This window comes from Aotus nancymaae, unplaced genomic scaffold (assembly GCF_030222135.1).
Source record: "Aotus nancymaae isolate 86718 unplaced genomic scaffold, 86718_ANA_hifiasm-v0.15.2.pri h1tg000038l, whole genome shotgun sequence".
NCBI lineage: Eukaryota > Metazoa > Chordata > Mammalia > Primates > Aotidae > Aotus > Aotus nancymaae.
Genome location: NW_026988452.1, coordinates 5522339 through 5989351, shown reverse-complemented (window position 1 = coordinate 5989351; position 467013 = coordinate 5522339). Strand labels below are relative to the sequence as shown.

Sequence of the window (467013 nt, the reverse complement as noted above, 5' to 3'; positions counted from 1 at the left end):
CATGTGTTCAAGGTTCTTAGATAAACAATAAGCACAGGCTTCAACAGTGGTTAGCAGGGAAATAACTTTAAATTGTGTAATACCTCAGTTTTCAGGGGAAATAACTTTAAATTGTGTAATACCTCAGTTTTCAGAAGTAATCTAAATAAACTGCTGAAAATGGGAAAATTGGGTACATATAAATGAGATAAATGCTTGTAAGTAAACTTTTTGTATAATTTAAAATCTTAAAATGATTTTGGTTCTTATTTGACGTGTGGGTCATTTTCATGAAGAGAAAGGGTTATTATCTGGGAAACATGTTCCAGAAATTCTAGAATGGTTCTTATCTGTAAAATGCTAATATCTGATAGGCAGTTCAGAATTTTTTGCTTCCTAGGTTTATATAAAATGTGCCAAAGAAGATGTGTTCTTGAGAAAAAGAATAATTCTAAAGTTATCTAAAAGTTAATTCCAATTATGGACTTGAAAAGGCTATTTCATCCATGTAACTTTCTATATTGCTTTTAAAGTCTTTGTGCTGTTAAGTTACATGGCTCTGGGCCGGGTACAATGGCTCACGCCTGTAATCCCAGCACTTTGGGAGGCCAAGGCAGGCAGATCACCTGAGGTCAGGCATTTGAGACCAGCCTGGTGAAACCCTGTCTCTACTAAAAATACAAAAATTAGCTGGGCTTAGTGGCACACACTTGTAACCCCAACAACTTGGGAGGCTGAGACAGGAGGATCGCTTGAACCTGGGAGGTGGAGGTTACAGTGAGCTGAGATGGTGCTACTGCATTCCAGCCTAGGCGACAGAGCGAGATTCCATCTCAAAAAAAAAAACCATTATGTGGCTTTGACTCTTGGTTCTAAAAAGGGCACATGATAATGTTGTGTCTAGCCTTAATTCTTGTGAGCAGTTAAAATTATTTGTAAGTTCAGCAATGACTGCTTTAGGACCTTCTGGGAAGAGCAGTGTCACCTGCCCCATGCTGTAGCTCAGTAGCTGTGGCTTTGCTTTTTTTTTTTTTTTTTTGAGACGGAGTCTCACTCTGTCACCCAGGCTGGAGTGCAGTGGCGTGATCTCAGCTCACTGCAACCTCTGCCTCCCAGATTCAAGTGCTTCTTCTGCTTCAGCCTCCCGAGTAGCTGGGATTACGGGTGCATGCCACCACGCCAGCTAATTTTTTTTTTTTTTTTTTTTTTTAGTAGAGACAGGATTTCACCATGTTAGCCAGGCTAGTCTCGAACTCCTGACCTCAGGTGATCTGCCCTCCTTGGCCTCCCGAAATGCTGAGATTACAAGTGTGAGCCACTGCACCCGGCCGGCTTTGCTTTTTTACAGTGGAGTCTTGGTTCAGTTAGGGAATGAGTCCTTTCTGCTTTGTTATTTGTGTGACCAGTTGCCATTAATTAATACTTCTTCCCTCCGTGGACAGCTTCTGATTTCCTGTCTTAAAATGTTTCTTTCTCTGAGCTATCTTTTGGGGCAGCTCTAGGTAGAAACCGTTTGCCATCCCTTTGAAAATACCTTGTGACCGACCTGTGGTTGTCATATCCTCATTTAAGGCTTGTTGATTTCACATAGGAGGTTCCCTTAAGTTAAAAAAACAAAAAAGGCAAGTACATATATTTTTCAAAAGCCATAAATATCAGCTGTTTGTCCTGGCTAAAATCTGGTAATAATAGATTTTTTTTTTTTTTGAGACAGGGTCTCACTCTGTCAACCAGACTGGAGTGCAGTGGCACAATCGTGGCCCACCACAGCCTCAACCTCCTGGGCTCACATGATCCTCCAACCTCAGCCTCCTGAGGAGCTGGGACTACAGATGCCCGCCACCACACCTGGCTAATTTTTGTATTTTTTGTAGAGACGAAGTTTTGCCATGTTGGCCGGGCTGGTCTCGAACTCCTGACCTCAGGTGATCTGCCCACCTCGGCCTCCCAAAGTGGGATTACAGGCCTGAGCCAACATACCCTGCCGAGGTTTTAAAAATATTTTTCTTTTGAGAGTTTCGTAGTTAGATATCAACTTAATTTAGACTGGTGTTTGGATTATATGCGTACGGATAGTATCTTAAGGCCCCTGCTTTCCCTCTAAAAACTTCTTATTCAACAGAATTCTGTCTGATTCTTCATTTACTCCTGTCTGGTCCTCCTTCCACTTGTATGTAACCTGTTACCACCCTACCAGATCTGCTTCTGTATGTTGTGTATGTCTGTTCATTATGTGTCATGTGTGATGTTTCACTACCGAAACTTACAAAAATGTTTTAATTAATGGGCTTAAAAATAAGTGTGTAACTCAAATATATATATATGTGTGTGTGTCAGAAAATATATATTTGACATATATTTTTGTCAGAAAAATAGCAACTTTAATGCCTTTAGTTCACGTGACTTTAATAATTTTTGGTAAATACAGTTTAAAGATGATCAACAAAGTGAAAAAGTCTTCAAAATTTAGACATTTGATCTAAAGTAGGCAGGTCAGATACTGTTTGCTAGATGCTTTAGGGTCATAAATTGCTTACATGACTGAATTATTTGACTTGTCTCTTTTATGGCCATTAGATTCTAAATAAAGCCTAGGGACATAAGGCGTTTGCCAGGCCCCCAGCCTAGGCTGGGAAGAATCAGACGTTGCCTTCAGCTCTGCCTGCTTAAATTTGCTTCCTTCCAGGTTTTTCACCAGAAATAAAAGTTGCTGAGAGTTGACATTGTAATATGTAATTGAGACTACTGGAGACACAGTTTTACATGCAAGGTATACAAGGAAAGTCACATGTATTTTTTGATAAAATGTAGTAAGAAGGCATGGAAATATGTTTTTTGTTAAAAGAATGTAATTTTGTTTAGTTCAGCAGTTTTTAAGGATTGTTCTAACCTAGAAGAGTAATAGGACAAAACTGAAGGTTTAAACAAGTTGTAAAATATTTGTGAAAGATGGATTTTGTAATAGAAGTTCTGCGAGTATGAGCCAGTTGGCTAAACTTGGAAGGGGATTATTTAGTTTTTCTGTAAATTAAACATCAAAAGCATGGTGATGCAGTGCCAGAATCTTGGCCCATCTATTTGGATAACAGGGTTTTCTGAGAGCATTGATCTGTTCTTTAACAGAAAATTGCAAAAGGGTTATACAAGGTTTATGGAAATTTTACCGTATAGTCAAAAATTAAGTAAGATTGGATAGATTTGTTTATAGGTTTTATCAAGAATTGGGTTTAACATCAATTGACCACTAATGCAAAGGTGAAATTTTGCTTTCTCTTTTGAGCAAGATTTCTGTGTAATATTGAAAGGTAATGAAAGATTTTTGTTTGCTTTTTAAGTGACAGGGAAAAGAAAAGAGGATCAGTTGGTCTCATGCTATCTTTATCGGGCCTTGTTTAGAAGGCTGAATCTCTCCTCTATCAACAAGTAAGATTTTTGCCTTTAAAATTTTTTCAAGTTATCATTTGGCTAAATAAATGACTTACAGTGGACGTGGGATTCTATTTTATAACATTAAATGTTTAAACCTCTGATATTTGACAAGCATCTTAAAAGTCAAATTCTAAATTAAGCCTTTTAAAAAATCTGGTTAACTCTTTTAGATATGGTACCCTATAGTCCAAAAGAGACATATTTGTCTTACTTGGTTTGTTAAAACAATACAGGAAAAATTGTCAAATGTAAAATGGTGTTTGACTTTCTTTGTGTTATATTCATATAAATATGTTATCAGCATATGTTCCAAAATTGTGTAAGATTCCTGTAATTCTGATATGTCTCAGTATATGTTATCAGTAATAATTATGATTAATATGTTAAATTATTTTTTAACATAGAAAAGAGATTTAATTGGCTGATGGTTCTGCAGGCTGTACAGGAAGCAGAGCTCCGGCATCAGCTTCTGGAGAGGCCTCAAGAAGCTTACAATCATGAAAGAAAGCGAAGTGGGAGCAGGCACTTCACATGGCAAAAGCAAAAGGAAGTGAGAGAGAATGGAGGGGCAGGTGTCACACTTTTAGTTGACCAGATCTCATGAGAACTCATTATCATGACAACTGCACCAAGGGGTTGGTGTTAAAGCATTCATGAGAAATCTGCCCCCATGACCCTACCACCTCCCACCATGCCCCACCTCCAACGCTGGAGATTACAGTTCAACATGGGATTTGGGTGGGGACAAATATGCAAACTATATCATTCCACCCCAAATCTCATGTCCTTTTCACATTTCAAAATACAATCATTCCTTCTCAATAGTTCCCCACTCCCCTAAGTCTTAAATCATCTAGCAGTAACTCAAAAGTCCCAAGTCCAATCCAGAGTCTCATCTGAAACTCAACTCCTTTCCACTACAAGCCTGTAAAATCAAAACTATTTATTTACTTTCAAGGTACAAGGTGGGGTAGAGGCTTTGAGTAAACATTCCTATTCCCAAAGGGAGAAGTCAGCCAACAGAAAGGGGCTCCAGGCCACATGTGGGTTAAAAACCCAGCAGAAAAGTCCTTGACTCTTAAGCTGTCAAAATAATCTCTTTTGACTCCATGTCCCACATCCAGGGCACACTGGTGCAAGGGGTGGGCTCCTCAGGCCTCGAGCAGCTCCACACTTGTGGCTTTGCGGGGTTCAGCCCTGTTGCTGCTCCCACAGGTTGTTGAGTGCTTGCAGCTTTTCCAGGTGCAGAGTGCAAGCTACCAGTGGATCTACTATTTTGGGACCTGGAGGATGGTGGTCCCCTTCCCATAGATCCACTAGGCAGTGAAGGCTCTGTGGAGCCTCCAGCCCCACGTTTGCCCTCTGTACTGTGCTAGTAGAGGTTCTCTGTGGGGGCCATCTGCAGCAGACTTCTGCCTGGGCACCCAAGCTTTCTCTTGCATTCTCTGAAATCTAGGTGGAGGGTGCCAAGCCTCATTCACTCTTGCATTGTGCACCTGCAGGCTTAATACCACATAGAAGCCACCAAGGCTTACAGTGGCTTGTGCTCTCTGAAGCAGTGTCATGAGCAGTATCTGAAGCCCTTTAAGCTAAGGGTGGAGCTGAAGCATCCAGGATGCAAGGAGCAGTGTCCCAAGGCTGCACAGGGTAGTGGGGCTCTGGGCCTGACCCATAAGAAGCCATTCTTTCCTCCTAGGCCTCCAAGCCTGTGAAGGGAGGGGCTGCCACAAAGGTTTCTGACATGCCTTCAAGGCCTTTACCCTTTGTCTTGGCTAGCAGCACCTGGCTCCCTTTTAGTTATGCAGATTTCTCTAGCAAGTGGACTGCTTGAATTATTCTCCCCCCAAAAGCTTTTTCTTTCTCTGCCACATGGCCAGGCTACAAATTTTTCTAATTTTTAAACTGTTTCCCTTTTAAATATAAATTCCAACTTTAAGTCATTCCTTTGCTCCCATATCTGAGCATAGGCTATTTGAAGTAGCCAGACCACATCTTAAAGGCTTTGCTGCTTAGAAATTTCTTCTGCCAGACACCCTAGGTCTTCACTCTTTAGTTTAAACTTCCACAGATCCCCAGGCCATGAACTGAAGGCAGCTAAGCTCTTTGCTAAGGCTACAACATGTATGTCCTTTGCTCCAGTTCCCAAAAAGTTCCTTATTTCCATCTGAGACCTCAGCAGCCTGGATTTTACTGTCCATAACACTATCAGCATTTTGGTCACAGCTCTTTGACCAATCTCTAAGAAAGTTCCAGACTTTCCCTCATCTTTCTGTCTTCTGAGCCCTCCAAATTCTTCCAACCTTTGCCCATTACCCAGTTCCAAAGCTGCTTCCCCATTCTTGGTATCTTTATAGCAATGCCCCCTCCTCAGTACCAATTTTCTGTATTAGGCCACTTTTGTGCTGCTGTAAAGAAATACAAGAAGCTGGGTAATTTATATAGAAAAAAGGTTTAATTGGCTCATGATTCTGTAGGCTTTACAGGAAGCATAGCTCCAGCATCAGCGTCTGAGGAGGAAGCTTACAATCATGGCAAAAGGTGAAGTGGGAGAAAGCACTTCATATAGCAAAAGCAGGAGTGAGCAAAAGAGAGCTATTCTGTTAAATTATTGTGTCCCATAGAGATGACCAGACTTCCACTGTTACTGTTTTGAGACGTGTCTTCCATGATTGTTATTTTACTTTAATGTTTTTCAAAGGCAGTTTTTTCTTTCTTTTTTTTTTTTTTGAGACCGATTATAAAACTGCCTTTGCTTTGTCGCCAGGCGCCAGGCTAGAGTGCAGTGGCGTGATCTCAGCTCGCTGCAACCTCCGCCTACCAGATTCAAGCAATTCTCTCAAAGGCAGTTTTATAATCAGCTGTAGGACTCTGACAGATCCTCTTGAATGCAGGTTTCTGATAACTTTGGAGAATGTGGCATTAGAATAGAGGGGAAAACTTTCAAGATTCCCATAGAGAGCTAATGTGTTCATGAATATTGAGCAGAACATAAGTTAATTACATCGACTGAACTGATGGAAGACTGAGATAATCTTTTTATGACTTGTTTAAAACATTGCTAATTCGTTTGTGTTTCAGAGTCTGAGACTCTTTTCCTTCTGCAGTTTGGACTAGATCCTGAATTTTTTCCAGGCTACAGATCCCAAAGCTAATGCTTTCAAATTTTCTTCCATTTTTAAAATTTGAGCTCAGTGAAATTACGGCTACATTGTTCCTAGTTATATAGGCAAAAAAAAAACATGTCAGACTGCTACCACCTTCCTCCTCTGTAACTAAAGATGCTTTGAGTCCAACATCTGGATAAATTGTGCCCAACATTAACGTTTGTTTTTCTTCTGTTTTCATAGAAATGGCTCTTATTGAAAATCTGCCTTCATCACATTCAGAGGCCTAGCCCATCTGCAATGCCACCTCCTGGATGGAACACAACTAATTAAACTGATCTATTCTCAAGAACTAGACAGGGCTTACGACCACTATCATGAATATTCATAGCTGTTCCTGTAACCGGTTAAATACATATTTAGCCAACCTGCCATCATATCCATTAAAATTGGCTTAATTATTAAGACTAAATGCTGCATATACACCTCAGATAATTCAGGAGATGGCTTGATAACCCTGTGTATTAGTCAGTTCTCATACTGCTATAAAGACATACCTGAGGTGGGATAATTTATTTAAAAAAGAGGTTTAATCAGCTCACCGTTCTGTGGGCTGTACAGGCTTCTGCTTTTGGGGAAGCCTCAGGAAACTTACAGTCATGGTAGCAGGCGAAGGGGAAGCAGGCACATCTTCACATGGCTAGCAGGAGAGAGAGCGAGATGGAGGAGAAGTTCTACACGTTTTCAAAGAACCAGATCTCATGAAAATTCACTGTCATGAGAACAGCAAGAGATATTCTAAGCGATAACATGAATAATTAATTGCATGAAATTTCACTGCCATGAGAACAGCAAGGGGGAAGCCTACCCTCATGATCCAGTCACCTTCCACAAGGCCCTTCCTCCAACACTGGGGATTATAATTCAACATGAGATTTGGGTTGGGACACAGCCAAACCGTATCATCCTGCAAGACATGAACCAACAGACCAGAGCTCTGTCTGACCCTACACTGTTGCCAGATCATCCTAATTCAGTCAGGACTGTTTTGGTGGCAGAAGCTACTTACGACTTTGGCCCTTGTGCGAGAACAGGCAGACCTCTGCATTGTGGATTTTACTGTCATTGACCCTCTGCAGAGGAATGCAAGGCAGGCTTTCCCAGAGACTTTCTAGACCTTGCACCATAATGCTCCAACAAATATTATCTGTAAGTCCAGGTACTCAGGAATATTTCCAACCCCAAGTAGATTGGTTCTATTGTGATGCCCAGTGACTATGTCTCCATTAGCAGTAAGTACTTAGCTAGAATGAATACAGAGCCCAAATCCCATAGAAATGGAGTGGAACTTGGCAGTGAGGAATTGAAACGGAGGACACCCATTTTTCTAAGAGATAAATGAATAATTAAAAGTTGCTTTCTCTTCTCTTTTCTCAACTTCCCACTTACCTCTTTGGAAATGCAGTTGTAACCTTTTTACGTCCCCTGACCAGACATTCCCTACAGGGCAAGCTCATCTAACTGTGCTAAAAAGCTCTGCTGTGAAGCTCTCTTCAACCAGGAGGTTGTCTAAGAGACAACAGTTCATTTATATCCCAAAGTATGCCCACTACAAAACTCTGTCCCACCTGGAGAGTTTTGGCCACCTTTATGATCTAGTTCTGCCCACAAAGGCACCAGTGATCACCAGCTTGGCTACCCATTAAATAAGGCAGTGAAGCAAGCTATGTGGACCCCCAGCTGCTCACTTCCTCCCCTGTGTGCCATTCATGCGAAGCCCCCTTTTAAAAGCACCCACCGTCTGCCCCAAAAGTGAAGTGGTGCCCTTAAGGCAGGAAGTCTGCATATGTTCCCCTAAGTTAACTTTGGAATAAAAAGTCACTTTCTTTATTCCAGACCTCACTCTTGTTAATTGGACTCTGCAAGCAGCGAGCAACTGAACCTGCATTTTGGTTACACTTTGGTACATTCAGTAACAGAGTATTTATCTTTCTTTCTTTTTGAGACAGGGTCTCACTGTCATCCAGGCTAGAGTGCAATGGTGCAATCATGGCCCAGTGTAGCCTCAATCTCCTGGATTCAAGTGATCCTCCCACCTCAGCCTCCTGAGTAGCTGGAACTACAGGTATGCGCCACTGCACCTGGCTTATTTTTAAAATGTTTTTGAAGACACAGGATCTGTATTGCCCAGGCTGGTCTTGAACTCCTGAGCTCAAGCAATCCTCCTACCTCAGCCTCCCAAACTATTGGGATTGCAGGAATGAGCCACTGCACCTGGCCCATAGAGTATTTTTCTAATATGTGAGTGGATGGATGGAACAACAGGCTGTGTGTATGTATATACATTTATGTCTATTTGTACTGAGCCATTGAAATTTCTTTGAAATTGTCTTTAATTGCATAATATTTTATCCTATGAATAAACCATAACTCACGTCTACTGTTGAACATTTTGGTTATGTGCAGTCACTTTCATTCAGTATTCCCTGATGTCCCAACCTTTCTATAGTGTAGAAGCACTTGAAGAAACAATCAGGATCAATCTCTCTTTCCATCAGTAGCCTTTGTGCCAGACAAGTGGACACATTTCAGATGATCACAGCCAGGCTTGTCTGGTGCCATATCCCCTGACACTCTGAACCGCAGTGCACAGGTCAACATTCCGAGTTGGTGTGTTCTTAGAGCATCACGTTTCAAAACCGGGCTCTGCTCAGTTTGACGTGTCAAAGCTGGAAACAGCAATGACTAAAGCATACTTTCTGTGGCCGGAGTAGGTGGGTGGGAGTGAAAATGCAGGAAAGGTGGTGGCAGCATGCCTTCCATCCTCGAGCCACTTGTTTCTATATAACAATCCATTTTCTCTCTCCTTAATTTGGGATCCTTTTTCAGTTGGGTGGTGGTTGTTATGTTCTTTAGATATGGTCAAACTCCAAGCATGTGAACACTGCCTTAATTACACTTTGTAAATAATACTTCCATTTAAAAATTTAAAGATTTTCCTCTGAATCTGCCTAAAATGCAGATACGGTTTTATTGATTATAATTTTACAGTGGCTTACTCCCCTGCTTCTGGAAGACTTCTTGGTCGCCCCACACGCAGATTAGGCAGCCTTTTGCTTTTAAACAGGAGTATTCAATATGTTGCTCTATCTCTGTTCCTGTTTCCCTTCCACTACTGTATGTAGGGAGTGGGTGGGACAAATAATTTGTCTTTAAAATTCACAGGTCTCCAAGAGAAGCTGAATCAAGGTCTGGTGTTGATCATGAGATCCTGGACGTGATGTCGATGCAATCATTGGACGAGCCTTTGGGATGTCTTGGGGAAGAGGATGAGTATATTTTCCCCAGCATCCAGGAAGGAAATGAGTATTTATGATCCAGCCCGCAGATCGTGGTAGACTGGATTATTATTTTCAGTTCTTCACTCTCTCCCGGTGTTTGGAGTTTGCAGCCGCATACTTTGTTATATGACTTTACAGTACCTCCTGTTAGAATAGGTGGTATCCATTTCTCTCCTGGCACTGGGTTTGGCTGTGTGAGTTTTAGGTGGATAGAACATACGCCACATCTGAGCAGATGTTTTGAGAGCCCTTGCATAGTTCGGCCATTGCCCTTCAGCATAAGACTGAGGTATAGGCTACTCCTTCAGCCTGTGCCCTGGCAGAATGAAGACGGAACAGATGTGTAACATGAGTGAGAAATGAACACTCATTATTGTAAGCCACTGAGATCTGAGTATAATTTGTTACTGTAGAATAACCTTGTGAAAGATGACCAATATGTTGTATAAACAAACCAAAACAACAACAAAAACAGATTTCAGGATGATATCTTGAGTTTTTGTTTTTCGAGATGGAGTTTCGCTCTTGTTGCCCAGGCTGGAGTGCAGTGGTGCGATCTCGGCTCACTGCAGCCTCCGCCTCCTGGGTTCAAGCGATTCTCCTGCCTCAGCCTCCAGAGTAGCTGGGATGACAGGCGTGCGCCACCACGCCTGGCTAATTTTTGTATTTTTAGTAGAGATGAGGTTTCACTATGTTGGCCAGGCTGGTCTTGAACTCTTGACCTCAGGTGATCCGCCCACCTTGGCCTCCCAAAGTGCTGGAATTACAGGCGTGAGCCACCACACCTGGCCCAATATCTTGATTTTTTAAGTGTGACAATGATATATCTTGCTATGAATTTCTTTAGGTTTATCCTGTTAAGAGTTTGCTCAGCCTTTTGAGCCTGTAGGTTTTAATCTTTTGCCAGATCTGGGTTATCTTCAGCTGTTATTTCTTTAGGTGTTTTTTCGGCCCTACCTTCCTTCTCCTCTCCTTCTGAGATTCCAATGACACAATGTTAGATCTTTTCTCGTAGTCCCACAAGTCTCTGAGGCGCTGATCATTTATTTTTTCAGCCTGTTTTCTCTGCGTTGTTCAGGTTGTGTAATTTATATTGTTCTGTCTTCCAGTTCACCAATTCTTTCCTTTGTCCCCTCCATTCTGCTATTGAACCCTTTCGTTGAGTTTTTTTTTTCTGGAATTGTATATTTTAGTTCTGAAATTCCCACTTGGCTCTCTATGTCTTCCGTTTCTTTCATGAGAATTGTTTGTTTCAAGCATGTTTGTAACTGCTCACTGAAGTGTCGGTAGGATGGCTGCTTTTAGAATCTTTGCCAGATATTCTAACAACGCTGTCTTCTTGGTCTGGGCATCTACTGATTATCTTTCTTTGCTCAAATGGAGACTTTCCTAGTTCTTGGTATGTCCAGTGACTTTCAACTGAAACCTGCACCTTTTGGATAGTATGAGACTCTGGATCTTCTGTTTTAGCTGGCCGTTTTTGCCACCACTTTGGCAGGGGAAGGGCACCTAATTGGGGGCACATCATCACTGTCAGGTGAGCGCAGAAGTCTAGGTTCTCCACCTGGCCTTTGTTAACACCCAGAGTCGGGGAGAGTATCCTTATTACTGCTGGGTGGGAGTGCAGAGTTAGAGTTCCCCAGCAGGCCTCACTGATTACATACATGTATACACATACATACGCATACACACACACACACACATCTTTTCTTAATCCCAAATTTGATAGTACAGGATAACATTAAGGTTGTTTGACCTAAGGGCAGGATCTCAGATGCATTCCCACAACTGGGGTGGAAGTCCAGACTTCCCATATGCTCTCTGCTGACGTGGGGACACGATATGGTAGAAGGTCTCACTGCCACTCACTGGGGATGCTCCTTACTTGGCCTTCTCTGACATCGCCCTGGACAGAGTGTGCGTCCTTAAAGCTTGGCGGGTGTTAGCGGTCTCGGCGCCCCAGTCTGCATTTGCCGGCATGAGTGGGAGTGGGCCTGCAGCATTTTCTGTGGTGTTTGGCTGGAGGAGACAGTTGCCTAAAAGCTTTCTGTCTTACTAGGCTGCCTCTTTCTTGGTTCCTTGGCTAGAGGGAGGAGTCTTTTTTGGAGATAATTTTTGATCTGCATTCAGCATTTCCAGGTAGCTGTCTCCTTCAGCCCCAAGTCAGGGATCTCTGAAGCAAAGAAAAAACCCGGGGAACTCAGCACCATGGCATTCCTTAGGCCCCAAGGTCTCTAGCTGGGCTGCCTTTGCTTCTTCCTTTAGAGTGTTATGTCTGTTTTATATATAACGTCCAGTGTTTCTAGTTGCATTTTGTGGGAGGAATAGGGAGATGTCTGTCTTCCCAGAAGCAGAAGTCTCCAATACAATGTGATTTTATTTATGTAAATGTTTAAAGTTATACATACTGTCACAGGTATGCATGTTTTTAATAAATGGATGCATATGTAAGCTGGAGGGAAATCCAGCTAATCCACCCTAGTGTTGATGACTGATCTTCCCTGTTCACTGCCACCCAGTCTCTGGCTCCTCGCACTTCTTTAGTGTTTCTCATGGCATCTAGTATTACCTGCACTCATGCTGTGTGTTTGTTGATTGTCTTTTTCCTCATACTAGAATGAAACTCCAAGAGGTCAGAAACGTTCTGTCTTGCTCCCTATTGTATCCTTAACACCTAGACCATGCAGTAAGCACTCAATAAGCATTTATTGAGAGAATAAATTAATGAAAAAGTGGATAAGAAGGGGATAAGGCTGGTAGCTCATGCCCATAATCCCAGCACTTTGGGAGGCTGAGGTGGGTGAATCACGAGGTCAGGAGTTTGAGACCAGCCTGGCCAACGTGGTGAAACCCCAGCTCTACTAAAAATACAAAAAATTAGCTGGGCCTAGTGGTGAGTGCCTATAATTGCAGCTACTTGGGAGGCTGAGGCAGGAGAATTGCTTGAACCTGGGAGGCAGAGGTTGCAGAGGTTGCAGTGAGCCGAGATCATGCCGCACTGTACTCCAGTCCGAGTGACAGAATGGGACTCTGTCTCAAAAAAAAAAAAAAAAAAAGGAGATAAAACGTGTCAGTACTTTCTCTGTATTAAAAACAAAAACAAAACACTTTGAAAAGACTGAGAATATCACCCCTTTTCTCCAATGAGAGGCACATGGAAATGCAAGGGAGGAGGGGAACACGGTTACAGGTGGAACGCGGACTCTGATTTATAAGCCAATTAATGACAGATACCGCTGTTTTAAGGAACCAATTACTTGTAACACAATTCACAACTGATCAGAACACACAAGTGGGAACGAGTACAGCTGGAAAGAAGCTCTCTGCTGTTTTCATCCTACCTTATTATTATTACTTAAAAATTGTTTTGAACAACTTTTAGGTTCAGAGGTACACAAGCAGCTTTGTCGTGTAGGTAAACTCATGTCACAGGGGTTTGTTGTACAGGTGTTGTCACCCGGGTACTAAGCCTAGTACGCGATAGTTATTTTTTTCTGATCCTCTCCAGATGCTGGCGAGGTTGTGGAGCAAAGGGAACACTTATACACTGGTGGTGGGAGTGTAAATTAGTTCAACCATTGTGGAAAGCCATGTGGCGATTCCTCAAAGAGATAAAAACAGAATTCCTCTGTTTGACCAGCAATCCCATTACTGGGCATATACCCAAAGGAGTATACATCATTCTCCCGTAAAGAGATATGCACACGAATGTTTATCACAGCCCTGTTCACAATAGCAAAGGCATGGAATCAACCTAAATGCCCATCAGTGACAGACTGGATACAGGAAATGTGGTACACATACACCATGGAATACTCTGCAGCTGTAAAAAAGAACAAAATCATGTCTTTTGCAGGAAAATGGATGGAGCTAGAGGCCATTATCCTTAGCAAACTACTACAGGAACAGAAAACCAAAAATCACATGTTCTCACATACAAGCGGGAGCTAAATAATGAGAACTCATGGACACAAAAAGGGGAACAGCAGACCCTGGGGCATTCCTCCTTTTCTAGGTAAGTTTTTCTTTTGGGATTTGAGCCTCTTTGGATTTGAAATTTAGCACAGACCCAGAAGATGAATCTATCTTCTGAGTTTAATTTTTCCTAATCTCCTGGGGAGGCAGCATTGCCTATGAGCTAAGAGTACAGCCCCTGGGACAGTGCTATGGAGTGAATGTGTCTCCCAAAATTTATGTGTTGAAAACTTAATCCTTAATGCAACAGTGACAGGTACTGGGGCCTTTGGAGAGGTGTTTAGATCATAGGGGTTCCGCCCTTATAAATGCCACTATCAAAAGGGCTTGTGGGAGTCGGTTTGCTCTCTCTTCCCCTTCTGCCTTCCACCATGTGGGACACAATAAGAAGTTCCACAGCAGATGCTGTCACCTTGATCTTGGACTTCCCAGGCTTCAGAACAGTAAGAAATAAATTTCTGTTCTTTATAAATTACTCAATCTCTGATATTCTGCAATACTAGCACAAAACAGACTAAGAAAGCCAGCCTGCCAGTATTCAGGTTCTGGCTTGACCATTGACTCATTAGGCAAGGGACCTAATCTGTAAGCCTCAGTTTTCCCATCTATAAAATGGGAATAATAATAGCATCTACCTCTAAGGGTGGCTGTAGATTGAATTATTACTTACAAAATGCTTAGAATGGTGTCTGAAACATTGTAAGAGCTCAATTAAAATTGGCTATTGCCAGCCTCTTGTTCATAGCTTGTAAGATTGAAATGATTAACTATCCAGGTGAAATACAAGCTGAACGAAACTGAAGCCAGGCACTTTTGTGGTTGGCCACAGTAGGCAAGACGCTGATGACTGCGGTCACCGACTGCCCAGAACCCACCCCTGCCAACACAGGAAGACCTTACAGAGAAGAGCCTCAGCCGAAGGCGGTGCCCACGTTCTGCCTGGACGTTGGCAAAAGAATGACTCATTAAAAAAGATAAGCAAAGACCGTAGGGAGGGGCTTCACCAATCTGGCCATCCTTTCCAGCCCTCGTTCTCCTCTCACACGCTGTCCTGCCTTGAGAGCAAGATTTCCTCCCCTTCCCTCTCTGACCTCAGAGGCTCCCCACTCTGAGTGGGTCTGTTTCATCCCTCTGCGCTCTCATCCTGCAGGGATCCTTGAGGAACTGTGTCAGGCTGAACTCTGGCGTTTGCAAAGCTAATGGTCACTAGGAGCAGCCAGGGCTTCTCTGGGGAGGGCCAGGAGGGAAGCTCAGGAGGGGGCCCTGCTTTAACCTTGGCTCTGAGTCTGTTGGAGAAGACTCAGGATTTCCCGAGCCTGAAGTCAGAATTGCCATCAGGTGCTCTGTTCGGCCTGGGAGTGACGACCTTGCTGCAGCGAGGATTACCCTGGGACAACCCAGGCTTGTTCGGCTCTACCCTAGTTATGTGAGGTGAGCAGCTGCCCGGCAATCCTACTGCCAGTGTTCAGTGAGACGGCACATGCTCACTTTGTTCCTGCCTGTGTCAACCATACCCAGCTTTGCAGTCTCAACCACTGGGTCGAACCTGCTTGGCCTTTTCCTTTACTTCAGCTCTGCTCAGTCTCACACTTGCCCTTTAGTCCTGACCTTTGATTGTATTCTCCCAGAGTTAACCCTAATTCTGGCCTCCAGGTCTCCCTAACTATTATTCACAGCCACCCCTTGGACTAAGCCTGATCCCTGCTGCCATAAGGAATCATCTGTGTGGTCCGGATCTGACCCCTGGATCCTGCCCCATCGCAGGATCTTGAGGCTGGTTAGGGAGGTAATGGAACTGGTTCTGGGGACCTGGCTGTATGCTTGGGGCTGACACTGTCATATAAAATGAACCTAAGCCCACATGGCACTGTCCACCCCAACCATGGCGGAATCAGAGGTGAGGCCAAGAATTTGTGAGTGGAGCACCAGATGAGTCTGCTGCAAACTTTCAGACCCCTGTAGGTGGGCAGTTAGACTTCAGCTTGTTACATAAACCCAGGAGGCACGAAGACTGCCCATCCATTAAACCAGAAGTAAAAATTCCCCAAAACCAAAACCCTCTGTCATCCAGTCTGGGAAAGCAGAAGCTGCACGTTGCCCAGGTCAGTGGATAGAAGTGTTGCCATGAGCAATTCGAGGCTCAGCCTGTACTGTGTGAGTGTGTGAAGTTCAGATTCACACCACTTGAGTGATGCAGGAAATGAAGTCATGCAGGAACTCCAGGCAAGGAATGGAACGTAAACACTGCCCTGAAGCCCAGAGAACCCCAGCACAAGCAGGTAAGAAGCTAAAACATGCCTGCATATCCCAGGGTGCTGGAACTCCCATGGAGAATCACCCTGCGGAAGACGAGCTAGCGGCAAAGATTCCAAGCCATGAGAGGAAATGAATTCGTGAGACGGAGCAGCTACAGACACACAAGTAGGATCGCACCCCCGAGAAAGAGAGACGACAAACCAAGCTGGACGAAACCTTACACAGGTGCACGGAGTAAAGTGCAGGTGTTATGAGAGCCAAGAGGAGGAGCAGTTAACTGGTCGTTGAGAGGACGACCACCTGGTCTTAGGCTTAGATGAGGAGTAGGGGAGCGCCAGTGAAGTCAGGGACGGCTTCCAGGGCGAAAGGACCAGCGAAAGGTAAGAAACGGTCCAGGTTGTGTGAATGTGAGCACACAGCAAGTGACAGCTGCTGGCATAGGAAGTGTGAGGCAAGTGTGGGAGATACGGCTAGAGGCAGAGGCAGATGGGGGCCGGAAGACGAAGGCCATGTATATTTTGCTAATTTCTTTCTTTTTCTTTTTTTTTGGTAAGACATGGAGTCTTGCTATGTTGCCCAGACTGGCCTTGAACTCTTGAGCTAACTGATGCTCCTGCCTCAGCCTCGATCTTTCTGCCCCAGCCACCTGAGTAGCTGGGACCACAGGTGCACACCACCGTGCCTGGCTCAATTTCTTAGACATCATCCTAGACTGTAACAAGAAACAACCCCAGTCTCGGATGTTTTTCAGCTCAAAGCCATTTAGCTCCTTCCTTGAAAGCTGAGAGCCAGTTTTGCAGCCAGAATCTTGCAGCAGCTTTTGCCAGTGTGGACTCTGAGAAATGAAATGCATGTGGGGTGTTCCATTGCCCAAGCTGAATGCAACACACAAGGAATCTGGGCCTCCAGAGGAAGAGAGAAGGAGCTGTCGAAGTCAAGTTTGTTTATTAGAGCTGTGTGCACCCTGTTGCTCACTCTTAGGGCCCAGGAGAATGAGGTTACAGCCAGCTGGCCTTTGCCACCAAGCTCCACAGTCTAAACGGCTTCACAGGCAAGGCTTTGGACAGCCCCTAGGCCCCTTGGCCCACTGCTCAGTTCTTACTGAACAGATCCACACTTGGATCCCAGGCACGAGCTGGGGAGTCTGTTCCACGTCCAGCTGAAGGTGTGAATGACTGCAGTTAAGCCAACGAAATGATTGGAGACTGATCTAAGGGAGGGAGAGTATTATCTATGCCTTTCAAGAATGTATGGGCTCCCCCTTTCTCCCTCTGCCCAGTTTTGGATTGTGGAATGATGGCTGAGTAGCAGGTGCCAAACCCAGCCTCACCTCCCCCTGCTGACTTCCCAGGTGTCTCATAGGAGGTTCACCCCAGGGTCTACACAGAGAAGGTGATCTTGGGTGAATCCCTGAAACAGGGCTTTTGCCCACGGTGTGTAATGTGTGAAAAGCCAGGGATGGCGGCATATGGAGAATGCTTTGAAGCCCGGGGAGTACGTCGATTCTCCCAGAATGCCTGGCAGGGGTGCAGCTGGCTGCCTTCCTGTGCCCGTGGCAGACATAACTATCAACACATGTCTCAGTGATCTATTGCCACAATCAATGCAGCAGAACAAACCACCCAGAATTCAGTGGCTTGCAACAAGGGTCTGCCTAGCCCAAGAGAGTCGTCGGGTCAGTGATTCAGGCTGGATGACTGGTCTTGGCTAGGCTTCTTCACGTGACCTGCAGGGTGGCAGGCTGTCGGGAAGGGCTCACCTGTCTGGGGCTTGGCTGGGGAGCCTTAGCTGTGCAGAGAAAACTTTCTAGAAAACTCTGCTGTCCTTCCAGAGGCTGGCCGGGCATATTCTCATGGCAAAGGTGGAGGGGCAAGAGCAGAAGTGGCAACCTGCCGGCATTTTTGAAGCTTCTGTCGTGTCATAACCTTGGCCAAACTCAGAACGAAGGGAGAATTCACACCATCTCGCCATAGGAAGAGCCCAAAAGTCCATGGTAAGTGGGTGAATACGGTGAGGGGCGAAGATTTGAGGCACTTAAAGCAATCAGCTTCCCAAAACACGTTTCAACTCAGTCCTCCTCGCTGCTACCGATCGATTGAGTTCAGACACAACATGAAAGCTGTTTGCCATTACGACTCTAAATACACAATTTGCAGCCTAGGTTTTGTGCAGCCCTTCAGTTCCAAAGGAGTGCTTCAGGGAACTCTGCAGGGATGGGCGTGATGGAAGGAGGGGAGGATAAAAGGCAGGCTCCTGGGTTCTCCTGCTTCCTTAAAGCGAATCCACTCTTACTTGCGTTAGTCCTTTATAAATCTCAAGGTCTCAGTAGATCCTGGGACCAGAATCGGGCTCTCTGTCACTCTGCTACATTCTATTGGTCAAAGTAATACATTACCTAAATTCAATGAGGCCTGGGTAGTTTTTGTGTTTTCTTTCTTTTTTTTTTTGTAGAGGTAGGTTTTCACCGTGTTGGCCAGGCTGCTCTCAAACTCCACTTCCTTTTCCTCGAAGGTTCACTTTGAGAGGAGCTAGTCATGTAAGTGTCTGCCTACTCTCAGACTGCCATACCTGTAAGAAAACTCAAGCCAGCCCTGTGGAGAGAGATGCCAGGTCAGTCCCGAGAGGTTGTAGCTCTGTCAGCCTAGGAAGTATAAAATCTTGACAAGATCCAGCCCCAGCCACCATCTGACCAAACTATATGAGAAATCCCAAGTGACAATCACTCAGCTGAGCCCAGTCAATCCACAGGGGCATGAAAAATATTAATAAGGTATTTAAAAAATGTTTGATTGAGATGTAATTCACATACCATACAGTTTAGCAATTTAAAGTATACAATTCAATTGTTTTAAGTATAGTCATAGTTTTACAATCATCACTACAATCTAAATTGAGAACACTTTCATCACCCCCAAAAGAAATCCTGCAACCTCCAGCAGTCACTTCCCGTTTGTCCCTCCTCCCCAACCCCCCACCCTGAGCAACCAGTAATCCACTTTCTATGTATGTAGATTTGCCTGTTCTGGACAGTAGGGAGTCTTTTCCCTATTGCTTTCATAGAAATGGAATCAATCATATGTGGCCTTCTGGGACTGCCTTTTTAAACTAGCACCACGTTTTCAAGGGTCTTCCGTGTTGTGGCATGTATAAGAATGTCATTTCTTTTTACTGTCAGTAATATCTTTTTGGCTAGATAGATCATATTTTATTCATTCTTCTGTTGAGGGACATTCGGTTGCCTCCACTTTTTGGCTATTTGTCAGTAACGTTCCTATGAACATTGCTGTACAAGCTTTTGTGTGAACATATGTTTTCGGTTCTCTTGGGCATGTATCTAGGCTAGCAACTTCTTTTTTGAACTTTTAGGTTCAGGGTACACGTGCAGGTTTGTTACACAGGTGAACTTACGTCACAGCGTTTGTTGTACAGATTATTTCATCACCCAGGTATTAAGTCCAGTACCCAGTAGTCGTCCGTGTCTGTGCTGTTGTGAATAGTGTTACAATAAACATTTGCATGCCTGTGTTTTTACAGTAGAATGATTTCTATTCCTCTGGGGTATATACCTAGTAATGGGATTGTTGGGTTGAATGGTAGTTCTGCCTTTAGCTCTTTGAGGAATTGCCACACTGCTCTCCACAATGGTTGAGCTAATTTGCACTCCTACCAACAGTGTGTAAGTGTTCCCTCTTCTCTGCAAGCTCACCAGCATCTGTTGTTTTTTGACTTTTTATTAATAGCCGTTTTGGTTGGCATGAGATAGTACCTTATTGTGGTTTTGATTTGCATTTCTCTAATGATTGGTGATGTTGAGCTTTTTTTCATATGCTTGTTGGCCACATGTATGTCTTCTTTTGAAAAGTGTCTGTTTATGTCCTTTGCTCACTTTTGAATGGGGTTGTTTTTCTCTTGTAAATTTGTTTAAGTTTCCTTACAGAAGTTGGATATTAGACCTGTGTCAGATGCATAGCTTGCAAATATTTACTCCCATTCTGTAGGTTGCCTGTTTATTCTGTTACAGTTTCTTTTGCTGTGCAGAAGCTCTTTAGTTTTTTTTGAAACAGAGTCTTGCTCTGTTGCCCAGGCTGGCGTGCAATGGCACGATCTCGGCTCATTACAACCTCTGTCCCTGGGTTCAGGCAATTCTCCTGCCTCAGCCTCCTGAGTAGCTGGGACTACAGGCACGCGCCACCACGCCCAGCTAATTTTTTGTATTTTTAGTAGAGATAGGGTTTCACCATGTTAGCCAGGTTGGTCTCGATCTCCTGACCTTGTGATCCGCGTGCCTCGGCCTCCCAAAGTGCTGGGATTACAGGCTTGAGCCACTGCGCCCCGCCAGAAGCTCTTTAGTTTAATTAGATCCCATTTGTCAATTTTTGTTTTTGTCGAAATTGCTTTTTGGTGTCTTGTCATGAAATCTTTGCCTGTGCCTATGTCCAGGATGGTATTGGCAAGGTTGTCTTCTGGGTTTTTATAGTTTTGAGTTTTACATTTAAGTCTTTAATCCATCTTGAGTTGATTTTTGTATATGGTATAAGGAAGGGGTCCAGCTTCAGTCTTCTGCATATGGCTGCTACCCAGTTATCCCAGCACCAATTATTGAACACGGAGTCTTTTCCCCATTGCTTGTTTTCTGTCAGCTTTGTCAAAGATCAGATGGTCATAGGTGTGCAGCCTTATTTCTGGGCTCTCTATTCTGTTCCGTTGGTTTATGTGTCTGTTTTTGTAGGTTACTATAGCCCTGTAGTGTAGTTTGAAGTCGAGTAACATGATGCTTCCAGCTGTGTTCTTGTTTTTGTTTTGTTTTGTTTTTTTTGCTTAGAATTTCTTGGATATTTGGGCTTTTTTGGTTCCATTTGAATTTTGAAATAGTTTTTTATAGTTCTCTGAAGAATGTCATTGGTAGCTTGATAAGAATAGCATTCAGTCTGTAAATAAATTGCTCTGGGGAGAGTGGTCATTTTAATGATACTGAATCTTCCTATCTGTGAGCATGGGCTCTTTTTCCATTCGTGTCTTCTCTGATTTCTTTGAGCAGTGTTTTGGAGTTTTCACTGTGGAGATCTTTCGTCTCCCTGGTTAGCTGTATTCCCAGGTATTTTATTCTTTTTGTGGCAGTTGTGAATGCGATTGCCTTCTTGATTTGAGTCTTGGCTAGGCTGTTGTTGATGTCTAGGAAAGCTAGTGATTTTTGAACTTTGATTTTTGTGTCCTGAAACTTTGCTGAAGTTGTTTATCAGCTGAAGGAGCTTTGGGGCTAAGACTACAGGGTTTTCTAAATATAGAATCATGTCCTCTGCAAACATGTGGAAAGAAAGTTGCCCAGGTGCCAAGGCAAGAGACTGAAGGCACAGTCTGTCCCAGTAGAATAAATAACTGATTACTTAGTTTTAGCAGTGATACCAAACATATTTAGAAACAATCACATAATCAATTATATAATCAATCTTATTAAATCATGATTCTTTATTAATCTTTGCCTTAGTATTATAGTGTAGACATATTATAGTGTCTTATCGTATAGACATAATTGGGTGAAATACAGTTAGGAACTGAAGGGACATTGTGAGAAGTGATCAGGAGGCGAGCGTGAGAGCCTTGCGGTAGCACCAGCACCTGGGAAGGCGCCCGTTACTTAGCAGGCCGGGAAGGGGAGTTTCCCTCTCACTGGGGGAGTCCAGAGAACACTCTGCTCTGCCCAGCTTTTGAGGAAGGCCTGACATTAGCCAGGCCTGCCCGCAGACATCCAGGGCTTAAGTGCCTCTCTGTGGTGCTGTGCTCCGATGGTCACCATCCTTGTCCACTTTCACGTTCCGCCTTCTCACCCGGAGCTCTTTTTAAGTTCTTAAAAGTTGTGAGAATAGAGGAACCCCGAAAGCCATTAATCTTTCTGGTAAGTACATAGAAAGATGCTGACGTATGTGCCTCCCCTCCCCGCAGCGGCTACCTGAAAGGGAGGGGCCTCCTGTACTGTAAGCACGTGATTTGTTTGACCCTGTCAATCATGTCAGATGATTCACTCTCCTGACCCTGCCCCCTGCCTTGTATACAATAAATATCAGTGTGTCCAGGCACTCGGGCCACTACTGGACTCCGCGCTTTGGGTGGCAGTGGACCCCTGGGCCCAAACTCCGTTTTCTCTTTCTTGATGTCTTGTGTCTTTTTATTTCCACAGTTTCTCATCTGCACACCTGTAGAGAGGGGCTCACAGGAGCCTGCAGGGCTGGACCCTACACAAACAGGGAGGGTTTCACTTCCTCTCTTCCTTTTGGATGTCTTCTTTTTTTTTTTTTTCAGACGGAGTTTGACTCTTGTTGCCCAGGCTGGAGTGCAATGGCACGATCTTGGCTCACTGTAACCTCTGCCTCTCGGGTTCAAGTGATTCTTCCGCCTCAGCCTCCTGAGTAACTGGGATTACAGGCATGTGCCACCATGCCTGGCTAATTTTGTATTTTTAGTAGAGATGGGGTTTCTCTATGTTGGTCAGGATGGTCTTGAACTCCTGAGCTCAGGTGGTCTGCCCGCCTCGGCCTCACAAAGTACTGGGATGACAGGCGTGAGCGCCTGCGCCCGGCCTGCATGCTCTTTCTTTCTTTCTCTTGCCTGATTGCTCTGGCTGGGACTTCCAATACCACGTTGAATAGGAGTGGTGAGAGGGAAGATTTGCTCTACCAAATATCAGCTGGAAGTTAAACTCCTGAGGTGATGCCAAGGTCAAGGCATAGATGGTGAGGTTACGAACGAGGTTACGGCAGCCCCAGTCACTCCCTACAGAGCCAGTAATGGACAGAGAGCCAGGGAGCAGGGACACGGGGAGGAGACATCAGATGCACTTTGAGGATGAAATGGCAGTTGCCTTTTCCCAATTCATGTTACGGGGCAACCTGAAACACGTCAGAGATAGAGCCTCCTCATGCACCTTGGGCATCTCTTTTAAGAAGAAAGGAGAAGGAGGAGAAAAGGGCATTTATGGAGCATCTGCTCCATCTGGGCACAGCATAAAGGACTCTTCACTCACAGGCTAATTTAAGCCCTCCCAGGATGGAGGTATTGTCATCCTCATTTTACTAATTAGGATTCACCTTTAACCACATTCAATAGCTATTTTAAAAGTTGAGGCCGGTAGTGGTAGCCCAACCTGTAATGTCTACACTTTGGGAGGCCAAGGTAGAAGAATGGCATGAGTCCAGGAGTTCAAGACCAGCCTGGCCAACATGATGAGACCCCATCTCCACTACCAAAAAAAAAGAAAGAAAGAAAAAGAAATTAGCCAGGCATGGTGGCATGTGCCTATAGCTTCTGCTATTCTGGAGACTGAGATGGGAGGATCACTTGAGCCTGAGAAGTCAAGGTTGCAGTGAGCCATGATCCTGCCACTGCACTCCAGCCTGGGTGACAGATCAAGACCCTATCTCCAAAAAAAACCACAAAAAAGTCGGAACTGGGTTTTGTTGAGCCATATTAAGTCTAGATGTTTCAAGAAAATGCCTAAAGATCAGAAAGCATCAGATGCCTTGCGGTCTTGTGATAATACACTACTGGTGAGAGTAATGGGATATGTTAGAATTGCTTAACTATGGCTGGGATGTGGAGAGGAGGAGGAAGTAGTGGGAGAGAGGGCAGGAGAGTGCAAGCGTGCACAGCCAGGGGGCGGAAAGAGCTTCCGCTTTGAAGACAACTGATAAGATGGTCATCGAAACCTGTTTGAGCACCAGAAGTGTGGCACCGGCCGACTGCCCACTTGATACCGGGCGCTCTGCATGCCTCGTTTTCTTTAACTTTCGCAACAGCCGTCAGTCATCCCAGAGGTCAAGAAGTGTGCCAAAAGCTACACGGCCAGCAGCTGGAAAGGTAGGATTTGAATCCTAGACTTGGTGATTCCAAAAGTTTCCACGGGGCCCTCTCAGATTCATGCCAAATCACAAGCAAAATCTCTCCAGTCCTCCACCTCTGTTCTAAACTTTTTCTTTCTTGATTTAAGTGAAAATCTTACTTGCGTCTGAGACTATGACCCCCCTGCAGCTTTCTCCAGGTTGTATGTCAGGGACAGGGAAGGGGGTTGTGCTTTTATTCCCACGCCTCTTGGCTCAAAGCGACTGAGGATGGAGTCAATGTCCACCTTGCAGCTTCCAGGCTGCTGTCTCCTCCTTCCCTAAAAGCTGTGAGCTCTGCAACTGCTGGCGTCTGCAGCCCTCCACAGTGGACAGACACACCTTGGTTTATTGCATTTTGCAGATACTGTTTTTTTTTCCTCAAGTTTTAACAAAGCTTATTTATAAGATCACTTTATTCCTGCATCTTCTCAATTGCTTCCTCCTTGTATTTGCCCTTTTCCTTTCCTACTTGGCGAGATTTGGCTTTCCGTTCAAGGATCTTTTTGCAGTCTTTAGTGCTAACCACCTTGCTGGGTGAATGCCCGCGTGGACAGTTGTGCCATCAGCCGTTTCCCGCTGCACCCGTTCAGTGTAGATTACGTGTTTCTTCCTGTAAACCTGGACTACTTTGCCAGTCTGCTGACCGTTCTAGTGTCCTCGTGCAACCTGAACTTCATCCTCTCGGATGGGCATGGATCGCACGTTGTACTTCTGCCTCAGCTCTTTGGAAAGAGGGGAGGACATAGTCTTCCTGTGAATGTAGGAAGGTGCATTGAAATGCCTTTTGCCATTCTCGCTTCGGTCGGAAGTCACAAAGGGATTGAACTTCATTTTGGCCGCTCCGGCTTCGATGACGGCTGCAAAAGGGGGTATTGTGTTTTTTCCACATTGAAGGTTTGTGGCAGCCTCTCACTGAGCAAGTCTATTGGTGTCATATTTCCAATATCATGTGCTCAGCTGTGTTTCTGTCACATTTTGGTATTTCTCACAATATTTCAGACTTTTCATTATTATTACATCTGTTATCGTTATTTGCAATCAGTGATTTTTTATGTTACTACTGTAATTGTTTTATGCTGCCGCAAACTGCAGCCATGTAAGAAAGCAAACTGAATTGATAAACGTTGTGTGTTTGCTATCAACTCCGCCAACCTGTGGCTCTCCAGTCTCTCTCCCTCTCCTCAGGCCTCCCTATTCCTTGAGATGCAAGCAGTGTTGAAATTAGGCCAGTTAATAACCCCACAGTGGCCTGTAAGTGAAGGGAAGAGTTACATGACTCTCACTTTGAATCAAAAGCTAGAAATAATTAAGCTTAGTGCGGAGGGCATGTAAAAAAACTGAGATAGGCTGAAAGCTAGGCCTCTTGTGCCAAATAGTTAGCTAAGTTGCAAATGCAAAGGAAAAGTTCTTGAAGGACATTAAATGTGAGCACGTGAATGACAAGAGAGTGGAACAGCCTCATTGCCGAAAGGGAGAAAGTTTTAGTGGTCTGGAGAAAAGATCAAACCAGCCACAACATTCCTTTAAGCCAAAGCCTAATCCAGAGCAAGGCCCTACCTTGCTTCAGTTCTATGAAGGCTGACGGGGTGAGGAAGCTGCAGGGAAGAGTTGGAAGCTAGCACAGGTTGGTTCATGAGGTTTAAGGAAAGAAGCCATTTCCATAGCATAAAAGTGTGAGGTAAGGCGGTAAGTGCTGATGGAGAAACTGCAGCAAGTTATCCGGAAGATCTCGCTGAGATCACTGATGAAGGTGGCCGCACTACACGACAGATTTTCAGTGTAGATGAAACAGCTTTCTATTTGAAGAAGATGCCATCTAGGACTTTCATAGCTAGAGAGAAGTCAACGTAGGGCTTTAAAGCTTTAAAACATAGGCTGGCTCTCTCGTTAGGGGCTAGGCAGCCTGTGACTTTCAGATGAAGCCAATGCTCATTCACCATTCCCAAAATCCTAGGGCCCTTCGTGCTGTGATTGCTTCCACTCAAACATGAAACAAAATGAATGGTAACACGTTTCTGTGAGCACTGTTGAAGGAACAGTTTAGAATGTTACATAAACTTAGCTGGGAAAGCAGCAGCGGGGCTGGGGAAGTTGACTCCAGTTTTGAAAGAAGTTCTATGGTGGGCAAAATGCTGTCAAAGAGCATTACATGCTACAGAGAAATCTTTTGTGAAAAGAAGAGTCAATCGACGTGGCAAACTTCACTGGTGTCTTATTTTAGGACATTGCCACGGCCACTCCAGCCTTCACCACCACCACCATGATCGGTCAGCAGCCATCAACATCAAGGCAGAACCCTCCACCAGCAAAAACTCCATGACTAGCTGAAGGCGCAGATGATTGTTAGTGTTTCTTAGTAATAAAGTATTTTTTATGTTTTTTTAGAGACGGGGTCTTGCTATGTTGCCAGGCTGGAGTGCAGTCGCTATTCACAGGCGCGATCCCACTACTGATCAGCATGGGAGTTTTGACCTGCTCCATTTCTGACCTGGGCCAGTTCACCCCTCCTTAGGCAACCTGGTGGTCCCCTGCTCCCGGGAGGTCACCATATTGATGCCAAACTTAGTGCAGACACCTGATCGGCATAGCGCACTGCAGCCCAGAACTCCTGGGCTCAAGCAGTTCTCCCACCTCAGCCTCCCAAATAGCTGGGACTACAGGCACGCGCCACTGTGCCTGGCACAAGAAAGTATTTTTAAATTTATGTACATTGTTGTTTTTAAACATTGTGCTATTGCACACTTAGTCTATAGTAAAGTGTGAACACAACTTTTATATGCACTGGGAAATGAAAACATTTGTGTAGCTCACTTTGTTGTGATATTCACCTTATTGGAGTGTTCTAGAATGGAACCAGCGATGTCTCCGAGGTATGTCTGTAATTTTTGTGCCTCCTGTTCTCCAACCAACTACTTCTGTCTTTTGGCACGACTCAACATTTTTCAGCACTGAGGGACAAATTTAAGACATATTGTTGCTACTCCTGTCCTTTCGCCAGCCTCCTTCCTGTTTATTTCCTCACACTTCCCCTTGGCCTTCCTAGATTCCGTAGCCCAGCATCACTGCCACACATCTTCAGCTGCCACGCCTGTCTCCCTCCATCGAACTCGTCTGGCAAAGCCCTTACCTTGGTTCCATCCCACCTCCACTCGCTCCTTGCCTGGCAGCTGGAGGAGGCTGGAGAGTCTGCTGGATTGCGCTCACTTGCCCACTTGAGATTCACAACCACTAACTTCAAATGGGGCCCTTCATGTGGCCCCAAAAGGTCCCACGTTCCCTAGTCCCCGCACTCTCACAGCACATATGTGATGTGTCTCTTTCCTCACACCTCCAGCACCTCCTCCTCACTCCCCTGAAGTCCAGGCTTCCTACTGCACTGGGAAGATAGAGGCAATTGGAGAAGAGGTGGGCAATTTCCCCACCGTGTCTTCAAACTGATTTTCACCTGTCTCGTAAACTCTTCCATCCCTCCTGTTTCTGTAGCTGAGTCCAATGCTTTTATCCGAAGCCAGTGCCTCACTTCTCCATGGAGGCTGCATCCCCTCAGCTATAACATGCTGCAATTGCACCCACTCACACGTGAAACAAAATGCACAGTAACGCGTTTCTGCCTTGCCCCCACGTCCCTTTTCAACACCTGCTCCACTGATTACTCTTTATTAGACCTTTCTTGAAAGAGCTGCCGGCACTCTGTCTCCAGACTCTCTCTCGCCACCTTTCTTTCTGAACCACGTAAGTCGGGGATTTGCCCCACGATTACACTAACATGACTTTTCCAGGTCACCAGTGACGTCCATCTTGCCGCATCCAATGACTGGTTCTCAGTGCTCATCTTGCCCGAGCTCTCATCAGCGTGTGACAGTTTGCCACTCCCTCCTCTTGGCTTCTGGGGTGGTCCTTCTCACGTCTCCCCACTGGCCACTCCTTTCTCAGTCTCCTTTGCTGCCATCGCTCAGTCCCCAGCCTCTGTAAAGCGCCGAAGGACCACTGCTGAAGCCTCTCCCCATACTCACTCCCTAGATGAATTCATTCAGTCTCACGGCCTCAGAGACTACAGAAGGGTCCACAGCTCCCCACTGTACATCTCCAGCCCAGAGCTTGCAACCAAACTCCAGCCCTGTCTATGTAAACTGCTGACTTCACATCTCCACTTGAATGTTTTATTAGTCAGTTCAAGTTGCCATAACAAAAAGCCACAGACCTGATGAACAACAGAAACTTACTTTCTCACAGTTCCGGAGGCTGGAAGTCTGCGATCAGGTTTTAGGCAGTCTTGCTTTCTCCTGAGGCCTCTTTTCCTGACTCGCTCATGAGCCACTTCCATGTATCTGCATGGCCTTTTCTTTGTGTGTCCCTGGAACTCTCTTGCAGGACACTAGTCATATTGGATTAGGACCGACCCCCTGTGACTTAATTTTTTTTTTTTTTTTTTTTTGACAGGCTTTAGCTCTGTTGCCCTGGCTGGACTGCAGTGCCATGATATAGTCACAGATCACTGGAACCTTGAACTTCTGGGTTCAAGTGATCTTCCTGCCTTAGTCTCCTGAGTAGTGAAGACTGCAGGTGCATACCACCACACCCAGCTACATTTTAAATTTTTTGGGTAGAAATAGTCTCTTTATGTTGCCCAGGCTGGTCTTGAACTCCTGGCATCAAGCAATCCTCCTGCCTTGGTCTCCCAGATTGCTGGGATTATAGGCATGAGTCACTGTACTTGACCCGAATTCAATCCTAATTACCTTGATAAGGCACTATCTCCAAATACAGTCACATTGGGAGCTGGGGTCGCAACATAAAAACTTGGTGAGGGCACAGTTCAGTTTGTAACGGATGTCCAGTGGGCGCCTCAAGCTTACCATGTCTTCTAGGTGAACAGCAGTTCCATCCTTCCAGGGGCTCAGGCGGAAACCCCAGGCTGCCCTCTTCCTCGCTTGCTGCACATTTCAAGACACCAGCAAATCCTGTTGTCTCTGCTTTAAAAATGTGTGTGGGCTCTAACTGCTTTCTGCCTTCACTGCCATCACCCGGATCCAAACCATCATCATTTTAAAACTGTGTTAAGAAAATGGCCTCCTGCGCTGTCTCCTGTTTCTGCCTTTGGCCTTTAAAATCATTTATCAATGTGCCAGTAAGAGTAATCCTTCTAAAACAGAAGTCAGACCATGTCAGTTTCCTGCCACAGGAAGACCCCTTCTCATTCAGGGACCAGCAGAGCCCTGCGGGCCCCCTCTCTGATTGCCTGGTAGAGCCCTGCGGGCTGCCTCTCTGATTGCCTGGTATTCTCCCGCTTGCTGCCTCTGCTCAGCCGCGCCACTCTCCTTGCTGTTGGAGGCACGTTCTCACCTCACGGCCTTTGCCTTTGCTGTTCCCTCCGGCTGAAATGCTCTTGCACTGGATATTACGTGTTGTGTTTCCATCATCTTTGTCAGATATCTGCTCAAATATGACATTTTCAGCCAGACGTGGTGGCTCATGCCTGTAATCCCAGCATTTTAGGAGGCCAAGGCGGGTGGATCACCTGAGTTCAGGGGTTTGAGACCAGCCTGGCCAACATGGCGAAACCCTGTCTCTATTAAAAATATAAAAATTAGGTAGGCATGGTGGCGGGCGGCTGTGATTCCAGCTGCTCGGGAAGCTGAGGCAGGAGAATCTTTGAACCTGGGAGGCAGAGGTTGTAGTGAGCTGAGATCACGCCACTGTACTCCAACCTGGGAAACAGAGCAAGTCTCCATCTCCAAAAAAAAAAGATATTTTCAGAGAGGTCCTCTTTGACTATGTCACAAAAATAGTGCTCCCACTCTTGCTGTGCAAACTCGATTTCCCAAACCCTACTCTATGTATTTCTAAAGCAGTCATTGTCAAATGGTATACTCTCTCTAAATTATTTTTCTGGGCATTTGCCTATTGTCACCTTCTCTCTTCACTAGCATGTGGCTCCATGAGGGCAAACACTTAATCTGTCATGTTCACTGGGGCATTTCCGGAATCCAGAACTTGCCTGAAACCCAGCAGATGTCAATAAGTTCTGGAGGGATGAATGAATGACTCCTCTCACTGTAAGGGAGTTTGGGGTATGCAGTCTTTATCTGGGCACATTTCTCCTGTTCTCTTTGTAGGGGAGAAAGGGATGAGGATGCTGGATGAGCAGCTCAGCGTGTTCCCCATCGTGTAAGGGAGCCGTGCCAAGCTCCGCACTGTCCTCCTCGGTACGTATCCTTAGAATGCATCCTTTGCAGAAGCAGGAAGTGCCTGTGCTGGCTGTGAGTCTTTGTGGACAGAGGTAGGATCATGCTGGCTAGAAAAGTAAGCATCGAGGAGGGGTAAGCATTTGTTGTATGAGGTCCGGAGAGGTCCTGCCTCAAGGAAGAGGGTTGCACAGACCCCTGGGAAGCCTCCTCTGTGCACTGGAGCTGGTGGGTAGAGGTATGGGCTCTCAAATTGAGCCTGATTTCCGGACTGTGGCATGGAATGGTGCTGGGTGTGTATCTTAGTCTGTTTTGTGCTGCTATAACAGAATAGCTGAGATTAGGTAATTTATAATGAACAGAAATGTATTTTTTATGGTCCTGGAGTCTAAGTCCAGAATCAAGCGGTTGGCATCTTGGGAGGGCTTCTTGCTACATCATTATATGGCAGAAGGTGAGAGGGCAAGAGGTAAAGTGCACACAAGAGAGGGGAGAACAAATGTGTTCCTCTACAGTGAAGCCATTCCCAGGATAATTAACATACTCCCACAGTCATGGCATTCGTTCATTCATGAAATCAGAGCCATCCTGATCTACGTACCTCTCAACAGATGCATCTGTTAGTACTGTTACAACGGCAATTAAATTTCAACATGAGTTTTGGAGGGAACATTCAAACCGTAGCAGCGTGCCATTCTTCATGTTCACCTCTGAGCATACTCCCACCTTTGCTGTTTCCATCCTCAAGTCTTTGCCTTTCATCCCCAAGCCTGGCCTCAGCCCGTAATCTTTTGTGCCAATGCCAGAAATTGAGGTTTAAAGTCTCACTGAGTAATTCTTCACCAAAGATATCTTGTAAACCAATAGTCAGTGAATTCTACTTGGTCGCCTGTGGATACTAGTTGGGTATGTAAGTTAGTGTTTGCTGCTGAAAATAACAACTGTTTACTGAGCTCACAATTCAGTGGATTTGCAATTTAGACTGGGATCAGTGGGGTGGTTCTTCTGCTCTCAGCTGGGCTCACACGTTCAGTTGCAGCCAACTTCTGTGGCTGAGACTAGATGGTCTTGGGCTAGGATGGCTTATCTGTACTTTGTGTGGTCACTCATAGTTGGTCACTCACCCAGGCTGGCGCAGGCTTGCTGACATGGCAGGCCCACAGGGCTCTGAGGTAGCAAATAAGAGCATGCATGGCTTATTGAGGCCTAAGCTCAGATATCAAACTCCATCACATCTATTACATTCTGTTGGTCAAAGCAAGTCGTCACGAGGGCTAGTATATGGACCACACAACTGAGTGAGAAAGCGGGGAGATGTTTCTTCACCCAGGGGCCATCATATTTTCTGTTTTTTATAGGCCCTTGGGATGTTTCTTCACCCAGGGGCCATCACATTTTCTGTTTTTTATAGGCCCTCAGTCTGTTCCTCTCATTCCCAGCAGTAGTGGGTTCTGTGGAGTCCTCTGCCTTCTGCCCTTGGGCTAGACAGCTGTGTCTGTGAGCTCTGTGACCTTTTTTTTTTTTCCCCCATACAGGTTCACAGAAGCTCTCAGAGACATTTTTTGCTTAAGAGCCTCTTGATTTTCCTGGTCTGTTGTCATAACCAGAGCTTGTTGGCAAGGCTTCAGCCATTTGTATCTAATCCTGTGCACTGATTAATGGAGGTGGTTTCACTTTTATTTTCCCTTTGTGGCAGCCTGTCTCCCCAGTGGCTGGGGCAGAAGCTGCTCGCAAGTCTGTGGCTATTTATGGGCAGAGCCAGAGATGTGCTGTGCTCATTCCGAGACGTGGTGGGGATGGAGGTATGGGTCACATCCTGCTCTGTGACCTTGGCCAACAGTTTTAACTTTTCCTAACTGCCTCCCAAAGTGTCATTTCCCTCATATTTACAAATTATATGATAAAACTCCCTTTTGCCATCATCAGTTTGTCCTGCTACTGGACCATCAGCATACAAACATGCTATCATTGCTCCTATCTTTTTTTTTTTTTTTTTTTTTTTTGAGACAGAGTCTTGCTCTGTCACCAGGCTGGAGTGCAGTGGTGCAATCTTGGCTCACTGCAACCTCTGCCTCTAGGTTTCAAGTGATTCTCCTGCTTCAGCCTCCTGAATAGCTGGGAGTACAGGCGTGCGCCACCACACCCGGCTAATTTTTGTATTTTTAGTAGAGACGGGGTTTCATTATGTTGGCCTGGATGGTCTTTTTTTTTTTTATTGCATTTTAGGTTTTGGGGTACATGTGAAGAACATGCAAGATTGCTGCACAGGTACACACGTGGCAGTGTGATTTGCTGCCTTCCTCCCCTTCACCTATATGTGGCATTTCTCCCCATGCTATCTCTCCCCAACTCCCCACCACCCGCTGTCCCTCCCCTATTTCCCCCCAACAGACCCCAGTGTATAGTGCTCCCCTCCCTGTGTCCATGTGTTCTCATTGTTCAACACCCGTCTATGAGTGAGAACATGCGGTGTTTGATTTTGTGTTCTTGTGTCAGTTTGCTGAGAATGATGGTTTCCAGGTTCATCCATGTCCCTATAAAGGACGCAAACTCATCATTTTTGATGGCTGCATAATATTCCATGGTGTATATGTGCCACATTTTCCCTGTCCAGTCTATCATCGATGGGCATTTAGGTTGGTTCCAGGTCTTTGCTATTGTAAACTGTGCTGCAATGAACATTCGTGTGCATGTGTCCTTATAGTAGAACGATTTATAATCCTTTGGATATATACCCAGTAATGGGATTGCTGGGTCAAATGAAATTTCTATTTCTAGATCCTTGAGGAATCGCCACACTGTCTTCCACAATGGTTGAACTAATTTACACTCCCACCAACAGTGTAAAAGTGTTCCTATTTCTCCACATCCTCTCCAGCATCTGTTGTCTCCAGATTTTTTAATGATCGCCATTCTAACTGGAGTGAGATGGTATCTCAATGTAGTTTTGATTTGCATTTCTCTAATGACCAGTGATGATGAGCACTTTTTTTTTTTTTTTTTTTTTTTTTTGAGACAGAGTCTTGCTCTGTCACCAGGCTGGAGTGCAGTGGCACGATCTTGGCTTACTGCAACCTCTGCCTCTAGGGTTCAAGTGACTCTCCTGCTTCAGCCTCCTGAATAGCTGGGAATACAGGCGTGCGCCACCACACCCGGCTAATTTTTGTATTTTTAGTAGAGACGGGGTTTCATTATGTTGGCCTGGATGGTCTTGATCTCTTGACCTCGTGATCCACCCACCTTGGCCTCCCAAAGTGCTGCGATTATAGGCGTGAGCCTCTGCACTTGGCCCCATTGCTCCTATCTCAAAACATTGATCTTGTCTTAACTCCATGTCTCTTTTCCCACTACTCTTCAGAGATAAACTCTTTAGAAAATGTAACTGTACTCACTATCCTCAGTATGTCGGCTTCCATTTCCCCTTCAAGACTCTCTGGTCAGGACTCCTCCTCGCCTCCTCTGAAACTCCTCTTGGCAAGGTCAGTTGCTAAGGCCCATGGTCATTCTCTGTCCCCATCTGATTCTCCGCAGGTGGTCATTTTCTCCTTGAGAAACTCTCCACTCACTTGGCATTCTCCTCCCTTCTTGCTGGCTGGCTCATCCTCATTTCCCTGACCACTGAATATTGGAGGGCTCTAAGTTCAGGTTCTAGGCCTTTCCTCTTTCCTCTTTGATACACTGAGTTCCTTGTATTTTGGGTATATACCTAGCAGGGGGATTGTTGGATTATATGACAGTTCTATTTTTAATTTTTTTGGGACCCTCCAAACAGTTCTCCATAGTGGTTGTACTAATTTACATTCCCACCAATGGTGTGTGATGGTTCCCTTTTCTTCACATCCTCACGAGCATTCATGATTGCTATCTTTTGCATAAAAGCCATTTTAGCTGGGATGAGATGATATCTTGTTATAATAATAATTTTGATTTGCATTTCTCTGATGATCAGTTATACTGGGTACCTTTTCATATTCCTATTTGCCATTTGTATGTCTTCTTTTGAGAAATGTCTGTTCAGATCTTGTGCCCATTTTTAATTGGATTATTAGATTTTTTTCTATAGAGTTGTTTGAGCTCCTCATATATTCTGGTTATTAATCCCTTGTCAAATGGATAGTTTGTATATATTTTCTCCTGTTCTGTGGGTTGTCTCTTCACTTTGTTACCTGTTTGCTTTTTTAACTTGATATGATCCCATTTGTCCATTTTTTACTTTGCTTGCCAGTGCTTGTGGAGTATTACTCAAGAAATCTTTGTCCAGCCTAATGTCTTGGAGAGTTTCCCTAATATTTCCTGTCTGTACTTTCATACTTTGAGGTCTTACACACACACGCACACATGCACACGTGTGTGTATGTGTGTGTGTGTGTGTATGTGTGTGTGTGTGTGTATATATATATAATATTTTATGTTTTGGAGACGGACTCTCATTCTGTCACCCAGGCTGGAGTGCAGTGGCATGAGCTCAGCTCACTGCAACCTCTGCCTCCCAGGTTCAAGTGATTCTCCTGCCTCAGCTTTCCAAGTAGTTGGGGTTACAGATATGCCACCACCATGTCTAGCTAGTTTTTGTATTTTTAGTAGAGATAGAGTTTCACCCTGTTTCCCAGGCTGGTCTCAAACTCCTGGCCTCAAGTGATCTGCTTGCCTTGGCCTCCCGAAGTACTGGGATTACAGGCATGAGCCATCATACCTAGCCTGGGGTCTTAGATTTAAGTCTTCAATCTATTTTAATTTTATTTTTGTATAAGGTGAAAGATAGGGGTCTAATTTTATTCTTCTGCATATGAATATCCAGTTTTCCCAGCACAATTTATTGAAGACTGTTTTTTTCCCCAATGTATATTCTTGGCACTTTTGTAAAAAATGAGTTCACTGCAGATGTATGGATTTGTTTCCGGGTTCTCTATTGGTGCCCTCAGGCTACGTGTTTGTTTTTATGCCAGTACCATGCTGTACTGTATACTCTGTAGCATAATTTGAAGCCAGGTAATGTGAATCCTCTAGTTTTGTTCTTTTTGCTCAATATAACTTGGCTATTCTGGATCTTTTGTGGTTCCATATAATTTTAGCATTTAAACACATTTTTTCTAATTTTAATTAAAAAAAAAATTTTGTATAGTCTCACCATCTTGCCCAGGCTGGTCTCAAACTCCCAGGCTCAGGTGATCCACCCACCTTGGCTTCCCAAAGTATTGAGATTACAGGTATGAGCCACCATGCCCAGCCTGTTTTTTTCTATTTCTGTGTAGAAAGTCATTGGCATTTTGATAGGGATTACATTGAATCTACAGACTGCTTTGGGTAATATGACATTTTCACAATATTGATTCCTTTAGTTTATGAACATGGAATATCTTTCTATTTTTTGGTGTCCTCCTCAATTTCTTTCATCAGTGTTTTATAGTTTCATTGTAGAGGTCATTCACTTGTTTGGTTAATTCCTAGGTATTTAATTTTATTTGTATTTATTATAAGTGGGATTACTTTCTTGATTTCTTTTTCAGATAATCTGCTGTTGGCATATAGAAATGCTACTGATTTTTGTATGTTGATTTTGTATCTTGCAACTTTACTGATTTTTTTTTATCAGATCTAACAGTTTTTTGGTGGAATCTTTATGTTTTTCCAAATATAAGATCATATCATCTACGAACAATGATAATTTGACTTCTTCTGTTCTTTTTTTTTTTTTTTGAGACAGATTCTCACTCAGTCACCCAGACTGGCGTGCAGGGGCATGATCTTGGCTTACTGCAATCTCCGCCTCTCTGGTTCAAGTGATTCTCCTACCTTAGCCACCTGAGTAGCTGGTATTTCAAACTCCCACCACCACACGTGGCTAATTTTTGTATTTTTAGTAGAGATGGGATTCACCATGTTGGCCAGGCTGGTCTTAAACCCCTGACCTCAAGTGATCTGCCCTCCTCAGCCTCCCAAAGTGCTGGGATTACAGGCTGAGCCTTCCTTTCCAATTTGGATGCCCTTTCTTTCTCTTGTCTGATTGCTCTAGCGAGGATTTCCTGAGCTATGTTGACTAACAGTGGTGAAAGTGGGCGTTCTTATTGTGTTCTAGATTGTAGAGGAAAGGCTTTCCATTTTTCCCCGTTCAGTATGATACTAGCTGTGGATCTGTCACATGTAGCTTTTGTTGTGTTGAGGTATGTTCCTTCTATACTCAGTTTTTTGAGAGATTTTATCATGAAGGAATATTAAATTTTATAAAGTGCTTTTTCAGCATCAATTGAAACAGTCATATGGGTTTTGTCCTTCATTCTGTTGATATAATGTATTGCATTAATTGATTTTCATATCTGGTACCATCCTTGCCCATTTGGTCATGATGAATGATCAGTGATGAATTTAATGTGTTGTTGAATTCAGTTTGCTAGGATTTCGTTGAAGATTTTTGCATCAATGTTTATTGGTGATAATAGCTCATAGTTTTCTTTTTTTTGATGAGTCTTGGTCTGGTTTTGGCATAAGGGTAATACTGGCTTCATAGAATGAGTTTGTAAGTATTCCCTCCTTGTCTATTTTTCAGAATAGTTTGAGTAGAATTGGTATTAGTTTTCTTTAGATGTTCGATAAACTTCAGCAGGAAAGCCATTGGGTCCCTGGCTTTCCCTGGCAGACAGACTTGAAATTTTCTTCTTAATTTCTTCATTGATCCTCTGGTCATTTAGGAGCATATTGTCTAATTTTCATGTGTTTCTACAGTTTCCAAAATAATTCGTTATTGATTTCTAGCTTTATTCCATGTGGTCAGGGAAGATTCTTCTTTTTCTTTTTTTAATTTTAAAGACTTGTTTTGTGGTCTAGTAAATGGTCTATCCTTGGGAATAATTTATGTATTGAGAAGAATGAGGATTCTGCACCCATTGGAGGAAATGTTCTGTAAATATGCATTAGGTCCATTTGGTCTATGGTGCAGAAGTCCAATGTCTCTTTGGTGATTTTCTGTCTGATGATCTGTATATTGATAAAAGTGGGGTGTTGAAGTCTCCAGCTATTATTGTATTGAGTTATATCTTTCTCTTTAGCTTTAATAGTTGCTATATGTATCTGGGCTCCAGTGTTGGGTGCATATATGTTTACAATTGTTATATCCTCTTGCTGTTATATCCTCATTATTATATAATGACCTTCCTTGTCTTTTTCTTTATATTTTTGTCTTGAAGTCTTTGTTTTTTGAAATGGAGTCTCACTCTGTCACCCAGGCTGGAGTGCAGTGGTGCCATCTTGGTTCACTGCAACCTCTTCCTCCTGGGTTCAAGCAGTTCTCCTGTCTCAGCCGCACCAAGTAGCTGGGACTATAGGCACATGCCACCAAGTCTGGCTAATTTTTGTATTTTTGGTAGAGATGGGATTTCATCATGTTGGCCAGGCTGATCTCAAACTCCTGACCTCAGGTGATCCACCCACCTCAGCCACCCAATGTGCTTGGGATCACAGGTGTGATCAACTATGCCTGGTCAGTTTTTGTCTTGAAATCTATGTTGTCTGATGTAAGTATAGCTAGCTACTCCTGCTGTCATTTTGTATCCATTAGCATGGAATATCTTTTTCCATCCCTTTATTTTCAGTCTGTGTGAGTCTTTATAGGTGAAATGTGTTTCTTGTAAGCAACAAACCACTGGGTCTTTTAAAAAAAATTCATTCAGCCCCTCTCTCTTTTGATTGGAGAGTTTAGTCCATTACAGTCAATGGGATTATTGATAGGTAAGGACTTACTCCTGCCATTTTGTTGTTTGTTTTCTGGTTGCTCTGTGATCTTCTCCTCCTTCTTTCCTTGATTCTGTCTTCCTTTAAGTGAAGGCGATTTTCTCTGGTGATGTGTTTAATTTCTTGCTTTTGTATCTGTGGTATGTTTTTTGATTTGAGGTTACCATGAGGCTTGCAAATAATATCTTATAACCTATTATTTTAAACTGATGACAACACTGATTGTGTAAACAAAGAAACAAACAAACAAATAAGCAAAGAGAAAACTAATAAAAAATCAACACTTTATCTTTATCCCCCTACTTTTAAACTTTTTTGTTGTTTATATCTTATTGTGCTGTCTAGGTCTTGAAAAGTCATTGTAGTTGTTATTTTTGATTGACTCATGGTTTAGTCTTTCTACTCAAGATATAAGTAGTTTACCCATCACAATTACAGTATTGTAATATTGTTTTCTTTTCTTTTCTTTTTTTTTTTTTTGAGATGGAGTCTTTCTCTGTTGCCCAAGCTGGAGTGTAGTGGCATGATCTTGGCTTACTGCAACTTCCATCTCCCGGATTCAAGCAATTCTTCTGCCTTGGCCTCCCAAGCAGCTGGGACTACAGGCATGTGCCACCACACCTGGCTAATTTTTGTATTTTTAGTAGAGATGGGGGTTTACCATGTTGGCCAGGCTGGTCTTGAACTCCTGACTTCAAGTGATCCACCTGCCTCGGCCTTCCAAAGTGCTAGGATTATAGGTGTCAGCCACCACACCCAGCCTATTCTGTGCTTTTCTATGGAGTTACTATTCCCAGTGAGTTTTGTACCTTCAGATGATTTCGTATTGCTTATTAAATTCTTTTCTTTCAGGTTGAAGAACTTCATTGCTGAAATCCCTCAGTTTTTGTTTGGGAAATTATTTCTCTTTTATATTTAAAGGGTACTTTCACTGGATACACTATGTTGGGAGAAAAGTTTTTTCCATCAACGCTTTAAATATGTCACGTCACTCTCTTTAGGCCTGTAAGATTTCCACTGAGAAGTCTGCTGCCAGATATATTGGAGCTCCATTGGTATATATATATATATATATATTTTTCTTTTTGAGATGGAGTTTCACTCTGTCACCCACGCTGGAGTGCAGTGGTGTGATCTCAGCTCACAGCAATCTCCGCCCCCCTGGGCTCAAGCGATTCTCCTGCCTCAGTCTCGAGAGTAGCTGGGATTATAGGCACCCACCACCACTCCCAGTTAATTTTTGTGTTTTTAGTAGAGTGAGTTTCACCATATTGGCCAGGCTGGTCTGGAATTCCTGACCTCAAGTGATCCGCCTGCCTTGGCCTCCCAAAGTGCTGGGATTACAGGTGTGAACCACTGCACCTGGCCTGCACTGTATGGTATTTCTTTTTTATTGCTGCTTTTGGATCCTTTCTTCCCCTTGACCTTTTGAAGTTTGATTATTAAATGTCTTGAGGCAGTCTTATTTGGATTAAATCTGCTTGGTGTTCTATAATGTTCTTGTACTTGAATGTTGATATCTTTCTCTAGGGTTGGGGAGTTCTCTGTTATTATCCCTTTGAATAAAGTTTCTATCTCTATCTCTCCCTCTCTACCACCTCTTTATGGCCAATACATCTTAGATTTTCCCTTCGGAGGCTATTTTCTAAATCTTCAAAGCATACGTTATTCTTTTTTATGATTTTTACTTTGTCTCCTATGACTGTGTATTTTTAAATAGCCTGTCTTCAAGCTCGTTAATTCTTTATTCTGCTTGATCAATTCTGCTGTTAAGAGACTCTGATAGGCTGGGTACTGTGGCTCACATCTGTAATCCCAGCACTTTGGGAAGCCAAGGCACGTAGATCACTTGAGTTTATGAGTTCAAGACCAGCCTGGGCAACATGGTTAAGCCCTGTCTCTGCCAAAAATACAAAAAATTAACCAAGTGTAGTGGTGTGTGCCTGTGGTCCCAACTACTCAGGAGGCTGAAGTAGGAGGATTGCTTGAGCCAAAGAGGTAAATGTTGCAGTGGGCCAAGATTGCACCACTGCACTCTAGCCTGGGTGACAGAGTGAGACCCCATCTCAAAAAAAAAAGAAAAGACAGAGATAGATAGACTCTGACATATTATTCTTCAATATGTTCCTTACAGTTTTCAGCTCTAGAATTTCTGCTTGATTCTTTTTGTTTCAATTTCTTTGTTAAATTTATCTGATAGGATTTTGAATTCCTTTCCTGTGTTATCATGAATTTCATTGAGTTTACTAAAAACAGCAATTTTTTGTATTCTCTGTATGAAAGATCACCTATTTCCATCTCTTTGATTGGTCACTGGTGCCTTATTTAGCTCAAATGGTGGAGTAATGTTTTCCTGAATGGTCTTGATGCTTGTGGAGTTCGTTGGTGTCTGGGCATTGAAGAGTTGAGTGTTTATTGTAGTCTTTGACGTCTGGGCTTGTTTGTACTCATCCTTCTTCAGACAACTTCCAAGGTATTCAGAGGGACTTGGGTGTTGTGATCTAAGTTTTTGGTCACAACAACCATATCTGCATAAGGGGGCAGGGCACCCCAAGCCCAGTAATGCTGTGGCTCTCGCAGACTAGGAGAGGTACTGCCTTGGTGTTCTTAGATCAGATCTGGAAAAATTCACTGGATTACCAGGCAGAGACTCTTGTTCTCTTCCCTTACTTTCTCCCAAGCAAATGGAATCTCTCTCTGCTGAGCTGTCTGGAGCTGGGGGTGGGATGACATAAGCACCTCTGTGGTTACCACCACTGGGACTATGCTGGTCAGGCCTGAAGCCAGCACAGCACTGGGTCTCACCTAAGGCCCTCAGTAACCGCTGCCTGGCTACCACCTATGTCTGTACAAGTCCCAAGGGCTATACCATTAACAGGTGGCAAAGTCAGCCAGGCTTGTGTTCTTCTCTGCAGGGAAGCACATTCCCCCTGTTCCCAGGTGGGTCCAGAGATGTCGCCTGGGAGGTGGGGCCTGGCGTTGGAAACTTTAGGCATCTATCTGGTGCTCTGTTCTACTGTGGCTGAGCTTGCACCCAAGCTACAAGATGACATCCTTCCCACTCTTCCCTCCCCTTTCTACAGTGGAGGAGTCTCTTCTTAAGGCCGGTGTTGTCCCAGGTGAGTACTGCCTGGCTACTGTTGATGTTCACTCAAGACTCAAAGGCTCTTCACTCAGCTTGTAGTGAATTCTTCTAGACCCGGGACTCTCCCTTTAGGGCAGTGGGCTCCCCTCTGGCTCAGGGCAGGTCCAGGAATATCACCCAAGAGCCAAGGCCAGGAATCAGGAACCCTACCAGCCCACTTGGCGCTCTACCAAACTGTGGCCGAGCTGGTACCTAAGCCTCAAACAAAGTCCCTTTTACTCTTACCTCTCCTTTTCTCAAGCAGAAGGAATCTCTTCCCATAGCCGCTACAGTTTCAAATGTGCTGGGTCACACCCAAAGCCAGCACATCTCTGAGTCTCACCTAAGGCCCGTGGTGAGTACTGCCTGGCTACTACTGCTGCTTTTTCAGAGCCCAGGGGCTTTTTAGTCATCAGGTGATGGGCATTGCCAGGACTAGGTCCTTCCCTTCCAGGCAGTGGATTTCTTTCTGGGCCAGGGTGTATCTAGGAATATCATCCAGGAGCTAGGGCCTGAATAGGAGCCTCAGAACTCTGCCTGGTGCCCTATCCTGCTGTGGCTACGCTGGTATCCACATTGCAAGTCAAAGTCCTCTTTATTCTTCTCTCTCTGCTCCTAAAGCAGAAGGAAGGAGTCTTCCCCAGAGCTGCCGGCTCTGCTGCCTGCGGTTGGGGGAGGGTTGGCATAAGCACTGCCTTGGACACCATAGCTAGTGTTTCACTAGGTCGTGTGGCCCCCAAGTGCTCTGGCTCCAAGCCCATGACAGGACCAGGACTTGCCCAGGAATTGCGGTCCTTGTGGTGTAGACTGCCTCTCAAGTTTCTTTAGAACCCCAGAGCACTTTAGCCCATGGAGGCAAGACTTGCCAGAACCCAAGTTCTGACTGTTGGAATGAGTGATTCCCTCTGGCTGGCGACAGTCTCGCTCTGTCGCCAGGTGCCAGGCTGGAGTGCAGTGGCGCGATCTCGGCTCACTGCAACCTCCGCCTCCCGGGTTCAAGCAATTCTCCTGCCTCTGGCTGGGGCTTTTCTAAATGCTCCTTCCGTGGTTGTTGCCTGAGTTCTGCCTGGTGTTGTTTTCTGCTGTGAGGCAAGCACTGATTTCCAACGCAAAGTCCCACAGTCACTGTGCTGTCCCCCCTCAAGTGCACAGGTTATCTCTCCTTGCCTCATGGCTGCAGCTGGAGAATGGGGGATGAATGGCATAGGCATCTCAAGACTGTCTTTCCTGCCCTCTTGAATGTCTCTTTCAGTGATATGAAGTTAAAACCAGGTACTGTAATCACTCGCCTGATTTTAGGTTCTCGTCGAGGTGCATTTTTGTGTGTGTGGATAATTGTTCAATTTGATATTCTGTGTTGAGGACAATTGGTGGAGGCTTCTATTCGGCCATCTCGCTCCAACTCCTGGCTATTATTATTTTGAACAAACTTATCTATCAGATCAATTAAGAATAAGAAAGATAAAACTGTATTTTACCTTCACTTATTCCTTCTCTCATGCCCTTCCTTTCTTTAGTAGATCTGAATTTCTGACCTGTATAATTTTCTTCTGTCAGAAGAACTTCTTTTAAAAATTCTTGTAAGGTAGGTCTACTGGTAACAACTTCTCTCAGTTTTTGTTTGTCTGAGAAAGTCTTTGAGTCTTTGTCTTTCTTTCTTTTTTCTTTTTTTTTGGAATTAAAGTTTAAGTGTTCTTCAGTCATTTAGTAAATTTCAAAGCCAAGTCACTAAAGACAGAGGCTAGCAATTTCCTTCCATCAGTCACTAATAACAGACTATGACTGGGGTCAGTGGCCTTTATCAGCAGGTGCCCTCCTTGGTGAGTGAATCTGATCCTGTGAGAAGAGAATGAAGTGTCTTCTTCAGTTTCTTACCCTGGAGGCTCTTGATTTCCCTCTTGGGATTCTGTGTCTCCCATCAGTTCTTGCAGAAACTTGAATTTAGATCTTAAAAAGATGCTGTACAAAATATGATGCATACCCCACTCATCACATACCATCAGCAGCAGGACGGTCGACAGTGTGGCCTTGAACACAAGCCAGTTAGCCCAATATTGTGCCACATCTTGGGGGGAGAAGGGTGGTTGGCTCAGGGCACCTGGCATGTACTGTGGAGGGAATAGGTGAGTAGGCAGATGGTGTGTCCCAGGCTTCAGTGGAGGGTATCCAGCATGGCAGGGCACCCCTTGTCCTTCACTTCAAAAAAATGATTTAAAAAATATATACATAGATGTACTTATTTTGGGGATATAGGTGATAATTCAATAAATTCATTTAATCTGTAAGGATTAAATCAGTCTATGACATTTGTCATCTTAAATATTTGTATTTTCTTTATGCTAGAAACATTTATTCTCTTCTAGCAATTAAAAAAAAATTAAACTTTTTTTTACAGATGATGTCTCACTCTGTCACCCAGGTTAGACTGCAATGGTGTAACATATCTCACTGCAGCCTCAAACTCCCAGGCTCAAGTGATCCTCCCACCTCAGCCTCTTGAGTAGCTGAGATTGCAGGTGCATACCACCATGGCTGGCTACTTTTTACAAAATTTTTTGGTAGAGACAGAGTTTCACTATGTTGCTCAGGCTGGTTTCGAACTCCTAGGCTCAAGCAATCCTTCTGCCTTGGCCTCCCAAAATGTTGGGATTATAGGCATGAGCCACCACACCTGGCCTCTTCTAGCTATTTTGAAATATACAATAAGTTTATTGTAAACTATAGTCACTGTAATTATCTATTAAACATTAGGTCTTAGTTCTTCTGTCAAACTGTGTACTTGTACCTGTTAATCAACCTCTCTGTATGCCCCTCTCTCCTTCCCAGCCTCTGGTAACTACTGATCTACTCTATACTTCATATTGAAATATACTTTTTAAGCTCCCACATACGGGTGAGAACATGTGACATTTGTCTGGTTCTGAGCCTATTCTATTTCCTCAAACTGTTTTTGCCTTTTAGTCTGCCTTGGCATTTTCTTTTTTGAGACCCAGACCTGGTGTCTTGCATGTTGGGTTCAGATAACTTGTCTTTTTAGTTTATAGATCTCTGGATCAAGATAAATTATAATCAAACCTGATGTGGAGACAAATTATCCTTCATGGACTTTGAGTTTGATATGATTGTTTTTCCCCACTTAGGGGGACAGTGTGTATGTTTTGTCAGAATATTTGGTGAGCAGATGGGTGGATTATTTTCAGCTGAAAACAGATTATTTTCAGCTCTCTGCCAACCAGACACTTCGTAAGTTGTACCTCCTTCATCATTTGTGATTGGTGGGGTCATATGACCAGTTTTTATTTTGTTTTTTGCATTTTTTTTTTTTTTTTTTTTGAGACAGAGTCTCACTCTGTCTCCCAGGCTGGAGTGCAGTGGCACGATCTTAGCTCACTGCAGCCTCTCCCTCCTGGGTTCAAGCAGTTCTTGTGCCTCAGCCTCCTGAGTAGCTGGGATTACAGACCTGTGCCAGCACACCTGGCTAATTTTTGTATTTTTAGTACAGACAGGGTTTTTCCTTGTTGGCCAGGCTCATCTCGAACTCTTGACCTAAGGTGATCCACCCACATCAACCTCCCCAAGTACTGAGATTACAGGCGTGAGCCACTGCGCCTGGCCACATGACCAGTTTTAGACAATGAGTTTTGAGAACTTATAATACTTATAAGGGCTGAAGTTCTACTTGATGAAATGAGACTTTCTAGAATTCTTTTCTTCTGTCTCTCATGATAACCAGCTATGTTTCTTCAGCTGGTAACTAAATGAATGCATGTGGAGCAACATCCCAGCTGACATGTGGTCTCAGTGAGAAATAAGCCTCTGTTGTTTAAGCCATTATTGTCTGGGAGTTGCTTGTTATCTTAGCATAGTACAGCCTAGCCTGACTGTTAACACGGCGTAACCTTACATCTTCTTTAGGTCTTGACTTACACGTAATCTTTTCCTCAAGGCCTTAAGATTGCACACATACCCACCCCATCACTCTGTCCCCTCCTCTACTTTAGATTCCTGTACAACACCTGTCTTAATGTAACATCACATAGTTTGCTCATTTATTTTATTATTCATCTCCTCCTGCCACCAGAATGGAAGCCCCTAAAGCAGTGATGGTCTGAGTTTGAGTTCCGCTGAAAGCAGACCCTTGAGACGGGCGATTTGGTGTTGGTCGTTCATTTGGAAGATGATTCTGAAGGATACAAGAAAGGGAATTGGGGGGAAAACCAGAGAAGAAAGGAAAATCAATGAAGGAGGCATTAGTAAACTTATTACTGCTGCGAACAATTCTTTGGAGATCCTCTGAGAAGCCCCGTTGAACTGAAATTCTCATATGTTTCCTACCTAGAGATAGAAAAACTGGAGTATTGTCCCCAACTCCTGCCATTGTTGGATGTAGGGAGGCTTAAACGTCTGGCACCTCCAGACCGACTTGTGCATGGGCTGAGCAAGCTTGCCTAGTGCAGAGAAAACCTTCTGGCAGAGAAGCACAGAGGTAGACACGGTTCCTGTGCGTAGGAACTGTCCAACACAGTTGCAGCTGTGTCAAGGGGACATGCAGTGGGGGTACCAGCAGAATCTACTGTAGAGATTTTCACTTTTTTTTTTTTTTTTAAATGAGACGGAGTCTCACTCTGTTGCCCAGGCTGGAGTGCAGTGGCGTGATCTCTGCTCACTGTAACCTCTACTTCTTGGGTTCAAGCACTTCTCCTGCTTCAGCCTCCTAGCCTCCTGAGTAGCTGGCATTATAGGCACATGCCACCATGCGTGGCTAATTTTTGTATTTTTAGTAGAGATGGGGTTCACCATGTTGGTCAGGCTGATCTTGAACACTTAACCTTGTGATCCACCCACCTCGGCCTCCCAAAGTGCTGGGATTACAGGCATGAACCACCACACCTGGCCAAGATTTTTGCTTTTTATTCCCTGGTGTATCCCCAGCCCCTAAACAGTGTTTGACAAATTTTAAATAAAAATGAATGAGTACACTATAGTGGACATTCACTGGATGTGTCCCCACCATCCATTTGCCCATTTGTAATTAACCCTTTCCCTTTTTTCCCTTGGGATGCTACCTCTCCCCATTTCTCAGCCTGGGGCTTTGGTTTGGAATTGGACTGAGGTCTAGTCACTGGGTGTGGACTACCTCCTCAGCCCCCACTCTGAAGACTTAATATAATCAACCTTTCTTACTCACCTCCCCCTCCCCACCACAGTTATCTGTTTAAAAATGGACACATGACCCATTTGGGACCAATGAGAGTGATTTGGGGGTTTATTCTCTCTTTCTCTGCGAGGATGTGAGGTCTGGAACAGCTGCAGTCATTTCACCACCATGGGAAACCTGCATCGTCTGAACTGACTGCATGAAGCCCAAAGAGAAAGCTAATAAGAAGGCAGAGAGAGGAGGAAGAGAGTCTGGGTCTTTGAAATATCTTTTGGAGTTGCTGGATCAAGTCTCACTTGAAGCTAGAACTAAACCTGCACTTTAATTTACATATCCAGTAAAGAGTTCTTTATGTTGTAAGCCAGTTTGAGGGGGATTTTCGTCACTATGGCTAAAAGAACCCTTGCTTATTCTACACCTAACTCACAGGCTTGTTGTGAGGTTTAAATAAAATAGTACTTAGTGAAGTCTGGTACACAGATAACACTCAATGAATGGTAAGCAATGCTGTTACAATGTATTCACTTTTACAGAGTTATATGACCTTCTTATTCTCCAACGTTGGCATGTTTCTGTTATTTTTTTCAGTATTATTTAATTTCTTCCCCAAAGGAGAGAGGCTGAGTATTGCCCAGCCACAGGCTCTCAACCACAAGCCCGAGCCTCAGATTCTCCTCACACAGCCACAGCTGGAGAACGATACACGGCCCACGTGGTGTGGTTCTAATTCCTCTGACATCTCATTTTCACTGTTTGGCAATATTTGTCTCATCAAGCTTACACATAAATGTTTTCAGCAAAGTGCTCCAAATGCCTTTTTCAGGAATCCGAATCCACATGAAAACAATGGCAACAAGAGAAAGGTGTAAACTTTCCAGAACAGGCCCAGAATTTGGAAATGTGATAAAGAGGTTATTGTGCGCCCGAACTTTTCACACAAGAATTGGAGGAGATTTAACACATGGAATAATAAACAGAGGAAGGCTGGCTAATGCAGAGCAGATGGGCCTGCAGGGCAGTGCTCCACACTTCAACATGTTTCCCCTCGGACCTTTGGATTCAAGGTGCCTGCGTGCTGGTGTCTTTAGCTAAAAATAAAGCTACTGCCTTTGGGGCAATCATAAATATGGCTCATTTGATTTCTGGGGTGATTGGCGGACTAAAGTTTTCAAGAACCTACTATGTGAAAGGCATTTGACATTCACTGATGTAATCCTAACCACTACTCCATTTTGAAGGAAAAAAATGAAGGCTCTGAAAGTGTAAATCACTTACCAAAGGGTACACGGCCAGGATGAGCGTGGAGCCAGGATCACCCCAGGTCTGTCTCATTCTGTATGTCATGGCTCTGCAAACTGGGACAATAGGTGAGCAGGGAAAAGAGTCACAGCTACATAAAATTGAGGCGGACACTCTCTCTCTCTCTCTCTCTCTCTCTCACACACACACACACTCTCTCTCTCTCTCTCTCACTCACACACACACTCTCTCTCTCTCTCTTACATAGTAATAGCCTTATTAAGGTATAATTGATGTACAATAAGCTGTATATTTTTCTTTTTGAGATGGAGTCTCTGTCGCCCAGACTGGGGTGCAGTGGCGCAATCTTGGCTCACCGCAAACTCCGCCTCCTGGGCGCAAGTGATTCTCCTGCCTCAACCTCCTGAGTAGCTGGGATTACAGGTGCCCACCACGATGCCCAGCTACTTTTTGTATTTTTAGTAGAGATGGGGTTTCACCATGTTGGCCAGGCTGTTCTTGAACTCCTGACCTCAGGTGATCCTCCCACCTCTGCCTCCCAAAGTGCTGGGATTACAGGCATGAGCCACTGCGCCTGGCCAGCTGTATATATTTAAAGAATACTTTGTTTACAAAAATAAACTTATCAGTAGTTTTAGAGACTGCCATTTGAGCAACCATAGTCTACCTCCATAGAGGCTTGGTAGGCTTACCACAATTTAACCTCACTCTTCCATCATTCATTCTCTGCTCTGTGAAACAAGTACTGTACTCTTCTTCAAGCCCAGGTGAATAGGGCTTTTCTAGGAAATTCTTTGGAATTATAAGAAAATAATTCCTTCTACGAGAAAGGAAAAAGTGGTGGCTTTTGAAGTAGATTATTTACCATCTCTCTCAAGAGAGATAAACCATAATCCTTAACAAAATCATATTCTAATGACGTCATTGGCCACAGCATCTTCTATCCCAAGGGAGATGCAAATAACTAAATTCCTGTCCTGATGCAAATATAAGAAATGCAGTGATGACCTAACAAGTCTGGTTTCCTTCTTGTCCTTGCTATACTCTGTTTACCCCCATTTCAAATTATCTCTTCCTCATTTCTCCATATTATTTAATTTAGTAAGCAAATGTCCCCTGGCATAAGCTGTGTAAATATTATAACTGAATTACTGTCTGTTTACTTAACTCATTACAGAAAACTATGATAAGGTTTTTAATTACAAAATTAGCCTGGCAAATCAATTTCTTTCATTTAATGAACTTCAGAAGGTGGTACCAAGAGGATAAAAATCATGCCCTTTCCCATGTTATTTAGGGTACTTTTTTCTAAAAATAATTATTATATAAAAATTGCCAACAACAACAATAATATTTTCTTCCTTGTCTGTTTTTGTGTGATTCCTTTAAACTGTTAATTTATGCTAAACTTGTTCAGCTAAGATTTAATAAAATACTCCTCTTGAACCCATAAAAAAAAAAAATACTATTTGATAAGTTTTGACAGTATCTGTAGCTGGGAAACCATCACCACAATCGTGATGGTGAGCATATCTAATACACTGAAAAGTTGCCTCCTGCCTTTTGTAATTCCTCTTTGCCATCCCGCCTGTCCCTCCCACTCCTCATCCCAGACAACCACTGATCTGCTTTCTGTCACTATAGATTAGTTGCATTTTCTAGAATTTCATATAAATGAAATGATACAATATGTACTATTTTTTCTTTCAGCAAAATTATTTTGAGATTCATTAATGCTATTGCTTGTTTATTCCTTTATATTGCTGAGCAGTTATTCCACTGTATGAATATGCCACAATTTGTTTATCTATTCATATACATATGGACATCTATAGATGTTTGCACTTTTGGGCTATTAAAAATCAAGTTGCTGTGAATGTAGACAAGTCTCTGTATGAAATGTATTTTCTTTTGGATAAAAGCCTAAGAATGAAATGACTAAATTATATTGTAGGTACATGTTTAACTTTTAAAGAAACTGTTAAAACTGTTTTCCAAAGTAGTTGCACCATTTTACATTCCTACTAGTAGTGTGTGAGAGTTCCAGTTCCCCCACATCTTCACCAACACTTGGTATGGTCAGTCTTTCAAATTTTTGTCATACTAATAGGCATGCAGTAGTTTTAAGTCTCTTATGGTTTTAATTTGTATTTTCCTAATAACTAATAACATTGAGTATATTTTCATGTTTTTGTTTGCCATCTATATATCTTTATTAATTGTTCATATCTTTGGCATATTTTTATTGAGTTGTTTCTTATCATTGAGTGTTGAGAGTTCTTTACATATTCTGGATAGAAGTCTTTTAATAGATATATGTTTTGCAAACATTTTCTCTAAGTCTAGGTTTGTATTTTTATTCTTATAGCAGTGTCTTTTTGAAGAGCAAAAAATTTAAATTCTGGCTAAGTCCAATTTATATTATACATTACTTTGACTTCTGTTTTACATTTTAAAAATCTACCTGGGCACAGTGGGTCATTCCTGTAATCCCAGCACTTTGGGAGGCAGAGGCAAGCAGATGACTTGAGGTTAGGAGTTTGAGACTAGCCTGGCCAATGTGGTGAAACCCTGTCTCTACTAAAAAAACAAAAATTAGTTGGGCATGGTGGCAGACGCCTGTAATCCCAGTTACTCAGGAGACTGTGGCACAAGAATCGCTTGAACCCAGGAGGCAGACGTTGCAGTGAGCCAAGATCATGCCACTGCACTCCAGCCTGGGTGACAGAGTGAGACTTCATCTCTAAATAAATAAATAAATATCTAAAAACATAAAAATCTTAGTTACATTCTGGAAGTTTCCTTGGCTTGATTTTACAACTCATGCATTTTCTCTTTGGCAGTCCATTCTATGACTCCTCAGCCTATATGTTGAATGTTTTAAATTATCAAATTTTAAATTAACCTCCCAAATAGAAATCATTTATGACTGGCTGCAGCAGCGCACACCTGTAGTCCCAGAACTTTGAGAGGCTGAAGCAGGCATATAGCTTGAGTCCAGGAGTTCATGATCAGCCTAGGAAACATAGCAAAGCCCTGTCTCTGCAAAAAATACAAAAATCATCTGGGTGTGGTGGTGCATACCTGTAGTCCTGGCTACTTGAGAGGCTAAAGCAGGAGACTCGGTTGAGCCAGGGAGGTTGAGGCTGCAGTGAGCTCTGATCACGCCACTGCACAGTAGCCCAGGTGACAGAGTGAGACCCTGTTTTAAATAAATAATCATTCATAATGTTTGCATATGGTAATCTTACATCTCCCTGATAATTAATCAGCTCAGCTATCAGGTCTATTTCCTCAGGTGTGAGTTCTACATTTGGTAAGAGGATGATGTCTGTTGCACAGAGATAGATTTCCACAGTTGGTTAGTGATTCTCAACTGAAGAATCATCTTTGTTTTGGGGGATCCCTGTTAGCCTGTCTTTGATTGTTTATTGCAGTCTACCTCCAGGAGACAGGGTGAGAATCAGACATAGAGTGGCCGGGGGCATTTCATGGGGAGGGAACTCCTCCTTCCTTCCTGATGTCACCAGTCCCCTGGAACACTGTCATAGCTCTGGGTCCTAAAGGCTCACACTCCTGGCTCCTACACGGGGGCAGACCCTGCTATTGTTGCTGCTTAGTCCAAGGGGCAATGTTAACCTCACAGTGGCTTCTTTGGTGCCCCAGCTCCTTTCCCTTCAGTTGTGCAGAGCTACTACTGCTCCCAGGCTCTGCCACCTCAAGGCTTTTTGTTTTTTGGTTTTTTGGAGATGGAGTCTCACTCTGTTGCTGCTGGAGTGCAGTGGTGCAATTTTGGCTCACTGCATCCTCTGCCTCCCAGTTTCAAGTGATTCTTCTGCCTCAACCTCCTGAGTAGCTGGGATTACCATCACCATGGCCTCCATCACCATGCCTGGTCAATTTTTGTATTTTTAGTAGAGACTGGGTTTCACCATGTTGACCAGACTGGTCTCGAACTCCTGACCTCAGGTGATCTGCCCACCTTAGCCTTCCAAAATGCTGGAGTTACAGGCATGAGCTACTGTACCTGGTCATATGACAGGTTTTAGACAATGAGTTTTGAGGACTTATGATGTGTATAACTTTAGGGCTAAACTTTTACTTGATGATGTGAGACCTTCAATGTGAGACCGTCAATGGGTCAATGAAATAATTCAAAGGGAAATTTAAAAATTTCTTAAGGCAAATGAAAATGGAAACACAGCATACAAAAACTTAAAATGTGGTAGGATTTTGAGTAAGTAGAAGAGTGTAAAGAAGAAAAGAATGTTGATCCTAGAAATATTCTGTCTGAAGTAGAAGTTGAGTATTCCTGGACTTGAACTTTGCAACTGTAGAGGAGCATCAATAATCATGACAGTTGTTTTGGCTCAACTGTGAGCAGTGATCATGAAGCCATAATAAAATTAGCACTATTTATTGGTTTTCGGTATTTACAATCGAGCTAAAATAAGAACTATGGTGATAGCATAAAATGCAAATGTCATTGAATTTGATTATATAAAGGTAGAATAACAGAAGTTTTCTTAATATCCTAATCTTTTAAATTGGTGATTCAAGAGATTACAAAGCTAGATGAAACAAGAAATAGCTGTTTATTACTTAAAATTGCAGAGGTCATCAGTAGAGCAATGCTTCTTAAAGTGCGATTCCTGAGCCAGCAGCATCAACCTCTCTTGGGATTTTGTGAGAAATGAAAATTCTTGGACCCACCCCAGACCCACTGAATTAGAAGCTCATGGGGTGGGCCCCAGCAATCTGTTTTTTTTTTTTTTTTTTTTTTTTTTTTTTTTAGATGGAGTCTCACTCCGTTGCCCAGGCTGGAGTGTAGTGGTGTGGTCTCGGCTTACTACAGCCTCCACCCTGCTGGGTTCAAATGATTCTCCTGCCTCAGCCTCCCAAGTAGCTGGGATTACAGGCATGTCCTACCACACCCAGCTGATTTTTGAATTTTTAGTAGAGACAGAGTTTCACCACATTGGCCAGGCTAGACTTGAACTCCTGACCTCAAGTGATTCACCTGCCTGGGCCTCCCAAAGTGCTGGGATTATAGGTGTGAGCCACCATGCCTGGCCTACCTCAAGGTTTTGAGTATTCTTGGAGCTACCTCCCATATGCAAGAGTGTTTGCCCATGTGATCTTCAGTATAGGGATCCTTTTAGACTCTGATTTGACTGCCTTCCATATTTCACGGAATTTTCAAGATTTCTTATACATAAGGAAACCCCTTCCAGTTTTCTGACATCGTCATGGATCAAAACCACATTTGTCTCATTTATAGAGACCTATGTTGCGGGGGGCCTTGGGCTCAGATCTTCCAACCTGAACAGAATCTGTAGGCAATATTTGCATCAGTAGAAGAATCTCTTGGTATTTGAAGGCCCCACGTGTGCAGACCACATGTGCTATGTGTTACCATAAAAGTTTGGTTTGTGGCTGGGCGTGGTGGCTCATGCCTATAATTCCAGCACTACGGGAGGCTGAGGCAGATGGATCACGAGGTCAGGAGATCGAGAACATCCTGGCTAACATGGTGAAACCCTGTCTCTACTAAAAACACAAAAAATTAGCTGGGAGTGGTGGCACACACCTGTAATCCCAGCTACTCAGGAGGCTGAGGCAGGAGAATCGCTTGAACCTGGCAGGCGGAGGTGTAGTGAGCTGAGATTGCACCTCGGCTATAGAGCGAGATTCCATCTAAAAAAAATTTTGGTTTTGTCAAACTTTGATGCTTGTATTTTCTTTGGAAAAGCAGCAGGAGGTCCGGTCCACCTGCTGAAGGGACGTATAACCATTTTTAGAGATGAAAATCTGAACGTTCCTTCCCCTATTAAAAACCTTTTGGTGGCTCCTGTCGCCCTTCAGACGAAGCCTCAACTTGCTTTCCAGGCCCTCCAAGCTCCATTTCCCACCATTTCTTCACCTCCTCTCTTGCTGTCTCTCTATTCCAGCCCCAGGTAACTTTTCCCCCTAGTTCTACAAAAGGGCCCTGCTCTCCCGCCCTTAAATATCCTGCTTTTTCTGAATGGAACATTCACCTTTCTCTCCCTGCTTCCTTTCCTCTGATTCTGATTCATCCTCCTTTCTCAGTGGGCTCAGACACCTCTGGGGTCCTGACTCACATCCACAGAGCCTCTCCTCTGATTCAGTTGTGGCTGTGGCTGCAGCCCTGAGTGGACCACTCCGAGTCATGCTCTCCACTCTGCAGAAGGTTCTGATGGGATCTGGCCCCCACACCCACACTTGTGACCTTGACGATGGGTCCTTATTTGCCTGTTCCTCCTTCCTGAGTGTCTTGCTTCCTGGGATCAGATCCCAGATAAGCCATCCATACCTGATTCCTTGTCTTAGGCTCTATTTTCAGGGCATGGGAGGAACTCAAGCTAAGCCATTTATAGTCTGGATTAGAGCCCTGTGGTTTTCCACGGGGTAAAAATGCTAATTTTAGATCTGGAGAGATCTCAGTGAACCCTATACCAGGTAGCAACTGTCTGGTGGGAGGTGCACAATTTCATTTGGAACCTAGGAAAAATCCAAGCTTTCATTTTCATTTCTAGATACCCTAGGGCTTCTTCTAATCTCTGTTACGTTGAGACAGCCCAGAGTAGTGGGAAGAACAGAATTTGGAATGGGTCTTCAGATTCTGGCTCAGTCATACTCCTGCTGTGTAGTCTGGCAGAAATCATTTAAAATTTCAGAGGCCATTTCTTTGTTTGCTAAAAAGAAATGAACTAACAGATGCTCTTGTGACTCAAAGGATGTCCATCAGGACAGGATGCTGCATAGAAGCGTGTTACTTAGACAGCCTGGGCATTCATTTCCTCCTCATGTAAATGAAGGGCTTGCCTTAGAGACGGCTAAGGTACTTTCTGCTGTTATTCTAGAGACAGTTCTTCTTTTCAAACTTGATGGTGGGATGCAGGCAGCATCTGTCTTGCTTGACGTAGAACACTGGTACATAACACATCCAGGAGTCAGGCTGCGTGGGTTGAATCCAGTTCTCATAGCTGCGTGAGCTTGGCCAGGTTTCCTAGTCTCATTGCATCTTAATTCACTCATCTCTTAAATGGGGTGATAAGAGCACCTACCATAGGGCTGTTGAGAGGACTAAGCAAGGTCGCACATGCAAAGTGCCTGTTTGATGTGGTGGATTAAAGATGGTGCAAATTCTTTGCTACTCCTCCCCTTGAAAGGGGGAGTCTAGCTTCCCTCCCCTTGAGCCTGGGCCAGCCTGGGTGGCTTGACTGGCCAGTAGAGTAAAGCAGAAGTGATATTCTGGGACTTCTGAGGCTGGGTCATAAGAAACCTCACAGCTTTCCCCCCGGTGTCTTGGCACATGGCCTCTGGGAGCCTGACCCCATCACGTAAGAAGTCTGACTCCCTTGAGCACCATGTGGTAGAGACCCCATGTAGGTGCCACGATCAACAGTCCCAGTTGAGCTCAGCCATTCAGCCATTCCCTCCAAGGTACCAGGCATGTGAATGAGGCTGCGTTAGGTCCTCCAAAAAAAAAGCCCAGCCATCTGCTGGCTACCACTAAGTAACCTCAGCCAATGCCACATGAAACAGAACTGAATTGCCCAGCCAAGCCCTGCCCACATTACTGCCCACAGAAGTGTAGGATATAACAAAGTAGCACTGAGGTGGGAGGATTGCTTGAGCCCAGAAGTTCTAGTCCAGCCTGAGCAACGCAGCAAGAGTTTCTCTCTAAGAATGAATAAATGAATGAATAAAAATAATAAAGTAGTTATTTTAAGCCACTAAGTTCTGGGGCAGTTTGTTATGTGGCAATAGATAACTGAAACACTTGGCATATAATAAATGCTTAATAGATACAAGTCAGAGCATTTTGATGTCAGATTTCATTAGCCATGATCAATAGGTAAGAGTAGCCAAGTTTAGGGGAGATTACTGCCCTGGTCCCACCTTCCACGACCTCCTCTGTCTCTACCCCTGGCGTTTTCCAAGCAATGCTGGGACTTCTTTTTCCATCTGGTGCACAGTGTGCCTTCATCTTCTAAAAACCTCATAAGTCCTTGTTAACCATCTGCCTTCTACATAAAGGACACCCCACCAAACAGCCCCCGGACTACTTTTTATTGAGACAGGGTCTCGCTCTGTCACCCAGGCTGGAGTGCAGTGGTGTGATCACAGCTCACTGCAGCCTTGACCTCCCGGGCTCAAGTAATCCTCCCACCTCAGCCTCCTGTGTAGCTGGAACCATAGGCATGTGCCGCCATGTCTAGCTAATTGTTTAATTTTTTTGTAGAGGTGAGTCCTCACGGTGTTGCCCAAACTGATCTTGAATTCCTGGGCTTAAGTGATCCTCTTGCCTTGGCCTCCCAAAGTGATGGAATTACAGGTGTGAGCCACCGCACCTGGCCCAAACCATTTCTAATTCTACCTCTGCCATCATAATCTTCATGGATAACCTTGGACCTACTTTCTGGCCCCATTTCTCCATTTTAATTTTAATTTAATTTAATTTATTTAGTTTTTCGAGATGGGGTCTCACTCTGTCACTCAGGCTGGAGTGCAGTGGCACTATCTCAGCTCACTGCAATCTCCACCTCCCAGGTTCAAGCGATTCTTCTGCTTCAGCATCCTGAATGGCTGGGATTATGGCATGCACCACCACGCCTGGCTAATTTTTGTATTTTTGGTAGAGATGGGGCTTTACCATGTTGGCCAGGCTGGTCTCGAATGCCTGGCCTCAAGTTATCTGCCTGCCTTGGCCTCCCAAAGTGCTGGGATCACAGATGTGAGCCCCGTGCCTAGCCTCCATTTTAAAATGAAGGTAGAAGTGGAGACTTTCTGGGGCACATCCTGTTTCTGATGTAGGTGCATAGCACGTTTCCCCCACTGCACCTGCTCCTTTACAACCTTTAACTTTTTGGTACTTCTTTTCTTCCTTCATCCATTGTCTTTATCTCTTTTCCCCCATTGTTAAGCTTCCCCCCATTGGTAAGTCCAATCTCACTTTCATAAAGCAAAACCCTTCCCTGATCTCATATAATCCTCCAGTGACCATCTGATTTATCTTCATTTCTTACTTCCACCACGCTGCTCTTTAACTGGCAAACTCTCAACCCTTCAGGGCTCAGCTGAGATGTTGCCACTTCAAGGAAGTTTTTTTTTTTTTTTTTTTTTTTTTTTTTGAGATAAAATCTTACTCTCTCACCCAGACTGGAGCGCAGTGGCTCAATCTCAGCTCACCGCAACTTCTGCCTCCCAGGCTCAAGGGATTTTCCTGCCTCAGCATCCTGAATAGCTGGGATTACAGGTGCATGCCACCATGCCCTGCTAATTTTTGTATTTTTAGTAAAGACGGTGTTTCACCATGTTGGCCAGGCTGGTCTTGAACTCCTGACCTCAAATGATCCACCCGCCTTGGCCTCCCAAAGTGCTGGGATTACAGGCGTGAGCCATTGAGACCAGCCCAGGGGAGTCTTTAGAGACCTCCTCCCACCCTACACAGTTCTTTTCTTCCGTAGTCTTACAGCACTCTTACTGACCCTCTCCCCCATTTCAATGCCTTTCATACTGTGATAGACTGCTCTCTGCAATGGCATGCCATATTCATTACAATAGATCAAGCAGTTAGCCCTCTTGGGTACTGGCACATTGATCTCTGCAGCTCTCCTTTCTCATCGGCTGACACCGCCACCACCAGTATCTTCTGATACTAACACCACCACCATTGGTTAAAGCTTTCTATACGCCAGGAATTGTTCTAATCACATTACATGACTCTCGCCAATAACTCTGTGAGTAGGTATTCTTATCCGCATCCTACAGCTGAGGAAACAATCTTGGAGAGGTTAAGGAAGCTGTTTTGCTACTGGTCAATATTAGAGCTGAGGTTCAAACCCAGGAAGCTGACTCCTGAGTCAATGAAGCCTTTTTGGGAAAGATTTAATCTCTGGTATTGGCCTTGGGCTTTGATACGCTTTGTCCTTTATTGTTTTTTTCACAACGAATGAACCTCGTATGTGCAGTTTTCCCTGCTTCCCTGTGCCCTGTTTCCTAAATGTGACTGTTGGTGTCTTGGTGGCCTAGAAGCGCCTCCAGCTCCCCACATGGATACCCTGGGTTCAAAATGCATCTTCTTTCCTGTACCAAACACTCTCTCCTTATCACCTGCGTTCACTAAAGACCCCACAGCACCCTACAGTGAAAAATCAGCACTGGGAGGAGAGGTGCATTCTGAGCTGTCATTACAGTATCGTAGTAGATTATGCATTCTTGAAGTTTCAGCTCTCATGGCTTCATGGATGGAGATCTGAGGCTCCTGATGGGATTCACCCCCATCTGAATCAGAGGGCTGTAATGGAGTAGGGCAAACAGAGACATTCCATTACAGACAAAGTCAAACCACAATGAACAACCACAGCCAAAGGAAATAGAAGAAAGAAAAGACAAGACAAAAAACACTTATATACAGAATGGCGAGTTACTGAAAGACCAACAGTTTACCTACATCATAAAATTCTGGAACGAAGATATGGCCGAGTTTCTTGATTCTTTTATAAAAAAGCTTTAGACTAGTATTTCTTGAGTTCCTCATGTACAGGCAACTGAATGGACGTTGGGTGGCAAGCAGACCACCAATTTTAGGTACATGTTTCAAAAGACTCATCAAATTTTTAGAAATAATAATAAAGCATAATATTTTAAACTTGTTAGTCATTTTCATATCAGTAATGGGGAAATATTACTGGAATTTAATCATTTACAAGCTCTGTATCTGGGTCTATGGTATCTATCTGTTTCACAACAAGTCATTTTTAAATGGTTTTCATACTTTTTATTTGTATAGATCCTAATTCATAATTATAGGTGGTTGCAAATGACAGTAAGTTCTTGGTGGCTATCTAAAATTATTCTGAGTATTTAGATAGAAGAGGACCCAAAAATTATGTTGTGATTTCATGCAAAACACTAACTTAAGTGTTTGCCAGATGCTAAGTTGACAAACATACTTTATTCCGAGTATTGGATGGTTCAGCTCTGGAGATAGCAGCCAATGGATTCTGTCGTGGTTTGAACTACATCGACTTGCTTAGGCTCAGTTATGTTTCCCAGAATCCCCTTCTCTGAGTGGTCTCCAGTTAGAATTGGTCCAAAGAAGAATTTGTACAAGGTTTGGAAGGCAGAAGTGAAGCAGCAGCCATTAATCTCTGAAGATTGTCAGGGCTGGGTGTGACAGGCGGGTTCTATTCATCCTTCCTGTCCTCCACTCCATGACCTGGTATTCTTCCCTCCTGATGACCTTGTTGACCTGCAGGGGTCCTGGCCCATCACAAGATGCATGGGGAATGTAATTTGTTTGTCATTTCATCTCCAGTGCGTGGTGCAGATCCTGTCTTATCAGTATCGTAATGTGCATTGAATAAACACATGTGCATGTCTTGATGTGCATTGATTTTGGGCTACCCAGCACTGGGAAATAATAATACAGTTTTCTTCTGGAGAATCATCCCTGTCCCACATTTAGTCAGTGTATGTTGGGTAAAGTTTATGTCATCCCTAGCTTCACTGACCACATGAGTTCAGCCAGGCCCATCAAATTACTACATTCCCTTGGCTACAGTGATTGGTTTGGGATGGAACACAATTCAGCTTGAGCCAATAAGATGTGGTGAGTCTTTTGCTGTGACTGTCCCAACAGAGGCACGTGACCTCTTCTGCTGTACCTGAACCTGGAAGGATACAGGCCCGACTCTGTGGGCAGCCATTTTGGTGCCACACTGAGCCTGAGAATGAAGCCAACATGTGAATAACAAAGTAATGAGAAAAAGCAAGACTGGGTTCTGATAATATTTGAGTCCCTGGACTGAGCTGCGCCTGAAGTCAATGTCCCCTGGATTTCAATTATATGAAACAATAACCACCCTCTCCCCTAATTTTTCCCTCAAACCACTATGGAGTGGGATTTCTGTGATGTGGAGCATAAAATCTCCACTCATACCAAATAGTTTTCAATTTCCCTTTAGGAGCAAAACACCTTTTTCAAATGAATGTTTACATAGAACCCCATTTCACAGCAAGGTTAATAGCAGCGCTCATGAGGACCAGGCCCTGCTCTCCTGCTCTCCATCCCCCAAGTTCTGAAGCAGTTCCTGACACCTCTGTGGAAGGCTGGTCTTGGCAGAACACAGTTAAAAAACCATTAATTTAGCCCATGTCTCTTATTTTAAAGGTAAGAAAAGTGAAGTTCAGAAGAGGGAGGGGACTGACTGAATCCCAGCTGCTGGCAGACCTGGGACTGCAAACCAGCCTTCCATTGCTGCTCGCAGGTGTCTCTTCTCACGTGGGATCACAGCATCGGAGGGAATGAAAAGAGGAAGAGGCTGCGATGGAGCAGCACAGCAGGTGCGCGGGGATGCCTGGAAAACGGAATTAGGAGGGCCCTGGGTCAGCACTGCTCTGCACTGGCTGGGCTAGGGCTATCCTGATTCTAGAATTATCTTGGTTCCTGGGATAGAAATGTCCCCAGAGTAGAGAAGTTCAGTTCAATCCAACATCCCTATATTGCAATGAGGATAAAGACCATAGTCTCTATAGCCTGTGTGACCCAGCTGCCCATTTCTAGGAACCCATTCCTACAAAAATGACAACATGCGTGTGCAAATAGCGACAATGACACACACTGGGATGCCTTCCCAATGTGGCTTGTTACAGTAAGATAGCGGCTACATCTTGTATATCATCTTCAATATCGTGGCTAAACGATGGCACTTCATTCTGCAGAATCTTTTGCTGTAGTCAAAAAGAACAAGTCAGATCTGTATGTATGAACGTGGAAAGGTGTCCATGATTTATATTAAGTAGAAAAATTAAATTGCAGAATGATATAGTATGACTTCACTCTTACAAAAATCATTTTCCAAAACTGTGTGTAAAGGGCTAAGAATACATCCACAGTCTCAATAGTGGTTACATGTGGGGGAGGAGAGTTGGGGCTTGAGCTGGACTTTGGCCATTTAATCTGGGTGGGGGCCAGAGACTCGCTCTCACATCTGAGAATGCCGTGCTTGCTTTCCAGCCTCCTTTGCGGCACAGGCCCATGACAAAGACGCTGTTAAATCATCTTGGGTGGGAGGGGACAGGGCGTTTCCTCTATCTGGCAGAGGGGGCTGTGAGGTCAAATTCCTGATCACAGAAGTGGCGCTGTTTCCTACCGTAGCACGCAGTGGTTAGGTACTGTAGTGCTTAATGGTAGCAGAGGCAGCTTTGAACACACCAGCGCACTGGTCAGCTTTGGGGCCTTGCTCCTGGAAGCCTGGCCTGGAGCTCCCTTCCCACATTCCGTGAGCCACCCCATATCCTTCTAACAAATTCTTCTGCTTCATCGTCTAGAGTCAGCTGAGTTAGAGGGACTTCTGATTATTTTATACATGTCATCTGATACCTAAATATGTGTATACACTTTTTAACCAAACATATTTAAGAGAATACAGATGATCTCACCTAAACAAGCACACAGTGCGTAGAGGTATGTGCCTCTGCCTTGTTTTGTATTTTATTTTGTTTTTTGAGATGGAGTCTTGCTCTGTTGCCTATGCTCTCGGCTCACTGCAACCTCTGCCTCCTGGGTTCAAGCAATTCTCCTGTCTCAGCCTCCTGAGTAGCTGGGATTACAGGTGCATGCCACCACAAACTGGCTAATTTTTGTATTTTTGGTAGAGAAGAGGTTTCGGTATGTTGGCCAGGCTGGTCTCGAGCTCCTGACCTCGGGTGATCCACCCACCTCGGCCTCCCAAAGTGCTGGGATTACAGGCATGAGCCACTACATCCAGCCCCCTGCCCTATTTTGAACCAGGGTTTTCGTGAGAGAGGCGAAGGTGCTAATCATTATACAGCAACTATAGCAAATTAGGTTTGCAGTGAGATGTTTGCTCAGAAATGCTCTTTTCTTTTTAAATAAGCAACTTCCTGACCTGCAAGTTAGTCTTAGGCATGGCTCCCTCACTGGGAAAGTTGTGTCCAGTGCAGGCTGCACTTCCTACCGTCCCTGTGCATCTGCTTGTGCCTTCTTCCTCTTGGTTCTTGGGCAGATTGACCCTGTCCCCTGAAAGCTTGGTCTTCTGAGGAGACTGAAGTTTACATGTCACATAGAGCCGGGAGATCTGGCCCTGGATGAAACCAGGGGATAGCTCCCAATGGCTGCTCAATTAAGGAGTTTCCTTTGTACTTCAACTTGGGTAAGCTGGGCTGATTAATAAATGGACTTGAGAATGACAAGCCTTCATGGCCAACGTCCAAAATGTCATGTTGGTGGAAGATGGCAAAAGTCTGGTGAAAGGGATGTCGGAAGTAAAAGGAACAGGTACCGGAGAATGAGGAATCAGGATAGCATTGTCCACAACTACTGGAGGTCCTTGCTGATTTATTTCTTTGCTTTTTCAATGACCTTTTGATATTTGAATTTCACATATCCCTGTCTTAGTTTGCACCCTCCAGAAGCAGTACCTGAGACAAGGATTCAAGTGCAAGTGTCTTAATTGAGAAACAGTCATTCAGGGATCACCATTCGGGGACTGGAGAAGTAAGACGGGGAAGGAAGGGAGGAAGCCAATGGAGAGTGTTACTGAGCAGTTACCAGTGTGGGCAATTGGCGCTCAGTGCCTCTGGGGAGCTCTGGGAGACAGTGTAGAATATACAGCTCAGAGGTGTTTCACTGGAGCAAAGGGGGTCACTGGTTGGGGGTTGCTCGAGGGAGGTGTTCGTTCTCTGGCATTTCTGGCCTGCCATGTGTGTAGGCAGAGAGGGCTCCAGAGATCAGGAAGGCTTCAAAGAGTCATGGATGCTGGCTGTTGCAGGTCAGGCCACATGCACAGAAATATCGCATGCTGGTGGCGTCTGTGTGGGGCATCCACGGCATCTGCTGGAAGTTTTTTTCCTTCTTTGCACAGCTCATGAAATTTGCCTGCCTTCTAATCAGTGCGCAGAGACTGCTAGGTAAGCAAGGAGTTTCACTTGATCTTGGATGATCATAGAAGACTGATCTCATCTATATTCTTGTAAGTATCCATGTTTGTAGTCAAAATATATCAAATTGCTTAATATCCATATCACACACAGAATAAAATAACATACCTGGTTTTAAAAAAATAAGTTCAGTGGCAAAATACATACTATTTTAACAGCATTCAAATTTGAGAGAGAGGCAGAAATATATTTTCTCTTGTATAGTGAGATGGATGGAAACCAGAACAGAAAGCCCTGAAACCTTGGGGTTGCCAATGTAAACATATTGAGGGCCTACAAGTCAAATCTCTTCACACTTTCACCCCTTCTCCTGTCTTCCCCTTTCTGTGCCCTCTGCTTGTAACTCATTCCAAAAATAGTCACTGATCACCGACTCCATGTCGGAAGTAAAAGGGCCAGGTACAGGGGAATGAGGAATCAGGATAGCATTGTCCACAACTACTGGAGGTCCTTGTTGGTTTACTGTGGGAGTGGCTATTTACTTGTTACCCATGGTCATTTGCCACCTTTTGTGATGAGCCTCCAAGTGGGACACCTCCTAGTTACTCAGGAGGAGTAACTAGTAAGCTGTGAGTCACTAAATTCACTGTACGGTAGCTTTCCGAGGGAGAAATAAGTGCTGATGCATGATGGATTGCAGTTATTTGAAAATATGCCTCAAGTTTTACATCATCTGCACCTTAGTCCATTTGGGCTGCTACAACAAATTGCCACAGACTGGGTGGCATAGAAACAAATATAGAAATTTATATCTCACGGTTCTGGAGGCTGGGAAGTGCAAGACCAAGGTGCTGACAGATGCAGTGCCTGGCGAGGGCTCACTTTCTGGTTCGTAGATGCTGCCTTCTTGCTGTGTCTTCACATGGTGGAAGGAGCAAGCAAGCTCCCTTAGGCCTCTTTCAGAAGGACACTAACCCATTTACGAGTGGGTAGACTTAAGTGAGGGAGGGTTAGACAGCTAACAAGACTATCAAATATCCACCACAATAGGTTGTTCTAAAGATGAGAGAACAGAGCCTCAGGGAGGCAGAGAAATGCCCCATGTTCCATGACTGGTCAAGAGCAGCGCCAGGATTTGAACCCAAGTGGTCTGATGGCCCAGTTCCTGCTGTGTTCTCTCCTTCTGCTCCGTCACCTCTGGTATGGGTGATGCCTACGCTTGCTCACATACTTCGTAGAGGACAGAGCTTTTGGAGAATAGGAGGTTTGGGGGAAGAGGGGAAGGAATGGAGGGCAGGTGGGGGCTGTTGGAACAGGGACCCAGCCCAGGGAGCCAGACTTGGTGGATGCTGCCTCAGGACAGCCAAGGACACGGAATCCACTCACTCTCCACTCGCCCTCCCCTCTGTTAATTGGTTTGAGGAGAGGTCTATATTTAAAGATCTGGAGCCTGATGGATTGTCATGATTGTGGGAAGGAATGGATGTTCACAGGCATAGACAGAAGAGCAAAATAAATTGGGCTATCTAGGTGCTTCCCACAAAATGCTTTCAGTTCTACATTAATTCCAAGTTTATCTCTGAAGCATATTTGAAATATGGAAATAATCTTAGAATGTCACAATCCAGAATGCAATTTAGATAAGCTAAGAACCTAAAGAGAGGACCGCATTGCCTTGTCTCTCAGGCCCGTTTGGGTCCGATTTAATGACTCCTGATGACATGAGGTTGGATTGGGCAGCAGATTGGACACAGAGCTATAGCGTCAGCTATTCATGTTTAGAATGTCTTTTTAGACCGGGTGCGTGGCTCATGCCTGTAGTCCCAGCACTTTGGGATGATGAAGCAAGTGGATTGCTTGAGCCTAGGACTTCAAGACCAACCTGGGCAACATGGTGAAACCCTGTCTCTACAAAAAAATATTTAAAAAATGAGCTGGATGTGGTGGCATGCACCTGTAGTCCCAGTGACTCAGGAGGCTGAGGTGGGAGGTTCGCTTGAGCCCTGGAGATGGAGGTTGCAGTGAGCCCAGATCATGTCACTGCACTCCAGCCTGGGCAACAGAGTGATACTCTGTCTCAAAAAATAAAAGTAAAAATGAAATGTGTTTTTAAATACAGTCATGCACCACATAATAACATTTTAGTCAATGATGGATCATAGGACACTGGTCTCATAGATCATAATAGAGCTGAAAAATTCCTATTGCCTAGTCATGTAGCTGTCATAATGTTGTAGCATAACGTATTTCTTGTGTTTGTGGTGATGCTGGTGTATGAGGCTGGGCAAGGGGGATCTTGTCTGTAATCTCAGCACTTTGGGAGGCTGGGGTGGTAGGATTGCTTGAGGCCAGGAGCTGGAGACCAGCCTGGGCAACACAATGAGACCCCTTCTCTACAAAATAACAAAAAACCCCAGCGTACTATGCTGCCACATATAAAAGCATAGTACATACAATTATGTGCTGAGCATAATACTTGATAATTAGTGACTATGTTATTGGTTTATGTGTTTACTATACTATACTTTTTATTGATATTTAGAGTGTAATTCTTCTACTTATTAAAAAAAGTTCACTGTAGAACGGCCTTGGACAGGTCCTCCAGGAGGTGTTCCAGAAGCAGACATTGCTACCATCAGAGATGACAGCCCCATGTGTGTTGCTGCTCTGAAGACCGTCGGTGGTACGAGATGTACCCTGAGCCTGTGTCTGCCTAGGCTAATGTGTGTGTTTATGTCTTCATTTTTTAAAAAAAGTTTAAAAAGTAAAAAAAAATTTTTTTAATAGAAAAAACTTATAAGGATATAAAGCAAATATTTTTACAGCTATACAGCATGTTTGTGTTTTAAGTTGTTATTATGAAAGAGCCAAAAAGTTAGAAAAATTTAAACATTTGAAAAGTAAAAACGTTTTAGTAAGCTTAGTTTACTGCCGATGAAAGAAAATTAAAAAATAAATCTCGTGTAGACTGTTTGCAGTGTTTATCACATCTACGTTAGTGTACAATAATGTCCTAGGCCTTCACGTTCACTGACTCACTCACTGACTCACCCAGAGCAATCTTCCAGGCCGCAAGCTCCATTCGTGGTAAGCGCCCCACACTGGTGTACCATTTTTAATCTTTTGTACTATATTTTTACTGTACCTTTTCTATGTTTAGATAAACAAGAGCTTACCTTTGCGTTACGATTGCCTACAGTACTCAGTACAGTAACGTGCTGTGCAGGTTTGTAGCTTACGGTGCAAAGTGGTCTACACCATCTAGGTTTGTGTAAGTACGTTCCGTGATGTTTGCACAATATTGCCTAACAACACATTTCTTTTTTTTTCTTTTGAGACGAAGTTTCACTCTGTCACCCAGGCTGGAGTGCAGTGGTGCGATCTCAACTCATTACAACCTCCATCTCCCAGGTTCTGGTGATTCTCCTACCTCAGCCTCCTTAGCAGCCAGGATTACAGGTGCCTGCCACCACCACCACCACCACGCCCGGCAAATTTTTGTATTTTTAGTGGAGACGGGGTTTCCCCATGTTGGCCAGGCTGGTCTCGAACTTCTGACGTCTGGTGATCTGCCCGCCTTAGCCTCCCAAAGTGCTGAGATTACATGAGCCACTGCACCCGACCTAACGATATACATTTCAGAGTGTATTCCCATCACTACATGACATATGACTGTTTAACTTCCATTTGGGTTCAGCTGACCCTCCATCTGGCTGTTACTTTGGTGCATTTATTTCCATTTAATCTGTCCTCATGACTACGAGGTGGATACTATTATCAGGCGAGACATGGAGCCCCTATAAGGTGTGGTGACTAACCCTGTGTCTGGCAGCTGGGAAGTGGCAGATCAAGACTTGGGCTCGGGTCTTAAATCTCAGACCACAGCTAGGTCCATCGCTCCACCACAGAGCCATCCAACTGTAGGCCGGGTTTCCTGTGTCCTGACTCAGAAAGGCAGCTGTGGCCATGCGGAGCTGTCATGTGGCTCTAACTACCAGCCCCATCAGCTTGCCACCAAGGCGAAGAGGTATGTGTTTGTTATCCATGACTGGGTCATAAATCAGCCCCAAATTTGTACTAGTTTTCTATCGCTATGTAACAAATTACCTCAAAGCACAGTGGCTTAAATCAATATCAATTATACCACAGTTTTTGTTAGGAATCCAGAAGAGGCTCATCTGGGTGCTTCTGGCTCGGGGTCTCTCATCAATGGCAGTGAAGCTATTGGCTGAGGCTGAAGGTTTGCCTGGGCCTCTGAGGTGGCTCCTGACATTGCTGGCAAGTTGGTGCTTGCTGTTGGTAGGAGGCTCTACTTCCTCTCCACGTGGGCCTCTCCACAGGCTGCTTGACTGTCCTCATGACATGGTGGCTAGTGTGGCTTTCCCCGGACTGAGTGACCCAAGACAGTAAGGAGGAAGGGGCAGTGCCTTCCATGACCCATCACAGCAGTCCCACACGTTCTGGGCAGTGCCTTCCACGGCCCATCGCAGCAGTCCCACACGTTCTGGGCAGTGCCTTCCACGGCCCATCGCAGCAGTCCCACACGTTCTGGGCAGTGCCTTCCACGGCCCATCGCAGCAGTCCCACACGTTCTGGGCAGTGCCTTCCACGGCCCATCGCAGCAGTCCCACACGTTCTGGGCAGTGCCTTCCACGGCCCATCGCAGCAGTCCCACACGTTCTGGGCAGTGCCTTCCACGGCCCATCGCAGCAGTCCCACACATTCTGGGCACTGCCTTCCACGGCCCATCGCAGCAGTCCCACACGTTCTGGGCAGTGCCTTCTATGGCCCATCACAGCAGTCCCACACATTCTACTTGTTGGAAAGGAGGCACTAACATGAGCTCCTGTTCGAGGGAAGGGTAATTAGTTACCGCCTTTTAGAGGAAGGAGTGTCAAGACAGTGTGTGACGATATATATATATGGAGAGAGAGAGAGATGAGGGTGGTGGCGCCATCTCTGCTCACTGCAACCTCTACTTCCTGGGTTCAAGCGATTCTCCTGCCTCAGCCTCCTGAGTAGCTGGGACTACAGGTGTCCACCACCATGCCCAGCTAATTTTTGTATTTTTAGTAGAGACAGGGTTTCACCATATTGGCCAGGATGATGATCTCGATCTCCTGACCTTGTGATCCACCCTCCTTGGCCTCCGAAAGTGCTGGGATTACAGACATGAGCCACTGCTGCCGGCCGTGTGGATATATTTTAAGACCACCACAGGGTGACATCTCCTGCCACTTGCGTACACATCCCAGCCTGGTGTTGGGGCTCCCTTTGCCCCTTCCTGCCCAACCAGGGCTCTGAGTATTCTGTGTGGTTTCCTGTGTGTGAGACCTTATGTGTGGATTCCACAGGCAGATTAGGTCAGAAGAGGATTCTGGGTAAAGAAAAGTCAACCTGTAATTAGAGATCATGGACAGTGGGCTGAGTCTAGCATGCGACTCTGAGAGGGGGAGCGGAGCAGGAAGGCAGTACATTCTCAACATATGTCGCCACTTTGCTGTCTTGAGGCACAAAATAAAATAAGGTCACATCTTCTTTAAATGTCTCAGCAAAACAGCTCGAGTCCTCTTCTTATCACCTTGAGAAATGCCTCAGGTTTTCCTCCAGGGAAAGACCCCAAGCTGCTTAGTCGTGTCCAAAATGTCCTTTCCACTCTGCCGTTGCAGTCAGAACTCCCTTCGAGGCCAGAGGATGCGCCAGTGTCGTGTGCACTCTGTCTACCCCACTGGCAGCCCAGGCAGTGTGATCAGGGCTTAGTGTCCTGCTTCTGCCACCTCCACGACTGCTGGCACAGACCTTTTCGTCGTCACAGCAGACCCTGGGGCATGAGGAGGGAGGACCCGTCTTCAACTCCCCGTTGCACTCAGCCGATGTGGCCAGCTTCCGGTGTCACTGACTCAGACATGCACCTGCCCTTGCCCAGGGTGAAGGCCTGCCTTCAGGAAGGATGGCTGCGCCCGGGCTGGCTCTCTCAGCTCCCGGACTCAGAATCACCCTTACCTCCTCAGTCCCAACTTCCGCAGGAGCTAGTTCACCTGCTTTTTATGTCAGGAACCTTGGGGCATTCCCTGTCGCTGAATTGGGTCATCCCAGTCTCACTATATATTATTCATTTCCCCTGTCATGTCTTTGAATAAAATTGATGCACACAGAAAGTATAACGTGTCTCTTGCAGCTTCGAGCACAAGAGGTCCTAGGCTTCAACCTAAAGACTTAAAAGCTTTCTGGGGGAAGGCATGAGAAAGCTCTTCTTGTGTGAGTGTGTTAGGCAGCAGAAAGGGCCGCGGACTTGCACTCTGAAAACTTGTTTAGCATTTACCCTTCCCTAAAGACATTTGCTTAGGTTTGGGGTACACTGATGCTGCCTAAAAGAAGACATGGAAGAAGCCAGAACTGCCCTTCCATTTCCCACAAAGCTTCATCTCCTCCCCAACTCATAACTCTCTATTCATAGTTTTTAGACACACTCTACTGTGGCAGACACCTTCTGATACATTCAATTCCAGGTACTCATTTGTGTGTGTGTGTGTGAATGTTCCATTGCATCTGAATGATATTGAAGTGAACCTGTCTTACCTGCAAGTGAGTGTGTACACACACACACACACACACACACACAGGCAGACAAGGTCAACACCTTAAAATCCCACTGCATTGGCCAGGCGCAGTGGCTCACATCTGTAATCCCAGCACGTTGGGAGACCGAGGTGGGCAGATCAGGAGATTGAGACCAGCCTGGCCAATATGGTGAAACCCAGTCTCTACTACAAATACAAAAATTAGCCGGGTATGGTGGCGGGCACCTGTAGTCCCAACTATTCGGGAGGCTGAGGCAGGAGAATCACTTGAACCCGGGAGTTGGAGGTTGCAGTGAGCCGAGATCGTGCCACTGCACTCCAGCCTGGGTGACAGAGTGAAACTCCGTCTCAAAAAAAAATCCCACTGCATTTAAATCATGAGTGGGTTGGATCTTGAAGAAATCACGGAAGAAGATGTTTCAGGAATCTCCATCTAATGACTCACATCTGGGAAGCCCTGGAGAGACATGGATTTGACAATTTACGACAGCTGAGGTAGAGAGGGCCCTGAAAAGGAGCTGGCTGGCTGCTGATGTGAGAGTGAGGGCGTGGGGGCTTGGGTTGGGACTCAACTGGCCCTTCACAGGGCACCTGAAGCACCTGGGGGCTTGAGGCTTGAACTTTTAGACCACGGAGGGCTCTAAAATGGCCCACTGAAACATGCAGCCACCTGGAGAAAAGTGTTTTGAGTTTTTTCTTTTACTCTAAATAAAAATAGCTATTTAAAAAGAGTGGAATAAATGACAATAATAATGGCACCAAATTGCTGACATTTACCAGTTGCTTCCCTCATGCTGCGATGTGCAGAGTGGCTCATTACATTTAATCCTCACGACAAACCTTTGGGTATAATTCCCTGTAACAGATGGGGAAACAGAGGCTTAGGAGCTTACATAATTTCTCAGGCTTATATCTGATGCTGCGGACTGAATGCATGTTTCCGCCAAAACTCTTACGTTGAAGCCCTAACCCACAATTTGCCTGTATTTGGAATAAGAAAGTAATTGAGGTCATAAGGGTGGGCTCTGATCTGATAGAATTGTCCTCTCTCTTGCTGTCACTCTCTGCAAGCACAAAGAGGTCACGTGAGTCCACAGCTGAAGGTGGCCATCTGCAAGCCAAAGGGAGAGCCCGCACCAGACACCAACGCTGCTGCCCTTGATCTTGGACTTCCAGTCTCCAGAACTGTGAGAAAATAAATTCATGTCATTTAAGCCACCCAGTCCGTGGTATTTTTTTATGGCAGCCCTAGTAGACTAATATATCTGATAAGACACTACGTTGGAATTACGAGCACCGAGGACTCACTGTTACTCATCACCCTAAACTGCCTCCTACAAATATCATCCTTGTAATCTTTTTATGTTTTGATAAGCAGTAGGCTGGTTTTAATATTTCAGTTGAAGTGTGAAGTGTTTTTAAAGTTGACATTATGTTGTACAGCTCTATTCTAACACTGATGGTTGTCGCTTAAAGCAGTTGCACTAAATTTAGATCTCTGGAGAAAAATTTATTTGAGCATGGAAACAGGTTGGAAATGTTGCACCCAATAATAACAGTTTGACTTTTGGCTTATGAAATACTTCAGTGGGAAAGTATTTGCTCAAATCTCTGCCTGCTATTATAGTTAAAGGTTTGACGATAGTATTTGCCCTTCCTCTGAACTTTCTGGATTTCAAAACCATATGGAAGTATAGCTCGTCTTATGTATGAAAAACAGGGCCCGGCAACTTTTGAATTGCCATTAAGAGGTACATTTAACTGTGTCAATCATTTAGAGAATGATCATCTGGGATGTGAATGATCCAAAGTCTTTTTATTTTTTTCTCTCTCCTTTGAAAATACTGAGGAGCCATCCGGCTATTGACCACTTCTTCCTTCCACATGATGGCTGGTGTCCTTACCTCAGCTGGCGAAGTCCCTCCAACAGGCCAGGGCTTGTCAATAGAGAGGAATGTGGGCTGCCCGTGGCGCCTCTTTCTCTGTTGTGTGGAGGTCAGTTGCCCCTCATTAGGAGAGGAGATAGCTTTGCGTGCACAGCTCTTGATTCACTTCTCTGTTTCTAACTTTGCTCAGTGACTTCGGCTTTACAGAGGTAGTGTCTTTTGCATCCACGGCTGGATGCAGATGTCCACTGTCTCTCTGTAGACAGTTCAAGCAGTACTAAAGGACAGATAGATAGATAACAGGTAGATGGATAGGTGGAATAGCCCATAATCTCAACCATAATCGTTATTAACATTTAGGGTAAACTTCCAAATCCCTTTCTATGTGCATGTACACATACAGATGCATAGAAATTTACATATGCCAGATTATACTAGGCATGTCCTTAAGGCACCTGAGTCACCACCCTTCATATGCTGCAGGGATCTTTCCTTGTCAGCATGTAAAGTTGCATGCCAACCTTTTGTAATGGGCTGTGTAAGGTGCTGATTCAATCAAATAATGGCTAGTATAGCCTGGATTGTGCATTGTTAAGAACCAAGTGGTTAAGTTATTTAGGGCTAACTGCAAAGAAAACCTAACGGTTGGCATTAGATGCCATGTGCCCCAAGAGTGAGAGAGGACGAACTGACTTTATGGGCCTTGCTTTTTTGGAGGGATTAGAGTTACAGAGATCACTGTTGTGGGGAGTGCTGTGGTTATGTAATACATGGTGCATTATCTTGTAATATATAGTGTGTGATGCTGTCTTCTCTTCTAAACTGAAAAAACCTGCTTGCAGAAACACGTTTGGCTCTTAGAGTTTTGGACAAGGATTGTGAACCCATAACATGATCGGTCCTCATTTCACATAGTTCTATGGTAACTGAGATAAAATCTCAGCCTGCATCTTCCCACCTGGATCACCGTGAGGTTTACATAAGATAAAGTGATCTAGAACATGCCCAGTGCAGTATGAGATGCAGTGAATGAGCCTGCCTTGCTGCTAGCAGTCCTGTCTGCTCTGCTCAAGTGTCTGTACCCATCAGGTTTCTGCAAACCAGGCTCCCATCAAAACTGGGGAGTGTCTAAACCTCCACTTAGGGTTCTCCTGGGGTACACAGGCCCCAGAAATGCAAGCAGTCCCTTGGGGGAGACAAGGAAGATGTTAGAGTTCTGGTTGGCAAGCTTTGTCAAGGAGAAATTGGCATTTACTGTCAGAGGCCATGGCAAGGGCACTGAAGAAAAAAGAGCACAGGAAAAGGTTCAAGGCTCGAGGCAGGGACCAGAAATACTCATTGGAGGAACATGTATGTTTCCTGTTATAGTTTAAAGCATTTGTAATGAAAAATTGCAGTCTAAACCTAAAGATTACTAAGCCGATTAGCTGGTATTAAGAGCCTCAGAAATCTACCTAGCCTTTGACCTAGTAGTTAAGCATTTAGGAAATAATGAGAGGCAGACAAAAATCTACAGAGGTATCAGCAAAAAGAAAAACGGTATCAGAGGAAGGAGGGGTTAAAAAAGACCAATTAATCTTTAGAGTTTTTTCTTTTTCTTTTGTTTTTAGAGACAAGGTCTCACTCTGTCGCCCAGGCTGGAGCACAGTGGTGCAGTCATAGCTCACTGCAGCCTCCATCTCCTGGGTTCAAGTGATCCTCCCACCTCAGCCTCCTGAGAAGTTAAGACTACAGGTGCATACCACCACATCCAGTCATTTTTTCCCCCCTCTTATAGATGAGGTCTCACTATGTTAGCCAGGATGGTCTCAAACTCTGGCTTCAAGCAATCTTCCCATCTTGACTTCCTAAAGTTTGGGATTACAGGCATGAGCAACTGCATCCAGGCCCCAAGCCTTTTTTGAGGCTAAGGGGGTGAAAAAACAATGTTGTTTTCACCCCAACATCTAATCATTCCAATATTCCTCTCTGCAGTGGCCCGGGAGGGAGTATAGCAGTGTAACCATCACTTCTTTTGCATTGTTCCGGGGTAGCTGTAACAATGTAACTGTGTAATAAAGTGACTGTGGAGAGCAGTTTTGGAGCTCCATGGAGAGCCTTCATCACTATAGGAAGTCAAGTTTGCTTTAGGGAAACCGATGACAGATTCTAGAAAAGGCCAATGATAGGTGAGCCGATAGAGCATGCTATTCTGTCTGCAGACACTAAGGCTAATGGAAAACCTTCAGATTCCTTCCTGAAGTGAGAGCATAACGGAATGGAGGGCATTGGGTTGCCATTTCAGTTGGGAAATTGGACAAAAGGTCCAGTTTTTCAAAAGGCTCCAACCCACGAAGCAAATCTGCATTTCGCATGGCTGGGTTTGAAACAGCATGCCTCTCCTTTCCAGCTCGTGATCCTGGAGACATGCACTTCAGGTCAAGTCTCTGTAAAACAGCTTATTCTGGCAACTAGGAAACTGAGCTCATTCTTGATGTCAGATTATATGAATAACTAATACATGCTTAGAGTTTTATGGTTAGGAAGTGAGGTCCTGAGAAGCTTATCGATAGGTTTATTAGTTATTAATATCCTTGTTTTATTGATTTACTAAAATTACACAGCTGTTCAGACCTGGGAGTTAAATTCTCTTTACCAGATGCCAAAAACGTTTTTCTTACCACATCATGGCGCCACAGGTTAAGGAATATAGTGCAGGGTTCTGAATCTCTCTTGCAGGTCGCTGCTTCCCAAGCCTCCCAAAGAGGTGTCTGAAATGCAGATCCTTGGGCCTTGCCCCTAGGTTCTGACCCAGAGTGCTGTTGCTGAATCTGTATTTTTAAGTGGTTGCCTGGGGGTCTAATGTACAGTCAGGTTTGAGAGCTACTGTTTAGTTAAATCAAAGACCAATGCTATGATTTTTACTTGATATCACTTTTAGGGTTTGGTTTCTAAAGATGGAAATCCATGTGTTTCAGATCAGTGGTTTCCTACCTTCTAAAACCTACCTTACCTTTAATGAATCTGTTGAAATCTATGGATCTTTCACTAAGAAACACACAAACACACTTTTATGTACAATTCTAGAGGCCTCTATCAAATAGTGCTGCTATAACAAATAGTCACAAGTATGGTGGCTTAAAACAACATCGATTATCTTACAGTTATGGGTGTCAGAAGGTGGACAGGGTCTCACTGGACTAAACTCAAGGAGTTGCCTTTCTGGAGGCTCTAGAGATAATCCATTTCACTGTCCCTTCCATCTTCTAGAAGCTGACTGGATTACTTGGCTCATGGGTCCCTTCTTTTATCTCCAAAGCCAGCAATGTGGCATCTCTCTGACTCTACTTCCCCTTCACACATCTTTCTCTGGCTACAGCCAAGGAACGGTTCTCTGCTTTTAAGGGTTCACATAATTAGACAGGACGAAAGCCATAGGTCAGCTGAGTTGGCTCTCCTTTAAGAAACCTCCTGAGAAGCCTACCACCCAAATAACACATGCTCCTATTTCATTGGCCAGACACTGCACATGGCCACTCTATCTGCAAAAGAGCCTGGGAAACATAGTTTTATTTATTTTTAAATCTAGGCATATTAACACTCCACTAACTCTGGGTTTTGTTAGTAAGGAAAATGGGAAGTATAAATACCAGGGAGACACTAACGATCTCTACCACAGATGAAAACCTTGGCCAGGCGCAGTGGCTCATGCCTGTAATCCCAGCACTTTGGGGGACCGAGGCAGGTGGACTGCTTGAGCTCAGGAGTTCAAGACCAGCCTAGGCAACATGGCAAAACCTCATCTCTACCAAAACTACAAAATTAGCCGAGTATAGTGGTACATGCCAGTGGTCCCAGCTACGCGGCAGGCTGAGGTGGGAGAATTGCTGGAGCCTGGGAGGTCGAGGCTGCAGTGAGCTGTGATTACGCCACTGCACTCCAGCCTGAAGGATAGGATCGGAACACTGTCTCAAAAGCAACAACAAAACCAAAAAAAGAAAAACAAAAGAAAACCTTGTGTTTTGTGTTCTGCAATGAGAATTGATCATTTTTCACTGTCACCAAAACACAAAGAAAGTTAAAAGTCTCCTTCAAAATCTTCCCCCAAAGTGCTTTGTCCTCTTCCTAAGCTTGCTTTTCTTTAAGTAGTTCATTCTTAAAAAATTTTTTTTTTGAGATGGCATCTCACTCTGTCACTCAGGCTGGAGTGCAGTGGCACGATAACCTCCACCTCCCGGGTTCAAGCAATTCTCTTGCCTCAGCCTCCCGAGTAGCTGGGATTACAGGCGTGTGCCACCATGCCCAGCTAATTTTTGTATTTTCAGTAGAGATGGTGTTTCACCATGTTGGCCATGGTTGGCCAGGCTAGTCTCGAACTTCTGGACTCAAGTGATCTGCCTGCCTCGGCCTCCCAAAGTGCTGGGATCTCAGGCATGAGCCACAGTGCCTGGCCATTCTTTTTTTTAAATTATTTTAATTTTCGTTTTTCGGATGGAGTCTTGCTCAGTCACCCAGGTTGGAGTGCAGTGGCGGGATCTCGGGCTCACTGCAATCTCCGCCCCTCAGGTTCAACCGATTCTCCTGCCTCAGTCTCTCAAGTAGCTGGAATTACAGGTGTGCGCCACCATGCTTGGCTAATTTTTTGCATTTTTAGTAGAGACAGGGTTTCACTATGTTGGGCAGGCTGATCTTGAATTCCTGACCTCAAGTAATCCACTCGCCTTGGTCTCCCAAAGTGCTGGGATTACAGGCGTGAGCCCAGTTCATTCTTTCAACAGTGTGTAAGCATCTTCCTATGCCTGGCACTGAGCTGGGCCTTGGGGCTACCGAGATGTCTAAGACTTTTTTTTCTCTCTGGAGAGCCTTACCATCTCTGGAGAGGGACAGAGAGCCCCTGAAATGATTACCATGCTCTAAGTGTTGAGACAGAGGCACGTGAACACCCTTTGGCAGCCCAGAAGAGAAAAGGGCAGAGGAAATGGGACAGAAAGGGTGAGAGGAGAACTGACCTGGATGTCTAGAATGGATAGGATTTTTTTTCCAGTTGAAGAGGGGTAGGCAGATTTCAGGAAGAAAGACCGGTGTTGGAGAAGGAATAGATGTGTGTGAAAATCCCTGCTGGACAGGCTCAGAGGACAGCTAGAAGTTGTGTGTGGATACATTGCAGGGTTTGTGGGAAGTGGGGCGGGAAAGGGGCGTAAAATGGGGCTGGAAAAGGAGATGGAGCTTCCATGTGAAGGTATGCTGAGGAGGTCTGGCTCCATCTTGTAGGCAGGAGAAGAGGGTGCGGGCGGGGGGCAACAGGAAGCTTTTAAACATTACCCGAGCTCTGTTGTAGAAGTAAAAAGTGGAAAGAAGAGAACACAGGCAGGGAAACCACAATAGTGTGGTCAGACTTCGGAAGGATAGCAGTCAGTTCAGTGGGAATCCTGAGTTTGAGTAGTCAAGTTCACAGAGACGGCAGGTAGAAAGGTAGCTGCCAGAGGCTGTGGGTGGGGGTAGGGGTAAGGGAAAGAGGAGTTATTGTTTAGGGTGTAAAGTCTGTTTTCCAAGATGAAGAGTTCTGGAGATGGAGGGCGGTGATGGCTGCATAACATGCATATACTTAATACCCCAAACTGTACAGTGAAAAATGGTGAAGATGATAAACTCTCTATTACGCATGTTTACAGTGACACCGTTGAGTGCACGCAGACCCTGCTGGACTCCAGCCACAGAGCTCCTATTCAGCAGGGCTGAGTGGGACCTGAGCATCTGCATTCTGCCAAGTTCCCAGATGATGTTGCTGCTGCTGGTCCGGAGACCGCACTTCGGGAATCACTGGTGTAGGAGAGCAAGTGACTAGAATATGGAGGGGAGCTCTGCTCGCTTCCACGTGGCTGCTATTGTTATTAACAACAGCCGGCGTTCACTGAGCGCTGCTCCTGCAGCTGATCTCACAACTGGGTGAAGGAGCAGCGGGCGCGCAGGGCTAGACTCTGGAGTCTAAACTCGCTCTTCACTCAGGTTGCTTTGGACCTTGCTGGTTGTGAGACTGGGAGGGAAAGCGAGACCTAAGCAGCGAGACAGGCCCCCAGGGCCGGCCGAGCCTGTAGTGCCGGGGCGCAGGGGGGAGGCGGCAGCTCCGGGCGTCCCGCGGGTCGCGGGACCGACTCCCGCCCGGGAAGTGCGCGGGGCCCGCGGCCCGCAGGGGGCGCTGCCGCGCCGTCCGGCCTCCGCCGCCCGGGCCGCCCACCCCGCGGGCGCGCCCCTCCGCAGTCCAGCGCCGCCCGGCCCGGGACCCGCTTGCACAGACTTCTCGGGCCGACCGAGGACGCCGACCGCTCGGGGCCGCGCCTGTGCTCGCCTGCGCGCCCGCTCAGCCAGCCGTCCGCACCCCGGCGCCCGCATCCCGCCCGCCTCCGGGCGCAGAGCTCCCGCCCCGGGGGCGCTTCCCGGCCGTCGGTGGACCCCGCGGCCCGCGCGCTCTGCGCCCCGCTCGCCCGGCAGAGCGGAGGGCGGCAGCCGGCTGGGGATGGGCGGCCCGGCTGCGCCGAGGGACGCCGGGGGGCTCCGTGCGCTGCTGCTGGCGCTGGTGGTCGCGGGGGTCCCCGCGGGCGCCTACAACCTCGACCCACAGCGCCCCGTGCGCTTCCAGGGCCCCGCCGACTCGTTCTTCGGCTACGCGGTGCTGGAGCATTTCCACGACAACACGCGCTGGTGAGTGTCCGCCCGCTCCGCGACCCCGGCCCAGCGGCCACCGCCCCGGCCCCGGGCCCGCCGCCGCCGCCGCCTTTCCGGCCTCTTCCACGCCGCCGTCCCGAGGGGGCGATTTAAATGTCTCCGCTGCGCGCGGCTTGGCCGCCGGGGGAAGGCGGGAGAAGGGAGGACGCCGTCCGGGGCCCGCGAAGGTCGGGGTCGGCGCCTGGAGGCGGGCGGGGCTGTCGGGCGCCTCCCCCGGGTCCCAGCCCCGAGCGTGCGGGGAGCGCCGTTAGAGTTGCCTCCTGGGCCGCCCGGCTAGACTCGGCTTCGCTCTCCGGATCGCAGAGTAACTTGGCTCCTCTGCCCCTGAGCGGCCGCATGGGCCCGGCGAGCCTCCCGAACCTCGCCGGGCCTGGGTGAGTCCGGGCACTGGAGCTGCACCCCTCCCCGGTTTTGGGGAATCCCTGAGGAAGGAGTGTAGCGTCTCCAGCGCCGCTGCGCGGGGTGGTGCTCCCCAGGGGCAGGGCGTCTGGGATCCCTCGGGGCGCGCTGGAGCCCTGAGGCCCCCCCACCCGCCCCTACAAGACCCTTGATAGAAGTGGGGTGGAGAAGCTCCTGGATATAGGGAAGAGGAGGGTAAGGCAGCACCTCCGAGTGACAGAGGTGGGGCAGGTAGGTGTTTCTTGGGGCAGCCCGAGTCTCTTCTCATATGGACCAATTCCACCTGGAGACTTTCACCAGAAGCCTTAAGAGAGAGACGTGTTTCTGTAGAGGCCAAGGGGTCCAGTTGTCCTCTGAGTCCGGAGGGTTGGGCCTGAAGAAGGTGGCGGCTCTCCCCCATTAAGCATCATCAGCTGAGTGGTACAGAGCTTGTGACCAACTCCGGCGGAGAAGCACGAAGGGGAGGTTGGTGCCCTCCTTGGCCACTTCCCCTGGACCAGAGGGATTAAACAGCCACACAGTGGTCACTTCTCGATAGGAGAGAGAGGCTGCGAGAAGTTCTCCGTTCAAGGCCGTCCCTCAATGGGGACCCAGGTGACAGCCAGGCCGGGGTTGACTTTATTGTGTAATCAGCCTGAGCGTCCTTAGGGGTGGCAGGCAGGGAGGTCGAGGTCACTGATGCCGGTGCTCTCAGCATGAAGTTATGCAGGAGAGTCACTGCTCTGTATTGGACAGAGGCTGATGGAAAAGGGTGGTTTGTGGATGGCAGAACTCGAGCATTCCTGGAAAAGGGGACTCCGGGAGCAGCCCACTAAGAATCATGCTGTTTGGGAGATCAGCCTCCAAGAGAACCGTTTTCGAAGTCCTCCCATAGCTCTCGCCCACCTCCACATCCCCGCATCTCATTTACTCCAGTTGCTGGGTTTAAGACCCAGTGTCTGTTCTTACAGTTGTCAATTTCCCCTTTTAAAGCAGAGCGGGCTGAAGGCTTTTTCTATGTCCTGCAGACTCAGGGTCTGCGGCTGAAGAACACATCCCAGATCCCCACACTAGGCACCAAGCACACGGGAAGCTCTGTCACAAATGGGTGGGCGGCTGTGGACAGGGGACTGCTGAGAAAGGGCGGGCAGCGGAGCAGGCAGCCAAGCCAGCCGGAGCATTGTGTGTGATCTGCAGGCTGAGGCTGGCTCAAGTGCGTGGAGCTCTCTGACAGCTAGAGGGAGAGAGGCCAGGCTACTGTCACTGTGGATTTGCATGGGCCACAGGTCAAAGCCACCCGGGCTGGGAAAGGAATGAGGAGAGCAGATCTGACAGAAAAGGTGTTCAGCCTACTTTGTTTTAAAAAGGGGTTGAAGAAAAGCTGTGTGACATGAGCAGATTTGGCCAGAGTCAGAAAAGACAGTCTGGCCTTCAACTTGGTACCCAGGGTCAATGGTAGGGAGTCAATGGTGTGGAGCTGGGCAGTACCGCTGTGCGTTGCCTTGTTGCCAGCTGAGATGTGGGACTGGCATTTCAGGGGTCCATGGGAACCCAAGCAGCTGGGCTGCCGGGCTCCAAAGTGCCCCTTCTCGTTCTGATACAAGCTGGCTGCTCTTTGCACTGGAGTGCTTGTCCCTGTAGCTGCTCAGGCACCACCTAAACTCTACTGAAATCTTTTAAACATAACTGTTCTTTTTCCTCCCGCCCCCACCACCTTACCTTAACTTTTTCTTCTCCCCTTGATTTCTGTTCTCCTGATGTTGTTTTCGAGTATTTCCCTCCCCATCCTTTTTCTCGTTCCCCTTTCTCCCAATATTCTTTGTCCTAGACTTTGACTGTCTTGCTAAGCTGCGGCCTTTGAAACGAGCGACTTCCAGCATCTCCTTGTTTCTCCTTTGTCTTTCCTCTAGAGGCTAGACTCACTGTGAGAGGCTGCTGAAACTTAAGCCAAAGGCTTCTTGCTTATACAGGGTCCTATTAATGCCCTGTCCCCAATTTTATAATTGTATATTAATTTTCTTAAAGGTAGTCACCCTAAATTTATAAGATCAGGACCTGGGAATTCTGCATTTGCCCTAAGTCTGTACCTTAACATCAACTCTGGGGCTGGTTGCTTTTCCCGACTCTGGGATTGGTTGATTGACTTAGTGACCGATTGTTGGTCGCTTACTACTAAGCAGAACCTGAGCCCTGGATCTTCTAGCCATGCTTGAGGGACATGTTGGTCATTTTCAATTATTCGTGATTGTAAACAGCAGCAGGGGTAAATAACCTTTAACGAAACCCTTGAGGACAATCTTAATTATTTCCTTTGAATAAATTCCTAGGCTTAGAATTGCTAGGTCAGAGAGGATGGCAGCAGCTTCAAGGCATTCTCTATGTATTACCAAAGTGCCAGTGAAGCGTGTGTACTTTAGAAAAATGCATTGATTTATTCAGACGCTGGAGGCTTAGAGTAGTTTTGCAAAGGGCTGCTCTAGTGCAATGGAAGAGTAGAGAACCTACATGGGAGTGACTGAAAAGGATCAAATACTAGTCGGAATGAGTGGGGAAGGTAAAATACAGACATGCAAGGGAAAAGCAGTATAGCAAAACTGAAAGGAAAAGAAGACCCGTTCATTAAGCCTTGTGTCTGATGTCTCTCTTCTTGAAGAAATTTTTCTTGGTTACTTAATTCAGTATTTTGCAGTCTAAGATGCTTGTTTCATGCTAATCAACCACCTGTTTAACGGGTGAAAAAATGTGTTGTCTATAGGGAAAGGGAGAGAGAAGAATGTTCTGGAAGTGGCAGGAGGAGAGCCCAGACACCAGAGTCAGCATGGACTCTGCAGGCAGCAGAATGAGCGTTCCCGTGTTGAGGAACCTGTGGGTGTACATCTCAAAGCAGATGAACGAGCTCTGTTGGTGGAACTAGCACTTCTCTAATCCTATAACTAAGCATTTCTCTCGATTATTTTGTAGCTCAGAATTGTCTCTAATCGGAGGGTCCTAGATCCCTGTGTAAGGGTGGGGGCGATCTTGCTTTTCCCAGCCCTGGTGACTGAACCCAGCTCTGTAGCCATATCACACTGAACACAGAGCCCCAGACCCAGCTTCTCTGAGTACTTGCTTGAGTGGTCTCTCTGTCACTGTGCTCTGGGCAGTGAGGACTGTCCCATGGCTAGATGGACCAGCGTATCCTGGACAGTGTTCCAGATGATGTTTGTATCAGTTGGGATACAAACGTGCAAGTGACTCAGTTTTCTTTTTTTCTAGTAACACCCAGCGAGTGTCTGCCTGCCCAGAGCCAGTTCCTCTCCTATAGCCCCCATCCCCGAGTCGTCTGGCACCCTTTGAACAACGACAGTAGGTGCCAGGGAACATGGACAAAGCCGATTTCTGTCCCCTTCCTGTAGACATGGACCAGTTCCTCAGCTGCAGGGCTGGCAACTGTAACACCCCGTGATATAAATAAACACGGCCTGGCTGGCGTGCGGCCTCCAGAGCGGACGTCTTTCACATCCCTCCCCATCCCTCCTCCTCCTCCTCTGCCCCAGACGCCCTGGAGTCCAAAGTGGTTGGGTGCACTGGCTTCCTTTCTGGAGACGTGCTTCCTGCTCCCTCTCCTGGGACACATCAAGACGGCGGTGCTCAGGCACAGAGCGAGTGCTCGGAAATGGAAGATGCACCGGGCTTTTTGCTTCGTTAAGGTTGTCAGAGCATTGCTCAGTGAGGAATAGGAGGCAGTTCCAAGCCAAGGAGAACATAACATCCCGATTTGCATGAAGGTTGAGAATTAAAAGAACAAGTTCGACAGTTCTGGTGAGCTGTCTGATGTAGTCACCACTAGCCAGATGTATTGCTATTTAAATTAGCTAAAAATAAAATTTAAAATTCAGCTTCTCAGTTCCACTTGCCACATTTCAAGCACTCAGTAGCCACATGGGGCTAGTGGCTACTGTATTCAACACAACACAGAGAGAACATTTTCATCATCATGGGAGGTTCCACTTGGCAGTGTGGGTTGAGAGCAATGATGTCAGTCTTAGACAAGGATCAAAAGGAGAGGTAAGAAAAAGAAAAATGAAGCTGTAACATATTTGAGTACTAAAACTGAAATAGACATCTGAAATATTACAGTGCTTACCTCTAACTAAAAATTGTTGCCCACCAAAGAGGTTGAATTGTCTTTCCGCTCATAAAATACTGCAGGGCCTGGTCAGTGTTTAGAGCTTGGGGTTCAAGAATGAAGACTTTGCTCACAATCTGAAAGATGAGAAAATTGTGGGGTTCTAGTCATGTGTCTCAAGCGAAGTGTAAGCTATAGGCTCTGATGGGGAAGAGGCTTGTCCTCAGGCAGGCATGGGTTGTTCAGAGGGGCAGAAGAGAACCTCCTGTGAAAGGAAAACCTTTAGAAGGGGAGTCCTGGGATCACAGACCCTGCTGCCCCTGGCCACAGACCCAGCAGTGGTGGTGGGAGCCCTGCCTTCTCATAACCTCCGTGGCGGCATCTTTGCAGAGTTCCTCTGTCCTGTGCCAGGCTCTAGGGGAAGGTGTAGGTCCACTTCCTCGTTTGAATTTTCTGGAAATGGCTTTTTCAGACCTTGTTCCTGGCCCTTACTCACCCTACAGAGCCTGCTTTCTCAAGCTCTCAAGAAGGGACAACGCATATGTGAGGCCTGAGTTCTAAGGGGATCCAAAAAGCATGTTCTCGGGGTTTCTGGGATATTTCTCTGACGATCTGGAGAAGCTGGCAAGGGTGCTGTTTTCTGAGCTAGTGCTGAATGCTGGCTGGGGGCAGAGGCAGCTGTCTTGCCCAGTGGAGAACCTTCCAGGGCAAGAAGACCGTCTTGTCTCAACCAGTCATTGACAGCCCTGAGTGTGAGAGTGTGAAGGGCCGGGCCCTAGCCAGCTCTGATTCCCTGGTGACGTGCTGCTGTTAGGAAATGGTCTCCTGATAACTTCTATTGTGATTTGTCCAGGGAAAATGTTTTCACATCTGTTGAAAGAAGCCATGGTGTTCTCTGAAATTTCTTGCTTTCAAGGGGTTGCATGTAATTTTAACAACCAAAATGAATTTTATCAGATAGTATCTGTGTAATTTTAATAACCAAAATGAATTTTATCAGATAGTATCTTGTAGATGGTATCTACAAGAGGTCAGATGCTTTCACAGGCATGATATTCTTTAGTTGTTGAATCTTTGTGACATCCTGGTGAATGGTTTCCCGTTTGCTGACTGGGGAACTGAGGCTTACTGAGTTACGTGCGTTGTTCAAGGCCCACCCCAGCCTGAGAGATCAATGCACATTCTCTGGGGGGCCTGTGTCAGTTTGCATCCTCTAGGAAACAGATGTTAGGACAGAGATAGGAGTGTGAGAGGATTGTTGGGGGCGGGTATCGCCTGTGAAAGAGAAGTGGGGAAGAAGTCGGTTGGAGCAGAGAGGACTTCCGACTCTGCAGATCTGATTAAAGTCTCACGCAACTCAACAGGGACCACTGGGCAGAAATGGCTGTTCTCTGCCAGGGTCAGGCATTGGCTGGAGCTGTCTGGGAAGAGCACAGCCTCAGCTGGAATCCCGCATCAGATCCCAAGAAAGCTGCAGCTGGAGGCTGTCAGCTGACAGTCCTCCTTGCGGCTGGACAGCATGAGGTGACCCACACCTGTGTGGCTGCCTGGAGCCCGCCATGCGTGAGTCACTGTGTCGGGAGGGTGTGAGGTGTGCTCCTTGGCTTGCAGTTTAGCTAGGGGTCATCTGTGTTTGCTCATCCCACTGTAATCAGTGTGCAGAGTGTTAGGATTGACAGTAGGGCCATTGGAACTGACCCAGAAACAGAACCCTGAGCAATCATGCCACCAGCTGACTTGCAAGGTGCCTTTCTTTCTGATGTCAGTGAAGTCACAAGTGATGGACTTCAGAAGAAAGGAGCTCTGCCTTACACTGCGCCATAGAGGTCTCTGAACTGCAAATCGTTTTAGCCAGGTGGATTTGGTGACCAACCAAAGCAGTATAAAATGTTTTATCCCAACCTTCGTTTTTCCAGAGGGAGTCTGGGAAGCCAGTGTGGGTCCAAGATTGGGAAAAATCTAGAGTCTTTGAAACCACAGGTTCACTTGGCCACCGATGTCTTCTCTGAGCAAAAAGAACTTCTGTGTTGAGTTTAAATTAGCGACAGCAGCAACAATGTACCTCTTGATACTTAATAGATGTCAAGGCTACCTGCATGCTGTACTCATACCAGCTCACTTAATGTTCCCAGCAGTCATTTCAGCTGGTAGCCATTTGGGCTTCCGTAACAAACTGTCATATACTGGGCTGCTTATAAATGACAGAATTTATTTTTCACAGATCTAGAGCCTTGGAAGTCCAAGATCAAGGCCCCAGCAGATGTGCTGTCTGGTGAGCTCCCGTTTCTTGGTTCATAGTTAGTGGTATTCTCACTCTAAGCTCACACGGTGAAAGGAGTGAGGGAGCTCTCTGGGGCCTTACATTTGTAAGGGCACTAACTTACTCACAGGTTATAACCTCATGATCTAATCACCTCCCGAAGTCCCCACCTCCAAATAACATTACCTTGGGGTGAAGATCTCAACATATACATTTTGAAGTAACACAAGCATTCAGTCTGTAGCAGCTGGCTATCATTTTATCCTTATTCAAGGATGGGATGCTGAGGCACAGAGGCAGTATTGCCCAAGTCAAATGGCTAATGAGTCATCGAGCACAGGCCTGTGTGTGCCTTTGCCTGTCCAGGCTGACTGCCTCTCAGGAAGTCAAGAATCTGAGTTCGGGGGTGTCAGGGAACTCACACATCTGTCTTGTGAGGTTCTGTTCTGCATGCTTTCCTGGAAAAGTCACTGAATTGCAATAGCAGTAGCTTCTCTGCAGTTCCCTTTGGGGACGCTTATTCATGACCCACTGGCTACCCTTGAGGGGATGCTAGGGTTCTGTTTTCTGGAGATGTTTGGTCACCCAGTGATTCTGCCAGGGACATTTGAAGTGCCTCCTCTCACACCAAGTCTGTCTGGCATGAAGGCAGAAGTGTTCCAGGAAAGATGGAGTATTCTGCTGTATTCCCTGTATCCGCCTAACCCCCCCGGGCTGCTTTGTTACCATCCCTCCATTCACTCTGAGTTCTCCTGGCTCCCACCGCTTGTTTAGGAAGCTCTGAATTGGGGAAGGTAGCCAGCCACGGTGGCCAGTATTTCAGATTCACTCCTGGGTTTGTAACTTTATTCAGGAAACCCACGCAGAGTCAGACTTTCTGCACCAGTGGCCAACAATATGTGAGAGGATGATTTGTATCCCCAAATATTTGAACATTTAAAAAAAGGCATGAATGGGCACAAAAAGTTAGAATGAGTAAGAATTAGTATTTGATATACAACGAGATGACTATAGTCAACAATAGTTTGATTGTACATTTAAAAATAATGAAAAGAGAATCATTGGATCGCTTGTAACACAAAGGATAAATGCTTCAGGTGATAGATACCTCATTTACCCTGATGTGGTTATTACATATTACATGCCTGGAACAAAATAACTCATACACCTCATATATATGTACCTACTGTGTGCCCAGATCTTTTAAAAAAAATAAATTTAAAAAGCATGCAACAAATCTCCTCCATCCTAGCTGATCTCTTGGTGTGTTAAGGCCACCTGGGAGATGACCTTTCCTACCACTTCCTATCTAGTGTCTAAGTGCTGTGATGTATGCGGACCCCGGAGTAACCTGGTGTTGTGCAGGACACACCAGTAGGCAGCACTGCAGAGGGTCCTGGCACCTCTTTTGCACCAGGACAGGTCCCAGAAGGTGGATGTTCCAGATTCAGCTGAGTGGAGTTCTTCCTGTCTCTACCTTCACTGAGTCCCCTGGTTCCACAGCAGCAACCAGAACCATGATTTCTGGCATAAAAGGGGCCACTGCTGAGATGCACAAGTGTCTGGTGGCCAAGAGAGTTGGGCTTCAGCATTAGCCCTGCCCCCAGCCTGCCTTACTCAGCCCCCTATTTAGGAGCCCTGTGATCTTGGCCAATTACTTCAGTTGTTTGAACCTCAGTTTCCTTTTCTGTAAAGAGTAATAAGGGTATATTCCTCATCAGGTTGGTGGGGGCATTCAATGAGATGATGTCTGCAAAGCCCAGAGCACAGCACATGGCACACAGTAAGCCCTTGATAGATGCTTGTAGTTATTTCTCTTGTTATTTCATCTGATTTATGAAACTCATGCTCTTTTTCATCCTGACTTGAGATGCTGAGTTTTATTTCATTATTTTTGTTCATTCATTTATTTATTCATCAAACTTTGAGTGTTGACACCCAACACTGAAATGAATGAGATATACTTACATAGACACGCTCTTCGTTATGTGTGGCCTCTAACATTTTCATTATGCTCTACGTAAATCTGCATTTTTGTGCATTCATTTACACCCTGTCTGCTTCCAAAAAGGATCTGAGATGGCTACTTTTAATGGAGATCTTTGGGATTGTAAGTCCTGGAATTTTGCATGCCTCTTTCTTCTCTGTGCCTTTGGAGAGCCAGGCAGCAGATGGGAGGCCACCCTTGTTATGGGAGCTCCAGCTCCACCCCAGGCTCCAGGTAAGTCTGGGAGGGAGAGCTACACTTCCAAGGTGGGGCGCTTTTTAAAAAAGTAAATGTGAAAGTATTGGCACATTTCTCTAAAAAAAATTATCACAAGAAACCAACAAGACGATATCAAGGCTTTTTCTTAGGTCTGCCAGAAGTCTGCAGCTTGTTCCACCCCTTGGATTTTAGTGTTCACTTGATGCTTTCAGATGTGGAAGGAAAACCTCAGTCCTTTTGCCATGCCTCCTTCTCCAGCTGCCTCCCTCAGTGTGTCTGACCAAGCCCCAGGCCAGGTCAGCAGCCTCTGAGGACCCTTCACTCCCTGACACAGAAGCTGGGAGCCAATGTCACACCAAGGTGGGACCCTGCTCCCGTTCCTCTGCTTTTCCCAGTTGGGCAGGGACTCCACTGATTTCATTCTCTGACTTAGCACTATGTGGTATGGATTGTCCCCCTCTGCCTCCATCTATTTACTCTAACCTAGGCTCTCCAGGATAAAAATTATTATTGCCAGCCTTTTATGAATACTACCCATGTGCCAGAAGCAGTGTTCACAGTCCCCTCTATGCACAGGGGGCACAGGGGGCTACCACTGCTGAAGCACAGAGAAGCTAAGTCACTTGTCCAAGGTTACCCAGCAAGTAAGTAAATTACAGAGTTGTGCTTTGAATCAAGGTGGGCCTAATTTAATGCTAAACTGACCATCCTCAGGGTTAGCCATGCTGCCTCCCTACCTCCACCTCCATCAAGCCCCTGTCCAAGGTATCAGGTTCCTAAGAAAAAAGGAGAAGAGCCCTGAAAGGCCTTCTTTGGGGAGCATTTGTGTCTGCTCTTGGCCTTGCAGATAAAATACCCTAATCTGCTTTTGCAAGTCAGGCCATCCTGGGGTGCATGTCCCCCAAACACTTTCATCTGCCATTTCCTTTCATGCCTCATCACTGCCCTGGGAGGGGGATCATGCATTTGTTATTACCTTTGTTTTAGAGAAAAGGAAAGGAAGGGTCAGAGTGGCCAGGGGACTTGTCCAAGGTCACATAGCTGTAGCTGGCACACTCCTGGGTGTGACTTCAGGTGTACTCTTCAGGGCTTATTCTACCACTCCAGCCTGCCTGTCCCCTCTCAGGGCCCTCAGTAAGTCTGTGGTCCTGGTTGGGGATAAGATTCCTTTGAGGGAGGGAAAGGAGACCAGGTAGCTAGAGGAGCCATGGTGATAATTGTCAGCTGCAGAGTTGGATAATTGGTTTGAACTCAGTAGGAATTAGTGGGCAATGGAGTTACCATGGTCCAGTTTCCTTCAGAAGTGGCATGCCTTTGCTCGATGATGTATCTGTTTTCTATCACCACAATATTGCTGCATAACAAACCATCCCCAAACTTAGTGGCTTAAATCAACCATCACTTGTTAGCTCATTCTGTGGTTGGCAACTTAGGTTGGGTTCAGCTGAGTGGCTCTTCTGTTCTCTACAGAGCTCACTCATGCATCTGTGGTCAACTTCTGGGATGGCTGGTTGGCTGGCTGGCAAATGATGGCTTCAGCTGGGAGGGTTTATCTGTGCTCCACGTGGCTTCCATCCTCTAGCAGGCTAGCATGGGCACATACACATGGTGGTTGGGCAAGGTACCACAGAACATTCAGAAGCTTACATGATTTCTTGAAGCCTAAGCTCAGAAGTCAAACCATACCTATTGTGCCACATTCTGCTGGCCAATGTAAGTCACAGGGCCAGCCCACATCAAGAGGAGGTAGAAACACATTTAATTTCTTGACAAGAGAAGCTGCAAAGTCACATTGAAAAGAGCAGTGATACAGGAAGGATGGGGAATTGTGGCCACCTTTGTAATATATTACTGGTGGTGAAAGCATCCTGGCTATCCCTGAATTACTGTGACAGTCTGAGTAAGTTCCTGCCCAGCACACCAGAAAAGGGACCAAGGTTCTATTAACCTAACTAGCAAACACAGAGAGAGGATCTCTAAAAGAAAATGTTTACTCAGGAATAGGGCATTGCAGTGGGAATACGTGTATCACAGTAAACTGTGTGCATATTCAGGGAGGTAAAGGAAAACAAAGGCTTTTAAAGGAAAAAATGAGGATTACATAATTGTTTTGAGATAATTATCCTTGGATACAAGGATCAGTAACAAGGATGGCACCAGTTTGAGGCTGGACAGAGAGTTGCTAGGTAGATTTCCTCACAGAAAGGGTGTGTGTGTGTGTGTGTGTGTGTGTAAGGTTGTGCAAGATTGGGCTTTGTGCAAGATTGTGTTTTTGCAGAATTTTTTGTGATAGTTCTTGTTATCAGCTATTTATGCATGAAAAGCTTCCCTTCATGGCCTTCCACAGCTTTGTTTGTCAGGATTATTATTATTTTTGAATACAAGTGACTCTATTTTGATTCTGACAACCTTTGCAGTTCTAAGGACCTATGAGCTTGTGGGTGCTGCCAGGAGTTGGAGCTGGGACGAGTTGAGTGTCAAGGTGTTTGGCCTTCCACTTACTGCCCACCATCCTAACATTTCTTTGAGCACCTACTTTGTAGCAGGCACTATGCTGGGTGTTTTATAAACATGCTTTTGCTTAAACCTTACAAGAAACCTTCTTAGGTACATTTTTATTCCTGCTGTTTTACAGAAGAGGAAACTGAGGCTCAGAGTAGTTAAGACACTTGACTAAGGCACACAGCTTGTGAGCAGCAGAGGTGGTTAAACCCTGTGTTACTGCCTGTGCTTCTTACATTTTATCACCATGAATAACCTTCCCACAAAGCTTAGAAGTCAGGTAGAACTATTGGCTTAAAACCCCTAGAAAGCAGTCAGTATCCACTGCTTCAACACCAGGAGACTCAGTTTCCCCAATTATAAGAAGAGCTTCTGAGGCCTTTCAGGTTCTGTGGCTCCGCTGGGCAAGCATTGGTCCCTAGTGGGCCTCCTTCCTCTGGAAATGAAGGGTTTGGTGTGGTCAGAGCACCAGCTCTTCTGTTACTTCAGCCTGGCCTGCTTTCTGCCCAGTGAGGGATGTGGACAATTCCTGGGGTTTCCCCATGGTGGACACACAGCAAAGAATTCGACTCATGTAACCAAAACGTGGGTTCCTGGGGAAGCTTTGGCTTTGCGTTCAAATGCCTGAAAGCAAACCTAATGGGTTTAAAGTTTTTAATCCATGGTTACTATCCTTGATCTGGCTATAATGTTGCCTGTGGAATTGCTGCTGTGGCATTTGTGGGGAGGGAGAGACTCTTTGAGACACCGTCAGTTCTCGGTTCTGCCCAGGGAGGCAGCTGCGGCTCAGTCTTTCTCTGTCACTCACTCTCCAGGGAATTTACCTGCAGATTACCCTAAAAACGTGAGAGAGGTTTAGAGCGAGGTGGGCAGCTGGAATGGAGCCTTCACAGCCAGCTTGACCACACACAGGGAGCTCAGGAAGCAGCTCTCTTTGTTGGAAGAATGCAGTGCATTTAAACTGCCACACCAGGAGGGAGTTTGGAGAGGCTGAAAAGAGCACCCCATTGGACACAGACACTCTGGGTTCAAATCCCAGCTCTGCCACTCACTGGTAGTGTGACCTAACATCTCTGAGTGGAAAACACACAAGAGGCTGCCTGACAGGATGGCTGTGAGCAAGAAAGCACCCTTGTGAGCATAACCAGTGCTGGTGACTGAACCGACGCGCCCGCACTTCCAAAGCACTGCTTATTAAGAGAGGCAAACCTCTAGTTAACGCCATGACAGCAGCATCAGTGCTTTGGAAAAGCAAGGTGATTGAAATTCACCTGGAGTCACCTGAGCCTGATGGGGACGAGAAGGCCTTCTTTTCTAAGTCCCAGCATGTCCTTTGACATGACGGAGCTTTCCCATCAAAGTTCTCACTTCAGAGCTGCCCTCAAAGGCTCACTGGGGCTTTCCCAGGTGGGGGTGTCATATGTGAGCAGCTGGCACCAGAGGGGGCACTGGGTACCTGTTGGTTCCCCTTTCCTCCTTTCTGGCTGATGTGGGGTGGGTAGAATAGGGAATGGTGATGTATTTGACTACTGGGGTGCATGCTCCAGCTTGGCATCTTAACATGAACAACCATCATAACCTCCTCTGGCCACCTGCTTCCCTGTCTGTAAAATGGGGATGGTATTAGTATCTCCATAAGGTTGCTGTGAAGACTGAATTTGATCCTGCCCATAATGAGCCTCACCCAGCACCTGCACACTCTATGTGCCTGCTATATGCTGGTTGCCCTAATTAGAAATTTAGAGTCCTGCATTGATGAGAGGACTTTAAAAGGCCTTTGAGGCCAGGCGCAATGGTTCACACCTGTAATCTCAGCACTTTGGGAGGCTGAGGCAGGTGGATCACCTGAGGTCAGGAGTTCAAGACCAGCCTGACCAATATGGTGAAACCCCATCTCTACTAAAAATACAAAAATTAGCCAGGTGTGGTGGCGTGCATCTGTAGTACTCAGCTAGTAGGGAGGCTGAGACAGAAGAATCGCTTGAACCCGGGAGGTGGAGGTTGCAGTGAGATTGCGCCATTGCGCTCTAGCCTGGGCAACAGAGCGAGACACCATCTCAGAAAAAGCCTCTGAAGTTTGTGGCATCTTTAACTGGGGATGGGATAGGAGGAGGGCCTCGCTTCTCAAGGGCGTTCTCTTCTACTGGCTCCAAATGAACATAATTATTTGTAATCAGTTTAGGTGGTTACATCGTACTTCTTAGACTATGAATCACCTGGAGAGCTTGTTAAACTGCATTCTGATTTAATGGGCTGGGGCCTAAGATTCTGCATTGCCAACAAGCGCCAGGTGTTCCCCATGCTGCTGGTCCAAGGACCACACTTGAAGTAGCAGCAAAGCAGAGAAGCAGCTTGATTCTTTGTTGATGGGAGCCTGTTGGTGGGGACACTCAGGCCCTTTTATGTGGTAACCACAGAGGAAGGGAACATTGTCTTGTCGGGAGTACTGGGAGAGTTGGGGCGCTGTTTGAAGTGGCTAGGATGTCTTTTTATAACTCAGCAGGTGGCATCTTTTCAGTGGCTTGTTCTGAACTCTGGGCCACGGTAATCTCTCTATCCCTTGGGATCAGCCTGGTAAGCAGCCAGCTGAATTAACTTCAGAAAAGACTCACTCGTGGGCTGGGCTGTGGTGCAGTCTTGCTGGAAGTGGCCTAGGTACAGAGCAGTGCCGGGCTGTGGGGGAAGCCACGCTGTTGTGTAAACACCGAGATACAAGCACATTCCCGTGTGCCGCTCCGTGAGTGTCACGCACGTGTGTGTGTGCATGCCCCCTTATCTCTATCCTCATTTTCCATTGCACAGGATTTGGGAAAAACCTACCATCTGGCCAGCTGATCAGAAGTTTTTAACTGGGGGTTGTTATCAGGGTTGGAATCAGCCATTGTTGTTAGAACCGTTGAGTACTTGGGCTTGGAAGGAAATAATAATTCCGTAGGTTCCTTTCCACTTTAGATTTTGATGTAAACTTTGTCCCCCTCAGTCTTGGCTCTAGGCTGGAGGAAGCAGAGCCTGGGAATTAAGCTCTCCAGGGTCCCTTCCTCCTTAGACAACCTATGAATCTGTGTCTGCGAATTTGGAGCAACGGCGCTATCTGAAATTTCCAGGGTTCTCGTGCTGCTTTGGGGGACACAGTGGAGGAAGAACCTGTTGTTTCTTGCAGCATTTCCATTCCCTTGGACGCGATGAATTCTCCTGTTAATTTTTTTGTGATTTTTGTAAACTAAATTACAGGTGGCAAGTAGTCACTGTGCTGATGTAAATTTGGAGTTGGTGGGAATTTTGGGACGCAGCTCTGTGGCTCTGGGGTTTTTGAGCGGAGGAGGTATTTTATGCTCCCCAGGTCTTAGAACGTGACCTGTGGAAAGGCTGAGGATGTTAAGGCAGTTTAGACAGGGCAGACTGCTAATTCTTCTCACCTGTGAAAACAGCTGCTCTTACAGAGCGCAATCCTTGACTTGCCCCAGTGGCTCTAAAGCTCAGGCTCTGGAGCAAGGGGGGGAATTGATCCCTTAATGTGGCTTTCTTCTCACTGGAGTTTTGTTTTGTATGTCATCATGCATTTGAGTTAGAGCGGACAAGCGCCAGCCAGACTGCTCTTGTGTGGGTGAGGGAGGCGATGTGGTCTGTCTGGGAAAGCGCTGGCTTCAGTTTCCAAAGGGCTGTGGGTTCCAGCCCTGCTTCTGCGTGGGAATTCTGCAGTTGTGCCCAGCAAGCACCTGGGAAGGAGCATCCCAGGGCATCACTGAGGGGCCGCAGGGCAGCCTGGATGCCAGCATCACTGGGAGCCTCGCTTCTCTCACTCCCCAGCGGGGCATCTTCCTCGTGGAATCAGGTACAGACCCTCCAAGACTGACCTGGAAGGAGACACTTCAGTGAGGAGTGGGTCTCCCTGGCTCTTTGTACCCTCAGATTCTTCAGGTTCTAGATGTTGAGTTGAGCTCAGGGCAGTGAGAATTAAGATGGGACCCCCACACCTTCCCTTGAACCTTGACACCATGTCTCTGAGCCAGGTTAGTGATGACATCCCTTGTGATACCTGCCAGCCTTTGCCAGAGTCCCCTTGGAGGGCCTCAGACTTCAGTTGTGTGATGTGGAGGCCCTGTTTGTCTTCTCCTTTGCCCAGCCAGAGTGTTGCAGGAGGAGCAGCAGCATTCTGAGGCCCGGGTGCAATGAATGAGATCCCAAGATGAAGATGGTTTTCAGGACAGAGGGAGGGGAGCCTGGGTGAACTTCCTACATCCGCAGGGAAGCTGCCCAGGGTCATCCTCACCTCTGCTAAACGCCTTTTCTACAACTACATAATATAGAATGCACTTTATTCTGAGGCATGTGGGAGATGATCTATTTCATGATACAAAACCCTCACGAGGTGAATTCCCTCTCCTTTCTAGGCAGCTGGAGATAAGGAACAACGCATGTTCCCGCTGAGCAGCGGCTTGGCGTTTTCTACTCTTTGAACATGAGTGCAAAGCACAAACCATGCCTAATTAGTGTTGTTTGGTATTCTTTGCTATCGATCTTCTGTTGACTACTTTCCAGAAACGATGCATAAAACTGTAGGTCAAAATTGTTTTTGTGCCATCTGGAGGGGAGCTTACCGCTGTTTCCCCGTGTTCTGCACTCACACAGGCCCAAACTGCCTCTGCTGTCTTCTGGGTGTGTCTTTCCCCTTTTCTATAGCCAGGGGATGCTCCTGCTGGGGATGGCCCACACCTGGAAGCTTTTCAGATCACGATGGAGGATGCAGAGGCTCATTCTCGCTCCTGTTAGCATGCAAACAGTTCTATTTCTGTTTTGCAGTGGGAGAGAGGATGCAGTTTATAATTCCACACTGCTGCTATTTTTTTTTCCTGTTTGCCTCTAAACGTCCATGCTGTATGTGTGGTGGGGCATAGGAGGAGGAGGGGGAGGCAGAAGGGAAATAGCGTCTCTAAATTTTGTTATTGAAATAACACATGCAGGAAAGTGTCCATATCATATACAGTTATCACAAATTTGTATAACATCACTCAGGTTGAATGACAACATTTTCAACACCCCCAACAATCCCCCTCCCTAATTACAACCCCGCTTTCTCCTCTCCAGAGGTAACCATTACGCTGCCTTCTAACACTATAGTTAAATTTCAGATGCTTTTGAACTTTAGATAAATGGAATCAGACTGTGGGTATGCTGTTGTATCTGGCGTCTTTTGTTCGGTGTTGTATTTGTGAGATTCATCTCTGTGGTTGCAGTTGAATGCTGTTCATTTGTTTTCATTGCTGCATAGAATTCTTTTTTTTTTTTTTTGTCACCCAGGCTGAAGTGCAGTGCCGCTATCTCAGCTCACTGCAACCTCTGCCTCCTGGCTTCAAGCGATTCTCTTACCTTAGCTTCTCAAGTAGCTGGGATTACAGGCACCCACCATCATGGCCAGCTAATTTTTTGTATTTTTAGTAGAGACAGGGTTTTGCCATGTTGTCCAGGCTGGTCTTGAACTCCTGAGCTCAGGCGATCTGCCCACCTCGGCCTCCCAATGCTGCATAGGATTCTGCTGTATTGCTATACCGTGATTTACTTATCCACTCCAGCACTGATGGGCCTTTGGGTTTCTTCTTGTTTTTTTTCCCCAATATTATGTATGCAGCTTTGAATGTTTTGCACGTCTCCTGGTAGAAATGTATGCATTTCTATTAGGCATATTCCTAGAAATGGAATTGCTGGGTTAGGCATGTTCCTAGAAATGGAATTACTGTGTCAAAGGGTAGGTGCATGTTGAGCTTTATTAGAGCTGAATTGCTGAGGCCGGAATTGCTGAGGAATTGCTGAGGCCGGGCGCGGTGGCTCACGCCTGTAATCCTAACACTTTGGGAGGTTAAGGCGGGTAAATCACAAGGTCAGGAGATCGAGACCATCCTGGCCAACATGGTGAAACCCCGTCTCTACTAAAAATACAAAAAAATTAGCTGGGCATGGTGGCGGGCGCCTGTAGTCCCAGCTACTCGGGAGGCTGAGGCAGGAGATTTGCTTGAACCCGGGAGGTGGAGGTTGCAGTGAGCTGAGGTTGCGCCACTGCACTCCAGCCTGGAGCCTGGCGACAGAGTGAGACTGTCTCAAAAAAAAAAAAAAGGAATTGCTGAATAGTTTTCCCAGTGGTTTTAATGGTTTACACTCTCACCAGCAGTGTGTGAAGGTTCTAGTTACTCTGTATCCTTGTCAGCACGTGGCATTTCCAGTCTTTTTGGTTGGTATTTCCAGCCTTCTGGTTGGTATGAAGTTGAACTTCTCTGATAACTAACATAGTTGAGCACCTTTTCATGCATTTATTGGCCATCTGGCTATTTTCTTTCATGAAGTATCTATGCACATCTTTGGCCTATTACTCTATTGACTTGTCTGTATTTTTCTTGTTAATAAATGAGGAGTTTTAAAAAAGATTTTGGACAGGAACCCTCGGTTGGTCGTATGTGTTCCCACGCATCCATCTCAGTCTCCCGAGGAGCTGCGACTAACAGTGTGCACTGTCACACCTGCACAGTTTTTTGTATTTTTTTCTGAAGATGGGATTTTCCGTGTCATCCAGGCTGGTCTGGAGTTCCTGGGCTCAAGCAATCCACCCACCTCGGCCTCTCAAAATGCTGGGATTACAGGCATGAGCCACCACGCTCAGCCTCCTTAAGCTTTAACGGCCTGGGGAAGATCTCACAGGTTTCACTGTAGGGCCTCTCCCCCAAGCCCACACGGCAAAGCATAATAATATGATTTTCAAAGTGAGCGCGCACACAGCCCACCCGTGGCTAATACTTAGCCATCTGCCTCCTATTTTCTTATCCTAGGTTGTGACAGAATGCCTTTTTCTCTTGCTGCAGGGTCCTTGTGGGTGCACCAAAGGCAGATTCCAAATACAGCACCTCAGTGAAGTCCCCTGGGGCTGTGTTTAAGTGCCGTGTTCACACCAACCCCGACCGGAGATGCACCGAGCTGGACATGGCGAGAGGTGGGTGAACGTTAGTTACTGCTGCGGAGGAAATGCCTCTGTTCCATTACAGCTTACTCTTTTTCTTCCCAGGATGGCCTGATCATTCACCCGCTCATCCATCCTTCCCTCCTTCCCTCCCTCCCTCTCTCCTTCTCTCCGACAAACAAGTTTCGAGTACCTAATAGTTACTAAGCACTGGGATACACCAGTGAACAACCAGGATCCTGCCATCTCGAGCCCCATAAGTTAGTGGACAAAAGTGACATTAAGACAAGTAATTGAGTGAGAAAAGACCAGAGGGAAGGCAGGTACTTGATTCAGTCTAGATCGCAGGATCAGGAAAGGTCTGGGACCTTTCGACGTGATTAGAAGGTTGCGTAGTCGTCAGCTGGGCAGGAGCAGGAAGCACAGCCTCTAAGCAGAGGTGCCATTTGGAAGCACAGAGCGAGGTGGTGCAGCTGGAGAGGGAGCCGGGATGGTGGAGCACAGCAGGGCGGCAAGGCAGGCCGGGGCCAGGCTACGCGGGGCTTGGCAGGCCGGGGCCAGGCTACGCGGGGCTTGGCAGGCCGGGGCCAGGTACTGGAATTTTACTCTGTGTGTGAGTGGGGAGGCCATTGAAATCAATTTTAGGTGTTACATTTTAACTAGGAAAGATATGATAAGATGGATGTTTTTAAAAGCTCACTTTGGGCTGGGTGTAGCGGCTCATGCCTGTAGTCCCAGCACTTTGGGAGGCCGAGGTGGACAGATTGCTTGAGCCCAGAAATTCGAGACCAGCCTGGGCAACATGGCGAAAGCCCATCTCTACTAAAAATACAAATATTAGCTGAATGTGGTGTGTACTGTAGTCCCAGCTACTCAGGAGGCTGAAGCAGGAGGATCACTTGAGCCCAGGAGTCGAGGGTGCAGTGAGGTGAGATTGCGCCACTGTACTCCAGCCCGGGTGACAGAGCTGAGAATTCTGTCTCCAAAAAGATAATAAAATAAAATAAAAGCTCACTTTGATCTAGTGAGAAATAAAACATCTTTGGAGTCAGTTGGTTCTGACTGGGTTCAAAGCCCAGCTGGGACTGATTGGGAATGTCCTATAGCTTCTTGGGCCTCAGTTCCCTCACTTTCAGAATCAAGACTGAGATACCTACCTCATGAGGATGGTCTTGAGAAGATTAAGTGACATAATCCAGGTGAGTTCACAGAACTGTGCTGGGCACATCAGTACAAAGGAGCTATTTTGTTATAATCATCACTACAAGCATTGCTTTCTCCGAAGTCTTTTTGCATCAAGATTTTCTAATTTGTTTGTTAGTTTGTTTTTTGGAGACTGAGTCTCACTCTGTCACCCAGGCTAGAGTGCAATGGCGCAATCTCTGTTCACTACAACCTCTGCCTCCCAGGTTCAAGTGATTCTTCTGCCTCAGCCTCCTGAGTAGCTGGGATTACAGGTGGCATATGTCACCACCCTCGGCTAATTTTTGTGTTTTTAGTAGAGTCAGGGTTTCGCTGCATTGGCCAGGCTGGTCTCAAACTCCTGGCCTCCAGTGAACCACCCACCATGGTCTCCCAAAGGGCTGGGATTACAGGCGTGAGCCACCATGCCCGGCCAAGATCTTGCTTTGCCTCTTTCCTTGAGAAAACCTTGCCATGTGGTTGGGTGCAGTGGCTCATTCCTATAATCCCAGCACTTTGGGAGGTTGGGGTGGGTGGATCACTTGAGGTCAGGAGTTTGAGACCAGCCTAAGCAACATGGTGAAACCCCGTCTCTACTGAAAATACAAAAATTAGTGGGATGTGGTGGTGCACGCCTGCAGTCCCAACCACTTGGGAGGCTAAGGTAGGAAAATCATTTGAACCTGGGAGGCAGAGGTTGCAGTGAGCCAAGATTGTGCCACTGCACTCCAGCCTGGATGACAGAGAGAGACTCTGTCTCAAAAAAACAAAAAACGAAAAACAAAACAAAAAACCCAGTTATCTGAATTAAACTGTGCGGTACATTGTGATGGAGTTGACTTACATTTTGTGGAAAGTTCCTTATTTCCTCATGGGTAATAACATGGGAGCTGTGGACCACCCTTTGAAAAGCAGCCAGCAGAACATCACTGCTCACCCAAGCCTGGCTCTCCTCCTTTGCTTCCAGGGAAGACTCGGGGCACGTCCTGCGGAAAGACCTGCCGGGAAGACCGCGATGATGAGTGGATGGGGGTGAGCCTGGCCCGGCAGCCCAAGGCCGATGGCCGTGTGTTGGTGAGTCCTCCTGGGGCTACCATGGGAAGGGGGTGGCACTCTGAGAATGAATGGTCTGTTAGGAAGGCTGAATGGCGTGGTGACGAGTACATGGCTTTGAGTTTGCTTATTCTGGACTACTGCTTAGACAAATGGCTTATCTTCTTATTTTCTTTATCTGTCAAATGTGAATAATGTCTGTCTCAAAGTGCTGGGATGTGGCTATTGAAAAATCATGTGAAAAGTGCTTTGTATATCTCATTCATTACATAGGTGTGTGTGTGTGTGTGTGTGTGTGTGTGTGTGTGTCTTATAATTTACCTACAATACACAAATCTTAAGATTACAGTCTTGATTTTCACAATTGTACACACCTGTGTAACCATATGCCCACCAAGATATAGAATATTTCCATCATCCCAAGTCTCCTAAGTCCCTTTTCAGCTGACTCCTCCCACCCGAGAAAACCAGTACTGTGATTTGTATTACACATTACTTTTGCTTTTTCTAGAACTTTGCGTAAATGGAATCCTACAGTGTATGCATCTTTCACTCAAAATAATATTTTCTGGAATTAATCCATGTTATGTATCAGTAGTTCATTCCTATTTATCTCTACATAATACTACATTTTATGAAATAAATGTTATTTTTAACTATTCATTTATTGGACTTCCAAAGTGCCTATGATGTATTCTGATCCATAGGTGCTTTGAGGGAGATAAAAAGAAAAGCCTTTGCCTACTCCTGAGATCCTGGAGTTGTGCTGTGTAGTAAGGTAGCCACCAGCCCCGTGTAGTTATTTAAACTTAAATTTATCCAAATTAAACTAGAAATTGTTCTTTAGTCATATTAGCTGCATTTGAATTGCTCAATAATCACAAACGGCTACTGGCTACTCTATTGGAAAGCACAGAGAGAATATTTTCATCATCACAGAAACTTTTATTGGACTCAACACAAAAGGAACTTCTAACTGCTGCAGAGGTTTTTGTTTTTGTCAAATTTTCCATTTTTCCTTTAAAGTTTTCTATGAGGTATAACACTAAAGCCCTTAACACGCCCAGCTGTGAGTGGACAGGCTGGTGGGTTTCACACACCTACACTTAGACATCCCTGTTGCCAGCACCGCAGAAGGACCCCTGGACCCTTTCCCAGTCAGTTCCTCTGCGCCTGCTGAGAGAACCACTGTTTTGACTTCATAGGCTTTCTCTTGCCCTTGACTTTTATCAGAAGCTGTATGAAGGTTTTTATTATAAAAGTGTAAGATCAAGAAGGGAGAGTAATACCAGCTGCCGCTGACGGAGGGCTTCCTTTGGGTCACGTGCGACAGAGCTGAGGGTTCCTGTGTATTTTATCCCAGGGGAGACGGGTTTTCCTTAAGGATCTAGGCAAAGTGTTTTTGTCCCCTCTCTCAAGGAGCCCACTTTCGTTAAACTTCTTCATGGCAGAACCTGTTAATCCGAATTCTATCCTCAGCACAATTAAGCATCCCCCCTTTGTTGGGCCCCTAGGGAGAGGAGGAAGCAGCTGGATGCTGTCGCCAGGATCGCTGGGGCCTCCCTCCTGGAAGCCCTTGTAGGTCCTGAGAGGCTCCCTGAGCCCCTGTTTGCCTTGTTTCCAGTCCTTCCATCACTGTCGTGGCCTGGCCCTGGACCGTCTCCAAACTTCCACATTCCTCCAGGCGTGGTGGCCTGACCCTGACTGGACGAATGGGCCCCAGAAGGGCTGAACCCTTGTCTGCCATTCTAGGGAAAGAGAGGGAAGAAGCTGACTCATCTGTAAATCAAAGGGTAGCCCAAGGTCCTGGTTCAGAACAAAGAGGGGGTGGTGGCCTGGCGGCACAACACAAGATGCTCTTAAGGGTGCTGAGCCTAGGGTCAGAGTTTGCTCCTGTGAAAATATTTCCTCTCTGCAAGGAAGGGTAACCTTTCTGTGGCTGAGACCTTGTTTCTAGAGGGGCAAGACAGAATTCTGTATTACTGCAGATCAGTATCATGCAGGGGTCATCTCTGGGGACAGTGAACAGCAATGAGGACCACAGGGAAGATCTGGCAAAGGAAGCCAAGGATGCAGAGCTGGAGCATTTGTGGATAATGGCACCGTGGATGGTCCTGTCTAATTAATTGCATGCAGGGCTAGTTTTTAAATGTTTTATGAGATTACTGCATCATCCACTCAGTAAGCCACTATATATGGGTGCTGGGGAAAGAGGAGGATCTGACAGCATCTGGTTTCCTGGTGACTTTTGTTTTTCTAACTGTGGTCAAACACATAACATAAAACTTACCACCTTAACCATTCTGAGTGTACAGTACAGTAGTGGTAAATGTATGCACACTGTCGTACAACAAACCTCTAAACTTTATCTTGCAAAACTTACATCCGTTGCACACCAACTCCCCTTTTCTCCTTCCCCTGCTTCCTGGCAACATTATTGTATTGCTGTTAAGAGTCTGAGTACTTTAGATCTCACATACGTGGAGTCGTGCGGTGTTCATCCTCTGTGACTAGCTTATCACATTTAGCACAATGTCCTCAGGGTTCATCCATGTTGTAGCACGTACAGGATCCCTTTCCTTTTTAAAGGCAGAATATTATTTCATTGTATGAATATACCATATTTATTCAGCTATTAATGGACATTTAAGTTGGTTCTATCCTCTGGCTGTCGTGACATATGCTGCTATAAACGTGTACCAATATCTCTTTGAGATCTTGTTTTCAATTCTTTTGTGTATGCACCCAGAAGTGGGATCACTGGATCATACGGCACTTCTGCTTTTAATTTTTGAGAAACATCCATGCTGTTTTCCCAAGTGGGGGCACCGTTCTAAATTCTCACTAACAGTGCACAAGGGTTTCAGTTGCTCCACATCCTTGCCAACATTTATTGTTTTCTGTTTTTTTTTTTTTTAATAGTGGCCTTCCTAATGGGTGCGAGATAATGCTTGACTGTGATTTTGGTTTGCATTTCCCTGATGATTAGTAACGTCGAGCATTGTTTCATCTGTTGTTGGTCATTGTATATCTTCTTTGGAGAAATGTTTAGTCACTTTGCCCAATTTTAAATTGGATTGTTTGGTTTTTAGTGTTGTTGAGTTATCCTCATGGCTTTTTGCACATGGGCAGTCTTGCTAGGAAAGGCTTGTCCCAAGTTCCCTCTGCCCTGTCCCACTCTGTCCTCGTCACTCCTCTTTCTTCCCCTGTGTGGGCTCTGCCTCCTCCGTGAAGTCTGTTAAGGGTTTTCTGGGACGGGCTGAGCATCTTTTGTGTCATTAGGAGCTCAACATCACGTTGTTACTTATATTGTGTGTATAATTTATTTTGTGGCCATAGGTCCCCTTTTATGGAAGCCACTTGGGGATAGAGACCAAATCTTCTACCCACTTTTATTCTCAGCATCTGGAAGACATCTCTCTAAGGAATGGCGTCTGAAAGTGTGTTTGAATAATACAGGGACTGAGGGTCAATGTTAAAACAATTAGAAACCAAATTAGTTGCCATCTTTTCTTGGTGGCTGATTCTAAGTGGTTGATGGAAACACCAGGAAAAATTCTATAAAATGTCCCTTAGAGATGACAGGCAAAAACAAGACACAGTGAGTGGCTACCTAGTTCATATTTACATTTGGAGGCCTCATAGCCATTTGCTTTTTCTTTAATGTTTCAATCCTACCTGTCAGAGCTTTCTGGGAGGCAAGTATTTACCTTTAAATTAAAAATAGGAAGGATGTGTGTTGTTAAATCATTTTGAGAACTTGGGTGGTACCTGGGGTGTAGGCAAGAGACCAATATCCCCAAGGAGCACAATATTGGATTCCAGGGTTGGGTTTGAAGAGGGAGAGGTGGGCTGGCAATTTTGAAAGTGGTGTCTGGTGCTGATAGAAAGCTAAGAACAGATGGAGAATTTGAAGGCTGCAATGGGGAGTGAAATGTCTCAGTGACAAATGGCATTAGGTGGACCATGGACCCAGCAACCAGCTCTGGCAAGAACCGGGTTGTCAGACTGGCCTGGCAGGTTGACCTTGGCTTAGTGCCTGCCCATCTCAGCTCCAGGTACACTGTTGCACCTCCCAGGTTTTCCCCAGGAACAAATGATACTGATTGTAAAGACAATGTCAGGATTAGAGGTAAGCCCTTTCCCTTCTCACACCCCCACCCTGAGCTCCCTGTGTGCAGATGACATTTTAAGAAATGGCGGGAAGGGGAATCACGTCTTGAAAGGACCACGGAACAAACCCTGTGTAGGCATTGACCGCTGCTCTCAGAACGTGGAGGGCAACCCAGACGTCCAAGTCTAGTGTCTCCGCATCATCAGACTTGCCAAGGCTCGCACAACAAATAATTCTAGATTCTTTCTGTGCAGAAGCAGTATTCTCTGGTTCTCTTCGTCATTTCCTTTCTAAATATCAGGGCTGTCCTTATCTCTTCCACTGCTTCCCATCCATCCATTTTTTTTCAAAGCCACAGGGTACATTTTTGCATTTACTTCTGTTGCTCTGCTTCCTGATGGTTTTCAAAGGGAACTTTTTATTGAGCTGTAACACACACGCAGAAGAATGCACAAATCATCAGTGTACGCCTCAATAATTTTTCCTTAGGTGAACATCCTCAGAACAACATTTTCACACTCCAGAAGCCCCTTGCCAATGCCCCTCCTGGCCGCGCCCTCCTCCTCCTCAGCTAGAAGCCTCTTGGGGGAGTCTTGCGGCATCGCAGCCTTGCTGTGATTCTGCTCCCCAGCACACACCGTTCTCAGCTGCCCAGCCCAGTTGCAGCCATGCGCTGTGGACCTGGATGCGTGACAAAGGCTTTGGCCATCTCTATGGCAAGTACGCGAATAGGAGGGTTGGCGGGGGCTGATGTACCTTCATGGCCAAGGCACCCGGGAAGTGCCAGTACCCGCCCCAGGAGGGAGGTGGTGTTTCCATACCACAGAAAAGGCCTTTGAAATAAAGTGTTTATTTCTTTCTCTTTTTCCTTTTCTGGGAGGAAAAACAGTCCTTATAACTTGAAGTGTGTCAGATTCTAAGATCTGGAGTAGGACAAGGCCCTCCTCCCCCTTTCTTATGATTGATTGAAATCTGACTTTGAGCAAGTCTTGCTGTTTTCAGAGAATGCTCTTCTTCTCCTGTTCTTCTCTGCTTGGTCCCCATTCCTCCGTCGCAGCAGAACTCATTTGGAGAGATTGATGGAGTTACTAATGCTTTGGAGACGGTCCCTATGAATTTTTTTTTTAATGTAGGAGTCAGATTGACATGTGTGTATACATAATGATAATCAGGGCCAAACACAGTCTTCTCTTTCCATAATTTATATTCAGACACTTCGAATTGTTTTCCTACATGAATCCTTCCTTTGGCACTTTGAGCTCTGACCTCCCGGAATGCTTTTAATTTAGTATGAAATGGAATATTTGGATCTTCTAGGAAGTCTCCAAGATCACCCTTTAAATAGTTTATGGCACTTAAAAAATGATACAATACACCAGACATTAACTACAGCAAAGCCTTCCTATAAGTGCCAGTGTGCAGCTGGCTGTCAGACAGCGCCATGATAAACATCCGCCTCTTTTTACAGCCCCTCCAACTCAGAAATACAATAAAACATGGTCAGCCCTTGAAGCCAAGGGCTTTGCTAAGTCCAAAAACTAAAATATAACTTACTTACCCACCAGTTAGATAACAATAAATGATTCAAGTTTGTGAGCCATCAGAATTGAGTCAGAACTTTAAAATCCAATTATTTAGCAGTATGGAATGATTATTTACTTAGTGATATATTTTTATAGTTCTTTGCCTCATATCATTTATCTACTTAGAAATTTGCTATTTTAGCACAAAACAGTATCAAGTGGAGGAATGACCGTGATTTGCAGCAGAAAAAATAACAATAGATTGTTTTTTGTAGTTTAATGTCATACGACAAGAGGCAAAGTGTGGGCAAGCTCAGGTTGTGAGAGTCGTTCTGAGTGTGTCCTGTTTTGCCCTTGAGCAGAGAGTGGCCTTGTCAAGGGCCTTGGTGGCAGTGGCTTGAAGGATGAAGAGCAGAGAGCTTAGAAGGCAGTGAGCTTACCACGGCGTGACCTCAGGGCAAACCAGGCCCCGAGAGCCCCTCACTCACTCGATGACCTTGGGAATTCCATTCAACCTCAGAACGGAGATTTCAGGTGGCCTGGCCCTGTGGCAAGGGGGCTGTGAAGATGATAAAGTCACCAGGCCTGCCCCAGGGGTGAGTTTTGATGGCCTGTGAAGTAGGAATGAGAAGTTTTAAGATGGAAAATGCTTCATAGTGAAACAAGGAAGACTCAGAACTCCGGTCCTGTTTGCAGCACTTACTGGCTCTGCCACTGGGGCAAAGCACGCTCTGATCCACAGTGCTCTCGTGCAGCAAATGGGAACTCTGAAGACACCGCTGCCCACCTTCCAGGCTTGCACAAGAGGTCAGAGGTAGGCCGTAAGAACACTGAATGTTTTCCTTAAAAAACTGTGCGCTTGAAGGGGCACACCAAGATGTTAAAAACTGATTATTTTGAAGAGCAATATCTTAAGAAAATGCATTCACTGGCCAGGGTGAAGTGAACTGAGAGCAGAAGTGAGGGGTGAATGCCCGGGAGAAGTGGACTGGGCTGGGCAGCCAGCGTGTGCGCCTCTGAGTAAGCAGGTCGGCTCCTCATCAGCAAGACACGCATGGGGACTGGGGCTGTTGTCGTGTCCAAGCAGAAGGCAGGGGCGCGCTTGGTGTGGCAGGAGGATGAGCCAGGCCTGCGTCCCGGCTGCTGGCACTGCTCCCGTGTCTGTTGGCAGAGCTGCCCTTCCTCATGGCATCTTGCATAGCCATGTGCTGAGAGGCTTCTCTAGAAAGCTGGCTGACGCGTCTGTCCGTCCTCTTCCCCGACATGCGGAGCTCCCACCCACCCCAAGGCCCTTGGCACTCTGAACCTTTCTTCAGCTCTCCTCAGAGAGCCTTCCTTGACCTGCCTGGCAAAACCAGCCACTCCCTGGCATGAGGGAACTTTCTGGTGAGATGGAAGTGTGCTGTGTCTTGTTAGGGCCTTGTGACATGAGTGTGTACATTTGTCAAAGCTCATTACATGGTATGTTTGAGATTTGTGCATTTTGCTGTATTTAAGTTTACATCAAAAAAAGAACCCCCACACACATTTACTTCTAGTTAATGAGACGCATGCGGAAGTGTTTCTGTAGGTAGAAACACAGTTGAACATCAGCAGCTCCTCTCTTCCCTGCTCCCTCCATGCCAGCTGACTCCCTTGGGCCTGTCAGCCCTGAAGCCACCCCTCACCCATCTGCACTGCCCCTCTGGTCCAGACCTGCACCATCTCTCACCTGGTGTTCCTTTGCACCCTTCCCTCCTGTGGTCTCCACCGGGCAGCCAGATCTTCCCACACTGTCACTCAGATCACGCTTCTCACCTGTGTGAGACCCTCCCCTGCTTCCCATTGCAGATCTTCTGAAGTCACAGCCATTCGCATGTCCCCTGTGGTCTGACCTTGGCCCCCTCTTTGACCCTATCTCCCACCCCGCATGGTCAGTCCGGACCGGCCTTTCTTTCTCTTGAGCCTCTGAGCCTTTGTCACAGTGTGACCATTGCATCCTGCTGTCCTTTGAATCCTCCCGGAACTCTCTTCCTGTGTGCTCAGTGTGGTTAGCTCTTCCTCATGCCTCAGGCCTTCCCCACTGCCAGTGGAAACTATCCTTCCACTCCCAGCTTCTCTATTCCATAACCCTGTTTCTTTCGTTCCCGGTGCTCAGGACTAGCGACAGTCCTCATGTGTTGATCTATTTGTTTATTTCCTATCTCCTAGTTAGACTCCGGGGCTCGTTCCTGTTTGTGCCGTTTTCTGATGCCCAGAGCAGTGCCTGGTATGAAGGTGTGGCTTCCTGGCCCCTCTGCTCCTCTCTCCTCCCACAGAAAGAAACACCGGGCACTGCCAGGAGTCTGCTTTGTGACCTTTTGGGGACAACTTTCCTGCTCTCAGCTGCTCTCTATCCCTTTAGGCCTGTGCCCATCGCTGGAAGAACATCTACTATGAAACCGACCACATCCTGCCGCATGGCTTCTGCTACGTCATCCCCTCCAACCTCCAGGCCAAAGGCAGGACGCTGATCCCTTGCTATGAAGGTAAGCATGGATTGATTGTCCTCATCCCCTACATACCTCATGCCCTAGGCCCACCTCCCCACCTTTTTGCACCACCAGCTGAACATTTACCCAGCTTTCCACATGCTTGTGAGAGGGCAGCGCTGTTTGCCCCCAGACGGTCTCTTGATGCCCAAGGCCCTTCCCAGAGAAGAGGCAGGTGCGGAGGGGGTGGCAGTTCCAGGCCTTTCCAACCCTTGCCTGACTCGGACTCAGAGCCCACGGTGACTACCAAGCTTTATGAAGTCTCCGGGACCGAAATTTACCAAGCCTCAGCCAAGTGACATAACAGCTGCCTTGGTTTTTTGGTAATGTCAGGTGCTGTGTTGCCTTGTGAAACTTACCTTCTCTCTGGACCTCAGTTTCCTTGTCTGAAAATTCAGTGGTTGGTCCAGGTGATCTCTAGAGCCCCAGGCAGCTCCCATCAGTCATTAGGCTCTCACACAGCTCCTGGCTGCACTGTGGGCAGATGTCCTGAGGCGAGGGGAGAGGAGACTCAGGATTCATAAAGCAACAGCTGGACCGAAACTTAACACTCCAAACACTCAGCATTTCATGACATTCGAGGTCTGACTTTCCTTCCCACGTGGTCCTGCATCCTGAATGCGGTTTTAAGAGCTCCTTGCCAAGGGACACTAGGAAGGAAAATGTATCCTTTCAGACTTAGAAACTTCAAATGCCTGGGCATCGAGGACAATCGCTAATAGTGATTGAGTCGACCACTGTTGAGCACAGTCAAATCTGAGCTTTAAGCATCCAGAAGACATGGTTATTTTCTTCAGTTTTATAGCTTGTAGTCTCAGCTTTTCTCAGCCTAATTTCGGGTGAGCTGGAACCTGCTCCTTCTCTAAGGGCTGGACTCTTAATTCCCTTCCTGCTTTATTTGGACAGAAGTCTCACTGGCTTGTGTCCACATTGCCTTTGGGCCTCCGTGGGTTTTCCTAGGTTTCAAATTTTGTGGCCACTAAAGGGGACTCATGAGAAACACTATATGGACCCTGGGACCCTTCTGGGGACTCAGCTGACCCAGGAAGGGTGCTCTGGGAAATGTCTCCCCCAGAAGAGCAAGCAGCATCCCTGCGGGAGGCACAAACCCTCCTGTAGAGAGAGAGAGCCTTCTTTTGTTTTTTCTTTTTCCTCTGTATCAGCATTTGATCAGCTCTGGCTATGTGAGGGAATGAAACTCTGGCCCTGTTTATATCTGTATTGCCCCCGACAGAAGAAAAACAAACTTCTTCTAACAAATAGATGTTGATGTAATCAGTCACGAGTGGAGGGATTGTTGATGTCAGATGCACAAAGCTGAGTCAAGACTGGGTTTCCGCTGCCTAGTTTACACCTCCTTCCCAAGGAAGAAAAAGGAAAAGCCTCTGGAACAGCTGGTGGGGGAGCTCTTCAGGCTGGGAGGGAGCGAGGGACTCTGCAGGGTGATGGAGGCAGTGATTGCTGGATCACACTAGTTATGCACAGGACCGGTCCTTTGGTGTTCTCAGAAGATGACATGTCGTGACAGGAATGCATGGCTGTCCCCAGTGATTCTTCTGCATACACCACAAGTGCAAGGACGGCCTTCCGAAGAGGGAGTGGAGCCAATGACCACGTGTGCGCGGTGCGCCGTGGCTCACGCTTCTGCGTTACTTTCTGTTAAGCAGCTGTGGATCATCAGTGGGCCAGTGTTGATCTGAGGTCTTTGCACATTCTCTCATCTAATCTTCCCAGAAGCCATGAAAAATGTTTTTTCTTTTGTTCTTGGGTCTGATTACAGGTAGTTTATTTTGAAAATTGTTCTGGCAGACACCAGTGAGGCAGGGGGAAGTGAGAATGGGAAGGAGCACCCACTGAAGATGTGCTCCTCAGCACGTTACCTGGGTGAGCAGGGGCAGTCTCTGGGGTGGGTGCTGGGACCAGCGTGGAGCGCACACCTAGAGTCCTCCTGCCTGAGGCCTAGGGGAAGGGGCTTCTTCGATCTGGCATCCTGTCTTGCCATGTGTGTGGGCTGGGAAAGCCTCCAGGACAGAGGTGCGGGTGCTGGCGGGTGGCGGTCAGTTCACATCACGGGAACGGTGGTAGGAGCTGGGGGGACGCAGGGGGGATGCCCAGAGGCTAGCTTCTGGTGTGCCATTCTCCTGTGACAGAGGAGCCAGCGGAGACTCAGAGTGTACGTGAATTGCCCCAGGTTCGCTCAAATGGTAAATGGTGGAGCAGGGTTTTGAAGCTGGCATCCGTCTGACTCAACACACCATTTTGTGTCCTGGCAATTAATGGTAATTTCTGTTAGTTTGTGTTTCAGCATTTCTAATTTGAATGAGAAGTAAAAGCTAGTCAACAACTCTTACAAAACAAGAAAGGTGACTTAACTATCCCCAAAGTACAATTACGAGGCGAGGCAGTGCCGTCCAGTCAGGCCCTGCTTGCTTTCTCCTTCCTCTCTGCCGGCTGCTCTGATGCTTGGCAGGAGCGCACCAGCCCACTGAGCTGAGGCGGCGGTGGCCATGGCAGTGGGGGCAGCAGCAGCCAGGTGTCAGCCTCTGTGCAAGGACACTCCAGGCACCCCTCCTTCACAGAAGTGTGTGAGCTCCAGCCTAGGCCTCGCTGGGCTCCTGTGTTTCTGCCCACCCCCTGGGTGCTTCTGACCATGCAACATGTCTCGCATAGCTCATGAGTCCTAGAGAAGAGATATGCAGAACAGAGCTGAACTGAACCTGTAGCCAGAGCCCCACCAGATCAGTGAAACCCCAGCCGATCTGTGGTCGTATGAGTGAGAGATAAATGCTTGTTTTTGTTTGCCGTGGAGATTTTGTGATTGTTATGCAGTAATAGCTGGCTGATACAGGGCTCATCTCAGGAACCCAAACTCCTCATGCAACAGTGGCTATAGGGTGGGCTCAGGCCTCCAGGATCATTCTTTGCTTTAATCGTTCCTGGACTTAATGACGGCTAAATGATACCAGTGAAGAAGTTAGCAAAATGATTCTGCCCCTGCCCAATCTTCCTTCCCCATGGGCGCACACACACTTCCATGTGCTAACCCATTCACAGGCCCAGGGTAGGGAATAAGGGATGGATGGGTCTGGCATATTGGTTGTTGGGGTGTAAGAGCAGCCCCTTAGAAAGATGGGGGACTAACCTGAAAGTTTCTGTAGTTCTTGGCCCTGCAAGAGGAAAGGACTGGAAGACTGGAGTGGACGGGTGGGGGAGGGAGGATCCAGGCCATAGTAGCTAGAGGGCTCTTGTCTGTGTTCTGCTGGCTTTAGGAATCTCCACCTCCCTGTTTTGTGGTTTAAACTAGACCTACTTTGGCTTTTAAGGCAACCAGTATTTTCTCAATGTGGAAAAACTCAGTGATGCAAGTTCTCTGTTCCAGGCTGGGGGTCGCACTGTGGTTAGGGACAAGGGGAGGGTCTTAGAGTTTGACAGGAACTTTCAGACCACCTAGAGCAGCCTCCTGTCTTTCGTGAGGTCCAGAGAGGTGATGACCTGACTTTTTCTTTCTAATCTGTTATTCACATGCCACACCACGGAGAGGCCAGGTAGCTTGGTGGCCAGTGCACAGACTCTGGACCCAGACTGCCAAAGTTCAGGTCCCGGCTCTGCCACTTCCTCTATTAACAGTGTAATCTCAGATGGGTTATTTAACTTCTCTGTGCCTAACCTACCTCCAGGGTCTGTGAAGAGGACTGAATGAGTTAATGCTTCTAAGTCCTTAGAACAATGTCGGGTATATACTTGCTAATATACTATATGCTAAGCATACACACACACACACACACACACACACTAATATGCCATATACAACATACTGTATTCTGAGCAAGTGTTTGTTAATCATCATAGGGTGACTTGTGAACCGGGAATAGAATCCACTTAATCTTAAGTACTTGTTAGTCGCCAGATAGACAAAACCCAAGTGATACAGTTCCAGCTATCAAGAAGTTCCCAATCTACAGGGGAAAACAGAGAGGGGACATGGGGTTTTAAAAGTGGGGGGTCTGTGTGGCGAGAGAATTTCCCGCCAGTGTGTGTACTACTGGAGATTATCCCCAAGGGCTTGAGCTGCATCCAAGTGCGAGGTGGCATTATTTCATTTTACAATTGGAAAAACTGAAACCCACTTAAAGTCTGTAGGCTGTTGGGACTGTGGAAGGAGGGATGGTGGGAATTGGAGATTGGTCATGGTGGTGGCCACATGGCTGCTTCTAAACCCACTTCCTGTGGGATGGTGGAAAGACTGTGGGAGGGGCTGTGGGTTGAGGCCGGCTCTGCCACACTTCTGCCTCTGTGGCCTCAGGCCTGTCACTTGGCCTCTCAGTGAGAGTCGATGCTGTGATCGCTCCTTGCATTGATGCCTCCACTGCTGCGATGCCTCCACTGTAGAACTCTTTGGGTTACGCTGAGGAGCTCCTGAGAAAACTCGGGTGAAAGTGCTCAGCAAGGCCACCATTGTTCTGTGATTGAGGCCTCGTTGTAAGTCTCCATATGGGCCAGCTGTGCTCCCTTTAGAACATTGGACAGTTCGAATGTGAATCTTGATCTTTCTGTGGGATAGTTTTATCCTGGCCTTTTGGGAAGGGTGCGGAAGTGACCCCACCCACTTGGTGGTCTGCTTGAATTACATTCATTAATGTAGGCTCCGCGCATTCAGCGGATTGTGAACATTTGGAAACCAGTAAAGTCGGTTTGGTTGCAGAAACTCTAAATATGCGGGCATCATTTCAAAATGTCTCAAACTTTTGAATTCTAAAAGAATTGGTCTTGGTTTGGCACTAGGACATGGCTTCTCAGGTGCTTCCTGTTTCTGGTTGAATGGGAGGAGCTACCAGCGTGTCCTGTTGGAACCAAGAACTGTAGAGGAAATGGGAAATAGACATGAATTTGGGACATAAACTCATGGAGCACATCCTTCGGTCGGTTCAGTTTGTGTTGATTTCATGTGAGAGCATCGTTACTACCACATGGTGTTTGGTTTTATCCGAATGTGAGAAAACGAGAGCTTTGGTGGGACACCGTGTGGGGAAAACTACTTGTAAATTAAAGGGCAAGCACATAAAACATTAGTCATTATTCGCCAAGCTGTGGTATTTTAGGACTCCCAAATGTTAAGTCCATGCATGTGATAAAATCGAGTATAGAGATTTATTTTATCCTTTGCCCCTGAGACTACTGAGGCAAGAAGCCGGAACTTAGCAGGAGTGAGGCTGCAGACAAGTTGTCTTTTTATTGTGACAGAAAAACCTCATGACTGTGTAATAATTCGGGAGCAGCATGGCAAATTAGCAAACCTTGTTCAAGATAAAGCACAGATAAAGAAATGCAAGAGGTGATTATGATGCCATCGTGTATTAGACTTAAATTATGGAACCTGGCTTCACTATTCACTTACTGCTATGATTAAACCTGTGTGTTCCTGCTTTCTGGCCTGGTGACCTTAGGCAAGCTGGTGCCCTCATCTGTAAATCAGGGAGATTAGGATCCACCTAAGAGGCACGTGAAGTGTAAAGTGCCTAGCACAGTGCTCAGCTGAGACTGAGTGCTCATTGCCTTCAGTTAGAAAATGTGAATTTTCTATTTAATTTTCAAGCAACATAATAATGTTCTTAAATATTCTCAGACAGTGTCTAACAGAGCCTGCTTTAGTGACTAGATAATGAAGGGTAGAAAATTGGATATTCCTAAAATGATTTTAAGAGCCCTTGGGAAGATTAGAATTTCTCAAATACTGTTGAAGATCATGTTGGCACAATTTGGTTGGTAAGCTCTCCTTCCCTCTTTTTGTAGATGACCTAAAGTTTAACTCATGCCATGTTTAAATGTTCTTAAATTTGGAATTGTTGGAGGCTGAATTTGTCAGATTTTACTATGCTTTAAAATGGTGACGGAGAAACTTCCTGTTGATGCGGAGGGTTTGTGTACCCGTCTCTTCATTATCAGGGAATGACTGGCTTTCATTCCCAGTGTGTGTCTGCCTGTCTCAGGATGGTGCTCATTTCTATGGAAGGAAATAGATTTACCCATTCAAAGGTGAAGATTTTTTTTCCCCTTCTAATGTTAAAAGTGGTTTCCACAGGGGACAAAAATCAATCAGGAGCTATTTACAAAAGAAAAGGAATTGGGGTTTTGTTGTGTTGTGTTGTATTTTTGTTTTGTTTTTGTTTTAGAGAGAACTTTGAAAGGCTAAGTGGATCTATTTAAAAATTCAAGAACAAGCCTCATACATTTTTATTAAATAAAGACCTCTATATTTACATGGGATTTTATGGTTTCTAAAGAGCTTTAATAAAAATTATCTCATTTAAATAAAACCAGCAAATTAAGGAAAAGAGGAGGCAGTTCTACATTATGTCCAGTTAAATGGAGAGGGATTCTGAGGGGGAGAAAGGGAGGGTGGCCCTAGAGGACAGCCAGGGCTGAAAGGAGGCCCAAGGTCTCGGGCAGGGGCTCTCTGGGGCTTTCCAGCTTTCCCTTGGAGCCAAGAGTTTTAATCTTGGGCAAACCTATCTCCTGTATTTCCGACGTGTTTCCGCATATTACATGAAATTATCGACTATTAAACTGCTTCTTTTGTTCCTCTCAGAAAACTTAGTGGATTCAGGTTCACCTAATGTTTCTTGAGCACCTATCTGGTGCCAGGGGTTGTGCTAGGTACTTAACATTTATGATCTTACTGAATAATCACATCATTCTGGGATAAGTATTCTTCTTTTTAAAATTATTATTATTTTTGAGATGGAGTCTTGCTCTGTCACCCAGGCTGGAGTGCAGTGGTGCGATCTCGGCTCACTGCAACCTCTGCCTCTGGGGTTCAAGTGATTCTCCTGCTTCAGTCTCCCTAGTAGCTGGGACTACAGCTGTGTGCCACCACAGCAGGCTAATTTTTGTATTTTTAGTAGAGACGGGGTTTCGCCATGTTGGTCAGGTTGGTCTTGAACTCCTGACCTCAGATGATCCACCCACCTTGGCCTCCCAAAGTATGGGGATTACAGATGTGAGTCACGGTGCCCAGCCTGGGATAAGTATTCTTCCCCTTGTTATACAGATGAGAAAACTGAGGCCCAGGGAGCTTGATGAAGGTCACAGACGTATTAGCAGGAGACGGGTGGATGGCTTTTAAGTGTGTAGTAGGTTTCTTTGTAGCTACCTGCTCTGTTGGGGTGGTAGTTTTCTTGGTGATTACTGGGTGTTGTGGCCTATCACAGGGAAAAATAAATTCATCTATTTTTTTCATAGCCAAAAATTCATAAAATTAGACCCCTCCCCACTATACACTTGTTAAGCTGTGTTTCAGTTTTGCAATTACAGATACACTCTGTAAACAAGTCCTAGCAGATACAGAGGGAAGACGTGGGCCTTCAGCCTGATAAAATGTAGCCAGGAGACCAATCTGCTCTAGTCTGGAGTGGCTGCTTACTGGAAACATTTGGTTTTGGTATCTGCATAGCACTTTGGCCGTCGGTGCTTTAGAGCCAGTAATTTCATGAATCTTTGTTTTGTTTTGTTTTGGTTATATAGATGAGAAGTTTCTATGTTGCCCAGGCTGGCCTTGAACACCCGGCCTTGCCTCCTTATGCGCCAGGACAACAGGCCTGAGCCACCATGGCTCCCTATTTCGTGAGTCTTTTAGCTTATTTGGTCCTGAATTGAATTCTGCTCAGTTCTGAGCTGGGGTTCTCACTGAAATGTGACTGTCCCATATTCAGGGTCACTTTTTTCCCCCGAGAGCAGAGCACAACACAATGCATAGTAAGTTGGATGTGTGCACACACACACACTCTCTCACACACACACACACACACACACACACACACACACACTTATGTGCCTGTATTTTTGCTTACCGCTGAAGTAGGGAGTTGGCAAAATGGGTTGCTAAGTTTTGGGTAAAGGGGACGCTTTAAAGATTACAAAATTCCTTTTCTGGTAATATTAAAAAATTATTGGCTGGGTGTGGTGGCTCACGCCTATAACCCCAGCACTTTGGGAGGCTGAGGTGGGCAGATCACCTAAAGTCAGGAGTTTGAGACCAGCCTGGCCAACATGGTGAAATTCCGTCTCTACTAAATAATACAAAAATTAGCTGGACGTGGTGGTTGGCGCCTATAATCCCAGATAGTCAGGAGGCTGAGGCACAAGAATCACTTGAACCCGGGAGGCAGAGGTTGTGGTGAGCCAGAATCGCGCCGCTGTACTCCAGTCTGGGCAACAGAATAAGACTCTATCTAAAAAAAAAAATTATTGTAAAAAAAAAAAAATTCCATTTTAACCATTTTTAAGTGTAGAGTTCTGTAGCATTATGTACATTCACACTGCCAGGCCACCATCACCACCATCCAGCTCTGAACTAAAACTCTGTACCCATTAAACATGAACTCCCCATTCCCCACCTCTCCTAGTCCCTGGCAACTGCCATTCTACTGTTTGTCTCTATACATTTGGCTACTCTAGACACCTTATATAAGTCGGATTATACAGCATGTGTCCTTTTGTGACTGGCTTGTTTCACTTAGCATGGTGTCCTCAAGGTATATCCACATTGTAGCATCTGTCAGGATTTTCTTCCTTTTTAAAGGAAGGAATATTTACTGATATTCCATTGTGTGTTTGTACGCCACATTTATCTACTCATCTGTTTATAGAAAACATTTTGTTGGAATGGTAAGAATGCTTTCACTGGACGTGTACTTTGTGAAGCCAAGTATAAGGGTGTGCACATGCACACTGGAAGTCGGGAGCCCTGCTCTTGGGTCCTGGCACTGAGGCTCATCAGCGATGTGGCTTTAAACAAACCATTTGCTTTTTTCTGAGCAATAATATTCCATCTGTAAAAGATGGATACAGTTAGAGTTATTAGGCATTCACTAAAGATCTTTTCCCATTTTAAAACCTTTCTCTCATTTAATTCTAAGTTTCTGGCTTTATGCAATTTGTGTTGCAGGCACACCATAGCTTAGTCATCAATTATTTTGATAAAATGTTCTCCCTACCTCTTTAACCCAGCTGTTTAGTTTATTCACTTTTTCCCCCCATTTATGCGGTGGTCCCTTGTAAACTGAGGGTGGTTTTATTCTCTCTTCATTTTTCTGTGTTTAAATGCCCTTTTTATTACTAGGGCTCTGTCTGCTCAAATGCATTGTTTCCTGTGTTGTATAATTATCAGTCATTTAGGTTTGCCACTCCTTGGTGGAATTCAGAATAAAGACTGGCAAGCTATTTTTCCCCCGGTATTTTATTTCATAGCTAAGGAACTACAGAAAAATAATTTTAAAATTGATTTGTTAAAAAGCTTTGAAAGATGAAACTTTCTCAAATGTGTAATAAGAAGGGAGATTTTTAGGAAGAATATATGTTATGCTGAATGTGAATCTTGATCTTTCTGTGGGATAGTTTTATCCTGGCCTTTTGGGAAGGGTGCGGAAGTGACCCCACCCACTTGGTGGTCTGCTTGAATTACATTCATTAATGTAGGCTCCATGCATTCAGTTGCGGATTGTGGACATTTGGAAACCAGTATTTTTTTCCTCTCTGAATTGCCTTCTGTTTAGACAGGGTTCTTAATAAAACCAGCAGCTAAACCAAGGAAAATACTCCCATTTTTAGAATGGAGGAGCCATACGACTTAATGAATTAAAGTATGCAATGCAGGCCAAGTAATTCAAACCCCGCCGTGGTAGAAAGAGCTCTCCAACCTGGGCCAGCTCCCCTAAGTGATTGCTAGGTCCCCTTGTGCAGCCCTATCTTTTGGGTCTCAGAATTGGCTTCCCCCCACCTTTTTTTTTTTTTTTGAGACAGGATCTGACTCTGTCACCAAGGCTGGAGTGCAGTGGCGTGATCATAGCTCACTGCAACCTCTGCCTCCCAGGCTCAAGCCATCCTCCCACCTCAGCCTCCTGAGTAGCTGGGACTACAGGTGCGTGCCACTACATCAGCTAATTTTTGTATTTTTGTAGAAATGGGGTCTCACTTTGTTTCCCAGTTGATTTCCAACTCCTGGACTCAAGTGATCCGCCTGCCTCGGCCTCCCAAAGTGCTAAGTGCTGGGATTACAAGTGTGAGGCACCGTGCTGGCCGCTTCCCCAAATTCCAGAGCTAGGTTTGTTACAGCGCCTACGAGCTGCTGTCAGGCAAAGTCTGCTCTCCCCGCTTCTTTGAGATGGGTAACTGCTTCGTTCAGTATTTGGGGGGCACCGGCTGTTGTAGTTCTCTCTGCGGGGCCATGTCCCTGGGGGTGTTTGGAGACTGAGTGAATGTGCCCAGGAGCAGCCAACTGCTGGGTCCCACAGCCTTGGTGTTTGTGCAGGAGAAGTCCTTCCTGGGAACACAGGAGACTGGAGGTCACCCCCACCCCCTCCCAGGTCCCTCCGCCCTCTCCCAGGTCCCTCGCCCTGCACTTCCTGGACTTATCAGTGGAGGGAGGGCGTGTGCCCAGGCTTCTTGCGGGTATTTTGTGTGTGTGGGGAAGCCCCTTGCCTCTCTCTGCGCCTGCCTCCCTTCCCATAGCTTTGTGGTACAGGCTGTCCTGCCATCTCAGGTCTAGGCAAGCAAAATCAAGTTGAATTTTTAAGTTTTTTAGGTGTGAGTATGGTAGGATAACCCTACGTACGTAGTCTTTGGGGAAGAAAGGCCCATATGTGAACGTGTAGAAGATGGATTAGGAAGGAGCCTGACCCTGCCCTCTTGACACTTATCTGAAGGAGTCAGGTTAAAATCGTAGTGGTGCCCTTAACTCACAGGAAGAGCATTCACAGGAGTGAAAACAGTGGAAAGCATGCCTGTGGCCCAGCTGTGGAAGGTACAGAATGTGAAACTGTCTAGTCCAGTAACACCCGCTAGCCTTCCTAGACTAGAGTTGCCAGGCCTCGTAACTGCCCTCGAGGTGTGTGTGGCAGGGGTGGGTAGGTGGTGGAAGGATTAGAACTGGATCCTGCTCTATCTCAAAGGGATTAATGACAGAGTCACAGAAGTTTCTGGGAGGCTGGGCCATGGGCTGCTGTCTAATTTGGACTGGGTTATGGGAGCCAGTCAGGGGCCCCCATTGTTTGATTCCTTGCCCTAGAGCATCCTGAGAAGGCAGGTTAGACCTGGGGTTCCCAAAACATGAAAGTCAGCGATGGTACCCGCTCCCAGTGCGTCCCAGGCCCTGACTCTCATGGGGCAGTCCCAGCTTGGGGAGGTGGAGGCTGGCCTGAAAACAGTGCTTCATGCTGCCTGGAACAGGGGTGCCATTCAGGGCTTCCCCTTGTTGGCCTTTGGCCTGGGCCAGGAGTGGGGTACTCTTAGCTCCCAGTGAGGCTGTCGCCACCTCAGAAACCCCAGGTCCTGCTCCTGACATAGACCACGCCAAGCCCAGTTTGGGGAGGAGGTTGAGAAAGGCACTGAAGTTCTCAAATCTCCCATTTTTTTGAGGCCTCGTCATAAAGAGACCTTGAGACTGCTTTAAAAGATGAAAGATTCCCACTTAATTCCTATTCACGTCGGAAATGTATGAGGCTGAACTGGTATGTCTTGCACTATTGTTTCCTTCAGCTCATGGGGTCTGAATTTCCTTTGTATGTTTCATTTTTTCAAGAGTTACAATTGGGCCTTTAGTCTCCAGAGTCAGTGGATGGATCTGCTTTTTGCCAGACATTCACATTTAATATGTAACTGTTTCGGTTGAGACATTTTGATCCTTTTTGACATTGTGCTATTTGATGAAGAATTTATTGTTAATTCATATTATTTCTTGCTATTAGGCAATTTGATGCAGGATTTGTTTACTGCTTTGCACAAGTCTCACTCCCAGCCCTGCTGCAAGATTCTGCAGGGAACAAGCAAGTTCCTTTTGTCACTGGGCTGGTTTCTGGCAGGTCTAGCAGTTGTCCTTATAGTCACAAGATGAGACAGGAGAACTGATTTTGTCCTGGATGGAAGAGGAGTAACTCAGCTGACATTCTGTTGTCATTTAGCAGAGGTTAATGGCCACTTACTGGAAAATGTTACTAGGCTCTGCGGTGAGTGTTGTTAGAAACTGAATTACTATGTATATTTCCCCAGGGCCCTTTTTCCCCTTGCCTGGAGTAGACACTCAGAGCTGCAGGAAGTGGCACCGTGTTGCAATCATGGTTTCATTGTTCCTTTGTACTTTGCGTTTCAAAAATAATGAAATTGCTTTTAATGGTACCAGAGATTTGGCAGGAGCCCAGGGGGGTTGTACAGGGGTCTCTGGGTTATTTGTTGGGTAGCTCTGGCCTGAGGGTGCCCAGGGGTGGCCTGTGGAAGGTCTCTAGCAATGTCAGCCTCACATGTGATTAATTTGAGTCACTCTGAACTTGACTTTCCATGAAACGATTTCAAACATCCAGTCACTTTCCTGGGTTTTTTTAGTCACTCACTTTGCAGAACCTTTGGTGGGCCACAGAGGTGAAGGAATGTGTTTCTAAGTCCAAGCTGGGGTAGAATCCTGGCTTTGCCATTTACTAGCTATGTGACCTTACACAATTCACTTAACCTCTCTGAGCCTCAATATTCTTACCTGTTAACTAATGAGGATATGGGTTCCCAGTGGCGGACTAGTGAAATGACTTGCGTGGAGACAGCTGGCACCGTGCCTGGAGCATGCTACACACTTGCAAAAGCTTCCTCCCTCTCTTCCTTGCCAACCTAAAACTGCAGCAACGGAATGCCCCTATTTGTTGGGTAGCAGAGGTGTGAGCTGAGGGAAGAGAGGAGGAGAAGAGCTTGTCTATTCCACCTGGAGAGATCTTCCCCTTCTCCTTCCACACAGCACTAGGGTAACGGAATACCAGAGGAGTCCCTTCTTGCGGTCCTCTGCAGACAACTTGTTTCTTTTTGGGTGGTAGGAGGCATCCAAAGCCTTTTTTGGGGAGGTTTGGTCTTCTTCCAGGAGACTCCACACTGGGATGGCCACATCATTTAATTTCTGGGTCATGTTTTCAGCTCCTCGGGCCTGTTAGGGATCTCTGTCCCTTCTGAAGTAAATGAAATAATTGTCACCACCCTCCCACTTAATGACTGTGGCTACTGCTCCTCTTTCCCACACATGATGGGAGGAAGTCAGCTGGGGCACTGGGCAGCTTCCCTGCCCGATGGCACCAGAGCCTGGAGTTTTGAGGTCTGGTGGATTCCTGAGCGTTTCCTTCCTCACCCAGGTCTGGACAGTATCCCTGGACCCGGCCGGCTGTGAACTCGTGGGAAGTGGCCGGCTGGCTCTGCTGGCTCCATACACGGCTGGCACACACTGACATGGTTGTGCTTTGCTTCTCTCTCCTTCCTTCCCCCTAGAGTATAAGAAGAAGTACGGAGAGGAACACGGCTCCTGCCAGGCTGGGATAGCAGGCTTCTTCACCGAGGTGGGTGTCTGCTGTCTGGGCACTTCTGTTTTCTTGTGGGTGTTCATTTGCTTGCTTATGTAATTTTAACAATCCTTAGAGGTGGGACTTCTGGAGTCCCGGATACTTGAGCCTCGAGGGAGCAGATTCTGGACCTCACACCAGAGGAGGCTATTTCAACCTGCCAGGAGGGCACCAGCTGGCCAGAGACCCCTGGGTAGAGGAAGTGGGCTGGCTCATCTGGAGGCTCTCCCCATTTGTTGATTTCGATAGGAGTCCACTTGACTCTGAGACCTGGGGAAGGAGTCGATTTGGGGATGTGTGAGGGAGGTGACATTCAGTCAGGTTGTGTTCCATTGTTGGTGGCTGTGCAGAGATACATGAAGCCGTGAGCATCTCCTCCTAGCGGCCCTCTCTCCTTTCCTTAGTGGAGCGACTTGGTGTTTTTTCTTTTCTGTTTTTTTTTGAGATGGAGTGTTGCTCTGTCACCCAGACTGGAGTGCAGTGGTGTGATCTCGGCTCACTGCGACCTCTGCCTCCTGGGTTCAAGTGATTCTCCTGCCTCAGCCTCCTGATAACAGGTGCCCACCATTGTGCCTGGATAATTTTTGTATTTTTAGTAGAGATGGGGTTTTGCCATGTTGGCCTGGCTGATCTCAAATTCCTGACCTCATGTGATCCGCCCGCCTCAGCCTCCCAAAGTGCTGGGATTACAGGTGTGAGCCACTGCCCCTGGCCTGAGAGACTTGGTTTTACACACAACTCTAACCATTTCCTTTCCCAGATTCTGAAGGACAGGACACTTGCATGATGGTTATAAGCCCGTGCAGTAGTAGCATGACTTTTGGCTGGTAGTACATGTTTTTATTATACTTTCAGTTCTGGGGTACATGTGCAGAACGTGAAGGTGTGTTACATAGGTATACACGTGCCATGGTGGTTTGCTGCATCCATCCCCCTGTCATCTACGTTAGGTATTTCTCCTAATGTTATCCCTTCCCTATCCCCCATCCCCTGCTATTCCTCCCCTAGTCCCCCACCCCTGAACAGGCCCCGGTGTGTAGTGTTACCCCTCCCTGTGTCCATGTGTTCTCATTGTTCAACACCCACTTATGAGTGAGAACATGCGGTGTTTGGTTTTCTGTTCTTGTGTCAGTTTGCTGAGAATGATGGTTTCTAGCTTCATCCATGTCCCTACAAAGGTCACGAACTCATCCTTTTTTATGGCTGCATGGTATTCCATGGTGTATATGTGCTTTTTAGGGGCTGTTTTCTTGTGTCATTTTTACTTACTGTAAGTTTGCCATTCATGTCAATTCCTCATCTCTCAAACACTTTCATGACTACCTGCTGGCACTGTCATCCACGTGGTTGTTCGGGCCAAAAACAGTATTTTAGTTTACTCCTAATTCATCTGCAGTCCTGTTGTAGCCTCCAAAACACATCCCAAACATGACAGCTTTTATTACCATTACAGTCACCTCCGTTATCACCGTCATGCTTCTAGAAAGGCCACCACCATGACCTGGAGGTACACCGACCCTGAATTGGTCTTCTTACATCTATCATGCTTTCTAAAAAATTGTGGTAAAATCCACATCACAGAAAAGTCGCCACTTTAAAGTGTAGTTTGGTGGCATCTGTGCGTTCATGGTGGTGTGCACCTCACCACAAGCTAGGTGAGAACACTTTATCAGCCAGCCTGCATCCGTTCTGACCTCTGGGGTGTGCTTTCTGCGTACCAGCCTGAGGGACCTTCAGATGAAACTTGTCCTTCTGACTCTGAGGCTTCCCTGTCCATGGAGGACTAGAATCTGAAGCTTCTCATCCTGGCCCATGGGCTTGGCTCCCTGAGGCCGCGTCTCTCCTTCCCTCACTCCAGGACAGCAGAGAGCCGGGGGAGGGTGTGGGACATGGCAGGTGGAAGGCAGACGAAGGGCGCTCTCTGGCTTCCAAAGTGAGGGCCCCTCCTGAGTCAGGAGCAAGACTGCCCGCCCGAATTTCGGAAACTGCTGTTTAAATCCAGAGAGAAGATAGACTGTTGGCAACATAGTGTCTGATCCAGAAAGCAACAAGGAAAAGGCAGAAAGTCAGAAGTTTTATTATTTTCACTCTCAAACCAATAAATAGGAGATGCTACCCTCCGACCCCCATTCCGCACCCTCAGTGATTCTTACTTAGCTGGAGAATCACTTTACGACAGAGTTCTGTGCCCTGGGGATGGCACCACCAATCATCGTAGCCGTTGAGGCCAAATTTAAAGATTCTTTTCGTGCCTCACTCTCCTACTTCTAAGCCACCTTGCAAGTCCCACCTCCTGTACCCTCCAACCTCTAACAATGACATCCATTGCTCTCCACAACCTCCGCCAGCCTCCGAATCTGAGCCACAGTTTTCTTGCCCCCAGCCCACTGTGGAACCCTTCTGCCGTCCTGCTTCCACCCCTGCTTCTGGACAGTCTGGTCCCCACACGGCAGCCAGAACCACCTTTTACAAACTAGAAAAACGTCACGGTGCTCCCTTGCTCAGCACTTTCTGGTGTCTTCACATCCCACTTAGAATGAAATCCACATGCCTTTCCAGTCCCGTCTCATACCTTGCCCACTGCATGCTACTTCCATCTGCTGCTAGGACATGCTGGACTCCCACTGAAGGCTTTGCACTGGGGATCCATGCATGTGGCTCCTTGTACACAAGTGTTTCTTCAGAAGAGACACTACTGGAGGAACTGCTGGGTCAAAAGGCGCTCAGGCTTGAATTTCGATACACGCAGGCCAGTTGCACTTTGGGTGTGTTTACCAGTTGGCGCTCCCCTGCATCGCGTCTGTCTCTATCTTCTCACTCAGACTTCACATTTTTCTCATGAGAAAACATCTCGTTTTACTGTCACTTTCCCTGATTATTAATGTCATTCAGTATCCTTTAAAAATACTGACCATTTGTATTTGTTTCCCGGAAATTGCTTGTTTATGTTCTCAGTACCTTGTTCTGTTTTGTTGTTTTCCTGGTTTTTAGGAACTTGTTTCGTGTTTTCAACGCTAATCTCTTACCTGATACACGTGTTGCAAATGTTTTCATCAGCCTTTTTCTTTTAAGTTTGCCTCTGGTGTCTTTATCATCCTGGCAGTAGACATGCACATTTGTCCAAATCTGTCAGTCTTTGTGTGTGTGTTTTTTTCCCTAGATTCTAAACGTCTCTCTTAGGAAGGTTATTCCTTATACATATTTTCAATATATTTATATTTCTAATAGAACTTTGGTAGGTTGTTTTTTTTTTTTTTGAGACGGAGTTTCGCTCTTGTTACCCAGGCTGGAGTGCAATGGCGCGATCTCGGCTCACCGCAACCTCCGCCTCCTGGGTTCAGGCAATTCTTCTGCCTCAGCCTCTTGAGTAGCTGGGGTTACAGGCATGCGCCACCATGCCCAGCTAATTTTTTGTATTTTTAGTAGAGATGGTGTTTCACCATGTTGACCAGGATGGTCTCGATCTCTTGACCTCGTGATCCACCCGCCTCGGCCTCCCAAAGTGCTGGGATTACAGGCATGAGCCACCGCGCCCGGCCCGGTAGGTTGTTTTTAAAAAAGATTTCTATCTTTAATCTTTCCGGAATTTGTGTTGTATACATTGTATGGTAGAAACTAACTACATTATTTTTCCAAATATATCGTTGGTTCTTCTGATACTGGTTTGTAAAACAGATTTTCCTCTCCCCATTGAGATGCCATCCGGCCACGTGCCGACTTCACTCTCTTCTTCCATCTCTGTAAACATCTAGACTGTGTAACAGCTATGACTGTCGTTCCTCCTGCGGGCCTGTCTAGTAACGTAGGACTTGAGCCAACAGGCAGTAGGGAACCACTGCAAGTTCACGGGCAGGTGACACATGGGCAGATGGCAGTGTTGAAAGAAAGGCTATTGGAGTGTGTTTGCCTAGATCTTTGGGAGTGGAAGGGCCTGGGGGGAGGCCAGGTAGGAGGCCGTGATGTGGTCCATCCGTGAAGCAACAGGACAGACTAGGGGATGCTTAAGGAATAAAAATGATTGGGGGAGGCAGAGAATATGAAGGAGGTGTCGAGGGGCTGGGCGGCCAGGGCACTGTGGGGTAGAGGAAGGAGGGTTTGAGCCAGGCTTCTGGAGAATGGTGGTGCCCCAGGTGAAAAGGAGTTGCCTGAGAAAGAACCCACTGGGAGATGTAAACTGCTGGATCTGCTTTCAGACACATGGAGTGTGTGATGTTTTTAGAGGACGTTTGGACTTAGGGACTGGAATCCTGCCTGGGGAAGAAACTTAGATTTGGCCCTTGCTCGTGACTCTCTTAGGGGATGAGTGTACTTAGTGTGGGGCCTGGGGGAAATGCCTCTCTTTAGATGGGAGGAGAAGCCAGATTGATGGGAGACATCAGAACTCAACAGTGATGTTGACAGAGAGCCAAGAGAGAAAGTATTCCCAGGAGGGAAGTGTCATGTTCGCTGCAGCAGCTGGCAAGTCAGGCTGTGGGCTGGGTGGCGGCAGGCAGTGGTGGGAGGAGCTGGCGGGGCAGGGGTGTGGGGGGAAGTCCAGGTGGCTGTGCAAGCTCAGGGTGACCAGAAGAACAGAAGACCTGGTGAAATCCAGGCTATGGGATTGAGAGCCTGAGGGAACCATGGGGTGTCAGCATGTGCTGGCTGTGCTCACCGTGCAGCAAAGTGGGGACACGGTGGGTGTACAGAGTGGCTGGGGAGGGCGGGTGGCAGCGAGTGGGAAGGCAGACCTTCCGGGCGCCACTCTGTCCTCTGACCCCGGCCTGCTGTCTTCTGGCCACTTTAGACTTTGGCCTCCGCTTCGGTTCCCAGGCTTTTGGCCTCCTCAAACAGGAGGTCTTTGAACTCCCTGCCTGCCTTGTTTCTGGAACTTCAGCTGTTTGTGGCTGAGCAGGAAGCGTGGTTGAAGGGGCCAAGCCAGTGCGGCTCCCCTCCTCTGCCCTCCTGCTGACCTCGTCACTTGGGCTTGCCTTCTATGAGCTGATGTCCCCTCACAGGGCAGAAAGCACTTCCCACGCTGGACATGCATCTGTGACCTTCTGGACATAGCTACGTGGCCCCAAAATACTTTGGCCTAAGTACCTGCTTGATCTACAGGTCGGTGACCCTGAGCTCATCAGAGCCCTCCGAGCTGTGGACACCACCTCAGTTTTAGCCTGTCATTCAGGATTAGAGAGAATTTCCTGGGAACTTTATTTATTTTTGTAGATGAGGCTAACAGGTGGTAGATACTGCTTAGCAGCAAGAGAGGATTTGGACCAACTGGTCTGGCGTTTGCGTCTGCTGTGGAAGCCTGGAGACACCTGAGTGGGAGTTTCTTCAGCGCAGACTTCTGTTGTAGATGCGGGCACTCTCCTGCCCAGCTGCTCATGCCAGCTTGCAGTACACAGAGGAAGTGTTCGGCTTCTCCCCGGCACTGCCAGACGCCCCAGTCCCTCTAGGGATTCTGCTAATAAATGCATCTTGGGAAAAATCTGCATTGCTTATTGATGGGATTCCACCAGTGTGATTAGGTAGTGGTGGCCTTTGCTTGTAGGGAAGCTTTCATCTGTGTGTGTGGCATTGACATTGGCTGTTCCTGGGTGGTAGGGAGCTCAGTATTGGTCACTTTCTCCTAGCACGTGTGAACAGCACCAGAAAGATCACAAGCATCATCCATGGTGAACAGCACAAACCAACTCTGGGATTTCCAGGAAGGCACTGTTCCCTCCCTTCAGCCTCAGCCCTGAGGGTTGCAGGCTTGGCCCTGTTCTATTTAGTTTGGACTGAAGGGAGAGGGACGTGAGTGCTGTGGGGGTGGGGGAGTGGCAAAAACAAGTTGTTGGTTTTAAAGGTTTTTGAAGAGAGGAATGACTGCATCCCCTCTCAGACATTGCCCTGCTTGTCACGTCTGAGACGGGCTGCAGTGGTATGGTAGCCATACATTGCTCAACTTTTATCCTGGTTAGTCTAAATCATCAGAAAGCAACACATCCCATCTGCAGCCCCAGTGTCCCAAGGAGCCGTTCAGGCCTGTGCCGATGCTCAAAGCTTTGGCTTGTGCAAAGCTGCAGGTGGAGAAATCTCTGCACTGCGGACACATCTGGGCTGAGGAGGTTGCTCATTAGGTTCTTCAGTGCCCTGTGTATGATATTTGGACACTGATTACAAAGTCCTTTCCAAGCTCAAGACTGGGAAAAGTCCCTCTCCTCCGATGGACTGATCATTTGTGTTTCTCATACCCTTTCTAGAACTAGGCCAGTCTCTTATGCAGGACAATGAGTGTAAAGAGAATGAACGGTGGGTGTTCTGCTGTGTTTCCCAGCGGAGAGGCCTGACTGCAGAAAGCCGTCTATTTCTATAAAGCAGCGAGATACGCCGGGAGCATCTGGCTTACCATCAACAGCTTCCTTTGATGGGGGTTAGGATCTCAAAACCCTAAAATGAAGTGCTCATCAACAGTCATTTCTTGTCTATACCATCCTGAATTACGACAAAGCAAACCACTCTGGCCGGAATCTGGTAGCTTTTCTTCCATCTGTGTCCCTGTTCTACCCTTTGTTGAGGCTCTTCCCCAAATTAACCATAAAACATATTGTTTAAAGCATTGCTCTCTTGCCTGCAGGCTCTGTCCTCCTCTCTCTAATTTTTTCTTTAGCTACTTCTGGCTTTTGCAGACACTTGCTCCCTGAGAATTCAGTGGTGACTTTATGAATTGTCGTCAGAAATTCTAAATCTCTGTGGCAGGATGTAGCCTCCAAGGACTTGTTAGAAGCCGGCAGCTTCTGCCAGTGCATGGGGTTGTCTCTGCAGAGGGAGATTAACCTGGAAAGATCTGTTTCTGAAATATATGTGGGTGGCCGAGGGGTGGGAGGGCAGGGGGACTCTGAAGGCCCAGGGGAGGGTCAGGTTGGTTTCAGCAGCAAGACGCTTGCCCTGCTGAGCATCTGCTGTCTCCATGAGCCTTCACGACTGGCGTCTTGGGAGTTTTGTCTATAGCTGAAGGATTTCCTCTAGAAATTACGCTTATTTGAACCCTTTTGTATAGATTTTTTTCCTGAAATACCTTGTACATTACCATGCTGTCTTACCCCGAGAATGATCTACAAAGGGACTTATTCATACTTGTATCTAGTGTGAACTCTGAGATATAATAGTAGGTGCTCAGTAAATATTGTTGAGTGAAAAATTGATGATTTCATTAGAAAAATAATTCTGATTATTTCTTATTGCAGTGTCGATACTTTAGAAAATATAGGTAATCAAACAGTAGGGATTTCCTGTTGGGGAAAGGAAGGACTGAACGGCAGGGACCTCTGATGGATACGAGCAGAGCCTGCCTTCTAGCTCTATCACAGCCTCTGCACAATGGGAGCTTCATTTTAATGCTTGTAAAATGTCATCTCACGAGCAGGTTTTGTGTTTTTATGAGATGACTTCTTGTTAGTGTTTAATCATTGTTCTGGAATTTTAAAAAATCAAGCTTATTAATTTTAAAAATTCAATATATACAATAAAATACCCTATTTTAAATGCAGAGTTAGATGAGTTTTGACAAATGCGTATGCCATGTCGTGTCTGCCTGAATGAAGATGAGAACATTTCCATCACTCTGGAAAGTTCCTCGTGCCCCTTTGTACATAGTGCTCCTCTACTTTTTTTTTTTTTTGAGACGGAGTCTCACACTGTCACCCAGGCTGTAGTGCAGTGGCGCGATCTCGGCTCACTGCGATCTCCACCTCCTGGGTTCAAGCAATTCTCCCCGCTCAGCCTCCTGAGTAGCTGGGACTATAGGCATGCGCCGCCACACCCAGCTAATTTTTTTGTATTTTTAGTAGAGACGGGGTTTCACCATGTTCACCTGGATGGTCTCAATCTTCTGACCTTGTGATCTGCCCACCTCGGCCTCCCAAAGTGCTGGGATTACAGGCGTGAGCCACTGCGCCCGGCCGCGCTCCTCCTCTTTACTCCAGGTACCCACCGATCTGACTTCATCACTGTGGATTTGTTTTGCTGATTCAAGAACTTCCTATGAATGGAGTCATGATATGCACTTTTTATCCCCATCAACATTTGATCTAGGATTCACCCACATTTCAACTGAGTTTTGAATACTGCAAAAGGGTTACATTAGCAGAGGAAGTGTGAGGGCATTGCACAGATGAAGATAAAAAGAGCAGAGGGAGCTTCAGAGACCAGAACAAGTTTGGAGTATCCCAGGCCTGCACTCTGAGGGGGCAGTGGCAGGAGCCTACCGTGGTTGAAAGAGTGGACAGTGTTGAATTTTGCCTGAGCCCTGCAGTCTAGGAAAACAGTCTGCTCTAGAATTTTGAAAGATACAAAGAAAATAAACTTGGGGAATGAGAGAGAACAGGGGATGTTGATTGATTCCCATTATCTTATCACCCAGGGGAAAACCCCAGCAGATATCTGTGCTGACTTCCTTGGGTAACCAAATCATTTCTGGGAACTTAGGGTTATTGTCAGCATTGGTGATGTTCTGGGGCACGAACATGCTCTCAGGCCTGTTGACTATTTCCCCCGATCTAAATGCTGAGGACAGCTGTGCCTCTTGTGTTCTTGAGTCTGTTTGTCTGTTGTTGTTTTATTTTTTTGAGACAGAATCTTGCTCTGTCACCAGACTGGAGTGTAGTGGCGTGGTCTCGGCTCACTGCAACCTCCGCTTCCTGGGTTCAAGTGATTTTCCTGCCTCAGCCTCCCAAGTAGCTGGGATTACAAGCATGAGCCACTATGCCCAGCTGAGTTTTGTATTTTTAGTAGAGACAGGGTTTCACCACATTGACCGGGCTGGTTTTGAACTCCTGACCTCAAATGATCCCCTCCTCCTCGGCCTCCCAAAGTGCTGGGATTACAGGTGTGAGCCACCGTGCCCGGCCTTGAGTCTGCTTTGAACAGTGATCCTGTCTCTTGCTGCCCAAGGTCTCCACTTCCAGTTTGTGTCCTTCCTTAGTTGACCTCTCTGGTTTCTCAGTTTTGTTCTTCCAGGTTTGCAGTGGGCCATAATGATCAGAAAAGTCTGTTCTAGAATGTCCCTGAGAAGGTCTTGAGTGTGGTCTGGAGGGGATTCCCCGGAGTGCTAGTGCCCAGTTCCCTCTTGCTGGTGTCAGGCTGGGGGAGTTGTTGGTGGGCCTGAGTCCAGGCAGGTGTGGTATTGCTTGCTGCTTTTCATGGGTGGTGTTTCCCAGGATCTGTGGTTGAGGTCATTGTCAGCTGTTTGTCATTTCCTTGTTAGATCGTGATATAAAGTTGAGGAACTGTGTGTGATCTCGTCGTGGCTGGAATAGGGGCCTGGCCTGTGGTGAATTCTGTCACTTTGCTCAGTCATCTTCACATCTTTAGTCCCGATAATCCCATCTGTATAATAGATTCCATAATGCTGGTGAATCTGGTGAAATGTGTTTTTGTTGCTTACCTGGGAAAAAAAGTCCTCGATGTGAGGAATTTCTCCTTTATTGTGACTGTGGTTCTTTTCGGTAGGATCTGGTGGTGATGGGTGCCCCAGGGTCATTTTATTGGGCTGGAACCATCAAAGTGCTGAACCTTACGGACAACACCTATTTAAAACTGAACGACGAAGTGATCATGAGCAGGCGGTACACCTATCTGGGTGAGTACTCAGAGAGAGCGCAGGTAAGAAGGGAGAAATGGGAGTGATTCCCAGCAGCTTCACAAATCATTGCTTTATTGTTGGAAAGAGGAGTGAGTTGGCTTTGACACCTGTCGTTCTCATGACTTACCTCTTTAGCCCGGGCACCTTCACATCTAGCTCCACACACGAAGGCAGAGAGGAAAACAAAGGAGGGAACCGAATTAAAACTGTGCATTTTCATTAAAAAGCTGACAGTTGAACCTCCAGGGAAATAAACACTTGATTTTATCATTTTCTCAGTTGCTGAGGTTCAGATGGTCAGGTGCAAATGAGCGCGACAGAGTCTTGATTTTCTGTGGTGTCCCTTTGAATGGAGTCACTGCTTTCTGCTCACAAAACTGGCTGCAAATAGAAAAGAGCCAGAAATTATCATGACAGATGGCAACCTAATGCTGAAGGTTAATTAAAGGCTCAGAAAATTTTCTCTTATTTTCTCAACTCTTTTCATCTTCTGGGAAGAAGATAGACGCAATTTAATTTAGCCATCAGGCAGAATGACACTGGGGCAAGGTCCATGACCATTTAAGAACAGACATAGGCTGTCTTTGCTTGTGTGGATGACAATTACACAACTGTTTTCTTTAATTCATGCCCTAAATGCTATAATTCTGGGTTGGAAATGCAGCTAAATTTAGGAAGGCCTAATGATGACACACAGTGCTCTTTCACACTCGTGACACGTCACTTGCAGGGGAAGGCCCCGACTCCGTGTTTGCATAGAGTCGCTGGGAACTTCTTGTTAAACGGGGGTAGGGAGTTGTTGACTTGCCTTTTCCTTTCTAACTACAAGTTTTTTGCCTGGTAGCAGAGACCCAACAATCCTTCTACTCTGGGGTGTTTGCTCCGAGAGGCACCCAGCTGCCTGGTGCTGTTTATTAAGCATTTCGCCTATGCCTATAGCGTTTGCCCTCTTCCAGGCTCTGTGTATTATTTCTTTTAATTTCTGAAACAACCTTATGAAGTAGCTATTATTATCTACATTTTATAGATAAACTGAGGAGTAAAGAAGTTATATATCTTGTCAAGGTCACATGGCTTCTAAGTAGCAAAATTGGGGTATGAGCCTGTGGTTTGTGAGTACAGAGTCTAAATGCTGGGCTGCCTTCCCTGTGGGTGCGGCTGTCACTGTGAGAGGGCGGCTGTCACTGGTGCTGTACCTCTCACTGGGCTGGGAGCACCTTGAAGGCAAAATGTGGGATTGTGTCTCACATTTCCCAGACTTGGAGTAGTGCTTGGTGTGTAGTGGAAACTCGACACATATTCACTGAATCAGGGAATGAAGAGAGGACAGAAGAAAGCCCAGTTTGGTTGATGGCTTTGGGGTCTAGGACAGCTCCTTTGAAGCTCAGGGCCTGTGGTTTTTCCCTGTATACACAACAGAGGCCCTTATCTGCTGAGGATTATCAAGCACGAGTCCAGGCTTTGATCTCTCTCGGAATACTCTCAAGTACTGTCTCCAGTCTGAGAGAAATCAGCCACATGGTGAGGAACAATTGATCATGAGATGATGTCATCGCAAAACTCAAACAACTTATAATGACGTTAGCGTTAGAGGGCGATGACAAGTTTGGGGACTGTATGGCAGCCTGTACAGGATTTATGCTGGCCAGAGGAGAGCTTTCAGCCTGCTAGCAAGGCTCTCAGAAAGCAGGAGGCATTGAGGCTGAGCTTAGGCAACCTTTTCCTTTCTTTCTAGATTCCTTTTGCATCCATATTTTTTCACTGACCACCTACCCACCCATCCACCCATCCATCTACTCAGCCACGCATCTACCCACCGACCCACTGACAGCTTCTTTTGCCTTCTTGTAGGAGGGAGTGTGGTTAACAGCAGGGGCTTTACAGACCAATTGGATTGGAGTCTTGCCATGTGATCTTAGGCATGTTGTGCGACAGGTTTTTCTATTTCCATATCTGTAAAAATGGAGGAAACTGTCGTGCCGTCTTCATAACACTGTTAGACTGAAAGAGGTATCTAAAGACATACACAAACATGTTGGTAGCAACTTTGTTTATAATAACCCCAACCTGAAAACAACCTGAATGCCCAGCAACAGAATAAACTTGTGACATATTTATATAAAGGTACATTGCTACTTAACGATGTGGATGAATGTCACAGGTGTTATGTTGAATGAAGTTCTAGAAAAGGCAAACATAATATCCGGTGATAGAAATCAGAATAGTGGGGCCAGGCACGGTGGCTCACGCCTGTAATCCCGCCACTTTGGGAGGCCGAGGCAGGTGGATCACGAGGTCAAGAGATCAAGACCATCCTGGCCAACATGGTGAAACCCTGTCTCTACTAAAACTACAAAAATTAGTTAGTTGTGGTGGCGCATGCCTGTAGTCTCAGCTACTCAGGAGGCTGAGGCAGGAGATTAGCTTGAACCCTGGAAGGGGAGGTTGCGGTGAGCTGAGATTGCACCACCACACTCCAGCCTGGGCGACAGAGTGAGACTCCATCTCAAAAAAAAAAAAAAAGGAATCATGTCTACCTGTGTGGGGTGTGAGGGAACCCTCTGGGGCTATGGTTCTGAGGCTATAGCCACTTTCTGGCTCTGGGTGGTGGCTGCATGGCTACGCACACGTGTACACATTCATTGAGTTCTATACATCAGATATGTGTACCTTACTGCATGAAAACTACACCTTGAAAAGAAGAAAACAGATATGTAGTATTTGTACTGTACTTGTCCCAAAGAGGACACCCAGAAAGCCCTCTTTCCTGCCCTAATGTCCTTGCGAACGTGACTTTTTGTGGGATGAGAGCCATTTCAGCATGAGAAGGCCGACGGCTGCCATTTTTTTCCTGGTTGTTTATGTTCCAAGATTAGGGGGCATGCTTGAGAAACATTTTCCTCTGATGGATTTTTTCCCCTTCCCTTCTTTCTCAACCCTGTGCTTGGTTTCTGCCCATCCTGTTCAGGCTATGCAGTGACCGCTGGACACTTCTCTCAGCCGTCCACCACCGACGTGGTAGGAGGTGCCCCACAGGACAGAGGCATCGGCAAGGTGAGGAGAAGCGTCTGTGGAATAGCTGGGGTCAGACAGAAGAGGGGAGCATGCTGTCCCTTGTACAGAGGTTTGCCAGCTGGCATTGGCCTGAACGTCCTACTGGGTGGCTGCTGGGCACGTGATGAGGGACCCCTGACTGCTCTACTCTGTTTGAAAGTTTCCCTTGAAAGCTCAGTTAGAGTGTGAGTAGTTCTCTCATTTCCTGCACACTCTCATTTAAGGTTTTTCACAGCTGCCTCTGTGTGTGTGTGTGTCTGTGTGTGTGTGGTATGTGTGTGTGTGTGTGGGGTGTGTGTGTGTGTGGTATGTGTGTGGTGTGGGTGTGGGTGTGGTGTGTGTTGTGTGTATGTGTGTGTGGTATGTGTGTGGTGTGGGTGTGGTGTGTGTTGTGTGTATGTGTGTGTGGGGTGTGTGTGTATGTGTGGTGTGTGTTTTATGTGTTGTGTGTGTGTGTGTTGTGTGTGTGGCATGTGTTTGTGTGTGTTGTGTGTTGCGTGTATGGCGTGTGTTTGTGTGTGTGTGTGTGTGTTGTGTGTGTGTGGTATGTGTGTGTGTGTGGGGTGTGTGTGTGTGTGGTATGTGTGTGGTGTGGGTGTGGGTGTGGTGTGTGTTGTGTGTATGTGTGTGTGGGGTGTGTGTGGTGTGTGTGTATGTGTGGTGTGTGTTTTATGTGTTGTGTGTGTGTGTTGTGTGTGTGGCATGTGTTTGTGTGTGTTGTGTGTTGTGTGTGTGGCGTGTGTTTGTGTGTGTGTGTGTGTTGTGTGTGTGGTATGTGGTGTGTGTGTGTGTAATTTATAAGACTGAGCCCTGGCCTCATGGTGTCCTTCAAAACAGAGGCATTTAGTGCTGTGCAACTTCAAATCCCAAACCCTTCCCAAGTTCGGCTTTGACTTAATGGAGCTAGATCTAGTCCCAGATATCTCTGTGGCTTTATTTATGCCCCAGATTATTCTCATATTTATTTCCCCAGTGTTTTAGAAGGAACATTGAATTCCCAAGACTGGTTCAGCCCAAAGGCTGGACTGGAAGTATGTGGATCTGGCTTTCCCTAAACTACAGTATCTGCCCAAAGACCCACCCCTGGATCTAGGGCTGTCTGAATTCCTTTGGGAAACATGATCTCTGAGGTGAATCATGAATTCTGCTCTTTGGTTCTTGAGCATGAAGGTACAGGAAATGCAGACTGAGGAGGTCCAGATGGATCAGGAACCCACATTTTTAAGAAGCTCCAAGGGTTATGTGATAGGAAAGACTGAGTGAACAGAGGAGTGAACTTTGGATCTGAGCCCCTAGGGGTAGACCTGTGATAGAGTCTGGTCCTATCTCCCAAGGCTTGGAGAAGTGGAATCTGGATTCTGGATTGGCCCAGATGAGCTGAGACCACTGGTAATTGGAGCCTTTAGCCAGGAGGTCAGGGTGATCAGGGAGCTGACGAACTTTCCAGCTGACTAGGCCTGACTAAGGGTAATTTCCGTGGATCCCCCCTGGGCAGAGGTTAAGAGCTGCTGCTCATGTTTCTGGAGCATGCGCCTCCCTCCTCCCTAACACTGATGCTGTGGAGAGAGGTTCTTCGAAACTGAAACCAGATCAACCGGGATCCTGAGCCGGCAGGGAGGAGGGATCATGCAGGCGACCTTCCATCACTTCAACAAAGAGGTGGTTCTTTCCGAGTTGCGTGAATTTCTCTAAATAGTACAGAAAAACGCACTAAGGGCCTTTGCATTGATTGTCTTCTTCAGGAGGGGCTGCAGGCTCCCGGGCATCTCTGTAGAAATGGTAAAAATGCCTACCTCTAGTTCACAATCATGCGGGTGCCTCTATGCTAATGATAGCAGCTTTCTTTTCTCCCTAGTTGGAGAAAACATGACCCAGTTTTGTAGTTTTCCCTTCAGATGACTGTGATGAACTTCGTAGTCCCTGTCAAGTCTTGATGGGAAACCCTCTGCAAACCCCTCTCACTGGCTGTCTGGGGGATGCAGGGTATAAAGTAAAAAAAAAAAAAAAAAAAAAAAAGAGGGAAAATGGTACTTATAACTGATAGAGCCAGACAGCAGGAATCCTGGATCTGGTTAACAAAGAAAGTGCAAAAAATGCTTCTTTCAGTTAGAGCACCTGAGAAGCACAGGGGAAACTGGTCATAGTGGCAAAGCTGTGACAATTCCACATTCCCAGGGACTGGGGCTAGTACAGACTTGATTCCCAGGGACCCCAGGGTGGACCTCTGGCCTTGAGGATTTCTGTGGTTATTCCAGTGCCAGGGCGCAAAAGCACTCACACTAGGATGGCAGTTCCTTATCTCATGGGAAGGTTACTTACGCTGGTTCTCATGAGACACTCTTCCCACAAGATGTCATCTGAACAAAGAACTTTCATAGTCAAGTACATTTAGGAAGTTAAATGTCAGTCATCATCTTTTGCAGTGGAGATGCATAGTTCACATGAACATGCTAAAGGCTCTAAAAAGTTCCACAGTCAAGGAATTTACTTGATGTTTAACTCTGCATTTCCCAAATGAAACTCCTGTTTACCCAGGCAGATCACGTGACTCTAATACTACGTGAAATCACTCTGGGACACGGCTTTGTCTACAGTACTCCCTCTGTCCATCCCTTTGTCTTCTGTTGAAATGCCTGTTAAAACCCCACTAGGAATAAAGGCCAATCCATACCACAAACTAATTTTAAAAAAAGGAATAAAGGAAATATTTCAAGAAACAAAATCCTAGCTTTTTCTCAAAGGTGAATTGTTTACTTGTAATTTCAAAGCTCCTTGGGTCTTACTGTGTGTGGCTTTCATGAGCAGTGTGGTTCAGGAGCAGTGGAGGTGATTTCTGCCTCCAGATTGCAGGATTGGTAAAATGACAGCTGACTTCTTCATGATCATAGCGAGCGGAGGCACAACTGCTGTGCACCTGGCCCTCAAGCTTTTAAACGGGATTCCCAGGAGGGTGCTGATAAATATCTTTATCATTGATTTCATCCTAATTAGATTTTGTTTTCATTCCATAGGTTTATATTTTCAGAGCTGACCGAAGATCAGGCACCTTAATTAAGATCTTTGAAGCATCAGGTAAAAAGGTGAGGTTCTTGGTATAAGTGACTGTTTTTTAATTTGAGAGGTGTGATCACGTGGGAGTCTGTTCTTTTTAGAAAATTGTGCCCTATGTTTATATGGCAGTGCTATCTGCTTGTTGGTATCTTTACCTTCTCAGTGGTGCATAAAACCTGTAGATTCGTGGGACTCATGCTCGCTTTAGGAGACGTTCTGTAGCAAGATGAGTCATATGTGGCCAAGTTACAGCAGAGTTTTAACAGATTGTCCATAGTTCAGACTGTCATCAAGGGGACTCATGCTCTGTCTGCCTGCCTCCATTCCCTTCCCAATGCATCTCCACCTCCAGAATCAGGTACAGTTGAGTACAGGTGGCAAGAAATGTGTCTCACTGAACCTGTATCACCAGCCCGATGTTACCCCCTTCCGGAATCCTCAGCCTTCAACTGTCATTGCCAAGGTGATTCTTGCCACACAAAGAAAATCCAAGCACAGGTTGCCCAATTCCTCTTAGAACCTTGAAGCAGAAGTAGCTCAGGGTACTGCCCTAAAGCTAGTTCTGGGTGAGGCTACTCTGCCTGGATTCTCCCCATCTTGTCCCAAATCCTCTCTCTACTTTCTGAAAGTTTCCATTATACTGCCCTGTCATGTAAAATTAAGCCAGGTAGAGAGTCCCGCTATTGATAAGCAGCAGTTTTCATGGGCTTCCCAGTCATGCACTCCTTGTGTGGCTTAGGTCAGCAGGACTGTTGGGCTGAGCTTGGCTATTCTAAGGGACACAAGTAGGGTTGGGAGCTGTGGGGGGTAATTTGGAGGCTGGTCTCGGTGGAGGCCTTCGTGGGATCTGGGAAGCAGCATAGGATGTCTGGGACATGGGAGGAAGATCCCAGAAGCTAGGAGAATGCCAGAAGGCAATTTTATCTACCACCATCCTGCAAAAGGGGAAAAAAATGTTTCCTTCTTTGGCCACATGCCTCCTTAATTCTGTTCCTGCTGAGTTAGAACTGCTGTACGCCAGCCTGGGATCCTTCCATGTTGTTCTGATGGTGAATCATATTCTGAGTTCCAGAAATCCCATTCAAGTAGACCCTTTTTGCAATTTTAATAATGCAATAGGTATACTCAGTATATCATTGTCATTATCTTTTGAATAAAAAAGTGCATCACCAAGCTTGGTTTTGCATTCTTCCTCGGAATGGCTCTGCCTTCCCCTGAGAACTCTACTGGCTTGTGTTATTTTAACATTTCCAAAACCCCAAAGCAGCAACACTGGAAAATGACCGTGAGCCATTCTGCAAAAAGGTTTTCCAAGCACCCCTAAAGTTAGAAAAGAAATAACTTCGTGTTGTTTGTGATTTACAAAAGAGAGTCCCAAAGATCAAGTAGGACGTGAGTGGAACTAAGGCTGGCATTTTAGATCTTCTCCAGAAGATAGCAAATGGGTGACGGTATCTACCCTAGAAACAAACTCCCTCTTCCCTCCAAATGCACCTGGGTTTGAAAGCCTAAAGGTAAAGGATTTCCACACCTCCCCCCACCCCCGCTTTTTTTTTTTTTTTTTTTAGACAGAGTCTCATTTTGGCATGATCTTAGCTCACTGTAACCTCTGCCTCCTGGACTCAAGCCATCCTCCCACCTCAGCCTCCCAAGTAACTTGGACCACAGACATGCTCACCATACCCAGCAGAGTTTTGCATTTTTTTTTTTTTTTTGTAGAGATGGGGTTTCACCATGTTGCCCAGGCTGGTCTCAGACTCCTGGGCTCAAGGGATCCATCCACCTTGGCCTCCCAGAGTGCTGGGATTACAGGCATGAGCCACTGCACCCAGCCAAGGCTTATTTCAAGTGAATTGTGGAGCTTAAACGTGCCCATCACGCTGTTTTCTGAGCATCACTATGTTCATCTGTAGCTGTGCCTCCCAAATGGCTCTTTCTTCCCTGCCCTACTCCTTGCTGCCTGTGCCCTGGGCAGGCCCAGTTAATGCCTGTCGCCCTCAAGTAATTAACAGTCTGTAGTTGTTCCCTTGTTCCTTCTTGAAAACCTCTTGGTTTGGATGATAACCTGTGCTCAAGTTGGTCAGGTTTTTGGGAGTAGATCTGAGAGTTGGCAGTGCAAGCAGGATGAGGTTAACCTCTGGGAGCCCACTTGTCCGAACTTCCTAAAGACTTTTGCCATTGAGTCCCAGGACAGGTTCAAGCCTGAATGTCTGCTTGGATGTCCTTGTCATACCAAGATCCATCAGGTTCCCTGAGAAGGGACAGAAGGGCCCAGGTCTTCAACCTCCTGGCTTTGTAGGTGTTCGACCTTTTCTTTTCGTCAGGGCTCCTCCAGCCCTGACCTTTGCACCGTTCCATAGGCACCCCTTCTTTCTGCCACTCACTCTCAGCCCTCTTACCTTCACTTCCTCCTAGTGTCTCCAACTCGCTTTACCCTGTCATCATCACCCTGCCTTTGAAATAGACCACGACCTTTCTTTATATAGCGTATTCTGCTTCTTGCCGGAAGAAATGAGACATTCATGTCTTTCTGACTTCTCCATTACCCGCTACAAAAGGACATGACCCCAGGCTTTCAAATGATGCCTTTAGCTTTATCCCTATGTCCAGAGCCACGTAGACAGGAGGGTTCTAACTCAGCAAACCACCGGTTTACTTCTGCTTCCGCTTGGCTAGAATTTGGCCAGATAGTTCTGTATCCTGGCTTCCCATAAGAAACAAGAAAACAAAAAAAACCCCCGGTTCTTGTCTTTATTGGTTGACTTTCTCCAAATAGTGCATATAAGAAATCACCAACATGTGTGCAGTTCACATGTTAATACAGACACACATCTCCGCATTTCCAGGCTAACGGGGAGCTCTGATCATTGGATGCTCACCCCAACGCATGTCATTGCCATACTGAAGTTTTATTGAATTAATGGAGTATGTGAAACATTTGTATTTGAAAACTTAGATAGGAAACTTCACATACAGAGATTTCTGATTTAACATTGATGAAGAAGCCATGTTAAATAGCCCTCTGGAATGAAACAAATAGTTGCCCTGGGGCTCAGCCAGTGAGCGCAGTCGGCAGCTTGGCTCTCCGGGACTTGGTCTGCGTCTCACTGATTTCTTTTACCAAAGCTCAGATGGGGAGATTGGCAAGGCCACCGAATCAGTGACTTGCAGCTCAGTTTCTTTCCTCCCCACCCTCTGTGACTGTAACCTTTTCCTGCTCCCTTCTGCCTTGAGAATGGGTAGCCAGAGGGGAGGGAGGTGGCCTTGGCATATCGCTGGGGAAGGATTTCTGAGCGGCCACTACAAAGCCCTCCTGTGACCCTGTTAGCTACAGGAAATAGATAGTCCTCCACCTCGCTCTCAAACTCCCTGGGTCAGCTGCCAACAAACTCCAACAGTAAAAGAAAAGGCTTGTTCATGTCTATAAAGCTGGAGCCTTTTATTAGAAAACATTTATTTTAAAAGAATAATGCTTTTTCTTTTTTTATTTCTCTCTTTTTTTTGAGATGAGTCTTGCTGTGTTGCTCAGGCTGGAGTGCAGTGGTGCGATCTCGGCTCACTGCAACCTCTGCCTCCCGTGTTTAAATGATTCTCCTGCCTCAGCCTCCCAGGTAGCTGGGACTACAGGTGCCTGCCACCACACCCACTAATTTTTGTATTTTTAATAGAGATGGGGTTTCACCATGGCCAGGCTGGTCTTGAAATCCTGACCTTGTGATCTACCCACCGCGGCCTCCCAAAGTGCTGGGATTATAGGTGTGAGCCACTGCGCCTGGCCCCCGCTTTTTTTAAGTACAGGTTGCATACTGACCGACTTTGGAAAGAATATAGTCTGCAGATACTCTTGTTTGGCCTGCACAGTATTTGTTTATTGTTTTTACACATGAAGAAGTTGCGAGCATTTAAAACAATGGCGCTTTAAATAAAGTTTTAAATGTTTGGCTTCTTTTGGAAAAATGGAAAGGTTGGTCCTCTCTGGGTCAGCCTTCCTCTTGGTGGCGGTTAGCTGCAGCAGGGTAGAAGCTGCTCCTTTAGCCAGGCTGTGGGCTCCAGGTTGCCACGGTCTCCGCCACTCCCTGCTGTTATGTAGACGTGGAAGACGAGTGTCACTTGCCACATTAATTTGTTTTCTTATGGCTGTTACATCACCTGCCTGGATCTGGTTGGAGACCCCTAATTAAGCCCTAATTAAAAGTCGATAATGCCTTGCTCTGTCCCCTCATCAGTCAAACAGTCTTAAAAGTTGTACCTGTTTTTGTCACGTCAGCTCGTGCCTTCCTAACCAACCTTTAGCTCTGCGTGGGACTGGGCGAGGATAACTTATTTCCCCATGTAACATTTATTTTCGTGCCTTTCTTGTGTTGTGAGATTTCATATTCCTACTTGCTTGGCCTTGTCAAATGTCTGATATAAGGGGCGTTTTTATTATGGTTGTAACATATCTTTGTAACCTTAGCTTGCATTTTTAAAAACAGTACCTTATTCTCTGGGCATCAATCTATGTATCTTCCCTTTGCCAGGACTCCAGGAATGGGGGACTCCAGGCCAGTTAGCTTTGTCTCACATTGACTGGGGCCCTGCCTTGCTGCTGGAAGCTGGGTATTTCACTCTTTGCTAGGCATTCTGGTTTATGGGGCAGCACAGCCATCCAGCCTCTAAAGGGTCAGGGAGCAAATGTTTCTAAAGCCAAAGGGCTGGAGGAAAGAGGGCCCCCTTGTGTGAGAGCAGACACTGAATGCTTTGTTGCAACTCAACTTGGTTGCAGATGGGCTCTTACTTCGGCTCCTCCTTGTGCGCAGTTGACCTGAACGGGGACGGCCTCTCTGACCTGCTGGTGGGGGCCCCCATGTTTTCTGAGATCAGGGATGAGGGACAGGTCACCGTCTACATCAACAGAGGAAATGTGAGTACAGTGCTGGGCAACGTGGGGATGGGTGTTGGGGAGGGACATTTGTCCAGCAAGTAGTGGCCGAGCACCCTCTGGGTGTGCCCTGGGCCACGTTACCCAGAGGAAATGAAAATATGTGGTTTCTGTCTTGAATAAGCTCAATGGTCCATTAATGGAAAGTTCTATACAATGTTAAAACTGCAGACACAGGGGCCAAGGAGCAATCTTAGTAATTGTCTTTTGAGTGCTTTACATGCACCAGGGACTCTTCTTCCTGATTTCTGTGAGAGATTTCGATGCAGTGTCCACATGGTATCAAGGGTGCCTATTTTTCAGGTGAAAAAACTGAGGCCCAGAGTGGTTAGGTAATGTGGCCCAAATCACACAGCTAAGAAGTGGGGCTGGGATTTGAACCTGGGCAAGCTGGCTCAGAGCTGGCATGCTTTGTCTCAAGGTTATGCCGCCTCTCTAGGAGCATATGCACATCTTTCCAGGGAAGCAGAGGAGGACGCAATGGCTGGGGAATCTTGAAGAAGGGGTAGGCGTTAGCAGATGGGCAGGGTGGGCTAGGGCGGAGCTCCCAGCGGGGGGCTGGGCAAATGGGTTGCGGTGTGAGGCAGCAGCACCACTCACTTCATCATGGAGGGGCAGGGGACTGCATGGGAGCCGTAGTCTCTTTTTTCTTTTCTTTTCTTTTTTTTTTTTTTTTGAGACAGAATTTCACTCCATCACCCAGGCTGGAGTGCAGTGGTGCAATCTTGGCTCACTGCAACCTCTGCTTCCCAGGTTCAAGCGATTCTCCTGCCTCAGCCTCCCAAGTAGCTGGGACTACAGGCACGTGTCACCACACTTGGCTAATTTTTGATGTGTTTTTAGTAGAGATGGGGTTTCACCATGTCACCCAGGCTGGTCTCAAATTCCTGACCTCAAGTGATCTGTCCTTCTTGGCCTCCCTAGGATTACAGATGTGAGCCACCATGCCCGGCCAATAATCTTGATGTTCCATTTTCTGCAGAACCATGAAAGGGATGTGACATGGGCAGAAAGATGCCTCTGGCCCTCTGCAGCCAATGTGGGGGAGTGGGTGGGGGCTGGGTTGGGGGACAGCAGTGCATCGTGGAGGCAGGAGACCAGTGAGAAAGCAGTCTTTTCAGGATCTGGAAGTACAAGTATTCAGTAAGAGGGAGATGCTTCGTTGAAAACATTCTGGTGCCGCCCACCTTTTATCCAACATCGGAAAATGCTTATGAGATAATCAGTTGAAAAACAGTATAAAAACTGCATGTACAACCAGTCCTTAAAAATATGCCAAATACGTAGGGAATGTGAATAACGGCTCTCTGTTTAGTTTTCTCTAAACATCTACCAAATAGTGAAAATGTAATACTTCCATAATAAAAAAAAAAGTCAGTCAAAGTGTACTGTTAAGAGTGTCTGAGATGCTAGGTATCTCAGTTGGGCGAGGGCAGCGGTTTCGCTGTAACTAAGTGGCAGGTGCCAGAAAGGAAGGAAGCAGTGAAAGGAGATCCAGGGACTGTCAGAGGCTTATGTTGCCTCTGAGGTTTTCAGGCTCTTTGGGAAGGCAGATCTAAAACTGGGAGGCTTTGAGAGGCCAAGGCAGGAGGCTCACTTGAGGACAGGAGTTCAAAACCAACCTAGACAACATGGTGAAACCTCATCTCTACTAAAAACACACGAAACAGGATCTAGAACCAGAAATACCATTTGACCCAGCAATCCCATTACTGGGTAAATACCCAAAGGATCATAAATCATTCTACTGTAAAGACACATGCACACGTATGTTTATAGCAGCACTGTTCACAATAGCAAAGACTTGGAACCAACTCAAATGCCCATCAATGATAGACTGGATAAAGAAAATGTGACATATATACACTGTGGAATACTATACAGCCATCAAAAAAGGATGAGCTCATGTCCTTTGCAGGGACATGGATGAAGCTGGAAACCATCATTCTTGGCAAACTAACACAAGAACAGAAAACCGAACACTGCATGTTCTCATAAGTAGGAGTTGAACAGTGAGAACACATGGACACAAAGAGGGGAACATCACACACTGGGGCCTGTCGGGAGTTGGGGGGCTAGGGAAGGGAGAGCATTAGGAGAAATACCTAATGTAGATGACGGGTTGATGGGTGTGGCAAACCACCATGGCATGTGTATACCTGTGTAACAAACCTGCACGTTCTGCACATGTACGCCAGAACTTAAAGTGTAAAAAAACCAAAAACAAAAAAATATCAGCCAGGTGTGGTGGTGCTTGCCTGTGGTCCCAGTTGAGGCTGAGGTGGGAGGATTGCTTGAGCCCAGACAGTGGAGGCTGCCGTGAGTCGTGATCATGCCATTGTACTCCAGCCTGGGTGACAGACTGAGAGCTTGTCAATCAGTTAATCAATTAGTCAACAAGCCAACAAGCAAGGTGCAGTGGTGGTTGCCTGTAGTCCTAGCTATGCAGGAGGCTGAGGTAAGAGGATCCCTTGAGCACAGGAGTTTGAGGTGGTAGTGAGCTATGATTGCACCACTGCACTCCAGCCTGGGTGAGAAAGTGACTCTGATTTAAAAAAAAAAAAATACCTGGGAGGGAAGGTGCTTATTGGCACCCGTTGCAGGAACCCTTGTCACCTGCATCCCCACTGACATTCCAGGAGGTCAGGGCAGGGTGCAGGGAGAAATGAGGGATATTACATAGATGCGTGCTATGGGCATTCAATGTGCCTGCTGTTATGTTTGCAGGAGACTGAGACATTTATGTGGGAGTCAGGTCCAACAGCCAGACTGGGTCTAAATCAGGAGGTGGATTCTTTAACTCTTTTTTTCTTTTTTTTTGAGACGGAGTTTTGCTCTTGTTGCCCAGGCCGGAGTGCAATGGTGCAATCTCAGCTCACCGCAACCTCTGCCTCCCAAGTTCAAGTGATCTGCCTCAGCCTCCCAAGTAGCTGGGATTACAGGCATGCACTGTCTCGCCCGGCTAATTTTGTGTTTTTAGTAGAGATGGGGTTTCCCCATGTTGGTCAGGCTGGTCTTGAACTCCCAACCTCAGGTGATCTGCCCGCCTTGGCCTCCCTAAGTGATGGGATTACAGGTGTGAGCCATCACGCCCTGCCAGGTGGTGGACTCTTGAAGCACAAGAATTTCCCCCAGACCTCCATGGGCACAGTGTACCCACACCCTCCCTGCCAACCAGCATTTCTTGATGTTGTGTGGTTATTCTGAGTACCAGGGTATTCTCATTTCTGTTGAATTTTAGCCATTTGAATAAAGATCGGAAGGCAGTGTGGAGGAGGGGAAAAGTGCTGACTTTGGAGCCAGGTGGACCTGAGTTTGAATCTTGCTTTTGCCACATCCTAGCCTGTGTGATGTGGATGAAATTGGCGGCCCAGTTTCCTTATCTGTAAACTGAGAGGCATCGTAAGATTTTCCTTATAGAGTCGTTGTGTGATTTAAATGAGGAGCTGGCCCTGCGGTGCCTGGTGCATAGCAGGAGTCAGTTGCTGGTGTCCCTCTCCTCTTCCCCACACACTGAGAGAAAGAAATTAATGCATATTTGTGTTTTGGGGTGGAGGTTTCATTGACCCAAGAAATCATCATACCTTTATTGTTTTCAAGTTGTAAATTGTGTTTATAGTGAAAAAGAAGACTTGGTCATAATAAAAGCCAGACACTCACGGAATGGCCTGTGGGACATAGTGGGTCTAGAGTGCCTCTGTGCTGGGGAAGGTGTAAATCTTCTCATCCCTCAAGACATCAGATTGCATCATATCACTCTGGTATTCACGTGCCAGTGATCTGGGGTGAGACTGGGTATGACTTTTTCCCCCAAAGTCAGATGACTTTTCTTGCCTTTGTGAACCATCGACCCCCTCCCTCTGATGATTAGTATTTTCTCTGGAAATTCGTACCTGAGCCATGCATGAGTAATAGGCACAGTGATGTCTGCACCACAGCCACGCCCTGGCCAAGAGCGACTGAGTGCTTGGGTTTTCTGAACCATGACTCCCTGTATCAGTATAATTTATACATGCACCTTGTAAAACATCTTTGTAAACTTGTACCAAAAGGCACAGGAAAGAAAAACAATAGAAACATGGATACTCTTTTAGAATAACATTGGGGAAAATGCTATCCCCGAAGGAAAGCTGAGAGCACACTGGGGACAGGTGGATAGGGAGGTTTGCTTTTATATAGAGCATTAGGACAGGGGGGTGTAGTCATTGGCTGCCATGACATTCTCCTTCCCTGAAAATGCGTCCCAGGCTATGGGAGACCATCCTGTTGAGCAGGTAAATGGGACTCACTTTGCCAGCAGGAGGGAGAAGCTCGGGTTCCTGCGATTCTGCCCAGGTGTTTCCTGTCGATGAGTGTGCTCTAGCAGGCAGTGTTCAAGCTCTGGTTCTTTAATTGTTTTTACGGTTTGTTCTGTTTGTTTTCCATTTTCTCCTCCATCCTGTTTCCCAGGGAGCCCTCGAGGAGCAGCTGACTCTGACCGGGGATGGTGCCTACAATGCGCACTTTGGAGAGAGCATCGCCAGTCTGGGTGATCTGGACGACGATGGCTTCTCAGGTGAGCGAGAGCTCCTGGTGCGTGGGGCCCTCCAGCTGCAGCACGTGGCTCGGCTTCGGCGGGGCAGCCTGCCCTCCGACTGTCCGTCTCCAGTGGCATGCTCCTGGTCTCCGGGCCCACTCCAAAGGCCCATCAGTGTGCTGTGGGGAGAGAGGACACGTTTGGAGATGCTGTCTGTGTGGACACTCAGGGTCGAGCTTCCAGCCCACTGGAGTTTTGCCTCTGTGTAATCCCTTCTCACCAGCTCAGTGTTCTTTGTTGTTTGCGTGGAAGCAAACCTTGGGACTGGTCCGTCTGGGGCTTCTTATGGCGGAGCAGCTTGGACAGCTTCCTCCTGCCATCAGCTCTCCTTGTTTCTGAGGCTTCGATGCTCCATGATGCTCTACCGTGTTGATGGGGAAATGCGTGAGGAGAGAATTAGAGACCTAGACATATTCTCCCTGATTACAGCAGCAGCTGCATTGCCTTTCCAGAGTGTGTGTGTGTGTGTGTGTGTCTTGGGAGGCATGGAGGCATGTGCACCTAGGTCTGTTTGGGCAGCAGTGCTCCTCACAGCCTCTTGGCCTCTCTCTCTCTGTCTCGTTTGAGCCTCTTCTCCTCGCTGCATACACAGCATACAGACGTCGGGAGGTGGAGCAGCCGTGTCACCGGGGAATGTGGTGGTGGAGGTGGGGCATCACTTGCCCAGGCCAGCCATCCAGACGTCTCAGTGCCTCCTACCACTGCCACCGAGGGCTTCATTTTCCTCCCCTTTGGCCTCGCTTCTGCAGACACATGGCTTTGTTAGAAGCAAGGGAAAAAGTTAGGAAGCTCTAGGCTTTGTTCTAGGAGTTGCCAGGTTGTCAGAGGAATGTTTCTTGTGTGTGAAGTGAATGCCCTTCTCTACGTTTCCTTTATCCAGGAATAGAGTTGATTTTCTCAGTTATGCAATCACCATTGTCTATGGAATTCTCCCTTATGGAAATTAGGGCAGGTAGATTATATTTGCATTTATTTTATTGGATGAGTCAGTGACTTTTTTTTTCTTATGAGCAGAAGGTAGAAACTTTTTTGGAACTAAACTCTTAGCTTCTATAGTCTTCGCTGTACTTTTTTTTTTTTTTTTGAGGTGGAGTCTCTCGCTCTGTTGCCCAGGCTGGAGTGCAGTGGCACAATCTTGGCTCACTGCAACCTCTGCCTCCTGGGCTCAAGCGATTCTCTTGACTCAGTCTCCAGAGTAGCTGAGACTATAAGTGTGCGCCACCATGCCCAGCCAATTTTTGTATTTTTAGTAGAGATGGGGTTTTGTGATGTCAGCCAGGCTGGTCTTGAACTCTTGACCTCAGACAATCTGCCCACCTTGGCCTCCCAAAGTGCTGGAATTACAGGCATGAACCACCACACCAGGCCTACATTTTTTTTCTGCTAAGGGATCATGTGTCTAAGTTAATGCTTGAACAATCAACAACCAAGAATTTCTGGTGTCCAGGGGCTCCGACATGATAACCAGAATTCAGGAAGCTGTGCTTATATTATTTGTGTGGCTTTTTAACCCATAGCTGTTTTTCTACCCGCAGATGTGGCCATTGGCGCACCCAAGGAGGACGACTTCGCAGGGGCGGTCTATATCTATCATGGTGATGCTGGTGGGATAGTCCCTCAGTATTCAATGGTAATTGGCATGGACGTGATATGGCAACTGTTCATACATTCATTCAACAAACATGTATGGAACCCTCATTATGTACCATGCCCTGGAGTACAAAGAAAAACAACATCTTTCTGACCTTGAACTTCCCACCTTTTAGTGAAAGACACAATTAATATTGCTTATTAAATACTAAGAAAAGCATTCTTAGAATTCCAAGTTTGCTCACACTCAGGGATGCATTTTGCCTAAAGAAGATAATTTTCAACTCTTACTCAGAGTTAGAGCCATTTATTTAAGAAAGGAAAGGAAGCTTTTTCTTTTTGGTGCCTCCTTTGTCAACCATCTATGCTAAGCCAAGGCAATATGTTTTAAAATGTTATCTAGAAGGACAGTGGTCCATGGCGGAGAGGCCTGAAACTGATCACAGGCTGCTGTCCCAACTGGCCTTAAAACCAGGAGCCGGTTAGGACTCTGCCCTTGCACCCCAGGCTTGGGAACATGGAAGTGGTGAGTTCTGTTTTTTGCTGTATCAGCTTGGTGTTCAATCTTGCTGATGGTGTCAAGCCCAGCCCATGGGAAAAAAGGAAGTCATGCTCTCAGCAGAAGCATTGTCAGGATATTTGAGGATGTCTGCGTGTGGAGTGGCACTGGCTCAGGTCTTGCTCCCAGTGGGTCAGAGACAGAAGGGGACACACCCTGAGAAATTTCCAGCAACAAATATTTATTTATTGAACACTTATTACATCCTAACTACTTCCTACTCGTATGTATGTATTTACATTTTAATTTTAAGAGGCAGCATGTGAATAACTCTTCTACATGAATAATTGTCCTTGTGGCAGATAGAGATAAGCTAATTAAGGGTGGCAGGTTGGTTGGTTCTCATTCCTGCTTCAGATCCCCTCTCTGCTGGCCTCCTGCTGAGCTCAGTGCTTCACCTGCAGGAGACAGGGCTTTGGGCGGCACCGGGAAGAGGAGGGACTGTTTTGTGGGTGTGCTCTGCCCTTTCTTTATCTTTAATCCTCACAGCAGCCGTGAGATGGGTCCATTTATTATCCACCATTTACCTATGAGGTGACTATGGCCCAAGGAGGTTGTTTAACTTGCCCAGGGTCACAAGTGACAGTATGTCCACAGCATCTTTGCCAGTCCGATGCCTGTAACTTTGTAACCACCATCCTCAACTCCACATTGCAAAAAGGAGCACTCAGAAGCTCAGGAGGAAAGGTTACAAATATGGAAACTATTTTGCCATGAGGCATACATAGTCTGAGGGGTATTTACCTATCCAGACCATCCTCTTTTCATTAGGAATACATAACGGTGGGATTAATACACTGTTTGGCGATTCAGCCCACAAGGCAGGAGGAAGGGGTTTGGGTAAAGTTTGGGGGCCACATCTGAGTCACAAGAGCTGCCCTAGGCTGAGTCAGGGATGCTCTTCCCAGTGTGACAAGCTGAAAGTCATCCAAGGAGCCCCGTGCTCGGGTGATGGTCAAGGTCATTCTCCATGCATCCTCCAGGAAGCTTGTTTTCCTGGACCTCGGAAGCTAACCACACAGAGGGGCAGCCCGTGGGAGACCCTGGCTTCCCCTCCTCCAGGGCCCTTGGTGTTTTGTTTGGTTGCTGGGTGGAATCCCTGCAGAGAACCACAGTATAACTCTTGTGGTCAGCATGGAGCGTCTTTAGTAGGAAGCAGGGATAGCAGCTGGACCAGCCTGCCTTTGTCAGCATGCAGGCGGGCTCCTTCGCTTTGACAAAGAGAAGTGCTTTTGGGCCCTTAAGGAAAAAAAGAAAGAAGCAACCGTGATTATACTTCTCCAAGCTGCTGATATGTACATGATAAGGGCAGTGATTTAAATGGAAAAACAATCCTTTAATGGCAGATTCTTGCAGGCCCAGGTCCTGGCTAGAGCAGGCATCATGTGAGGGAGCTAGAGGAAGGGATCAGAAGCAACTCTGGGCGGGGGAATCGCTTTGCTTTGGCCCAGATTGGTATGATTTCTGCTGGGTAAATTGTGAGATTGGGGCCTACTCTTCTTCCACATTGCTCTTTAACTCTCTCTTGAGTTTACCAAGGAGTGTGTTGATTTTTAGATCCTTGTGCGCCTTTCCCAATTTGAGAGCCCTCTGGGCATGTGGTAGCCCCTGTGATCCTTCTCTTGCTGTAAGGGACACGGCATAGAAACCTGGTCAAGTGGAGGTTTCCAGGGCTCCTGGTTTTCATTTAGGGTTATTAGCACTGGGCAGACTTATCTTCTTGGCTTTATAGCATAATGGCCTGCAGATGTCTGTGGACTAACTTAAGCCTGCATCACCACCCCCAGATGGACCACCCCTTCACTCTCCCCCTCATCCCAGCCACAGCATACACCTTAGAAGTGTAGACCCAGGGCAGGCTGCTGCGAGAGTTCTTGAACTTCAGAGCCGAGAGGGTCTGCTTCAAAATATGGCTTTTAAGAAATGTGCAGACACACATACATGTTTGTTTAGACAGAGCCTGGTGGGATGCGGGGCTCTGCGTGTTAGTGTGAAACATTTCTTTAGTGTTTCCTGCAGTGTTCTTATTTGTACTTTGATGCCTGCACATTTCCTGTTGGATGGCTTAACTGAGGATGGCAGGCAGCCCTCTCTGATCACTTCTAGGAGGGTTATTTGCAGTTATCAGCAGCTGGGGTCAGGGGGCATCCCTGGTGCCTCCATCTGTAGATCCTGTGGAAACTCCCCACTCCCTGCCTTCCTGACTTCTCTGCAGAATGACTCAGTAAAGAGAAGCGTAAGGAAAGAAAGTCGAAGCGAGCCCCTAGATATCTGGGAACCTGGTTCTGTTGTGCTTTGAAAACTAAGCATTTCTCTTATCCTTCACAGTGAGGGCATCAGGAGGTAAGCCTCCCCGAGGGGATTGTGCAGATAAAGGCAGAAGGAATAGGTCAGACCCCAGAAGATGGGACTTTTCTGATTCAGGAAGTTCAGTATCTTTGTGAGGAACTGTGCCACACGAATGTTGATGCACAGCTTCAGTGTGCAACAAAGGCTGTTTGTACAACAAATATTGTTGAATCAGTGCTGCCTGTGTGGACGTGTGATGAACTCAGTGATGAACAGAAAGTTGCTATCCCTGCTTCCTACTAAAGACGCTCCATGCTGACCACAAGAGCACAGCCAGGAGTGGTGGCTGAAATCCCAGTTCCCTGGGAGGCTGAGGCAGGAACATTGTTTGAGGCTTGGAGTTTGAGACCAGCTTTGGCAACGTGGCGAGATCCCGTCTGACAAAATATGAAAGAGCCGGGTATATTGGAGCATGCCTGTAGTCCCAGCTACGCATTCTAGCCTGGGCAGCAGAGCAAGACTCCATCTCTTAAAAAAAAAAAAAAAAAAAAAAAGACAGTTTCATTTTTAAAAAACATATAAGGCCGGGTGCGGTGGCTCAAGCCTGTAATCCCAGCACTTTGGGAGGCCGAGGCAAGTGGATCACGAGGTCAAGAGATCAAGACCATCCTGGTCAATATGGTGAAACCCTGTCTCTACTAATACAAAAAATTAGCTGGGCATGGTGGCACGTGCCTATAATCCCAGCTACTCAGGAGGCTGAGGCAGGAGAATTGCCTGAACCCAGGAGGCGGAGGTTGCGGTGAGCCGAGATCACGCCATTGCACTCCAGCCTGGGTAACAAGAGCGAAACTCCGTCTCAAAACAACAACAACAACAACAACAACAAAAAACATAAAGTAAGCATAGATGTGAGTGTGTCTCATGGTAAAGTTGTAAACTCTGGTTAGTTGAGGGAGCTGTGTTTTAGAGGGGAGGGCATCTTCTTCAGCTGAGTTTTTTAGATTTCCTACAGTTTAAGAAGGTTCAGGACCATGGAGTTCTAGATTTACTAGGTAAAACTGTTTACTTCTGTTTGTAAAGCTCCAGAGTCTATAGATCTGGTTGGCTGGATGGAAAGGAAGTTTCCGCATGGCCATCTTTTCCAGTTAGACATGTTAATTACCTGTCTGTCTAGGGAAAGACTCTGTAACGTGTGCCTCTTAGGAGCGGGGTGTTAAATATTTAGTACATATATGGGAAGAAAGATAGAAGGTAAATATGTTCTTAGAATTTCAGCCAGCGACACCTGTGTAAAAATAAACAGAACCTCCATTAGGAATGGAAGTTAAACTTTATCCATTTTGAACTTCAACATGTCAAAACATTATCATGGTAGTCTAGGCAGATTTTTTCATTAGCACAGAACTTAGACAAATTTTTAAATGATGACATTTGGCCAAGGCAAGTCGTAATAAAGGAGTATGTGGTCTTCAACGGCCTGCTAAAGACTTGCTGATCACATTAGGATTCGACAACTTTAGGACCAAGTGTCCTAGGGAAGCTGGAATAAAGAGTCACAGTTCTTATTCGTGACCGTGGACCTTTCCTGTGACTCCATTTCCCTATTATCTGTTTCAGAAACTGTCTGGGCGGAAGATAAATCCAGTGCTCCGGATGTTTGGCCAGTCCATATCGGGAGGGATTGATATGGATGGAAACGGCTATCCTGGTAAGCTGTTTTTCTTTAAGGGCACGTGAGATAAATGAAGAGAAATGCATGAAGTAGAATAATTTTCAGTCTGGTTAGCAATCATCACATCCATTTAGGATTAGAACAGTTCACACGATAGAACAGGGTGTTTTGCCTGGTGTTCAATTTTAAGGTGAAAATAATGTTGACATTTATTTTGGGGTTTTAAAATGATCTACTCTGAAGGGCTTAGCACCGGGAGGGTGGATTTTTATAGTGGTTTCTGTGGCAGTAATTCTGTTGAAGAAAAAAAACACCGGCCACATCTAAAATTGTGAATAGTGAAACCTCCTGTTTTCCTTTGCACTTAACCATATGCAAAGGCTTCTTACTCTTGGAGGGAAAAGGAGCAGCATCCCCCCAACCACATCTCTCACCCCTACTCTTGAAAGAAAATTATTGAGGAAGATTCGGAGTAAAAAGGAAACCATGTCCTCTTGTGTGTGGACACAGCAGAACTTCACCATCCGAAGCTGGCTGGCTTGGCTTTAGGGTGAATTAATACCTGTGGTGGTTGTGGCTAACTGGATAAAAAGACATGATTTCAAACCCAACCCCAAGTGATACCTGGCTTAGGTCGAATTGCCTGGGTGGTGGAGTAGTGGTTCTTCAGCTGTTTCAAGATGGACTGGGGTAAGGTGAGGAAGCAACAGTAAGAATTTGGAAAAATCCAGAATGGTCATGGAATTCAGGAAACGTTTCTCTGAATTTTGTACACATCCTTCTTTTGAGAAACAGTTCTTTCCACTAAAATTTAAGAAAACGAATGCAGTCTTATGTGAGGACACCACATTTGTGTATTTTTGAATAGATAGAAGTTTTGACATTCCTCAAGTCTATAGAGCCAGGAGGAAGAGTGGGAATAGAAAGAAGTCAGTGCTGAAGCTTTTGTCCCAAGATAGATCCTCGTGGGTCTTTTTAACTTTGAGAAAGCAGTTCTTGTTCTGGGCAATTTGTAGCCACCCCCAAATAGTATCTTATATGGGTTTAGCATTTAATATGTACAAAATGCTTCCATATGCAATGTACATCTCACAGTGACCCCAGCAGGTAGGTAGGATAGGGTGTTTTCCCCACGTTACAGACAAGGATGCTGAGACTGGATGTGAGGGACTGCCCAGAGCCTGCAGGGCACGGGGACCCAGGCTTCCCAGTGGTTCCGCTGCTTTTCTGTAAACGTGAGGTGAGCAAGGTGTTCACTGTTGACAACAGATCTGAATTTCTCATCTTGTGTTTTTCATAAGGAAATTGACAAATTTATCGGGTTCTTTTATTTTCAAACATACGGCTAATTTAAAAAGACTACTGAAAACCAAAATTAATAAATAGACCCAAGTGGAGACGTTGTAGGAACCCTGTAATTCGTGGATTTGCCTTTGGTTTTTCCTTAATGGGGGCATCATATAGACGCTCAGTGCATTTAGCGATGTTCAGATTGAGACCCTCTTGGACGCAGATGCTTGGTTCTGTGGAGCAGTAGTGGGAACCCAGGGCCAGGGATTTATATCACGGGGTTGGGGTGGTGGGGAGAAAGGCATAGAACCACTGGAAGTGTAAGTGCTTCCTGAATTAGAGTTATTTAGGAATAAACATTACCAGTTAAACCAGGGTCTTGGTTTATAGCTTATCAAGTATTTTCATGAATTTTCTGACTTAAGTATCTAATTTCATATATTTTAAAAATATTTACTATAAATCTAGTGAGTACTTAATGAATATTACATAATCACTGATAAATATTTTCTGATTTAAGTGTAATGAAATATTGTCAGCTTTTGAAGAGGGTCCTGGGGATAATTATCTTCATTTTACAGACATGCCGTGAGATACTCAGGTCATGTAGAGTCAGGGGTGGAGGGTGATGATTCCATGTACTTCAGAACCTAGAGCATTTTCCAAGGGTCACTGAATTCTGGGTATGTCTTTCTCTAATTCACTGATGTCGACAGAAGTATAAACCATACGTGTAATCTAAAATATTCCAGTAATTACATAAAAAGATAAAAAAAGAATTTTAATAATGTTTTTAGCCCAATATAGCCAACATATCATTTCAACATAAAATCAATATGAAAGTTATTAGTGAGGGAGCTAATGGTTCTCTGTACTAGGTCTTTGAAATGCGGTGTGTATGTTACACTTACAGCACCTCTCAACTGAGACCAGCCACATTTCAAGGCCTCAGTAGCCTGTGTAGGGATTGGCTGCCACGTTGGAGAGTGTGGCTTCCATTCTTACAAGATCATTGTGTAGCCCAGACAGTGGCCGTCAGAGGGCTCTCTGGCCTCAAGGCTGGGCCTCCATCCTTGTAGAGTGCCTGTCCAGGGGGCGGCTGGGTAGGGGCTTCAGCAAGTTTCTGAACGCTGTAAACTTCTCATTTTCAGATGTCACTGTTGGAGCCTTCATGTCCGACAGCGTGGTTCTTCTCAGGTGAGAGGCGTCACTCTGGCTCCTTGGATTGTGCTGTTCGGGGGGAGGGATGGAGCCATTCACCGTTCATGGGCTCTTCCCTCTGTCCTGTTCCTTGTCGGCTGGAGGTGCTTACTAAGTGGAAATGCTACTTTATTTTCTCGTTCTAATTATTCTCTCTCCCAGAGATTCTAGCTGTGGCCTTGAATGGCTTATAGGTATGAGATGATAGCATCCTGGGAGCTTCTAGGTAGGGATTGGGGTAGCCTAACTCTTAAGCCCTAAAGCTATTTGCCTTTGGCCAAGAACCTCCCATAATGTGCCATACAAGTGTTTTATTATTTCCTGCGGGTGCTGGGAAGCACTGTTCATTCTGTCTCTTCATCTGTACACCTGCTTTCTCACCTGTGGTCGGTCCTCAGCACCCCAGGGACCGGAAGCCTCCTGCCCATTAGACAGCGTGTCATTCCCTGTTGGCAGCAGAGGTGAGAGACGTGAGCTGAGGCCCAGAGCTTGCTGAGGCCCGTGCAGTCTGGATCTCTCCTGCAAAGGCCAGTGGGCCTCCGCCACCATCTGTGAACCCTCTCCAAGTATTTCGAGCTGTATGAGTCAGAGGAGGCAGAGTTACACTTTGGAGTGGGAGCCAATTCTTAGGTTTTGTTAATAACCCGATGGCAGAACTTTCTAAAATAGACTAGTAGAATCTCAGAGCTGGAAGGGATCCCAGAGGCCATGTAGTTCCACACCCCAGATCCTTATTCAGCAGTACCTTCTGCGGGTCTCCACTGCAGGGCCACACAGCCTCCTATTGGAGTGAGATACTCATCAGTGGGAGCGCAGTTACTTCTAAGGGAACCAGCTTGCCCGGGGAAATGTCAAATCTTGAATTATTGAAGAGACAGAAGAGCCTTGAGGCTGAGTGTGAACTCAGGGGCCAGGTGGCTGACTTCAAACCCTGACTCTGCCCTAAGTAGGTGACTTTCCTGGGCAAGTCCCCTGACCTTTCTGTTTCAGGATTCTCCTCTGTTGGCCAGGACAGCAATACAGATGCTCCTCGACTTAGGATGGGGTTATTTCCAGATAAACCCATCCTAAGTCAAAACATGGTATTTTCAACTGAGGATGTAAGTTTTATCCAGATGTAGCTTCATTGTAAGTCAAGGAGTGTGTTGCATTCCTATGGCTTTCCTACAGTTGTTAAGTTGAAAAATCTAAGTTGAACCATCATAAGTCAGGGACCATCTGCAGTACATGTAAAATGTTCAGGCTGGACACAGTGGCTCATGCCTGTAATCCCAGCACTTTGGGAGGCCGAGGCGGGAGGATCACGAGGTCAAGGGATTGAGACCATCCTGGCCAACGTGGTGAAAACCCATCTCTACTAAAAATACAAATACTAGCAGGGTGTGGTGGCGCACACCTGTAGTCCCAGCTATTCAGGAGGCTGAGGCAGGATAATCGCTTGAACCCAGGAGGCAGAGGCTGCAGTGAGCCGAGATCACACCAGTACACTCCATCCTGGTGACAGAGCAAGACTCCGTCTCAAAAAAAAAATGTTCAGAACAGTGCCTGGTTTAACTGCTTAATAAAGCAAGTTTTATGTAAATTGGGTTAAATTTGTCTCCCCAAAATTCTGCTTCTCGGGCTTGTGTCTTTTACATAGCAGCCCTTCAGTATCTGAAGGTGGCAATTGAGTCCCCTAAGTGGTGACTTCCCTAGGATAAGGCGTCCCTGGTTCCTGTAATTACTTCCCATGTGACTGGATTTTCACTTTCGTTATCAGCCCTTCCTCTGGGTAACAGAGCTTCTGTGCTCCGGATGACTGAGGTTAGATTGTGGAGCTGGTTGCTCTGCTTGGTACTCTCACGATGTCTTCTTTGGTCTCTTCATTATCCTGAGCACCTTACTTTGGTTTGTCAGGATTCTTCTCAAACAAAACACGCTCAACTTCTCAGAGTTGAAAACAGGCCCTCTTGAAACTGGGGCCATCTGGCTGGAGGCCCATCATATAGACTCCGCTCTCACCATTCTGGTATTTTTCAGTCATTCTGCCGTGAGCTTCAATCCAAAGGGGCTTTTCTTTTTCTCTCCATGATGAGGGACAGCCTTCTCCAGGGGTTTGCTCACATACGGATGTGAAGTAAAGCAAGGCAGTTACACAGCGGGTGGGAGACCCCAGCCTCCAGCCTGGGATGAAGGGTTGAATCCGGTGAGTTGGAGCTCAACAGGGACAAACGTAAAGTTCTTCAAGGAGAACTCCAGGGAGAGCACATACCAAGAGAAGAGGCCCAGGAGAGAGCCCGGGGAGCCTGCCCTGATCAAGAGACCCAGGAGAGAGCCCGGGGAGCCTGCCCTGATCAAGAGACCCAGGAGAGAGCCCGGGGAGCCTGCCCTGATCAAGAGACCCAGGAGAGAGCCCGGGGAGCCCTGCCCTAAGCAGGAGGCCCAGGAGAGAGCCCGGGGAGCCCTGCCCCGAGCAAGAGGCCCAGGAGAGAGCCTGGGGAGCCTGCCCTGATCAAGAGACCCAGGAGAGAGCCTGGGGAGCCTGCCCCGAGCAAGAGGCCCAGGAGAGAGCTCGGGGAGCCTGCCCTGAACAAGAGACCCAGGAGAGAGCCTGGGGAGCCCTGCCCCGAGCAGGAGGCCCAGGAGAGAGCCTGGGGAGCCTGCCCTGATCAAGAGACCCAGGAGAGAGCCTGGGGAGCCTGCCCCGAGCAAGAGGCCCAGGAGAGAGCCTGGGGAGCCTGCCCTGAACAAGAGACCCAGGGGAGAGCCCGGGGAGCCCTGCCCCGAGCAGGAGGCCCAGGAGAGAGCCCGGGGAGCCCTGCCCCGAGCAGGAGGCCCAGGAGAGAGCCCGGGGAGCCCTGCCCCGAGCAGGAGATGCAGCCACACATCAGATCCAGGGAATTTGATGGGGAACCTGACCTAGCCCCTGACCTTAGATTATAGCCGGCAAGCCATTTGCAAGTGAATAATAATGCAACCCATGTGGTAAGCTGCTGTAGCATGCCTGGCACGGTGTGAGCTCTTCATGTGTGTTCATTCTTTGTTGTTTTCTTTTTATATTAAGGTAGAATTTGCATACAATAAAATGCACCAATTTGAGTGTATGGCTCCGTGAGTTTTGACCACTGCATGTACTGTGTGACTACCACCCCACCACGATAAAGAATACTTCTGTCACCCCGGAGAGTTTCCTCGTGCCTCCGTCTAGTCATACCCCCTCCTGATAGACAACTGCTGTCTGACTTGTGTCACCATAGATCCATCTTGCCCATTCTAGAATTTCACATCGATGGGAATGTGCAGTATGGACTCTCGTTTCTGGCCTCTTTCAATCCGTGTGATGCCTTTGAGATTCATTCATGTTGGCGTGTTGCTTGTTTTGCCCTTACTGGGTAGCATTCCTCTGACTGAATATCAATGAGTTTGTTCATCCAGCCTCTTGTTGACAAAACACGTGATAACTCTTAGTCTTCTTAACAATCCATGACGTAATTGGGGGCGTTATCCCCATTTTATGGGTGAGGAGACCAGGGACATGCAGGTCTTACTAATATGAAAGGGAAGGTGATTCTCGATGGTGGTAGGTGCTGTGAGGATTATGAGGCAGGGTTACTTGGTTGGGCAGCGGTGTCAAGGTCAGCAGGAAGGGCCAAGCAGAGTGAGGCCTGAGACTTGTTGGAGGGGGAGGGGGAGGCCAGGGGTGCCCTTGGCTGTGGCGGCTCTAGAGAAGTGATGGGGCAAAAGCCAGATGACCGTGGGTGGGTGAGGGAAGAAGCAAGAAGGGACAGTGACTCTTGACTGCCTCTCCAGAGAAGCTTGGCTGCAAGGAGCACATGGGACCAGCAGGTAGTTCAGGGAGGCGTTTGAAGGATGGGAGGCTCTGGATCAGTGATTAGGCCACGAACGTCTTTGAGCCATTTTCTGGTCTCCCAAGTCCCTCACTCTCTTGGAAGAGATCAGAGGTGGTCACCGTCAGCTTCACCCTCATCTGTGTGAACCCTGATGCTGTGACCCTATGCCTACCCACAAGGGGCCTGGAGATGTCGAAGAGACAAGAGGAGGATGGGAGGCTGGTCCAGAGATCAGGGATGAGGTTGGTGAGAGTGATGGAATCCGGTTCACGGGCTGGGGGCGAGGGGCCCTCATCTTCTGAGCCAGGCCCCAAGATAGGAATAAGGTCAGGGCGAGGTTCAGTTTGGTATGTGGATGAGGATGAAACAGAGGGTGCCCACCCTGGTCTATTCCAGGAGGACAAGGGAATCAGGGAGAGCAGGGAAGCCTTCAAAGACAAGCTGGAGTCCCTCAGAGACGGAGCAAGGTGGGGCGGGCAAAGGAGTTGCCGAACAGGTCTGAGGGGCCAGCAGACTGGGTGTCTGCAGGGGCAGCAGTTGATAAAGTCCCGGGATTCAGCTGAGCAGCAGTGAACTAGGAGGCCTGGAGGCATCCGCTGACTGTGCTAAGTAGGGCCTCCGCTTGGCTTGGCCTGGCCTAACTGACAATTAGATTTTGAGTTGCTTTAGGTTTTGGGTGGGACTAGAAAAGCAGGGAGAGCTCGGAGACCACGCATGTGCACGCACACGTAGATACGCACTGCCCATCAGTCATAACTGTCCTAAGGGCAGGAGGCCAGAGGTGTGCGGGTTAGGAACGCTGTGGGCAAACCTGGCTGAGGCTTTCAAGTATATGACCCCGAATTAGCTCCCTGGAGGTAGGTGGCCCCAGGGCTGGCTCAGAAGCCTAACAGTGTCACCAGGGGTGCAGGCTCTTTATCTGTCCTTGCCCTGCAGAAGGCCAGGGCACCTTGAACAGCACGTCAAAGGGCATCCTGACCGGTTGTATTATTTACCTGGAAGTGAAGTGTCGGGATTTGAACTGCCGGCCATCAGGGAGAAGTGTTCCAGCCAGCTACCTGTTTTAAAAAAGCACTGAAAGTGCTTGCAGTGCCGTCCTTGGGTGCCCCTTTGCTCTTATCTCAGAGGCTGGCACATTTGTAGGCAGGACTGTGAGACACAGTCTGTCCTGCCCCCAGGAGTGTGGCTGGCCCTCTCTGCCCTCAGGAAGTTTGCTTCCCTTGGATTAGCTCGGGGGGCAGGTCCTGTGTCAGGGTGATAGGCACCTGGTGCTCCGACATGGGAGGTCACAGGAAGTGATCAGAGAGGCCTCTGAAAGATTTCTGGGCTTATCTTTGTCCAAAAACAATACTTGGACTTGAAACAAAAAGGTTTAAGGGAACTGATCTGGCAGCTGTGGGAAGGCGATGTACCTGTGAGGGTCCCTGTGGTCCATTTCAAAGGATACTGTTTTTCCCACTTCCACTGAGGTCACTGTGTCTGCGCTGCCCACGTCTGTTTCCTGTTCGCCGCGTTGTCTTCTGCAGAGCTCTTCTGTGAGAAGAGGACCCGGCCTCCTCCCTGACGAGGTGGCCCCTGGGGATGATGGGGCGGACTAGGCTTTTCTTCTGTACCATGAGCAGGCACATCAGTCACTGGGCAGGGCGGAGACCGGCTCTCCCTGGTACCTCGGTCCATCTGTGAGACTTTGTACCCTCATGGTTTTCAGTCCCCCGGGCTGGACTAAAATTTGTACTTATTTAACAAGGGTTTTTGCACGTTTATTATGGGAACGGGAGGATGAATTTACCAGATCCCAGCCCTTGGGGGGTGCTGCAGGCTGGTGGGGCAGGTTTGGAAATAGACAATGACTGTTCACCTTGGTAAGTGGGGGCCAGAGGCGTGTGTACAGAGCCGGAAGCACAGAGCGGGAGTGTGCCCAACTGTCAGGAGTACTAGCGAAGGCTTCCTGGGGGTGGGAACACTTGAGCTGGCTGTTGAAAGGTGGACGGCGTTGCCTTTTTTTTTTTTGATACGGAGTCTTGCTCTGTCGCCCAGGCTGTAGTGCAGTGGCATGATCTCAGCTCATGGCATCCTCTGCTGCCCGGGTTCAAGCAATTCCCCTGCCTCAGTCTCCTGAGTAGCTGGGACTACAGGTGCGCACCACTGTGCCCGGCTAATGTTTTTGTATTTTTAGTAGAGATGGGGTTTCACTTTGTTGGCCAGGATGGTCTTGATCTCCTGACCTGGTGATCCACCCACCTTGGCCTCCCAAAGTGCTGGGATTACAGGTGTGAGCCACTGCGCCCGGCCAGGTTGATAGGGTTTTATAGGGTGTCCATTGGCATCTGCATAATCACACTGGCCAGGGGTAAGCTACCCACTTTATGATGTATTTCCAGTGTCCTCTAAGGATGAACCCAGAAGAAAATGGAAAGCCTGAGGTGTTGGCCTTCTTTCAGGCAGTGCTTTTGTCTGGCTTCCATTTGTCCTGCAGCCAGGTTTGCTCTGGGAGTCCCACAGTTCCACTGCATCTGTCACCACTGCTCTCTGTTGACCCGATCTCCTGGCATGGTGGCAGCGGTGGCATCCCCTCACCCCATCTGTGCCTCGTGTCTCTTCACTTCCTTGTTCACCCAGATTTTCCTAAGGCTGTGTTCCCTTGGAGTTGGTGTGGGTCATCATTCCCATCCGCCCTATCACCCTGGCTCTGAGGGATCATTGTGCATAAGGGTCATTGTTCTCCAGCCGCTAAGGCCCATGATAATCTTATTATGTCAACCCAGTGGTGTGAAGGCTGGGGCTCCTTAGAGGTAAAAAGGTCTCTTTGTGAGGCCTGGAGGGGAGAAGCTTGAGCGGTGGCTTAGGTAAAGGCTCCCTGAGCAGATGTCTGCAGCGGGAGCTAATTTACTCTTAGTTTTTGCGGAACGGCCTGGGGAACCCAGGGATGCTGTCCGTTCTTCAAGCACTGGGATGGTGCATGGCAGGGAGGAGTGTGTGGATGTTTATTGAGTTTCATTTGGTCGTGAGACCAGGCAGATTAATTTCTTCTGCTCTGAAGTACTTTGCTGTTACCAGCTGGGACTCCACTAATCAAGTTCTTTTAGAAAAATAGCCAATGAATTGGTGGAGGTAAATGAAGGGAAAGGTTTGACCAACTGGATGGGACTAGCACATTGCAGTTCATGCTTATGGTGGCAGCAAATGCTTGAGCGAGTCCCCGAGTGTGCATCTATTCTCAAATCATGGCATTCGCTGTAGCAAATCCTCTTAAAGGTATTCTTATCTCCCTAATAAAATGGAAATCGGTACTTAATTGGTAAAATTTTAAATAATTACCCAACATCTGGTGGTTCATTTATGGCTTCAACCAGATGTGTTTTATTAACAACAAACTTGCTTTTATTATTGGGAAGCTAACTATTAATTTACTAGGCAATATGCCACTTCTAAAGCCAGAAAAACATGCTCACAGAACATACTAGCCCTTCTCTCTTGGGATGTTTCATGCTTTAATTAAATGCTGGGTTGAAGGCCTAGGATTCATCCTGTTGGTATAGTTCTTGTTTATTTCTGAGAGCTGCTCCTTACCATGACTAAGTCACCTTCCTCTCTTGCCTTGCAGAGCGAGGCCTGTCATTACGGTGGATGTCTCCATCTTCCTCCCGGGCTCCATCAACATCACGGCGCCTCAGTGTCACGACGGACAGCAGCCTGTGAACTGCCTGAACATCACCACCTGCTTCAGCTTCCATGGCAAGCACATTCCAGGAGAGATCGGTAATGAGCCACCAAGTGAGGGCTCAGGATACCCATTTAGCTGGAGTGGGCTCGTGAGATATTTCGGATGTTCCCTGTCGCTGTTCCTCCCAGCTGGTTTTGCAGGCAGAAGGCACACAGGCTGGACATCCTTTCCCTCTGAGGTTCCTCCCCTTCTCTTTCCTGCTTATCAACACGTTTCTAATTTTTCACAACGTCTAGCTCTAGGACAAATAATGTTGGACCCCACGCATTCTTTCTTCAAATATATGAGGGCCAGACTGAAGCCTCATTGGACCACAGGTCCCGTGGGACTGGTGGAGTTCTCCTGCAGCCTGGCCCTTATGGAACATTAGAGCATTTGGAAAGCAGAAGTGATGGGACTTTGGAGGCTCCTCATTGAGCTTGTAGCATCAGCCAGATATTGGGGGCTTATACCATTTACTATGGAATTGGAGGCCAAAGACGGATGGTGGGATTGGGATGCTGGTGTTAACAGAGGCTTAGGTTTCTAAAAGAGGGGTGCTGCTTTGGCAGCTCAGAACTGAAAAGAGGCAGGCATTGTCCTGGCAGCTGGTAACTGTCCCTGCCATTTGTCTGATTGGGGGAGAATCGACTTGCTAGCCCAGCTCTAAAGACTGGATTAAGCCCCAGAACAAGATAGGGCCAGTGTTGATTAGAATTCAGAGCATGTAGTCACCTGAAGGAAATGAATCTAGAGCTTTATGAAGATTACTAGGTGCTTCATTTTTATTTAAAAGGCTGATTTAATAATAGAAAGAAAAACTCTAGGCAAACAAAAACACCAGCAGGGACCTGGACCTACTGACGTTCTCAGATGTTCGTAATGTCATGGGTGACTCCTCTGCCTCCTCACAGTGTAGCCCTGGCCTAGCAGTGCCAGCGTCACTGGGAGCTTGTCAGGGATGCAGGACTTTGGGCCCTGCTTTGAACTTCTGAATCAGAACCTGCATTTTCACAAGCGCCCCACAAGACTTCTGTGCACATTTAAGTTTGAGAAGCACTGCTCTGGAGCACACATGTGTGCACACATGCCACTCATGCCAAAACATTTACATGAGCTAATTCATTCCTCAGCCGCACCTCAAATGTTCTAATTTATTTAATATGTTCATCCTTCTCGGCTAACCGTCTCATTGGCAGTTTCTCTTAATCTTCAGGTATATTGAACAAACTCAGCAATTAAACATATTTATATTGTTTTTAAAAAAGAGCTTAAAAATTTCAATATTGAATCAAATGTACGATAAAACGTGGGCATTGATTAGTGAGGGAGGATTAAATTTTCTTGTGTAGTTCAGTGAGAAAGAGCAGTTTCCTCAAGATCACACAGCTGTTGTTGAAGCCACGAGTTGAATTTGGATCTTGTGATATTTCTCACCACCTCCCTAATTGTTCAAGATACTTTAGTCTTAGGGAAAAATGCTTTCTGCTGGTTCTGGGACTCATGTGCCCTCCACATAATTAGGCGATCTGCCTTCTATCCATTGCCAGCTCATAATGTAGTTGGACTTGGTTAAAAAACATTTTAAAAGAATGAAGATTCAGTTTGATACACATAAGAATGAGAACTATTCTAGAACTCTCAAAAAGGGCAAACACAGAAACTTAAAAGGAGATGACACTGGAGGTGACAGCCCTGCCCTCACGGAGCTTCTAAAGGGAGTTAAAAAGAGTTTCTACTATTTTGGCCCTGAAGCAATGTTACACAACTTTCACTTAGCGCTGTTGTGAAAGTGAAGGTAAATTGGTTTTGCTGGAGCAGAGGAGAAGCCGAGATGCAAGTTAGGGCAAAAGTGATTCAGAGCCTGAGACAAGTGGTGGAACATACTGATTTGAAGGTTCATGAGCTGAGCGCGGAGGAGATGTGGGTGCCTCCTCGTGCTGTTTCCGACCGGTGGCCCTTTCACAGACTGCTAAGCACAATTAGAATGAAGGTCTAGGCTTAGCCGTAGCCCTAGACGTGTTGGGGTAAAGTGGAAGAGGCAGGCGGCTGGATGGGATCTCGTACGGCACCTCATGGGCAATGTGCAGCAACGTGGCTGATCTCTGACATTAGGTGGGGTGGGGCCCATTCAGCACCAGTGCACCCTCCCATTCACTTCCCTTTTCTGTCTTCCATCTGCCGCATGGACTCATAGATAAAGTCAAACATCCCTTTACACTCTGGGGGTGTGCTTCCCCTGCAATCAGGCTTAAAGGGGATGGTAACTGGAGAATTTTGATATCTCGATATAACAAGGCAATGCAGAAAATCATTCATCCCCAACATTTTTCTGTCACTTTCTCTGGCATTCATATCTCAATGTTTGCAGTGGAGAGAAATGCAGAGATCTGCCAAGAACTATGCTGGCAGTGAAATAGAGCATTTGGGGAGGAAAATGGGCAGGCCTTAGAAAATGTGACGGGAAATGAGGTGGGGGTGAACGTTTGGGCAGCAGTGAGGGTCCAGCTCTGGGTGGGGTGTCCTAGAGTTCAGCAAGGAAGGCAGCCTCTTGGCTCTGCACAGTTGGGAGGGTCAGGTCTCCAGTCTTCAGATGGAGGAAGGATGGGCACTTCCAGGACACAGATGCCCTCCACCCACCTCCAGGCTCAGCAGAGCGTGCTGGCCAACTCTGTCATCTCCCAGGCCTTCGCATCAGGAACCCACGGCTGGGACTCTGGGTTACCAGCCTTCCTACTCTCTGTGCTGGCAGCTGCAGAGGAACCATGTGGATGATGACTTTGTCCATGGAATGCCTGGTGAATGAGTGCCAGCCCTGGGCAGGCCTTCCAGGCACCTCTCAATTGGCCTCAGTTTGTTAACAGGGTGACTGCATTTGGGCAAAGCAGTACACAGATACCCGTGGAGGGCTAGGCACCGCTGTTCAGAGGTGGTATCTTCTGTGGCATCTGTCTGCCGGCATCTTCAGTCACGTGACCTGCTCTCTGAGGACGGTTTCGAGAGCCATAAGCAGTTGACGTCAGTCTTGTGCCTTTGGTGTCTTCTCTACCTGGCAGGGCTCAAGCCTGTGTACAGAGAAGGGACAGCAACTGCCTCTTCATTTCCTGCTTTAGAAATGCGAGACCACAGTGCCTGCTAGATCACGGGGGTACTCAGGACCAGCTCGTTCGCAGGACACAGTTGCTGTGGCCTCTGGAAGTACTGCAGGAATACAGACTTTCTCTGTAGGTGGTGAATCTGCCTTGGCCTCTGAAATAGTCTCGTCAGGAAAACAGACACTGGACCATTTAACAGAGGAAATTTAGCACTGGGAATGGGTTAACCAGGTCATAGGGGACTGGGTAGTCACTGCAGGAAGCAGCTGCCGCCTCCAGGTCTGCCCCCGTGGCCTCCAGGCCTGCACACGTGGCCTCTAGGTCTGCCCCCGTGGCCTCCAGGTCTGCACCTGTGGATCTCAAAGTGTGGTCCCAGTCCAGCTGCATCAGCATCACCTGGGATCTCGTTAGAAATGCAGATTCTGACCAGGTGGGACCCAGCATCTGGGTTTTTACAAGCCTCCAGGTGGGTTTGATTTGAGAACCACTGGACAAGGTTATAGGTGGGGTTAATCACTTCCTTGGAGTTATCAGAACCTGTGAGCTTGGAGAAGGGGCCCTGTGGAGCTGGGACCTGAAGCTCTGAGGATGGGGCTGGTGCTGCTGAGCTCTCTGCGGGGGTGCAATGAGGCTGGTTCTGGGAGAATGGGGGGGAAACCAGAATTAATCGCTGTTGGGACCAGCTGCCATGAGAAATAGTCGCTGGGATAAGCTGCTAGGGACAGGAAGCAGGGAGGAAGGAGCGAGTCCCTTCACCCTCCTCCAGCCTTGCAGGCTCCCTCTGATGCTCCATATTGGCAGAGCCTCACAGGGAGCCTCTGGCAAAACAGAAATGAGGTTTGCAGGGTCCCAGCTCCAGTGTCACAGTGCAGAATACAGAAGGTTGGGTTGGAGCAGAAGACAACAGCTTCATAAACCAGCACAGCAAGCATCCAGTTACATTGAGTTGCTGAAGCCCCTCTTGGGTCATTCCATCAAATAAATAATTAAGGTCCTACAGGGTGCCAGATATCCTGCTTAGCCTGGGGCACAGAGCAGTGAGCAGACAGGCAAAGTCCTTGCGCTCCCTCATGGAGCTTACATTCTAGTGGGAGGGGGGCAGGCAGGCAGGGCAAAAACAACCAGCTGCTCTCTTGCTCGTTCCTGTGGATGAGCTCTGGGTGCTTTGTGTGGCAGGCACTGTGCTTAGCATTGGGACGCAGACACAGACTTCTCACCCTGACTGTGGGCTCCTCCAGGAGCAGGTTTACGACATATTCCATAGAGCACTTTAAGACAGGAGACCTGCCTGTCCCTAACAGTGTTATGAATCACTTCATTCTTGGCCTGGGAAACAGCCTGTGGCTCCCTGAAGCCTCCTGGCTAGCATAGGTGAAGGTGGTGAATGCTTTGCCCAAGGGGACCCTGCCCCTCACCCATGGGCGATGCTTGTACCTGCTCACTGGCCAGGCTGAAGCCTGCACTTGCTTGTCAATCTCAGGAGGCTGGGAATCAAGCTGGCGGTTCTGGGCTCTCACCAGAGTGCGATATGAAAACCCGGAAGGGCGCTTTCTGAGTGATTGCATTTTGCACTTTGACCCAGTGCTCCTGTGTTTCCATGGTTCTCAGTCTGAAAAAGCTGTGAGCAAGTGGAATACCTACCCTGCCTCCAGACACGCAACTGAGCCCAGGTCCTGAGAGATGGCACTAAGGTCATCCACACTAACAGCAGAAATAGGGTTGAAACCAGGTGACTTGTTCCCAGAGCCTTTCTCTGTCTTCAGGGGTGCATTTTTGCTTGAGAGAGTGTTTGCACACACAGCGTTCTCTGAGCTCCTTCTGGTCTCCTGAGTAGCATGGAAATGGGATAATGAGGCAAATCCGTGTGAGGTGAGGAATGGGTAGCTTAGTCTAATAATTACTACCTCATTCCTTTGCGGGACAGAATTGAGGAAAGCTAGTAAAGTTTCCCCATCCCCTGAGAAACTCTAAGGGAAGCTCAGAGTAACTCTGGAAGGAGAATTTGTTAGAATTTCACAGCTGAAATCTTGTTCTGATGGAGAGCGGGAATTAATCAAAACTTGCTGGGAGACACCGGAGCCAGAGTTGATGAGAGACAGCTGGCTCCTCCCGGCCCAGGCCCGTGCAGGGGGGCCCTCGGGAAGCAGCTGGGGGCAGGGCAGGGAGGCGGCTGAAAGTATTACTCGGGCTGATCAGCTTTTCCATCACCATGACATCATTCGACATGGCAAGGACACAAGCTGCCAGAAGGAAAAACCTAAAGACGTGAAATGTGCTGTTGGAGCAGGTCCTAATCAGAACCAGCACCTCCCAGGGACAGAGTGGGGCTGGCCAGGCCGGCTTGCATCAGGGCTGGCTGCGGGCAGCTCAGACAGCCTGATGCACCCACCTTCCCAGGGCCCTGACTGAGGAACCCCGCCAGCTGATCGGCTGCTTCCCAACACGTCCTCTGCTTCTTAGAGGCTTCCTTTCCACCACACTTGGGGTGTGTGCTGGTAAAACTACCAGTTATGCTCACGGTTTTGGAATGAGTGGTCTGCGTTTCTTCTTGCCTCCTCACTCAGGCAGGGTTTCTCATCGTGACTCTTGCTTTTTTCTAGACAAGAGAGTCTGATATAGAGCTAACTTCCTTTGGAGTAATTCAAAATGTCAACATTTAAATCAAGGAAAAGGACTAAGTAGGCAGTTCTAGAGACGAAGTGCTTCCAGAGTGATTGCACTTGGTGAGCTGGATAATTCGGTGTGTCTGTGATTATGTGTTTTAACATTTTAGAGACATCTGAAAGGTTAACGTGCTGGCATGCACACACCCCACTGGAGCGGGGCAGCAGTTGCCTTCTCCTCAGCTCGGTTTCTGTGAACTGTGGGGGTTTTTTCCCTCCCTTGAGTTGCAGGAGGGCTGCATACCAGACCAGTACTTCTGCCGTGAGATGAAACTTTGGAGGACTAAAGTTGGTGTTTGTAAATTACCGAGCACAGTGCTTGGCACGCGTTGCACGTTGAATTTGTTCACTTTTCCTGACTTACCCTGTGTTAATATGGGTTCTCCCCAAAACAGCATCTGGGTCAAGGATCCAAGTGCACGTGGTTGATAGACAAATGATCCCGAGAAGTACCAGTAAGGAAATGGGACAGTGAGACAGGAGAGGAAGGCAGCTACCATCCTCAGGGTTCTCCAGAGAAACAGAATGGAGAGAGAAAGAAGTGGGTTAGTTGCTTGATTTTTAGGAATTGGCTTAAGAGATCGTGGGGTCTGGGAAGTCTGAATTCTTCAGGGCAAGCCATAGGTTGGAAACCCAGGAAAGAGTTGCTATTACAGCTCAAGCCTGGAGGCAGTCTAAAAGCAGAGTTTCTTCTTTTGGAGACCTTAGTCTGTTTCTCTTAAAGCCTTCAACTGATTTGATGAGGCTCGCCCACATTTTGGAGGGTAATTTGCTTTATTCATAGTCTACTGATTTAAATGTTAATCTTATCTAAAAAAAATACCTTCTCAGTGACATCTAGATTGGTGCTTGACCACATTCTGGGTACTGTGGCTCAGCCAAGTTGACATAACATTAACCATCAGAGCAGCCAAATAGAAGGTGTATTACTGAGCAGGTTGCCACTGTGGGCAGCTGGGACTCAGTCCTGCTGGGGAATCCTGGGAGTCAGTGTAGACCATGCCCCAGAGTTACCCATCCCCAAGGGGCAAGGGAGCTGAGGCCCTGCTTCTGGAGAGCTGCTCTGGGGGCTTGGACAGAGCCACTAGAGAAAGCCCTCGGGAGAAGAGGTGCAGGTGCTGGCAGTTGCAGCTTAGGCTGGACAGCAGAGAAACGGTAAAAGCCAAGCGGATATGGGTGGGGGAGCAATACCATCCGTTCTGTCTTCCTATGTTCATTTCTACCCAGGTTTTCTCTGAGCTCAGCTAGTTCATCTCTGGCAAAATAGCCCAATCTCGCTGTTTTCTCCATTGTCCCCTTTCCTGAGGGAAGGCAGCCCTGGTTCTTTCGCCTGGGAAGGAGGCTGGTCAGGGGACACGGAGGAGAGTCTGCTCAGCAGCTGCCCCCAGCACATGGGTTCACCCAGCTGTGGCCTCTGCCTTGTCTTCCAGCAATGTGCATCTCTAGCCATGACCTTGCTTAAGCAAACTTGGAAATGCACTTCATTTAAATTTCACCTTTCTTACTGCTGGGCAGTTGTTCAGGGAAGTTGTGATCGTAGGAAGTAGATTGGCCAGAGTTCAGTTCGAGATCTCTGCACTTGTTTGGACCTGCTATCTGTGCATTCAAAACAATGGGGAGGTTTTGGTCAAGTCATGTAAAACATGCAGCAAGAACAAGCGTGGCGGGAATAGCCTGGCACGAGAGGAAGGGGGTCGTAGGTTCAGCTCTTCGGTGGGTGGCTCTCTGGCCTGGAGCAAGTCTTGTTCCCTTGTGGGGCCTTAGTTCTCTCATCTTAAAACATGAGGTTTTTGAGCTAAGTGGTCTCTAGGATTGCCTCAAAGCTTTGCCAGTCTGAGTCTGTCTCTTTTCTTGCTGTTGTTCCCCAGGGAGCTGATGTGTGACACTTGGACAGGCGCCAGTGTTTTCTGTGTGGGAACACTTTCCTATATGCATTATTTTCTTCTTAATAATGGCACCTCCTGAGAGTATCCAGGTCTTAGGTCCCTTCTGGTGACACAGCCTTGCCTTGTAAGTCAGTTGTTTGCTGGCATTAAACAAGTTGGGGCAGACGGCTCTGCTGACTAGGAATTTGCCAACTCGGCATGGCGAGATCCCTGAGATGGCAGAGGCCCAGGGAGGCCATTAGAAGCATCAAAAATATGCCTTGTGGCAGGTGCAGAATGCCCATTCAGGCCACCTTCCCTGGGTCCTCCCCTGGTGGCTGATCCCTTTGATGTCATTAAAAGCCAGAGCCTTCCCTAATGCCTGACTCCACTTATTTAAATGCCAGTGGGCACAGGACTGCTTGTCACTGATTCTAAGAGACAGGTGTGTGGAGATGGGCTGGGATGGGGTCATCTGCTTTCTGCTGCTCAGCATCTCGCCTGGTCATTCCAGGGTCAGAGATTCTGTTCTCTCACTTTAAAAATGGTGTATTTCCCTGGATCCCCAAAACAGTTAAAAAATGAAAGGTGTTATGCAAGGGATGAACTCTGACACAGAAAAGCAGTGAATAGGTGTATTGACACTGAAGTCGTATTTTCCTAATGAAATGTATAGCTATCTATTTACTTATTGACTCTGAAATGGCAGAGGTGGACCCTTCCAGGTTTATCCAACATGCATTTGATACTGAGTTTATCTTTTTTCTTTGTTTCTTTTTTTTCTTTTTAAAATTCAAGGCTGTGTTACAGAAGTTCTGCCATCGGCATTACACATTCAGGTATGGGGGGGTGCGTTATTCTTTGCAGGAGAGGACCTCAGTACAGGCCCTACTGTGGTCACAGTTTTGTTGAAAGGATAGGCACCACAAAGTGTTTGATTACCGCACTCCGCTACCTGGGAATAAAGGCAACTCCAGCCTTCGTCTGGGTTCCTGTGCATGTGAATTCCATGAAGGCAGGAGTTGATGCCTGCGTTGTTCATCGATACATTCCCTGTACCTTCGGCAGTGCCTGGATTATAGTCAGTGCTCAGTCAGCCACGGAGAGCACATGGTCCAATCCATGTAGTGGTTATAGAGCACGACTCAACTTTGCTGAGATGAGTTGAATTATCAGGTGAGATGGTTCCCTTGTGTTGGACATAAACCACGTGCTTTATAGAAATCAGTATTACACAAAGCCTTGATAATTTCAGCAGCTTCTGGTAACATTCTGTAGGTTTGTCATGATGTTTGCTTGTCAGGACACTGACCTGTGTGGGGTACAACTCATTGTTGATGCGCATGTTGCTGGCTCAGTTGATACCTCATGATGGCATGAGGTTTGAATTAGGGCGAGCCATGAAGCATGACACACAGAGAGTTATTAGAAAGGCCGAGGACATCCTGGTTCGCTCTCAATTCTTTGAGCACCCTGGCTGTGCGCTGCTCTCTGAGCAAGTCCTAGCTTGGGGCTGCAGTCTCCTGCCACCGAAGGGTAGGTATCGTATGAAATGTGCATGTGATTCCATGACAAGGAAAGGAGGTGGCCTCGTCACAGCATGTCTGTCCTTGCTGATATTTTGACCTCTCATTTATTGGCAGGCCTGAATTATGTTCTGACAGCTGATGTGGCCACAAAGGAGAAGGGCCAGGTGCCCCGGGTCTACTTTGTGCTGCTGGGAGAGACTGTGGGTCAGGTCACAGAGAAGCTGCAGCTGGCTTACATGGAGGAGACGTGTCGTCACTACGTGGCCCATGTGAAGGTCAGTCCTCTCCTTTTTATCCACAGACTTTGATCTCTGCAGATGTTCGTTTGGAGCTGGTGGAACTTTTATTGCACATCATGTGTGCTTTCCCAAAATTTTATTTCACAGGGAGGAGCGTATTCATTTCTGTTTTTCTTTTAAAGTTGGTCTCTGACGGCCCTTTTATGTATCTTACTGTGTTGATTTCAGCCTCTAAGGGGGTTGTGGTGGTCTAGGAGACCAACGATGATCCCTGATTTTGACTTTTTCTTCTGAGAGGTTTCTCATCCTCTCCTCTCTATGAGCCTCAGTAGTCTTTTCAGAGGAGAGCCTTGGAAGCACGTGTCTCTGGGTCTGCAGTGATGCTGGATCACACTGCACCTGATGTCTTTCTCAGTGGTCTATTACAGATTACCTCATGGTCACAGCTAAGGCATTTTAAAACTGGTTGGACTAGATTTTTCTCCCTTGACTACTTTCTATTTATTTTAGGAATGCATTTTTTGGCAACCTTTCCCCTCGCACTCTAAATAAACTTGCAAATGTTTTTCTCCTCTTGAAATTGTTTGTTAAATACACTTTGCTGCTAATTCAGGAGGCCAGGCTTTGATTAGCTACAGAGTGGCCCCTGCAGGCAGGCGGTGGCAGGGTGGAAGTCCTGGCAGTGCCTGATGCTGCAGGAATGGCCAGACACTGACCCATGGGCAGGGTCAGAGAGCGGAGGAGGTGGAAGAATGCACTTAATCCAGGCCACATGGTGGGTGGAATGAGCGTGGGTTTTGGAGACACAGATCCAGTGTGTATTCCAGCTGGACGAGTATTGTGACCTCTCTCGGTCTCAGTCTCTGCATCTCTAAAATGGACACAGTAATCCTTACCTTGAAAGGTGGTCATCAGGATTAAATATTATACGATGAATTTACTTAAAAGACCTTGAATGATGTCTGATAAATAGAAAGCAACCAACTTATTATTATTTGGTTGGGCTGTGTATAACTGCCAATGTTCTTTTTGACTTACAAAAAAGGAAATTTCATATAGCTCAAGCTAATATTATTTATTAGCCACTGGATTTCTGACTGATAGTTTAAAAAGTCTGCAGATTGGAGATGAAGTGTCCTGTTAGTGCCAGAGCAGAAGAATAACAGCTGCTTCTAGATGCTTCAGGGTTGTATATAGAGAAGTGTCCCACACACCCATGGCACTTGGCCTGGCCCAGAGCCCATGAGTCCATGCCCCTCAGATGCTTTTCAGTGGGGCTGGGCTGTGTCTTCTACCAGGACTCCTGCAGGGGCCTGCCCAGACCAGCTGCCCAAGGGCTTGGGGTGCTGGCCATTTATAAAGCTGCTCCTGAGCCTGTTAAGCCCTATACCCCTGCCCCTCAGTCTTAGATTACACTGGTTTGTTGGTGCCTTTGGTGGGGTGTGAGGCTGCTCAGGACGGGCTCATATGGAAACACTGTCAGGCCTCTGAATGCCTGTGCTTGGTGTTTTTATACCCGCTGTGGACAGGGCAGCTACTCTTGGACTTCCTAATGCTGGGTCTGTTCCACAAAAGCTTTCCCTCGGGTTTCTTTGCAACTTCTTGCTTTGGCTGAGAAGTTACCCTTTGTTCCTCGTTACCAAGGATACTGTCTACGAGATGCCACGTAGAGCCTGCAGGCCTTTGCAGAGTACACTCAGGGAGTGGCAATAGTGAAGTGCAGACCAGAGGCAGGGCTGTTACAGTGGTGGCCCCTGAGGGTTACTGGGGAGGAGCAGGGCTACGCAATGGGGTGGTCCTGCTACTTCCCGATATCTAGGGTTGCCAGACTTGCAAGTAAAACTGTAGAACTCCTAATTAAATCTGAATTTCAGATCAACAATGAATACTTTTTAGTATATGTCCCAAATATTTCATGAGAAATATTTATTCTAAAAACATTTTGTCATTTATCTGAAATTTAAATTTAACTTGGCATCCTGTTGGCAGATTCAACTCTACTTATATTCCTCTACCTAACAAGCGGCATTTCTCCACTCAAGCCAGACCTGGTCGACAAGAAGGGAGATGGAGATGATGGTTAGGGGAGCTGGGAGGCGGAGATCAGGGCTCTCGAGTGCAGATCCAGCACAGACCTTGATGTGATTATTTTGGTCATTCTAGGGAGAGCGAAAGAGCAGGCCTGCTTTAGTGAATCGGGACCTAGAGTCATTTGGATATGGGGATTGCTTGGCCATTTTCTCATGCAAGGAGGTGGGAGCGGAGAAATACGCCGGATAGACACATATCTTTGAGGCCTTTATGGTTCAAGAGGTAACATTGCTGCCAAGGAACACTCAAGGTGGCTGATACTTTATAGCCATGAGAATGTTTATTTCTGCCGGTTACTGTCTGGGCTGTCACAGAGGACTGGGCGAATGGCAGAGTGCACCCGTAGGATGAGAGCTAATGGCCTGGCTCGCTGTCCACAGGGGAGGCAGCAGGCACCACCCCTGACTTGCCAGCTGTGGGAAAACAGCTATGGAAGCTGAGGCAGGAAGCAAGGATTGGGGGAAGGAAAGGGGCAGCTGGGCTGGGCCTGGGGAGTGCTGGTCAGGGCCCCGGAGCAGGAGGCAGTCTCTACTGCAAGGGGAGCTTTGTCAGTGGGGCTGGCTCTCGGCTTTATGGACAAGTCAAAGAAGATAAATAAAAGCATTCTGGCTTATCACACACCATATGGCTGGCAGACGCTGGGGCCGCGTTGGGGCTGGGCCTGCTTTGTTTAGGCTATCTTTAGGTATTCTTTTCTTTTTTTCTTTAAGCCTATTCCAATCTTTTTTTTCTCCCTCTCCTTTTCCCTGGAAATTTTCTTTCCATATATGGTGATGAGTGACTTTACCATGGAAGACCGTGCGGGCTAACACCTGCTCTCCAGGCTGTCTTGAACTGGCTTTCTTCCGTTCACCGGCTTGGGGGGCGCCTCCGGAGTGTGTGGGATTTTGTGATAAGCCATATCCTCCTGGCGGAGGCGGGAGCAGGTACGTTCTCACGGCCTCACTGTGTGCAGAGCGGAGGCAGCTCCCGCCGCTTCCTTGGGTTCTGTGCCTCAGAGTCCACACACCCCAGCTGGTCTTCCCTCTTCCCCCAGATCAGCCCAGTTTTGGAGACGGGGCCCCTCCCACTAGTCAGTCAGGCTGGAGGCTTCTGGAGGATCTCACGGTCACAGGTGAAAGCCCACCACCTGCCCTCAGCATCAGGCTCTCCAGGCCCGGCCTGAGCTTGCCTTTCTAGACCCGTCTTCTGCCAGCACGTCCCCCGTGCCCCAGCTCTCATCATGACCTGCCCGTTTCCTCCTGGAACCTGCTCCTTACGCTTCTTTGCCTTGGTTCTTACGTTCACAGAAGTCAGAGGCCTGGTTTGTGTCATATTCACGTAGAACCACGCACCACCTGCACGATTTTTACTTTTTTTTTTTGTCTTAAACTCATACTTCCTGCGGTATCTTCTTTGATATTTTCTCTTTAAATCAGCCAACTTTTGGTCTCAAAATAATTTAAAACAGAAACTTTGTACCTTTCTATAAGCAGAAAACCATCTAACATGGGCGCAAAACAGAAAGTAACTGTAAAAATGAATATATTGAAGACACAACAGTGTCCTAGAATTCTAGCTGGATTTCATTGTTTGTCAAAGTCGCTGATAAAACGCCCACTCCATTCGTGTGTTAGAAACGGAAATTAGCAAGTTCTAGAGAAGGCTTAAGGACATACTGACGCCACACTGGAACTTTCTTCCGGATGCATCCGGAAGGACTGAGGGGAGTTGACCGGGGGAACAACTTTTCAAATCCGAGTGTTCTTTTACGGCGTCATGCCTGTGTGCCACGGAAATCCACCTTGTGGGCCCCATGTGGGAAGCCCTGGCCATGCTCCGCTTTGATCAGATGTGCCTTGCCCCATCCTGCCTGCTGGAGGCTTGCTGTTTTTCAAGGCTCAGTCCACAGGCTTTGGACATCCTCAGTGCCAGCTACTGTCCTAGGCCCTGGGGGTGCCACTGTCATCTTCCTGACTTCTTGGAGCTTGTTCCACGCTGCCTGACTCCTGCTTTGGGAATACTTGTCGGGTGGAACCTTGTTGGAGTGACTAATTGAGTAAGCTGGAGTGTGGGGGTCACAAAGGCTTCTGATACGGAGTGGGGCCTGCTCGCCTCTCTCTGGACCGACTGCTGGGAAGCGATGGCCTGAGATGGTGGAGAAGAGAGTTTTGGATGCATGGCTTGTGCTGAAGAATAAATGCAGGTGTCCTGTTGCTACTCCATTGTTTTCTGGTTTATGTGTTCTTACCTGGATCACAGCTGTGCTGCATCTTCTGATCCTGCACAATACCTTGAGAGCACAGGCCTTTAGTGAGATCAAAGCTTATGCATGACAAGCAAATAAGCAGGCTCTTCAGGACTTGGGAAGCCATGGCGACGTTCTAAGTCTGATGCAGGGATGGCAGAGGAGCCCGGGCAGTGTGGGGGCAGTGATGCCATTCCCTGCTGTGAGGCTCCGTGACACCCTGTAGAGACATTCAGGGAACTCTTTTTGAACAGAACCACGTGTCAGACAGTGTCAGGAAAGCCAATAATGGGATTACTGTTAAAACACAACAATCTACACTAGACGAGGGAATACACACACTGGCTTTTCTGAGAAGCTGCAGATGTTCATGACATTGTTCTTTTATGTTCCTGAAGGATTTTTCCAGGAACTTTGAAACCTATGTTACTGCAGCTCCTCCCTTGCTCTTGTGGACAGTTGCTCATCCTGGCCTGGCGAAGGGTGGGACGTCACCCTGGGCTCTGCACGGGTGTTTTGGCCTCTTTCCATTTTCACATCCAGCAAAATACCAGGGGGCGATGGCTTCAATCACATGGCATGCCGTGAGTTTAGAGTGTTGGGTGCTGGTTTTCAGAGGTGATCAGGGCTTTTTTAACTTGTTTAAGAAACAGTTAAGAAAGGGAGATTAAGTTGGAGTTTATAAGAACTCTGAGAAAGAGGAGAAGAAAGAAAAACAGCAAAAGTTTCTTCTTTATCTGGAAAACAACATTCTGAATCTCTGGATCATCTTGAGAAGCCAAAGAAATAACTAAGAAAAAAAAGTTGTAGGATTTGGCAAAAATCCTTAGATTTGAGGTCTTCTGAAAACTTTTAAAATTTGATTTTGAATCAGTTTTGTGTGTATAGTTAAAATCTTTAAATGGTTCTAAAAGTTGTCAAAGAAAGGATGTCTCTCAACTGTCTCATCTTCCTCCCAAAGACAAGCACAGTTACATTTTCTTATGTGTCTTCCAAAAGCTTCTCAGTAAACATAGAAACCTGTGTGTGTATCTCCTTTCATTTTATGCAAATGGTAGTATACTGTGTGCACACTGTGGCAAAGCTGACTTTTCTTTTAAAATATCCAACAGCAGAATGGAGAAACAGATTTTGGTAAATCTGCACAAAATCCATCTGTACCAGATGGAATACAACTCAGCAATGACAATATCATGTTATGATACACGTGATAACATGAATGACTTTTGAAAGCATTATACTGAGTGAACAAAGCCAGACACAAAAGGCCACCTACTGTATGATTCCATTTATATGACATTCTAGAAAAGGCCAACTAAAGAGAAAGCGGATTGGCGGTTTTCAGCAGCTAGGGACTGGCGGAAGGGCTGGTGATAATTGGGTTCAAAGAGGGACGAGGGAACTTTCTGGGGTGATGAACATATTCTAAAATCATGATTGTAGTGGTCGTATGGCTGCATTTATTAAAACTCATCAGAGCGCACACCTAAAGTTAGTGGATGTTATTTATGTAAATTATATCTCAAACTTATTTTAAAAAAAGCATTGTGGAGATTGTTCCATATTGGTGCATATTGAGCTTCCCTATTCTTTTTCAATGGTTCTTTTGCACTATTCCTTGATTTATTTAAGCTGCCCAGGTGGTCTTCTGTATGTCAGTTCCAAACTAACCTGATCTGGAGCTTGTAGACTAGTCATCTTAGTTTGCTTCTCCAGAAGAGGCTCCTCCTGTTTCCCCTAGATCTGTAGTATCCTGGTTGAGGACCCCTGAGAGGACAGTATGGAGGGGCCTTGGTGGTCTCTAAGGTGGCCTTGGTCATGTGTCCTACAGAGGACAAGCCTCTCAGCTATGGGGTGCCCAAGGAACATGGGAGATTTTTCTTGATTCCTAGAGTTGGCTTTGTGTCTTTGTCAGGCTCTCCTGGTCTGTAGGTAGCATAGGTGGCCTGAATGTTTGGTACGGGGTGCTGGAAACGAGGGCAAGAAAAGAGGGAAGGCTGGGATGCATAGAACTGATGTGTAGGAAGCCACCATCACCATCCAGCTCAGGTGTGAAGCTGCTGCTTATATGATACGCTCTGCTCACACAGATGCCACTAAGGAACCGGGAAGCTGGGTTTGGAGACCACGCTGGAAGTCAGCTCACTGAGTGTGGGTTGCCTTGACCACCTCCTCTGGGAGGCTGTGTTGTGCATAGCTGGAGAGCAAACCGTGGATAAATCAAGAAGGGAAAGGGTGTGGTGAATGTTCAACATGGGGGCTGATATCTCCCATGAGCGCCGTTTGGCCATTGATTTCTTTCTGGGGTGCAGTGAGCCCCAAGAGCTCCCATGAGCGCTGTTTGGCCATTGATTTCTTTCTGGGCTGCAATGAAGGGCTCTTATTAGTCTTCTGCATTTGGAACATGCCACGGAGAACATTGTGATTAACAAAGGAAGCACAAGAATTCTGATCCAAAGGCTTTGCCCACCTTAAATTCTTTTTTGAAATGGAGCTGATTTAAATATGTAAGTATAGTCATGGCATTGACACTTCAGTGGTTTTTATCATAAGCCTATTTGTACTGTATATGAGATGGAGTTTATAGTAATGGTGGGTAAAATTTTTATTTTAAGAGGTGACTTTCTGTTTACAGTTATTCACGTACGCTGGGTTTATCTATTAATATATACTGTTGATGCCCTTTTAACACTGGTATTCTTTGAAGCCACACACAATAATGTGTTCTGTTTTATTGGTTTTGTCTTTATATTTGAGATGTGATTATAAAGATTCCTTCTGTCTCACACCTTGAGCTTAGATATTCATTATAAACATGATTCCCTTCAAAGTAATCACTTTCTAGTCATTCTTATTTTGAAATTTTTTTTTGTGGTTGATTCACTTTTATCATGATCCATTTTTACTCTAAGAGTTAATTTGAATTTTGGAAGCAGCAAGATTTCTCAGCAATCTTTTCTGGTAGATAATAGTATGTTTGGGGAAAAGCGAGGCATAATAATACAGGAATTAGTATTAAAGAATTTAGTAATTAAACTCCCTTTGAAAATGATTTTAAAAGAAGAATTCCCCCAACACTCAGGTAATAGTGATGGAAGAAGCTAACAGTAATTGAGCATTTAGTATGCGCCAGTTACTGTCAGTTACTACATGTGAGATAGTTACTATTTTTATCCTCGTTTTACTGTTTTGAAGACAAGGCATAGAGAAGTTAAGGAACTTGCTCACGACTTTATAGTTGACAAATGGCAGAGGTAGGATTTAAACCTGCAAGTCTGGTTCCTGAGACTTGGGTTTAAACCACTGCATTGTAAAACCCCTCATCAATCTAAGCTAGAACTATTAGTAACTAGTACTTATTTTATGCCAGATGCTCTTCTACAGGCTTCACATGAAGAAAGAGAGGTTAAGTAACGTGACTCAGGCTGTGAACTAGTGAGAGGTTTCACTGCCTCTTCCTAATAGAGTCCTGGGACCGTCTCTGTGTTGAGCATATGCCCCCAGAGGTGGCAGCTTTTGGGGATTTACGTTCTAGAGCAATGGTGGGCTGCTAATGCTTAACAACTAACTCCTGGAAAGATGGGGCATAACTTTTGCAGCATTTTGCAAATTTCCATGGTGTAAATACTCTCATCATGTCTGATTTCAAGCTACCCATGCGACATCACTGAATGTGGAGTTAGGGAGAGACGCACAATAGCACACAGTTGTTTAGTATTTCTGATAGCTCCACATATCCCTAAGAGCGTAATGATAGTGAACTACGGTAACATAATTAGGAAGTTATGAGTTCTCAGTATTTATTACCTTTATCTTAAAATAATTTACTTACTTTTAAGTTTATTCAATTTAACTTTTGATAATGACTGTGTTTAACAACCCCGGCTCGTAGACTTTCTAGAAATTGAACAGTTGGCCTTTGGAAACCCAGTGCGGCAGCTCCAGCTCGCAGCTGAATTTGTTGAAGGTTTTGTTGTTGTTGCTGTTTGTGATTTTAGATTCCCGGGCTGCAGGTGCTCACTGGCTCCATGGGTGCGTTGTATACTGGTGAGTACTGGGCTTCTAGCATGTTTGTTAGTAAGTTGGTCACAGCACTCAAGTCATGCCTGAGGCACAGATGTTTGATTATCAGTCTTTTTCTTTCTTGTTTCCTGTGGCTTTTTAAGTTGATGAATAATAGGAAAGTCAATTTGTGGGTTCAGTTTAACCACCAGATAACAGCTTTTCTGTGTGTACATTGAGTTCAGGGGTACTCTGTATTTTGACTGGACTTGTTAGATGGTGTAATTGTTTCCATTTAAAAAAACGGAAAAGATTTCACTTAAATTTATTGATATCTTATTCTTCACCCGCGTGCCACGCACATTGGGATTCTGTTCAGAGCCCTCTGCACTTGGAAGAGGCGTGAATTGCTGACTGCTGGGCTTGCTTGGAGGGGACTGGGGGTTATTACCTCCCATAGGACTGTTTAAACTCTGGACGTTTTCTTACCCCCTGCAGTTGAATTTGGTCCTAATTAGTGCAGAGTGAAATAACTGTGAACAAACTTTGATTTTCTTGCTTGGTGCCTTGATCAAGTGAGACCGGAGGGCTGGTCCTGCCCTTTTCTTACAAATTGCTTTAATCAGAAATAACATATCAAGGTGGCCCAAATTGTGTCATTATTCTTTCCCTTGCCTTTTCCACCTGTTCCCAAGGCAGCCATTCCTAAGGTCATTTGGAGAATTCTCTGTTCTAATAAGTGGGCTCCACATGGCTCAAGGAGAAACAGGCCTTGGAATCAGTCTTTGAGTAGTAGCTGGTCGCTCAGTCTACCTCAAAGAGCTGCCTCACCAGACCTCCCACCTCCTGGCCACACAGACTCCCGATCTGGAAGGAGCCCTTGCCATCTCTGTCCTCCCACATAGAACTTTGGTGTCCGAGACACATCCAACTCCAAGTGGTGGGCCCAAGCGGGCCTCTGAGTGGAGATGAATGAGCCCAGCTGACACAGCCGCACCATGCTCTCGTGAAGGCGGCAGACCGTGGGCCAGCTTGCTGGGCGTCCAGGGCTGATTGCAGAGGTTGGAGGGAGTGGCTTTCAAGGCACGACTGATAATGAAAGTCATGTGTTTGGGTGGCAATCACAAGCAGGGGAAGTGGGGGAGCCAGCCTCCCTTCGTGCTGTGCGTCACAGTAAGATAGGACACAGATGCCAAAGCAGATGGCTACAGCTGGATCTGGGGAAAGGTGGCAGTGACACATCAGTGCAGAGAATTCCTGTTTTGAAGAAAGATTCGGAGCCAGCTAAGGTTTCCTGAGGGCCTGTCATGTCTCAGACTGTCACATTCATTCCTCTGTCATGTGTGCTTAAGTCCATTTTAGATGATCCCTGGTAAATAAAGGAAGCCTGGCCCCTGAAGCCTCATTGCATGGGATAAGGGGACCAACATATTCTGTGGTTGTACTGGCAAATTATTATTTATTTCTTATTTTATAAAAGTATAGATTTTATTTCTGCCTATATAGAGAAAATCATTATTTTTAGTCAACATATTAGTATTAAGATCATGGCCTCTTTTCTTCTCATTTTGGAAGGGGGATACTTTTATACTCTTTAATGAGAGAGTCATTTTCTCAGTAAATATTTGATTGGCTTGAAGTTAAGTGGGTAGCGGTGAATGATGAAAGTACTGGACTTGAGCAAACTTTTGACAAATAGCGCTCTGTTTCTCTCTGAGCATATGTGTATGTGCATGCATGTACTCTAGCTCTCTGTGGATGTTACACACACGTTTTTCACATAAAACATTTTTATTTTGGGCCGGTTGCAGTGGCTCATGCCGGTAATCCTAGTACTTTGGGAGGCTGAGGCAGGCAGATCACCTGAGGTCAGGAGTTCGAGACCAGCCTGGCCAACATAGCAAAATACCGTCTGTACAAAAATTAGCCTGGCATGGTGGCACATGCCTGTAATCTCAGCTGCTCAGGAGGCTGAGGCAGGAGAATTGCTTGAACCCGGGAGGCGGAGGTTACAGTGAGCTGAGATCATGCCATTGCACTCCAGCCTGGGAGACAGAGCAAGACTCCGTCTCAAAAAACAAAATAGAACTTTATTTTGGAATAATACTAGTCTTACAAAAAAGCCATTAGGATAGCACAAAGAAATACTGTAAATTCTTCACCCAGATTCCCTATGTGTCATTTGCTTTGTAATTTTCTATCTATTCATACTTCTTACCTGTTTGAGAGTAAGTCAGAGACATGATGCCCCCTTTCCCCTAAATACATCAGGGGTATTTCTTGAGAACCAGGACATTATTTTATGTAACCGTTGCACAATTATTGAAATAAATTAAGTGATGCATTCCTGTCAGCTAATCTATAGAACTCACTCAGATGTCACCAGTTACCCTCACGTCCTTGGCAGCAGAAGAAAATCCCATGCTGTCGCGTTGTCTGTCATGTCTCTTTAGTCTGGAACAGTCACTCAGCCTTGGTCCTTCATGTCCCTGACATTTTTGAAGAGTACTGGTCAGTTATTTTATAGAAGGCCTCTCTGAGTCTGTCTGTTTCATCATGATTAGATTCAGGATGTATATTTTCTGCAGGAATACCATAGAATACTTATGTCCTATATATTTAAAAACATATACATCTAACATCACTGAAGGTATATGTTTTTAACTCCTCCTTTAAAGTGGTTTTCCAAAGTTAGTTGCCATCCCCAAAAGGGAGCTTCTTGTCGTTGAAAGAGGTGATTCTGAGAGTAGGATAGCTTGCTCACCACCTCCCTCCTCTGCTCCTGGGAGCACAGGTGAGTTTCAGCTCTGGGGAAGGTGATCATTTGGGTCATTAGTAGGGCTTTGAGTACCATGCTGTCTGCAGGGAGCTCCCAGTTCTTACCTCAGTCTGAGAAGAAAACATAATATCTTTGGTCTTCACAGAGGTATCAGACAGGAGTTCCACTCAGCTTCCAGGAGTCGAGACCCGCTGACAGGGGGCTTAAGCACATCAAGATAATTCCTCTCTCTGTTAGAGGAAGAGAAGTTGCTGATGTTGGTTCAGTGACTGGAGGATGCAGTTCCCTGACCTTTCACTTATTCAGGAAATGTGCATTGCATACGAACTATGCCGTCGGGTGGTGGGCCTTCAGCTCTGCTGTGAACAGATAAGGATCCTTGTCCCCTGGGAGTTTATATCCCAGTAGGGGGAGACAGACAATAGATACAATAAAGAAGGAAGTTAAGGTGCCTTAGAAGATGGTGAGCCGATGGAAAAAAAGAAAGAAAACAGAGCCCAGTGAAGCGGGTTGGGAATGCAGGCATGGGATTACGGGGTCAGGGTGACCTCACTGAGGAGGTGTGATTTGAGCAAAGCCTGGAAGGAGGCTGGGGAGTTAGCACAGTGGGTTCCTGGAGGAGGAGATCAGACCAGTGTCTGAGTGTCTGGCATGTCTGAGGAGGAGCAGGGAGGCCAGTGTGGGTGATGAGGTCAGAGTGGCAGTGCTGGTTGTAGGGCGGGGCGGGTTGGACTTCATAGGCCTTGGGAAGGATTTGCCTTTACTCAGAGTGAGATGGGAGCCCTGTGAGGGATCTGGACGGGGAGGTGATGTGGCCTGCCTTCCATCTTTACAGGCCCGAGCCAGGGGCTGTGTTAGGGTGGCTTGTAGGATGGCTGCTCCATTAACACGCCTCAGCATGGGCCGGCGAGCTGCAGAAGGCCACGTGAAGTCTGTGTTAGAATGGCTAGATCAGCAGGAACAGGGTTAGGAGACCGCGAGAGCTGAACAGGGAGGAGAGTGGTTCTGCTGGGGCTGTAGTGGTGGCACTGTGAGAAGTGGCCCAATTCTGCATACATTTTAAAGGCATTTCCTGAGGGTGTCATTGTCAGTTGTGAGGGAATAAGCTACCAAGGGCGACTCCAAGCTTTTCAGCCTGAGTACCTAAAAGGATGGAGTTGTCACTGGTAGCGTTTTCAACTGAAGGTGCAGGCGAGCAGGTTTAAAGGGGAAGAGCTGGAGTTTGTTTTTAGGCGCTCTGAATTTGAGGGGCCTAGTAGATGTGGAAGTGTGGATGCGTTCGTAGGAGTAAGAACTATCAATTTGGGAGTCGCCAGCAGACAGATGGTATTTAAAGCCAGGAGATTTGATAAGATCACCAAGGGCGTGAGGGGAGATAGACAAGAGAAGGGGACCAAGGGCTGAGCTGAGGGCACTCCAACACTGGGAGCACCTTTTCCTCTCACCCCTAAAATGGCTCTGGGGCTCCAGCCATTGTATCTGCTCTTCATGCAGGAAGAAGGGGGGCGTGCACATGGGCTCTTTGTAATCTGGTCTGAGGCCCCTGTAAAGAGCCTCCGGTGACTTCTGTTTACAACTCATTGACCACCTATATTTTCAAAGAAGTTAGGAGATGCCTGCGTACTGGCTAGACAGCTTATAAATCCTATCACTGTTCAGTTTTGTTCTCCAGTAGAACTTTCTGTGATGAAGGACCCATTCATATCAGCACTGTCCAATATGGTGGCCACTGGCCACATGTGACAGTGAGCACCCGAAATGTGGCTGGTGCCACTAAGGCATTGACTTTTTACCTTTCTATAATTGTAATTAATATAAATTCAAACTGAAATAACACGTGGCTAGTGGCTACCATGTTGGACAGTGCAGATATTGAAGTTTGATTTTTAAGGAGAGGGAGCGACGCTACGCAGACGACTCACAGCTCCTGCCGCGGGACAGCACGGAGCCCCCGAGGGCACGTGTCACACAGGTCAAGCCACACAGCCAAATGTATAACAGTTTGAGGTCACATGGACTGTTTCACATTGTACTTGGACATGCTGATTAAAACCTGAGTTACAGGTGTGGCGTGGACCATAATCTCTCCCTCCAGCGCTTTGGAGCAATCACACACGAATGTTTATATCCACATCTAGGCCCCGTATACAATGGGGGACACAGAACAGAAGGTTGGATGGTTCACCTTGAGTGGGTCCTTCAAAGGATGTCACCACCTTGTGTGTGCTGTTTTCTGTTTTCAGTGGCACAGAACTAGATAAAAGGTACAGTGCAGAGGATGGAAGTGGAATTCCTGGGTGCGAAGGCATTTTAGGTTTGAGACATACCGGCTTTTGGTATAGAAAGGCCCTCCTTCCTGATGCTCTTGCTGGTGCTGGGTGGAGAGATTTCTTTCTCAACACGTGTGAAGCGCATGAACTGAAGCGCTGTTCCTGCTTAGCATGGCCGGGCTGGGCGGGACCGGATCTCCCTCTGATCAACCACATGGTCTCAGGCAAGTTGCTTCACCTTTACTGCTGAGCTTCAACGTCCTCGGCTGAGACGGGGGAAATAATACTGGATTCTTAGTAGGGGTCTGGTAAACACTGGGCCCCTTTCCCTTCTCCTCTACCCTGCAAATCTTCTCTTTCTAACTGCCTCTGCATTTGGAAGGGGTCAAGCCTCGTTTCATCGTTGTTTGGGGGATTAAAAAATTATTAGAAGCAGATGGTGAGAAGAAAATAGAAAGTGTGGAGAAAATAGGCAATGTGGGAAGAGGAGAGGGCAGATGGTAAGGCAGCTCTCATAGGTGGCTCGTTCTTTCTCCCTGGAGCAGAGCAAGCCAGAGCCTCTCGGTCATCTTCATGGGCCGGTTGACAAGCACTCCGCACTTTGGTGTGCACGTGAGGCCCCTGGACCTTGTTCAGTGCAGATCTGGACACAGCAGGTCTGAGGTGGATTTCCAGCAAGCAAGCTCCTTGGTGATGCCAGTGCTGCTGGTCCATAGACCACAAAGCAAGAGCGTAAGGAGCTTGAAGACGTAGACCCCAAAAGTTACAAGGAAGAGGGACAAAGACAGACCACCAGCCAGCAGCGGATGCAGGCATCGGAAGTGAGTGGGCCTCAGAGGGGCCAGATGCCTCTGTCCTCATGCTGACTGTGAGAGCGAGTGCTCCTCACAACGACGTGGGGCCAGGCTTCAGTCAGCTGCACTGACTTCATGTGGCCTTCTGCAGCCCACTGGCCCGTGCTGATGTGTGTTAATGGAGGGGCTGCCCCTCATAGGAGGGTGGTGTGGGCTCTAATTTCTTCTGCATTCTCTGCCTATTGCTGGAAGGACAGTGTTGTCAGCAGTCAGCTGACTGAGCGTGACTTTTCAGCAGTTTTGTTTAACGTCACTGCAGTGTTTTTGGACACAGCTATGTAAAAAATGTATTTCCCCTCCCCAGGGACCAGGAAGCTCTTGAAGTACAAGCTCTTATTAAGCAGAAAATTTTAAAGTGGTTTTCCTTCTCCTTTCTTTGGGTCTGCTTGCTTGGGGCAAACAGAATATGAGAAATTGCATGGGTCCCTCCTGCATGTTGTGAGAAAATGGCGGCCTCCTGTATTTCTTCCCTGGCAGGTTACTGCCACCAGCTTCCTTCGTGACTTCTGTTTTGCTGATGGGGAATTTGTTGGTTGTAGTGAGTATGCTGTGTGTGTCAATCCTTTCTGCCGAAAGGATTCTGTCACCTACAGAGAGCCAGGGAAGCCCCCAGGCTGAGGAAGCCCACCCCTTCGAAGCAGCCATCTGTTGGTGTCCTGGGCTCTTTTCACAGGGCAGCCCCAGCCCCTCTTCATGGGAGCTGGAACCATGGTGGATGAGTAGTTTATTCATATACATCCCAGGAGATTTGTGTGAAGAGGTGACAGAGAGTTGCCTCTTTTAAAAAAGTGTATTAAGGGCTATGTAAGTAAAAAGAAATTAAGTTGTAACAATAACAATAGCTATCTTATTGAGCATTTACTATGTGCTGTGTGTTTTACATGCACATAAAGTCCTTATGCAGAAGACAATTACATATGATAATTATTAATATATGATTATATACAGAAGATTGTGTCAGAATTATATCTACATATAGAAAAATCAAATCTTGTTTTAGCATTGAGGGATCTGAGATTTAGAGCGTTTAATTTATTTAAGAGCTCACAATTGGTAAGCAGCAAAAGCTTAGGTTTGAATCCCATCCAGCAACTAACTATTCGTATGACTTTGAACACAAAAGATGATGTTTTCCTCATTATTGTACCTTTCTCAGTCAGTCTGAGTAAGGGAAAACCCCGTTGTGGGTGGCCCGTGTCCAGGTGGATTGGTGCTAGCTTTCTCCTGACCTTGGGAGAGCTTGCACTTTCAGCCGCTCCTGTGCACGTGTCCACGCTCTGTGGCGGGAGGAAAACAGTGTGGGCTGGTGAGTCCCGGGCGGGCAGGAGTCCTGGGGCCTGGTGGTTCTCTGTCCTTCTGTTTGGTCTTCCCTACCCGTCTGTGGCCTCTGCAGTTTAAACAGTGACTGTCACTTAACCCTCTTCTGAAGAACTTGATGTCTGGTCCATGCATTCAGCCCACCAGCATGTGTCGAGTACCTGTCGGGCACGAAGCTCTGTGTCTGGTGGAGGGAGACAAAGATGAAAGAGACCGGGCCCTGCCCTCCGGCAGCTCAGTGATTTCACGCCTGCGCTTGGAGCACTGTCATACTTGGCCTAGTCCCACACTTGCGCTCCCTCCACCCCATGCTTCTCTATTGTCAATTTGCTTCTGTCTCTACATATATCAGCGATACAGTGTCCTATGTACAGGTGTACCTGGGACAGTCCTGATTCATGCCTGTTGTCCCAGCACAATCAGTAATAATTCTCTATTTCACTCTCAAGTGTTTCGATTTGGATGGCACCCTGTTTATTGAGTGCTCATTGTGTGCCAGACACTGTGGCTGGGCCCCGGGCAGATGGAGACTGGTAAGCCATCACCACTGCCTCCCAGGAGCTGGCTGCTGGGGCATCCATTCTGAATGCCGTGACTTGGCAAGTCAAACATGCTTATGCCTTCCACACTGCTTGGTTTGGCTCTACCTGTGCAAAATGTACTCCGTTTCCAGAGCCAGCTGCCAGGCCTTTTCCCCCGGGCTGACTGCCCGCCGCCCTGATCTGTGATTCCTCTCCGCCCGCCTTCCTCTCACCCTTCTCCCCAGTGAGGGCTGTGGCTTCTGGTCGGGAGCTCCCTCACCTCTGAGTTGTCTTAGCACCTTCTTCCCGCCTGTGTTTGTGTTACTTGGATATTTGCATTTTATCTTCTGTATCAGAGCGTAGGTTATTTTAAAGCAGGGAGCTCATGGCATTCAGCACTGTCACCCTAAACCATTCCTGGGAATAGGACCCCCATAACACTTTATTTATCAAATAAATGATGGAGTAGGTTCCAGCATCGTTTCTTCCTTGCTGTCCATTTCTAAAGCTGAGTAAAGAGTTAACAGATTGAACTTAAAAAAAAGAGATTTTTTTCCCTCTTGTGATAAATCAAACTTTTCTGAATCTGGAAAAGTGATTGGTGACACTATGTGAGCGCGCGCGCGCACACACACACACACACACCCCACAACCATTTTGAGGTCATTTAATAAGGAATTGCTTTCTGGACACTCTCTCTCCTTGGGTATAAATCTAATGTGGTGAAAGGGCAGGGGTCAGATATCTGCCCCACAGGGTTGGCGTGAGGATAAAATGAGACATTGCTTTTAAAATGCTAAGCTCAGCCCACTGGAAAATATGCAGATGCATCAGTCGAGTCCTCTACAAATCCACTGAGCCAGAATTTCCAGGCAGGTGTCCTTGCTGCCTCTTGTTAGCCTTTTGTGAGTTAATTCTTTGTTTAATAACAAAATAAAGACCTGCCAGATGGTGATTTTCGAGGCTCAGATACACTCTGTTGCACGTGCCTGTCCAGATTACTTAAAATGTGTCGGAAAGAATGAGGGAATGACTCACATAATTTCAGGAAATGGTTCAAGGCTGTCACCTTTAAGGAAAACCACACAGAGCCACCACCTTGTGTTGAAAGGCAACTGCCTGGGTCCCTGGTGGCAAGCAGTGAGACACCTGATTTAGGTGGAGGGGACCATGCCTAGGCCCCAAGGCAGTGGCGTCTCCCTCCTCTGCCCAGAATCGAGGTGTTGTCCCTACAGTGAAAACTCAAGAGAAGCACTGTCTCATAGCAATATAGTGTGGCCACATCTGGAATTGTAAATTTTCTAGTAGCCACGTTGAAAAAGTTAAACAGTAAAACTAATTTCAGTAACATATCAGTTTGCTAGAGCTGCCATAATGAAGACCGTAGACTTGGTGGCTTAAATTAACAGAAATGTATTTGCCCACAGTTCTGGAGGCTGGAAGTCCGGGATCAGGTGTGCAGAGGTTTGGCTTCTTCTGAGGCCTCTCTCATTGGCTTGTAGGTGGCTGCCTTTTCCCTGTGTCTGCACGTGGTCTTTCCTCTGTGCACGTATCTCTGGGGTTTCTCTGTGTCCACATTTCCTCCTGTTATGAGGACTACAGTCAGATTGGATTGGGGCACACCCTGAGGGCCTCATTTTAACTTAACCCCTTTAAGGCCCAGTCTCCAAATATGGTCCCATCCTGAGGTACTGGGAGTTAGGACGTTAACATAGGAATTTTGGGGGAACTCAGTTTCACCCATAAGAACATATATTATTTAGTCCGACATATCCAAAATGTTATTATTTCAACATCAAATCAAGAAAATGTTAATGAAATACTTGCCTTCTTTTCTGTACTAGCGCTTTGAAGTCTGATGTGAATATTGGCCTCATTTTATGAGCTCGTTAGGCACACATGGGTGGTAGCACTGTATCAGACAGTGCAGGTCTAGTGTCTGATCTCTTGGGAGACTGGGATTGTTGTAAGGAGGCCTGAATGAATTCATAAAACGTACGCACTTTCTGAATTAACTAATAGTAACAGTACACCTTTTATCACCTGAGGTTCTGGTAAATATTTCGGTATCATAAAGGTTGCTTTCACACTTAGAAAAGTTAAGAAGCATGGTTCTGACTTTCCTAAACTCTGGTTTCTAGAGCCCAAGCTCCATGAGCATGGTGAGGAGGGCCTGCAAAATCCTTCCAGCATTTCAGAAAGCCTGGCGGGATTACAGGGGCTGCCGTCCAGCTGCTGATGAGGTCAGCATCGTTGCTTTCAGCCGGCGTTTTAGTACAGTTTTCTGGTGACCTTGTGCTGATCAAACTTTTCATGTGGCTTTTTATGGCATTGTAGGAGTTACTGGGGTCGTACCTGGATAGGTGGCCCGCAGTTCACCCACAGGCTCTAGTGCAAGCCTTCCAGGGACTCATCTGTCAGCCCTGTTATTGCTTTCAGGACTTTGGAGGGTACAGAGGTAGATGAAGTAAGCAGACACTATTGTGCTTTCTGTGTTGAAGTCAGGGCATAAGAATTTCCTGTATGCCACAAATAATGCTCTGCACCTGTATGGAATGCCTGGGAAATGCAACACGGGCCATCCTTCAGCTTCTCTGCCTATAGCTATTCTGCTGGTGGGGCTCCTCCTATTCTCAGAGCAGAGAGCCATGAATGGGGCACTGGGGGCCATGACAGACATCCCTTAGCTCTGGCCTTCTGGTCGTGGGTGGACTCTGCTTGTCTGGCAGCCCATCCAGCGCTGGATGGCATCGGTAACCTGAAAGCCCTGTCTTAGGCTTAACTAGAGTCTGCCTCCCTGACATCACACACTCCCCTCCTAGTTCTGTGCCTGAGCAGCTACAGATGTCTGTCTGTCTGTCCCACGTCCCCACTGCCTACTTCCTCCAGGCTCAGCGTCCTGAGCTCCCTTGGGTTTCTAGTTGATTTTGGAACTTACTTCACTGTGGAATTATCCACATTCTTTGTTTTTATGCCTTTATTCCTCTACAGTTGACCTTTTAGACACTTTTCTAACCACCTCCCCGCTTCCCGCAGAAGGTCAGGGAAAATAAGAAGAAATTCAAATCCTTATTTTGCTCCTCATCGGCAATGGTGGTAGGGAAGATGCTCGCAGCATGGAGGCTCCGTGGTTGTTTCATTCCTTCCTGTTAGCCAGTTTCCTCTCACTGGTCAGTACAGTCCTATCTCTTAGCGCGATACCTGGCTAGATTCTTCTGCCGCTTTGGCAGTTCCATATTAGTCCGGATTTAAAGTGATGTTTATTCCGGAGCTCTCCTGAATCTGACATTTGTTTCTCTTTCATCCTATATTTTCCTAGGCGTGATACTCTTCTTTACATCAGCTGTGTTACTGAGCTGTGTTACAGAGAAACGTTAGCATGTAACAGATGGATCCTTACTTGTTTAATTAATGAGCTAAACAGTCCAGAAACTTAGGTTACAACCAGGATAATCTGGCAAGAAACATACATGAATTCAAAGAGGTTTGGGATAATTTTTATTAATGACAAAGCCATAAAGAACTCCAAAGATATTTTAAGATGCTTGGCATCAGGAACGGTCTCATTTGTCTCCATATCCCCAGCACCGAGCAGAGTAATTGACATTGACTAATTGCCCAATAAATGTTCACCGAATGTTAGGGGAAGCTGGAGTATTTCCAAAATGAACATATGCTCAAGATATTCTGCTAGAAGTTTACAATGTTAGCTTTTACATTTAGATCAGTGATCCATTTTGAGTTAACTTTTGTGTATTGTCCAGAATAGTTTCAAACAGTTGTGAAAAACAGTTCTGTTTGATGGTTATTATGAGTAGACTAGGACCTGTCAGATCATATAACCCAATAGTCAGCTGGAAACACTTGGTCACCTGAGATTGCCTACCTACATTTTAAATTTGGCTTCAGAGGGAACAGCTAGCAATTCCCCCCCACCCCCAGAATTTGGGATTGTCATAATGAAATCTTGGACTGAAGCAGTGCGTGTTTAACCAGCCCTCCTCAGGAGATTTGGTTCGGGTGACACTCAGCCCATACTTGGCTTAACTCTGAGTGAGGGCGTCTGGGGGTGGAGAATCCCACTTCTCCATTCTGGATGCACAGTACCTCTTCTACTCATCCCAGTTGTGGAATGTTTAAATTCTTTCTCATTTCCCCCTGTCACTGCCATGCTACAGTGAGCACCTTGGGACACCTGACTGTCAATTCTGGAGGACAGATTCCCAGCTGTGGCTTTACTAGGTCAATGTGACAGCCATTTATGTCCCCTCAGATGTTGGGTTGGTCCTGGGTGCTGCCCTGTAATGTCATCACACCCATCTGAAGTCCTGCCTGGGAGGCAGCAGACACTGGGTGTGGCTCGGCTTCTCACGCCTTTTTTGTCAGTCCCTGGTGTTTTTATCATCCTGCGTGACAGTGGCAATGCTCTTGCTGATCATTTTTATGGGACAGTCCTTCCTTGATGAGACCCAGATCCCTGTTTAAATCACTTGACAACATAAAGAATATTATTCTTCATACAGCATTTCCCAAAGTAGTTTTTCAAAGAATAGTAATGAGTTTCATGTCTAACAAAATTGTGAGTTCAAATTAATTTTGGAACATACTGCACTTAACATAGGACAGGTTTTTTATTGCAGGCCTTCGTGGGGCTTTAGAAGCCCAGGCACACAAGGAGGATGCACTGTTTGGCATTTCCCAAATGTACTTGATCACAGAACATAAATAATTTGGCTTCATGCCTTCATATACCTTTTCTCTCTACTTCTGTAGAAACTCTTCTTTAGCTTCATATTTAAATAATGGAAGAATCTAGTGATGTTTCATATCTAGAGATTTTTCTCTACGTCCTGCTCATCGATAAGACCTGTTTCAAGATACGGCAAGCCCTACTTCTGATCTCCAGGGTCCTTGCCATTTATAGACTTCCACGAATCCCGTGGTGACTTAATTGTTTTGTTATATTTTTAGTGGCCACCTACACTATGGAAGACTTTCTGAAAGCCCATATCTCATGCTAAATTTAGCTGGATTTTTAACAGCCTTGATTGATTGCTGGTCTTAATGGAAGAAAATGTGATCCTTTCTCCTCTTCGCTTGTCATTAAATTATTACTGATCTATGACCAGAGGAAGCAGCTACTGCGTACGTGGGTGTATTTTTTTTTTTAAATTATGACACATCATCAAGATGGGTATTCTTGCCCCTTTAATTTGACAGGCACCTGGTGAATGCCTGTCTATGCAAACATCATATGGGGCTGGGCCCTGGGGCTTACCCCAAAGAGCCTTGGAGCCCGGAGCAGAACTCAGCCAGGGTCATCCACTGGTGCAGCACGACCATCCCTACCTGGAGAAAGGGGCTAAAAGAAGCCCGTGGGATTAACAGGCATTCCGAAACACCAACCCTCATGAGAGGGGTAGAAAAGGGAGCTGGGATTCAAAGCACAGGTGAGGTTAAACGGTTTGGACAAAACGGGCCTGATCTTGGGCTTCTGAAGTCCTGCCTAGTGTAACTGCTGACCTGAGGGCCTGTGGCTCTCTGGTAGTGACGGGGGACCCAACTGGAATATGACTTCCACCTCTGCACCGGCCGGCCTGGTGGCGTGAGGCACATTTATTACATCAGGTTCTCAGTTTACTCTTCTGTAAAATGGAGTCAGCATGGGATTGTAATGAGGATTAATGGAAATCATTTACCTGAAATGCCCCAGAGGGTGCTTAGCACATACTCGGTGCTCCTTGTGGGTTCATTACTTTCCTTCCCTGTTTTTTTGGGAGCCTGGAGTGTTACTGTGGCTTCTGGTTAAAGGCTAGTTTGGCAGATGCAAGCAGGCACATGCCTCCTATAGTGTTGTTCTAGAGTAGGGTGGGGTAAGTGGGTCAGCAGAAAACTGATCACTCTGTGTTCTCAAGACAAGCATTGGGTAAGAAGACAAGGCTGCAGAGGTCAAAGGTACAGAAGGATAATTTCCAGATACGCTCTGCAGCCAACGCACCTCCATGACTGTAGAGTGGTTCTTACGCTAGGGTGGCACAGAATCACCTGAAGGGCTTGTTTAAACAGATCATGGGTGGTGGGTACAGCATTTCGGGTGGGGAAGATGAAAATGTTCTGAAATGGATGGTGGTGATAGTTGCAGAATAATGTAAATGTACTTAATACCATAGAACTGTATATTTGAAAATGGTGAAAGTGATACATTTTATATTGCTCTCCCTGCCCCACTATGAACAGACGGTTAGGCTCACTCCTTGGAGATTCAGATTCCGTACCTCTGAGGTGGGCCTTAAGAACCTGCATTTGTAACATTCCCAGGTGATGCTGCTGGTCTAGGGACCACAGTATGGAACGCCTACTGACTGGGTTGTGTGTGATGTTGGGAACCGTTTAGCCAGTAATACTGGGCACCTTTGAGTAGTAAGGAAATTGGCTATATCTGTTAGTATTATAGTTCTTATAGACGATAAAGACCTCAGAAAAATCTCACTATGTCCATGCCCAAAGAGTTCCACCATGGACCCTGGCTCCTGTTGTCTCCATCTCTCTCTATCTATTTTTAAAAATTTTAATCTTGAAATAGTTTAAGACTCATAAGAAGTCAAGAATAGTACAATAGTCCCCTCTTATCCATTGGGAATACATTCTAAGACCCCTAGTAGATGCCTGAAACTGTGGGTAGTCCTGATTTATCTACTGGTTTTTCAATCTGATAACTGAGGTTGAACTGAGATTGAAGCTACTACGGGACTAATGGGTGGTAGTGTAAACAGTGTGGATATGCTGGACAAAGGGGTGATGCCCATCCTGGGTGGTATGGCATGAGATTTCATTACACGACTCAGAATAGCATGCAGTGTAAAACTTGTGAGGATGAGGGGAACTACTCTATAGAAAGCGCCATGTACCCTTTACCCAGCTTTTCCCAGTGATAACATCTTGCCATATACATAGTACATTATCAAAACTAGGAAACTGGTGTTGGTTTAATACTATACGTTCTTTTAAAAGAGTGCTCAGCTGAAGACTAGGAATCTGTTTTCAACTACCGTTAGCCCCACTTGGGCAAGGCTAGGTGGGATAAGTGCTGGGGCTCCTGTGGTGGGTGTGCTGCAGTCTTCAGCAGAGCTTGGCTACTGAGGAGAAAGATCTAGACTGGACCAATTTCACATGGTCATCACCTGTGGCTTGTGGCTGATCAGCTTGTTCTTTGGAATTGACTGTCTCAAGAGATGATGAGTTTGTCACCAGAGATATTCAAGCAAGAGCCATGGGATCCCTGTCCCCATCACTGAGAGGGAATTTGGACCATGTGTGCCCTGAGCATCTTATTCCTTAAAAATCTGTGATTCTCTCAATTGTTTTGTTAGAGTCTGTGGCTGACATCAATTAGACTATGAGTCAGGTGACATCCCATGTTGATGTAGTTGCCAAAATGATCGCCTTCCTGGGCTCTGCTCTCATTTGTTTGAGAGAGGAGCTGGGCCACAGAAGAGGGGCTGGAGTCTGCTGGATTGATGAAGAGTTGGGGTGTAATAGTCTGTTTTCACACTGCTGATAAAGACATACCCAAGACTGGGTAAATTATAAAGAAAAAGAGGTTCCGTGAACTCACAGTTCCACATGACTGAGGAAGTCTTGCAATCATGGCAGAAAGTGAAATGCACGTCTTACGTGGATAGGGCAGGCAAAGAGAGAGAACTTGTGCAGGGGAGCTCCTCTTTATGAAACCATCAGATCTCATGAGACTTACTATCACGAGAACAGCACAGGAAAGACCTGTCCTCATGATTCAGCTGCCTCCCACTGGGTCCCTCCCATGACACTGAGAATTGTGGGAGCTACAATTCAAGGTGAGATTTGGGTGGAGACACAGCCAAACCATATCATTCCACCCCCGGCCCCTTCCACATCTTGTGTCCTCACATTTCAAAACCAATTGTGCCTTCCCAGCAGTCCCCCTAAGTCTAAACTGATTTCAGCATTAACTCAGATGTTCACATTCCAAAGTCTCATATGAGACAAGGCAAGTCCTGTCCGCCTATGAGCCTTCAAAATTAAAAGCAAGTTAGTTACTTCCTAGATAAAATGGGGGTACAGGCATTAGGTAAATACACCAATTCCAAATGGGAGAACTTGGTCAAACCTAAGGAGCTAAACTCCGAAACCTAGCAGGGCAGTCAAATCTTAAAGCTCCAAAATGATCTCCTTTTACTTCATGTCTCACATCCAGGTCACACTGATGCAAAAGATAGGCTCCCATGGACTGGGGCAGCTCTGCCCCTGTGGCTTTGCAGGATATAGCCCCCCTCCTGGCTGCTTTCATGGGCTGGCATTGAGTGTCTGTGGCTTTTCCAGGTGCACTGTGTAAGCTGTCAGTGGATCCACCATTCTGGGGTCTGGAGGATGGTGGCCCTCTTCTCATAGCTCGGTGGTGCCCCAGTAGGGACTCTGTGTGGGAGCTCTCACCCCACATTTCCCTTCCATACTGCTCTAGCAGAGGTTCTCCATGAGGGCCCCATGAGGGCCCCGCCCCTGCAACAGATTTCTGCCTGGGCATCCAGGTGTTTCCATGCATCCTCTGAAATCTAGGCAGTTTCCCAAACCTTAATGATTGACTTTGTGGAAGCTGCCAAGGTTTGGGGCTTGTACCCTCTGAAGCAACAGCCCAAGCTGTACCTTGGCTCCTTTTAGCCATGGCTGGAGTGGTTGGGACACAGGGCACCAAGTCCCTAGGGTGCACAGAGCAGGGGGACCCTGGGCCTGGCCCATGAAACCATTTTTTCCTCCTAGGCATCCAGGCCTGTGATGGGAGGGGGTGCCATGAAGACCTCTGACATGCCCTGGAGACATTTTTCCCCATTGTCATGGCAATTAACATTTGGCTCCTTGTTACTTATTCAAATTTCTGCAGCCAGCTTGAATTTCTCCTCAGAAAATAGTTTTTTCTTTTCTATTGCATTGTCAGGCCACAAATTTTCCAAACTCTTATGCTCTGTTTTTCTTTTAAAACTGAATGAATTTAACAGCACCCAAGTCACCTCTTGAATGCTTTGCTGCTGAGAAATTTCTTCCATCAGATACCCTAATTCATCTCCCTCAAGTTCAAATTTCCACAAACCTCAAGGGCAGGTGCAAAATGCCACCAGTCTCTTTGCTAAAACATAGCAAGAGTTACCTTTCTTCCAGTTCCCAACAAGTTTCTCATCTCCATTTGAGACCACCTTAGCCTGAATGTCATTGTCCATATCATTATCAGCAATTTTGGTCAAAACCATTCAACACATCTCTAGGAAGTTCCAAACTTTCTCACATTTTCCTGTCTTCTTTTGAGCCCTCTAAACTGTTCCAACCTCAGCCTGTTACCCAGTTCCAAAGTTGCTTCCACATTTTCAGGTATCTTTGCAACAGTGCCCCACTCCTCGTACCAATTTACTGTATTAGTTCGTTTTCACACTGCTGATAAAGACATACCTGAGACTGGGTAAATTATAGAGAAAAAGAGGTTTAATGGAGTCACAGTTCCACATGGCTGGGGAGACCTCACAATCGTGGTAGAAAGTGAAAGGCACATCTTGCATGGATGGCAGCAGGCAAGAGAGAGAACTTGTGCAGGGGAACTCCTAGTTATAAAGCCATTAGATCCCATGAGACATTCACTGTCACGAGGACAGCACGGGAAAGATCTGTCCTCATGATTCAGTTACCCCCCCACTGGGTCCCTCCCATGACAGTGAGAACTGTGGGAGCTACAATTCAAGATGAGATTTGGGTAAGGACACAGTCAAACCATATCATGAGGGTAGAGTTGGGGAAGAGACATTCCAGGGAGAGGAAATAGCACATGCAAAGGTCCTGTGACATGGCCTTTATATGTGAAGGAGATATTGATAAACCTTGGTGTGAAAGACTACAGGTCTCTGGGTGCAAAGTGGTGGCTGAGTGTGAAGCTGGATTAGACTTGGCCACCAGCTCACTTTGCTGTTGACAGAATGTTGGTACAGGTTGAGCATCCTTAATCTGAAAATCTGAAATGCCACCAAATCTGAAACTTTTTGAGTTGTTGACGTGACACCACAAGTGGAAATTCTACACCATACCCCATGTGATGAGTTGCAGTCAAAACTTTATTTCATGCACAAAATTATTTCAAATATTATATAAAATTACCTTTAGGGATGTGTAGAAGGTGTTTATAAAACATAAATGAATTTCAAGTTTAGCCTTAAGTCCCATCCTCAAAATATCTCTTTATTATATGCAGATATTTCAAAATCTGGAAAAATCCAAAATCTGAAAGGCTTCCGGTCCCAAGCATTTCAATTAGGGATATGCAACATGCACTTCTGAAGCTGCTTTGAGAATGCATATCATTGAGTAATGCTAGTGGGAGCTTTTAAACTCTCTGAGGATCACACAACTGTGAGAGACCAGCTCCCCCAAAATAGGTAGGGTTGGTCAGTGATTTTGCCATGCACCAAAGCAGCTGCCTTGATCCCTCAGAGCCCTGGCATTTCTGCCCTGGGTTGGGCCACCCCTGGCCTTGGCTGACCTTCTCATGGATGCAGCAGAGAACCCAGTAGGATGCACCACTCAAGTGCTTGGCAGCTTTTGCTGGACAGCTTTAGAGTCCCATGGGTTATTCTGGTTGTTGCTATTCTTAAATATTGAGTGTCTGAAAAATTCATGAACTGTATCTCAGTTGGGTGGGACCCTTTGGGACAGAATTGGGGGGGATGATGCAGTAGTGACTTGCAAAGAGGAGTTTGGGGCCCAGATTGCCTTACAGGTTTATTTTGAACAACAGATAGGCTTGGTGTCACTGGAAGTGGATAGATTTGGGTTGCCTCTGTCTAGCAGGTGGCTTCCTTTTCCAGCGTGTTGCCCATTGATCTCATCTATCAGATTCGCTTGAGAGTATTTCATTATTCACCTAATAAAGGAGTATGTGAGATTCCCAGAGGAGGAGGATCTACTTCTGTACTTGACCTGGGTGAGGACCACTGGGAACACTGGCACCTTTCACCATGGCAAACTTTGACCTGTTGACATGTGTGAGAGTTTCCAGAAATACAGAGATTCTTATTTTAACTCTTTTTCTTTTTAACTGCAGAAGAGAATTAATAATGGGCTAGAATAACTGCAGGGAGTAGAGAGATGAGAAAACATTAGAAAAAATAGTACAGAAGTAGAGCTGGACGAGAATCCCACTTATGAGAACCTACTGATGAGAGTAGTTGGGCTTTCTGAAAAGTTGGGCTTTTCAGAAATGAAAAGCCCAACTTCAGTGATCTAAATCAGGGCTCAGATGAGGCTGTTTGTATTGCATGCTAGGAATATATCCAGGAACAGTGGGCCTTTTGTAAATTAAGCCTGCCATTCTCCAATTGCTTAAGACACTGAGGACCATCAGGCCAGAAACATATCACCCACTTTTTCTGAGAAGGGCCTTTACTTTAGGAGTGGTAATGTAGAAACGAAGAAGCCCAGTAGATGGTCCCTTAGGGGAGGCATCTCAGCAGAGGCCCTTTTGGGGGCAGGAGGGATTGCATAGCAGCACTGCACGCCCAGAGTTGCTGTTCCCAGGCCAGGGCTCAACTCAGGGCAGGAAGGTCTACTGGAGGCAGTGTATCACACACAAGTTGTCCAAGAGATTGAGAGAGAGTGAAAAATCTGAGCTGTGCTTATGGGAAGCTCAGAGTCTCACAAAACTATACCTGTGCTCCCCATGGTTTATGTTTAATGAGTGAAATGATGATTGAGTAAGATAAGACAATTGGACAAAAAGGCTGGACCTTCTTGTGTGGGTATTGAGTGGAAAGTTATTCAAGTGGCTAGACTCACTCTCTGGACATAAGCTGGAAGTGGGGCTGGACGGGATGAACTAGAGCCCTCTTGTGGTCCCATCATTCAGGCCTGTGGCTCTTATTTGAGACCAGTGGTTCTTAAACTTTTGCAGGCATCAGAATCACCTGGAGGACTTGCTAAAGCACAAATTGCTGGGCCCCACCCCAGCGTTTCTGATTCAGTGGGTCTGGGGTGGGAGCTGGGAGTGCATTTCTAAGCACTGGGCTGGTCCTGGGACCACCCTCTGAGATATAGTAATATAGACCACAAAGGAGATCTGGGTCCTGGGGAGGGAATCTGCTTTCTGCTTTCCTAGGGACGAGTAAAGCAAGGAGATGCTTGGGCTGGAAGGTGGCAGCGGAGCATGGAAGGGAGTACCTTGTTTGTCATGTTGCACCAGTGGAGGACCTGTCATCCTTTATTCATCCTGTGCTTCTGCTTGCCCTCAGTCTCAGAAATTCCAAAGGGCCATTTATGACCCTGCATTTTTGTTTAAAGAAGGAAGGAAACTGAACTGCCTGCTCTATGAATTCTGAGCTAGTGAGGATCATGGGGATTTTGTAGGTTGTTTTGGTAGCTCGTTGAGTTTTGTCTCAGGATTTCAGCAGAATCCAAGCCATGTGACATGGACCATTAACACTCAGCTGCCACCTGCTGGGTCCTGCCCTGTATACATGCCCAGGGGTCTCTGAGGATGGATGCGTGTCATTCACATACCAAGTCTGTTAGAGACAGCAGAAAACTTCGTTTTTTTCCTGTGTCCTGGTGAAAGTCTTTTCTCTCTTTCTCTTGTGTTTCTTTGAGGGAGCTTGAGTGGCAGGATAATTATTAAGAGTACTTTTTAAGTTCCCAACAATTAGTTAGGAAATGAACTCAGTGTGAGCTCACATTTTAACCCTCAAGAAAATGACCTCAGGAAGGCCTTACTGTGGGGTGGTTAAGAGCGTGGCCGGGCTTTGGAACGCCTGGATTGGGAATCCTTGTTTTGTCACTTCATCACTGTGTGATCCTGAGCCAGTGATGTGACCTCCCTGTGCTTTAGTTTCTTTACCTAGAAAGTTGGGATCGTACTAGAACCTATTTAGTCGGATTGCTATAAGGACCAAATGAGATAATGTATCTCATGCAATTAGAATTGCACCTGTCACTTACAGAAAGAAGGCAATACATTTTTTTTTTTTTTTGAGATGGAGTTTTGCTCTTGCTACCCAGGCCAGAGTGCAGTGGCATGATCTCGGCTCGCTGCAACCTCCACCTCCTGGGTTCAAGTGATTCTCCTACCTCAGCTTCCCAAGTAGCTGGGATGACAGGCATGCACCACCATGCCGATCTAATTTTTGTATTTTTAGTAGAGACGGGGTTTCTCCATATTTGTCAGGGTGGTCTCGATCTCCCGATCTCCGATGATCTACCTGCCTTGGCCTCCAAAAGTGCTGGGATTACAGATGTGAGCCACTGCGCCTGGCCAGAAGGCAATACATTTTAATTCTTACTATAAGACTGAGACATCCAAAGACGTCTCATACTGTAAAGTATATTTGTGTATATACTTTTTAAGGAATACAATCCCGATTTCCTACCTACTCAAGGTTATGTTTTATAGATGCTAACAGTGTATGTTATAGAGAAAATCAGCTGGAGGTTGGAAAAATGATACAGTTCTAAAATTCTTTAAGTCTCGCTTAATATTTTTACGTGTTACTGCTTTCATCATCACCTCTCATTCTAATTTTCCAATAAGCTTGAGAAGCATGATGGAGTTATAAATCATAAAATGAAGATGTATACGACTTTGATAAGGTCTCACATGGGATGTTAATAACAAGACCTTACATACCTGGCCTCGCACTTTATTTAAACGTCCCATTTAATCCCTGCAGTGGTCTCATTAGCTTCTGTTAATCCCATTTTACAGTTTGTATAGTAGAGACTTCAGAGAAGTAACGAGCCCAGGCTCCACAGGCGGTTAATGACAGAGCTGGGATTTTCTTGTGGAGGGGCAGGAGAGACTTCCTGGTAAAGACCAGAAAACCTGCTAGACAAATTCTAAAAGAGCAGTAACACTCGGAGCTGGGATTTTAACCTCATCTGTTGTTTCAGGGACCACCTTCTTCCCAGAGTGTTTAAACACCTGGCTGGGTTTTCACTTTGGGTTCTCATTCAGATTTGTGATTCCGTTTATTGAGAGATGACGTCGCAGTTACTCTAGCTCTGTTACAAACGACTCCAAAACTTGGGGCTGTGAAATAATCATTTTATTTTGCTCATGGATTCTGTGGGTTATTCACACTCAGTGTTCCATGACATTTGGGGCCTCAGCAGGGGAGATTCAACCATGGGAGCTAGAGTCATCTTGGGTGTCTTTGCCTATGTGTCCTGCAGGTGCGTGGTTGGAACAGGGACCTCAGGTGGGCTGTCAGCCAGAACACCTACATGTAGCCTTTCAATGTGGCTTTCTGCCTGGGCTGATTTGGGTTTTCTCAGAGCATGGCAGCCTGATTCCTAGTGAGATTTCTGAGACAGTGCAGTGGAAGTGCCTGGCACTTCTACGGTCTAGCAGTAGCTTCAAGGAAGGAAATGTTTTTCTATTGAAAGAAGAGAATATGAGCCATGTGTGCCAGGTACAGGGAGCCACCTGTGCGGATCCTGAGGTCAGTGTGACACAGTGGTGGGAGCGGACAGGGACAGGGGATGCTGGGCCGTTCATTCACCCCGCAGATATTCCGTCTCTCTCTGAGCTAGGAGCAGGGCACCAATCTCGTGGCTCTGCTGGATAATCACATCACATGGGAAGCCGAGGACTCCGTACTATATTCTCATCTCATTGAAAATTTGACCTTTTAAAGGTTTATTTATATTTAGCTCAGGACTTAAAGGTTCCATATACTCTCTAAAAAGGGAAAAGTTCATCTCAGTCAATGTCCTGTCTTGCTTACGTTTAAGTTGGATGGGAAGAAAAAACACCACCAGGAGAAGATTGGTTGTAAAAGTTTATTTTACATTTATGTGAAGTTTATTTTTGGTCCTGATACTCTTCATAGGGTAGGTTTTTCTTTTAAGACTGTTAATAGTGTATTTCCTTTTTATTTGCCACTCCCCACCAAAATAAACCCTCTTTTATTTTTGAATCAGCTTCATATCCTCAGAACGTCCAACTTTAAATAATGGTTGGAGAAGCTCCAGGTTAAGTAGAGAGGAAAATCCTATTGCTTTTTGACCTTTGGGTTAGGATCAAGTGTGGTGTAATAAAATATCAGTCCCAAGAGTCACCTTTGCTGATTTTTTTCCTATTATTCTTTCCTGTTTTTCCATATTCGTGCAGGTCTTGCAGCCAGGGATTGTTACGTTAAGATCCAATCTGAAATTAAAACTTACGGTTTTAACCAATAAGCTGTAAAGCTGTTGGACTCCCACTGGGATGTGGTTACCTTTCCCTAAACTTCCTGAGTTTCTCCTTTTAGCCCCACAGTGGATTTCTTATGGAGCCTTTGGGAAGTTCCTTGCCATTTCACGGCCATTTCCCGTCAGAGTGGGGAATATTGACTGTGCAAACCACTTAAGGTCACAGGCGCCGCAGCTGCGTTCCTTCTTTGCAGAAGCGGGGGTTCTCTGGGTGTGGCTGTGCTCAGCCCTTCCAGGTGGTGAAGGTCTGACGTTAGCCTGAGAGAGCAGGTCCATATCGGGATTGGGGCTCCAACAGGATCAGAATGACTTCACTCAGACTTCTGGAGCTGGAGCTCATTCTCACAACCTTCCAGAAGACCCTGCCCTGGAATTGCTTTCAAGGGTCTTTTTCATCTGTGTACAGAATATATTTCCTTGGAGGAAGCTTTGCCGAAGGACCCTTGAGTCAAGGCTGATAGGGTGGGAGCAGCTATGCACAGTTGCATTTCGGTTTTGCTGATACGTCTGTTGGTGAGCATCTTGGTGGAGAGGATGTTTACACGACCACAGATGCTTCTCACCCCAGGTACCTGTGCCCTGTGCGGCTGGTGCCACTCACCTCAGGCATTCCTGCTTGGCAGTAGCAGATTCCAGATTGTCCCATTGCTGATTTGGGGCTGCAGAGTGACGCGAGGAGGAGAAGTCCCACTAGTTGGCCTTCAGCGGGCATTTAATAGTGTATTCCACCAGGCCCTTGCCTACAGTTGTTTTGTTCAGGCTGCTGTATAACTTTGACTTTCTCTGCCATCTCCTATTTAAGGGTAAATAAAGGTAGCGAGAGTCACGAAAATAACATCAATGATGGCAACTAGTGTTTACTGAGTGCTGAGCAGACCCAGGCGCCATTCTAACTCATTTACCCAAATTGTCTCTGCTAGTCCTCACCACAGCCCTATGAAGTGTGAACTGAGGCCAAGAGAGAAAAGCAGCTTTGCCCAAGGAGTTATAAGCAGGAAGCACTAAAACAGGACCCAAGCCCAATCTGTGTTGACTGGGGAATCAATACTCTTACTCTTTGGCTGTTTTGTTGCGTGCCCAGGCCATCCCTGTAGAAGGGAGACTGTGACGCAGGTGACAAAGGATGGCTACAGAAGCGTGGCTACATGGCTGTGCATCACCCACCCTGCAGTATCTGCTGGCCAAAAACGGCGCTACCTGCAAAATGCTTTGAGCACTGTGGAAACAAGTCATTACAACTCAAAACATTTATTATTCTGATAATAGGTCAAGGCCTTCATGATCGAGTTTTAGGGGGGCAATTTTAGACTCTCTGAAAATCAGTCTCAAGAAACAAAACCCGCAGTCAAGTAAAAGGATGCTTTGGGAACTGATGATTCTCAGAAGAAGCCATGAAAGGGTCGGTTGTACCCCTGGGAACGCTCACTGTCCAGCAGCCTGGAGCCAGGTGGCTTTAATTCTTCCCTGGGTACTGCTGGTCTCCAGGGACACAGGGGTTAACAGGTCACCATCCTTGTCCTCAAGGGCCTCACCCTCCAGGAGGACACAGCTGGCAGTGACAAGATGTGCCAGTGCCTTCTTGCAGCTGGGCACACAGGGCTGAGGGAGCTGAGAGGAGAAAAGGATGAATTTGGCCTTGGCCTGGAGGAGGCTTTTAATGTCTTCTAATAGAAACACTCATAACTTTCCTGCAGATGCACTCCCTGTGATGAGGAGTCTTAATATTTTTTTTTTCTTTAACAAGAGAAAGCTAGGCTTTTGATGAAGACTTCTGTGTCAGTGTTGGGATCTTCATTTTGTTATGAGGGATTTCAGTTACAGCAGTGTGAGGTGGGTGGTCGGGAAACATCCCCCCTGGGCTCACTTTTTCTTAGAGAAGTCCTGATGGAGAGGGTGAGGTGGGAAGAGGGTGAGGGGGAAGACTTCATGGAGCATGGCAGGCATGCTACGCATGCCACAGCCAAGCGTGGAGGTCCCAACCACAATTCTCTTTCTTTGGGACAGGGTCTAGCTCTGTCGGCCAGGATGGAATGCAGTGGCGCAATCTCAGCTCACTGCAGCCTCCGCCTCCCAGGCTCGAGCCATCCTCCCTCAGGCTCCCGATCACCTGGGACTACAGGTGTGCACCACCATGCCTGCATAATTTTTTACCTTTTTTTTTTTTTTTTTTTTTTTAGAGACAGGGGTTTTGCCATGTTTCCCCAGCTTGTCTCGAACTCAAGTGATCCACCTGCCCCAGCCTCCCAAAGAGCTGGGATTACAAGGCGTGAGGCACCACACTCTGCCTCCAACCACAATTCTAGTTTAAAAAAATGAAAATAGAGTGAAATAGAAATGGTAGAATCAAGCCAGTTTGCTCATTCAGAGCCATGTGCTGCTAGGACTCATGTGGTCCAGTCTGACACAGGCTGACCCCTTCCCCTCAGGACCCATCCTCGGGGTTGTCCAGTCCTTGGGCTCTGTTCCTCTGATATGGTGCAGGTGGTCAGCGGGGCTGGGAAGAACAGAAAGATGAGGGCCACATCCAGAGAAGTCATTTCCTTCCTGTGGCACAGCCATGGCACCACCCTGTGGATGGATGGGCATTCCCATGTTTGCTCGTTATATAGGGCCGAGCCCTTCAGCCTTTCTGCCTCACTTCCAGTTTCTTCCTTGGGTGGGAATCCCTTGAGCCTCAATTAACTGAGTTTTTTTGAGTATAAAAGGAATCCTGGCTGGGCATTGAGTGAATACAATCATAAAACCCAAATGATGCTGTTGGCCTCATCTGAGCCGAGGGTGGTGTTGGCACCTTCATAGCTGACATCAAATGCATCTCCAAGCCCGAGCACCAGCTAGTGCTGCTTCCGGTGTATCATCCAAATTGGTTTTCCCAGCCGTCTTCTGGTGCATTTCTAACGTATCCTTAAAAGGCGTAAAGAAGTGGCATAGAGGATGGCTGGAAAGATGAAGTTCTTTCTTGTGGCTTCTTTAATTTGGAAATAACCAGCCTTCCTTCCACCCCGCCCACATGCATTAGAAACTTCTCCTGAACTGTTTTTGTTCCGTTTTTAATTAGGTTGTGGTACAAGAGGAGCAATTAATAAAATCTTCCATTTCCACATCTACTGTGAAGCTTTGTGACTTCTTCCCGTGTGATGATGGCTAAGTGAGCAGAACATGTGAAATCTAAGTAGAGTTGTGTAAACAGAAACACATTTTTATTTAGTCGTGAGCGTCACTTGGAGTATAAATAGAGCCCTTTATGATTCGTGTGTTGGTCTTTCTTCCTGGAGGGCTTCAGTATTATCTCGTGCTGTCATCTTTATGTTGTATTGGAAAAATCTGGGATTCTTTTTCCCTTGGTTATTTACTTTTTTAAAAATAATGTAGTTTTAAAGAATTCTTGCTATTTAATCTCAAGCCCAAACATGGTTTCTAGCGAGGAAATAATACTTACTAAAGTTCGATATTTTTAGTTGTAGAGAGAATTGTTTTGGGGGGCGGGAGGCTGCAGTTGAGAGGTAGAAGGAATGTTCAGTGAGGGAGAGACTGTGGTTGCTTTTGTTCTTTCAAAACTTGTGTTTCTGTTGGAAAGGAAGGTTTGATTTTGGAACTTTCAAGTGTACTGCTTGATGTTGCTAAATTTTAGTTAATTGCTGGGAAATTTTAGATGAGCTCATTTCATAAGGATTTATGTGCTTTATGGGCCGGTGTGGGGTAAGGGGTGGAGAAGCTTACCTCCTTCAGAAGGGTCTTCATCCCTAGAGGGACATGGAATGACCCACTGCTTTTTGGTGGGAAACGTAGAGGCTAATCTGCTTTTGGATGATTTTTCAAGGAAGATGGCAACTGTCCATCTTCAGTCTTGACCTGGTATTCCCTTAGGGAGCTCCTTCCTTTTACCCATCTTTTGCTCCCCATGGCTTGGCTGTGACACCGTGCTTCCGCAGTCTTGCTTACGTACATCTGCTAACTGGACAAGAGAGACCATTCTCCCATTGTCCCTGGACCACCACTCTGATGTGGATTTAGATGGGATCAGGAATTTTGTTGAGAATCCTTTTGTCCTTAAACAAAATGATGGTGACAGAAATCTACTTCCCATAAGCCATAGTCTCAGCAGGCTCCTGGCAAGTCCCTGGCTATTTCTGTATCCAGGTCCCCAAGAGGGCTACAGGGAAGACTTCATCATGGTGGGAGGGAAGAAAAAAGGTAAAGTCCCAAGATGTTTTCTTCCTATTCCTTGTAGTGTTTAGCCATGTATAGTCACGTGCCAGTCACCTAGGGCTGAGAAAGGGGGGCAAGCAGAGGAGGAGATGAGGAAGAGGCCAGATGGGGTGGTTCATAGTCAATTAGTGAAAATTAGATCATGTTATGGACGGGAAGCTTGTCCCCTCTATCATGATTTCGGATCTCATCCTTCCCAAGAGAAGTTCCGAGAACCTGTCCTCTGGTATCTGGGAAATGGCCTCCCCAGCAGTGTGCATAGCCCCAGAGAAGCCCTCTGATCAACCCATCCTTCTCTTGACTCCTCTCCTAATGGTCACATGGTGCCACCACTCTTTCGAGTCAAGTCAAATTGAATGTAGCAGAAAACCCAAATAAGGTTATGCAGTAGAGGCTTACTGTTCTCACACAGAAGTAATTCAGCATTAGTTTGGTGGCTCAATGAACATTCAGGATCAAGGATCCTTTTCTCTTTCTGTTCCACCATCCCCAGAACATGGCTTCTAGTTTCAAAGCTACCTTATGGCCCAATGTGACTGTTGGAGCTCCATCCATGACATCCAAATTCCAGGTAGGAAAAAGAAGGAAGAGAGAAGAATACAAAAGAAAATTATCTCCTAGCTAATTTGTTTTTATTTATGGAGTTTTCCTGGAAGCCTCACATTATGGTTTCTGCTTGTATCTCCTTGACCACCTCTTCTCCAGGGGAGACTAGAAAACGTCTTTTAGGTAGGCATATTGTACATTGGAATAAAATTGAGTTTGGCTAAAAGGGAAAAGTAGAGAATGGATATTGGCTAGGCTTGTAGTCTCTGCCATGGTCTAGTATACATGAAGTACCATGTGTATGAACCTTAATATATTCTCCAAATATTCTGTGTATAATATCTAACCCTCCTCTCAGATCCTAAGGCATCTGGGAGCTGGGAGCTTATCCTCTCCTCTGTATCAATCCAGGGGCCCACATGTTGGGGTTATAGCCCAACTTTGTTCAGCTGATTCAGATTCAGCCCTGGCCTCCCTTATCCCTCACCATGGACATGCAGTTATAAATGACTTCTTGTTAAGTATTTTTTTAGAATTAACATTTTCCCAGATAGCTTTTACTTAATTATCCATTTAATGTGTTGTTAATGATAAAGATTCTAATAGTTATCAATAACATCGGAAAAAATAATTCTAGACATGAAAATTATTAGCAGTATGGTACATTCCAAGTACTACCTGATTTCAGATATTAGGAAAACAAGACAGGAGGGTTTCACCACTAGTCAGTATCAGTAGATTGTTGGGGAGAAATCTTTACGGAAAACACTACTTTTTACTCTTTTTTTTCAAGTTTGAACTGACAGTATGGAAAGATGGGAGATGTCTGAGAAAACTGGGTGAGTACTTCATGTTCGTAAAAGGACAGGGAATCCTTCTGAAAATCTAGTTACATCAATTTGTGTTCCACCACAAGAAAAGTCAGTGGATGGCTAGAACGAGGGCTTTTCCCTGTTGCTCTGGAGGGGAAGGAAACTCTGACTGCCGGACTTCTCAGTCGGAAAGTGTCTTTGGTGAGCCTTACCATGTGACTAGCTGATTCACGTCATCCGCTAAGTCTCAGGAGAGGTGATGTAACCAGGGACTGCAACTTCTAGGGAGACAGGAAAAATCACTATTGGCCCAACCCTCTGGCCTTGGAAGCTTAACAGGGCTTTGGCCCACGGCAGATGGAAGTTTCAGCTGCGTTTTGTAATTCTTTTTTAAATGTTGGCCAGAGCATCCATTGTTCTTCTTCCCCATATTTTCTTCTCCTCTTCCCTCCTTTTCTTCTTTCTTACCTTTTCTCATTTTCATCCTGGCTGTGCTCCTGTGTATGGTCATTCTGCTCTTCCCAAATTAACTCAGATCTGACCTTTGGAAATACATATATTAATAAGGAATCCTGTGGGCTTCCTGCTGTATTTCTGTTTTTGAGTCTGATTAACATGAGCTAGGAGGTCGAGTAGAAAGAACTTGGACTTTGGTGTCCAAAAGACATGAGTATGAGTTCTAGCTCTACCATTCCTGGCTCTGTGACTCTGGGTGAGTTGCTTTACTTCCCTGACTCTCCAGAATCTCGTCTGGAACCTGAGGTTAATTCCTATTCCAAAGGGCTGATAGGAGAACTGCTAAGAAGTTTGGATTTTATTTACAGTGCTCTGGGAAGCAGGGAAGTGACCTGATATGGTAGATGTTTTCAAAAGATCACTCTGGCCCTGTGGGTGAGTAAATGGAGAACGGAGGCTGGAGTGGAAGCAGACAGCCCAGCTGGGAGGCAAAACAGTGGACAAGACGGCTGGACGGGTGTGGCCACAGAGGGAAGCAGTGGGTCTTGAGAACTTTTGGAGGTAAAGACAGTAGGGACAGCTGAAGTCTTAGATGTGGAAAAGAGAGGAAAAGAGAACACTCAAACATGGATCTTAGGTCGGGGCTTGAGTGCGTGACGGCTGAGGCCTGTTTGACAGAAGAGCCCAGGACTGTGCACGGGGATGACACCCACAAGATGCTGGCTGGCCGGCTGGATTCATGACTGTCTGGAGGAAAGAAGGGCGCATGTGTTCCTGGGCTGCGTTGCATGCTGAATGTAGTGGGGCAGACCCAGTTCTGTTTCTTGCTTTGAAGCGATTGTGCTCCACTTATCTGCCCTGTTTATATGGCAGCTTCCAAGATCAAGTTGGGCAGTCTTGAGCAAGGTCTGGAAAGCAAGACAATCTCTCGAAAGTTTCAGGATCCCTGATATTTACCTTGTTAACACTGTAGATGACCTTGGTGCCTTCCCTACAGCTGTCTGCTTTAATAGAGTCAGAACAAAGTGAGAGTGAACTCAGAGTGGGACTTGGGATGGGCTTTGGAATCTGAGCAGCATTCTCAAAGCTGTGTGCTGTAGTGCATGACTATTACGGATGGGGCCAGGGCCCCACTTCCACAAAATTCTAACTGGATACATCTGGTAGGAGATGTTCACCTGGAAATCTGGGTCTTAAACCACTTTCAGAAATGCTGTTCTGGAGGAGTTTCCCAGCGGCCCCTGTTCCGGTTCTTTTTCTTCCACTTTTTAAAAAGGAAATCCTTTTGGTGGCAAAATCTCCTCTTCCTGTCCATAATTCAGACTACGGCGGCACTTAGAGGCAGGCAGCCTTCCCTCCAAGGAGAAAGAAGTCCTCCACGTGTTTTATGAGTATATTCCTAATAATGACAATAGCAGCAAACAAACGCCACAGTGGTGATTTCATACTCATGAAATTATTTTCATGGAGTTAGAGCCTAGATAAAAGTCTTTGGCAACTCTCTAAAGAATACTTCAAGAGAAAAAGAGAGGCCAGAATTTATAGAATCTAAAAATAGCAATTGAAGTGCAGCTGTGTTTAGCCTGTCAGAGAACCTGTTGAGTCAAGACGGGCAGGGGATTTTATTTCTCTGGCCCTGAGGTCATTTGTCTTGTTTAAGAAGGGGCAGCAAACATTTCCAAATAGGGATTGAGTTTTAAGGGGAGGAAGATGGCTGAATGTATATGGTATTTCTTGTTTTCTGTTCTTACTCTTCCTACCTCTGACTTCATTCCACATTTCCTCTTAAGAAAAGGAAGGAGAGTTTGGTTTTCTCAGTAGAGTAAGTGGTGACTGCCTAGGTAGCAGGATTTTGGATGGTAGTGGTGATGTTACTTACTGATGGCACGTTTGATGACTGCTAGTCCAAGGAGTGGTGGGGAGAGCCTAACTATTTGGTCTTCGTGGGTTCTGTACAATCCCGTTAAGTTGAAGGAATAAACCCGTAGTTGGAGAAATAACAGTGTGACTTCTCCAAGACTGATTGGCTGATTTTTGGACCTTCTTTGTCCCATTTCTAGTGAGGGATAGTCTTCCCCCTGTTCCACAGCCCACAAAATAAGATGTCTGTCCCACTTTTTGCCTAAGCAATCCTCAAGCCTCCATGCTTAACAACATTGAAATGGCTGCATCTTAAAACTTGTCAACCAGTAGGCCTTCAAACTTCCTGCCCTTTACTATTTATTGAAACCTTGGTGGAAATGAATTCTGTTTGTGGTGGCGTGTTTGAAGGTTGTGCCGTCCGTTAGATTGTAGGCCAGAGGTTGAGAACTCATGGCCCTCAGGTTGAGTCTTCCTCATCGTCATGCTTTGCTTGCCTGGCACAGTGTTGACCTGTACAATTGCCAATATTGGAAAACTGGGATGCTGTGTTTACAAATCTTGATTTCTGGAATCTCCTGTGTTGCTCTAAGATACATCCTTGGTTTAGACTTCTTTGGAGAGGTGTCCCCAGACTGCTGTGCATAGGTCCTTGTCCTCCCAGAGGTAGCTCACCTGTGGGTCATGATGAGAAACAGCCATTGTATTTTCTTTGAGGATAATAAAAAAGGGGTTAAATAAATCATATGTTGAGCACCTAGAAAACATATGCATGTGCATCATGAGCGCCCTGTAAGCATTAGCTTCATCGTCGTCATCAGTGTATTTTCTGCAAGGGCTCTGTTGAGGACATTGTTCATGACTTAACCCAGTGTCTTATGAGGCCTCATGAAAGACGTGTCTGTGGGATCTCAGTTCCAGAAAATAGCCATCCTTCTTCTGAATTACTGGGTCATCTGTGCCTTACTCATGTCCCCAGTCTTCTTTCTGTCTTTGTACTGGCTTTGCAGAAGCTCCGAGGCAACTACGTAGTTGACGTCTAGCAGGAGGACTTGGGTTTGGTTTATTGATCCCTTGGCTCCACGTGCCATGATTTCCTTACTCCTCTGTTTTTCTCACTTATTTTGTTGTGAGCAGTATTGTAAGCAGCCTTATATCCTGTTGGAACAAGGCGGGGTATAAATTAAAAAACAAACCAAGCGTCCATTCCTCTGAGAGGTGATATTATAGGCTTCCACATGAGGACAAGTTTCATGCCTTAATCTTGGGACTTCACGTGGTCTCTCTTCCTTCCAGACACTACTGGCCTCTCACTGTCACATTGGACTTGATTCTATCAGTTGTGCTCATGCGTTCCCTTGAATCTAGATACCTGTAACATCTGTTAGAGAATGTGATGGCTTATTTTCCTGGGTAGACTGATTGTATTAGTCAGCTATTGCCACATAACAAACTGCCCCATAACTCCATGGCACATGTCAAGAAGTATTTATGTTCTCATGGGTCTGTGGGATAGCTGGATAGTTCTGCTGCAGAACTGCACGTCATCTGAGAAACTGTTCTCCATGTTTCTCATCTTCCTAGAACCAGTTGGCTACTGGGGCAGGTTTTTCTCATGGTGATGGCAAAAATGCAAGAGGGGCATGCAGAAACACGTGAGGCCTCTTAAGGGGTAGGCTCGGAACTGGCACTATCACTTCTTCCCTCATTCCATTGGCCAGATCAAGTCATGAGGCCCAATCCATCAGTAGAGTGGGAAAATAGAGTAGAAATAGAATAGCCTCTAGTGAGAGGAACCTCAGAGTCAATGACAAAGGGTAGAGGTACCAGGTGGTGGGTAAGGGGCAGCTGATAAATAATACAGTCTAGCCTGTAATCCCAGCACTTTGAGAAGGCAAGGTGGGCAGATCATGAGGTCAACAGATGGAGACCCTCCTAGCCAACATGGTGAAACCCCGTTTCTACTAAAAATACAAAAATACAAAAAGAATCGCTTGAACCTGGGAGACGGAGGTTGCCGTGAGCTGAGATCACACCACTGCACTCCAGCCTAGTGACAGAGCGAGACTCCATCTCAAAGAAGGAGGAAAGGAGGGAAGGAGGGAAGGAGGGAGGGAAGGAAGGAAGGAAAAAAAGCAAGCAGTCTATCACAGGCAGTGTAATTATTTAAAGACCGTAAGGTTGGGCATACAGCATAGAGTATCTAGTTCTTAGTGGCTACGTTAGCTATTCTCTACTTACCCTCTCCAGATCCATTCTCCACTATTATCCCCCCTACTTTGTGCTCTTAGGAGGCTGACCTTCCCCTCTGGCTTTTAGTTGGGTTCAGTCAGAGGGGAGCACTGGAAAAAGAGGGTGGAAGAGTGGTCAGCCAAGTGACCATGGCCCTTTACAGAAGGCCATAGCTTCTGCCAGGTAGCTGGTTCTAATAACTTAGGGGTTCTAGTGACCACTCCCCACCTTGCTCCTTTAGACTTAGGATGTTAATAGCTCCCTGCTTTGCCACGGGGGTCTCTTTTAAACTGACCCCCCTTGCTGTTGTAAATAGTGTCTTCAGTGAATTCCTTTCATCTCCCTATTTGCAGGAAACATCTGCTCCTGGCCAGGACCCTCATGGATACAGTAGATGCTTAATAAGTGCATGGTTGACTATCAGACCTCCTTGTTTTTCCTCCCCTCTGGCCTCTACATCACTAACTGGTCACTTCTAGCCTGAAAAGCCCATGGGATGTCAGCTTGGGGATCCCTCTCTTTTTCCCCATAACTTGTCCAACCACCATTCCTCTCTCAAGAACCTGGGAGAGTAAATTCATCAGAGCAAATTCAAATAAATAAGGTTTTACTTTTCTTCTTTGGGATTTCTTAGCATGCCCTTTGGGACAATTAGGGAGGGATTCTTTCAAGTGCAACATTTTCTCTAGCAATTTGGGGAGTTTTATTTTCCAGATGTGATTTATGCCATATCACATTCCAAGAAGGGAACATGGAGAATGTTTGTGGCTAACGAAGTCTCAACACAAGGAAACTATAGGTGAAATCTAACAGTGGTCATCGCCTCACTTTATTTGGGAAGGGGTAGTGAACACTATTGTGTCTGACTCCATAGAGCAGTGTCTTTGGTTTTTTTAAGCAGGAAGAAAGGGGTCCCCAAATTTTAATTTCCTGATTGAGTTTGAGAACCATCAGTGTATTTCCCAAGCTTCACTAGTGAAGATGGTGTTTTGTTAAAAATTCAGATTCCCACTGATTCATATCCAGTTGGGTCTGGGAATCTCTTTTCAACATGTATCCTGAGTAACTGATACAGTCATGTATGGGAAGCACTGGGCACTGGTCGTAATTCTCATGTTCTGGTCTGTGACTAGGAGAAGTTCCATGATGAGAGTGATAATAGTGATGGTGGCAGACAACAGCATGTGACATCTAGAAATACTGTAAGAGGTTGCTGAGGTTTTACATATATTCCTTCTGAACTTGTGTTTATCTAGTATTGCCTGTGCCAACAGTATTTTACCAGAATCGAATGGGAAGAAAGGTACTAGCAGGTTTTGTTAGATGTTCTAATTGATACCAGAAGCAAAGATACAGAAATCATCGTGTTATAAACATGAACACTCCAAGCAAAGAGCCTTTAGCCCACCCTTTGAGAACCACTGTATGACTTCTTGATGAGACTCTTTTACCTTTACCCTATTCCTGAATCATGCAAGGGGTGTAAAGCTCTGCAAAGGACTTTCTCTGACAGACGTCTCTAGGCAGGGGGAAGTCCCGACTGACTGTTCTCTGGAGAGGAACACAGATGTTCCCTCCTGAAAAAGGACATGCTGGGCTGCTTCTTAGAGTCCATGAAGTTTCCTTTTAGGAATGCCATGTCAGGTTTCTGTAGCAGTTCTGCAGAAAGAAATGCCTAGAAAATGTATAATTACTCTGATACCAGATGACTTTGTGGTCTTCAGTAGCAAGTGCATTGTGATTGTGCTCTGAGAATTTTTCGGGGAAAATTCCAAACTTTATTAATTATGGTATCGGGTGAACCATCATGTTATTGAATTTTAATTAGAGTTGCTGGGCAGCCTGGGCTGCCTCTTTACTTAGGGGTCACCTGATTATTGCCTGTGAGGCGCACTGAGGAAATGTCTTGCTGGCATTCTGAGTTCACTCAGAATGTGGACTCTTCCGTTTTTCTGTTGTCCAGCACTTGTTGTTGGTGACATTTAGCTCTTTCACTTCCTTTCCATCCCCACATCCACACCCTTTCTTCTTCCTTTTGCAAAATCTATGACACTGTTGAATGAATGATTACAAGCCTAAGGGCTTGGGGGGACGAGAGCTGTGATGCCCACATTTTGGTGTTGGCATGCTTCCCTCATTTGTGGGGATGCCTTGGGTTGAAGCTGAGTTTTCAGCATCCCTGGTTTAGCATATATTGTGTTGTGTATCTGGGAAAATAGCGTGATATCTGTTTTCTCATTCTGCATTAAAATAGCATCTACTAACATTCAAGCCTCAATTAATTGAACCAGTAATTATTATATTAAAAATGACCTGTATGCCCCAGGGCAGAGATGAGGCCATGGTGGGCATTTGAGACTTAGGGCCATAGACCCTGAAACATGCATTCTCCAGAACTGAGCGTGCAACTGCTCACTTCTGACCTTACAGCACAGGCTTTAGGAGACTACAGCTAAGTTCAGGTCCTAACTCCAGTCATGAATTTCAAGCTTCTTGTTACCGTTTTTCTTCCTGAAAGACAAAGGGAGTTTTATGCCATGGCATTTTAAGGACAATGTTGAATGAATTGTTATTAGATGGGAAGGTGTATGAAAGCTGAGCAGTTTGTAATATCCTTCAGAAAACCAAACCAAGAACCCACCCACCCACCATTTATTCATCTGTCCATTTGTCCACCCACCCATCTACCTACCCATCCGCTGATTCATCCATCCATTCACCCATCCATTTTGACATTCACCAATTCCTGCAAGGTACTGAGTACTGCATTTATATGCTAGGGGTGTAAAAATAAAGTCTAATAATAATAACCATCATTTATTGAAAACCTACTATGTGCTGAGCAGTGTCCAGTCTTCAAAGCAGCTTTGTGAGGTAGGAATTGTATTCTCCGTTTTAGGAGAGAACAGAAGCGAATGTACTTGCCTGGGTTACGGGGCCAGTCAAGGCGGAGCAGGCCTGAGGCATCCTTGCAACATTAGAACCAGAGGAACAGGTCATTCTTTTATGTTAAACGGACTCTTCTGCCTGGACCCAGGCCCACGTTTGCATGTAGAGTGGCACGTGGCGGCGGAGTCGGAGCTGGATCAGCCCTCATTTGTTGTCTTCACTCCTCGGCTTGTCTTCCTGCTATCAGAGGCAGAGGGAGAGGGATCAGCTCTTCTTGCTTGGCCTTGCCCTTTACAGCCTCTTAGAAACTTGAGTTCTCTCTGGATTCACCCTGTCATTTGATGGCACAGGAGTGAAAATGGAGGTCCACTTAGTGAATATCTAAATATTTAAAGATTATGAATCAAGATAACTTCTGTAAACTCTGTTCCATCCTACCTTGACAAATACACCTTTATAACAACTTGGAAGGCCTGGGTTGTATTTTGGTTTCTCAGGCTCCTCAGAATTTAGAGTAGGAATGGATGGCTTGGGGAGAGCCAGCCCCTAGCCCACTCCCCACTTCTCTTTCCATCTGGCTGCATCCCACATGGCAATGGGCCTTCTGTGCGTGCGTGTGTGGACACCCATCCAAGCTCCGTCCACCCCCTCCCCACAGAGGCTGCCCTTGGGCCTTTGGTGGGTACACTCACTCATGGTGCACTTTACAGCGTGGGGGACGAACCCTGGAGCAGAGCCCAACGTGGACCCTGAAGGAGGACTCAGGGCTGTTTGGACAGGGAATTCTGTTGTCCTGGGCACACAGAGCATATCTGAAAGAGGATGTTGGCACTGACCTTGGCCTCACAAACTCATTGCGCCTTGCAAAGAAATAATCGGGAGGGTCTCCTGAGCATGGGGTTCAGAGTAAGGGCCCCTCTTGACTGGGTCTTACCCAGGGTGATACCATTTCTGCCAAGTCAGAGGATGAAAAGGACTGTGGAAGCCATATGACCCACCTCTGTCATTTTATGGAGAGTGAGCATGGCTGGTAAATCTCAGTGGTGGCTGGATCCCTGGTTCCCTGGTTCCCTGGTTCTCCAGTTCCCCAGCAAGTGCCATGTCCTGCTCTTGCCTTTCTGAGCATCATCCTCGTGGCATTCTGGAGTATGAGGACCCAAGGCAGGGTCTGAGTGGATGACTGCACGTTCACGGACTCTGCTGCAGGGGCAGGATTATAGAACATGTTTATACAAAGCTGTAGCTTTGGAAACAGGCTGTGGTGCATGTCTTAGTAGCCCCACTGACCGGCTTGTGATTTTTGTTAAACTCCTGGAGCCTTGGCTTCCTCGTCTGGAAATTAGAGATAAAATGGTATCTGCAGGTAGAGTTATATAGGTGGAAAATGAGATGTTTTTAGAAATCTTCACACAGCACTTGGCTTTCCCAAAGGGAACATTGGTGAATTGCAGCCACTGTGACTGCAGCTGCTACTATTGTTCTCCGGGTGTTCTGGACCCCACTGAGAAGAGGCTACCATTCATTCATTCACTCACTCACTCAAATATTCATAGAGCACCTGTCATGTGCCAAGCACTATTCTGGTGGCATGGGACTCACCAGTGAACAAGAGAAGCACAATTCCCTGCCGTGGTGGAGCTGACATCCCAGCGGGTAGCGGCAGAGGTAAACCATGAACATATGATCCTGGAGATATAGACCACATGGGTTAGAGAGTATGGGAACACAAAAGCGGATTCGTGCTGTGGAAAAAGTGGATGAGGGAAAGGGGTTTGGTCAGCCCAAGGCGGACTGTGATTTTAAATAGGGTGGTCAGGGCAGGCCTCATGAAAGAGGTTTTTGATCAAGGACTTGAAGGAGGTGAGGGGAGAGAGCCATGTGGAGGAATCTGGGTGAAGAGCATCCAGGCAGCAGAAACAGCTGGTGTAAAGGCCCTGAGGCAGGAGTGCCTGTTGTTCCAGGGACAGTCAGGAGGCCAGTGTGTCTAGAGCAGAATGAGGGTGTGGGTGTGGGTATTAAGAGATGAGCTCAGAGACGTGATCGAGGCTTGACTGTGTGGGGCCTAATAGACCATTGAAAGGACTTGGCTTTTACTCTGAGTAAGATGGGATCATTGCAGAGTACCAAGGGGCCAAATGACAGGACCTTCTGCACCTCCTCCTGTGCCTTGGCCTGCAGGCTGCCTCTGCACTGTTAGTCCTCACCTCCTGCCCAGGCTCACTGCCCCCATCCGTGTGGCACCCCTCTCACTACCTGCAGCCACCATCCTCTAACAGGTACAAGTGTGCCCTGGTCCCACTCCCTCAAGTCCCAGCTGCATTACCAGCCAAGGATGTGATGCATAGTGTTCTGGAGCTCCTTTTCCTCTTTTTTTTTTTTTTTTTTTTCAATTTAGTTTACTGGGGAAAAATGGTGACAAGGATAATTTTTTTTTATTGCTTTTTAGGTTTTGAGGTACATGTGAAGAACATGCAAGATTGTTGCATAGGTGCACACATGGCAGTGTGATTTGCTGCCTTCCTCCCCTTCACCTATATCTGGCATTTCCCCCCATGCTATCTCTCCCCAACTCCCCACCCCCTGCTGTCCCTCCCCTATTTCCCCCCAACAGACCCCAGTGTGTAGTGCTCCCCTCCCTGTGTCCATGTGTTCTCATTGTTCAACACCCTCCTATGAGTGAGAAGACACGGTGTTTGATTTTCTGTTCTTGTGTCAGTTTGCTGAGAATGATGGTTTCCAGGTTCATCCATGTCCCTACAAAGGACACAAACTCATCGTTTTTGATGGCTGCATAATATTCCATGGTGTATATGTGCCACATTTTCCCTGTCCAGTCTATCATCGATGGGCATTTGGGTTGGTTCCAGGTCTTTGCTATTGTAAACTGTGCTGCAATGAACATACGTGTGCATGTGTCCTTATAGTAGAACGATTTATAATCCTTTGGATATATGCCCAGTAATGGGATTGCTGGGTCAAATGGAATTTCTGTTTCTAGGTCCTTGAGGAATCGCCACACTGTCTTCCACAATGGTTAAACTCCTTTTTCAAAAGAAGTTACATTGCTCGTGGGAATTCAGGACCCGGGCAGCCTGGGGGTGCTTGCTTCATTTCTGAAAAAGCTGGTTGTGGCCACCCTGTCATGAGCCGTGGCTCTACTGGGCTCTCCCTGGCCCCCATGGAGCTTCACAGTGTCCTAGGCCACCCCAGGCCCCTGTGCTCCTGGCTGGCTTTATTCTGCTAAGCAGTGGGACGGAGGACAGGAAGATGGGAGGAAGATATTCCAGGGCTGGGTGGAGGGTCAGGGTGGAGTAGAGCAGCGTGGGGATGTGAGAGGGAGCCAGCAGGAAGGAGGGCTGCGTTCTCATTCTCTGACCCATTCCCAGTCGTGGCTCTCCCATAGGGTTTCACAGCTCAGTCCGAAGACACATTGTTCCTGTGCATGGTGTAGCCAAGCCCAAATACTTAGCTGCAGCCACACCAGCCCTCATTCTGCTTATAACTGTGGTGTAGACATCAGTCCAGACACCCTCCAAGAGATACCCATCTCGTCCCTTGGCACTGGCCTGGGCAACCTTGCCTGGGGCTGGAAGGTTCTCTTGGGTTCTTTGCCAAAGTTCAGATGTCCCCCTTTCCTGCTCTGTGGGTGGGCCCTAGAGGGGGATGGAAGAGGACTAAGGCGTGCTTCACCCCTGGCTCCCCGACACAGAGATGAGGGTGGCCCCTGGGTCAGAGGGCTTCCTGTTGAGTCAGAGCCTCCAGCCGATATGCCCACTGTCCCACCCTTACTCCACATAGATGCAGGGCACCCTGCAGCTTTGTTTCAGGAGGAATTCTGCCAGTGGAAACCCCGCATCCTTAGTGCAGCCCTGGGGGTTATCAGGGTGGCTCAGATGGAGGAAGTCCTCCCCCCTGCTGCCCTGTTCTGCCCCACCCTGTCCTGCAGAGGGGAGGCCCTGCCCGTGGGAGAGTCTGCCTCCACTGGGCAGTGCTGCCCCTCCTGCCCCTGGGCTCCAGGGCTCTTGGTTTTGGGGGTAAACAGAGGTGCTGGGCTCTGCTTTGTGACCTGGAAGGATCCGTTTCTCTTCATTTCCCCCCTGCCCCCCAGCCTCCTTTCCATCATGTCTGTGTGAAAACGAAAGCTATTGTTTATGTAAAAGGACCATTTGCCTAATGTCCCTGGAATTTATTTGCTGGAGCATTTTCCATTTTCATATTCAGTTCAGACCTTGGCTGCAGTAGGGAAGTTATGTAACCTGGGATGGAACAAATCCCATTGGCATCTGGGGACCCTAGCGTACCCCACCCTTAGCCATTCCTGCAAGGGAGTGAGTGCCCCCCGACTGTATTATATTCGAATTGCCAGCCTCTGTGGCTGCTAGAATTGGGGAGCTGGAGAGTTGGAATGATAGAGAAGGAGTTGGCAGCATTTACGATGGAGTCAGGAGAAAGATTTCTTTGAGGGGTTGGATTCGTAGATCTGCTTCGGAGCTGTCTCCTCCTCAGCTGTAGACCTCAGGGGTCCAGACCTTCCTTGCACACAAAGCCTCGGCCTTTCCTATCATCATGTCTGTGGATCTTAGCCAAAACCCTGAGCCCCACTGCTTGAGCCTTGGCTGGATTAGGGAACTGTCTCTGGCGCTTTTCTTCCCGGCTGTCTGTGGAATCTGTCTCCACATTCCGACCCATCCCCAGCAGCCGTGAGGGCCATGCTTCTACCCCTAATTCCCAGCTTGAGCTCCTATGGTTTCTACACAGAAGCCTTGTCTGGGTCTGCATGGAGTTGCTTTGACAAAGGGTGGGATGTTTCCTAGGTTATGAGGGCCTGGACATTTGCCTGCCTGGGGTTTTAAAAGGAGGCAAATACATAGAGTGGGTTTTGGAGCCCTGAACTTAGTCATGGGTGGATAGGGGTAGGGTGAAGAGGGGGTGCAGCCTCTGCCTTCCCTCCCCATGCCCCCATATTCTGAGTTGGTAGAGAACCCTTTCATTTCTCCAGCCTCTCTGTTTTATCCCCCTAAGGACTGAGATACCTCCCTTTACACCAGTTTTTTGCTTAAACATGCTTATCAGCCCCCATTGAGGAAACGGTAACCCTGTGTTTACCTATATTTAACACAATGCTAACTGCTGTAACAAACCCTCAATTTTCAGTGACTTGACCCTACTAGAAGTTTATTCATTGCTCATGTGTCAGTCAAATAAGGCTATTCCTCATTGGAGGTATCTTGCCCCATGCAGTGATTCTCTGACTCCGGTTTCTTTCCATTCCTGCTGCTGCAATCCCTTAGGACCTCTAGGACTTCTGCTTCCTGGGGGCAGGAGGAGAAAGAGGCAGTGGAGAAGTCACACCCACCCCTTAAACACTCCAGCCTAGAAATGACCCAGATCCCTTCCACTGACTTTCCATTGGTGGGAACTAGTCATGTGGCTACAGCCAGCCTCAGAGGAGGCTGGGAAATGTGGGTCCAGGCTGAGCACCACTTTGGTGATAACTCCACATATCGTTGGTGGGAGATGGAGAGGAGGGGGTGTATTTGGGAGATGGCAAGGTGAAGTCAGCAGGATGGCTTGAGTATATGTGAGGGGATGAAGCCAGGAGTCCAAGGACCCCGCAGGGTTCTGGTTTGGAGAACAGGGTGGATGGTGCCGCTGAGGGCAATGGAGTTGACAGGAAGAGAGACGATGCTGAGAGGGAAGGCTCCTCTGTCAAGTGCCCAGCAGGGGTGGGTGCTGTAGGCATGTTTTGTGAATGCAGGAATGAGTGGAAATGGTAGTGATGAACCTGAGTCCCTTCTGCCAATCCCTTGCAGCTATAGTGGAGAAAAACTGTTTGGTAGCTGTACTCCATAGCCTGGAACCATAGCACCTGATGAAACTGGACCAATCTGTTTTCAAGTATAAAACTAGTAGTTAGAATAATCAGGGTAAAAAAGGCATAATCAGTAGCCCAGTGTTTTTGTGCAGGCTGCCATAAAAAAAATACAGTTGTTTCTTGGTATGCATGGGAGATTGGCTCCAGGATCCTCAGTGGATACCAAAATTCACAGATGCTCAAGTCCCTGATATAAGATGGAATCATATTTGTATATAACCTACATATATCCTCCTGTGTACTTTAAATAATCTCTAGATTACTTATAATACCTACTACAGTGTCAATGCTGTGTAAATAGTTGCTATACTTTGTTTTGGGTATTTTTTTTTGCTGTATTGTTATTTTTATTGTTTTTTTCCCTGAATATTTTTGATCTGTGGTTGGTTGAATCCACAGATGTGGAACCTGTGGATACAGAGGGCCGACTCTCCCATAAATTGGGTGGGTTACACAACAGAAATTAATTTTCTCACAGTTTTAGAGGCTGAAATTCCATAATCAAGGTGCCAGCATGGTTGACGTGTGGTGAGGGCTCTCTTCCTGGCTTAGAGATGGCCACCTTCCCACTGTGTCCTCGCATGCAGGGAGAGAGAGGGAGCAAGCTCTCTGGTGTCTCTTCTTATATCTCATCATGAAGGCTGTGACCTCATCTAAACCCAGTTATATCCTGAAAGGCCCATCGTAATGGGAGATAGGTCTTCAACATGTGAATGTGGTTTTGGGGGACACAATTCGGTTCACAGCATCCAATGGCGATGTCTCCCCAGGCATCAAGCCCTCTTCTGTGTTGTGTATTGTCTCTCTGAGCTGTGGGGAGAGTGAAGGCAGCAGATTGCTGTCCTGGCCCATACACCTTAGGTGAGAAGGATACCTGTTGTCCTTGTGTGGGCACAACTTTCTCTGCTCTTCTTGGCCTCGGCCTCTTTGCCTTAGGATGTGATGCCCAGAAGGACTGGAAACTGGCATGACTCAGGTCTGACCAGTGGCAAGCAGGCTGCCTCCTGCTGCTCCCCAGAAAAGGAAAGCCAGCCGAGGGTGATGCCTTGGGCTGCAGCTGCAGGTCACTCTGCCACTGGGCTCATCCAGGCTGCGGCTGCCACATGTGGGACCAAGGGTGACAAGGCTGCCAGGAAACCTGGGATCGGGGCCCCAGGGGCCATCTGAGCTCTGGGTCAGCAGCAGTCATTGGAGCAGGGATCTGGGAGGGCTTTTCAGGTGGGAGTTGAGATAGGGGTCTGGCCCCATTCCTGCCTGACTGGCAGCCTTCATTAATGTACGTTTATACCCGGAGCAAGAGGAGCTGGGGAGGGGACTCACGTCCCTGCCTGTGGGGGAAGCAGGGCACAGTGAGGGAGAGTACGGTCTGCTTCCTAGCTGACATCCTCCCTTGCTCTCAGCAAGCTCCCCTGCCTCTTCCTTTCCTTCTGGTAAAGCATATGGAGAAGACTCAACAGTAAGGACTAGTACTCAGCAGTGAGGAGCAGATACAGTTTTTTAAGCAGGGGTCACTGTTAAGGAAGTTTGCATTTTGTTTTGTTTTTTAATTTCTACATAAAGTTTGAAGTGAAGTGTCTGAGAGGCTGCATAACAGAGGTGAAGGGCACAGACTTGGGAGTCCCATGACCAGGATTTGAATCTGACCTCTTGGGCAGGTCCCTGAACTACTCAGTCCTCAGTTTCCCACCTAGAATACCCTCCTGCAGTCGTTATGAGGACTAAATGAGTTAACATTTATAGAGTTCTTACAACAGTGCCCCCGGCACTTAATAAGTGCCATATTATGTTAAATGTGTATTTCGGGGAATGGGGTCTCACTGTGTTGCCCAGGCTAGAGTGCAGTAACTATTCACAGGCACAATGACAGCCCACCATAGCCTCCAACTCCCGGGCTCAAGCAGCCCTCTCTCCCCAGCCTCCCAAGTAGCTGGAACTACAGGCATGTACCATTGCACCCAGCTAGATTTTTAAATATTAAGTTTTGCTAAAGAGTGGGTAGAAACCAGAGTGGTGATAATTTCTGGTTCTCCCTACTTATATCCCTCAAGTATTTCCAAGTTACTTCTCTGGGAAAATCTGCTTCCTTTTTTTTTTTTTTTTTTTGAGACAGGGTCTCACTTTGACACCTGTGTCAGAGTGCAGTGCACAGTTTCCACTCACTGCAGCTTCAACAGCCCAGGCTCAGGTGATCCTCCACCTCAGCTTCCCAAGTAGCAGGCACATGCCACAATGCCTGGCTAATTTTTTAAAATTTTTTGTAGAGGTGGGGTTTCGCTATGTTGCTCAGGCTGGTCTTGGACTCCTAGGCTCAAGCAATCCACCTGCCACGGCCTCCTAAATGCTGGGTTTATAGGTGTGAGCCCCATGCCCAGCCTGCTTCCTTGTTTTTCTACAGCTCAGTAGCTGTGGAGTGATAAAGATAATCAACTCTAGTACTGTTTCAAGACTGCAAGGGAGTATGTTCCTGCTGGGAGAAATGCAGCTTGCAGCTGCCATGCTTAATTTAGGATTAAATTGTCTTCAATCCTAAAACAAAATAAATAGACAAATAAAACCCGAGGGTTGTTGATATTATGTCTGTTGTACAGATGAGGAAACCAAGCCTCAGAGTAGGTTTAGTAAGTTGGTCCAGGTCCAGAACTCAAACCCAAGTTTGTCTGCGGCCCTGATCTTTCCACAGTGCCAGGCCTCTTGCTGTTGTTTCAGTTGCCATTTGAGTGTTACCCTTGTACTGTGACTTAAATGATGGATTACAGTGTGTGTTGAGCATCTGCTGCCTTTGAGAACTGTAGGAAAGCAAGAGATAGCTAAGGACGAGGCAGTGGTTGAGATAGAGGCATGACGCGATGTTGGGAGGAGCTTCCTGAAACACCGTGTGATTCATGTGAAATTCCATGTTACTCCCTGGCAGTGCCCGGGAGTCCACAGGCGGGGATGACATTGGCACCTATGGGCATCAAGGAAGGTTTCCCTGATAGACTATGTAGTATAGGCTGTACCTTGAAGGCTGAGCAAGGTTTTAGAAAGGGGACAAGGAAGGAGAGGCTATTGGAGGATAGGGACGGGGGCTGAGGAACAGGTGGGACCAAGATTTATATAGTCGGAGGGAAAACTGCTGGAATAAGATTGCAAAGTTAGATTTAAAACTGGTTATGGCCAGGTGTGGTGGCTTGCACCTGTAATCCCAGCACTTTGGGAGGCAAAGGCAGATGGATCACCTGAAATCAGGAGTTCGAGACCAGCCTGGTCTTTAGTAGAGATGGTGAAACCCCATCTCTACTAAAAATACAAAAAATTAACTGGGTAGCTGGGCGTGGTGGCGGGTGCCTGTAATCCCAGCTACTTAGGAGACTGAGGCAGGAGAATCATGTGAACCTGGGAGGCAGAAGTTGCGTGAACTGAGATTGAGCCATTGTATTCCAGCCTGGGCAACAAGAGCAATGCTCTATCTCAAAAACAAAGAAAGAAAGAAAGAAAGAGAGAGAGAGAGAGAGAGAGAAAGAAAGAAAGAAAGAAAACTGGTTAATGTTCTGTGGGGCCATCCACAGAACCCTTTGGGATATCTTTCCACCAGACAGGAACCATTTATGGCTTATCAGTGTTTCACAAATTAGTTTCTAACTTTCAATCATTTGGCCCCCGTTTAAGGGTGAGCGGTAAGTAGAACAGAGATTCCTTTCCCTTGAGAATCACGTGACCTTTAGGCAGTCTTGTCAATAGTGTTATAGGATGACATTAAAGGGGCACTTGGCATCCGTAATATTTTTGTCTTATTTAAAATCTGAAGAATTTCTACTGTCGGGAAGAGCAGCAGCAATGTCATGGTTGAGAAAAAGCCAGAAAGTTGAAAGAGGGAGGCAAACAGATCTCCGAACGTGTCTAGGAGGAACTGGAAGCTTCAGAGGCCTGGGTTTTGGGTAGCATAGGGGCGGCAGACCCCAGAAGACCCCAGGCTGCCGAGAGGACAGGCCCGTCCACCCAGGGCATTGCCAGCAGCTCTCCTATGGCCAGCTCCACCACCAGGCCAGACAGTACCCATGGCAACCCACGGGCCAAGCTGGGGGAGGAGGAAACCCAGGAAGAAAAGTCCACAGAAGCAAGAAGCACAGACGGCAGGGGGTTCTGGCAGCCAGGGACCAGATCAGAGTCTGAAAGCTGCACAGAAGAAGCAACCAAAATTGCAAGCAAACAGACTCTGAGTTGGGAAACCTGTTCTCCCCATCCAAAGCACACAATTCAGAAAATGCCAGAACAGCATAAACACTGCAAAACAAATCCAGCTACTTAATCTCTTTATTTTAGTAATTGGAGGTGGCACTGGGGTTGCTGGTAACAGTGGTGTTGGACTCAGCTCTCCTTGACCTCACTTGGCTTCTCCTCTGTGTTCCAACAACTTGTTAAGTTTGCTTCTCCATTCCATTCCTTTCCTGGCGTGCTGTTTGGGTTTGTAGGCGGGATGGCCATGTATGCACAAAGCAAGCTTTGGGGCAGTTTCCTGCCACCCACTTTTTAGGAACATTCTCTTTGCCCCATGTGTGGCAGCAGAAGGCCATCCAGTACTCAGCCAGGACCGCCAGCCTTGTGTGTTTGTCTGCCTCTGTGCCTAGGCCTGAGAGACCATTGGAAGCCCCATTTGTGTGTCCCACCATGGCAGGAAGGTCAAACTGCTGCTTCCTGGTTGGAAATGGTTTCTTCATTGATTCATCTGGTCGGTCAGGCATTTACTGAGCACCCACTGGGCCAGCATTGTGCAAGGTGCTAGGAATACATCGATGAGGAAAAGCAGACACGTTCCTTACCCTTCTGAAAGTTCCACTAAAAATCAGGTAACTCTGTGAATAAATGTCCCCTTCCTGCTGTGATACCTGCCATGAAGAAATAGGTTACACATGTGACGTTCTCGTTAGTTTCCACTGAGTGCAGAAGAGGTGGTGAGTATTTCTAAATCCTGAGTCAAGATGCTTGATCACCTATTAGGACTTGAAAAGAGAAAGACTACAACTCAGTTTTGGATCCTTAGTCCCTTAACAACATCGAAGATACAGAAGGATTGACATCGGAGAGGCCAGGAAGTCTGACATTGGAGAGAGGCGTTTTTGGAGAAGGCTGGGAGGCTGGGAAGGTGTTTTCCGACCTGACCCCTTGGAGGAGAGAAAAGGGGATGTTTCTTCCAGCCCAGAGAAAGGAGGAGACTGCACAGGTCTAGCTCCCGAGAGCTAGCCTGGGTTTGTTCCAGAGCACACAGGTGTGTGTTGATGTACAACTTAACAAGGAGTTATGGATCCATGAGAATGTCCCATTCTCCCAGAGGAGGATGTGTGAGTGCATCACAGGGAGAAAGCTGGCTGGGAGCTATTTAAAAGGAGTTGTACCTTAGGTCACCCTAGGGACACAAGGGCTCTGGGTCCGGCAGAGGAGACCTGTTCCCTCTCGGGAGTTGCAGGGGAGTGTTCCAGTGCTCAGGAAGCTGCAGGGAACCTTCAGTATGCCTGAAAAAAGGTCAGCCTGGAATGCCCACCAAGCTCAGAGGTCAGCGTGCAATGCCACCAACCCACAGAAGTGTCTAGAGAGACTCAGCTTTAAACATCTGCTATGGCCAGAGAAAACCCAACACCCAAAGATGCCAGTTCCAACTAGGTGTGGCTTCTCCTCCCATCCCCTCCTCCTCTCAAAAGGTATCCCAAGCAGCTGCTGGGAAACGGGATAAGAGAGGAAGTGACTGCAGCTTTTTTTATCTCCCACTTCCCCGCCTCCAGCAGCCTTCAAAGCCTGAAAAACAGCCAAGTTGGAAGAGGCAAGAAGGCTTAACTTGAAATGAAATTTGGAGTTTTTCACTAGTACACAGGACTGGTCATTTTGATACTCAATGGGATTATTCTGGCAATTTAAGCAACAGGAAGACTTTTTATGATCTAAGGGTGATCCAAGAGATAATGGGACCTGCTCAAGGTTTCATCCAGGAGGCCAGGGAGAAAGGGCCAGCCTCAGTATCTAAGGGGTAAGGGCGTGCCAGCGGGTGCAATCAGTAGTTCATTTCAGCAGATCATCCGTGCTACAGGATAGGTGACAGGTATGAAAGGGTAAATGTGGATGCAGGGAAACCAGGTTGGAGGTCTGTGGTGGGGACTTCCTCCCTGGTCTCCCTGCATCCACATTTATGGTGGAGGTGAAGAGAAGAGGGCAGGCTGCAGGGAAGGCAGGATACAGCGAGGTGGAACTCTCACAGCATCCCCATCTCTATTGTGCATAGCAATCAGAGTTTAACGTAGCTTCCCTCTTGCACCTAGGACCTAGCATTGGAGTTTACTTCAGTTATCTGTTACAGTAATAATGCTGCAGTACACACTCAGAACCTCAGTGGCATATAATACAATGCATACAGTTCATGCAGCTGGGATTAGCAGTGGCTTGGCTAGATGGCTCTGCTGATCTTGGCAGGGCTTGTTCACATAGCTAGGGGTCAGCTGGCTGCAGGTTACCTAGACTAGCCTTGGCTAGGGTGATGGGAGGCAGTTCAGCTCCACTCCATGCTTATCTCACCCTCCACCAGGCCAGCCTGGGCATAGTCACGTGGAGATTGAGAAGCACGAGAAGGCAGAATGGGGCCCTTGATGCAATCATGCTAACACAGAAGTAGATGTAGATTTGAATCCTATTTGCAACACTCACTAATCATGTGATCTTCAGTGAGTTATTTTACACTTTGTGGCTTAATGTCTTTATCTGTCAAATGGGGCTAGGAAAATTTATCTCCCTGGGTAGTGAGGATTAAATAACATCTCCTTCCCACTATGCCAACCCGAGAGGGTAAATAATTCTGCCTATGACGCAGGTGTAGAAATAAAACAAGACTATTAAAAGATGAAAAAGAGCTCAAAGGGAGGAAAGGGAATTCTGGCAGAATGTAGAGCATGTTCAAAGGCTGTGTGAGTGAAGCGGGGGAGAGCACGCTGGAAGGTGGGCAGAAGTCTCTCTGCGCTGGGAGAGGGGATGGTGCCAGGGAGCTCTAGTTGTATTTTGCTGGCATAGGGGAGCCATGGAAAATTCTGTAGGAAGGGAGAGATTTATTTTATTCCATAAACATTTCTTTGGCACCTATGATGTGTGAGATATTCTTTAAGATGCTGGGGATACAGTAGTGATTAATCAAAGTCCAGTGGGAGAGTCAGGGTGGTCAGGAAGATCTGGGCACGGAGTGAGGCCAGAGAGAGAGTCAAGACTGATTGGCCAGGGGTATTAGCCCTGAGATACACTGCTGCTCTATGGGGTTTTGCTCCTCATCCACAAGCGGGGGGCCTACCCTTAGGCCCCAAGTGTGTGAAACCCCCTCTGCTTACAACACTTTATTTTTCATGACCAGAGGTGGCTCATAGTGGTAGGCTGAGGAGGAAGCAACTGAAGTGGGGGAAGCTCGGAAGCCTCTGAGGGTCCTTCCCACCAGGAATCTCTCCACTTGAACCTAAGGCTTGGACGCTTTGGCATGTGTGTTTTAAAGGATCCCTGGGTTTGTGGGGAGGGCTGCACCAGTGACCAGTTAAGCCCAGTGGGTGGTGGCTTTCTTTTGTTACTTTAATGGAGACATCTGGAAAGAATTTGTCAAGAATTATAATAAAGGATACCACGGAGTGAAAGCGAATGTGGTGAGAAGCAGAGCTGTGTTGAGGCTGAGAAGCCAGCAGGAATGGCTGCTGCTGAGAACCTCATTCAGGATTCTTTCCCTGAGCAGCAGAAGTACATGGGTTTATGGTATAGTGTATTAGTTAGCATTTGCTGAGTAACAAACCTCACTCAAATTTAATGGTTTAACACAACAGTGAGATCCCTGCCCACTGTATTGTAGTAATAGAGGCACATATACCAAAGGCATCAAACTTTAGGGACTGAGGTAAATTTCCTTAATTTAATAAAGTGTATCAACCAGAAACCCACAATAAGCATCATACTTAAAGGATTCACCTGAATCTTTTAACTTATTTTTATTAAATCAGATATACTTTTCTAGTTATTTTTTTTACATTTCTTGATCATTTCAAAGTGGGGTCACTTACAGAGTAAATGGATTCATGCTTTCATTGCAAATAACAGTTTTTCTTTTAATGATGGCATTTTGTATTCCCAAAACCTTGCTTGATGTCAGGTATTTTATAGGCATTATCTCATTTAATAAAAACCAGCACCCTGTATCATGGGTGCCACCATTCCTGTGATTTTTTCCAAGGAGGAAACTGAGGTTCAAAGAAGAAAAATAAGTTGTCTAAGACCACACAGCCAATGTTTGGCAGAGCTGGAGCAAAGGTCTACACTGCTGCAAAGCTTGTGGTTTTGGCTGCTACGCTCTAATGTTCTGTGAGGGTGGAACACCTAACCTAGAATCCCCTGTGGGTCACTCGCCTCCCACGATGGCATGCCTTGCTCTGGGCCCATGATGTAATGATCCTGAAGGAGCCAAAGCCACCAAGCTCCAACCTACTACCTTCGCCTTTCAATTCCTTCATTACTTCATGGAGAAGCGTCTATTTCAGCCTCTCAAGAATCTTTAAGGTCTAGGCTTTATCAGGTGGGGTTTAGTCACTCAGAACAGTCTGCCCTTTGTATTCATGAGTTCAGCATCCATGGATTTGAACAAGTGTGGTGCGAAAATATTCCAAAAAATGGATGGTTGCATCTGTACTGAACATATACAGACTTTTTTCATTATTTCCTAAACAATATAGTATAGCAACTATTTGTGTATCATTTACATTGTATTAGGTGTTATAAGTAAACTAGAGATTAAAGTATACAGGATGTATGCGTGTTATATGTAAATACTACAGCATTTTATATCAAGGACTTGTGTATTCTAAGGGTTTGGTGTCAGAGGTGGTCCTGGAACCAGTTCCCTGTGGACATTGAGGAATGACTGTGCCTCCCCTACCCAATAGAGGTGGTTCTCCAGACAGGTTATTTATTATAAGAGGGAAGGGATGTGTGATCTTTCCTGAGAACTGAGGTGTGTTAAGCTTTACATGGAGCGTCTCTGAGTTTCCTTACCAAAAAAGTAATCAGACAAACGGCCATGTGGCAAGACCTCTTGCTTTACCAAACAGGGTGATGGACCCCCCGACACCCAGTGTGCCAGACATCATCGTGACATGTACATCCGTCCACATTATCTCTTCCCTTGCCGGAGGAGGGAACTGAGGCTTAGAAAGGTTCAGTTCCTCACCTGAAAGTTTCCAACCCAGGGTTTCTGACCTGGAGCCCTGCTCTTTCCTGCACACCCTGCTGCCATTGTTTTGTCGTGTTGGGCCGGGGAAGGGCAAAGAGGGTGCCCACTGCTGGATGAAAGAAGCAGCTACATTCCCACCGAGGGTGTGCTGAGCCCAGCCCTAACTGCTCGAGTCTGCCTTAGGTCTTATGGTGGAACGGAAAAGCAGGCTACCTATTTCAGCCAGGAAGCAGACAGTGGATACAGACGGGCAAACGCTACTATAGGACGCTGCTTCTGTTGTAAGACGTCGTCAGGATTCCTCCAACCCCTGCTCCCCGGAACACCCCACTGCCCTTCTGCAGAGGCAGGGAGAAGCTTGTTGTTTGAGACATCTGGAGTTAGAAAGTGTCTGAGCTTTAGATGGAGAAGGAATGGGGAGAAACTGACAGTGGAGTGTAGGTAAGAGGCTTAGAGAGATTCCAACTAAGCAGTCATGAGTTGCATCTCCCATTTAGTCAGACACATCTTTCTAGTTTTCTACTCTTTATAACACCTTGTGTTAAACTCAGTCACAGAGAATTCATCAAGTGAATTCTAGAAGCAGACTTATTAGAATTGAAGCCACACCTTTGGGTGGGTTTTAAAAAGCAGTTCATCGGAATCTATAGGCCATTGTGTATAACTGGAAGGTAGCAGAAAACAGGTTCCTTGTGAGATCAGACACATGACCTCAAACGTTTAGGAAAACCTTACAGAAGCAAATCTTTAACCAGGGGGTTTCCACACTGAGGGCTTTGTGTTGCTTTCGGGAATGGTGTAGAAATCGCATGCTCAGTCTTTAATCATGATTCACCTTTGCTGAATGTCCCTTCTCTCTTCTTTACTCACCATCGAACAGAAACCCAAAGTCTGTAGTTTTTGGCAGATGTCCTTGGTAGGTTCAGTATTTCTCACTCACCCCTTCAAAACCCTAAAAGGAGAGTTATTAATAGTTTCAGAAAGTTGAGGGAAGCCATGCAGGGGTTCTCAGATGTTCAGAGAGGCTTCCTCTTCCCTTCCATGAAGGTTCTAAGGCTCATGGGTGAGGCCTAAGAAAGGCACGTCAGTTGTCCATCAAGTTCACTGGTTTATTCAGCTCGTTTCTGAGGCTTTTGATGGGTGGCAGGCTATTCGGGGGTCAATGAAAAAGACATGAGTACTCTTCACAGACCTTACCGTCTAATGGGAATGATAGCCAGTGAATGTGTAATCAATAAATAATCAGGGGTTGATTATTATGGGTTATGAGGGAAATAGCCAGGGTGACATGTTTGCGAAGGGGTCAGTCCTGCTACGTGTTGGGTTGGGGAGCATTGCAAGCAGAGGGAACAGCAAATGCGCATAGCTTGGAGGCAGGAATGGTGTTTCAAGAGTAGTGGGGAAGGCTTGGGGCTGGAGTTTGGAGGATCATGGGGAGAGAGGGAGCAGATAATGGGGAGGTCTGGGGGGCCTGGTGGGCCATGCTCAGTGGGAGGTTTAATTGGATGAGCAATGGGAAGGCTTCTGGCAATGGGGGATGTGGTTTTACTTGTATCTTAAGGAGATCACACTGGCTCTTGCTTGAGAATGCACAGGAGAGCAAGCAGAGAGCCTGAAGGGTGAGAAGTGCCCTCCTCTCCAAATAGACCAGGGTGAGTTCTAATTCTGCCTCTGCTACTTCGTTTCTATGCAGCTTTGGGCAGGTTTCCTAATCTCTCTGGCTCTCAACTGTTCACCCCTCATAAAATGAGGACTAGTATTTTTTCATGTGGTTTCTAGGAGAAATAAGAATTCATAAAGTCCCCCATAAACTTGGACCATATGCTTATCTGAGCTATAATATGATTCATATTGAAAGGCGGGGGACTCCTGCAATGTCGGAAAAACGACTCAGCTGCCCCCATGTGAGCAACATGTTATTACAGTCTGAGGCTAAAAAGATGCTTTTGTTTCTTTACTGCCATCAGTGTCTCTCTAAGGGAGGGCGGCTGGTTAAAAATCACATGGTGTGGTCCTTTATAGGGGTAATAACTTGAAATGGTTGAATCCTTTTTTTTTTTAGGAAGCTCCATGTCTCTGTTCTCCATCTGTAGGTGACGCATGAGTGTGCCAGAGCGTGCACTGTGACGTGCTGTGAGTGTGAGGAATGCCCGAGGGAGACCCGTAAAACTGCCCTGCAGGCAGGAGGCCCCGTGTTCCCAGCACCAGTCAGTGGTGTTGGCTAGTCCAGCAGATGGCTCTTTTCTTGCACCCTGTATCACAACATTGTTAGGATAAAGTCTCGTAAGTCTTATATGGCTTTGAACAAAGCAAATCTATTTTTCATCATAGTGTGGGCTATTTAGAATTTATATGTATGAGAAAATACACTGTTTCAAATGTGATTTTCTTTTCGGCATCTCAGCAGATACTGAATTTCTGCCCCATCATTCAAGAGGGCCTCAAGGTCCCCAGAGGGACCAATTGAAAAATGTTCGCTGGAACAGAGCTGCAGTGGTTGAAATGTTCTGCGCGTGCCCTGTTCAGTACAGCAGCCACTGCCTGTGCGTGGCTACTGAGCCCTCGAAATGTGGCTGTCAGAGTAGAAGAACTGAATTTTAATGTATTGAATCCAATTCATTTGAATGTAAAGAGCACAGCTGTATTTCACAGCACATTTGGAGAGGGATGTTTTTCTCTCATGGAAAACCCCAACTCTGGGCCCCAGGGGTCCTGAGGATCCATGAGCTCACAGAGTCCCCTGACGCCCACCAAGATCATCACCAGGATTTGAGGGAATGCTGTGGTGCATACTTTCTGTTGGACAGATATGGGGGATCGCCTTTGCCATCTCAGCATTTCACCGCTGTCCTCAGTATGAGGTTATGCTGATGAGCGCTGCTCCGCACACGGGCTTCCTTCTGTTTGATCTTGTTGGGCCCTCAGCTGTGGCTGTGGAGAACAGCAAGTCCTCAGTGAGGGTATTTGTCACTTTCTACTCTTGGTGTTTAATATCATCCTTCTGGCGCAGATGCTTGAAAGTCAGTGGTTTCTTGGCACGTGCCCACATCTTGGCTCGTGTGAGGGGCCATAACAATAAACAATAGCAGGGGTCATGGCTCTTTTTTTTTAAAGAGAGAGGGTCTTACTTTGTCACCCAGGCGGGAGTGCAATAGAATGATCATTCACTGTAACCTCAAACTCCAGGTCTCAAGTGGTTCTCCTGCCTCAGTCTCCTGAGTAACTGGAACTATACACATGTGCCACCCTGCCTGGCTAATGTGGCTCCCTTTATGTTCAGCATGGAACTCTCAGTGTTTGTCCATTTCCTTAGGAACATGAGTGTTTTCGGAAGACCTTTGATGAGTGACAGGTGGGTGGATGGATGAGCTAATAGTCATCCATCATCCTGTCTTAGGAGGATGCTTGTATTTGTGGTCAGAAATTGGGTAACTCAGTTGTCCGTGGAGGAGAAAGTTGAACATTAGTGCAGATGGGAAAAGTGTAAGAACAAAGAACTTGTTTTCTGTCTGTAGGTGAGAAAAACAATATTGACAGTGTGCCCAAGCTTCATGGTAGGCTGAGTGTTAACTGAATGGCATATAATTATCTTCTTTTCTGGAGTCCAGTGTCTGGGCAAGTCCTGCCTCCCAGATAGGCACCAGCATTCAGCATAAGGGAATAATTTACATTCTACACAGCAGAAGACACTTGAAAGGTAGCAGATGAATGTCTCATGGCTAGTAGCGTGGTGTTTTGCTTGGTGTAGTTTGAGAATGTAACTTTTACAGGTAGGAAAGGGGTTAAAATGTCTGGTGCCATCTGTCATAGTAATGAGTTGTGCAAAGCCCATTGAACCTTGTAAAACAACGTAGTGCCCAGAAACAGCCCAGACCTGAGAGTGGCATCAGGGGGCAGGGACCCGATAGATGAGGTCCTGCAGAAGGACTGAAGTTTCTTCGTTAAAAATTCAAATTTAACAAGGACCATTTTAAATTTGGGGGGAGCTCTGTCTTCACCATTAGCGGTCATTTCTCAAAGCTATTTTCATTCCTGCGAGGCGTGGCCAGACATGGGAAAGCCAAGCAGGGCCTTTCAGTCACAGGTGATTATTCCATCTGCAGCCAGGGCCTTTTCTCCATGGCACATCTTTGTTTGCACTGGTTTGAGCTGATCTGCACATAAACAGGTACTCTGGGTACGCATGGGGCCATCTGTGTGCCCTTGATAGCGATATTTCCAGAATATGCTTTTAAAGACTGTGGTCAAATTTACCTTGGTTAGGGAAGATAGTGACTTATAAAAACCTCAAACATTTATGTTTCCCTTTCCAATATAAAAAGTGTTAATATATTTACTCACTTAAAAGGTTAAGATCAAAGAGATCATAAATACAGCATGAATGCTATTTCAGAAACAAAGTTCAGCTATTTCTACTAACAGAAAGTGAGCATATGGGATACCAGTGCAAGCAAACATAGATTTAGTGGAAAATGACTCAACCGACTAAGATTTACAAAACCAAGAGCGGTAACTGTTTTTATCATCTTTGGTTGTAGTTTTATCAAGAATGCTGGCTCATGGACTTCAGACTGTTGGTTGAAGCTGTGTGACTCATTTTAAACAGGTTTGTCCTTGGGCTCCAGGTAGTACCTTGGCATTTGGGAATCATTTTAGATGAGTTTGTCCTCAGTACAAATCGTGCTGTGTTTAAAGTTCTTGGAGACACTTCCCTCTTCCAATAAAAGGCTTTTACTAGACTTTTCAGTGACATAAAGTTGAAGACATAAATACCGTTTTATGTAGTAAAGCAGGACCAACTCCTTTATGGTGTGTTTTATACATCTAGAGGATTTTTTTTGTTTGTTTCTTTGAGGTTTTCTTTGAAACTTCAGATTAAGTTGGTCCTTGAAGTGGAGGCTGTTAAGTCCTGGCATTATCCGTCTCAGGAAGGTGGGGGGACTAGGCGGACTGATGGACCCCAGAACTCAGTTTCTGGCACTGGAAGCTGGTGTTTTGTGTTTGGAAGAGCCTCTGCCCTCTGTGTCGTGCTGCAGCAAAGTCTGGGTCAACATCCCCAAAATGTGCAGCTCCCCCAAAGGAAGTGGTGTCATCCCCTTACCTTTCATCCACTGAACATCACATTCTTCATGAAGCTCACACCGGGGGCCCTTGTCTGCCCTGCCTGTGAGACGGGCCACGCTCTGTGCTTGTCTGCCTCTCTTCCATCAGGAATACTCACGCAGTCATCCTCCTCACATACCCTGCTCTCACCCGCTGCCCCTCACACCTGCCCTCCTATAGAAAGCTCCACCCTTTAATAGAGAAGGGTTTCTTCTTCCTTTGAATTTTTATCTCACTTTGTGTCTCTTTAGGTTTGTATTGGAACTATTTGCAAACAGGTCTTCTCTCATCTAAAGAAAAAGTGGAAGCTTCTCATGAGGCAAGATGGTATCTTATTTACCTTTGAAAACCGTACTGCACTTTGCCCTGCTCAGAGTACATTTTAAATCAAAGTTTGTTGAATGACTGAAGTAGAGTTTTTTTTTTTTTTAACACCTATGTGCACATTCTTGTGACAGGCACAGTGAAAGATTTATCAAGGAATGACATGGTCCCCACCTATGCCACTCTTAAATTCATAATTCGTGATGCATACTTTTTAGTTATCTAGCGCTGTTGAATAAACCATTCCAAACTTAATGATGCAAAACAACGGCAATTTTATCATGCTCACAGACACTGTGGGCAAGGAATTTGGGATAGGACACACTGGGATGGCCGGTCTCTGCTCCATGATGCCTAGGACTTCAGCCGGGAGAGACTTGAACAGTCGGGGTCTGGTGAATCCATGTCTGAGCCGCTTCATTCGCATGCCTGGCACCTTGGCAGGATGGCTTAGAAGGCTGGGCTTAGCTGGGACTGGCACCCCCAGCATTTTCTTCAAGGTTGGGGAATTGGACCCTACCTTTTGAGGGGAGAATTAGCAAGGTCACGTTGCAGAAGAGCATGTGGAGTCAGAGATACTTTACGAGCATCTAGGAAAATACAGTCTGCAAATGAATGCGCAAATGAGTGGCACCAACAGTGAATATAACTGGGTGACAGAGAGACATGTGGGGAAAATGTCATGAGGGAGGAGATGCTGGGATTGGCCTTGACCTCTGGCTGGGGGACAGGGAGGAATGAGGGTCCCAGGGCAAGATGATAAGTGGGAATGAGCAACGTCGTTTTGGGGAAAAAGAGGGACAGACCTAGAACGGCTGGCTGGGTGAAAGGGCGTGTTGTGTCTCCTAAATTAGATTTTACATTTTTGAGGGCAGAGCAGTTTAATATGTATTTACCCCAGAGGAAGATGATTTTTTTCATTCTCTAAATTGTTTAATTAAAACTCATAGTTCGTGTTAAATTTGTTCAAAGTTTTCATCAAATGGTGAGGTGGGAAAGGAAATAAACCTTCCCGAAATAGAAGAGGAAGAAATGAGAAGGAAATATGATCAGTGATATCTGTTCTTTTTACTTCCTGCTTGCAAAGACTCTGGAAATGTAATGACGGTTCAGAGTGTTCCGCTGTGATTCCTAACAGCTTTAACAATCTCCTGGGATCCTACTGGCAAACTCTAAGATGATACAAGTGTAGACTTAATTTGTCTGAGCCTGAGTTTTGGTGTTTGGACAAAAATAATACCTATGTTGAGATCATACCAGATAAGCTATAAAAGCATGTAGCCCCGTCATGCACATTGGTGATCAATCAATGTTGGCTGAATCCAAATGTTGCAAGTGCAGATGCTGAAAAGAACAAAAGGAAACCTCACTCAGGCATCCATCTGCCAGCGTTTCCATCCTTTCCCGAAAAGAGGAGCTCAATGTCTGTCTCTGTTATTGCATCAGGATCGCACATTACCCAGTAAAAAATGCTCTAGGTGAGAAATGTAATAAGTGGTATTTATTAAGTGGTTTTCATAAGGTTTTGTGGATAGGTGTGACACCATTTCTTTTGAGCTTAAAATGATTAAAATAGCTAAGGTTAAAAATGAGGGAAGATTTGAAAAGAAAAACAGTAAAGAGATGTGAGATGTAAACAGTGAACGGAAGTAAGAGTAGAGCAAAAAAAAAAGACTAAAGCATCAGGTAAATATTTAATAAAACGTTTTTACATGTATTGCATATTGACTGTAGCCGTAGGGCCGGTCTGTTGAAGAAAGCTGCCTTTCTTAGAAGGGTGGTCTCAGAATGCACCAGCGCCCTCCTGTTGGAGGCACATCCGTTTCTGTTTCACGCACTGTGCTAAAGGCTGGACATGCCGAGATGCGTGTGAGTGGCCTCTGTACCAGAGTTCAGTCTAATTCTGGGGGCTGGGGATAAATATGTTAGCCAAGAAATGCCATTCATTGCTTTAGATGTCATCCCAGAAGGGTGAGGAGCAATGGGGACAGGAGAAGCGAGCCATAGCTCGCTTGGGGGAGTCAAGAAAGATGAGGACAGAGAGAGAATGTCCCTTGGATCCAATATGGTGGTCGTTAGTGACCTCATTAAAACTGGTAGGAATGGGGTGGCAAGAAGGGGAGTAGCACAAGCCGAAGAAGGAACGAGTTTTGATGAAAGCGCTGGAATTTTGATGGCCTTTTTTTATGACAGGTTTGGAAGCAGCTACTTCACTCTCTAAGCTGCACATCATTCAGGGTAACTGTGCTGGTTCAGTTAGCCCCAAGCTGAGAAGACAGGCCCACTGTGGTTCGAATAACTTGGAGGTCTTGTGGGGTCAGTGTTTTGACTCTCTTCTTCATTTCAGTCATGGTTCAGGATTTTCACACACCACTAAGGTCTAGGGGAAGCTTCTCAGCTTTCTGGATACCCTCTCAGGGCTCATGAAGTGGCAGGCCTGCCCTGGGAAGTTCAGGATTCTTCTATAAAAGCACTGAACACTACATGAAGCCCAGAGAGCCCATTCTCTGCGCTCTTCCCTTCCTATAGGCTCACACGGGGAAACAGATGCTTTCCTATAACCCTGAGCATTGAAGCGGCTTTGCTCTGCCCTGGCCGAAACATCTATCCAGGCCCAAATTCTTGAAACCCCAGGGGCCCTGGGGTGATTTTGAGCACAGGCCCTGAACCTGTCATAAAATGTAATGGATGGTATATTTTTAACTGCTGAGACCAGGGAGTTCACATAACCTATGCAGACTGAAACAACATAATGTTTCTTTCTGCAGTTTTGAAGCATTTCAAAAACCACAGGATGGTCTCTCTCATTAGGCATTACTAGTAAGACAAAAGTTCTTAACCGTTTCTGTGCGCGGAGCCCTTTGGCAGTTGGGAAGCGCATGTGGGTCTTTTCTCAGAATATGCTTTTGCATACATGGAATGAAATACATAAAATTACAAAGAAATTCAATTATACTGAAATGGTTTTATCAAAACTTTTAAAAGCTACATTATGATATAATAATATAGCAGCCTTTTCTTAATGCGTGACGGAAGAGCTACAGACATTCTGAAGTACTGATGAGCATAAACCATATTTCAAGGTGTCTGCAGCTACAATATGGCGTGCAGTAGCTCAGATTTCTATTCATGGTAGAGTCACGGGTCTTTCTAATACTTTTGTAGTTTGATGCCTACATTTTATAATGGAAGGAAATGCTAAATTTCAGTTCAAGGTTAATAAAAATAAAGGTGTAAAATTCTTTTCCTCCATCTAAATCCACAGATGACCTGAATTCTCTTCTAGGTTAAGATCTTGCATGTTCTTCACATGTACCCCAAAACCTAAAATGCAATAAATAAATAAATAAATAAAAGAAAAAAATTTTTAAAAAAACAATAATTAGACCTATTGGTTGAAAGGCTGTTAATTCTGGCACATAATATTAAGTAATATTCTTAGATAATGAATATTTAAGGCATAACATGAATCAATACTGCTATGAGTTGTGAGACCTATAATGCCTAAGCATTGTGTTAGGCACGTGCTTTCAATCATCTCATTTATTACTCCCAGTAAACTATATGAAAGGTTCTGTTATCAGTCTCACTTTACAGCTGGAGAAACTGAGTCACGGAAAGGTGAAATTATGCATGCTTTCAAATCTGGTAAGGGCAGAGGTAGGACCTGAGCTCAGGTTTACTTGATTCTAAGCCCACTATGTCCTGACCCGTGACCATCCCTAATGGTTTTTATTACTATTTTTAATAATAAAACAGTCATAATTTAAAAAAAAAAAAAGAACTTCCGGTTTAAGATATACTTTTGGTTGACAGCAGTAAAACAAACCAGAAGAAGCTGACCGTTTATATGACGCGCAGTAATAGATCAGCAGCTCAGCGCCGAGGAGCTCGTTACGCCGTGTGTAGTCCAAGCCCCAGACCTTTTCTTTTTGAGCTTTGCCTTTTGTAAATCTCAGTGCCTCACACACATCAAACAAAGAGATTTTGTGAGTGGCTCTAAAAATGGGGGCAAAACATGGCCCTGAGGAGGCCTGGGGCTGATCTGTATCTTTAATCTACCCCCTGAGCCTTCAGACTTATTTGTGCAGACCTGGTGCTGTTCGTTTTTACGAATACATTTTAAAAGGACAAAGTAAAACTCCAAGTTGAACTTAATGGCGAGTAAGGGTCGAAATGAGCGTCTTCATGTAACCCCATGCCTCTCCGCTGCCGACGTGGATCTGCCTGGCCCACATCATGGAGTGCTAGGGTGATCCTAGTGCTGCATCCAGCTCTTCTCACCTCTGTAAGGATTTTAAGCCAACAAATTAAGTATGGAATTTATTGCATGGTATCTTGCCTCTCAGAAGCAGAATCTGAGATGGGAATTTTTGCCAGAGATTTGCTGGAGGTGTGCTGTCAGAAGTGAGGAAAACAGAAAGGGACAGAAAAAAAAAAGTTGAGTAAGGATGTGGTCCCAGGCAAAGTTTAGCCTCAGCCTGATCCCATGGGGAAGCTCTGGAGCAGAGCTTATCCTGCCCAGCAGCAAGGGGGATGGGCCCTTACCCTGGTGCATCTGCCAGCCAGGAGAATGGAGCAGGTATTAGTTTTCTAGGCCACTTCAAAAATTACAAATTCAGCAGCTTTAAACAGCATAAAGTTATAATTTCGCAGTTTCTGTGGGTTAGGAGTGTGAGCATGGCCTGCCTGGGCTTTCACAAGGCTATACTGAAGGTGCTAGCCAGGTCTTCTGTGTGACTTGGGGTCTTGTTCCAGGCTGGCATGTTCTTGATGGAATTCACTCCTTGCAGCTGTGGCGCCCAGGGTGACTTGCTTTTTCAAAACTGGCAAAAGTCTCTTTCTGCTGCTTCCATCCTCTTAGCTCAGCCTTCTGTGAAAGGGGCCGCTTGAGTAGGCCAGTTTAGGTCATCCTTTCTGGTTCACTCAATTTAGCTGATTCAGCACTTTAATTACATCCACAAACAACCTTCACCTTTCCCATTTAATGTAACATCACAGGAGTGAGCCATCATATGTCCAGTCCTTCCCACCCTCAAAGGGCGGGGATTATACAGGAGCGTGGGTCACTGGGGTCATATTAGGATTCTGCCTGTCACGGGGCATCACTCGCTCGCTTCCCTGGAGATGGCTCCTGTCACCCAAGGGCAGTTCTCTTGAGAAAGTTGGGGGTGTAGGCATTGCCTGTGGCAGCCAGGGCACTGAGGCCCCATGACCTGGTTCCAGGCTGCTCTCCTTCCCTGTCCATAGTCCCTCCCTGCCCGCTACCCTGTGATCTTGCCCCACAGACCCTTCTCAGGTGGCGGTGGTGGAGGCGTTACAGGGGCAACTGGCTTTTTTAAGAGTGCCAGGAGCTCTCCAAGGTGCTCGACATCCATTTCTCTAATCTTCACAACAAGCATGCAAAGTTGAGTCTGTTGTCCTATTTTACATCTGAGAAAACAGGCTCATAGAAAGTAGGTGAAGTGGCCAAGGTTACACAGTTTGTGAGAAATGGAGCTGGGACGTCCTCTGACCTTGGACTGACTGACATCATAGTCTTTGCTGTTCCTGGTTCCGCCACCTCTCTTCCTCAGATGTGTAGTGTCTGTTAGACCTCCCCATTATCGTCACCAACTGAGAAGGTGCCCCATCAGCCTGTGGAACTCCCAGGGTCACCCCTCTCCAAGGATGCTACCCACTCTGGGTCAGAAGTTATTCCTCCCTCGTTGAACTGCCACCGTTCTTGTAAGGGAGGCTTCTCCTCTGCACCACAATTTTTTGCTCACACTCCTCCTATTAAAGTCTCTAATCTCACTGAGAAATTTTCAGAAACAAGATACACTGATTTTCTCACCACTTATTTCCTGCTCTAATGACAGGATTTCTGGAGTTGGAATTCAGCAGGTTTTTGGAGCTGTCTAGTCAGTATTTATAACTGAACTAGTTCAAACAGTTCAAGCGTTGTCTGTTCTCTTCCTGGCTGAAGTCCTGTCTTATAAGACTGTTGTCATCAGCTGTGTGTGTCATAAAGTTTTGTTTAAAATTATTTTTAGAATTTTCTCCTTTGACCTTAAATATCTGTTTACTTTTCAACTTATGGGATTGTAAAGAAACCACACTTGGCCTGAGTTTATTCTCTGGGAAACAGGGTCTTGCTACAGATACAGTTTATAATAAGGATTTGTTTCACGGTAGGGAGCGTTTTACAGATTTTCATATCACAGTTGCCATTTTAAAAATTGTTAAAGGCCGGGCGCAGTGGCTCACGTCTGTAATCCCAGCATTTTGGGAGGCTGAGGCGGGTGGATCACCTGAGGTCAGGAGTTTGAGATCAGCCTGGCCAACGTGGTGAAACCCTGTCTCTACTAAAAATACAAAAAATTAGTCAGGCATGGTGCTGTGTGCCTGTAATTCCAGCTACTTGGGAGGTTGAGGCAGGAGAATCACTTGAACCTGGGAGGCAGAGGTTGCAGTGAGCTGAGATCGCGCCATTGTACTCCAGCCTGGGCAACAAGAGTAAAACTCCATTTCAAAAAAAAGATTGTGTTAAAAATAGTAATGATCACCATTTATTACTTGCCTACAGTATACTAGTCATTGTACAAGGTCTATTTTATAATTATATATATTATTTATTACGTAATTACAAATAGGTTATACCTTGTACAGTGTCCTGTATGTCGCTCACGTTTATTTCTGAATTTTCTTTCCTTTTTCGTCTCCATGCTTTGATCTGGATATTGAGAGAATACACTGAGGCCAAGTGTGATTTCATTCACAGTCCTGTACATTAAGAAGTAAACAACTTCCGGGTCTCTGGTCTTCTTTTCTGCTGTGTTCAGTCTCGAGTCAAATGTGTCTTATCTTCTCAGCACCTAAACCACTGCTCTCTGCCTGGTTTCTTGGTCTCACAGCCCCATGCTGCTGTGGAATCGGCAGATGCCTCGAGGATAAATGTGTGTGGTAAACACACCTCAATATACTTCTTTCTCAAGTCCTGGTTGCCTTATTAGCCCTGAGCTCTTAACTTTTGTCTTCACAGAGTCATAAGACTTCCAGAAACTCAGCTCAGAAACTCAAGAACCTAGTCTTTCAGCCACCCTTCAGTTTCAGTTTCTTAGCCTCCCGTGCCACGCTGCTTGCGAATCTGGAAACACCTCGAGGGAAAAGTGCCCATACATGTGGGGTTACCTCCACCTTCTTTCCTTCTCTGTGGGACCCTAGACTCTGAAGTCCTGGCCGTCTTCATAGTTAGTTCCCTGATAACTTTATATATATATATATTTAAATGAACCTGACGTTTGAAACATAAGCTCCATGATCATTTTAAACAGGGTGTGTGTGTGCACACGCGCATGTGCATGTGTGTCCAGCCTTTCGAGTTGTCTGTGGGAGGACAGAGTTTCGTTCAGTAAGTTACTCCATCCTTACTGGAACCTCAGTTTGCTTTTAAAAGAATCTTCAAGCTGATGAGAATTTTAAAGTAGCTTATAACAGTTTAACTCATTCTATGCATTATCGGTATAAAGATAAAAGAAAAGCCATCCCACTTTTGAAGACTTCTCATTTCTTGGAGCATCTGCAAGGTAATCATAGTTGAAAGTAGAGTTAGATGCAGAGAAATAGTGAGAAAAAATGGAGGATGGAGGGACAAAAAGATCACATGTTTGGAAAAAGAAAAAAATACTGAGTCCTTTTAAAAACACTTAGAAGATTTTCCCCAAACCAATTATCTAGCTTAATGCTAACTGCTTATTTGCTGACCTTCTGTGTTATTTACAAATTTAAAGTGGGGCCAACCCTTCCTGTTTTCATTTAATTTACCCGGGCAGCTGCTGGTTAGCTAAGGAAGAGGAAAAACCCTCCTTTTTTTTTTTTTTTTAATGGAGACAAGCAGCAATCAGGTAGGCTTCTCAGCCACATAGCCAGTTAGGGGTGGCAGGGTGCCCAGGTCCAGCTTTCTTAGGGTCATAGGGTGAGAGTGGGAATAAGTCACTCAAGTGTTTCTCCCAAATTGAAATGCGTACCTTCCTTTGGCCAGGCAGATGGGGTCTGCTTTTTTCCATCTCTGCCACTGGGTCCTGGTGCAGGCCCTTACTCTTTCCACCAAACCCCTGTGGTAGCCTCCTCCTGAGCCTGTTTCTCCCCAGTCCTGCACCCATCAGTCCACTTCCACGCGGCAGCTACAGGGATCTTTTCAGAACACAGCCTCCTGCTGCCTCCATGTTGGCCTCCCTGCCCCCATTAGAGGGATTTTCTTTTTTCTGAGACAGTGTTTTGCTTTGTCACCCAGGCTGGAGCACAGTGGTGTGATCTCGGCTCACTGCAACCTCTGCCTCCCGGGTTCAAGCAGTTCTCCTGCCTCAGCCTCCCAAGTAGCTGGGACTACAGGTGCCCACCACCATGCCCAGCTAATTTTCGTATTTTTAGTAGAGATGGGGTTTTGCCATGTTGGCCAGGCTGGTCTTACTCTCCTGACCCCAGGTGATCTACCTGTCTCATCCTCCAAAAGTGTTGGGATTACAGACGTGAACCACCGTGCCCGGCCAAGAGGGACTTTTCTATAACAGCCTCTAGTGTCGTGATTCCCCCTTCCCAGCTCTCTCTAGCTTTTAAGATCACATAACCTGCAAAGTCCGCTGAGATCTGGTTCTGCATGAATCTTCTCTTCCCCATTGCTGCCTGCCGGCTTGACTTCCCACCTTTGGGAGTCAGATGCAGTTCACTGGACATCCCATGCCCTCTCCAAACGGCTGCACCAGCCTGGCTTCGCACCTGCTCTCTACCTACTGTCCTACTGTCTTTCGACTGTGCCCAGGGGCGTTTCCTGTGGGAAGCCTGCCAGCCTTCAGTCTGAATCTTTAGGTCCCCAAAACCTCCCCTGTCCTGATATGTGTTGCACTGGATTGTAATCACTTCTGTTTCCCCTGAGATTCATTATTCCCTGAAGGTCTTTCATGTCTGTTTCCCTGGGGCTCAGCACCTTGGCTGGCATAAAGTAAGTACCCAATAAATTTCAGATGGACCATATGTTAAGTTCCCTATAAAATGTCAGCTGCTGCAAATTCTGCCACCGGCCTGGGTGATCTCCTCTGTGGGGGCTCCTTCTGTTTTCAGACACAGGAGACTCCCAGAGATTTTTAGCAGGAAAAGGTAGATTCTTGCCTTTTAGTCTGTCAGAATGCCACTTTATTAGATGCTTTAGAACTCCAGAAGCTTTGACTTTAAATTTTTCAGTTTGTAGCAGTTATTTTTTTTAAAGCAGTAAAATTTTGGCGACTATGGTCTGTGCCAGAGCCCGAAGCCTCTTTCTCCATCCTGAGGAGTTCCTCTGCTTAATTGCAGTGCTGAGCTCAGGGAAGCCACACTTCCAAAAACCAAAAGGAAAGCGCTAAAGGTGCTGCTGCTTTTCCTTTGCGGCTCAGATAAACCGGGCCAGCGTGGGAAGGAGGGGCCGTCCTTGTGGGGTGCTGGCCTGTTTCTAACTGCTGCACTCTCCTCTGCCTCCACCCACGCCTCAGTGTGCTTTGGGTCCCTTCTGCCCAGAGCTAGTGGGACATGTAATAAGAAGCTGCTTGTCAGACTTCTTAATTAAAACAGGTTCAGGCATTCATTGCCAGAAAGCAGCATTCACACCCCTGCATGTCCGAATGCATTACTCATCCAAAATAAGGTACGCCACGACTCAGGTTTCCCTCCTCAGCGACCATGGCTTGAATGGCTGCATTTAGAAACGGCCCTTACTTCAAGCCCCTGTTTCTTAATTACTTGTCATTTATTCACATTCATCCTTGTGTGTGAAACATTTTCCCCCTCACCCTATATGCTGCTATGCAAACGAGTAATTTTTTAGGATGATGTCAGAACCTAAAGTAGTTGGGATGTTTTAACAATGGTATTTTATGGACAGCAAGGAAAGTGGTTTTGCTTCTCATTTCACTTGCTAGCTTTGGGATGGGGGGCAGTTTATTTGAGCTCCTGCACCTCCGTGATCTTGTCTATAAAACGGGGGCAATGACTGGTGCTGTGGCTCACACTAGTAATCCCAGCACTTTGGGAGGCTGAGGAGGAAGAATCACTTGAGGCCAGGAGTTCAAGACCACCTTGGGCCACATAGTGAGACTGCCATCTCTACAAAATTTAAAAAAAAGAACTAAAATAATAAAAATTAGCCAGGTGTGGTTAGTACCCAATTGCAGTCCCAGTTACTGAGAAGGCTGTTTCGGGAGGACTGCTTAAGCCTAGGAGTTCAAGGATGCAGTGAGCTATGATTGTACCACTTCTGGGAAACAGAGCAAGACTCTGTCTTAAAAAAAAAAAATGAAGGTGGGGGGCAATAATCTACCAGCTCAGGTATTGTGAGGATTAAGAAAGGCAGTGTCTGTGAAGAGCTTGGCCCAGTCTCTGGAACACATTTGGTAGCCAGGAAATAGTAAATGACTTCTGTGTCCCTACCCCCATCTTCACCTACTCCCCCAAGAATAACATCATAACTGACTTATTTCATCATTAAGGATTTAAATGCAAAAACCTTAAGATAGCCAGACTTAGGGAAACACTGAAGAATTTACTTTTAAACACATAAAGATTGCATTCATGCATCGCTCTTCACACCACCGGCAGTCTTCAAGTTCTGGTTAGCAGAGTCAGCGGGCACAGGGAGGGTCTGGATCCCGGGGGTGTATGCTTTGCTCCCAGAATGACATGGGTATTAAAGGTCTGCTCCTGATATCTGGAGTTCCAGAGGAGTTTTCTGGGAATAATTTGTCCAAAGGCTCCCCCATCACTCTCGTGGAGAAGGCCTGTGTTTTATTTATGTTGAATGACTGAATCTATTCCCAGCTGAATGCTTTCCTGAATACCAATATAAATCATCTGCCAGTCACTCAGGCTCCCACCCTGGGAGTCATCTGTCCTCTTCGCCTTGTCTCCCACGCCCCACAGCTCAGCACCCATAGGACGGCCATATCTGCCTTCCCTGCCCTTGCCACTCTGCTTCATCTCGGCCATCTCCTCTTTGGGGCTGCTATGGGGGATTTCCAGACTGCCCTCCAGTGTCTCTGCATGTGTTCTGCTCACCCCCGGGGCCCCGAGGAACTCTGAAGAAACACAAGCCTCTGTGGCCCCGTGCCCTTGGGCCCACCACTCACTTCCTAGAGACAATGGCAGTGAAAATAGAAGCAAACAGAACAGAGTAAAATCCTCTTCAACCTTTAACTCGATGCTCCTCCCAGTCTGTTTAATTTCAGACACCTATTTACCCCGCTCCCGGGGAGCTGAGCTTCACAGGCCCAATCTGGGTGAATGCTGCTGCAGTTTGCGGATGGGCTGCTCCCCATTTGCCTGTTCGGGTGGCTTTGAGCCCAGACATTGGTCAGCAAGGGCATCCATACAGTGACATGCTGTATGTCATCAAAAAGGAGGTGATCCTGACATACGGTGTCCAGCACATATGTTAAGTGACGGAAGCGAAGTGCAGCTTGTGAGATGAGCCACCACGTGCTGCCGATGTTTGGACTGGGTGGATACCCGAGTGCCCCGAAATTGGCAGGCATGGCTGCCTCTGGGGAAAGGGGCTGGGTGTCGGGGAGGGGCGGGAGCAAACTTCTCCCCCGGTGCCTCCTGGGGCCTTTAGAACCTCTGCTTTTTTGAACGCAGTGCTGCTCTGCTCCAGACTGCCCCAGACTTCACACACAGAGTAGTACGAAGTCCTTGGTTCTGCACTTGTGGTCCTGAGGTTGGCCTCGGTCTGCCTGCCTGCTTCTCTCCTCGGTCTTCCCTGCTGCCACTCTCCCCCCTCTCCCCTTTGACACTTCTCAGACTTGCCCTGCTCCACTTGGAGGTCCTTGGAGCGGCCCACACCCACCGCTGCCGAGCTCACTGTGTCAGAATGTGGGACCACCTACCAGCTTTACTCCTCCCTCTAACTCTAACTTGTGAGACTGTGGGGGCCAGAGTCCCCAGGAGGCAGTGACACTGTGCAGAAAGGCCAAGAGCTCCAGGGCTGAACAGATGTGACTGAAAATCTTTACCAGCCATGTGCCCTGGGGAACTGCACCTTGAATTTCCCTTTTCCTTTTCTGCACAGTGAAGGATAACACGCCTTCGCTCACAGGGTGTGGGTGTGTTTCTCATCTCCCTGCAACACCTAGCACAGTACCTGGCATGTCATATGCTCAGGGCATGCTTGCTGTCTTTCCTTCCGTTCCCATCGTGACTGTCAATCTACCGTTCGTTCCCTTGGGGCTTGAGAGTCTTGGATTCCAGAGGAAAGAACACGGGGCCTACAGTCAGACTCTCATCCCTGGCTCCACCGATGCCTACCTCTGGGATGACACTCAGTCTTCGGGTCCCCTCTGCCCTAACACAAAATCCATATTTGTCTCATTGCAAAAGCGATTTGATCATCAAAACACTGAATGCAAAGGGTTAGTGGAGTGAGCGCAGATGCTCTCCTGTTTGCCAGCTGGTTTCTAAGAATATTTGGAGGATGAGTAAAGTAATGTCTTCCATATGCTCAAGAGAAGATGATTTAGCACCATGCCAGGTAGAGGAGGAGAGCCCCCACCCATCAACACAGTGACCTTGGACAAGACACTAGTGGCCCTAGGCCTCAGTTACCTCATCTAAAATATGAAAGTCATAAAATCCTACCTCACAAGGGGGATTGTGAGGATCATATGAGGCAATTCATGCGGAAGGTCTTTGTAAACTGTGAAATGCTCTACCACTGTCAGCCAGGATTAGTAGTTAATGCAAGTATTTGTTTATTGTTTCAGCGGAGGGTGCAGGACGTCATCAGCCCGATCGTGTTTGAAGCAGCCTACAGCCTCGGTGAGCATGTGACTGGAGAGCAGGAGAGGGAACTGCCGCCTCTGACACCAGTTCTCCGCTGGAAAAAGGGACAAAAGATTGCCCAAAAGAATCAGGTCAGAACCTTAAAGCTCATACCCAGCACCCAAGGTGGCAGCTGCACACAGCAGCAACACTGGCCCAGAAGCCAAGAGAGCCGTGGGCCTGGCTGCTTGAGAGACCACGGCCAGGGCACACCTCCTCTCTGGGTCTCCCTTTTCTGAGCTGCAAAATGATAAAATAAATGATCTTAGGGGTTACTTGTGACTACTGTGGGACTTGAGCACTTGCAGACAATTCTCAAGCTGTGAGAAGTTATAATCCCTTTGAGGTCATGAACTGGCTGCCACTTGGTCCCTGAAGTTGCCCCTATGCCTAGATTGTTTTCAGAGCTTAGAATTGGCGGGATAGTAGGTGCTTCATGAATGTTTTATTGGTGGGAGAATGAGTGAGGTGAAGAAGCAAGAATGGTAGCTTGCTGAATGGGCAGTTGAATAAGATTCCCTGGAAACCAGAGCACTGGGGCAAGGCGGGTGGCGCACACTCATCAGATTCTGGGATGTGCTGCTGTGTAGAGAAGCTTTAGTGCGATGTTGGCTGCACGGCTCGTATGAGGCACGACTGAGCCTGTGTCTGATTCTATGCAGCACTGGCCAGCTCTGAGGCCTGCAGCACTGAGTGCAGTGCAGGAAATATGCAAGGAATCTGCAGTCCCAGGTCTGTTTCAGATCTTTTCCTGAAACCCAAGATCACCACGGATTCAGAAACCTGGGAAGGTCAGGAAAAACTGTGGGCTAACCCAGCCTCCTAGGCAGACTAGGGGCAAAGCTGTGGAACCACCTTTTCCAGTGCTTCAGACCATTCTGAGTGTAGGGGAAACTAGCAGACTGTGACCCATGCCTTGTAGATTAGACTTGTAAGCTGAACCACTGAGAAGTGTTTGGAGTTTGAGATGTCCATCCAGGTGTTCACGTAAGTGCTGAGATTTTTACCAAGGCATCTCATTTTCTCCCAAAGCCTCTTTCCCATCATCGTAAGTGGGATTCCCTAGGAGCAGAGCCTGAGAAAGTAATTTGGGAGCACTTGGTGTAATGATACTGTGCTCTTAGGGAAAACCTGTAAAGGAAAGGCAGGGGGCTGAACACGGTTGTGGTCTCAGCTAAAGTCTGGCAGAGGGACTCTGGAACAAAAAATACACCAAAGAGTTGTCTTCACCTTGAGGCAAGAGGGCTGGCCTTTTGTGCCGCATATCATTCAGCCTTTGACTGGCCGTGGGGTGGAAGGGGAGTGTAACCCTCCTTGGAAGGGATCCCTTCAGCTGAGGATGGTTCTCTAGAGGAATGCCGATGTGAGACGTAAGCAGCCCACACGCACATCAGCCAGAGGAAGGGCCACAGCTGACAGTGCCCACTACACATCGACACACACTCTCTGGGGAATGCTGCCAAGAGGTTTTGGTTTGAAACACAAACCTTCTGTCACAGCACAAGTGTGCCAAGAGAGTGGCCCGTAAGTCCTGCTGGCCATTGGTACTTGGAACAGGCCCTGGGGGAGTGAGGGAGGACCCGTGGCTCTAAGCGGGTGGGCAGAGTAGACAGCCTGGCCTTAGGCTGAGGCGTGGAGAAGGCCAGAGAAGAGCAGAAGATAAGATGAAGAGGCTGGGCAGGAAGCTGAGGCTTCTGCCTTGACTGGGAAATACTCCTTCTGCCAGTGAAGTAGGGAGAAGAGGTTGGCCTGGGGACACAGTAAAGTGTGGTATTGTGGTAACTCCTAGATAATTGGTCGCTAGTCCTAGAATTATTCTGCTTTCTGAGGTCAAATCTCACTGAACTGATAAACTTACCCATACTTGTGTTACGGAAGTTACCCAGACTTGGGGTCCTGGGAAGCATTCCAGGGTCCTCTGTGCTTGTTTGTGTCTGAACTGACCCAACGAGGTCCAGCATTTTGCTAGCCTGGACGTACTTCCCACAATGAACCTCTCATTCCTGCAAGTCTGTTAGAGGCACAGATGTGGACCTTCTTTAGTGAAAAGTATCTTGGAACCTTCACTGACATTTTTAGATTCAAGCAGCCAATCAAAGCCAGAGATGGAGGGACTGATTAGTATCAAAGTGATGTTCTTGGTCACTTCTGGTTCAAGATGGCCAACCAGGCACAAATGTTGATGTCTGTGCCTTCTGAGACCCCATTGCAATGATTATAAATGAGTAGATTGGAACAGGGAGGACAACGCTGTGAAAGAAAGGGCATCAGCTAATAAAAGAGTCCGGTAATTTTTTGGTATGAGTGAAGTAAACATAAGAGTGTTAGTGGATGAACTTGAACTGTACATAGAAGGACTGGGTGCCTGCCTACTCAGGGAACATGGAAGCTGCAGCCACAGCTAGGCCAGCAGTTACAGGGCAGGAGTGAGAAGTGGGGCTGAAAGTGGTGGTGGTAGTGGGGGAGGCCAGCGAAATGTGAAAGTTGGTATGAAGAAGGGTTAGAGTTGACTTTTCACCCTTGTTCCCACCCCTACATGCTTCAGGCATGCAGGATAGCAAGCAGCCAGGCATCGTCCTCTAAAGAGTTGAATAAACTGCTTAAGATTGTGTGGGCAGGCTCGTTCTCAGGGAAGAGAAAGCCTTACTTCTAGCATTTGAAGTCACCAACGTTAAGAGCTAGCTTTCTCTCCCACAGTCCACCCAAACACATTCACAGATTTCCTACTCAGTCCTTTTGCCTTAGTTTGAAATATGAATGGACAACCAAGGAAATCCAAGGTTGAGGAAAATTTGTTGCATGAAAGGAAAGACTCAAATAAACCAGTAGAATAACTAACTCAAAAGGGGACAAATGATTCAGGGAGCATAAGAGATGATTAAAAAAAAATTAAAAACACAACAGCTTCAAGTCTATGCAGTAGACACAAGGAGATTTAGGAATATATTCCATTCTTATTTTCTAATGGATGGGATTCTGTTCATTTTTAAAGGGAGGAATGAAAGACAAGGGAAGGGCTCTTAAAAATTAAACATGTATTTGCAGCACCAAAAACTCAGTGGAAGGATTAGAAGATAATCGTAAAGAATTTTCCAGTGGAAGTGCTAAAAGACAAGTAGAAAAGAAAACAAAAGAATAAATTCACAAGGTCCTGTATCTCCAACTAGTAAGAATACCAGAAAAAGTTAACAGAGAAAATTATGTGATAATAGAATAGCATGTTTCAGAGTTAAAGAGAGAGACTGTTTTTTAAAATTGGTGAAAACAACAATTTGCAATCAAGATAGACCAAAATTATCACAGACACATCATTTTGAAATGTCAGTGCTCCAAAGACAAAGGGAACATTCTAAATGCTTCCAGGGCAAAGAATGCAGGATGATGATGGCGAGGATAAGTTGGCTTACAACAGAATGAAAGACTGAGCTGTTCATTAGACTCTTTATTAGCAAGATTAGAAACTAAACTATGGTGAAATAAAGGCTTCAGTGTTCTGAGGGAAAGTGATTTTGAAATTAGAATTTTGTGTTCAGCCACACAATCAAAGTATGAGGTAAAAATAAAATCACTTTTCAGATAAGCAAGGACCCAGCAAGTTTACCTCCCTAGTAACCCTTCCAAGGAAGTGACCTTGTACTTCAACAAAACCAGGTTGACAAACAGAAGGAGAAAGATGTGGGATACAAGAAGCTCTGGAACTAACTCCCCGAAGTCTAATGACAAGGAATTCCAGGATGATAACTGCAGCAAGCCTAAAAAGCAGCCACGTCAATTGAGAAGAGGAGATTTATTAACTTTCAGAAGAATAAAGCCAAGCAATAGAATGATGAGAAAGTGGTAAACATGCAGGATACAGTGCAGGTTGAATATGTTTCTTTTATGGATAAGAAAAAATAAAGGCAACCGCAACCTCTCAGAAAAATAGAAATAAGATAATTATCTGTACAGGTGCTCCTTGACTCACGATGGAGTTATGTCCCAATAAATCCATCATGAGTTAAAAATATTGTAAGTTGAAAATGTATGTAATACACCTAACCTACTGACTATCATTGGCTAGCCTACCGTAAACATGCTTGGAACACTTACATTAGCCTACAGTTGGGCAAAAGTCATCTAACACAAAGCTTATTTTACTATAAAGTGTTGAATATCTCAGGTAATTTATTGAATACTATACTGAAAGTGAAAAAAGGGTTTTATGGGTACTCAGGATTAACACACACAGCGGAAAGCACACTGGGCCTAAAGAATATTTGAACTAAAATTAACTGCTGGATTATGGGGTTACTGCAGTAACAGGGTCATCCATTTCTCTTTTTTGATGAGTCTCAAGAATAGCTAATAGAAGCCACTGGGATATTGACACTTGATGGCTTAGCGGACATGGTGTTCTGTAGAAAGGTATCAGTTGTTTACCCTTGCGATCCTGTAACTGACTGGGACCTGCAGCTTACTACCACCACCCAGCATCACAAGAAGCATCGTACCACATATTGCTAGCCTGGGAAAAGCTTTTGAAGTAAAAAATTTGAAATATGGCTTCTACCGAATGCATACTACCTTCGCACCATTGTGAAATCAAAAAATTATAAATTGAACCATTCTAAGTTGGGGACCATCTGTATGTCATGGTTAAAATATAAAACAAATTGAAATGTGGTGATAAAATAACTAGTTATAACTATCAGATGTTTTTTGTAAGCCTCATGGTAACCACAAGGCAAAAACTTAGAGTGTATACAAAAAAATAATAATAAAGCAAAGAATCAAACCATACCACTAGAGAAAATCACTTGACCACAAGCAAGAAAGGAGGAAAGGAAAGGAACAAAGGATCTGCAAAACAACTAGAAAACAACAAAATTATGTAGTAAGTTCTTACCTATCGATAATTATCTTGAATGTAAATGGATTGAACTCTCCAATTAAAAGACATGGAGTGGTTAAATGGATTAAAAAAAAAACAACAAGACCTAACTATATGCTGCTTATAAGAGACTTACCTCACCTGTAAGGACACACATAAAATGAAAGCAAAGGGATGAAAAAAAATTCTATGCAAATGAAAACCAACACAGAGCAGGAGTAGTTATATCAGGTAAAATAGACTTTAAGTCAAAAACTGTAAAAACAGACAAAGAAGGTCATTATACAATAAAGGAGTCATTTCAGCAAGAGGCCATAACAATTATAAATATATATGCACCCAACACCGGAGGACCTAAATATATAAAGCAAATATTAACAGATATTATGAGAGAGATAGATTGAAATACATTAGTATTAGGGAATTTCAGTACCCCACTTTCTGCAAGGGACAGATTATCCAGACAGAAAATCAGTAAGGAAACATCAGACTTGAACTACACTCTAGAACAAATAGATCTAACAGACATATACAAAACAGTCCATCCAACAGCTGCAGAATACAGATTCTTCTCAACTGTACCTGGAACACTCTCCAGGATAGATCACATAGTAGGGCACAAAACAAGTCTCAATAAATTTAACATTGAAGTAGCAAGTATCTTTTCCGACCACAATGGTATAAAAGTTGAAATCATTAACAGGAGGAACTTCAGAAAATTCACAAACACATGGAAATTAAAGAACATGTTCCTGAATGACCACTGGGTTAATGAAATAATTCAAAGAGAAAATTAAAAATGTCCTAAGGCAAATGAAAATGGAAACACAGCATATAAAAACTTAAAATGTGGTAGGATTGTGAGTAAGCAGAAGAGTGTAAAGAAGAAAAGAATGTTGATCCTAGAAATATTCTATCTGACGTAGAAGTTGTGTGTTCCTGGACTTGAACTTTGCAACTGTAGAGGGAGATATGCAATTATGACACTGTCTTGGCTCAAATGTGAGCAACAATCATGTAGCCATAATAAAATTAGCACATTTACTGGTTTTCAGTGTTTATAATCAAGTCAAAATCAGAGCTATGGTGATAGCATAAAATGCAAATGTCATTAAACTTGATTATATAAAGGTGAAAGTAGAATAAGAGAAGTTTTTAAGAATATCTTAATCTTTTAAATTGGCGAGTCAAGAGATTGCAAAACTCGATGAAACAGGAAATAGTTGTTTGTTACTTAAAATTGCAGAGGTCATCAGTAGAGCAGTGCTTCTTAAAGTGTGATTCCTGAGCCCGCAGCATCAACATCTCTTGGGATTTTATGAGAAATGAAAATTCTTTGTCCCACCCCAGACCCACTGTATCAGAAGCTCATGGGTGGGCCCCAGCAATCCATGTTTTTATGTTTGTTTGTTTTTTGTTTTTGAGATGGAGTCTGACTCTGTTGCCCATGCTGGAGTGCAGTGGCGGGAACTCAGCTCACTGTAACCTCTACCTCCCGGGTTCAAGTGATTCTCCTGCCTCAGCCTCCTGAGTAGCTAGGATTATGGTGTGCACCACTGTGTCCGGCTGATTTTTGTATTTTTAGTAGAGCTAGGTTTTCACTATGTTGGCCAGGCTGGTCTCAAACTCCCTACCTCAGATGATCTGCCCACCTCAGTCTCCCGAAGTGTTGGGATTACAGGCCTGAGCGACTGTGCCTGGCCTGCAGTTTGTGTTTTAACAAGATGACTGCGCGATTCTCATGCAGCTAACGTTTGAGAACCAGTACAATAGAGCAGTTAAACTAATAATTTGCCACAAAATTATGGAGGTGAAGGAGTGGGGCTCATTATGTGAGATAAATTCCTGTCTATCATGGAAGGAATTCAGTAAAATAACATCCAGATCTGATAAATCAAAGAATAGTAATATCAGCATGTTTTCTAAAGATATGGAAATAATCTTCAAAAGAAACATAAACGGACATGGGTAATAACGCTTGCCCCTGGAGAGCAGGACTGAGTATGGCGAGGTGTGCGGAAGGGGCTTATTATTTTTCTAACCATGTGATTCTTTGGTTGAAATTAAAATAAAAGAAAAATATTGGTCTTAGATTGGGCAGATTGTCCAGGAGCCTGAGAAAAGTTCTGGGAGACCAGTTCTTGCTTATTGTCCTTTTCCTGATTGTGGAAAAAAAAAGAGATAATCTTCCAGATGTTGGCTCAGTTTGAGGGAAAGAGAGATTCTGCAAGCGAGGCCCACTGCAGGAAGCAGAGCTGATCTTTAACCTGTGTATGTATACGCCACAGTTTGACACAGAGCATCTCACTTCTTTCACAGGAAGGAATAAACTCATCAGAACTCTCTAGGTCATGTTGCCAGACAACATAGGGTTTCACTACTTTAAATGCCTTCATCTCTTCACTGGGCCCATGTTGGTACACAGGACTATACAGAAGGGTGGATCAAATCATGGTGACCTTTCAGAGTTGGGGTCTGCCCCCACTGATAGCCTAATTAAAGTGGAATCGCGGCACAGACAGCGTGTAGAACATGGAGACAGTGACCAGGACCTGTTAAGTACAGGCTTCCTAATGAATCTGAGGCTTTTTGCTATGAGCTAGGAATGTGTGGGACAGCCAGGAGACTAAGCCTTGTCTCTATAGGGTACATAGTCCTGGGAGAAGACAGGTTCTGGGATAGGGCTTTGGCACTAGGCTCTGTGAGTGAATAGTGGGATTGCCGCTAATGCGAAGATTGGATTGGGATTCTGGGTGCGCTGGAGACAGTGGAGCTTGAATGCTGCAGGCCTCTATAGGACATACAGCCTGATGAGCACACATTTCACCTTCAAAATCTAAGGAAAGTGGCCCCATGTGGTGGCTCATGCCTGTAATCCCGGCACTTTGGGAGGCCGAGGTGGGCTGATCACAAGGTAAGGAGTTCAAGACCAGCCTGGCCAATGTGGCAAAACCCCGTCTGTACTAAAAATACAAAAATTAGCCAGATGTGGTGGCAGGCACCTGTAATCCCAGCTACTCTGGAGGCTGAGGTAGGAGAACTGCTTGAACCTGGGAGGCAGAGGTTGCAGTGAGCCAAGATTGCAGCCACTGTACTCCAGCCTGGGCGAAAGGGTGAGACTCCGTCTAAAAAAAGAAAAAAATCTAAGGAAAGCAAAGACTTTCTGATGAGACATACTCTATGTGTCTCATCAGAAAGCAGTGTGTGTGTGGGGGGATATTTGATACCAGAAAAAAAAACCCAACTTTTTTTCATTAATGAGAGGACTATTTTAAAAGACTATAAAGCTAGAAGCAATTCAATGTGTGCCTACTTTATATAAGACCTTGATGAAAAAAATAAACCATTGCTGCCCTCAGTGGACTCACAGACAGTCCAGGAATAATTTACAAAGTGAGATTTAGATTAGTGTGTAAGAATTTCACTCCAGAGACCACTTCTGGCTGAAGAGAAGGAGGTGTTCTGTGGGGAAGGGAGAATTGGCCAGAGCCTTAAGGGAGAAGTAGGATTTGGGTCTTCAGGGAATGGAGGGGTTTGAAGACTAACAGAAGGAGAGGCTAGTGGATGCTAAAGGTCTCCCACGTGGCTGAATATCCAGTGAGGGGAAGGGGAGAGGCCATCTGGACTGGAGATGCTGTCATGCAGTCTGAGGCCACTTGGTCACTGGCTGAGGAGTTGGATGTGATTCTGTGGTGGACAGACCATGGCATCTTTTGAGTTTGGGGAGATCGGAGATGTGCCTCAGGTAACTTGGTGTGCCTGGGTATGGGGAGGCCAGTTAAGAGCTTATTGCAGGGGCCTTTGCAGGTGAGTCCCTGGAGAGTCTCTCTGATACCCCAGAGAGTTGACTCAGTTAATTGCTAGTTGGTCTCAGCTGCTGAAACAGACGGTATGGAGCTAAATGAAGCCCTGGCTGGTCCGTGTGCTGGGAAGGGAGCAATGCTGTCCTTGGACAGGTCACTTGAAGGTCCCTTATCTTTCCTCCTTGCTGAGCATACCAGTGGTGATGGCAGAGGCCCTGTCTTCAATCCCTGTATGCAGAATAGGGCTCTGAAAATTATAACTCTTCTCGTGCTTCCTCAGGAGGCCCCCAGAGAGACCTGGCTACAGCAGGGCTCCCAGGTGTTTCACTGTGTTAGGCTGAATGCCCCCCCAAAGATGCCCTAATTTCTGGGGCCCGTGATTTGGATACGTTACATGGCAAAAGGGACTTTGCAGTTGTCATTAAGGTGATGGACTTCCAAATGGGGAGAGAAGCCTGGATTTTCCAGGTGGGTCCAATCTAGTCACACGAGTCCTTAAAAGCAGTAAACTTCCTCCAGCTGGAGGTGGGAGGAATGCGGTGGAACAGGAGAGACTTGGAGCTTGCCCTTGCTGGTGTTGAAGATGGAGTGTGTGACGCGACCAGAATGTGGACAACCTTAAGGGGCTGGGACAGGCTTCCGGGGTGCTGTCCGCAAGGAAACGGGGCCTCAGTCCCACAACCACACAGAACTGGGTGCCGCCCACAACCCGAACGAAGCTGAAAGTGGATTCTCCCGCAGGGCCTCTAGCTGACACCGATTTCGGCCTGGAGAGGCTGGAGCAGACCCAGACGACCTCCGAACCTCTGACTTACAGAACTGGGAGGTAATAGAGTTGTGTCACTTGCAGAGCTGAACTCTGGTAACTTCTTGCCGCAGCGATAGAAAATAATCCATGCACGACACGGCCCACACCTCCGGCCATCTGGGGAAGGCGCGCGGGCCGTGGAGTGAGATCAGGGCCGCGGCCCACAGCACCCACCCGTTTCAGCCTGTTTACTCGCCTGTCACGGGGGTGCCTCTCCCATGCCTCTGGGTGGTGGTGGGATTACCTGAGAGAAATGCGAGAAGCCCGGAAATGATGAGCAGCCCTGGAGCCTGCTCCTGCCGTCCTAGCGCGAGGAGAGGAGGAGGCCGCCATGGGAGTGTGTGCACTCGGGCTCTGGGGAAACGAGTGCTCTGCTGCCTTTCCACGTCCTTCCTCTGAGGGTGGTCCCATCTCTGCGGGCACATGGGTGGGCTGCCAGGTGGGAGGCAATGGCACCATCTAAGGCAGGGGTGCCCAACCAGGTGACCTGTCAGGAACTGGGCCACTAGCAGGAGGTGAGCAGCGGGCCAGCAGCGTTCCCGCCTGAGCGCCCCTCCAGTCAGGTCAGCAGTGGCCTTGGATTCTCGTAGGAACACGAACCCACACATGTGAGGGATCTAGACTGTGCTGAAACCATCCCGCCCCCCACCCCCCATTCATGGAAGAATTCTCTTCCACAAAACTGGTTCCTGGTGCCACAAAGGTTGGGGACCACTGGTCTGAGGGTTCTGGCAGGCTCTCGGGTGAGCCTCTCTGGATCTTTAGGGTGTCAGGCCGAGATGCCTCTTCATGGCAGAGGGAGAAGATTGGGGAGGACCCATATAAACAGACCTTGAAAGCCAGCTGACCACCATGAGCGCAGCTAGCACCAGTCCCTTCTCATTGCTCCATCTCTGCCGCTGCTCCCTATGCCAGGCCACCATCATTTGTCACCTAGACCAGGTCACATCCCTGCATAAACTCCTCCCACTGAGGAACTCCCTTCCCCTTTAGGAGAAAATCCAGACGCGAGAGTCTGTACACCGGGGCCCCCGCCTCTCCAGCCCCACCCACATGCTGCATTCCCCACACCCTCCAACTTACCAGGCCTCTGCCTGCCTCAGGCCTTTGTGTATGCCGATGCCTCATCTAGAAGGCGCTCTGCTATGCTTTTCCCGTGGCCAGTTCTTCATTTTTTAGGTCTCAACCTAAACACTGCCTCCTCAGAGAACCATTTTCCCGCAACCCTGTATTCCCTGACACAGCTGCCTTTCTTTCTTTTTGTTTTTGAGACAGGTTCTCACTCTGTCACCCAGGCTGGAGTACAGTGGTGTGATCATGGCTCACTGTAGCCTTGACCTTCCAGGCTCAAGTGATCCTCCCGCCTCAGCCTCCTAAGTAGCTGGGACCACAGGCATGTGCCACCACGCCTGACTGGCTGGCTTGCTCGATTTATTTATCTAGTAAACACAGGGTCTCCTCATGTTGCCCAGGCTGGTCTTAAACTCATAGGCTCAAGGAATCCTCCCACTTTGGCCTCCCAAAGTGCTAGGGTTACAGGTGTGAGCCACCATGCCTGGCCTTAGCTGCCTGTTTGATTCCTTCGTGATATCTAACACAGTGTATTATTTCGTCTACTTGTTTTTGTATTTCCCTCTCTAGAATGGAAGCCCAGTGAGGGAAGGGATCTACTTTATCTCGTTTGCTATCTCCAACACCTGGCAGAGTACCTGGCCTATAGAGGATGCTTAGTAAATAGATCTCAGTTAAAAGAGCCCTTCTGAAACAACACAAGGCTGGTTCCTTTGGCAAAGGTTGGGAATCGTTTCAGAGCTTCTTCACTGGCAGATTCAGCGGAGCTGTAAAATTAAACGTGTTCTGTAATCCCTCTGGGAATTCCTCGCAGGCAGGAGAGCATGGTGTGTGATTTACAGTGACACACCTACACCACGTATGTTTGTGGTGTCTAGTTTTCAACAGACAAGATGGAGGAAATGCAGCTGGTGAAAGAAAAGGCGTTGGCTTTGTTGAGAAGTCTTGCTTTGTTGTCTCTCAAGTGAAAAGTGGCTGTTTTAGTCTAGTGGTAATTTTTAACTATGTCGAAGCCATACACTTTGGGTCTCCACTGTGCTGTGAATCATCACCACACCTCCTCCCACCCCCACCCCTCAATGCATGCAGATAGGAATATAGCTCATGCTGTGGAAATCCACTGTTTGCACAGCCTGGATATTAGGTAATAGTTTTCCGGCCGAGGTGCCCAGCTGGCTGAACATGCCATTATTTACAGCTCTAAGGTTTATTTTCATTATTATATTTAAACATCTCTGCAGAAGGAATGGAAGGCTGAGGGGCTGGGAGAGTGGAAGGGGAGAGGGAGAAGAGTCACTCCAGACACCAGAAGCAGGCAGGCTCCTGAGACCGTGCAGCCTGGGGGATTTCAGATTGCGACTTGGAGCCAGGGCAGCGGTTGGCTCAGCAGGAGGGGAAGGATGTGGTAGAGGAAAAGGCTCCTGCCCTCCAACCTTGTTACACCCAGATCAACCCTACTTTGATAGGTATCAGCTTCTGGGTGAATACTCTTTTCAAAGAGGGCACCAGGGCAGAACACAGGTGAAAACCATCTAGTTTGAAGCATGTGTGAGAAAAACAACTAATTTATCCTCACCAGTGGAGAAGTCTGGCCATGTCTGTCCATTTCAGGCTTCTTCCCCAAGGTTAACCCCAAGGGGAAAGGAGAGAGGACACAGCAAAGGTTAGGCTGTGTCCTGAGGCGACCTGTTGAATTTGCAAAGCTTCTTTTTTGGTGTTATGTTTTATTTTTGCTCATTGAGCAAAAATCTTTAAGCTCATTGAATTTTCTTCTGTATTATCCTCTCTTACTGAAAACCTTGTGCAAAAGCCTGTGGGGGATGATGGGTTTTTAAATACGTCCGGTGAACAGTGTCTGGCTAGGAAGAAACATTAGCCCCTCTTTTCTTCTCTTATAAGATAATTTAGGAAACCAAGCACAAGGCCCTTGCTGTTTGCGGTTATACCTGGGGCCTTATTTGGGGGATGTTCTTGAGATAGATGGGGAGAAGTCTTGCTGGGATCCTCTCTGGTTTTAAGGCTTTCTTTTTCTCATTCCCAATCGCCTGACCATGTCTGGTTTAGCAGCTTTTAGAAACGCAGCTGGCATCCTTTTTTCTTTTCTCTGACAGCACCACCCCATTTATTTGAACTTCCTGGATATTTTCTGCCTCTTCTGACTAATTAACAGCAACTAAAAAAATAAGGAAAAATGAAATGTAGAACACAAAAAATCCCAGGATGAAAAAGAGAATTTCCAGCCCTGGGATGCAAAAGTCCCTAGCGTTTAGAGCCGAAATGAAAAGTTGTGATTATAGAGGGACATGAAATGTGTCCCATAAAAGGCCACCTATTCCCAGGCAGATCCAGGAAGAGCACTGGGCTGGGAGTCCCATGGGGCCAGGACCTCACCGAGCAGTCAGCCCTGCTGAGTTATCACAGGGGTTGAACTGGATCACCTAAATGATGCCTTTAGATGGATGGAACTGGAGGCCATTATCTTAAGTGAAACCATGCAGACACAGAAAGACAAATGCCACATGTTCTCATTTATAAGTGGGAGCTAAATAATGTGTCCACATGGAAGCAGGTTGTGGAGTGATGGACAGTGGAGGAGTGGGGAGGTTGGAGCCGGATGGATGATGGGAGGTTGCTTGTTGGGTACAATGTGCCCAACACATTGGTCCAGTGATGGATGCACTGAAGGCCCTGACTTCGCCTGGCAGAGTATATCAAAATTGCACTTGTACCCCATGAATATATACCAACTTTAAAAAAAAATGTTGCCTTTAGGCAGAGGGGGTAATTCTATAAACTGCAGAGCTATGAAGTAAAAAAGACACCCCAGAGAGCAGAACTTGTCATTTCTAGTTTTTCCACAGGACCATAAAGCAAAATTGGTGCTGGGTTTGTATTTAAAGGGAAACCAAGAGAGGTTTTTTAAATTCTGTCATGGCTTCAAACTCTGGAAGGACAACTTGTATAGACCCTGAGATAGAAGGAATTCCTCAGCTTTAATTTAATGAACCATTTGCCTTTCCTTGATTCTTGAGGATATGAATTTTGTAGAAAGCAACAGCGTATGCCCTGATTTTGAGAGGCAGCGAGCCTTTTCCTTCCTTCATTAGTCATGGGGCTGCGTGGAGCTGATATTCCTGCCCTCATAACGTGCCACATGAAGGGCAGTTTTGGATTCTGGGAAAACAGCCCATTGAAACAGAATCGAGAGGGAGAAACTTCTTACACTCAGGTCTTGGCATGTATATTAATACAAAAAATTTTGAATACTGTGCTAGGGGCTGGGCTTATAAACGTGAATTACATGGCTGGGGCCTCCGGAAACTTACGTGGGGCTACAGAAGAAACACCAGTTCAGAAGTGTCACTCCTGTCATCCAGGCAGGATGCTTCACCGTAGGCGCAGAGACCTGCTGCTACGTCATACTGCATATCAGGAAATATATTGCTAGGCTGGGCGCTGTGGCTGACGCCTGTAATCCCAGCACTTCGGGAGGCTGAGGCAGTAGATCACTTGAGGTCAGGAGTTTGAGACCAGCCTGGCCAACATGGGGAAAATCCATCTCTACTAAAAATACAAAAATTAGCCAGGCATAGTGATGCATGCCTGTAATCCTAGCTACTCAGGAGGCTGAGGCACAAGGCGTGAACCAGGGAGGAGGAGGTTGCAGTGAGCCGAGATCCCGCCACTGCACTCCAGCTTGACTGACAGAGCAAGACTCCATCTCAAAATAAAATAAAGAGAAATATATTGATCAAATCAGCTTAAAAATAGCCTTCTTGTTTGCTCTCCTTGGTGTGGGATGATCCAATCCATTGTTCTACTTTTTTCAGGCTTCGGCATGGGATTTGGTTACCATATCAACCCTGTAAACAGTGTTGGATCCATGTAAATAGTTGTATTTTTTTTAAAAAACAAATATCACCAAGTCCAAGAAACTGATCCTCCTCTGAACATGATAGCTGGACTAAGCTAAGCATCCTATTTCCTGTTAGATCAGAAGTGAAGATTTTCTGGTACAGATTTGGGTGGGAGAAATGAGCCACCCCTCCCAAGGCCTTAGCACTTAGATGACATCCTCTCTGAAGTCACCCTCAGCCAGGAGCAGGAATCACATATCCCCAAAGCCGCCCTGTCCTTGGCGGCCACGATGCCGTAAGAGAAGTTCAGCCAGCCTCATCCTCCTTACTCTGACTCAGAGGAAAATGCAAATTGATCTGGATTCATTGAATTTTTTTTTCCTGTCCTGAAGGAAATGAAGAAACATAGCCAAATATTCTAGAACAGCATTCAGCAAGCGTTAGCCCATGGGCCAAATCCGCCACTGCCTGTTTTTGTAAATAAAGTTGTATTGGAACACGTCCATGCCCATTCCCTCGTGTATTTTCTATGGCTGTTTCTGTTCCACGACGGCAGACTTGAGTAGTGTGACTGAGACCATATAGCCTACACGCCCAAAACGGGTCCTGTCTCACCCTTTTCAGAAAAAAGTGAGTTGCCAGCCTTAGTTGTAGAAGAAGTAGAGTAAGGATTTAGCGAGAAGCTGGAAAAAGTATTTTCAAAGACACCTGTATTGTCCAGGGAAACCTGGGGTGAAGACCAAGGCGAGGAAGGAGCCAGCAGAGAAATTGAGTCCATGAGGCTGAGGAGGCCACTGGATGTCCAGTCCTCAGCTCTCTGAAGCCTGAGGCTGGAAACAGTTGTCTCTGGAGAGAAAGGTTTGAACCTCCTTTAACCAGGGAGGAATGAGAGATGATGGCTTCTTAGATCTGCTTACATTTGCTGGAAAGACTTTCCAGGGACATAATGAGACAGGGCTTTGGCCAACTAGCAGGTGGCGTCTAGAGGGAGGTGGAAGAGACTACTTCCAAGCTGGATTCTGATTTGTCTGATTCAAGCACCCAAGCTTGTGTTTGCCAAGGACTTAGGGGGATGTGGGTAAAATCAGGCAGAGGACTTTTTTTAAAGGCCTGAGTTGGAGCTATTGGGATTGTTCCCTCAGAGAAAAATCAGGAGTTTGGGCCATTGGCTTCTTGGAGAACCTGTAGTTTTTGTACTTGGTATGAAGGAGAAGTCATTTTTACTTGATTTGTGAAACTCTGTGTTGTCATCTAGGATTCCAAGGCTTTAGTCTGTCCACCCTCCTGCTCCAGAGACAAGCCTTTCAGTTTCTTCGAAAACAAATTGGCCATTTGCCCAAAGAGACTGATCTGGGTCTAGAACATAGGAACTGAGTTTCAACCTTGGGCTCCCCAGTGCATGACACTTGATTCCCTGGAGTATTACTTTTTTACCTATAAAACAATTGCATTCCTAGCCTATGGAAGGTCATACCTAAGCCAAGACTTTGCCAGGGATTGGATTGCGCAGCCCATTTTTGTTCATAGCATTGCCCAAGTTAGGGAAGGCTGAGTATTCTGATATTCTATTGCTGCATAAACTCTGAAATTTAGTAGCTTAAAATAACAATCATTTATTTTGTTCATGAATTTGATTTTATTGTTTCTTAATGTACATAAGGTATATAAAATGATGTTTTGATACACATTTGCATAGTGAAATGATTACTATAGTAAAGCAAATTAACATATCCGTTGCCGAACAGTTTTTTTTTAATAGTAAGAGCACTTGGAATCTGCTTTATTGTCAGATTTCTAGTATATAATACAATATTGTTAACCATAGTCATCACGCTATACATTCAATCTCTACAGTTTTTTGTTCTACTTAACTACAACTTTGTACCTTTGGCCAACATCTCATTCCCCATCCCCCCGTGCCCCACCCCCTCCCCAACCCTTGGTAACTACCAGAGTTTCACTTTCTGTTTCTGTGTATTTAACTTGTTTAGATTCCACAATAAGTGAGATCATACAATATTTTTCTTTGTCTGGCTTATTTCACTTAGCATAATGTCTTCTAGGTTCATCCATGTAATCAAAAATGGCAGGATCTCCTTTTAAAGGCTGAATAATATTCCGTTGTGTGTATGTGTGTATATATGTGTATGTATATACACATATATACAAACCACAATTTATCCATTCACCGGTTGACAAACAGATTGATTCCATATCATAGCTATTGTGAATAATGCTGCAGTGAACATGGGAATGCGGATGTTTCTGGGGTACTTATTTCATTTTCTTTGAGTATATACCTAGAAGAGGAATTGCTGGGTCATACAATAGCTCTATTTTTAATTTTTTGAGGAACTTCCATACTTTTTCATAATGGCTGTACCAATTTCCATTCCCACCAACAGTGTTTAAGAGTTCCCTTTTCTCCATACCCTCACCAACACTTTTTATCTCTTGTCTTTTTTATAATGGCCGTCCTAACTGTTGTGAGGTGATATTTCATTGTGACTTTGATTTGAACTTCCCTGATGATTAGTGATGTGGATTTTTCAGCAGAAACCTTGCAGGTCAGAAGGGAGTGGGATGATACACTCAAAGTATTGGTGAGCACAGTGCTTCATACCTGTAATCCCAACACTTGGGGAGGCTGAGGCAGGAGGATCACCTGGGTCCAGGAGTTTGAGACCAGCCCTGGCAACATAATAAGACCTAGTCTCTACAAAAAAAAAACACAAAAAATTAGCCAGGCATGGTGGCATGTGCCTGTAGTCCCAGCTACTTGGGAAGCTGAGGTGGGAGGATTGCTTGAGCCCAGAAAGTAGAGGTTGCAGTGAGCTGAGATCATGCCACTGCACTCCAGACTGGGTGACTGAGTGAAACCCTGTGTATAGTAAGTTAATAAAATAGTTTAAAAATCCTACTAAGAATACTGTACTCAGCAAACCAGTGCTTCTCAAGTTGAAATGAAAGGACACTAAATAGTAACACGAGAGCATAATAAAGTAGGGAACTCATTGATAAAGGTAAATATATGGACAAAATCAGAACACTATATTACTGTAAAGGTGGTGAGTAAATAGCTTTTACATCTATGCAGAAAGTTAAAAGAGAAAAGTATTTTTAAAACCATTATAAGTATTATTAACTAAATTATGTTAATGGATACTTAATATAGATATAAATTGAGACATCAGTAGCATATAACATGGGGGGAGCAGAGCGAAAACCGGAATTCTTTTATGCAAGTAAAGTTACATTGTCAACTTATAATAGACTGCTGCAAGTTATTTTATGTAAGCCTCCTGACAACCACCAAGAAAATACCTATAGAAGTTACACAGAAAAAGAGAGGGATCAAATATACACACAAAAAAGAAAGGAATCAAAACCTATAAATACAGGGAAAAAAGAAAACAGCAAGGGAGAAAAAGAGGGACAAATGAACAAGACAAATAGAAAGTTAACAAAATGGCAATAGTGAATCTGTCTCTAGATTTACCTTAAATTCAAGTAGACTAACCTTACCAATAAAAAGATACAGCATGGCTGAATAGATAATTAAAAAAAAAAAAAAACAGGATCCAACTGTATGCTTTTTACAACAAGCTCACTTTTAGATTCAAGGACTCTCAGAGATGGAAAAAGGTCCATGCAAATGCCAGCCAAAAGGGAGCAGGAGTGGTTAATACTTATATCACCAAAATAGGCTTTAATTCAAAAACTGTCTCTGGAGACAAAGGTCATTTCACAATGACAAAAGGGTCAGTTCAACAGGAGGCCATAACAGTTATAAATGCACACAGCATCAGAGCACCTGAGTATATCCAACACTGACAGATCTGAAAGGAGAAACTGACAGCACTATAATAATGGGAGATTTCAATACTCCACTCTCAATAATGGATAGGACATCCAGACAGAAAATCAATAAAGAACAGTAGGCTTGAACAGTTGGACCTAGGTAACAAATGGACCTGGTTGACATATGCAGAACTGTTCACCCAACAGTGGAAGAACATTCATTTTTCTCAAGTACCCATGGAACGTTCTCCAGGAGAGATCACGTTAGGTCACAAAACAAATCTTAACAAATTTAAGATAGAAATCATACCAAGTATCTTTTCCAACCACAATGGAATAAAACTAGAAATCAGTAACAGCAAGAAAATGGGAAAATTGTGAATTCATTTGTGAATTTAAAATTTGGCAGGGCTTGGTCACGACACTCCCTGCTCCATATAATGTCCATCAGCTGGGGCCAGTCAGTGGGATTGCAGGACCCCACTGAGATTTCCACTGTCATGGTGACTCCTGTGGCCTGCAAGCTGATGTGGCTGTCAGATTCTCCTGTGAGCCTCTCCATGGACAGCTTGTGTTTCTTGTAGAGTGACTAAATTCTAAGAACAAATGCCCCAAGAAAATTGGAAGCTCTATTTTTTTTAATGACCTAGTCTCAGAAGTCACATAGTATGACTTCCACTGTGACACAAAGTCTACCCTGATTCCAGGGGAGGGAGCATCAGACCCCACCTCTCCATGGGAGTAGTTTCAAAGTCACATTGTAAGGAGTGCCATCGAGATATTGTTGCATTTTGTTGCATTGACTTTTGGAATATAATTTACCTGCACAGAGGTAAATTCCCATTAATTCTTATTACACCATCCTTTTTTTTTTTTTTTTTTTTTTTGAGATGTAGTTTCATTCTTGTTGCCCTAGGCTGGAGTGCCGTAGCGTGATCTCGGCTCACTGCAACCTCTGCCTCCCGGGTTCAAGCGATTCTTCTGCCTCAGCCTCCCAAGTAGCTGGGATTACAGGTGCCCGCCACCACACTGGCTAACTTTTGTGATTTTAGTAGATATGGGGTTTTATCATGTTGGCCAGGCTGGTCTCGAACTCATGACCTCAGGTGATCACCCACCTCGGCCTCCCATAGTGCTGGGATTGCAGGTGTGAGCCACCACGCCCAGCCCCACCATCCATTAATTAAGCTTCATGGTGTTCACTCAGGCACAAAGGTGTTGCTCACATTCGCCAGTGTAAATAGTGATGCACAGTGCCTAAGCCAAGAACTCTGTCACTGCAAGCTCCTACCCTGGCTAAATGCTAATCTGTATTTACAGGACAGTCACTAGTGCTATTATTTTCATTTTACAAATGAGGAAACTGAGTCCTGGAGGGACGAAAAGTTAATTTTCTTAATGTAATACAGTTAAAATAGGATTAAACTTTCAATTTCCTTATTTCTTAACTAGTGTTTTGTCTTTTCATGATTGTGCTTAATTTATCTGATCAGTACAAACACTCGTATAGAGCTGTAGGGATGTACATGTGTGCATAGACACACACTATGTGTATATATATGTTAAACTCAGTGCTTGCCTTTGTTGGATGGAAATTCAGCTGCATCGGAGGACTTGACAGCTAGAGAAGCCAGTTTCAGGGGCAGGAAACAGTATCGTTCAAGGGAAAGTTCGGACAAGGCGAATGAGCTTTTACAGAGCAACCAGTTCCTCCTGCGAGCCTTTGCATCTCACATGGCTAAAGGAAAGTGCTTTGGTTAGGGGGCTGGAGCTTTGGTCTTGATGAACAGTGTGCTAGCATTGGCTCATTGGTTAGGGGGCGTCTACCATTGGGCTCCCCATTTGAGTGGTCGCTCTGCCTCTCAGGGCAATGTGTGATATTTCACTGTTGATAAAGCAGCAACTACATGCCAGGCCCTGAGGGCAGGCACAGAGACAAGCAAGACCAATGCAGTGCCCCCGCAGTCCTCCTGGGGCATCGTTTTAGCAGGGGACGCTACCATTAAACAAGAAATGATACAATCGATCAGTTATGATTGAGAGGAGCAGTACGAGGAAAAAGTATGTGGAACTATGCGAGCTCACGGTGGGCCTGAGCTTGCCCAGGGACTCAGAGCAGTGGTCTTGATTTGCTCATTGAAGGGTGAGAGGACATGTACCAGGTGAAACACCTGGTGGAATCTGGAGATCCGCTTGTGGGGAGGCCCTGGGTGGGAAGTTGTAAGGCCCACCAGAGTGATGGCTGGCATGAGAAGGCCAGGGTGGCAGAGGTGAGGACGGTGCATGACAAATCTGGCAGCACATCCTCTTCTTCCATTCTCACCTCTTCCACCCCCACCTCCACCCCTTCACCCCTCCATGCCAAAGTTGGACTGTCTTGCCTGTGAGACAGGAACGGCATATGTGATGAGGGGACTATACCCTAGGGGCCCATCCAGGTTTTGTGGGACCTGAGACTTATCCAATAGAGGGTGGGTCTTGAAGGGAAAAAAAAGGTGAAATTATGAAAACAAAGTTTGTGCAAGGCTTCCGTGGGGGGCATGTCAGTGAGGGACCTCTAAGCTGAAGTTTCACCAGCTTAGTGGGGAAGCTCCCTTTGGCACTTTCCCTATATCCTGAAAGCTCACAAAGCCCTCCTTTCATCTTGCCTGAGACGTTAATACCGTCCTTACACCCACTTCCTCCTGTTTTCTTCTTAGTTGAGATGGCAAAGCACAAATATCTTATGTTGAAATCTCCTGGAAATTTGGCTCTTTCCTTGACCCCAGTCGTGTCCAAAAGAACATGGGAATTTCCTTTTTTTGCCCAAGACTTCCATGGTATTTTCCCCGATAATCAAGGAAGGGAGTGTTGGCTGTTTTTCTTTTGGAAATGTGGCAGGGAAATATGAATTTCCATAGGCAAAATTACTCTGTCTGGTCGAGTCTAGACGGTTCGTTGGCCAGCAAGTTTGCTGGAGCGCACACTGGCGCTCTGAGATGCCGCCCGGACTTACTCTGTGGGCAGGGAACAAATCACTTGGAACACGTTTTGGGGAAAAAACTCACAAACATGAGCAGTGACAAGGAAGAAGTTGAATAATAAATAAATTACGAGAAGTTGTCAGCAGGCTCTTCTCTCCAAATCCCACTGAAGTGAGCAAAGCCGTCTAACAGCAGTGAAGAGTCTCTGTCATTTGGAACTTAGGGAAGCTGCTGTTCGTAGTTGTGAAACGTCAGAGAGGTTGAGACAGACTGAGGGGGAAACTAACAAGTCCTCCAGGGACCATAGAAGAAAGCCCTAAGCCGTCTCCAAACGCTGCTGCTGATGTCCTGGCAAGCCTCCACAGATAGGCCCAGGCCCAGGCGCAGCCGGCACGCTCTCTGGAAATATGTGGGTTTTGGCACGCCAAGCCTCTGCCCCAGCTCTGGGTGGGGCTTTGGCTGTTGAGAGGCCCAGTCTTGGTTAGAGAAAAGGCACTGTGTCCCTGTTAACTGCTGGCTGCCCCACCAAAAAACTGGAAAGAATCTCCTTCAGTCTGTTGTGATTCCCTGAGCCTGACAGCTTCATTGCCTTTGACGCTCCCTGTTAGTACTGAAAATTCAATACAGTCCCACTGCTCAGGCAGAACCTATTTCAAATATAAATTTCCTGCCTCCCCAATGGGGTAAGTGACCAGACTATAATCTGAGAGTTCTTCACTCAACTGGATCATCATTCATCTACGAGCCTCTGAAAGACAGTCTTACACCAGCAGACGCTGAAGGGACACCCGCCACCACGAACCTCTCTTGAAAAAACTGCTTGGAGGAGCACTGTAGACTAGGGAGTAAATCAGAAAAGTAATGCACTCATGAAATCATGACCACACTTGACTTAGGCCTCCTTGGAGCTTGGAAGAACCCCTTCCCACGCTGGAGAGCTGGCTTCTTGGAGGTGGGTGGGAGTAGAGGCTCTGAGGGGCTCGGGGGGAAGAATTCCCACTGATTTGCAAGAAAGGAATTGGCCACTGGGTACTCGTTTGCCGCTCAGTCCTGCCCTAACCTTCCTCTCCTGTCTCTCCCAGACGGTGTTTGAAAGGAATTGCCGCTCAGAGGACTGCGCCGCGGACCTGCAGCTTCAGGGTAAACTGCTGCTCTCTAGGTACGTCAGCGCTTCCTTCACAGCGTTGTTCTCAGGAGCTGCTTTCTCTTGACTCCAGGCCCCAAACCTGAATGTGCGGATCTCCCCACTGAAGAGGATAAACAGAGTTGATGCATTACAATGATATTTTGTGGTTTAAAACAATGTATATTACAGAATAATTTTAACAGAAGCTTTGTTGGGAAGATTGTTTAGGTTTTGTCTTGTTTGCAGTTCCACAGATCTCGTAATTAGCTCATATTTCTCATTTATATGAGTATTTCGGGGAGTGGCTATTTCATGCTTCCTGATTGTATTAAGTTGAATCATATGAAATTGCCAATATTTGACTATTCCATGTGATTCAACCTATTATTACATAAAGGTTTATCTCCCCTGCCCACACACACACACACACACACACACACACACACACACACTCAACATTAGTGTATGCTTCAGCAACAAGTAACGTTTCTGTGGCAGGAGAGGGCTGAGGGAGAGGGGCAGGCTGTCCGGATCCAAGTGAACGTCTCTTTATTGTTTCAGGATTTCCTCCCACACTACATGAATCCCCCAAGGCTAAAGGTGAACTGTACGGCGGCCTTCTGTTTCCTTTTTGCCAGCCTTTTATTTTAGACTTCATTTAGGATGAAGGTTCTGGTCCTGATCGTTTAGCCTCATTTCACAGAATGACTTTCTTTGAAACAATTCCTTCTGAAAGGCTGTTTTAGCCTTGGGGCCAGAAACCCCTCTGTTAGATTCATTACCATTTCTGAAAAACAGTCACCAGTTTTGATAGTTATTTTCCAAAATGCCATAGCGTGTTCCTTACTTAAAACTATGAGAGTTTGACTACACTAGGACTTTTTTTTTTAATCATACTTTAAGATCTGGGGTACATGTGCAGAACTTGCAGGTTTGTTACATAGGTATACACGTACCATGGTGGTTTGTTGCACCCATCAACCCATCATCTACATTAGATATTTCTCCTAATGCTATCCCTCCCCTAGCCCCCCATCTCCCGACAGGCCCCAGCGTATGATGTTCCCCTCCCTGTGTCCATGTGTTCTCATTGTTCAATTCCTACTTATGAGTGAGAACACGTGGTGTTTGGTTTTCTGTTCTGGGGTTAGTTTTCTGAGAGTGATGGTTTCCAGCTTCATCCATGTCCCCGCAAAGGACATGAACTCATCCTTTTTTATGGCTGCATAGTATTCCATGGTGTATATGTGCCACATTTTCTTTATCCAGTCTATCATTGATGGGCATTTGGGTTGGTTCCAAGTCTTTGCTATTGTGAACAGTGCCACAATCAACATTCGTGTGCATGTGTCTTTATAGTAGAATGATTTATAATCCTTTCGGTATATATCCCAGTAATGGGATTGCTGGGTCAATGGTACTTCTCATTCTAGATCCTTGAGGAATCATCATGCTGTCTTCCACAATGGTTGAACTAATTTACACTCTGACCAGCAGTTTAAAAGCATTCCTATTTCTCCGCACCCTCTGCAGCATCTGTTGTTTCCTGACTTTTTAATGATCACCATTCTAACTGGTGTGAGATGGTATCTCAATGTGGTTTTGATTTGCATTTCTCTAATGACCAGTGATGATGAACTTTTTTTCATGTGTTCGTTGGCCACATAAATGTCTTCTTTTGAGAAGTGTCTGTTCATATTCTTTGCCCACTTTTTGATAGCTTTTTTTTCTTGTAAATTTGCTTAAGTTTTTTGTAGTTTCTGGATATTAACCCTTTGTCAGATGGATAAATTGCAAAACTTTTCTCCCATTCTGTAGGTTGCCTGTTCACTCTGATGATAGTTTCCTTTGCTGTGCAGAAGCTCTTTCATTAGATCCAATTTGTCAATTTTGGATTTTGTTGCCATTGCTTTTGGTGTTTTAGTTAAATTTAATTGAAGGCTTTTTCTGCACCTAGTGAGATAATCACGTGGTTTTTGTCATTGATTCTGTTTATGTGATGAATTACATCTATTGATTTGCATATCTTGAACCAGCCTTGCATCCCAGGGCTGAAGTCGACTTAATCGTGATGGGTACGTTTTTTGATGTGCTGCTGGATTCAGTTTCACAGCATTTTATTGAGGATATTCACATCAATGTTCATCAGGAATATTGGTCTGAAATTTTCTTTTTTTGTTGTGTCTCTGTCAGGTTTGGATATCAGGATGATGCTGGCCTCATAAAATGAGTTAGGGAGGAGCCCCTCTTTTTCTATTGTTTGGAATATTTTCAGAAGGAATGGTAGCATTTCCTCTTTGTACCTCTGGTAGAATTCAGCTGTGAATCTGTCTGGTCCGGGGCTTTGGTTGGTTGGTAGGCTATTAATTACTGCCTCGATTTTAGACCTTGTTATTGGTCTATTCAGGGATTCCACTTCTTCCTGGTTTAGTCTTAGGAGGGTGTATGTGTCCAGGAATTTATCCATTTCTTCTAGATTTTCTAGTTTATTTGCACAGAGGTGTTTATAGTATTTCTGATGGTAGTTTGTATTTCTGTAGGATCAGTGGTGATATCCCCTTTGTCATTTTCTATTGTATCTATTTGATTCTTCTCTCTTTATTAGTCTGACTAGTGGTATATTTTGTTGATCTTTTCAAAACCACCAGCTCCTGGATTCATTGATTTTTTTAAAAGTTTTTTTTGTGTCTCTATCTCCTTCATTTCTGCTCTGATCTTAGTTATTTCTTGTCTTCTGCTAGGTTTTGAATTTGTTTGCTCTTGTTTCTCTAGTTCTTTTAATTGTGATGTTAAAGGTATCGATTTCAGGTCTTTCCCACTTTCTCCTGTGGGCATTTAGTGCTATAAATTTCCCTCTAAACACTGATTTAGCTGTGTCCCAGAGCTTTGGTACATTGTGTCTTTGTTCTCATTAGTTTCAAAGAACTTATTTATTTCTGCCTTAATTTTGTTATTTGCCCAGTAGTCATTCAGGAGCAGGTTGTTTGGTTTCCACGTAGTTGTGCAGTTTTGAGTGAGGTTCTTAATCTACTAAGTTCTAATTTGATTGCACTGTCGTCTGAGACTGTTATCTTTTGCATTTGCTTAGGAGTGTTTTACTTTGAATTATGTGGTCAATTTTAGAATAAGTGTGATGTGGTGCTGAGAAGAATATATATTCTGTGGATTTGGGGTGGAGAGTTCTGTAGATGACTGTTAGGTCCACTTGGTCCAGAGCTTAGTTCAAGTCCTGAATATCCTTGTTAATTTTCTGTCTTGTCAATCTGTCTAATATTGACAGTGGGGTATTGAAGTCTCCCACTATTATTGTGTGGGAGTCTAAGTCTCTTTGAAGGTCTATAAGAACTTGCTTTTGAATCTAGGTGCTCCTGCATTGAGTGTATATATATTTAGGATAGCTCTTCTTCTTGAACAGATCCCTTTACCATTATGTAATGCCCTTCTTTGTCTTTTTTGATCTTTGTTGGTTTAAAGTCTGTTTTATCAAAGACAAGGATTGTAACCCCTCTTCTCTTAAACGCTTTCCATTTGCTTGGTAACTATTCCTCCATCCTTTTATTTTGAGCCTTTATATGTCTTTGCATGTGAGATGGATCTCCTGAATACAGCACACTGATGGGTCTTGACTCTTTATCCAGTTTGCCAGTCTGTGTCTTTTAGTTGGGGCATTTAACCCATTTACATTTAAAGTTAATATTGTTATGTGTGAATACAATTCTTTCATTATTATGCTAGCTGGTTATTTTGCCCATTACTTGATGCAGTTTCTTTATACTGTCGATGGCCTTTACCATTTGTTATGTTTTTGCAGTGGCTGGTACCAGTTTTTCTTTTCCATGCTTAGTGTTTCCTTCAGGAGCTCTTTTAAGGCAGGCCTGGTGGTGATGAAATCTCTCAGCATTTGCTTGTTTTGTAAATGATTTTAATTATCCTTTGCTTATGAAGCTTAGTTTGGCTGGATATGAAATACTGGGTTGAAAATTCTTTTCTTTAAGTGTTGAATATTAGCCCCACTCTCTTCTGGCTTGTAGGGTTTCTGCAGAGAGATCTGCTGTGAGTCTAATGGCTTTCCCTTTGTTGGTAACCCGATCTTTCTGTTTGGCTGCCCTTAACATTTTTTCCTTCATTTCAACCTTGGTGAATCTGATGATTATGTGTCTTGGGGTTGCTCTTCTAGAGTAGTATCTTTGTGGTGTTCTCTGTATTTCTTGAATTTGAATGTTGGCCTGTCTTGCTAGGTTGGGGAAGTTCTCCTGGATAATATCCTGAAGAGTGTTTTCCAGCTTGGTTCCATTCTCCTCATCACTTTCAGGTACACCATCAAACATAGGTTTGGTCTTTTTTCATAGCCCCATATTTCTTGGAGGCTTTGTTCATTCTTTTTCATTCTTTTTTCTCTGATCTTATCTTCATGCTTTATTTCATTAAGTTGATCTTCAATCTCTGATATCCTTTCTTCCGCTTGATTGATTTGGCTAGGATGCTTGTGTATGCTTCACGAAGTTCTTGTGCTGTGTTTTTCAGCTCCATCAGGTCATTTATGTTCTTCTTGCAACTGGTTATTCTAGTTAGCAATTCCTCTAACCTTTTTTCAAGGTTCTTAGCTTCCTTGCATTGGGTTAGAAAGTGCTTCTTTAGGTTGGAGGAGTTTGTTATTACCCACCTTCTGAAGCCTACTTCTGTCAACTCATCAAACTCATTCTCTGTCCAGTTTTGTTCCCTTGCTGGTGAGGAGTTGTGATCCTTTGGAGGAGATGAGGCATTCTGGTTTTTGGAATTTTCAGCATTTTTGCGCTGGTTTTTCCTCATCTTCATGGATTTACCCACCTTTGGTCTTTGATGTTGGTGACCTTCAGATGGGGTTTCTGTGTGGACATACACTAGGACATTTTAACTTATGATGGTAAATAGTCTTTCATTCATCAAAGGAAAGTAATACTAAGATTCCTTTTCTTCATTTTGAGTTTACTGGAGGAAGATGATGTAACACACACACATACACACATGCATACCCTCCTCCAAACCACTTAAGTAATAATTAGCATTACTTTTACTTAGGGCAATAGTAGTAGATTAAAGTAGCACATGTTTTACCAAGCTTACAAAGTTACTTAAAACTCATGGAATGGATAGAGGAATTATTTCACATTAGTGCAAAGGGCCTCCTGGGATTATTAGAGAAACTAACTTTAAAGAAGCTTCATAAATTTGTAGTTCATTAATTTCAATTTTAAATAGATCTTCCAAAAAGTGTTTTAGGGAAAAACAATAAGAAATAAAAATACGTGGATTTGTTTTGTCTTGAGGCAGACTGGAAATACTGGAAATTTACTTTGGATCATAGAAACACTTCATGTTTCCATGAATGATCCAAATGTTCACTTGCTCCAAGGTCAGGTATTACGTGAGGAAAGTCCTAACACTCTTGCTACCCATTAGTGGATAATTAAATCCATCGCTATTGAATTGTGCTTTTCTTATATTAAGATGTAAAATTGAAGGCTCAGTAAAGCTTTAGCTTGTAGCTAAAGCTGCCTCCACTGCCCCAGTGTGGCCTTTTAAGTGTGGTCATAACCATTTATGCTCTGTGGGCCCAGTAATCTATAATGTTATAGCAACTAGTGTGGTGGCCCAGACCTCTATGTGTATCAGCTACCAATTGCCATAAAAAATGCTCCATAACAAATCACCCCAAAGCTCAATGGTATGAACAGCAGTCATTGATTCTCATGAATTTTCGGGTCAACTGGCCCAGGCTGGATTCAGCTGGACCTTGGCTGATTTGTCCATGCATCTGGCTTCAGCAGAGGGTAGGTTCTAAGCTTGGGTGACACCTTTCAACTCTATTCCCTGTGTCATTCATTTTTTCTTTGGAACTAGTGGACAAGCCTGTACACATTCTCACAGCAAAGCAGAGGTACAAGAAGGCACCGGGAAAGTGCAGTGATTCTTAAGGCCTAGGCTCAGAGCTGGTGCACTCTTCCTCCAGCCTTATTCTATTGGCCACAGGAAGTTACATGGCCAAGCCCAAAGTCAAGGGACAGGAAGTTAGTCAGTGGAACTACAAAGCCACACAGCAAAGGGTCTGACTATAAGGAGGAGGTGAAGCTTGGGATCCACCATGCAGTCTGTTACACTATATAAACAGCGAGGTAGCCCTATCTCTTATCCTGATGCCTTGTTGTTATCAGGGCTATTTCAGCCTTTCTTGAAATTCCATCTTTCTGGAATTCAGACATGAGACCTGGAGACTGGGTGAGAAGATTTTCTGAACCTCAGAAGCAATGCCCTTGGACCGAAGCTCTCAGCCTCTTCTTAGGTTGGGTTATTTTTAGAGGACCCCTGGCCTCTCAAAATAGCCTTTTGGCTGAATCCTCCATTAAAGAAACCTTCATTATACTTTTGGACTCGTAGCTGTTCCCACAGGAGCCATCAGAGAAATGTTTACTCATACTTGGATAACAGCCCTGTGGTACAGTTATGGGATTTATCCAGACCTTTGGGTGTTCACTCTTCAGAGCCAGGCACAATGTGAGGGAAGGCACAATCAGTAAAATGCTAGTGAAAACCAAGATCTGAATTTGGTTGACAGAGGCTTAGTGGCTCAAAGCAGAGGTGAGCTGTTTGGTTATCATTGAACTCTCTTAATTCATTCTTGTCTAGGATGGGATGTACCCTCTTTCCGTGTTCAAGCCAGGCAAATCCTAGGCACTGGGCTGCAGAAGTGAGCAGTATGTGGGCCTTGCTTTCCTGCTGTGAGCAGAGGAAGAGGCTGGGTGACAGTGGTACCACATGGTGAGTGCTAGGCAGGCTACTCTAGGGCCCTGGAGCAGCTTCCAAGAGGTGGTGTTGAGAGGAATGAGGACTCAGGCATTCTGGGCAGAGGGAAATTGTGAGCACAAGTATAGAGGACAGGACTTCCATGAAGATCTGTGGGTGTCTGGAATGAAGGAGACAGTCAGGAGAACACAGTGAGAGACAGGGAAGGAGAAAGGGAGAGAAACCGGATTGTGGCACACTTATTCTGGATTTCATCTTGAAGCCAGTGGGAGTATAGCCAAGTTGTAGTATAAATGCATTTAACTTAACAAGAATACAGCCAGGGGCCAGGTGCAGTGGCTCTGCCTGTAATCCCAGCACTTTGGGTGGCTGAGGCAGACAGTTCGCTTGAACTCAGGAGTTTGAGACCAGCCTGGGCAACATGTCATAACTCCATCTCTACGAAAACAAGCAAAAATTAGCCAGGCATGGTGACAGACGCCTCTAGTCCCAGCTACTCAGGAGGCTGAGGTGGGAGGATCACTTGAGCCTGGGAAGCAGAGGTTGCAGTGAGATGGCACTACTGCACTCCAGCCTGGGCTAAAGGGGGAAAGAAAAAAGAGAATGCAGCCGAGTACATCCAGGAGCTGGGGTGGGGAAGGGAGAGGAGAATATTGAGATGGTGTCGGTCATTTGGTCCTCCATTCTGCTCAATGGAAGTATGTTCCAGCTTGAGTTTTGAGTTTGCTCCTCTCTCCATCCATCTCAGTTCCTGCTTCCCTGCCTTGAGTAGGTCTGTGGGGCAACTGCCATTCATCCCAGAGCAGGAGCAGCCTTGGCAGGATTGGACTTATGAGAGATGTGCTGATCTCCGTGGTGCCTCTCCAAGGGCTTCACAAGGGCAACTTGGACACAATTTTTGCTTCCTGTGACGCGTTTAGAACCTAGCTCTCCTGTTAGCTGTGACCTTACTCACTGTAGGAAAAGTTGAAGCAAAGGGGTTACAGAGAAAGATTCCTCTGATGACTGTGTAGACAGTTGGTACATGGTGTTGTGGCTGGAGGCCTCTCGATGCCCACCAGACTGAGGAACCTTTGTCTTAAGACAGAGGGAAAGACATGTGGGAGTGATCGGGTCACCCAGCATGGCCAGCGATCAAGCCATAGGAAATGCTGTCTGTGACCAGGATTCATGGATATTTTTATTTTCCTCTCTGGAGAGCATGAATTCTGGCAGGCCTGTGATCTCTTAAAACAATCAATCTTCAATTAAAAGTTTGTGATCTTTAAAGGGTTTGAGCCCAGTTCCAAAACAGGCCATTGTCAAAACGTCCAGGAACAGGGATGAAACTTGTTTAAACGTTTCTATCAAACAGGACTGAAAGTTCCATTTGTAAAAGGATACAACTGTGTTTTGTCTTTTTGAATACTCACAGTATCACATAGGATAAAGAAAAAGACTATGGCAGGTGAGCTTTTATGAAAAATTCCTTTTTTGATGCATCCCATCAGAAATCAGTGGAACATTTCGGTGCTGTCCGGCTAGCCAACTCTGATAAAATAAAGACTTTTAAGGGAGGTGAAAAAAACACAGCAGGATATCTGTAAAGCTAGAACCGTCTGGTGGCAACATACATTTTTCCTATGGTTGTGGCATTGATAATGCTGTTACCATGGAGTTTGGGTGAGGGGGTGAAGTGCATTTCCTAAAACTTTTGGCTAGCTGAGGGATGGGTAGCTCCTTCCATGAAAACCAGTCTTCCAGAGGAGGATCCGCAAAGCTGGAGAGCTATTTAGAGTCTGAAACAAATTGTTCTCCTTCTCAAAAGTGGCAGAGTGGTTAGAATCATCAACTGCACAGCCTAGGTCACAAGTGAAGTTTGCCTTGTTTTATAAAGGGAAAGACACCCTTGTTTAGTGAGCACCGACTAAGCACTAGATAACCCACTCAATACTCCATATGCACAAAAACACTGAAGTCTCTTACCAGCTGCATAACCTTGGCAAGTTGCTTAATATGCATCTCTGTGCCTGTTTCTTTCCTCCTTTGCGAAATGAGGAAAATAGCAGCACCTTATAAGGTTATTTTGCATATTAGTTAATACATATTCAAATGCTTCTAAAAGTGCTTAGTGTATAAGTAAACAGTCATGAAAACTAGCATTATTTCTTTTTTTTTTTTTTAGTTCAACAAACATTTATTGAGGATATAATGAGTAATTAAAGGTCGTCCCAGTACTCAAGGTGATGATTGTCAGGTAGCAGAAACAATTACAAGTCGATGGAAAATGCTGGAATTGAAGTACCCACGAAAGAGCTGTGGAAACCCCATAGGGACTGGGGAGTAAGGAAGGATGTCAAGAAGGCTGCTATGCAGAAGAAGCAAAGTTTTGGCTGAGACTTGAAAGTTTCAGTGTAATATGGGAGGAGCAAATGGAACAGCGCGTGAAAAGGCATGGAGGCATGAGAGCACATGGTGTTTTCAGACACCAAGGTGGACCTCAGAGTGAGTGTAAGGCAGTAGGAAATGAGATGGGAAGGGGTCAGATCGTAACTCGCTTGCTGTTTGATTATTTTCCAGAGTGACAGCCGCTGAAGGATTTAAATTTAAAGAGTACAGGATCTGTGTTTTTAAAATGCCCTTCTCAGTGTTGCTAATTGAACAAGGATGGACAACAGCTGGGTAGACTAGAGGTAGAATTCTCAGCCAGGGATCATGGAATGCAAATATCCTTTTACTGACACAAGGAACAAATGCTGGCCCCAAATGTTAGTTACTTTATACCACTATTAGCTGTTCATTCAGTTTTTTAACTTCTTTAGAGCAATTTTATTTATAATCTATTTTTCCCAATTACCCATTACATACAGAAATATCATGCCTGTCACTGATGAAACATATTAGATATATGAAACATATTAAGAAAAGTGAAAAAATACATACTCTTTAAGTGCCTCCCTTTTAAGGATTTTGTATCAATGAAGCACTGATTTGGATTTTGTGTGTAGTCTTCAGAAGTCGCAGTATATAAGCTCTGACTATCAATACTAGCTTAACAGGTCCCATAAAACAAACCATGACCAAGTACAGTAAAATTATATTATACATATTTGAGAGTGAGTATTATACTACTTTTCCTGAAGAGGTGCAGTTGCTCCGGGAGGCCAGGTTACTTGTTCATGCTGCAGGGGAGAATTAAAACTTGGAATATCTGATTCTCCATCCCACTCTCCTCCTGTACATTAGCTTCTGTTGTCTCTGGGTTCAGCTATCAGCTGGCTCTGGACCAGAGGTGCTAAGACTGACAACTGGGAAAATGTCCTCCTCTGTGTGACAGCCTCAATCCAGAGAGGAGGCAGATGGACAAAAAATCCACTAGCAAAGATGGCTGCAATCCCTCCCTGCATTCTCCCTTGTGCTGTCTGACCCGGAGGCCCTGTTCAATAGCTTTTCCCCCTGGAGACACAAGCCATCTGTCCTGCTGGGTCAGTGGCAGTCCTTGCATCGAGTCAGCACACTTTTAATCTGTGTAGGTTGATTTTCTTTCCTTGGAGAGCCTCGGATTCAGCGGCGAGCTTGTCGCTGGCATGCCAGCAGTTTCATCATTACTATTATAGTGTGAGGTGGCTTTGATGCTGGAATCTCTGGCTACAGGAACGGGTTTCTCAATGGTATATTCTTGAAAGAAAGGCAGAATGCTCAAGCAAATGGTGCATGTTGAATAAGTGTTGACAGATTGCTCATCCTTGCCCTCCTGTCTCAGAACAAGTGTTTGCCTTTGCTCTGATGTGGGCTTTCTTTTTGTTTGTTTTTTTTTTAATATATATAGACAAAGGCTTGCTTTGTTGCCCAGGCTGGAGTGCAGTGGCACTATCTTGGCTCACTACAACTTCTGCCTCCCAGGTTCAAGTGAAGAACCTGCCTCAGCCTCCCGAGTAGCTGGGATTGCAGGCACCCGCCACCATGCCCAGCTAATTTTTATATTATCAGTAGAGATGGGGTTTCACCATATGGATGAGGCTGGTCTTGAACTCCTGACCTTAAACAATGTAGCTACCTCAGCCTCCCAAAGTGGGCTTTCTAAGAGGAGGCAGCAGATATCTCTCCTCACATCCCAGCCACACATCAAGGTTGAAGGGACGTATACTTCTGGGAGAGTTACCTGGTGGAGAGTGGGATTTAGGCCCAAGGGAAGGTGACGAGCAGTGTAAGGGAAAGTCACACACTGGAAGAGACATCGAAGGGTGAAATACCCTTCTAGAGAGCCCAGCTCCTGTTCACCTGACGAGAGGTGACACAAGCTACTGTGTTCATTCATTTGACAGATGTGGATGGAGCACCTGGTATGGATCTGCCTGGCCTGGTGGGAATAAATGGTGACACACTGCTGCATCACGATGCTCTCAGTCTAGAAGGGGAGACACACACGGGAAGTTATAACTAACTGTAGTCACCATCACGATGGGAATATGAGGGAGTTCCTTGGAAGCACAAGGGAGGCAGCACTCTACATGGTCTGAGGTTGCGCTCTCCTAGAAGCATGACCCTGAGACAAGGATTTGAGTGCAAATAACTGATGTGAGCAGTGCAAGAAATGAAGGCAAAAAGTAAGGACGTATACAGGGAAGCATGCGGTGCGCATGTGCCATAGCACTAGTGGATCAGTCACTTACTGCTGTAACACATCACCCTAGAACTTCGTGCCTTAATCCAGCCACCATTTGTTTAGCTCCTGGTCCTGTGGCCAGCTGTTGAGGGTGGGCTAAGCTCTTAGGGTCTTCTGGTCTCATTTGAGCTCCCTCCTGCATCTGCAGGCAACCACGCGTTGGCTGGGTGCCTGTTTCTGGCTGTTGGTTTGTTTTCGCTGGCATTCCTCTGCACGGTCTGTCCTCCTCCAGCAGGCTAGCCCAGGATTACTCTTACAGTGTGGCCAGGGCCCAAAATGGAGAGCAGCAGTACGCAAGACCTCATGAGGTCTAGTTCCAGAACAGATATGTTCTCACTTTTGCTGCATTCTGTCGATCAAAGCAAAAGTCATAGGGTCACGTGGAGATAAACTCTGCTTCCTGATGGGAGGAGCTGCAAAGTCACATGGCAAAGGGTGTGACCCAGAGAGGCTATCAATCAGTTCATCCTCCCTGCTCCCACAGTGGATGACTGGCACTTCGTCCTGCAGGGAAACGCACCTCTTGGAATGACTACAGCTGAGAGGGGAAGGAGCTGGGGTGTTTGTACACCAATTCCTGAGTTCATTGGTTGAGGGATACTCTGGGTTAGATGGGTCTAGCTATGGGAAAAGGCCCTCAGATACAAAAATGCAGACACTGGCAACTGAAAGTCTGAAAAAGCATGTTGTCAGGGTGGGGGAGTGTGGGAGAGGATGGCAGGGACATGGATGGTGTCTCCTGTACCCACTTTCTTAAAGACTCTCAGTTGATTAATTTGTTCTGAAATTCCGACAGGAGTATCATAACACCTTTTGACATGGAGGCTTCTCCCCATGAGCTTCCTAGGAATACTTTAATTCCGTGTTTTGCCAAACACCCAACATTCTCCGTTACTGTGATTTTCTGTTACATTCGTCTGCATCTTTTTTCTCCTTCTGTACAAACATAGCAATGTATTACACACATGCAGAAGGATATTTGGCTTTACAGCAAACCTATGAATCAAGTATTGGGCTCAGAGTTTTGTTCCCATTTCACTGAGGACAGCAGCAAAGGCAGATAAGGAATGTGTCCACAGCATGTCCCAGGCAGAGAGGGTAAGACCCCTGAGCCCTGAATCATCTGGGAGTGAGGTGGGCCAAGCCTAGCTATGCAGCGGAACTCTGTGTGTCTTAGGAGCCCTGCCTCCGGCCCAGCTCAGGCATAAGCACAACCCGTGACTCTGGGGTGCCCCTCAGTTGTCTTACAGAGTAACGCGGGAAGTGATGCGGGGTAGAGACAAGCCCAGCACACACGTTCTTCCAGGTTGGTGGATTTTGTGTGTACTTGGAGCCAGCATTTCTGATGCAGAATGGGAAGCTGACAGGCAGGGATTAGAGTCACTTATCCGAGGTCAAAAAAAAAAAAGTTAAACAGCAGAGCCAGGAGAAACACCTGGTGGGAGGCTGCGGAGCCTGATATTCTAGCAGTTAGACCCATGGGCCCTGACTTTAAATAACCATTGCAGCTCGGGGAACCTGGCCTGTCTCTAGGTGGAAATGACTTTTGGAAATTCCTCCTATTGCAGAAAGCATCTGATTTGTGGTTTCCTGAATGCGAGGCTCCAGGTGGAGGGGTCGCCACCCAAGGAAATAACCTTTTTCCTTGTGGGGCAGACTCAAAGCTCAGAGGGGAGCTTTTCAGGGCCCACCACACGTGAGCAGCATATACCTAACCCCACAGACAGCATATTTCAGGGACAGCCCCTTCCCTCCTGAGCAGATACCAGATGAGATTTTCCAGCTTCTACTTTCTGGATGGGATGCTTAGAGGCCCAGTGAAGGCAAGACTGAGGCAGTAACTGTGGCAGCTGTAGAAGGGCCTGGCCATGTGCTCATAGCGGCCTCCTCCCTGAGACACCTGGGAAGGCTGTGTCTGCTAACAGGTGTACCTGATAAAGTTTTATCGGGCAGTATTTTCCTTGGCTTCCAAATATAGCCATCCATTGGAGAGTTTATGTGGAAGCATCACCAGCAGGCAGAATGGCATGGCCAATTCCCTTGTGACTGAACTCAAGGAAAGGACCTATCAGGGGAATGTAGCCCTGGATCCCTCCCTTCTCTCAACTTGGAGCAGACAGGGAGCCACATGTGGCTTCCTTGCTAAGATTTTTGCAGTTTATTCTGTGTGGCCATGTGGCCCTAGACTCACCCATCCCGGCTCAGGCTTGTTACTGTGGGCCGGGCCCGAGTCTGAAGCAGCGCGGTTGTTTGTTAACTGAACTCGGTCTTCCCCAACACATGCTTCTCTTACTGTCCAGCACACACCCTCTCATCACTATCCCTCCCAGGTTTGTTCCGAGCCAGCTGATTTAACCTCGGGTGAACAAGAAGGCTACCCTGTGAAAGCTAAAGGCAGCTGTGGCTTTGCTTTGTCCCCAGTGGTCACTGGCCCCTCCTCCCAGAGCCACGGGTGAGACTTGGTTTTAACATGACCTGCCCATAAATCAGTTGGCTGCAATTGCAGTGAGAGGGAAGGTACCTTGTGGAGAACCTCTAGGTTTTATGAGCTTGCTTCCGTGACTCCGTTCCAGGTGATCTTGATCTAAAAATGATGAGGCTGAGTGGATGCCATTGGTGCCACACCCAGATCCCTTGCTCTGCAGGCGCACTGCTCCCAGCTGGTGTGCTGGCTGCTAGCGGCTCACAGCGGCCCCTCCTTTGGTCTGGAAAGTCACCCTTGCCTGCCCGGGAGGGTGACTTTTAGCCAATGGCTGACTGACTGGGGTGTGGTTGAACTCCCTGGTGTGGTTTATGCTGCACAGCTACCCTTGGCGTCTGGTTGAGGCTAAACTCCACCTGCACCCACAGCCTTGCTCCCCTCCTGCCCTGCCCCAGCCTGGTTCCCTGACTCCCCAGCAGATCCCTCGATCCCTGCCGCAGGCTCTGGCTTCCAGGGAAGGGAGCCTGTCGTGAGATGCAGCAGAACCTCATGTTTCATTTGTCTGCTCTTAGATCTCCTGTCCGGGCAGGCTGATTCCTTTCAGGACTCTAAGTTTCAAAAGGAAATTAGATCCAATGTATTTATCAGACATTAGTGGGAGGGAAAAAAACAGTTGCTGATAGGCTTTTTATTTGCCCTCTTGGAATTGCAGGGAATTTTGTTTTTTATTTTTAAAAACCAGACTTGTGGAGTAATGTGTGGGAAACCCCTTCAGGCTGGTCCAGGGGACTTTGTGTTTTTAGAGATTGCTCTGGTCACCTCTTCCCTGAGGCTTTGTTTTTAAAGAGGGCTTTCCAGATCCAAGGGAAGGGAAGGGCCTCCTTTGAGAGAAATGGCTTTCATGCAAAATGTCCTTACCGGTGGGGAACTGAAGACGGGTGCAGCCCTTACTGCATAAGGGACACGTGATGTTCAGTTGCAATCATAAGCCTTTCTCACCAGGAGCCCTGGACTCTATTGAGACAGTTTTCTGTGGTAATGAGATTTGAACTGGAGGAAATGTCGCTGTTTCAGTTAACAGTTGTGTATTGTTTTCAAGAAAAAAGAAAGACAAGTGTTAAAACTGTTTTTTTTTTTTTTTTTTTTTCTGGTGCAAAAGAACAAGCAGTTTCACCTCCTAAGCCAAGAAGGGAAAAATTCTCATCTAAACTGCGAGGCTTAAAGGTGGCTCCTTGTCAGTCCTGAGATGGTAGAATTGAGGTGAATGAATCAACCGTGGTTACTAATGTCTTCTTACGTGCCTCAGAAACGCCATTCCCACCTCTCCTCCCACTGTCCAGGGCTGAGCCTGCCATCCCTCCTTCCCTCTGTCCCATCATAGCCTCTCCTTAGGGTCATTAACTCTGTCCCTACCACTCACCTTCCCATAGGACAGGTGTTTTTAACCTGAAGTCTGTGTCCCCTTGCTGATCTGTGAATCTGGATAAGAAAATGATTGCATTTTGTTTTCACTGACTTCACACTGAATTTAACATCATATTCAATTATGAATGTAGGAAGCAGACTACAGTAATATTAGCAGGACCTGTGACTCTGTGCCACATAGAAATCACAGGTATTGTCAAATCAAGTTAGAGTTACTGCCGATGTTTCAAACTACCATTTACATTCATCCCTCCTTCAGAGTTATAGTATTAGATTCACTGCCAGATCTCTTGATTTAATATGTTATTTTTTAAAGGCATGTTGCTAAACTATAGATTTGTGCTCTCCACTTTCACATAGGGCTACGTCACCTCCCAGGAGAAAAGATTCAAAATCTAGGAGACTTGTAATTTCAATATATTCCATTGCTTTGACTATTTATGCCCCATTTGGTTTCTGAGCTAGAAGCAGAGACAAGTTATGGCCATGACGGAGTTACCTGACAAGGCACCATGATGGCCCTGCTAACCTGGGCTTTCCGGAGGTGTCTGCTCTAACAGCTGTGTTGAATTGCATATACACTGCTTGTATTTTCCATGCGGTGGCCAAGTGTAACAGGCAGCGCACGTGTGGCAGACCGTGGCAGCAGGCCCTTGCTGGGTCCAGTCGTATGTCGCTGCACACCAGCACTGTCGTAGGACATTGGGCCTCCGAGCAGCCTGCAGATCATGGGAATTCCTCTGCCCCCTAAAGTATTCTTCATCTTTAGTCCAGTTGTTACAGTGAGTGAACCTGATTTGTTCCAGATGTCCTACGATTTAGTGATTCCGGAAACTACTCCTAAAGTCAAGGCTGATGAGGATTTGAATTCCTCTGTTAGCTGGGAACCAGCAGTTCTTTTCACAGTTAAACAGATGGGGCAGGAGGAGGAAGACAGAGCTGCCTGGAGGGACAGGGAGGGGCCCTCTGCCTGGCTTATTTGCCTTGTTAGAAAGAGGATGGCCTTTGAAGCAAATACTGATTCCTCCACTACATGAGTTATTAAAGGAGCCAGAGCTGGGGCCAGAGTCAGCTGGGCAGGAACATAAGCATGCTATTTTTTTTAAAGTAATACGTATTTACCTTAATTATCTGAATGTTGTTGCTAGGGAAACCACTATTTTGGCTCAGATCACCTTAGTAAATGCTTTTCTCTTTCTCTTATGTTTTGAGCATAAAACTGGCCCAGGTGGGTACCTATGAGGGAGGTAGAGGTATTTCTGGCTTCCTATAAGTGAGTTTTTCAAACCAGAAATTCAGTTACAGGAATGATTTCCCTGACCCACTGTAAATTTTAATTGAGGTGCCTTACAGGGTGCCCTGTGATCTCTCTGTGGAGTTAATAACCATGTGGGTCTGTTGGGCATGATTAGAAGGGATTTCTAAAACATGGTGGGATGGGGAAGCGCAGCCCAAGCTACGTGGCGTAATAACTCACTCCTGGAGGAAGTTAAAACATGTACGCATGCATATAGCATGTTCTGTGTAATATTATTGCTTTGTGAGCATTTAAAGATGTAAATATGAGCATAAAGCTATGTACAGTTATGGATTTAAAACAAAAGCAGCATTTAACTAATGTTGCTGTTTAGATTTTTTTCAAGTGTATTTGAATGCAGACAAGTGTCCAGATAGATGCTAGTGGAAGTCTAGGACAAGCACTGTAAGGGTATCAACCCAGATTTCAGCTGGAGCTGGCTGGATACACACCACAACCTACTGGGCTGTGTATCTAGAGAAATCAGGGCAGGACTGCTGGAGGAGAAGCTGAGTGGTGCCGAGGTAGGGCCGTGGTACGGTTCGGCCATGTCCCCACCCAAATCTCATCTTGAATTGTAGCTCCCATAATTCCCACATGTCATGGAAGCGACCCCGTGGGAGGTAATTAAATCATGGGGGCAGGTCTTTCCTGTGCTGTTCTTGTAATAGTGAATAAGTCTCATGAGATCTGATGGTTTTATAAAGGGAAGTTCCTCTGCACATGCTCTCTTACCTGCCGCCATAAGCGCGGTGGCTCACGCCTGTAATCCCAGCACTTTGGGAGGCCGAGGTGGGTGGATCACAAGGTCAAGAGATCGACACCATCCTGGTCAACATGGTGAAACCCCATCTCTACTAAAAATACAAAAAATTAGCTGGGCATGGTGGCGCGTGCCTGTAATCCCAGCTACTCAGGAGGCTGAGGCAAGAGAATTGCCTGAACCCAGGAAGCAGAGGTTGTGGTGAGCCGAGATCACGCCATTGCACTCCAGCCTGGGTAACAAGAGTGAAACTCCGTCTCAAAAAAAAAAAAAAAAAAAGACATGACTTTGCTCCTCATTTGCCTTCCGTCATTATTGTGAGGCCTCCCCAGCCATGTGGAACTGTGAGTCAGTTAAACCTCTTTCCTTTATAAATTACCCAGTCTCTGGTATATCTTTATTAGCAGCATGAGAACAGACTAATACAGGCACAATGGGTATACCTAGGAAGTGGGCTGGGATCAGTTATGGCTGTAAGCTTGGAACATAGGGAAGCGTGACATAGGTGATCTTGAGCTGGTCAGGATGAGGTGCATTCAGTGGGCTACAGCAGGTGGTTTAGGGCTGAGGCTGTAAACCACAGGGATGTCCTATGTTTGTCTTGTGCCAGCTGCAGGACAGCCACAGGACAAGACTAGTAGTTGGACAGAAATAACAGTTTTTATCATTCTAGAATAGATTAAAATATAAAATAAATTTACAGTTTGTTTCTCTAATATATTCAGAATTGAAACTTTATTGGTACAATATTCTTTTTTGATGTTTCTTGGTGTTTTTTTCACAACAAAAAACAGAGCAATGGCTTTCTTGGTGTTCTTGGTTAGTAAAATAAATCTCTAAATATCTGCCACAATCTCTAGAGTCTTCTAAATCGGGAAATTTTAAGGACTTTCACAGCAGTGAAAATTGATACTCGGGTTCTAAATAATTCGATGTCTCAATGAAATCTGCAGGAATCCAAAGCAACAGGCAATCACTAAAATGGAGCAGCGAGACAAAACAGTTTCCTATCCTCGTAGGAAAGAAATCTGAGAGCTCCCACTGGGTCATTGCATGAAAACGGACTCCACTTTATCCCCTCACTGCACTGCAGGCTTTCCTTGTCCAGAGTTCCCACACATGACAATAAGCTCCAACCACAACCTATTCCAAGCTGAAAATAATGGACCGAGAATCTGAAAACATGACGCATCAATCCATTCCCCACCTTTCCCCTGTGGGACCCAAAAAAACAGCATTTCCCAGGCTCCTTGCAGATAGGCTTCTTGTGAAGTTTAGCCAATGGGAGCACTGGTGTGAGATTGGAGAAAGGTAGGAGGAGAAAAGTCAGGGTGTTTCTCCCCATCCCCACTCACTTCTAGCAGCATCTCTGGCAGTAGCTACTTCTCCACGGTCTAGGCTCCCTCTTGGCGGTCCCAGTCACAGCACCTCCTCCACCTGTCCCGCCAACTCTAAGGGTGTCTGCCGCTGCTTCTGATCTCGGATTTTCTTCATCTCACCTTGTTTCCTCTTTTGGTTCTTCTGACACCTTTGTATCTGGTTCCCCATTTTAATCCCTTCTGTGAACTACCTGGCATGTGTTCTGCTTTCCTGAGTGGACTCTGACTAATACACAGGGGGTTTGAATCCTGGTACTGCCACTCGTTACTAAGTAAGTTAATAAGCTGCTTACCTGATTTAGTCCTCCATGTCTTTGCAAAATGGGGATGAGGTTGGTCTGTCATGGATTCTGAGACCCCTTTTAGCTTTGATAGTCCATGAGTCTCTAAACTTTGATCTCATAATACATATTCATGAAATGGGTGTATTTTTCTACCTCCATTACAGAGATCGTTTTTATTATTTGCTTCCCGGGACATGGCCGTAGCCTTCCTACTACTGTTTGTCTGCAGATTTCGTGAAGGCATTTACCCTGGCATCGTACCACTAAAGGCTGACGTTGGCGGCGTTGTTCTTAGGAGACATAGAAGCGCTGTGGTTTTGAGGATGAGTTTTTATATTGTTGGCATAGATCACTAAAGAATAGTTGCCTGTGTCATGAAGGAGGGGCCCCCTGACTGGCTCTGAATGCAAATACTTCTGTAACAAATCCAGGGGACTTCGGAATAACTCTCAGAGGAAGCAGTAGACTTGACTGTAAAAGCTCTCTGCCCATAGAGGTGAGCAGAGGCTGAGGAGTAAACACCATGCCGACATGCTGGACAAAACAGCATGAATGCTTTTGTACCTTGGAGGTACAACAGCAGCTGCCTTCCTAGGTTGGGAAGCTGAGGGCAGCCTCTTACAGGAGTACATGCTCTGTAGACAGAGGCTCAGGAACTTGTGCTTACTGACATGTATATCTTCCTGAATTGGTCCCTAGTGAGTCTACTCAAAGTGAATTGCACTGAGGAAACTCAGAACTACACACCCCTCAGATTCAGCTAGGGTGATGCCTTGCATTGCTCTTAAGTTATACCAGTTTATGGCAGGGGCAGTGTTCAAAGTAGTTAAGAACCTGCATAGCATGAGACACCTACCTTTAAGAACAGTTGCCAGCCTTAGAGAACTGGTACAGCTCCCCTGGTGCAACCCACTGATGGTCAGTCTGGGGCCGGGAGTGTGTTTGTTCACCCACACCCACATTTGGCAGGACTGTGAGGCCTGGGACTTGAGCCACCTCAGTAGAAATTGAGACTGTGGCACCTGGGATGCCTCCTTGTAACAGTTACTCAAGAAGGAAAGTGAGCAGAATGTGGATCCCAAGAGTTGGCTAGGGGTTCTCCAGAGCCTTGAGTCCTTTCCAGAAGGAGCCTGGGCCCCTGTAATTCAGAGATACTCAGATTAACTGATCTGGTCTCCTGCCAGTGACAAGCCTCACTGGACCATTCTCCCATTCAGAAAGCTGACTTAGGACCCTGCAGCAGGAACCATCAGTGCTGGCTGCATCCCTTTCACACATATGTGCTATGCCGGTACCCAGCTACCAGTAACTATATCTCTTTGCTTTTTCTGCCCACCAAGTAGCTTGCCAGAGGTACTAGGAGTAGAGGTGCAGCCCCTCGCCTCTGCGGTAGCCCACAACCAATGACTGACTAGAGTGGGCACATAAATATTCCCGCATCCCACCGAAGGGACAGCACTGTTCTGCTCGTGTGTTGCACAGTTTCCCAGAGTTCTCCAGCAAGATTAAGTTCCAGGTGCTCAGATTGCTGACCGGCTTGATGTTGCTGCCTTTGCTGGTTGCCTGTCCTTTTGTGTCTTACTCTACCCCTTCCCTGCTGGTGTTTTGTGGAACCACCTTCAGAATAAACAACTTGCTTTCAAACCTGTCTCCGGCTGTGCATCTGGGGAAGCCTGCACTGACATTCTTTATTTCCTCGATCTGTGTGGCTTGCTACTTTTTTCCCACCGTATCACAGGTAATAAATTAGGTTCATGGCCAGGCATGGTGGCTCACGCCTGTAATCCCAGCACTTTGGGAGGCCGAGGCGGGTGGATCACGAGGTCAGGAAATTGAGACCATCCTGGCTAACACGGTGAAAACCCGTCTCTACTGAAAAAAAAAAAAAAAAAAAAAAAAAAAAGCCAGTCGTGGTGGCATGCGCCTATAGTCCCAGCTACTTGGGAGGCTGAGGCAGGAGAGTCATTTGAACCCAGGAGGCGGAGGTTGCAGTGAGCCAAGATCGCGCCATTGCACTCCAGCCTGGGCAACAAGAGTGAAACTCCGTCTCAAAATAAATAAAGAAATAAAAATAAATAAATGAGGTTCATTTGCATAACGTACAACTTTGAACATCAGATTTTGGCGAAACATTGAAAATTACTTGGTGGGAAAGAAAAACACTAATATGGTATGCCTCTTTTTTTTTTTAAGCATTTCACAATATTCACTAAAGCATTTTAGAAGCAAGTGAGTTGTAGAAGTTAAATATGACCTATCTGATTTTTAAAAACGACCTACTTTTATTTTTGCCCAAATTAATTTTCCCTGGACCTCTCTTCACAAGTAGTAACATAATCAAGTGTGTATCATTAAAGATTTATCACAAATCAACCATCTTATATTGTAAGTAAAGTGAAACTGGTGAGACAAATTTTATTCCATGCGGTATATCCCAAAAGTAATTATTTGAGCATATAATCAATATTAAAACAATTATGGAGATTTTTACATCTTTGTGTGCGTGCTGTCTTTGAAAACTCATGTGTATTTTAAACTTAATTCAGACCAGCCACATTTTAAGCACTCAAATGCCACATGTGATCTGTGGCTCCCGTGTGGGACAGCACCGGTCTAGAACATGAACTTGAGTTGTCGCACTCAGTAGTCAAGGGAGCTGGGGTGATGATACACCAGTTCCCATCAGTCATTGAGGACTGCTGCAGAGCATGTCAGAGGCTTAATTCTTAGGCACTTTCCTGAGGCCTGCAGAGGAAAGCTCTCTGGCAAAGCGATGGGGATGCTGACTAGATGAAACTGCAGCCTGTGCAGGTTTCAGTGATAAGACCCCAGGTGGAACCACCTATATAGCCGACTCTGTTTTTAATACCTTCACTTTGGTGCCTTATTATTGACAAATTACGTGCAATAATAAACCTTAAGTTGGTCACTCAAGAAAACTTGGTTAAGTTTACTGGCCTAGAATATCAACACCACATCTTTACCTTCAAGATCCATAGGAATCTGGATGTGCCCTTATGCATTCTGCTTGCCTCTGGCTAATCTTTCTGCTAAGAATGTCCTCCTCCTGCCCCTTTCCATGGTATTTCTGCCCACCTCCATCCTCTGATCATGTTTATTTTTCTCTCTGTCTGGAATGTACTCCCTGTTTTTCTGCACATCCATAGACAGAGCATTTTACAAGCAAGTAAGTTTGAGGATCGTCCTTTCAGATCTGGCTCAATTGCTACCTGTCTCCAGGAGCTTCTTATGATAACTTCAGTCAGCCGTGATTTCTTTCCCCTGAGTTTCTCTTGCCCCTTGATCTTCACCTGTTCCTCTGGCAGGTCTTAACAACTTTATGGTTTATTTCCTGGGATATTCATTTACCAGTGTGCATTCAGGGGGTGCCTGACAGTCCTCACTCATTCCCTGTGGCTTAATGAACGCTGTCCCTTAATTCTTTATGTTATAATTGGTTTATTTGGTATTTTATGCTTGTATCCCTCATAGAAAGACGTCAGATGAGCAATTGTGGTTTTACAGTTTACTCATGTTTGTAATTTTAAACTCTGACAATCGAAAAGCTTTGATATTGTCAACAAAGTACCCAGAAAGGAGGTTGCCCATGAGGGTGGCTAAAGACATCTGGAGTCATTTCAAATGCTTCCACAAATTTCAAAGAAAATTATCAAGAGAAAAAAGCACCTCAGTAGCATTTGTAAAGAGGTGACACCTTATATTCTAAATATTCTCCCAATATTCTAAAGTATTCTAAATGCTAAGGAAATAAACACAATTTTATTTATAATTTTATGGCCAAGTAAGTTTCATGTAAATCATATACTATTTATTTGCATTTTTATATGCTTTAGAAGCACTGGACCAGGGATTAGAGCTCTGCCTTTATCTACCTAGTGGCCTTGGGAAAGTCATTTAACTGTCTGCCTTTGTCTGCAAAACGATGACCTAAATGAGCCCCCTTCCAGCTGTTAAATTCCATGTCTGATTTTATGGTGTTTGCCCTTTTTAAGAATGGGAAGCGTTGTTTGTGATTTCACATCTCGGGGCTATTGACATGTGTAATTTGCATCGTTGATTTTATGAGCCATTGAAGGTATCTGTGATTTTTTGGAAGCTGAATCCTTGCTGAGGGCATGCTGTCCCCAGTTATGATATTGCTCCCAGGAAGAATACAGTCTGAGTCACAGGGTCCTTTTTGGTATGATTTCTATGAATGAAAAAACTAGGGATTATATGTGTAGTACATCTTGTTTATCCACTTGTCTGTCCATGGACACTCTGGGGTGTGTCCGCCTTCGGCTGCTGTGAATAGTGCTGCTATGAACATGGGGGAACAGATGTCTCTATGAGTCCCTGCTTTCAGTTAGTTCGGCAATATACGCAAAGTAGAATTGTTGGGTTATATGACAATTCTACGCTTAATTATTTTGAGAAATTTTCATATTGTTCTCCAAGTGACCACTCTGTTTTATATTCCTACTAACAGTACACAAGGGTTCCAGTTTCTCCACATTCTTGACAATTCTTATCTTCTGGTTTTTTTGATAATTGCCATCCTAATAGGCATGAACTGGGAAAAAGTAGTTTTAAAAAAGTAACAGATGGGTAAATGACTAGGAGAAATAAGGGAAGGAAGGAGTAAAGGGTGCACGAACAGACGGATGGACAGACTTGGCTGCCCTATATTATTATCCTATCACTGTTGTCAAATATAGTTGTGGTTGGTAGACACAATACCGACAGTGATAATGATGGTGTAATATGTTTTTTAATGCAAATACAGTTGGATGCATTTGATTAACACTTGTACTAGCCTTTACTCAGGCCAGATTTATGATAGCAGCAAAAGAAAAGGTCATGGATTTTATGTCTAAGACTTAAGGAAAATCTAAATGATCCAACAGAAAATTATTAAGCATCATCCAAAAAATTATCTGGATAGAAGGAGAAGTTTTTGCTTTAATGGCCTTAGTGATTCGGCATATGTGGTTGATATGGAAATGTATTGCATTTTCCCCAACAAGGAACTTTGAATGGTAATCCTAATGTACAGTAATGAATGAGGGCAGAGAACAAGTTCTACAGAGATTTTCTGGCTTGGCGCAGCTGCCAAGATGTCATCAGTAACATCTGCCATGGAGAGTAGTGAATGAATTGGTGCTAAACTTATGTACAAACCCAATAACACAGTCAAAAAAACTCAGCTGCTATAAGATATACTTGGGTATGAAATTTTAGTAACAAATGAACAATATGTTTCTAGCAGGCTCTGTATGGGCTGTAAGATAAGCTTTATAGAAACAGTACAGTTTGTATCTTATGTTGACTATTAATGATTTTCATAGAAAAGCACAGCAAAGCGGTCCATGTGCACAGTAATATAACCCAGCTAAAATACTGCACAAGCAAATTAAAATTAATGGGGAAATTTCTCAGGGAATAAAATTGCTTAAAGATTAGAAACACTGTTCCTCAATAAATTAGCACCCCTGGAATGCTCAGCACAAAAACTCTGTGCCTGGTTGTTTTAATCTTTCAGCAGGACTGTCAGAGAGGTTGGTCTTTGTGGAGTCCTGTTTCTTTCAGATGTTAGTAAACTCTGTTGCCAAAGCCCTCCCTGACTGAGATGTAGTTGATGTTAGAACCATGTCTGGGCCAGCCTTCATACCAAAGGAGGCGTGCTGCTAGCTGCAGGTCAGATCCTACGTAGCTGAGTGACCTCAGTTGGGTGGGTTCCCCTCTCTGGGGCTCAGCTTCTTCATCTGTAAAATGTGAAGGGGGAGCTGATGATCTGTCACGGGGATGTCGTGGATGTTCATTCAACAAATGTTCATTGAACACCTGCTAGGAGGGACCACCCTCTCTGACAGTCCTGCTGAAAAATGAAAACAATCAGGCACAGGGTTTTTATGCTGAATGTTCCACGGTGCTTAGTTGTTGAAGAACAGTCTTTCTGATCTTCAAGGAATTTTATTCCCTGGGAAATTTTGTGCCAGGTACAACTCTGTCACTAGGAGTTCAATGATAAGCAAAGCCAGAGAAGGGTCCCTGCCCCTGTTGTTTAGATTCTAGTGGTGGATAGACAGTTCTTAACCAAATAGCCTCACAAACAAAAGCGTAATCACAAGTTCAATAAGTACCATGAAGGGTTGATGGAGCATATGGGGGTGGGGGGTGTTCATAATGGGAGGATTTATTTCACCCAGGCAGGGAGATCGGGAAGGACCCCCTGGGGACATGATAGTCAGGGGGCTGGAGAATGTGGGTTATAGTGGAGAGGAATGAGCTTTGAAGGCATAGGAGATGCTGCGTTCTTACACCAGCACAGCACCTTCTCTTTCTGCATCTCAGTTTCCTCCTGTCGCTAATACGGGCCTAATATCAAGACCCGTTCACAGTGTTGTGAGGTTTCAGAAGGATGACATATTTGACAGCACCCAACATGATGCTGGTAAATCACATTTTCATTTCATTTCTAAAAATAACTTTGGAGGCAGAGATGTACTGTTCTAGTCAAAGTTGGTTGTTGTTTTTTTTTAGCTTCGGAGAAAGAATGAAACCCCAGCTTTGAGGCTCCTCTAAAAACAATCTGAGTGCACATTCTGCCCTGAAAGTTGCCTGGCTTCCCTTGATCACGGAGCTATGTTTGAATCAGTTGACTTTGAAATCTCAGGAATGACTTTGCTGTGAGATTAAGTGACAGAGGCCCAAGGTTTGGGGATTGGCAGAAGTTTAGATGTCCCTGGCCTGACCCCTTACCCTTTACATACAAGGACAGGAGGCTATCACATGAACAGCTAAACTGGAATGAAGAGGCAGTCTCTCCTCCATGGTCCTGGGCTCATCTACACCGTCTGCCTAATATTCCACGGAAACCCTGGACACTGTCTGGTGTCAGGGTTAGTTGTGAATGCCTGGCCAGTTCCTTCTCAAGATAAAGCCAGGTTAGCGCGCTCTCATAACTCAAGCCTGAGGTTTATTCTTTTAATCTTACAAAAGCAAACAAAAGGACAGAAATAACCTATCAACTGTTTAGGATTAAAATGGCCAACAATAATAAATAATTGCCACAATAGCTTGAGATCAGGGTCTTAATTTGTTGGAGGCCATTCAAGAATTTGCAACTCTTGTTAATTTTTCACATCTTGTTTGGATCCTCAGAGCCCTTGCTTCCAAAGCAAGGCCATCATATTTCTCGTTGCACATGTTGTTATTGTTGATGTGCCAGACATGCAGGAGAGTGAGGTCCTCTCTTCACGGATGAGTAATGATGATTCCACCCCCCAGAAATTAGTATTTCAAAGTATTTTGCCCTACTGAGATTTCGAATAGTTCTCTTCTTTTGCATGGTGTATTAGCTGTATTAGTGGTTGCAAACAACAAAAACATATGCTGGCTAATTTAAGCAGAAAAGGAATTTACTAAAAGGATGTGGGGTGGTTCAGAGCATAGGCAAGAAGTCTGGGGAGCAAACACAGGCAGGAAGCAGAGGAGGCAAGGCTTAGCCCAGGGTGCCACCTCTGGGCTCTCTACTCCTCTGTAGCTACTTCAGATGATCCCTGGGCTCTCTGTGCAACCTCAAATTTTGTAGTGATCAAGAAGAGGGAAAAGAGAGGGTCTGCCCCCTTTCTGCTGATGTGCCCTTCCCACCTATCTTGAGATTCCCCCAAAACATGAGGATGTCAGGATAATGAGTGGCCAAAAATAACAACTATTCATTATACAAACCATTATATCCTTAATTTCGTCTTCCATTAACTGGTTGTCCAATTAAAACTGGCCACTGACATGGATTTATTTTGTTGAAAGATCACATCACATAATAATCTTCAGTCTTTCATCCATCTTCATTCTCCTTATCAGCCTCAGCCTCATCACTGTCCTCGTCCTTGGCCCATTCACTTACCCCTCTCCTGGGACCCCATTTCCTTCCATCTGCTCACCCCTCAAACATTTACCCTCTTTCTCCTCCAACTCCCAGTTTTTGACCCTACTTCTATTTCACTGCAAAATGGAAGCAGTCACAGAGGAATTCCTGCATATTTCTACCACCCATCTACCAATGCATCTTCAGCTCACCTCCAGACAGCCGAGACAGCTCACCTCCAGACAGCCGAGACAGCTCACCTCCAGACAGCCGAGACAGCTCACCTCCAGCCAGCCGAGACAGCTCACCTCCAGACAGCTCACCTCCAGCCAGCCGAGACAGCTCACCTCCAGACAGCTCACCTCCAGACAGCCAAGACAGCTCACCTCCAGACAGCTCACCTCCAGACAGCCAAGACAGCTCACCTCCAGACAGCTCACCTCCAGACAGCCGAGACAGCTCACCTCCAGACAGCTCACCTCCAGCCAGCCGAGACAGCTCACCTCCAGACAGCTCACCTCCAGCCAGCCGAGACAGCTCACCTCCAGACAGCCGAGACAGCTCACCTCCAGACAGCCGAGACAGCTCACCTCCAGACAGCCGAGACAGCTCACCTCCAGACAGCTTACCTCCAGCCAGCCGAGACAGCTCACCTCCAGCCAGCCGAGACAGCTCACCTTCAGACAGCCGAGACACCTCACCTCCAGACAGCCGAGACAGCTCACCTCCAGACAGCTTACCTCCAGCCAGCCGAGACAGCTCACCTCCAGACAGCCGAGACAGCTCACCTCCAGACAGCTGAGACAGTTCACCTCCAGACAGCCAAGAATCATTAATCAGATCTCAGCAACTGTCCCCTGTCATATTTTCATTAATTGTTCCTTCTCTAATGGGTCATTTCCATTAGCATGCAAATATGCTATGATAATTCCCATCTTAATAAAAAATGTCAAAAAACTCCCAAGAGCCCACTTCCCCGACCAGCTGCCAGCCTACTTCTGTGTTCCCCTTTAGAGAAAAACTCCTCCAAATAGTTGTCTTTCCTCATTGCTTCCATTTGTTCTCCCCCTACATCTCTGAAATTGTCTCCAGTCGGGCTTTCCTCCTATCACGCCACTTCAGCAGTTCTTATCAAGGTCACCAGTGACCTCCAGAAGGCTGATTCCAATCACCAGTTCTAGTTCTTCCCGTTGTTCTGACAGTTGGACAAAATTGATCCTTCCTTTTTTGAGACTGTCCTTCTCCCCTTAGAGTTTTTCCTCTATTTGCATGCTAACGGGAATGATCCATTAGAGAAGGAACAGTTAGTGAAGATATGACAGGGACAATTGCTGGGGTCTGATGAATGGCTGGACGGGCTGTTCTGGGCTGGCTGGAGGTGAGCTGAAGACGCACTGGTCGACAGGTGGTAGGAATGTGGCCTCTGACCGTGCGGATGCCCTCTGTCTGTTTTCCTCTTAGCCACGCTTTTCCAGTCTTCTTGGCTGACCCCTCATCTTGACTCCTAAATGTGAGTCCTCATCTCTATCTACGCTCATTTCCTAGTGATCGTATCTCGTCCGTACCAAATGTATCTCCAGTCCAGACCCCTCCTTCAACTCCAGACTCATGCATCTACCTGCGTCAGTACTTCCTTTAAGTCCAATAGGCATTTGGATTTTCTCTGCTGGACCTACTTGACCCACTCTTTCCCATCTCAATAAATGACAGCTTTTCTCTTCTAGTTATTGAATCCAAAATCTTTGGCTCAGTCCTTGCCTCCTCCTTTCCTAACACCCTCATCCAATCCATGAGAAAAATCTGTTGGCATGACCTTTGAAATGTGTCCAGAGTATGACCTCTTCTCAGCCCCTCGGCTGCTACCACCCTGGCCTTCACGTTCATCTTCTCACACCTGGATTGTCATGAGAGTCTCCTAACCGGGCCCCCTGCTCCTCTCCTGGCCACTTCACAGACCGTTCGCATCAAAATCAGTGTCAGCCTCCTTTAAACATGAACGCCAAGTCATGCTGCTCCTCTGCTCAGAGCCCTGCAGGAGCTTCTGAGGGTCAAACCAAGGCCCTGTGCTGGCCCGCAAGGCCCTGTGGAGTCTGCTGACCCCACTCCCTCGGCCCCTCTGAGCGCATTCCTTCCTGCACTCTTCCTCACCGCTCTCCAGCCGCACTGGCCTCCTTGCTGATATCTGCTTGTGCCAGGCACACACCCACCTCAGGGACTTCTTTGCTAGTCCCCAGATACCTGTGTTTCTTGCTTCCCTTCATTCTTCAGGTTTGTACTGAGAGGTCACCTCATCAGTGAGGTTACCCTGATCACCTTACTGTAAATCGCACCCCACCTCCCTTGCAAGCCTGGCTTCTTCTAGCCTCCCGACCCTTTGTAAGTTTTCTCCACAGCTCTTATCACAATCTGACACACACATGTGCTTCTTTCTATGTGTGTTTTCTGTCTCCCTGAAGCTGTGAGGACTCTCTTTGCTGCCCCTTCCCTAGCACATAGGGTAGTGGCTGGCATGTGGTAGGCACTCAAAAATAACCAAATGAATTAATGTACAAATGAATCCCATGCATAGGTTATTAAATGCCTTATAGTTTTTGAAGTTTGATGTACAAGATTTCATGTGGGCCTCTGAACAGTCTGGTGAGTTAGGCAAGGTAAAACCCTGTGTTTTAGATGAGGACGCTGAGGCCCATAGAGCTAACTGATTGCCCAGGGACACGTGGCTGATCAGTGGGGCTCCTGGAACTTGTAGTTCTGATCTCAGTTTCTGCCCTGCACCTTCAGCTACCCCTTGTGCGTCATGTTATGTTAGTGTAGGCCTCAGGGCATTCACTGCTGTTTATTTTTCCTTACAGTATGGATGAGAAAACCCTGTATCTAGCTTTGGGGGCTGTGAAGAACATCTCCCTAAACATCTCTATCTCCAACCTCGGGGATGACGCCTATGACGCCAACGTCTCCTTCAACGTTTCCCGGGAGCTCTTCTTCATTAACATGTGGCAGAAGGTAAGGAGGGCGTCCCTGTAAAGAGCGACCATTCCGTCCGGTGCGCTTTCTGACTTTCATCATAGCCTGGAATATGCAATGATACTACAAGCACTGATCCTTTCTGTGGACTATCATTTCGAATGATTAGAACTTTTTCTTCCTGGACTTAGAAAATATGTTGGTACAGTCAAAAAAGCCGCCGTAAATACTCATAGATTGCCAGAGAAGTGTCTGTATTTACAGTCTCCCATCCCTTCTCTCGTCGAATCTTCTCCCTATGGTGTTATGTCCAGCCCCTTCTTGGAGATGGTACAGTCGCTGTCTCCAGCATACACGTGTTCTAGAAAATTCCACCTTTAGGCCTGTAGTTTGAAGGTAAGGGCAGATCACTGCTTGTCATGCTGGTTATCATGTATGAAGTATTTGATGTTTCCACTCGAGGGTCGCTGCTTTGGCCTGTGCTTTGGTATGTTTATTTATTTATTCATTTTTTTTTTTTTTTTTGGAATAGAGTCTCACTCTGTCACCAGGCTGGAGTGCAGTGGCACAATTTCGGCTCACTGCAACATCCGCTTCCTGAGTTCAAGTGATCCTCCTACCTCAGCCTCCCGAGTAGCTGGGAGTATAGGTGTGCACCTGGCTAATTTTTGTATTTTTTGATAGATAGGGTTTTGCCATGTTGGTTAGGCTGGTCTCGAAATCCTGACCTCAAGTGATTTACCTGCCTCAGCCTCCCGAAGTGCTGGGATTATAGCACTTTATGAGCTACTGCGCCTGGCCTTCCTGACATATTGGAGTGAATTGAGGTAGTTAAATTATTTCCACAAATTGAATGATTTTTTTTTAGAGTGAATTAATTTGAATGAAGTGAAGTTTGGATAGCATGACTCAGAGGTGCAGCGCTGCTGTTCTCCCCACCCGTGATCGCCCTGAGTGTGCACCTCTCAGAGGAAGTGGAACGGGCTCCCCCACAGGCAACAGGGGGGCCAAGCGGACAGAATTTGACTCCACTCTACCCAGTGCTGCTCTAACTGTTACAGCTGTTCAGCTGGCCCTGCCTGCAGCTTTTTAATATCTGCAGCACTGAACTGGGCACCTTGTTCTTTATGTTAAAATAGAACCAAAATCACTTTCTAAGGAAGAGCTTCCCCCTGCCCACCAGTGAGCACTGGGCATCCATCGAGCAGGTCAGCGGCGTTTGTTCAGGCACCTATTCTGTGGGCTCCATAGTGTTGACAGGAGTGTGCCAAGCCTGCCCAGCTTAGGGGGCAGCTGAAATGCTCAGAGCCACCTACAGTAGAGGCACTCCAAAACTTGCCAAGAAGTCATCTCACATTCCCTGCTGCTTCGTAGCTTTCCGGAGTTCGAGGGTTGAGGGAGGCCACAAAGGCAACCAAGGACTGCAGGACGAGTGTACTTTCCACCCACTTTCTACACCCTAAAAACTACCCCTGGATTAAGCCCAGTCAAGAGAGAACCAAGTATCCGTTGGGTTTAGGTATCGCTGGCCACACACAGAGTATCTTCTGCAGAATCACATGTGCTGTGATGCCATCTCCCTGTGTAGGGTGGGAGGGTGGGCAGGGGAAGAGGGGCTTCCTTGGGGATTTGACCCGTGGAACTCGTCTCTATGGGAACTGAAAAGATGTAGTTGGCGACCGGGTCACTACATTACACAGATTTCTCTCACTCAGGACCCATGTGAGAAATTTCTTTTCAGCCTCAGACTTAGAAATAGCTGTGTTTTGCCCAAGCATTTTGGCTTGTTTTTACCTCGTGACTGACTAGGCTTCATTCTCTTGATTAGCTGCTGGAAAGTTCAGAGCTGACCCCACTGTATAGAACTCAGTCATATTATTTTATAAACTCGGTGGCCTCCTATATCTTGCTTTGCTCCCACTTTACCATGTTTTTCTTTTTAGCTTTGAGATTGCATAATCCACCATATGGATATATTTACCTAAAAGTTCCTCTTACTCTGTATTTAGATTATTCCCAGTTTTTATTTTAAGCAAAATTGTGATGAATGTCTTTTGCAGAGGTTAGTACCGGCAAATGATCGTATCCTTAGCTCTACAACTTTTCAGAGGATGTGAAGTCACGTTTTTTTTTTTTTTTTGAGACGGAGTTTCGCTCTTGTTACCCAGACTGGAGTGCAATGGCGCGACCTCGGCTCACCGCAACCTCTGCCTCCTGGGTTCAGGCAATTCTCCTGCCTCAGCCTCCTGAGTAGCTGGGATTACAGGCACGCGCCACCATGCCCAGCTAATTTTTTGTATTTTTAGTAGAGACGGGGTTTCACCGTGTTGACCAGGATGGTGTCGATCTCTTGACCTCGTGATCCACCCGTCTCGGCCTCCCAAAGTGCTGGGATTACAGGCGTGAGCCACCGTGCCTGGCCTGAAGTCACGTTTTTGACCACCTGCTGTATGCCAGGGACTTTTTGCATTCATGTCCCCATCTCTTCCTCACTGCATGAGGCCCATTGTGATTTATTGGAGGAGCACTCTCAGACGAAGAGGGGCGACGGAGCAGGGGCAGGCAGGGGAAGAACCGGGAGGGGTGTGCTGTCAGGTCAAAGCTAGCCTTTTTCTGATTTATGGTCTGGGAAGAGATGGGGGAAGCCCTGGAGCATAAATCACTCTGCAGAATTGTCCCCCCTTGAAACTGTAGGGGACATCATCATTTTCTACCCCGTATCGTCATTGGCCACTGCGGGGATGTGGGGGTGGTGAGTAGCCTCCCAAGCATACTGGACAAGGAGGCTCTAGGAAGTCAAAGATAATGTGCCTGGGAAGGCCACAAGTACAAGCCATTGGCCACTGTAGCTGGCCATGGGAAAAAGTGGGAACACATCATTCTGCTGTCTTTGCCATTGAATTCCGGCAACCTTTGAAACCTTTGGCACAAGGAACCCTAGGTTGCAATTTGGCAGAAACTCGACAAGGTGTCTGGAGCTCTTTGGGACGTGGTGAGTGTTAGCTCCAGAATGGTGATGGAGCATGGGGGCATCTTGTAGCTGCTGTGGAGGCAAGGTCAGCCAGAAAAGCAAATGGGCAAGATGACCCTCAGGGTGGCAGGAAAAGAAAGGGAAAAGAAACAGAAACTCCCTTTCAGGACTCCAGCCACGCTGCAAGGTTGAGAAACAGGATGTAAATGGCGTCGCCCAGCCCTGAGCAGGATTCTAACAGCTCCCAGGAGCCAGTGAGGAGCATCAGGAGAGCCCACCCAACCTGTTTAACAACACACAGGCCTAACAGGGTCAACATGGGCCTGCAAAACAATTCTAGTGCATAAACTAGAAAAGCATGACTAAGATACAGAGGGAATGCATTATTTTTAAAAAGATTATAAAGAGAAAACAAAAGTAAATTTTACAGAACATCTACTTTTGTTCTTGATGAAAGTGAAAAAAAAAATGAACCTAGTGAAAGATCAGTTAGTAGAACAGTAGACTGTATGAAAATGGAGTGGACTAGGAGGCAAGCGAAGATAAATGTTATGGATGGGGCAAAGAAATGTTACAGTGAAACCCAGAAATCAGTGGCAGAATTAAATTGTTATACTCAGGAAAGAGCAGAATCAGCAGAACAGAAAGCTGATTTGATGATGTGGAGGTATTTCTGAGAAGCTCTGAGAATTAGAAGAAAAAGAACAAACAATATGAAAGGATGACAGTGAGGACTACATTGTGGAAGGTGGAAACTGGAGAAGGGCAAAGAAATGGTTCCAGAATAATTGGAACAGAAGCCATTCCTTAGACAGCAAAGGAGGATCTCCATTTCCTAAAAAGGGTGCAGCAGACACAAGGAAAAAAATATTTAAAACATTTTAATGTCAGTCGGGTGTGGTGGCTCATACTTGTAATCCCAGCACTTTGGGAGGCTGAAGTGGGTGGATCATGAGGTCAAAAGATAGAGACCATCCTGGCCAACAGGGTGAAACCCCATCTCTACTAAAAACACAAAAATTAGCTGGTGTGGTGGTGCACGCCTGTAGTCCCAACTACTTGGGAGGCTGAGGCAGGAGAATCTCTTGAAACCAAGAGGCGGAGGTTGCAGTGAGCAGAGATTGTACTGCTGCAGTCCAGCCTGGTAATTTTGAGTCCAGTCTGTCTCAGAATAATAATAATAATAATAATAATAATGTCTACAAATAGTTTCATGAAATTTTTAATTTTAAAGATTAACACTTAGCAGAAAGCAAAGAAACTAGTTTCTACAGACTTTTCTGTAACATTAATGTCCAAAGTTAGAACAGTATATTCCATTGTGAATTTTAAATTCTGTACACAACCAACTTGCCCTCCACTGTGAAGTCTCAGATATCTGAGACTTCATAGGCTATTACCTCTTCTAGTTTGGATTTCCCCAAAAGCATACCCTGATACAATGATGTAGATACAGGTAGTTTATTTGGGGATGGGGCTTCTCAGTGGTGAATTTAGACAGAGAAGAGAGGAAAGACAGGAAGTCTGCATTTATAGGCAGGTTACTGCTGTGGGCACGCTGGGCTTGTCTTCCTCAGACCCTCTGAGAGACTGTGTGTAACACACGTCAGGTCCATTCCCCTCCAGGGTGAGGAAGCTGCTGGAGGACTGATCCCCCAGCTCCTGTTATTCATCATGCAGAACCATGAACCCTGGGCATGAACTCTGGCACTTCCAGCCTTCTCTAAGTATGGCCCACACTCCCTGGGGCCAGGAAACAACTCAGGCAGAAAGATGTGGGAAGCCTTTGACTTGGAGGGGCGTGGCTTCAGGTGACCAGGACCCTGGCTGGTTCTGGGGAATGTGAGCGAGGTGCTGGCTGCATCTGCTGTAGGCACCATGAGAGCTTCATGAAAAGTACTTATCTGCAGATAAGCCACTCAAGAATACAAAAGTAGTTGAATAAAAAGTGTACCATAGCCACATAAACATAGAATGAAGCAAAACAAGTTTTATAAATACTTAATAATAGTAAGCAAATGTAAAAAAGTATCACCATGGTAAATGCATAATTTAAAAGCTTAATAAAAATAATCCTATAATCTCAGTTATACCAATAACAATTTGAGAAGAAAGTTGACTTTGTGACTCCTCTGCTTTACTTTCTTCAGGAAGGAGTTCAAACTCCTGAGCCTGGTCCTACCTGCCTTCCTTCCTCCCCAGACCCTGGCTCACCATGTCCCCACATACTCACTTGAATCAGTCACTACTTCATACCAAAGCTACCTTTACCCAGGAATCACCCCACCCCCATTTTTGTTTAACGAACTACTCTGCCCTTAAATCTCAGCTCAGGGACCCCCTGTGCAGGCTTCTCACCTGGCTGCACAGGATCTGTCCACAGGATGGGTGGGCGGGTGGCTGAGTGGGTGGATGGCTGAGTGGGCAGATAGGTGGGTAGGTGGATAACCGGCTGGGTGACTGGGTGGGCGAGTGGGTGGATGGTTATATGGATAGGTGGATGGGATTGCTGACTGAGTGGATAAATGGGCAGGTGAGTGGATAACAGGCTGGGTGGATGGGTGGATGGGTGAGTGAGTGAATGGCTGGCTGGGTGGATGGCTGGGTGGATGGGTGGGTAGGTGGGTGATGGCTGGCTGGGTAGATGGGTGGGTAGGTGGGTGATGGCTGACTGGGTGGATGGCTGGGTGGATGGGTGGGTAGGTGGGTGATGGCTGGTTGGGTGGATGGCTGGGTGGATGGGTGGGTAGGTGGGTGATGGCTGGCTGGGTGGATGGTTGGGTGGATGGGTGGGTAGGTGGATGATGGCTGACTGGGTGGATGGCTGGGTAGGTGGATGATGGCTGACTGGGTGGATGGCTGGGTGGATGGGTGGGTAGGTGGGTGATGGCTGGCTGGGTGGATGGTTGGGTGGTTATTCGTCTAGTCCAAAGTTACAGAGAAACTCAAGGTCCAGGCCTCCAAAGTTACCTATCTTCTCTGTCATCACACAGTCAATTAATTATATATTAGCTTCTAGGACTGAATACAGAATATCCCCTGCAATGGATTTTTCTATCTTCTTCTAATGCAAGGCCACTTTCATAGATTTGTTCTGGATTATGTTTTCTTTTGAGGGAAGGCTGCTGATAAAAACCTGGGGTATACATGGATGACCACCTGCTGGCTTTTTTCTCTCCTAAATAAAGCTAACTTGAAAACACATTATAAAAGAGGGTTTAATTTGTTGGTGGCTATTCAGCTGGCTGGTGTGTGCTGTCCAGCCAGAGCTCAGGGTATAATGGCCGCCAGCTGGGTGTCCTGAGGGCAGGCCCAGTGAACATGTTGCCTGCCGGGCAAGGAACCAGCAAAGCTTCACTACACAGTGATGATTCTTGGGGTGCCCTGTGGGAGGAGTGAGAGGGAGCTCCCAGGGCAGGCAGGGGATTGGGGGTGCGTGGTGAAAAAGGAGCATAAGGAAGAATAGATAACCATTGCATCACACAACCCCAGAGTCGCCATTCACACTGGGTTCCTGGTAGATGACACCTCCATGAAATATAAGAACGGTGTCCCTGGAAATGTACAGAGGTACAGCCGTGTGGCCCTGGAGTCAAGGTAAAGCCTTGTTTTAATTTCTTGCTGTGGAGCCATTTGGTACAAAGGGCTTTGGCTCTTCTTGCCTTTGTGGAACAGCCATGGATTTGTTTGGACAGCAGTTATTGGGTACCTGCTACATGCCAGGGACTGTTCCAGCCACAGGGAGACACACAGATCTAGTCCCTGCTCCCAGGGAGCTCACAGCCTAATGGGGGCCAAAGGCATGTAAAGCATAAGGTGCCAGCTGCTCTACAGAGGTGCTGCAAAGTCGTTTGAAGCGTAGATATGACAAGGTGAAGCAAGTCTTACCACGGTAGCTAGTGCCGTGTTGGACAGAATCCTTGGATAAGTGCTAAGGAAGGAGCTGGTGTCAGTCAGCTGATGCCTACATTGCAGAACTGGGGTGGGTGGGATGCGTCAGCTTATTTGGCTAGTGAAGGAGGGACCTGGGCTGGAGCAGGGATGAGAGGGCAGAAGAGAGCAAAGGAGGAGGGGCAGGAGAGGAGGACCCAGTAGGATGGAAAGGGGCTGCCCACGTTCTGGTAGAACAAGGGGCCAGTAACACATCTGGTGGCAGGGAGATGTCAGGACATTTTAGAAATCTGACGCTTGCTGTTACAGGCCTGTCCCCACTCATAGGTTCTCAGCAGTCTCTCCTCCCCACCTCATTCTTTATTGTTTTTAGCCCATTTTGGATTTCTGCCTCCATGAATGCCTCATGTGCCCGGGGGTGGGTGGGGGAGAAAAACTCATAGAAGGGGCTGGAGTCACGTGTACATCTTCATGATATTGACTGTTACGGCTTGCATGGAAACAGACATGGACGCGAAAGGATAAGCTTCAAGTCAGGTGATGAGGGCTCCCAGCTGACTTTTGGGTACAAGGAAGATGCAGCAGCTTGCCACAGAGTGATGGAGGAGGCCGTGCTGGGAGAGAAGGGAGAACAAGGGGTGCAGGCACCCTGGCCCAACTCTTCTACACAGTGTGAGATGGTGGCTTGGTCTGGGTCTCCCAGATGGCAAGGAATTCGGGGAAATTTCTTTGTTTGGGAGATGCAAGAAACAACGGTGGCGGGTGGTGGTGAAGTGATATAGTAGGGAGGTGAAACAGTGGTGGGGAGGCGAAGTGATACAGGCAGGAGGCAGTGAATGAAAAGTGAGCTGTGAAACCAGCTGCCGCAGTGGGCAGTGGGGCTTATGCTTGCCGGGCAGCTCTAGGAGGAGTGAGGGAGCTGGGAGATTCATACTCGTTTCCCGAGGAGTCAAGAATTGAGGTTTCCTGCGGCTATTTGTATTCCCGGTACTTCTGCTCTGTCACGTGTATGGCAGGAGAGACCTACATGGTTTTGGAAAAATGCTCTTGGGTATTTTTCCCAAACAGAGATGCTCTCGGGATACAGCCGCTGGCAGCTGGAAGTGCACTGCAGCATCCTGGGAGTACAAGTCATGTGGGCAGGGCTCATCAGCCTCTGCTAGAGAGGCCCACAGGGTTAGAAGTATCTCTAACCTGAGCACCTCACTTTCTAGGCTCCTAGAAGTTGTAAGCTGGTCTGATAGAGCCTCGCTGAGGTTCTCATGCAAGATCTAGTAGCATAAATCTGACAGTGCGCAGGAGTGGGGTGAGGCAGGTGTGGTGTGTGGGTGAAGACAGGGTGAGGCAGGAGGAAGCAGTGAACACAGTGGGAAGATGAAAGGTTCCAGCCTCACCCGCAGGGCAGCGGGCTCACAGCAGCGTTCAGTGGTTGCCAGGTGGGAGTGAAGGCCAGCGCGGCCATACTCTCTATTTTCTAATAAAACCCAGAGATCTTATGACTTTGGCAGCTAATTAAAACGTTCTCTGAACATCTTGTGAGCCAAACAAAACATGTGCAGTGACCGCATCTAGCCTGTAGGCCACCCATTCTCTTGCCTGCTTGTTAATTGCATGGATCTGCGTTTCTGGTAGAATTGAGTCTGTCTGTAGCCTTACTGTGTTTCATGTTCTTCCCCTGGCAGCAGATAAATGAGTCAAGGAGATGAGAGTCTGGGCTTCAGGTGTGTGAGTGTCCGGGGAAGGAGAGGAGTGGAGAGGGTCAACTGGGATGTAGTATCCATGGAATTTTTAGAACTCATGATGTTTTGAAAACTATTTGCTGGCTAGAATATTTGTACTTCACCGTGATTGCAACAAGTTCGAATTTTAGAAATTGGAGTTCAAATTTTAGAAGTTGCCAGAAGTCAAATAACAGGCAACCAGTGTGGAATAGAGGGAAAGTGTAGCTTTGGTGACCAGCAGATGCAGAGTTGAGATTCCAACTCTGTTTCTTGTGGCCATTGTGGCCTTGGGTCAAGGGTCTTCTCTCTGTGCCTCCGTTTCTTTCTCTGTGGAGTGGGGATTGTGCCAAGGATTAAATGAGTCCTGCACCATTACATACAGTCAGTCCCACTTGTATATGATGGGTACCTACCATGGTAGCCCCCACTCTCTCCCACACATGAGCTTAACTTTATAGCTCATTCATTTGCCCAGAAGAGATACATTGATCACCTACTTCAGACCAAGATTAAGTGCTGAGGGGGAAGAGGAAAATAAGGTCAGAATATAGAACACAGAATGTATGTCAGGGGTGATAACTCTTCCTTTTAAACCAAAAATTAGAGTCATTGTCTTAAGGCTGGAGAGAGATAATGTGTGCGTGTGTGTCTACATACAGTAAAAAAGAAATAGAGATAGTGTTAAACTGAACACTTTTTAATTTAATGAGTTGCTCATATTTAAGAACATTACATGAAAATATGAAGCAGTAAATATAGGTGAGTTCAATAAATGTTTGTGTTGGCTTTCGTGACTCCTGGTTTTTTAAAAAATAATGCTTGTTGATTTTTTTTTCATTTACTTACCATTTGCTTAAGTATTGGAGTTTTTGGTTTAGGGACATTGACTCTTTAAAACCCAAGATATATAATTGTTCAAATATGTGATGCACGGAATACATAATAGCGAAGTGTAGAGAATGAGGAGAATAATGCCCTCCAGAAACAATGGCAGGGGGCTAGGTCCTGAGTCTCTCAGAATGGGCAGGGAGGCAGCTGCTGCAAAGGGCTAGAGGAAAGTGGTTTGGGAGTGAGCCTTTTTCTCAGGTAGGCAGTGATGGGCCATTTGTGCGGTTTGAGTGAGGTGTGGACTGAGAGAGCAGAGAAGGAAGAACAAAGGAACAGCGCCGACAGGCCAGGAAGGTAGAGGCTCGGTGTCGGGGCTTCGGGAAGGAAGACAGGTGAGGAAGAGCCCCCACTCCCGGTCGTGCTGCAGCGCACACAGCACTGTAAGCTCATGGGCAACGTGCTTTTTGCCTGGCATCGGTTGGCCCAAGTCACCGAATTTGGCTGATGAGAGGTTGCATCGTCTTCTAATCCCCTTGAGAGACTGAGATAGGTGGATAGGCCAGGTCCTTAATTCCTCCATGGCAGGGCACTGTGGGAGGGGTGAGGACCTTAGAAGGGAAGCACACTTTTGCCGTTTCTAAGGAGTATAATTTGAGTTCCAGAGTAAACTGGTCTTCCAAGTTGGGCTTTGGAGGCAGTAAGGCACCAGGTCAACCTTCAGGGCTTTCAGTGGCTTATTTTTTTATGATGAAAGGCATCGAGGGCTTGCAAGTTTATTTTCTTATCAGGTGATTCTTCAGTTTGTGTCTGCCTTTACCGCAGAAAGGGCCGTCCCTTTCTTCCACGAGTGGTTCTATTCTCACGTTCAGGGCAGTCCACTCAAGATGGCGCCAGGTGATAAAACAGACCCACCCACTTGCTAATCTGGATACAGCAGGAAGAACTTAAACACTTACGTGTTTGCACACCTTCATTTGAGCGAGTGCTTTGGACTGTTTTTAGACAGAAGGTTCCGTGCAGAAACTGGACCTGTGCAGGCGAACAAAGCAAATTGTCTTAGCAGAGCCGGGAAATCAAGCATTGGGCAACAGAACGGTTCTTAGGCAGAAGCGCGCCTCATCCCTGAGTGCTGCGGCAGATGACAGCGCTCCTTCACTCCGGGACTGATTTTCGCTGTGTTCTGCTTTCTCTGGTGTCTCTCCTCAAGTTAATAGTAGCCTCAGGTAAAATGCAACCCTTAGATGTTTGTAGTCATCTTGGCCCGGCCGTTAAGGTGATGAATGAACTTGCTGCTTTCCCTGGTGAGAGAGCCCTGAGGGTGGATGTCGATACCTAGAAAATAATAAGTCTTTTCCGCCCCCTTCCTGTCTTTAATCCCGTGCCCTCAGCCCCCTGGTGACTTTACCTTGAACTTCCTGCATAACCCCAGGTAGAAAAGCCTCACCTGGCTCTAGGCCCACTTGAGGCTCTAACACAAAGGCAAGCTCTTTATCTTTGTTGGTCTTCCCCATCTGCTTAGCAGAGGGAACCGGCACTCCCCAGAGACCCTCCACTCCCCAGAGACCCTCCACTCCCCAGAGACCCTCCACTCCCCAGAGACCCTCCGGCATTTCTCGGTTGCTTCTGTAGGCCCTTCCCTTCTTCCTTAGAGGACAAGAGGAGGTGATGGGGAGCAGGCACCCCAGCCAGGGTTTGTATTTCCTCACCTGGATTACCTGTGGGCCTTGCATCGGGGAGTCCCCAGCCTTGAGGGGACTGCCTGGGAGAGAGGCTGGGCCCTTCCTGTGGCAGTGGGCAGTGAGGAAGTGGTGGAGAAATGCAGATGTCCATTTCAAATCACAAGGCGGCTTCAGTGTTCCATGGCGGGGCTCAGCTTTCACGTGTATGAAAAGCTTCATTTGTGTATTCACTGCGTTTGGAAGGAAGGCTGTGTTTTGCTTTAGAAATGTCAACAGAGCCATAGCTCCGACAAGGATCAATTAAGAAGGACGTTTCCCAGAGCTGCAAACTTGAGTGAATCTGTGGGGGAATTTAGAAAACATGTGTTAAACCTCTGGACTTTTTTTTCTAACTAACTGCAAAACAGCAATTAAATAATTTCCTCTTTTAAGAGGAAAAGGGGCAGTCTTGGATTTTAAATCTTTTTTCTAAAGCAGCACAGCATCTTTTAAAAAGAAAGCCACGAAAGACTACTAAGCTAAGGCGAATGAAATAAAATTTTAAAAATCGAGAACTTCCGTGTCCTAGTCTGGTTTCCCTGAGCAGATCCTGGGATGAGGGCTCACATGCAAGTGGTTCACGAAGGACGTGTTTCCAGGGGAAGACAGGTAGGTAGTGGAGAGACACAGGGTAGGACAGAAAACTCAGGCAGAGTCCCTCAGAGCGTGGCCTCAGCCTGATCTGCAAGGGGGCTCAAAGTGTGAGCTACCCCAAGGTACTGTCCCATCTCCAGGTTAGGAAGCTGGGTTTTTGTTCTCAACACCAGTCATTGGTTAAGGGCCACTTGGGGAGGAATAAAGGTCCCAGGCACTTTCCACCCAAGGGTGAGGTATAGACAGCAGGGCTCCAATAGCCTCAGGGCAGAAGAAGACCCACAGTCCTGGCTCTTGGAAGCCAATGAAGACTGAAGCCACAGTGTGTGCATATAAAGGGAGTCCATGGAGCATTGGGTGGGACATTGAAATCGTTCGCTACAGTAGGTTTACCTGCAGCTGGTTCCCTTCATGTTCTGAAGGGTATATTACAAGCATGTTGATGAAAGTCTTTGAACGCTTGAGGTGTTTGTGTGATATTCTGTGTCAGTTGCACACGGGATGTTTCTGCCAGCATCTGAATTGGGGAATTGACATATATAGATGCGTGTGGAATTTAACATAGAATGTGAATGTGCAGCTACAGTCCATCACCATCCAGCTTGCCAGAGCTGTCATTTTATCCTTTTGAGGCTGGGCTTACAGACAGTCTGGGCTTCCATTGCCCCTGTGCTCTGCCTGTGATGTGTGGTGGCTTCTGGCATTGTTCTTACTCAGGCATCTGAGCATAACTAGTGAGCCTGTCCTGCTCTCCCTAGCAAGTCTGTGTTTTAAATCAGTTAGGAATATGTTCGGCTATATGTAACAGAAAAGCCAACTTTTTTAGCAGCGGATCCTCGAGATTTTTATTTTTCTTTGGCAGTAATAAATTGAGAGGTGGGCATTTCAGGGCTAGTATGAACCTGCATGGTGCCCACAGGAACCCCGTTCCTTCTGCCTTTCCTTTCAGTCTGTCTTCATAGGGGGTTTCAAAGGCTGCCCTTTCCCTGATGCTGCTTTTTGGTTTCCACTTCCAACACTACAGCTGCATTCCAAGCAAGGAGGAGGACAGAGGACAAAATGTCTGCCCCCTTTTAAAGAGCTTTCCTAGAGCTCCACTTGACATTCTCCACATACATCTCACTGGCCAGAAGCATGCCACAAGACGGGGTGGCAAATGAATTTCCTCAGCCAGGCACATTGCCACTCTAGACAGACCAGAGTTGTGTTTATTGGGAGAGAGGAAGGGTGGCCACTGGGAAGCATGAGCACAGTCAGCAGGGCAGAGACTTGAGCGAGGTAGTTTGTGAGTGTGTATCCCTGAGATAAGCAGCAGAGCTGGGGAAGGACTGCCCGGTGCGTCCACTCCCTTCGGTAGATGTCAGACCCTGATAATGATAAGGTGGTCTTTATCTGTCCATCTTATCCATCCTCACTGACATGTGTGTTTATTATTTTCACAAACTGAAGCCATTTCAAGGATGTTGTCAATGTATTTGGATTCCTGTCCTTCAGCAGAGGTGCCATAGCTCCATACCTAGGCCAATCCGTGCAATAGAGACAAGTTCCAGAACCTCATCCTTCGGACCATTTGGTGTATATCATTTCCAGGCCCTTCTTCACTGTTCTGTTCCTCACTCCCTGTGCTGTCTCTAGTTTGGCATCTTCCTTTTTAAAATAGAACCCAGGCCTGAACTGCAGTCCAACCAGCCCAGCATAGTTATTACTGTCCCCAATCTAACCATGGTATTTCCGTTAAGGTGGTAGCCACGGCACAATTATATTGATTCTTGAGGCAGTCCCTTTTTTATTTTCCTGGTCTTTTTAAGTCATTTGGAAATGTAATCATGTCATTGTTAGCCTTGCTACTCAAATGCGGTCCATGAACCAGCGGTGTGCCATCACCTGGGAGCGTGTTAGAAATGCAGAATCTCAGGCCCCAGCCCTGAGTGGTCAGGATATGCATTTTAACACGATCATTGGGTGTTTGTATGAAAATAAAAAAACCAGGGCGAGATGCCTAGGGCCTCAGAGGAAAATCTCAGCTTAAAATGGTCAGGGAGGTCCCTTTTTAGAGATGAGAAAGTCACTCAGAGGCTGCCGTGACCTAAGATTGAGACAAAGAGAATGTGTCTGTGTACAACTAAAGAAAAGGAAAAAGGGTTCCCTGGGCAGAGAGTGGCCGGAGAGTCGATTGTACTCAGACTGGCTGTGTACTAACAGGTAATGTACAGGACAAGCATGACCTCCCCCTGTCTAACTCCTGTAGTTGTTCCTCAGTCTTCTTTCTGGGCCCATCACCATCTATTAGCACAGATAACAACTACCTCTTTTTTTAGTGGGGGTTGGGGAGGTCTTTAATAGCTTATTTAGAATTGAGGTGTAATTTACATACAGTAAAATGCACACACACAAGTGTACAGATCAGTAATTTTTATACATGTCTACGCCCCTGTAGCCACCACCCACATCAAAAAACAGAACATTCCAGACAATCCCCTCATGCCGTTTCCCAGGCAATATCTGCTCCCCCTCCCAGAGAGGATATTTGAACTGTTATCAACAGATCAGTTTTCCTGTTTTTAAATTTTGTATGAAACAGAATAATCTAATATGTGCTTTTTGTCTAGCTCCTCAACCTATTGGTTTTGAGATTAATGCCTGTTATATGTGTATGTGTATGTATATATATATTAATTATATATATATAATATCGGTGTGTGTTCTTTTTTGTTGCTGTGTGGAATTCCATCATGTGAATAAGCCACAATATGTTTTCTCCATTATCCTGATGATGGACATTAAAGTCGTTTCTGGTTTTATCTTTTATGAATAAGGATACCGAGATCATTTTTGTACCAGTTTTCATGTGGATTTTTTTTATTTATTGAGTAAATGCTAGCAAGTGTAGGTGCTGGATCAAAGGGTCACTGTTTAGCTTTATTAGAAACTGCCAAATAGCTTTCCAAAGTGGTTCTGCCTTTTACACCCTCACCAGCAATGCGTGAGAGTTCGAGCTGGTCCCCATCTTTGTCCTTATTGTCAGTCACTTTTATTTTAGCCATTCTGGTATGTCCTTGTATTTCTTGAGGTTGAGATCTGCATCTCCCATATGGCTAAATAAACACCTTTTCCTGTGCCCCTCAGCCTCTGGGACACTTATTTTATAAAATCCCTGTTCAAGTCTTTTCCACTCCCTTCTTCTGGGGACACTTTTCTCCTGTGCTATGGGACACTCCCCACCACAGTTCTCCTCACTGGCCACTCCGTCTCTGCTTCCTTTGTTGGAGTCTCCTTATCTTGCCAGCCTTTCAACATTGGAGAGCCCCAGGCTGCAGTCCCTGGAATCCTTTTCTTCTGTGCATACGCATTCCCTGGATGAACTCGTCAAGTCTCATAGCTTTATATCATGGACATGCTGACAACTCCTGGATTTTCCCCTCCAGCCCAGAGCTCACTCCTGAACTCCAGCCTTGGGGACCAAATTGCCTGTTCAGCCTCTCCACTTTCTAACAGGTTTCTCACGCTTAAGATGTCAAAAATGGATTCCTAATCCTCCTGACACCTATTTCACTTGTAGGAAACAGCAACTCCATCCTTGGCTCTGCCTTTTCTCTCATACCCCACATCTGTTTCTCAAGCAGCCTGTTGGCTGATCCTACAGAATCTCACTATCCAGCCGCTTCTTACCGTCACGTTGCTTCCATCCTGGTCTAAGTCACCATTGTGTTTTGCCTCATTACTGATTCGCAGTGACCTCCTTCATAACTGGTTTCCGTGCTTCCACCTTTACCTCTTACACTCCTTTGCTCAGAAGCCTCCGGTGGCTTCTCATCTCATTGTAAAGCTTAGCTTTTTGTAATACCTCTAAGGCCCTAGAAGATCTGGTCCCATTGCTGCGTCTCTGAACACGCGTCCTATCACTTTCTCCCTTGTCCTCTCCACTGTAGCTACAGTGAGCTCCTCTGTTCCTTGAAACATGCTAAGCTTACCCCTGCCTCAGGGCCTTGACACTGGCTCTTCCCTTAAATAGGCCACTCCCTTATTTCTTTCTTGTCTCTGCTTAAATGTCACCTGATGAGAAATATCCTACTACTCCCAACACCCTATCCTGTCCTCTTTATCTTGCTTTTCTCCATAGAACCTAAGACCATCTAGTATACTATTTATTTTATTTTTTGAAACAGAGTCTCCCTGTGTCACCCAGGCTGGTGTACAGTGGCATGATCTCGGCTCACTGCAACCTCTGCCTCCCAGGTTCAAGCAATTCTCCTGCCTCAGCCTTCCGAGTAGCTGGGATTACAGGCCCATGCTACCACTTTCAGCTAATTTTTTGTCTTATTAGTAGAGATGGGTTTTTGCCATATTGGCCAGGCTGGTCTCAAACTCCTGGCCTCAAGTGATCTGCCCTCTCAGCCTCCCAAAGTGCTGGGATCACAGGCACGAGCCACTGCATCTCGCTGGCCTACTATTTGTTAGTTGCTGATTGTCTTAATCCTCCTACTGGAATTAGGTTAGGATTTTCCATGTAATATGGAATGACTTTTTTTGAGACAAGGTCTGACTCTGTTGCCCAGGCTGGAGTGCAATGACACAATCTTGGCTCACTACAACCTCCACCTCCCAGAACCAAGCAATCCTCCCAGCCTCTGGAGTAGCTGGGACTGCAGGCATATACTACCATGCCTGGCTAATTTTTGTATTTTTTGCAGAGATGGGGTTTTGTCATGTTGCCCAGGCTGGTCTTGAACTCCTGAGCTCAAGTTATCCACCCACCTTGGCCTCCCAAAGTGCTGGAGATTACGGAGTGAGCTACCGCCCCTGGCCTGGAATGACTTTTTATTCACTAATTTATACCTAGTAACTACAGCAGTGCTAATGTGGTAGGATCTCATTATTTGTTGGATGGTTAAATAAACTGAATATTTGTTGAATATTTGTTATTTGTTGAATAATGGATAGAAGACGGATACGTCTTTCTCTGTACTTATGAGCAGTCTTTCAGTTACTGTTTTATATCACACTCGCAGTTTTAAGTAAAGTAGTTTTTAAAAACTAGTAAACAATGTAATGGATTGGAGAAGTTTGCTAATTCCTTATCTCCCTGAAAACAGAAACCATCAGAAATCAGAGAAAGGCTCCCCCAACCTGGTGATCACGTCTTGCTGTATGGGATCAGGCCTGAAAAGCGAGCTAGGTCCGTTGGTGCTGGAACTCATCACTGAGGAGCAGCCTATGTCTGTGCCTTCAGGGGTGACAGTGGACCAAGGGCATGCCTGCAGATTCCTCCATGTACCCCTCATTTGAAGCCAACATCTCTTTACAGACAGAACAGTCCTTTGTCGACATGGGTTTCTGCGGTAGCCCACGTTTGCAGCCCATTGGTAGGGCTAGAGTGTACGCTCTAATCCTACGGACTTGAAATCATCTGTGCTGTGGGTTCTTTAAAACAGTGCCAAGTAACACCCACGTCTTGGTTAGGTATCCCCAGAAGCAAATCCTGAGATATGAATTCAAGTTTAAGGACGTGTAGTCTGTTTGGGAGGTGAAGGTAGGGGGATATATTAGGAAGTGAGAGAGAGAAAAGAAAGCAGCAGAAAAGGAGAGGGGGTCAAGCCAGCCACAGCTCTGGGCAGCTGGGCTTACTCCCACTGGGGAGCCCTGGATCCACACAGAAAGCTCCTTGTGGTTCTTTTTCCTGAGTGGTGAGGAGTCTGGGGACTTTATCCACCTGCTCCCCACAGTTGTTGATTGAGGGCTGCTCCTGAAGGCATTACGATCTTGACACTGCTGGCTTGCTGTTTACAGGGGCCAGAGCAGTTTTATGACTAGAAAACGTCCTCAGGTGAAAAATTATAGGTGTTGGCAGCTGGAGACATGGGGCAGGAGATTTGGAGGAGCACCAGTGGGGTCTGCTACAACCTGTGACCACCTCACAGACAAGGCAGCCTCTGGCTCCTCAGGGACTGGGCCACATCTCTCTCTTTCACTGACTCTTCTTTCTGATCCTTGCTAAGATAAAATACAGAATGCAGAGCAGCAGTTCACGGGCTATAGCATTTGAGGAGATTAAATACAGGCCTCCAACCACACAGGCCTTCTGGAAGCTTTGGCCTCCAGATGGGGACACAATGAGGTCATCTCTGCTTTCAGGGAGCTCTCAGAGTCTCGGGAACAGATGTACATGGCCCACCAGAGTGTGGCTCAGGCCCAGGGTGGATTGGGGAAAATGTGAGTGATTTAGCACTGGAGGAGCCTGTTTGTAGCCAAGGCTGCCAACACGCAGGAGCCAGTCAGAAGGGCTTAGGTGGTGAGGGTACGGGTCTACCTGTGAAGCTGGGTGATAGTTATGGTAATTACAATCACCTACTATAGGCTCACAATGAGCCATTATAAAAATGAAGAAACTGGGGCTCCAGAAAGATTTCTCAGCTCTAGGATGATGCAGCCAGGAAATAGCATAGCTGGGATTTGAGCCCAGCCTGTCTGGACACTGAGCTTGTGTTTTGTCCACTGTGCATGCATTTCTCTCCGCTGAAGATTTGCCTTCATCCAGGGGGAATGTCTGTGTGAGACGGTGACAGCCTCTGACAGCTTCCTGCAGATTGGCCAGGTGGTTAGAGCTGTGCATCGAGAGGTCTTCTCCAAGGTATCCGTTTTCCTCTGGGAGGGTTAAAGAAGGACCTTGCAAAGCCCATGGCCTTTGAATAGAGAGCTCTGTTCTGTCTGTAGTGATTCTCCTCAAAAGGCAAATGCAATTCTCTAAAGCTTTACCAAAAAGCTTTTCTCTAAAGGCAAAAAATGAGGTGGCTGCTCTCTGGGGTGGAGCAGAGAAAAACCATCAGGCAGGAGAGTGGGGCTGTATTTGAGAGGGTGGGAAGTGACCCAGGAGACTTCACAGTGTGGTCAGCTGCAGGAGAGGAATTGCTAACCCTCCTCTTAAGAATGTCACTCTCTTGACAGTCACAGTTGAAAAATGTGTAATCTTGGGGTGCCTGCTTGCCTGGGCATCTTCATTATGAAAGCTCAGTCTTCCTAAATGCAGCCCAGCTCTCCTCTGAAAAGAGACGTGAGAATTCCATTGACACTCACTGAGCACCTAGGAACCAGAGACCCCAAAACCCAAAGGTGGATCACATAGGGGGCCTGTCCCTGGGGAATGCACAGCAAAAGAGCTCTGCCTCCCAGAAGGCTCCAGCTGTTGGGGTGAACGGAGGTCCCGCTGCCTCCTCTACTCCCTCATTGGTCTCCCTGGGGACATATTTTTTTTTAACATATTTTGCTCATAAATTCTCATCTCAGGGTCTGCTTCTAACCAGATCTAAAACAGATAGGTCCCCCGCTTTTTAAATTAGTAACCTTGGTTTATTATAGCAGAAACTTCCCAAATTACCGATCTGACCAATTAGATAGGTTTTAATTTTTTTATGGCCACAATCTTTTCCTTTACACAAACCTGTTTGGATTATCTTACCTCTGCAATATGACCTAATGTAAGTCTACTTTGAAAGTATTTGTTCTGAGAGATTATCTGTTCTGAAGGAGGCCCAATTCAGTTCAGTGCAATCTACAGTTTTTGATCAGTTGGGTTGCTGAGATTACAACTTTCTTTTTCATTAACTATTAATACTTAAAATACTGACATGTTAAGTTTTTAATCTTGCTTTTTTTGACCTTTAAAAAAGATCAATTGTATCTTAAACATTTCACCTTCTATCTGGTTATTGTGTATCCTTCATTTAGTATATTTGTATCTATAGTCATAAACAAGATTTCTCTGTAATTTTATTTCTTGTGTGTTTGTCAGATTTTGGTGGCAGACTCCTGCTAGTGTTTGTGAAAATAAGCAGAAAGCTTGCACTTTTCTCTGTGCTCTGAAGACACAACCACCATAGCTGCAACAGCAGGCAGTGGGAGCTGCCCCTCACTGAGAGCTCGTTTATGTGCCAGAGGCTGCTCGGCACTTAACTTTATTAACGTGTTTAATCCTCACAGCGACCCAGTGAGGTATGTGCAGTTACCATCTCAGTTTTCCTGGTGAGGAAACCATGGCTTAGCAAGGTTAAGGAAGTGACTCAACTTCCTTAGTGAGTGGCGGGGCTGAGATTCAGGCGCAGGTGGGCTGGTACTTAATCTCCCTCCCACAAGTACCAGCTTCCTTGGTGAGTGGTGGGACCGGGGTTGAGGCACAGGCAGGCTGACCCCGGTGTGCTGTAATGCATCTTCTTTGCACAAAGAGGCTTATTTACACGTCTGGCTGCCCACGTGGCTTTGTAGATATTACCCTCTGGAGGGCCAGGTGCTTTGTGAATTAGATCTTTCTCATTACATCATGGCCAGTTTTTCGTGCAGGGGGGCAATGGGCAAGGAAGCGTTGAAGAGTTTTCTGAGACAGCTGCGATTTGTCTAAACAAGGCTTTCCCTTCAGTACCCAAGGATTCTGGCACACAGACCCAGCTCCCCACCAGTCTCCCCTGGAGTGAGCTTTCCTGAGATACCCACGTGTCTCCACTCCAGGTCCTGGAAAGCTGGCAGCAGCCTCACTCTTATGTTTTCCTCTCTGGAATTAATTTGTCCCCAAGTGAACTCAAAAGGAAGAGCACCTATGAGAGCTTTGCCCTTGAATGGGGCCAGGAAGGTGGAAGTAGCATGGTCTATCCTGTTTTCTCATTTGCCATTGAGCGTTGAATGATTGGAAGTGGAGTACAATGTGAAGTCTTATCCTTTGTGAGTCAGGTGGCTTGGGCTGTCTGCACACGCTGTCTCTTAACTCCACCACCACCATCCAACTCAGGCCCTATATCATTGGGAAAAACCCAGATTCTCTGCAGGAATACAACGCAAGTGACTTGCTAGATGCTGGTGGCTTTGTGCTGTTGGCATGGTGGGTCTGAAACTCTTACACCAAAGAAATCAGTAAGTTATGGAATCGTTGACTAGATCCTGTGTCAGCTGGAATCCTGTGACATGTTCTAGTTTCCTAGTGTGCAGAGTACAATGGGGGTGATACTGGATTGTAGAACATCTGTGATTTTCATGGGATAAAAGCCCTTATTTTAAGTCAAAAGCCATTTCTACCAATAGGAGACTGAATGAATAACAGGAACCCCTTGTTTGCATGGTTCAGAGCTAGGCATTGCGAAGATAACGATTTACCTCGATTTCAGAGGTCTAAAGGAGTTAGAGCCCCTCCTGTCAGTACCACACTTACAGATGGGAAGGTGGATGCTTAGAATGGCGTGAATGTTGGCTGGCTTGATCAGGAGTGGGATCACAATGGCATTCACTCTTTCCTTCAGCAAAATTATCATGTGTTTAACAGGTATTAAGCATACAGTTATCGTTTTTTCTTACTTTAGAAGATAAGCCAAAAAAAATTTGACCTTAATGAAACTAGAGGATTTTTAATGGAGACCAGAATTTTTATTATAAAAGTACCATTTACACGTGTGGTCACTGCTGACAGTCATTAGCTAGTGGATAGATCCAAACTTTGAATCTGAATCTTGTCATAGGAGGGTGGAAGGTCACGTTGTAAAAGACCTAAAAGATTGCATGTTACATATGGAACAAAGCCCTGGGAAAGGAAACGGTCTGTTGAAAGTCACAAGGCCAAATGACATAGCAGGTTTTCGGTCCTTGTTTAAGAAAACTAAATCAAGGTTCAGAAGAGTTTCTTCTTTCTTCCACCTCTCTGAACGTGCAGCTTGGTGCAGAAGAGCTCTGAGGCCCCCTCCCAACCCTCGTTTTTCAGCTCAGGGATACCATGTGTATTCCGTGAAATGCTCTACCTGCTTTCTAGCCAGTTGCAGTGTGCAGTATTAGTTTTGGCTTGGGGAAATGAGGTTTCTTTGACTTGGCTGGAAGTATACAGCAACCATTTTATTTTTCTTGTGCCTCATGAATTAATAGGGCAGTGAGAGGGAAGAGCATGCATACTGAGCATTTGAGCTTTTTTAAAGCCATGATTCACCCAGCTTTCTAGTATAAAACACTTCCTCTGGCCCAGCCCGAGCAAACTCTCACCCGCTGCTCAGTCCTCCCATTTGTTCATCTGGAAAGAAGGAATGTTGTAGTGGGGCCAGGCCCCATGTGGTATCTTCCTTTTCTGAAGTCATCCATTCATTCTGTTCCTGGGGACTTAAGGTTGGAGGCAGCAAAAACTGGAAAGGCTGGTAGAGAGTCTGGCAGCTCTGTGGGGCGGGTGTGCCATTTGAGGGAAAGTGCAAACGTGGGGTGGAAGCGAAGCCAGAGGAAGTTTGACTTTGCAGAGTGAGGATCCAGGCAAGTCAGCTCCAGGAGGACCCGTGTCCTCGACTCTCCCTGCTAGCCTTTCAAGCTATCAATATGCCCTCTCTCCGATCTTCTCCCTCTGGAAATCTCCCTCTAGGTCTCAGTTGGACTGTCTGGAGTTTTTGATTCTGCTTCTTCCCAAAGTGCCATTTTCAGACCATTCTTTTTCCTGAGATGTACTGACTCAAGGGTAAATGGTACCTGTCAGTTGCAAAGCCTGAAGCCATAGATGCATAGGTGCAAGTGGCTTATTTGAGTAGTGATCCCAGGAAGTAAGAAAGAAGGAAGAAAAGCCTGGAGGAGGGTATGTCTTTGAGGTCACTTCCATTGGTGCTGAGACTTTTTGAGAAGCATGTAGAAAGTCACCCAGAAATGCTTGCCTGCAGGACACGAGACTGGAACACTCACCACCCCCCAAGCTCCAATCCCAGGTGGTTAAGGGTTACCTCCAAGGAATGGATTGTCCTGCTCTGGCCAGGGGGGTTACTGAGTTTGAGTGCCCTCAGAATGCTACTAAAGATGGCATAAAGCTGAAACCATCAGAGTTGGGCCAGAAGGAAGTGACACAGAACATCTAAGGCATATTCTAAGCCATTTCCGACCCTGTTCCCAGCCCAGGATCCCAGAACAAGAGTTCAACCTGTAATTGCTTTCTGACATTTGAGCAAAAGCATCAGTAGTTCTCTGACGACCACAATCAGTTTACTAGGATTTTTCCATAGGCTCAAAGAAAAGACAGTCTATGTTGTAAGTAGAGATGAACAAGTAAAAGTTTGTGCTCTGGAGGGGTTTGGGGTCGGGGATTGAATCTAGACCTTGCTTCTTTCTGATCCCTGTTCTTGACACTGGATATAAATTAAGAAAAATGTTGAATCTAAAATTGTCTTAAAAGTTAGGACATTTAACCTATACTGTACAAGAAGTTATCACCTAAGCAAATAAAATCCAGACTTTGAAAGAGGTAAAAATAAGGAACTCATTTACTTTAATCATAAGTTTCTTCTGCTTACAAAATGATTCATACTGAAATTTTAAAACTTTCTTAACAAAGTTCAGTGCAATTCACATAAAAAAAATCAAATGTACTTCAGTAATTTACAAATATTTATTTAAGGATTTAGTAATTTAGTAATGTTTAGTAATTTTTTTCAATGAGCTCTTTTCTGTTTAAGTGGGTTCTCAGAAGTGGTTGCACCTTCGGCAGGCAAGAAAAAGATTTCTTTGAAGGCATTTATGAAACACGTCTCTTGTTTTTATTATGTTTGTGTTCTTCTTATATTTCTTTTTATTGGCAGTACCCTCAAGTACTTTGAAGGTTTGGGGACAGTAAATAAAATTGATGGCCGTCTTTGTCATGTATCTTCTGAGTTGGTGGTTTTTCTGTGTTCAGAATCTCATTCCTCAGCGCCCAGGGGACACAAGTACAAACTGAAATGAGGCGATGTCAGGGTCGCCTGTGCACGTTCCGCTTCTCTTCGAGGCTCTGGCTTCTCTTCTTTCCAATAGATGGGCTTGAGCACGTGATCTAACCACCTGGAGCCTAGTACAATCCGTGCTACTGTTCTGCCATTATTGTTTAATTCTTTCTCTCTACTGTTTTCACCTGTGGATACCAGGTCTACCTCTTCTTGGGGCTTTAACCAAGAAGGAAGAATTGGCTGTGGCTTCTTAGAAAGTGGTGTGTGGACAGGCTGCTGGCAGCACAGGCTCTGCAGAGGGGTGGGTGGGTGACCACACATCATGGCTACCCCTTCCTGAGTGCTTCCTGTGAGCTAGGCAAGACATAGGTAGCTCAAAGGTTTCCCATTTGTTCTCCACGGCAGCTCTGTATTCATTGGCATAACAAATCCCTCCCAAATGTAGTAGGCTTAATACAACAACCATTTCTCTTTGCTCCTAACTCTAGGGGTTAGCTAGGCAGGTTTTCAGTTCTGGGCCAGGCTCAGCGGTTCTTGGCCAACCTTGCCCGTGTGTCTGTGGTTAGCTGCAGGTCAGCTGGAACCCAAATGTTGTGTGGGATGACGGGAATGGTTTAGCTAGTGGCTCCCATCTCCTGGCAGGCTGGCCCAGGCTCCTGTAGGGTTCCAAAAGAATGAGTAGAAGTTCCAAGGCTTTTGGAAATCTAGGACTGGAACAGACAGCATCATTTCTGCTGCATTCCGTTGGTGAGAGCAAGTCGTAATTCCAGCTGAAATTCAAGTTGGGGAATAAAGTCTATCTCATGATGAGAGTAGCTGCAAAGTCAAAACTGCAAGGGATGAAGTTAAAGGGAGGGGTGGAGAGTTGTCATTTTGGCAAACTACCCCAACTTCTGAGCGGTAGGTGTAATTATCCCAGTGGTTCTCAACCAGGGATGATTTTGTCCCCTAAGAGACAGTTCACAGGTTTTGGAGAAGTTTTTAGTTTCCACAACTAGTGCAGTGCTATTGGCATCTAGTGAGTGTGCCAGGGATGCTGCTAAATACCCACCAATGCACAAGACAGTATCGCACACAACAAAAAATTACCCAACAATGCAAAGAAGAGCTCCACACACAACAAAGAATTATCCAACAATGCACAGGACAGTCCCACACACACAACAAAGAATTATCCAACAATGCACAAGACAGCTGCACACACACAACAAAGAATTATCCAACAATGCACAAGACAGCTCCACACACACAACAAAGAATTGTCCAACAATGCACAAGACAGCTCCACACACACAACAAAGAATTATCCAACAATGCACAAGACAGCTCCACACACACAACAAAGAATTATCCAATAATGCACAGGACAGTCCCACACACACAACAAAGAATTATCCAACAATGCACAAGACAGCTCCACACACACAACAAAGAATTGTCCAACAATGCACAAGACAGCTCCACACACACAACAAAGAATTGTCCAACAATGCACAAGACAGCTCCACACACACAACAAAGAATTGTCCAACAATGCACAAGACAGCTCCACACACACAACAAAGAATTGTCCAACAATGCACAAGACAGCTCCACACACACAACAAAGAATTGTCCAACAATGCACAAGACAGCTCCACACACACAACAAAGAATTGTCCAACAATGCACGGGACAGCTCCACACACACAACAAAGAATTATCCAACAATCCACAAGACAGCTCCACACACACAACAAAGAATTGTCCAACAATGCACAAGACAGCTCCACACACACAACAAAGAATTATCCAACAATGCACAGGAGAGTCCCATACATAACAAAGAATTATCCAACAATGCCCGGGACAGTCCCACACACACAACAAAGAATTATCCAACAATGCACGGGACAGTCCCACACACACAACAAAGAATTATCCAACAATGCACAGGACAGTCCCACACCCACAACAAAGAATTATCCAACAATGCACGGGACAGTCCCACACACACAACAAAGAATTATCCAACTGCACAGGACAGTCCCACACACACAACAAAGAATTATCCAACTGCACAGGACAGTCCCACACACACAACAAAGAATTATCCAACTGCACAGGACAGTCCCACACACACAACAAAGAATTATCGAACAATGCACAGGACAGCTTCACACACACAACAAAGAATTATCCAACAATGTACAAGACAGCTCCACACACACAACAAAGAATTATCCAACAATGCACAGGACAGCTCCACACACACAACAAAGAATTATCCAACAATGCACAGGACAGTCCCACACATAACAAAGAATTATCCAACAATGCCCGGGACAGTCCCACACACACAACAAAGAATTATCCAACAATGCCCGGGACAGTCCCACACACACAACAAAGAATTATCCAACAATGCCCGGGACAGTCCCACACACACAACAAAGAATTATCCAACAATGCCCGGGACAGTCCCACACACACAACAAAGAATTATCCAACAATGTACAAGACAGCTGCACACACACAACAAAGAATTATCCAACTGCACAGGACAGCTCCACACACACAAAAAAGAATTATCCAACAATGCACGGGACAGTCCCACACACACAACAAAGAATTATCCAACAATGTACAAGACAGCTGCACACACACAACAAAGAATTATCCAACTGCACAGGACAGTCCCACACACACAACAAAGAATTATCCAACAATGCCCGGGACAGTCCCACACACACAACAAAGAATTATCCAACAATGCCCGGGACAGTCCCACACACACAACAAAGAATTATCCAACAATGCCCGGGACAGTCCCACACACACAACAAAGAATTATCCAACAATGCACGGGACAGTCCCACACACACAACAAAGAATTATCCAACAATGTACAAGACAGCTCCACACACACAACAAAGAATTATCCAACAATGCACAGGACAGCTCCACACACACAACAAAGAATTATCCAACAATGCACAGGACAATCCCACACATAACAAAGAATTATCCAACAATGCCCGGGACAGTCCCACACACACAACAAAGAATTATCCAACAATGCCCGGGACAGTCCCACACACACAACAAAGAATTATCCAACAATGCCCGGGACAGTCTCACACACACAACAAAGAATTATCCAACAATGCACGGGACAGTCCCACACACACAACAAAGAATTATCCAACAATGCCCGGGACAGTCCCACACACACAACAAAGAATTATCCAACAATGCCCGGGACAGTCCCACACACACAACAAAGAATTATCCAACAATGTACAAGACAGCTGCACACACACAACAAAGAATTATCCAACTGCACAGGACAGTCCCACACACACAACAAAGAATTATCCAACTGCACAGGACAGTCCCACACACACAACAAAGAATTATCCAACTGCACAGGACAGTCCCACACACACAACAAAGAATTATCGAACAATGCACAGGACAGCTTCACACACACAACAAAGAATTATCCAACAATGTACAAGACAGCTTCACACACACAACAAAGAATTATCCAACAATGCACAGGACAGTCCCACACACACAACAAAGAATTATCCAACAGTGCACAGGACAGTCCCACACACACAACAAAGAATTATCCAACAGTGCACAGGACAGTCCCACACACACAACAAAGAATTCTCCAACAATGCACAGGACAGCTCCACACACACAACAAAGAATTATCCAACAATTCACAGGACAGTCATGGTGCTGACCTGGCATGTGAAGCTGGCTGGGAGGAAAGAGATTTTTCTCTCCCAGCAAAGTAGTAAACAGGCTTTCTCATGCATTCATCCATCTGGGAGCTTTGCACACAGGACAGATCCTTTCTCTTAAGTGTCCCAAGGCCAATCCTGAACCATGGAAGCCATCTTTGAGCATCACTTTTCCATTCAAAACCCCTGCAAGGGCATAAAGATGGGGGACTAAATAGGGACCAAATAAGTGAGTCCATGCTTTGGAAACGCTGACCTGAGGATGTGAGGAAGGGGAGTGGGGAGCTGAGTGGCAGCGTGGGAGGAGGGCTCTTCCTCCCCTGGTTGGCAGAAGGGCGGGTGTGACTGCGGTCACCGTGGCTGGACTGGGCGGATGCCTGCCCTCACACACAAACCTATGCTTTCAGAAGAAGGCCTGAGGCCTCCTTGTATAGGGGCATCATCACCTTCACGCATTGTCTTCAATTTTAGAAGCTTATGTGGGAGGAGACAGAGCACATCTTTGTGTGTGGAAAGTCCGGAGTAGACAGCATGAATCCAGGGTTTCTAAAGAATACTCTCTCCATGAAACTTCCATTCTGCCAGTAGAAAGAGGAAAACTCTAGCTGACTCCTTGTGACAGGGCAAACCAAGTTCAGTGTTGTGTTTACTGTTCTGGACTTACTTTAACAAATATTCAGCTCAGAATGTGCCAGGGAGGGGAGGAACACACTTCCTGTGCCACAGGAGCTATACTGGGGACAGCCACCTGTGTCATCCTAGGGGACACTCCTGTGAGCACACTCATGTGAGCCCTGTGGAGCAGGAATTGTTATTCCTATCTTACAGGGGTGACAACTTAGCTCGGAAAGATTGCAGTTTGCTCCAGGTCACAAAGCTAGTAAGTAGCAGAGTTGAGATTGGAACCCCCGTCTGTGTAATGGCAATGCTTCTTCTTTTGCTATTCTGCCTCACAATGAAATGGAGTAGGATCTGATCCCTGATCCCTGATGTGTGTTGTCAAGAAATAAATAGCACCCCACACACACACACAAATAGAGAACAATAAAATATAACGTTGGAGGAGAACGAACGAGCATGGCTTGTGTGGGAGGGTGTGTTGATCCTGGGCTCTTGGGGCTGTCAGCTGAGCATGATAGTTATCCTGGCTTCATGGTAACCTTTCAGAGGAGCTCTGAGTCCTGAACATTGGAGATGGATGCTCTATTTGGGGAGTGACTACATAGTTTAACCATGTGTTGCTTTTTTATTTTATCAAACTGGGATCCTTTAGGAGCTGAAAGGGACAGTATGAATAATTAGCTGTAGGACAACAGGTATAAACCGGGACTGTCCCTGGCAGTTACGAGGCATGGTGACCTCACTTATGGCTCAAATACAAGGAAGGCTTGGTGACTCCACAGCTTCCTGAAGAGGGAATGAGGGGCAAGGCTCTGGGCCTTGGAGCCAGCTGAGGGGACCGCTCTATCCCCGTGTCTGACTCTGGGTCTCTTCTTCCTCATCTGGATAGCAGCTGACAACGCCCCACTGTGTTAGTTATTTGTTGCTGTGTCACAGATCACACCTCGAAACCTAGTAGCTTAAAACAACAACATTGTTTAGCCGTCCTGTGGGTTGGGGATTCCAGGGTGGTTCCGACTGCAGGTGTCTTATGAAACTGCAGTCAGGAGGTTGGCTGGGGATGCAGTTGTCTCAAGGCTCCACTGGAGGACCTGCTTTCCTTGTGCCCCTCGCTTGGCTAGCTGTTGGCAGGGAGCCTCAGTTCTCCACATGGGTCCCTCCAGCACGTAGCTCAGGTGTTCCACAACATAGTGACTGACTTTCCCCAGTGAAACCATCCAGGAGAGCAAGAACTGGGCAGAAGCTCACCTTTTCATGACTCTCAGAAGTCACACAGCATCACTCCACATTCTATTTTTCAAAAGCGAGTCACTAAGTCTGGGCTACATTCAGTGGGAGGGGAATCATAGCTCACTGTAACCTTGAACTCCTGGGCTCAAGCAGTCCTCCCACCTGAGCCTCTGAAATAGCTGGGACTATAGGCATGTGCCACCACATCCTGCTCATTTAATTTTTCATAGAAAAATTGTTTTGTCTTGCTTTGTTGCCCAGGCTGGCCTCAAACTCCTGGCCTCAAGTGATCCTCCCATCTCAGCCTCTCACAGTGCTAGGATTATAGGTGTGAGCCACTGCACCTGGCCTAGGCTTCACCTTTCAAAAGGAGGAGTGTCAAATAATTTGTGAACATATTTTATTTGTGAACAAATAATTTGTGACCCTGTACTTAGTGAGTGTTCTACCCTTAGAAATTAATTACCATGTGTAAAGTGCTGCAGTAGTACCTGGCACCCATTAAAAACAGAATCTTGGCCCTCCAGGTTCCAGCAGCTGCTGTCCTGAATGCTGGTGGACACGGACGGGGTCGGGTGTCCAGTAAGCCTGAGCAGCCCTGCAGATAAAGATGAGCCCAAGTCACCTTTACAGTTGGGGCCTGAGGAAGTTAGTTCAGCTCTGAGGCCCCCCAGATGTGGGACACTCCGCAGGGCTCCGGGTGGCCACAGAGGGTCCTGCTTCAGTGTGGACATTCCCGTGCGTCCTCCTGAAACCCTCTGGTGAGCACCCTTCCACCCTTTGGTGCCTGAAGCCGTGGTGGCTGGATGTCCTTCCCACTTGGGGAAACCGGGCCTCGGAACTACAGCTCAGAGGCCTACTCTGGGGACTCTCCTTTCTAAGGCCTTGATTAAATTTGCTTGTCTGAATGCTGTGAGGTATCGGAACCTGTCTTAACTCTTCTAGTGACAAGCAATCGAAAACCTGAATTGGTGCAGGTAAAAAAGCATGTGCGGTTTTGCAAACTGAAAATACCTGGGGTTGGCTTCGACCACAGCTTCTGGTTGGACCTCTGAAAGTTGTCAGTGTCTCTTTCTCGCTCTCCATCTGTCAGCTTTTCTTCCTTGTTTTGGCTTCATTCTCAGACAGGCTGTCTGTCCCCTCAGGGTGGCAAAATGGTTGCCATGCCACAGCGAATGAATAATCTCATTTCCTGTAAGTTCTTGCAAAAATGTCATTGAGTCTCATTGGTCCAATTGGATTAAGTCTGGGTCGCATGCTCACCTCTTAATGAGTTGGGAGTGAGATGGAATGTGGAGGCGTTGGCTCCCCAGAGGGAAGGGCGGATACATGTGGGTGGCAAGAAACAGCTGTCTGCCATGGTACTGTTACCCTCTTTTCCCAGTGAAGTGTTGGCACTCAGAGCAGGCAAGCAGCTTGGCCAGAGTCTCACAGCTAATAGCAGGTGCAGACCCTCACCCTCCTGCCCTGCCCATGATGGTGAAGGACGAGGGTCTCACCACTGCAGTCCTTGGTACTGAGCGGTTTTGCCATCTTCCGCTTAAAGCTCTAGGACAGCCTGGCAGCTCTGGAAGTGACTGGGTTAAAACCCCACCGGCTGGAGGCAGTGGCGTGGGACAATGGCTCGCTGATGGGAGACAGACATTCTGTCTCTACTCTCAGAAACCCTTTGAAGAACTCGGTTGTCTAGAAGTTCATGTGACCTTTCCTTTCACCTTTTAGTGCTGCCTAAGTGTAAGATTTAAGTACAGCATTCTTTTCCCACGTGTCATTTTTCAGCAGTTAAAAACTCATCGACTGAGGCCACACAGTTGGAGCTCCCTCCTCCACCATCTGCTAGAAGCTTCGGTGGAAGGGACTGATGCCGTCTCCAGATGCAGAGTGGGGCCGTGGATTGAGCCACAGAGAGAGGAGGGAGGAAGGTCTCAAATTAAGAAGACAAGAAACAAGCGCTGTCCCCAAATAAGCAGAAAGTCTGAGTGGAACAGCGCTGGTCGGAGCTGGGGAGGGGGCACGGGAGGTGCTTTCAGCACTCCCTCGTGAGATCATGGAACAGGGCAGGAAATCTGAATCTGCTGCCAAAGAAAACTCGCTTTGCTTTTTATAAAAAGCCTGTTGAGCTTTCTTCACAAGGGAGCTTCTGGTGGGGACTCACGAATGGGCCTTGCTGGCCAGCCCTGAAGGCCGGGGCAGCTCCGCTTGCAGCCACACGCTGTTTCTGGGCTTAGGATGACCCTCCAGGTGGATGAGATTCCCTCTAATCTTTTTATTTCTGGTTGGGAAACCCCACACAGACCAGAGTCTGTCTCATGGTTTAAAAGGCTGCATGTGAAACATTTCCTTCCCTGGCAGAAATGCTGCTTTGAGCCACAGGCCTTCCTCTGTCACCTGTGAGCACCAAGGGTACAGTGGCTGTGTGATGAACCTGGCAGGATGTCCCCCGTCAGGACAGTCACAGGGAGGCAGCCTGGAACAAGTGCAGGAGCCATGAAGCCGGACTGAACTGGGTTGGAATCCCAAGTTCAGCCACTTTCTAGCTGCAGGGATACTGGCAAGTTGCCCGAGTTCTCAGAGGCTTGACTTCCTCATCTGTAAGGTGGGAAGCATGAGACCTACCTCATGGTGTCAGCATTAAATCAGGCATGGTGAAGGTGCTCTGTACACGCCTGTCCCTTCCCTCCTCCTCCTCTGGGTTCCTCTTCGGCATTTCCTCACCACAGCACCGTTCTAAAGTAGTCTAGCCTGCTTTATTTTGGAAGGGGAGCTGGAGGCAGCTTGCAGGGAGGTATCATCTGGATGTTGCAGTGACAGCCGGTGGCTGGTGAGGAGTCCACAGGCCAAGGGCAAGCAGCCCTGCAGACGTCTCAGCATCCCATGCTGAGAAGGGGCGCTCAGAGTCCATGAGCTCAGCAGGCGGATTCCTCCCCTCTCCCATGAGACTGTCCTCCATGTGTGTGTCCAGGAAACTGCTTCCTCCCCAAGGGAAGGCAGCTACCACTGGTTCTAGAATCTAGATCAGTGCCACTCAAAGCATGGTCTCCTGACCGTTAGCATTCACACAGCTGGGGCCTGGTCAGAAAAACAACTGTGGGTTCCTCCTCAGACCTACCGAGTCAGAAACCCTGGGGGGAGTCCCAGCAGTCTGTGTTTTAGCAAGCCTCCATGACTCAGATGCATGCCACAGCTGAAGAGCCACTGTGCTACAGGCAGGTTATCCCAGAGTGGAGGAAAGAAAACCTCCTCGGCCCCATGGCATATGGGCATCTGTGAGGCACTGTGGGACCGGAGGCCAGACTCCTAACTCCCGTTCTCACTCTACCATATAGTTGTTGTGTGACCTTGGAAAGCTCCTTTACCCTCCCTGAGCCTCTGTGTCCTCATCTGCAAAATGGAATAATCATAATGCTTGTAGGGTTTTTGAGAAGCATCAGTCTGTCCATCCTAGCAAAATGTTTAGCAAAATACCACGTGGTCAGAGTTCAGGACAGGTTGGCTTCATCCTGAGCAAAGAAAACTCTTGAAAAATTTCTTTTAGAGCCTGATAGCAATAACCATCACCATGGTGGCAGCCACCAGAGTAACTCATTATAGACTGTGGGTTAGGAAATCCTGTCTGTATTTTTACAGGGAGGTACTTAAGGCACCACTTGGTAAGTGGTAAAGCCAAGTCAGTTTGAAAAAACAATCATGTGCAATCACAAACTGAGACATTGTCAGGGTCCCAGTTCCATCCCCTAGGAAAATGTAAAGAGGGGAGTGGCTTCAACATGCTGTTCAGGGCCTCCGCCCCCATTTCCTGGAGGCTGGTAGGGACAGTGTGAGAGGCATCCTTCCCAAAGGAGACAAAGAGAAAACACATGGGAATGATAATTAAATGAATCGTGTTTAAGGGACACTCAAGTGGATTAAAATCAACATGTAGTCACGTAAATTTTCGAAGCCATCCTTTTAATGTTTGGTGGGTGTATTTCTTTGTTTAAAAGATCCGGTTTGCTTGAAACTGGCTGCCCCGGTGAAGCATGAGATAGGATGAGAGATTCGTGCGACCTGGAAGAGCGCTCGCTCAGAGCCTGGAGTGTTTACACTGCCTCTGACTGGCATCTCTGTACCAGAAAGGAGAAGAGGGGGACTAGATGTCTTTGTGTGATAGTCTCTTTCCTGCTGTCTTAGGCTGAGTTCCCTAAAACAAAATCCTGAGATAAGACATCATGTAAAATTAACTTGTTAGGAAGTGTTCTCAGGGGAATGGGAAGTAGAGCTTCAAAGGGAAGGCGGCCAAGCAAAGTCCCCAGAGGAAGAAAGAAGGTGGGTGACTTTGGCACAGTCTAAAGCATAGGTCACACCTTAGTGTCCCAATCAGGGACGAAAGAGCATGGCTGAGGATTCCCCCAAGGGGATGTGAACGCCCAAGCACTTCCATCTCTCCGTGTTCCTGCAAAGAAGGCGCCAGCAGCCCCGTGGCCATCCTGCAACAGAAGACACACAGATGCTGGCGTCTGGGGAGTCAATGTGCATGGCCGGGCATGGTAGAGACCCCTGGTTGGAGCTCCGCGATGTGGGATTTACATCCTGCTCATACTCTGCTGTGAGAGGGACGGTGTGTGGTCGGTCCAGCCATGTGAAGCAGAACTGAAAAACAGTATAGAAAGAAAGACACATGAAAACATTTTCAAAGGAAGAAAAAGAATGAGCAAAACTGTCCTGTAGAGGAGAGAAATATTGAAGATGACATATACGGACACAGAAAATGCTGTTCAGTCAACTACTTCTGCAGGGTCAAAGCATGGGAAGTAATCAGTAAATGCCGGTTCGTCTCTCCCTTACAGCCAAGCCAAGCTCCTGACGTAATCGGAAGTTTAATATATTTCAACAAGTTCAGAACAAGCATACTGGATCTTAAGGCAATCTCATGGCCCTGCAGGTTGTCCTTTTTTTTTTCTTCCCAAAGAAATTAGTTTTCAAAAAAAAGACTATTGAAATTGAATTTAGAACTTAGCCATTGCCATAACTAAAAGCATCCCTTACTATTTGTATGAGCAAGTCGTTTTAGACAGCTGTCCCATTAACTGAAAAATGCCAAAAACAAATGTGGGAGAAAACCAAGATGATCCTGGAAGGCAGAGCCTATCTCCCTATATTGTTCTTAAAAATACAAGAGAGACACCTAGCTTCGTCATTTAATTATATTAGCAGGTCCTTCATTCAGGGCTCTTATAAAACTGTCTTGCAGTTGTTCTGATTGCGTATTGATCACTGAGGTTCATGACATCGGGCTTGTCTTTGATGTGTGCATGATCAGAACTCATTAAGAGACAGCCTGTGCACCCCTTCCTGTCCTCGCGGGCATTTCCTAAAGCTTCAGCCCTAAGCTGGTGTGTGTTTCTCTGTTACATCAACTCCCAAGGCAATTACTTTACATGTGGTATTTAATGGAAAAGCTTCTGAGGACAGGGATATACCCACATACCTCCACACCTGGCAGAGTAGATAAGCTCACTCTCTGTTGAATAAGTTGGTGACTTCTGCCTACTGAAGCCACAAAAGCCTATTCACAGTCTTTAAGTCTGATAAAGTTCTGAATAAGTAAACCCTCAGTTACATCAGGCAGTTTATGAATGGTATTTTTTGTTATTGTCATTTGTAATGGCTTTTGACGTATGTGTTTGTATTAGACCGTTTTCACACTGCTGTAGCGAACTGCCTGAGACTGGGTAATTTATGAAGAAAGAGGTTTAATTGACTCAGCTCCACAGGCTTAACAGGAAGCATGACTGGGAGGCCTCAGGAAACTTACAACCATGGCGGAAGGTGAAGGGAGGCGAGGACCTTCTTCACATGGTGGCAGGAGGAGGGAAGGAGGCTGGTGGGGAAGTGCCACACACTTTTAAACCATCAGATCTCGTGAGCACTCACTCTCATGAGAATAGTAAGGGGAAAATGCACCCTCATGATCCAGTCACCTCCCACCAAGTTCCTCCTTCAATTCAACGTGAGATTTGGGTAGGGCCACAAATGTAGACCATATCAGTGTTCAAATGATGAGGAATTTTAAAGTAAGCACTGGTGTGACTCTGGTAGTCCAGTATTGGATTCCATAATTTAAAGAACTAGAAGACTGTTTAGTCAGTTAAAAGGAAAGTAAAACAATGATAATAACAATGAGTGTCAAACAGGACCTGTGGAGTGGGAATGGAGACAGCTGATGCTTCTCTGGTAAAGGGGGGCCAGTTTCGGCCCCTGGAGCAACAGCGCCCCCATGCATTCATCATGTGAGATGATAAACGTCTTTCCTTGAACCAGTTGGTTCTTCTTCCTTCCCCTAGGCTGGGAACTTCTCCTTGGAGACAGCAGGGACTGTGTTCCAAAGGCATATGGCCCAATGAAGAACACTGAGGCTACTCAATCAATAATTATTAAACGAGAGCATGAACAAAGGAATGTAAGAAGTAACAGAAAACATACGTGTCTCACACATGAAAATTATTCTTAGAAGCTGTTTCCATTTGAGGCAAAATAAGAAGCACTTGTTGAACTAGTAGATGGCCTCCTCTGGGAGCAGCAGCAGGTGGGCACCCGTGTTGGAGCCAGCCATGGTCTGTAGAGTTCATTTCTCTGAGTCCCTGCCCCAGGGGCACATGACACAGGAGGCTCCAGACAACTGACTCAAAGGCCGAGAGGACCATAATGCCAGGCTTCCTCAGTCCTCATCAGCATAAGAATCCCAGGGAAGGCTTTTTTTTTTCTCTCATACTCTAGGTCTCAATCCCTTAACTTCAAAAGTGGCAGTGGTCATTAGCCCTTGGGACCAGTGTTTCAAAGGCTAGCATAGAACACTTGCCTTGGATGATTCAAAATCCAGGTTTCCCGACCCTGCTTCTGCTGTAAAGAATCCCACTGTGGAGGCTGGGGCCTGCAATCTGCGTCTTTAACAAGCCCATCAGAGAATTTCAATGCAAGTTTCACTTTTGAGCGTTTTTAACTTGGGTGTTCATCAGAACCACCTGGGGAGCTTTTAGCAAATGCATGCCCAGGCCACATGCATTGATTCTGTGGCAACACAGAGGAACCTGCATCTGGGTCTTTTTTACAAAGCTTTTCATAGGATCGTCATCATCATCTTTCCAGCACTGTTATGCAAATTGGAGAGACTCATGCCAAGGTGAAGGGCTTGGTGAGAGCAGCCAGGTTTTCTGTGCCGTGATCAGCCTACACAGCTGGGCATGGCCTCTCTGGCTCCCACGTGGTTCCAGAGCACACCCCGTTAGGAACCAATGAAGAATGTTGCTTGTTAATAACCTTTGAAGGCTTTTTAGCAAAAATACAGTATCATATTGGGATTCATCTGTGGGAGTTTACAGAACACATCAAGGGAGAGAGCTGAGAGCAGGGCATCCACCAGAAGGTGGTTTTGTGCTGGTCTAGGTAGAGGAGATTGGAGCTGACCTGTTGAGGCAACGAAGAGAAAGGGAGGAGAGATCTTCCTAAAAACGGATGCCAATTAATAAGAAGAGTCCTGAGATGTGCTTAGCAGTAGCAAAATGGATGTGCCAGCCAGAGGGAGGAGATGAGTAAGCTGCTGCCCCCTGAGACAGGGCTCCATGAGCCCTCAGGGTGGTCTGTAGAGACACACTCCAAGGGTGCTAGATGGGGAAGAGGTCCTCTCTCAAGCCCCGACCCTTCGTCTGCAGCCAAAGGAAGTTCGGTAGCTGCCCCTGCCTCTGTTCTCAGTCCACAGCTCCGCCAGCCCAGTTGCTTGTGCAGAGAGAGGGGATGTGGAGAGATGCTGTCAGTGCCCTCCCAGGTCCCCTCCACCCACCCTGAGGCCACCTGCAACAGTTCCTCTGCAGGCTGGGCCCTGCCAATGTCTCTCTGGTTGGGGACTTTCTCTGGCTGCAGGAGGATGCTGCACCCAAGAGTCAGGAGGACTGGAAGTGTAGAATAGTCAACGTTCCCCGAACAATTCTCTACCAGGGAGAGGCTCACAAGGTGGGTAGATGCCCCAGCTTGCCCACCTGTTGATAACACTTCACTAGTCTCTCATGGAGCTCCCTGAGATCACCGCCCAAACAAACTAATTGCACCCCAGTGCTTGTCCCAAAGTCTGCTCAGATACAGGGCATGTGAACAGACGGGTCTTCAGTTCCAGAAAAGTGTGTACTTACACAGACAATATCTCTCAAATAATTTGGGCAGTATACATATTTCTGGAAGGCAGACGGCATGAGGATGTTGGTCTTCCTGGGGTGAATATCATGTTTCCTGGGGAAGGGCTTAGCGACATAGAGGAGTGCTTCTCAAATGTCCATGTTTACAGAGGTTACCTTCTAACTCATCAGGTCTGGGGTGGGGGCCTGAGAATCTGCATTTCTAACAGTGAGCTGGTCCAGGGACCACACCTTGAATAGCAAGTCCTTCACCAGTTTTGAATGAGCAGACTAGAAGGGGGTTTGTAGGTGAGAAGGAATACTTCACCATGAGTACATTTCTATGAAGATTTCTGGCCAGGATTTTAGTAAGTACATGAGCCCCTTCAAACACTTGACTCCTACGTAACCTTTTCATCCAAACACCATTCTTGAATTGTTTTTATGCCATGATGTTAAATTCGTTCCTGTCATTTCAGGGGAGGTCCCCACTTGTTGAGTTTTCAGTCAAGCTATCAGGCAAAGGAAAAGAATGATAGAAAATAAAAATAATTTGATTCATTTGAATTCTTTGTTGACTAAGAATTTGTAGCCTCTGGGGGAATTTTTTAAATTGAAGAATAGAAACCAGTTTTTGCAAATCTGAGAATAATTCATTTGTGACTGTTTAACAGAAGGAAAAACTTCCTGAATGAACATGAGATACTTTACTTCTTAGGCTTTAGAAGGGATGCCTTGCTGGTCTTTGTACTTCGGGCTTTCTGCTGTGATTGGTTGACATAGATTTATTTGTTTATTTAGCTTCCTTATTTCGTATCCTGTGGGCCTGAAGAGGACAATCACCAGGATTTAGGGGAGTGTTTCTGTCTGTCTGCACTTTGGGAAAGTGTGAAGATTAGCCCTAAACAGGGTTGATTCACTGCGCCACAGACGGACATATTAGGAATGAGACAGCTTATTCAAGTGCTTTTGACTTTGTTTTGGTTTTTTAAGATGTAAGATTGTTATTTTTACTCACTTTAAATCTTTCAAAGCACTTTTCTTCCTCAGGGCCAAGTGGACCGTTTGGGAGGAGACCTCGCAGCCCCCATTTGATCACATAATTGCTTCTGATGCCAGCTGGTCTGCAACTGCCAGTGATTGGCACAGGGTTATTTCATGTGCACTTCAAATTTCTTTTCTTTCTTCTTTTTTTTTTTTAAGATAGAATCTCACTGTGGCACCCAGGCTGGAGTGCAGTGGTGCAATCATATCTCACTGCAACCTTCAATTCCTGGGCCTGCGATCCTCCCACCTCAGCCTCGCAAGTAGCTGGGACCACAGGTGTGTGCCACCACATCTGGCTAGGTTTTATTTTTGTTGAGACAGTGCCTTACCATGTTTCCCAGGCTGGTCTCGAACTTCTGGCCTCAAGTGAGCCTCCTGCCTTGGCCTCCTAAAATGCTAGGATTACAGGTGTGAGCCACCCATACCTGGCCTCCAAATTTCACGGCCTAACTTGGGAGAGGAATTTTGCATTAGCAGTTACGTGGTTCCTCTGCCTCAAACATCTGTTTTGACTGTAGCTTTTGCTTGCTTCACTTTTTTAAGCTTGGAAAGAACAAACTCAGAATAGTGTAGGCCTTAACTTCCAAATGGATGTCTTGACAAAATTTCAAGGAAGCGACTGGCTTTGTAGTGGTTTCTTTGCCCTGATCTCCAAGTCCCCCACATGCACGGGTAACTACCTCTGGTTCCCTCAGACTGTTCGTGGCGAGCTCCTTCCCAACCCTGCCAGGCATCGTCCATATTTGTCATCTATGCTAGAGTCACTGTGTGCTCTGGTTCCTTCAGGGTACTTTTACTTTATCTGATCTGTGCTCCCCACCTGTTCAGGCTCCATTTCCATGAATGTTTTGGGAGGGCTGAGGGAGAAACCTTTTCTGCTCATTGTTGCGTGTTCCCCACTCCGGGCCCCCTCTGATCCATTCTTACATCACAACTAAAAATATTCTTTAAAATGTGAATCAGATGGTCTGACTCCCCTGCTTAGAACCCTCTCTGTACTTGGAATCAAGTCCAAACTCCTCCTGATGAGCAGCAGGGCTCCTCATGGCCTGGCCTTTCATCTGCCGCTTCCCAAACATGTGACCTCCGGTTAGCTTCTGGAACTTACCATGCCCTTCCCCACACATACTGGTTCTTCTGCCAGGGACGCTTTTTGCTCTCCAGTCATGTGCTTTGCCCCTTCTTAGCTTGCAGATCTCAGCTAAATGGTCCCCCCTCAAAAGGGCCTTTCCTCCACCTATACCAGGTATAATGCTGTTTGCCTCCTTCAGAATGCTTCTCACAGGCTGTGATTACTTTAAACAGGCTCATTGAGATATAGTTCAGATGCCATGCAATTCACCCTTTTAAAGTATATAATTCAGTGGGTTTGAGTATATTTTCAGAGTTGTGCATCTATTGCCACAGTCAATTTTAGAACATTTCATTACCTCAGAAAGAATCCTCATGCTTCTTAGCTGTCATCCACTTTCCCCTATTTCCACCAGCCCAAGGCACCCACAAATCTTTCTGTCCCTCTAGATTTGCCTATTCTGAACACTGTGTATAAGCGGAGTCATTTATATGAAATGGAGCCAGTCCTTTGTGACTGGCTTCTGTCACTACGCATAAGGTTTTCAGAGTTCTTCGTTTGTGGTATGTATCATACTTCGTTCCTTTTCATGGCCGACTAATATTCCATTGTATGGATATACCACATTATGTTTATTCATTCATCAGTTGCTGGACATTAGATTGTTTCCAATTTTTTGACTATTGCAAATTATGCTATCAATATTTGTTTACAAGTTTTTGTGTGAGCTTACGTTTTTAATTCTCTTGGGCACATACCTAAGATTGGATTGCTGGGTCACATGGTAACTTACAACTCACTGTCAAGAAACTCCCAGGATGCATTTCAAAGCCACTATACTATTTTACATTCCCACTAGCAGTATGTAATGGTTCCAGTTTGTCTACATCCTGTCCAGCATTTGTTATTGTTTGTCTTTTTGATTGTAGCCATTAATGAGTGTGAAATAGTGTTTCATTGTGGTTTTGATTTAGATTTCCCTGAAGGCTAATGATGTTGAGCATCTTTTCATGTGATGATTGGCCATCTATATGTATTTTTTGGAAAACCTATTCAGATCCTTTACCCATTTGTTAGTTGGGTTACTTCTCTTTTTATTATTGAGCTGCCAGTTTTTAAAAATATATCCTAGATAAAGTTCCTATTAGACTTATATTTACAAAAATCTTCTCATCCTTTGGATTTTTTCACTTTCTTGATGGTGTCCTTTGAAACACATGTTTTAAATTTTGATGATACCCAGATTATCCATTTTTTCTTTTGCTGCTTTTGTAATTATTATAATTTGAGGCAGAGTCTCAATGTGTTTCCCAGGCTGGAGTGCAGTGGTGTGATCTCAGCTCACTGCAACCTCCACCTCCTGGATTCAAGCAATCCTCCCACCTCAGCCTCCCAAGTAGCTGGGACTACAGGTGTGTACTACCATACCGGGCTGATTTTTGTGTTTTTAGTAGAGACAGGGTTTCATTATGTTGGCCAGGCTGGTCACAAACTCCTGGCCTCAAGTGATCAACCTGCCTTGGCCTCCAAAGGTGCTGTGTGCCCAGAGGCTGAGTGGCATTCACTCTCTTGATGTGAGCCTAAGGCTTCCAGCTATGTAGGCTCTGAAGCCAACTTTTGAATGGCACAGCAGATCCAGCTGTGAAGAACTTCCATCCTCTGTTCCTTGGGGAAATAGTGAAGTCAGAGAGCAGATATGTTAATTTCCAGTAAGTGTTAGAGTTGCCCTGTGCAACATGGGGCTTCTATCAGCAGGGCCAGAGAATTCTGTCTTGGAGGCCAAAAAGGGAAAGCAGTTGCAATCAGAAGTTTGCTTAGTGAGTCAAGGAATTTTTTGTTTTTAGTAGAGACAGGGTTTCATTATGTTGGCCAGGCTGGTCACAAACTCCTGGCCTCAAGTGATCCACCTGCCTTGGCCTCCAAAGGTGCTGGGATTACAGGCATGAGCCACCGTGCCCGGCCAGTTATTTTTCATTTCCTTTGAGTTTTTTATTTTTGCCTTCACCTCCTGTAGGCTACATGTGTTGTGAAGGCCAGAGCCATGTTTGCCATTATAGCCCCCTCCCCTAGAACGGGGCCTGATAGGGGGCAACAGTCAGTGAATAGCTCTTCAACAAGTTAATGAATAAACAAAGCAGTTCTGAAAATGCAAAATTCTTCGTTGACTCACTAAGCAACCTTCTGATGGCAACTGCTTTGCCTTTTTGGCCTCCAAGGCAGAAATTCTCTGGCTCTGCTGATAGAAGCCCCATGTTGCACAGGGCAACTGTATCACTCATTGGAAATTGACACATCTGCCCTCTGAATTCAGTATTTCCCCAAGGAGCAGAGGATGGAAGTTCTTCACAGCTAGATCTGCCATGTCATTCAAAAGCTGGCTTCAGAGCCCGCATAGCTGGAAGCCTTAGGCTCACATCAAGGGCAGGAATGCCACTCAGCCTCTGGGCACACAGCTGCAACTACCCCTGGTGCTGTCCCTTTAGTGCTACCCTGCACTAGCCTTGTACCCCATTCACTTCACCCTCTCTGCTACCATGTCACTGCCCCTCCCATCACAGTGCTTCACCCAAATGAGGCAAATTCTTGACCCACTTAGAGTCACCCACCCTAGACCCACCCTAGAGTCACCTTTTAAAATATATTTGCCTTTTTATTTACTCTACCAGGCAAAAGAGGGTGGCACCTTGCTACAAGCTCTTGGAGCAATTTATTTAGGTCCCTTAAAGCCTGGATCATATTAAACCAATAGTTTTTCCCCTCTATTAAAATGTGTTCATTTGGAGTCTTTGCTTACTAAATGCTGTCTCCTCAAAAATAGGGATCCCTTCTTTTTTTTGAGATGGAGTTTTGCTTTTGTTGCCCAGGCTGGAGTGCAATGGCGTGATCTTGGCTCACTGCAACCTCCGCCTCCTGGGTCCAAGCGATTCTTCTGCCTCAGCCTCCCAAGTACCTGGGATTACAGGTGCCTGCCACCACGCCCAGCTAATTTGTGTATTTTTAGCTGAGACAGCGTTTCACCACGTTGGCCAGGCTGGTCTCAAACTCCTGACCTCAGGTGATCCACCCACCTCAGCCTCCCAAACTGCTGGGGTTATAGGCATGAGCCACCGTGCCGAGCCAAATCCCTTCTTCCCTGTCATTTGTATTCTCCCCGTTCTGTGTCTGACATCTTGTAGGTGTTTGTTAGATGGTGGGTAAGCGAATGAATGAATGTACAGATGGATGATGTATAAGTCCTTGCAGAAACTTTGAGTATATTAAGACCTCAGGAAGGCTTATACTTGATCTTCGTGTTGCCAACATTTTGGATACAAAGAAAAGCACCCTCACTCTGACTTCTCAGATCCCATCTGCCTCTGACCTTTCATGATCCCTGATGGACTGACCACGTGGGCCCTGGGAGCCTCTTTCAGAAGTTTGACTAGGGAATCAACCAAACAGTGCACCCTCGGCATCTCTGCTCAGGGGTCAACAGGCTTGCTTGCTTGTGTGGCTTTATTTCAATGAGAGTTATGTACTGTGTACTCTTCCTTGATTCAGGAGTACCATGACTTGTATTTGTGCTGACTCCAGAACTATTCATGACAAACCCTCAGCCAAGAGGGTTTGTATCATCAGGGCCCGAGCAAGTGGCGGGAGACAAGGTATTATGTGAATCCAGTACATGGAAGAGTGCGTCTTGACAACCGAGGTCCGTAATTCAAATGACAAGCCTTTCCCCCACACCCATGTGTATTCACAGCACCGTGTCAGGTTCTGTGGGGAGATATGCAAGGGGGTTGGGTTGGGAGAAGGAAGTTAAGATTGAAGGAGAACATGCAGAGGAGCCTTGGGAAGGAATGTGCCGGCTCACATCCTGGCTCCATCTTTTGCCAACTGGGAAACCCTGGGCAAGTGATACAACCTCGCATTCCAGTTTCCTCCTCATAAAACGGGAGTAAAGGGAAGTTATACATAGAGTTTTTAGATAATGGCTTTAAAACATGTCCTGGCACATAGTAAACCTTGACTAAGTAGAGGCTGTGTACTCCAACCTGCACGCATCAGCAGTGGCAGTCCAGCAATACTCCTATAAGACACCTGTTATGACTTCATTTCACAGGTAAGGAACTGGAGGCTTATAGAAAGGATGGTTAATTTGCCTGACAGCACATTGCTGGTCTATATCTGAGCCAAGAATCAAAATTGGGACACTAATGCCGAAGGTTGTACACTCTCCATGCTGCAAGCCTAGGTGTTTTTCTTCATGGACAGGAACTTCATGGCTCAATCCCAAAGGATTCCCCTCTGGGAATACGACTGTCTGTTCTGGTAAGGTTCAGGCTGACTCATTACCGAGTGCCGCCAATGAAGTGCTTGCTGAGAGTGTTTTCTGTTACCTCACTGGGCCAGGGTATTGAGAACCTCTGCTCACCTCTGACGCCTCAGTTGATTAGGGAATTTGGGATGAAGTGCTTCCAAAGTTAACCTGAATTCTAAATTAACTAAGTGAGCTAATGTGGAGGCCTCTTTTATCAGCCCACAAGGATCCCGCTGTTGTGCCTGGAAGAAGGAAGGGTCTTAGAGGAACGTGAAATTACCAGACTGACAGTCAGATGTGGAAGCACGAGGGTCATCTTCTGTTTAACAAACACATGTGAGAACTAGAAAGTTGGAAGTCAGACTTCGGACTCTACCTAGCATCGAGCATAAGCAGGTCACTGACCGCATAGATATTTTGTTCCCGAAGAGTGCTGCATTCACAGTCAAGTAAGGCCTGAGTCTAGACTGACATCAAATGCTTGTATGATTGGGAGGAAGGAGCCCGAACAGGCTCACTAATTTCATCATTTGATTCTCCCAACCGCTGCACGTTACAAATAGGGCTGGAGCCTGGCTCTGTTGGCCAAGCTTCCGGCGCTGGGACAGCCAAGGTATGTCTGGAAGAGAGAAGATCTTTGCCAAGGCAAGCATCTCCTGTGCCAGGCAGACCAGCAAATGAGCTGCTTCTTGCAGCCCCTTCATTGGAATCCCCCACAAGCCAAGGCCTATTCATTTAGTAAGTTCAAACTCGGGAGCTACTAAATGCCAGGCTTGGTGCCAGGCACTGAGAATTCAGAGATGAGTGTGTATAAATCAAGTATGCTTTTCAGCACTGTGTTTTTAAAATGTTAACTGATGACTTCCTGCTCCTGAGAGTAATGTGCAGATGCTCTTTGAATTATGTTGGGGTTATTTCCTGATAAACCCATAGTTAGCTGAAAATATCATAAGTGGAAAATGTATTTAATACACCCGACCTACCAAACATCATAGCTTAGCCTAGCCTGCTTAAACATGCTCAGAACAATTCCCTTAACCCACAGCTGGGCAGAATCACCTGGCAACACAGCCCACCGTAGGGTATCGGTTGTTTACCCTGGTGATGGCATGGCTGCTGAGTGCCGTGGCTCTCTGTGCCGCCCAGCATCTTGGGAGTATTGTACAGCTTTCTACTGAACACCGATTGTTTTTGCACCACCAGAAAGTTGGAAAATCTTAAGTAGAAGCATCATAAGTCAGGGACCATCTGTATGTTCGTAGAAATTTTTAATTGAATCTTCTGTAACCTTCAGCGAGAAGCCATATTGAACGTCCTTGCCAGGCAAGGAAAAGTGGGACTGGGGAAAGGGCCAGTTATGTGAATCCTCTATAATAGGGTCTAAAATTTTATAACAAAAATGTTTTTTTAGAAGTTTTGATTGAGACTTTGCCTGAAATATGAAACTAGAAATGATGAAAATAGATTTATCTTGTATTTATTCAGTGGCACTCAAAACATTGTAATGATAATTGTCAGAGATATCTTAGACCCAAGGCAAAAGCTTATTTGCTTTATTAGAGTCTTTAAAATAACAGTGCCCTAACTTCTGAAACAAAAGAAGGAACTGAGTATTGGATAGGCAGCTTTTGGATGTGGATTTTCCTACAGTTTCATAAGATAACATCCTTTGCTTCATATTTTGTCTGGTTTTTGGTACAATCACAAAAGGATCATTTTTACAATGGCCAGTTTTTCCTGAGGGCTTTTCTTAATCTTTGTAATTTAAATCTTTGTCTTCTGAAGCATCTTACAGTAGTATTCAGGAGAATTTTGACTCCTTCAACAGTTAACTGATCTGACTGCCAGATCGATTTATCAGTGGCTTTGCAGTAGTTTTATCTGTTCATTAATTTCATGAAAATCTTAGAGCAAGATTTCTGTTTCACTCTGTATTTGATTTGCATTGTATTGTAATCAGATAATCAGATGTCTACACTGTCTGGCAATCAGGAACATTGGATAGACAGTTTGTTCACTGGTCCACATTCCCAGTCAACTGGGAGTCTCATAACCATCAACCTTGATAAAATGCTAATGTTAAGTTCTCTAAGTTAAAGCCAGTGTAGGAAATGATTGGAACATGGAAGGAATCAGCACAGGAGAAGCCTGGTTCTGGAATCTCTTCCATATGCCTCCTGGTGAATACCAAGTGCCTGGCAGAGGTCATAGGCAACCCCCAACCAGAGCATCTCCACTGACATGTTGCCTAGAGCTGGGGACACAGCTTAGTTTAGCCATATCTCCCCAAAATTTGTTTTTTGTTTTTTGGTTTTTTTTTTGAGATGGAGTCTTCCTCTGTTGCCCAGGCTGGAGTGCAGTGGTGTGGTCTTGGCTCACTGCAACCTCCACCTCCCGGATTCAAGTGATTCTCCTGCCTCAGCCTCCCCAGCAGCTGGAACTACAGGTGTGTGCCACCACACCTGGCTAGTTTTTTTGAATTTTTAGTAGAGACGGGGTTTCATCATATTGGTCAGGCTGATCTTGAACTCCTAACCTCGTGATCCATTCGCCTTGGCCTTTTATTTTTAAATGAATTGATTTTTAAAACTGAATCCATTTTAAAAATGGGATTTTATTTTTATTTAAAAAAATTACATTGTGGGTCTGTCTGTAACTCTTGGGTACTTGCCTGGCTACCAAGAAGACATGTGGCTCCATGATGACCCTGCTTTATAAGGTTATGCCCTGGGCATGATCTGAAACCAGGAGAAAAAAGTGGGTACTGCTGTTGCCTTGAATGAAGGGCTTCCCTAATCGGGGAGGCCGTGCAGCCTTTACAAACTACAGTTAGGACTGTTTTCTCTTCCTTAGTATGAATTTAAACAAGAATCATAAACATGTGAGCTTTCCCCTCATCCTCCTCTGTTGCCTCTCCCCACCTGGGGGTAGATGCCCAGGACTTTCCAGTGGCTCTTGGGCTCTTGGTGCCATTAGCCTCCTAAGGGAAGAGTGTTATCTGAGGTCAGGTTCACCAGAAGCAGCACCCGAGATGGATTCTCATAAAGGGGATTTACTGGGAGAAGAGGAGCCAAACAGGGACATGGGCCCTGCTGGAGTCTGCTTCACCCAGTCCCATGGGAGCTCTGGAGCTTTAACTGTACAACAGAGTTGGTCCCATCAGTCATGACATGTCAGTCAGAGGCTACGAAATGCCTTTGGGGAAGGTGTCATAACTTCCCAAGCAAAGCAACTTCATTAAAGCTGTTGCGCCTGTCTAGTAAGGGGGTTCCCAGTGGAGCACGCCAGCGCTACATAGGGAGTCGTCGTGCTTGCCAAAGTCCATGCCCTGATACACCTCTGGGCCTCCTTGGAACTCACAGTAGTAGAAGAGGGGGTATAGCATTAAGAACATGTGGTCAGGGCAGTTTACATGGCCAGTATAAACAGCCGTGCTGGGGGTGACAGGCGGCAGAAGGGTAATGCATGGCATCTCCTCCTGCAGCACCATCCCTGAGCATGTGAGTCATGAGCCACAAGCTCAGCTCTCTTGTTCCTAGAGATGATGCCTTTGCTTTACTCTTTTGGCCCGTCCTCACCAAGATCCAAGCAGAATTTTGAAATTTGTATTTGACCGAGTGAGGTGGGAGCCCAGGAATAGCTAAATAGCTGAATAAATGCTGGCATAAATGTTATTTTCTAGTATTTTGGAATTAATAAAAATAAGGTAGCTGAGCAGCTTTTGAGTGATCAAAAGTACTGTTGTCTTAGGTCAAAGCTAATTAAATTGATGTTTCCTCGAGTTCCAGAGTAAATTTTTGAAGACATATATTTCACGCATGTGAAAACCGAAGAAGTCTTTGAGGCAATAAATCCTTTTTTTTTTTTCTTACTCTGTCGCCAGGCTGGAGTGCAGTGGTGCAATCTCGGCTCACTGCAACCTCCGCCTCCCAGGTTCAAGTGATTCTCCTGCCTCAGCCTCCCGAGTAACTGGGACTACAGGCGTGTGACACCATGCCCAGCTAATTTTTGTATTTTTAGTAGAGACAATGTTTTACCATGTTGGCCAGGATGGTCTCAATTTCCTGACCTCGTGGTCTGCCTACCTTGGCCTCCCAAAGTGCTGGGATTACAGGTGTGAGCCGTCATGCCCAGCCAATAAATCTTTACTTCAAGAACAGATAATGCTTTGACTTAAAGCTTCTCTCCTGGTTTGAAAGGAATTCCCAGTGAGTACTAGGCATTACAAGAGAAATTGGGAGCAGAGTTAGGGAAGCATATAATATATGTGTGTGTGTGTGTGTGTGTGTGTGTGTGTAAGATACACACACACACATTTTTATGTATTTGTTCATCCTGGGACACACTTGAGCGTAATTACACAAGAATGACAGACATGAACCAGGACCATCCGAGGAAACCAAGAGGTCACTCTAGACTTCGGCCTGCTGCCTCTGATGTCCACAGGCCGATCGGCCAGGATTTAGGGTAGTGTCTACTTGGGACAATTGTGGGTGTTGCTTCTGGCGGCAGGAATGTGGAGAAGAAGATGGTAGTGAAAAGCCACTATGGTGAATCTTTAGTATCATGCAGTTCTTGAGACAGCATTTGAGAAATCATTCTCTGGTTTTCCTTATTGAAATTGCCAATGCCTGCTCTCTAGGTTCTAAAAGCAGCTCTCACACTTGCCATCACACAACCATGTAAATATCTGTTTTTCTGTTGGGAGGTCCCCATTCTGAACTCTGAGCTCTACAAGGGCAGTGACTAACATCTTTCAGAACTGCTCCCTCAGTGCTGAAATGTGGCGTGTGGTATTATATCTCAGCTACCCAGTGGATGCTTAGGGCCCGTTCAGAATCCTGTGCCATTTGCATGTTACGTACACGAACTTACATCCATGAGTGTTTGGGGCAAAACAGAGGAAGAAAGCCTTGGAGGAAGGGCTGAGGAAAGGTGCTGCTCGACAGTGAGGACAACTTAAACAGAGGTGTGGACACGAGGGCAGGCGGGGTGTGTGTAGAATAGTAGCGTGTGTGCGCCGAGGGGCGAGGGATGGAAGAACAGTAACAGAAAAGGATGGGCCAGAATGGAAGCTGGGATTAAGATTTGAGACTTGATTCTGTTTGCAGTGGGGAGGGACATATTTTAAGAAGCTTCCTTTGGCAGCCAGCCGAATGAACTGAAGGAAGGAAAGCTCATAGCAGCAGCTCCCAAACATCATTGCCCGGCAGAACCACTTCTTTTATCACTCACTGTATGTTGAAAATGCTCATCCCAGACCCTGCAGTCTCTGTGTCTACTCAGAGAAGACACATGCAATGCAATTAGAGTGTGACCTAGGAATCTGCATTTTTAAAGAGGCTCCCACGGTGATACTAACGCAGGTGATCCCGGGTCTGTATGAATAACACTGGCTAAGAGTGCAGAGAGCTGTTAGAAAACTAAGCATCATTGAGATCAGTTATCTCCAAGACTGGATGCTGAAAAGATACATTAGAGTTTAGTTTTATATTTGTGTATCTCTTTTGTTTGATTGCATTTGGGCTTTTGGGGGTTTTGTTTCATTGCTATTTTCTAAGCAAAGGTGTATGGATGTTTAACAAAGAAACAAAAATATACAAGTTATTAAGTTTCCGGCTGAATGAACTTTCACGAAATGATCAAACCTGTGTGACCAGCACCGAGAACTGCCTTCCACTTATTCCACAATTACTGTCTTGATTTTCAGCCCCATAGACTAAGGTTAAAAATGTTTGGCCCCATAGGCTAAGGTGATAAAAGTACATTTTTGGTGCATTTGATAATGTTCATGATATATTAGAATGATAACATATGCATAGCTGGATAATTTAAGTAGACATATCATGGTAAATGCTGACATGTTTTTACCAGTTGAACACACAGTAAAACATTTTCTTCATCCACCTGTCTAAATGCCTTGAAATGTTAGTCTGAGCTGAGATGTGCGTCTTGGAAATTGGAGGACCTCTGTACCTTCTCCTCCAAAATCTGTAAACATACCGTCTCCCCTTGGAAGTCTTGATTTGCTTTCAGTGACTCTGAGAAGCCCTGTGGTTTGTGAAGAGCCTCTTGGCTTTCCTTTGACCTTGGTTGGAAGCCATGTGCCCAGGTGGAAAGACAGCAGTTCCCTACAGCCTTTGTCTTCTGGTTCCCTCAAGCTGCTGTGTGCAGAGTCCAGCCTAAGCTGGCTACGCTTGGAGACCTCTCCTCACCCTTGTACCCTCCCCACACCCTGGGGAGACTTGGCAGTGGACAGCCCAGCCCTCACTGCTTCAGGCTTTAGGAAGAAGCCCTCTCTTTCCTTGGTGTGATTTTCTTAGAGTTTGTCTTTCCTAAACCTCCAGGATCTGAAAAGGCAGGATTAGGGTGTGGGCTTAGGAGAAAGGGATCAGGAAGATGACAGAGTTGCCTTTTCATCCAAACCTTAGGGGGTCTCCAGCTTACCCATGGCCCAACTCAGGTCACCAGGACCACCCTAGGGTTTGAACCCAAAGCATTAGTTAAGAATGAAGAGGGTTTTGTCCTCTTACCTGTCTTCCCAGGGAACCCATGGGAAAGGTGGGCAGCTGGAAGAGGGCTGGAGACGGCCTGGTCAGGGCACCTGTCCCGCCGGTGCCTGCTGTCTGAGCACTGCTCCAAAGGACTCGAATGCCCCGTGGAGCCTGCTCCCGCACACCTGCCTTTCATGCAGCTGGCCCATCTGTTGGTGCTTTTTCTTTCAGGAGGAGATGGGCATCTCCTGTGAGCTGCTGGAATCGGACTTCCTCAAATGCAGCGTGGGATTTCCTTTCATGAGGTCAAAGTCAAAGGTAAGGGACACAGACAGCGTCCTTCCTCGGCAGCAGGCCCCCAGCCCTTCCTGCCAGCCACCAATTCCACCGCTGCCTCCCTGAGGTGAGGTGTCCTCCCACACCCCTGCCTCCCGTCGCAGCTGGGGCGGCCACTGCAGCCCTGACACGCTCCTGTCCCTGGCAGTGTACACCGAGGTCTACTCCAGAGAGGCTGCATCATGTGGTCTTTCTCTTTGATTCACATGATGTACCCCAAATGTGAAAGTGAAGGACACACCACGGCCTTTGCACTTTGGCAGGCACCATTGAGTTGGCCTTCCTAAAATATTTTTTTTCTGGGACACTCTGAGCCTCTTTGAGTCCCTAAGACAACACAGGAGAAGATGTGGTCTGTCACCTATAGTCCTGACTCTGTCGCTCCCTTGGGCGCTCTCAGTTCTCTGAGGAGACATCTCAAAATTCTCAAAACGTAAATAAATGTATCCCACTTCATTTTTTAAAAGAGTAATGAAATTAAGTCACTTTGGTATTGGTATGGAGACAGATTTTCTAAGTTCAAATAGTATATAATGTGCCATCATTATAAGGAGATAGAAACATAGGTAAAAATATGTGGTGTATGGAGGCAAAACTAGCATCTAAAGGACCAAATCTGCCTTTGGAAATGGAAGCTATTTTCCCTGCCATGATTTGAAGGAAGTTTCATATTCCTTTATCTGCCTTTTTTCCCTTAAAAAAGTGAAAGCTGGCCAGGTGTGGTGGCTCATGCCTGTAATCCCAGCACTTTGGAGGCCGAGGCAGGTGGATCATGAGGGCAGGAGATTGAGACCATCCTGGCTAACACAGTGAAACCATGTCTCTACTAAAAATACAAAAACAATTAGCTGGATGTGGTGGCACTTGCCTATAGTCCCAGCTACTTGGGAGGCTGAGGCAGGAGACTCGCTTGAACCTGGGAGGTTGGAGGTTGCAGTCAGCCGAGATCGTGCCACTGCACTCCAGCCTAGGCGACAGAGTGAGACTCCATCTCAAAAAAAAAAAAAAAAAAAGTGAAAACTTCATCTGCCTGGGTCATATAGTCAGATCATTTTAATCTCCAAGGCTCTTTAGTCCCAGTATCTAGTAGCTGTTTTGTAAACCGTTGGTGAGAATGTTCTGGTGAGGGAGAAGGCTTGATCATTTAGCAAATCGCTTGAACTCATAAAGCCCATTGAATGCACCTGGATCTTGGACTTCCCAGCCTTCAGAACTGTGAGAAATAAATGTTTAAACGACCAGGCTAGGGTAATTTGTGATAGAATCTCAAACTGACTAGGGCAAAAGGTATTAACTTCCTCACTATTTGGGTCAGTGTTCAGTGCTGTGTATGCCTCTCACCCAGGATAATCTCATGAACCTAAAAATCGTGTTAGTGTGCCACTCCCAGTGTGAACATCCTGTGATTTGGGGAACACGCCCCGAACAAATGGCGTTTACCCTGTACATGTCAGGAATGTGGGAGGAACCCCTGGGCAGGGTTAGAGGACCAGGCTCGACCACAAACTGTGTGATCTTGGCTAAGCCACAATGGCTCTTATGCCCACGACTCCTCAGATTTTTTTGGCCTCTGTTCCTCGTTCTGTCTACATTCACCCCAGGAGGAGCAAAACCCCAGTAAGTGGCTGCCCTTGGAAAATGGATTAATAGGTCAAGTCTTGCTAGACTCCAGGTAGGGTAAGGGTGGAGATAAGGGAGGACGACCCCAATCCGTGGACGCTGTTGCCTGTGGTTATGTACATGGCACCTCTCTACACAAATGCAATTAAAATCTTTTGAGTAACAGATAATAGATTTAATTGAAAAACTTGTAACAGTTTCCATTTTGTTTTAAACTCCAGCCGATGTCACATACCAGACCTAAGATGTGTCTTTCTCTCTCTAGCAGAGTGTTAAATTTTGTCAACTTTTTTTTTAAGGGGGGGATTAGTCTCTATCTGTCACTCTCACTGTCAGGCGGGAGTGCAGTGGCACAATCTTGGCTCACTGCAACCTCCGTCTCCTGGATTCAAGCAATTCTCCTGCCTCAGCCTCCCTAGTATGGAATTACAGGAACCCACCACCATACCCAGCTAATTTTTTTTTATTATTATATTTAATAGAGACGGGGTTTCATGATGTTGGTTGGCCAGGCTGGTCCCAAACTCCTGACCTCAAGTGATCCACCCTCCTCAGCCTCCCAAAGTGCTGGGATTACAGGCATGAGTCACTGTGCCTGGCCAACATTTATTAACCCTCAAAATAGTGACAGAGCCCAAGGAAGTGTGAACATTGGAATGTGTGTTGTTTTCCCAGCTGGTAATGCCACCATTTTCCTCTCACAGATGCTGGGACCTGTGGCAAGACTGACTAAACCTGGGGGCTGGGGGCATGGGAGCAGAGGGCGATTCCCGGAGAAAGCCCAGCAAGTCACCCAGCAGAGACGGGGCTCCCTCTGTCTGCAGCCCAGCGTGCACTCCCATGATGAGAACAAATTACCATGGGCTGGGTGGTTTAAACAATAGACATGTATTTCTCACAGTTCTTACTGCTGAGAAGTTCAAGGTCAAGGTGCTGGCAGTTCAGTTCCTGGGAAGAGCTCTCTTCCTGGTTTGTAGGCAACACCTTCTCTATGTCTGCTCATCTGGCTTTTCCTTGGTGTGTGTGCATGGAGAGAGGGAGAGAGATCTCTCTGTCTTTCCTCCTTCTTAGTGCACTAATTCCCTCATGAAGGCCTCACCCTCATGACCTCATCTAAACCTAATTACCTCCCAAAGACCTCACCTCCACATACCATCACATAGGGGGTTAGCCTTCCATATATTAATTTGAGGAGTAGGGGGTGCCACAAACATTCAGTGCAGAAGACTTTTCAACACTTCCAGTCCTAACCACATGCAGGAGAACGTTTCCCATCATGCTAGCGTATCTTTAACACTTCTCTATCACTAGCTCATCTCCCTTTTCAACGAAGGTGGAGGAGATCTTACGCTCAGAGGCTTCCACAGGCAGCAGAATTCAGCATTGCTCTGTTTTCATTGTATTCATTTTTACAAGTGAACGATTTATAGCACTATCATAGACGGGAATCCAGATCTATTTTTGGCAAGTGATCCTGGACTCCCATCTATGATAGTGCTATAAATTGTTCTTTTAAAATAATCTTTAAAAGAGTAAGGCAACAAAGATATGAAGCAAATATCCCAGGTGATATAATTTGCAAATGTGGCAGAAATTGGAAAGATGGTAGGTGAGTGAAACTTAGAAAGTCCCGGCTTAAGAGTGTAAATGCATCACTTCCTAAAGAGACCCTCGGGGGCTGAACAGGAGAAACAGGTCCCTGGCCAGAGTATGTGTCAGGCTTGGTTTTACTGTTAAAGCTGTGTGTCTGGCCTGACAGTCAGAAAGCTGTGCATAAAACATAAAGCTCATCATGCAAATGAGCTTCCCGAGGTCACACACTGCAGCAGATGGAAGAGAGCAGTTTAAGTTTGGAATGCCTGCTGATGCCAAATACCACTTCCTTTTTCCCTAGTATGAATTCAGCGTGATCTTTGATACAAGCCACCTGTCTGGGGAAGAGGAAGTTCTCAGCTTCATTGTTACTGCTCAGAGGTAAGGGGGGTTTAAACACTTTTTTCAAAGATAAAAGATTTATGGGACCAGGAAAGGACGTGTCCCGGTCAAGCTTTGATAATTCCCAGGATGCTAAGGAGGAAGAAATAGTCAGTGATAAAGCCTTGAGCCACTAAGCGGAATTGGATCTCTTGGGGGCTGTGGCCATCTAGTGCTGCTTCCATAGCCACCACTGCAGACTGAGCTGAGAGAAACTAGGCATCAGCCACTCAGAGATGAAGATTCTACAGCTGAGGAGAGACAGGCCCAGAAGGGTGAGGCTCTAGTCCAGGGTCAGTTCCCACTCAACCGTGTATTTCCCAGATCAGACAGATGACCTCTGAAAATTGTCAGGCTGGATCCACTGCTTCTTATGGACATGGGGCTGCATCTCTTGATGGGGAGGGGGCAGGCACCTGCAGCCTGAGGGCCTGGCCGAGCCTCTTGGCGGAGTCCCCAAGAGATGCTACTCAAGAGAGGGCTTAACCTGGAAGCCAAGTGGATGGATAGGGGAGGGGGTGGTGGAATGGCAGCTTCTCCCCTCAGGAGCACATGACTGCCCCTTCCAGGGTAGCCACCAGTGACTGCGAGGGCCTCTGGGGAGTTACGAGGTACCTTCTCCAGGCCGGATCCAAAATGCCTTGAAGCAGCATCTAGGTAGCACTTGGCTGGCGACTTCAGTGGAGGGAGGGGGATTTGGGTGGGTGAACAGGGAGACACAAGCTTTGATTGGGGTGGTGGTTGGACACCCAAGGCAGCCTTTTCATTTTCATTTGGAAACGATCTTAAACTTAACAGAAGTGTTACAATAATAGTGCAAGGAGCTGGTATATACCCTTTGCCCAGATTCACTCAGTGCTCACATTTCACGCCATCTATTTTATCATCCTCTTTCTATATAATTTTTTTTCTTAACCACATGAAAGTAAGCTGCAGAAATCATGCCTCTTGATTCATAAATACTTAAGTGTGCATTCCCAAGAATGGCTGTTCTCTTAAGAAACTATGGTGTAGTTATCAAATTCAGGAAGTTGAACATTGACACTGTGCTGTTAGCTAATCTGCAGTTTATGTTCTCATGATGCCAGTTATCTCAGTGTCTTTTTAGCCACTTCTTTTTACTGGTTGACAAGACTTGGTCATTTTCTATTCACACTACTTTCAAGGTCATGCAATTTACATTCACATAAAACATGACTATCATCTAATAGAAACTCATGCAAAGCATAGAGAGGGTAGATTTCATTCCCACTGCACAAATCCAGAAGGGCTTCAGTGGGGAGGTAGCATTTAAACAAAGGAGTCTGTTTTCAGGCTGAAGCAACATGGGCACAGCCGTGAGGGCATCCATGGGGCAAGAAGCACTGTTACACCTGTGTAGGTGGTGGGTACAGGAGCGCACTGGGGATTCTTGCACCTTCTCAGAAGAATGGGGAGCACACAGCACACAAGCACAGTGGGAGATGGGGCTGAAAGAGGAGCCTGGGCTAGACCATGGGGGGCAAAGGTCACCTCGGAAAATCTGGACTATATCCTGATGGCACTGAGGAGCGACTGAAAATTTTTGAAAAGGAGAGTGGCACAGCGCAATAGCTCAGGCCCCGAGCATGAGGCTGTTGAATTTGGTAAGGGCGGCAGATGCCCATTCGAACCTGAAGATTCTCATTCTCTTGCCATTTCTTGGATCCGCAGAACACTGGCCGTTGTTGGGCAGACCCATCAATGTGCTCTCTCGGTCCTTCCACACCTGAGGCAGCAGCCTGTGTGCCTAGAAAGGAATGTGACATGGAAGAGATTTCCCTGGTCAAAAAAGAAGATACTTCCTGCCTCCACCTCATTCAGGGCTAATCATAGCAGTCAGAGGGCAGGGAGCCAATAATGCAGTCATGAAAGCTTCATTTGTTAGGATAACATGTCCACACAGCAGCTGTGCTCTGGTTTTGAATGCATATTAGAATCACCTGGGGAGTCTTCAAAAATATTGATGCCTGATCTACCCCCAAAGACTGACCAAATTGGCCTGGGGTGAGACCTGGGCAATGGGGTTTTCAAAGGGGCTCACCAAATGATTCTAAGGAGCAGCCAAGGCTGAGAACCACCATTTATAATCCCTTAATCTGCACTGGGCACATTTTCACTCAATAAATATGTATTGTGCACCTTCTGTTTACCAGTTGCAGTGCTAAATGCTGGGCACGTGAGAAAATGACAGTAACCTACTAAATTCGAGAACACCCCCCCGTGTACATTAACAGTGCTGCATAGCTTCAGGAAGCTCTAGGATCTGTAGCTTCGATAATATAAAAATGTCTAATTTCTTACATCACCAACGTTAAGGTGGGCATAGTATCTTTAAACGCACGCCAGAATATTTTAGACACTCATTTCAGGCACTGGTGAGGATATGGTCTGACTGCCCCAGAGGGCCCCCGCAGCACTTGACTCCCTGCTATCACGGAAAGATCCTTAAAGCTCCTTATCTTGAAAACCACAGTTAAAAATCTCAATCATTCCTTTCTTCCGTCACTGCCCTTTGAAGGTCTCTTTGCCTCCTCGTAGACATAGGAGGACATAAAGTTGAGACTCAGCAGTTTCCGGAGACCTCTCCCCTCGGCAGCCACCAGCCTGGCTTTGCAGACCACTGGAAAGCATCCCAGCTCATGAGCTTTTGGAATGATGGGAAGCCTTTTGATGTTTGGCGTCTTTATCTCAACTTTTCAACTTAGCTCATTCTGGAGCAGTCACATGATGACAGATGAGACTGTTGGGCCTAAGCCGGCCAAACAAAGGGCAGGGCAAGACCTGGCAGGATGCTAGGGTGGGGGCGGGAGCAGGCCAGGATGCTGTCTGTCCATCCACAGGGGAGTCGCCTTTGGCCTGCCCACAGCGGTGATCCTGAGGCTTCTGTCGTCCCTTGGGAAAGGAAGGACAAAGAAGTCAGGCTGTGTGGGCACCTGATCCTGCTGCTTTTGCAAACTGTGGCTGCCCGAGGGACTGACGTCACCCCATGTAGGAAGACAGATGAGGAGCCAGGGCAGAGATTGTGGCCCTGTGGGGCGGCATCACACAGCACCATTGTTTCAGAACAATAGGAGGGAGAAGGGATGTGAGAGCTATTTAAGTACTGTTGCCATTCAGCACTTGCTGGGCCGGAGAGGAAGGCAGTGGGGCAGGGCTTGAAGGGGGCAGAGAGAGGGCGCAGAGCAGACAGGGCCTCAGCAGATGTTCTGGGAATGGCATGGTGGGGAGTGGTCAGGATGAGCTGAGTCTAGCCTCGGCAGGTCTGGGGGACTCTCGTTCTGCCCATGGAGGGTGAACTTGGGAACCAACTGTGAGTGCAGGTTCAGGAACATGCACCCAAGAGCTGTGCATTTTCCCAAAGCAGTCATTTCTCCGGAATGATGATCACAGTTCATATTAGAAATTTAATAAAGTAATAAAGGGAAACTAGGTATCTTTCTTCCTCCTGCTGCTTCTCCTCCCTTCTTTTGCTCCTCCTCCTTCTCACCCCAAATCTGGCATCAGGAACAGGAGTCACAGCCAAGAGAGCCTTAGTTTCAAGTCTGACCCTGAGCCGGTTGCAATCTCAGCTCTGGTTTGCAGGAGGGGCCTTGGGCAAGTTACCTGACCTATCAAGCTGCTCCTTACCTATCAAAGGTGGGTGCTCCATCTCCCTCTGGGGCTGCTCTGAGGTCTCAGGTCATGCTGAGAAATGCCTGGCATTGTACCTGGCACATAGTAGCCACTTAACAGCATCAGTTCCTTCATGTCACTTTTCCAGAATGATCTCCTAAGAATCCCCATTCTGTGCTTTCTCACCCTGAGCGGGAGGCCTTGTGTTAACCTGCTATAGCCAAGGTCTGTAGCAAGAGTTCCATGATGCTGATAGTGGTAGGTGTGGCCAGGGCCTCTTTCCTGGGCTTGGCTGTCCATGGATGATGTGTGGTCCCTTCAGGTGAGACGTAGCTGCTGAAGTCGAGCAACCCCCTTCCTGGCTGCCGTGACCTAACTTCACTGGGCCATTGTTTGTGAAAGAGGCACATACAGAAGTAGTACACACAGGGGGTGCCCTGCCCATAACCCCCCAGCCCTCATCCTTCCCAAACTATCCACTGGAAACTGGGCAGATTCCAGCTCCCAGCACTGGCCACCCTGCTGAGGCTTTCTCTGGGCAGAGCCCACTCACTTGCCTGACAGGCAGGTGCCAGGGGATTCATTCTCCCCCACCCCCACCCCCACCCCAGCAGCAGCAGCAGCAGCAGCGGCTTTTACGAGTCAGTGGATAAAGGCCTGGCTCCCATGTTCTCAGCTAGGAAGACTGACTCTGCCCCCGGAGCCCTCGTGAGACGGGCCCTGGCTGCTGACAGCGCAGCCCTCCTGCATGGCCTGCCTTTACTGTCCTTCCTTCGCTGTCTCCCTCTCCACTTCTGCTGGTGTTTCCTGGGCCGCCTCCCGAGCGAACGACTTACACTCACATCTTTGTGTGGAACACAACCAAGACAATAGAGTGCCCCCTATGGATGTGTACAGGGACCACAAACAACTGAGGACAGTGAGGTGCCATCTGCCCAGGGAGAATGTAGAGATTCAGCCCTGCCGTGGAAGAGCGAAAGCCCACTGCCGGATGGCTCATATTGGCCAGCGTTCATTCATTCTCTCCCTGCACAGTGGCAACCTGGAGCGCTCTGAATCCCTGCATGACAACACCCTCACGCTGACGGTGCCGCTGATGCACGAGGTGGACACGTCCATCACTGGGTGAGTAGCCCGGTCCTCGTTGCCACAACACAGGAGTGCCCTCCAGTGGAACACTGTGCTTCCCATATTTGCACATGTAGCCAGCCAGGAGCTGTGCCACCCCCACTTCCTTCCAGCCTTGAAAAGCAGGAGGAAGCTTTAGCTACAGGAACTCATAGCCTCCTCCCTCCTTTTTTTCCTCTGTCCCAGCTACCCACACACCTGACATAACCTGAGAAGTTTGATGACAAGTTTAAGCCCCATAATTTCTTTGAACATTCCATATACCTTTATATGCGTATATTCCCACCTGTCCCCAGTTCCTTCAGAATGCTGTACAGTAACAGGCAGTATGGCTCCTGGGATTAAAATCTCAGCTGGAAGCTGCTGGACCAGAGGTTACCACGAGATGTGTCTCCAGCCCTGGCTCCAGGTGGGCCACTTTTGATTAGCTCCACAGTCAGTGCTGGTCCTGCTTGTTTCTGTTAACGCCCTCTGCAGAACCAGAGGTGGCTCTTCCTGATGTCTATAATGGTCTGGAATGGGCAGGGAACCGTCCCAACGGCCACACCATGTGTCCACGTGAAGTCCATGGCCATTCAGTGCCGCTGGCATTGTTGGAAAGCAGGACCCTGAGCTGCGGTCTGTGGAGACCTGAAACAGCCTGGGCCAGCTTTCAGCCTAAGCCCCAACCGGGAAAAATGAGAGCTGAGTTTCTTTCCAGCTTCAGAAAACCGAGTGCATGCCTCTTTGATAGTGGGGAAAAAAGATTTACACAATTAGTTTAGATCAGATGAGGACCCACTGAACCCTTGACCCAAATGTAAGCTGAACTTTCTGGAGGTTCGCAGTTTCTCATTTTTCGGTTTTCACACGCTTCTGGGTCCCAGCCTTGACTAGAAGTGGGAATGCTGATCCGTGGCAGGGAGAGCCATCCCTGTACTCGCCCACGCTCTGCTGGGAGCCAGTGGAATGAGACTCCAGGCTTTTCTGCTCCTGAGCTCCTGGTATTTTTGGTCATGTTTTTTAAACATGAGGCAGTGGTGGAATATATTTGCAAATTAGCATATTTTTGCCCCTGTTCACAGCTCTATTTTTAGCTGTATCATTTATTTACTTGTCTCATCGAAGGCACAGCAAGAATATACCCAGAACCAAGCCCTATCCCTGCGGACAAAGAGAAAACATCCCTCCCCGCCCCCCGTCAGATGATACTTGATCATGTAGTCAGGCCTTAGAGGACCTCGTTGGGAGGTGTTAACAGCCCCTGATGAACTCATCAGTTAAACAGATGAGTCAACCTCTGATCTCTCCAGGAACCTGAAACTGTTCCTGCCATTAGGTAATGCTGGGAACTCACTACATTGCTAAAATAATGCACTAAACGATGAAAATAGATGAGTCACTGTCCATTGGGACTTAGTCTCAGAAATCTTAACGTTGTTGTGTTTAGGTAAAGGTGAGTGAGTGGCCTCCAGCATCTGGAACTTGATGTTTGTCTGGGAGTGTCAGTCTGAGCTTTGTTTCTTCTCAGGGATTTGTTCATAGAAGCAACATGGATAGTATTGCTGCAAACTGAGCTTGAATTCTTCTCACCTCTTAGGTAGCCTCTGAAATCCAAGGGAAAATGCTGTCAATAAGCAGACTCAGCTTTCAAATGCCTAGCTTCTAGTCATCTTGGTAGTCTGACAAATTAAGTTTTTTAAGTGAATTTGTCATAGAGTGGGGTTTAGGATGCCAAATATATAACTCATTTATATTTATTTTTTAAAAGCTCATCATCATCTTCTTCAACCCATAAAACGTTTTTCAAATGTCAAAACAAAATGTATACTTTTAAAAAAGCTTTTAAAAGCTCAGAGCTGCGATAATCTTCCTTGTCATTTCAGAAAGGTAATCGCAGTACGTATTTCTGCATGCAGCTTATCGACCTAACCTAAGATGAGAAGACACTACTATACGTGCCTGGTCAGCATAATCTGGCTTTGTCTGTTCATGGGAGAGAGAAGTAACAGCCCAGCAGGGAAGCACTGGGTGGAAGACGGGGCTAAATGGAGACACATGTTTGCTTCTCAGAATGGCAGTGACCGCGGGTACTTGACTGTGGGTGGAGATGACAGATTTCATGCTTTCCTCTTTCAGAATCATGTCTCCAACCTCCTTTGTATATGGCGAGTCCGTGGACGCAGCCAACTTCGTTCAGCTGGATGACCTGGAGTGTCACTTTCAGTCCATCAATATCACCCTTCAGGTACCCACCCCTGGACCACCTCTGTCCCTGGGGGCTAACAGAAGGGCACATGGGATGTCTCTCCTACAGAGGGCCAGGCTGTTGTTGGGAGAAACCCTTCCGTGGTTGGCTGGTGTGGTGTGTGTGCGATCTGTGACCACCCACAGAATGAATCCCTTCCCTGCCTGGTATTCTGCTGTGCAGGCCCCTCTGCTTTCCAGGGCTTGGAAGGAAGAGGTCCATGTGATAAACGCCACTTTTCCCCAAGAAGGCCTCTGCATCGTGGAGGCATTGGCCAATGTCCCAGCCCAGATGTCCTCATAAGGACCCTTTTCTGTTCATCATTCTCCACCTTCCAGGCAGGGCTGCCTCAGAGGATTTGCTGTGTCCCTTCCTCCTGGGATTTTCTTGCCAACTCATCCAGGATCCCACTCCTCCCGCAGGAACAGCTTTTCAGAAGGGCAGTTTTATGAGAGCAGAGTCGTGTGAGCCCCTGTGAACCTTCACGGGAGGCATGCTGCTCCCTCGCTGAGCCGTGCTGGCTTGCCCCAGGCACACAGGCATCGTTTCCAGCAAGTCCACTTGGTGTAGACGGGGGACAGGGGGAAGGACACTGTTTCTTCTCTTAGTTGGGGATTAGCAAACTTTTTCTGAAAAGGGCCACAGGGTAATTTTGGCTTTGTGGGCCATTTGGCCTCTGCAGCAACTATTCACCCATACTTCTGTAGCGCAAAGGCAGCCATAGATAACATCAAAACGAAGCATTAGTTCCTTACAGACAATGAAATTTGAATTTCATATAATTTTCATGTCATGAAATGTGATTCTTCTTTTGATTTTTTTTCAGTCATTTAAAGACTTAAAAGCATTCTTAGCTCGTAGGCTGTAGGACAGCAGGCACTGGACCAGATTTGACCTTGGGTGGGAGTTTGCTGACCTGTGTTTTAACCTGTGAGTTCTCAGGCCAGTGCAGTTCAACCTGTGGATCTGTGAATGTAAAGCTCAAGGGACCTAACATCCTCTAGTCCAGACCCCTCAGTTGACAAACACAAGAAAATGTAGGCCCAAGCAAAAAAGGATGTGCTGATGGTCCCAGGGCTGGGAGAAGCCGGACTGGGGTCAAGACCTGGCGGCACTGGCCAGACCCCGTGTGGATGAAATGAGGGAGATGGGCCCAGCTCGCCCACAGGACCCCGCAGGCCATATCTCCTCGCTCTCCGGTTCTACCTCCCAGAGCTCTTCTCTGCATCTTGCATCCTTCCCCATGGAGAAATGGTTTCCCACTCTGGCATTCACTGCTGTGGCTAAATAATAATTATCTTCTTTCCTCGTGGCCTCTTTCCTTGTGGCCTTTCTTTCCTACATGGACTTCGGGGATGACAAATAATGACAGGGTGAGGGTCTAGAGAATGTGCAGTAAAACATTTGTGGACTCTGGCAAACAATAGTCTTCCTCTCTCCAGAGCATTCGCCCAGCAACCTACCCCCGAAACCGTGATAGATAACACATGTCCCCAGCTCACAGAGGATGTGCCTTCTAACCAGCTAAGCCCCCGCTGTCACACCCTGCCCTTGATTTCCGGGGGAGAAGGGAAGGATGGGGCTAGAGTTGGCTTTTGAGACAGTAGAGTGATTGCTGTGAATAGCGCCTCTGCATTCCTGAATTGCTTCTCAGAGTTACTTTATTTTTCTCCTTTGCTTTTCGTAACTGGGTAGGAAATAGATAAAGACTAGATGAGTTTATTTCATTTTAGTTGTTTATACTCCTTCCTACTTTTATAGTTTTGGGGGTGTCTTGCAACTAAAGATAGAGTTCAGAAAATTATTTAGAAGGGTTCAAGTAACACAGACCGTGCAATGCAGAGGGCATGAGTGTTGAAGGAAAGAAGAACGGGGTTTGCACAGAAGGTACCGAATGTCCTTATAATCCCCTGGAAAAAAAAAGAAAGAAATCTGAGGGTCTGAAGCTTACCTTTGAGTTGTTTCTCTGAAGGTAATTTTTACAGGGAGCTTAAAGTTTGGTATTCGGGCAAATAGTTTTCTTCACATCTGACCTGAAATAGGACCCAGGCTAGAGAATCTGGCCCTGGGGAATGAGTGATTGGCATGACCCTTATATAAACTCCTCTGTGATCCATTGCCTGAGGAAGTGCATTCAATCTAGGGCTGAGAGAGCTGGGTCTGAAAGATTGATGGTGTGTGCCATTGATTAGAAGGAGATCCTCCTGTGTTAGCAAAGCCCCCTTCTTCCTTGAGAATTGTCTGCCTGCTGATTTATTGGTAGAATGGTTGTTGTTGTGGTTGTCCTGCAGGAAGGTCCCTGACCAGGCTGGCAGTGATAATGACCAGAAGGTGAAAATAGTGCGGGAGGAGGCCAGGAATATGGAGAAAATGCTTCTGTATTTCCTTATTTCAGTAATATTGTTCCTGAAGGAGAACATGAGACTTTCCATATGGACAGATTTTTCCATGTTTTTATAAAAAATTGGTTATTCAGCAAGCCACATAATTGTTTAAAGACTCCACTGTTGCTGAAGACAGGAGAGAGGCAGAAACACTAGTCTTGGGCCTGCTTTCTACATTTCATCACAGTTTTTAAACGGACACATTAATTTGTCGACAACTGAGAGGCTTTTTTGGCATCAAAATTTAAACCATTTCCCCACCTGAAAACCAGTGCAGATATTGCACATGAACTTTTGCAGAGAATCCAATAAAAGACATTTATTAAAAATAAAAATAAAGTTGGTGATACAAGTTCTCCTGTCCTCCTGGCTCTGATGAGTGAAATAGTGTACATCAGTATCTTTCTCTTCATTGCTTACCCCCATTCATGCTTGAATTGGGATTTCCCAGACACGCCAGGAGGTGTCTTTTTAATTCTGTGCACTCAAGTTTCATTCAAATTAGTTATTTCAGCGATGGTCAGATGTTCCTAGTTATTTCAGCGATGGTCAGATGTTCCTTCCTTTTCTATGTCTTCAGGTTGTTTTGGTGAATATTGTTCTTTTTTGAATCAAGAGTTGGCAACAACCACTCATCTGCTCTATCAGTTTTTATCTATTTATTCTTTGAAGCAGAATCAACTATTGCAAAAAACCAAAGACACAGTTTTCTAGGGAAGAGCTGGCTGAGCTGGGTCTTCATGCATCCAGTCATGTGTGAAGACCTGGTAAGGTTTCTGGCTTTTTTTTTTTTTTTTGGCTCTGCCCTTCTGACCTCAACTTCAGATTTGCAGAGTCCCTGGATTCTCTAGTCCCCAGGCCACCAAGCAGCATGGCATTTCTTCCTCTCTCCTACTCATCCTTTTTAAACATTTTTTTTTAATTGACAAAACATATATTTTACTCATCTTTTTAAAAATAACATCTTTATTGAGATATGATTACATACCTTAAAGTTCACCCATTTAAAGCGTACAATGTAATTATTTTAATGTTTACAGAATCGTAAAACCATCATCATCTAATTTTAGAATATTTACAAAAATGTTTCGTATTAATTTTTGTGGGTACATGGTGGGTTTATATATTTATGCTGTACATGAGATGTTTTGATACAAGCATGCAGTATATAATAATCATGTAAAATGGAGGTAACCCTCCCCTCAAGAAATCCTTTGTGTTTCAAACAATCCAATTATACTCTCAGTTACTTCAAAATGTACAATTAAATTATTATTGACTATAGTCACCCTATTGTGCTAACAAATACTACGTCTTTTTCTTTCTTTCTTTCTTTCTTTTTTTTTTTTTTGAGACGGAGTCTCACTCTGTCACCAGGCTGGAGTGCAGTGGTGCAATCTCGGCTCACTGCAACCTCCACCTCCTGGGTTCAAGTGATTCTCCTGCCTCAGCCTCCCAGGTAGCTAGGACTACAGGCATGTGCCACCATGCCCAGCTAATTTTTGTGTTTTTTGGTAGAGATGGGGTTTCACCATGTTGGCCAGGATGGTCTCGATCTCTTGACCTCATGATCTGCCCACCTCGGCCTCCCAAAGTGTTGGGATTACAGGCGTGAGCCACCGCGCCCGGCCTCTTTCTATTTTTTTAATCCATTAACCATCTTCCTCTCCCCGCACAGGCTCTGGTTACCGTCCCTCTACTCTCTGTCTCCATGAGTTCCGTTGTTTTGGTTCGATTTTGTTTGGTTTTCACAAATAAGAACCTGTGATGTTTGTCTTTGTCTTTCCATACCTGGCTTATGTCTTTTTTTTTTTTTTTAGACAGTGTCTCACTGTCACCCAGGCTGGAGTGCAGTGGTGCAGTCTCGGCTGATTGCAGCCTCAACCTTCTGGGCTCAAGCAATCCTCCCACTTCAGCCTCCTGAGTAGCCGGGATGATAGGTGCATGTCACCATGCCTGGCAGGCTGGTCTCAAACTCCTGGCCTCAAGCAATCTGCCTGCCCAGTCTCCCAAGGCTTAGCTCACTTAGCATGACTCCAGTTTCATCCATGTTGCTGCAAAATTTTAGAACATTTTGACCACCCCTAAAAGAAATTCCAGCCTTTTGGCCAGAACCACCATCTTCTAGTAATTCACCAAAATGTCGAATACAAAGGGAAAGAGGAGAGGCCCCTGCTGTATGTTCTCTATGACTTTTAGAAAACATGGACTTGGGCCAGGTGCAGTGGCTCACTCTAATCCCAGCACTTTGGGAGGCTAAGGTGGGCAGATCACGAGGTCAGGAGTTCGAGACCAGCCTGGCCAACAGTGAAACCCCATCTCTACTTTTAAAAATACAAAAATTAGCCAGGCGTGATGGCAGGCATCTGTAGTCCCAGCTATTCAGGAGGCTGAGGCAGGAGAATCACTTGAACCCGGGAGGCAGAGGTTGTGGTGAGCTGAGATCGTGCCATTGCACTCCAGCCTGGGCAACAAGAGAGAAACTCTGTCTCAAAAAAAAAAGGAGAAAACATAAATTGTTCCTTTGGCCACATATGTGGGAATCTGTAAGAAAGGTGATATTGTAGACATCAAGGGAATGGGCACTGCTCAAAAAGGAATGCCCCACAAGTGTGACCGCGGCTAAACCGGAAGACTCTACAGTGTTACTGGCATGCTGTTGGCATTGTTGTACACAAACAACTTAAGGGCAAGATTCTTGCCAAGAGAATTAATGTGTGTATTGAGCACATTAAGGACTGTAAGAGTCAAGATAGCTTCCTGAAACGCATGAAGGAAAATGATCAGCAAAAGAAGGAAGCCGGCAAGGCACGGTGGCTCCTACCTGTAATCCTAGCACTTTCGGAAGCTGAGGCAGGTGGATCACCTGAAGTCATGAGTTCGAGACCAACCTGGCCAACATGGTGAAACCCCATCTCTACTAAAATATAAAAATTCGGCAGGCATGGTGGCAGGCACCTGTAGTCCCACCTACTCCGGAGGCCGAGGCAGGAGAATTGCTTGAACCCAGAAGGCGGAGGTTGCAATGAGCCAAGATTGCACGGCTGCACTCCAGCCTGGGCAACAGAGTGAGACTCTGTCTCAAAAAAAAAAAAGAAGAAGAAGAAGAAGAAGGAAGCCAAAGAGAAAGGTACCTGGGTTCAACTGAAGTACCAGCCTGATCCCCCAGAGAAGCACACTTTGTGAGAACCAATGGAGAGGAGCCTGAACTGCTGGAACCTATTCCCTATGAATTCATGGCATAATAGGTGCAAAAAAAAAATAAGAGACCTCTGGACTGAAAAATGAAAAATTCTGAACCCATTGACATAACTTCTTGTATTAATTCCCTATTGCTGCTGTAACGAATAACTACAACATTTATGGCTTAAAAAAACACAAATTTATTATCTTACAGTCTGAGAACAGAAGTCCAAAATCGGCCTCGCCGGGCTAAAACCAGTGTCAGGCCTCTGTTCCTGCCAGAGGCACCGGGGACAATCCACTTCTCGCCTTTTTTCAGCCTCTGAGGGCTGCTTGGATTCTTTGGCTCATGGCCCCCTTCCATGTCCAAAGCCAGCGATGGCTGCTGAGTCTTAGGATGTTCTTTTTCTGATCTGACTTTTGCGTCTTCCCTCTAGAAGGACCCTTGTGAGTACAATGTGCTCACCTGGATAATCCAATGTAACCTCTTTATTTTAAGGTCACCTGATTAGCAACCCGAATTCCCCCTGGCCACATAACATTCACAGGTTCCACAAATGAGGACCTGGACATCTTTGGGGCCTGTCACGCTGCCTGTCATACTCCCTGTTCCCCAGCCCTAGGCAACCGCGAATCTACTTCGTGTCTCTAGAGATCTACTCACCTTTTTCATTCCTCTGTAGATTCTGTTTCCTCCTTGAGTTTCACGTTCAGCTTTTTCTCTCCCTCCTTGCTCTTACTGGTCTCTGTGCCCTCCATCTTTTTCCTCATTTCTCAGGAAATGATTGACTTCTAGAGACAGAAAATGGAGAAATGCTAGGGAAAACAAGAGGGGCAAAGTTTTATAGAACCAAATGCTGGGACAGAAGAGGGGTGCAGTTGTGCAAGTGAGGAGCTGCAGGTAGCCTGGAAACCACATTAGATCACTTGGTTTTGGGATGACCCACTCTGTCCTTGAGGGCCTCAGCTACCTCATACTGGCAAAGGAAAGAGGTTGGACCAGATCAGTGGGTCTCAAGGGGTGATTCTTGGGCCAGCAGCATCAGCACCTCCTGGGGCCGTGTTAGAAATGTAACTCTGCCAGCCCCATCCTAGACCTACTGGGTCTGAAACTCTGGGCATGACCCCTACGCCATGACCCCCACCAGTGTGTGTTTTAATAAACCCCTCCGGTGGTTCTGATGTTGTGCTGAAGTTTGAGAACCACTGGACTAGATTATGATGTCTGAGTTTTCACCAAGTGTAACAGTCTATGACTAAATTCCTATGCATGTAAAAAGAAAAATAATTTTTAGTAGGAAGACAAAAAAATGCTGAAAGGGAATATGGTAATTTCAAAGTTTGGGATTTTTAAATGCATGTTAGAAGTGTTTCTGTTTTGTTGAAATTTCCCGTCGTTCAGTAGTCCACTTCCAGTCACGACCTTCTAGATCCGAGCCTTAGAGTTTCTGTGTATGATTTCCAAGAATCTTAGATATATATTGCATGACAGGAAATGGAGGTCTGCTATTTTCCACTGAGACTTGCTGTGTGTGTTCCACACCCACAGATCTACAACACTGGCCCGAGCACCCTTCCAGGGTCATCTGTCAGCATCTCTTTCCCTAATCGACTGTCGTCTGATGGTGCAGAGATGTTTCATGTCCAGGAAATGGTGGTGAGTTCTCCATTTGTTTTCATTATTGCTTTCAGCTTTGAGCCAGCCCATTCCAATTTTATATTCCACCCCACCCTGACATCTACCATGAGGGCCCAGAAAATTTAACTCATTCTACCATTTGGAGACATAATCTGGAGAGGCCAGGGGACCTGTGATACCTGAACTTCTGCGCTAAGATCATTTGGCTGATGCCATGAGAAGACCTCTTTGGGGATGGGAAAGGGTTGATTATGTACCAGCTCCTGGGATGGACTCGCTGGCTCTGGAACCCCCAGCAGCTGTCTGCAGTTGCGTGTGTCTGAATGCATTTTGCACAGGGAAAGTGCCTGCAGTCCATGTTGAGAGGATTGTGAAAGCATTGCTCTCCATAGGGGCATATGAAGGACATTCAGCCAAAGGGATGGTTTCTCCATAGGTAGCTTGAAAATCAGGGCAGCAAAGCCCATAGCAGGTGACACATCTGAGCCCAGAGTTGAAGAAGACCCATCCCACAGGGTGGAGGTTCAGAAAACATTGGCAATGGGGATGAGAGTTTCTGGCATTGCTGCCTTCTGGGTCATGTGGGCTGAAAACCAGAGCCATGTGAATGTTGCCTGTAGAACAGGTCACTCCTCCCGAGATGCCGGCTCAGTTGTTAACGTCCCTCATGATGTTCCATTCATGTTCCGTGGCATGGCCTTGGCTGTGGGCTGTGCTGACCCAGCAGAAGAAAGCCCCCAGTGTTCTGTACCTATGGCGTGCTGTGGTCGGAACTTAGCATGAGGTGCGCAAACCACACAGGCTCTAGGCTACCCTCTTAAATATTATCAACCGTAGTGACCACGCCGCCTTTTCCCCAGCAGCTGGGAGTGCTCTCCTCCTAGCACGTGCTTTCTGAGTGGTTCACATGAACATCTACAGTGTTGCAGAGAGACATTTTTTTCCTATGAGCAAAATCATCAATTGACCAAAACAGACATTTAAGTCACTTAGATTCTGAAGGTACCCCAAAACCAAGGACACCCCTTTTCCTCTTTACTGATCATCGAGCCAAGGAAAATCCACTGCAAAGGACTTTGGCTCACACTTACAAATAGCTGGCTTGCATGGAAGGCATTAGCGGTTTCCTGAAAATCTGGAGAACTGCCTGGCTATCCGTCTGGCTTAGTGGACCCTCAGACACTCGAGTGGTGTGAGCTGGCTGCACTCGTTCTTTGGCCTCTGAGAAACAAATCCTTTGGATTTTCTAAACTGAATTTAGAATTTTCATGAAGTCTGTTAACAGAATTCCCTAGGACGGCCAAGTCTCCATCTGGATAGCCCAGCCTGCGGTCAAAGGCTGTGGGCAGCTTCATGGTATGGAAAAGTGAATTCACTGGCAAATCTCACTAAGCCAGTAGGAAAGCTCTCTGTGTTCTTATAAACGGTCACCACTGAGCCCAGAATGACGACAAGAGTAGAAACATAAAAGCGAGTGAAGAGGCAGGAGTCCCCGGGTACTTGTTTCAGAGGCCCGCGGCTGGCACACCCTCCACCTTAAAGCCCTCAGCCAGGGCCTCCTGTGGCTCGGCCCCTCCCTTGCTCAGCAGGGCCTGAGAATGCTCACTCGGTCAGGTGTGACTCAGAGCTCATGAGGGTCTCCACTTTGGCCTTCTAGGACTTTGAATGGAGCAGGGCTTTCGTTCTGGGGACTTGGGTGGCTTGGTGCAAGTGAAATTCAGTCCTATGAGGAGAAACCAGCACTCATTCTCTGTACTGCACTAGGAGGTGACCCTTTGGCCTGGTGGCATTCTCTCCCTACCCCCACTCTCAGCCACCACCATTCCCCAGCCTCCAACAGGCTACTGAGCAGCTGGGCACCAGCTGGACATGTTAAGCCAACTGAAGCTAGAAGCGGATTATAGGCATGGAGGGAAGGCTCATCTGTCGTTCCTCTCCACACCCTTGGGACCCTCAAGTGGTTTCTCTCTCTTTAACAGTGCCCTTGGTGTCTGTACTGCCTGTGATCACCATGCATAGAGCATGCTGGGGGTGAGCTTACTGGCCCTGTGGGCCCTGGGCTGTCACCCCACCTATCGGCCTGTGTCTGGCAGTTTTCTGACTGTTGGCTCAGTTCATTTAGAAGTCTCTGGGCTGCCTCTGGGGTCCCTGGGCAGGCCCAACCTGCCTCTAGCTTTCACCAAAGAGTCTTTTGTATTTGCCAAAGGATTTCTTGAGGTCCAGCTGTCTGTAAGTGGAGAGTTCCTGGCTTATGCAGGGGAGCTTTTTATGGGGAGCCTAATGAAGTGTAACCACTCCAAACTCCCATGGGCTCGTGATCTTCTTTCCTTGTAGCAAATGTCTCTGAGTCCCTCCGCTGTGCTTGTATTTAACTTAGAGCCACAGTGGGTGACCTGAGGAAAGAATGTCGATTTCCACTGCTTCCCACTCACTGGGGTTGTGTGAACCCGGCGCTGACTTCCCACAGCACAGTAAAAAAATGAAACAGGTCACTGTGGACCTAGTGTCTGTCCATCAGGAAGCCAGTGTGGAATGACCATAAAAATAATAGAGGGGAAGAATGGCAGGCTTCTCTAGTCTATCTAAAATAGCGTAATTACCAAATAATAAGTCATTCTTGGCTTGTTCTGCACACACTGGCTCATTAAGCACCTATCACATGCCAGGCTCCAACAAGAGGAGTAAGCCCCACATCTGCCCCAGAACCCACTGTCTTGCAGGAAACATATATAAAATGCCATTGTAATACCGTCTAATAAATGCAATAATGGAGGCATGCCCAGGCCCAAGGATGCTACAGAGGTTCAGTGCTTCACAAAGGAAGCTCTCCAAGGCAGGACTTAGAGGATGTGGAGTTCACAAGAGAACAGGTGAAGAAGAAAACATTCCAGATAGAGGAACAGTCACCACGTGTGAGTGTGTGATGAGTATCTGCTGTGTTGGGAGCTACACCTGGTTTTCCATTCTGTTTGCCTGGCTCTTACACAAATGGCAAGAGTAAGTGTTCCGCGTACCTTCTGCAGGATGTACAGCAGATAGATACTTTGGCAGAATGACAGTACTAAGCCACAGTCATTTCCTCTGACAGTTGGTAAATTAATCACTCGTCTGGGGTACATCATGTGTGTGCTGTGGACCTGGACCTTCCTATCTGCTGACTTAGGCATGGAGAAGGCCAGGCTCCCTGTTTGCTACTGGAGTCTGTCTAACTACACGTCATGGACATTGTCAGCAAACCACCCTTGGTCTGCTGCAATGAGCAGCAGCTGTTGACCTCCCTGGCTTACTCTGTTCCTTCTATTGGACAGTCATTCTAAAGAATTCACCTGATTTCCAGGAATGAAATAGACTGAGCCAGGCAGCTTGTGGGAGGCAGGCTGTGGCCACTTGCTCCTTAGAGATTTCTGTTTGAAGTAAAGGGTGGTGGTCTGTCCAAAGTTAAGTTTTACTCACAACGCCTGAAGGTTCAAGGGAAGAGATGGAAGATTTATCTCAGACTGCAAGCTTCACCTGATGGAACTAAAAGCCTGTATCTGCGAGCAGCTTTCTCACACTGGAGCAGAAGGCTTTGGGGTTTGGCTCGTGTTAATATGCAGGAAGGGAAAAAGTCATAAATGATGGCTAACAGAGAGTGAAGGGCTAGAACTTCTATTCCAGGTGAAAGTACTGGGTTTTTCAAAGAACTCCAGTGTTATTCTAGAAGAGATATAAAATGATTATCATACCATTCTTTCCTCCTGAAAAACCAACTGAAAATATTGGCCTCTCTGGCTTGCTCTGTTCTTGCTATGGGGCAGTGATTCTAAAGAACTGACCTGATTTCCAGGAGGAAAAATTGGGTGGGATGAATGATAATTTTCTAAGGAGATGCATCAATATCTTTGCCATAGGGTACCATTAGGATATTGATTTCAATATAACATGAATACCAACATCTGTTAAAATATTCTAAGTTGGTGCCAGGACTCATATTTTAGTAAACTGTAAAATCCTCCCTCCCCATGCATATGTACTAGACAGGGCTGCCTGTGATGTAGGGTGGGTATCCCACAATGAGTCAGTTGATGTGGGAACTTCAGTGACTTTATAATGAGGCTGTTCATATCCCTATGAAGAAAATATCCACCTGCTATATCACTGACCATAACAGGAGCTTCAAATTAGACATAAATGGAGGAATGAATTGTTTTCCCCAAGGATGAGCTGGAGGAGCTTCTTAAGTTGGGACCATCAAATCAGTCAATATAATCCAAGGCTAAAAAGTGAAGAAATTACTCCTAAATAACTGACCCCCACCCCCAAAATGAATACCATGTATTTGCTGTCCCAAGGCTTTCAAAGCCTTTTTCATGTGCTGTCAAATTTAATCGCATGGCACCTCCATAATGTAAGGTCATTAACCCAAATTGAAGAACCAGGCCTCAAAGATTTGCCCAACCTGACACAGCTGCTAAAAAATAGAGCTGAGTTTATAACCAGGCCTGACTCCAAGTTCACCTGCTTCCCATTGTGCTGAATTGCACACTGCCTAACGGCCAGAGGTAGGCTCAGTCAAGAGGACAGACAGATGATGAGTAGACCTCCAAGAATCGCCCACCAGAGGAGCAGCATCAACCCCAGGGCAGAGAGGAAGTAACTGCAGTCAACAGAACTGATTCCAGAGGGTGCAGGAACAAGGCCACCAGGAGGCTTCTGAATAAGCAAGACTGAAGTCTTCAGAGCAATGCAGAAAGACAGTGTTTCCATGAAGCAGAAGAAACTAGAGATTTGTAAATGTGAGAGTTTGATCATTCAAATGAAACCTCAGTGTGAGCCGTATAGTAGAATGAATATAAAAGAATAAAGTAGTGTGTTAGGAACTTAGATTTTCTGAGAATGTATTGCAGAAGAACAAGCCAATTAAACTTACTATTCCTTTTCTTAAATAGCAATCTGGAATGAAAATATCAAATGATCATAATACAAGAGTTAGAAGTCAGGAGAGATGGAAATGAAAGCTAGTTAAGATTCTTGTCTTGCTTGGGGGACAAGTTTATGCACCAGTTAGCTCAAGGCTTTGGTAAAATAAATGTTTAAATATGTAAAATTTTAAGGGCAACCATAAAAACAATGTAGGACATCCAAACCACTAAAGAAGAATAAAACATAATAAAATTCAAAACAATCTGAAAGGAAAGAATTTATGAAGAAAAAAATATGTGTATAATAAGATGGAAGCAATAAACCTAAATATTTCAATAATCAAAATAATAATGAATGGATTAAATGCCCTACTGAAAAACACTCTCAGATTGGAATTTTAAAAATCCAAGCACCAAATAACTGGTAAGAGATACACCTTTAAAGTTACTCAGAATATAAGGCATTTTAAAAAAAGGCAAATACCCAAAGAAATCAAGTATAGTAATATTAACAGCAAATAAAGTATAATTAAAACCCAAACCCCTCAAACTTTAAACAGGGCAAAAGACAATATATTTCAGAGTGTTAAAGATTTAGCCCACCATGAATTTGTAACATAAATTTTATGTAACCAACAACACACTTTTAAATATAGAAACACAAAGAGAAATTGACACATTCACAGTCATTGCAAGAAAATTTAATGCTTTTCTCTCAAATATCACCACACAAGTAGGAGTAAAATAATGAGTATTTGAATCATGCAACTGGCAGTTGTGATCACTTCTATAGAGACCAAGACAGAATGAGTCAGAACGTCCGAGTTTCATTAGTGCTCTGTCATTCACCTGCCATGGTAACCTTGAGGAAGTCACCTAAACTCCCCAATCTTATTTTCCTCATCTGTAAAATGAGCTACTAGTAGTACCTATCTCACAGTGTAAAGACTGAAGAAACGAATTTATGTGGAGTAATTAACAGAGATCCTAACATAAATAAGGGAATGCGCATTCTTTTCCAATGTGATTTACGAATTACATATAACACCACAAAAAAAAGTATCAATAGAATTTTAAAAGTCAAAATAATAGAAGCCACAGTGTCTGACCACAGTGCAGTATATTTGGAAGCTAAAAACAAAAGGTTAGACGAGCAACCAGCGAAACCAAATCCACCCGGGAAGTTTTAAACACGTTTAAATTAACTTTCTAGATAAAAAAGAAATCAAAGCTGAAGGAATGAACAAATTAGAAGTGAAAGACAGTGAGCGGTTGTTCATATCAAAACCAATGGGATTTAGACAAAACCAGCACAGAGGAAGTGCCACTACTTACATGTGAAAAGCAGGGAAGACTGAAAATAAGTGAACTAAATTGGCGACATAAAAGCTACACAAGGGACCAGAAAGTAAACCCAACTCGAATAAAGTAAAATGAAGGTATTGTTAAAGACAAAGCATATCATGAAATCGAAAAAATAGTGAGAACAGAAGTATTCCACATTAGCAAAACCAAAGGCTGTTATTTTGTCCAAAAAAAATAGACAAACCTAGAGCAAGCTTCATCAAGAAGAAGAGTAATGATACCAAAAAACACTAGAAATACTTTTTGTAAAACAAAAACCATACTTGTATGGAGATGTAAAAATTATAACATCTTATGAGCTGGGCACGGTTGGCTCACGCCTGTAATCCCAGCACTTCGGGAGGCTAAGGCAAGAAAAGCCTTGAGCCTAGGAGTTCAAGACCAGCCTAGACAAGGAAGTAAGACCCTGTCTCCACAAAAAATGAAAAACAAATGAGCCAGGCCTGGTAGCACATGCCTGTGGTTCCAGCTACTTGGGAGGCTGAGGTGGGAGATCCGGTCAAGGCTGCTGTGAGCCATGTTCACACCACTGTACTCCAGCCTGGTTGATAGACCCTGGCTCAAAAAAAAAAAAAAAAAACTTTCCACGATTTTATTCACACAAAGATATAAAATCTTAATAAAATATGCATGAGGTTAAAAAAAAGTCCAACTAGACTGATTATCTTGGAAAAAAATGTAAAAGTAGACAAAGACCTTAAAAATATCACAGACCCAGATAGCTATATAGGCAGGTTCTAGTAAGCTTTCAAGAAATGTATGATTCCTATGTGACATAAGCTGTTCGAGAGAGTGGAAAAGATAAGCACCTCATTCTAGAAAACCAATATAATCTTAGTACAGAAACCAGAAATGGAGAGTGGGCACACTCACACAAAAATAGAAAGCACTAAGCCAAACTCACTTTGAAAACAGATACAAAAGTTCTGAATAAACTGCAAATTGATTCTTATTAGAAGAATAATATATTATTCTGTATTCTTCCTGGACATAATCCAAGAATGCTAAGTTGGTTCCCCCTGAGGAAACTGATTAATATAATTCATTATCTATTATTATTAATATTAAAAGGATTAAATGAAAAATAACCAAATGATAATCTTGATAAGGGCTTTTCAAAAGTTAAAAATTAAATTCAACATTTATTTATGGTTTTTTATTATATTTCCAGTAAGGAAGGCATAAAAGGAGACTTCCTCAGCTTGACAAAGACCCTTGGCCAGAAACCTAGAGGAAACTTGGACCAAAGTGAGGAACGAGCATGAGTCCCCTGCTAGTTAGTGTCTCTTTAGTTTAGTTGTGTTGGAATGATAACCTTTATTCCAAAAAAAAAGAAAGTATCCCTATTATAAAAATTGTTATTGTCTCCCAAAAAAAAAAAAAGAAAGAGAGAGTCAACTGATTGGCTCTGAGGGCTTGTGAATACAGGAGATGAGAGATGAAGCTGACTGTAAGCTCCCTGATCTTCAGATGCTTTCCCAGAGACACACAGACCCACCAGCCGAGGGGGAAATGCTTCCGAGATCAAGATGTTTCATACAGCTTCTGACCAGTCATTGGCTGATCACTGAGCTGTTACAAAACCAGGCTTAAAAATAAAAACAAGTGAGAGAGAGATATATAGGCAATATACAGTTTACCAGCAGAAACATCAGAGACTGCACACTTCAGGGAAAACAGACTCCAAAGAGTTCTTCCAGGCAAGTGACTAAACAAACAAAACCAAAACAGTAACAACTGCCCCCAGTGGGAGGGGTAAGAATCCAGAATTGCTGCAATACATTATCTAAAATGTCCAATCTAAATACACACGTACACACACACACACACACACACACACACACAGACACACACAGTGCATATATCACGTATATATCTCATGTGCCGTACAGGAAGAAAAAAAGCTAGTTAATAAAAATTGTCTCTGAGGAACCGAGATGTAGGACTTCACAAAGACTTCAAGGCAGCTCTTATAAATGTTTAAAGAAGTAAAATCAGGTTTAAATAATTAAGGTATGACAACAGTGATTCATCAAGTAGAGAACATCAGTAATATCAATGAATGAATGAAAATAGGTGGAAATTAAATAAATGAATAATAAAATAGATGAAAATTATAAAAGGAAGAAGGAATTTTGGAATTGAAAGTAAAACACAGGCTGGGCACAGTGGCTCACGCCTATAATCCCAGCACGTTGGTAGGCCGAGTGGGTGGATCACTTGAGGTCAGGAGGTGGAGACCAGCCTGACCAACATGGTGAAACCCTGTCTCTACAAGAAATACAAAAATTAGCTGGGAGTGGTGGTGGCACCTCAAATCCCAGCTACTCAGGAGGTTGAGGCAGGAGAATCCCTTCAACCCGGGAGGCAGAGGTTGCAATGAGCTGAGATATGCCACTGCACTCCAGCCTGGATGACAGAGCAAGACTCTGTCTCAAAAGATAAAAGTAAGTAAAACACCTAACTGGGTGCAGTGCCTCACGCCTGTATTCCCAGCACTTTGGGAGGCCAAGGCGAGTGGATCACCTGAGATCAGGGGTTCAAGACCAGCCTGGCCACATGGTAAAACCCCATCTCAACCAAAAATACAAAAAGTTACATAGGAGTGGTGGCAGCTGCCTGTAATTTCAGCTACACAGGAGGCTGAGGCAGGAGAATCTCTTGAATCCAGGAGGTGGACATTGCAGTGAGCCGAGATCGTGCCACTGCACTCCAGCTTGGGCAACAGAGTGAGACTCTGTCTTAATTAAAAAAAAAAAAAAAAAAAAATTAAAAGAGAAAGTAAAACACCTGAAATGAATAATTCCTTAGAGGGGCTCAATAGCATATTTGAGCTGACAAAGAATCAGTGAACTTGAAGGTAGATTACAGTACATATTATCCAATCTGAAGAACAGAAAGAAAAAGGAAAAAATGAGCAAAATGGTCGAAGCCCCAGAGGCCTTTGGTGTGCTTCACGGGACACGACAAAGTATATCAAGATATACACGACTGGAGTTGCAGAGAAAGAGGAAAGAGAAAAGAGGACAGAAAAAACAATATTTAATGCAATATCATTCCAAAACAGTGGTCGTGTATAGGCTTCAGTAAATGATATGAAGACAATTGGCTATCCCTTTGGGAAGAAATTAGAGAAAGCCTGTGTGTACTTCACAGAAAAAAAAAACAAGGTGAATTAAAGTTTTACCTTAAAAAAGTATTTGCAGAACTGAGTATTTTCATAATCTTTAGATGGGAAGCTCTTCTCTTCTTCCTAAGCAAGTCATAAAATCCCGAAACCATAAAGAAAAGATTAACAAATTTAAATCTATAAAAAGTTAAACTTTTGTGTGATCAAAATACATCATAAGAGAAAAGATATTTGGGAGAACATATTTGCAACGTGGTTAACAAATAGATAATATATAAATTATTTCTACAAAAAATGGTTAAAGTTATATGAACAGCAAATTCACAAAAGAAATTTTAGTGGCTGGGTGTGGTGGCTCATGCCTGTAATCTCAGCACTTTGGGAGGCTGAGGCAGGAGGATCTCTTGAGGCCAGAAGTTCAAGCAGAAATTTTAATAGCAAACAGAGAAAGATGCCTAGCCTCACTGGTAATCAGAGCAACGCAAACTTAAAATGAGGTTTTTCTTCTCATTAAACTGGCAAAAATCTAAAAAACTTTTAAGATCCATTGTTGGTTAAGATGAAGAGAAATGAGCACTTTCAAATACTGCTGGTATGAAAGGCAATTTAACAATAACTACCAAAATTTACAACATGAATACCAACAATTCCGATTTTAGGAACCTGTCTCAAAAGCTTCACATAATGTATCCAGGAGACACTTCTCATTCTGTGATAGTAGGTATGTATTATCATGGTTCTCAGCATAAATGTTGACTTCTCCTATTTTGGTGAAGTAGAAGATAACTTTAATAATGCTCCCTTAGGATTCTGAGATAAAGCTGATAGATTCAGACCAAAAAGTAATGAATTCTTACTAACGTATTACAGATAGGTATAGTGCAGAGGTACTGTATCAAGTACGTTACAAGAACAAATTCATTTAATCTTCATGATAATTTTGTGAGGAAATTGAGGCAAGGAAGAGTTAGAGGGAAGGCCAAGGCAAATTGGTAAGTGGCTAAGTTGATGTTTACTCTTGACAGTAGGGTTCACTGTGAGATAGGAGTTCAGCAGGACTTGTTTCTCAAGACAGGTCACAGAGACCCCGCTGGTAAAGCAGCCAGCGGAAGCCAGCCAGAACCAGGATGGCGACACTGATGATAATTCAGCAGCACCATGGCAATTTACAGATGCCATAGAGAAGGAGCCTGGGTTCTGATCATTCCCAGCCCCTCTCCTGTAAAACTTACAAATAATCCACCCCTTATTTAGCATTTAATCAAGAAATAGCCATTAAAATAGCCAAGCAGCAGCCCTTGAGGCTCTGCTACCTATGGGGTAACCACCTTTGATTTCTTCACTGTCTTTTTTTTTTTTTTTTTTTTTGAGACGGAGTTTCGCTCTTGTTACCCAGGCTGGAGTGCAATGGCGCGATCTCGGCTCACCGCAACCTCCGCCTCCTGGGTTCAGGCAATTCTCCTGCCTCAGCCTCCTGAGTAGCTGGGATTACAGGCACACACCACCATGCCCAGCTAATTTTTTGTATTTTTAATAGAGACGGGGTTTCACCATGTTGACCAGGATGGTCTCGATCTCTTGACCTCGTGATTCACCCACCTTGGCCTCCCAAAGTACTGGGATTACAGGCGTGAGCCACCGCGCCCGGCCCTCTTCACTTTTTAAATAAACTCGCGTTCACTTTACTCTCTGAGCTTGCTCTCGAATTCTTTCCTTCAGGAAGCCAAAACCCACAGGCCCTCCCAGGCCAAACCCCAATTTGGGGGTTCACCCTGCCACAACTGTACAGTATGGGATCACGGGGAACCGCTGGTCCTTTGAAGCCTCACTGAAAAATCAACTCAGAAAAGGCAGATAATGGGAGAAAAGGCACACAGATTTGTTTAACTTGTATACACGGGAGCCTTCAGGATGAAGACCCCACCCTGCAGTACGGTACAGAAGCTTATATATCATCTCGAGGTTATGGAAAGAATGAAGGCTCAGAGAATGGCCACAACCAGGTTGTCATGGCAAGACGTTACAGGGGAGAGAAAGAGGAGGCGTGGCTAGCAAGGGGGGTGGTGTTATGTAGATGAAGCCTCCCAGGTCATAACCCCTAGAAAGAATAGATGGTGAATTTTTTTTCAGACTTGTAAAGGTGTCAGACTCAATCTGTCCTAGATCTGGGAAAGGCCTAGAAAGAGAAGGCCTGGCTGCGTTCATGGAGATTCTCTACAGATGCAAAATTTCCCCACAAGAGACAGCTTTGCAAGTCCACTTCTGTCTGCTGGCCCTGCAGCAGCCATTCCAAACTGTGTCAAAGAAATCTGTTTTGGGGTAAAACATTTTTACTTCCTTCAGCAGCCACCTGCAGGGACTCGCGCCCTCATTTTGTCTGGGTGCATAGCTGTCCAGCAGCTTTAGCACTACCTGGAAGTTGAGGCGTGGCCGCAGAACGGAGGCCCCACCCAGGGCTGCCGAGTCAGAGCCTTCACTTCAGCAAGATCCCCGGGAATTCCTTTGTCTGTTCATAAATAAGAAGCCCGATACTTAAATCTCTGCTCTCCCATTTGCTTATCTGTAAAATGCTGATGACAGTCCTCACCACAAGAGGCTGTGGTGGGGATTTTTTAATCCACGTGCTCATTCTTTCAACAAATACTTTGCACCCAGCATATGTTAAGCACCTACTGCAGAGAGGGAAACAGACAAGCAGTAGTTTCCAGCCTCATGTAGCTTACATTCTGGTGCGGAAAGACACATGATAAGTAAAGCATATAGTTTATTACGTGATGGTAAATGATATGGAGAAAAATGTTAAAAGCAAGAGGATAGGGATTGGGAAAGGTTGCAATTTTAAATGGAGTGGTCAGGGACAGTATCACGGAGACTTTTATTCAGAAGTGGCAGGGACCAAAGCTATCTTACAGGAGTTTGCAATGAGATCTTCTTTGCCCATGAAGTCCTTGCCAAGTCTGTCTTGGTCTTTGTTGAGAATTCTCTCCCCCTTGATTTTAGCCCTAATTAATTTCTGACCTTTGAAATGCCAGCCCCCGTACTGCCCTTATATGGGGTTCAGACTGGACATCCGGAAGTCTCCGTGTGTGTTCTCATTAGCTTTCACTCTGGGGGAGTTTTCTGCCACAATATGACTCACTTATTTTGCTGGCAACAGCAGTTGACAGTGGCACTAATTTTTAAAGCCTGCACGTTTCATATCAGAAAAGTCCAGGATTTTATGGCTTAGCTATGCTTGGAGGATAATTGCAACAAGAAGTCTTCCCTGCAGCCTGCTTATTGGAGCTGAGGCTTGTGTAAGAGCCAGGCCTGGCACTTTAAACAGCCCAGCAAGTAACCTAAACCGAACTGAATGACGCACAGTTTTCTCTCTGCTGCTGCTTTTTTCCCCGCCTTCACCCTCAGTTTTTCTATAGGAATTCAAGGGCTGACTGTACCAAGCTACCTCTCTGGGTGAGAGTTTTCTTCTAACAAGGGTTAGAAACCTCTCTCCTGTAGAAGGAGGTGGATTTGGAGGATTATATGATCCAACCGTCTACCTTTGGACAGAATACAACTGAGATGTCTCCCCAGTACAACAGAACCGCTTTTCCAGCAAGCTCTCTTTGTCAAGCCATGCTGGTATTCCTCAGATCCCTTGTTCTGACTGTCCACAGTTCACGCTCCATCACCTTTTCTTAGCTAAAATGAAAAACAGTTGCCTCCTTCCCTCTTGTAGAGAAGTTGAGCCACTACCTTGACTTCCCCCTTCTCTTCCAAAAACGATTGCAGTTCCTTTAATTATCTTTCCCATCCCAGGGTGTCCTCCACTCTCACCATATTCTCCAAATAAAAATTCAAAACTGAGCAAGACCTGTGCCTTTTCATCCAGCCCCTCCTCATCACAAACCATTCCTACTCAGGCAGTAAAGACCTGGTTTACCGTCTGAGCGCTTTAGTCCCAGTAATTTCTCTCACCAGCTTCTAGTCCTAATAATTTCTAGGTGTTAATGCTCAGAAACACTCCTGAGATTCTCAGTGAAAAAAGCACGGAAATCCTAATGGCCAAAACCTCGCATTACCTCCAACCCTTTTCTCCAGGCCATTTTCTCCAATAGCCCCTCGCCCCTGACCTTGTCTTCCAGCCTCTGTGGACCATGATGGCTGCTAAAGGGTGTCACTATGCACTTCCCTGGGCCCCCGGCCCTTGCCAATGGCTTCTCCCTCCCTTGTGGCTGTGGAGAGCTCACTCATTCTTCAAGACCCAGTTCATATGTCCTCTCTGTCAAGCCCTCCCAGATGCCTTTGCAGATAGCCTGCCTCAGGCCCTTTGCACCTGCCTCTGCTGAGAACACTGTTGCCTCCAATCTTTGCGTAGATGGCTCCTTCTCATTATGCAGGTGTGAGCCCAGAGTTCACCTTCTCAATGAGTCTTCCCTGAACACTTAAAGTTGCAAAACCCCCTTACTCTCTGTCCCATTTGTGTGTGGTTTTGTTCACAGCACTCATCACTATGTGAAATTACTCTTTCATTATTAGTCTTCTTCCAGGAGATTAAAAACACCATGAGAATAAAGGGCAAGGTCCTTATTTTCTGTGTGCCCCCAACATTTGGTGCCCAGACCATAGCGAGTGCTCAGATAAATGAAAGAAATGGCTGCTGCTTCCACTCTGCTAGTGGCATCCTCAGACACACAGTCGCCTCTTGTATCTGCTGGGGACTGGCTCCAGGACATCCTCCCAGCTCTACTTGAGATCCCCCAGTAGAAATCTATTGACAAATTCCTTTAACGCATGCAGAGATTGCCTCAATTTCAATGTGAGAATAAGAAGGTGAAATTTTGAAATAAGAGATTGAATCACTTATCAGAAACGAAGCCTTCTCAGAGTAAATTTAAACTCTGCGAACTTTGGTCAGTAATGTGAACACACATTTCCTGCCCCTTGAGCTTCTCTCTCACACACAGACACTGCTGATCTCAGTAATGGCCCCAAAGTTTCTTTTCTTTTTATTTTGCATTTTCTTCTTTCTGCACATGTATGAATGCAAGCTGAATAGTCAAGTTCCTGAAATGGGTCAGGATTAGGTTTTCCTTAAATCTTTTTCTCAACAGAAGCCAAACACTTGAAAGAAGGGAGATGGCTGATTGAATTCTGGAACAAGAGTTACGTTCCTAGGCTCTTGGTCAATTTGAGCTTGGCTAGAGGGAAACACTGTGTGTTTCTGTGCACAAGTTACACTCAACAGACACCCTCTGGAAGGTGGGGGAAAGCTTCAGCTTGGGCTGTCCGTGCACAGTGTGGTTCAGAGGCTGCCCTTTAACCTGTGTGGCCAGAGAGAATAAATCAAGCCAGCAGTGCTGTCTCCCTGCTGACTGAAGGCGCCCGGCCTTATCAGGGAGCCCAAATGTCTTGTGCGCAGCTGCTGTGACATCTGGAAGCATTAACGCTTCATTGCCAGCCTGTGGGCCGGTTGAATGCCGACCTGTAGGTGCCTGGTGTTTTCTGGTCTGCTACATGTATAGGCGTTAAAAGTTGGTGATTAGGAGTTTGCTTGCGTTCATTCCTTAAAAGCAACATGACACAGAGCCCTGCCATGGCGGGGGTGATGGGTTGTTACCAAAGTCGGTAACAGGAAGTCTCACTGAGGATAAACAGAGCTCATCCGCCATTGCCGAGAAACACATGGTTCTCATTTAACCTGCCAAGGACTAATTGTGTATGCTTCGGAAGCACAAAAACAGGAAAACACTTTTCTGACACACACCCCAAGTTTCTTCAGACCAAAAGCAACGCCTGAACATTGTTAGACGCTGAGAAGTAATGATCTCCCCAGCTGTCACCGAGCCAACCTCACTTACTTCTCTTTAATCTAAATTTATGACCTAAAGTGTATTTCAGGCCTCCCATGAAGTCCTTGAAACTTGAGACTTAATGAATGACACCAGGGTTTCAATTTTCACTGCTCTGGTGTGTGTACTCTCAGAAACGGAGTGGAAGAGGCTAGACAGATGGTGACGCAGGTATCATGGCATCCAGAAAATGAGCGTTATTTGCCGTTTGATAAAAGGGAGCTAATAAAGCAATATATGTAGGAGACGCAGAGACAGTGCAGTGAATCAATAGGTGTGCTGCTCTAGCCTTTAACAGAAGATGGGTCTGAGCTTCATTCTTTACACTAAGATGGGTCCAAGAGCTACAACTAGTATTTCAACAAGTAGATACAATTCCAAGGACCATGTTGTGTATCATATGGTGGCTACTGACTCACTTATTACCCAAATCAACAGACTATTCTGCTTCCAAAACATAATCTGTGGAAGGAAAATATTTTTGGTATGCATGTCAAGTGCTCAGATAACATATTTATGTATCGCTTTTTCACTAAAGAGAATCTGACCGCATCTGGAAATTCTTTTGTGTCACTGCCTCTCTGAGACTACTTCCCATCTGTATCGCTTTAACTCCAATAAAAGGCCATCCCCATGCCTGGGAAATGAGCTTCGTCTGGGGAACATGTCTTTCTCTGATTACATGTAAATTAATTAAAGGCCATCCCATTTTACAGGGCAGCCTGGTGGTGGTGGCCTGCACTCTTGACCTTCCAGCATGTTGGCCTGTCACACGCAAAGGAAGAGGGGGGAAGGGAGGATGCAGGGACATTGTTCCAGCCAAACCCTAAAGCAGATGGAAATGAAGTCCACTGAATTTTGTCATGAGAAGGGAAATCGTTCGTGAAATCATGGCAGCCTCATAGAGAAGTCAGAGTCGTGCAATGGAGTAGACTCTCCCTTTCCTCCGAAATGTTGGTCCGGAGGCTTTGCCCCTTTGTTTTCTGTTTCAGGTTTGGTCTCAGTAACACCCTGACCTTTTCAGGCCCCATACCACTTTTCACAGGGATGACTGCCTTAAAGAGGTGGGGAAAGGGTTAGAAAAACATGTATTTTATTTAGAAGACAGTTTTCAGTTAGAAAGAGAGAAGACATCTAGCGTTAAAGTTACGATCTTTTCCTTTCTGTGATTAAATGATACTGGGTCATTCTTTAAGTTCTTGCTCCATCCCCAGCTCTGCAGGTTTGGAGTGCGCTGTCACGTGATTTAGTTTACCCGTTTCAGTTTAAAGACAGAACTCTTTATTTGAACACCGAAGCTAGCATGGACTGTCCAAAGCTAGAGCTTCATATTAGCCTAGCTCATGTTGTTGTCATCATCAGACAGTTTTTCTGTTTTGGATTTTTTTCTATTTGTATAAACACCTTGGAACCACTAGCTACACTGAGGGGTAGATATCAGAAAATCCGAACTTGCTGCACTTATGAACACGGGGTCTCTTTTCACAAAGCAAAAGAATCCATCACTCTTCAGAGGGATCTACCCAAGGATGTCACTGAAAACTCCTCATCACCTTCGAACGGGGTGCTGCACACACACGAGTAACATGAAGTTAGCCATGTTCATATTTAGGAGAATCTAAGATCATTATCGCTGTTTCTCTGGGCTTACATTAAATAGCGTCATTGCAATTGAAAAATGAGGACAACTGAACAGAGCCTGTGAGCATCCGTCCTTTGTAGGTTATCCTGAGTCAGCGTTATTACAGTTTCTTGAAATGAATGGTGATACCTAAAGTATTTGTCTTAGGATTCATTAATATTATCTTTTAGTCTTTGGTCAATATGAAGAAACACTCAGTAGTAAGTCGTAGCAACATGATTTAACATGAGGTATAATTTGAAGGATTCCTTAAGGCTGTAAAGTAACCATGAATCATGGTTTGCATTTTTCTGGATGAATATTATTTGTCTTTCTAGAATTAGACACCTTAGGTCAGCCTAATCAACCAGCTGGTATCATTTCTCAGTTATTGTATGAGTCCTAGCTTTATTTCAAACCCCGCGGTCCTAGAATTAATATGCGTCCAGCCTCCTGTGCCAGAATAGGGGCTTACTGTCTTTTGATGCCTTGGTTCTCAGAGTAAGCAATGGGTGATTGAATTAGTAAAGTAGGCATTCAAAACATTCTCTGTGTTTTCAAGCTCAAGGAGCCTGTGACTTCAGAGAAGCAGGCGATAAGTCAGGGGGCTGGTCATGTTTACCCCGTTGGCATCAGCTGCAATTGGTGTAATATGATACGGAAAAGTGGCCCAGGGATGTAACAGAAAACATGAAGTCAATGGTTAACACGAAACACGTGTTACTCAAATGTGTCCAAGCCAATCAGCAAACATAGCTTTTACATCATAGCTTTGAGGTTTTTTTACCCGAAAACCACACTGGGGATGACTCCAGCCGTGGCTCATGGGGAGCACTGTTGTCGCTGGGTTTGTGCCTCTGCTAATTTAATCTTCCATTTCCCTTTTATTGGCGATGCATGCACTCAGGGGGCATCAAGCCAGGGACACTTTGGTGACCCTCCCTATCCTTGGAGCCCCAGCCAGCTGATGGGGCGGGTACTGGTAGGATGGTGAACTGGTAGAAGCATCTATGCTTCTGCCTGTTAAAAATACACTAACAGACCGGGTGACACAGCTCACACCAGTCATCCCAGCACTTTGGGAGGCCAAGGCAGGCAGATCATCTGAGGTCAGGAGTTTGAGACCAGCCTGACCAACGTGGAGAAACCCTGTCTCTATGAAAAATACAAAATTAGCCAGGCACGGTGGCGCACGCTTGTCATCCCAGCTACTCGGGAGGCTGAGGCAGGAAAATCGCTTGAGCCCCGGAGGTGGAGGTTGCAGTGAGCCGAGATCATGCCATTGCACTCCAGCCTGGGCAACAAGAGCAAAACTCTGTCTCAAAAACAAAACAAAACAAACAAAAAAAATTAATAATATCACATATTGAATGAAACTGCAAATTGTTTCTTTAATTTTGAGAGATATTAAACCACATGATCTAAATCATACATTCTCCTGCTTCAAAGCTTTCCTGGCTCCTATAACCTTCTGGGTAACTACCCCCACCCAAGCCATGTGTAAGACTTGCCACACGCCCTCCTCCGCATCCAGGCCCATCTCTCCTGCCTCAGTCTGGCCACCACTACCCAGCATTCCTCCAGTGCTCCACCTGTGTTGAACTCCTCGGCTTTCTAGACTCAAGTCTCAAGTTTGCCCCTCCATACTTTTGCACGTGCTGTTCTCTTCCTGGAATTCCTTTCTCCTTCCTCCCTTTACTCTTGAGAAGTTTTCTTTACCCTTTGAGGTCCACCTGCAATGCCACCTCCTCTGAGTCAGATCATGAGAGAGGCTGACTTCCTGGTGGAGGGAGACATTTGTAGGTGAGATCTGTAATCTCATTAGCAGCTGTGCTCTGAGGGGCTGCAAATAGATAAACAGTGAGGTGGTGGTCAGGGTGTGTTTGGCTCCAGTATGTGGAATTGCGACTATGCAGCCTGGTGCAGGGAAGATAGAGTGGGACAGAGAGCATCCTGGCGGGGACTTTGGAGAGGTGCTTCTCATACGTGACAGGTTACCTAACCTCTCTGGGCCTCGGTTTTCTCATCTGCAAAAAGGGGTGGAAATTGAGGAGACCAGAAGTTAGAGCTTACTTGTCACATCCCTGATAAATGTCTCTGTGTTGCTGTTCTAGCTGGTTCACTCTAAAAAATGTCCCCGTTTAGACAATACATTAAATGGTCTACTGATAGTAGTCCCCTCCACACGTGGGTGCCGTAAGGATGCGGCGTACGCCATTCGCCGTTCTCTTAGAACAGCACCTGATGTTAGCATTATTTCCATTGATATCTGAACTCAGTATAGAGACGGGACGATAAGCAGTTTCCCGGGGTGATGTGCTTGGAGCATGACACTTAGAAAAAAGATCAGAGGACGTTTCTGCCTCTTCAGCGTTCGGACCCAGGCACAGGAACTGTGTTCGGCTGCTCTGCTCTGGGGCCCTGTGGGAGGAACCTGTGTCCTCTCTCTTGCTCTCGGTCAACAGACAGCTTGTAGAGGTGCCCGATTGAGTTCTGTCTCCTGAGCCTACAACATGGAAATGCCCTGTTTCCTCCCAGCCCTTTATCAGACCACCTCAGCCTGCAGAATAAAAGCTCTAGGCTTCCCTTCTCCGTCTGGGATCAGATGAAGCTAAGGGTCTGCTCTCTTTCTCAGTGTCTTACCTGTGGAATCAGCCCCAACCCACACTTCCAACCCAGTACTTCATGAAGCGACATCTTGCCAGATCCCCTAAAGTGAACAGGGGACGCTTCCTCTTCTAACAGGCCTGGCACCGTGGTGACTTCTGACCGTGACGGCTCACTTGATTGAGCCTGACCCAGACTCTGCAGCCAGGGCTCCTGACAGTTTCCCCAGTCACCACCATCTCACGGCTTCAGTTTACAGTGTCCTCTTCGGGGTCAGGGGGAGGACAGATGCCACCCTCAGTACCTGCCTTGGTAGAATGCAGCTGTGTCACTGGGTCCTGCATCCTCCTGTCCTTGTTTGGGTGCCTGGTGAAGTCCTTTTGTTCAAATTCTGATAGCCATGGACCTCTGCCAGCTCCCAGAGGCCCTGGGAGATAAGCAGCCGTGTCATAAGAAGGATTTGGACTCTCATAGCCTGGGGAATAAATGAGGAGTGAGTGGGCAGAGGTGATGGCCACAGAGTCCTTGACTAGCCAAGGAAATGACATTGTTGGTCATTGGCCGGGGGTGCTTGGGTTGTCTGCAACACACAAAAAAGGACTACATTCCCTGGGCTTTGAGCAAAGAGGGTGGTTAAAACTGAGTTGTGGGGGATGGATAGTAATTGCTCATCTGTGTGATAAGATAAGGTAGCCCCCTGCTGTAATGCACAGTTCATGAAGTGAGGAATTAGCATTTGGGGACAGCCTGAGTGACTCCCTATACCAACATCCTCATGTATAGATGAGGAAACTGAGGCCCTGGAGACCTAAAATGACACTGCTGTTAGCGGGCAGCACTTGTGCTGACGCCAAGACTATTGAGTAATCATCACGAGCGTCTGTACCACAGAACTGCTTCACTGGGGCCAGACGTGACCTTGGACAAGTTGCTAAACTTGGGGACCTCTGTTTCCTTATCTGTCAGCTGAGGCCACAAGGACTGCATGATCTCGCAGCTGCCTTCCAGAAACAACATTCCAGAATGCTCTGTTCCCCGTTCCAGCCCAAGATACCGTACAGAATGGGCCCCTTCTCGGTCCGCAGGCACTTTTATCTCCCATGGTCTAGGCAGGAGGCATTTTTTTTTGCCACCGTGGCAGAAATGGGTCATGCCGGAGAATGCTGCGCTCTCCAGGGTGTTGGTTTCTTCTGACCACAATAAGAAGAGGAAAGGAAGCTTTCCCTCCACCTCACTCCTGCCCCACCTCATCCGCAGCTTCCACCTAAGAGACAGAGCTGGGAAGTGGTGACGAGCAAATATCTGGAGCTGTGTGACATCTGTCCCAGCCAGCTCTGTGGCCCTGCTACCTGGGGGACCTCTGGTGGTCATGGGGCCTCCTGTTGCCTCTCAAGTTTCTCCATCTGTAAAATGGGGACAGTAGGCCAGGTGCAGTGGTTCACACCTGTAATCAACACTTTGGGAGGCTGAGGCAGGTGGATCATTTGAGGTCAGGAGTTCGAGACCAGCCTGAACAATATGGTGAAACCCCATCTCTATTAAAAATTAAAAAAATAGCCGGGTGTGTTGACATGTGCTTGTAGTCCCAGCGACTTGGGAGGCTGAGACAGGAGAATTACTTGAACCCAGGAGTCAGAGGTTGCAGTGAGCTGAGATCACACCACTGCACTACAGCCTGGGCAACAGAGCGAGAATTTGTCTCAAAAAAAAGAAGTGGGGGGCAATAATAGCACCTGGCTCAGGGGACTGCTGTGAGGACTGAACTTAATGTGTGGAAAGCACTGAGAGCCTGGCCCGCAGAAAGGGCCTCGCGAGTCTTAGGTGCTGTTGTGGAAAGCACTGAGAGCCTGGCCTGCAGAAAGGGCCTCGCGAGTCTTAGGTGCTGTTGTGGAAAGCACTGAGAGCCTGGCCTGCAGAAAGGGCCACGTGAGTCTTAGGTGCTGCTGTCATGGAAAGCACTGAGAGCCTGACCTGCAGAAAGGGCCGTGCGAGACTTAGGTGCTGATGTTGTGGAAAGCACTGAGAGCCTGGCCTGCAGAAAGGGCCGCGCAAGCCTTAGGTGCTGATGTTGTGGAAAGCACTGAGAGCCTGGCCCGCAGAAAGGGCCACGTGAGTCTTAGGTGCTGCTGTCGTGGAAAGCACTGAGAGCCTGGCCCGCAGAAAGGGCCGCGTGAGTCTTAGGTGCTGCTGTTGTGGCTGTCTCATCGGTTCCTGATCAGCACTCGTAGAGGACCCCCCTCGATGACCCGGCTAGGTACTGAGTTCCTGAGTTTAGCTAAGGGCTGAGGGCACGTCTGCAATAGGATTAGCCGGTCTGAATCAGACTCGTGCAGCACCAGGCAACCTTCAATCTCCTTTTGAAAGGGGACCACCCTGAACCTTCCAGAAAAACGTTGCTTTTCCCAATTGAAATGATTCCCGTGTAACCACAGTCAGGAGCACAACTGGCCAAGATTTTCATTCACCACAGACTCAGTCCTCATTTCCCTTTTCCAGATCCCACCAGGGGCAGATTAGGTGTCACATTGCATCACATCACGCCGTCCCATTACCCTGTTCACAGGCCACCCCAGAAACTCCCCGCGGGAGACGGAAGCTAAGTTCTGAGCTGTGACTCTGTCTCTTGGGGTTGACACTGAGACTTAGGCTGTTTCTCGCCTGCTTGCCCTGCCTTTCCCAGCTCCCTGCCCCTCTCTGCTGGCATCTGGTCTCATGGCCAGATGACAGCGCCAGCTCTTTACACCTGAAGCAATTAGCAAGGCTGGCTGGGCTGGGGCTCTGCTCCCAAGTTTCCTCTCCCTGCCTGGAAACCTGAAGCACTGATGCGCAGAGCAGGGAGGAACTCTGCTCCCACGCCTGATTTTAATGAGGGACGGATGCATCCTGCAGGCTCAGAGGTTCTGTTTCTCTAAACCCAGACCAAATGTGTTTGGGTGGCCCGGCCTTATAATCTCAGCAGAGGAATGTGGGTGCCACAGGCTGCAGAAAACAGTTTCCAGTGGTCTGTCAGCGGATGCCCACTCCAGAAGACCCACGGGATTCTGAGTGAGAAAATGAGTGGATATTAAGAGTCCAACTAAACACATCTGGATTCTCAAACGCCCCATAAACGTAAATGTTTTCCATCCACGATGTGCTATATATGCCTAAATATAGGGCAAGCCCCAAATAGCATATCCCCCATTTCCCTAATTAGGTAAATTTAACCCTCTTTTTCTTGCCAACTTAATAGGAATCAGAAGTATGGTTTGCCTTTGAGGTGGGGGGAGTGGGCAGTGGGCATTGACTGGCAAAAGACTGGTGGGAACTGTCTGGAGTGATGGACGTGTTCTGTACGTTCATGGGGGTGGTAGTTAGGGTGATATCATTCATCAGACTGCACCCTTGCCATGCATTTTAATGAAGGTAAATTTACTTCAATAAAAAAAGTTAAGAGAAATGAATGAAATATTCAACTGTCTACTTATAATGTTTAACCTAATCATGTGGTTGAATGCTTAAAATCCTAGAATGACGTATTAATCTATAGTACTCTTTCATTCTTATGTTTCACAAAATAATTTTATCCAAATGTACATCTTCTGAGATTGATGGATGTCATTTCTTTTTTTTTTTTTTTTTGGAGACAGAGTCTCACTGTGTCACCCAGGCTGGAGCACAGTCTCGGCTTACTGCAACTCCACCTCCTGGGTTCAAGTGATTCTCCTGCCTCGGCCTCCCAAGAAGCTGGGATCACAGGTACCACATCCGGCTAATTTTTGTATTTTTAGTAGAGACGGGGTTTCACCATGTTGGCCAGGCTGGTCTCGAACTCCTGACATCAGGCGATCCGCCCGTCTCAGCCTCCCAAAGTGCTGGGATTATAGGCGTGAGCCACTGCATCCTGCCAATGAATGTCATTTCTTATCCACATTTTTAGTCAGTAGTTTACCAGAGCATATCATCTTCAATTGAAATGCAGAACTTCTTGAATCCATGTTTGGTGCTGATATTTGATTGCCACACACCAATGCCCACTTGCCCCGCACTGGAGCAGTTGTTTTTCTCATTTGTCTTGCAAGTGAATATTCATGCTGCTCACATCAGCAACTTACAAATTGCTTTCTAAAATGGGCTTTCAAATATTTATCGCAGCTTTCAGCAATTGCACCCAAGGAATAATCACCAAATCTTCATTAAAGCTCATTGCTGCCTCCTCAGTATTTCCCTCTAGTGACCTCTAAAATCATCCAAACCCAATGTTGACTGAGATCATTTCAGGCTAGCTAGTGTGTTTTCCCCAGATGTTGTGGTTCAAATAAAGTAATTGAGGCTGGATGCAGTGGCTTATGCCTGTAATTCCAGTGCTTTGGAAGTCCAAGGCAGGCAGATTGCTTGAGCTCAGAAGTTCGAGACCAGCCTGGGTAACATGGTGAAACTCCATCTCTACAAAAAAAAAAAAAAACCAAGAAGAAAGAAGAAGAAAAGAAACCAGCGAAAAACAAAAAACTAGCTGCATGTGGTGGCATGTGCCTATAGTCCCAGCTACTCAGGAGGTTGAGGAAGGAGGATCACCTGAGCCCAGGAGGTTGAAGCTGCCATGAACTGGGATTGAACTACTGTACTCCAGCCTGGGAGACACAGACCCTGTCTCCAAAAAAAACCGAAAGTAATTTCCAAATTATTAGAGACTTTTAAAGGACAGTAAGTCCCAAACTGTGAGAAACTTTTATAGGCAGCATCCTCTTTTCTAATAGTTTAACTTGAGGAAATAAACCTTCACCTTATTTATTTTCAGACACATATAGTAAATCTGGAATGTATTCAGATCAAAGATGAAATAGAGATTTAGCCAATTTTGGTGGTCTTGTTTTATAATTCATTCTTAATAGATTAGCATTATTAGCTTGTTAGTTTCTTTTTGTAGCAAAAACTGACAAAATCTAATTAAACTTAAGAGCTTCTACACAGCAAAAGAAACTATCAACAGAGTAAACAGACAACCTACAGAATGGGAGAAAATATCTGCAAACTATGCATCTGACAAAGGTTTAATATCCAGCATCTGTAAGGAACTTAAATTTGCAAGAATAAAACAACTCCATTAAATGGAGGGCAAAGGACATGAACAGACACTTTTCTAAAGAAGACGTACGTGCAGCCAACAAGCATGTGGGAAAAGAAAGCTCAGTGTCACTGGTCATTACAGAAATGCAGATCAAAACCACGGTGAGATACCGTCTCATACCTGTCAGAATGGCTATTGTTAAAAAGTCAAAAATTAACAGATGGTGGAGAGGTTTTAGAGAAAAGAGAATGCTTATACACTGTTGGTGAGAGTATAAATTTGCTCAACCATTGTGGAAAGCAGTGTGGCAATTCCTGAAAGAGCTAAAAACAGAACTGCCATTTGACCCGGCATCCCATTGCTGGACTCAACCTAAATGCCCATCAAAGAGCTTGGATAAAGAAAATGTGGTACAGATAGACCATGGAATACTATGCAGCCATAAAAAAGAATGAGATCATGCCCTTTGCAGGAACATGGATGGAGCTGGAGGCCATTATCCTCAGCAAACTAACACAGAAACAGAAAACCAAATACTGCATTGTCTTGTTAAGTGGAAGCTAAGTGATGAGAACTCATGAACACAAAGAAGAGAACAATAGACACTGAGGCCTTCTTGAGACTGGAGGTTGGAAGGAGGGAGAGGAGTAGAAAAAAATAACTATTGGGTACTAGGCTTAGTACCTGGGTGATGAAATAATCTGTACCAAAAACCTCCATGACCCCAGTGTACCTGTATAACAAGCCTGAACATGTACTCCCAAAAATAAAATAAAAGTTAAAAAAAATTTTTTTTGTTCCCTGCCTTGAATAAAAAGTTGAAACATTCTGGAACAAATTCAAATACACTGTATTTTACTCAAGGGCATTATAGATAGGGTAATTTAATAGATGCGTGTGGTTAGCCATGGATTGTAAGCACAATCCTAAATTATGAATTACTAATTATTAATTTTCTGGTTTGACCTCACATCCTGTCTAGTCTTCCGCTACAACCAGTGTGATATGATGATATATAAAGAAGACTTTGTTATTTTGACGGTTCCTCAATTTAAACATCAAAAAGAGAGCTGTTCTTAAGGAAATCATCACCAAAGACTACACACCATTGTTTTGCTTCTAATGTCACTGTCACTCAGCACCATTGCCATTACTGTCGGAAGCAAAATCAAATCACTCGCCAAGAGCTCGGCGAGAATGCAGGTCCCTCCTGGCTCAGGGCAGAGGCTGGTCAGTTATATTTTTGGTAGCAAAACTCTGGTTTTAGAGTTGGACCGAGAGCAGTCCTTCTTGCTGCTGGTTCCCCTTCTCTAGGAGGACCTCTAAGGGGTTTACAGCAGCCTGGGGGCTTTCTGGAAAGGCTGAAAACCTCCGGCAGCAGATCAGCTGTCAGGCTTAGTCCCAAGCTCCAGATCTGGGTTCTTGACTACATGACTGTTGGCCAGTGACCCAAGTTGAGCCTCATTTTCCTCATTCAGACAAGAATTGCTTGTAATGGTGTTCCTAAGTGCGCTTTGGAAACCGTGGGGTGTAAGGCTTATTTTACTCCTTAAGTCTTCCTATTTCCTAGTCACGTCTCATTTGCACGTGATGCGCCATCTCATCAATTATTGGGGGACCTAAGATGCACATTTTTCATTATTTGGCCCCGTTGATGCGACAGCTTCTGCCTTTCAGCTTTTCAGCCATTGTTCTCCACTTCAGAATGGACGAGGAGGAAAGGTGAGTCGGGGTTCTACCACTCCTGCCTCTGCAGTGAGAGGCTCCAGCATCACGATTCATTCTTGAGACTGACCCATCTGACAGGCTCTTTTCATTTGCAGGTGGGCCAAGAGAAGGGAAACTGCTCTTTCCAGAAAAATCCAACCCCCTGCATCATCCCTCAAGAACAAGAAAATATCTTCCACACAATATTTGCTTTTTTCACAAAGTCTGGAAGAAAAGTCTTGGTAAGGATTTGCTTAGTGGCTGGGGTAAAACGGGTGGTCCTCACTCAGAATAAAACGGGTGGTCCTCACTCAGAAGACACCACTTTTCTATTTGATATTTATTATTTCCTAAATCTGGTTTTAATCAATTGACTTATAAAGGCACAGACTGTGGTCAACTCCTAATTTTCAGTCTGAGGTTTCAATCACAATGTTAAATTTACATTCCAAATTCTATTACCTGGAAAAGGGAAAGTCTTTGCAACCCACCAAGCACAAAGTAAAAGTTTCTTCAACTAGTGTGAGTCTAAACAAGAGTGATTATTCTTGTGCAAACATTTGGGAAATTGTTTAGTAATGTATACTAAAAACATATGTATCCATTCCAATCTTGAGTATATCCCCAAGAAAAATGAGTACTTGTGCCCCCCTGAAAAGACATGAACAAGAATGCTCACAGAAATGTTAAAATAGCTGAAAACTAAGAACAATGCAAATATTCATCAATAGGAGAATAGCTAAATAATTGTGGTATATCCATATACTGGAATATTATACAGTAATGAAAATAATGAACTGCTACATGAGTGAATCTCACAGACATAATACTGAGTGAAAGAAGCTAGAGACAAAAGCCACATATTGTAATATTTCACTTATACAAAGTTCAGAAATAGCAAAAACTAATCATGATGATGGAGGTCAGGCAAGTGGTTACTTTCAGAGGAATATGGATGGGATAGGGCATGAGGGAGCCTGCTTAGATGCTGGAAGTGTCCTACATCTTAATCAGGGTGGTGTTCCTCCAGGTATAAACACATGTAAAAATTTATAAAGACAGGCTAGGTGCAGTGGCTCATGCCTGTAATCCCAGCACTTTGGGAGGCTGAGGCAGATGGATCACCTAAGCTCAGAAGTTCAAGACCAGCCTGGCCAACATGGTGAAACCCCGTCTCTACTAAAAATACAAAAATTAGCCGGGTGTGGTGGCGGGTGCCTGTAATTCCAGCTACTCAGGTGGCTGAGGCAGGAGAATTGCCTGAACCAAGAAGGCAGAGGTTGCAGTGAGCCAAGATCGTACCACTGCACTCCACCCTGGGCGACAGAGCTATATATATATATATATATATACACACACACATATACATACACATACACACACACACACACACACACATACACATAAAGACATACACTTCAGATTTATTCTATGATATTTGTTATACCTCCATTTTTTCAAAAGTGACGGTATTGAAGATGGAATGACAATGCTTTTCCAAAGCCGCCTTTTTATTTAAATCTTTGGTTATATTTCCCTAGGCTTCTTATTTCAGCCCTGGCACATCTCATGTTTATCATTTCCTTTCTCATTATTTTCTCCTGTTTAGAAGTGTGGCTATTTGCCACTTGAAAGGTTGGGATTCTTTTTTTTTTTTTTAATTACATAGTGAGGATGATACATCCATTGTTTAAAGCCCTTAGAATTGTTAGCTGTAGTGATAGTAGTTATTTTATATTTACGACTTTATGGCTGAAAATTTTGCCTCATATATGAAACATCATCAAGGTATGTATATGCATTTTGGAACCTACCATACAAAAAAGAAAACTTTTCTGGTCATTAGAGAAATGCAAATCAAAACTACATTGAGATACCATCTCACGCCAGTTAGAATGGCGATCATTAAAAAATCTGGAGACAACAAACGCTGGAGAGGATGTGGAGAAATAGGAACACTTTTACACTGTTGGTGGGAGTGTAAATTAGTTCAACCACTGTGGAAAACAGTGTGGCGATTCCTCAAGGACCTAGAAATAGAAATTCCATTTGTCCCAGCAATCCCATTACTGGGCATATATCCAAAGGATTATAAATCGTTCTACTATAAGGACACATGCACACGAATGTTCATTGCAGCACAGTTTACAATAGCAAAGACCTGGAACCAGCCCAAATGCCCATCGATGATAGACTGGACAGGAAAAATGTGGCACATATACACCATGGAATATTATGCAGCCATTAAAAACGAGGAGTTCGCGTCCTTTGTAGGGACATGGATGAACCTGGAAACCATCATTCTCAGCAAACTGACACAAGAACACAAAACCAAACACCACATGTTCTCACTCGTAGGAGGGTGTTGAACAAGGAGAACACATGGACACAGGGAGGGGAGCACTATACACGGGGGTCTGTTGCGGGGGAGTGGGGGGGACAGCGGGGGGTGGGGAGTTGGGGAGGGATAGCATGGGGAGAAATGCCAGATATGGGTGAGGGGGAGGGAGGCAGCAAATCACACTGCCATGAATGCACCTATGCAACAACCTAGCATGTTTTTCACATGTACCCCAAAACCTAAAATGCAATAAAAAAAAAAAAGAAAACTTTTGTAACTTTTGAATTTGTGATTTTTGTTTTTGTTGTTTTTTTTTTTCTTCTTTGAGATGGAGTCTTGCTCTGTCACCCAGGCTGGAGTACAGTGACACGATCCTGGCTCACTGCAACCTCCACCTCACGGGTTCATGTGAATCTCCTGCCTCAGCCTCCCGAGTAGCTTACGCATGCCCACTACCATGCTCGGCTAATTTTTGTATTTTTAGTAGAGACAGGGTTTCACCATGATGGCCAGGCTGGTCTTGAAGTCCTGATCTCAGGTGATCTTCCTACCTAGGCCTTCCAAAGTGCTGGGATTACAGGCGTGAGCCACCGTGCCCAGCCAGGATTTACATTTCTGTTGTAACTTTTGTGTTTCCTTGAGCAAGAGTCACATGACTTCTTAGCCCTCTCATTTACCCTACATAATAAATAGGCGTGAAAGTTTATTTGCCACTGCACAGGTGGAAATCACATAATGTAGGAAACATGTCTGTGTTCAAAACTCATAAGAATGCTTTCAGAATGCAAAATTTAGTTGTGTGGTTTTTAAAAAAAATTATTTCTCTTTGCAAATTCAGCCAATTCTTGGTAGGATAAACTAGTAAGCTGTTTTCTCCCAGTTGCTTGACTTAAAGGCAGGTTCTCGTTCCCACCAGGTGGGAAATCCCTTTAGTGCCCTCTGGTGGCAAGAAAGAATGATTGCATCATCTTATGGATTTCCTCTGCCTGGAATTGCCTTAGTCACCAAGTTCATGGATTTGTCTTTGTTCTTAATTCCATTGGAAAATTCTCTGACTTTTTTTCCTCAGGACTGTGAAAAACCAGGAACTTCTTGCCTAACAGCACACTGTAACTTTAGTGCTATTGCTAAAGAAGAAAGTCGTACTCTAGATATACACATGCTGCTGAACACAGAAATACTGAAAAAGGTAAGCCCTGATGAACCGCACTTTAGGGATGCATTTAGAAGCATTTGAATTGCTGACATCCGATTTGGGGGAAAAAATGAAAAAAAAGGAAAGAAAGAGAGGGAAGGAGGGAAGGAAGAGGAAAGCATTTGAACTGGTGTCCTCATGATACTCTGGCTGCACCCCCCTTTGCTGTCTACAAGGGGCTCTTTTTATGTATTTAGCGGGTACAGGTGCAGATTCCCTACATGAATACACTGTGCAGTGGTGAAACCTAGGCTTCTAGTGTACCCATCACCTGAACAGTGAACATGGTACCCAATAGGTAGCTTCAACCCTCATCCCCTCCCACACTTTGGAGCCTCCAGTGTCTCTATTAATTCCACTCTTGGTGCCTATGTGTACCCATTGTTTAGCTCCCACTTACAAATGAGAACATGCAGCATCTGACTATTTTTCAGTTATTTCACTTAGCGTAATGGACTCCAGTTCCATCCATGTTGCTGCAAAAGATGTAATTTAATTCTTTTTATGGCTGAGTAGTAGTCCATGGTGTACGTATATATATATCACATTTTCTCTAACCTGTCATCCATTGATGGCCACTTTCGTTGATTCCATGTCTTTGCTACTGTGAATAACGCTGCAGTCAACTTTCCAGTGCAGGTATATTTTTTGTACAGTGTTTCTTTCCCTTTGGGTAGATACCCATTAGTGCGATTGCTGGATGGAATGCAGTTCTGTTTTTAGTTCTTTGGGAAATCTCCATACTGCTTTTTTGATTGTTCAGTTTACCTTCCCATCAACAGTGTGTAAGCATCCCCTTTTCTCTGCATCCTCACCAACATCTTTGTTGTTGTTTTTGTTTAATTGTTTAATAATAGTCTGGCTGCCCCTTTTGAAACTTTCCCAGTAGTTGCCATTGGTGATTTTGCTGGTAGAAAATGCCAGGGTAAAATGCCAGAGCCTGGCTACTCAGTGTGGTCCGAGGACCAGCAGCAGCAGCATCACCTGAGAGTTTATTAGAAATGCAGAATCCGGGGCTCACCCCAGACTTGTAAATCAGCATCTTCAGTTTAACAAGTTCCCCAGGGATTTTGTTGGCACATTAAAGTTTCTCATGTGTGAGCTTGCATCAGAAGCACCTGGAGATCTTGTTAAAACACAGGTTCCTTTGGGGTAGCGTCTGAGGCTCTCCAGCTCCGGCAAGCACCTAGGTGATGCCCGTCCTGCAGGTCTGCGGACCTTGCTTTAGATGAAGTTTGGCTAACCTTTTCTGTGAAGGGCCAGTAGTAAATATTTCAGGCTTTGCAGGTCCTACAGCCTCTTGTGACTGCTCGACTCTGCCATCGTATTGCGAAAGCAGCCATAGACAACACTCAAATGAATGGGCATGGCTGTGATCCAGTAAAACTTTATAAAAACCAGCAGAGGCCCAGAGTTGGCCCTTGAGTCCTAGTTTAAATGACACTTGGTTTTAGTCCAACTTTTGACTGTCAGGTCACTTTGCTATTATGAGTTTATCACAAGCGGTTCATTAAAAAGCACCTCAGCCAGGGTGCCTCAGTGGCTCCCGAAGAATCGTACAAATTTACTATGATTTATTTTAAGATGAGAGCTGCTGAGAGGCCACTTCCAACAAGATGCTGTAAAACTAATTGCATGTGAAGGTAAAACGAAGGATGCATGTTCGCCACAGAGATTCCAGTTGCTTTTCTTTAGAAGGACTAAATGTGTTAATCTGTACAAACCTATCCGCGTGTGAATGAATAGCCTTAGAAAAGTCATTCTGTAGCTATTTTTAAATGGACACAGCGGTAACATGCTGACATCGGGGATGTTTTTTCCATTTCAATCTGTAGCTGTTACAGCCCTCGCACACCCAAAGAGAGCCGTGCACAGTTCTGGTCTCTTTGGTTTGCTCTGGAAGGAAACTGGTTTGGGGCAAGTTGGACTCACAGCCAGTGCTTTGTTCTCTCTTCATGCCTCTCCCTTTATAAAGCACAGTGTTAGAGGAGGACCAGGCACGACTTAGAGCACCACTGGCCATCCTCTGATTCCAGAAGGGAGCCTGGAAGCCCCGCGTTTCAGGAAGTACCTTCCTGACATGTGTCCCCGGTCAGGCTGGAGGACTTTGCCCCTGCACACTTACCTGTCCTGTCTGTATGCTTCATTGCCTGTGCCACGCTTGCCACTGTCCACAAAGCCCTTGTGGCTGAAAGCCACTCTGATGTCTCCTTCATCCTCAACCCAGATGGCTGCTGCCTACACTTCAGTTATTTGCACTTAGTCATGCACACTCTGCAGCCTGGTTCTTCTGCATTGCTATCCCGGTAGCCAGTGGTGACCCTTTGCCCAAGGAACATGTCCCAGTGACTATTGTCCCCATGGGCCATCCAGGCCAGTGGAGCCCCAGGCAAGAGAGCTGAAAGCGGTGGGGTGTCACATGAAGACTTTCAGGCTCATTGTCCACGTGCCCTTTCAGCAGAAACCAGCAGCACTTCCAGGTGCAGAGAAAAACTTAGAACCAAGCTGACCTGGAAGCCAGATGGAGCCCCAGCTGCTCCCGAAGCTTCTGTCGCCCTGAAGCCAGCTACAGCCTCCCCTGGGGAGTCGAGCCCGCATGGCTCCGGGCCTCCCGAAGGATGTGGAGCGGCGCCAGGCTTGTGGTTTGCCTGGGCCTACAGTCATGTTTATTTTCCTTTTGACCTCAAGATCTGGCCCCAGACAAGGGAATTTGAGGTTTTACTGTTTTGACCTTAACAAGTTTTCATTTGAAATGTAGGATCTGACTTTTAAAATCACTGTAGGAATCGGGTTTCTTTGGAAGTGTTCTTCCAGTTCGTAAGGCTTTCTTCACTGATCCACCACCGTGGGGCCCATCCTGTGCCAGACTCCTCGTCTGCTCGGCCTATAACATTGGCAGTTACCATAATTATTATCGTTAGTAATATCCAAGGTTATTTTTATTTAATTTTTTGTATAAATATTTTTAGAGACAGGGTCTCGCTCTGTCACCCAGACGGAAGTACAGTGGAGCAGTCATAGCTCGCTGCAGCCTCAAACTCCTGGGCTCAAGTGATCCTGCCTTGAGTGGTCCTCAGCTAGGACCGCAGGCACATGCTACCATGCCGGGTGATTTTTTTTTTAACGTTTTGCAGAGGTAGGATGTTACCGAGGCTGGTCTTGACCTCCTAGCCTCAAGGGATCCTCCCACCTCAGCCTCTCAAAGTGCTGGGATTACAGGTCTTAGCCATTGTGCCTAGCCCAAGACGATCATTATTATTCAAGATTGAAAATACAGCATATCCTGATACATAAATCTCCACCTTTATGAAACTGTTAAAGTGGTAAAGATTATTTGTATACAGACTTATTTCCTGCTTAAAGTGAGTTAACTGGAGGAACTCTTTTGAATGAGAGGCTTCCCAAAAGCATTTAAAATGCGTTTTAAGAAAAGAACAGTAATGGGTGCATAACTCCCAAGTCCCACGTACAGACCGCGGATCCCGGGTGCCCCAGAAGGCCTTGTGGTTTCTTTGGCAGAGACGAGCAAAGGGTGCCCTTGGAACCGTTTCCCATGGAGTCCTCTACCTTCCCGTTTCTTCGAGGGTTTAGCCGAAGCTGGCGTCTGAGTGTGAGCTCCTTGCGTGACAGGCAAGCTGAGGAGGTGTGGGTGGGGACGCCACATGACACCTTGCCTGTGGAGCCCTTCCTGCCCTGCCCCACAGGTAGAACGTTGAGTGCACTGGTTCTCTGCCGTCTGTTTCCATGACGGAAGCCAGGCTGCCCTTCTGCTCCACGATCAACCCGCACCACTGGCTTGAGGTTCTGGCTCCTCCCCAGGCCACGGTTTTGTCAGCGCCTGTCTTCTTCCTAATTCAGTCTCCATCCCTGCTCTGGTGCCGTTTTCCGGTTATCTGGATCAGCTTTGAATCTGAGCCTGCAGCAAGGCTTCTGCCTGCGTCTGGCTGGGGGGTGATTCCTGAGTCTTAGATATGCTCCCCTATACCCCTGCCCCTTTCTCCTTAAGCTTCATTTATAAGCCAGATATTTCCCCTTCCCCATCTCCCCACCAGGTACCCTTTTTCAGTGTTAAATGGTTTTTACTCCAAAACAGCTTCATTTAAGAGCAAAGAAAGAGTTAAAAGCAACTCATGTGAAGGGTTTGAGGCTTGTGGTCAGGACTGGAAGATGCTTATGAAATGTAGATCAGATGCCTTCTGTGGAATGCCAGGCCTAGATTTGCTGTACACAGTTAAATAGCTTTATTTATCCTCAACTCTTTGTGAACATGTCAATATCAATATCCAAATAGCTGGCTCTTACTGCTTGGAAACCACAGCACACAGCTTGCATGTGTTGATTACTGGCAAACGCCATCATTTCCCAGCATCCACCATGATCTGCAAAGAATTCTCAAGAGAGACCCTGGAAGTCTATATTTGTGTGGATGCCTGGGATGGAGCGGTATCTGGTTCAATGATAAAATCTTTGTCTGGGCTGCATGGAATCGTAGAATTTCAGTTCTGCCCAGTCCCTCTCAAGGCCCAGCCATTATCACAGAAAACTCTTAGAGTAAGTTGCGTTGTTTCTCCCACAGGACAGTTCGTCTGTCATCCAGTTCATGTCCCGCGCCAAGGTGAAGGTGGATCCTGCCCTAAGGGTGGTGGAAATAGCTCACGGGAACCCAGAAGAGATGATGGTGAGTCAGCCACCCCAGGACAGCGCTCCTCAGAGGGCAAGGGAAGCTGGGTGACTTGGAAACCTGGAGCTGGAATTTGAGGGTCAAGACAGTCTCAGAGCCAAGATGTTGGGTTTGTGGCAGACCCAAGGCTGTGCCTGCCTTGGCTCCCAGCCCCCCTGGGAACTTCTGTGGCGTGTTGTTGTGATAGCATCGTCCTTTAGGATGTCATCGTTACGTGAACGTTTCCCGCTGTGATTGTCCGAAGGGAAAGTGGTCTGGAAGTACCCTCCCTCAACAGGGCTTGGATTTCCACTGTGGAGCCAGGACTGTTTATAGCTTTCTTAGACCTTTCCTAAGGCAGATAGCATCTGCCTTATCCATCATGTTACTCCATGGGTAAATTACTGTGTTTTGGGTTGGGTTTGGTTTTTAAGAGACAGGGTCTCACTATGTCACCCAGGCCGGAGTGCGGTGGTGCAGTCATAGCTCCCTGCAGCCTTGAATGCCGGGCCTCAAGGGATCCTCTCACCCTAGCCTCCTGACTAGCTAGGACTACAGGCACGCTTCCATGGCTAATTTTTATTTTATTTTTTGTCAAGATAGGGCCCCACGATATTGCCCAGGCTGGTCGGTCTCCAACTCCTGGCTTCAAGCAATCCTTCTTGAAGTCTCCCAAAACACTGGGATTACAGGCCAACACTGGGTGTTTTTAAAACAAGTTGTTTGAATGACTTAAAGAGATCACATCCAAATTGCCAAGACCTAGGAACTTCTCTTTCACTCCCTTTTTACCACCTTACCCCTTCTCCCCATAAAGCGCAGTTAGCACCCGGGCCTCGGAGGCACGGGAGGATGTGGCAAACCACGAGGCTTAGATGTGGAGGCGTGGGAGAGGCTGGAAGGGAAGCTGTGGCCTTGGACTTTTACTGCCTTTGATTGTTGTTCCTGCAGGAGCAGGGGGCTTGGTGGGGGTCCATTCTGTGTTTGACGCCCACACTCAGATCCCAGGGCAGTAGAGGAGGAAACAGCAGCCGACACACTGCTTTTGCCAGTGAGCTGTGCAACGATGCACCTTTCTGCGTCCCTTCTGTGGAAGTTACCTTCTCTCAAGGGAGACTCACCCTCTCTTAGAAGAGTCAGTGTTGCTGTGACACATTTACAAAGTGTTAGATTCGTAATGCTTATGTACTTAGAAATGATTGTTGACTTACTCTGTGATAACAGTAGAGACATCACATGTCGAAATGTCAGAATGGGGATCAAACCAAAGACCACTCTTACAAGACCCTGGTTGGGAAGGGTTCATATAGAAAATAAATGCTGGGCCAAGGCGGGCAGATCACCTGAGGTCAGGAGTTCAAGACCAGCCTGGCCATTGCGGCAAAATCCTGTCTCTACTAAAAAATACAAAAATTAGCCAGGCGTGTTGGCAGGCTCCTATAATCCCTGCTACTGAGGAAGCTGAGGCAGGAGAATCGCTTGAACCCGGGAGGCAGAAGTTGCAGTGAGTCGAGATGGTGCCACTGCACCCCAGCCTGGGCAACAGAGCGAGACTCCATCTCAAATAATAATAATAATAATAATAATAATAATAATAATAATGCTTAAGGACCTCAATAAAACTTCAATCCTGCCCCTGCTTTTGGTGAGTAAGAGATGAGAACATCAGTGAGTCTGGAGTGAATATGAATTCCTGAATGAGTGAGAGGTTGGGCATTCCCTACCCAGTAAAGGGAACAAGTGTTCCATGCAGACTGTTACACTCTACCCACAAGAGAAGTTGTCCAAGCACTATTTTTGTCTGTCTGTCTGTTTGTTTGTTGGAGACAGGGTCTTACTTTGTCACCCAGGCTGGAGTGCGGTGGTGCAATCAGGGCTCACTGCAGCCTCCACCTGTCAGGCTCAGGCCAGGCACTAATTTTAATAATAGAAACCAAATGGAGTGATGCTGGGTCATTTACTACTTAGGGTCAGTTTTTCTGGCAGGTCAAATCTTTGGAGCTGGCATTTCCCTTTTCTTCCTTGGCTTCTGGCCATTTACCTGCTAATCAGACCTCCACCTGTGAAGTGAAAGAGAAAAGTGGTTCCCTGCTCATTGTCATAGTTCTGGTCAAAAAGTTTTATAGAATGAAATACATGCCCACCATGAGAGGTTTAGAATGTTCTGGTAAACCAGAGTGTTAACAGGTAGAAGCTAATGGAAATAACAGGTTTTCTACATGTGGAATCCCTTGTGTAGATGAAAATTAAAAAAATCACTGGGCATCTTGCCTTCCGTTATAGGACTAAGCTGTGGGATCCAGGAAAACATTGCTTAACATCTTGTTGTTGGATTCTGAGTCATCTGTTCTCCCAAGAATACCACTTCCATTAATTACTGGTCCATTTTGAGAACTATGGTGATATTTTCATTATCAAGAGTTTTTTGGAAGAGGCTGAGTTTTTTTTAGCATTCCCAAGAAAAAAATTAACACACACAGGACTCCCACAGCGCCCCTTCCCCCTCCTTCCCATGACTTTGCCTTTTCTGTCCATGAGCCACGATGAAGTTCTACAATCTGTTGTTCTCAAGTTTCTTGGCAGACAAAAAAAAGAAGTCTTTTCTGAGTAGGAAGGTTTGCCTTTTTAGAACAAACACGTTCTTTCCTGCGTGATTCTTCTGAATGCCTGGCCCTCTGTCAACCATCAGTCTGAAGGGGAATTTCTATAGAGGCTTGCCACCAAATTTAAGTCAGGCAAAATTTCAGAGGATTTTAGATTAGGCACCAAATTGTTACAGCCTTGGAAGGAACAGGAAATGTGCTTGCATTTGGTATCAAGCAAGGTGTGGGCGTGGAGGGAACAATCAGAGTTTTAACCACATGACATGAGCACGGTGGTAAATTTATGATTGAGAAATCAAACAATTTTCCTGTGATTCTTTTTTTTTTTAACAGGAGATTTTATTTTATTTTATATTATTTTTTGAGACAGAGTCTCGCTCTGTTACCCAGCCTGGAGTGCAATGGCATGATCTCAGCTCACTGCAACCTCTGCTCCCCGGGTTCAAGTGATTCTCCTGCCTCAGCCTCCTGAGTAGCTGGGATTACAGTCATGCGCCACCACATCCGGATAATTTTTGTATTTTTAGTAGAGATGGGGTTTCACCATGTTGGTCAGGCTGGTCTTGAACTCCTGACCTCGTGATCTGCCCTCCTTGGCCTCCCAAATTGCTGGGATTACAGGCATGAGCCACTGCGCCCAGCCTACAGGAGTTTTAAAATGCATTTTATATTAAGTAGTTATTTTATGTTTTCTTAAAACAATTATTTTATTGCACTAAAAATAAACTAGCTAGTTTGTTCATATAACAAATCTATATTCAAAGCCATGCTTACACATTTTCACTAGTCCATTTTTCTGTTCTCAGCATCATTACAAATGCTTCATTCCATCATCATGTTGAATTCTTCAGCATCTTCTATATCATTTCCAGGGACATCTCTGGAAAGTAGTGGTGCATATCTTCCCTCAGAAGCACACTGATAACCCCAGTATACCCACAGTTCACACCTTTTCCCTTCTCTGAGGTGTGCTACTTTTTGGCACAACAGAAAAAACATACTACTGGGATTTGAAAAACTAACTTCTGGGCCTGAGTAGGTCGTAAACTACAGAACCTTAGGTCTTACATTCTCCCCAGGCGCTTGTTTCTCCACTGCAAAATGTAATTCCTATTTGCTTGGTCCTTTGCAGTCCTTTACTATTTCATTTATCTTCATGATAACCCTTAAATTTAGGTAAGGTAGCATCATGCTCATTTTATGGAAGAAATTCAGTCTCAAAGAGGACACAGTCTCCCAGAGATCTCACAAGTAGTAATGTATTAGGCAGAGCTAAACCCACACACTCTCACTCAAGATCCTAGTACCGGTACCTGCCGTGCTAATAAGTTTGCTAAAATGGATGAAGCGGCGATGTCTCAGATCCCTTCCAGTGATCCTGTTCTCTGCTTCTACTTATTATGTTTCCTCTCTTGTCCCAACGAGCGTTAACATCCGAAAGTATATATAATCACCGAATATCATTTACCATGATTTTTTAATTTAATTACTCTTAAAATTTTTCTATTTCCATATTAAATCCAGAGAAATGTTACTTTTTCAAAAGTTTCTACAGCTTCCTGCCTCTCTGAAAGCGGTGGGACTTAACTGTTTGTTAAAGCAGAAATTCCCAACATTTTGTAAATACCACGAATTACTTTTTATAACAGTAAAGACAATTATTCCATACTTAAAAAACAATTCAAAATAAAATAAATCCTCAATACGTCTTATTCCCTGGAGTAAGAATTGTAATTAGATTCTGTTGACTTGTTATTTTCTCCTGTGGGGAACACCGTTAGTCCACCTTGCCATCAAGTCTCTTTCCCTGACAAGAAAACGTCAGTCTTCAGAGCCAGGAAAGCTTTTACTTTCACTATCACGTATGAAGAATGAAATAAACACCAAACTTAGAAAGTAAAACTTAAAAGAGGGATTCAGGACATATCCCAAAGGGTCATATGACCAATTTAAAAGTTGGTATGATGTGGCTAAAATAACAAATTAACTCTTACTTATAATAAAGGTCCAGACGTGCTGATGAGTCATGCTGACATGTACACATGAAATATACCTAAACCAAATTAAAGGAAAACAAAATACATTCTGTGGCAATCCTGAAAAGTCAGGGAGCTCAATAAATATTAAGAGTATGCTCTCACAATTAGCATTAAACACTTAATATAATTAACATAATTTAATGCGCAAAAAATGAGAAAATACACAGGATGAGGGATGAGGAGTACACATAGGAAATTGTTGGGATTTTTTTCATTTTTACTGTCTTGCTTTCTTGTCCAGGAGGGAAGATTTTTGACTTTAAAAGTAACAAAATATTTAAGAAGGCAATTCAGATCCTTCTGTTCTAAATGGTATTCTTGCGCTATTTTCTCAGCAGTCTGTGTTTCTGGATAAAGTTTTTGATTATTGAGAAATGTCAATGCTTCTATAATGAAAATGTTGCCTTTGGGAATGCTCTTAATATTTATCCCATTGAAGTGACGACCTTTCGGCAATGTGAATTCCTTTGGCTCTTGACATGTTTCAGCAGCTTTTACCTGTGCGGAAGACACAGGATCTTTGGAATCAGCATCCACATCTTTTAGAAATGACAGCAGCTTGTTACCTTTACGAGCAAGCTCTCCCTTAATTTCTGGATAGAGACTAATCTGCTCTCGCAGGAGGCTGGAGGTAGAGAGGTGCCTGGGAGCGGGAGAGGGCTTCATCTTACTGATTTCCCGTTCCCGCCCGATTCTCTAGGTTGAAATTCCTGACCCCACAAGTCATCACAGCCCCCATCTCCTCATAACATGATGTCCTCAGGTTCGTGCCGCACGTGGGAACACAGGCGCAGGAAACCTCCAGGGTGCCCGGAGCATGCGCACATGTCCTATGATTCTTTATATCTTTTATTTTTATGCCATGGTACAAGTTATGCTTTACAGAGCATTTGGGCGAATAACTAGAAATATGTCATAGATTCTTGAGGCTTTGCCTGGTTCACTAATGACTCTTTTCAGGGAGTCTAGGGCCTGCACATCAGCCAGACCTGGCTCTGTACAGACCCAAACCTGAGAGTGCCAGGGGAGGCCTGTGTGACTGCACAATCAAAGTGCTGCTTGTGAGGTGCCCATTACATGTGGAATTTCATATTCAACCCAGCTCCACTTACCTTCCAGGGAGTGAGTAGGGGGTGAGAAGGAAAAGTCAGGACGTGTTGTTTGAGGCCCACAGAAACCATAAAGACGAAGAACAGGATAAACGTAGCTAATCATGCCCTGGAAAGCTGGCCGAGGAAAGAAAAGGAATTTATCTCCAGGAAGGCCTTCAGAATAGGCTCTGAAGAGGTTCACCTCTCTTCATGCAGCCTAAAAAGGTATCAGATGATGCTGAGGGCTGAAGGTGCTTTCCCTGACCCCTGAATCGGTTACTGAGGCCCACAGAAGACGAAAGGTCCCCCTCTTTTAAGGAGAGCTGCCAACTCCTGAGGCCAGAAACTCCCCCAAGGCAAATCAAGACTTGATGGAATCAGCTCTGTTACTGCAAGACGTCCCCTCAAACTCCCGTCTGTCTGTGTGAGACATGTACACGGGTTCTTGCTATTTTCTTGATATTTTCAAATAGCAGAATACATGATAAACACATAAGTGCACAGATGAGTCGGTAAGCTGCGGCCATGTGGAGCGTGCACCAGACTAAGGTCTTCAGTGCCAGCCAGAAAGATTAGCTGTCTCGCTTCAGCAGAATCAGAATGGACTCAAAGGCTATCCAGTGGTCCTGCTCAGAATTGCGCTGGAAGGCTGGAGAACCAGACCAAAAATCAGAGAGATCCAGAAACCTGCGGGCTACAGGCTAGGTCCAGGCACAGGAAGTCTGGCATGGTGACCTGGACACTGGACACAGCTGTCCCTGGCTTCTCCGCCTTGCGCTCTGGAGTCAGGCAGAACCCTTTCTACTTCTAGAGTTGCTGAGAAGGTTCAACGATACCAGCGTGGAGCTCCTAGAAGAAGGGCAGGTGCACAGCTGCTGCTCAGGGAGGCACAGCACCTTGCAGTCCTGCCCACACGTGACTTCACGGCACTCCCAGCACTGCCCCACCAAAGATGCAAGCCTGGAATCTCAACCAGAGAGGCATCTTTCAACATGGCAAACAAGGTTACTCCAAAACCTGCCACTTACCATTCCTTTGGTGTACTCCTTCTAGAGGCAAAGTTTCCCACTTTTACTGTCAGGAAATAGACTGTGACTCATTATTTATTGTTTATGTGACCAATTACAGTTACAGTCATGTTCCGTATGACGATAGAGCCTTTCCCCCTTGAACCTCACATTATGCTGAGATGTAGGATGAAGAGGAGGGTTGTTGAAGGGTCATCACCACCCTCATCCTGTGCTGTCCACAATGGGTGGTGGGCAGTTCTTTCTTCTCACCCATCTCCCCACATGGGAGAGAACTAAGCTCTGACCATCAAGAATTGAGAAAACTTTCGGTATAGTTTACCAAACACACGAGGCATATTTTCTAATGGTCATCATTAAAAAATGATGGGGGGCAGGGCTCTCACACTCCTGTACCTGCCGGTCATTGGTTGGCGCTGCTCCAGAGGTAGTAACCCCAAGTACTTGCTTGATGAGCACTTATTGAGGGCTTGCTAAGAGCCAGGCACTGTGCTAGGCACTGGGGACCGCTGGGGCACAAAGGAGACATGATCCCCACCCTCCCAGGGCGGCCGTCAGCAAGGACGCAAACTAAGATTCTCTTTCCAGTTGAGCTTGGCCCCTAGGGAGTAGTAGCCTGCTTTAGATTGGGGGCCGAGGAGTGTTTCTCCAAGGAAGCTGAGACTGGTGGGTGAGAAGGAATTCGCTTAGTAAGCATGAGGAAGAGTGTCCCAGTTGGGGAAGAGAGCTGTATGGAGCCCCAAACGGCTTGGCCTCTTCAAGGCTGAGGTGTGACCAGGTAGCAGGAAGCCGGTGAGCAGTGAAGAGAACTGTGGTGGACACAGGCAGAGTCCACACCAGGTAACACCACTGGGCGGTTACAAAGGAAACCCATTGAAAGCTTCTGTTTGGAGCGGGGAATGGCATGATCCAATGTATGTTCTTTAAAAATCATAGGCCGCTGTGTGCACGGGGGATTGTAGGGGCAAGGGTGGAAATAAGGAGCTGGTTAGAAGGCTGTGACCGTCACCCGGCAAGAGGTCAGGGTGCCGGAGGAGGTAGAGCAAGTGGCCAGTAGGTCTGTGTCAGTGAAGGTGCAGTGACTGGCCAGTCACACGTAAGGAGTGCTTACCCTGTGGGGCTAGGAGGGGTCCAGTGTCATCTCGAAGCAAAGCCCCTTGCATGGCACATCCACAGGGTCACTCCGTTAATAGTGGCTGTCATTGCATAAAGAGATGGCCAAGGAGAAGATGAACCACATGAAAAATGAGCCACCTTCTCCCCAAATCCTCAAGTCCTGGTCAGTTTACTCTAAATCCAAGTTTCCAGTCATCATGATCACCATCATCATCATCATCATCATCATCATGATTATTTTTAGGCAACCGAACCCATTTCTACATTGAAATATGCTTTGGTTGACTCAGGGGTGAGGTTCCTGGAACTCACTCTTGGTAGCTTCCAAGTCACCATTTTCCCTTGATGGCTTCCATAGCCCCTCACTGGACCCCTGGGCTCTAAAGAAGCCACCGCTGTGAAAAGTGGTATTTTCAGAGGTTGCCCAGTCCATCAGAGGCTTTCACTAGACGCTAGTTATAGCCCCAGTAAGTATGAACAAAATAAAATTTTTACCCTTAAGCCATGCACACACACACGTGCATACACGCACACACACACATGCATACACGCACAAACACACACACCCCTGCAGCACTGTGTGCGTATGTGCCCAAAGTGTCTGTAAGGAATTTCCGACGTGTACAAAGAAGATCAGGCATTCAAGATGAAGTCGGATGGCGTCTCGGGCTGGATTCTCAAGAGGCAGACCCTGAGATGAGGGCATCATGTAAGGAGTTTATTTAGGGAGGTGTTCCCAGTGGGACCCGGAAAGAAATGGGACAGGATAGGAAAGAGGAGAAGGGAAGCATGGGTGAGATTTCAGGGACCATCTTAGCCTCACCCTGATCCTGTGTGAACTCTGGAGCATAAATAACACCTCGGAGTTGGTCCTGCCGAAGCTCCTGGACCTGCCAGTCATTGGTTGAGGCTGCCTCAGAGGTAGGAACCCCAAGGCACTTTACCCTCTAAAAGTGAGGCAGGCCTCTAGAAGTGAAGGCATGCCAAACCTGGGCAGGCCGAAGCAAGAGAGGGGACCCAAGGGGATCTGGGCAGAGAACCGAGTCTTGGCCACAGACAGAAATGTTATCCACTCCAAGCTCAGGTGCTTCGCTCAGCATGCGCACCCATGTCCCATGAAGATGAATGACCTCATGTGAGGTGTGCTTGAATCTGCTCGCTTCCTGTGAGGTGCTGGGCGTGTGCTATGATTACCTCCTGTCACTGTGGCATCACCCCTGTGAACTACACACTACGACTTCCATTTTCAATTGAGGAAATGGAGGCTCTGGGAGTGAATGAGCCTGCCGGACGTCCCGCAGCTGGCCAGTGGAAGAGCCAGGTCTGCCTGCACTTCTGCCTGTTGGCGAGCCCTGAGTCTCCCTTGACCCTTTGCCCCCCGGCCTGTGCTGTCCTGTAGCCCAGAGCCCACACACAGAGCAGGTGGGAGGAATCGCAGTCCTGGGTGGTAGACAGCTGACCCTCTGTCTTAGGAGTGACCCTTGGCTCTGATGGCCTCAGAAGCACATCATGTGCAGACTTACTTGGTGGTCAGTTGGCTTTGGAGCTCTTCCATTGTGTCCTGGTCCTTAACCAGACGCACAGATGTTCAGACAAGGAAGTAAAGGCTCCTCGGGACACTCTATCACTTGAGGTAAATAAGCTCCATTTCCTCTCTCTCTAAGGAGCTATGTAAGGATTATGGGGAGTAGTAGATAGAACACCTCTCAGCACATAGTAGGTACTCTACAAATGTGATCCATTACCAATAACAGGAATTAGCAGAGCCCAGCTCATTCCTCTGCAAATTCTAACAGAGCAGGAAATTTCAGAAATGTGACACCTGGCAGGCACTGGGCCCGTTTGACATCTCGTTCATCACAGCACAGACTTACAGTGCCAGTCTTGCCAAATGCACAGTTTGTTTTCTGTTCATTTATGTCATCTCCATAAATCTCCCTGTGCCCCTGAACTGGCTTGCTTTCTGAGGCTGAGTTCTGACAGGCATCTGAGGCATGGTTCTGCTGAAAACATTTCTTCCAGCCTCCACCGCCCTGTCTTCCTCCTCCCTGCCCCACACCTCCACTGGCTGTTAGATGGAATCAGAAGCAGGTGGAAATGTCATGTCACTATCCCAAATGTTCTTCTCTTTCCACTTCTTATTGTATGTAAATCCCTTCCTTCTGTTGGGACAAGTGTGTGAGTTGACTGCAGAGAGCGTCTTGCCCTTGTCATCGACCTTCTGCTGGCCTAGGTGTGGAGTCGAACCTCCTCTTGGGTGGTACTGAGCTGTCCCCCTGCCACTGGAAGCCATCCATCCAGCAGAGGCCTGGGCGAGATGTACCTCCATCGTGGCCATATTCCCAGGCCTTGTGGAGACATGGGCTTTGCCAGCTGTTACATTAGGCGTATTTGCATTGGTTAGAACACAAAAGTTTTTCCAGAAACACAGAAGTAAATCAAATAGTGTGGTTTGGGTTCACCCACTGCCTCAGACTGGAAGCTGGCTTCTGGCCACTCCCTGACACCAGCTTGCCAACCTCAGGTGCATTAAACTCTACAGGAGTAGGCAGGGTGCCAGTGTCTGGACCTGCATCAAAGGCCTCTTTGCCGTCCTCAAAGGCCCCCTTGAGGCAGATCCTCATGCTCCTCATTTTCATCTGTTTTGCTGCTCAGCGTCCAGTGCATGAGCCCTCCAGCCAGGGTCCACACCAGGCCATCAGCCATCCCTCACTGGCTAGAGCGCCTGCCTTCCCCAGCTCAGCCTGCTACCACCCTCACAGCCACTTCCTCAAAACCAGCAGACTTCCCCTCCTCCTCAGTCAATTTTCTCCTTTCACGCCACTTCCTTTCTTATTGAAAGCATGGATCTAGCCTGGTGAAACCGTTTCCCCTGCAGCCCTCTCACTGGGGCTGTTTTTTCCTTGTACTCCCACGTGCAGTTATGTCTTCCAATCTAGATTCATTTTGCAGCGTACTTTGCAAAATGCAAATCACATCACTCCCCTGCTCCAAACTCCCCAGTGGCCTCCCATTCCTCTTATGGTAAAGCATGGAGATCTTACTGCGGCCTCCGTCTCCTGCCTCTCTGGCACATCGTGAACATCTTCCTGTGGCTGCTTGTTCATTCTGTTTGCTCCAGTCCACTGGCTGATGGCAGTGTCTTGCCCTTGCCAAGTTCACTCATGCCAAAGGGTTCATTTCTGCTCATCCTTTCACCTTCAGTTCAAGTGGCTCCTCAGGGAACTCTGTTCACTCCTATGCCTCTATCATGAGGATCTTTTATCCTCATGAGCCTCTCCTTGTAGCACTTCCCACAGTTCCCATTTTGCATTTATTTGCCTAATTGGCTGGTAGTCTCTGGAAGCTGGAAGTTCTGTGAGTGCAAAGACTACCTGTTTTATTCATCAATGAATTTCCACAATGTCTAGCACATAGGAGACATTACAGATATGTTTGTTGGATGGATGGATGGATGGATGGATGGACGAACAGACAGACGGGCAGATGGACAGAGTGGATGGACAGATTGATTGACAGTTGGACAGGTGGGTGGATGGGCAGATGGATGGATGGATGGCCAGGACTCCCCCAAAAGGTTTAACATTTGCAAATGTATTTTTGAAGGAGAAAGAAAATCACATTCAGAGACTCCAGCTTCAAATCCCACCATCTTTTTTGTTGCAGACTGAGTCATGCTCATAATTCATCTGATTTTTTAGCAGAAAGGATGTTGAATGTATTCATTTGTATATTCATGAATCATATAATGAATCACTGCCTTGGTTCAGGTGACAGGAATGCACACATTCACGTCCTTATTGTATACGAGTTCAGTTTACTGGAGTCCATAGACAGGAAGATTCATCATTACCTTAGAGAATGAGAAGGACCTAGAACTGCAACTGTGAAGTACACAGCTGTGGTTTTAAAACTCCGTTTTGTTGGAGCCATGGGTTCCCTTGAGTTGGTTCAGGGGCTGCTGAGGCCAGGGTAGGAAGAAACAGGGCTTAGAAAGAGAGGCTGGGCAAGGTGCAGTGGCTCACACATGTAATCCCAAAAAATTGGGAGGCTGAGGCAGGCAGATAACTTCAGCCCAGAAGTTCGAGACCAGCCTGGACAACCTGGCAAAATCATGTCTCTACAATAATAATAATAATTATTATTATTATTATTAGTTGGGTATGGTGTGTGTGCCTGTAGTCCCAGCTACTTGAGAGGCTGAGGTGGGAGAATCACTTGAGCCCAGAAGGTTCAGTCTATAGTAAGCCAAGATTGTGCCGCTTCACTCCAGTCTAAGAACAGAGTGAGACCCTGTCTCCAAAAAATAAAAACAAATGGGGGCTGAGTAGGCTGGATTCCAGCTGCCCACCCGAGTAGCTTTTATACATTGGGATGCTACAGTAGGTTGAAAATTACTATGTTTCCAAGATCTCAGAGAATGATTAATTCTGCTGAAGACAGGGAAGTAAGGCAGGCTTCTTGGGAAAGGACATATTGGAGCAGAGTCTCTCCTTCAAAAAAAATTGGTTTTACTTGCCTTTAAAATGCTCAGTTAAAAAAAACAGTAAAAAGTAGAAAAGAAATAATCTAATATTAAAACACACTTATTTAAAGAGTTCCTACTATATTTCTGCAAAGCTGAAATCTATAAGATAATCTTCTGATTTTTTATTTTTTTATTTTTTTGAGACAGAGTCTTGCTCTGTCGCTCAGGCTGGAGTGCAGTGGCGCAATCTCGGCTCACTGCAGCCTTTACCTCCTAGATTCAAGTGATTCTCTGCCTCAGCCTCCCAAAACATTGGGATTACAAGCGTGCACCACCACACCCAGCTAATTTTTGTGTGAGATGGGGTTTCGCCATGTTGGTCAGGCTGGCCTGAACTCCTGGCCTCAAGTGATCCACCTGCCTCATCCTCCCAAAGCAGTGGGATCACAGGCATGAGCCACCTCACCCAGACTATTTTATTTTATTTTATTTTTTAACTTGTTTGTATTTTATTTTATTTAGACAGGATCTTGCTTTGTCACCCAGGCTGGAGTGCAGTGGCACAGTCACGGCTCACTGCAGCCTTGATATCCTGTGTTCATATGATCCTCCAGCCTCAGCTTCCCAAGTAGCTGGAATGACAGGTGCATGCCACCATGCCCAGCTAATTTCTGTGTTTTGTAAAGACAAGGTCTTGCTGTGTTACCCGGACTGGTCTTGAACTCCTAGACTCAAGCCACCCTCCCACCTTGGCCCCCCAAAGTGCTGGGATTATAAGCATGAGCCAGCATCTTCTGGTTTTTTAACTTAGCATAATAAACTTATCATTTTCCCCACATTATTACTTGTTTTCAAAAGTATCTATAATTTGGAAATCAGGCAAAAGGATGATTACATATCCTTTCAGTGTCAGACTGGAGCTTGCCCTTGCCCCTTTCTACTCAAAGTGTGGTCCATGGACCAGATTATTTGCAGTCTAGGCTCCCAGGCCCCACTCTAGACTCTAATTCAGAATCTGTCTTTTAACAGAGTTCCTCATGTGATTCTTACACACAATAAAATTTGAGAAGCACCGATCTGCAGGCCTGCCTAACCCTCCAGGGCCCAAATTCTGTGAAGTTACATATTAACTTATGGAAGACTAATAAGTTATCAATGACTCTTGCCAATAAAGATAAAAATGATTTCTGTTTGACTGAAAATATAATCCCAAAGGTTAGAGTTTATCACCTTGTAGGGTATTAGCCAGGTTTGTATTTGATTTAGTAATCTGATTTCAGTAATTATTTTTCCTATGACTACACATTTTTTTCTGGTCTTTTTTTTTTTTTTTTTTTGTGAGACGGAGTTTCACTCTTGTTACCCAGGCTGGAGTGCAATGGCGCAATCTCGGCTCACTGCAACCTCCGCCTCCTGGGTTCAGGTAATTCTCCTGCCTCAGCCTCCTGAGTAGCTGGGATTACGGGTACACGCCACCATGCCCAGCTAAGTTTTTGTATTAGTAGAGACGGGGTTTCACCATGTTGACCAGGATGGTCTCGATCTCTTGACCTCATGATCCACCCGCCTCGGCCTCCCAAAGTGCTGGGATTACAGGCTTGAGCCACCGCGCCCGGCCTTTTTTCTGGTCTTTTTAAAGCTAGCTTTACCACCCTGCTGACTTCCTCAATAATAAATTAATCTTTGACATATATTCACTGTATATTTATATAAGAATTATGTTTTTAACTTTTTGAAAATTATGCTTTGACAGCCAGCTTTACTGTCATCATTTTTGATAGTTCTATGATATTCTATTTTGTGATTGACCATAGTTTACTTATCTACTGCCCTCACGTTAGACACTTAGAATATTGCTAATTCAGCACCAATATAAATAATTCTGCAGTGAACATTTTTGAGCATCAAACTTTTTCTGTATTTTATATTTATTTCCTTTGAGTAAGTTTTCAGGTAGAGAATGAATGGATCAAAGGGTATGAACGTTTTTATTTTTATTTTATTTTATTTTTTTGAGACAGTCTTGCTCTGTCACCCAGGCTGGAGTGCAGTGGCGCCATCTTGGCTAACTGCAGCCTCTGCCTCCTGGGTTCAAGTGGTTCTCCTGTCTCAGCCTCCCAAGTAGCTGGGACTACAGATGTACGCCATCACGCCTGGCTGATTTTTGTATTTTTAGTAGAGACGGGGTTTCACCATGTTGGCCAGGCTGATCAAGTATGAGCGTTTTTAGATGAGCAGTAATGAGCTTGTCAGATGGACAAGGATGGAAGGGCATTCCAGGAGCAGCCTGCAGAGAGGCTGGGACCGCCAGTCTCACAGGCGAGAGGCCGCTAACTGGCTACAACGTAAATATGTGTCCTGGAGGCAGCTGGAAAGGTAGGAAGGAGACAAGAATGTGAAGGGCCTGGTGTCCTGTTTTAGATGCTCAGCCTAAAGCAAAGCCATGGACCCTGTAAACCGAGAAGTGACATGGTGAGACCTGTGCTTTAGGAAGCCAACTCTTAACAGCAGGGAGGCCTCTCCAAGCTTCCTGCAATAGTGCTAGTGAGAGAAGGCGAGATGTGAGCCAGGAAGTACCTGGGATGGAAAGAAGAGGATGGAGAGAAAAGACGTTTAGAAAGGTGTAGCGCTTAACCAGCTCACTGGTGGTGGAGACGGGACCTGATCATCGGTGCTTCTTGACTCTCCGTGTCCTCCAGGCTGCTGTTCCTTCCTTGGGGTTTTGTTTTTTAATCTAAGATATGACTTGTTAGAGCTTCAGAATGCTCAGATCATCACTCAGATGAGTTTATGGGAGCTGCGTTGTGAGAAAACAGGCTGAGGCTCTGCCAGAGCACGGAGCACGCCTCCAAGGGGATGAGCAGCACGCCTCAAATAAGACGAGATAAAGCCCACATTCCAGGGAAGTGACAGGGCATTCTTGTGGAACTTGCCAGACTAAACTGTAGCTGCTACTTTAACCTCTGTGTCCACAAAACCAGACCTCCAACATGGCTTTGCTGGTATACAGATCTCAGTGTCCCTAAGAAGCCGTCTGGGTTGGCGCAGGGGGCTGGGCTTTGCAGCTAACCCCACTGAGCTTAGTGTCTCAGTCTGATTCGTAGTCAGCAGTAAGGTTTAGCATACTTTTCTCACACCCAGGTGCTTTCACAGAACTGCCACATTTTCCCTATCAGACCCCCATTTCACAGAAGATGAGAAAGTGGTATCGTGGTTGTCTACGGTGGCACCAGGACCGGGATGAAAGCCAGCACTCCTCCCTCTCCATCTTTCCTAACAGTTCCTCACAGTTCATCTGTACAAGACACCATGAGAGATTCCAAATGCAAGAGGCAATTTGGTCCACAGCAAAACCCAAAGACATGAATCTGACTGCCTTTAAAGATGAGAACTGCTCATTTGAACTAGATAGAAAATAATGGACTTAGGATGACAGACTTCAGGGCCCACTTCTGTCCCACCACCTCCCACCTGTCAATGTTCTTCCCTGAGGATTGCCTGTTGTCTGAAAATTGCTCTTTTTAATAGCCCCAAGCTGGAAACAACCTCCATGCCCATCAATAGCAATATCAATTCATGCCCAGGTGATAGCATGAATAAGTAGTGGTGTGTCCACACAGGGGAATACTATACAGCAGTGACACTGGACATGCCACAGCCTGGTGCAATTTCCCAAACATAACAGTGAGAGAAAGAAACCAGGTACACGCCTCTAATCCCAGCACTTTGGGGGGCCAAGGCGGGTGGATCACCTGAGGTCAGGAGTTCAAGATCAGCCTGGCCAACACGGTGAAACCCCATCTCTACTAAAAATACAAAAATCAGCTGAGTGTGGTGGGACACGCCTGTAATCCCAGCTACTCGGGAGGCTGAGACAAGACAAATGCTTGGACCCAGGAGGCAGAGTTTGCAGTGAGTTGAGATTGCGCCACTGCACTCCAACCTGGGCAACAGAGCAAGACTCCGTCAAAAAAAAAAAAAAAAAGAAACCAGGTACAGTAGTTCATACGGTGTCATTCCATTTGTATTGAGGACCAAAAAAAGCAGATGATGCTAATCTAAGCTGTTAGACATCCTTGGTGGGGGTGGGGACTGGAAGGAAGGGGGAAGGGAGCTTCTAGAGAGCTGGTCACCTTCCGTTTCTTGATCTAGGTTGCTAGTTACACACATGCATTTAGCATTTGGTATGTGAAAATTCAGCGAGCTGTACACTTAGGATACTTTATGTATATTCAGCTTCAATAAGTAATTTTTAAGAAGTAAAAAGAGGCCAGGCACGGTGGCTTGTGCCTGTAATCCCAGCACTTTGGGAGGCCAAGGCGGGCAGATCACGAGGTCAAGAGATCGAGACCATCCTGACCAACATGGTGAAACCCCGTCTTTACTAAAAAATACAAAAAATTAGCTGGGTGTGGTGGCGTGCGCCTGTAGTCCCAGCTATGTGGGAGGCTGAGGCGGAAGAATCACTTGAACTGGGAGGTAGAGGTTGCAGTGGGCCGAGATCACACCACTGCACTCCAGCCTGGTGTCAAAGCAAGACTCTGTCTCAAAAAAAAAAAAAAAAAGGTAAAAAGAGCTGGGAGTAGTGACTCATGCCTGTAATCCTAGCACTTTGGGAGGCTGAGACAGGAGAATCGCTTGAACCCGGAAAGCATAGGTTACAGTGAGCCGAGATTGCACCATTGCAGTTCAACCTGGGCGACAGAGCAAGACTGTCTCAAAAAAAAAAAAAACAAACAAAAAAAGGAAACGTTTTCACTGTTGCATTGTCTCCTAGGTGGTCTTCGAGGCCCTGCACAATCTGGAGCCCCGTGGCTACGTCGTGGGGTGGATCATCGCCATCAGCTTGTTGGTGGGAATCCTCATCTTCCTGCTGCTGGCCGTGCTGCTCTGGAAGGTGAGTCTGGCAGTTGCAGGTCCCCCTGGAGTCTCCACCCATGGATACCCAGCTCTCCCACTTCTCCAGGGAAGGAGAAGTATCCTGTTAGAGCTTCCTTCATGGCACGGCTACAGTGAAGGACAGTGACCCTTCAGGCAGGGAGTGCAATCCTGGCTCCCCTTGAGGCCATAAACAACGGAGGATTTGGACCACTTCAGAGAGAGAGCCAAAGTCTCCGTTCTCTCTTCTCCTACCTTTCCTTAGAGTCCTACCGTAGGATGGTGAGAACCTAACTCCATAACAGAAGCCTGAGGAGCAACTCCCAAGAGAGGGTGATTTACCATTTGCTTGAAGAAAGATCAGAGGGGAACTATAGAGCAATTCTTCCTTCTTTTCTTCTATGCCATATGAGGAAGATTTCTGCCCAGAAAACTTGAGTAACTGAGATGGGCTACAGTCCAGAGTAGCTCCATCATAACTTCTCCAGACCTCATGGTGGTTCATTTGGAGGTGGCCCAGGGCGTAGACCTGTCCTGCCTCAAGCATCACTCTCTCAAGGAGTAAAGGTGTCCTCATCCCCGTGTCAAGGATGGTGTTTTTGCCACACTCTCCCTTAGAGACCCGGAGTCCTTTTCCTTCAGATCCTCTCTGTCCATCAGTGACGGTGTCAGAGGCTTTGACCGAGAACATCTGTCTCTCCCTTGTCTCCACTGTGTCCCCAGCTCAAAAATTGCACCAGGGACCATAACTGCGACCTCCTGACACCAAAGTCCATACTTCTCTAGAATTCCAAGTTTCAGATGTGGGTGGAAACAGCCTCTTAGAGTATTAGAGATGGATATTTTCAAATAATTTCTTTGGGATTACAAAATAGTATGTATTTATTGACCAAACATGATAACATACCAATTACCAAAAAAAGTTGCAGAACACCAGGAGTTCACTTCCCAGAAATAACCGTGGTGAGCGTAGCATGGTCGCTCTTTGACCTTTTTTTCTGCATATATAGATAGAGACCAGGCATTCTCGTAGCATTGACTTATTTTTGAATAGTGTATTAGTTAAATTGTGCAGTAATATACTCAATATATTTTCAGGTGAAGTGCCTCTAAATTTAAAAGCAGTGGGTTCCCTTTTTTTAAAGTATGGGGTCTCGTTCGGTCACCCAGTCTGGAGGGCAGTGGCACGATCATAGCTCACTGCAGCCTCTAACTCCTGGGCTCAAACCATTTTCCTGCCTTCACCTCCCAAGTAGCTGGGACTACAGGCATGTACAACATCCAGCTCACTTTTTAAATTTTTTGTAAATGTGGGGTTTCACTATGTTTCTCATACTGGTCCTGAACTCCTGGCCTCTACCTCAGCCTCCCAAAGTGCTGGGATTACAGGCATGAGCCAGTGCACCTGGCCTGGATTTGATTTATTTATCTGGAAAAAACGTACACCTATTTTTCCCAGAAGACGGTACTGGGAACGTCTTTCCGTGTGTTCGAAGCACGTGTCCAGCACTTCTTAGGCTGTTGAGTGTCTGCAGTCTATTCATCAAGTCCCCCGATGCTGGAATTGAGGTTGCTCCCGGTTTCACACTTCTTTTAACAGTGCCACGTTAAATATCCTTGGAGCCAAGTATTTGCACAAATCTTTCATCATGTCGTTAGGATGAAAGCCTAGAAACAGAATTACCGTCAAAAGAATGCATATTTTAAGCCTATTATTTATTTAATTTAATTAATTTATTTATTTTGAGACGGAGTTTCGCTCTTGTCGCCCAGACTGAAGTGCAATGGCGCGATCTCAGCTCACTGCAACCTCCCCCTCCTGGGTTCAAGTGATTCTCCTGCCTCAGCTTCCCGAGTGGCTGGGATTACAGGCACCTGTCACCATGGCTGGCTAATTTTTTTTTTTTTGGTATTTTTAGTAGAGACGGGGTTTCACCATGATGACCAGGCTGGTCTTGAATTCCTGACTTCAGGTGATCCACCCACCTCAGCCTCCTAAAGTGCTGGGATTACAGGCGTGAGCCACCACCCCTGGCCTAAGTGTTTTATTACTATTGCAAATTGCCCTCTAGATAAGTCATACCAATTCGCCGTCCCACAAGCAGTGTATCAGAGATGTCTGTTTGCCAATAGTGGACATTACCTTTTTTAAAAAAATCCGCCAATTTGTTGTTTATTTAATCCGCATTCCCAGATAGATTCTTAATTCTCCCTTTTCTCCAACTCCAACTCCTTCCTGCTGAGACGGCCTCTGGTCTGTGGGTGGAGAACAAAGCCTGCTAAGTGTTTGGGATCTGAAAGGACGAGGCTTCTGGCTGAGTTGAGGGCTTTGGTACATGAGTGTATGTGGGTGTATGTGTGTGCGCGCGCGTGAGAGTGTGTGTGTGTGTGTGACTTCCTTCTGCCTCTATGTGGATTCTTAAAATGAGAGGAGCTGTGTCCTTTATGGCGAGGTGAGTGGGACCAGACAGGATGGAGCGGGGAGCGTTGTGGCCGTGCCCTGCTTCCCCTTGTGCCTGCGTGCCCTCCTTCTGGCCGTCCCACCTGGCTCTGCCCCTCAGGGGTATCCCATCTTCTCTGCACACCCCGCTGCCTCCTCCAGCCTGCCACCAGCTTTGTCTTGCTTTTGCTGTGTTTGTTTAAAGAAAGCGTGGTTGCAGGAGATGCTGTCATGGGTAGGCAGAACCCTGGGGTCACCCAGCTGTGGGGGGTCCAAAGAGCCAGGACCTAAGAAGGCAGACTCCACCCGCTGCCACAGACTGGGAGGGAGAGGGCAGTCACAGCCTCCAGGGACACACCGTGTACTCAGACCAAGGCTTGCCATAACTAACAGGTGGCAGGAAAGCTTTGAGGAGGCTGTTGAATGAGGCCACCTGGGTGAGCACAGCTTTGCGGGTCAACCCAGAGCAGCATCTCATTTCAGCTCCCATTTCTCAGACACTTGCTTTGCCCCAGACACTGGACTAGGCACTGGGGTGCAGCAATAACTGTGCCCTTCCCTGCCCCTGCCCGCCTCCCCACCTGGCAGTAGACCTGCATGCACCGTGGAGGGTGGTGAGTGCTGTGCAGTAACGCTCTGGAAACTGAGGGGATGGTGCCATGAGTCCCCCTCCCTTGCCCCCAAGGAGGAGGCAGTATTGAAGGTCACAGAGAAGTGTGGTAGATGAGAACGGCTTTGTAGGCTGACAGCTGTGGGCAGCAATCCTGGCTCCCACACCTGCCTGACATGTGGCCTTAGGAGGGTTGCTTACCCTCTGTGACCCTCAGTTTCTTCCTCTGTAAAAAGGAGACATCACCTGCAGTTTGGTATGTAGAGATTATGCAGAGAAAATGTTTAGCACTGCGCTTAACACAGACACCAGAAGGCGTTTCATAAATGAGGTGTCATTCCAGTCTGACCTTGAGTGTGGTTTGAGTTTTCCAGGCAGGGAAGGGCAAATTAAGTTTCCATCTAGACGGAAGGAAGAGGCGGGAAAATAAGCAGGGTTTGTGGGGAGTGGCTTGTAAAGTTTGTCACAGGAGGGCCGTCACTGACCTCCAGCAAGACCATCTGCTATAGTTGTGAAGGCCACCACTGACCAGGACAAAGGGGGAGCATGGGAGGTCTGTGAGCAGAGCGGTGGCGAGGCCAGATCTGTGTCAAGAGAGAGACAGTGGCTCATGCCTGTAATCTCACTGCTCTGGGAGGCCAAGCCTGGAGAATTGCTTGAGCCTAAGAATTTGAGGTTACTGTGATCTGTGATCACACCACTACACCAGGTGGTAGAACAAGACCATGTCTCTAAAAAAGAGAGAGAGATCTGGGGACAGTGAGGGCAAGAGCCGGACCACTGCCATGGGTCATGGTAGGACAGGCAGGGTTTGCTGACCAGTGGGACTTGCGAGGTGAAGGAGAAAGAAAGAGTAGCTGTCTCTCCTTGTGATTAGTTCAGACAAAGGACGGTTGCCCTTAATCAGGGTGGGGAAGACAGGATTTGAAATAGTCTGGAAAGAGAGGAGCTTGGTGTTGGGCTTTCTGAGTGAATGGTGCCTACGGGAGGCTGGGAGACAAGGCTGGGCTTGCCTCATTCCCGGTCATGCCCACCTAGCAGAGGGAAGGTCAACAGAAGGAAGCCCCTTATCTCGGCTTGACTACACAGCCGCATCGCGCTGCTTCCACCGCAGACCAGCTTTCTCTATGTTTCCCTACACACCGTAGGAAGATGGTTGCCTCCAGCCCCTCCAAACTTGCATCTCAAGGACTGACTGCAAGCCACAGATGCAGAATGACCAGCCACCTCTGATCCCTGGTCCCACATGTCTGGGAGACAGGATCTGCATGGCCCAGCTTGAGTCAAATGCCCACTCCTATCAACTGTGGAAGGGAGGAAGGGAGTTGGCAGGGAGAGAATCCACCTGGCCCAGCGTGGCCACATGTCTCCCCAGAGGCTGGGGTGAGAGAAGGATTCAGGAGGGTGGTTTAGGGGATGCTGGGGAAGAGACTCTCAGAAAAGGGAACAATTAGGCAGACACCCCAAAGGAGTTCACTGCTGCAGGATTTCATGGTTGTTAGTGCTGCTGCCTGAACTGCAGGCTGTTCTATCACACCAGCTAGCTATGCTGCATAACTGCCCCCAAATTGAGTGGCTTAAAACAACCATTACATCGGACAAATTTCTGGGTCAGGAATCCAGGAAGGGTTTGGTTGGGTGATTCTTCCGCTCCACACAACATTGAGTGAGGTCACTTAGTGGCATTTGCCTGGTGGCTGAGCTGGTCTTCAGAGTCTAAGACAGCTTCACTTACATACCTGGCACCTTGGTAGGGGCAGCTGGAAGGCTGGATTCAGTCAAGTCCTTCTCCCTCTCCATGTTGACTCAGGGCCTCTCCATGTGGTCCTTCCAGCAGATGGTCTAACTTTTTCTGTGGTGGCTTAGGCTGCAAGAGAGCACAGTGACAGCTGCCAGTTCTTTTAAATGCTAGCCCACAGCAGGATAGCATCATTTACTCTGTTGGTGAAAGCTTTCACCTTTATCTTTTCTTTTCCTCTTTTTTTTTTTTTTTTTTGAAACAGAGTCTCACTCTGTCACCCAGGCTGGAGTGAAATAGCGTGATCTCGACTCACTGCAACCTCCACCTCTTGTGTTCAAGCAATTCTGCCTCAGTCTCCCAAGTAGCTGATATTACAGGTGCACGCCACCACACCCGGCTAAGTTTTGTATTTTTTGTAGAGATGGGGTTTCACCATGTTGGCCAGGCTGGTCTCGAACTCCAGGCCTCAAGTGATCTACCTGCCTTGGCCTCCCAAAGTGCTGGGATTACAGGTGTGAGCCACCATAACTTTTCTTTTAAAGTCACTGTTACAAAGAAAAATTCGCCTAACTCGAAGTTCTGTTTTAAAGTAGATGAAACCTCATCTCTCTCTCATAGTGTCATAGATAAAATCACAGTTGAACTCCTTTGGGGAAGAGGAGGCAAATAGTAAATCCTGGTGCAGCATTTATGTCAGCGTGTGTAGTCTGTTCAGGCAGCATTGTAATAAGGGGCTTGGTGGAGGGGACTTCTTTAGGGGAAAAAAAATTTTTGCCTTAAAAGGCTAATTATGTGATGACTTTATAAGAGGTTAAAAGGGCAAATGAAATGTAGGATTATTGTAAAGACCTATGTATTTCTAGAACTTCAGCTACAGACCTCTTGTCAACTCTGATTCCCATGTCTACAACCTAAGAAAGATGCATTATGTGTAGTGATGGTGATTTGGTATCACACTGGCAGTATGGTGCAGTTACCCAAGGACCTGTTGACTGATGGCCTAAACTCCAGCCTCATATTTGACTGATATGGGAGGTCTTAATGTTTCCAGCTTACTGCCACATTCCCTATGTAATTGCCATATTCCCTCCATTCCTGTCAAGGGGAAAGCCGCTGAGTGGTACCCAGCTGCCACTGCTGACCGGCTGCTCACTTCACTGAGGGCCTTTGAAGACAGCGGTTGGCAGGGACGGTGTTAAGTCCTCTTCCCTTTACAGAACCATGGCTCTTGAATGTCCTTCTAGAGTAGCTCTGGGCATTGCCACCAATGGTCACTTGCTGCTGCCTTGAGCTCCCGAGCCCAAAGCGATTGTTCCCAAAAGTGTTGCATAAAGGTGAATTGTGACGTGGCACTCAAAGCTGAGCAGAGCAGCTGGCCATGCACAGCACTCACAGCACCACACAGGCCTGCGGGTCTGCACTCTCTATGCTTGCAAGATGGCCAGCACCTTCATTAGGCAGAGAGTAGTGGGTCCCTACGAGGTGGCAGGCCCTGGGCAAAGGGACAAAGATAGATAAACAGCAGCCCTCACCTAGCCTTTTTCTTTTCTTTTCTCTTTTTTTTTGAGACAGAGTCTTACTCTGTCACCAAACTGACTGGAGGGCAGTGGTGCAATCCCAGCTCACTGCAACCTCCGCCTCCCAGGTTCAAGCAATTCTCCTGCCTCAGCCTCCAGTGTAGCTGAGATTATAGGTGTGCGCCACCATGCCAGGCTGAGTTTTGTATTTTTAGTAGAGACGGAGTTTCACCATGCTGGCCAGGCTGGTCTTGAACTCCTGGCCTCAAGTAATGCACCTGCCTTGGCTTCCCAAAGTACTGGGATTACAGGCATGAGCCACCGTGCCTGACCTCAGCAACAACAGAGCCCTCACCTCGTCTTGAATACCTTTAGGAAAATCAGCTTCAGCAAAGCCCTGAAGGGTGAGCAGGACTTGCCCTGTGCCACCAGCCCCAGGCCCTGCCTACACATGCACTGTGGTGCTACTGTTTAGCTAACACAGAAAGCACCACACTCTCTGTCTAATGAAGGTGCTGGCCATCTTGCAAACATAAAGCGTGCAGACCCGCAGGGTCAGCAAGTGCCTTTTCCAGAGCTGAGCTCCAGGCTCCCTGAGGATGCGTTCAGCCAGCCCAGCCCCTCATCTGCCTCTGACCCCGCGCAGCTTCCCGGGGGCCTTCCAGAAAGCCCATCCACTGGCATCTCAGGCATCTTGTCAGGCTTGGCGGCAGCAGGCCCTGGCTCCGACACAAAATCCACAATGAGGGCCCCAAGCTAACCAGACCCTTCTTCAGATTCTGAAATGGATCCTAATCAGCTTTCCCAAAGCCGAGATGTCAGCAGACACTGGGAGCCATAATTTAAACTTTATGTGCGAGGATTACAGTAGCCAGCCAAACCACTGAGGAAGAAAACTTTGAAATATGAGGCGCTTTTAAAGGGGGAAAAGTCCAAATGAGTCCCCTCTCCTTTCCTTCAGCTCCTGACTGGGTTGGAAGATGCCTGGGCCTGGCACCTCTCCAAGACAATCATAAAAGCCTGTTTAGGAGGAGAAAGTTTAATTGTTCAGAGGTGCAGGAGAGATCATGACTTTCTGTGTGACTTGCACCTTTAAGAAACACCTTCAGCTCATTAAGCCAGCCTGGGTCCTACGGAAAGAATGAAGATGATGGGGTGTTTCTCCTTTCGAAGAAAGATACCCACCTTCCCTCACTCAGGGCTCCAAGCTCTTCCTCCCTGTGTTCCTCTCTGCCTCCCTCACTCCCTCCTCCCCTCCGCAGCTCTGTCCTTGTTTGTTTGCAGTTTGCCAAAACATACAGGCCACCCCTCAGTGAAGGAGAGAGCCCCACATCCTCCCTCACTGCTGTCAGCCAAGGACCTTCTCTCTCCCATCTGACCCTTTTGCAAACCGAGATGGCTTGGAGCAAAAGGAAATGAGACTGTTTTGCCAGCCCTGTGGCCGTCTCTTCCCAGGAGGCCCAGGACCTACTTGCAAGTGGAGAGGAGGCAGGCTGAAGAATGTGTTTGCCACCCCTCCAACACGGGCTGCCTCGAGCCCTCTGTCCGCTGGGGCTGCTCCAAGAGCCTGCTGCTTTAGGACTGGTTTTGGGCTCATGATTTTTATTTCAGAGCATTACTTCTGACCTAAGGCAAAAACACTTAAAAAAAACAAGTCTGTGAAATGGCTCAGAGAATGTGTAAGGTTTGGCAGCCCCTCCAGAGGTCGCTGGGTTATCACCTTCCCTTCAAACTGGGCTGGGAGGGCATCCTTGCTTCTCTTCCAAAGAAAAAGAAAATGCACAGACACATGCCCATGTGTTGCACACACACCCTTCACACTGCCTCAGTTAGAGCCATGTGCCGGCGACGTGCAGTGGGGCTTGTTTATGTCTGGGAGTAAATATTGGGCTGATGTTGCCCTGCTCACATCTCAAGACAGAGACGTGTTATGTAAATAGTCAAGCAACTGAAGAGAACTACAAACATGAGTCTTGAGTTAGTCCAAAAAAGGAATTTGTCCCAGGTCCTCAGAATCACTGTCTAGGAAGCAACCAAAATGCCGGGGAGTGGGCAGGATCCCCCTAGAGACCGACGCCATGGCGTTGTCCAGCTGGTCCCTCTCACCCTGCAGGGGCCTGGGGAGGAAGAGGCTGCTGCCGGCTGGACACCCCAGAACTTGGTCAGGCCTCGTGCCTCATGCAACAGCCATCTGAATAGGGCTGTTCAGGGGCAATCTCTTGTTTCCCTAGGAGTTTTCTGGCAGCTTTTGGATACGTGATTATATCAGAAAATTGTATGTATCTGTTACGAGGGTTCAGGGAGCTGCTCTTTGGAGCTGCAGGACTAGCAGACACAAAACCCAGAAAGCACACCGTTCTTTCGGCCTCCAGCCAGGCAAAGCTTGGCTTGAGTTCCCTCCTCTAGGGTTTCTATGTTTCTTCTGCCACAGATGGAACAGTTAACAGAGCCCCTTGCCCCTCAAATGGTGAAGCAAGCGCTGGAAGGTTCCAGAAAAAATGCAGAAAAACATTGACTCCATCGGCTTGGAAATGAGTGTGGGGCTGCTGAGCATCCAGCTTAGCCCATGATTAATGATTTCCCAGCACCCTCAGGGTGGGCTCAGTTGGCAACAAAAACAGAGATTTGCCCAGTGCTTCTCAAAGCTTTTCCCAAGGCACCCATGTGTGCTCACATGAGCGGGTGTGTATGTCTGAAGGAGGCCTACTTAACCTTGGGGTGTGCTAATTTCCCGAGTATGGGGAGACTTTAGATCCCGGCAGTAATGGAGTAGGTAGGACTGGCTATGACGTACTGCAGTGGGCTGAAGGGGCTCGTGGGTTTCCTGGATGTGTATGAAAAATTACAGATTTAGACCATGTGTCTCTTAGGCAAGGGAACTACAGGTGCTCCTTAACTTACAATATTGTAAGTCAGAAATGCATTTAATAAGTCATAAAGTCAAAAACTTGTTAAGTCAAGATATGGTAATTTGGAGATCATTTGTACTTGTTAGAGCCTCAAATTCAGAGTCACTATCTTCAGTGTTATCTTTATCTTTAGTCTTTAGTTTTTATATTTTATTGTTAGCCATTATCTTTAGTTTAAGTCATTATCTTTACTGAAGGGGATGACAAAAACCTTGCTAAGTTTAGTTTTTCACTTCCTCATTCCTAATTGACATTCTATTAGAAAATGTTAGCTGGGAAGATCTGTTCTTTATTGATTGACTTACATGTATTGAGAGGTGCTGGGAATAATATTGTGCCTTTAGAGGATTTAGAAGACAACATGGTTTCTGGTTCTTGCAAATTACTTTCGGTGACTTGTTCTCATGGGTTGCTTATTTTGAGTTTCTGGAGAACTGATAGTTTTTCCATTCTTAAAGAGATTATCAGATAGTTGATATATTACATGAGTTAAGAATCCTAGACTTACTAACTCCCTAATTCTGACACTTACAAGACATCTGATCGAGAGCTACGTGTGCAGCTTCATCAAGGCTTGACTACTTTCCTCATCAGCAAAATTGACCTTAAAATACCACAATTCAAAAGACTATAAAAGTTAAATAAGTGGGCCGGGTGTGGTGACTCACATTTGTGATCCCAGCACTTTGGGAGACCGAGGTGGGCAGATCACGAGGTCAGGAGTTCAAGATCAGCCTGACCAACATGGTGAAACCCCGTCTCTATTAAAAAAAAAAAAAATTTAAAGTTAAATAAGTGAACATAACTGCATTTGTTTTGTGAATTCAAAGACCTCATGATCATTTTAAATGTTATTAAATTCTGTTTTGTTTCTTTCAAAAAGTACCAAAGTTTTAAAAATTTAAAATTGAATTTTTAAAAAATTTCTCAAAAATCTTTGAGAAAAATTGAGATGGGACAAAGACTGTGCCTTGTTTCCCCTTAGTGGGTCCTGAGTTCCCAGCTATTTGGCCCATAGTCTAGAGTCCTGAATTCACCTTGGGGAAAACGGGAGAAAAGCCGTCATGATGTTTCAGGGCTGGAAGGGTCTGAGAATGCCATTGAGCTCTTAGGCAGAGACAAAGACACTATGACTCAGAGCCAGAAAATGACCTTCCTAGGCAGGCACAGTGGCTCACACCTGTAATCCTAGCACTTTGGGAGGCCAGAGTTCAAGACTAGCCTGGCCAACATGGTGAAACCCTGTCTCTACTAAAATACAAGAATTAACCCAGCGTGGTGGTGTGCACCTGTAGTCCCAGCTACTTAGGAGGCTGAGACAGGGAGAATCACTTGAACTCAGGAGGAGGAGATTGCAGTGAGCCTAGATTGTGCCACTGCACTCCAGCCTGGGTGACAGAGGGAGACTCTGTCTCAAAAAAAAAAAAAAAAAAAAAAAAGGAAAGGAAGGAGGGAGGGAGGGAGGAAGGGAGGAGGGAAGGAAGGAAAAATGACCTTCCCTGTGGCCCAGAGGGTAGCAGCTGGAGCTTGGGTAGTGATGAGGACTCTGGGATCGCTTCCATGCATCCCTTCTGAATAGACCCTGTGGCGCCAGACAAGCCTAAGGTGGCAGCTCTTGGGGTAGGACCAGTGCTCTCTGTCAGTGGGAACTGTCTCAAAAGCCAAAACTAGGTTCTTGTGCAAAAGCACAAGGGTGACATTCTCTTTTTGAAATAAAATGAGTTTCATCGTATAAGAAACAACCAGCTTGACAGAGCCACCGCTAGACTACAGGGCACCTTGTGCAAACTGTAATAGTCAATAGCACGCCTTCCTCAAGACCCTTTACTTCCATCTGTCGGAAAAATGCGAAAACTCTGATTTTATGTGAACAAGACACTCTACTGCCATCTGTTGGAAACAGTTATAATAAACTTATACATCAGTGAAGTGAGTGGTGTCCTTCAGCCCCTTAAATGCAGTGTAGCACCTGCACTACTCTGCCCACACCTCCCTAGCCGTGAGAGTGCTTTATGTCTTCAGAAATAGTCTTCAGACTCTAAAAAAAGGAAGACACACATCGTGGTAGCTCCAGCTTCCCATCTAAGAGATTACACGTGGGTTGTGTTGGGAACAGGACGGGACACCCTGCAGTGTTAGGGTGGGGTATAGAGTTTGCAAGGCCGCTTCAGCCAGTGGTGGGCAGGGGGTGATTTTCAGGCCTAACGCTGACACCACTGCACTGAGAGAAATGAGCTTGCGTCTGGGTGCCTGCAAGAGATGACAGTGCCTTCACCTTGTTGGTAGCATAAAAAGTTTTTAGGCCGGGCGCGGTGGCTCACGCCTGTAATCCCAGCACTTTGGGAGGCCGAGGCGGGTGGATCACGAGGTCAAGAGATCGAGACCATCCTGGTCAACACAGTGAAACCCCGTCTCTACTAAAAATACAAAAAATTAGCTGGGCATGGTAGTGCGTACCTGTAATCCCAGCTACTCAGGAGGCTGAGGCAGGAGAATTGCCTGAACCCAGGAGGCGGAGGTTGCGGTGAGCCGAGATCGCGCCATTGCACTCCAGCCTGGGTAACAAGAGCAAAACTCCGTCTCAAAAAAAAAAAAAAAAGTTTTTATGACATACATAAAAACTTGAGCGCATGAAGGCCACATGTAAAAGTGAGTTCAGGATTGTAAACAATCCTTTCCAGATTATTCACACACTCTATCAAATCCTTACACTAGCACAGTGATGAGAAAGTGAGCCAGCTTTCGTTCTTAGAGATGAACAAGAAGAGTCTGGTTCGGGCTGGGCACGGTGGCTCATAACTGTAATCCCAGCACTTCGGGAGGCCAAGCAGGAGCATCACTTAATATCAAGAGTTCGAGACCAGCCTGGCCAACAAGATGAAACTCTGTCTCTACTAAAGATACAAAAATTAGCTGGGCAGGGTGGTGGCATGTGCCTGCAGTCCCAGCTACTTGGGAGGCTGAGGGAGGAGAATCACTTGAACCCAGGAGGCAGAAGTTGCAGTGAGCCCAGATCGCAGCATTGCACTCCAGCCTGGGCGACAGAGTGAGATTCTGTCTCAAAAAAAAAGAAAAAGGTGAAAAGTCCAGTTCAACAAGACACACTGACTGGTGCTCTTTAATCTAGAGCCCTGTCAACTGATAATGTCATCAAGTCAGAAAAAAAAATCGAGTCTGTCTCAGTTAACTTATGCTATATGACAAACCACCCCAGTATTCAGTGGCTTAAAAGTGATATCCATCTGTGCGGGTCACAGTTCTGTGGGTTGGCAATTTGGACTGAGCTCAACAGGGCAGGTCTTCAATCTTAGTGAGACTTACATGTGCATCTGCAGGCAGCTGGGAGTTGGCTAGTGCGGGAGGGCTTCAAAAAAAAGTAGTCTCTTAGCAGACTAGACACAGGCATTTGTATGGCAACGGGCAGGGTTCTGAGAAAGTAATTGGAAGTGTACAAGGTCCCTTGCGGACTAAGTGTGTAACAGGCACAGCGTCTCCTCCCTCTCATCCTGTTGTCAAAGCCAGTTGAGCAGAGATTCAAGGCTGGGAAAATATTCATGGGAGGAGCTGGAGAGTCACATGGTAAAGGGTGGGGACACACCAGGGATGAGGGTGTGTGGGCATCTTTGCAGTTTATCACTGGTACCAGGGACAGGTGAGACACTGAGTGCTGGGGATTGAAAGCACAAAGCCTGCCTTCAGGGAGTCCTGAGACAAATGCAGGGGATGATAAGGGGAAGACTGTTAAGTTCTGCTTGGTAGTGCCACGGGAGGCAAATGTGACTTCTCTGGAATTACGCCTGAGTGACCTGGTATTACTGACACATTACAACATCAGCAGCCAAAGGTATATGCTAGAGAATCTTATTTTCCTGTCATGGCCAGCCACAGATTTGTGATTCCATTCTCCCTCACGGCATGTGACCAGCCACGTCTGGTCATGTTTTCTTGGCCAACCACGTTGTTATCACGAAAGGATGACATCTCGAGCAGTAGCTTCCTAGGTTTCCATGCAGGCTTGGTCTGTTTTCCTGGCCTTCTGTGGGTGTGCTGTGGGGATGACAACTATGACTTTTTCTTAATTATCCGGAAGATTCTGGCCAAGCACCTTTGCCACACCTCTTGCAGAGGGGAGAAGGTGGAAGAGGTTTAAGGGGAGAAAAGTCTATGTGCGGGGTGTCAGAACGTGGCATTCTGATGAATGTGGTCTTATGCTGGGAAGAAACCTCCAGGACCGAAATCACCAGGAACTCAATGTCTGTTTACAAAACTGGCCTTGAGGATTGACGCTAACAATGCAAGACTCCTGCCAGCTGTTCTGAGAACGCTTCTGTTCTTTCCCAGTCATTCAAACTGCACCACCTTATCGACTCCACTCACAGCGCATGCTCAGGATCTCCTGGGCAACGTGGGTGAAGATACCCGTGGCTCTCTTGACAGTTCTCAGCTTTAGCCAATAAGCCTCCTTTAGGGAGGTAGAAAGATAGTGGCAACAGGCAGTTCCTGAGTTCCGCCTGCCTTCCCCTCTTTGGGGGAGCTTCTGACCATCAGGGTGGCTCACAGTGAAGAAGCCTGAGGACAAATACACAGACAACAAAGACATTCGAGGCGCCCGTGACAGCTGGGTTTGCTTCACGCGTTGTGCAGGGTTTGTCTTACATATGCGTGCACTGTTGGCAGCAGACTGCAGAGAATCTTTCCAGATACGACTTGGGGATTGCAAGCTGATGATGCCATGGCACCACAAACCTGCAGTGTGCGGGCCTGCCGGCAGCAGGTCAAACATGTGTCTCTGTTTGAATTCCTCTATTCCAAGGGGTTAAAGCAAGGACTTGAGGGCAAGTTGTTTATTTGGAAGGTGATCTCAGGAAGAGCTGTTGGAGAGCAGGGAAGGAGGCAGTGAAAGGTGTGTCATCAAGCTGGTTCCCTCTGTGGGCAAGCTCCACGGGGAAGCTGGTAGAACATAGACCTCAGGGTTATCCCACCCGAGGAGAGAGGGAGCCGGGGTACTGTACACCCGATACGGTCAGCCATGTGTAAGGCAGATGCAGACAGGGACATCTGACCTAATAAACAGAGCCCACCAGTGCCAGGGAGCCGAGGACAAGAGATGCCAAGCCTCTCCAAGCATGGGAGCAAAGGTAAGCTTTGAGCTACAAACGTTGCTTCACTGTTTGGTGGTGAGGACTGTGAGAACAACTAGAAACTTGTCTTACCGTATGTGAAGAGTTGTAACACCAAATGCAGCATCAGAGGGCAGGGTCTTTTCATAACTGAGCTAGAGGAAATTGCCATCCTGGGTCAGGATGAAATGCCTGTTCTAGGTGAGAACGTGCTGCTGACTGTGGTGCACAGACAGCACAAATTCCACGGGGTTGAGAGAAAGACGTAAATGACAGCAAGGTAGAATGCAGACCTGAAGATGCTTTAAGCAGCCTTTCATGTGAGAGCGGTATTTATGAAATTATTCCACAGATGGCTAAGAGCTCTCAAGATAATAGGTTTATCAAAAGCCAAGTAAGCTTGGGAAATGTCACATCCCTGGGTTTTTCTAGCCAGTGTTTAATCTGAGGGGTCCTCTGAGCCTGCCTAGCCTTGTAAGCACAGGTCACAGCTACCCAGGGCAAGCGGTCTTGGGGTCACAGTGGCCGATTCTTCAGCACTTCTAACTCAGCTTCTCCTCTTTCTGCCTTCCAGATGGGCTTCTTCCGCCGAAGGTACAAAGAAATTATCGAAGCTGAGAAGAACCGGAAAGAGAATGAAGACAGTTGGGACTGGGTCCAGAAAAACCAGTGAGCTGCCACACCAGTCACATGACCTGATCACCAGCCTGTCACCCTTGATCTTTGTATCTTCCATATTTGGAAGAAAAAAATCTTCTCCAGATTTTTCGGAGGCCCCACTGATGCTGTTCTCGCCTTCATCCTAACAAACGCAGCTGCCAGCCTGAGGTAGCCACTTCGGCCAGGTCACATGACCGGGGCCAGCACCACTCCCTTTAAAGATGAACTCCGAACTTTGGAGAGCGAGCTGCAGAGCCGAGCAGTATTTATGGATGCAACACGCATGGCCAACCCTCAGGGGAAAACTGTTACCTAAAGTATTTTTATAAATATAAGCCTTTTATACTGATTATGTCTTTATATTTGTATCGATGTTTTATTATTTCTATTAAATAGTTATATAATTCACTCAAGCACTGATATCTGGCCTGAAATCTTGGAAGTGCATGTCAATGAATACAAATTTTAAAGGATGAAAATCTTACTGTACTTTGGAACTTGCTGTTTAAAAAGACTTACAGATGAAATAAGTTGAAGAAACCTCACGTAACGAATCCACCAGGCTGGCGGTGGTGCGTCTAAACTGTGGATGTGGCAGGCCCCTAAGACATTCTCATCTTGATTGCCTCAATCAGGTGTGGAGTCGTGTGCTAACATGTGCTAAAGGACTGTAAGTGCTTTTTCATGTGTACTTTTCATTGGAAGATTCCCAACAAGAATTTGGATGGAAAACCTGATCCCTAGCAAGAAGTCTGCTCTGTATCACCTTTATACAGCAGACATGTCACCCTCCTTCTAACAGATGATGGATGAAAGCTTGGAGCAATGCCACGTGGTCATCTGGTAAACCTCAGAATGACATCTCATCCTGGACGTCATGCATCAGAGTTCACACACCACAAGGACTAAATCATTGTCCCCCAAGCAAAGAATTGGGTCTGAATGCTGTGAGGCATTGCCTTTTCATGGGGATTCTCATTCAGAGATCTCCACTTCCCGTACCACCCTGGCTGTCCAGCTAGTAGTGATTGCAGATTCCTTCCCGGAGAGGACCATTTAACCGTTTTTTAAAAAATGTCTTAGGTTGGGTTTCCAAGAAGTTGGCCCTGAAACAAGGATTTGTGTACAAGTAACTTATTAAGGAAGTATTCCTGGGAGATACCAGTAAGGGAATGGGGGAAGCAGGACAAGGAAGGAGAGAAAGCCAGGCAAAGGTGTATCATTCCAGGGAGAGCTCCATGGACTGTAGCTTCAGCCTGATCAGGGGAGCTCCGGAGGGAAATTAGGTCTCAGAGGTGTCCCAACCTGAAGCAAGGGGCTGGCCGCGCCCAGGGGAGATGTACACGTCCTCTTCTCAGTTCCTGCTGGCATAATGGCTCCAGTAGCTCAGGGCAGTCCTCTAAAGGAAAACCACAGGTGCATCCCCAACCAGGGGAGACACAGGGAAATGGCACAAAGGGATCTGAGCGGAGCACTGCCCCTCCCCGTCCCCGTATGAGTGAGTGCTGGGTTACGGCCTTCGGTATCCAAGCTCTCTGTTTGACAGTAGATATGTTGTCAGATGCACCATGCTGCCCACTTCTGAGTGCAGTGTGATTTTCTGAAAGGGCAGTGAGATGATGGAGGTAGCATGCTCAGCACTGACCTGGCCCATAGTGATCACTCAGTAACTGGTAGCAGCTATGGCTGCTGCTCCTACTGATGGATAACCATCTAATAAGACAGAAAAGCATCTAATAAGAGCAGGGTCTAACAGAGTCCTAATGGCTTATTACAGCCTGCCAAAGCGCCAGCTGCATACACATGGCATCCAGTGGGGATGAAACAATATATTAGACCAAGGATCTTTTTTATAGCACCTTGTTTACTGGAAGCTAACATGTTGGGAGTCTGTGAACATTGTTGAAAAGACACCAAACTCAATTCTGGAAGACAGAGTTTTAATACACATACTTGGCTAGTACAAACATATCTAAAGTTTTGGCAAAATTGTGAAGGGTGAGGGGCGGGTACTAAGCTGGCTTGGAGCAGGAGTGTCTTCTGGTTTCTTATGATGCAGCTGACTCTGCTGCAGGGAGGTAGCCCCATGCTTCCCTTCCTGGTGAACATGGGAATAGACCAAAAACCAAGGGTCAAATGGCATGAACTAAGCTGATCCTAGAAGTCGGGGTGTTGCACCTAACTGTGGGATGGAGGCACAGAGGTAGCTACAGCGGGCAGGACGAGGCCGAGAAACCAGCTCTCAGAGTTCACTTATGAGTTTTATCAAAAGCAATAGGAAAAGCAGGCTTGGATGGGCTTTAGTCCCTTATTAGCAGCCGTTTGTGAGGCCCCTGCTGTGTGCCAGGTGCTGTACTAGGTGCTGGAGGTGCCCCAGAGAAAACTTCAGGCACGTTTTGCCTCAGGGTGGCAAAATGCCGTGGCATGTGAAATGTGGACTTTTTTAACGGGACGCTATTTGCAGCCTCTTTGACGGACTCTTGTTCATAATGCCCTGTTTTCTTTAAGGAAACATTTAGGAGTCTTAGGTGATATTCCCGAACAACACTATCAACAGCTTTGGCCGCATGCACTTATAGCAACTAACTTGGCTCCTGCAAGGGGTGTAGGTGTGTGGGTGACAGTGCAGAAGGGTGACTCGCCCATGTTCTGCCGGCCAGCGAAGCCCCGCTGGAGAAGGGTGGACTCCTGTGGGCAGTCTCAGAGCTGGGACCTGTTTGCTTCTGCTTGATTCTGCATGGGTGGACCCACATGAGGAGTTGTATACCCAGGAAGTCACTAAGACTATAAATGCAGGTGTTAAGAAAACCAGACTTGGCATCACCACGAACAGATACTGAAAGCCTCTCCAGGAACCCGTCTGGGGAAGGATGATGCCTCTGCTGGTGTGATCATGCTGAGTAGCCTCCCCAGCCCTGTGAGTGCAGGTCATACCTACCCAGGGGCAGGCTGCCATGGGGTCACAGTGGCTGATTCTTCAGCACTTCTAACGTGGCTTCTCCTCTTTCTTTCTGCTGGGGAGTTACCCATTTTGCACAGTGATAGAGAAGTCAAGCGTATTGTTAGCGCGCTGTCAACTTGGGCAGTTCACAAGCGCCTTCCCAGTTCAGAAGCCCTCTGTATGCTCTCAGGGGAAGCAGATGGGGGGGATTGCCACATCTGTGTGAACATCCTGCAGTATGTTCTACTTTCTCCCCTTCCTGCTTCTGTGGTTTCGTGGAATCCTATAAGATACTCTCCTGGGCAACATTATTTCAGTTGCTTCAGCTTGTAGTTGCATATTCAATGTGGTTTTAACCAACTGTTCAGAGAACTGAAATGCTTTTTAAATATGAAAAAGGATCTTTGTAAAAGTTGAGTAAAATAGTGCCCCTTTTTAAATGTTTGCTTATGCTCAGTTTACACAGGACTCAGGAGAGTTTGGAACATCCCCCAAGTGAGCCTTAGACCTGTCACAAAGGAGAGGCCACAAAGTGTAGAAACAAGGGGACACCAGCAGGAGGGGCGGGAACCGCTGCTTGACGGCAGCTGACAGGCATCCATCCCGCATCACTCCGCGCTGACGTTTCCTCAGGCAGTTCTTGAGGAAACCTGTCAGCATCGTGGGTACTCAGAGCTGTGGCAGACTTTGCAGAAGATCCAGTAGGAAGTCCTCCTTCACCAAACCGTGTAGCTGCTGCCCTTGAGCCAAAGGCAACAAGATTTAAAACAAAAACCCGGCAGCACTCCTGGGAGCATCCTGTTTTCCATGTGGAAGTAGAGCAGATCCCCAAGCCCCCGGCGTGCTGTATGCTACCTGTTGAACCATGCATGGTGGCTCTTTGAAAGGTTATTTGTGACTTTTATTTTGGGGTAAGGCATTATGGCCGGGTGCCTGCAGTTTCATCTGGGTTACGTGTGAAACGTACATCTGGTGAACTGTGTGCTTGGCTCAAACTTCTCAAAATTTAGAGGTGCTGGAAAGGATTGTCACTTGGAGCCTTTAGTAGACAAAAGGCAGAAAGCGAGCATCGTTTCAGAAATGCTTTAGTATGCACATTTTTAGTTGATATTTTGATATATAGAGTAATAGTACATACAGTGAAGGATATTTTCTGAAACAAAGAACGACTGAAGGGAGAATACAGAGCCAGTAGGGCCAAAATGAAACTTCTAGGATGTCTTCTGAATTTTCAGCACGTGGGGGGATAAATGAACAAATTTCCCAACATGGTGCAGTGCTCTATAGCACAATGATCTAGATTTCAGACTGTGTTAAGGTTTTGTGTGTGGGTTTTTTTTTTAATTCTGATATGCACGGTGTGATTGGCAGAGTGAGTTTAAAAGCTTTACGAGTGATTAATTGCATGGCAGGCACCCACGCTATCTGCACTTCCAGAACGTTACTGAGGCATCCACGTGCATTTCCATTGAGGAATTTTGGTGGGCAGGGGGAGGGTGTACTGCCTCACGACGTCACGTGTATTAAAGTCTAAGCAGTCACTTCTAATTCACTTGCACTGTTTGGGAAATATGTCAGGTTTACAAAAACATGTTTGGAATTAAAAAATGGCTGCAAACGATTGAGGAGTTCAGTCTGTAATTTATTTGTTAATAAGAACTTCTTAAAGTGTTGAAGGTAGGGTTTCAGTGTAATACAACATGAGCTTTAAAGCGCACATCAAGGTCCATCTAATTCACGCGGACAACCCACCTGATGTGGCTGAACTGTCCACAGTCCTTGGTTCCTACACCAGAGGCACAATCTTCTCTCTGCATCAACCCCCTGACGCCCCTCCCACCCCCCAACCCAGGGCTACACCTAGGCTCTTGATCTTGTGACAAATGTGCCGAAATTAAATGGCATAGATTCCTTATTGTCAGTAGGTGACTACTTTCACATGCGTCTACCAGTTACTAAGCATTTTTCCCAAAGCATTTTAATAGCATTCTTACACATTTATAAATCTTGTATTCTCTTAGGTTTTCACTCTCTTCATCTGTCTATTAATAGTCATGTCCTTGTTCCTATTCCACATGCTGTTCATTTGTGTGTGTGTGACTTTTTTCCGTAGACGAGACTGTTGCCAGAAAGGGGCCCCAATCTAGACACCAAGAGCAAGTTTTGGATCTTGGGCAACAAAGAATTCAAGGCTAGTCCATACACTGAAAGCAAGTTTATTAAGAAAGTAAAGGAATAAAAGAGTGTCTATTCCATAGACAGAGCAGGACCGGGGCTACTGGTTGCCCATTTTTATTGTTACTTCTTGATTATATGCTAAACAAGGGGTGGATCATGCGTGAATTTTCTGGGAAAGGAGTGGACAAATTCCGGGAAGCTAGGGTTCCTCCCTTTTCTAGATTATATAGGGTAACTTCCTGACGCTGCCATGGCTCTGCAAACTGTCTGCCACTGGTGGGAGTGTCTTTTAGCTGCTAGTGCATTATAATTAGCATATAATGAGCAGCGAGGACAACCAGAGGTTACTCTCATAGCCCTTGGTTTTGGGAGGTTTGGGCTGGCTTCTTTATCACGGCCTGTTTTATCAACAAGGTCTTTATGACCTGCATCTTGTGTGGACCTCCTATCTCATCCTGTGACTTAGAATGCCTGACCTCCTAGGAATGCAGCCCAGTAGGTCTCAGCCTATTTTACCCAGCCCCTATTCCAGATGGAGTTACTGTGGTTCAAACGCCTCTGACAAGACCAATAAAGATCTATGTATTTTCTTGGTCTTTTTCAAGAGTAAGCCTTTGGCTATACCAATCAAGTCTACTGGTTTTTGCTTCTATTTCATTAAGTACTTAACTGCTTTTAGATTTATTACAATTTCTTCTACCACCTTGATGGTTAAAATGCATACACGTAGACACCACACAGTATAAAAGAGGTATGAAAACATACTCACCGAGGGGTTAAGAACGATTGTCTTTAGGTAGGTAAGATTGTCAGTGTTTTTGCCTTATTTTGTTTTTATTTGCCTGAATATTCATTTCTACAGTGAGCATGTATTTTTTAACAATGAAACATATGCAAATTACTTACAAATAAAATGTTATCTGGGAGAGTATAAATTGCTAAGCCAAAAGAGATGCCAAATCGTAGGTCTCGAAAGAGATCTCTTGCAGCAAAGAGCATTGATGAGCCTGACACTTCCTACAATGAGCCAGTGAATAAGTTCAAGCGTTTTAATTACAGTGCTTCCTGGCTTAACAAACCTGCCACCATTACTAATGCTAATTAAGTAGGTTTCTCTGAGGTTGCCCGACCTGTTTTCCTAAGCCAGGAAATGGACTTCACAAACTCAAAAGATACAAATTTAAGAGGAAGAAAAATCACTAACTAGTAAAGTTCACTTCCTGTTCAATCAGGACTTTTACAGCCCCCCAGATCACCTCCCATCCTTAAAGTCTGTCTGGTTATCAGGTTACTGTTTAGTAACAGAATTAATGTAAGTGCTTACTTAGAGCTCAGGCCGCACAATCAGACTGACTGGCAGCTATCCATCAGCAAAGCCACCTGTCCCTAAGATTATGTCCATTCACTCTGTGTATACCGTATCTAGCCTGACCAAAAAAAAAAAGACTTACAATAGCTTATTTAACATGTCACAGTCTCAAGTTAGTCACCAGTCACCGTCTTTCAATGTATTTTAATTTTCTGTTTTAACCACGTAAGTCATTGTTTTTACCGTTTTCTTTAATGAATGCTAGTCTAGATTTGCCCCTCTATTTGCCACCTTCTTGGTTCTTAATTGCTTCTTGCATCTCAGATATTTTCTCCTGGGATCATTTTCCTTGTGCCTAGTACATCCTTCAGAATTTCCTTTAGTGAGAATCTGCTGACGGCAAATGTTTCCATTTTGTGTTATCTGAAGCTGTCTTTAATTGCCCATATTCTTGACTCTTTGCCGGTACAGAATTCTAGATCAGCAGTTATTTTCTCTCAGTGAATGAATATAACATTTCATTTTCTTCTGTTCCTGTTGTGACTACAAAGAAGTCAGCAGTCAGCCCATCTGTCACTCATTTAGCGGGGTCCTGTCTTTTAGGTTTCTGTGAAGTTTCCCTCTTTGTTTTTGTGTGCTGTACTTTTCCTCTGAAGGAAATATGACATTTATTCGTACCTTTTCTGCTTGTAATTTGCTGTACGTCTGTGGTTTGATGCCTTTCATCAGTTCTCTTCATCTCTTTAAATCTTATCTCTGCTCCATTCTCTTTCCTCTCATTCTAGCCTTCTTGCTTCTTGGTGTAGACCGTCACCAGCACTGCCTACTCCTGTGATCCGCTCTGCACCGCGGCAGCCTTCCTCACAGTTGTCCTTGTCCCTCCAGGAGTTCTAGTACCACTCCTGTTTCCATCTCATCGCCTCTCTGTGCAGCATTCTGGACTATCTCCTGTGACCTATTTCTGTATTCACTATCTTTTCAACTGGGTCAAACCTGCTTTTAGACTTGTTCATTAAGATTTGTGTTTCAAGTATTGTATCTTATATCCGAAGGTTCTTTTTAGTTTTTCCTGAAATATGATGGGCAATTCTCTGTATTTTCTTGTTTGTTACATATAATTTCAAGTTTATTTCTTTAAACTTAAAAGTCATAGTTTCCATTGTCTGGTAAGTGTCTGGTAAGTGCAGTGAAGTTTCTGTGGGTCTGTTCTGCTTTCCAGGATTTTTCCCCTGATGAGTGTCACTCGGTGCTTGGTTTCCTTGTGCAACTAGTGGTTTGTTGGTTTGTTTATTGTTCGCTGCTTATTTTCCTTGGAAAATTATTAGTGGGAATTCTTTGAGGCCCAGGATGAAATATGTTCCTAAAGAGAGCCTTTGTTTTCGCCGCTGTCAGGCACCTGTCCGGGGCCATACCTTGAGGTTTTATGGACCACCCAAATAACAGGAATTTGAACAACGCAGCATGTGAAGGCCAGCTTGTGGTTGCCGCTTCTCCACAATGGTATTTCCATCGCCTCCACTGTCCCTCCTGTGATCCGCTCTGCACCACGGCAACTTTCCTCAAAGTTTTCCTTGGTCCTCCAGGAGCACTAGTAGGAATAGTGTTTCTCCACGTGCTTGAATCTTACGTTGAAGTTGTAGCCCCTGAAGACCCTGCTTTATGGGTCCCTGAACCCTTTGAGGCCATGAAAACCAAACTTGAATTTTGTACAGCTTGCCACATGCTTGGGACTAAAATGCCTGAAGCCTTCCACTTATGTCTCTGCCTTGCAAACTTCATTCTGATTTTGGCGTGGTAATTTTATACTTTTGCTATCTTTTTGATGCATTTAAGAATATGTCCTTTGGCCAGGCGCGGTGGCTCATGCCTGTAATCCCAGCGTTTTGGGATGCCGAGGCGGGCAGCTCACAAGGTCAAGAGATTGAGACCATCCTGGCCAACATGGTGAAACCCTGTCTCTACTAAAAATATAAAAAATTAGCTGTGCATGGTGGCACACGCCTGTAGTCCCAGCTACTCAGGAAGCCGAAGCAAGAGAATCACTTGAACCCGGGAGGCAGAGGTTGCAGTGAGCTGAGATCGCACCACTGCACTCCAGCCTGGTGACAGAGTGAGACTCTGTCTCAAAAAAAAAAAGTTGTTTAAAATATTTTATTCTTCATTGTTAGTGTTTTGTTGTGGTGGCTGTTGGGAGAATCGGTCTACCTTTCTTCCCGTATCAGAAGTCTAGATACCTGCTTTGCACGTCGAGTTTCCTCCTTTCTTTCTCTCTCTCTCTCTCTCTGTCTCTCTCTGTCTCTCTCTCTCTGTCTCTCTTTCTCTCTCTCTTTCTCTCTATCTCTCTCTCTGTATAACATTTTTATTATAAAACTTTTCAAGCATACAGAAAAGTTGAAAGAATCATGCAATGAACAGCTATATATTCACCATCTAGATTCTGTCATTAAAATTGTACTGCATTTGGTTTATCACATCTACCTAGCCAGGCCAGGCACAGTGGCTCACACCTGTAATTCCAGCACTTTGGGAGGCCGAGGTCGGCAGATCACCTGAAGTCAGGTGTTTGAGACCAGCCTGATCAACGTGGAGAAATCCCGTCTCTACTAAAAATACCAAAATTAGCCAGGCATGGTGGTGGGCACCTGTAATCCTAGCTACTTGGGAGGCTGAGGCAGGAGAATTGCTTGAACCCAGGAGGTGGAGGCTACAGTGAGCTGTGATCACTCCACTGTACTACAGCCTGAGTCACAGAGCAAGACTCTGTCTAAAATAGATATGTGTATATATACATACATATATATACTCACATACATATATATATTCACATATCTGTCCATTCGTGTCTCATTTTTATGCATTTTTGAAGTTATGAGTACATTTTCACTTGAATGTCAGTTGATTTTGCATGTTAGTTCAGTTATATTTTTCATATACGTAAGTTCTATTTGATCCCTTTATAATATCAACTTGGGCAGTTTTTACATAGTTTTGAGGTAGGAGGTGGGACTCTGGAGGCAGGGCACAGACACAAGGCCAAATTGAGGAGTAGCTACAACAAGTCCAGGGTGGATGCATTTTCCATACGACAAACCCACCAGTGTGCCACGTCAGCTTACCATTACCACGGCAAAACTCAGGAGTTACCATCCCTGTCCATGGCAACGACCTGATGACCCAGAAGTTACAACTCTCATCCTAGAAATTTCTGCATAAACCACCCTTTGATTTGCATGTAATTAAAAGTGAGTATAAATACGAGTGCAGACCTGCCTCTGCGCTGCTGTCTGGGCACACTGCCTGTGGGGTAGCCCCGGTGTACCGGGAGCTGTGCCTCTGCACTGCTGTCTGGGCACACTGCCTGTGGGGTAGCCCGGGTGTACTGGGAGCTGTGCCTCTGCGCTGCTGTCTGGGCACACTGCCTGTGGGGTAGCCCGGGTGTACCGGGAGCTGTGCCTCTGCGCTGCTGTCTGGGCACACTGCCTGTGGGGTAGCCCCGGTGTACTGAGAGCTGTGCCTCTGCGCTGCTGTCTGGGCACACTGCCTGTGGGGTAGCCCGGGTGTACCGGGAGCTGTGCCTCTGCTCTGCTGTACGCTGCCGCTTCTATCATAGTTGCTGTCAAACACCATCAGGGCCCCGAGGGACAGGCAATTGGCAGGGAGGAGCCCTGGTCAGTGGTGAGATAATCCCTAAGACCACCACCCATTCATGTCCCAGAACCTCACTTAAGAAACTCCAGGAAAACGTGCTCACCAGGGACCTCTGAAGCAGCTGGACACGGGAATAATGCAGTTGCATGTAATCATGATCAGGGCCAAGTAGGAGAGCTCAGGAATGTTTAGTTGGGTGATTCTGGCTAGACTATCGATGCTTGGGTATTGTAAGATTATGGCTGCCTGTGCTTTCATAACAGCAAGGGCTGACCCATATCTAGAATCTGAATCTTGGGATTGTCACCTATTCTGGAGCTCACTCACTATGGGACTTTTTCTTCAGCATCCCTGAAATTGCATTCCTCTGGCCTCTGCTTTAACATTCCATTAGATGGAGCATTCACCACACTTCCCCACCTCGCTGGTCAGCACCTGCACCTTGGCACCCCCTCCCTCTCCCTAACCCTCCCAACAAACCACCCGTCCCGAGTGTTTGTCCCTGCTTTTTTTAAAAAAAATCAATGTATGTTTCAATGACAATTCAAAGTATATAAAGTGAGCTGCTATATAACCTACAAAATTTCTCTTCTCTGGATAAGGAAATCTCCAGTTCCTGAAACTATTCTTCATGACAGTTTCCATATCCTACATAAAGAATAAAATAGCTGTCACCCTGTAATGAAAGCTCAACTTTCCCTCCTTGCCTTGAGCTGCCAGTATAGAGCTAAACTCAGTAACTAGCATCTTTATCCATCTTTTATAGGCAGCCTCGATATCCCATTGATTCATATCAAAGGTGTGGGCAACTGCTGGGTATTTTTTTGATTTCCTACTATTTAAAAAAAAATCTTCCCATGCCACTTGTTTTAATTCTGAGCAATGTTTCAGGAAAGTACAGACAATATTATAACAAATGCTTGGGAACCTGTCACCACTTGGTTATGTGTGCTTCAAGTATTTTGTTGGGTTTTTCAAAGCTTTTCTTGAAAATAATTATAGACTCATAGGTAGCTGAAAAATAATACAAAGAAGTCCCATGTACCCTTCACCCAGCTTCCCCCAATGGTAATGTCTAGCACAACTGTAATACAATATCAAAAAAGTAAAATTGATATACTCTACAGACTTCATTCATACATGGCATGTGGTCTATATTTTTATGCAATTTGATCACATGTGTACATTCCCAGAACCACTACCAGAATCAAGATTTAATCACCACAAAGGCACTCCCCCACCCTTTGACAAGCATTAATCTATTCTTCATCTCTATAATTTTAGATATAGAGAATATTACATAAATAGGATTACAGAGTATATAGTCTTTTTTCTTTTCATTTGTAGATTCTAGTCAGATGTATTTTCTTTCTTTCTTTTTTTTTTTGAGAGACAGAGTCTTGCTCTGTCACCCAAACTGGAGTGCAGTGGCACAATCTGGGCTTACTGCAACCTCTGCCTCCCAGGTTCAGGTGATTCTCCTGCCTCAGCTTCCCAAGTAGGTGGGACTACAGGCATGCGCCACCACCATCTTTAGTACAGACAGGGTTTCACTATATGTTGTCCAGGCTGGTCTCAAACTCCTGATCTCAGGTGATCCACGTGCCTTGGCCTCCCAAAGTGCTGAGATTACAGGCATGAGCCACCACGCCCACCTAGATGTATTTTCTATTCACAGAAATTGTTCCTTTTTTCTCTCTGCAGGCAGTTTCTAACTTATATTAGTATATTTCCCTCTGTACATGTATGGAGAGCCGTCTTCAGCCATGTGGGAAGAGTGGGAGGAGGGGGATTCCCAATGTCTGCCTCTGCTATTGGGAAAGCAATTGTTGGCATCTCAAGTTGAAACTTTGAATTTATTTTCTCAGAGAAAATACATTTGGTAGGTAGTTTCCACAGTGGTAGCACTAGTATTCTAGTACTATACCACAGACACATTATAGGTTCAATAAGCTTCTTAACCGGACCACTGCTATTCATTGCATTGTTCTGTGAGGAAATATATTCCAAAGCCCTGATTGGAAAACATCCTATTAGTTGATGCTTGTGAATACTGTGTTGGAACTGTGTGACCAAATTTTGCTTTACAAATCATCATGGGGACTGGGAGTAACTTTTATCTGACCAGAGTCAGAGAAACAAAAACTATTAGAATTTTTAAAATTGTGATAAAAGTAGTATAACCCTCCCCGACTTTTTTTGAGACAGAGCCTTGCTCTGTTGTCCAGGCTGGAGTCCAGTAGGATCACAGCTTACTGCAGCCTTGACCTCCCAAGCTCAGACAATCCCCACTCCTCAGCCTCCCAAATAGCTGGGACTACAGGAGCGTGCCACCACACCAGCTAATTTTTCTGATTTTTTGTAGAGACAAGGTCTCACTATGTTGCCCAGGTTAGTCTTAAACTCCTGGGCTCAAACAGTCCTCTTGCCTTGGCCTCCCAAAGTGGTGGAATTACAGGCATGAGCCACCACATCCAGTTCATTTGTTCCTTTTCTAATTGGATTTTTTGATGTTTTACTGTAGAGTTTTAAGAGCTCTTTATACATTCTAGATACTAGTCTTTGGTTGAATATGTGATCTGGAAATATTTTCTCCTGGTCAATAACTTGTATTTTCATTGATCAATTTATCAATGCTTTATGGATCCTGTTTTTTGGATCATGTCTAAAAACTCTAAGCAAAGATCATGAATATTTTCTCCTACATTTTTTTCTAGAAGTTTTATAGTTTTACATTTTATATTTACATCTGTGATCCATTTTGAGTTATTTTTTTATAAGGCATGAGGCTCATGGCAAGGTTTTCGTTTGCTTGCTTTTTAAATAAACTTCATTTCTGGAGCAATTTTAGGTTTACTGCAAAATTGAGCAGAAAGTAAAGTTCTCAAATATCCCCCTGCCCCCAACACACACACACACTCAGCCTCTCCCACTGTCAACATCCGCCACCAGAATAGTTCATTTGTTAAAACTGATAAACCTACATTGGCTTGTCATCGTCACCCAAAGCCACAGCTTACATAAGAGTTTGCTCTTGGCGTTACACGTTCTGTGTATTCAGACAAAGTTATGACGTGTATCCATTATACACAATTATACAGAATAGTTTTGCTGCCCTAGAAGTCCTCTGTGCTCTACCCATTCATTCCTCCCTCCTCCCAACCCCTTGGAAACCACTGATTTTTTTTTTACTATCTCTATAATTTTGCCTTTTCCAGCATGTCATATAGTTGGAATCATACAGTATACAGCCTTTTCTGATTGGCATCTTTCACTTAGTAATATGCATTTATGTTTCCTCCGTGTCTTTTCATGACTTGATAGTCATTTCTTTTCAGTGCTAAATAATATCTCGTTGTGTGGATGTACCACAGTTTGCTAATTTACCTACTGAAGGACATCTTGGCTGCTTCAGAGTGTTAGCAATTATGAATAAAGCTACTATACATATCTATGAGTAGGCTTTTGTGTAGACATAAGTTTTCAACTCATTTGGGTAAATACTAATGAGTGAAATCACTGGATAATACGTCAAGAGTAGGTTTGGTTTTGTAAGAAATCACCAAACTGTTATCCAAAGCAGCTGTGCCATTCTGCATGCTTATCAGCAACGAATGAGAGTTCCTATTGCTCCACATTCTGTTCTGGATTTTGGCCATTCTAACAGAAGGTTAGTGGCATCTCATTTTTTCACCTGAGGTTCATCTTTTCTTGCCTGTGGAAGTCTCACCGCTCTAGCACTCCAGCTATTTTAACATAAAAATAAAACATTCTTGATGAAGTTGAAGGCCCTTTGTCCCTACTCCCTAGTCCTCTTCTCCTTTGAGGGAACCACTACCATGAATTTAGAGTGCGTCTTTCCAGTCCTTCTTTACACTTTAATGGACATATAAATACATATGACAATACAGACTGTTGTTTTATGTGTCTTAAATTGACATAAATGCTATCATCTTGTATGATCATTTCTGCTGGTTTTGCTAAACATTTTGTTTGCAAGACTTTTTCATGAAGGACTCTACAGTAGTCAGAAGCAACCATCTTTCCCCACTGGTGATATACATGTGAAGTTAGTTCATTCATTTTAGATACAATTATGTAGTATTTCAGTATATGATTTTGCCAGGTTTTATTTATTCATTCCATTTTCGGTGCACATTTAGCTTCTAATCTCCATGTTATAGTCACACAATTGATTTTTGGAACCTATGTTATGACTAAACATTTATACTTTGTAGGGGAGATTTGTTATTATTTTCAGCCACTCTGGAAGTTGTAATAACTCTTGATGTAGTCTGAGAATTTCTCATCTCATAATGTTGCCTCTAAAAATTAGAAGCCAAAAACTCACTTTTTTCAGCCTCCTTGGCAGCTGTAGGACTCAGGCACTGCCAGTGAAATATATCTGCACAAGGCTTTGATTCAGAAGCGAGTGACAGAGAAAGGGAGGCCACGGTGGAGAAACACCAAGTCTTCAGAGTCAGCAGTGGCAGAGGCCCTGGAGGTGGCACCACATGCCCAGCATTGGCAACATGAGCCATAGGCCCTGTGCCCTGTGGCAAAAACCAAAAACCCCTAGAGCTCTTCAGCAGCATAATCAGGGTCTTATTTCTAGCTTTGGAACCATCCAGCCTCATTCTCCAGGCGTCTACATTCATTTTGTGCTTAACCTAGCCAAGGTGGTGTTCTGGTTTGTTGCAGCTGAGATTCCTGCATGATATAGATAAAAGCACCATCAGTAATTGCAAATGACCAGCCTCAAAGAGTTGAGGATCTGGATTTGTTTTCCTATCTGGTGGAACCTGCGAGCAGTGACTATCCCAGAGGTGTTAATGGGTGATGTTACATCCCAAGGCAGGTTGTCAAAACAGGGGCCCTTAGAATGAAGACAAGTCTTGTGGATGGAATAGCCATTGCCCTGAACTCTAGGGAGAGTATGAGGAACTGAAGGGCTGGGAGGAAAGCTGGATATTTCTAACAGACATGGAAAACTTAATGAAAAAGAACAAGCAGCTCAAATTCCACATTTTTGGTTCAAGGCAAGTTTGTGCAACAAGATACTGTCTATGATGGGGCTAAAAGAATCTTTATCACCAGACGCAATGGCTCATGCCTGTAATTCCAGCACTTTGGGAGGCCAAGGCAGGTGGATTGCCTGAGGGCAGGAGTTCAAAACCAGTCTGACCAACATGGTGAAACCCTGTCTCTACTAAAAATACAAAAAAATGAGCCGAGTGTGGTAGTATGCACCTATAATCCCAGCTACTCAGGAGGCTGAGGCAGGGGAATCGCTTGAACCAGGGAGGTGGAGGTTGCAGTGAGCCGAGATCGCATCACTGCACTCCAGCCTAGGCAACAGAGCGAGACTCTGTCTCAAAAAAAACAAATAATGAAAGAATCTTTATCTTGTGCAGCCACAGGACTAAGGTTGCCAAAAGTCAGACTCTGAATCCTGTGGGTTGTCCAATTGTAAAATCCATTGAATCCACGGATCATCAGATCCCTTATGTGAAACGTAGGGCGTTGATAAGGAAATGAGTGGGAGCCGGGAATTGGAATGAGGAGATATGGGAGGATTCCATGAGCCTCCTCTGCCCCCATCTAATGTGGCTGCTCTTGCCTTACTTGAAGACCCTGAAATAACAATGTAATCACCTCAAGGGAGATGCCTGTTCTCTGTATGCCCCACTTCTCTCACCTCGTCAGTGCTTTCAGACCTATAGGAAAAGTAAGACCCACCAAGGGGCCGATCACGTCATCAAACCCTAGAAGATGGTTTAGGGAAGGCCAGCCCAGCGTGGTAAGGAAGGATCAGCACCTCACTCAGCAGCGTGGCAGGCACTGAGGTGAGCCCAGTCGCACGGAGCAGGTAGGAAGGTTCTGGGAGATGCTGCCTTCTCAAGAAATCAATGCTGAAGAGCACCTAACATGCTCAGATGTAAGAGGAGGAGATACATATTAATATATCTTGTCTAGATTTAGAGATAAATTAATGAGAAAAACAAAATCAAATATCTTAATTCATTTAGGCCATAAACTGGGTGGCTTATTAAAAAAAAAACAAAAAAACAAAAAAAACAAAAAAACAGGCCAGGTGCAGTAGCTCATACCAGTGATCCCAGCACTTTGGGAGGCCAAGGCAGGAGAATCCCTTGAGTCCAGGAGTTCAAGACCAGCCTGGGAAACATAGTGAGACTTCCTCTCTACAAAAGATTTAAAAAATTAGCCAGGCTGATGGCATGTGCCTATAGTCCCAGCTCCTGAGGGGTGGGATTGGGGACAGCTGAGGCAGGTGGATCACTTGAGCCCAGGAGGTCGATGCTGTAGTGAGTCATAATCGCACCACTACACTCTCAGTGTGGGGGTGACCCTGTCCCAAAACAAAAACCCCAAAACTCAGAAATTTATTTCTCACAGTTCTAGAGGCTAGGAAGTCCAAGATGAAGGCTCCAACAGATTTGGTATCTGGTGAGGGCCCGCTTTCTGGTTCATAGATGGTTCCTCCTCCCCCTCCCCCTCCCCCTCCTTCTTCTTCTTCTTCTTCTTCTTTTTTTTTTTTTTTTGAGACAGAGTCTCACTCTGTTGCCCAGGCTGGAATGCAGTGGTGCTATCCCAGCTCACTGCAACCTCCGCCTCCCAGGTTCAAGCGATTCTCCTGCTTCAGCCTCCCAAGTAGCTGGGATTATAGGCGCCCACCACCACGCCCAGCTGATTTTTGTATTTTTAGTAGAGACAGGGTTTCACCATGTTAGTCTGGTCTCAAAATCCCAACCTCCAATGATCTACCTGCCTCAGCCTCCCAAAATGCTGGGATTACAGGCTTGAGCTACTGTGCCCGGCTCATAGATGGCACCTTCATGCTGTGTCCCTGCATGTGGAAAGGAAAGGGCAAACAGTCTCCTTCAAGCCTCTTATGAGACTGATGTGATGCCGACTGGACTGAGGCAACTCAAACCTCTTTTATAAGAGCAATGATCTAATTAGCGAAGGCTCCACCCTCATGACCTAATCACCTCCCAAAGGCTCCGCCTCCTTATACCATCACCTTGGGGCTTTGGATTTCAACATATGAATGATGGGGGCCCGTGGTGGGTGCACAAACATTCACACCGTAGTACTAAGTAACGGGAAAAAGGTAATTCCCAATTTCAGAGAAAACAAAAGTTGAAAAGAAAATGGAAAATAGTCATGGTTTACCACACGGCTCATCTACGAGCAGCCTTATATATTTATAATAAAGTAAACCCTGAGTTTTAAACTACATTATGCTATAGCAACGTTCGGAGGAGAGGCGGCAGGAAGCGTGCGTGTGTGAAGTGGAAGTGCGTACGAGGTTTGTTAACGTGAGCTAAATCTTCACCTTTCATGGGGAAAAATCGAAAGGTCGTGCCCAAAACGAAAGGATAAAGATACAGCCACATTTGTTATTTGGAGAGACGGGCATAAATACCCAAGTAATCAGTTAAAAGCGGCTGCCTCCCAAGAATGGGTAACACGAGTGGATTGGATGTCAGGGAGCGCAGACCTGTACCAAGCCTTGTAGAATTACTCGACTCTTTAAACTCTGTAATTTCAATAGAAGGAAAAAGTAAATTTAAAGATCATTGTAAAGGCTAATATCAGCTACCTGAAAAAATGTGAGGAATTATGTGGAACAGGCTAATGTAGGCCTCAGGGAATTGGAACAGAATTGTGGTTATGATGAAGAAGGGTTCAAGCTAATCGACTGCTCTGTGCTCTGTGCAAAGAAAGAATGCCTGCCTGGTGGGTGTACAGTGCAGTGGTGGGGCCTGGACAATCGCGAGAATTCTGGGGGGGAACATTTGCAGTGCATGTCCAGGACTGGCAGGAGGGAAGGTCCCAGGCCAGCCTGGGCTTCCCAGAAAACAGAGCTTGAGCAAAGGTTTATGTGTGAACACTTTATTGGGAATGCAGTCTCAGGGAAGCAAACGTGAAGGAGAAAGGAATGTGGAGCAAAGAAAGAGGGAGAGTAAACAGGAGGTGTGCTGCTCAGCTGGCCTGTGCTCAGCTAATCAATCATGGACCTCGCAGGGCTGAACTTCTGCGTCTCCCTGTCCACCTAAGGAAAGGACAACTATGCCATTGATCTGCTGGTTCTTCCTCATCTCCTGGATCCCAGTGGTCAAAATTTGCCTCTATGGAAGTTGATTATCCTGCACTTCCAGTGTGTAAGGGATGGTCTGAGCTCCCTCACCAGCTGTTAGAGAGCCAGATCCCAAGCCCTGCATCAAGGGGCTTTGTCTGTGTCCACAGTGGTGGGAAGCACCAGCAGCAGCAGCAGGGAAAGGCCGTCACACTCACTGCAGGATACCGCAGAGCCCACAGAGAGGCGTGGGCTACAACAACCAGCCACGACCCAAAGATGAGCTGGAAAGGGCCACGCAGAGGAGGCAGCTGACACAGGACCTGGCTCACTGCCACAGCATCTGAACCCCGTAGGTGCAGCTCTGCAGTGGCAACAGATGCATCCAGCCTCAAGCCCCACCTCCAAGAAGCTACTGATAGTCGCGGCTCTTGCTGTAAAATATCCTACATCAGCCCATACATTTCTTGAGAGTTTGGCTAGTAGAAGAATGTCCACCCAGGGAGGGATCAGGGCCTCCCAGAGTAACACTCCACCTGCTGAGCAAACTGCAACAAGACTGGGTATATAGGGTTTGCATTTTACTGACCTCTGGTGATGAATAAATTATTAAAATCACACATTCATTTATTCAGCAAGAATTATAGAAGATCCACTAAGAATCAAAGAATGTCGTGGTGAGCAAAACCAGAAAGGATTCTACCTTAAAGGCATACAGTTTAAAAAGGAAGACAGTCACTACCGATGACCATGGAAATAAAGGGTGTGGTAAGGGCATGAAATGAAAGGGCCTGCCTCTTCTGGAGTATCAGGGCAGGCTTCCCTAAGGAAGAGATAACCAAGAAGGAGGACTAACTAGGTGAAGAAAGCATTCCAGGCAAACAGAACAGCATTTGCAAAGACCTATTGGCAGGTGAGAGTCTAGTTTGTTCAAGAACCTGAGTAGAGCCCAGTGGCCAGAGAGCAGAAACCAAGAAGCACAGCCATGAGGTGAGGCATGAGGGCACCCTGACGCGGGTGGCTGCCAGACAGTGGCCCTCTGTGCCTTCAAAGCTAAAAGGAAGACCCAGGGTGAAGGCAGCACTGTGCCAATAGGAGTCTGAATTAATTGGAAGAATAGCAAATAATTGGGCTGCCAGCTGTCTCCTGGTGGTCAGGACACATCAGTGCAGCTTTTCTAACAAGTGCTTAAAAAGTGTGACACTTTTGGTCTTCATGGGAACAGAACATTTAACTTCCTAAACCTTCAGTGAAGCAGTGCTGAGAGGCAACAACATTCAAGAAACTAAGTTACGCAATTAGTAAGAACAACGAGAAAAGGAAAAAAGCAAACATCTTTTCAGGAACAAAATACTTCAAACATAAACTCTTAGAAGCAATTTTAAATGGGGTGCTGTAGTCCCCCCACTTAGCCATGGTTTCACTTTCTGAGCTTTCAGTTATCTGCTGTCAACTGCAGTCTGAAAATATTAAATGGAAAATTCCAGAAATAAACACTTTATAAGTGTTAAGCGGCATGCCATCGTGAGTAGCGTAATGAAATCTTGCATGTCCTGCTCCAACCCACCTGGGGTGTGAATCCATGCTGCCTCCCCGTTAGTCACTTCGTCTTGGTTATCAGCTCGACTGCAGTGCTATTTCAGTGCTTGGGTTCAAGTCACCCTTATTTTAATGAATAATGGCCCCAACACAAAAGAGAAGCGACGCTGGCGTATTGTTATAATTGTTCTATTTGACTATTGTGTCACTCTATTACTGTGCCTAGTTTGTAAATGAAACTTCATCACAGATATGTATGTATAGGGAAAAGCATGATGCATACAGGGCTTGGTACTATTGCAGTTTCAGGCATATCCCCCATGGATAAGAGGGGACTACTGTATTCATCTCGGGTTGCAGAACTCTTGAGAATGACGATGAAGCACAGAAGATATCCGCACTGAGATGGAACATTCTCCCCACACTGTTTCGTAGCCTATTTCCCCTACTCTCCCTCCAGAATTATATCATTGCCAAGGAGATTCAGTCTTCACATCCTTGTAACAATGAGTGAAATGGCCTCAAATCAATGGGCACCTCTGGGCAACATTTTCTCTACACTTTCAGCTGCTAAAAAATGTTAATTTTAAACACATAAAGGCAACAGAGGCATATTTAGATTCTAAGCTGTTACATTCCTCTTGCACTGTTTAATATAGATTCCTTTTGCATCTATGTTCAAGTGGGCCTGTATGAATGCTTAACTGTATGCTCTCAGCCTAACACTTTAGAAGATTTTTCACTGGATATAAATATCTTTAGTCTGAGGTATTTATGCTAAAGTTTTTTGAAAATGAATATTCTACTCTGACAATATGACTCAGAGCTGTGGCATACAGAATTAAAACAACAGTATTTAGCCTACCAAAAATGTTGAAAGTTGTTTTTATCAGATAGTTGCAAAGGTGTAAATAGAATGGCTTGCCATTTGAGAATTATTTTAAAAAAGGAAGCTAATAACTCCAAAGACATGGTGGCAATCTCAGAAAAATATTAAACTATATAAATATAGACCAAAAATGACAAAGTTATTGAAATATATATATATATATATACAAAAAATCTGCCACAATATTCGTTGTTTTTGTTTGTTTGTTTTGTTTTTTGAGGCAGATTCTCACTCTGTGGCCCAGGGTAGAGTGCAGTGGCGCAATCTTAGCTCACTGCAACCTCCACCTCCTGGGTTCAAGCAATTCTCCTGCCCCAAACTCCTGAGTAGCTGGGACTACAGGCACCAGGCACCAGACACCACGCCTAGCTATTTTTTTGTATTTTTAGTAGAGATAGGGTTTCACCATGCTGACCAGGCTAGTCTCCTGACTTCAGGTGATCCACCCACCTCACTCTCCCAAAGTGCTGGGATTACAGGCGTGAGCCACTGCACCTGGCCACATTTTAATTATTCTCTGGGCTCTTTAGTTTAAAATATTTTTATATATGCTATGACAGAAACAGATTCATCCATTTAATTTATTTGAGTAACAGCACTCTGTTTAATAAATTTTCTATTCTAAAATTCACTTTACATTGATCATACGCCATGTGCCAGACTCTATATATAAGGTCTGAGTTATTCTTGGAAGACTTCCTGAATTTGTATTGAAATAGTTTAGAAGATTCTGCTTTCTATCATTCTAGAACTATAATAACTTGATAAATTCTTTCTTTGCTAAATTATCAGTGAAGATTTCACTAGCTGGGCTGTTTCCCTTTTTCATCATGAAGCATTTGGTGGGCCATCCCCTGTGGCATGGATGTCACCATTCCATCCTGGAATTTGCTCAATTTCTCCACTGGGGGAAGTGGTTTATTGGCTGTCAGTTTGTAAAGTGCTCTCTGGGATTATTTGAGTGGAAGACAGTAGGACTGGAACCATATTTCACTGTCTTTTCTGCCAAGATGAAAGGAACATGCCCAATAAATCATCTTCTAGCAAGAGTGGATGAAAATTCCAGTGAGTGACCTAGCGCCTGCATCAGATGGTGGTCATATAGAGTGTCCTGTGGCTAGTGATGGTCTCCAGGGTCTCATGGCTTCCTCTACCGTCACTTTAGTTTCATATTTGTTATTACTATGTGTGTGTGTGTGTATGCACACATTATATAAGTGTATATAAATATTTGCTTTAAAACCTACTCCTCAATGTCATGGAAAGAGAGAGAGAGAGAGAATTAGAATTTTCCTTCTCACTCTGTCCTTATCTGCCCAATTTCTTCCCATACCCCCTCCACCCTCCAACTAACCACTGTTACTATTTTCTTATGAGTCCATACAGATTTTCTTTACATACTTACAAGCAAATATGAATATTTGCTTTGGGGTTTGTCCTTTTATATATAAAAGGTAGCCCACTACAAACATTATTCTGCACCTTGTGTTTTCCCTCTCGTTTCATAGATAGCACCCTTACTCTTTTTGTTTTTTTGGTTTATTTTGTTTTTTGAAGCGGAATCTTGCTCTATCGCCCAGACTGGAGTACGGTGGTGCAATCTTGGCTTACTGTAACCTCCACCTCCCGGGTTCAAGCGATTCTCCTGCCTCAGCCTCCCAAGTACCTGGGATTACAGGCACGTGCCACCATGCCAGACTAATTTTAGTAGAAATGGGGTTTCACCATGTTGGCCAGGCTGGTCTCAAACTCCTGACCTCAAGTGATCTACCCACCTCAGCCTCCCAAAGTGCTGGGACTACAAGCATAAGCCACCACACCCAGCCCTTTATTCTTTTTATAGCTGTATAACATTCCATTCTTCCAATGTATGGATAAGCCATGATTTATATAATCAGTCCCCTTTTGAGGGAAATTTAGGTTTTTTCAATCTTTTATTATTACTGCAATAATTAACCCTGTACACTGTCATTTTGCCTGTGTACAAATATACTTTAGGACAAATTTCTAGAAATGGAACTGTAGGAACAGCTGATCAATGCGTTTGTAATTTTGACAAATGTTCCCAAATTGTTCTCTCTAAGGGCTATACCAAGTCACTCCCGCCCACAGTGTGTGGTTCCATTTGATGTATTTTCAATGGTTTTCTGAAGATAGAAGATGTGCTGATCATTGCTTGTTTCCTATCTATGACATGCATTCATTGAGCAGAGACTTGCCTAGTGCCAGCCACGCCCCACGCCCTCTTCTTAAGTCCTGGAAATATAGCAGTGAACAAAGCAACACAAATCCCTTTCTTAACATTTGTATTGTAAGACAGAGAAAGGGAGGGCAGAGGATGGGCCTGGAACATACTTTCCTGATCACTTGAAGCCACAGTCACCAACTCAGATGCCACACAGGGAACTTGTGTGTGTAAAGACAGGTATCAGTGAGCTGTCAGAGGGGGTAGTGAGGACTGTGTGGTCCTGAAGAGCACAGGCCTGGGTGCAGGCTGCCCTAGGGCAATAGGTCACGTGGAGAAAAAAAAAAAGCCCATGTGACAGCGCTTCCCAATTTTCAAAAGAAACCAGAAGTACAGATTTTCTCTTTTTCTTTTTTTAATTTATTTTTTTATTTTTTAAGAGATGGGGTCTCATTATGCTGCCCAGGCTGGAGTGCAGTGGCTATTCACAGGAGTGATTCCACTACTGATCAGCACAGGAGTTTTGACCTGCTCCGTTTCCCACCTGGGCTGATTCACCCCTCCTTAGGCAACCTGGTGGTCTCCTGCTCTCAGGAGGTCACCATGTTGATGCTGAACTTAGTGCAGACACCCGATTGGCATAGCGCACTACAGCCCAGAACTCCAGGACTCAAGCGATCCTCCCACCTCAGCTTCCCAAGTAGCTGGGCCTATAGGCACGTGACACCATGCCCACAGAAAGGCAGATTTTCATGTGATATCTCCCCACTTTTAATGCTGAGAAGTCATTCTAAATTTTAAGAACACTTTGAGGACAGTTTTTGTTACTGGGGCTAGGCAAGTTGATACTACAGTTTACATGGAAATATAAACATGCAGGAATATCTAGGAAAACACTGAGGGAGAAAAAGCTATAGTGGGTGTTGGGGACTAGCACTACTATACTTTAAAACATACTATAAAGCCTCTATAATTTAAACAGTGTGGTACTGGTGCATGAATAGATGGACCAGCAAAACAGAATAAAAAGGCCAGAAATCAATCTAAATGCATATGGAAAAGTAATATACATTCAAGGTGGCATTGTAAAACACTGGGACAAAGATTGACTTTTTATTAAGTGGTGCTGCAACAATGGATAGCCATAGAACAAAGATAAAATGGATCCTTATCTCACACCATCCCAGAGAAGCAAATGAAAATGGAACAGAGGTCTAACTGTAAAAGATGAAACCATACAGGCACTAGAAGAAAACATGGATATGGTCTTGCATATAGTCTGGTTGTAGAGACAGGTTTTCCAACTATGACTCAAAATCCAGTGGCAATAAAAGAACAGATCGATACATTTGACTACCTAAAACTAAACTAAAAAAATGTTTTCTTGGCAAAAACACCATAAGCAAAGTCAAAAGACAAATGACAAAATGTGAGAAAATACTTGCATTTATGTCACAGATAAAGAGCCAATGTCCTTAATATAGAAAAAAATCTCTTTAAAAAAAGTGAGAAGTGGAGATCACGTCCTTTGCAGGGACATGGACGAAGCTGGAAACCATCATCCTCGGCAGACTCACACAGGAACAGACAACCAAACACCGCATGTTCTCACTCATAAGTGGGAGCTGAACAATGAGAACACATGGACACAGGGAGGGGAACTTCACACACCGGGGCCTGTCAGTGGATAGGGGGCTGGGGGAGGGAGAGCATTAGGAGAAATACCTAATGTAAATGATGGGGCGATGGATGCAGCAAACCACCGTGGCACGTGTATACCTACGTAACAAAACTGCACGTTCAGCACATGTATCTCAGAGCTTAAAGTATAATTTTAAAAAACAAAATTTTTTTAAATGTGAGAAGTGAGTTATTTTATAAGTCAACAGAAAAATGGGCAAAATGGATGTCACTAAAAAAAGATATTAAAATGGGCTTAAACATTTAAAAATATGTTCAATTTACATTATAAAAGAAATACAAATTTAAACTGTGCTGAGATATCATTTCTCTCCTAGCGGACTGGCAAAAATGTTCAATATAACAACACATTCTGTTGGCGAGGCTGTGGGAAAAGAGGTACTCTCATGCATTGCTGGTGAAAATGCAAATTGATACAAACTTTCTGGGAGGAAACTGGCAATTCCTAACCAAACTACAACTATCTTCCTTTTAACCGAGTTATCCAGGAACATACCTTAAGATATGTCTCTAACAACATAAAAAGGACTGTAGCATTATTTGTAGTGCAAAATTCTGGAAACATACTAAATGCCATACATGGAAGGGGAGCTGAAGAAATGATAGTAAGTCCACACAATGAAATACTATACCGTGGCTTTAAAAAAGATTATTAGGAACATCTCTGTGAACTCAAATGGAGTGATTTTCAGGCTGCATCGTGAAGTGAAAAAGAGAGGTACAAATGAGTATCTGTTGTATGCTACTTATCATGTAAGAAGTGAGAAATAATAATATATACCTGCGTTGACTATTGTACAGAACAACAACACAAAACCACGGAAGGATAAACCAGAAGGTAATGACAGCGATTACCTACAGGTGTGGGGTCCAGGCCTGGTAGGTAGGAAGTGGGGTTAGGGAAGGTGCAAATGGCAGTGATACTTCTCTGAGGATACCTTTCTGTGTAGTTCTGACTTTCAGAAACATGTTAGTGCTTCACTTGCCTAAAACATACGAACGAGCAAACAAGAATGGGGAAAAACACTAAAATAGAATACAAATAGCAAAAAAAAAAAAAAAATTGACCCTAATTGGAGGTGGAAGAACTAACCCAAGTCACATTTGAATAAAGTATTTTGACAAAAGGCAAAGAGAATGTAAAAAAATATTAAACCCTACTTACTGAGTTGGGTTTTTGAAGTAGACTGGGATAGCAATTCTGAAGCTACTTTCTAGGCATTCTAAGATTGAGCATTGTGTATAAATAATGTATTGTAGATAATGAGAGTCAAGTTTCTCACCAGCAGAGAAGGGAGTTGCAAATATGGCAAGAGGAAAAGGACGCTATACTAAACCATGTGGTGTTGGGAATCTGAGGTGTCTTTATAAACTCAAGGTAGACTGAACATAAATAGATGGTTGATAGGTTGATTAATAATATAGATGTAGATAGATTAATCGATATTGATAAATGATAGATAAATTCGCATAGCTGTGTCCACCAATGGAGCCTGGGATCAATGACATTGCAGCAGCAATGAGCGCATCTGGTACCCAGAACTTGGCTTCTAAATACTCTTCTCCACTAAAAAGAAGCAGGGCTCCTTAGAGAAATAACTGATTCCAGGGCTGGTGCAAGAAAAGGACACTATGAACCCAGAGCATCTTGTTGTACCAGAGTAAGGAAGAGCTCGAGAATAATAGAGACGTGTCAAACGCACACGAAACCCAACGTGAACAGTCTCCCACTGACCAAAAGTTGACAGCAGTAACAATAATGCAACTTATTCTCATCAAACAAAACTAGAGGGTAAATGCCTGATGAGAATAAGGTATTTACATTATCTCAAAGTACATCCCTCATACACAAAATGCTTTTCAATTACAATGGGAAAAATACATAGTGACAAATTTTACTGTGAAGAAACCTTAGAAACACTGCTTTAACCAAGTAATCAAACTTAACATTACCAATAATGCCACAAAGCAATGTCAAGTGCCTCCTCATATGAGGCGCTGGTGAGGAAGTATTCTCACCAAAAAATGCATAATCCAAATCGAATCATGAGGAAAAACAGACAAACCCATGTTAAGGGTATTCTACAGAATCACTGGACTCTACTCCTCAGAAGTGTTAAGATCATGAAAGACAGAGAAAGAGGACCTGTTCCTGATTACAGGAATCTAAAGAAACAGGGAAACATAATGTTAAACTGGATCCTAGACCAGAAAACATAAATACTCCCTTTTGCTGTAAAAGACAAAATAGGTAAATTGGTGAAATAAGCATAAGGTCTGTGGATTAGATGATAATACTGTATCAATGTTAATTTACCGATTTGATCATTGTATCCTGGTTATGTAAGAGACTATCCTTTTTAAAGAAATTTTGAAATGTTGAGAATAGGCCTGAAGCTGACTTTCAAATGGTTCAAATGATAATACAGTGGGGGAGTAAAAAGTTAATCTTTGGGGAATTTAGTTAAAGGGTGTATAGGAATTCTTTATTCTTATAATGTTTCTGTAAGTCTCTAATTATTTAAAACAACAACAACAACACTGTAGTGAGAGTCTGCTGTACACAGGCAATAGCAAAAACAAAAAACAAGAATAATAAAAAACCATGTTTGCTACCGGCATGGGCCAGGGGGCTGGATTTCACTCCCGGGCTGCCAGTTCGCCATCTCCAGTTTAGAGCTGTTTTCTTGAGTTGATTTGGATTGCCGTCTTGCTACCTGTCGCCAGTGCTGGCGAATGCTTTTGCTGCATCTGGAACTTTTAAACCAGCTTAGCACCAGATAAGCAGATAGCCCTTATATAAATAAGCAGTTTGATAATTTGACAATAAGACAGTTTAAATCTGAAGGCAGCCCTCGTCTGCCAAGATGGCTTGGGGGACTGTGGTCCAGTCCTTCCTCCGTGGAAGTCCTGCATTTCAATACTTGCCTTGAAGGATGCAAGTACTCTGCCTTCGTGGTTTCTGGCCTCAGCCATACACGGTGCTAGAAGGGTATCGAATCATCTTTAAGAACCCCAATGTTGAAGAAAACATGTTTGCATAAATAAAGGGAAAAAAGAAACCCTAAAGTTGAATGAGTAAAGTTATGAAGAAAGAAAAATCCGTTTCAATTTTGGAAACAGAAATGTTATAGTTGGCATATCAAGCTTTTCTGTGTAAGGAGGAGAAGCCAGGTGACCACCAGGGCTTGCCCCAGGGACCCCGTGCAGCATATGGGAGGGTGACATCTGAGGGTGCAGCCCAATCTGCCAGAGCCAGGATGTGTTAAATCAGTTCACACACTGATCTCGAAACATTCAGGCCACCTCTCCCTCCTCAGCCTACAATCACTCTTTCCTGCTTATTAGTAAGTCTCAAGACACAGACCAAGAGTACTAACCTTAGAAGAAGTGGCTGTCTATGAACTGGGCCTTGGGAAGCGGGCAGAGCAAAGAACGGCGTTCTTGGCAGAGGAAAACGCACATGCAAAGGAAAAGCATGACCGGTCTGACATGACCTTGGAGAGTGAGAGTCTCACTCTCACCCAGGCTGGAGTGTAGTGGCTCGATCTTGGATCACTGCAACCTCCACCTCCTGGGTTCAAGCAATTCTTGTGCCTCAGCCTCCTGAGTAGCTGGGATTACAGGCGCACGCCACCACTCCCAGCTAATTTTTTTGGTATTTTTTTTAGTAGAGATGGGGTTTCACCATGTTGACCAGGCTGGTCACAGACTCTGTATCTACATTTTTTTGAGACAGGGTCTCACTTTCTTGCCCAGAGTGGAGTGCAGTGATGTGATCTTGGCTCACTGTAGCCTAAACCTCCCAGGCTCCGGTGATCCTCCCACCTCAGCCTCCCGGGTAGCTGGGACTACAGGCATGCACCACCACACCTGTCTAATTTTTTGCATTTTTTTGTAGAAATGGCAAAATCCCACCCACCTCACCCTCCCGCCCACCTCGGCCTCCCAAAGTGCTGGAATTACAGGCATGAGTCACCACGCCCAGCCTGGGCATGTGTCTTAATCGCTTGCCATTTATCTGTATCTCTTCATATCTCTCTGGGAATAGTCCAATAGATATGCAGTTTGGAGTTGTGAATTTAGCTTCCTGAGGACAGGGGATCCCAAGAAGTACAGATCCGTGAGATTCTGGGTTTCAAGCCTCCCTATCCGGCATGCGGGAAGAGTGCCCGTCTTAGCCCCTGAGCATGTGCTACTCATCCAGATAACCACACCTCCAGAAAAACGAGGCTGAGGAGGTTTGACTGAAGATTATGCTTATCCCACAATAATGTTCTGGATTTTTGCCAGCGCCTTCCCTTCCTCGGATAAGTCCAGTACAATCATCTTCTCTGACATCCCACTGTAAGCACAGCACGCAGGAGTGGCGGGAGCTTAGCGTTAAGATCTGGGAACTCCCAGTCAACGACTTGCCCTGTCATCCTGAGCAGCAGCTTCCCGGACAGAAAGGATCCCCCCGACACAAAGGCAGTCGTCAGCATCTCAGCTCTGTGATGGAGCAAGCCACTTCACCCTGCGAAGCCTGTTTCCTCAACTGTACCATGGCATTATTAACGGAGAGGTGAAGACAGAGGCCTACCATCACAGGGCTTGACACACCTCCGGCTGCCTCAGGTTCTGCCCAAAGCTGGGAGGAAGGGACAGGGATCTTCTCTACAACCTCAGGAAATGCCCCCTCCACAGCTGTCAGGGCAGGCCCACCTCTGACATTCGCGGGGCAAAAGAGCAAATGGAGGCCAATTGTATATGCTGTGGAGTTTTCTTCATTCCATTCCATCCAAACCAGGAAACTGCAACAAAATCTGAGGCTGAATGACCAGGTTCTAATTTAAAATGAACAGATTCCCTGGAGTGCTGCACCAGTGTGACAGGGCAGGGAGAGCCAAGCCCAGGCTCTTGGCTGCTCACGGCAACCTCCCGGCTCTCCCCTGACGTGTGGGCCCCATGCTTAAGGCTGTGGGAAAGAAAATTCCAAGGTCCTAGGTGCCCAGGTGCACTTCCTAACAGGGGAGGTGGAGGCACAGACTTCAGGTAGCCACGTGCCCTGGTGTCCTGCAAATTTCTTACCCCATGGGGAAGGGAACAACTGGACAAAGGCCTAAATACGGCCTTCTAAAGCACCAAGCCCAGGGCAAGAGTGAGACAGGATTGGACATCTGACCTGTCAACAGCACCCCATTGACTGGGCAGTGACCTATGAGGTGTCCTGGCATGAAGAGCTCCACCCAGAGAGGATGATCGTTGAAGACTGTAATTTCCAACGCTGGCTACCACAGCATTTCCACTCACAGGCTCTTCTCTCACCTTGCCATGCCCCTTCAAGAGAGGGAGTCTGTTTCTTCTCCCCCTGAACCTAGATGGGACTTTATGATGCTCTTGGTGAACAGAATACAGTAGAAAAGATACTAAGTCATTTCTGAGACTAGGTCATAAAACGTGGTATGACTTCCGCCTGGGACTCGCTCAGAGGATATACCCTGGCAACTCAGCCACCACGCTGTGAGGAAGCCCAGGTCACTGGAGAGATCATTGTTTAAAAATATAGGGTTTTTTGTTTTTTGTCTTTTTAGACAGGGTCTCACTCTGTAGCCCAGGCTGGAGTGCAATGGCGCCATCTCAGCTCACTGCGACCTCTGCCTCCTGGGTTCAAGCGATTCTCCTGCCTCAGCCTCCTAAGTAGCTGGATCTACAGGCACACACCACCACGCCCGGCTAATTTTTGTATTTGTAGTAGAGATGGGATTTCACCATGTTGGTCAGGCTGCTCTCAAACTCCTGACCTCGTGATCCACACTCATTGGCCTCCCAAAGTGCTAGGATTACAGGCGTGAGCCACTGTGCCCAGCCCAAAAATATGTTTTATTATGATTTAGGTATGAAGAGGCCAACAGGTCAGGAGATGACTGCCATTGAAAAGATAGTTTGTTACAGACCCAAGAGAAGGGGACATACCAGGCCGCATGGGACCACACACGGAGGCACCAGGTGGGTCAGGGAGCTGAAGGAGAAAGGGGAGCTACGGCAAAGGCCTTTAGTGTGCTTTCCACAAAAAGGAATGGGTAAGCAGGTTCACGGTTAGCTAGTTTAAATAATTTCGGGGGGCTCTGAGGTGTAGGGGCTGGCCCCAGTTGTCTGGTACTTGGCCTTTGGGTGTCTAGGGCAGGGGAACAGTGGCCTGTAATTGCTGGATAAAGGATGTAGGAGGGAATGTGGGTGCTGGATTGACTGGTTTGCATATGAAAGACCCTCACAGGTCAGTTATCTGCTATCTCCAAGAATCTGCTATGGAAGGGGCAGGCCCTCCAAGGTCAGCAAGGCACGAAGATGTCAAAAACAAGGCCTCATGATGTGAAAATATCAGAGTACAGAAAACACAAGACATGGTCAATACCATTTGTAGGTTTTCCAGCCAACAGCCCAAAGCCGCAGCTGCCAGCCAGCATCAGCTGTGATGCGTAGTGAAGTAAGCCTCCAGGTAAGTCCGACTCCCACTTTCAAGCAGCCCAGTGACCCCGTAGAAAGCAACAATGAGCTATCCCCACCAAGCCCTGCCCAAACTGCAGATTCATAAGCTATACATAGTCTTGATTTTTTTAAAGTCACTAAAATGTGGGGTAATTTTTTAACACAACTGTAGTAACTTGAAAAATAGGAATGAACTAAGGCAAACAGATCCTCTCTCTCCCAAATTTAAACTGGGACTTATGAAAATTAGTGAGTTGTTAACAAGAGGACAAGTGGTTAGACCCAAACCGAAGTAGCGATGAAACAGGCAGCTGAGTCACGTTTATGACAGATGACTTGTCTGTAGTATCAGGAGCTCAGTCTGGAGTGGTCTTGCTGCTGAAAGGCCCTTTTCCTGAGGTCATCCCTGAGGCCTGCCAGTCAACATAATAGCTTTCTTTATAGTCTGAGCTGGGATCCTGTGAGGCCTTAGATGGGCAGAGAGCCCCACTCCAGGACCCTCATGCTGATCCTCCCCTGACATGGGAGCCTCTTGCCTTTGGAAACACGGTACCCAGCCACAGCTTGGTGTACAGTGAGCAGGCAGGACGGGTAACAACCACCCTCCTTCTTGTCTCTTACCAAGAGCCATCAGGGAGTCAGAAAGACACGAAATGTTAACGAGCTGTGTGAACTCTCAAAGTCTAGTCAAATCCATGTAGCTAGTGTCTTCATTTCCCCAAAATATTTTTTGCTTTTGATATTTTAAAAATAATTTTTAATGGAAAATCCAGCAATTTTACTCTTAAGCTCAGACCACGACAGGGAACCCCTTCTGGTTTGCACCCATTCCAGAGCCTTCTGGCGACACACCATCATCTGTGTGTTCCTGCCGAGGGAGGAGGCCACTTGCCTATTGCCTCTTCCAGCTAAGATAGGGCCTCCTTCTCCACCCATCCCAGCAAGATCATGGGGATTGCCTCTTATGGCCATGGTGGGATCAGAGCCAGATGGGGTGGATGGGGACGGTTCATGGGTTAAGAGCTCCGTTTAGGAATGGGGATTGGCAGTGTATGTGGGAGAGGAACAGCGTGCATGGGGG

At 46.0% G+C, this 467013-nt stretch overlaps 2 protein-coding genes, 1 non-coding gene and 2 pseudogenes across 5 annotated transcripts; 2 read left to right on the top strand and 3 right to left on the bottom strand.

Annotated features, from left to right (window-relative positions):
- Positions 1–30086: 30086 nt before the first annotated feature.
- On the top strand, positions 30087–59897 carry APRG1 (APRG1 tumor suppressor candidate). The gene is given in 5 exon segments (XM_021666587.2): positions 30087–30164; positions 46974–47197; positions 47199–47214; positions 59613–59853; positions 59855–59897. Coding segments are annotated over 4 exon segments (510 nt in total). The 5' UTR covers positions 30087–30164; positions 46974–46987.
- LOC105719533 (small integral membrane protein 13-like) lies at positions 42781–43057 on the bottom strand (annotated as a pseudogene).
- A 17407-nt stretch (positions 59898–77304) lies between the features above and the next one.
- ITGA9 (integrin subunit alpha 9) lies at positions 77305–439532 on the top strand. 3 transcript variants are annotated; one of them, XM_021666559.2, is made up of 28 exons: positions 77305–77489; positions 95816–95943; positions 98060–98166; positions 106166–106289; positions 119583–119650; positions 129128–129257; positions 132229–132314; positions 135326–135394; positions 140131–140268; positions 144736–144841; positions 146398–146492; positions 150921–151011; positions 153417–153462; positions 160900–161054; positions 170265–170425; positions 247978–248127; positions 270291–270367; positions 300052–300202; positions 350453–350539; positions 354072–354151; positions 358820–358909; positions 361031–361139; positions 368256–368363; positions 394671–394796; positions 397965–398084; positions 402667–402768; positions 419873–419992; positions 434885–439532. In XM_021666559.2, exons 1-28 carry the CDS (start codon positions 77305–77307, stop codon positions 434981–434983), a joined length of 3108 nt encoding a protein of 1035 aa, XP_021522234.2. In that variant the 3' UTR covers positions 434984–439532. The 3 variants fall into 3 exon arrangements, with proteins under 3 accessions (XP_021522234.2, XP_064216212.1, XP_064216211.1); XM_064360141.1 differs by lacking the exons at positions 77305–77489; positions 95816–95943; positions 98060–98166; positions 106166–106289 and adding an exon at positions 108136–108176; XM_064360142.1 differs by lacking the exons at positions 77305–77489; positions 95816–95943; positions 98060–98166; positions 119583–119650 and having other exon boundaries at positions 106224–106289.
- LOC135268185 (U7 small nuclear RNA) lies at positions 200302–200363 on the bottom strand. The gene has a single exon (XR_010336466.1). It is a non-coding gene; the product is annotated as a U7 small nuclear RNA (small nuclear RNA).
- On the bottom strand, positions 407131–408131 carry LOC110567314 (NADH dehydrogenase [ubiquinone] 1 alpha subcomplex assembly factor 4-like; annotated as a pseudogene).
- Positions 439533–467013: the final 27481 nt, after the last annotated feature.

Coding starts and splice junctions, on each gene's coding strand:
- ITGA9 (XM_021666559.2), top strand. CDS start 77,305: ATGGGCGGCCCGGCTGCGCCGAGGGACGCCGGGGGGCTCCGTGCGCTG. Junction 170,426..247,977: donor ACTACGTGGCCCATGTGAAG/GTCAGTCCTCTC, acceptor TTATTGTTTCAG/CGGAGGGTGCAGGACGTCAT. Junction 402,769..419,872: donor GGAACCCAGAAGAGATGATG/GTGAGTCAGCCA, acceptor ATTGTCTCCTAG/GTGGTCTTCGAGGCCCTGCA.